The 440,348-nt window shown below is 58.1% G+C and overlaps 15 protein-coding genes across 21 annotated transcripts; 10 read left to right on the top strand and 5 right to left on the bottom strand.

Annotated features, from left to right (window-relative positions):
• Positions 1–91,817: 91,817 nt before the first annotated feature.
• On the top strand, positions 91,818–96,224 carry ENPP7 (ectonucleotide pyrophosphatase/phosphodiesterase 7; the record flags this gene model as incomplete). The annotated part of the gene is made up of 5 exons (XM_080356786.1): positions 91,818–92,058; positions 93,108–93,253; positions 94,225–94,845; positions 95,433–95,646; positions 96,136–96,224. The coding sequence occupies 5 exons, from the start codon at positions 91,818–91,820 to the stop codon at positions 96,222–96,224; spliced, it is 1,311 nt and encodes a 436-aa protein (XP_080212912.1).
• A 7,468-nt stretch (positions 96,225–103,692) lies between these two features.
• On the top strand, positions 103,693–107,506 carry CBX2 (chromobox 2; the record flags this gene model as incomplete). Its single annotated transcript, XM_080356566.1, has 5 exons — positions 103,693–103,767; positions 103,845–103,888; positions 104,381–104,446; positions 105,645–105,714; positions 106,157–107,506. The coding sequence occupies exons 1-5, from the start codon at positions 103,696–103,698 to the stop codon at positions 107,504–107,506; spliced, it is 1,602 nt and encodes a 533-aa protein (XP_080212692.1). The 5' UTR covers positions 103,693–103,695.
• Positions 107,507–114,472: 6,966 nt separating this feature from the next.
• On the bottom strand, positions 114,473–116,894 carry CBX8 (chromobox 8). Of its 2 annotated transcripts, none has more exons than XM_080356538.1 (5): positions 116,760–116,894; positions 116,279–116,322; positions 116,024–116,089; positions 115,859–115,949; positions 114,473–115,685 (listed from the first exon to the last, which is right to left on the bottom strand). In XM_080356538.1, exons 1-5 carry the CDS (start codon positions 116,826–116,828, stop codon positions 114,846–114,848), a joined length of 1,110 nt encoding a protein of 369 aa, XP_080212664.1. In that variant the 5' UTR covers positions 116,829–116,894; the 3' UTR covers positions 114,473–114,845. The 2 variants fall into 2 exon arrangements, with proteins under 2 accessions (XP_080212664.1, XP_080212665.1); XM_080356539.1 differs by having other exon boundaries at positions 115,859–115,925.
• A 14,029-nt stretch (positions 116,895–130,923) lies between these two features.
• CBX4 (chromobox 4) lies at positions 130,924–139,149 on the bottom strand. 2 transcript variants are annotated; one of them, XM_080356468.1, is made up of 6 exons: positions 138,785–139,149; positions 138,652–138,695; positions 137,837–137,902; positions 137,123–137,189; positions 134,263–136,600; positions 130,924–130,966 (listed from the first exon to the last, which is right to left on the bottom strand). In XM_080356468.1, exons 1-5 carry the CDS (start codon positions 138,851–138,853, stop codon positions 135,269–135,271), a joined length of 1,578 nt encoding a protein of 525 aa, XP_080212594.1. In that variant the 5' UTR covers positions 138,854–139,149; the 3' UTR covers positions 130,924–130,966; positions 134,263–135,268. The 2 variants fall into 2 exon arrangements, with proteins under 2 accessions (XP_080212594.1, XP_080212595.1); XM_080356469.1 differs by lacking the exon at positions 137,837–137,902.
• A 17,920-nt stretch (positions 139,150–157,069) lies between these two features.
• TBC1D16 (TBC1 domain family member 16) lies at positions 157,070–183,242 on the bottom strand (the record flags this gene model as incomplete). The annotated part of the gene is made up of 12 exons (XM_080356699.1): positions 183,190–183,242; positions 177,037–177,269; positions 175,433–176,045; positions 163,248–163,445; positions 162,799–162,946; positions 161,614–161,781; positions 160,820–160,968; positions 159,937–160,071; positions 159,571–159,757; positions 158,342–158,521; positions 157,686–157,832; positions 157,070–157,315 (listed from the first exon to the last, which is right to left on the bottom strand). Exons 2-12 carry the CDS (start codon positions 177,209–177,211, stop codon positions 157,070–157,072), a joined length of 2,346 nt encoding a protein of 781 aa, XP_080212825.1. The 5' UTR covers positions 177,212–177,269; positions 183,190–183,242.
• A 764-nt stretch (positions 183,243–184,006) lies between these two features.
• Positions 184,007–194,182, top strand: CCDC40 (coiled-coil domain 40 molecular ruler complex subunit; the record flags this gene model as incomplete). Its single annotated transcript, XM_080356386.1, has 18 exons — positions 184,007–184,105; positions 184,772–184,897; positions 185,290–185,475; positions 185,991–186,074; positions 186,155–186,374; positions 186,598–186,755; positions 187,538–187,660; positions 188,016–188,137; positions 188,854–189,097; positions 189,206–189,388; positions 190,105–190,350; positions 191,120–191,333; positions 191,830–191,999; positions 192,123–192,214; positions 192,341–192,461; positions 193,118–193,306; positions 193,518–193,676; positions 193,937–194,182. The coding sequence occupies 18 exons, from the start codon at positions 184,007–184,009 to the stop codon at positions 194,180–194,182; spliced, it is 2,982 nt and encodes a 993-aa protein (XP_080212512.1).
• Positions 194,183–194,556: 374 nt separating this feature from the next.
• GAA (alpha glucosidase) lies at positions 194,557–200,521 on the top strand (the record flags this gene model as incomplete). The annotated part of the gene is made up of 19 exons (XM_080356785.1): positions 194,557–194,940; positions 195,014–195,159; positions 195,487–195,652; positions 196,051–196,147; positions 196,230–196,349; positions 196,497–196,615; positions 196,746–196,877; positions 196,984–197,094; positions 197,314–197,427; positions 197,544–197,628; positions 197,748–197,865; positions 198,213–198,346; positions 198,457–198,608; positions 198,808–198,956; positions 199,048–199,189; positions 199,413–199,511; positions 199,669–199,833; positions 200,223–200,375; positions 200,462–200,521. 19 exons carry the CDS (start codon positions 194,557–194,559, stop codon positions 200,519–200,521), a joined length of 2,646 nt encoding a protein of 881 aa, XP_080212911.1.
• A 743-nt stretch (positions 200,522–201,264) lies between these two features.
• On the bottom strand, positions 201,265–204,763 carry SGSH (N-sulfoglucosamine sulfohydrolase; the record flags this gene model as incomplete). Its single annotated transcript, XM_080356681.1, is given in 14 exon segments — positions 201,265–201,824; positions 202,080–202,200; positions 202,202–202,231; positions 202,233–202,285; positions 202,365–202,425; positions 202,427–202,447; positions 202,721–202,762; positions 202,764–202,878; positions 203,181–203,272; positions 203,274–203,307; positions 203,309–203,330; positions 203,881–203,986; positions 204,185–204,348; positions 204,670–204,763. Coding segments are annotated over 14 exon segments (1,509 nt in total). The 5' UTR covers positions 204,758–204,763.
• A 167-nt stretch (positions 204,764–204,930) lies between these two features.
• Positions 204,931–211,675, top strand: SLC26A11 (solute carrier family 26 member 11; the record flags this gene model as incomplete). Its single annotated transcript, XM_080356783.1, is given in 18 exon segments — positions 204,931–204,952; positions 204,955–205,010; positions 205,064–205,333; positions 205,644–205,836; positions 206,030–206,115; positions 206,811–206,890; positions 207,273–207,415; positions 207,697–207,872; positions 208,027–208,099; positions 208,539–208,589; positions 208,904–208,964; positions 209,556–209,611; positions 209,704–209,844; positions 209,972–210,099; positions 210,452–210,551; positions 210,858–210,994; positions 211,283–211,355; positions 211,581–211,675. Coding segments are annotated over 18 exon segments (1,941 nt in total).
• A 2,949-nt stretch (positions 211,676–214,624) lies between these two features.
• On the top strand, positions 214,625–259,227 carry RNF213 (ring finger protein 213; the record flags this gene model as incomplete). Its single annotated transcript, XM_080356782.1, has 66 exons — positions 214,625–214,733; positions 215,296–215,594; positions 216,571–217,239; positions 217,811–217,989; positions 218,316–218,474; positions 218,724–218,917; positions 219,132–219,418; positions 220,551–220,819; positions 221,778–221,966; positions 222,497–222,695; positions 223,327–223,382; positions 223,642–223,795; positions 224,218–224,373; positions 224,976–225,074; positions 225,793–225,915; positions 226,293–226,473; positions 227,049–227,222; positions 227,481–227,639; positions 227,923–228,536; positions 228,819–228,984; positions 229,558–229,775; positions 230,338–230,478; positions 230,671–230,832; positions 231,266–232,406; positions 233,501–233,694; positions 234,075–234,227; positions 234,871–238,464; positions 239,323–239,459; positions 239,684–239,779; positions 239,926–240,044; positions 240,531–240,653; positions 240,967–241,049; positions 241,817–241,964; positions 242,361–242,496; positions 242,902–243,090; positions 243,514–243,653; positions 244,071–244,225; positions 244,555–244,767; positions 245,124–245,305; positions 246,071–246,191; positions 246,301–246,401; positions 246,660–246,839; positions 247,352–247,515; positions 247,609–247,711; positions 248,109–248,223; positions 248,898–249,108; positions 249,764–249,954; positions 250,222–250,350; positions 251,129–251,239; positions 251,484–251,726; positions 252,351–252,432; positions 252,724–252,758; positions 253,080–253,174; positions 253,274–253,433; positions 253,723–253,903; positions 254,684–254,778; positions 255,352–255,603; positions 255,863–255,995; positions 256,602–256,685; positions 256,972–257,152; positions 257,274–257,475; positions 257,591–257,668; positions 257,974–258,171; positions 258,419–258,508; positions 258,612–258,790; positions 259,074–259,227. The coding sequence occupies 66 exons, from the start codon at positions 214,625–214,627 to the stop codon at positions 259,225–259,227; spliced, it is 15,627 nt and encodes a 5,208-aa protein (XP_080212908.1).
• Positions 259,228–259,831: 604 nt separating this feature from the next.
• ENDOV (endonuclease V) lies at positions 259,832–278,355 on the top strand (the record flags this gene model as incomplete). The annotated part of the gene is made up of 10 exons (XM_080356781.1): positions 259,832–259,875; positions 260,171–260,342; positions 261,215–261,349; positions 261,739–261,778; positions 261,881–261,993; positions 262,103–262,171; positions 262,348–262,476; positions 267,216–267,292; positions 276,726–276,853; positions 278,243–278,355. 10 exons carry the CDS (start codon positions 259,832–259,834, stop codon positions 278,353–278,355), a joined length of 1,020 nt encoding a protein of 339 aa, XP_080212907.1.
• A 1,268-nt stretch (positions 278,356–279,623) lies between these two features.
• On the bottom strand, positions 279,624–283,067 carry NPTX1 (neuronal pentraxin 1; the record flags this gene model as incomplete). Its single annotated transcript, XM_080356780.1, has 5 exons — positions 279,624–281,174; positions 281,311–281,490; positions 281,582–281,826; positions 282,224–282,431; positions 282,618–283,067. The coding sequence occupies 5 exons, from the start codon at positions 283,065–283,067 to the stop codon at positions 280,953–280,955; spliced, it is 1,305 nt and encodes a 434-aa protein (XP_080212906.1). The 3' UTR covers positions 279,624–280,952.
• A 12,132-nt stretch (positions 283,068–295,199) lies between these two features.
• RPTOR (regulatory associated protein of MTOR complex 1) lies at positions 295,200–381,462 on the top strand. Of its 2 annotated transcripts, XM_080356491.1 has the most exons (35): positions 295,200–295,825; positions 302,992–303,094; positions 305,341–305,423; positions 312,208–312,366; positions 315,595–315,741; positions 316,821–316,996; positions 321,632–321,691; positions 325,984–326,084; positions 326,932–327,076; positions 331,711–331,786; positions 331,884–331,985; positions 335,748–335,831; positions 337,159–337,269; positions 338,280–338,354; positions 338,847–338,912; positions 339,481–339,672; positions 340,434–340,574; positions 342,308–342,425; positions 343,501–343,641; positions 344,077–344,235; positions 349,749–349,867; positions 353,295–353,398; positions 354,351–354,534; positions 355,873–355,983; positions 361,864–361,969; positions 362,046–362,160; positions 362,627–362,751; positions 363,915–364,019; positions 367,648–367,695; positions 373,168–373,274; positions 374,949–375,076; positions 375,150–375,236; positions 377,308–377,424; positions 377,928–378,057; positions 379,495–381,462. In XM_080356491.1, the coding sequence occupies exons 1-35, from the start codon at positions 295,664–295,666 to the stop codon at positions 379,561–379,563; spliced, it is 4,056 nt and encodes a 1,351-aa protein (XP_080212617.1). In that variant the 5' UTR covers positions 295,200–295,663; the 3' UTR covers positions 379,564–381,462. The 2 variants fall into 2 exon arrangements, with proteins under 2 accessions (XP_080212617.1, XP_080212618.1); XM_080356492.1 differs by lacking the exons at positions 373,168–373,274; positions 374,949–375,076; positions 375,150–375,236; ... (1 more) ...; positions 377,928–378,057; positions 379,495–381,462 and adding an exon at positions 368,522–368,867.
• A 1,097-nt stretch (positions 381,463–382,559) lies between these two features.
• Positions 382,560–386,889, top strand: CHMP6 (charged multivesicular body protein 6). Its single transcript, XM_080356385.1, has 8 exons — positions 382,560–382,658; positions 383,005–383,114; positions 383,638–383,725; positions 383,902–383,988; positions 384,098–384,163; positions 384,422–384,502; positions 385,171–385,225; positions 386,584–386,889. The coding sequence occupies exons 1-8, from the start codon at positions 382,596–382,598 to the stop codon at positions 386,634–386,636; spliced, it is 603 nt and encodes a 200-aa protein (XP_080212511.1). The 5' UTR covers positions 382,560–382,595; the 3' UTR covers positions 386,637–386,889.
• A 10,714-nt stretch (positions 386,890–397,603) lies between these two features.
• On the top strand, positions 397,604–436,607 carry BAIAP2 (BAR/IMD domain containing adaptor protein 2; the record flags this gene model as incomplete). Of its 4 annotated transcripts, none has more annotated exons than XM_080356534.1 (14): positions 397,604–397,675; positions 406,016–406,091; positions 407,975–408,061; positions 415,626–415,687; positions 415,963–416,034; positions 416,345–416,482; positions 426,888–427,040; positions 428,353–428,580; positions 429,241–429,442; positions 429,885–430,086; positions 430,163–430,231; positions 430,355–430,517; positions 432,303–432,337; positions 436,538–436,607. In XM_080356534.1, the coding sequence occupies 14 exons, from the start codon at positions 397,604–397,606 to the stop codon at positions 436,605–436,607; spliced, it is 1,629 nt and encodes a 542-aa protein (XP_080212660.1). The 4 variants fall into 4 exon arrangements, with proteins under 4 accessions (XP_080212660.1, XP_080212662.1, XP_080212663.1 ...); XM_080356536.1 differs by lacking the exon at positions 436,538–436,607 and adding an exon at positions 434,721–434,748 and having other exon boundaries at positions 397,628–397,675; XM_080356537.1 differs by lacking the exon at positions 436,538–436,607 and adding an exon at positions 432,883–432,913 and having other exon boundaries at positions 397,628–397,675; positions 415,969–416,034.
• Positions 436,608–440,348: the final 3,741 nt, after the last annotated feature.

The raw sequence follows: 440,348 nt of genomic DNA, 5'->3' as shown, positions 1-440,348 counted from the left end.
GCTGGAGCACCGGGGGGTCCGGGGCCAGGCTGGGCCTGGGGGGTCAGCGGCAGCGGGTGCGCTCCCGGCAGCGTGGGCTCCGCAGCGTGGGCTCCGCGCTGACACTCCGAGTAGATGATGTCCTGCCTCAGCATTTTTCAAGCTACCCTGTCAATAAGGGAACCGGCCGCTCCCGTGGTTAACCTGCGAGGTGCCAGCGGCTCCTGGCGCCCACGGCAGGCGGTGGTTTGCACAGCCACCCGCTCCCCAGCCCTGCTCCGGGAGGCAGGGGTGCCCAGCGGGGTCCGGCAGGGGTGCCCAGTGGGGTCCGGCAGGGGTGCCCAGCGGGGTCTGGCAGGGGTGCCCAGTGGAGTCCGGCAGGGGTGCCCAGTGGGGTCTGGCAGGCCGTGCTGGGATGCAGGATGCGGCCAAGCTGTGGCCCGCAGGGCTCTGAGCCAGCAGCCCCCTGTGCACATGTGTGGGAACACTGAGGACAGTCCCTGCGCAAGCCACCTGCCCTGCAGCACGGCATGTGGCTGCCACAGTCTGCACAGGATGGGCACCCAGAAGTCCCCAACGCGGGGGCAGTGGCCGTATCTTGAGCCCCCAGCACACCCCGGCACAGACACCCCATCCCGCAGGGGAGAGCCACGGGACTGGCCAAGGTCCCACACGGGAGGCGAGAGGACGGGCAGGGGTCCGCAGGGACCAGCCCCGCGTGGGCTCTGCCTGCAGCCAGCGCAGCGCGGCGGCTCGTGGGACCGGGGGGTCTGGGGGCGAGATGGGTCCCCCGGGGGAAAGAGCCCCCAGCAGTGCCGCTGGTCAGGCAGTAAATCTCCTGTCCTCCCGGGGCACCGCTCGGTGCAGGAGCGCGAGGGGACCGTGTGCGCTGAACCAGGCGCGGGAGCAAGGGAATAAATAAGAATAAGGGAAGGCAGAGGAGCGAGAGGGGTGGCAGATCAGTCTCTGGGGCCCAGCTGGCTCTGACATCTCCAGCCCCGTAATCATATTCAAAGCAGAGCTGGGCTGAGGCATTTCTCCTCCAGCACAGCAATAAAAGAAAGCAACACTCTCAATAATTCAGCACCAGGAGAGGGTGATAAAGCAGAGGAGCCACCATTGCAGGTAGCCAAGGCGGGGGGGCTTCCCACTCCCTCTTATATCTTGGTGATCAAAACCCTCTCCTCTTTGTGCCCCGCAACCAGCCCCGGCCATGGCCCGAGGCCCCGCAGCCCGCAGGACCCACTCGCTGCTGCGCGGCCCGATGAGGCAGAACAAAACCCTCCATTGCCACACAGCCCAAAACCTGGGGTGTCACCGGCCAGGGGCAGCGCCGTCCCGGAGCCAGGGCAGGGCAGGCAGGGAGCAGCTCCCCAGCCCAGCTCTCCTCCCAGCACTGTCTCACCTCCTCCTGCTCCAGCATCCCCAGCCCCGCAGCCACACGCCCCGAGGTGCAAACAGTGCCCGGTCACCCCGCAGCCACGTCCCAACCGCCCCATCCCAACCAGGCGCCGGGGCCGCTCAGCCGCGGGACACCAACCCCACAGCTCCCGGGAGCCGCACAGCCAGACAGACAGCCAGCAACGTCAGCACACACAGACAGCTCACGGACACTGCAGCCCCCAGCCCTCCGCACCCGCGACTCCCGCCGCTCCTGTGACGCGTGCGCGGGGCTCGGTGCCCGGTGAGTGCCGGTGGCGGGGAGTGGGCAGCCTTCCCCCGGCACCCGGCGCCGCGAACGGAGGTGCTGCCCTGTCCCCCCGCCCGCGCAGCTCGGCGGCAGCGCCCACCGCCTGCCCCACACGTGCAGGGGTCAGCATGCAGCTTTCAGAGGGGACCCCACAGGGACCCTGGGCCCCGCGAGCCGCTGCCCCAGCTGCAGCACCGCCCTCGCCAGCCAGCGCCTCCGTACCTTTTACTCAGCCCAGCTCCTCCCGCGATGCTCGCGACGGACTCTCTAAGAAAAGACAAGAAAGAGGAGGAAGAATTAAAATCAATGATCATCATCGCTAACCTGCTTACAGTCAATGCTCTTTGCTCATTGACTGGCAAAATGTTGGAATACGAGTATGAAATACGAGTAACGTGAGCGTTACCTCCCGGGCGCGCTGGGAAACCTGCCCTGGGGAAGAGCCGCAGCCAGGCCGGGGCGCTGAGCAGGAACAGCACCTGCGCTTTGGGAGCAGGACCCTGCCCAGCGCCCTGCCAGCACCCCTCAACCTGGCCCAGCTCCCGCAGACCACGGGCCCCTTCCGCGGCTTCCCCGGGGCCCTGCAGGCCAGCCTGGCCCCTCACGCAGCCCAAGGCTTGGCCAGGGCTCTGTGGGCTCGGACAGGACACGGCCGTCACTGGCACACCAGACTCCCGGCTGGTTCGGGTGCCCCCAGCCCTGTGCCCACCCCAGCTCCCGCCGGCACCGCGGGTGCTCCTGTGCCTGCCCCCGGCAGTGCCGGCCCTGCCCCGCGCCCCCGGCACGGCGCCACGCTGCCACGGGGAGCGAGCCCTGCGGCACACGGCTCTGCCGCCACCGTCCCGGCTCTGGGTACTTATTGGAGAACACCACCGAATTTCAAAGAAAACTTCCTGAAAGCTGCACTTCAACTAATTGGCTTTTGCAACATTGCCAACCCAAATGTTCATAAATCATGTCAGACCCTCAGAAATAATGAGAACAGCTTACAGATCACGAGAGTTTTTTAAGAAGAGTAAGCGAGGGCTGTCTCTGCTTGTTAACCGCTTCTCTGGGGACCCGGAGGTGCCGCGTCCCGCAGCCTCTCCCGCTGCCGGGCTGGAGCTGATGGCCCCCGGAGCCAGCACCCCAGACCGGGCACCGCGGGTGCCCCAGTGTGGGTGCCGGGACCCTGTGCCGGGTGAGTGGACGCTGCTCCGGCCCATGGCTGATCCCGGCGGGGGCGCGGATGGTCCGGAGCCGCACACGGTGGCTCGGGAAGAGCGGAGCCGGTTCTCGGGCACTTCTGTCAGCAAACACCGCTCTTAGCCGCACAGCAGGATAATCAATTATGGTAATTCCTGCCTCAATGAATCAGATTCATGGAGGAGCACAGCTCATTAGGCTGGTGCTGACTTCCATTAGTGCTCTTATGATAACAACCCTCCAGAAAGCTCTCGCCCAGCCAGATGTGTTTTCCAGGCTCGGGGTCCCCTCCCCGGCCCCAGCACAGGGCACGCTCAGCTGTGGGACGCGGGTGCCCTGGTGAAGTTGGTTGGAAATTCCCTGGTCCCCAGCAGCGCGGGGCTGGCCCCGCACGGCCCTCCCGCCGCTCCCAAGATCTTCCCCGGCTTCGCCAACAACACGCTCCCCAGGATCCCTGCAGGAGGCGGCAGAGCCGGAGCCCAGAGCTCCCGCGGGTGCTGCGGGAGATTTGGGTGTGCTGGGAACCCAGACAGCCTGTTGGCCATGAATAATTGAAGGATGCTCACTCTCCGCGGGGAGGTACAGCCATGGGTAAAATCTCATTTCCCAAACACATCTCCCAAGGAAGGCGCCTCCTGAGAAACTCCCGCAGCTGCCTGGAGCCCGGCAGCCGGGACGCGCCGCGCTCGCCCGCGCAGCCAGGGCGCTCGCCGAGCCCAGCACCAGCCCGCCAAAAATCCCGGCAGTCCCGGGCCCCGCGGGGACTGGGATGCTCAGCCCAAACCCGCCTGTCCTGCCACAGGCGCCAAAGCAGGAGAGGAAAAGCCCAGCAGAGCGTTGCTGGAGGTGGGTCAGGAGCAGCCCAGCGCTCCGGGCCAGCGGGGTCAGCGTCACTGGGGGATCTCGCCCCCGGCCCCGCTGTTCTGGCAAAGCTGTGGCTGATGGGCTCTGGCTGGCGCCCCGGCCGCTGCACAGAGACCCGCGTCCAGACCGGCAAGCCCAACGCTGGCCAGCGCAGCAGCCAAACCCGGCGGAGCCCCGGAGCCGCAGCACCGAGTCACTCCGCTCTCCACACCCTGTGCCCCCGGCGCCCGCCCCCTCCGCTGCGCTGGGAAACTTCTCCGTAGTTTTGCAAAGTCCGTTTTAACTCCCCTTCCCTCCAACAAGAAACCTAAATTAATTTTGCTTTTAATTAAATTCATTAGCAAAGATTATCTGGCTGAGGAAAAATAATATCCTGCCCCTCCCCCAGCAGCCCTCTCTATTTATATCCCCTATATACATAAGCAGCAGCGAATATTTCTTTATGGGCCATTAAAGGTTTAATGTTTAATTTATGACGGCGTTCTCTGGTGGGGGGATGGCCAGGCACAATGTCAACACTTTTAATTAAATGAGAAGCATTTTTTTAAACTCAGATAAAATGCCCCATTCCCAGCGGCTCCGGGAGGGGCGCGGTGGGGCTGCCGGAGGGGCGCGGTGGGGCTGCCGAGGCGCGGCGCGGTGGGGCTGCCGGGGCGCGGTGCGGAGGAGCCGCTGTCGCCAGGACGGCTCAGGGCTCAGTAACCGCTCAGGACAGTCCCCGAGCCGGTGGCTCCAGCCCAGAAAGCGCAGCCACTTCCTGGGGACAGTGAGAACACACGGCGCTGGCCCCTCCTCGGTAACCCCTTCCCAGCACTGAACTGGCGGCTCCCGCCCGCCCGGGGACCCGCGCTGTCCCAAGACGAGAGCGGAGTGACCCTGAGTGCTGGCCAGCTCCGAACCCCGGGAGAACCACCTTCCTTGGCAAGGGACAGCCGGAGCCCTTCAGCCCGCAGGGAGGGGATGGCGTGACCCATGGAGCGCGCCCGCTCGGCATGGCCCTGCCAGCATCACCGCTCCTGACTCCTGGTACCAAAACACCAGCCTGAGTCATGGCTGTGAACCTGCCAACCAAAATTCCTGCTGCAACTTTGGCTCGTGCCCCGGCACTTCCTCCTGCGCGGTGACCGCGGCTCCCGCAGCACCACCAGCGCCTCCCTCCCAGCGCGCTCCCGGCGAGGACCAAGGGCTTCTGGCACACGTGTCACCCACAAAACCCAGCGGCAGAGCCGCACGGCGCCCACTCGCACAGCCAGCGCCACCGGAGGAGCCTGGCGCTCCCAGCTCATCCCGCTGGCATCCCTCCCACCGCCCCCCGTCCCCCCGTATCAGACACGGGCACGGCAGCACGGACGGAGCGCGTCCAGCCGCACCGCTGGCATCTCCCAGGGCCGCTCTCGGTGCGTCCCCAGCAGCAGCCTCAGCTCTTGGCCACGGAGAGCACGGCCCTTCCTGCCTGGAACCTGGAGAAGGTGGCTCTGAGTAGGCAGGTTCCCATTAATGGAGTATTTTATCTTACGGGAGAGATTAAATCTCTGTACAGAGAAGCGCAAAAGAGCTGAGTCAGCAGCTGGCAGGGGGGCAGCAGGTTCAGCCATCAGCGTTTGGCTCCAGCACAGCACGTCAGCGCTTCACCCTCCTGCAGCCACGCGCTGCCGGGCAGCAGCCAGCCCCAGCGCACCCCGCGCACCCCTCACCCGGCACCCCGCACACCCCTCACCCCCGCACCCTGCCCTGCGCGGTGCTGCGCTGGCCAGAGGAGCCCCAGGCAGCACGCGTGGTGGGAGGCAGCAGCACCAGCCCCCTCGTGGCCCTGGCAGCCCCACGCCGGTGCTCTGCTGGGCACCGAGTGAGCCGAGCGCCCTGTGCCGCCGGTGGGGCTGCCTCCCGCCCTCCTGTCTCGGCATCCCTGGCACCGCAAGGACGGGCTGCCAGGAGGCGTCCCGGCGCGGCCACCGTGCCCACAGGAGCCATGTCTATGCTCCCACGGACACGACTCATGGCCAGCGTGGGTCTGCATTGGCTACAAAGCCCCTGGCCACTCGCGCACCCACGATGGCACACGTGTGCGGGGACTGGCCACCACCGTGGTGAGCCAGGGAACAGAGTGGTGATGGCACTGTGCCGCTCACTAAAAGCATGAGTGTCACTAAATCAATAATTCATTTACTTTAATGAGATAAGTACTTTGAAAACTAATTGCAAACCTGCTCCATTTACTCCAACCCGTTACAGCCTTTAATGTAAATGGCAGAAACGCTGCTGGAGGAAGGGGAAGGGCTTTGGGTGGGAGACACTGTGTTATCCTTCCCCCTTCTTCTAAGAAAGAGGAATACCAGCCACAAACGGGCTCTGGCAACGGCACTAAGCAGCCAAACCACCGCGTGGAGATGCTGATGGTGGAGTGAGGGAAGAGCCCAGCCTGCCTTCCCAGGGCCACCACTGTCCCTCCGCACACGCTGCCACCACGGAGGGGTCCGCCAAGACGCCACCGCGGAGGACGGTCACCACAGCCGGGGGGCCGGGACAGCGCTCCTGCCCGTGCCGCACACCGTCCTGGCTGCACAGACTGCAGGTGGTCGCCATAACAATCCACGGCTCATTATAAAACCCATGGCCGTATCGCTGGCACAGCATCCCCCACGCAACCGGCAGCTGCTGCTCCTCCTGCCACCGCGCCGGCACCGCCGGGCAGCGCAGGGGGAGCCTGGGTTGTCAGGGTGTCCTGCCGGGCCCCGGCACCGTTCCTGAAAAGGGGCGAGCAGCTCCCGGCAGCGGTGCCGCCGTGTTCCTGAACGGCAGCGGGAGCTGGACGCCAAGGGCTCTCTGCTCGCTTGCTGGAGCAAATGGCAGGTCATAAAAAGGAACCGTGACAGAAGAGAAAATGTTCCAGAGTCCACAAGGACCAGTCCAGGGTAAATCCATCTGCTCAGCAATTTAGCTAGAAAATCCTTTCCAATCATCCGTGCTGCGGGTCCCTCACCCGGCGCGCAGCCCTGGGCAGAGCCTTTCCCACTCTGGCAGCTGCCGGCAGCTCACATGGGGACCCCGGCGCTTGGGGACCCCACGCCAGCCCGGGGGGTCACGCAGCCCCTTGCAGCACAGCAAGGTCACGCTCCAGGGACCCTCTTGCTGGCACTGCTGCAGGGGGACCCTGGAAGCCCAAAACCCACCGGCACAGGACCCGGGCGGCTCAGCCTGCCGCCACCGCCACGCTGCCAAAGCCCCCGCCACCTCGCTGCCGGCATCCTGCGCATCCCAGACCAGCCGCTCCCGTCTCACGGAAAATCAATGGCAACCATCTCAATTAATCACACCAGGGGCAAATTGATTAGGAGCCTAAATAAGGTCAACATGGTTGTCTGCTTATAGGGTAGGACCCCTTAATCATCATTTTATCTGCAATAGGCTGTGGAACCTGCAATCACACCGCCTTTGGGAGCATGGAGGGATTTCTCACTTACCTCCCACAACTGCTGGGGCCAGCAGAACGGGAGCCCCGGCTCTGCTGAACGGAGCGGAGCCCGAGGGCAGCAACCGCGAGACCCCGCGGCCCCGCCAGCCCCACTGCCCGCTCCGATTCCGGGGACACAAAAGCAACTCGGCTCCTCCCGACCCCAAACCCAACAGCTCATCCTGGAGATGGGATCAGCCCTGTCATTATCTTGCATTGCACACCTGAAAATATCGTTAGTGGCCACAAGGGCGCTGCACCCTCGCAGGAGCTCAGCCACAGGTCTCCCGGTCGCCCTGGGCAGCCGGAGGCCCCCGGGGCTGCTCCCCCGCCCCTGGTCTCTGCCAAACCTGCCGCTCCTTCCCCTGGGGCCTGAATCGCAAGTGAAGTCAGTTCAGCGGGGGTCTGGCCCCATCGGGACTCGGCGCCAGCAGCCGCCTCCCCTGCCCGTCTCAGGCAGCTGCCAAAGCAGCTCCAGGGCACCCCGGGCAGAGCGACCAGGACCGGTACAGCCCCCGGCCCACGCCACGGCCCCGGCAGCACGCCGCTCCCTCTTGTTGTAAATACTGTTATAAATATTATAATTTGGTTTAATATTTAATATAGTCAGGTTAAATAAGCATTCCCAGCCCCATAAATAATCATTAACAGAGGGTTCTAATTGTGCTGTTGGGATCCTGCTTCATGACTTATTTAAGGGCAGCCACTATTCCCATCCTCGGCTCCCCCGTGCGTACACCATAAATTAACCTGCGGCTCAACCTCTTTAGTGAGAACCTGATGGGACGTGACAAAAGGTGACAGCTCCGCTCTGGGGGCGACCACCAGCGACACCGCCTGCTGTGCAGCGAGGGAGGGACACGGCGGCCAGCGGGACTGCGCCGGGGGACAGGGTGACCGGAGCCACCAAGGGGAACACGGAGCAGCCTGCAGCGACCTGTGAGCAGGTGGGACCGTGGGAGAAGAGCCACGCGTGTCGGGGCGTCCTCTCTGCGCACACCCGGGCGCAGGCACAGGTGGGTGACCCGGGGCGGCCACCAAGCGTGGGGTCCCCGCTCGGCCCCGCAGAGCCGCGAGGGCACAAACCACGGCCGGGTGAGTGGAGAGGCTTTCATCCTAAATACAGACCTACTGTAAAATTGATGGGAAACAATACTAACAACAAAAAAGATACAAAAAACCAAACCACGAAAACCCAGAGCGCAAGGGGAACTGGCCAGGGGCGAGGGTCTTGAAAGCGCAGGAGAACCGAGACACAGGGGACAAGTAAAGTGCAGGAAACCCTCCCTGGAAGAGCGTTTTCCCCTTAAGGGATGCACTGATGCATTGCTTTAAGAAAAAGGGTTGCTTTTTGCTCTCTATAGCTTCATTTCATCTTGAAATGAAAAACTACAAAAGTAAATGGCAAGAGGCTTCTCTGGCTCGCCACAGCGGGCTGAGCTCGCTGGAAAGGCGGGAGAGAGCCCCGGGCAGCGGGGAGGGGTCTGCACATCCAGCTCCACAGGGACATGTCACCACAGTCTGCGAGTAGCGGGGACACCGGCCCGAGGGACACGCGGACACTGTCCCGCTGTCCCACTCCCCCTCGCCTGCCCAGGCTCCCGCTGCCGCAGTGGGGACGGCCACCGCCAGGGCTCTGCCCCAGCGGGCGGGGGCGCGGGGCAGCCGGGGGACGCCGCTGGCTGTCCCCCACGGGACCAGCGCAGCAGCGACGTGACAGCCCCTCTGGAGCAGTTTTTGGCACGTTTGCTCCAGTGCTGCTCGGCGCAGCACGTTCCTCCCGGCAGAGCCAGGGACCCTGCCCAGCGCCGGCCCCGGCCAGCGCCAGCGCCGACCCCGGGCTGCAGCGCTACGGAAAACCGTGTATTTTATCTTTATGTGTCAGGATTTATATAAAAAGGGGATAGTTCAGCTCTAAACGTAATGAGTTGGAAGAACAGCCCTCCAGTGGCTTCCTCCAGCTAGCACGGCATCAATAACATCGATTGCTAAAAATAACTAATAACCCGGCCCGGCGTGGCGGGGAGAACTGCCGGTGCGGTCCCGCGCCCCGCACAGCGCGCCCGGCGCAGCCCGGGACCCACAGGCGAGGCTGAGGAAGGTGACGGGTCCCAGAGGAACAGGACGGGTGGGGGGATGGGGACAAGCCCTGGGCCGAGGGCAGCGCCAGAGAGGAGCCGGAGGAGCTGCCGCTGGGGAAGCCCGAGGCGGTGGATGGGGAGGGAGGCAGAACCTGCCGTGTTAATTCACACACTCCTCCTGCTCCTCCTCCCTCGCGGAGCTTCCCAGAAAGGCAACAAGAACTGAAGAGGGAAGGAAACACTGAAACTCCAGGCCACGGTTAGGGAGAGTTATTTAGTCTGTAGGAAATGAGTCTAACTTAATAGAGAAGAAATAAAGTGTTTTAAAATTAACGACATAAATGTCAGCCCTGATCGCGAGGATATTAAACTGTACGGTTGTTTGACTGACTTCTGCAAAGGCACCTCTGGCACGTGCCGGGAGCCCGAGCGAGCAGGAGCCCCCGGCGCCGCCAGAACACGCACCCAGCCGAGAACACCGACGTCCCCGCGGCCGGGCGAGTGGGGGCACAGCCTGGCTGGTTCTGAAAACCCCTTATAAAGCCCATCCAGCAGCAGAGAAACACACACCGCTCCTCTAAAGGTAATTTTAAATCCTCAAAGCCCTGCTGTCGGCAGGACTGTGCCAGAAGCTGCCATTGAAAACAAACCAGTCCACAGAGCACAGTACTCTGCCAGTGAGGTCACCGCGGCGAGCACCCGCTTGCTCCCAGGGTCCTGCACCCTCTGCCCCGGCAGAACCGCCCCCTGACACCGCGGGAGATGCGGGAGATGCGGGAGCTGCTGCGGGAGATGCAGGAGCTGCAGTGACGCACGGGACCTGGGCCCGACCCGCAGTGTGTGTGACGGGGACACGCGTGGTCAGGGGAGCGCGTGCGGCACTGCGAGACCACAGTTACTTGTAAATAATCCTTCATTAACGAGATTCTCAGTAATGGGTGGGTCAGTGTTATTCCGGGCAGTGACGACGGCAATCTCCATTCTTCCGCTTTTCAATTACGGCTTCAGGGAGGGAAGCAGAAACCGGCCAGGGTGAATTAGAGAGACTTTTGTCGTGTTTAATATCAATTCATTTTGCAGACTGCTGACGCAGCGGGATTTCACAGCTCGGAATTTATGGTTCTTTTGAGAGACATGCGCAAAAAAGGGGGAAAAAAATACCCTGCCATCAGCAGAAACGCAGCTGCGCCGGGAGGAGCGGGGTCTCGGGGACCCCCGGAGCAGAGCTCGGCACAGCCGGGTCACAGCGCCCGGCGGCTCCGAGAGCAGCGCGGCCCCTCGGCCGGGTGTCCGTGTCCCTCGCCACCAGCTGCCGGGTCCTGCCGCGCCGCCGGCTGCCGGGCCCCGGCGCTGGCAGTAACAGAGCCATTATTACACAGTGTTATTCGGCCCCAAGGGGATTTTATGCAAAATGACACACAATATAAATGACTGTTGTAAACAGAGAGTTTAATAAAGGGCTGTGTGTGAATTTACAGCCTCCCCAAGGATAATTAAAATTATTTATCTACTTACCTAGCTAGCCGCCGGAGCAGTCTATTAATTATTATCTATTATATACGGCCTGCTTTGCATGCTGCCAGGGCACCGTCTGCCACGGGCACGCTGCAGCAGGGGCAGGGCTGGGGGCGCCCCCCGGCCCCTCCGAGCCCTCCAGGAGCACGGCACCTTCTTGCCTTGGCATCGGATGTATCTGCACCCGCCTGGTTTTACAAAGCCAGGGCCCGGTGCTGCCGCGCAGCCCAGCCCCGGCGCGGCGGCAGATGATGCTCCCCCAACCCGGCTCCGGCGCTGTGCAGCCACAGGGGAACAGGTGGCAGGAGAGTCCACCAGTGTCCCTAAAGCCACACGGCCCTGACTGCGGTGCAGAGGGGACACAATGGCAGCGGGAGCTTCACAAGGTGCCGAAGCACCAGTGCAGCGGCAACCGGGAGAGGCAAAGGCACGTCCGGCGTGCCCGCAGCCTGGCGCAGCGCTACCTGCCCCTATGGTCCGCAGCACAACAGAGTGATCGTCGGTGCGGAGGCACCGGGATCTCCCAGCTCCTCTCTGCACATCACGAGACCTCAGGGGGCTCCAGCGTGCGGATACTTAACATTGCTTTATTAGCTTAATAAACCAGTCGATGCTGCCAGCGTCTCCAAACCGGCCACGAGCCCTCCTCGCCACGAACGCGGGCAGGAGCAAGGAGAACCGTAGCACAGGCTGCCGGCACGGCTCCCGCAGCCTGGCTGCACCGAGATCCCGCGCGGCATTGCTCTCGGCAGCACACGGTCCCGACCAGCTCGTCAGGAGCACAGGATCCAGCTGCTCATCGCCACCGCGGGCACCGCGAGCTGCGGCTCCCACCAGCGCGCCATCAATCACCACCGCGATTGCTCTCCCTGCCCGTGCTGCTCCCAGCGCTGCCCAGACAGATGCGGGGCTGCAGTGGCACCCAGTGCTGCGCCCAGCAGTGGTGCTGTGCCGGGGTCCCCTGCAGTCCTCGCAGCCCCAGGGGACATGCTGGGACCCTTCCCCTCGGCTGACGCAGCTTCGGCGGGTCTGACCCCGGCACAGAGCTGCCGGCGGGTGGCACGGGGCAGGATGGCTGTGGGTGCTGGTGGCAGCTCGGCGGAGGAGCCGGGGGCCGCGCTGCCACCGGAGCGGCTCTGCCATCAGGAGCTGGAAGGTGTGCGCAGGTGCTGGGCCGTGTCAGCGCGGCGGGGCAGCCGGGGCTCTGCGCCCTCAGCCCCGCGGTTCCCAGCTCACTGCAGCGCCTGCTCTGCTTTGATCCCATGGAGTTACACTTCCAGTCTCACAATCTAATAAAAGCCGCCTGATCAGATTCCAGGTCATTACACAAGGAAAGAGACCCCTCCGCAGCCGGCAGCAGGAGCTCGAAACCAATTAAAGCGAGCCCAGCGCCGCCGCCTGCCACGCGCGGTCCCGGCGGGCCCGGGCTCGCAATAAGCAAGATGCAAAAATGTTAATGGAAGCGCTTAAAGGCCATGCCAGGGGGATTCTTGTAAATAAGGGCACTCCGCAAGGCGGGGGCGCTTCTCGGGCTCAGCCGCAAGGCAGCACCAATAAAGGCAGCTCTGAGCTCTGAATCCGTCCAGAACACGCTTCTGGGAGTGAAGCTCCAGTGATTCCCCCTCAACCCGTGTTGAGCACGGCGCCCGCGCCGGCCGCCCGGAGCAGCAGGGGAGCCGGGCCGGGCTGTCGGGGCCGCGGCCCCGGTTCTGCCCTCCTGCCCCTCCCAAGACCGGCGGTGGGGACAAATCTCCCCATGGAGAGGGTTCAGGACTGTGACCACACAACGGGCAAGGTCCTCGGCACCAGCACAGGGAATCCCAGCCCAGCTCCAAGCGAGCGCACCGCAGTCCCTCGGCCACCCGCAGGCACAGACGCACACGTTTCAGATGTTAAATACCAAATAAAATCACTGTAACCAAGCTGGAATCGACTCTGCTGAGAGGGTCGATACAGACATTTAGCACCGCGGCTCAGTATCACCGGCTCCCTGCACCGCAGCCGCCAGCGCTGATACGGGTCTCCCGCAGGGAGGGGACAGAGCCCGGGCGGTGTGACAGGGACAGGACAGCACCGACAGGCCGGGGATGGAGCCAGCAAGGAGCCGCTGGGACCTGGGGACAGAGGGCTCGGGGCAGACCCGCTCACGGGCAGCAACGGGAGCTGCTGCAGCCCTGCTCCATGGGGGCAGCACGGGCAGGTCCCCAACCGCACCGGGTCCCGCTGGCGCCGCAGGCAGTGGCAGAGGCTGCCGGAGCGACAAACCCGCGGGATCCCGCCGGGCGGCACCGCTGCCGTGACAGCCCTGTCCCAGCGCAGAGCGACCGGCAGCAGCAACGGCAGCAACGGCAGCCGCGGGTCTGGGCCAAGTCTCAGGCACAGCAGCACCAGATGGAGCTTTGCGAGCGCAGGCTGGCAGGGACCCCCTCACCGGAGTCACAGCACGCTCGCCAGGGCGCGCACACGGCCCGCTCTGCCGCCTCCCTCCAGCACCTGCCCGCAGCCCCAGCCGCCGCGATATTTATTGTTCATTCCCTCCTAAATCACGGCTGACGGCGGGGCTGCTCGCACTCCATTACAAGAGCGCTCACGCCGCGGCACGGTTCCGTTTAGCTTGCAGAAAAAGCGGCCTCAGAGGAGAAAACCACCTCGGCGCTGCCCGGCGCTCGGCTCGGGATGATGGACGATTATGGACCATCTGCACTTTCAGGAGAGGATAGATTTATGAGCGGCACAGACAGCGAGAAGAGTGTCCATTACTATAACTCACTGGCCTCTTCAGAGATATTGTAATCAGGCCCTGTGCGCTGCAGCGGGAAAGTCCAGGTTAAGCGCTGGCAGGAAGGAAAATCAATTATGTTTTTTTAATACAGTGTTGGCGGGGGGGGCGGGCAGCGCAGGGACCCCGCGGGGGGACTGTGCCGCAGAGCGGGGCTGCGCGGCCGAGCTCGGCACCGGGCACCGGGGGCCAGGCTGCCCCGGCCCCACTAACACCGGCTCAAGTGGCCGTGGGCAAATGTCGGTGCATCCCGAGGGGTCTGGGCTGTGACTCACAGAGCTCGGGGCCACGCACCCCCCTGGCAGCATCGCCCATGTCACCTTCTGCTTCAAGCAGGGACACCACAAGGAAGGGGCTGGGGAACCAGAGTCTCAGAGGAAACAACCCAATGATTTCGGCTAACCACTGCCACACAATCCACCGGGACCCTGCCGCCCGCTGGCCCGGGGCCGCTCCCCTGACAATGTGTCTGCTGGGGGGCTCCTGCTACGGCCACATCCCCTGGCAGCCGAGAGCTCCCCGATCCACGCGCCCTGCCACGTCACACTGGCGCTTTTTACACAACAGACACGGAAAAAAAGGCAAATCATTACTTAGGAGAGCGTGAGGAAGAACTGCGCAGAGCAGCTGCCCAGCTCGTCTCCGCGGGCCCCAGCGCTGGCCAGAGCAGCTGGGACAGCAGCGGGTCCCAGGGAGGAACGCCGGCGGTGACGGCGCGGGCCGGAGCACGCGGTCAGGTCCCACACCGCGCGGATCCAGCCCCAGCCAGGAGGCGCAGCCGGGATGCGCGAGCACAGCAGCACCCGCCGCCTCCGCAGCCCAGCGCCCGCCCGGGCGCGCGGCCCAGCGCCGGGAGCTGAGGAAAAACCTTTGCAAAACCTGTATCCAACATGAAAGGCAATTTCCCAAACTGCTTCGTGCATGGGCACAGCAGCTCGCCGCGGGAGCCGTGGGCAGCGGGGATGGCTCACCGCCGCCGGGGCTGCTTTCAGCTCCTGTTCCAATACACAGCGAGAAACGCCAAACCTCTCATTCCGGAGGAGCTAGTGAGCACCGAGCCAGCCCGGCCGCGGGACAGCCCGGAGAGCTGCCCACAGCCCCCATGGCGGAAAACCGGGACCCGAAAGCACCTGCCCTGTGGCCCGTGGCGAGCAGAGGGTGCCCACGCACAGGGAGGCTGGTGCTGCTCCTGTGGGCAGGACACCCACTCGTGTGGGCTGGACACCCACTTGTGTGCGCATCCCTCCCAGGACAGGACAGGTCCAGCTCAGGTGGCCCCACAGCCACTCCAGCGGGACAGGGGGCCCCGCTGGCCACCTCCCGCAGGGGCTCCTGCACCAGCCACGCTGCCAAGAGCGCCGCAGTTCCCGGACCCGGGCACAGCTCACACCGAAGCCCTGGCCCTGTCCCTGCGCCCAGGGCTGTGCCAGCAGCAGGGGACGGCACCGCAGCCCCCGCCACCCGCCGGGGCTGCACCGGCAGAGCCGGCAGATGGGATCTCGGAGCGGCAGAGGACGAGAGACGCGTTGAATAACAATGGTGAATTCCCCTGAGCTTTGGTGTTTTTAATGGTGGATTAGACTGTCAGGCAGCAATTAAATGGTGTAATAAAAAGCTAAGTGCTCGTATTTCAAGGTTCCTGCGGTGGTGCGGGGCAGGGGCCGCTGCCGCTCCCCGCGGGCTCCAGCCTCAGCTTCCCAGGAAGAGCAGGGGAACTTTTCAAAGGAGGTTTGCACATAGTTTACACAGAATCTGCCGAACGTGGGATTCCGGCACATAAATCTGTGCAGACTCCCTTCTGCAGCCTGTGAACACGTGGCTTTTGAAGGGAGCTTCTCGCGCTGCCTGTGGCTGCAGTTCAGACACGGAGGCAGCTCCGCGCCGCAGCGCCGCGATGGCCTCCCGCGCAGCCGGGCCTTCGGTTTCTTAAACGGAGTGGAAAGAAGGAAAAGCCAACGTTCCCGAAAGTCGAGGGCAGATGGAGCCGGGGGAGCCAGCGCGGCACAGAGAGCCCTGCCCACGCCCGCCAGCACCGCACACCGGCGGCAAAGCGCCCGGGGTGCGCCCCACCGCCCCCAGCCCGGCGCAGCCACCGCTTCGAGGACCACTGACACCATTTCCTTCCTCATCATCCTGACGATGCGCCATTCCCCGTGGGAACTACAAAAACCGGGGCTCTTTGGGCCACAGAGACTCCAGGAAACCCCGCAGGGGAGAACGTGACGAAGCACGGGCATTTCCCAGCCAGGAAGCGCGCCCCGACGCAGCCCCGGCAGCCGCGGTGCCGCGTCCACGGTGTCCCAGCGCGGCTGGAGCATCCCCGCGTCCCGACCTCCCTCTGCAGCCGCGCTCCGGCCCTGTCCCACCTCCCCGCTCCCCCCTCACCGCTCACCCCCCAACGCGTCACGCAGGATCAGATGTAACGAACACCATGTGCTTTTCTAACCTCGTTGTGCAGCTCGTGTTGAGGGCCCTTGCTTTATCAGTTTTTATCCCGTGTAATATTCATCACACTGGTTTATTTATGGGCCCCCTCTTCGGGAAGGTATTTTTCAGGCCTGGTGAATAAAACATAAGCCTTTGCTGCTTGTCAGAGTGAATGCGGCTCCTCTGATGTCAGCCTGACTAACGGCCTTTAGTTTTCTCCAACGGCTGCACTTTGAGAGAAATTTATTTGTATTTGGGTTGGTGTTGGTCGGGGAGATGTGAATGTTTTCCCTTCTGAATGAATGAAGCTTGAGCTCCACAGCAAGGGAGGGAGCAGACCAGGCGGGTGGGACCGCGGCCCCGAGGGACAGCGCCGGAGCGGGACCCGGCGCCCGCAGCACCGCCCGAGGCTCCCCGACCGGCAGCGCCGGGACACCGGCGGCTCCCGGGCAGGAGCTGCACGTCCCAGCGCAGGCGCTGCCGGCAGGACCGGCTCCTGCCCTGACCACGCTCTTGGAAATGTGTTGGGCACCAGAAAAGCTGAATCCCTGGGCTGCAGCTGCCCTGCTGCAGGCAGGACACGGGCAGGACGCGGGCAGGGACGCGGGCAGGGCAGTTAAACCCAACCAAGCTGCTGCGATTTCCCCACGCTCAGACAACACCTCGAGTTCCCAGCCGGCTCGATCGCCGCGGGGAGGCAGGAGGGTTCGGTCCCGCCCCTGCCACGTGCCGGGGACGGCAGGTGCCCCCACACGCCCTCGGTGCCTCGTTTGCTGCCTGCCCTGCCGACAACGAGAGGAATGGCGCCCCAGAAGCCGCCAGCGCCCACCAGCAGCACGAGCTGCTGGGGGTCGTTGTGCACAGCGAGGGAGGGAGCGGAACCCCCTCTGCAGAGACTGTCGCACACAAACCCCGGCAACAGGTGACGGAGCAGCGATCGGCCACGCGCCCCCAAAGCCGAGGGGCTTCACACCGCACCACGTTCCCAAAGCCAAACGCACGGTGGGCAAACCTTTCCCTGTGCCGGGTCAGGAATTCCTGGCTGTAACCCAAAACCCCTATTAACAAATCAAACCATAAAAACCAACAGAAGCAGCCAGGCGATTTCCCTCCATCATCTGCTAATTTATGGGGTTACTGGTGTCAGCAGTTTAAAAGAAGCAAAATTCTGTCAAAGAGCCACAAAACCCCGGCGCTGTGCGCTTTAAAACAATCACCAATGTTCATCTGAAAAGACTACTTGGGATATAATTCCTTGATGTTTAATTATTAATATTCCAGGCAAACTAGTTAAATTCTGCTGAAGAGAAGGAGAAGCAATCAGAGTTAAAAATTAGCTGAAGGAATATCATGAATCATCCCGGGGAAGATTTTGCACGAGTCCCACTGGAGCCGCTGGTGCCGCGCTCTGGGACACTCGGGAGGGAGGAGAGGGAGCCGGCGGCACACGGCGCCCCGAGACACCGAACGGCTGCGGAGCATCTTCTGAAGCCCCACGGATCCCTGTTCCCAGACAGACGGACAGGGAGCGGGCGCTGGGGCGGGCGCAGCAGCTCTGGCTGTCAGCGCAGGGTGGCCGTGGCTCTGACCCCAGCGTCCCCACAGCGGCTCTGACCCCGGCGTCCCCACAGCGGCTCTGACCCCGGCGTCCCCACAGCGGCTCTGACCCTGGCGGCCCCGCACCACGTGCTCCACACCACGCGTGCCGCGGCCACGCTCAGCCCACACGCCGACTCGTGGGTCGGTACGCGTCTCGGACCCTGACCAATGTGCCTCATCGCCCCCGGTCCCAGGTGAGCTCACACGAACCGCACCCTGGGGCCTCCTGGTTCCCAGGTCACGCACTGCAGCTCCCCTCTCCTCCTCCTCGCTCCCCTCTCCCCCTCCTCTCCCTTCCTTGCAGTTTTGTTTTAGTGATCTAGCAGAAAATCAGAGAAGCCAAGGCTTCTTGCTGCTTCATCTTGATTCAGTCAGTTTTATATCCCACAAACGCACATGCAGATTTCTCTGCTGCTTTATTTGTTCATTAAGACTTCAATAAAAATGTTATAAAAATGCCCCTTTTTTTGTTGTTAATTGCAATTTCTGGTTTAATATGCAAGTCGTGCCAGCCCTCCTCAGAGAGCCCCCGAGCCTCTCTGTAAATAACCCAGTGCCGCAGCCCGACACGCCGCCCGCTGCGAGCCTGGCGAGCCCAGCAGGGCCGCGGCTCCGCCAGACCCGCTGCTGCCCACCCCGCAGCCCCCACCGGGACCCCGGCCAGGACGGGCAGCTCAGGGACCCCCCAGGACCACGGCATCCCGGTGCTGCCCCCAGGACCCCGGCAGCGCAGCCTCGGCAGGGGCAGCAGGGGCAGCGCCGCCGGAAGGTGCCGCGGGCACCGATGGGGCCGGGATGTGGCTGCGCCCAGGCTGCGGGTGCTGCACCCAGGCTGCGGGGTCACCGGGCGAGGGGCAGGGAGGATCCCCAGCCTGCGATGGCACCGGGGAGGCCGGTGCCATGTGTGCAAGGGTCAAACCCGCCTGGGCGCTGCTGGAGCCTGAGGACACAGGGGGACGCGGGCAGCCGCTCGTCGCCAGGGGTACTGGTGGTGCCACCGCCCAGCGATTCCCCAACACTGTAACAGGCCCCGCTATCGCCTGCCTGCGTCTCTGTGCAACGCAAGGCATCTCGCTCTGATGTTTCCCATTCTGAGCATCTGCCTCAGGCAGAGATTTTGAGGCGAGTTTTAGCGAGAATGGTTCAAATATTTCCGAGAACAAGGCTGTGGAAAAATGCTGTTTTGACGCATTACCAAAAAAAAGCGTTCTACAACCCTGACGCTCAGAAACGCCCGCGGCCGCGGCCCCGCGCAGCCCAGGGCGGGGGCCCAGAGCCAGCGAAAGAGCCCAGCAAACGCCAGAGCGGGGTCCCCCGCGGCCGGGCCGGCCCTGGGGAGTGCAGACCAGCGCCCCCCGCCACGCTGCCACCTCCAGACTGTCACAGCCCAGCCGCACGGGGCTGGAACGCAGCGCGGTGCCTGAGGAGCACAGGTGCCCCTTCACGGGAGCCGATGGGAATCACACCAAGTGAGAAGGGGCATGGCCGTCAAACACAGGAAAATGAGGCTGTTAAGAGACTCAAGCTCATTAAATGGCTGTGATAACACTTCATTTTAATGGTACATTTAATTCATACTTAATAGCAGAGAAGCTCTGACGGAAGCCCCCATGGCATCCACATGAAGAGCGGTAAGTGGGTTGTACGTCGCGCCGAGACAAGGAGCACCCAGCCGACAGCTCCAGCGCGGGCACACACGAGACGCGTGGCACAACATCCATCCTGTGACGCGGATCACCGGCATATTTGATAACGTACCCTCAAGAAACAGGTTCAAAGGGACCAGCAGGTACATGCCAGGTCTGCACCTGCAATTCCTGCCGGCTCCCACGGCTGCAAAGCTCCCAAGCACGAGGAGGAGCAGGAGAGCGGGGACACACAGGGACTGCGGGCTGGGCCGGCGGCCACACGGCAGCGGAGCGGGCGCAAGAGAAGAATTCAGCAACTGGCAGCCAGAAACCCCAACTTCTGGAGCAAAAAGAGCCCCTGCCAGCGCTGCCGCAGCAGCAAAATGAACCCAGGAATTAGCCTGGCGTAACTACCTCTAACAGCCGACCAGTCAGCAGGAAAAATCAACTTTCTGGTTGCTAATTCTGGCTGATTGAACTCCGCAAAGCTTAAGATTCCTTTATGCCATCATTTTTCACTCTAAAAAAATGCAAGAAAACATCGGGCTCTCGTGGCAAATGCCTGTTTTGGAAGCAAGCTGCTCTCGTGTATCATATTGTTCTGGAACCGCATCACAATCTATCAAAGTCAGAGTCCCCAGAGCAAGAGAAATCAAAACATCATGAATAAAGTGCAACTTTAAAACTCCGGTAGTCTGACAGTGTTAGACTAAGCCTCCTAACATGCACCGTTGTATTGATGCTTTCCCCTAATAAAGTCAATGCTGGCCCAGCCTCGCTGCCTACAGCGCATTTGCTCAATTAGAGGAGAACAAATAAGGCAACAAGCCAAGATGGAAGCGGCGAAGGCTGCACCGAGCTCGCAGGGGCCGCTGCGCCCAGAGCGGCTCCAGACCCGCTCTGCCGGCACGCCGGACGAGGGACGTCCCGCCTGTCCCCTCGGTCCTCCTGCCCCGATGTCACCGGGTCTGTGAGGCCAAGGACCCACTCGAGTGGTCGCAGTGGGACCACGTGGCTCGGGGCACAGACGATGCCGCGGGACGTTATCCTGCCATGGCGTCGGCTCTGCAGCCGCATCAGGAGCTGCCCCGTCCCCGCATCAGAACCACCGCTCGTCAGGACAGGGTGTGAACCCCGCAAACACAGCACAGGTTCCCCACGCCGCGCAGGGACCCCCGCGCCGCCAGCGCTGCCTTCCCGCGCAGTGCCCGGCTCCCCGTGCCACAGGCGCCGCGACCCGCCGGCAGCCCCAGCGCAGACCTCCCGCCGCTCCTCTAGAGCCCTTTCCCACACGAGGGCCGCTCTCCGCTCCTGCCCAAGGAAGCACCCGGGCATTTTCCTGCACGTTTTAAAGCTCTGTCACATCCCACTGAGCTCCTTCTCCCACCAGCAGCTCTAAATCCACAACCCCGACTGCGGGATTTCCACCCGGCCGCAGCCCCCGCCAGCGCTGCAGGGATGGATTATGGCACCTCGGCAGCAGCGATAATCCTCTGCCTTATCAGCGCGGGGAGCAGCCAGCGAGAAGCACGGCTGGAGCTGGCGGGGACCCTGTGCCGGTGCCGCCCACCCTGGCTCCGGCAGCGGGAGGGAGCTCCTGCCTGGCCGGAGGTGCCGATCCTGCGGCAAAGCTGCTCCGGCCGCTGCACCGAACCCAGCGGCCAGCAAAGACTTTGCAAACAACGGCAGCCCCAGAGGTTGGGGTTTTACCCTCCAGAGATTCAGGCTGGGGGGTGAGGAAGCAGCCCCGGGTGAGGGGACAGAGTGGGCGCAGAGCTGCCTTCTGCATTGCTGCAATAGGTGAACAATTAAACCACAACTCGGAGTCAGCACCACATGAGCTGCGTTCGCCGCGACAGACGCCCCTCGGCTCCGCACCCCGGCACAGCCGCCAGGCGCCCCCGGCCCCTCGCTCCCCTGCCCCTCACGCCTCATCTCGGTGCTGCCCGGCAAAGCCCCCCGCCCAGCCTGCCCCGGTGCTGGGAACGTGCAGGGCGCCACTACAGCAGAAGGATTTAATTGCATGTCAAAATTAAATCTCTTTTGATGAAGAACAATTCAACTACAGCTCTGCCTAATCAAATTAACAAAGTCTTTTTTTGATTTTCAATTATCTTCTTCACTGGAACACTTTATCCGGAGCTCCTGTGATCCAGCTGACAAGCCTCAACTGACAATTGAGGTGTTTTGCTGCACCCCAGCGGGGCCGGGCGAGCATGGGAGCCCTCGTGAGGCCGAGCCCCCTCACCCTGCCAGGAAACCACTGGACGAACACATCAGCACCCGCTGCCCCTCCGGCAGCACCCACCGCGGCCGTGTCCCCCTCTGGCAGCACCCACCGCGGCCGCGTCCCCCTCCGGCAGCACCCGGACCTGCAGCACCAGGGCTGGAGCCCAGTGGGACAGACACTCATCCTGACACGGCCCCGTGTCCACTGCTGCCCGATTATCACCCCACATCACACTTAAAGGTCACTGGAGGAACAGAATTGACTTGTGTGAAGGTGCTAACAGGGAGGCTGGTGCACCCGCGCCAGGGTGCAGAGCGCCTGCCCGAGCCCAGCTGGTGCCGGCTCACCCGGCACCACACGCAGGCGCTGGAGCAGCCCTGAGTCCCTGCAGCTGGAGAGACACATTAAACTGTGATGGTAGGACTAAATGTATTAGAAGATGCTAATTTAATTAAAAGAACACTACAGCGGCTCAATTAGCAAGCGGAGGAGAACACCTCTCTGCACCAAGGGCACAAATACAAGAGCTGAGGGACGCACAGTGCCCATGGCAGAGGCGTGGGCTGAGTTCCCCTCTGCACGCCAACGCGGTTCCAAGGACCGACCCCCCCGTCCCTATCCTGCTGCAGATGCTCAGCGCATGCGGTCAAGCACTCAAGACTCCTTCCCCAGATTATCCTCCAACTTGCAGCCTCCTCCTGCCGCCACGGGCACATGGGGCAGCGCCGGCTGTGCCTCCTCCTCCTCCCGCGCACGGTTCCTGCTCCCAAACACAGGCGGCAGCCTCTGATCCTCCTGCAAGGTCCCTGGGGCAGGGAACAGGGTTTTCTCGGTACCTTCCGCGGCATTTAAACAGCAGCCGAGCAGAGCTGTGCTGTGTCCCCGCAACGTCGGGGGCCGGGGGGAGCCCCTTCCGCAGCTGCCCGAGCGAGCTCCAGCTGCGGCACCTGCAGAGCTCCGAGTGCGGTTTCGTCACCTTTTTCCCTTTATTAAGCCGTTTGCAAGGGAAAGCATCTCAGTCCACGCCGATCTGGGGCTGAGCGGTGCCCCGCCTGCGGGCTGGCGGCCCCACGGCGCGGGCCCGGGAGGGGCAAAGAGCGGGCGGGCAGGGCAGGGCGGGCAGGGCGGGCAGGGCGGGGCGGGGGCCCGGCGGGGCAGGGTCCCGGGCGCTCCCCGCAGCCCCCGCCGCCCGGTCCTGCCCGCCGCGAGCAGGCGCTGCCCCCTGCCGGCCGCCGCCGCTCCCGCCCGCCGCTCCGGCCCCCGCCGGCTGGAGCAGCAGGAGCCGCCGCCAACACCCGCCCGGGGGACACCGCCCGCCCCCTCCGGTCACAGCCCGGCCCGTCCTGTCACACAAACGAGCGCCCCTGTTCCCGCTCCCAGCACTGAACGTTCCCCCCCAGAGGCCCCGTCATCCCGCGGGTGTTGCATTTGGAGGTGGGACACCCCAACGCATAAACAGCTGCCAGTGTGCTGCGCCCGTTCTAACGGGATCCCGACACAAAAGGACACACAAACAGCTGTGTGTCTGATAACCGCACATGTGCCAGACGCTGTCTGCACCACGGACCGGAGCGAGAGCACCGGGGGGTGGCAGATCTCAGACTGGTTCAGTGCAAACACCTGCAGGATCCCAAGCCCAGTGCCAGCCGCCCTCCCCAGCTGTCCCAGCACCAGGGAGCTGCTCCCACTGCCCGGCAGAGCCAGAGCGGGCGGAGCAGAGGGGCCGGGCGCCCAGGCAGCCCACCCAGCTCTGCAGCTCAGGGCACAGCGCAGCCCCAGACAGGCCAGCACGCGCCAGTCGCAGGGCTCTGCTCGGCCCTGGGCGACCTGGAGTGGTGGGCACGAGAGCAGCTCCATCCCTGCTCCCACCACCCTGGGACAGCAGCGAGTGCGCAGAGGGGCCGGGGGCACACGGACACGGCTCCTCCAGAACAGCGGCTGCTTCCAAAGGGAACACCGATTCCCTCTTCACGGATCAACGATGGGCTCCCATTCCCAGGTCTCTCCACTTCCACTCCCTTTTGTGCATTTTCCAAAGAGGGGTTGATCACATCCTGGCAGATGCTGGGAGCAGACGCCTAATGGAGGCCATCTGCCACATTTCACAGGGAAAATTATTCAAACTCACTAGGACTTTAATTTAATCAGCTGGCACTGAAGTGGGCACTGGGCTTTCATGTGAGCAGGTGTGAGCACAAACCAGCAAAGGCAAGCGCCTAATTTCCGCTCACCGAGCCCACGGAACAGGAGCTAACGGTGCTGCGTGGCCAGCACGCCCACCGGCATAAAGACACAACCCACACCACGTCTCAGCACTCTCTGACCACAGAGCATTTCCATTAGGAAAGCTCCTCGAGCAACCCCAGCAACCAGCACCGCACTGCACAGGGAGATTCGGCGCAGACGGCGTGCGAGCACACGGGGCACCCGACACGAGTGGCAGGAGCTGCTGGCCACGCTCGTCCCCACCCGCGAACCCAAACTCGAGTCGTTCGGAGGGAAGGAGCGGGACTGGGACGTCCCTTTGGCACACACGGCCCGGGGCAGCGCGATGGAGCAAAGCCAGCGGGAGCCGTCCCCTTCGGACCGTTCCAAAAGGCCACAGTCCAGCTTAGCTGGAAAATCCATGGAGCTTCAACCAAACGGGGCAAAGAGGGAACAGGGATAACTTGGCAGCTGCTCACATTTAGTTTGCACCTTCTTTGCCAGTGTGGAAGGAAACAAACAACCTGTGAAGGGAATGGAGCGCAGTGATTCATTACCCCTGATGTGTGATGATGGCTTAATTATTTTTCTAACTGGGGAGAGACGCTTTCTGACAGCAGGTGCAAATTAATTCTCCACTGTTTTAAGGAGTGATTGGCCCAGGACAAGCAGAAAACTGGAAAACCTAATTAAATCGGGAGCTGGGTGGAATAAATGGAGCAGGGAGTTTGTTTGCACGGTACTGATGGGTATTAACGATTGCTGGTGAAGGCATCAGGGCTCCCAGCAGCAACGAGGAGCTGTCTTAGTGCTTCACGCACCCAGCCGGGCACTGACAGCCTTGGGCAGGAGATGTCACAGCGGTCACAGCACGTGCTGCTGGCACAACCAGAACACCGGGGCCTCCGCAGGGACAGGCGCCACCGCCCCGCACGCGCCGGGGGGCGAGCAGGCTGCAGCCAGGCGTGCACCAGGGACCCCGAGCCCCTCCGCGCCCCGCGTCCCTCCCGGGCAACAGGGCCCAGCCGCCGGTGCTGAGCCAACAGCACCCACCGGGCAGGTTAAACATCTTTGGAGGAGCCAGAACCTCCAGACCCCCAGCCAGGGTTTCCAGAAGCGAGAGGAGCCAAGGCAGCTCTGCCCCCGGCTGCACCTGCACACCGGGCCGACACCGAGCGTGAAAAATCACCAACACCTGAAGGGTTTTGCCACGGGGGGGAGCAGCCCAGGCCTGATCCCAATACTGTTTGCTCCAGAATCAGGGAGGGAAGAGTTTCTGTTGAACGGTTGCCATGGAAACAGTATTTCTACTTCCCGCAGCTCCAGGTCGCCTTCTCCCATCCCCACTGCCCCGGGGTCCCGCCAGATCCCCCACCCCAGGGCTGCTCCCCAGCCCGTCCCAGAGCATCTCCCGCTCCTTGTTTGGGAAGTGTTGGCTGGAGCCGGCCCTGTCCCACGCAGGTTTGCAGCCCACAGCCGCCCCAGGGCCGCCCGGCACCCCAGAGCGGCCGGAGAGCGGCCGGGCAGGCACGGAGCGGAGATGGCGGCTCCCCGGCCCCACGGCACTGACTCCCAGCTTGGATGGTGCAAAACCGAACACGGGAACGAGAGCCCCCGCTCACCCTCCCGCCGGGGATGGTGCTGCCAGAGCAGTTTGCACCGCCCGCAGCCCCCACCCCGCTCATCCCCCCAGCCCGGTGCCCCCGCCAGCCTGCCGGGCTGCCCCGCCGGCCGCCCCCGCGCCAACGTGCCCGACACGCTGGGAAAAAGAGCCCTAATTGCTTTTTGTTTTTCTCTTTCTCCCATCATTAAATCCCTTCTTCATCCCTAATAGTTTGGGATTATATGAAGGTTAATATGTTTCAGTTTCCACACAAGTACAGCTAATTAACAAACAGTCCCCTCAATTCCCTTTAATGCCTACACATGTAATGCGATCGCTGCAATTACCTGCTTCCCAAAGCCATTACAAACCACAGAAAATGAGCTGGAACAGGTGATAAACCCCTCCTTTGACTGGTTCACAAAGGAGCTGATCTCCAGGCAGCAGCGCCCACCACCCAGCCGAGGGGCCGCAGCCCCCCCGCTCCCAAAGAGCCCCCAGGCCCGCGCGCCAGCTCCCGCCTCACCTTCCCTCCGTGGTTAAGCCCAGACTTGCTGCCTCAGACCACAGCCCTGACTTCAACCAGAGAAAACAAGTCTGTAATCAAATCCCCCCCAGATGCCGGGGGTGGCCAGGCAGGGGAGCAGCTCTGCTCCCCAGGGACACCCCATGGCCGCACACCCTGAGAGCGGAGCTGGAGCCCGGGGCTGGCTCGTTTGTCACTGTCCTGAATGACAGCGGAGCCACCATCCCCGGGGACACAGGGACCAGGGGCAAGAGCTGCTCACCATCCGCCCCAGAGGGGAAAGCGGGGGGAACCTAAAAACGCAGGAGAGCCCCACTCCCAGAGAGCCCCCTCCTCCGCAGGCCTGGGCAGCGGCCGCGGATCAGCCTCCCGCGGAGCCCCAGGAGCTGCACCAGCCCCCACAACCGAACCGCTCACTTAAACTGCTTCACGTCGGCCTTCGGGAGCCACAGAGGGAGAAACCTCGCGCCAAGGAACCCACCGAGCTCCCAGCAAACGGCTCCATTGCTCTATCAGCCCTCGTTAGAAACCTGCACGGATCAGGCGAGTTTCAATTTCCAGCTACTGGGTCTTGTTGTTTCGGCGCCTGCCGGATGCCAGAGCTCTCCCAGCAGCCGCGTCTCCTCCGCTCCGGCATTTACACCACAGCAGCGACACACGAGCCCTAACAGAGCCCGCGGCCCCGAGGAAGCACCGGCCACAGACCTGAAGCACGGGGCAGCTCCATCACTGGCGCACCCATGGGCAAGTGACGGTGGCACCATCCTCCCCCACACCGCGCTGATGGGACACCAGGGCAGGGTCCCCGTGCCAGCCGGTCCCTGCACCAGCTGCCAGAGTCGCCGTTCAGCTCCCGAAGGCAGCTGCAAACCCAGAAGCCTCAGGCTGGTCGTTAGCAGGCGCCTCCGTGTCACACGGCGCCAGAGCCACGCGCAGCGGGGACGCCACAGCTCGGGGGGACGTGCCCGGCTCTTGGGGTCCTACTCAGGTCACCCTGCCCCACAGCACTGACCGGCCTGTCTGCAACCGCATCTCATCTCAGCATCCTCCGAGCGCCCCGAGCACCCTCCAGCGCTGGACCTCCTGCGCAAGAGCTGCCGCTAGATGTAAATCGGGAACAGCCTCACAGCACAGGAGGAAAATCACTGTAAACAAAATCTCCATTGCTGTGGAAACCATTAAAAATAGATTCCCCACGCTCCCCCTTTTGTGCTGGGTATTATACAGCTGGTTTCCTTCGTTCCACATTATTATTACTTTTTAATTATGAATAATTTCCTCCCTTCTATAGGAAGACGGAGTAAAAAACAGAACTTTCCAAACGAGGGGCCTTTAGGATATGTTTCGATATGCAAATGAAGGCAAACATGCATTCTGTGCTGTTTACGCCACAGGGTAAAAATCTTTCTGCATTAACCCTTCCCGCGCCACGTCCCCCATTCTCTCGGGATGCCCTCGGTTCCGCGGACGGGGGCTCCGCAATGGGGGCGCAGGCAGCGGCGCAGACACAGGGAAGCGTGTCAGCACGGTGAGGGCTGCGCCCAGCCGCGCGGGGTCCCCGCCGCCCCGCACGGCGGCCGCTGCCACCCGCAGCCCCGGGGCACCGCGCGACAGACGCTCTGGCGGCAGGAGCAGTTTGCCCGCGCAGAGCAGCCCTCAGGAGCGGTTACACCAGCACAGCTTCTGCCTCCCCCAGCGCGGAGCAACCGGCCAGCGCGGGGCAGGGGGTACGACGAGTCCCCATCTCACTGGGCAGTGCCAGCGATCCCCCTGAACAGCCCTGTGCCGCGGCACTGCCCTCCGATACAGGGTTCGGCCTCTGAGCAAAGATCTAAAATTGTTTTGAACAATATAGTACCTGGAAAGATGGTCCCATGCCAGAACCTGACTCGGTCGCTATTCGTGGCGCTGGCCGGCGGGAGAGGATGCTCCTCACCAGGACGCGGTCGCCCCCAGCACCGCGCTGGGTGCCGGCTGAGGACGGGGCAGCTCCGGCTGCCGGTGAGCGGCCGCCCCCGCGCCGCGGCTCCCGAGCAGCCGGCCCGGCGGGTCGCTGGCTCCGCACGCATCGCCCGCTGCCGCGGAGGAGCAGATGGACGGCCCTGGGAACCCTCCAGCGCACGCTGAGCCAACGTCCTGCCCGCTCCGCGTGCTGCCGGCTCCGCGCCCGCGGCACAGCCCGGGCCCCCGCGCCCGCCCCAGGACAGACATCTGTCCCTTCGTCCAGGGAGACCCGGCTCAAGATAAGGAGCTGCACGAGCAGGAGCCAACGTTGATGTGCCAAGGACACCCCCGCCTAATGTCAATCCCCCAAAGGTGAGCGGGTCTCTCGATACAGGAGGGAACGCGACTGACTTCAGGAAGGTTCCTGATCTGCCCTTACACAGCACTGGAGAATAAAGCAGAGCAGCACGGTCTGGCCAGAAGCACCGCAGCACGGGCACGAGAGCCGGGCTGGGGAACCACGAACTGCCCTGGCTCTGGAGTCGTTTTCGTAATGAAGCACAGGAAGTTTCTTCTGTTTCCTGCAGATCCAAACCAGGCCAGGGCTGGAGGGAGGGGGTGAGCATCGCAGCCCGCACGAGCCGGGGAGGGGGCGCCAGGGAAGGGGCAGCCTTCCTGGGGGAGGAGGAGGATTCATCGCGGATCCCAAGGCACAGTGAGCAAGCCCTGATGCGCAACGTGAAAGGCCAACGACGCGCACAGAGAGCGCATCAGCTGCGAGACACGCAGAGCAACGCTGCCAATGGCTGGCTGCGGCTCCGCGTCCCCGCGCAGCACCGACCCACGGCCACATAGCACCCCGAGGTCCCAGGGACCGGCCAGGAGGGGCCGGGCGGCCGCTGGCCCGTCCCCAGCACCCCGGGGCGCTCACCGGCAGGGCTGGGGCGCAGCCTGGGGGAGCAGCCGCTCCCGGGTGCCCCTGCAGCACCGCCCTCGCGCAGCCCACGGCGCCGCGGGCTCCGTGCTCGCCCGTGTCTGAGAGCGCTTTTAGCACAACGCCGCCTCCTTCTAGAAAGCCCCAGAGAAAACAAGATTCCTTCTCTACAGCAACAACTCTCTCGAGTCCCATTTTCAAGTGCTTTAGTGCTCCATCTCCCCTGCCGTAACCTGAATTTTAACCTGCCCTCAAGTATCAACACTAAACGTTATTTCTTATTACAGCTTTGGGCTAGAAGGGCCATTAGACCCAGCGAGAGCCCGAGAGCAGGGCTGACGACGGCCGCGCTCCGGCGCCGTGTTCATTCGAGCTACCGCATCCCTGCCAGACACCGGGTTTGATCCAGAGATGTCAAGTGATGGAGAATCCCCTACAGGCTTAAGCTGTTCCAGTGGTTAATTACCTTCCCTGATAAAAATATGCACTTCGTTTCTAGTCAAAATTTGTCTAGCTGGAGCTTTCAGCGCCTGGATCTTGTTATGTCTTTTCCCTGCTAAATTAGAGCACTCTGTACCTGCAGAAATCTCTTGATCACAGCCTAAAACGACCGACATTGCAAAGCCACCTCTTAAACTTCTCTTGGATGAAAAGTTCAACCTACTTAGGCGACGTCTCCCAGAGCAGAGCAGGTTTCCCGGCCCGGGAACCATTTCTGTGGCTCTTTTCTGCACGTTTCCCGTGTCACCGGTGTTTTTCCAGCACAGACAACAAGAGCGGTCCCAGCACCGCGGTGACGCTGCCGGCGCTCCCGGCACACGCGGGCTCACCGCGCGGCTACGGGAAGCGTTTCAATCAAGCCATTAGCAGACTTGCAACCACAATCATGCTGATGCGGAGCAGGGAGGTTCAGCATCCTGCCCCGGCGCTGGGGGGTGAAAAGAGCAGCCGCCCCCGGCTCCTGCTGGCTCGGCTGCACAGGACAGGCTCCAGGCCCCGCGCCCAGGGGACAGATGGAGCCGCTGCCACTCCAGCGCCGCCTCCTGTGCGCCCAGCAGGTCCCGGTCACAGGTTTGTCACTGCTGCTCCGGGTGTGCGAAATGGCCCCTGGGAAGCTCCAAATGCTTTAAAAACACCATGGAGTGGCTCAGCAACCACAAGAGAGGAAAGCCAGGACAGGTCCCCTGTACGGCACCCAGAGCCCGCAGGACACCTGGCTCTCAGCAGCCCTCCTGGTGCCACCGAGCAGCGTCCAGCCCTGGCACGCGTCCCGCGCCATGACGGTGCCGGGGTGGCAGGGCAGGAGCCGGAGTGATGCCGGGTTACCCGGGCAAAACCTTCGGCCCCTGAGCCGCGCCTGAGGAACGGCCCCGCACACCAGCCGCACGGGGGGACCGGCCCCCGCAAACGCACTCGTCAAGTGAAATAAAGAACCAGCGCCTGCAAACGCACTTGTCAGGGAAAACAAACCCAGGGCAGCCCCTGGCCCCGGCGCCACAGCTCAGAGAGGAGAGAAACCAGCAGACCCTGGGAATACTCACAGGTTGCCTGGCTCCCATCAGCACGTCCACTGCGGTCAGACCGGCCACGCGACGGGGGGACGGGCTGTGCTGGGGACACGCGGCGCACAGAAGCCCCAAGTCCCCGCGCTGTGCCAGCAGCGGCCCCGGCCGCGCGGAGCAGCGCGGGGAGACGCGACTTTCCGCGCTCTCCGTCACGCGGGGTCCTGCTCCAGCCACAACTGCATCCTTATTTAATTCACAGCAATTATACTCACATTCTGCTAGACAAATAGATTTTACAAGCCCTCAGTTAAATGTGGATAATTACGGCAGCCTGCACCAGGGGACAGCCCTGCCCGGGCTCAGGAGGAAGAATCACATCCCCATTCCGCTAATGCTGTAAATTAGCAGGGAGCATCCCAATGGCAGCAGAGTAATTACCAGCGATCGCACCCCCTTCCTGCGGGCTGCCGCCCCCCCGCACCGGCCTCCCGCACAGCGTGTGTGTTTGCAGGCATATGCTGCTGTTAATGGGGCTGCTGTCACTTCAGCTGCTGGCAGAGATTATTTCATCTCAGGAACCCTCTCCCAGTGCCAGAGCACAGGCTTTCGGCTCTAAATCATCCACGGGGGAACAAAAGATGAAAGCACCAACTTTTTGGCCGCGCTGGCTGCGCCAGGCAGCGCCTGCCGCACAGGCCCTAACGGTGACGGCACGTTGACCCGGCAGGACGAGCCCCAGCACAGCCCCGTGCCAGGGACCCAGCAGCGGTGCTGCTCCCCCCGCCCCGCGGGCACCAGCGAGCAGGAACAGGAGAGGGCACGACCACCCAGACACGTCTGCTCCCCAGTCAGCGGGGGGACTGACGCAGGAGCCGGGGAGGAGGGACAGGACAGGCTCCTGCCTCGCTACGACACCCAGCAGCAAACACCAAGCACAACACATCAGCAGGACATTACATCTGACCTCAGTGTCACAGGCAGGTAAACCACGGGGCAGGTGAACCGCAGGGTAAACCACAGCACACGGCAGGAACAGAAACATTAACAAAAAGGCACTGAGAGACCAACGCAAGCGCAACATTCCCACCACGACCCCACTAACCTTCTCCAGCTCCTCTCCATGCCGTGGCACCCCCAGGGCAGGGATGGGTCGCTGCACCCCCAGAGCAAGGAAGGGTCTCCAGAGCAGCCCCCACAGACATCACCCCCAGCCCTCCCCGCGTCTCTACAGGGCAGCACCGCCCAGCCCTCATTGCTCAAAACACCCACAGATGTGCCTGACGAGGGCCAAACCACCTGCAGCAAGTGAGGGACGCCCCGTTTCAGGCACCTGCGGGCACTGCCAGGGAGCTCCCAAACCAGGACTCAGGGACAGACTCAGTGTCTCCCCAACTTGTGGGACCTCCTCAGTACTTGGGCACTTGCTACAATACTCCAGAGCCTGTGTGTGAGCAGGGCTGGGGGTGCCTGGGGCAGCCACTGCACTTCATCAAAATGATCGGTTTAACATGGTCAGGAAGAGCAGAGCGGAGAGGCGAAGGCAGGCGGTGCTCCCTGTGTTCAGTGCTGGCTGCAGCGCCCCACGTGGGACATGGGACCTGATTGCACCGCGACGGACCGGTGTGCAAGCGCAGATTTACAGAGCAGGGACAGGACGCGTCCTCAGCTCGTGTCGCACTCCCCTCGCTGTTCTTGCCCCCGAGCAGAGGGGCCGCAGCTCCAGGCCGCCCGGCGGCGTGCGGGGCTCCCGAGCTCCCCAGGGACGCTCGAGCTCCTCCCCGCCGCTGAGGAGCTTCTGCTTCCTCAAGTATCATCTTCCCCTGGGCAACTCCACACACAAGTCTCGGGACTCACCGGAGCATTAAGCCGACATCTGGGTCAGGGGAAGGAATAGCTCAGCGCCTCCAGGAAAAAGGGTTTTCCTCTTGCATCCCAGTGCCTCCTCCGCCAGCTCCGCGCTCAGACCAGGAGCCAGCACTTCCCACGGGTGGCCGCTCCAGCCCAGCGTGGGGCAGGCTATGGGGTGAAAAGGGATTAAAAACATTTCTGAGACCTGGGCTATGGAAAAGCTGCCATTTCTGGAGTCCTCTTCACAGCCCAGGAGCAGCATCTCCGCAGGAAAAGGCGCTTGCAGAACGTGGTTGCTGGGGGACCCGACACCCCGGGCACCCACAGGCGGCAGCTGCCGGTCGCTGCCCCCGTCCCGTGGTGAGGGAAGGGCCGGGGGGAGCGCCTGCCCCGCCGTTTAACGCCGGCACACACGCTGTGCGCAGAAGGACCGCGGCTGGTGGAGGGTCCAGTGGCCACACAGCACAGTGGGACATGACAGCCCACGCAAATAAAGCCAAATGGGCCGGGCAGAGCCCAGCGGTAACGGTGGGTGCGTGGGGTGGGGGGAGCGGGCTGCGGGGATAACAGGCACCCAGAGCAGATCCCGCGTCCTGGCTGATCAGAGGCCTCGCTGTCAGGGAGACAAAGCGAAACCGCTCAAGCGCATCATTGATTTTTAATAAAAGCAGGTAACGCTCTGGAAATCCAGCACTCAGCCCCGTTTTCTCTCCGCTGTCGCCCCATCTCCCCAATCCCGGGTCGCTGCGCCCAACGGTGCTGCCCCAGGGCCGCGATTCGGCACAGACCCGGCTCCCCGGTGCGGGGCTGCCCGCGCGGTCTCCACTGCCAACCCCTCTGAGACAGTTCAGCGACCCACACCCACCCTGCGGGGGCCGGAGCAGAAGCTGCCCGCAGCCGTGACAGCCGTCAGGCACGTCTCCGTGCTGTCACCTTGCCAGACGCAGCGTCCTGCTCTGCCGCGGCGGCTGAGCCCCACGGCTGCGCCCAGGAGGATGGGGACACCGGGGGACGGGCAGAGGGGACGGTCGGGGCTGTGCACCCCGGGGCAGCAGGGCTGGTCCCCGCTCCCGCGGGACAGCTCGGCGATAGCAGCGCCCGCACCTCTCCCAGCGCCACCGCGATGGAGCGCAGCATGCAGGCAGCGCAATGGTTTCATCAACCTAGCTACTTCTTATGAGAAATTTGTTCCAACACTTCCCCTTTCCCAGCTGCTGTCACCTCAGCAGACGTCAGAGCAGAAAGAAGAATAATCCTGGCAGGAAACTCTGACCCAGAGTGAGCGGCGTCCCGGGAAGGGGCAGGAGAAAACTCCTTTTGGCTGGCACTGCCTGGTGACCCATCACTTGCACGGCTCATCCCGCCCTGGGAGCACAGCTCAGCCCCAGCCCCGGTGCTGCGAGGGCCGGCACAGCGCAGGCAGGGGACAGCGGAGGTACCGGCACGGGCACGGGACAGCGGAGGTGCCGGCATGGGCAGTGGCAGCCGCGGGGCAGCGTGGTCACCTCCTGCCACTCCCAGCCAGGGACACCCCAACCGCGCCGGGGGATCCAGTCCCCGTCCCGAGCCCCTGGGCACCAGTGACAGCCGGGGAAGCACAAGGGGCAGGACGGGAAGCGGGGCAGGACGGGAAGCGGGGCAGGCTTCCCCGAGCGCGGCAAAGCCGCGGGAGCGGATCTGGGGATTCCCGAGGCTGCGAGTGCCAGCCCTGCCCTCGTGCCTTCCCCGCGAGGAGCTGCCGCTTCCAGATGAGTCATCGCTGGAAGACGGATTCTATTTAAAGGACGTTATTCGCAGAAAATCGAGTTTTAATAACAGGGCATCAAACGAGCAGAAAATGCCAAACTTCTAAGCAGAGCTATGTTTCTGTATGTTAATTTATACAGCACATTCACTGCTCGAGGGAATAAAAACCGCACAGAGAGCTCCCCTCTCTGATGGAGCGGCAAAGGGGCCCCGTCCTGCTCCTGCTCCAGCGCCCGGTGCCGAGAGGAGCCGGGGCCGGCCGGCCACGGCACTGCCAGCCCGGAGCCAGGGCCTCGGGCGCCGAACCGCCCGCAGAGCCGCGGGCTGGCGGGAGGAGACAGCGCTGAGCTCACTTTAAAAATAGATCAAACCCTCCGCTGCGGAGCCATTTTATTAGAGCAGCACAAGCTGTCGGGCTGTGACACCTCCGAGAGCGCTCGGGGAAGTTCTCCCAGATGAACTGGAAAAGCGAGTGAGGGGAAGAGCGACAAAGGCAGCAAAGCAGACTTGTTTTCCAACAGAGAAGCAGCGGGCAGAAGCCTGGGCACGCTCACAGCCCCCACCTGGCCCCAGCACATCTCCCGCGCAGCCCCGGCTGCTCTGGGCCCAGCGCTGCAGGGACGCGGCACCCGCCTGCTCCGGCGTGAGGCTCCGGCTCGTCCCAAAACTGCCGCTGCCCAACAGCTCCTCTGGAGCCGCCGAGCGCCCCGGCCAGGGCTGCGTTCCGCCGGGGCTGCTCTCCAGGGGGCTGCGCCGCCCGCAGCATCCAGCCCCGGCTCCCGGGCGCCCCTCTGCGCACACCACCACTGACTCGTGTTTTAAAAGGAAAATTGGGAGGGGAGAGGGAAATCAAAAATACAGAAATGCCTCAGAATCAAACCTCAGAGAAAGCAGGAGCGCTCTCCAGGGAGCAGGAAAGCACTTTCCATATAATTCACCTTTTGTCATTTAATCAGCACCCCTCTCGCTGCCGGCAGCCGTGCGGTGCAGCGGGTAACGGCAGCGGCTGCTCCGGGGTGTGAGCTGTGCCGGAGGAGCGGTTCCCCTGTGCCGGAGGAGCGGTTCCTGTGTGCCGGAGGAGTGGGTCCCGTGTGCCGGAGGAGCGGTTCCCGTGTGCCGGAGGAGCGGTTCCCCTGTGCCGGAGGAGCGGTTCCTGTGTGCCGGAGGAGCGGGTCCCGTGTGCCGGAGGAGCGGTTCCCCTGCCCCGCAGCTCGCAGCACAGCTGGCACAATGCCAGCGTCTTTTTAGAGAAATGCTAATGATGCCCAGGGAAGAGCTCGTCATGTGTCATGGCAACGACTTTGTGCCAGTCCCAGTGCGATGCGGCCCCAGCCCACGTGGGGCGGCCGGGGCACACGGTGGCCGGGGCAGGACCGCAGCTCCTCGCCGTGGTGGCACCGCGGGGTCACCATGGGTCAGCCACTGGTGTCCGGCGATGGCCCCGGGCACGAGTTTAGCACCTGCAGCTCCCAGGGACTGCTCCTGGTGACACTGTCAGATGCGTCCTGGCTCTGCCAGACCAAGGTGAGAGCGTCACCAGCCACCGGTGGGACCAGCGAGCACGGAGCTGGAGTCAGGGACACAACCGGGCGCTGCCGAGAGCCTCCCAGCTCCCCCCCGCGGGGCAGCGGCCGCCTCCCGAAACCCAAAGGAACCGCTGGGGAACGACACGTGCTGGCGATGAGGAAACGGGCAAGAGCCGGGGGAGCCGCGCCCTGCCCCCCGCGAGCAGCAGCTCTGCCGGCCCTGCACCTCGTGCCGTCCCGGCGCCCCAGCACCGCCAACTCCGCCCGGCAGCCTCGGCTGCCCCTGCGGCTCCTCCTCCTCTTGAGAGGAATCGGCAACGACACCGTAACACTTTGCAAACCGCATCCCTGAGTTTTCCAGCATTTTGCATTCATTTGTCTTTCGGCTTCTCCTCTGACAGGTTCACGGTTTCCAGTAGGAACCTTTTTGTGCCTTTACTGCAGCTTACGGCAAAGACCATTGCCCTGGCTGGTACTTCCAGGCACAGCGTGGGGTCCCACGGACCCTCCAGGCACAGCGTGGGGTCCCACGGACCCTCCTGCCACGCGAGGGGCTGGACGGACTCAGAACCTGAGCGGCTGCAGAAAACAACCTCAGGTCAGACGGCCACGTGTTGAGTCAGTCTAAAGAACACAACAGCAAACACAAACACATCTGTATGTCAGGGCCAGCTCCGAGAGTAAAGACAAGAGGACCTAAGAGGCCACGGCCTTCAGCTGTAAGGCCAGCGGAGCTTTATTTAATGCAGGAGGAGTAAATAAAGTCCTCAGCAAGAGCAAGAAAGCTCCAGAGAACAGGCGCAGAGCGGATAAACAACCCAGCCTGCGAGGATCGGGGCGGGCGGGCGGAAACCTCGTGTGCCGGCAGCACGTGGATCACCGGGGAGGCTGAGCAAGGTGCTGCGGCAAAACGGTAACGGGTTCATTAGTTATGTAAATAAAAAGATAATACAGAACAACAGTGAGGCTGCTACACAGCACGGATGAGCAGAGATAGAGCTAACCCAGGTGTTGCCTGAAAACTGATTGAACAATCAGCTTCGGCTTTCGGGAGGGACGGTGGTGAGCACGCTGGCGCCCGCAGGCTGCCGGGCAGAACCGAGGCACGTGGAGCTGCCGCGGCCACAGCGCAACTCCAAACACCCTGAGTTCAAACAGAACAGAGGGGAAACCTCCATCCCAGAAACCCACAACAACTGGCCCAACTCACAGCCCAACCTCAGCTCCTGTCAGATGCGGAGCTGCAAGGGGCCCATGGCTGGAACAGAGCAGCACGGCCAGAGAGGAGCTGGGCGGGAGAGACCCCTCGGCCCAGCAGAACGGAGGCTCAATGAAAACAGAGGTGGAAACAAGTGACAAACAGGTAAATGGAACGTTCCCTTACCGCCGGCAGCCCCTGCCAGAGCGAGTTGGTCTTTTCCTTCAGGGACGGGAACGCGAGCAGCTTGGCCAGTGGCAGCACCGGGCGGCATTCGCCGTGCGGGGGAGACCGGCAGAGCTGGGGACCAGAGCAACCGAGCGGCACAAAGTTCACAGCGCCGAACATAAGGACTACGCGAGAACGCCCGCTCTAACCTGGAAAAACAGCCAGCGAAACACCGAGGTGCATTACTCAGCTCCGGGCTGACTGTGAGTCACCGGCACCCGCCGCCGCCAGGAACGCCGGGTGGTGCCGGCTGCCGGCACCGAGAGCGCCAGGAGAGCGGCAGCTGCCGCCGCAGGATGCTCGGCCGGATCCAGACCCGGCTCCACACCGCTGGCTGCGGGACGGGCTGCCCGGGGACCGAGAGCTGCGCTGGGAGCGGACACGGGGACGGACGGACGAGGAGCTCGTCTCACGCAGCCCAGCCGCGGCTCTTCTCCAGAACCGGTGCTGGGGAGAGGAGCTGCTCATGCTCAAGGACAACGTTGGCACGAGCGTGAATGGGTGTAAGAGGCTGCAAAGAAATGGAAGCAGGAAGGAAATCGGGACGTTTCTGTGCAGGAGGAAGGAGAGGAACGTCCCGGCAGGACATGGGTCAGCCCTCAGCAACCAGCGGGGCGAGGAAAGGGGCTGTGGCTGCGACCGCCTGGACAGTGGGGCTGGGGCTCTGCCCCAAACATGCCTTTAAACTCCCTTTAAACCGTACTCAGATGTTTCACCGTTTCCATTACCGGCGCTGCCAAGCGATGGCCCACAGCTGAGCGGCCCCTTCCACGGAGCAGTGACCCGGGGAGCGGTGGGAACGGCGGGGTCACCCACGGACCCGACCGCCCCGGAGCCCCTTCCCACCGCAGCCCCGGACCCCGCGGGCTCCACGCGCTGTCCAGATCGCTTCCCCAGCGCCACGCTGAAACCCAGGCTGCCGATCAGATGGAAAGTCTCCATCCCATAATAAACAGAATGTACTATTTATAAACCTGAAAACGTCTTTATTATTGTTATTATTTTCCCCCAGAAAAAAAACAAAAATCCCTCGCACAATAGCGCTGCGCACACCCCACCACGGGCCCGCAGGGCTGCGGCGCTGGGGCCGCTTCCCCAGGCAGTGCCCAGCGGAACAGATGGCAGCGTGGGCGTTAGGTACCAGCCTCCTGGCAATCTGAACATCTGTTACCGTTAGAAAATGCTAATTGCCATCAATCAGGACAGCACCTACCCACATTTACATGCAAGCACAAAAAAATTACGTCTAAATTTCTGCGAGTACAACACTTGCTGCATGTTAAGTAACCGGAGCTGCTCAGATGCTGCGAGGCAGCCGGGCACCGGTGCTGCGGGCGACGCACCGCGCACCCCAGCACCCGCGGCGCCGGGACATGGCACCCGGCTCCCTCAGCCCTCGTGGGGACGGCCCGGCCCCTCCGCTCCCCACAGCCTTCCCAGAGTGGCAGCGCCGGGTCCCCCACGCCTGGCCCGACTGCGGCACTGCGGCCCCAGCTCCTGGAGGAGCCTCAGGTTCCTCCCAAAGCAGGGCAAGAGGAGCGAGGGGGAGCGATCCCGCTGCCGAGATGGGAATGTGGATGGAAGAGCCGCCAGGGAGGGCCAGCGGAGCCTCCCCAGACACGCCGGGCTCTCCCCACGGCCGAGGGGAAACGGGGATCGTGGCGCAGGTTTAATTGCGTTGCAGCCATTACGTCACGGCTGCCAGGCTTTGGGCCCGTCCCCCGGGTCCCCCCACATCCCTCCCAGCCCTGGCTCCCCGACAAACCCCCGCCAGCACGAGCAGGTTGCGGCACCGCTGCTCCCTCCCCGGCGCCCACCGTTGCTCAGCAGCCGAGGGAACCGCGCAGAGCTCCAAGGTCACTCAAAAACACCATCTGCCCAAGCGCCGCTCCTTGCCGGGGGGAGCAGGAGAAACTACTCCAACCTGCCAAAGGCCACTGTCCTCCCACACGAACCCCCGGCTGCACACCGGAATGTCCCGATCACACCGGCATCTTCTGGCGCTCGCTTGGCCTCAGCTGCAGCACCCCCAGCGGGGTCACCGGTGCGCTGAGGTCACTTGCACTCGGGCTCTGAAGTCACATTCATCTCTGTGCTACTTCTCCTGCGCTTCCAAGTGTCACAACTTGGAAGCCTGGTCCCTGGTGCTGCAGCGGCCTCAGCACCTGCAGGCTGGTCTCTGGTCCTGCAGCGGCCTCAGCACCTGCAGGCTGGTCCCTGGTCCTGCAGCGGCCCCAGCACCCGCAGCCTGGTCCCTGGTCCCACCGCGAGCCCTGTGGTGCACGAGATCCCTTCCATCCGGGAGCAGCCAGCAGAGCTGCCAGCTCCCAGCTCCAGCACTTGCTGCTACATCTGGAAACTCTTCTCACCCTTAATTGTTCTTAATGCTTTAACACGCGGAGTGACTAATAAGACACTAATTGGGCGGCGTTAGCAGCAAGTGCCGGAGCGGGGAGCGCAGCTGGCAGTGCCCTCTGTGCCGAGCCGGCGCTCTCCCGGCCGCGGAGCTGCCGACGTGCCGCGAGTATCATAAATCACTGCAAAGCCCAGCGCTTTCCCTCTCAGCCTTTCCCAGCGCGGCGGGAACAGCCGCCTCCAGCAGCGGGGACAGCAAAGAGCTGCAGGTTTCAGCTCTGCCTCACGGTGACCTGCGCCCCCGGAGCGAGGGAGGGGAGGACACAAGGTCCCCGGGAGGGACGTCCCGCACGCCTTCACCCCCACCGGCAGAAAGGCACCGGTGGCTCCCTGACCCCCCAGCGCTGCCCTCCGGCACCGAGCCCAAGGCTGTGGGTCCTCACGCCACCACTGCCGCCGGCATCGCCTGCTGCCGCCCGCCCGCAGCTCGTGTGCCGGGACGGGCTCCCGCTCGGCATCGCTCAGGTCGAGCACAAGAGACAAACGGCCACGGGGAGCACAGCCGGCCCTGGGGAGCCAGGCCAGGGGATGTCTGCGTTCAGGGTCCTCCTGCACCTCGGAGAGCCATGGGGTGACGGTCACACGCTGCCAGCCCTGCCTGCACCTCTGCCCACATCTGTCTGCCCTGCCCGCACCTCTGCCCGCGGCACCGCGCACACTGGAGCTGCTCGGCAGCAGGAAATAGGCACAAATCTCGTTACACACTGGCTGAGCCTCCCTGGGCATGTTTTCTATAAATCTCCTGGAATTTATGATATGATAACTAGCCTGGAAAAGCCAAATTAAATCCACAGCCAAGAAACTGACTTTCAAGTGTGACCTAATTTACTGGCTGGGAGGGGAGGGGGAGCGGGATCCCGGTGCCGGGCGCTCCCGGGGTGACCCCCCCGTGCAGCCGCACCCGCCCCGTCCTCCTCCTCACCGCGACTTTGGGGACGGAGCTGCGCAGCCTTTCATGTCTGAGCGGATCTCGCACTCCCACTCGCTGGAACAGAAGTGCCTGGAGGGCTCCCCTGTCAGCTGGTTCTCACTGCTCAGCTCCACGCCGCTGCGGCGGGTTCGGGGTGACGGGGCTGTCACTGAGGGGCTCCGTGCCGGGGCTCCCCTGAGCGAGCCTCGCACCGGCCCTGCGCCCTCCTCTGAGGTTCGACCACAACCCAAAGCCTCCGCGCAAGGCACCGGCAAGGGATGGCTCGCGGGGCGGAGGTTTACGGGCAGAGGAGGGAGCAGCAGGGGAAAATCTGGCTGAGGAGGAGGCTCAGCAGCTGGAGCATGGCTGAGCCCACCCCATGCACCCGCCGGGCTCATGGCTCCGTGCAGGAGCAGGCTGCACACGGCAGGAGCGTGGTGCGGGCAGCGCGGGTGATGCGGATGATGCGGGTGATGCGGGCAGTGCGGGCGATGCGGGTGATGCGGGCAGCGCGGGCCCGCGGTGCTCCGGCAGCCCCGAGGGTGGGCGCAGGGCTGAGACACGGGCTGTTGTTCTGGAACAGCGTGCACCAGCAGAGCGGCATGTGGGAAGCTTGCATAACAGTGCCAGCCCACACGACGCCTGCTCCTTCCCAGCATGATCAGCCCCTCGCGTTCATGAGCAATAACATCCACCCAAAGTTTTCTAAAAGACAAAAAAAAAGCTTCAAGGTGATACCAGAGCTCAGCTGCCTTTGCTGCCTTCAGACTGATTAATGCAGCTGGGGAAATCCATCTGCACAGCCTCTTCGCAGAGGCGAGGCTTCTCTAATCCCCGATCAGGACGACCTCTGCCCCCACCGAGCGACGAGCGTTCTCAAAATCCCGCTCCCTGGTTGATGATTTCCGAGCACACTGGGGACTGGGGCTTCGTCAGCACCCCCGCCGGGCGCTCCCCGCTGCTCGCAGCAGCCGGGGCAGGTCCTGGCTCAGGGTTCCGGGAGCAGGTCCTGGCTCGGAGTTTCAGGAGCAGGTCCTGGCTCGGGGGTTCGGGAGCAGGTCCTGGCTCAGGGTTCCGGGAGCAGCACCCGGGGCCAGGAGCTGCGTGCAGCGGCAGCCGCTGCTGTGTGGCCTGTCCCCAAGCAGCTCCCTTCTGCAGTTGTCACGTTGAAGGTGCAGCTGTGACAGCGCTGCTGCAGCCCCCCCAAGAGCCGCCCACACCCCCGGGTACCTGCAGCACTGGGGTAAACAGGGACGGTGGCTCGTCTGGAGGAGAAAGTCACGCTGCCTTGGCGAGGTTTACATTCCAACTATTCACTATGCTGGTGCAAGCTCCTGGTGCGGGCTGGTGTCAGCGTGAGACTTTTAGTCCATGTAACGTGAACTGATGGGGACAAGTTCAAATCCGACCAAACGGAAACCACACGAGCAGGCGCGGTGGGTTTTGTGGCACAGTCTGTGCCAAGAGCAGGGTCTTGCTGGGTCCAGCCGGGCTGCGAGGTGCAGGACTGTGTGTGTGCAGGGCTGTGTGTGCACCACTGTGTGTGTGCACTGCTATGTGTGTGCACTGTGCTCCCCTGCCCATGCCTGGGGACACCGAGGTCCCGTGCACCCCAGGACCCTTTGCCGCTGCCATGAGCAGGACGGCGATGGCCGGGACAGTCCCCTGGAGCAGCGGGACCCACCCGCGGGGCAGGACCAGCTCCCCCCAGCCGCACCCCATGAGGACCAGAGGCGCTGTGGCTTCTCCCCGTGACACTCCCCTTCGCCAGGTCACCTCCGAGCCAGGGCCTCGGGCACTTGTGCCACTGTGGGTGGGCTCGGGCTCTGCTCCCCGTGCCGGTGCGCAGCCCACGCTGGGTGAACTGCAGGCTCCTGCCTCTGGCGCGGCCCAGGGGCGGCAGCAGCTTCACTCCCCACCGAAAACCATCTCCGCTCCCCCACACCGGGGCTGCTCGCTGGCAGCAACGTACCTGGAGGCCACAAGCCGGTACCTGGCGCTGCGGACGCAGGTGGGAGCTCACACTCGTGCTCGCCCCTCGGAGCCGTCGGGAGGAGCTGTCAGGGTCTCACCGCAGCAGCTGCTCAGCCTGCAAGAGAGAGGCAGAGGCTCCGGTCCCTGTGTAGGCATCGCTGCTAACGGAGGAGGACGCGGCAGAGCTTGGCACCTCTGAGCGCGAGCCCTGGGCTCAGCGGGGCGCAGGGCATGGAGGCGCAGGAAGGCTACGGCTTCTTCTAAAGGGAAAAAATACCCCGACCCACCCCTTCTCCCCCAAAGGCTCCCCAGAGGCAGCCCACCGTCCCACATCACCGTCAGCAGCTCTGGTTTGGTTTTCCCCAGCCCAGGTCGAACGGGAGGCGATTTAACAGCTTGTCCCCCCTTGTAACAGGAGTTTTTCCCTGCTTCCCCCGGGCAGCTCATCCATCACGGCGACGTCCGCCCCATGACCCCCGCCCGCAGCCCCTGCCCGCCCTGAGTTACGGCGCCGGCACCGCGCGGCGGGACGGGCTCCGCGCCGGGAGCCGAGATTTATCCCCTCGGTGGAACTGGGGGCAGAGGCCGGAGATAAGTCAGAGCAAAGCTGCGGGAGCGCCTCTCAAGGTCCCCCAAGGTCGGCTCGTTAAAGAGCAACGAGAAGAGGAAATAAAAGAAAATGCCCTTAGCGGTCTGGATTACGGTTCACCCGCCCGCCTTCAAACCAGCCACAACCACCAGGGAAGAAGTGAAGGAGCCGGGAGCCTCCGGGCAGCTCTGCGACGATCCTGGGGAGGCTGTGGGCCCCAGTGGCACGGAGCCACCAGCACCCCCAGGCAGCCGCCCCAGCAGCGCCCTGGCAAACGCAGCGGTGAGTGCCGGATGGGGACACCCCGGCCCAGCAGCGCAGGAGCCGCGGGGAAGAGGTGAGAGTGCCGACAGGCAGCCGACAGCGCCGCGGTGCAGCCGTCGGGCTCTGCGACACCGCGGCACGCCAAGCACGCTGCCGGGACTGGCACCGTCCCCGCGACGGCAGCAACCACTGCTTGTGGGGACAGACTGCGGAAAACCCCCAGAGAACCTGCAAACAGCACAGGAACTCCCCAGACTTGCTGGAATTCCCCCTCCACCTCATTAGTCCTGCTCATTAGGCTCCTGCTCCTGATTAGCACGTGGAGCTGAGTTCCTGCAGCTCGCAAGGCAAAGAACTTCACCCCGAAGCCCCCGAAACGGCAGCTCCTGCCCGAGCCCAGCCCCGCTCTCCAACCACCGGGGTCCGGCTGCCCAGTGCCCCGTGCCCGCAGCCCAGCGCCCTGTGCCCCGTGCCCGCAGCCCAGCGCGGGGCCGCCGGGGGCTCCTCCGGACTCCTTCTTTCCAACACAAACTCACTGAGCTACAGATTCCACACTCACCTCGTGGGATTTACCCAAGGCCAAAAAACCAAAACCAACCGTGCATACACAGCAAGCACAGGACACAATAAACACGGGGAAAACCCAACAGCGTCCCTAAAACAAGATGCACACAGTAATATTTTTTCAGCACCTTCTATTTTGAAAAGCAAACCCACGTGCGTTCGGGGGGATGGGGCTGGCACGTTCCCCATGGTGGCGTGGGACCGGTGGGGGTCTGGCAGCATCCCCTGCAGCATCCCCTGCAGCAGCCCCCCTGCAGCAGCCCCCCCGCAGCAGCCCCCCCGGGAGAGCCGCCAGCCCCAGCAGGGGTGTGCAAGCGGATTGCCGAACGCCGCAGGGCATCTCCCCCAGGAACCAGCAGGCTTTTACTGCACAGTAAAACACCGTGATTAGATCTACAAGCCAAGCCCAGGAAGGCTGAGAGGCTTTATCAAAGGCAGCTGCACCCCAGGGAGCAGAGGAAGGATTCGGCAGCTGCCCGCAGCCCCCGCAGTCCCCAGGCCAGCCCAGCAGCTGCTGCTGCAAGGGGGCAGGACCGGGGCTGCGCCCCTTCATTTTGGGGGACTGAGCCCCCGCCACTGCCCCCGCGCCAGGGACGCTCCGGGAGGACGCTCGGCCCCGGCCCCAGCTCGGTGCGGTCTATGGGATGTCACCCTGGCAGGGGGGTGACGGGGAACCCCCCGGAGCCGGGCAGTGCTGGAGGGAGCAGCGGGGGCTGTGGGGGCAAATACTCGCAGTGATTTTCCCGTGGTTGTGGAGAAGAGGGAGGCTGGAAATTCCTTTCAGCAGCAAACACGCTGGAGCAGCGCGGCGAGCCTGTGCAGCCCGAGATACTGCTCCTGCTCCAGCCCCGATCACGAGCTATTTCCCACTTATCTGTGCCGAGCCCGATATCTGTGCAGCAGAACACGGCACTCGGTAATAGGATTTTGATGCTGAACAGAAGATGTTTTTTCCCCGAGTCTCACTTACGTCAGACCTGGAGGTATCCATGGCCATAGAGGTGACACAGAGGAAGGCTAAAGAGTTTCAACTCTTGCGCTGAGGGAACAGCTTCTTCAGCTGCAAAATAGCAGAATTAAAGCAATCTAATATTAGCTGCCTGCTCCGTGCCCCAACTCCAGCGCGTCCCTGCTGCGCACCCCTGGCCAGCTCCGACCCACCGGAGCAGGGGAGCTGCCCAGCCCTGGGGGCACCACCCGCTGCCATGGCCCCCCAGCTCCGCTGTGAGCTGCACCCCGCACCGCAGGGACCGCCCACGCGCGCAGCAGCACCAACCCCGCTCGGGTGGCAGAGCTGCGCTCACAGCTGCCTCAGGGAACGGGGAGGAAGGCTTGTCACCTCCCTGTCACCCTCCTCCTCGTCTGAGCGAGAGGAAGGTCCCACGCAAACCCGCTGCCGGAGCTGGGAAAGTCTCTGCCTGCCACAGACGACACCAAAGGGACGGGAACCACCCCCGCCAGGCGCGGGTGACATCTCACCCGGGGGAACGCTGCCGGCGCCGCGGCGGGGCTGTCACACCTCCCACCATGCAAACCGGGCGGATGAAGGGCACTTGCAGAAAAGCACCGGGCCGGCAGCGCCGAGCGCCCGCACGCGGCGGCGAGGGAAGGCCAGCCAAGGTCCGGCCCCGGCACGCTCGAGCGGCCGGGCTGGGGACACACGCGCTAAAGGGTGCTCGTGGGGAGCACACCGAGGCCACGGGGAGCACGCTGAGGCCACGGGGAGCACACTGCCACCATGGGGAGCACACCGCCGCCACGGGGAGCACACTGCCGCCATGGGGAGCACACCGCCGCCATGGGGAGCACACCGCCGCCACGGGGAGCACACCGCCGCCACGGGGAGCACACTGCCGCCATGGGGAGCACACCGCCGCCATGGGGAGCACACCGCCGCCATGGGGAGCACACTGCCGCCATGGGGAGCACACCGCCGCCACGGGGAGCACACCGCCGCCACGGGGAGCACACTGCCGCCATGGGGAGCACACCGCCGCCATGGGGAGCACACCGCCGCCATGGGGAGCACACTGCCGCCATGGGGAGCACACCGCCGCCATGGGGAGCACACTGCCGCCATGGGGAGCACACCGCCGCCATGGGGAGCACACTGCCACCATGGGGAGCACACCGCCGCCACGGGGAGCACACTGCCGCCATGGGGAGCACACCGCCGCCATGGGGAGCACACTGCCGCCATGGGGAGCACACCGCCGCCATGGGGCAGAGGCACGGTTCGGCCGAGCCGGCGCAGTCCCCGTCCCGCACAGGCAGCACGTGCCCGGGAGCCGGGCGGCAGTACCTGCTGGGGGCACGGGGATGCCAGGACGCCGTTGCAGCCTGTTTTTCTGCCCAAGTGCATCAAGTATTCTGCACAGCACTTTTGCTGTAAATCACTTCCTATTCAGGCTCACTGCTGAGGGTCTCTGAAGGTCGATTTTCCATGGTTATGACAACAAAAACTAAAATTGGGTCAAACCTGAAAGGTATTATCTTCCTCCAAGCTGCTAAATGCACAATAGTAATGAGGTTGGTTAAGCAATTCACCCACAGACTGCATTATTTGCTCTGAAGATGTATTAACCAGTTAAATGAGCGTGATAAGGCAGCTCTGCTTATTTCTCCCACCAGCCGCACAGAAGATCTGAGGTTCTGGGTCTCCATATCCCGGCTAATAACCATGACCGCAGACACGCCGACAAAGGCGGCCGGCGCCGCAGCGCTCCGGGCCGAGCTCTGCCCAGCCTGACCCACGGGAACACAAAGGGAACTCTAAAGGCATCCAGCCGCTCAGAGCCATTCGAAAAAATAATTATACTTCCTCCCGCCCCTTTCTCTTTCTTCTTCTTAAACGCTCTCCCCCATGCAACCTCCTGATGGAAGAGAACGCAACCCGCTGGCCCTGGCACAGACAGGTTTTGGCAGCAGCCCGACTCCGAGATGGGGGTTCATCCCCGGCAAACATGCGCAGTGAACCCAGCTGCTCAGTGACCACTCCTGCTGCTGCCGCAGCACACGACCGGGGGGACAAAACCCACCCACCCATCTAAGGGTGCTGCTCCTTGCACATTGGAGGCCACCTGGCAGTGGTACCCATGGGATGCCAGCAGCGGTACCCACGGGATGGTGGCAGCAGTACCCACGGGATGCCAGCAGCGGTACCCACGGGATGCCGGCAGTGGTACCCATGGGATGCCGGCAGCGGTACCCAAGGGATGGCGGCAGCGGTACCCAAGGGATGCCGGCAGTGGTACCCATGGGATGGTGGCAGCAGTACCCACGGGATGCCGGCAGTGGTACCCACGGGATGGCAGCAGTGGTACCCATGGGATGCCGGCAGTGGTACCCAAGGGATGGCGGCAGCGATTGTTTCTGTTTCTGTTGTTTTCCCTAAAACAAACACCCATTAATGTAAATACAACTGACGTAAACAAGCACAACCCTAAAATCCATGTGCAGCTGTATATAATGGGGGGAAGGATGGAGGAGAAACACTTCAATTAATCCCTAAAATGAATGAGATGGAAAAACTCGAACTGCACGGAAAGCAGCTGCAAAAGGGCCTGCCCAGGGCGCCGGGTCACACTCCACTGCGTAACACCACCAGTGTCACCGGGTCCTGCACCGGCCACCCCACAGCACCGGCGCACGGGTGGGAGCGCCGTGATGGCCGCGTCCTCAGGAGCTGCCCGCGGGGCCCTGGAGGGCGGGAGGCTGAGGGAGGTGGCAGGAGGCGCCCCCCACCCGCATGGGGACACGGTCACCAGCCAGGGGCACACGGAGAGAGCACAGAAAACCGCGGCGTGTCCCTCCTGGTGATCCCGCGGGTGCTTCGCCAGGAGGAAGGAGCCGCATGGAGCAACGCCAGCACCTGCTAGGACAGAGGGATGAGGGTGTCCTGAAGTGGGATCCGTGTTGACAGAAGCTCTGGGAGCAGCACTACGACCTCCACAAGCCACCTCCCGAGTGACCAAAGCATGGTTGAGAAACGGTACCTGAGGAACAAGGGGGAGAGAGAGCACGGAGCAGACCCAAGGGAGGCAAGGAGCAGTTTGGTGAGGTTGGTGAACTGAGAGGCACCAGCAGGTCTGCGACGGGCCGCAGGGGTGCACACCATGCGCTCCTCCAGGCCTCCAGCACAAGCTGCTGGGGCTCCAGGCAGCATCAGGAGCTATTGGAGACCAAACACAAAGAAAGTCAGGTAAGCTGGAAACGCAACATTGGTGCTCCTGCCTTGTTAAGGTTTGCAACTCCAGATCACACAGAGATCTGCTGGGAGCAGAGCAGAGCGACGGAGCCCAGCCTGGAGCATCACCTCCAGAGCTCGGAGCTGGGGCTGTCCCGAGCAACGAGCACCTGAGCCAGCCCCCCGATAAACCCCCTCCGGACCCCCAGCTGCCCCACAGGACGCAGCCGCGCTCAGCCCCGCTCCGGCTCCCACCACGCTCGTGCTCCATCCCGTGCCTGCGGCAGCCCGGGACAGGACTGCAGACCTGCTGCTCGGGGCCAGCAGGGTCCTGAGGCACCATCCATGATCCCAAACGTGGAGAGCGAATACCCGACACAGCTCCGCTCGGAGCAACACCAGCCCCAGCGCTGACCCCACAGACACAGTAGCTCCTGAGGGTCCCCGCCAGCTGCACCGCAGCGCAACTTGGCTGCAGCAGCAACATGCAGGCGCATCACCCGCTCCGGCACCCACCTGTGCCACGGGTGGGAGGTCACCCTGGCCAGCACAGCGCCCGCCCTGCCCTGGGAAGCGCCAGCCCTGTTCCCTCACCTTTGGGCAGTGTTCATGCTGCCGAGGCTCCTCGGTGGCGAAGGCTCCGGGACGGACAGGCGGGATGACGGAACCCCAGGAGCCGCCCAAGCGCCGGCACCGCGCGGAGCTCCGCACCTCGCCAGCCCTCCCAGCGCTGCCTTGGAGCGGCTGCTGCAGCGCACGCGTCCTCCCCCCTGCCCTTTCCAATGCCGCCGGTGATGGGAGGGAGTTAGAAATGCCAGGAGAAGCATTCCTCATGTTGAGAAGCCGGATCATCTGAAGACTGGCCACGGCCCAGCGCCGGGCGAGACGAGCCCAGATTTACGACCAGTGTAGATGAGGAGACAGAAGAGCTTTAGTGAACCTGGCTAAAACCCCATGGGAAAGCGACAGTGAGAGATCCGAGTGACCCGGCAACTCCACCTCCCCACCAGGAAAACAAAAGCGACACAAAAAGGAGCCCAAGAGCCCCAGGGACGAGGGGAGGGGGCTGCCCAGGGACAGGGCACGCGGGGCCAAGAGGACACACGATGGGACAGCTGGGACACCCGCACCCTGCTCGGGGAGGGGACCAGGCAGATGCCGGGACAGCAACGCACCGCTGCCGGAGCGCCCCGCGCTGCCTGCGGCACGGATCCCGCCTCCCTCCTCCCCCAGGGCTCCTTCCTCCCCTTCCCCTCTTTGTCATTCCTCTCAGCTCACGCCTCTGCTCTGCTCTCCTTCAGCTGCTGGCAGCAATAATCCGGGCACTGCCGCCCCAGCAGATTGCTCAGCGCCGCTCCCGGCTGCCGCTGACCGGGGTTTTAATGACTCCCCCGGCCGCGGCACGGCTGGTCCCACCTCCGCGGCTGCCGGCGAGGGTGCCCGTGCCCCCGCTCCCCGCTCCGCCAAACCCGCACAGCTCGTCAGGCCTGGGCAGGGATGAGCGAGGAGCAGCCGCCAGCCGCGGGGGCTCCGCCGGATCTGCTCTCGCCTCGTGCCCGAGCTCTCAGCCACCCGGGACTCCTGCAATCCCCCCAAAGCCCCAGCACCGCGGGGCTCCCCGGGACAGGCAAGTGCAGCCAAGGGCAGGGATGCAGCAGAGCTGGAGGCAACACAGGCTGACAGCGCGTCACATAGTCCTCAGGGACAGGGAAGGGACAACTGCAGCTCGGTGTTGGTCAGATGCTTCTCAAAGCACCATGGCGCAGGGCTCTGCAGAGGCAGCGAGCAGGCAGGAGGCCGGTTCTGCCTGCCCTGAGAGCAGGCAGCACCCCGGGCTGCAGCCCCCACACGCCGGCACCGCCAGCTCCTGGTGCAGCCACGCGCCCACCAAGGGCTCCAGCACGGGACCGAGAGCCAGGTCTCCTCCCAGCAACCCGGCTGCGCATCGCGGGGCACGGAGCTGCCGCTCAGGGGGACTTCATGAGGTCCAGGCAGGACAACGCCGAGCCCCGAACCCAGAGCAGAGCTGCCCGCAGCCGGCCAGGCGCTGCCGGGGCACAGCGAGGAGCCAGCAGCGCGTCCCCAAGCCCGGCCAGGCCCTCGGCACCAGGCACACCGCTGGCTGCCAGGCTGCGGGTCCCTGCGCCCTGTCCTTTAATTAACATTCCACATGTAAAGTTGGGATTGTAATTACTGCAACTGATTAACAGGCCGAAGGTAGCCCGTCTCCGAGGGAGCAGATTAGCAGAGGCTCTCTCAGCTCCTGCTCTCACCTCGGCACGGCCAGTGCATTTTAAGCAGGGGCCCGATGCCCCCGCAGCCGGTGATTAATGGGCAAGGAGGACGCGCGGTGGCTCCGTCCCCGCTGCTCTTCCCACGCTCCCGCCAGGGCAGGACCAGGACGGGCCCGAGGGCCATCGGCGGGGAGGACGCTGGGCAGCTGTTCCCGGAGCGTCCTCTCCAGCCGCCGGCGCGGCCCCTGCCCGGGAACCGGGACACGATTCCTGGGGAGCCAAGGGCCCTGCGCATGGAGAGGAGAACACCAGCGCAGACCCGCGGGCAGAGAGATCCCGAGAGCAGCTCCCTGCTGCAAGAGGCAGGCGGTGGCACTGCCAGGTCCCTCCGGCGCTGCTCGCGGGGCCGTTCCCCGCCCTGGCTCTCAGCGGCCGGAGCAGGACGCCAGAGGCTCAGCGCCGGGGACGCGCCCCCTTTCCTGAGGGGCCGAGCTCAGCCTGAGCCGCGGTCCCGCTGCTGCTCAGCTATGTCCCCAAGCCAAGCGGCTCCTCAGCCAGGGCCCCCCACCTTTTGGACGAGCAAACGCACGAGAACATCCCACGTTCCCACCTCACCCGCAGCTTCGGACCCGCGCGGCTCATCCACGATGGACGCGGGGCGCGCAAAGGGAGCGCACCCAACACGGCTCCAGTAATTACAAGCAGATAAGGCTATCAGCAGTAATTAACCACTATCCACAGGCAGACTGCTCGGCTGCAGGGACTTTCTTCCCTCCTTTTCCCCAAGACTGCAAAATAAATTATCCTGCAAAGTTAGCAGAGGCTGAGCTATGGAAACAATTAAACAAAAATTAAATCTAATTCATTTATACTCTGAGCACAAAGTGGATAATGTGGGGGTTTTCTTCTCTCTCCTCTCTTTGCCTTGGTGTTACAGAGGACTATTATGGGAAATTAATCACGGGGAAAAGCAATGAACGTGATCTATCGCTCTTTAAAAGTGCACTGTAGTGATTATATAAAAATCTATTAGAGAGGCCAGGAAATAGAAGAGTGACACCATTTAAAAGGAAAAAAGAGATAGGGCTGGTGGCAAAGGGATCGATTTCTGAACAGACGGATCCGTGACGGAGGGAGCGGGAGGTCAGGCCGGCAGTGCCGACTGCGCCGGGACGGCTTCAGGGGACACGGCTGCACGTCCCCGAACGGCGCTGGGCTCTGCACCCCAAACCCAGAGCCTGATGTCCCACAGCAGAGTGGGGCTGTCACTGCGGGGAAGGTTGGCCCTGCAGGCTATGGGGTCCCACCCAGCGTGGTGCCGCGGTGCCGGCACGGGCACGCCGACACGGCTTGCACCACCGCCGTGCTGCACGGGCGCTTCGTCCGGCACGGCCTCCCGGCTCTTGGGGGCTCCGGTGCTGCCGAGGGCTGGGGGAGCACAGAGCTGGGTGGCAGCAGGGAGCCGGCTCTGGGCCGCGAAGATGCCCACGGGAGGGACCCGCGTGGCGCGTGGCACGCGCGGCTGTCCAAACAAGCAGCACCTCGGGCCCCTGCCTGCAGCAGGACGGTCGCCCCGCGCAGCCGCGGCGTCCCAGCGCCCCCGGGCAGCGGGGGACCCGTCACCGCCCCATCCCAGGGGTGCCCAGGAGAGCGACCCCATCACTAACGATGATGGCAAGAGGAGGCCCCGGCGGCACCGGCAGTAAACACGGTCGGGCCCTGCGCAGCCGCCCCGGCGTGCGCTCGGCTGTTTAACGGCTGCCATAAAACCTTCGCCCAGGCAGATTCCACCATAAATCCAGGCCCGCAGCGGGGCCGGCCCCGGGCCAGCCTGACACGTTAACGACACCATCAATCCCCGAGGAGCCCGAGGTGGAGCCGGGGGACGTGTGGGCTCCAGCCCCGCACCGGGCACCACCGCAAGGGGCCCTGGCACCGTGCCGGCAGGTGCTGCACCGCGGGGCTGAGGCGGCGATCGGACACTCATCTCTGAGTGCAGGACGGGCTCACCCACACCCACGGGCAGCCCCACATCAGTGGGCTCACCCACACCAACGAGCAGCCCCATATCCATGGGGTCACCCACACCCACGGGCAGCCCCACATCAGTGGGCTCACCCACAGCCTCTGGGGTCTCCCATGTCTATCACCCCCACACCAACACTTACAAACTCTCCACTTCTACATTAACGCAAGCAAATGCCTTTATGTGAATCTAATGGAAGCTTCTCCTCCCCAGCAGGCAAATGGAAGCCACGCACATCACTCTCCCTCCAATGCATCTTTTCAATGATTTGGGGAAAAAAAGTGGAAAGAAAAAAAACCGCTTTGATCTCAGCAGCCCATTTGTTTAGCCCATGCCGGGATTTAATTGAGAAAGGATGTCCTTGAATAAATGCGGAGATGTCCTCGCTCCCCGGGAAGTCTGCTGCGAGTTGTGCAACCCATTGTAGGAGGTTTGCTGCTCGCCCAGGGATATTCTGGGACAACACAGCCCCAGGGCCGCTGCCGCACGGCACCCGTCCAGCCCCTGCACCGCTCATCGGCGGCCAGCGCGGCGGCGAGCCGGCCCTGAGCCGCGGAGGCAACAAGCCCGAGGGCACGGGGACAGCGCTCTGTCCCCAAACCCAGCACGGAGGGTGTGGGGTCAGCTGCCCACGGCCACCAGCGTGGAGGTCGGAGCAGCCGCGTGCCCGCGCAGGGCTGGCAGAGGGGCTGCGGGGACACACTGCCCCAGAGAAGCCGGGTTGCAGCACAACAGAAGGCAAGGGGCAGCCCGCCCCTGAGAGCTGGCACCGGCACTCAGGGTGCCGGCAGCGTCCCCTGGCAAACGCCTTCCATGCTGCCGGGCTTGGCAGGAGCGGAGGAGCCGCGGTGGAGAGCCCGCCAGCGCCGGCGGGGAAGGCGGCAGCGCTGCCCGCAGCAGGCAGCTTCCTGCTCATTTCCTGCAGCCTGCCCGTGTGCCAGCGCCGGCACCCGGCCCCTGCCGCTGCTGCCAACCCCCTTCTGCCCAGCCCGGCTTCCGCAGCCACGGAGCCTCGAGCAGAGGATGGGAAGCGGGCCTGGGGACCCCCCGCACCTGCACCACCAAGAGAAGCGCAAAGGGGTCCCAGGCAGTAGCGCTGTGCCCCTTCTCCTGGGGCTGGCTGCACGGGAAGGAGGAGCAGGACCAGGAGGCCCTTGGTCCTACCAGACAGATGTGGTTCTGACCATGGAAGGGAATTGATGGGGATAAGGTGGGCACAGGGAGGCACAGGAGAGGGCACAGGGAATTCCCAGCTCATTAAAACATTGGCAGCTTTCAGCCCATATAACAGCAGCTCCCTTGCTGCTCATACGTTTAAGTCCTTGTCCTCCCCAGGAGACCCGTGCTCAGCTCTGCAGCCATCTCATCCCATTGCCATCCCATCACGGAATCCTTTAGGCTGGGAAAGACCTTCGAGATCATTGAGTTCAACCATTAACCCAACACTGCCAAATCCTCTGCTCAACCACGGCCCCAAGCACCACACCTACACATCTTTTAAATGCCTCCAGGGACGGTGACCCATCCCAGCGCCATCCCCCAGCCCGTCACCGCGTGGCCAGCCCCACCGCCACACGTGCCGGCAGAGCCGCAGGTCCCGGCAGAGCCGCAGGTCCCGCGGTGCCGGGGCGCAGCTGCGGAGCGCGGGGGCTGCGGCGGAAGGGGAGCAGGAGAGCTCTCAGCCCCTGGACCCGCTGGCGGAGCTGTGGCTAAAGGCGAGCTGATTAAAGCAATTAGGATTTTAAATAGTAACATCAGAGTGGCTCATCAGCGCTGAAGAGGCAGTCAAGTGACGAGTCTGAGGATCCTATTTAGGGATTGCAGTTGGCTGAGGATCCTAAGCGAGGCCCCAAGGCTCCCTTGAAGGAGAGAGGGCCGGGGGGGCTGCTCAGCACAAGGGGGTCCCAGGGGACCCCGCAGCCTCCCCGCGCCAAACCGGGCACACAGAGCGGCCTGGCGGGGTCACCGATGGGGACAGCGCCGATGGGGACAGCGCCGATGGGGACAGCGCCGTTCCCTGCCCTGCGGCCACAGCAGCGAGGGGACTGTGTGTGGGGACACCCTGCGGCACCCGCGCCTGGGCACCCTCCCTTCCTCCCTCTGCTCAGCCCTCTTGTTTTTCTCTCTAATAAAGCTCCGGGAAGGGAACGTGGAAGGAATTCGTCAGCGTTTCTCAGGAGGCAGCTCTGCACACCAGCAACCAAAAAGCACCTTTTGCAACAGATAAAACACAACACGCACATCTTGTCTGCTTGGACTCAAAGCCTCATATGTCAGAGATTTAAGGCAGTCTGGTGGGAAATCCATCTATTTTAGCGTATACGAATCTCAAGTCGCAAAGGAACCCGGACACAAATACAGATGCAGAACAGCATAACCAGCCACGAAATGCTCCGTGCCCTCTCCCTGCTCTCTGGTTTCCTACACCTGCATTCGTTCCTCGCGGTCGCTGCCTGACTCCCGGGTGCAGGTGGGTGCTGGGCCCAGCGCCTGGGGACAACGGGAGCAGCGGGGACACCTGAAACAAGAGCTCAGCTGCAAGCGGAGCACAGAGCCGCGGCCTGGCGGGGCAGGCAGGGGAGCACACACAGGGCTGGACCGGGGGAAAAAGGGGGGACAGGAGCAGGGAGAGAGGGCAGGAGCTGCAGCCTGAGCACAAGCCACTTGTCGATGTTCTTGCAAGCTCCAAGATGCCGTAGGAGGGTACTGGCACTGGCATATTACATTTATTTATAGGCATTTCTGTGGCACTCAGTTAAACGCTGTGGTGGAGATATTGCAGCGTGAAGAGTATTTAGAGCCATTTAACACCTCTTAGTCGGCAAAAGCCCATCTGATTCCTGCAGCGAATTGGGAAAGCGCGCATAGCGAGGGCAAGAGTGAGACCGCCCTTCCCCAGCCCCATCCCCGCCCGCAAACAGAGGCGCGAGCACCGCGCGTACGGCAGCGCGGCCACGAGCCTGCGGCGACGCTCCGCTGCGCCGGGGCAGCAGGCAAGGGACCCGCATCCCGCAGCGGGACATGCGCAGGGACACGCGCAGGGACCCGCGTCCACACCCTGCCCAGCTCTGCAGGCGGGCGCTGCAGGTGCTGCGGTCCCCAGGGCAGCACGGCCGCCCCCAGCCCTGCCCGCGGGGCCGGACAGCAGGACCTGCCCGTAAGAGACACGGGAACTCCTGATGCTCAGAACGGCTCCAGCACAGCCCGTCCTGGGTTTCCATTAACCGCTCTGCAAAACCTCACCGCAACTCATCAGGATGGTGAAGGGCTGAGCCGATAAATCTCTAGATCTCAGGAAAGCCAGTGGGGAGCGAGTTCAAAGGAAAGGCTGACAAGCGCACGCCAAGGTTAGCTCTAATTGCACCGCTGCAAATTCACCCGTGGCACTTTCGCCCTCTGATCTGCTCGCTCCGCGGTCCCGCGCTGCCTGTGGTGCTGGCCCTGCCCGGCCCGGCCACGCGGCTCCCGAGCGCCGGGGAGGGACACGGGCACCGCGGCCCCGCCAGCAGCCAGCTCGGGTCACACGATGGCAGCGACCGAGGCTGAAACAGCCATGGGGAGAAAACCTGGTGCTGGGCAATGCCGGTGAAGCGTCACCAGCCCCCAGAGCTGCTGTCACCACCCCGAGGAGCCCGTCACTGTCATGCTCCAGCACCAGGAACCCCAAACTCCCCAGCACCCCGAAATCCCCAGCCCCCCGGCAGCGGCGCCTTCACTCCAGCCGCCTGCACGCAGGAGCCTCTACGGCTGCCACCAGATGCCGATTCCTCCTGCCTGGTAACAAACCTGCAGAGCCGCGGGTGTGAGCGCCAGCCCAGGCAGGGGCAGGACGGGGTGACGGGGCAGGAGGGGTGACGGGCAGGACGGGGCGGGGGGGCAGGACAGGGCGACGGCGGCAGGACGGGGCGGAGGGGCAGGACGGGGTGGGGGGGCAGGACGGGGTGACGGGGCAGGACGGGGTGACGGGGCAGGACGGGGTGACGGGGCCGGGCTCGCCCCACTGGCTGCTCTCCTGCACCCCGGCTCCTGTCGCTGCAAATGGATGCAATTAAGTGATACTGCAGCAGGCCTGTAATTGCTGTTTCCTTAGCTTGGCAACAAGACCCCGGAAACCCCCATTATACTAATCACTGTCAAACGAACACAATCGCAGAACACATAAAAACCTGGTGTACTTCATGGTGAAATATAACACCGCAGAAGGCTGAACCGTGCCATAAATCTGCTTAGCACTTAACACTGCCTGCTAAATGGCCCCGCTTAATTATAGCTCCATAAACATGACTTTACAGCAATATCAATATAGTAAAAATCTCAATCCCGCTGACGGACAAATGGACAGACGCACGTCCCGCTGACCCCGGGCGCTGCTGGGCCGCGCGAGGGCTGCGCTGCTGCGGGCGGCTCCTCCGCGCTGCTCGTGCCGGCCCGGCCGCGGCTCCCAGCCCGCTTCGCCAGCGCCGCTGCCGGAGCCGCAGACAAGACATTAGCATTACACCCCACACCGATCTTTGTCAATTATGCTACAGTATTTGAGCTCTAACCAGGTTTAAATTGAATCAGGACAAAATCATCAGTATAAAAAGAGCCCGCACCAGCCTTTCAATTCCAGCACTGGGGAAAAAAAAAGTTCTACATCTCATAATGGCCTTCTACCCCATAATGAACAGGAAAAATAAATTAGATTCCCAGCTAAGGGTATATTTATACAATTTCATTATGTGCCCATGAGCAAGTCTGGTTTTCACCAAGATAAAAATGAGCTCTCAGCAATGCTCGTACTAAATAAATGGAGTGATTTAACAGCTTAACAAGGAGCGCGATACAGGGGCTGGGGAACAACGACAAAAATGGAAAATAAAAATAAAAATAATTAAACGCTTGCATTTGTTGCACCGCGTTAGTGCTGCCGGATGGGCTGCACCGCTGCTCCTGCCCAGCGGCTCCGGCGGCTTCGGCACCGCGGGCGCACCGCAGCCGGGCACGGGGCGTCGCTCCCTCGTCCCGCTCCATGCACACGTGGGCCTTGGGGGTCACGGAATGAATCGTGTCTCCCCAGGAACGTCCCTCAGGCAGCCAGGAGGGACCCGGCCGAGCAGCCCGCGCACCGACGCAGCAGTTTGGAGGAGGTTCCTGCCCTTGGCCAGGTGACCTGCGCCGGGAAAGGCTCCCCCGTCCCACCTTCTGCCGCGACCGAGAAGAGCGTGCGAGCCCCCGGGCGCAGCCCTGGCCGCACATCCATCTGGGCTCAGCGGCGTGTGTCTTCCCCAGCACAGCCAGGCCGGTCCTAAATCCATAACCCACACTTGAATAGCTCATCCATTTAACGGCAGAGAGCTGCCAGCAGGCAAATCTGTCCTCTCAGCAGCAGCAAAACCACAGCTAAGCAGTTGCCTTTTTTTTTTCCCCTTTTTAAATCAATTGTGAGGCCACATGGTCCACAGGAGTGATCTGGAGACCAGAAGCCATCTCCAGGACGGAGCTGGCTGGTGGCCGCTGTCACCGCTCTCCTGCCACAAGGTGACATTTCCCTCCATCCTCCCTACCCCAGGGAGCCGCGAGGATTAATAGTTCAGCGGGGCTTTGGAAATATGTGTGCTGAGAGTTACGAGCCTGATTCATAACAGGAGCTCCCTCCCCTGCTGCAGAGATTAATCGCCGGTGCAAACGCAAACACCATTTGGGCTCAACCGTCCCAAAACGCCGCGCAGCTGGAGAGAGCGACCCGAGGGGCCTCGCCACGCGTGAGCTCGTCGGAGCCTTTGTCTGCGCCCTCACCTCCAGCATTATGGAAAAATAAATTTGGCACGGAAAGCATCAGTTCTGAGCTACCGAGCGCCGGGGCGAGCGAGGCAGAGCCCGGAGCCGGCCCCGCGGGACGCCGGGCAGCTCCGGCTGCTCCTCCGCACCCGGAAAGCCAGGACATGGCTGGGTAACGGCCGATGTCTCCCCAGGCAGCGCCGTGAGAGCCCAAAATCGCCTCCTCCCACCCCTCGGCTGTGGGACTGGGCAGGACCAGCCCCACATGGCGCCCTCTGGGCTGCTCCCCAATTACTGCCTTGTGTCCTTCTAGCAGAAATAACCACCCGATGACTTTTAACAGGCTGTTCTAAGCAGCCCCAGCCGGAGCAGTTTCCCTGGTTGCTGGAATCCTTCAGAACTCCCCGAAGGATCAGGAAATCATGTTTCTCTCTTCCCTTTCGATTCAGAGAAGGAGAGGGATCGCGGCTCAATAGTCATTAGAGCAAACTGCAGCCTTCAAGCAGCCAAAGCTCGCGTTACCACCAAGACACAAGAATGATCTAATCAGACACCGGGTCAGATATCCAACAAAACCCCTTCGGGACACGGTAACACCTCGCATGTGCCCCAGCTGAGCTGCGCACCCATGGGGAGATGTGGGGACGACTGCGATGGGGATGACCCGGCAGCGCAGGGACCGGCATGGGGACCAGACATGGGCATGAACCCGCCCTCACCTCGCACGGCGCTCGGCCTTCCTCCCGGGGGCAAGGAGGAGGAGGAGAGCGGCTGCACCCCCCGCCAGCGCTGGCCAAGCAGAGGGTCCCAGCACAGCGCTGGCTCCAGCAGCAAAGCAAACCTGCTCTCCCCAGCACCCCCCGCTGCCCCCAGCCCCTCTGCACTGCGAACCTGCCCCTCGCCCGACACGGGGAGGAGGCAAGTTCAGCGGGGCTGCATGCTGGAGATGAGATTGCATCTGTCTGGGTATAAATAATTTACTGCTTGATGGTCAGAGTGAATTTAATTAGTTCTTGTTCTCCTGATAGAATTAGCCCACCGCTGCTAAAGCATTTCACTCCGAATTAGCCTGAAAAGGACTAACAAGGCAGTGCTAATTTTACACACACAACATCCCCCACAGTCTCTGAAAATACAGCTCCAGGAGCAGCGTGCGCTGCGTCCCGAGGGGCTGGGACAGGGACGGCAGCGGGAGCAAACCGGGCAAAGCCTGGGCAAGGAGCAACCGGGGGAGCAGAGACGGGCACCGGCTCCCAGCCCCCCGGCCCTTCCCCCCAGACAGGTCCCCCCGCCCGGCATCCCGGCACCGCCGCGCGGCTGCCCTGGCAGAGCCGGGCCGGCCCATGGGCTGGGGTGCAGCCCGAGGGGCGGAAAGCAGCAGAAATACCCCCGCAATATCAGCTGTGGCCGCTGCAGACCCTGAGAACACAGGGCTCGGGATGCACGCAAACACACCGAAAAGCGGCCCTGGCCCCCAGATCCGCTGTATGGGGGACAAAGCTGGCAGCGAGGGACGCAGAGGCAGCAGCTGATGTGGCAGGCAAGGACCGGAGCCCACCGCAGCGGCTGCACGGGGGCAGCGATGCTCTGGCAGTGCTCCCTCGGTCGCCCACCCCCATAAAGCATCGCTGCATGCTTTCCCTTCCCTCTGTAATTACAGCCCCGTTCCTCCTCAAAGGACAGAGTCTCATTGCCCGCGATGCTTTGCTGGTCCTGCCTCCCTCTGACCGACCCTGTCTCCACCAGGATTTATGCTCCACATTAGCCGTCTGCCAGAGCCGCATCCCGCGCCGGTGGCACCGCAGCCGCTGAGCTGTGCCGAGCCCCTGGTGATCCCAAACTGCACCAAACAGTGCGGGGTGACGCCTGCCCCCTGCCCCAAGCCCCTGGCAGACACAAACCTGGGACATCTCAGCCCAAAAGGGAAATTTTGGGGACAAGAGGCTGTCAGAGAAAGGCTGAGCAGGGATGCTCTGGGCTGCGCCGGGGAAGCGGCCTGGGGGAGCGCAGGGGCTGGGTGCTGCTGCCGATTCCTGCCGGGAGCAGGGGGAGCAGAGGAGCCCCCACCATGAAATCACCCCCAGCAGCCAGACTGCCGCCACCCCCGCCGGGACGGCCGCGCTCCTGCACGGTGCGCCAACGGGCTCGGTTCCTGCGCCACTCCTGATCCCAGGGCTCTGGCTCCAAGTCTCCAATCCAACGTGCAGCACCTCCCTCAATAATCGCCCCATGAAGGCGAAGCAGCCAACGGCTGCGGCAGAACACACTGCGGGCAGAACACACCTGCGGGCAGAACACACCTGTGGGTAGAACACACCTGCTGGAGCCCATGGCCTCTCCCTCTGCCCCGACAAATGGTGCTGGGCCAGCGGCACCGCAGATGGGGACGGTGCACGGCACCACGGGGCTGCCATCCCTCCCCCTGCAGCCCAGCCCAGGGCCCGCGCAGCCACAGGGTCACTCTCCCCTTGCCAGCAGCGTCCCCAACCATCCTGCCCCCGCTCCTGTTTACATGTAAGCTGTGCTGACAACTCCTCTTCATCACGGTGCCAGAGTCTTCCTCGGAGGCCATGCATCTCAAGCAGGACAGCACCATAAATATTGCATAGGAGGTGTTTCTAATCTAGTTATGGGTTCAGCCTCTCACGCTCTTCCATCAGGGAGCCTTGGATTGAAATTGAAGTGTATTAGTATAATTTTATCAGGTTTTATTAAGCCTAGGGTCTTACGGTTTTGATATATAGTTTTAATTAAGTTTTAAGTCAAAGAATGCAGTCGCTCATATTTTATCTTGCCATGTCACATCAGAGGGAGGCAGTTAATCAGCACATACAAAAACTTCCCATCGCCAGCGATGAACGTTCATGAACTTTGCCTCCGTCACCCACAGCCCCACCGGCCCCGTGCCCAGCGCCCCCCGCGGTCCCGGTGCAGACACGGCCGCTCGCCCCCGGCATCGCCAGCCAGGTGCGCTCCTCTCCCCCAACAAGAGCGGTTTGGGGACGCGAGGCCTGTGCCGATCTGGCAGCAAGGGCAGCAGATGGCATCGCAGCCTGCGCCGCCGCTGCCCGCGCCCCCCCGGCTCCGCAGCAGCTGGGGCGATGCAGCCCCGGGCGCTCACCGCGCCAGCCCCGCACACCTTCCCAGGGCGGGAGCCACGCAAACCCTCCGCCGGCGGCCCTGGACCCGCGCCTGGCTGAGCTCGGCTCTCCAGAGACCCGGCCCAGAGCATCCCCGCGTCCCTCAGCACCACCAGCCCGGGCAGCAGAGCCGGGCGCTTTGGGGACACGCGCCCCCACGCACGCGCCCGGCTCCCCCTTCGCTGGGGACAGAGACCTCGGAGGATTTCTGAGGACAGACCAGAAACGTTTCAGGTCCTGGCGCTTCCCTCACACAAGCAGCAGAAGAGCCGAGTGCAGACCTGTCTCTCCAAGCTGAGGTGCTTAAAAATTTATCATAGAACTTGCTGAAACGAACTCAATTAAAAACCACTTTAATGATATTACATTAAAAAAATAACTCTCATATTTCCCCCATCAAGGTTCCTGTCTGTGAGAGCAGCAGAAACCTCCAAGAGTAGCATTACAAACGATGGGGCACTCACTCTGCCGGTAAAAGCCGGTGCCGCCGGCCAGCGCACGCCCTGCCGTGGGGCCACAGCCACGAAGCGCAGCCAGCGCGGCCCACGGAGCCCAGCCAGCCGCACAGCCCATGGACCCCGGCCAGCCACACCGCCCATGGACCCCGGCCAGCCACACAGCCCACGGAGCCCGGCCAGCCACATGCCCACCGAGTTCTGCTCCGGAACCAAGAGAACCCCGGCTGCTGCCACCACTCGCCACGATTTCAGCCACTGCTCCCCCAGCTACGCAGCCCCGTCTCCCGGTGCCTGGAGCTCCCGTTACTGCTGTGCCCTTCCCAACCTGCAGCCGCGGGGTCGGCACCGGCCACCAGCCCCCACGGCACGGCCAGCTGCAGGAGGAATGAGGTGGCCTCGAAAGCCCCCTCCCCTGTGACCCACTCCAGCTCCCGGGGCCTCCCCGGTCACCGCCGAGCGGTGCTCACGGCCACGGCTGCGACACCATCAACAACGGCAGCAACCTCGTTCCAGAGAGGAGAGGGAATCCCGGGACGGGCAGCACTGGTTCTGCTCATCAGCTGCAAGACAAGAGTCGGGGATGTGGGGTGGGTTTTGCATTTCCTTCCTTCTCCTTTACAAAGAAATAGAGATTTGGGGTTGGATTTGAATTCCATCCAGAAGAAAAGAATCTCCTTTGAAAAAGGCAAACTCAGGTGCTTTACAGGGATGGAGGAGCCCCTTCTGCTCCAGCACATTAGTGCTGTTTTCCTTGTTGATGGTGGTGCGGCCCCCTCACCACAGGAACCTCAGCCCCTTGCCTGACAGGCAGGAGCACCCTGCCCGCATCCCGCCGCCTGCATCCCGCTGCTCGCGTCCCGCTGCCTGCATCACACCACCCGCATCCCACCACCCGCATCACACCACCCGCATTCCGCCACCCGCACCCCAGCAGTGCCAAGGCCACTTCAGCCAGCGCTCAGCTCCCAGGCACCGCACCAGCAGCACCGCTGCTGGGGGCTCCTGCCCCCCACCCATGCCCAGGTTGCTGCTGCAGCCCGCAGTGCATGCACCAGGCGAGCCCTGCACCCACTGCCGCAGCGCGGTGCAGCCTAGCAGCCGCCCCCCGGCACCCCCACCGCAGGCAGCGCTGGGCGCAGCCGGGAGGGCTGCGGGCGCCTGTGCCGAGGCTGCAGATGAATTTTAACTGGGCAGCGAGAGCAGGGGAGAGCGAGCTGGAGAGCGAGCGCGCTGCGTGTCATTTCAATGCGTGTATTTATATCCTTCACCGACGCAGCATCCCTTTGTAAAGCCACGGAGCGTGTATAGTCAGGGCTGTCAGTTCAGCGGCATGTTACAAGTGTTTGATATGGAGATTTTGGCAGTGGGAATGGATGTACCTCGCTGAGAGGTTTATGTAAAATGACAGCTTCTGGAAAATGAAGCACTCAGATATCTAAAAAAAAAAGTGCAAACAAAAGGGAAGAGAGGCCTTCCACTCGGCGGGTCCAAATCGGCTTCTCCTCCCCGCAGGCCCGCGAGCATCTCCCCAGCGCGGCCGCGGGCAGCGCGGCGGCTGCACCAGCCCCACCAGCTCAGCTCGGCTGGTTCAGGCTTCGCAGCCGCGCCGCCGCCCCGGACCGCTGCCCCGCTTCCATTCCGTCAGCCCTGCTCTCCCCTTGTTTACAGGGCTGAGCCTTTTATCGCTGCTGCGCGTGGGCGTGCGCGGGCGGAGGAGGAGGAGGGTGCCTGCGGAGATGGAGGATGCTCCGCACCACCCGCCGTCGCGGGGCTGGGAAGGGCAGGACGCTGTGCAAACAGAGCGAGGCAGCGGCGGGTCCCCCTCCGCTTTACCCCGTCCTGCGGCGGGCAAGGACGCGTGCCCGCGGCTGGGCTGGAAGCAATTCCTGCAACAGCAATAATGATCCACAAAGAAGCTGACTTGTTTCTTACCTCTCCGAAATGAAGGACGGTAATTATCCTACATCCCAGTCCACAAAGCTTAATCCAAACTGATGGCCTCCCAGAGATTGCTTCTCTCGCCGATCACTCAATCTAACAGCCAACTCTCTCCTACCCACATCTACTCAGTAGCAAAACATCAGAGGAACTCACACAGGCTTGGGACGAAAAGGCCATTAATCCCAAAGGGAAAGGCTCCTGGACGAGGCATTCAATCGAGGGCAGGTTACGCGGAGGCAGCAGTGCCAGCCCTGCGTCCCATGGGCCCAGGCAGGGGCTGCTCGGACCTCGTGGGGAAGAAACCCCCCTGCAGCCCCCGGCTGCTCCTCAGGGTCTGTGCAGCAGGTCCAGAGGACGGGAGGGGACCAGGATGCTCCCAAAGCCCGTCTGCCCAAACCCCATCATACACCCCACAATCTAAGTCACGTCTCAGGATAAATGCAAGTCCAGACACACACAAGACCATCACCACTTTGCACAAGCACCAGTATGACCCAGCGCCACCGCAGCACCGCTGCTTCCCCGGCCGAGAGCGTCCCTGGCGCGGAGCCACCCTGAGCGGGAGCCCCGCGCTCCCCGCTGGCCGCAGGGGGACGTGAAGGCACCAGGGCGCAGAGGAGCGGCGCTCGAGGCAGGCGCTGGGCTGGGCACGGCTCTCGTCAGCTATAAATACCCAGGAGCAGAAGCGACAACAAAGGCTACAGCTGAGCTGTGCACCATCCATCACGGGAACAGCACAGCGCCGAACCCAACTGGCCTGGGCTCCCCCCGCGCCCCAGTGAGACCTGCACGAAGCGCTCCCCCACGTCCCGTCGCTGGCACAGACCCATCTGTCCCTTGGGCACAGCCGCTCCTCGGCTATCGCAGCAGCGGGGCTGCGGTGAGCCGGCCGGGAGGCGGCGGGGGAGCCTCGGCACCGCAACACAAACCACGGGAGGTGGCATCTTGTTCCCTGGCAGCACCAGGCTCAGGCCACCAGGCCCCCCCGGCTCAGAGCATCCTCGTCACCGAGAGCCCCTCGACCTCGGGCACCGCGGAGCAGGAGCCGGGCTGTCCCCGCTGCCGGCAGCCCCGGCCCCCCGCAGCGCCGATGGACACGCACACCAGCTCTCCGCTCTGCTCCCTTGTGCTCGCCCCAGATCTGCTCATTTCTGCTGCACCGCGGGCGTGCGCGACACTCAGAGCCAGGGAAGCAGCCGGGTTCCCCACCAGGAGAGCGGACTTTCTAATTAGACATAGCAGCAAATCACGACAACAAAGCACGGTGGGGAACGGCAGGAGCTGCTGCTCCATGGCCAGTGGGCGGTCGGGGCCTTTCCCACAGCTCCGCCACTCGCTCCCCGAGAAACCCCCGGGCAGGAGGCAGAGAGGGCTGCTGGGGCAGCGGGTCAGCCCGCCCTCCCCACCACGGGGACCGCGTCCCCAGAGAACAAACCTGAACCCAAGGGACACTGAGGGAGCCACCCCAGCCACGGAGCCAGCGCCGCCACCAATGCGCCCACCCAACAGCGGGATCCGGGCAAAGCCAAGGGGACCCAACACCGCTCTGCTCCTCCATCCGCCCCCAAATTCTCCTCCAAGCCCGCCGTCCTCTCGCAGTGCGAGGCTTTGGTACATGCACGCGCGTGTGTTTTCACCCCAGCCTTTAAATGAGGTCTTTGCTGAGAATTTACAATTCCCCCATGGCCTCAATCTTGCAAAGATTGCTTTTTTAACACTGTTGGGCTCTAATTCTAATAAGTCTCCTCTTTATTACGGAACCAGGTCACATTGCCTTGACACTGCAAGAAAATCTTTCATCGGGAGGGAAAACGGAGAAGGGAAAAGAGAAGCAAGGAAAGAGAGGAAGGAGGAAGAAAGGGGAGACAAACAAATAAAAGCTGCTCACTTCATCCGGGGGCCGTTTGGGAGCCGGGAAGCAGCCGCGGGCCAGCAGCGCGGAGAGGTGCCTTCCTGCAGCACCGCTCGCACCCCAGCACGCCGAATTATTTCTGGTGCGGCTTCACCTCCCACGCAGCCTCCTACCCTCCGCTGCTGAAAACGCCGAGAGGAGCAGGAGGGGAAGCTTGACAAAACTTTGACAGACAGAATGAGGACAGAGTTCAGCCCGGCCCTGGACAGATGGCCGTTAGCGCCAGCCCGGCACCGGGCTCCTCAGCACCTGCCCGGCGCCGCGGGGACGGGAAGCGGCGCAGCAGATCGGGGCGGCAGCGCCAAGCACCGGCCAGACCCCAATGCCCCTGCCAGCACAAATCAAAGCCCTTCGCTGGTGGGAGGAGGCGGCTTCTCCTTCCCATCCGACACAACTGGCCAAATGCTGATTTCCCCGTCTGCAGGCTGCCCACCCTCCAGCATCGCCCCCGTGCCCGCTCCCCCAGCTGCCTGGGGTGTCATTGCCTCCTCAGCTCCCCAACTTCTTGGGTTTGCCTGCTCAAGAGGTGCTACCACAAACCACCTCCCGTCGCTGTCTTATGTCATGGCCATCGCCATGGAAACGGGCTGATCTCATACCCCACCTCGGCTCCCTGCACCTGCCTCCACAGCCTCCCGCTGCGGGACCAGGAGCGGGCTCCTTGGGGCTCATTAAACCCCCTGCCTCCGTCCGCTCCCAGACACCGAGGCACTATGATCCAAAACGCAGAGCAAGCCGGGGATCTGGATGGGGACACGACACCATTCAGCATGCAAGGGGGCAAGAGCCGACACAGCGCCAGCCAGGCGAGGCGCATCGCCGGTGTCTGCAGAGGCAGCTCGGCTCGGGAAGCGCCAGCGTCTCCTTCCCACACTGACGGGGACCCAAATCCACCCTCCAAATGTTTCCCGCTGGGTTGGTTGTTCAGCAGGGAAAGGCAGAGCTGCACGAAGCCAAACAGCTCAAGCACAGGAGCTGAAAATGCCTCTTCCAGGGTCGGCAAGGGACAAGGTCCCCAAACCACAGCTCTGCAAGCGCACGGCCAGGATTACGGGGGGAGCAGGGCTGCTCCAAATGTAGATGTTTTAATTCTCAATGCTAGCAGCTGCACCTAAGGCAAGAGAGGCAGGGAAGCCATGCACAGGAGTAACCATGGCAACTTCACGGAAGTTAAATAAAAACTTCTTTAAAAAAAGATAACGAGGTCCCTGAATCATGCTTTATCAGCTATGTTGCTATAAAGATCGAGATGCAGCCAGCTCAGGATTCCTAATTACTGCTGCAATATACTGTAGATAGCTTTATTTAAAAAAATCTGGCTGTGCGTGTAACGATGTAGGTCCCTCTCCACACCAGCATTTGCATAGCCCAGGAAGCACCTTCTCAGCCAGATCTGCCTGCAGAGCCCCTGTGCAACCCGCCCACGGCTCGGGGCTGCCACCGGTGCCACCGCGCCGTGCCACGACCCCGGCACCATGGTGTGCCAGGACCCCGCCACCGCGCCGTGCCAGGACCCCAGCACCATGAGGTGGCATGAACCTGTCACCGCGCCGTGGGTGAGATGGGGGGCAGTGCTGGAAATAGACTGCTCAGCCTGTTCCGCTGCTCAGCGCGGTGCTTCTTACAGAACTTGCTCAAAAACTGCTTATGGAGAGCTTGCTTAGCACAAGTAACTACGTTTGCTCAGGCCGTAAGCTGTGAACTTGGGAACTTTCTGCCCAGTTACGCAAAGAAGGGCCAGAAGGGACCTTTTGATACCAGCAGGAGCTGCATCCCTGGAGATAAGCACAGGAACGGAACGGCACATCTAAAGATGAGACAGAGCAGAATGTGTGAACCTGGGATGTTTTGCCTCCTGCTAAGGACTTATTTTCCTTCCCAGCTGCAGGTGCAAAACAGCAGCTAATGGGCAGCACCTGATGGACGCCGGCAGAGCTGAGGAACGGCACGGCTGACCAAAACGAAGGGATCCAACGGGGAGAGCCCAGGCTCTGATTTTACCATTGGCCAGAACCGACTGTGAGGGCTGGAATCTCGGGGTATAACCAACTGGGGTTTCCCTGGCTGGGACCCATCCCTGCAGGCCTGGGCTGCTCTCCGTGCCGCACCTCACAAACCAGCCGTTCCTCTGCATCCATCCGGGCTCCCGTCACCACCTTAACATCAGTTCTTCTGTCTCCCTGGCCACGCCACAGAGATGTCCCCTTTGGCAAAAGGACGCCAGGTTTCTGCTCATGAGCAGCGTGCGCCGTGCGAGGGTTCAAATAGTTGTTTGGAGTCTTTATTTTCACAGTTTGCAGCAAGGCTAAGTGAATTATATATATTATTTACTATGTTTTTAAACTCATTTAATTTAAGCTGATTCTGAATGGAACTCAGAATTCAATTAAAATGTGGGGAAAAGTCAGCATTTTTAAGCAGATTATTAAGTAAAGCTATATAAAATACATTGGGCGCATAACTAGGAACAAGTCCTATACTCCAACGTGGATTTATCCAGCAGAGGAAGCACCGTCTGCAGCCCAGAACCTGAGGAACCGGTTATCAAGTCAGGATTTCAGCGGCAGGTCCCGGATTCTCACGTCTGCGTTTTACCCAGAGCTCCATGAAAACCTGAGAAATCTGGAAAACTGGCTCCCTGCTCCACAATTCATTGTTTATCGATCCCACGAGAGGAGAATATTCCCTCCCAGCTGCAGAGCAGGTGAGCCCGTTGGCAACATTTGTTTTATCACTCCCGTCAATTCCAGTTGCAATGACTTCCCCGGGTTCAGTAGCCCCGGTTTCTCGAAGCACCGGCCGTGCACGTTCCCCGAGATGATTTTAGCAGGTTACGGAGCTCACACCATTGCCTGGATCCCCAGTTTCAAGCGATCCCAAACCCATCCGGCTGCCCAAGGGGAACGTTGGCCGGTCCCACTCAAACCCAGCAGGTCCAGCTCCTCTTCTACCTTTAAAGGCCATTTCCAGGCGCCTCGTGGCAGAGCCGGGGGGCACCCGCAGACCCGCTGTGTCACCGAGGGGACCGGGACACCCCGGCGAGGGGCCGGGACCGGGGCTGCCCTAAAACCCGGGACAGGCACGAGGGCTGGCGGGAGAACCCGCAGCGGGAGGGAGGACACGGCCACACGGGATAATGAACGCGAAAAGGGACCCCGCACCCGTGTGCTGATTTCTACCCATTAGAAATTCAATCTTGCCTAGTCTGGAAGGCACAACGATGCCTGGAGCACCCGAGTGCGAGCTGAGCAAAGAGCGCTAGCGTTAGATTGGTTTATTAAAAATAAAGTTTTAAAAAAAAATTAATCTCAATAACTAATGAAATAACAGAGAAGAAAATTGTGCTTCCTTGTCTGCTATCTCAGCCTGTCAGTTAATTTGCAAGAACGCGCATATCTCAAAATACCTCAAACGGTTTCAGCAGAAAGCCCTGGAACAGCACAACAGCCCCTGCCCGCCAGGGAAAGCTCAGAGAGGAAAAACCCGCCGAGGACGGGCAGAGCATCCCGGCCCACCAGCGCGCAGGGGCGTCCTGCTGCGGTACGGCACCGGGGCCCCGCGGCAGAGACCCCCGGGGGGGCCGGAGCCGAGCGCCACAGCGGCCGGGGCAGGACGGGGCTGGATGGGGCCGGACGGGGGCACAGCAGCTGGGGCTGCGGGGGCTGCAGGGTCACCGGGGCCCCGAGCGGAGCCGTGGGAGGCCTGTCAGCTCACACGCTTGAAAATCCGTCTCCTTTCCACTTCATTGTATTCATCACCGACAAGCAAAAGGCGTTCAGACTCATTTGAAAGCAAACTGCTCTGCAGGTCACCTTTCACACCCAGCTGAGACACTGACTCACTCCAACGCCTCGCGAAAGGCACCTCGGTCTCCTGCAATTTCTTACTCCAGATGTGCAAAAAGGAGAGATGTTGCCAGGCAGCCGTGCCAGCTGTGCCGGGTGATGCCCGAGGAGCTCCGGCTCCAGCACCGCGTCCCGGCTGCACCACGTCCCGCTCAACCCCCTCCGCCGGGCTCCAGCTCAAACCCCCCACCAACCCCCTTCTTTCCACGGTTGTTTGAAAAGAGCAAATCATTCATAAGAACTAATTATTCAGCGTACTCTCCCCCCATAAGACCGTAAATTAAAAGAGAACTCAAAGAAATTAAGGAACTTCCCTCATGGCTTTTATTATCTCAATAACCTTCATTTATCTACTGTCACCTGATCCATTCGAAAAATTGTGACGATCAACTAATTTAGTAAATGCACACACTTAAAAACCTTTATTTATACACCGAATGGGCAAATATGGCCCGTGCTGGACAAGCTGCTTGAGACACGAGTCTGATGGGGACACTTGAGTGTCCCCCGAGCGCTCCAGTCCTGCTCCTGACCCCCCGCAGCTGGGGAGACCCGGGGCCCTCTCAGGCATCGCGGCAAATGAGCCAAACGGCCCCACCAGGGTGGGAAAAGAGAAACGTGCTGTGCAGCACCGGGAGACAAACAGCAGCACAGACAGACAGACGGCTCCATCCCTGCCCAGCCATCCCACCGCCCGGGACACCAACACGGCAACTGAGGACAACGAGCTGTAGCGATGGGAGATGGAGCAATGAGTACAACTGGGAAAGAGGCCCCTTCTTTTGAAAGGACGGGAAAGCGGCAGCCCCGTCACCGGGAGGCGGCGTCTGCCCCGTTTGCAGCCCCGTCCCAGCTCCGCTCTGCCCCTTCGGGCCCCGGCGTTGGGCTCACGGCCGCAGCGGCGCCCAGCCAGCTGGCCCAGAGGCTCCGGACCACCCATCTTCCGTGCTCCAAAACCAGCCCCTTCGCTCGCTACACAGAATTGACGCCCCTGTGAGAGGATCCCACAGCCGTGCCCCAAAAGCAACTGCCTGAAGCCTGGCAAGGGTTTACCTAATGCTGCAGCAGTGTCTGCGTGCTCTCGTGCCAAAGCTTTCTGTGGTGCTGAACAAGCCCACAGATCACTTCAAAGGAGAGAAGGGAAAAACCAATCTCCTATATTTTCTGTGACATACCGTGCAGAGCCAGGAACACGTTCCCAGGGAACGGGCAGCCCCGGGCAGCCCTGCCAGCCCCAACCCGCTGCAACCATCCCTCCATGAGAATCATCAACTCCAGGCTCCTTCTTCATCTATTATCCAGAAAAATAGCCTTAATTTCTTCCTTTGTGAGGCTTTATCACGCCTGAACCATTTTAGACTGAAACTAGGGAGCTCTCTGGGGAACAGAACGCACAGCAGGGCCTCCAGCCGGGCTGCAGCCTTTGGTGCCGCTGGAGTGCGAATAACACCGGGGCAGAGGAACTCACCCGCGAAGCGCTGCCAGATGAACCGCGAGCCCTGGACACGCAGGACAGCGCCCGGCAGAATCAGCAGGGAAAAAGAGCAAGGTGTTCCCCGACCTCGCAGCCGCCGCAGCACATCGCGACCTGCAGCCCCCCCGGGACAGACCCCGGGCGGCAGGAGCCGCCCTGCCAGGGCCAGGCTTCGCGGAGGCAGCGGGCGAGTTCCAAACCCGCACAAAAGGCAACCGAAAATAGTCAGTGTTGTTAATGTCACGCTCACTGGAGTGCGAAGCCGAGAAATCCCTGCTTCCCCGCTCCCCCCGCCCCGCCTGCACACACAGGCGCTACAGAACCGTCCCCAGGGCTCCTCGGCTGCTCCAGCCACAGGGACAGGTCCGTGTCCCCGGCTCCTGCCAGCCCGCTGCCTGCGCCCATCCCAGCGCCCATCCCAGCGCCCAGGCTGCACGGCCCCCCGCAGCCCCGCACCACATTTGTTTACTTCAGCCGGCTCCTGTAAGCCTTTGGAGGCGATGCTGGGCGCGGTGCAGCCTCCGGGCACACACACCAACAATATACATATACATACATTATTACATAGGAGATTGGAGAGCAGCGCTGTGCATTTCTACCCGCAACGCAAATCAACCAGGCGGCTCCGAAAGGCCTTTTCCCTCCCTCCCTCCCCTTAACGCACCGGCACAGCGAGCTCCTCCTGCGATGGAATTCCTGGAGACAGGAGAGGAAAAACCCAGCGAGAGCTGCGCCAGCTCCCCCCGCTCTGCCCAGCCCGCAGCTTCCCCGCTCCCCGAGGCGGCCGGCGGGAGCATCTCCTCCCGCACCCGCTAACCCAGGCTCCACCTCGCCAACTTTTCCTTACAATTTACTGTCACCTGGAGGGTGTGATTCTAATTAGCGTCATGTTCCTGTTAACAACAGCACCTAATTAAGACATCTGTTAAGAACCTCTAATGCGAACTTAATGACAAGTTGGGCCAGAATCCTTCCGAAGGCAAATCAAACGCTGCCGTCTCCAGCTTGAAGAGACGTTGGTACCGGGCAGGTTCCACCACCGGACCCGAGCTCAGGCTCCGAATCCGGCACCGCCCGCCGCGGCCAAACTTCGGTCCGAGCGGCTGCCCCCCCGCCCCGACACACGGCCTCCCCCGCGATGCGCTCCGGCCGCGCCGCCCCGGGGCTCCCGGTAAACCCCCCGGGGCCGCCCCGGCGGAACTCCGCCGCTCCCCGCGCCGAGATCCCGCGAACGATCAGGGCGAGCCGCCCCCGCCCCGCCCCGCTCCCCGGTGCCGCCGGTCACTCACGCGCTCAGAGGTCCCCGGCGCGGCGGTGCAGGCGCAGGGCGGCCGCGGGTCCCCGCCCGCCGAGCGGCATCTCCCGAGCAGCGGCGACCGGGGCGGCCCGGCGGCAGCGGGCCGGGCTCAGCGGGCCGGGCTCACCGCGCCGGGCTCACCGGGCTGCGCGCGCCTGGCCAGGCAGCCTCGCACGCGGCTGCGCCGCCGCCCCCGGTGCCGCCGAGCGCCGCGGGGGGGCACGTGCGGCCGCCCCGGCCCCGCCCCGCGGCTGCCGCCCCCGCCCGGGATCCCGCCCCCTCCGCCGTGGGGCCCGGAGGGGACACCCGAGCGTGCGGGGGGGGGGGGTCGGGGCGCCCCCCGCCCCGCTTTGCCCCGCAGCGGGGGGCTCGGGGCGCCGGCGGGGCGGCTCCTGCCCGCAGCGCGCTCGGCGGGGCTCGGCACACGCTCCCGCCTCAGATCCGGGTTTTTCCTCTCTGTGTCTCCCCCAGAAATAAACACATCAGAGCCACGCGGAGCTGAGACCCGCAGCGAGGCCGTGCCCGCTGCTGCCTGCGAGTGGGCAGGAGCTGCCCCACGGGGCTGCTGCCAGACACCAGCACAGCCTGCGCTCACACCAGCGCTGCAATGGCCAGGGACCAGCTGCGATGGCCAGGGACCGGCTGCGATGGCCAGGGACCGGCTGCGATGGCCAGGGACCAGCTGCGATGGCCAGGGACCAGCTGCAATGGCCAGGGACCAGCTGCGATGGCCAGGGACCGGCTGCGATGGCCAGGGACCGGCTGCGATGGCCAGGGACCAGCTGCGATGGCCAGGGACCGGCTGCGATGGCCAGGGACCGGCTGCAATGGCCAGGGACCGGCTGCGATGGCCAGGGACCGGCTGCGATGGCCAAGGACCAGCTGCAATGGCCAGGGACCAGCTGCAATGGCCAGGGACCGGCTGCAATGGCCAGGGACCGGCTGCGATGGCCAGGGACCGGCTGCGATGCCTGTGCTGGCTGCAGCCACCTGGCAGGCCGGCAGCAAGGAAAGAGGTTCTGTTCCTCATTGCAAACACTGGGAAAATGGAGGCAGCGCAGGAAACCCTTGGGATGGAGGTTTTGCAGCGTACCCCGGGTTCACTAAAGCTCTGTGCATGTCTCGGCGCCTTACCCATCCTTCTCTGTGTAAGGAATCTAATGTAAGGAGCTCTGGGCAGCGATCCCAACACTCCTGGCTGGAAGCAATGGTCCTTCCTTGAGTGTTGTGCACACGCAGACCTGTGGTGTTCCCGGCCCTCCCTCATTCCGTGCTGTTCACCTCCCCGGGGGGGGAAGCCGCTGACCGCGCTGCAGACCCGCATGACCGTATTTTGCCAGCCCCCGGCCGTGGGAGGTCCCGTCGTTCCGCCCGTTCCCCCGGCTCGCTGGCAGGAGGTGCCGCCTCCGCAACAGCCACCAGCGGCGGCTGCCCCGGCTCTGCGGGCCCCTCGTACCACCCCCCGAGCCCGGGGTAACACGGCCCAGCGGCAGCAAACTGCTCCTTGCAGACCCGGCAGAGTTTGTGGATGGGGCTGAGCAACTTCTTCTGGCTTGAATGATCTATTTTTGGTTGCCAATAGTTAAGACTGTAGTGAACCCCCCTAAGTTATATTTCCTGAGAAATATCTGGAACACCTGCGGTCTGTTCAAGCCATCATTTACAGCCTATGAATGCAGCACAAGGTCCGTCTACGAAACATTATCAGTATCGTGCAGATTGCACGCATGGCCCCCTGAAAACAGGCACCACCACCCCCCCTCCTCTCCTAACGCAGTTTCACTTTCCTCCCAAGGGCTTTGAGGAACACTCTAGAGAAAATCATCAGGGTTATAGAAAGCCACGACGTGAATGAGGACAATAAAATGCACCAAATGCACCTCATCCATCTCCACATCCATTTTGTATGATAACCGGGTGTATTTTTAGCCCTCGGGACGCAGCGAGCGCCCGGCTGCCCTGTCAGCGCAGCCCTTGTTCTCACGACCTGCCAGACAAAGGCAGCGCGCAGCCAGGAGGGCTCCTCGCTGTGCCCGCCGCGCTGTTTTCTCACGGTTCATTGAGGCTGAAGGAGCTTTAGGCAGCAGATTTGGAGAAAGAGGAACCGGGAACGCGGGAGAGCGCAGCTCTGCAGAATTTTTCTCTGCATTTCAAGCCCCCGAGCCGGGTCCCTGTTGACATCTGTTCCTAGAAATGCAAACCGGTCGCCGCTCCGGAGGTGCAGCCGTGCAAACGGGGAGGCGTGCGTGGCGAGCAGCCGCGGGATGGATTGCTAGGCAACCCCGCGCCGCCCAGCGGGACACGGCCCGGCCGGGGCCACCGACCATCCGCACCGGGGCTGCCAGCGGGGAAATGCCGGCACCGGAGAGGAACCGGCCGGGGAAGCCGCCCGCGGTCTGCGGGAGCGCGAGCGGAACCAGCCATGGGAGAGGAGGAGGAGGAGCAGGGGGGGTGACAGCACAGAACAGCGAGGGTGGGGGAGAGCAGCAGTTAGAAAACCACAGGTCACCAAAGCCCTGCCTTTTGGCAAGGCTGTTATGTGAACCAAAAGGAACAAGTATTAATCTGGAAAAAAATATTAGTTTTTCTTTTTTTCTTTGCTTATTTCACAGCCTATTTGCCATTTAGGGCCTTTGTTTGGAGACAGAGTGGTTAAATTACTCCTGGTTTGTTTCTGTCCTTAATGATGACGAGATTTTCCTTCTCCTAACCCTGGCTGGAGTGAAGGGATGAGCAGACCTGTTGCAGGTCTTGGGTCTTTCCTGAACACAACACAGCAAACCCCACAGCCGGGGATCCCCCCAGGCCCCGGGGCTGACATTGCCCTCCTCGCTGCTCTCTCTGCAGAGCCCCAGCCGGATGGCGCCGAGTCACGGACTGGCAGCGGCACCCGAGAGGAACAGGTGCCACTCGGTGTCCGAAGAGCCGAGACAAGGCGGCGGCTGCTCCTCCACAGCCGCACCAGCTCTCGGGGACCCTCGAGGTGCCCAGACGGGGTCCAGCCCCTCCTGGGGACTCTGCCCACGTGTTTGGCCGCAGGCTCAGCCCCAGCGCCGCTTCCCGTCCCCGCGCCGGTGCCGCGGCAGCGCGGAGCGCCCTGCGCACCGGGACACGGGGCCGGCGGGAGCGCTCCCCGAGAGCCGCCGGAACAGCGGGTACCGGCCCCGGCTGCGATGCAGACAGCGGGATGATGTGGCAGGACCCAGATTTTTTCTTTTTGGCAGGTGTCAGATGCCCTGACCCAAAAAAGCTGAAGCGGAACATGCTCCACTGAGGAGGAGCTGCCTGGTCAGGAGCGCGCTCAGCCTGCAAAGCGCTCTGCAGCGCGGGGGACGGAGAAGAGAGCACCGTGCTAATGTGCTCTGAAACAATGCTTTTTAAAATATGATTTACGATAGATTTCATAGCTAAATTATGCAACATAATGAGCAAATCTAAAATGTAATTGTCACTGTACATTAACGGCAAAATCCAGAACCTCTATTATACTAACAAACTTATTAAATCAGTGAACATTGCATTGCATCAGTCAATTACTAAAACAATGCCAAGATCAGTGGAACAATCTGATATCCATTACGGGGGGAGCGAGGCCGTGCAAGCGGGGCTGCCCCAGCACGGCCTGTCTCAAACACCACGTGTACTTACACCCTGGGTGTAATGGGGGGTTCGCAGCCGCTTTCCCGTTCCAGGAGAGCAAAGAGCCTGGAGCCGTCTCAGTGCTGGGAGCACCCCAGTGCCCCGTGGGGATCCCCCGGTGCCATCCGCGGTGTCTGGCACCAGAAAACACCGTGCAAAGAGCGAGGGACACGGGGCCGCGGGCGCTGCCGGGCTGCTGGGTGCCCACCATGGCCTTACAAGCCCTGTTAAACACGGGATAGGGCGAGCGGGAGGACCCTGCAAAGTTGTCCGTGCAAACATCTACAGCGGAGTGCGCCTCGCGCCTTGGTGAAGTGACCTGACACTGCACTAATTATGCAAATTAATCATGAGTAAATCAGGTACTTGTTTATTTGTTCATTTGGCACTGCGGCTGGACAGGAGGAGCTGGGAAAGAAGAGCTGCTCTGTTTCGGCTGGGAAGAAACGTTTGGTAACGTGTTACACGACCCAACCTCCCCACACTCTTTTTGAGATTAAATTCTGAATTGATTTGCTGGTATCGTACCGCTCGTAGCTCTCGGTTTGTCATGGCAGGTAATGAACCATGCCGGGGACACATTCATAACCCGCTGTCAGCCCCTTCTAGCAGGAAGGGATTTGATTTTTCTCCCATCTGCCCTCTGAGATTATGAAAGTTAAAAAACCAAACCAAACACCAAAAAAAAAAATCAGCAGCAGCAAATATTTCTACTGAAAGTCCAAGTACTTGTGTGGTTTCCATCCCTTTGCCCCCGCAATGTGGTTCCCAAGTGGCCACAGAAAAGGCCCTGGACAAACCACCATAGCCCCGCTGATTGCAGGAGCTGCAAACAGGAGCTGCAAACAGGAGCCGCAAACAGGAGCCGCAAACAGGAGCCGCAAACAGGAGCCGCAAACAGGAGCCGCCGGCCCCTTCGCGCCCAACGCGGCACGTCGGGATCGCAGAGACAACTCTATCGGGGAACACGAGCTAATTAAATTTACTGGGATCACTGAAGAGGAAAGTATTTAATATTCTGCGTGGAATTTAATATCTGAAAGCATGAATGGCCTCGTTTCATCAGAGATCGCTTCTTCCCAGCAGCTGCCGTGTCGCCGCAGCCTCTCCCGGGTGCGAAGCCGCGCTGGTCCCAGCCGCCCCGCGTGTCCCCAGCAGCTGCGCTGGCTGCAGCGGGAACGGCGCCGGCAAAGCGCCGGCAAAGCGCCGGCAAAGCGCCGGCAAAGCCGCGGCCCCACGGCCCCGCCAGCCTCCTGCAGGGACCACGGGTCTCCTGCCTCTGGCTCCCCGGCTCCTTCTCCTCTTTCTGCCCTGGCAACGCCTCTCTCACACACACAGAAGTGATTATAAGTAGCAATAATTTTGCTTCTGTATTTATGTCACCAACACCTTCAGCTAATTCCTGTAACTGCCAGCATGGAAGCACTAATACCTCTGCAAAAGACAAAGCAATTATTTCTAAACATAGCTCGCTTTCCTTGCATTGTCACCAGCCACATCACCAAAACCCTGCTCCATTGTCAGCGTCCTTCTCATCCTTCTCTAACTAACAGGGGGTGGGAAGAGAAAAAAACACATCCAGTGGCATCGAGCAGGGAAACGAAGAGCACGTGTACCCCCACCTGCCCAGCCTGCAGCACCCCGGCCCAAAATGGGGCAAAGTCAGCGTGGGGAGTGACACGAGTCCTGCCCGCAGCTGGCGCACAGCCCAGGGACAGCCCGGGACGGGACGGGGACATCGCCCTGACGGGCTGAGATGCTCCAGTGCCTCATTTGGGTGGGTTGCCCTTGGCTTCGCAGCACCCACCTCTGCAGCAAACACGGTCCGGGTGACGGGGACCCCACTGGGGACAGCTGCCCCTTGGGGACGTGCCCGTTTTCAGAGGCAGGAGGAGGGAAATGCTGAGCGCAGAAGACGGGAGCTGCTGCTCCTGCCGGCCCCAGCGCATCAGCTCCTCTTCAGCCGCCCAGACTCCCCTGCTCATGTCCGAGCGATGGAACATGTCACCGCACCCAGACACAGGCACATTGGCGGAGCTCCCGCGCCGGGCTGGATGGAGACGCGCTGTCTGCCGCGGGACCCTCTGCAGCACCAGCCCCGTTATCCTATGGGTCTGCTGCAAGAAATTAAAATGAGCCATAAAATGACAAGTGAAACAACGAATGTAAAGAGTGCGGAGAATGTAAATCGTGTCGTTAGCGCACGGACAGCACTTGCAAAGTGCCTGTTCCCCAAGGAGGGGGAGCTCCTGGGCTGGCTCTTCGGCATGGGGGTCCCGGGGGTCCCCAGCCTGGAGGCGCTCCCCTGCCCCCTCTCCTGGGTGCCCACCCTATTGAACAAGCCGTGGTACCCGCAGCCCTGCACATCCCTCCAGGTTTGCAGGAAGCCCCCAGACACATGGGCCAACCCTGCCCCACCAGCCCCCCCTCCAGACCGACACAGGGCAGAAGCAGCGGCCACAGCGTTAACGAGCAGCCGCAGGCTCCCCACCAAGGGCTTGGAGGGAGCCGGTACCTGGAGGCAGCAGCACACCTGGGTGACCTACATATTCAGCACTGATGGAATATTTAACAGGCTCTTCCGTGGATTGTGCATGAAGAACCTCTGGGCTCTTGCAGGCAGTGGAAGGTGCATAATGAAGCCTCCGTCCCCAGAGACAGGTCCTGCTGCCCAGCCCTGGCTTTTGGAGAGGCTGAAGGGAACAGGCAGAGGCTGAGCAGGGAGACACCGGAGCAGCGGCTGCACCCTGCACTTGGCTGGGTGCCCATCAGCATCCACATCATAGTCACACATGGTTTGTGTTGAAGGACCTTCCCAGCTCCCCCAGTGCCCCCCTGCCATGACAGGGACATCTGCACCAGCTCAGGGTGCTCAGAGCCCCGTCCAGCCTGGCCTGGGGTGTCTCAGGGATGGTTCAGCCACCACCTCTCTGGGTACCTGGGCCAGTGTAACAAATGTCTTCCCCAACGGCTCCGCGGGAAGCGCCGGGGATGCTCCTGAGCACCACGGCCGGGTCCTGGGTGAGGAAGCTGATGGCCAAGAGCTGCAGCAGGTGCTGAGGGTCCCACGGAGCCGTATGGGCCTCCCAGCCCGTCCCCACCGCCCGGCTTGGGGAGCAGCCTCCCGGGAGGGGACCCCACCGCGGGACACACGGGGACAAGGCGGGGAGGCCGGCTTCTCAGCAACTGCCCTTAAAATACTGTCATAACATTTCATATCCAACCTACAGTAGCACTGCCAGTAATTAACAGCTAAGTTTTAATTAAACATTGATTAGCAACTAATTAGTCTAATGATTAGTCACCTGAAGGAGACAAAGCAAAATACTGGAGCTGCCAAGATAGGAGCAGGAGAAAGCAAATGATGAAAGATGAGAGGCAGCTTGAATTCCTCTCTGCTTCCCTCTGGGCCAAACGTTTTCCCTTCTTTTGGTCCTTTACAAATGAGGCTTGCAATGTGAATTTTCCTAATTGTGACAAGTCAAATAGAGTCTCGAGTGATGTGGAGGAGACCGATTTCTGTCACATTTCCCATTAGATCCCAGCCCGCGAACGCAGCTGAAGAGCCTTTCCCCCCTGGAGGAGACGCAGGCTCTGCCACCGTAACGAAGAGGGGGGGTCTTGGGCACCTCTGCTCCCACAGCACCCCAGTGAGAAAACGCCCTTTCTGGTGGTGAAAGCACTTCCAGCCCACGGCACGCACGGCTGCCCCGGCACAACGAAACCCCGGAGGCTGCGGGTGCGCTGGGGGACAGGCAGCGAGCACCCTGGGATGCGCAGTCAGAGGGACACACGTCATTCAGGAGCCACCCATCTGTCCCCAGGCAGCAAGTGACCTGAGCAGGAACCCCTGAGTCCCAGGGGCACCTGGGACCCGCAGCGGGGACAGAAGGGTTAAACGCCGTCCCCTCATCCCCTGCCTCCCTGCAGCCACTTGCAGAGCTGCAGGTGTATCGATCGCTTCACATCTCATCAGACTCAGATCACTACTGATCAATGGGGTGAGGTCAGGGAGAGGCAGCTGAGAGGATACCGATACCGCCCCCCTCCCGCCAGGAAGCCCCCCCAGCATCCAACCCTGAGCCTCCCCGGGGCCCTTTGCAAAGGGGCTTCTCCATCCCCCGGCAGAGCAGAGCGGAGCGGAGCAGTGGAGCGGCCGGCAGCAGCGGGCAGGGCCTGGCAGCTGCCTACTCGCGGGGCACGGGGCTGGGCTGCGGGCACCGGCCGCCCTGCGCACCGGGACAGCTGGGAACACCGGCCACAGCCGGGAGAGGAGCGGCCGTGCGGGAAGAGCCCCAGGCACCCGCACACCCCCCGGTCTCCCCGCGCTGCCCACGCTCGCCCGGATCACACGCGTGAGCTCCATCCAGCTAAAGGCAGGAGAGCTGTTCCCAGCGGGGAGACGGCGGCCCCGGCTGCGGCTGTTTCATGCTTCTCTCCAAAGCAATCTGCTACTTAGGCGCCTCTGTTCTTCCCTCTTACGCAACTGCACAAAACGTAGAGGGAAAAAAAATCCCCTAGATGCTAATTTATCCGAGGAGCTTGAGCAGGTTTGCACAAAGCAGCAGCTCCAGCAAGGGAAATAAAAGGGAACTGCCGTGTCTGAAATCCTGCTGCAGAAACCTGCTCCCTCCCTGCCCCGCTTCCCACGGAGATGCTGCCCCCTCCCTGCCCCGCTCCCCACGGGGATGCTGCCCCCTCCCTGTCCCCGGCTCAGCACTCTCCATGCAGGGCTCCAGCTCTGCTCACCCACTGGGAGAGGCAAACCGGGGCTGGCGGGTGCAGTGGGTCATGCATCGCACCTGCCCCATGGCTTTAGATGCTCCCACGGTGACAATGCCCAGGGAAGCGCAGGGGACACCCCAGCAGCCGGCCCTGACCTCGGCACCGTGGCACTCGGGAGCTCACCCGTGGATGGTGTCGGGCTCCGCTGCCCCTGCACACGGCAGACGCCAGGGAGCTGGGGCAGCCGGTCCATCCTCCCCACATCTCCCTTCCCGGCCCTGGGCAGCTTTGGCAGTTGTAGGTTCAGCGATGCAAAACGTAGTTTAATAGCAGCCCAGGCTGGTGGGATTGATTTCTTGTTTTGTTTTAAGTGCAGCTAATCTAATAGTTAATTTATTTAAATTGATAGGGCAGAGAGAAATTACATTTCTATCTTCTCCAAATAGATTGTACTGTCTGGTGACCCAGGCAAGCTGAAGGGCCGGGCTAAGGCCCCAACATGCCTTCCAACAGCTGCCTTCATCAGCCTGCAGTATTTTTCAATTCATTACTGCCATTTTAGCAAACACATAGTATAGATTTTTTTGTTACAACAGCTCTTAACCAGTTAGTTGTGTGTACGCTGGTACCTGCCTTATCTGCTTGCATTAAATTTTTCCCTCCAGAAAACCGACCCACAGACACCAACTGCCTCGCACGCCCCTGCTCCCCCTCCCCAGTAACTCCAGTCACAGTAGATCGCTGTCATTCTCCACTCAGCTCTTCTGATCCATCCCAGTGAGGACCTTCCCCTCACCTCGAAGTCACCAGACAGAGCCCCGGGGGAAGGGGCCAAGCTCGGGGCTGTGGGGGAACCGCCCCCCGGATCCCCTGCAAGTTGTGCTTATGACCCCAGTAAGAGGTAACTAAGGGGGAAGCTGGTGGCAGATGCAAGAGACAGCAGCGGGGCCGCGGCGGGCGGTGAAGCCCTTGGCAGAGGCTCCTCTGCTTGGTGGGAAGAGCTGCTGCACCCCCCGCACCCCTCAGAGACCCCCTCCCCGCACCCCTCAGAGACCCCCCCGCACCCCTCAGAGACCCCCTCCCCGCACCCCTCAGAGACCCCTCCGCACCCCTCAGAGACCCCCTCCCCGCACCCCTCAGAGACCCCCCCCGCACCCCTCAGAGACCCCCGGCCTCGCTCGGCCGTCGCCCTCCTGTCCAGCCTGTGCCAGCATCCCCGCGGCTGCTGCCCGGCGTGCCGTGCCTGCTGCCGGCAATCCCACCGCTGCCACTGCGGCTGCACAGACAGCACTTTGTAGATTTGATTATGCGATAAGGGGCATCAGAAATGCAACTTGTTGCCTATTTCCCAGGGTAATTAATTTCATCTGTATTGAACAAATTACATAATTTGAGGATTTCTGGGTTGTGGATTAAGTAAAGACCAGATGAGAGCATCCTCATTGGCTCAGAGATTAATTAAGAGCACGAGGTGAAGCGAGCTCTCTCCTCTGCAGGATTCTGTGCTGCTGCATTGTTAATCCACCTGCCCGGCCCGGGCACAGCTCTGCCTATGGGGGCATGGGAGCCCCGGACAGGGCTCGTTCCCATAGCAGGACATCGGGGGTGCCAGTGAATTAAGCTGAGCTTTAAGGCTTCCTTGAGGCTTTCCTGCCCAGGTTAGCGCTGCCCGGTCTGATCACCTGTTCTGGCCCAGCGGCAGGCAGGACAGAGCCCCTGCTGCCGGGCAGAGCACAGAGCACAGAGCACAGGCTCAGCGGGGGCTCGGGGCAGCTGGTGCACCGCCAGCCCGGGACCCCTCCATCTGGGGCACCCCCAGCCAACACCCGCCTGGCATGGCGGGATCCTCAGTCCTCACCGCTCGCAAACTGCATTATTCAAAAACCACAAACCCCAGGTGAATCTCAAGCTCACTTACAAACATAGAGAGACGGGTTGCAGCTGCGCACAGAGCAGAGACTGAAGCGTAAGGGATGGGGAGGAGGACGGGGGTCGCTGTCAGGACCCTGACGCGTGGCAGCGGCCCCAGGTGCCGCAGGCACGGTCCTCGCCTCAGCACCTCTCCCAGCAGGGCAGCACTGAGCCCCTGGATGTGCTGGGATCTCTGGGAGCAATGGGGACAGCAGGGACCGCAGCAGAGCTCCTGGGGGTGCTCCTTCATCCTGCCCCAATCCCAGCACCCTGCCAGGGCATTGCAGCCACACTTCACTTTTTGTAACCACGCCAGTGGGGTTGTCACTGTGACCTACTGCTCATGGCCCACGGAGACATCCTACTCGGCCCCATCGCCTCCGTCCGGCCCCATCGCTTCCGTCCGGCCCCGGTCCCGGGCTCATCCTCAGTCCAGGGATCTCCCCACACACCCCTCAGACTCACTGAAAATGTTCTCAGTGGGTCCAACAAACAGAGCTCAGTGCGGCACTTGTTCACCAGCCAGGCGTTTTATTTAACGTGCCTTGTGATGCAGGATCAAAGAGCCAGAGCAGCACCTAATTAATTATTTTTCTCTTCTTCTGTACCATCCCCTAGTTGAGCGCCGAGTCCCAGAATGTAAAAGCCTCCCTCTCAATGACTCTGCATAATGAGATGGATTTGTACTCCAGCAAATTTGTTCAGTTTTATGGAGTATTATATGAAAATGCTGTGAAATTAAGTTCTGTCTTTGCTATCACGCCACGGCCATCAGAGCGCTTTTATGTATGGCACTGAGACTAAAAGATGGGAAAGTGAGTCCTTGCCGCAGTAATGTGGCAAACGGGGAGAGGGAGGAGCCGTGCAATGAAGATGACATGGTGGAGGGTTAGACTGGGGAGATAATGAAGGAAACAAGAAAGCGATGCAGATGAAGAGAGTTGCAAGCCAAGAGCCTGGAACCGGAGCGGCAGCAGCCACGAGGCGTTGGCAACGGGGGAACCGGGGAGGGATGGGGAGGGCTCCCTTCTCGCAATTTCCCCCGCAAAGTGCTCCGGCAGCCCCTTCCACCCCCGCACAGGCACCCGCACGCTCGGCGCTGCGAGGACGCGGCTGGGAACATCACGGTACCAGAACCGCGGTGTTTAAGGCCAGAGAGAGCGGGGTGGGGAGCGGCTGCCCCAGCCCCGGGTGCTCCCGGCACAGACCCTGCCCTTTCATGGCTTTACCGCGGGTGCCAGGGAAGGTGCCCGGCACAGAAGGGGCCATTCCAGGTTGGAGGTGGGGAGAGCCCCCTCCAGCCCCCCCAGAACCAGGTCCCTTCCCTGCCCGCAGATCCCGTCCTCTTCTCTCCCTGCTCCCCCATCTCTCCCATCCCCAGCCTTGCTCCCCCTCCTCTTCACACCAGCCCTGCTCCCCTGCATTTACCCCAGAGTGATCTATTTTTTCCCTTGGCAACTTTATAGCCCGTTTCCTTGCCTGACAGCAATTAAGTAGATGCTTCACTTCCAATCCCATGGCCCATAAACACTGGAAAAAGAAAATGTTATAAAGAAGAAAACAATCAAATCTGCACACAGATGCCTGCATTCGCATACTGACACGGAGGGAGGTCTGCGGAGGACACAGGGCGAAGCTGGGAAGTCGTCACTTGTGCAGAGGCTGGAGACCCCCCCACACACCGCAGCCTCCCCCTCCAAACGTGCGCACGGGGGGACAGGTTTCCATAACGCAAGAGGCGCGTCGTGCCCGTCAGTCGCGGCAGCTCGTCAGCCCAAGCCCCCCATGGCCAGGCCCGGCACCCGCTGCCCCTCTCCTGCCCCCCAGCTGCCCCACAGTGTCCCAGCACACACAGAGAGGTACAACGGCCAAAAAGCCACAGAAGAGGTGGCACCAGCAGCACCCCCTGTGCTGTGTGGGAGGTTTTGGTGCCTGCCAGGCCCCAGGGGACCAGCACTGACAAACGGCACCTTTCAGTTCCCCGTGAACACCTCCCCTCTGCCGGGCTGGCCAGCGGCTGATGTGGCAAATCACAGCACCATCCCGGCACCGGCTGCCCACAGAGCCCCGGCCACCCCGAGAGCTGCTCCCCACGGCGAGAGCTCCGACGTCCCGACCCCGGGAACACGGACCCCGCGTCAGGAACCACACACAGACACTTCTGATTTCCATGACAACCATAACGGGGTGTCTGCTGGTTTGGGAGCGCCGGGGGGTGCAGGAATGCGATTGTTGGGCACAGAGCAAGATCAGCCACCACTGCAGTGCCCTGAGCACAGGTCTGCTGGTCCTTGCACCCCCAGCCAGCGGGCGGGAGCCCTGCCTGCACCGCCCCGCCCTGCCTGCACCGCCCCGCCCTGCCTGCACCTGCCCTGCCCGCCCCGCCCGCCCCGCCCTGCCTGCACCGCCCCGCCCTGCCTGCACCGCCCCGCCCTGCCTGCACCTGCCCTGCCTGCACCTGCCCTGCCCACACCGCCCCACCCTGCCTGCACCTGCCCTGCCCGCACCGCCCCGCCCTGCCTGCACCGCCCCGCCCTGCCTGCACCGCCCCGCCCTGCCTGCACCGCCCCGCCCTGGGAGCCAGGCTGCGGAACAGCGAGCAGAGGCTGCTGTGAGCTCCTTCCCCATCCCCAGACAAGCTTAAGCAAAAACTAAGAAGAAACCAGCAACTAGTTAGCCAGAGAGCACAAAATCCAGGCGATTACTGAAAAGCCTGGACATGGCTGTGAATCCCACAGCTGTCAACAGTATCTCCAAGCTATTAAGAGAAAAATCAAGATGTGGACTGAATTAGATTGGCCATAGGTGAAAAATGGCTCAATTATTTCTAGTGCCAGAACCACAGAAGGACATTTCCCTCTGTTCCTGATCCACAACCTCCCACTAATTAGCAGACCTAGCAGAGAGAAAAATGCTTCAAGCTCCAGCAAGAGTAACAGCTACAGACCCAACACGGCCACAAACATTTGTATGCGCGGCACAGAGGAGCGCCCAGGCGAAATCACACTGGTCTGACAGGGACTGGCCGCGGGAGATGTTGGGGCTGGTTTTTGGCCGCTGGGAGGGCAGGCTGCCCGCGCCGGGCTCCTCGGGACGCTGGGGACTGGGAGAGATGTCCCACTCCCGTACCCCGCCGGCTCTGCAGCCCGTGTGCGTGCCGTGCCGGGGCAACGGCCCGCGGGGAGAGGGGCTGGAGAGAAAGAGGGATGGGGCACAGCAGGGTCCAGCGGTCCTGAGCCTGCGGAGCCAGAGCCGGGCTGAGCTGTGAGCGGGGACTCAGGCCTGGGCAAAGCTCAGAGCAGAACCCAGCCCAGCGCTCTGCAGGGACAGGCTGGAGGGCAGAGATAACTGCCGGCACCGGCTCCCCCTTTCATGCAGGGATCTTTTAAAACAACTCATGCATAAAGCCAAAAAAGAGTTACCAGGAGCCCTGCCCCCTCCCTGACCAACCTGGGAACACGCTGTCATCAAGAAAAATGATGCTGGCAAGAGAGAAATCCGCTGGGGTTGCTGGCAATTTCCCAGGCTCCAGCCCCAATGAGTGTTTATCAATAGTTTCAGGATCTGCCTGTCACAGGCACTGCCCGGGAGCGCGGGCAGGCGGGTGTCAGAGCGGGCATCCGTGCAGGCGGGTGTCAGGGCAGGCGTCAGGGCGGGCGGGCTTCAGGGTGGCCACGGCAGCGCAGGGACAGCAAGAAGGGAAATCAATTAACGGCTCCTCAGGAACGGGGATTCACCAGCATTACAGGGAAAGGTCTGCTCGCTTGGCTCTAACAGGGAAACACTCAAACGGCGCCCGGTGACACGAAGGCACGTCCCAGGCCAGACACCACGGCCAGCGGGGGAGCAGCTCTGCAGGAGGGGGTGAGGGAGCAGCAGCGGCTGCGTGCCATGGAGCTGCCCAATTGTTTCACTTGATGCCACCTATTTATGAGAAACAGTGAAGATCCATTTCCTGTTCTCATCTGTAGTACTCAGACCTGGCAACACTCATCTGCCATTTTGCCACCCAGCCGCTCACCCTGTGGGACTCTCCCACAACCCTGCCCCATCAGCTTCAGATCAAAAACACCCCGGCTATTCCTGAGAACAGCCAGCAGATGAGACCAGTGCAGGCCGAAGGGATATTCAGTTCACAGCTCCCTCAGCTGTCCCGGGTGGGGGACACAAATCAGGTACACCCACAGGTCCTCCCTGCAATGCATTTGTTTGACTATTTATTCATAGGTGGTGAGATCCCGGAGGCTCAGCTCACAGGAGGATAATGACAACACGCGTAAGGGAACAGCATCCTTTTGCACCCCCACCCCATCACTGCAGTGGTGTTTTCTGTGGGGATTTTTCCTGCCATTTGCTGTTTTTCCTCTCTCTGAGATGACTTTACACCTTGCCAGAGAAAACAACACCCAGGGATCCCCGGAGCACGCGGCCAGAGCCGCAGAGACCAGCCGGGTCCCCAGCAGGGACGGCTCCGCGGGCCAGGGGCTCCCTCCGCCTGCCCCGCCACCTGCTGTCCCTCGGGGAGGAGGGAGGACGGTCCCCCCGGGCACACGGGATGGAACCGGAGACGGTGGGGAGCCGGGCAGCAGCGCGCAGGGCCCGGCCCCGGCCCCGCCGTCAGCACCGCGGACAGCGCCGGGCGGCCGCGCCGGCCCCCGCCCTGGGCACCGCAACCCAGGTGCCCCACGGCACCCCCTGCGGGAACAGCCACCACCGCTCAAGCGCCAGCCCACGGCAGGGGAAAGTGGGGATGTGCAGCCTGATGCCCAAATACATGGGGCAAACGTGTTCACCGTCCAACACATACACTGCTGAGAAAAAAATCCACCCTTTCTGGTCTCCTCAGGCTCCTAAAGACTCTGTCCTGCTCACTAAGGGCTTTGGAGGACCACCTGTTCTGCTGCCCGCCACAAAGCGCCCTCAGCATCCCCACGCCTCTGGCTGCCCGCCCAGGACCAGCCATTTACCTGCTGCAGGGAATGTTGTTCTGAGCAGTCAGCCCAGCATCCCAAGGCGGAACCAAACTGGGAGTGCTCAGTCTTGCACTCCCTCTGCTAAGAGGCAGATGTCCCTTCTGAAAGGAACATTTCTTAATTAATATTAATACTCCGCATCATGTCAGATCTTCTCATGTATTTACACTCCCTCCCTAAGCTCCTTCCCTGCCTGTCCCTCTGCCAGCAGCAGCGCAGTGACACAGGCTGGGCCCGCGCTCCCGGGTGTTCCTGAACCCCGGTCCTGGTGTAGCTGTAATGGATCAGTGACACCATTATATTTATGGGTATTGCAAGAGAAAGAAAAAGGCTACTGGGTGTTCATACATTCTTGTTGTATTATTTAAGAGAAGCCATTTGAGAGCACAGGAGAAGCAGTGTCTGCTCCCAAAAGGAGGAAAAATAATGGAGGGGAATATTTGCAAAAAGCTCAGTTAAGTAAATATTTTATGCCAAATAATGTTATGGCTTTTGAATGATGCATGCAAGAGAGTTGAAAGGAGGTGAGGCACAGAGTGAGGCAACACGCGGTGCGTGCCGAGTGTGAAGGTGTTCATGGGGGGGAAGCAGAGGAAAACACCATGCCCGGCTGTGCCTCTCGCCCGCGGGGGGGGCACCGGCAGAGGCGGCACCGCAGAGCAGGGCTGCTCCAGCTCCCGGACCGACAACACCCTTTCGCTGCAGAGAAGTTGGAGCGAACCTTACAGGGGGGCAGTTCCGCCCCAAGCGGGTGACACCAGACCATGTGCTGACGCATCTCCTCCCATTCGTCTGGTACCAGCCCCAGGCAGTACCAGCGAGAGGAACCTGCAGCCCCCAGCAGGAGCCCTCCTGGCTCTCTGGGAGGCAAGGGTGGTGGCAGAGGGGAGGAGAACGGGGCCAGCACCGGGGACGGACACTGCTCTGACCAGAGGAATTCTCCCCCTGGCAGACACATGTGCAGGGTGAGCATCTGGCACAAGGTAAGCACAAAAAGGAGTAAAATACCATTAAGTGTAATAAGAAATGTACTTAATCAATGAGCTCTGCAGCTGAGGATCAATGGGAGGCAGACACAGCCATTAGCTAAGAAAGCTGAGAAAGAGCCCCAGGCTCTGATGGAGCAGTCGATACTGGGTTTAACTGAGCAGCAGAGGAAGGGTCCCAGCTGGAGAGCAGAGCCAGCGCTCGCCCTGCTCCACTCCTCGGGGCTCAGCAGGGAGCAGAACAAGGAGCCCAGGCCGTGGCCTGCTGAAAAGCCTGGTGCTGAGCCCCACAAAGCAGCACAGGCTCTGAACCAGACCTGGGTACCCAGCAAGAGTGACAAGGGTGTGAGATGGAATGACCACTGCTGGCAGGGAAGAGAAAGGACTAATGCACCTCACCATCACCCAGGGCCATCGTTTGGCTGTGGAGAGCAACAGCCAGGGCTTTAGCCATGGGCCTTTCTCCTGGGGACCGAAGGCTGCAGGGAACTTCAGGTGTTGGTCCTGCCCAGGAGGTGCAGGGGGCTGTGGGCATCCTGAGCAGCTCACCTGGAGCAGAAGAGACAGGGGAAGCCTCACTCACTGCTCAGGGAAGGCCAGGCTGCTGAGCCATTTCCTTGCTGCTCTTGTCCCTTTGTCCCTCGAGCACGGTGCTGCATTGCTCTCCAAGGGCTGTCCCATGGGAGAGGTGCAACTGGATGGCAAAGAGGTCACCCTCCTGAGGAGGTGCTGCACCAGCCCTGGTAAGCAGAGCAGCTGCTGAGTCAGGGCTTGCCCAGGCCCCAACCTTGAGATCCCCCTGTGCCCCCTCGACCCAGTACACTTGGAGCCCGTCCGGGTGGTGCCGGCTGAGTCACCACACACGGGGCTTCCTCAGGAGAGAGTCTTGATTTTCAATCCATGAGCAAATTTAGCACTCGGAAGGCAGACAGCCCCGGGCAGTGAGTGGGCACGATGGCCGGGTCCGGCTGACAGTGCTGCCGCTGACTCAGCCCCGGCACCCAGACCCCGCCGTGCTCCTGCCCTGGGCTCCAAACACCTCGCCTGACCCCAGCACTGAGCTCCCGCTCCCTGCTCGTTTCCCGAGGCTGTCACCCTGTCCTGTCCCCTGCCTGCGCTTGCTGAGACCTGGCAGCCAGAGCCTGACCTGAGCCCACAGGGAGCAGCGCAGGGACTCCTGTGCGGGGGGCTGCAGGGACCACGCGTGACCTTGGCAACATCTCAAGAGCATTAGAGCCTGCGGTTGTGCTCCAGGCACAGTTTCCACGTGTGCCTGTGCAGGGGAGAAAAGCAGCTGCCCCCGAGGTCCGTCCCAGGGGGGTCCCATCTCCTGCTGGGGGGGGACATCCCAGGAGGCGGCTCCTGGAGCACAGGACACAGCGCTGGATCTGTCCCCGGGGGCTGGGCAGGACACGCTCCTGTCCCCGTCCCGCCCCGCACCCGCGGGACAGGCTGGGCAGCGCCGCCTGGCGGCCGGGCCCGGCAGGGGCGGGGCCGAGGTCCCCCCGGGTCGCGGGAACGGCCCCAACGTGCCCGGCCGGGACAACGCCAAGTGTAACCACAAGGTCCTGGCACTCGGTGCTCAGTGACACCAGGGAGCTGCTCAGCCCCTGCTCCTCAGGCGCTCACACTGGGAGCCAAGAGCAGCTCTGCACACATTCACGCTGCGGCTGCATGGACGAAGGACACAGGCTTCACGTAAAGAGCAAAGAGGGCACGTCCAGCTGCTTTGTTCAATTCTCTCCTCACCCTCTTGGCCACTTTCTCTCTCTCCTTTTCCCTTCCCTCACCCTCTTTCCAGCAGGCGGCACACACAACACCTCAACCATAGGGCCAGCGCAGCTGGTGCCCAGAGCAGAGCTGCCCCGGGCAGGACAGCCAGGCCAGCGAAAGACAAACACCCACCGGCTTTCCCCCAGCTCACCCGCCATGCTCCGCACAAGCACACCGCTTCCAGCAATCCTGCCCCCGCAAGCGCCTGGGAGGGGGCTCTCCCCACTGCACAGCCTTCCCCAGAGACCCCACGCGCATCCCACCTCCGCATAGACACTCCAGCCAGGGCTCTACCATCCCTTCACATCCCACCTCTGCACAGACGCTCCAGGCAGGGTTCTGCCATCCCTGCGCATCCCAGCACATCCTCCTGCCGTGCTCAGGGCAGCACCAAAGGGCCCTGAGGCCCACGGAGGGCTTTTATAAAGGGTCTCCCAGCCCCTCCCTCAGCCAAGCAGCCTCACCTGTGGGGCCCGGCTCAGCAATCTCATTGCTGGGAGCAGCCTCAGCTGTGCCAGTCGGTAACGGAGCCGCAGGCACGTGCCCTGCAGAGCCAAGTGGACCTTCATGTGGACAAAGTGTGGCATTCCTCACTGAAATTCAAGTGGCACCCCTGAGAAATTTGTGATTTGATTTTCCTTTTAAAAATAAAAAATAAAGAGGGAAAACCACCCGGCCCGGCCTGCCTGACCAAACTGCTCCCCCAGCACACATCCCTGGGGCTGCCCACACGCATCCACCCCTGTGGGGACCCACAGTTCCAGCCAAGGGGTGCTCGGCACCTCGTTTTTTGCAAAGGCTGGAAACAGGCTTTGCCCCTGCGTGCCACGTTTCAGACAAACAGGGCTGTTCCACGGCAGGGGACTTCTCTGTGCTCATTATTTCTATTTTCTAGCCCCTTCATCTGTCACCTCTGAGTTAACTGTGGCGGAAGGACAGTCTCAGCCCAATACACCTTTGCAGGGACCCTCTTCCCCAAGTAGGTGCTGGGACTGACAACTTGTGCCACCAGAGCGCAGCTCGTTGCACATTGTCACGATGCTTCCGAGGACGCAGGATCAGCACCGCCAGTAAGGGGCCTGTGATCTAGAGGGTGCTGAGCAGGGACACAGTAGCCCCGGAGCAGCCATGGACACCTGGTGACATCTGCTCATCAGACAAGTGCTTGGGATGCCACAGGTGCAAAATCAACTGCATCAGCCTTTTTAGCTGGAGATCGACAGTGTCCCCAGGCAGGGTGGCCAAAGGTGACGTTCTTTATCTGTGCCTCGTGCTCCTCAGATACCAGATATCAAAATGTGCCTTGGGACACTCCTGTTATTAAGTGCTCCTCTGAGATTAGAGCAGCGTTTCCACTTCCCCAGCATCTTTTCTCTCAGTGGAGCCGACAAACACGATAACTTATCGGGACCTTCCCCTGTGCTGTTAGCAATGGCACAAGGACTTACTGACCCACCTCAGAACAATATACTGAATATTTAGGACTTTTCTGAGCTTGGTAAGCGATAATATCTTTATTATATGAGCCCTTTAAACCCTCGGTGCCTGGCAGGCCCCTCTGCCCTTGCAGGAAGGACAATATCAGACCCAGGGCAGCAAACACTGATAGCGAAGCAGTTCCTGGAGCGAACCGCAGTGCCGGGGCTGCCCGGCCCACAGCTCCTGTGCCACTGCTCTGGGGGCACACGGCACTCCTGGCGGGGGCAGACGGGACCCAGCGCAGCGGCCCCCGGTGGGGGGCAGGTGGGGGGCAGGCGGGGCTCGGAGCGGGCTCCCGCGCAGCCTGGGCTCGGTTCCACAGCCTGCAAGCCAAGCGCCCAAGCCCCTGCTCCCGGGTTTCCCACGGGCTCCTGCCACATGAGCAATTCTTCCCACCCGTGAGGACCAAAATAGCACCTGACGCCACTGATGGAGGAGGCAGATCTGGTGTTTGACCCAGAAAGACATCTAAGCTAATCTATCTCAGATAGACAAAAACCAGAGGGGCTCATTCTGATATGAAGTGCTGGCTGAAGCCACGGGCCTGATCAGCAACTTCGAGATTAGATAAGAGCCGAACTTAGTCCCATCCCGCATGTATTAACGTGAGCTCTCTGGATGTCTGCGCTATTCCAGTTCAAGGGCACAAAGATGTTCACTTCACTCGGGCTCCTGTGTGCTGCCCTCTCTTTAGCAGGAGGAGTCCCCGTGCAGCAGCGATCCAGCCGCAGCAAAGTCCTCCTGGTGTCCTTTGATGGCTTTCGGTGGGACTACGACCAGGACGTGGACACCCCGCACCTGGACGCGATGGCCGCGGAGGGGGTGAAGGCGCAGTACATGACTCCCGCCTTCATCACCATCACCAGCCCGTGCCACTTCACGCTGCTGACCGGTGAGTCCGCCGGCCGCGAGCCCGGCTGCAGCCTGGGCACGGCAAACGCGAGGCCTGGTCACCGGCGATGCCACCAAGCGAAGCGGGCACCAGCCTCGGCTGCACGCGAAGCTCTAGAGCAGAAACGAGGCGATAGCTGCAGAAAGTGATAGAACTGAACTTGTATTTATCAACGGTAAATAGCACCGGGCCAACCCGATAGCCTCCTTCGATAAGATAAATGATTTTCTAGACAAGGGAGATGCACTAAATTTAATCTTTCTGGGCTTCAGTAATGTATTTGATACAGCACCACACGGGAAATCGTTAGTTAAGATGGAGAAGATGAAGATTAGTACAAAATGTCTAAGGTGGGGAAGTAACGGGCTGCAGGGAAGAGGAGAGCGGGCGGTGCTGAGAGCAGACGTCAGGCTGGAGGGACGGCAACAGGGAATGCCTGAGGAATCGATGGTGGAGCCAATCTTACTTAAGATTTTCGATAACCTTGGCATAAAAAGTAGAACATGCTAATGAAATGTGCTGATGGGAAGAGGCAGGGAGGTGTTGTCGATACAGGAGAGGACAGGGATATCGTGCAAAAGTAACTGTGTGGTCTTCAGGACCAGAATAATAAAGATAGCATGAAATGTAACAGTACAAAGTGCAAGTCTTTAGTTCCTAATGGGAATTTCTGCTGCACATTGGCCTCACCAGTTGTGAACAACAGAGAAAGAAAAACAGAGAAGCGATGAGTTGAACACGGGATAACGCGAACCTGCCTGTGCTGGGGAGGCGGGAGCACTTGCAGGCGGCACCGACACATCCAGGGCAAGGGTGTCCCGGCACGGGACCAACACCCCGTGGGAGGAGCAGACACCCCCCCAGCACCCCATTTGCTGCCCTGGGAACCCCCTTGTAGCAGGCAGGGGGAGGAAGGAGACAAATAGAGGCAAAGGGAGAGCTGGGATGGGGTGCGCGGGGCACAAGCTCCCACTCACCCAGGGCATCGCCCAGTGCAGGGTGAGACCCCCCAGCCACAGCCGGGCTGAACCCCCCCCCTCTCCGGACAGGGAGATACCTGGAGAACCACGGGGTGATCCACAACATGTGGTTCAACACCAGCACGGGAGTGAAGCTGCCCTACCACACCACGCAGGCCATCGACAGCTGGTGGGACAACGGCAGCCTGCCCATCTGGATCACCGCACAGAGACAGGCAAGTGCAGCCCCCCTGCCCCACGGCCCCGCACCCCCACGGCCCCGCTGCCCCATGGCCCCGCTGCCCCATGGCCCTGCACCCCCACGGCCCCGCTGCCCCATGGCCCCGCTGCCCCATGGCCCCGCACCCCCACGGCCCCGCTGCCCCACGGTCCCGCACCCCCATGACCCTGCACCCACACGGCCCTGCACGTGCAGCTCCTGCTGCTGCCATGGTGGAAAAGCCACAGGCAAGCCACGATCTCTAGTGGCCATGAGCTAACATCCTCACTGCAAACGCAACCTAATTAGACCAGCAAAAAAATTAAATCCCCAGACAGCGGCAGGAATAATTATGATAATTCTATTAAAAATAGCAAAAAATAATAGATGCGTTTCAGCTTTATTAAGACATTAATAAAACTGGTTATCCTTTTCCTGTTTAAAGAAGCCTCAGCCGGTTCCTTAGGGAGCACCATGCGCCCAGGGGTTCCACGTGCTCCAGGGCTCAAAGCCCACCTCCGCAGCCTCAGTCGGGCCCCCTCGGGCGGTGTGGCGCCCGCGCGGCAGCAAGGCTTCCCCAGGAGCCTTGGAGACAGGACCTGAGACCTGGCCCAACACACGGACCTTTGCCTGTATTTACCTGCCAAATTGGTCCCATTGACTTCAGGGTGAGAACTTGAAGTAAAACACACCCTAATGTCTTGATGGTCAAGAGCCAGCGGGTCCATGCAAGCTACAAACGGGTCACAGTTTCCAAAGTTATAGCTAGTGTTACTAACACAGTGAGAAAATCAAAGTGCAGGAGTCCTGGGAAGGGCAGTGCTTTCAATTAATCACTTTTAATTGGCAACGAGCAAGAAAAACCTCATTAGAGGTAGACATTAGGGGCTTGAATGAACTAACCGCGTTAGTATGTGGTTGCAGTGACAGATGGAGAGATGCTGCAGAGCAAGTGCAGGTGAGTTTACGCAATGTCTTTGCTGACAGGGTTTAAAGACAGGCTCTATCTATTTCCCTGGAGGAAAAGCAAAATATCAAGGGGAAGAGGTGAATATGAAGTTGGTGGAGCCGCCCTTGTTCAACTACAGCAATGAAACCAACTGGAGAGAGAACATTGACACCACCATGGAATGGTTCACGGTGAACAACCTCAACTTCATCGCGCTCTACTTCGGTGAGCCGGACTCGGCGGGACACAAGTACGGCCCTGAATCCGCGCAGAGAAAAGCCATGGTCGAGCAGGTGGACAGAACCATCGGTTACTTGAGGCAGCGTATCCGGGAGAGCGGCCTGGAGCCAAACCTCAACCTCATCATCACGTCCGACCACGGCATGGACACGGTCATAAAGACCAACGAGATTCACATCCAAACAGTAGAGAACTTCACGTTCCAAGACATCGAGTTTGAACTCTTAGATTATGGACCAAACGGACTGCTGTTGCCAAAAGAAGGAAAATTAGAGCATGTGTACTCAGTCCTGAAAGATGCCCACCCAAACCTACACGTGTACAAGAAAGAAGACTTTCCGAGGAGATTTCACTACGCCAACCATTCCCGGATCACCCCGCTCGTGTTGTACAGCGACCCAGGATATGTGATCCATGGGGTAAGATGTACGCACAGACATATTGCACTGACTTTTGGGGATCTGCCTCTCTCCTCCTGCCCTGCTCATGGCACCCCAGTACCTGCCTGGCTTCACGCCTTGGTCTCCCAACAAATGAACGGGAATTCCAGCTCTTTGTGTAAAGCCTTTCCAGTTCAGACAAAAAAGGGTCCAGAGGTCTTGGAACAAGACTTGAACAACCACAGAATCCCAGTTGCAGGATCCTCTCCTGGCCTGGCATTCAGGGAAAGCCCAAGCCCAGGCCCGTGGGCAGCTTCCCGAGTGAAGCTCCTCAGTACAGCAAGCTCTGGATGCGCTGACATTTAAGGGGGAGCTTGCGAGGTGTAAATGCTTGCAAGCTGTGTCTGGGCAGCACCCTCCAGCTTCCACAAAGTTTAACGTTATTAGATCAACTTCAAAAACTCGAAGAAACCAAACAGACCATTAAACCCTGTGGCTGCAGAACGTGGCACACGAAAGCCACGCACAGGAGGGGTGGATGCGGCCCATGGAGCTGCTGCTCTGGGACCCGGGCCGTGCTGGGGGGCGGAGGGGCTCGGGCACTCACCCCTCTCTCTCCCCTGCAGCGGTACAAGGTGCAGTTCAACAAGGGGGAACACGGTTTTGACAACGAGGCCATGAACATGAAAACCATCTTCCGCGCCGTGGGACCCGCCTTCGCGCGGGGGCTGCTGGTGGAGCCCTTCGAGAGCGTCCACGTCTACGCGCTGCTGTGCCGGCTGCTGGACATCGTCCCCGAGCCGCACGACGGCTCCCTGCTCGCCGTCACACCCATGCTGCGTCAGTGCGGGGCACCGGCACCGGCACCGGCACCGGGAGCGGCAGCGGCAGCGGGAGGGGGACCGCCCCGCCGGGATTCCCGCGGGAACAGCGACACCTGGCGGCCGCCGCCCGCCACCACGCCCGCCACCGAGCGGCTGCTCCCTGTCCCCCGGCCCATCCGTGTCCCCGGCCCCGTCCGTGTCCCCGGCCCCGCCGGCCTCATCGCTGTCCGCTGCAGCTTGCAGCTCCCCGGGCTCGGCCCCCGCCCGCGGCCACCGGGCCGGTGCCACTCCAAGGTGTCTAAATGTCCCTGACACCACAGCAAAGCCACTCACAGCCCTGACGGGCGGCGGCAGGGGGTGCTGAGGCCAGTGAAGCGCCATCCTGGGGGGAGCAGAGTGGGTGCCAGATCCTCCGCACAAGCTCCCCCGCGTCACAGCGTGCGGGACGGGGCTGCTGCTCACCTGGGCACCACGCGAGGCTGAACTCCTCCTCTCGGCTTTGCAGGTTCAAGCGCTCCTCTCTCTCCCGCCAAGAAGCTCCCGGTGATGCTGGGAATTGCTCTTGCTCTGGGATGCTGGAGAGGACTACACTAACCCCCGCACAGGTAACCGGCCCTAAGGACACCCAGAGAAGCGCCTGCAAGTGCCCTTGCCCAAGCAGGCACATGCCTGGACATGTTTGTTCTTGGCCTCTCCAGGTTCTGCCCCCGCACAGCAGACCCTTTGCACCTCCAGTAGAGGGACTGTGGTTTTTTACTACCCGGGTCAGCACTGACACTACCCAGGGTTTGTGGGGCTGGAAAGAAGGGCTGGGCCTCCCCCGGCCCCTCCCTGCCACCGCCTGACCCCTCTGCTCCCAGCCCGTGTGGCCGGGTCTGCGCTGGAGAGCAGATGTGTGAGCATCACGGGGGGGAAGCCTCGTCCCTTGCAGCTCTGTGTGTACCTGTGTGTGGCTGCAAGAGAAATAGGATGTAAGTTTGCCTTCACTGTGCATATTTGCCTGGAGACCCACCAAGACAAGTAGTTCCCAATCTGATTTCCTGGCCCTTGCAGTACTGCACGCCCCCAGCCGATATCCACAGGCTGCACATACGTGAAATGAGTAACAGCAGTGCTGTGCTTTCCTGTCTTGGCAGCCTCTGAGTTCCAGGCAGCTCTACCTGTGTATGGAGATGAGGAAGGACGTGTCTCATGAAGACAAGCCCTGGTCTCAGAGAATTGTACAGAGTTCCCAAAACCTCCCCAAACTGCTGATCCACGTTCCTCCGGAATGACCAAGTCCCAGAAGGAGATGCCTCTCCCCAGTTTTGGGGTGCACACTGGGATGCACCGCTGGGGAAGCTGGCACCCATGTACAGCCTGACAAGGTTACCCCAACTGCCCCATCTGCTCCAGACAGAACAACTTCAACTCGGTTTGGACCAGGGGCAGTTAATACTCAATGAGCACCTAAAGCAATTAAAAGCAATCAAAGTTCGGAGTGTGCCGGCAGGCTCCTGTAAGAAAAGAAAGGAGCACCCAGGACCTCTCGGTGAGGCTGGAGCTTGGGGAGGGAGCAGGACAGCTCGTCCCGCAGCCCTAGTCCCCGTCCTTCCAGCGGGACGGCAGCGCGGCAGCTGCCCGGACCCCATCCCAGAGGCTCGAGTGCCTCTCCTCAACCCTGTGCCTCAACTCAGGGGCTCGATAAACATCTGTTGCCATAGAGACTTGCTCATGCTGCCTTCCCAGCATCACCCAACCAGATGAAACAAGAGACGCACGCTCCACTTGGAAAAACAGGAAGAAAATGTTTGGCTTGAAACAGTGCTGGGGGTGGGGGTCAGGCTGGCAGCACACGGCACAAACAGCCCGGCAGCAAGCAATGGCGAGGCTCCAAAAGGGGAGCACATGGACCAGCACTGCAAATGTTATTTAAAATAATATTAATAATAATAGTGCATAGCAACTTTCTCAACGATCTTGCTGGCGACCTTGGGACTTTCCGCACAGGTCAGCACAACCGTGCCCATTTTACAGACAGCAACCGCCAGCTGGGTTGTGAGGCTGGTGCCCAGGGATGCCGGCACTCAGAGCGCGCAGGGCTCAGAGCCCAGCGCTGCCGGACTCGGCGTGCCCCGCGCCGGGCCCTCGGGGTGCCGGCTGTCGGCTGCGGCAGGTACGGAGTAGGGTGCTCGTAGGGCCAGTGCCAGCCTGGATCCCAGATCTATGCAGACAACATAGAGTTCATAGCGATCAACCTCCTGACATGAACCCTTTCCTACGAGCTGATTTTTGCCTCAGCCATGAACAGGAATGGAGCTCCTGATTCAACACGCGGTGTTTCAGTGAGACACGGCTGTCAGAAAAGTCTCCCATGAGGCAGATACCGTTCCGTCTGAACACGGAACCTGACCATACCCCTGCCCAGAAGATTTCCAGTGCTCGTGACATCACCCAGTTTGCCATTAGATGTATCCTGGAGCAGCTGTTTGCACTCGGACTTGGGGAAAGAAAAGAAGAAAGCCTTGAACACAGCACTTCTTCAGTCCAACTGCGATTACAGCCCAGCACATCCTCCGAACCTGTTCCTTTGCTCCTGCTCCAGCCCTGGCTGCTGGCTCCGCTCCGCCGCTGCGGCCGGTGTCTCGCTGCAGTACCGGCAGTACCGGCTCCGCTCCGCCGCTGCGGGGGGTGTCCCGCTGCAGTACCGGCAGTACCGGCTCCGCTCCGCCGCTGCGGCCGGTGTCCCGCTGCAGCACCGGCAGTACTGGCTCCGCTCCGCCGCTGTGGGGGGTGTCCCGCTGCAGTACCGGCAGTACCGGCTCCGCTCCGCCGCTGTGGCCGGTGTCCCGCTGCAGCACCGGCAGTACCGGCTCCGCTCCGCCGCTGCGGGGGGTGTCCCGCTGCAGTACCGGCAGTACCGGCTCCGCTCCGCCGCTGCGGCCGGTGTCCCGCTGCAGCACCGGCAGTACCGGCTCCGCTTCGCCGCTGCGGGGAGTGTCCTGCTGCAGTACCGGCAGTACCGGCTCCGCTCCGCCGCTGGGGGGGGTGTCCCGCTGCAGTACCGGCAGCCGGCGGGCGGGGGCTCCCGAGCCGCGCTCACCGCCCCGGCAGAGCCGGGCACCGGCGGGGCGGGGGCGGCTGCTGGGAAAACCCTGTCCCGAGCATCTCGGGGCTGTTAAACCCGCGGTGCCCGGAGTTACCGGCCACTCGCCCAACTCCAGCAGCTGCCCCGCGGCAATGAACTGCTGCCAGTCTCGGCGTGACAGGCCGCGGTGGCTCCCAGGGGCAGGAATGACCTCAGCGCTCCTCGGTAATAATTATACAAAGCTGGAGCTCCCAGCGGCACAAGCCAGGGCCGGCACAGCCCATCTCTGGCACCGCTGAGCCCGGGGTGCCCAGCATGCAGCGCCCGCTGCAGCATCAGGACATGCAGGACTGTTCTGAGTGATGACCTGGAGACACATGTCACACACTTAATTAAATCTTCCAGCCCTTCCCTCCCCTCTGACAACACAGCCCTGGAACAAGTGGTCCAAAGTCCCAGGCCGATCCTTTCTCCCGTGGGGTGCAGGGGTTTCGCCTCCCAGACACGCAGAGCAGTGACAGCCCCCCCGGCCACCGAGCCCCTGCTCCCCAGCCCAGGACCAGTCCCAGCCAGCCTCTCCCTGGGCAAACCCTGCAGTCCAGAAAACACTCAAATCTTGCACATTCCAGCCCCTCCCTTTGCGTCTCACACCTCGTACACTTTGACCACACCACATTTCCAGCAAACATTGACCCAACAGACAAAGCCCTGCCGGGCCTTGCTGGCAAACCGGGCACTGGTTTGTGCTGGTGGACACAGGTGCTGCCTGATGCGCAACCAAGGTCCCTGCTCCTCCAAGTGCTGCATCTTCCCATGCCCAAGTAATTCATTCTCCATTGCCCCCCTCCCCAGGGCTGGGGGTCACACAGCAGGGAGAGCCCTGCTGTGTATTGCATCCCAATTTGCTATGCATTTCCACCCCATTTGCTTCCCTTTCTTTTTCCTGCACTAGAAAGATGCTTGCTACCCAGGGGTCCCCGCTGCTCCAAGATGGTAACGTAACAACAAACATACACACATGTATTTATTTATGGCATACACACGGTTTGCAGGAAAACTGCTGCCTCTTGAAACGCCTGGCGCACCCCTACAACTCCCGCACACAGCACAGAGCCCGGACACGACGCGCTCGCTGCTCATCCCGCCCTGCAGGCTACACAGCTCCATAGCCGGCTGCACAGCTCCATCGCCGGCTGCACCCGCCTGCGGTGCCCAAATGGTGTGCACATCTCTGTGCTTCAATTGGCTGATGCCTTGGGAAAACAACCACCGTTTGCCCACAACAAATATGGCCACCACGGCCCAGCCGCTCACCGGGCTGGCCCCAGCTTCATCTTTGAAGTCAGGAATATTAGGTGCACTTGGCACCCCCTCAGAAAACCCTGTCGCTATTAATGCTGACCCAGAAAAGTCCCAAGACCGCAGCACCGGAGGGAAGCACAGGCACCCCTGCCAATGCTCCTTCTTCCAGATGGGTACAGGCACAAAGTGCAAGGTCAAGCGTTCCATGGAAGCAGCTACAGCCCTGACCCCCACCCTGCACCTCCCCAGCCGGGGCTCTTTGCTCTGCAGGCCCCTGAGGAGCGGACGGGTCCTCACAGCGGGAACAAAGCCTGACCGGACAGGCTCTGGCTGGCGGCTGATGCCTGGTCCTGCCAAGCTCACTCTGCAGCCCTGCAGCTCTGCTCATGTGCCGCTCCATCCCCAACCCTCCACACTCGCCCTGCAGCCCTGCCCGTGTGCCACTCCATCCCCAACGCACCAGCAGCACCACGGATTTCGGTAGGAAGGTCTGGTCTCAGGTGAACACCTTCCTCCAACAGCAAACCTCCACCCCAGCATGACAACCTCCCCACCACCAACATAACGCAGGATACGCGGCATTCCTGGGATGTCTGGCTCACTTGGGAAGAGCTACAAAATTATATGGCAGCAGTTCAAGAGCGTCAGTCTCATTTTTAAGATGCCAAAGGTTTTCTCAGCAACTGCTGAGTTCATTTGCTGTGCTGTCACCTAGCTCGGCGGGAGCTGGGGAGTGTGGTGGCCAAGCTATTTACTGCATGTGCCCAAGTTTCTCTGGGAAGACAAAGTCTCTGACAGGGATGGAGAGCCCTGAATTCAGCCCAAGGGCACTCGCGGGTGGAGCTGCAGCTTTGGCGGCAGCAGGCGGGCATCTCCTGCACCGCCCTGGGAGCCGTGCCCAGCCAGCGCCCGGGTGGCCTCTGCGGCAGCTCTGGCCAGCAATGCCCAGTGAAACACCGTCACTGGGACCGTCCCCTCCGGCCACATCCCGCTGTGCCAGGACCCGTCGCTGCCCTGCTCCCCCGGGGGAGCTGCAGGCAGGCAGGGGCGGAAGGCACTCGCAGACAATTGTTTTTCATCACTAAAACATCCCAAAACGCCCAAGAGAAAGACAGGCAGTGCTGTGGCACTCCTGGCGCTGGGAAGGGGCAGACAGCTATGATTCCAGCAAGCTATTGCTGAGCCCAAGAGCAGAAGATCTCAATCACAACATAAAAATAAGATTTTAACATATAAACAAAAGTAGGATTTTTTTATTCACTTCCTGTTTTTGCAAATCTTCAAAGCCACTAGTTCAGGCTCTTTGAATGCTTCGAGTGATTTGTTCTCTTCCTTTTTCTTTACTGAGATAAAGTGAGATTTTTTCATTTAACCGCAGGGCTCCATTAAAGAGCTCAAATAATGGGAAACCTGCGACCAACCTGAGAAAGCTGCCGGCCCGGAACGGATGACAGGCAGGGCTCGGGGGGCTTTGCACTGCCAGGAAACACCCGCTCTGCCCCGGCCATCACGCGCGCCTTTTGGACCGTGCAACATAACCTGCACCTGCAAACTGGGAGAACTGGAGGAAAGCACAGAGCCCAGTGCGGCCCAGGCGCTGCCTGGTTCCCAGTAAACCCAGTAAACCCCTGGGGAAATGAAGGAGATTTCCAGTCCACAAAGTAGCGCAGCCTTTTTCCTCCTGACAGGCAAAGGGGATTCAGCTCCCTGGCGAGGGGGAGGCGAGAGCGGCGCTGAGGCCGCTCAGCATTAACGAAGTGTGGGTTATTGCTGGAACCGAACGGCCTGGGGCTGCGCGAGGACGGGGCCGCCGGGCAGGGACGGAGCCGCCGGGCAGCACCACGCCAGGCACCAGCCTCCCAAACGCTGCACACATTCAGTCCCCAAAGAGACCCGAATGCTGAGGGCTGCTCCTGCTTCCTACCCCCGGCCTCTCGCAGGCGCAGCGAGCAGAGCACCTCTGCTCACAGCAGCCTTTTCTTCTTTGCTCCGAGGAGGGAGAGAACAGCTATTCTGTTGCTGCATCACCACAGGGGGCTCAGGAAGCACCGGGGGTCGGCAGGGAGAGGAGCCCACCTGTCATTACCCAAATCAGGGCTCATTTCCCAGCAGTGTTCGTCCCCCAGCTTCGGTGATCCCGATGCCAAGAGCTGGGCGAGCCCCACGTGCTGTGCCCAGCTCGGCACAGCCGGTCGCTTGAGCCGCACACACACCGCCGTGAGCGCCGTATTGTGCACGCACACGGCTCACGCGTGCGGGGATGGAAAGTCACACGGGGTTTTTTTACTAAAATGTAAGATGTGCTGCACACAAAGAGTAGAGCTGGCGAAAGATAAATTAACTCCAGACAGAAAAAGTGCAGTGCTGGGTTGCATTTCTGTGTCACCTTCGGTTAAAAAAATGCTTCTAACAGTTCTCCCAGCCAGCAAACCACCACAGCAATTGTAAAATGGAAACAATAAAATGTGACAGCGCTCGACCTAAGACAATTACCCAGTATTGACCCAGCACCCCAGGCACATCCACTGTCCTACAGTCCCCAGCTCGGCCCCGCTCGGTTAACGAAGCAGCTGTTTTCCCCATCCATCATGCAGGGGCTCCCCGGCAGCGATGTTACCGCCGGCACCGGGAACAGCCCGACACGAGCCCTGCAGATCAAAACGCTTTTCTAAATCGAGCATCGCTTACCAGAGACAGCACTGCCGGGGGTTTGCGTGAGGCCCCGCGCAGGACGCCCCATCACCGCTCCAGGTCCCGCTCCGTCCCCGCGGACTCCCCTGCTACGGAAATTCAGTTCCCTCCGGCTCCCGCACGGTTAATCGCAGGCTCCGGGCCCGCGGCTCTGAACTCCCTGAGGTGCTGACTCATCTTCTTCCATCCCTGTAAAGCACCATATTTCACTGCTCCACGCCCACCGCGCACAACCGCGCTGTAGTAGCTCCTCACGCCGCCTTCACGCCCCGTTGGCGTGCGGTGCTGCAGCGCGGCCGGGACCGGGACTGGGCCGGGACCGGGACCGGGACCGGGGCTCGGCGGCGGGGAACGCATCGCGGGCCGGGCTGTACCTGGCTCCGAGCCGCCACCGCGAGATGGTTATGAACGGAACCACCACCCTCCGAGGAAATACGCTTTATTCCATTTTAATCAACTATTTCAGGACCAAACCCGTCCCGCTCCCGTCTGCTCCAGTCCAGCAAGGACCAGCGGGGGCTGCGCCCCCGGCCCCAGGCTGCACCCCCGCCGCTGCCCTGTCTCCCGGGAGGGACCTCGAGTGTCCGAGCAGGGGCCAGCGAAGCCCGTGTCCGTGCAGGCAGCGAGTCCGCCCGCGCTGCCCGGGCCGCCCCGCGCCCAGGGGAACAAAGCACCGGGCCGGGCCGTCCCCATTGTCCCCGCTCCGGCCGGGCAGCGGCCGCCCCCCGCGCGGGCAGGAAGGGGAGGGGTCGCGCACAGACAATGCCTCCCCCCACCCCCCTGCCGGCACGGCCCGCCCTCCGCTCCTCATTGGCCAGCGGGGAATTTGGGGAGCCCCCCTCCTCCTCCCGCCAGCTCCCCCCCCCCCCCGCCTCCCGCCGGGGGCGCGCACGCCGCATTGTGCCGGGGGGCGCGCAGGGATGGGGGGGCGGAGGCGCGCGCGGCCGGCGGCGGGGGCGCGCCCGGGGGCTCCCCTTGTGTGTGCGTGTGCGCGGGGCCGGGGCCATGGAGGAGCTGAGCAGCGTGGGAGAGCAGGTCTTCGCCGCCGAGTGCATCCTCAGCAAGCGGCTCCGCAAGGTGGGACCCGCCGCCCCCCGCCGCGCCCCCCCCGCCGCGCCCGCCGCTAACGCGCCTCTCCCCGTCTCTCTCCGCAGGGCAAGCTGGAGTACCTGGTCAAGTGGCGAGGCTGGTCCTCCAAGTGAGCAGGGCTGCGCGGTGCGGAGCGGTGCGCGGAGCGGTGCGGAGCGCGGGGATATCGCCCGCCCGGCCGCTTTTGTTCGGGTCGCGCCGCTCCTTTTGTTTACAAATAAGCGCGGCCGCGGCCCGGCCCTCCCCGCCGCCGCGTGGGGCTCCGCTCCAGCCCCACCGGCCGGGCCGGCCCCCCGGAGCTCCCCGCGGTGAGGAGGCGCCGGCCCCGCGCCCCCCGCTGGAACCGGAGCTCTCCCGGATGTGCGGGGCTCCTCTCGCCCCGCGCGGCGTGGCCGCCCCCCCGCGATCTGCATCCCCGGCCCCTTCTCCCCAGCTCGCCCCCGGTGAGCGCGCGTCCTGGTCCCCGCGACACCGGCTGCTCGGGCCGGGGGACACCAAGGTCCCGTTTGTCCTCGGATGAACTCCCCGGTGCCGGGCCGGTAACGGGGCGGCGGGAGCACCAGCCCCCCTGCTCTCGCCCAGTCCGTGTCTTCTGTTGCAGGCATAACAGCTGGGAGCCCGAGGAGAACATCCTTGATCCAAGACTCCTCCTCGCTTTCCAAAAGAAGTGAGCAAACTATAAACATTTCTAAGCAAACGATAAAGTCAATTCAGTTCTAATTGGCTGCGCGTGTGGTAGAAGTTGTGGAAACAAGAGGCTGAAGCTCACCGTGCCTTTTGTGGCACAGCCCTTTTGTTCATCTCCTGACATTACAGCTCGCGTCCCCCTAGGACGACTCTCCCTGGGCTGGGCAAACACGAAGACTCTGTGGCCCCGGGGCACGTTCTGGTTTTGTGCTGGCTGTACAAGGGGAGCACGGCAGTGCCTGGCACACACCTTTGGCTCTTGCTCCCCATTAAGCCGCCGGGGCCTGAGCTGTGCTTGGGGGTGACTGCACGCCCAGGTGGGAAGACAGCGGGAACGGTGGGCTGGGAAGGCATCGAACTGTACTTCTGGAGGGCACAGCTCAGAGAACATGAGGAGGTAACGGGTGGGAGAAGATGGTGTCCTGTGTCAGGGCCGGGTCTGCTGCCCGGAGCCGAGCTGAGAACAGCAATTGTTCTGCAGCTATTATACACCAGGGATCACGCATGGAGGTAAAAAAGTAGCCAGCTGGCTAGGGTAAGCACAGCACTGCCAAATATTTTGGCTCCATATTAATGAAAATAATTAAAGTTTATGGTAGGATTTAATTGTAACTCATTTCTGGATCTGTTTTTTCAAGAATGGAATCTGCTGGTTAGTGCAGACAGCACGGCGTTTAATTAGCCAGATGTATTACAGCTTAACACCGTCCTTTTTAAACGGAGAATTACGAAACTAGTATAGTGACCTGGAAGCATTCCCCGTACAGTCACCGCGGGCTTCGCGTGGCTGTCAGCCCAGGCCACCGCGTTTGGGCCAGGAGATGCGGGACAGATGAAATGAGCCCCGCGAAGGAGAGAACTCGCAGAGTTTCCAGGAGCGCGTTCGCTTCTCCTGCGCCCGGAGGCTGCGCCGCTGCCCTGTGAGCGTGGGGAAGCTCCGCGCCGCCAGCGCCCGAGGGAGGCGAGGCTTGGCAGGGACCGGCACGTCTGTTTGCCTGATCCTGCTGTACTAGAGAGACTGCAAACCTCACCGTGAACTGGGAGAGCCACTGACTTGGGATGAGTAACGCTCTGAGGTCCATCGCTGACCACTGGGACCTTCTTGCTGTGGGGATGTTAGCGTAGCAAGCAGGGATGCTCTCCTGTCACCGCCCGTGACTTAATCGTTGTTTTCTCAGGGAACACGAAAAAGAAGCGCAGAATCGGAAGAGGGGGAAGCGACCCAGGGGCAGGCCCAGAAAACACGTGGTGAGTCCCGGTGGAGGTGGAAATCCACGGCCACGACAGAGCTGAGGGGGCTCGGGCTTTGGCAGGCACCAGCGCAGGGCGCGGCGGACGCTTGGGCTCCAGCGGGTGCTGAGGACACGGTGACGTCCGCAGACCCTGCGCGAGGGGCTCTGAAGGCTGCAGTGGTGGGTGGGTGGATGAGGAGGACGTCTCTTCATCACTGTGGTGGTGTGGAAGGGACTGAAGAGTTTCCTGGCCCGAGGATCCTGCCTGATATTTAAGCCTGGTCGGTTTTGTGCTGTTCGCTCCCTCACTCATTTTCTGGCGGATTAGCACACACGGGAGAGCCTGTGTGTGTCTGAGGCACCTGGCCAGGCAACATGGAAGGGTTTGCAGTGCCCATAACTGTTCTTTGGTAATTTGTGTTAACTCTTTTCCTGTCTCTCTCTCTCTTGCTTGGCAGGAACCAGAGATGCCCACAAAAACTAAGTCAAGTAGCTCCTCTTCCTCCACATCCTCCTCTTCCTCCTCCTCTGATGAAGAGGATGAGAGTGACCTGGATGCTAAGAGAGGTCCCCGCGGCAGAGAGACTCACCCGGTACCGCAGAAGAAAGCTCAGATCCTGGTGGCAAAGCCCGAAATGAAAGACACCTCCAGGAAGAAGCGTGGGCGGAAACCTCTTCCCCCGGAGCAGAAAGCGGCTCGAAGGACCGTGAACCTGACAAAGGTGTTGAAAACGTCTCGGAAGGAGGCGGGCGGCAGCGCCAAGCTGCTGGGGAAGCTGCAGCCCCAGCACAGCGCCCAGGGCTCGGGCACGGCCGGGCTGAAGGACCCGCCAGGGGCCTTGGCCGGGCTCAGCTCGGGGGGTTCGGCTGCAGAAAACCTGCCCAACATGATGAAGAGTGGTGCCGCGAGCCCGACCCGCGCCATCAGCTGGCAGAGCTCCATCGTGCACTACATGAACAGGATGTCCCAAAGCCAGAACTCGGCAGAGACCTCCCCGCTGGGCAGGCTGGCACTGAAGTCCCAGGCAGCCGGTAAGAGCGGCTTAGGGCTGGACTTAAAAATGAGGAGCCAGAAAGGATCTGGGGAGTTTGGGCCGAGTGTGCAGGGATCCAAAACTGCCAAGGCTCCCAGCAGCAGCGCTGGAGGGGACCAGAAATTGGGGTTTGCTGCAGGAGGCCAAACGCTGCACAACGGCAGCAAGATGCCGGCGAGCTCGTCCGGGGCCAGCAGCCCTGCAGCCTCCAGCCAGGAGCTGAACCTCCAAGCTCTAAACCTGCAGAGCGTCAAAAATGGGCTGAGCGCGGCTGGCGGGAGCAGCCTCCCCCGTCACCTTTGCAGCGCCCTGTCCAAAGGCTCCGGCAGCGGCACAGCAGCAAGCGGTGGTGCCGCCGGCACAAAGGGTGGCGCGGCGGGTGCCGGGCTGAATGCTGCCAGCGCCGGCGTGGTGCTGGGGGGGGACGGCGGCAAGAGCGAGAAGCAGGCCCTGCGGGCAGGCGACAGGGACTTGGCCAAGAGCGGCACGGCCGGCACGCAGGAGGGGCACGCGGCTGCGGAGAACCGCAAGCCTGCCGCGCTTTCTGAAGTGAGCACAGGCGAAGAGAGCAGCTCGGATTCGGACCAGGATTCCGCATCCTTCCCTGGCGTGGGGCAGAACATGTCTGTCTCTATCCAGACCAGCCAGGACTGGAAACCCACCCGCAGCCTGATCGAGCACGTCTTTGTCACCGATGTCACTGCTAACCTGATCACCGTGACGGTCAAGGAGTCCCCCACCAGCGTCGGGTTTTTCAACCTGCGGCAATACTGAGCCCAGAAGCGTGAGAGGAGGGAGAGGGTCCTTCAGCCTCTCACTCAGCTTTGCCCAGCTCCTCCATCAGGTTTTTCTTTCTAAAAGTGAACACACGAGACCTGCTGGGACTTGTGTCCAGAGAGGCTCGAGAAAGACGTGGTGAAACCTGCTCTGAACTGCCAGCGGGTCGATGGATCCGTCTCAGCTTCTCTCCATCCTCCCCGGAGCGGCGCCCCGAGCAGAGGCGGCCACTGCCGTTCTCGGGGAGCAGGGGCATCGGCGCTGCCGGGGTGCCGGGCTGGCAAGTTTTGAGCCAGGCTTCACTGTACACGGATTTCTTTGCTTTACAGCTTGAAATGGCAGATCACAAAGTGTGTGGCTCTCCGGCAGCAGGGGGAGGGCGCGGAGCTGCGAGGAGCCAGGCTGATAGCCGGGACGGGACGAGGAGATCCTTTTCTTCCCTCTGGGCTCCCTGTGAATCTGTCTGAGCCACCGATTCACCGTAGGGAATTGCAAATCAATCCAAACGAGGCAGCTGCTGCTCCCAGCCCATGGGGGCTGCTGGGGGGCAACTGTAACAGGGTTTTTTCAGGGTACGTTCCGCCCAGCCACCCCCCTGGGCGAGGTCACTTCCAGTGATGGTGAAGTCCATGACGTTTCTGTTGTGGTTTCCAGCTGATAGGGAAATATTGTTTACATTTTTTATTAAGGACAAAATCCTTTTTTTTGAGGAGGGTAATAAAAGCAGTTTAGGGCAGACTGAATCCTGGGTGCCACCGATGAGACGGGCAGCAAAGGTGCCTCTTTCAAAGCAAAAGGCGACTGGCCGCGGGCATCGCCTTGCTGCCCGGGCTGGCTCCTGCCGGGCCCCGGTGCCTCACGCCGCCGTTCCCCGCAGGGCCCGTGGCAGCCACTCACCTTCATCCCACCGCCCTGTGGCAGCAGCCGGTGGGTTCCTTTTGGCTTGTGATTGCAACCAATAATGGCTCTTTGACGGACGCCTTTTTCCCTGCTAGGGGTTACTCTTACAAGCCAAAGCAACAGCAGCAGTTCAGGCAGAGTTCGGTAGTATTCGAGGTCACGGTGGTTCTGTGAATGCTGAACTCGGTTCCTGGAGGAGGTGGGAAGCTGCACCCCGCGAGGCCTCGCTGCACGGTCAGGAGGTGCCCGAGGGCTGTCCCGACAGCGGCTCTGCGGTGGCCGCTGGCTCTGTGCGTGGACAGCGCTGTGTCGCGGTCACCCTCGCCAGGTGACTCACCTGGCACCGGGATGGGAACCTCACTTTGCCACAGGCGAGGGCACTCGCAGCGTCATCACACAAAGGAATGTGGAGATAAATGGACCAAACTGGGGGTGCAGGTACTTCTGACCCCCCGATGCATCAGCCCACTGCATTGCATTTGCTGCCGTGGGCTGGCGGCAGTGCGGTTCTCAGGGGAAACAAGAAGCCAGCGCTGGCTGCACGTGCTGCCCAGCTCTTCGAGGAATGGGTGATGGTTCCACGAGCGGCGGCTGCAGCCTCTGCCGGGACAGGCTGCTGTGCTCCCTTAGCTCTTGGATTTAATCCCCAGCCATCCCGTTGGTCGTGGCTTTGCGTTTGTCGTGTTACAGAGCTGAGCACGGTGTCCTGCGCGGGCCGACAGCGTGCGGGTGAGCAGGCGGCATGTCACCGCAGGAGCTGTGCCCCAGGGCAGCTGGGCAGCCTTGAATGTCACCGTGTCACAGCATCGGCAGCCTGGGGCAGGGGCTCTGCAGAGACCGGGCGCAGCACTGGCCAGCGCTGAGCATCGCTCTGCCCAAGGAGCGCATGGAGCCCTGGCCAGGGAGGAGGTTCCCAAGGACAGAGATTCCATTGAGCTCCAAGATGCCAAAATGTCACCGTCTGTGTTGTTTGCCTTCTAGTTTTAGCTTTGCCAAATGAGCCACTGTTGCTTCGAACAGTCCAAGGAAACGTTATCCTGTGTCAGCAGAATGATCTCTTCTGGATGTGCTTGTGCTGGCGATATGAGCGTTTCGGGAGAAGAACTGAGGAATCTGGGAGCACAGGGGTAGTGCTCTCCCCCACACACCAAATGTTTGCTGCTTGGCCTTTGCAATTCCAAACTGAACGACAATGATGTGCCTTTCGGACCGTCCCCATCTCAGCCTCGTCTGCGACTCCGGTCCCACAACAGGTTTGTGCCTATGCAAAGCGGGTTGGTCACAGGGTCCTGGGGACAGCTGTGACACCGGTGGGGAGAGGTGCCCTGGTCCCCAGCAGGACACCCAGCTGTCAGGCGGAGCCCAGCCCCAGCGCTGAGGCCAGCGGAGGGATGCCCACCGAGAGGCAGCCGGCCCGGCAGGGATGCTCTTGCTCAGAGTGGCAGGATGCGGATGTTTGTGTCCCAGGGGGGGTGCAAAGCACCTGAGGATGCTCTGAGGAGGGACTGGACATTAAGCATCCACAGAGGGTGCAGGAGACGAGCTGCAGCGGCAGGGGCTGCGTTGCAGCACGGCGGGGGCCGCGCTCACTGCACGCTGGCTCTGAGACAGCTGCTCCCTCCAGAGCCCGCGTCGGAGCTCCTGCCTCCCGGCTGGGTGAGCAATCACTGGGCCTGGGCTTGTACCTGCGGGAACACGAATCCCGACAGCAAGAGCCTTCCCTCCATCACCCGCCTCGCCAGGCGCGTCCCCTCCCGCCAGCAGCAGGACTCTGCGGTCACCATTGCTATTGTGCCTTTTGCTCACCAGCTGGTTCAATCCCAAAGGTCTAAGGATGATGAAGACGATGATCCAGGAGTTTTTCTGACGTTCCTCTCCTCCTGTGCTCCTTCCCCAGCCTCTTCCCGACGTCGTGTTTCGGGATCTCGGCTGTCCCGGCAGCGCTGGGGTGTCTGAGCGAAGGGTCCCTGTTGGAGTTGCCTCTCCAAGGCACATAATGTGATTTACTGTAATCTTTAGTGAGCAGGGGTTGAAAGCCGCTGCAGACCCTGTTTACCAGTCAGTACCATTAGCATTCAAGGTCTACCTTTTTCCTTTTATTTTAAGTTTGCTGCTATGGGTCAGGGTGTTCAGCATGTGTCAAACAGCCAATTAGAGGTTTGTCACTTGTCATTTTCTAAGGGGTTTCCGATGTGGAAAGTCCTGCAGTATTTGTATATTGAATGGATATTTTCTCCAGGCATAATCTGGTTAAGCATACTTCTTGTTTTCCATTGGACTGGAAGAGGTGGCCAATTCAGCCATCTTCCCTAGAAACTTAGTCTATTTTTATATATATATTTTGTACCAAAAAAACTGGAGTTCGTGGAGGGATGAGGATGGCTCAGGGGGTCCAGATCGTTTTGAGTTTCTCATCTGGATGTGAATGGCTCCGGAGCCAGAAAGGAGGTTTTTACTGAAAGAAATTGAGGGATGGCTGAAAACAAACAATTGTTCTTGTAACTTGTGCCAGTCACTGGTCTGATTTGTATGTTTTAATTAAAGAGAGAGCCAAATCGTTCATGTACTACACTTATAATTGCTTTAAGCTACAGCTGTTTGTTTGCTTTTATTTCCAGAGAACAAAAGTTGGAGCTGTTATTACCCTGGGAAAGGGTAAGGGCTTTGTTGAGCCGGACAGGCGCCCAGCCCACCAGGGCCGCGGGGCCACCGCTCCCCTGGGCCTCTGTCACCCCCCAGCACCTCGCTGCGTTTCCTGGTGCTTCTGGACACTAACGCTAGTGTAGACCCACCGCCCCTAGGCTGCTCTTAATTTATTTGCAGGAAAACACTAGGAGATGGCTACATCGACGGGGTTTTTTCTATAACTTTTCCCCACTGCTCTTTTTTAGCATATCAATAAATATTTTTTTAAACTTTCCAGCTTGGTGTGGTCAATGCTCCGGGAGCACCCTCCCCGCCATGGGCACCGCCTGGGCCCGTCCCCCCGGCTGCTGCCGCTGCCTTGCGAAACCGCTTCCCCCGCAGCAGGGCCCCGCGACGGGGCTGGGGAGCCTGAGGGGAACCGGGGCCGGGGAGCCTGAGGGGAACCGGGGCCGGGGAGCCTGAGGGGAACCGGGGCCGAGCAACCGCCTCCCACCGAGGGCCCGGGCACGGCGCAGCCCCCCCAGCCCCAGCCCGCGGCTCCTACCGGGCGCGGTCTGGCGGCCTCCGCTGCGACGGGAGCTGCGCCTGCTCGGGGGGGCCCAGGTGTCTCCGCTCAGCCCCGCCCCAACCCGGGGACCCGCCCGGCCGCCCCCACCTGCGGGACCGGGACCCGCCCGCGCTCGGGCCGGACCGGCCGGGGACGGGCGCTGCGCGGCCAGCGGCGGGACCGGGGCCAAGCGGCCGTCGGGGCTGCCCTCGGGAGGGGGCAGAGCCCCGGGGGGGCGCGGAGTCGCTCCGGCACAGGGCGGTCGGCTCCTGCGGGCCGCGTCCAGGGGCTCCGCCAGCCGGTTCCCCCCCGTCCCGCCGTCCCCCGCCCCTCCCTCCGCGCCCGCCCCGCCGGGGGCCCCGCCGCGGCCCGTGTGAAAGGGCCCCCCCGCAGGGCCGGGGGAGAAAGGCGCCATTGTGCGGCCCTTTCTCCCGCTCCTCCTTGACACTCATTTTCCGCGCCCAGCCGCTGACAGCTCCCATAATGCGGGGGTCCGCGCCTTTCACCCGGCGGAGCCGAGAAATGAGGTTAATGAGGACACGGCTTAGAGAAAAAACCACCCAAACCAACACCCCCCCGCCCCGCCGCTCCCCTCCTCCTGCGCGGCCGGGCCAGATTTGAATACAAAAGCCAGACTCGCCGGGCAGGGGCGGCCGCTGCTCCCCGGACCCCGGCCCGCAACCCCGCCGCGCTGCCCGCCCCGTCGGAAGGGCGGAGCGGCGGCCCCGGGGCTGTTCGTCGGAGCGGAGCCGCACGCCGTGCCCGCTGCCACCCTGTCCGGGCACCGCGGGACGGCCCGGACTCCCCCCGCCCCGTCGGGTGCCGGCTCCAGCGCGCCTGCCCGCGCTAGGGGAGAGCCCACCCGCCCCGTCGGGATCCCGTCTCCCACCCCGCCACGCTCCCGGGCACCCCCTGGCCTCACGCCCCCCTCATCCCAGGGCCACAAGGGAACACAGACACAATTCTATTTACAAAGTATATATTTAAACTCACATAAAAAGCAGGTCTCATATGGACATTCACGGCTGGCAGAAGACACGTAGATAAGCTTCACTTCTGAGACTGAGATTTAGCCAAATCGTTTTTGTACAAGTCTTAGATTTAAATAATTCACGCACACAGACCCACACACACACACTCAGTATATACGTCGCTATGTACATACACACATATAAACCCACATGTATGTTTTGCTCCATATACACGCGTGTCGGGACGCACACGTACACACAGGGCTGGAGTGAAGCACACGGGATCCCACCGTGTTGGGCAGGACAGAGTGCGGCTCCGAGCTTTCCACAGCGGAGCACCTTCCAGCCTTGGCACAGCGGCAGCGGGAGGACGGGCCCTCTGACAGCACACGGCCCACGGCAGCTGCCCCTGGGCACCAGCACCAAAACCAGCACATTGGAACTTCATACAAACCAAGTTAAAAAGTCTCAGTTTTACAAAATATGCTGAAAAAAAAAAAAATAAAAAAGGCAAAACCAAATAAACACAGAAAAAAAAAAAAAACCAAAACAAACAAAAATCCAGAACTCACAGCCATGGCTCCCTCTGTACAGCCCCCAGAGCATCCTCCTGCTGGGCCGGCTCACAAAGGTCCCAAGAGAAGGATGCAGAAGGGACCAAGCAAGGGCCCCGTGTGCTTTCACCCCCAGGAGCTCAGCCGGGGAGGAGGGACAAAGGGGACCTGGCCCAGCCTGGGGACACTGCTGGACAGATTTGTGCTTTCCAACCCACAGTGATGCTCAGAGCAACGTGTCAGGACCAGGACATCTGCTCCAGCCCAACCGAAATCAGCCCTGGGGAAGGTCCCGCTGCACACCCAGGCCAGGCCGTGACCGAGCAGGGTCGGGGGGCTGCAGCCCCCAGGGCGGCCGCTCAACCCAGCCAGGGAACCGCTGCACGTTGTTCGGAGCCACGGAGCCCATGGCCATAGCCGGCCAGGGGAGCAGCGGCAGGGTCCTCCACCCCAGGAGAAGCAGCACAGGCAAATAACCCACCAAACGGCAGCCGAGCCGGCGGGGCTGCTCGCACACGGGACTCCTTTGCCTTTTGGCTATTGTTTAACTGGCATAAGAAAACGGAAATATTTATTGTCTCTGAATGCATAAAGGTGGCTCTGGGACTTGTCAGATATGTGGATACGACAAAATGCTTTATCTGGAGTCTTCCAGCAGTCTGAAGGGAACTGTGTTCGGGGACAAAAATATTAATAATTCACTTTCTCTAGTGCTCTAAAGCATCTAACCGCGGGCGGCGACACGCGGCCCGCCAACCCGCCGGCACTGCAGGACTGGCAACGGGGGGGATGATTCTTCTGGTTTAAGTGGGTGGGGGAACAGAATCAAGCGACCAGACAAAATGAAAACGGATTCTCAGCTCAGTCCCATCTCCCACAACGGCTACGACAACTCTATTAAAGTGCATTTCAGTATCACTCCTCTCGGAATCTTACACACACAAACCTCCTCTTCCCTCATAAGAAAAGGTAATTCAAGTTAATACTCCACTAGAACAGTTTTAGCCTTTTTATGGATTTCTGCTTTTCCCCACTCCGACTCTGTAACAACATCATATCTTTTCGTTAGACTGGAAACACCCCATCCCCAACAATACTGTAAATTCAAGTGCTCACTTCAACTGTCAAGGGCAACAGTTCTGGATACAGCACACTTGATTGTACAAGCAACACCTTATATCACAATCAAGAAATCAGGGCACACTGCCCTCCGAGGGAGCAGCACGGCCCCCTCCACCATCCATAGCATCATAGGAAAAATAACAGCTTAAAAAAACCCAGACCATAATGAGCTGTGAACATCGTTCGTTATGCACACCGGCTCCTGCAACAGATGCGGGAACTCTGTGAGTTCTCAGTTTTATTGTCCTTTCCAAGAGCAACTGAGCAGTCACTGTTGTCTCCATTTAAATAAAACAACTCAGAGTTGAAATATATATAGATATATATATAAGCATTTTTTCTTAAATAACATATTTACATCTAATAGAAAATATAACTCTAGAGATAATCTTTCCAACGAAATGTAAGACATGGAAAACAAAAAAAAAACAAAACCAAAAAGAATGAGTTAATGGGTTTGTGACAGTTTCTAAATCCTTTCCAGGAAAAAAAAAAAGAAAAAAAAAGAAAAAAAAAGCAAAGCGGGGGCCCCCGAGCTCTACCCAAGCTGCTGTCGGGAGGCGAGCGAGGAAAATCCAGCACCACCTCGGCCAAACTCATCGCTTCTCTTTAAAGAATCCTTGGTCCGTGCTGCTCTCCTTGATGGTGACGGTCAAAAAGTTAGAGGTCACATCAGTTACCACCACCTTCTCCAGGTTGTTGAGGGAGGGGCTCCAGGACTCCTCCTCGGGGTCCCCCAGGATCCTGGACACGGGGATCCTGGCGATGAGGGACGGCCGCCCCGCCTGGCCCCCCACGCCGTCGCGGTACAGGCCGCCCACGGCGCCCGGGCTCACGGCGCCGTGCAGGAGCTTGGGCCCGCCGGGGTCCAGCCCCCCCTGGCCCTTGGGGTCCAGAAAGTCCGCGCGGTGCTTGGCCAGCCGGGGCGGGTACGTCTCGGCGGCTCCCAGCTTGGCACCCACCTCGGCCCGGTTGGGGCCGGGCAGCGCGCTGGGGAGGTCGGGGTCCTGCCGCCTGGCCAGCTGGATGACACTGTGTCCCGAGCCAAACTTGGCCGCCCCCGCTGCCGCCTCCTCCATCTTCCTGGCCTTCAGGTAGTCCCCCACCTTGTCCCCCGGGTCCCCCAGTTTCCTCTTGGAGGCATCCAGAGTCTCCGCCAGGTCCTTGTAAAGCTCCTTCCTGGGCTTCGGGCCTCTCTTTTTGGGGGTCTCGCCGGGTTTCTCCTCCACGCGGATCACCCGGTCGCGGATGCTGTCTGCCTTGGGGGTGCTGGTGCTGGAGCTGCTCTGGGGAGCCAGGGCTATGTTTCTTAGTCCTTCCCTAGCCCGGGACGTGGAGCCCAGCTCCTGGGGGGACCTGCCGGGATACGGCACCCGGATCCCCCTGGAAGAGTCACTGCGGAATTCATAGGTTTTGGCTTTTGCTTTTGCCTGGGCCTGCAAAGAAGATAAATCAACCAGTGACTTTATTATCCTGCCATCCAGCTGCATAATTACAACTTACAAGACAAGAGGCCGCCTTCGCGAGGAGCATCCTCCACGGGCACCGAGAGGGACGCGCTCCCCCGCGGCTCGCAGCCCTGGCCGGCACAGGCCACCAGCCTCCTTACCTTCAGCAGGAAGGTTTTGGGCTTGGGGCCTCGCTTTTTGGGCCCGTAAAGCTCCATTTCTCGCTCCCTAGAGGTGTTAGAAAAACCAAAGCTTCAATTCAGCATAGCTACGAGACAGCAACATATTTACAAGCACAACAACTACTGCTAGCAAAGGCCTTGTACCTTTCCTCAAAGGCTGCGAGCAGACGGGCATCCAGGATGTTTTCCTCGGGTTCCCAAGTGCTGTACCTGGGGGGGGCACAGAGAGAGGGAATGGCATGAGAACCCAGAAACACAAAAAATAAATCAAATTAAGAATACGAGGCATAAAGGAAAGGACTCAAGTTTCCTTTCCACTACAATGGAGAGCCAGGCTGCAGCGAGCCACCTCCTCCCAGCTCCTGGCTGCAGAACCCTACGGACAAACGGCCGACTTACTTCTGAGACCAGCCCTTCCATTTTACGAGATATTCCATGCGCCCCTGCAGATGCAAAGAGAAAAATAAATATGCATGGAGGGAAGCCGCGATAAGCGCCCGCAACAAAGATACGCCGGCAATTCCACGCGTGCAACAGACACGCGCCCGCGGCGTGTATCAAAACCACGCAAAACACGCAGGGGAGGGGGAAAGGGAGCGCGGGAGGGGGCGGGGGGAAGCAACAAAAAAAATCATAATGATTTTTTAGAAAGCCGCAGGGGGTGCGCAGCCCGGCGGGCGGGCAGGCAGAGCGCAGACACCCGCCCCGCCGGCGGGGAGCGCCCGGGCATGCGGCGGGGAGAAAGAGCCGCCCCCAGCGGGCGCCCAGCCGCAACCGGGCCGGGGCCGGCGGGGCCGCCGCAGCGGCGGCGGGGCCGGGAAGCGGGGGTAGGGCGCGGGGCCGGGGAGGGGGCGCGGGGCCGGCCGGGGGGGACACCTACTTTGCGGATGCGGCGCTTGAGCAGGGCCTCGGCCGCGAAGACGCGCTCCCCGACGGCCGAGAGCTCCATGTTTACGGGGCCGCTCGCAGCACACAGGCAGCCGCCAGCGCAGCCCAGACCATAATACTCCGCCCGCTGACGTCAGCGCCGCGGCCCCCCCCCCCCCCCCGCCGCCCCCCCGCACTTGTTGCTGGCGGAGCGGGTGGAATATTCCGCCCGCGCCGCATTGGCTCGCGCCGCCGCCCCGCCCCGCGACGTGCGCAGCGTCCCGATGAGCGGGGGCGGGGCCGCGCGGGGGGGCGGAGGGGGCGGGATGCCACGCCCAGCCACGCCCTCCAGGCCACGCCCCTCTCGGGCAGGGAGGGGTGCGGCCCCGGCGAAGCGGGGGGCGCGGCGGAGGCTGCAGGGGGGACCGGAGCACAAAGGCGCCCCGGGAGCGCGGGGAGGCGCTGCCGCCGCCAGCTCCCGCGGCCCCGGGGACGGGGCGGGCCGGGTCCCCGCTAGCACCTGGTGGCCTGGCCCGGTTGCCGGTGCTCGGACAAAGGGACCGCTGTCAGAGGCGGGAGCGCTCGCGCACAAACCGGCCCGACCACCGTGGGTCACCGCCGCCCGGTTGTGACGACCGTCAACGGAGGGACAGCGGTCCCGCGAGCCGCTCGGCGCCGCTGCTCCTGCGGGACTGCGAATCCTTCCCGGCGGCGCGGACAGTACCGCACGCCGGAGCTCAGCGCCTCCGGTTTCATCGCGCCGGCAGCCTCCGGCTCTGCTCGCCGGGGGGCGGAGGAGTGGCCCCACGCGGGATATGTTCCCTCCTCGTGTGACGTGTCAGCAGAGCGGCGGGAGTGCGCGGGTCGCACTGAGGGGCTGCCAGCCGGTACCGGGACCCCCGGCCTGCTTCTGCCGCTCGCCCCGTCGCACGGCGTCTCGCCCGGGAGCCGTCCCCTTCTCCTGCAGCGACTCCTTCACCAAGGCGGCCACAGGAGACCGAGGCACGCGCGTCGGGTCGGCAGGTCCAGCCCCGGGGGCCCAGAGTTCCCAAGTGACGGGTCCCCCGCCCGCAGCCGAACGAGGTCCCAAACCGCCCCCCCCGCCCTTCGTGGGGGGCTCCGAGGGGGCCCAGAAGCACTTCAGCCCGTCCCGCGGACTGAGGCCGTTCCCGAGCCCGGGGGCAGCAGAACCGCCCGGGGCTGCCCCGCGAGTGGGACCCGCAGCACCACGGCCCGGTGCTGAGTGGGCGTCTGAGGCCTCGTCCACGCGGGACGAGGCCAGGCGAGGCCTCTCCGTGGAGCTTCCCCCACCCCCCTCCGCCTCCCACTTTCGTCTGCTAAGGAGTTCGAAGCCGAGGGGGAGCTGGCCTCGGCGGTCTCCGCGCTCACGCGTGAGACCCCACGGACGACTCGCGGGGTGCGTGGGCCTGGTCCTCGCCGGCAGAGCCCTCCCTCCCTCGGCCGCTGGCCGAGGTGAAACCGCGCTCACGGAAGGAGGCGAAAGATTTCCACCCCGCGCCTTCCGTGGGCTCCTTGCCCCACGCCTCCAGCCCCGCGGGTTTTGCTCGGCGTGGAGAGCGGCGCGGGTGCGGAGGGGCCAGATGTGGGGAGCGCACCCCCCACGCTCTCTGGGTCTCCGGAGAGCGGCGTCCGGGGGAGTTTTTCGTTAAGGTCGAATTAATCGTTGTTAATTAAGGCAGGTCGCGGGGCGGCTGCTGAATTGGCGTGGACGTGGTCGCCCGGATCCCGCTCCAGGAAAGGTGTCGCGCAGAAAAGACACCCGAGCGGACGGTGCGCAACGCCCGGCCGGGGAGCCGAGAGACCGGGGGGTGGTGGATCGTCCTCCCGGGCCCGGCGATGCCGCCGCCCCCGCCTCGCTCTGCTGCTCGGGACTCCCCGGATAGCGTCCGCAGAGGCGCAGCGGGGCCGAGCGGGGACCATCCCCGTGGCCACGGGGGTCCTACAGTCCGGGGAGCGGGGTGTTTGCCCCGCACCTTCGCTGCCGGTGTCGCCGCTGCAGGTGGAAAGCATGGGCTTGCGGCCGAACCCCCCGCACCGATGCTGCACGAAAGCCCTGAAGGGCTGTGGAGCTCCCGGCTGAGCAGCCGCTTCTGCCCCGTCGCCTGCGCGGAGCTACACGTCTCCGCGGAGCCCCATGGCCACGCGTGGGGGAGAGAGGGAAGAGGCGGCAGCTGTAGCTGCCTCCCGAGCGGCCGTCAGAGCAGGGAATCGGTCCATCCTCCGCCGTGACCCACGAGGGACCCGCGTGGGGTTTGGCTCCCCGTTGCAGTGCGGGGGGGCAGAGAGAAGGAGAGACGCAAACGAGAACGGCGCGGGGAAAGCAGCGGAGAGTAACCACCGCTGCGTGGGGGTCCAGCTGGAGCCCCCGAGCCGTGGGCGAGCCAGGGCCAGAACTGTGGTGGGTCGTGGGGGTCTTGGCCCGGAAGGAGAAGCGGGACGGAGCCGCCCCGGCGCCGCGGAACGAGACAGCGGCGGGCGGGTCCGTTCCCCACTCTCCTGGGCAATTCTTCCCGCTACTGGAGGGGGCCCGAGACCCCCTCGCCCGGGGCCGGCGGCGCTGCGGGAGCCCCTCCCGCCCGGCCGAGACATCGGCAACAGGAGCGAGCCCGAACACGGGCCACCCCCCACGCTCCCCAGGTCAACGGCAGAAGCTGCCTGGCCGCCCCACGGGCTCTCGGCCGGAGGGAGCCGCTCGCCCCTGTGTACCCTCCGCCCCCGGCGGCCCCGTCCGGCCCCGGCTCTGCCCCGGGGTCCCGGGGCTCAGGGCTGACTCGGGGACGGTCCGGCCCAGCGCAGGCGTGTGCCGCCGCTGCAAACACCGTTTCCGCACATTTGACCCCAAATCCGCCTCTCGGTCGCGGGATCTGCGCTCCCCCAGCCCGGACTCGTGCGATGAGCTCCTCCGGGCTCAGCCGGCCGCCGCGGAGCAGAGTGTCCGGCTCCCCCCTCGTTTCTCGCTGTGCGGGGGCTTCCACGGCTGTGAGCTTTGCAACGAAACCGGGGAGCTACTGCCCTTCCTGGGGCCGCGCGTGGGAGCGACGGGGCGAGCGCGCGTATCCGAGCGCGGCTGAGCCGGGGGCGGCGGCGGGGCGGGGGGCAGCTGGCTCCAACCCAACCGCCGGTACGGCGGGTCTCCGCGCCGCAGCCGGGCTCTTCCCCGCGGCTTCCCGTGCGCTCCGGTGACGATTCTGCTACACCCCACGGATACACGCGCCCGGGACGGCTAGAATCCAGCTCAGCTCCCGGTCCTGCTCGTTTCCCCGAGCGGCCGAAGATGTCGGTGCCGGTCGAAGACAAGTCTACGCCATGGTCGCTTTCCCCTATGTCCCCTTCGCCTGGGCGACCCGAGCACAGCTCCAGTGCTGCGATCATGGGGGGACAACGGGGACAGACCAAGCCGGCCCCTCGGCAGAGTCCCAGCGTTTGTGAATCCCCGAGCGGACTCTGCGGCCGGGGCGGAATTGGTGTCCCGGGAGCGTTGTCCTGCAGCGCGGCCGGGCTGTGGGTATCGGCGGGCACGGCAGAGCGCGGCCCGGAGCTCCCTTCCACGCGAGCTCCCTCACGTGCATGTACACCCCGCAACCCCCAGGCGACCAGTCCGGGGTTCCCGCCCTCGCCGCCCGCTTCTGCTTCGGGCTTCTCCCGGCTCGGTCCCGTTCCCGAGCCGGGCGGGAAAACAATTCCCTCCACCGGCAGCTGAACGTAGCCGGGATGAGCTTCGGGATAAATTCACGCCCCCCGGTCCGGTGTCGGGCTGTCCAGGCGGGACGGGCGCGGATCCAGGGACCCCACGGCACTGACGGCCCCCGCCAGCCCCCGGTTCTGCCCCGGGCTGGGGGCAGCGCGGCCGCCGGCACGCTGCCTTTTCGTTTCCGAGCAGCTCGTGGCGAAGCCGGGAGCCAACGACTGGCCCCGAGCTGCGGCACCTGCACCCCATTCGGAAATGGGCAGCCCAGGCAGGACCGCCCCACCCGGGACCGTGGGCGTGGCCAGAGACGAGGCCATAAATGGAGCTGCGGTCACACGTGGGCTCGCTACAGGCGGGACCGCCTGGTCCGAGTTTCCAACCTCTTTCCCCCGGGACACGGCGCTGCCGTGCGCCCTGACCCTCGGCATCCCCCGGTGCCGCCGAGGTTGCTGCCCGGAGCGTGGTGGCATTCCGGTCCGGAAGGGGGATCTCAAGGGGTGCCCGGACTGCGGTGCCCTCGCGGGGCTGCTCCTTCTCACTCCCACCAGCCCAAGAATTCTCGTGCGATAAAGTTTTGATGTCGACGTGTTTGACATCGAAGCCTTCCTCCCCGTCTTCCTCGAGCTCCGACCAAAGCCCTCCCTGTCCCGCTGCCCGGTGCTGCTGTCGTTCTCCCGGGGCTCGGGATGGAGCAGCCACTACAGCGCTCGGTCCCCTGCGGGACACGCTCCGCGGAGCCTCCGTGTCTGGGGATCCCTCCTGGGCTGCGCTGGCCAGACCACACCGAAAACCCTGGCTCGGTCCGGGGCATTGGGGTTCTGGGCAGGGCCGCTTCCCCCTGCCCCGATGGTCGTTATCTCCCTGTTGCCAGGTCATGGGCAGCCGGCGAGGGCACCGCTCTGCGGGGGTGCAGCCACCGCCGCGGCCGGTCCGGGGCCGGACCCACCCTCGCTGCAGGATCGAGCCGAGCATCCTCCTTGGTGCAGCCGACCCCGGGCCGGCGGTGCTGAAGGACAGGGGACTGAACCCCGCCTGCCACCCTCCGACCCGGCCCGGCTACCGGGGGCGAGTGCGGGGAACGGCGGGCGCGGCCCAGACTCGTCTCCAGGGTGCCGTACGGCAACGCGACGCTTCCCGGCGCGGCCCCGCCGGCCCGATTAATTCCAGGTGCTTTCCATAGGTGGCACCGTCCTACTGGAAATGGCAGCTGCGTCCGCCGCGCAGCCTGCGGTGCTCCCGCCGCCCCCGTGGGACACTGCCGCCCCCTCCGCCCCGGGAAGCCTCCCCGCACCGCGGGCTTCAGGAGGGCGAAGCGCCCGCAGGAGGTGCCGGGGCGGTGCGGGGGATATCCACTCCACGGCAGACGCCGTCCTGCCCCGGACCACACGCCCGCGAACTATCCGAGAGTGTCCAGCGTCGACACTACGAGTGGGAGCCGCCCCACGCATATCCCCACAGCCACTGTTACAGCCCCTCCAGCAGCGCACGGAGCGGAGGGCGAGCTCCGAGCACACACCTTGCTCCTGCAAGGTTGAGCGGCAGAGTCCTCTCCCGCGTCCCACTGCCGAGAGCGCCCGCGGGGAGCCCTGAGCTCCCACGCCAAAGCTCCCACTCCCTGTTTTCCAGGAGTGCCGACACTCAGGGAGAGTCGCTCGTCGCCTTCGGCCCCGGGGCTGCCCGTCCGCAGCTCCGCGGGTTGCACCGAAATCCCCGCGCGAGGAAAAGGCTGCGCCCGGGGGCGAGGCGGGGGGGTCGCCGCTTTATCGCCCCGCTCCAGGCTGCGAGCACTCTGCACAAAAGACCTTTTGTTTCCGGGGTTCCTGAATTTGCTGATTATCTGTAGGAACATAAACACGAGATGTTTGGAGAGCGGGGAGAAGGAGGAACCGACCCAAGAACTACGTCGGGCGCTTAAACCCAAATGTTTTTGGAAGAACCCTCCTGTCTAACCAATGCGGGTCCGTCCCGGCCACGCTGCTGTCCGTGTCGGTGTCGCGCTGCTTGGCCCGCAAGGACGGCAGAAAGATGAACCTGCTCCCTCGCGGCTCCGTCTGCAGAGGCCACGGAAGCGCCACGAGTGGGTAGGGACCACCCGACGGCCCCACCGGGGCAGGACGGACCGCGCTGCCGGTCCCAGCGGCGCCGGTGGCGGCTGTCCGCGCCGGGGAAGATCTCAGCGGGGATATATGTGGCAAATGACATGACAAGGGGTGCGACGGGAACGGCCTGGCCCGGCCATTGCCCCGTCCTCGCCGCTGCCCCGCTCGCGCGCGGCCCCGCCACTCCGCTTTTAACAAAAGCAATTAGAGATGAAACGCGGTCCATTTGCATTCCATCTAATGACCGGCGGCGGCTTCCCCCGGGCGGGGGCGGCATCTGCGGCGGGCCCGGCCCGGTCCCTCTTCCCTCTCCTCCCCGCCCCGCCCCGTCCCGCCCCTCCCACCGCCCTGGCCCCGCCCACTCCGCACAAGGTAGATGCTCTATTTAGGTTCATGCCCTTATATGGCGATGAGCGCGGCGCCCCGCGGACGGCGCGCACCATATAAGGAAGCGGTACCAGAGCCCGGGGTGAGCTGGTGAGCGCTCATTGGCCCGGCGGTATCGCAGCAACCGGCTCTCGCGAGTGGAACGGTCCCGCGCCCCCCGGGGACGGAGCTGACACCTCCGCTCCCACGGGTGACCCCTGACGGGACCTCCCTCCGTGTGCCTCCTTGCCGGGACCCCTCCGCCTCCCTCGAGCCCCGGCGCCACCTCGCTGTCCGTTCCCGCTCGGGGGTCCCTGCTGGGCCGTCCCGCCGCACGCTGCGGGAGGAGGGGGCGCAGAGCCGTCTTCCGTGGATACCGACCGCACGCAGAAGCGCAGGGCGCTCCCGAAATGCGGCGGGACCACCGGTCCCTGCCCTGTCTCGGTGGCTGCAACGAGGGTCAGGCAGGAGATCCGGTCCGTTCCACCCGCGGTGGAGCGCCCGGCGCGGCAAAACGCCTTCCCATGTCCACCCGCCACGGTGCGGACCGGCAGCGACAGCCTGTCCCAACCCCCGGGCCGCTCTCCCGTGAGGGGAAGGTCGCCCCAGCCCCGCTCTCGCACTCGCGTTTTTGGGACGCCCTCTCAACCGCGAAAACCACCGGCGGGGAGCGAACCGCTGGGTACGCGAGAGAGAGGCATCGCAGCCGCCAGCCGCGCACCCACGCGCGCCCGCTCCAGCCCCACGGACAGGCGCCGGGGGGCGGCCGCCGTAGCGAGCCGGGGGCTGCGACACGGCACAGGGCAGAGGAGTCGAGTTTTCGTTGCGGTCTCGCAGCGGAGCCGCTGCTGTGCCCGAGCCGCGTCCCCCCGCCCACGGTCCCGTCTCGGTTTTATTCTGTTTATGTTTTATTTTACACCGACCGCAAAACCGGGCATTGCGGGAACGGCTGAGCGGAGCGGGGCACCTCCGGCGAGGCGGGTCAGGGAGGGACGGGGCCAGCCCCTCCGCCGCGCTGCTCCCGGGCTCGGAGCCGCTCTGCCCTCTGCCTCGGCGGGCACCGGGCGGGGGCGGCCGGCACGTGCTGTCCCGGTGCCGGGGAGGGCCGGGCGCGATCGGGCAGGCTGACCCGCGCCCCCCGCCGCGCCGCAGGTGAGGCCCCGCCGGGGAGGCTCCGCGCCTGTCACCGGGCCCCGCCGCGGGCTTCGCTCCGGCCGCCCCCCGCGCCTCCTGTCCGGGGCTCCCCGGGGGAAGTGCGGCCGGCGGGGAGGGCTGCGACGCTTCCTTGCCGTGTCTCCCCCCCACCATGGCAGGATTCAGCGGGCTCCGCCGAGCAGCCATTTTCTGCAGCTGCTTCTCCACCGGAGCTCTGCCGGGCGGTGGGGCCAGGCGGCGGCACAGCCCGGGGGGCGGCCATGCCCCGCTGTCTGCCGCCGGCACGGACGTCCCGAGCCCGGCCAGGCGGTGCCGGGGGTCGGCGGGGCTGCGCTGCAGGGCTCGCCGTGACAATCCCACCGGTTCCCCGCCATTTTGTTACCGTGCTGGCGTTTTCCCAAAGCAGAGACAGAGCGGGAGCCTTGGGAACGGGCCCCCGTTGTGCCGGGGCGGGTTGCCCCTCCGGCCCGGGACCCCGGTCCCCTCCGCCCGCGCGGCGCCGCACCTGGCAGCGGGGCAGGTCCCGGGACGCCCGGCCGCCGGCGGCTCCTTTGCACCGGGGTCGCCCCGCTCCCCTTTGCGACCCGCGAGTCGTGGCTGTCTGGGTCCACGCAGGACGCGGTCACGCGGGGCTAGCACATGTCTCTGGGTCGCTGTCCCCAGGCGAGGGAGTCCGTAGTGCAATCACCAGCCTCCCTTCCTGATGGGCCGGGGTCCCGGGGCTGGTCGCCTCCCTCCGCCCTCCCCACGGGCAGCGCAAGTGCCTCGACGACCGTGGGGACCGTACTGCCGGGGAGGGTCCCTCCCGGGGCCGGACCGTCCGGTGCAGCTCTGTTCAGCCCTGCCCGGTCCAGGCGGCGGCATCGACTCCCCGCAGGACCAACCCAAACGCCCTCGCGGGAAGCCCATGGGCACGGCTCCGGTTAGCATGTGGTCCACACGAGTCCGGGCGGCCTGGCGGGGCGGGCAGCATGGCCAGCCAGGCGCGGGGGGCGGCGCGGGGGAGAGAGGCAGCCGAGACACACCGCGGGGTTGTGCCGGGGGTGCGGGTCCGGCTGGGCAGGACGGCGGCTGCCCCGACGGCGTGGGCCGGTCCCTCCATCCGCGTGGGGTTGATGAACGTCGACGACAGACCCCGACTAGGGGACGCAGTGTGGTGGGTGCGTGTCCCCCGCCTCACAGCTGCATTCCAGGGCCGGGGGGGTACGACGTGGAAGACCCGAGGGCGGTGGCGGCGGAAGATGCCCCGTGCAAGCGGCAGTGGAGCACGATGGGGTCGGTCCTTGCCCCGTGCTGGGCCTCAGGAGCCGAGCGGCGGCGGAGGGAGGAGAAGGGAGCGGGGAAGGAGCGGGCTCCTGCAGTGCTGCAATGCAGCTCCGCGCCGAGAGTCGAGCCCGCCGGCCCGGCAGCGCTCGCCGCCCCACCACTGCTGCAATGCGGGTGTGGGCACCGCGCAGCGCGGGCCGGGCCGAACCGGACCGGGCCGGGCCGGGCATCCCGTTCCCCGCCGGGCCGCCCCCCGTCCCGGTTGCGCCGGGTTTTGGCTCTTCCCCGCTTCCTCGCCCCTGTTTCGTTTTCCTCCCGCTCCTGCCGGCAGCGCAGGACGTTTCCTCCCGCGGCTGCACGCAGCCTCGGGTCCTCCCGTTCGCCCTGTGTATGCCGAGGTGGGGGGGCTCATCCACGGGCCACCCCAGCAGGTCACCCGGTCTCTCCCAACTTCTCGGCTTCCCGCTGCGGCTCCCCCGACGCCGGGATCGCTGCGGAGCGCTGATCCGCTCCAGATTCTCCTGGGGGAAATTCCCCCTTCCCTACGTTACCTCCGCGCCGTCTCCGGGGGACCCCCACCCTCGCCATCCTATGAATCGGTTCTTCGCCCCGTTCCCGCTCCCCCCTCCCGCGGTCCCGCTGCAAACAGGGTTGCAAGTCCCACGCGGGACACCGGGCGGGGGGGTCCCACCTCTGCTCCTCTTCCCCGCGGGTGGCATCTGGCCCTGGGACACACAGCGCCGGGAAGGAGGAGCCCGAGGGGTCGGTGCGTGGTTTGTGCGGGCACGACTGCCAGTGAGACACTCGAGTGACCTCCAGAGAAGGACTTAATCTCATAAAAATCACAGATTATAAAGATACAAACCAGGTAGGGCAAGACGGATGTCAGGGGTGCACAAAATATCGGGGTGCGGGACGGGGGCGTTTTGAGACTGGGGGACCATTATAATCACCCACTGCCCGTCCCTGTCCCACAGGCTGTGGATTCTATGCCTTGCATTTCTGAATCCTGCTGTAGCAGCCTGAGGCTGAATGGCAGCGAATCTCTCAAAGCGATGCCAAGCAGCCTCGATTTTTGCCCTCCCACCTGGATTATTTCCTGACGCGGTGAAAATGGCACCGCATTCCAGCTCCAGCTACTGCTGGTGCGGACTTCAGCCGCTGGATCCTCGTGTGTCTTCATTTACTAGATGAAAGCTCAGCTGATTTCCTGAATTTCTTCCCTGTGTAGAGGTTTACGAGCTGATCAAAACGTCCTTAACCTTCCCTCGGAGACGCCAAGCCGCCCCAGTGCCCCCGGCTCCGCGGGCTCTCCACGCCCTCACGCCATCCCTCTGCCTCTTTTCCAACTCCTCTCCGATATTTCAATATCTCTTTTGAGCTACCGGAGACTGTGCTACACGCGAGAGCGGGCTCACCAGTGCCACACACCGAGGCAGTACCGCCAGCCTGCTCTGCCTTCCATTTCCCCTGCAAACACGAAGAATCCTCCCCGCTGGCGGTGCTGTCCCTGTCCCCTGCCCTGCCCCCGGCCCCGTGTGACAGCGCTCCGCGGAGGGCACGGCTGGAGCCGGTGCCCGGCGGGGCCGAGAGAGCGGCGGGAGGCGATGGCCCTTGCCCCGGAGGTCTGCGTTCGAGCTCCTCCGGGCAGGCTGCTCCCCGAAGAGGGGCGGGGAAGGGGACAGAGCCCTCCCTGACCGCAAGCCCCGCACCGGGAGAGCGGCTCCCGGCCGGAAGCCCCGCTCCTCCGAGCAGGTTCAGCCCTTGGCTCCTCCTGCCCGTGCTCCCTCGCCACTTGCCAGCCCACCTCTCACCGCGTGGGGGGACGTCCCGTGGCCCCCGAGGGATGCTTCAGCCCTACGACCCCGCACCAAACGGCACCACGATGCGGCTGCCCCTCCTGTTACCGCATCGTTTTGTGATGCAGCATCTCCCAGTGCACAGTCCCAGACCCTTCCGTGCAGATTCCCCGTGCCTTGGAAAAGCGGCTCGCACCGAGCCGTGCTCAGCACCCCGCCTGCCCACTCTCCCCAGCCCACGCCCTCGAGGGTGCGGGTATTTACGGCCTCTCTGTGCCTCCTCCCTTCTCGGCGTTTTGCTCCCCGAGCACACGGGATGTTGCACCATGCAGCAAATCCTCAGTTACGGGGAACAGAGGTGCGCAAGACAAAGGTAAAATTGCTTTTCCAGGAAAACAAAAAAAGAGTTAAGCCTGTTAGTCTGACACCAGAAAAGACAATGCCACGTCCAGGACTTATCTGTCACACACTCAGGCGGGAGATGGAAGGAATTCTTGTGATAATGCTCGTCTCTGCTCAGCCGTTGCTGCTGAACCACAAATTGCTGCTTGCAGCACAAACTATGGAAATGTGATACATTAGATTAGATGTCTTCTTGTTGGGTCTCTGCACTGCGTTTGCTAGGAGTTATTTCTGAGTCCTGAGAGTTAAAGCATCTTCAAGAAGCAGAGCATCAAACACGGGAAAAGTGGGTCTGCTTCAGGTTGCAGAAGGAGAAAAATGAAAAACATCAGGAAAGCAGATACTGTGGAGCGAGTGAAGAATTTTTCAAAGCAGAGAGGGACACCCAGGGAGGGCTCTTCCCACCTCGGGTTAAAAATGGCTCAGGGTCAGGTTGAGCCCTTAAACTCCAGATAAGACACCATTCCGCCAGCCAGCCGGGGAGTCGCGGCACCTCGGGTGTCTGAGCACCACACCGCCTGCTCTGCACAGCCCACCGTGCACCTCCCTGCTTCATCTTTTGCTGGCGACTTCATGTGCCAGAGGACGCAGGCGGAGGAAGGAGAGTGTCACGGCTGGACCCCACGCACGCAGAGGGCAGCGGCTGTAAAATACATTCCTGATGATAAAATGACTGTCTGGCTCGCACCGGACTGCAAATGGATGGGTACATGGAGGGACAACGTTTTTCAAGCCATGTGCAAATACTAACATATGCGAAAATTAACGTTTACTAGCATATGTGAAAATTACCATTTATTTTGTGCTTTGAGATGCTTCAGTGGCTCCCTGATACTGCACAAACCTTCTCTGTTCAAAGCTTATATTTGATATTTAAAAGAACCTGAACCTCCATTTTTTTTTTGAACCAAAATCTACATGATTTCTTTTCTCAAATCCCTGGGATGTGAGCTCCGAAAAGCCCCACGAACAGGGACCTGGGGAGCGCGTTCCCCCCGGTGGCACCCGCGGCAGGGAGGGCGTCCTCCCCTCGGGAAGCAGGAGATGGAGAAATACCAGTGCAGAGACCCAGAAATTCAGTGCCCAGAGAAGGGGAACCCCTCCCGCCAAGCTCCATTTTCCGAACCGCCGGTACCCAGGCTCACACAAAGGGCATTTTGCAGCTCCGCTGGCTGCCGGGGAGCGCTGCCCGCCGCTGCCCGCCCCCCGCGCCCGGTGCCGATCGCCTCCCCCTTTCCCAGCATGCCGTTTGGGGGGGTTAACCCTTGCCGCATGGCACAGCCCACGCCTGCAGCCGAGCGTGGCCATTTTAGCCCACCGCTCGCCGCCCCCCCCCGGCCCCGGGTCTGGCTCTCTAAAGGAGCCGGGCACAGATCGCGGCCCGCGGCTGGCGCGGCGGTGCCCACGCCGTGTGACACGGACCGCGGAGCATCAGCCCGGCCAGGGCTGGACCAGCCCGGCCCCCCGGCCATCCCCGGCACCGGGCGGGAGGGAAAGGTCGAGTCCCAGTTCCATCCGCAGCCTCGGCCGTATCAGCGCTCAGAGCAGCTCGGGGTCTGCAATTTTCCATCTTTAGCTACAGCCGAGAGGGAACTCTCAAAGTTCGGGTCATACTGGTTTTCCCATTCTTGTGCTTCATAAGCGAAAGAAACCCAGTCCCTGTGCCGGGCAGCCCCGGGAGGGGAGCGCAGCAAACCCGAGCGGCCCAGGGCCCTGCTCCGGGCAGCCCCTGTGCTGGGGCCGGCTGCTCGCTCCGGGAGATCCGGGCTGTAGCTCATTCCCGGCTGTTACCAACCACCGCCGTTCCTCATGTTGCACATCCCAGGCTCGTCCCCGCTGCAGATGAAGATGGAGCTTCCAGTGGCTTCCCACAAGACCAGATGCTGCTCTACATTGGCACAACGAGAATTTATTCTCAGGGCAGTCTTTACATCCAACATGAAAAACATGTTTGTTAAAACTTCATCAGCTCAGACCCTCCATTCAGACTACCTGGTAATGCATTCTATAATAATAGCAAAGTCTTTTACATTTATTTTCTGTACCTGTAGGACTTTTCTGCCCTGGCTGCTACAGCACGACAACAATACCTCCTGAAGGTTTAGGCTTCCTTACCTTGACCTAAGCACTTCTAAGTAAAAAATGCTTACACCACAGAACCTGTGTCCACACTTGCACCATGGCAATGTATAAACCCCCTGGAAAATCCCTTCCTTGTACCTGAAACCCCCTTTCCCAGAAGCTCCCAGGGACAGAGAGCCAGTAACCCCAGCGGCTTTACCTCAGTGACTTGGCTGGGTCAGGATCTGTCGTCCCAACAGGTGCCAGCGCCGTCCCTTGCAAAAGGGTCCCGGTGTTTGATGGACATCCTGAGAGTTTGGCAGTCGGTGATTAAGTTTCCGTCTCTCCCCACCCTTAAGCCCCGCGGACCTGCTATCAGCAGGGTTGGCCAGGGACGGCCGGTGGCCCGGCGTGCCAAAGCCACGGCTCCTGGGACTCGGGTGCTTCTCACCAGGCTGCGCTGCATTGTACAGCGTGTTTTATATGCCTGCTCGTTCGATAAAAATAAATCTTCACGTTTGCAGTTTGCTTTAAACTACATCAAGGTGTCAGCTGAACTGACGGCTCCCTCTGAGAAATGACTGCAGTAGGTGCCGGCAAATTGCTCCCGGATGAGCCTGGGATCTTGCCCTGCGATGGGAGATGCGGGCAGCGCCCAGCCCGAGGCGAGGACCCCAGCCACCCCCAGCCCCGCCAGTGCCTGCCCTGAGTTTCATCATTACAGAGACCCTTGTTTCGCTCCCATTTCCACCCAAAGGTCCATCACGCAGTAATAGCCCTTCAGTGTCCACAGGACTTCAAGCGCTGGCACAGACCCAGGGACGGTTCCTACTGGCAGCTCCACAACCAGGACCCTTGTTCCCTTCCAGCGGATGGCACAGTGCCTGCTGCAGCCACTATGGTCCCTCTCCCATGTCACCCAGCCCTGTTCCCCTCCCCTGACACTCCCCACGGCAACCAGGGGGTCCCAGAAGCTGAGCCCTCATCTCCTCCATCCAACGTTTTGCTCACACGACCATTCTTCCTCACCGCACTGATGCTGCCCACGGCAGCTGCTGCAGAGCTGCATTTGGGTCAGACAGCGCTGGTGGCAGCCGCCTTGTGAGCACCTGACTTGCTTCATTTTGTCTTTAATGGGACTGTCCCCAGCTCAGGGGGCAGGCGGGAGCTTCCCTGCACCCAGGGGCCTCTCGGGAGCCGCTCACTGAGGCTCTGGGAGCACCTGGAGGTGATCTGGGCTGTGCCCGGTTCTGCGGAGCCCTTTTCCTCTTCTGGTGAAAGCGTAAACAGAGCAGTGTCCTTGCAGCCATCTCCTCCCAGCGCAGATCTCGCATGAATCTGGGCTGAATCCAAATGATGTTATCTGTGGAGGAGACTGAGGATTTCCTACCGCCAGCCATTTGTGACTGGAAAAGCGGAGGCAGCCCAGCGGAACAGGAGAGGCGAGAGGGCTGGGGCTGAATGGGGAGGCCCCTCACATCCCTCTCACCCACCAGCCCCAGGTCTCACCCTCCCGCAGCTGCTCTCCCAGACACAGGGACACCAGTCCCACCGAAAATCCAGCAAAACCCCTGGGTGGCAGATCTCTGCAAGGACGGCCTGGAGCAGCCGCCCCACCCACACACCAGCAAAAGCACAGAGTGCCCCGACTGCCGGGGAAACCCTCTGCAGAGCTCCTCTCGCATCCCCAGCCTGCATCTGAAAGTCCTCCGGTCCCCACGAGCCTCTTCCTCATCGCCATTAAAAGACATCAGCTCCATGTCGTCTGCTCACTTAACATCCTTCTCCTTAACAGCATCCTCGCCCCAGGGATGTGACCTCTTCCCCAGGGCCCTCCCTGCCAGCTGCCCTGTGGCTGTCGCCTGGGGACGGGGTTTCCATCCCCTCCCGGCGCCCAGCGAGGGTCCCAGCCCAGCACTGGTGCAGCACTGGTACCGCACTGGTACCGCCACGCTGGGGAGGAGAACCTGAGAGCAGCTTTACAGCACGGATCTGCAGTCCCTCCTCTCAGCACGTATAGATGGATCCATCAGACCCTTCAGAAGAGCTAAACTACAAATACACATTCTCCTTTTAAACCAACAAATGTTTGCCTGGAATAAATCCAAACCAAGCAGAGGTTAACACGTTCCTGGGAAATACATTAAATGTAGCACACACCGGTCTTACTAATGGAGCGTAGTGATGCTCCATCTCATCCTGGATCTCTCTGATAACCATTGGAAGTCATAGTGGACTTCAGAGTAATTTGCTCAGTAACAGGCATTTAGCTTTGATGCACTTAATACGGAAAGAGAGCCGTATGAATAAGTAATTCATATCCTAAACACTTAATCTTTCCCAGCCAATTGGCACAGAGCAAGGGGAGGGTGTATCTTTTAAACCAGTAACTACTTATCACACCTTTCACTGCACAGGAAGCTGCTGGAGTTGTGATAAACATGATCAAACTATTAAACTAACAAATATCAGGCTGTGTGGTTTCCGGGAAATGGCGCCTCAAGCCAACCACAGCTGCTGCCGGCAGAGACACCGCGGTGCTTCTGCAGCTCACGGAGCGGCGGCGGGCGCAGGGGGAGGGAGCGCAAAAAGCACACGCAGAGGAACACGGTTTCCTTCAAAATGGGCAATGCAATACAATCTAAAACGTTAATGAGCTAAACTGTCAACCTGCAAACAGTTATTAATTACCAAGCGTCTCACACACCTACAGACCGGAGGAGGAAGCTGCTGACCCGCTCAGGACAGCAGCGGCAATGCTCGGGCTCTGGCCAGGAGCCTGCAAGCCCACGGCCAAAAGGCAAATCCCACCGTTTGTGAGAAAGCCCGCGGGTTCCACCTGCCTTCGCGGGTAAAGCCCCGTTCTCCTGCCGCCGCGGCCCGGCCCCGCTCCCGCACCGGCTCCCGCCGCTGGCTGTCGAGCCACACTTCCCCTTTCATAAATCACATTTTGCATTCTGAGCATGCGTCCCCTCTTCCATGCCATTTTTGTTTTCAGATAACCATTAGCTTAATTAATCAAGGGAAATGCATCTTTTCTGATTGTCTGCTCTGCCAGCTAAGGCTGGGACAGCCCCGAAACGCTTCCCAAAACACAACCCATCCCAGGGCATCCCCTGCACAGAGCGGGGTTCACCTGCCTCAGCACCTGCTGTCCAGCACCTCGGCTGCCCCTTGCACAGCCCCGCCAATGTGCAGAGCTGATTAAAACCCTCTTAAGATTCAGCACAGCTAACAGGCAAAATGTTGATTTTAATCACGGTTCACATATTTCCCCTTACTCTCTGTGCACACACCATCAGGTTTTTGGGGTCCCCATGCAGGCAGGTGAGAAGTCACAAGCACTAACCATATTGCACAAGTTTCCATTGACTTTGGAGCATCAACTGAAACCAGAAGTGAAGCGAGCTGACAGTACTAACCCTGTCCACACCGAGTTTAACCAAATAGCTGGGATGGAGCCAGCTTCCTGGTGCGAGCTCCCAGAAGCCGTTCCCAGCATTGCATGAGCACGCGGAGTAGCAGACCTGAGCTACACCAGACCAAAGCCAACATCTGTGACAAGTGTCCATGGTCAAGGTTGTTCCACTTGGGTACAAGCCTCTAGCTGAGCAAACAGCATCCACACGCACAGCGGCTGCGTTTCCTCCCAGGCTGCCTCGGAAAAGCGCTCTGGCTCTGGCACAAGAACATCTGTAGACAAGACTCGGGCTGACACAGCTCACACAGCGGCTCCTGCTGCGAACAAGCCCTGGCAGGTGACACCTGGCTGGATGCTGCCCCACCTTTCTGCTACATAATCCCCAGGATTTACTAAGAAACATTTGCCAAGATGATTTTTGTATTTATTTAAATAAAATGAAGCCTTGGAAGACTAGATTGCCCAAAAGTGGGCGGCATGAGGTGGGGTGGGTTATTTTGCCTTTGGGAGCAGCACTGCCCGGACAGACACCTGTCACACCGCAGCAGGACCCAGAGCCTGGGCACCTCACCCACGGCTTCGGGTGGCTCTAGTGTCACAACTGCAGGGCTCGTCTTACCCAAACCTATTCATTCTGCTTCTCATACAAAGAAGCATACCCCCATACACTTAACGTGCCATCAATGACAGTACTTCAACTAACAGCTCTGAAAGAGAAATCAACTTCAAGCAAAAGCCCAAGATGAGCAAGGCCGGCAACTGGGGCCGTTTGGCAAGCCCAGGGTCCGGAGGGCAGGTGCTGTCCAAGAACTCGGCTCTGCCGGGGAACAGCACGGGGAATGCCGGGGACCGAGCGCCCCCGCTGAGCCAGGCACGGCCGGCTCCAAGGCACACGGCTGGGTTGCCACCTTCACGTGAGCCGCCTGTAAAGAATGAGCCCCGCGCTGCACTTTCAATGGCCTCCAGCAATTATTAATCTAGTTCAGGGATGTCCGCAGGCTCACGTCTGCCCTCGCTCCAGCAGCACCCGGCTCCGCGCAGCCCGTTTGCTTTGGAGAACCCCGGCCCTGCAGGGAAACACCGAACCGCTGGCTCCTACGGCCTCGCTGCCCACCTGGGCAGCAGCAGAACACAGGGTGCCCTTGGCACTGCGGGCACCCCCCATCTGCACCTCTGGGGAAGATTCAGAAATATATCCCATCCACCGCACCTCAGAGCCCATTTTAACCTGCAGGTACCTGCTCTGGAGCAGCCCAGCCGCAGCCTGCCCGCACAGGGACGCCTTCCGCCCGTCCGTATGCGGTAACAAACGCACTCCAAATCCCAGTAGGTTTTGTAGAGGTTTATAGTCCTTTGCAATGATTGCATGATACATTTCTTCCCCGTGCCACAGCCCTCGGACCAGGAAGCTCCTCTGGCAGCTCGCGCTCCACCTCCCAGCAGCTGGGCTTTGCAATTCGATCTACACTAGCTGCAGAACATCAAATGCACTTTCAACATCTCCATTTAATATTTACATTCAAGCAATTAATAATTGGAAGCTTATAGTTTAGACATTTCTAATAGCAGCAATTTCTATAATAGCTTGTTTAGCTTTAGATAACGATTTTTTTTTTTTTTTTGCACATAGAAACACCACATGTGTACAGTATCAAAAAATATATACCAGGGATGGTCCTGCGGGTTGTAAGGAGGGCAAGGGGACAAGACTAACAAATGCTGAATGGTTAAAAAGGAGAACAGAAAATATTCATTTGATATAGTTTATAAGGTGATCTAGGGACTCCATAAATCTAGGCTTTATATTTCATTATATAAATACCTACAAATAAATATATTAGCGTGGTCAAAGAGCGACCAGCTTTCAGCTCAAACAATACATTTCAATAACACCACGTACAAACGGGAGCAAGAATCACTCGACAAGTTAGCACTGTTAAAATATAATACTATAACTCTGAGTAACTGGCGGGACCCATCCCCGCCGGTCCCAGTGCCGCGGTCCCGGGGAGCCCCCGACCGCGGGGCGGGAGCAGCGGCGAGGACACCCCCCACGGCAGGGACGGCCGCCGTGCCCGGTCCTGTCCCGCGTCCCCTCGGCGGGGACGGCAGGCTCGGCCGCCGCGGCGCGGGCAGGGGCACGCGGGCTCTGGGGAACGGGCACCAGTACCTTAGCGGGAGGCTTGGGGCCGCGGGCCCCGGGGTGGGCAGGCAGCTCCCACGGGGAGCAGCCGCCGTCCCACCTCACACCGTCACATACTCCTTGAAGGTCACGGTCAGGCAGTTTGCGGTCACGTCTGTGATAATTATATTCCCAAAGAAGGGCTTGAATTCCTGCAGGGACTCACCCTCCTCCTCCTCCTCTGCAGCCTCCTGGGGCTGCGGAGGCTCCATGGCCGGTTTCTCGGCGGGTGCTGGCGACACCTCCGGCTTCACCTGCGCCATGGCCAGCTCGCCCTCCGCCCGCGGTTTCACGCAGCGCAAGTCTATGGGCTCGTCCAGGTCTGAATCCAGCAGGATGACCTCTGGCTGGGCGGGCGTGGGCGGCTCCGGCCGCTCCGGGGCCGGGGGGCTGAGGCAGGTGGGGGCGCTGACGCTGCGGGAGGTCAGGCGCTTCTTGCCCGGCTCCCGCTCTGCGTGCGGCTCCGACAGGCAGCGCTTCCGCGAGCCGGGGCTGGAGAGGTTCAGTCCCATGGAGGAAGGGTTGTGCTCACAGACGGGACCCAGGGACCAGGGCACAAGGTCCGGCTTGGTGGTGAGCTGCAGAGGCTGCTCCGACAGAGGAAGGGGCAGCTCCTTGGGCAGGGGAGGCTTTGGGGGGCTTTCCTCGAGCTCTGTGGGGAGCTGCCGGCCCTCGCCCTCTGCTTTGCTCAGGGCGTTGCTGCCCACCACTCTCTCCTCCCCTGGTTTCCTCCAAGGCTCCAGCTTCTCCTCCCCACCCTTCTTAGGAGTCCTCTCCTCCGCAGCCCGCTTTCGGGGTGGCTCCCCAGACTTGATCTTCACCGCCTGCATCCCGTTCTCCATGTACTTGCTCATGACAATCACAATACGCCCGTTCTTGTTTTTGTTCTTAACAATCTTCATCTTGCCGCCAAGGCCATTGCTGGTCACCCTGTCCCTCGGGGGAGGCCCGCTACCACTAGACAGGTTCTTCTCGGCCCCATTCTTGCTCTCTGCAGTGAGGTTCTTGACTGGGCCCAGCAGGCTTTTGGCTGGGCCGTGAGTCCACTTGTCCGGGTGGGTGACCAGGGGGCTCTTGTTGCTGTCCAAGCAGGCCTGGCTCTGTGGCTCCTTGCTGCTGTGCTGGTAATGGGGCTCATACATCTTGGGGTCCGGCTGGTAGTGGTGGTGCTTCTTGCTGTTCAGCTGGTAGTAATACTTCCCTTTGCTGTGGGACTGGTGCTTCATGCCACTCTCTTTGCCATTGGGCTGGTACTGGTGGTGCTTCTTGCTGTTGAGTTCATATTGGTGTTGCTGGCTCTTGCCAGAGGAGCCGAGATCCAGCTTTGGCCTGGTGTCCACGGCAGGGTCCTGCAGCCCCGTGAGGATGTTCGAGCGGCGGGCGAAGGAGGGAAGCTGCAACACAAAGCCAAGGGCTGCAGTCAGGTAGAGCTGGAGAAGGAGGTGCCGGTGCTCCGGCAGGTGCCGAAGGCTCCGGTGAAACGCCCGCCCCTCCTGCAGCTCTCCTCACTGGACGCTGCGTCCTCGAGCAGGCAGCCCCAACCCACTCCAACTTACAGGCTGTGCATTGCTCCAGATTAATGAAGCAATGAAAAGAAGAAAAGCACCCTTCAATCAGCCGGTTGGGAACAGGGGCCAAGCAGGACCGTTGCTGCTGAGCTTGCGAGCAGCCTGCTAATGCTGCCCGGCCGCGGGCGCAGCGGGTCTGCTCTGCAGCCCCGAGGGGAAGGGGGGCTGGGATGGCGCAATGAGCTCAGCCCTGGGGCCTGGGGGTCCCCGGGGCATTGCGAGGCGCCCGGGCTGCGCGCGCGGCTCCTCAGCATGATGAAACCCGCTGAAAGCGGCTCCCTGGGGACCAGGCCACGCTGCAAACAGGCTGCCCAGGAGTTGTGGAGCTGGGGTCTACAGCGCATTTACCTGCACAACCAGCGGCTTTGGCTTGGGCCCCCGCTTGCGGTATCCCATCAGCTGCTCCTGCCGCTCCCTGCGGGAACACAGAGTCACGGCGAGGCCCGAGTAGCGGCACACAGACCCCCCGGGGTGCAGCTTCCCTGCACCCCACTCATGGTAGCTCCCGTGGTGCCAGGGACCCTACCCGGGTGCAGCAAACTGGTGGGGGGTGGCAGGAGGGGAGCCGGGCCCCGCAGGTGCGGAGCTGCAGGCCAAGGGTCTCGCAGGAAGCGGTGGGACAGGGACGCGGCAGATTCGCAAAGGCAGGAGCCGCCTGGCGAGGCAACTTCCCTGCTCCACCTCCCCCTGCTGCAGCGAGGGGCTGAAGTTTACAGTTTGCGCCAAAATACTACAGGAAATAAATGCACGGAAAAAAAAAGAGCAGAAAAAAAAAAAGCAGAAGCCCGTCCAAGCGCAGCAGCAGCAGCAGCAGCAGCGGCGGCGCCGCCTCCCCACTCCAGGCATCGAATCCCTGGGCAGGCAGGAGCGCAAGGCGCGGCGTGGGGGGAGCGCGGCGCGGGGGACCTTGAACCGGAGGCGTCGCCCGGCGGCCCCGCGCCCCCGAGCCCGAGCCCGGCCCCGTCCCGCGCCCGCCCCCGGCTCCGTGACGCAGCTGCAATTGCCGGAGCGGGCGCGGGTGCCCACCGCCCCTCCCGGCCCCCCACCCCGCCCGCCGCTCACCTGTTCTGGAAGGCGATGAGCAGCCGAGGGTCCAGGATGTTCTCCTCCGGCTCCCACGTGTTGTATCTTGCGAGAGGGGAGGAAAGCGGCCGTCAGCCGCAGGGCCCGGCCGGAGGGGCCGGGGTCCCGGGCAGGGCCGCCCCGCTGCTGGCCCGGAGCACTGGGCCCGCCCGAGAGAGGGTGTCCGGGGCTCGGGTCCCCGGGGAGGGGGATGGGCGGGAAAGCGGGGGGGCACGGGGACGAAACTGTTTATTTAGCGCAGTTATTATTCCGGAGGAATTCTAGGCATGTCATGATGAAATTTTCCAAATCCCTTTTCCCGGACCCAGGAAAGCAGCCGCGGCGCGGAGGAGGGACCCGGCCGCCGAGTCCGGAACAGCAGCGCGGACCCCCTCCCCCGCGCCCCCCCGCCGGCACTGTCATGCAAACCCCAAATACTCCGCAGCCCGCAGCGGCCGCCCTGGCTCCGCGGCCGGTGCCTCCGCCTCCGCGGGCGGCTTTCGGGGGCCGCCCGCCCGCCGCAGGCTGCGGGGCGGCGCGGGTTATTTTTGCGGTTATTCCCCCCCCTCCTCCCCGGTTCTGCAATATGGAGCCCAGCTCCCGAGGAGGGAAAGGGGGAAGGAGCCATTTTCTGGTGCACATCAGCCGCCGCCTGCCCGCCTCCCTCGGCTACCGCCGCCGCTGCCGGGCCCCGAGGCCGCTTCTCGCCGCCCGCCGCCCCGGCCGGGGCCCTTCCCGGGGCGCCGAGAGCAGCGGAGCCCCCGCTGCCGGGCCGGGCCGCCCCAACCCCGTTGCCATCCCCGCTCGGTACTCACTTGGGCGACCATCCCCTCCATTTCACCAGGTACTCGACTCTGCCCTGCGGAGCGCGGGAGGCAAAGACACGGCGTCAGCTGGACCCGCCGGCCGGCCGCCCCCCGCCGCCGCCGCCGCCGCCGCCCTCCTCACCTTTCGGATCCGCTTCTTTTCGATGCTCTCCACCGCGAAGACATGCTCCCCTACCGCCGGCAGCTCCATGCTGCAGCCAGGAGGGGCCGGGCCGGGCGTCCGCGGCCGCCGCTACAGCCGAGACGAGCTCTAGCCCCAGCAGCTCCCGCCACCGACCCGACAGACACTGAGCCCCGGCCGCCGCGGCACCGCAACCCGTGCAAATCCCGGAGCGAGACGTCAGGGAGGCGGCGCCTCCCGGGCCCGGCTGCCCGTCAACGGCGGGGCCGGGGGATTGGCGCAGACCTGCCGGAGAGCGAGGCGGGGAGGGGGCGGGCGGGGGCCGGGCAGGAGCAGCGCGGAGGGGGGAGGCGCGGGCAGCCCGGCCCCCGCCCCACGCGTGACTCAGCACGGCCCCCACGGGCCCCGGGGCTGGCGGCAGAGCCCGCGGGGCAGGTGCGCGACCCGCGCCGCCAGGGGGGGCGCCAGGCGGGGGGGCCGCCAGGAGGATGCACGGGGGCGTCCGCACGGTGCTGGCGGGGTCCCGGAGCGGGGAACGAGCCCCCGTGACGGCTCCACGCCGCGGGCTGCTCTGGGCCCACGCCCTCCGCACGGCCCGGGTCCGCCACCTTCTCCCGTGGGGCCCGGCCCGCAGCGGGAGGCCGGTGCGAGGGAGCGGCCCCGCGCACGGCCCGGCAGAGCCCTCGCCCCGCTGCCGGGTGCTGCGCTGCTCGGCGGGCCCTGAGGCTGCGGGGAGCCCGGGCTGGGGGCACCCAGCGGCGGGGACCCCCCGTTGCAAGATGGCCGGAGGGCCCGGGAGAGCGGGCCCGGGGCCGGGTGCAGGTGGCGGTAGCGGCGAGTTTCCCTCGCCCGGTGCCGGAAGCCGCAAGCAGCGGCGGCGTGCGGGGACGCCGCGGAGAGCCCAGGACGGGCGGCTTCTTGTCCGAGCGGATTAAGGGGAGCATGCTGAGGCCCACGCATGTCCGTGCCGCGGGTTGCCAGCGGGGGACCCTCAGCCGCCCTCGGCGCTGCTCCGGGAAATGTGGCGGTGCCGGAACGAAAAGTGACGTTCCCCCGGGCAGGTGGAGCGGGGCCGGCCGTGTCCGCGGCCGCTCCGAGCCACGCCCCGGCCACAGGACGACGCGGCGCGCGGACACGCGTGGGGCTGTTCCCGGCAGGGGATGGTGCCGCGTGGAACCCCCAGACCCTCCCGGGGATCTCAGCGCCCGGGGCTGAGCTCGGTTCCCGCAGGTGCGGGGCTGCGCCTCCGAGCCGCTGCCGGGGAACGGGGACGCTCGGGGCGCCGTGGAGGGGACCCCCGGCCAGGGCGAGACTGAAACCACCGCACCCGGTGCGCAGCCCCCGCCCGGGCTCTGCCGGCCCTCGGACGGGGCGGCCGGTCCCCGTGGAGCAGGGACTCCCGTGCCAGGGCTGCCCGCGGGGCTCCCGGTAACTCTTGCCGGGTGCGGGAGCGGCGGGGCTGAGCCCGAGCGGCACCGGGGCCCGGAGCAGCTCTTCTGCTGGCTGTCGGGAACCAGCTCCCGGTCCCCCCCGGGGCCGGTCCGTCCCCAGCCCGCCGCATCCCCGCGGCTCCGCCCGGTAGCCGTGTCCCCGGGCGGGACGGCCCCGGCCGGCAGCCGCCTGCGCTTTCGGGGGCCCTTCCCGGGCCCGGAGGTGCGGGGGCACCAGGGAGGCACCGCTGAATGTCACCGCGCCGGAGACCATAACAAAGACGCAGCCGCCGCGATCGTAGAGCCGAGCCAATAAAAAGCAAACTGATATTACAATTTTGATTTCCCTGGAGGGCTGAAGGGGCTTAATGTAAGAATTATTATCCATTGTGAACAGCAGCCGAAAGAAAGCCCAGGCAGGAAGATTTAAATTTTTTTTTAACTTAGCGGTTTTCCTAAGAAACATACATTCATTCAAATTTATGCCAGCGGAGTTTGTTAACCCTCCCCTTTGACATTTCAAGCTTCTCCTGTTGCCAGAGGAGACAAGCCGAGCACAAACCACTAATGCTTGCAATAAAACTAAATGCCCAGGGACAAGCGCGATTTGGTGCAGTTCCCCTCCGCACTGGGGAAGCTGCGGAGCCTCCAGCCCGCGGGGCTGCGCGCTCAGCCCGGCGGGAGCGGCCGCTGGGAGCTCAGGGGCTGCCCGAATAGGTACAAAATAGATATATCTTAAACATGCGATCGGGCATCCCGGGAAGCTCCGTAGGATCCGCCTGGGGAGCAGTACGAGAGGCCTCTGATGAAATATGCTATTAAAAAAAAAAGTGAAAGTGACACTGAAAACCCATATTAAAAGCATTTTAATCGTTGCCTGGCTTGTGGCTCCTATAGCTCAGCACCAGCTCCTGTCCTGTAGGTTTCTGCAGGATGTTCATCTGCTTTCTGTTACCGGGCTGATTGCACATGATTTGCAGTAATGATTGTAATGGTGGTGATTTTCTATCTCCCACCTTGCTCAGATAGCAGCAGTTCGTGAACTGATACGTCTTTTCCTTTGTCAATTTGAAAGAGGACACCTTATTTGAACCACATAAAATAGCCTAAATAAGAAAAGCAGGAAATGTTTCTAACTGCTGCCTCTTCTTGGCTGCTCGGGGCATATCACAGGGATGAGAAAAGAAAAAGGGTTTCCAACCAAAAGAAACAAGAGGCAACCACTGCCTTTTAAAGCCAAGATAGCAGTTCTTTAGTACCATGTACTTTGTTTGTGATTTACCCGTTTATAAGGTAGGTACAAGGTGCAAATCCACATTCTGTGGACATTCTTCCCCTCTGCCACACACCTGTGCAAAAATTCAGGGTCCTGTTTGTGCGCAGAGCGCAACGGATGGGGGCAGAGGAACAGGCAGATGGGCAGAGCGAGTGTGGCGCTCCGGCCACCCGGCCAGGGCCTGATCCTGAGCGGGGGCTGCCAGGGTGCAGCTGTAGGACAAAACCTCCAACAGCCAGAGACAGATGGGCTTCCTGCAGGTGCTCGGAAGAATACCGAGGCAATTTCCCCTCAAATACTGGCTGGCCCGGTTCCCTCCTATTACCCAGAGCTGATGTCTGTCTAGGTTTAGCCTTTTCATCATTATTTATAAAGTTCTTACCCCAGAGACAGAGCCAGCTCTCTGGGTTGGGTTCTGCCTCTCCAAAACACAACATGCTCTGCTTCCCCTCACCTCGAGCACCAGGAGCTCCTGCAGACCTGCTGCACGTTTGCTATCAAGCAGCACTGATTACACATGCCATCATTTCTGATGTTGCTCATTAGTCTGTATCATTATTAGCAATTCAAACCAGTAATTCTTTTTCAGCTGTGATCCTCCAGTTCCACCTCAAAGGCTCCAAGGCTGCAGTTTGGGTGCTCAGCTTTTCCTCCCATCCAGCCCAGCAGGGCCAATGGCTCCTCCTGGAGCCCCGACAGGACGGGAACACACCAGGCTAAGCACCAAGCAATAACAGAAAGTTAATTCACGAATAGTCACAGCATTTCGCTCAAGGCCGCTCCCGCGGGCGGCCAAGCACGGAGCGTGCACTGCTCCCGCACGCGCTGGCCTTGGAGCCGGGGGAGGGCACGGCCCCATTCATTCCCACCTGCCCGCAGCCTTGGCCCACCGGGCTCCTGGGTTCGCCCTCTGCTTCTGTCAGCCCTGCCTTGCATTTGAAGTCGTGGCCAGTCTGAGAACTGGATTATAACACAGCCCTTGCTGAGCTCAGCACTGTGCTGGAGAACAACAGAAAAAGAAGGTGAGTAGGTAGGCTTGGGAAAACAAACCAACCAACCAACCCCACAACAACCCACAAAAAATAAAAGCCACCCACCCAATCAATAGGATGCCACGAGGTAAGATGCACACAATGAAACCCTATTCCAGGTTGCCAAGGCAAATCTGTCAATAGAGTATTGAACAAGCAAATCTGACTCGCAATTATTGTCTCCTTCTAAATATAAGCTGCCCCTTCGCCTCGCAGTTCAAAGCCAGTGCTGGTGCTGAGAAGCTCAGCGAATGCTGGCCCCAGCTGTTTCAAAATGGTGAGGGAACAGTCGTCTCTGCTGGAAGCTGGGCTGGAATTCACTCCAACGTGCTCTGAAAACCCCTGGAGCGTCCCCACCACCTTCGCTCCCGCAGCTGAAGTGACACGTGCCCTGCCCCCCTGTAACCGGCTTCCTAAAGCAGCAAAAACCCCTTTGCAAACTGTTTCGGTAAAACGTAGAGGACAGTGGAGCACAAGAGTATTTTCAGACACTGCTGCAGAAAGAAAACCAGGGCACAGAGCGCCCAGCGTTCTGTGACACTCAGGAAAGCGTCGTAAAGAGTCTGAGCACCCAAAGCTGGGACTGTCAGTGTGGACCAAGCACCGTGGCCTTAAAGGCAAATACCGCACAGGAGCTGCCAGCAGGAGCTGCCGCCACCGGTCAGAGGCAGCAGTGGGAAAATCCAGAGGCAAAACCATCCTGAACTGGGTCATCACGTGGAAATTTAAATGGCTTCACAAGTACATGGCTGCAGTTGCTGCAGGGCCACATTAGGTGAATTCTCTTTGCTGGCACTGCTTCCAGCACAAACCAGGAGAGGCTGCGTGCAAAATCCCCAGGAAGGGGACACCTGTGAGGAGTACACACGGCGCTTCCACAGCGGTTTAACAAAGCACCGCGGAGCCTGCTTTTGCTTGGCTGATGCCGGGGCCGAGATGCCGGATGTGCGCGGCACCGTTGCCCAGAGCAGCTGTTCTGGGCAGGCTGGGGTCCCGTCTCCCACGTCCCCGCCGAGGTGACAGCGCCGCTCCACAGAGCCGCAGCCAGCACGGACAGCGCTGCGCCCAACAGCAGCTTCTCAAGGGACTGCAGCCCCTGGGGGCCCAGGTGGGAATAACCCCCCTCCCCAGGGCCCTTTTCTGCTGTGCCTTCCCCCCAGCCTCAGGCATGGGTGCTGGGAAGAGAGCCTTGGAGACCATCTGTCTTTAATCTTCTTAGAGTCGGGAGAAATTCAGGGTAAAAGGCCCTGAAGTCCCTCTGTCCCTGGCCGTGACTCTCCTTCCATGGCACAGGGCTCAGCACCCACCTGGTGGGAGCAGGTCCTGCCACCCTGGAGCAACAGACTGCCTGGGACACCAGGAGCATTCCCACTCGCGATGCTTTTTCCCACTCGCGATGCTTTCCCACCCAGCAGGACGTGCCCTTGTCTGGTGGGAGCAGAGCTCTGTGGGTCTGGGGCAGAGGAACATGGAGATCCCCGGTGCACAACATCTGCCCCATCCTGCCCTGCACCTCCTGCCACCCCTCCAGCAGCCCTGGGGAGGGCTGGACGCAGCTCTCTTCCTCCTCTTATCACTTAAGCCGATGCTGTTCCTTGGCAGCTGACTGTAATGATGAGATTTTCTCCATCAGAAATGGGGCTGTGCGTGTGCTCCAAGCAGGGCCACGAGCCGCTGGTGGCAGCGGCGAAGAGCCGTTCGGCTGCCCAGCAAGCTGTGAAAGGATTGAGATGTTTTGTGCAAGCTTTTCCAATCTTCTCCATCCCCTGGAATCACAAAAACTTCCATTAAAAAATAAACAGTGCCAACACGCTGCGAGCCCCAGACGGCTCAACTTTCCAGCCGCTCCATGAAAATCAAACAAGAAGCTGCTGGAATCAGATTTAATTTTTGACAGAAACCCCCAAGTAAAACATATTGAACAAAGATTCCTCTGCAACAAGAGCCACATGGGGAACGCTGGAGTCCCACACACGGCCCAGGAGCCGGGGTGGCTCCGGCTGGCGCAGGCACCGCAGCCTGAAGGGGGCTCTGGGTTTCTCTGGTCTCCGGGTGGGAGCAACACCAGCACCTGCCCTGCACCCACCATGAGAACATCGGGGGCTCCAGGTCACCCTGCTGAGGAGAGCGGGTGGGGGGTCAGGGTGGCAGTTTGGAAATGCCATCAACAGAGGCACTGGGAAGTTCTCCCCTGTGGCTTCCTGGGGCTTTTCCTCCATGTGTCTCTTCAACACACTCCACAGAAGAGCAAGAAACCCCCTTTTTCTTAGGGGACAGGCTGAGAACCTGCAGCTCATTTCACAGCAGTGGGGCAAGGACAAAAGCCTCCAGGCAGATGCTGCCACCATGGTTTCAAACATAAGCCCAGCCTCCGATCACGCTCTTTAATGAACAAAACCACTAAACTAGTCCTGATAAAGTGAGTCGAAGCACATACCCCCAGGGTCCTTATCTCCTTCTAAGGTGACAATCTACAATTCTTATCTAGTACAAAGTCTTGACCGTGCAAAGGAGTCATTGGGCACAGGGTTTGCAGCCCAGGCAGGGTACGGGTGGAGGACGCAGCCGGACAGTGAACTGAGCTGCCAGGGAAGCGGCTCAGCCTGAGCTGCTCAGGTCACTCCAGCTCTGCCTCTGCTTCTCCCTCTGGGGCAGGACGTGGGCTCAGCCCTGCGAGAAAGGGCTCAGCGGGGTTTCTGGGGCTCAGCCCTGCGAGAAAGGGCTCAGCGGGGTTTCTGGGGCTCAGCCCTGCGAGAAAGGGCTCAGCGGGGTTTCTGGGGCTCAGCGGGGTTTCTGGGGCTCAGCCCTGCGAGAAAGGGCTCAGCGGGGTTTCTGGGGCTCAGCGGGGTTTCTAGGGCTCAGCCCTGCGAGAAAGGGCTCAGCGGGGTTTCTGGGGCTCAGTGGGGTTTCTGGGGCTCAGCCCTGCGAGAAAGGGCTCAGCGGGGTTTCTGGGGCTCAGCCTAGCCACCTCACCTGTGCACACACTCACCTGACTGGGCTACACCAGTCTGCCTCCCCAAGGCCTGCCCTGCCTGCAGAAGCAGCTGAATGGCCCATGCCAAGCTATTTAACTGCAGGGATTGATTGGTTGACTGATTGATTGCCTCTCTAAGATTACAGCTGAGGACTGTGTGTCTGCATCCAGGTGCTGCCATGAGCTGCCAGGGAAGGACAGGGTGACTGTCCCATGGAGAGCTGCCCCCGGCACATTGGGTGTGGGGGTGAGGGAGGGAAAGGGGAGCGGGGAAGCTGCAGCCCTCCTGTGCACGGGGTGGCGTTTGTGCAGCAGCACCGGCGGGCTGCAGCTCCGCTCCCACCTGCTGCCGGGACCAAGCTCCTCTGGCAGAGTGACCAGACACCGTGTGGTGCTGGTCCGAACTGATGCCCTGGCCACCCCTCCCCGGGCAGCACAGGGATGAGATCGGTAATTGCCCACAGACAGAAGCGAAAATTACTGGTTTGGGCAGGGACAGCCTGGGGAGCTACAGGAAGAGGAGCAGGCGGGGGCCTTGTCAGCACACGTCCTGCCCGGGGTCTGGGGTGGCACACGGAGGAGCCTGGCACATGCGCGAAGTGCTGGTGGTCGCGGTAACTTGCCCGTCCCTCCCCGAGCGCGGCAGAGCCGAGCCCTGGGCTGAGCTGGGCGAGGGCTGCGGAGAGGGCGGCTGCCACCACGCAGCCAGTCATGGGGACCTTGGGACTCTGCCGCTCTGGGGACTGTGAAACACTCAGGGACCCTTCGTTGTCCCCAGGGCTGCAGGGTCCTGGCCGGTGGCACCATGAACTGCCAGCACGTGACGGGTGGGTTTGTGGCTGTGCTCCTGGGTCTGTCCTTACGCAACTCAACCACGTATTGCTGCGCAGGAGTGCGGGGCCTGTGCTCCTCCTCTTTGGCAGATCCATTGCTGCCATCCGACAGCCACAAAACGCAGCGTTTGACAGAGGCACCTTGGTTCCGAAGGGCGCTGCCGGCTCCCCCGGGGCGCCTGTGCCGGGTGCAGCGCAGGGAGGAAGCGAGCGCGGCTCTGCGGTCGGGCAGCTTCCACCCTCCCTGCACCTGAGCGCGGTGGCAGCGCGGCTCCCTGGCTCCCCGGCAGCCCTTCCCTCCGCCTTCCTTCCTTCCGCCCTGCGAGCATCGCCCCGGCAGCTCCAGCCAGCGACCCCGGCTCATTGCAAGGCCATTTCGCCAACCCAGCGACTGCCCTGGCACTTTATCCCGCTCAGCAGATTACACCAAGTGTTTATGTTTTCAAATGTTTTGGGAAGATTTACTGGTGGTGCTGTCCGCCCTCCGTGTGTTATGCTGTCACCAGAGAGCTCTCTGCTCTAAAGCTGCTTAGCCCAACCCAAGTCAAACTGCATTAAGCCATTAAGTGTACACATCAGCCAGGGAGGGGGAGCGAGCCCATCGCGTGTGCTTTGAGCGGGCAGAGCAGTGCTGGGCTCCCAGTACCGGCTCACACCAGGGTCAGGGACTGGAAATGGCCCCGGGGCCACCAACGTGCCCAGCATGTGCCGGGGAGGTGACACACGTGTCCCAGCCTGTGCTGACCCGCAGCAGAGCCCGAGCCCTGCTTGAGCCTGGCTGGGTCAGAAACGGAGCTGGGTCCATCCCCTGGGCTGACGGGCAGCAGGCAGGAGCCCGCTCTGCTGTGGGGGTGACACTGCGGGGACAGTCGAGTCATTTGGTGTGTGACACACCCGTGTCGCTCGGTGGGACGCACCCTTTCCTGCACTGGGGAGCCCAGCTTGCCCGGCTGCAGGGTCCCCGCAGCCCTGCCCGGGTGCCGGGCGGGAGGAGGCTTCCCAGGGCTGGTGGTGCTGAATGTCCCCTCATCTCTGGATGTCCCCGTGTCTCTGGTCATCCCCTCGTCTCTCTGCCCACTGGCAGCTCATTTCTCCACAGTGCTGTGAGCAAAACCAGGGCTGTGTCTCTGCCCCAGCGTGGTGTGACCTGCACTGTGCTGGTCTGCAGGGACCATGTGGCTGGGGGGGACAGGGAGGTGTGAAGTGGCACTGTGCACACTGTGCACACTGGCAGGCTGGCACGGGGCAAGCAGGAGGCAGGGATGCAGGGCTGTCCAAGGCAGGGATGCAGATGCGTGGGGCAGGGACAGGGCTGCGTGGGGCAGGGACGGGGCGGCAGGGTGCTCAGGGAGCCCCCAGGTGCACGGGGCGCTGCTGCCATGGGGTGCTTTGTCGCTCTCCCCAGGCTGGGGGGCTGCCCGGGCAGCGCCGGCGCTGCGCTGGCTCCAGGGACGCCAGGAGCTCCCAGCTCCGCCGCTCCCACAGCCCATGTTTGGGCCGCGGCTGCAGCAGGGCCATAAAAGGCAGCGTGGGGAGGGCGCTGGCACCGCGCTCACTGCATCGGGGCCACCGCGCCGGGGGCGTCCCGAGGAGCTGCCACCGGGCCTGGGGCTGGGGGCCAGCGGCTGAGGCAGAGGGAAGGAGCAGCGAGCTCAGAGCTCCTCATGCACCGGGGTGGCAGATACAGTGTTGGCAAACTCCGTGCGAGTGTTTTGGCTGGTGCAGGACCTTCTGTAAGACAAGTGGAGGACCAGAGCCGGGAGGTGTTCACTGAGCTGAGGTCCAGCAGGTGTGCAGTAAATGCAGTCAAACCAGCCAGCTCCAGAGGTCAATAATGGAGAAAAAAGTGGAGGCAATGAGATTTTGGGGTAATGCAGGAGGACTCGTTCCCTCCAGGGACTTGCTCCACCTGACCTAGGTACATCCTTACTGGCAGGGATCAAAACACTGACCAGAACCCATGGAGAACAGCAGAAACAGGCAGATGACAGCCCCATCACTGAACAGTGACTAATTGACGAGGAAAGCAGTGCTGCTGGCCGGGCTGCGGTGTGAGCCAGCCCAGAGGAATGCGAGGCAGATAAACAGCGAGAGGGAAGGGCCGTTCCCAGGTATGGGGTGGGCACCGCCAGCACCCAGCAAAGTGCTTCCAGCTGGAAAGCTGGGGCCACGCACCAGGATGTGCTTCCAGCTGGCGACGGGGACGTGGTGGAGGACTCTCCCCAAATGACATTTATGGGGGTCTTTTGAGCAGGGTTGGGCAAAGGCTGGGAGGGGAGCTGGTACAGGAGCGCTGCTGGTGCCCCAGGCAGTGACGAGATGGGCTGTGGTGGCAGCCGTGTCCCCCCTGAGCTGTGTCTGCCCCCCAGCCGTGTCCCTCCCCAGCCGTGTCCCTGCCCAGCCGTGTCTCCAGTGCTCAGCTCAGACCCCGTCCCAGCACACCCAGCAGCTTCCTCACTCCCACTTCAGCTTCGAGGGGGTTTTGGCAATGCAGGTGTGTAACACTAAGCCCAGCTGCAGCCATGCTAGACCTGGCACTAGACAAAGCACAGTAAAACCCCATTAACGGCACCTCCCGCACCCCACATGCGGTTGCTGGGGGTCTGGGGACTGCAACCCCGGGACAGGCAGACGCAGGTGAGAGCGGCTGCCTGTGCCCCCGGCCCCCCAGCACAGCCCTGATTCATCTCCTGCCTTGGCTCCTGCTTGCGTGGGCTCATAATGCTCGTTCCCCGCCTGAACGGCTGAATAAAGCCCAGCAACAATGGGCCATCGATTATCCCATTATATTTCCATCGGGCCTGACTTCCAGCTGGCTCCCAGAGGGGCAGGGGCTCGGCGGGGCTGGGTGCATCAGCCCCTCCCTCGGTTCTGCTCTCCAGAGCCCTGAGCCCCCCGTGCCAGAGACCCCAGTAACGCCGGCTCCACAGCAGCGGCTGCCCCTTCCCCAGCAGAGCCCGTGTATGGGAGTGATGCACCTGCAAGGGCAATGGCCCCTGTTTCAGGGACCCCCCCAATCCCCGGAGGGCTCTTGGGGCCCATCCCACCTCTGGCAAGCTTGGGGCTGGCTCCAGCCCTTCACATGAGCCTGGGCGCTGCCTTGTCTCTGCTCCCCACTTTTTGCAGGGCTGTACCCCTCCCCAGGTCCCTCTCCTCCCCGCTGGCCAGCCATGGCAGAAGCACCACCAGCCTCTTCCTCTCACGTGTGCTGCCCGTGGAGCCCAAGGAGAAACCAAGCACCAGGGGCCCGTGGGCGCCCCCTCCCCTCCCGTCCCATCCCGTCCCATCACATTCTGTGCCGGGGAACAGCCCCAAGAGCACCAGATCTCTGGCGGCTGCTTCTTCCTGTGTCACCAATATCAGCCCTGCTTGTTCTGAGTATTTTTATTACCCAAACTGCTCACGAGTGATTTTTCAAGGACAGAAAGGTCAGCACATGCAGACCCTCCCCAGTGCCCCGCGGTGCCCGCGCTCCCGGCGGGCTCGGCTCGGTGCTGCGCCACACCTGTGTGACACCGCAAGCACCGAGTGCCACGGATCACCCTTGCAGCGGCAGGGGGGGGAAGGGCTGGCTCAGGCCGTGTTCGTGGGCTGGTCCTGGTGACCCGGGCAGCGCCGTGTGGGGTGGCAGCCCAGGGAGGGCCCCGGTCTGCTCCACGCGGGGACCCCAGCCGGTCGCCCACTCCCCGTGTGCTGCTCCTGCTCACGGTGGGAGCTCCAAGGCGGCACAGGGGAGCGGTGACGGTGACGCTGCTGTGTCTGCTCAGGGATGCTTCGCCTGCAAATCTCCTACCTGCGTCAGCAGCTGAATTCCCTGGTCTCATTCCCCGCTCTGGCAGCTCCTTTAACCCTTTCCTCCCGGCAGCTGTGCTGTGAGAGGCCCCGCCGAGCACACAGGAGTCACCGAGGGCACGCTGCCGGTGGCTGGTGTCACGGTGGCTGTGCTGTGACCGTCTGGCTGTGGTGGCCAGACCTGACCCTGTTCCCACGTGTCTGCAGGAGGGGACACAGCATTTTCCAGCTTGGTGAAGCCATTCTGCACCCTTCTCGGTGTCCCCAGCTCTCCTGCAACCTGTGCCTGGTGTCCCTTCCCAGCCACAGCTGCACCACGTCCCCGTGCACCCCTTGGCAAGCAGAGCTGGGCCTGGGCGCTGCCGTGGTGGGGGCTGCTCTGGGGGCCGGGGCTGCTATGGGGCAGGGACACAGTCGCCCTGCTGGCCCCGATCCCCGGGGAGAGCCGGCAGCACCTTCCCAGCGCCCGCGGCTGCAGTGCCGGCATGGGGCAGATTTCCCACCTTGGCAGAGGGCCTGCAGGCCAGCTGGTGTTTGGGCTGTTTCCAGGGTTTCCAGTCACCGCTGGAAGTTTTTCAGTGCTCACCCTCCCATGCCATGTGTGGGAATTTGGTTCCTATAGCCCACACCTGTCTGCCGGAGCCGATTTCTGCTGGGCAGACCCCGGGGCGGCTCCCGGCACAGCGGTACCAAAGTGCTCCCCACCTCCATCTGCAGCACAGGCTCTGCTGGTGCCGAGGGCTCGTGGCCACGCAGCGGGCTGGGATCGCTCTGCTGGGGTGTTTGACCAGTCCCCACAACGCCCGGGCTGCGGCAGGGACCCCCGCACAGCCCCTCCGCGCAGGGGGCAGCGAGCCGGAGGGCAAGGGCGGCTGGTGCTCCCACGGGCTGCTGGGCTTGGGGCACGGCGGCCACCTCCCAGCCGCCTGTGCCACCGCCAGCGTTAGTCAAGCACCAGACGCGGACAGAAGCAGCTGAACTTGTTTGTGGTTCGTGAAAGACAAACCCACGCCAAACAAAATGGAAAATGGCAGGAAGAATCTTTCTGCTGCTGCTCCTCCGGTCCGTGCTGCCGCCGCGCCGCACGCAGCAGGAGCTTCGGCACGGGCCGGACCCGCAGCCGGCTCAGTTTGGAAGGACCTGGAGTACCTGCGCACGGTGGAGGGGTGGGGGTGGCTGGAGAACATCTTCCAGGCAGCAAAAAGCACCACTAGAAGTGCCAGCTGACTCAGGGCCCTTCTGCCGGGTTCCCGGAGCTGTCACCGTGCTCGCTGCGGTGTTTTCGAGGCACGCCTGCCCGCTGGGTGTCACAGACCGCAGGACACACAGACACTCCGCATGTCCAGCCAGGCTGGATGGCCCAGGGACTTTAACAGGTGGCTGCATTTTGACTGTGCTTTGTTTTCCTGCTCTTTGTAGCGCTGCATCTCGCAGTGGTTCTATTTATTGAGGTGCCAGCCTGCTGAACAGAAGAGAGCGAGCCTGCAAGGGGAAACAGAGGAAAAACCCAACCCCTCTGACAGCCCGTTCCCGTGAGACCGGCTGGGGCTTTGTTTCACAGGTGAGCTGCAGAACAGCAGTTTAGTCACAGCAGCTTGGAGACAGCGATGGGTTTGGAGAAAACCACCGAAGCCATGAGGGTGGGCAGGGATCTCCACATCAGCTGCATTTCCTTTCTCAGTTTCAAGCACAACGTTTGTTTTAACCACCCCAGGGCTGAAGCACAAGGGTGGCGAGATGTCACCGCTGGTCCCGGCCGCTGTCCCCGCTCTGACGCGGGCAGCTCTGCACGTCGCCTGCAGCAGGTGACCCAGCCGAGAGCTCGCTGCGGTCCAGCATCTCGCCCCAGAACCAAACCAGCCTGTTGGGTTCATTACCGAGACTCTCTTCATGACACCATCACCCAAGTATTTCTTACCAAACCTCCCAACGCGCAGCGCTCTGCACCTGCCCGGTGATCGTGCTCTTACACAACCGGGCTGGAGACACCTCTCTAGACCACGGGACCTGCAGGTGGGTCTTTGAACGGCAAACGGTGCCCAGCTCACTGGCAGGTGGTGGAGGACACCAGATTTCAACAGCTGAGGCATCACATCACCTCTGAGCACTGCAGTTTCCAGACTACTGCATTGAAATTGCCTAGAAATTGCTTTTTGAAGGCAGAAACCCTATGAAAAGTGAGGAAGAGCCCGATTCCCTTGCTCAACAGCTCAGAGGATCATCCTTGCACCTTGCTCGGCTTCCTCCTGCCCTGGCAGGGACCGGCAGCGCAGCGGTCAGGAGCCGCGGTGATGGCACCAGGAGCGGCAGCCATGGCACCAGGAGTGGCAGCAATGGCACCAGGAGCGGCGGTGATGGCACCAGGAGCGGCGGTGATGGCATCAGGAGCGGCGGTGATGGCAGCGGCGGCACCGGCTGTGACACGGGCAGAACACAAACTTGGAAAAGATCCTGGGTTTTTTACAAAACCACAGTCTGGGGAGGAGGGAAGTGAACCAGGAGCTGATGCAGCCGCCGCGGGGGCCGCGGGACACGGCACAAAGCCCAGCTCAGCAGCAGGCCTGGCCCAAAGGGAGGCAGAGCTCAGCTCTGTGACCTGCAGCGGTTTTGAACTGAAGGAGCCCAAACCTTCACAGCAGAACTATTCTTCAAAGCCCTTTCTAAGCTCAAACTAAGAGAGAGCTGGCTTTCATAACTAGAAGAAGAAAGGAACTCCATTCAAAGAGTAGCAATTTTTGGGTACTTGGATGATGTCGAAGCACTTGGCTGAAGCACAGATTGCAATAAAATCAGCCACAAAAATATTTAAGGAGCTTCCTCTAAATTTGCAGCCTCACAGTTTGAGCAATCTGGTTCCGGAGCAGCCTCTGGAGAGGGGAACGGGGAGACCCGGCAGCTTTGGGGTGTGATCGGTCTGGGAAGGGCTGAGCTCACCGCGGAGCTCCCCCAGCCTCGGCTCCTCTTCCCAGGTGCTGCGAACCCTCATCGTGCCTTTTGTTTCTGTTTAAATGAGGGATAAAGGGCGTGCGGAGCCGTCCCCAAAGTGCTGAGCACAGGCCGGCCAGGGCTGGGATGTGACCATGAACTACAGCCGGCCAGACTGGTCTGGTTTTATGACCCAAGCGGAGACCTGGGGATTAACCAGCCAGCCCACGGGGGACAAGCCAAGCTGGGTTTTAAGTTCTTTGGTGCCTGTAATAACTCAGGTGAGTCTCTTTGTTCTCGTGAACTGTAACGTTCCATGTGGCAGACAGCGTCCCTCGAACGCAACAGCCCGCCAGCCGTGTCCTAACACAGCCCGGCCGCGCCGGCCCAGCTGCCGCTGCCCCAGGTCACAAACGCCACCGTCCCCGGCACAGGGGACTCGGCAGCAGTTCGGCCGCTGTGTGGCCAGCGCTCAAATCCAGGGACAAACGAAGCTGCTTCATGGATCCAGCTGCCTCCTCCATCCCAGGATGATGCGGGACAGAGCTCCCTGCTGCCCCGGGGACGTGGAGGGGACACGGAGGGGACATGGAGGGGACACAGGAGGTGCCGGGCTGCGTGGGGCACTCCGGGCTCCTCGGCTTCCCAGATGCTGCCGATCGGGCTCCGCGCTGGGATTATGAAGCAGCGAGGACTGAGTTTTCTTCTTTCCCTGCTCCCCTTCCCCCCGGCACCAGGAGGCAAAAGGATGTGTCAGCTCAAGGCTGAGTCTAAAGAGGCTTATGCTGACTATTTACCTTTGCAAGGGTCTATTTTTGGCTGCTCAGCTGCAGCTAATTCAATGAACAGGGCAGCGATTCAGCAGAGAAGCCACATGAGGGTCATTGTTTCTAGGATGCACTTCTCTGCCCTGCAGGGACCACGAGCCCTGATTCTTTCTTGTTCCTCCCTTTCTTACAGATGGCAAAGAGTGTCACAAAGGAAAAGGGGATCCTGGGGACAGGTCAGAAGGACTTTGGCAACCTGGTGCCCTGTCCAGCACTTGCCTTGTTGCCTTTCACTACAGAGGGATCCCGAGGCTGCTCCTGACCCGGCTGCAGCCGCTGCCGAGGGCTCCAGGGTGGCTCCACACACCCTCCTGTCCCGCACCTCCCACCCAAAACAAGCTGGGAAGCTTGGGGATATCCAGTGTGAATTCACCAGTGGCACCGGGGTTAATGGACAGGCTGCAACTGGAAGCAAGTCACCCGGGACGTGACTACTGCTGGTCCCGGGGAGCAGGTGGGTGATCGGCTCGGTCTCTACCTCCCCAACCATTGCAAGGTGGGTTCAGCGGGTGACGGGCTCGGGGAGCTCCCCGTGCTGAGCACAAGGGCCGCTGTTGCAGGGAGACACCCGACACGTCCTGCTGGACCTGCCGGCCGACGCGCTGAGCACCGCTTCAAACACAACAAACGGCTTTCCCGCGTGCTGGAGAACTGCGGGGTCCTCAACTAAACAGATCCTGAGCGATTTCCACATTGCTGAGTGACATTTTAATAGTGGAAAAATAATGCTAAAAATTATCTACTTCATCTCTTCCCATTGTCTTCTCCTGGCTGGGAACAGCAGCCGCAGCGAAACCAGCTCCGATCCGCTGGTCACTCTGTGCGGTGCCCCAGCCAGGGCTGCCCCTCCCCTCCACGGGTGCTGGAGCTGTGCTGGCGCCGGAGCTGTGCTGGTGCTGGAACTGCGCCGTGGGGGGACTGTGGCCTTGCAGCAATGCCCGGCTAGCAGCGGGCAGGTGGCAGCGCTGGCTCCTGCTGTCCCACAGGGAGCTGGCGCCTGCTCGCTGCCACTGAGCTGCTGGGCGGGAAGATGCTTCTGGCATTTACCAAAGTGTGTTTTTTCTGACCCTAGCTCAGCCACCGTCACTTAGAGCTTGCATCGGGAGGAACACATCGAGAGCTGCTGCGTGTCCCCAGGCTGAAGTCAGTGGAACCTGGGGACAGAAATGCAGACCCAGCACCCAAGACGCCTCCTTGTGTGCCTGCAAAGAGCGGCTCAACCTGCAGGGACGGTGTCCGGCCAAGTGCTGTCCCCTGGCCATACAGTACAGCACCCAGACTGTACAGCAACGTACCACGCAAACGCCTCACACAGACTTTTATTGTTCACTGAAACACCGCAAACCCCCTCTGCACCGCAGAGCCGGCAGCAGCCCTCGCGCCGGGGTCACCTCCGAACCGCCGCACGCGCCGGCAGCCCCGGGGCCACGGAGCCGGGCTGGTCCGGAGCCGCGCGGTACGGCAGGAGGATTCACCACCGCTCTTGCCCAGGGGAAGGTTTTCATCCGCTGAATTAAAGGCACACAGATCAGGAGCCAAACCGTCCTTGTGCCGCGCAGCAGCCGCTCTTTGGTGTGGTGCCTGCACGGGGTGTTTTCCCCCGGTCCGGGGCAGCGTGCGCTCGGCCTGCGCTGGTTCCACACGGCGCATCCCCGTGGCAGCCTCGCCCCGCGGGCGCTGGGCACGGGCTCCATTTTGGGCGCAGGGAAGGCCTCGCAGAAAGATTTTCAGACAAATCTGCGGATCTGGCGCCGCTACGGCGGCAGCACCAGGACAGAGGGGCCGCCACGTGTGCTGCTAAAAGGACAAAGAACCCTGCAAAGTGCGCGTGGGCTCTCCCCGCGCGGGGGCAGGACGGGGCCGTGCAGGAGCGGTGCCGCGGCCGGACTGGGGGAGCAGGACAAGCGGGACGGGCTGCGAGACTCGCACGCCGTGCGTGGGGACACAGCAGAGCCGGCACAGCCCACGCCCCTCATCTCCTTCTCCATTCCTACAAGGAAACTATTCCCCGGCTCTGTTTGGCACAAACGCTGGCTCAGGACGCACCTTTGGATGCCACTGCATTTGGTAAGGACATTTGGCAACACGGCTGTGCTCAAGGCCCCAGCTCTACTTCCTGTTGGCGAATTTTGTAGAAGACAAGAGGAGAAACAAGCTGTCCTTTCAAAAATACCTCAAGGGAAACCTTCCTTGGAGACAGAGCTCAGCAAAAATGTCTGCAACAACCCCAGCTTCGTTTTCACTTTGGGATGGGGAAGGGTGCGCTACTGACCCCGCCTGAAGAGCGTGAAGCCCACGTGTGCCACAGCCCACGGCAACGGCCAGGACCGCGGGTGTTCCGTAACCGAGAGGAGCCAAAGGAAACACACCGGGAAACACACCGGGAACAACAGATTTCCATGAACAAATGTCTAAAGTCTACGGTTGTCAGCATAAAGAAAACAGCTTTGCTGTAATGTCATGAAGAAGTAAACTTGGAAAGGCATCCAGGAAACCCCCTGGCTGCAGGAAAGCAGCGCGTAAAGACCCTGGGCTGCACTTTGCATGAACGCAAAATAATCATGGCAGCCAGCGTACCACGTAGAAAACGAAAAGGTGAGAGACGAGACCTGTAGGTGACCAGTTCTTCCTCGCCAACCAAGCAGACACTTCCCTGCAATCCCAATAGTCTGCAGTGTTATTTTTGGCAAATTATCATTAAAATGGTTGTTATGGCTTTAGAGAGAAGCCTCTGAGCTGCAGGTTTTGGCTGAAGCGGAAGGTGCACGTGGTACGCGCTGGCGGCGGGGACGTCGCACAGAGCTCTGGCCTCAGCGCTGCTGGGTGTCCTTGGCTCCCCACCCTGTCCCCAGTCCTCACCAGCGACTAACGAAGTTCTGGTTGCTAACCAGTCCAATCCCAGAGGCAGAATAAAAAGTCCTTGTTAAGACCTAGAAAAGCTTCATATTTCTAACAAAATCAAATCCAAATGCATGCAAACGCTGCTCCTGGTTCGATGCATTTTGTTCTGGTTCCACCACCAGCGCACTGGAATTTGCTTTCCCCGCAGAGGGATTTCATTCCTCGTCCATTCTCCACCATTCAGTCTTCTCAGAAGTCTTGACAAGCTATCCCTCCATTTTTGTCTTGAGCATTTTTTCCTATGCACATCCTTCCTGCCCTTCCCTCTTCCGCCGTCACACCCTGTTCCTCCACAGCTATTTTCGGAAAGCAAAGACGTCCCGTGTTTTCAAGCCTCTCTTGCCTTCGCTTCCTGGTTGAGGAGCAGCCGGTTCTGCCAGCCCCCCGTACGGGCAGCTCTCGGACTCGGGGTGATGGCCAGAGCACTCCACGGCGGGGATGAAGCCGCTGTCCCACATGCCGGTCCCACACAGCTTGCACAGGTCGTGCAGGCTGCAGGGGATGCGGGGCAGGAGGTGAAACTGGTACAGCAGACTCCGCGCCTGGAGGGGAGACAGAGACAGCGTCAGCCGCTCCTCCGCAGGGCACGGACACGGAGAGCAGGGCACGGACACGGAGAGCAGGGCACGGACACGGAGAGCAGGGGACAGACATGGAGACCAACAGCTGTGTGTGCATTCCCCTGAGCGTGCAGTGTGATCCCACCCACCCCGCTGCCCCCCGAGCTCTACAGCCACCTCTTGTTTCTGCAAAACTTGTTTCCAGGCCAACAGCAGCATCCTGCCCCCCAGGCTCCGGACACGCGGCGATGCAGGAGGAGCGGAACACGGAGCATCAGTCCCTGATTTTCTCAACGCTCTGAGCCATGTCTCGGACCTGAGGCTCAGCCCACATCAGCACACAGGCATTTACCTTCCTGAGTACCAGCTCTCCATTCATGTGCATGGCCAGGTTGCCGAAATGCAGCAGCATCTGGTCCGTGGCCAGCTGCTGTTCAATGACGTCGTCCCCATAGATCACCACGATGGCCACGCAGATGAAGAGGTGGAAATAGTCGGTCTGCAAGGAGAAAGCAGGGGCTGGAGTGCAGCAGGTGGGGGCGCAGGTCCGAGCCAACCTCCCGCCCTCCACGAGCGTGTCCGCAGGGACATCTTTTGCTCCTTCCAGATTTGCCTGGTGGTCACGGAGCGTGAGCTGCTGGTGAACTCTGAACCACAGCTGAGTCCACATCTCCTCCCTTTGCAGCGCGGCAGCAAGGTCTGCACCACAGCCTGCAAACAGACTAGTGATTTTTGGGAGGGCATTTTCCAGCTGTGTAAGAGAAGTCGGAACTTCAGAATGGACTTTTCAGCACTTTCTGAAAAAACCTCCTTTTGAAGCCCAGACATCCTCAAGAGGAGAGGCAGGCCGCCATCCTCCTGCTGCACAGATAAACCTCTTTGATAATTACAGATTACTATTTATTTTGGACACTTTGCTCCTGAGAGCCCTTATGGAAATCCTGCAGCACTCGCTGGGACGGGGGGGGTTGGGACAGGCCGCGCGCTGCCCATCGCCCCCTCTCCCACCTGGTAGTGAGCCCAGCACGCTTCCCATATGTGCAGCGCCTCGGCCTCTGGAAATTCACGTTTGAAGCAGAGGAGGATCCAACGGTGACAGAAAAGCATCTGCAGGCCGTCCTCTCCCAAGTAGGAAAGGTGCTGGTAGAAGCGCGGGTGCATGAGCCGCAGCAGCTCTCGCAGGTACATCTGGAAAAGACGCGCTGGGCTGAGCCGCCCGGGCACAAGGGACGTGGCCCCCGCCCTGGCCCCCCGGCCCCCCCGGCCCCGCAGAGCTGCCCACGGCTCTCTCCTCTCGCTATGAGCTCCGGCTTTGCGGTGTTTGCTCCAGCGCGGCCAGCGCGCCTGGACCCGCCGTCACAGCCAGAGCTCACAGAGCTCGGCTGCTGTTCCACGAGCGAAAGGAAAAATCCCATGGCAGCTACATTGTGAACGAAAGGAAGGGAGAGATCCAGGCTGAGGAAAGCGGCTAGAACCTTAAAAACCAGAGAAAATAAAGGACACAGCTATTTCTGGCCACATTTCATTTCGGCAGAGGCTGAGCAACGTGGAGGTGATTTTGGGAGGCCTGACACAGGCACTCTGCGGGGCACGAGTCTGCACCTCGGCTGCCGGCATCTCGCCAGCAGCCCCCCGTGGGCTCTCACCACAATGTCACCGCTCTCAATTGGTGCCACTGTGATCCAGGCAGGATTGTTCAGGTTTCGAATGCATTTTTCAGGATCTTATCCAGAAAACAACTGACATTCATGTTAAAACCTAAAAAGTTCCCATTTTTAAGCAAGCTCATCTCATTTTAAGAAACTCTGTGAGATCTACGAGGCTTTTCATTTGGAGATAATTTGAAAAATCTATTAAAAATATTAAGACCTTAAAAAGAATCCCCAAAGAAGAGGGCTGCAGCTCAATCAGCTCCTCCGCCTCGTTCACACCAAGTGCCCCACAATCAGCACAAAACCAAAGCAGCGAATCTTCACCGCCCGAGAGGAGAGCAAAGACAAAGCAAGCCCTGAATCGGCACCCTTCACCACAGCCAAGGTGACTTTACTCTGACAATGTATTGGCTGTAATGCTTCTGGAGGGCCCACATCACCCAGGATCAATTTGATCCCCCAGGTATTTGGTGGCCTTGGAGTGTGATCCGTGCTGGAAGCCCAGGCCGCAGCTCCGTGGCGTTCTCGGCTCGGATGGGCAGGGGAGCAGCTCCCCCAGCGCTGCGGGCTCAGCGTCCGCCTCACCAGCTGCTTCTCCATGTCCTCGTCCCGGGGTGAGCTGAAGAAGATCGTGTTCTGCATCAGTCCTACGAAGCACCAGAAAGTATCCGACTCGTCTAGGATCTCTGCCAGGAGCGGGGCGACCAGGTCGGACATGCCCTGGGAGTATCCGATCGCCGGGTTAAATACTGCATAGTTCAGCAGGATCCTCCTGGGGAAGAGAAGCCGGTGGGAGGCGAGACCCGGAGGGGCACGTGCAGCCCAGCGCAGCCCGGCCCTGCCGCCCCGTCTCCCACCGCACACGCGGAGTCCGGCCGGGTGTTCCCGCATCGCCCAGCACCGGTCACCGTACGCACGGAGCCGAGGTGGAGACACAAACAGACCCTTCACCTCATAGTCTCCACATTCGGGTTGTCCTCCCCTCGAAAGAACTGGTTGCTGCGGTCAGTCCTCACCACGTCCTTATCTACTGTGAACTGCACGTTACGCCAGAACTCCTTCTGTTCGTCTGGAGTCATCGAAAGCCTGAAAATCGAGCAGCAACAGGAGTACATTGCCAAGAGAGGAATACGATTGCCACAGGAACAAAAAGCCTTATTTCAGCCTGAGTTTGCAGAGAAAAGCTATTCCTGTACAGAGTTCTCTCATCACCTAAAAAACAGACCAGCAGGTCTGTCCAGAGCAGCAGTTTTTCTGTCCAAGTGGATTACAAGGAGCCTCCTGGGTTGATGTGCTTTCTGTGATAAACTGCCCTTGGGAAGCAGTTGGACTCTGTTCTCCACGGCTCCTTGAGGGTGGCACACCAGGACCCACCACGCTGATTCGCCTCCTAACTAATAGTACTGCTGTCCCTCTCCAGCGTGATCGGACCCACAACCGGTATACAACACACAGCTCTTGCAGTAGTAACTTCCTTGAATGAGATATCCCATCTTCTCCCCTATTGTTATATCCGGATATATTTATAAAGGAATATAAGATCCCATTTCCACCTCCAGTGTTCTAAGCCAAGCACGCTATGCTGTAGCCTTGTGTATGAAATAGGCTTCCCCACGTGGTACTGACAAGCCTGCTTCGAGATGCCAAGTAAGACAGTATTTGAGCTCTCTGGTATAAGCTGTGCCTCTTCCACCCCTTCAGCATCCCGCTCACCTCTCTGCTCCAAGCAGCCCCTCCGGGAAGGAGGAGGCACAGACGCGGCCGTCGCCAGCGCCATCGCTGCCGCGTCAGGCCCAAGGAGAGCTGGGCAGGCAGGACGAGGTCGCGCCGTTACCTTTTCTCCTGGATCTCGAAGTATTCTTTCCTCTTCTGCAGCCTCAGGGCCTCCCTCTCTTCCGAGGTGGACTCGTAGCTGTAGTAGCGCAGCAGAAAGGGCCACACCTCCCCGCGGATGGAAATATCAATCCCGCCAAAGAAAATGGCCTGCAAGAAGGAGCAAAAGTTATGGCTGGTACAGTTTTAACATTCCCAAAAACAGCAACAAGAAGCTGCCCGCTACTATGCTTTGGTGGCTTTGCAGTTCTTTCCTGACAAGTGACGCCTTGATTCAAGCTCCTGCAATTTGCACATGTTTAGAGGGAAAGTGCTGGCCTTCTATTCCCAGACCAGACACAAATCGGGCTCATTTCAATGTCAATAACCCCCCCTGGAGAGGCTCTATGATTAACGTGTCGTTCTCATGTCACGGCTTAATCCCCAATCTTGGAGACACTGCATTTCACTGCAAACTTCTCTCCCAGGACCTGCACCCAGTGCTCCCCCACAAGCCCCGCATTATTTCATACAGCACTCGCCAGTTTTCTTTCTTTGATTTGCTCACACTGCATTTTGCAGACACACCTCGCACTTGGGTTTACCAATTGCACCAGGCAGCAGAAGCCGGACGGCTCGTCCTCCTTGGGCAGGGAGATGCTCAAGCCCCATCCGCAGCCCCAGCCGAGCGCTCTGCGCCCGTCTGTACACTCCCAAACGCCCAGTTCTTGCCCCCAGCACGAAAGCAAACTCCTGCAGCCCCCTGGGCTCAGGGGGCAGGAGAGAAGGCCGGCCACGAGCAGGCAGCGCGCTCACCTTCTGCAGCTTGTACTCCTCCTCCACCTGGCCGCTGTGGTTCAGGTGCCGGAGCCAGCCCGACACGTCCAGCCGCTTGTGCGCGTTCTCCTCCGGGTGGGTTTCCGAGGACGGCAGCTTGGGGCGGCGGATGGAGAACTGCATACACGTCTTCTCGTCGGCGAGCTGCTGAACGGGGGAAAACACACAAACCACCGGAGGCGGCGGCCGGAGACAGCAGCAGAGCGTGAAACGCAGCAATCTTCAGAGCAGGGAAACCTTTCCGCGTGGTTCGCGTGGGATTAAGCACCGAGGCGCTGCACTTGGGGAGGGTTTTTTTTAATCCCAACCATTACAATAGCAAGAGTGATTAGAATAATTAAAAATCTGAGTACCACAAAACAGCTTCATCTTAAAAAAAATGGTTTCCATTCCTCCCCCGGTCTTATCCCTGACCTGAAACTGAATTAATGCTGCTTACAGCAAAACTTCACCCTGCCAGGAATGCCTGCAATAAATTACATATGATTGGCCATATACAAAGGGATTGCTGTTAGGCGAGCAGGGAACCGCGCTGCCAGGCTCTCTAAGGGCACTCATGATCCCAGTGCAAGACTGCAGCTGACATTTAATTTAAAAATCAAAGGTTGTTCAATGCAAAAAGTGAGCCCATGCGACCATAATAAGAAAAGCAGCAGGGGGCTCTGTGGGAAGGATGGAAATTTAAAAATCACTGTTTCTAATAAGCACATACAGTATCTTAAACAGATAATTAAAGAGCTCTTATCACATTTGTATGTAGATTGAACAAAATATGGCAAGATGCCTTGTCAAAACATTTTCCGGTGCAGTGTGTTACGCTTCACAAAATGGATGAAAGGCTCTGACAGGGTTTCAGACCCACGGCCGCAGATTTCCCAGCCGGAAGCACCGCGCCGACCCGGCCGGGCCAGCAGAACCAGCACCGGCGAGGCCTGCGGGCCGTCCTGCCGTGTACCGCACAGGCAGACCGGGAACGGACGAGGATAACAAAGCACAAGAGAGACCTCGTGTGCGACTCGCAGTTGTGTCCTACGCGACACCAACACAGCGCAGCCTTCTGCCTGACGTGCTGACACGAACTCACCGCTCCACTTCTCCAACATGCTTCCCTGCCTAAAAACATCCGGAAAACCCCCCTTTGCCGCGTGGAGCGTGCGCGGGTACCTGGTCCTTGAGGTGCGTCTCTGTGCAGTACTTCCACTGCTGGAACACCTCGGACAGTTTGTCCAGGCCACCGTGGTGAAAATGGAAGATCTTGTACTGGCTCTCCCGGCTCGCGACAACCAGTTGTCCGCAGGTGCACGCCTCGTCGCTGCGGGCAAACAAGCGGGGACAGCCTGCCATCGCCGCCACGACTGCGAGGGGCCGGCGGGACGGCGCATCCATGCGGGAGAGGGGAAAGGCCCACCAAGTAACCCCCTAGAACAGGGCACAGCAGTAATTCTACAGCTCTGGGATTTATGGGTCCCTTCCAACTCATATTCTATGACTCTATGCCGTGGCCACAGTGAGCATTTTCCCCAAGCTCCACAGCCAGCAGAAACCATCTGCCCCAGAGCCCGGCAAACGCTGACCCAGGGCACACACAAGTGTCACACACAACAATTCGTCACCTGAAGAAGAGGCGAAGGGATCTCATTTGTCCCAGGTCCACTCTGAAGACACCACAGACCTGCTCGAGGGCGAAGACTCTCTGCTGCTCGTCCCACCTGGCGCTGTGCGCCTGCGCGCGGTTCTCCGGCAGCGGGGCGCCCGTGTCCAGGCTGGACGCAGAGCTGGTGGAGCAGGTCAGGCCATTGTCACACGAGTCCCTGCAGACGCGAGTGGGGAGAAAGCAGCGCCAGCCGTCAGCCAAAGAACTCCGCAGCGACCGCAACAACCACAGGCGCTCCGCGTTCCAAACCCTTTGTCAGAGCTCTGAAACTGGAACTCAGCGCAGGCCTAAGGAGTCAACTGACAGCCCACAGAAGAGACTAAATTATTTTATTGAAATTAATTCCCTACTGTCCCAACAAATTATCCCAATTTTTGGTCTGTTGCTAAATCGCACACAGAACCGGTGAGAGCAAAAACCATTGCTCAAAACGCTGACTTTTGTGAGGGCCAAATGAAGCAGCGCAATGTGGGAAGAGCGCGGGCGGCCCCGGGAGCGGCTGCTTTGGGCCCTCGGCGTGGGACCCTGCGAACCGCGACGTGTCCGGGACCGGCGACCCCTTGGGGTGGAAAAGGACGGGCCATTGAAACGCACGGCTGCAGGAGCCCCGGGCCAGACAGGCAGCTCCGGCAGCTCCAGAACCCCCAACGGAATAGACTTCTCATCCTGCAGCTCGAGCAGCCTCCTGAGCTGCTCCGCGCCCGCCGGGACAGCGAGTGCGTTCACAGGGCTGCACGGGCTGCGGACTCACCTGGCAAATTCCTTTGGGACCAGTAAGAACTCAAGATATTTCCCCTGAACTCGAGTTTCCCGTTATGCCTTTGCAAGTGGACCTGACGAGCCAGGACTCACGTGTATGAACTTCAGACAAATGGTTTCCGTTTGCAAACTCGAAACTTCAGGGAGCTGAGGAGTGGGAATTACACGAGCTCTTTAACCCACCCCAAGGTAGAGAAGGTGAACCCAAGCGTTTTCCAGCACGCTCGGAGCCCAGTGCACCCCAGACAGTGATCTTAAAGAGTAAACTGAGTTTAGATGAAAAAACCCACATGCCTGCCACCAGCCCCGATCCCCAAAGAAAAATATCACTGCTTTGGGAATTAAGTGAATCTGAAACTGTGACCCCTTGATTCTTAAAAAGGCCAATACATGTGAACAATCTCAGCGCAAGCTCTGAATGGGTTCCGCTGTGAAATCAGCGTTTGCAAAACAAGGCAAGTAGCAGGTATAAAGACAGCCCCCTGCAATGCCACTTTATGCAATGTTTTCTAATCCGCTTATCTAACAATGTAGGCACTGAACGCTGAAAATCACACACTCAGCATGCATCTGCAGCACAGCACATCAGTATGCTCTCCAAGCCCCCTCCGCAGGGACAAGCCTTATTTGCAGCATCTCCCCGTGGTTCAGGTCACTGCATTCCAATGGACAGGGCTTCGGACATCCCAGTTAGTTGTGGGTTAAACTTTTAACCGAGCCCCTGCAAGCCGCCCAGTTCAACTGTAGGACTCAAAGCCTTGGTGCCCACACACATGGGAAATAGACCCCCAGGCCCCCTTCTCCAGTTCTGCAGTGTTGTGTATTGGTTTACTTTCAGCTGAAAGTACTTCACTGCTCTGCTCATGAAGTTCTGCTGCTCCAGTTTTTGGAAAGAGTATTAAAGCAAAGCTCACATTCAGGGCATCTGGCAGCCGAGGTCTGCAGAGGCGCCGTGGCGATGTTGCTGTGTGAGCAGGGGTCGCACAGCACAGCCGGACCACAGCGGGACGACAGCAGCGCTGCTGGGGACGGCACCGGATGCTTCAGTCCCAAGAGCAGTCGCACAGCATCACCTGCATCTTGTGAGTTTCTCCATTCAAATTGTACTGGCCTTTGTGAAAGATCAAGCGTCACTCTCTAATGAAGATACAGAATATAACACTTTCTAAAACATTCAGTATCTCATGCTAGTGCAGAAGTAAGAGGAATCCCAGCACAAGACACTGGCGCTGGACTGCTTGCCATGGGCGGCTGGTATTTATGGAGCAACAGTTCACAGCAGCCGCGGCTGGTTACACAGGATTTTCCTGGAAGAGATGACTCAAACCAGCTCAAAGATCAGGCAGAGGCAACCCCTTCTCGCGGACCCGTGCAGGATGGGCTGGTCGGTGCGACGGGCTGGCTGCGGGGCCGCTGGCCCGCGGCTCCGTGGCACAGAGCCCGATGCGCCCGCTCCTCGGGAGCACCATCCCAAGGACCCGAGCACCGTCCCAAGGGCCTGAGCACCATCCCAAGGGCCCGAGCATGGCCCAAAGGTGCTGCCAGCGCTCTGTTTTCTGGAAACGCTTCCTCAAGACCAAAGTTTGCCGTTCACATTTAGCCAGCGATGCCAGGCTTGCGGAGCGAGCTGAAGCAAGGCGTGTAAGCCATTTACCCTCTCTGGACAGCAAAAAGCAGCGAGTGTCAGCACGGTGCCCGCGAGCGTGCAGCCCCAGGAAGTTCCAGTGCTTCCATTGGGGTAGAGGATGGAACCTGAAAGAGACATCTGTGCAGCCCATGGCCTCTGGAGCGGCTGATAAACACTCAGGTTCACACAGAGCATCCCCCATACAGCGCTGCACGCTTGGGCACTGCGGAAATCAAGAAAAACCACCTCACTGAGGTTAAAATTACTTTTTCCTGTATGTATTGATTGAAAAAAAAGGAAAAGATTCTAATATTTTGGACTAGTTTTAAAAGTAATTTAAATATTGAGATCATTCTGTGCTTAAGTAACAACAAGTAGTATGATTGATGCTGATTTTGTGGATTTTTGGTAGTCTTCTAAATAAGCACACAACATGCACAGATGCAAGGGAAGAATTCTCTAACTTGCCATCAAAGTCAGACCATTACATGTGTCAGATGGGGGACTGATGCCAGAGTGGCCTGCAGGAGCCGGGAGCCCGAGCACCGCAGGGAAATAGCTGAGGAACATTCCAGAGAGACTTTGGGTTGTGGGATCCAGGAAAACCAAAGCACCAGGGGTACCCAGCTCTGCTCAGCCAAATGAGCACAAGTGCCACGGTCCACAGGAATAAAAGCGAAAACCAAGGACTGAGCAAAACCTGGGGCAGGAATCCCACAGACGTACTCACGATGCCACTTGAGCCTTTTCCCCTTTCTGAAGTCCCACTGCTATTTTGTCTCAAAATACATGTCGTTCTTGCTGGGGAGCAAGCGCAGGGGGGACAGTCCACAGCCCCCGGCTCTGCCCCCGGGAGCTCCCTGAGCTACTGCTTGGACAAGGCACTTCCACACACCTACAGCACCAAGAGAGCCAAACCCAGGTATTGTTTCTGTTTGAGAGCCAGGGCAGTGACTTGCAGCAATTACACGGGAAGATTATTTCAGCAGCCAAGACCTAATAACTCATTTTACGACATGATGTGACAAATGTAATTGTAAGAGGGAGAGGGGCTGTGGCAGGTACCCGAGCGGCCAGCGATGCTCGGCGAGCCCCGGCCGACCCCGGCTCCGCACAGCAGCCACCCCCGCTCCAAGCAGCTGCTCCTGCGCGCGCCTCGCGAAGCATCGTTTACGGACAATAAGTATCATCATAATGTATGAGCATCCATGTAATGGGAATTACATGCCCCTTTTCCTCCCCAGGGGCTGGCGTTCCTCTGCTCCGCCGCTGTTCCCCACAGGCACTGACCTTCTGGGTCCCGCGTCTTTCCAGCAAGGTGAAATAGCTCATGGCGGCATCAGCTGCCTAAACGTCTGACAGATAGCTTCAAATAAATAACCCACCAGCACAAGTTCAAAGCTACCCCGAAATGCCTAAAAATTTAGTGTAGTGACTGTACAAAGTGAGGCGACATCGGGCGGCCGGAACGCAAATCTATTGTTCTAACAAAAAAAAGTGTCCTTGACAACATACATACATTATGAATTGTGAAACACGCTGACTTCAGTAACATATAAAAGATGTGCAGAAGAAAACAGATTGGTAATTTGGGATTTTAAAAAGCACTGAAATGTTTTGGGTAGTTCCAAGTGGCGCTGCAGGGAAGGACGGAAGGACAGAGGGACACCCGTGGGCCGGCACCAGCTTCCCAGGCGACAGGAAGCGCTGTGGTCGCACCAGCTCCTCCCGTCTGACCAGCACAGACCAGTAACCGGGGCAAGAATCATGTTACATTCACCCTTTGGCTGAAAATATTTGGAACTTGAAGTTCCTCTGCTGCAGAGAACCCCAAAAGAACCACCTTACACTGACCCTGCTGAACAGAGACAAAGGTGTTAGATGGTCTGGGTGAAAGCCGAACCAGAATCTGTGACATTAAATGTGAAACAGCCTCATGTGGAAGCGAATCTACACGTCTGCAAACACGCATGGAAACCAACCCAACAATCCTTGCTGTTTGTAAGGAAAGCCTGTGAAAAACTGCCCAGGACGTTACAGTACAAAGTACACGGATGTCAATGTGGACTTTCCAAAAGCTCGTTCCACAGGCTTTCCATTGATCTGTTTGCTTTCAAAACATAAATTTCCCCACGTTGAACTGCACTAAATGCTGTTTAGTAGCTAATTAACTTTCTGTGCTGAAAACCTCCTGTAATTGCACTTGTTTCACCTTTTCGAGCCCGTGTCCTCGGGGGAGCCGGAGCTGTCCTGCGGCATTTGTTCTGCTCGTTTCTGTCTCGCAGGCACAGTCCGTCCTGACACTCGGCTGCCAATCACGGCTCCGGGGTCACTGGAGACCAAATTAGGAGCACTCTGCCTCTGACAAACTTGCTTTGCTTAGCTCACCGTAAAGGGAAAATAAATGCTTATGAGAAATAATTGTACCCTTTCATGCTCGGCGCCAGGAAGCAGATCCAACAGCGCTTCTAAAAGTCCGTGTATTATTGTTAGTCACCCTTCTTATTGTTAATGTTATTAACGACATTCAAAGAACAAGCTGTTTACACCTCCGGAGTGCTGGGATCCCTCCCTGCACAGGACAGGAGCAGCAGGGCTGCGGTTACCGGCGGCGCTTCTGTGTCCGCCCTCCGACCTTGGGCTGTACCAGCGAGTTCACGGGCAGGGCCGGGGCCCTGAACCCACGGCAGCTCCGCGAACACAACCTGGCAAATAAAACAGTTGAACACAACGGAACGAGGGACTCGAGGAAACCCGATTATGCAGCTTTGCATTCTGATAGGCATAATTGGTTTGTCCTTGAGAAATAAAGATCAAAACGATTTGCTGTGCTTTAGGGGCTCCAGCGATCCGCGGCACCCAGCCCGCCCTGCCCAGCTCGCGCAGCACAGGGCGGCGGCGCGCGGGCTCCAGCGTCCCGGATCCCCGCAGAAGAACGTGCTGCTGCCACCAGGCTTTGTGGCTCCACGCTCATTCCTCCAAGTCCAAGTTAATTCCTCTGGGTCCTCGTGGCCCAAGAGATCCCAGGGGCGTTAGAAAAACAGCCCCGCTCACCTCCAAAGGCTTCCCCAACTGCTGTGAACTAAACCAAAGGAAAGCAAAATAAACCAAGAATACTCGAGGCCATTATTTTGAATGTAAATGGGAGGGGGGAAAAAAATCAGAAGTTTGTAGTGAATTAATGTGCGTTTTGATGTGTTTTACCCAAGCCAAGCCTGGCCGCGATTCCCTCAGTTAAGCGCCCAGCGATGTGTTTTTCGGGACGGAGCTGCAGGCAGGTGGGGGCTGCGCGGGTCAGAGCCCTGCCAGGCTTTCTGCTGGCACCTCTTGTCGCAGGGGGGCAGAGGGGGCAGAATTAGCTGTTCGATGCTTATGAATCAAACACACAGAGCTCCCGAGAAGCCAAACACAGCAAATCATTTAGAGCCGAGTGTACGCTGCTCAATGATGCAAATGTTACCTTCGTCTTAAGGAAGGAAAATATTCCAAAAGCTGAATGGCAGATTTTTGCAGGCCATACAGAGAAGGGGCACTTCATGCCCAGGCTTCAGCTCATTAATAAATCAATCGAAATGCAACACTTAAAGAAAAAAATTCCTTAGATGGAAAAAGTGATTTCTCAGCAAAGCTTGGAAAAGAATGTTTGCTTTTCAGCCCATTCCAGGCTGGAAAAGGGGACCTTTCTTACCACTGTTTATTTTATATTTCAAATCAATGGATTATTTTGCCTTTTTCTTTCAGTGCTATCCATGCAAAAATAAAATTCTAGACTAATTATGCTAATTACAATCAAGCCTTCAAAACCCCGGTCGCTTGAAACCCCTGAAGATTACCTTTGTTCTTATATTCTTGGCTCTCAGCAATGAATTGGGAATTTCAGGGGGACTTTTTCGTGCCAGCCCAAGTGAAGCAAGCCCGGGGACCGGCGCTGCCGCTGACCCAGCGTCAGCAGAGCCACCAGCACCCCGCGGGAATGTCACTGTTCACAAGACAATGCGCGGCTCCCGGGGGACAGCTCGCTCCGAGCCGCGGAGGAGAGGCAGAGGAGAGCTGCCTAGGAGCGGGTTGCAGAGTTATTGTAAATGCTTAATGCTGTTATAATTGCAAGGACCGAGCCAAGACGACGGGGACTATGCAGATTTATTTGCATATACTGTTGCACTTTGAGAGGGGACATACTCTGTATTTTGATCCAGTTAACGTGATTCTTCCCTCACAAAGCTGTGGATACCTGCCAGCCACCATTTATCTCCACTCTTCATTAGGATTTCTGGGCGTTACAATCGTATAAATAAGTAACAGAAGAAAGGCAAGAATATCCTGGGGAAAAGCGCTTTATTGCTCTGGCTCGCAGGGAACGCGGCCGCGGGCGGGTCGGACCCGCTCCGCCCCCAGACCCGCCGCCTCCGGCAGTTAAGCCGGACTCTAACACCGGCCCCTGACCCGGGCCCAGTGGAGCCCCGCGCTCCCTCGGAAATTCTGTCTTTCTCTCGGACGAGCCCAGGCTGTAATTTTCTGTGAGTAATTCAGTTTCGTGGCAATGACACCAGCGAAGGACACCGGGACAGAGCCCCCCCGCCCGGCTGCACTGCCCCGGGCAACGCGCTCCGCGGGGCAGCTCTGCCGACGGGCGGCGGACCGAGGGCGGCTCTGCCGGGGGGCGGCTCTGCCGGGGGGCGGCGGGCCGGGGACGGCCGGGCCCAGCTCTGCCCGCGGCCCGAGCGGGAGGGCGGGCGGGGGCACCCGGGGCGGCCCCGGGAGTGCGCGGCCCCGCCGCTGGGCACAGCCCGCCCCCTGGCGGCCGCACCGCACCGCACCGCGCCTCCGCCCGGCCCGGCCCCGCTCCCGCTCCGTCCCGGTTCCGCGGGAGTTCAGCGCTTCCCGCAGAGCCGGGGCTGCCCCCGCAGAGCCGGGGCTGTCCCCGCAGAGCCGGGGCTGTCCCCGCCGCCATCCCCTCCCCGGGCATTCCCCGCGCTGCTCCCCGGGGCTCCCGGCGCGGCGGCTCCGGCAGCTCCCGCGAGCTGTCACCGCGCTCCTCCTCAGCAACCTGGCAGCGAACCAGCGGAGGGAAAAAACAAACCTGCTGTAATTAACGTTCTTGCTGCTCAAATATTTATATAAAGCAAGATAGAGCCGTATGCCTCCAGAATCTCTTGGATCTGTCCAATCTTCCCAGCTTTGCAGCCGGTAACAACGTTAAGGGATGACAGGGCAGCGCCGGCAGCAAACGCCTCGCGCCAGCTCCCCTTCCTGGCACAACACCCCTATGTGCTTCCTTGGACGGTGGTTACACTGACCCCTCCACTCCAAGAGAAGGGGGAAAATACTCTCCTTCTGCTGGAAGATGGTTTGGGGGGATGTTTCTTCCCAGGCACAGGTTTGGGGGCAAGTGGAATCAGGTGCTTCCATGTCTTGTATCATAAATCATACTAGTTCAGGCAAGGCCCTGCGGAACCGGAGCCCGAAGCACAGCGAGGCCCCCCATGCGCTCCTCCCCAAGGCTGAAATCATCCAAAGGAAGCTAGCATGACACAAGATGCTGCAAGAAGTTACAGGAGATTTCAAAGTCTGTGACCAATTCCCCTGGTTCTAGGAATATAATCACTTCTGTTCCAACAGCAATGAATTCCCAGCCTCTTGATGACTCCAGAGCTCGTGCCAGATCACACTAATTTCAGCTCATTTCCCCGCTAATTTTGCCTCCTGTTAATCCTGCAGAGGTCTGCACAGCGCTGAGCCTTTCAGGTGAGCTGCCAAAACAACATGATGCAACACGGTCCGCGCTGTTACACCCGCTCCCGTCCCGCTGCGCCTCCGCGCCCTCCGGAGACCGTAATTGACTGATTAGCTCCCTGCGACGAGGCTCAACAACAGGATGTGCAACACATCTCTAAAAATTGCATCAACCATGACCCCAGTGGAGTTTTTCCCTGTGCTGTGTGCTTTGCCGGGACTGCAATAGTTCTGTTATGCGAACTCATGTCCGCTGAAGAACATGAGAACTGCACCATCCTTTAGCTCCATTATGAAATGTTTCATTATTTTTATTACTGGCTGCTAAAATGATCACCTTCTTATTAAAGATGTTACCTTCTTATCAAGGATGTTTCCTTCTTGCATCAATACCCGGGACCACACTGGTCACGTTGCTCCTGCCTGTCCCTTAAAGCAAGTGCCAGATGTTGCCTCAAGCTCCACTCGTATGATTCCACCACCGAGGCTTCTCGGTCCAAATTCTGACTGTATGGACCAATGTCCCAGGCTGAAGTTAGTGAAGGAACCAATGCCAGCGTTTATTTGTCCTCTGGCATTTTTGTATGGCGTTCGTCAGGTAACAGAGCTGCAGTTAACTATTGAAGTGAAAAGCCTTTAGCAGCCCTACCAGCCACTGCCAGGGAAAGCTCCTGTTAACCTGGCACAGAATAAAACAACCCCAAACAAACCCCACTTACAGAGCACTAAGTGCTTCTGCAGCTGATGGGTATAGATCCGATGTTACGGTCAGTTAAAATAACTTCAGAAGCATCAGTTGAAAGACATTATATAGGTGTCAGATGCTATTTGGTTGCCAGCGGGTAACAAAAGGCTTTTAGTTTCACTTTACTGATGGGGAAAATGGAAGCGGAGTAATTTAGCAGGGCAGCAGCAAGCCAAAGCTGGGCTTACAGTACAGTTGTCCTGAATTAGTGCCCTTCGGACCGCAGGGCAAATGTTTCCTGACAGACAGCAAACAACAGTGACAGGGGATGAAAAGAACAGAATGGGACAATTTCATTTCCAGCGTCCCTCCCTTCCTACAGAAATGCAGTCAGTGACAAGGCCACTATCAGCACAGATGCTCCCCATGTGGTTCCTCCCGGCGGGAACCGGCACTGTGAGCAGCAAGAGGTCCCCGCAGTTAACACGGACACCAAACCCAAGAGAGCAAAGCCACCTTTCCACGAGAGACGAGCCACTATGCAGAAGTGCCGGGCTGGTCTGAAAAGAGAAGCGAGAATGTGTGCGCTGGTGCGGGACACTCCCAGAGCCGAGCAATTGTGTGAACGGGCAAGCATGGATCGCCGCGTGGGATCTCCAGCAGCCTCGCCAGCCGAGGAGCAAAAACAAAACCCATAAAACAATGGATACATTTTTATTTCCTTATGTTCTACAAGATGAGCTGTTGACTTAAAATGACTGACTGGTTGTGCAACTCAAACGCTTCCAAGCCCGTCTCCCTCCCGCTGCCCATCCTCGGCTGCAGGCAGCGGCATGGACGGCGGGTCCCTCCTGCCCCCAGCCCGGCCACCTCCTGGGGACGCGCCATGAGGGGGACGGGACCTGGGACTCCCAGCCATAGGGGTATTTTGGCAAGCAGCTTGCCAAGCCCCTGATCCCATCGACCCTCATCTACATGTACTCCCTGTTCTTCCACAACGTCACTGTTTCCCGTTTCTGACCATATGGAAGCGCAAGGGCAGCAAGCTGGCCGGGCGGGAACCCCCGCGGCAGCCCCGGGGAGCGGCAGAGCTGTCCTCACAACGGCTCCCAGCGCAGAGGGAAATAACCAGAACCATTCGCTCCTCGGTGCGGGGAGGAGGCGCTGACCGGGGGGCAGGGAGGGAAGAGCCCGAACAATCTGCCAGCAGCGCACACTTTGTTCACACTCCAATTCTGGCTCAGATGGGAACCAGCCAGCAGAAAACAAACCAACAAACGCTAAGAAATGAGGAAGCTGTTCTCATGCTTGTAGTGACTTCTGAAACAGCATCTCCCACCCCCAAATGCTGGGATGAAGGCGGGAAATAAGAGAATGTTTTTTGACAAGACTTTTGCAAAGTATTCTATGCAAAACCTCTGACACAAACAGTTTGTAGGATCCTGCAGATATCACGCGAGGAGGCTCTATGGGGAAGAACAAGTTGGCATAAAAAAGGGACACACTGGACAAAAGCCCCTCAAGTCTGAGGTCCCAAACAACGAAAGGTCTGTTTTATTAATCTGCTGCAAATTAGGAGTGCTGCACACACTGTACGAGGCTTCTAGACTGGTGCCACAGGAGTTAAACAGCCCGCCAGGCTCAGGAGCAGCGCTCGCAAAGCCCGGCCCAGCGTTGCTGGGACCGCGAGCAAAGCCGGCAGAGGGCTCGCCCAAGCTGGGCTGCGGAACAGCAGGGAAACATGGCAGGAATTCAGAAACACGGCAGTGAAGATGCAACAAACGCTATTTCCTTCCTTCCCTGGCACTACCAGCAGCTCAGAGCCTAAGTGTTGCAAAACAGTTAAACCACAAAGCTGCTGGCCCACTTGCAGAGCCCCGAACACATTCATTAGGAATGATGCTTTTATAATGAAAAGGCCTCTCTCTAAAACTTTTTCAAGGTATGTTTCATTATATTTCTGTAGTTTCCAAAGCTGTCTACATTCCTATTAAAAGTTCTCAAAAAAGACCGTCAGACATCATATTTAGAGAGCTAAAAGGGACACTGTCGAACTGATGCTGAACACAATCTGGAAACCAAAGGCCCATCCTGGGCCCCCCACGGCAGCTGCGCAATGTCCTTGTGCAACCAGAGGAGAGATGCAGTGGGACGGGATGGGACGGGATGGTATCAGTCTCCCCCAGGCCAAACAAACCAAGTGACCTTAGCCGCTCCTCATACGGCTTCCTCTCCAAACCCTTCACCAGCTCCGTAGCCCTCTTCTGGGCACGGCTGCTCACAGTGCCACGGGGGGAATGTCTGTGGTGACAGCGGCTTTGTCATGGATGGGATGGAACGGAACAGCCACGCTGGCCTGGCCAAGGGGCTGCTCAAAGCTCTGCCCACGCGGCCGCTGCAGAGCCTCTCCCGTCCCATCTTGTCGAGAACACTGCACTGAAATGTTTTAAAATATCCAGAGAGAGCTGAATCAGTGCAAATACTTATTTCATAAACCTTGGTCTTACCGGCATTCTCTGGGCTTGAGATGAGCCCATAAAAAAGAAGTAAAATCTCCCGAAATACCAAGTCTTACTGCAGCCTGTGCATCGCTGACACGCACAAAGCACAACCCATTTTTCCTAATGTCAGGCGTAGTTTCAAAGTTGAGCCATATCCTTAAAACCAGCCCGTGGTGCTTGATGAACACAGCACGCCCGTCCTGCCCCATGGGAGCGAGTGACCCAGCGCACGGAGCAGAAAGCCAGGAACACCGCGAATCTACAGGAGAGCGATGCAGGTACCCGGTCACCATCGCTCCGCCAAGGTGCCCTCCTTCCCCGGGCACTGCCATCGACATGGGTACTAAATCTCCAGGTTGGATACGCAATCGTTAATATTTCTGTGTTTTAAGTGGGACCCCGCTCTGAGCACCAGCGGAACAAGCTGATCCAGGCAGGCTTCCCGTCAGCAGGCGGCTGGCAGAGGGGCACCCGCGGCTCGGGGAAGCCAGACACACTTTGCTGTGGCTCCCCACAAGAAGCAACTCGCACAGCTCCTCAACAGAGCCAACGACATCAACCAGGGACCTTTTAAATTTAGTCATGCTGCTTCCAGGGCTCACGACAGCTCACCTGAAAGACTAAATGCAACAGGCCTAAAGGTTTGGGGCCAGGGTTCACTGAGCAGAAGCAGGACTGCCAGCAAACAATTTCCTGTAAGTTATATGGGTGTCTGAAGCAAGACAGGATTTTCAGCTCAATGCCACTGTGATGCTTCCCAATTTCCTTGAGCATCTCCAAGTTCAGTAACCAGCACCCCCAGTCATTCGCCCAGTGACTAGAGCAGAGGCTGCACTCACCTGCCTTCGTTATCCAGAAACACGGAACTGCTGCTCTTCCCGAGGGCTTCGCTAATGGGGGACAGGCAGAAGGGAGAAGAGAAGGCATCGGAATCGGAGTCCAGGGTGCTGTCCCTGCTCACGTCGTCGGCAGACAGCTCCAGCGAGCCTTCGTCCTCCCCCGGCTCCGGCCTGCAGTCCAGACCGTCCTCCGGCCCCTCCGGCGACAGCTCCGACCTGTTCTGCTCCTCCTGAGAGCTGATTGTCGAGAGGATCCCCGAGTCGCTGCGGGCGGGCTGGGGGGAGCGCCGGGGGCCGTCTGCCGCGGGGCAGCCCTGCGACAGCTTCTCCCCTTCCCAAGAGGGCGAGCTGACGTACGCCGCATCTTTCACGGGCTGTGACGCGGCCGGGATGTCTTGTCCCTTGTGCTCGGGGGGGGAGGGCTGGCGGCCCACGCCGAAGCCCTGAGCGTGGTGCCCGCGTTTGCGGGGAGCTTTGCGGACCGGGGAGCTCTCGGGGGTGACGTAGCGCAGGGCTTCTTCATCCTGCCGCTGAATGCGGGAGTTCGGCACCCAGGCCAGGATGAGCGTGGCTCCGAGCAGCTCGTCCTTCTCCATGTACAAGCACAAATAGCCTTCGGGAGAGCAAAGGAGACACCGGTTACAACACAGATTTATTCTTAGGAGACTGCGTGAGCCTGAAAGTTGCCCTTCCCCATCTCGCTCCGTTTCACCACCACTACACATGGGCAAAACAAACACTCATTTACCAGGAGAGGATTCTGCAAAATGAATTGTGGAGTGCTCAACATCATTCAGTATTTATAATTTCAAGTCTGCATATGGCTTTTGAACAGTGTAAAACTCCCTCTGGCCTAAGCGGACACAGAAAGGACATGCAAATACTCCAGCTTCCTGGATGGATTACTAACCAGGAGTAAATTCTGAAATATGCCGCCACATGAAAAACTTCTATTGTTTGTCAGTTAAACAGTTTCAAGTGCCAGCTAAACATTTCTTTCTCAAGAATATTTACCTTAGTGTAGCTAAAGGGCTGCAATTCTCATACAAAGCCAAGAGAAAAGGAAGTGTTGTGCACACAGGGAGGGAAGCGTGGCTCAGCCTCCACACAACACGGAGTTTTGTGAAGCTGCGCCAGTGGCCACAGCTCTTTGATGAAAACATGAAAGAGCGCAGTAACAGATGAGAATAAAGGGACAGGCCAGAATTTATCTTCATTTACTCCAGTGCACGCAACCACAATCAGGTTTTCTTTCTTTTCCCTGTACCGGTGGTGGTTGAGGCCACTCTAGCAATGGCAGTTACAAGATGACACTTGGCTCTCCCGAACAATACCCATATTTGAAAGAGCAATGGAAGTTCACGTTCTCAAACAACAAATGTCTCTCTTCTGGCAATACAAAGGGACTTAGCTAGACCAGAAGAGAAATATCATCAATTTTCCCACTAAAAGAAGAGCTGATGGATCAGTCTGTGGTGGTTTTCCTTAGTCCCGCCCTCCACCGGCACCTCTTCATTCCTTAGAGCCCAAGCTGTAGAATCTGGTCCAAACGGACACCCCGGCAGAGAGAAAAGGAGTGAGCGGTGTCTGCGACACCCCGTCACCTGGATGATGCTCCCCGACGGCCGGCAGCAGCGCGGGGGGATGCACGCACACATTGTTCTTCGAGTAGAGGATCTCCCCGTCCAGCGCGGGGGCTGAACTGCTGCCACCAGGGGCCAAGGTCAGCAGGTCGGAAGCTTTTGAAGAGGCACGTCGGAGGAGTCGCCCCAGAGACATCGCCGAGGAAATGTGTCCATTATCTGCCAGCTTTAATCAGGAGCCAAATTCAGAAGAGCTGCCAAGCAGGAGGAAAGGATAGTGTTAGAAGTGCACTAGAGCACCGCACGGGCGCTCCCCAGCTGGGGAGGAAGAGCTCTCCCAGCAGCTCCCACACCCACCCTGCAGCTCCAGCGAGAGCCCCCACGCGCTCCGGATCCGTAACGGCACCTCTGCATTTTAAAGACGCTGACGTACAGGATCCCAGGACATTTTTCTTTGCAACAAGGAAATACAAAGGCAGCAAAACCCCCACATTTTAATAGTAGCTGTGGGGAGGAAACAGAAAAGTAATACTTGTCACTGAAATTGCCCATTAAGGGAATAGCTCAGCGATGCAGAGCTGCCTGATGTATCGCTGTCCTGGGATGTCAAAGAGAGTCAGAGCGGAGCTGGGAGGATTCCTTCAGCACAGAAAACTGCTGAGACCGTGACATTAAACAAGGGGCTGCTGCTTCATCCGCAGTAACCGCTGATCTTCAAAAAAAACCCCATGGATAAAACCAAGTTTGTCTCGTGCTTACCAATTTTTGCCACAATCCTGCTGTGCACTGGAGGTTTTGGGGTTAGGGTTATGTTTTGTTTTTTGAGCGGTGATGGTTAAATAGAGCTTTTCAAAGGTAAGCGGCAAGCACGCCCCGTTCACCAGAGCAGGCAGACTGTGACAGCAGCGGATCGCACGCCAGCTCCAGCAAACCCTTCACCTCCCGACAGGCAACTTCGGCCGCCTGTGCGGTACGACCCCCAGGTGCGCCCCGGGTAAGCCGTGTCCCCCGCCCAGACGTGCTGCGCAGCGGGGCTGTCGTGAGGAGCGGGCGCGGAGGGCTCACCCGAGCTATGAACCGCGGAGCAGACAGAGCAGGAAGAGGCGTTGATGTGCGGGAGCAGCAGGTGGGTCTGGCACAAAGCGACCCCAGCGAGAGCCCAGCGCACCCCGGGCAGAGCGGGCTCTACCCGCGCCGTCCCGCTGGGCAGCAGACCAAGCACGGCAGCTCCTGTCCTGCCAAAAGCACATGAGGACAGGACACATCTTTTGTTCCTCCGTATTTACACGCCCTCGCTTGCAGTGAGCAGGCTGGTCTGACCTGGCACGCGCCACATGTCACCGCAGCGCCGGGTCGGGGACAGCGCGGAGGGACCAGTGCAGCGTGTTCCTGGTGCCCATCCCGCACACCGGAGCGCGCGGCGGGGCAGGAACTGCGCGGCAAGCAGACCAGCCGTGACTTGTACTGTAGGGGTACCACGGGCGGGAAACACCGAGAGGCCTAAGCAAGCATCGCTAAACATTGGAGAGCTCCAATTTCTTCAAACGCAGTTTAGCAGTATCTGCAGACAGAGGGCAGACAGAAACCAGCGCTTCCCAAGAGCAGAGCGAAACCTGCTGTCCTGCTTCTGACAGATTTGTACATACACAAGACTACAAATGAGACTGCCAAGGAGTTGACAGAGCTTTCATTAAAGGACAAGCTATTGGTTTAACTGGCAATCGCTAGATTTGCCAGCTTGAATCACAGCACAAGCTGTTTCAGTCTGTGCTGGAACTCGATGGAGAGGCTTCAGCCCTGCTATGGGCTGTGCCCAACAAGGCTTTAGGGTAAGAGAATTCCTCTGCAAGCCCTTCGCACCCAGGTCTCCTTCTAGCACCAAACACAACACCTATCTTCACATCTCAGCCCCAAAAAACAAACACCAATGGAGCCATAAGTTCATTCCTGTCTGGATTGTCAAAAGCCCGGTACTGTTTCAGACTCTGGATGACATCTTGGAGAAAGTCAGATTTAAAGAGCAAGTCACCTTTCCTGTCATTGCACCCTGCAAGAACACAGTGAACTCTGCTGCGATCCTCCTCCTCCTCACCAAGTTCCAGCACAGTGTTTCACTGCGGCGCTGAGGGAGCGCGAAGCGGCGATGTGGAGCCACCTCTACAGCAGCAGAGCCCCTGGGCCCTGCCGCACGCAGAGGGGGACCCCGGCGCACGCAGAGGGGGGGACCCCGGCGCACGCAGAGGGGGGGACCCCGGCGCACGCAGGCTGCTCAGCTGTGCCCGACACCAGCTGGAGGGGGGATGGCCGGGCTGCGGCAGCTTTTCCTCAGAACTCTAAAATCCTGAACCTGCACACGCAAAGGGGGACGGTGGCACCGCGTGGCTGTTGAGCAGGGATTGCTTCCTCAGCCAACACCAGTGAGCTTCCCCCGCCGAGGACAGCAGATGGGGATGCACGTATTGAACAAGAGCCGGCGTGCCATCCCACCGCAGCTCCGCGGGGCTCTCAGGAACGCGGGCAAGGTGCGGGACTTCTCTGCCAACAAAGGCAGCGTTTAATTAGCTTTTACCTAGCACAGAAAGAACAAAGCAACAGGTGAAACATCAAAAGCTGCTCCCTGGAAAGCGGGAGGAATTTAAAGGGAAATATCACTTTGATGGTGCAGAACACCTGCTGCCTCTGCGCCGCGCAGGTGGACGGCGCTGCAGGGACGCACACCTGAAACAGCAGCCAAGAGAGGAGGTGAAGAATACCATGTCCTGCCAGCACAGAAACGTGGTCTGTTGCATTTGTCTTGCGGAAGAACTATGCATCAGAAATCAGGGTTCACTACAACGCAGCAAACAAACAGCCAAATATACTGGAATATATAAAAATAATTGGCAAGCCTCAAATGGGTTTCACTGTTACCACAGGCTGGGGAATTCTGTGTAGCTCTGTCTGCAGCATTAAAGAACAGATGCAAATCACTGGACAGTTTCAGTGAGAGGACAAGAGTGATCTGGGGAAAGGAAAGAGATTGCCAAGAGAAAGTCTTCACACGTGTGAATTGCCGCTGCCAAAAGGAAGAGCTCGTGTGCAGGACCGGAGCAGCAGCAGGGCCGAGGGAGAACCGGCCGGGCCAGCCCTTCAGCAGGTACCGGAACAGGCGCCGGAGGGGCCGCTGCCATCGCCAGGGGTTCAGAAACAGGCAGCTGGGCCCAGCTGGGAGCAGAAGATGGACTGGAGCTCTGAGGGTCATCCAGCCTACTCATACCACCCAAACCCCCCGAAACGCAGCTTGTGACTGTGCTGCTCCCTCCCAGAATAGAGGAGTCCATGCAACGCAAACCAGTGAATAACAAAAGGAGCAGGTCTGCAGGGTTTGCTCTGCTCTCAACCCTTTTCTGCGCAGGACAAGGTCTGCACGCGCAGTCCTGGCCGCGGGGACAGGGAGGCATGGCTGCTGCCCCCAATGCGGGCTCCGGAGGGCAGGCGGAACCGTCCCACAGCTAAGGCAGCGTTAAATCAGCACCATTCAAAAAACCCTGTATTTTTCATATTCATTTCCTATTTATCCCCTGATCTGAAGGGCTTCTTTTCAATGTGGCAGAGACAACCCAGCTCTCCAGAAGCTGAAGCACTGAATTAGCTGATAAGCTCTCAGTGAGTGCCAGTATTTAGTAAGCACACACACATTTTCTTCTCTCACACATCAACTGTCGCCACTGAAAATCTTTGCCACAGCTACCGAGCATGTTTGCGCAGCCCCTGGCTGCTCTCCAGCCCATGCCAGCGCTTCTCAGCTACACGAGGCTCAGAAAGGCGCTGGGGAGCCAACTCCTGCGCTCAGCCCAGGAGCCTCCTCACCGAGCCCGGCCAGGTCCAGCCAGCGGCATCTCAAATAACCCCGGCCGCTCGCTTCCCTTCCAAATGCCCATCCCCTTCTCACCAACCCGTAAACAACTGAATCCTGTTTGGCTTGGCAGATCGCGCCCTCACCTTGGCAGGCGCTGCTGGACCAAATGGCGCTGCCTCCGGTCGCACAGATCCCCGTGTTCCGCGGGGGGGAACCCAGGCCCCGGCGCACACAGACACCGGGGCGGCCTGGGAACACACAGGGCAGCGAGGCGTCTCTCAGATCAGTTGAGCCCACAGAGGCGTCCGACAGCTTTGGGGAGGGCTGCAAGTGACGAGTGACACCACAGAGCGCTCAGAGCCCGGCACTGGGCCTTGGGGCTCCAGGGGAAAATCTGCTGTGCAAGATTTTAACTGCTTTACAAGCAAAATAAGCTAAGCTACAGGGCTCTTGGTGCGAAACACAAGACCTACAGCATGTCTAGGCAGAGGAGAAACAAGAGCTGTCAAACATCGACACGAAATCTAAGCATGAAACGTCTTAAGTATGAAACAAGCAACAGACTTTTTTCTATTTTGCTGTTAATGACTCAAATCTGATTTTACATATTCCCAGAGTCACAGCACTGGGGAGGTCTGGACACTGCAGGAGTCCTCGTGTCCTCCTCCCCTCGGAAAGAGCAAGTGCCGGGTTTGCAGCGCTGGGAGCTCCAGCACCGGGACACAGAGCGATGGAGACGGAGGACAGGAGCCCGGCACGCAGGACGCGCAGCTCCTCCAGTCCTCTGCTGGGATCCGCTGGGCTCCGCTCAGCTGGTCACTCACTTGACCTACACTCCTCTAGGTACAGGTGAGAAACCTGGTAACTAACAGCCTTCCTTTTGTGTCACAGCACCTCTGCCTTAGGGGGAACATAAAAAGCGCTTTCAGAACTACCAGCTATTAGCTGGAGCTGTTGAAGATGAACTAGCCAAACCAAGGAAAAGAGTTTACTGTAGGGAGCCATTCTGAAGTCTTCCCATTTCATGGGGAGAATTATGTAGGTCACCAAAAGCCTTTCATCGCTGACCCACCTGCGTGGCAGCGGCACAGGAACCAGGAGCCACCGCGACGCTGAAACCCCAACACTCGCACAGCTCCAGCTCCCACCCGCACAGCTCCAGCTCCCACCCGCACAGCTCCAGCTCCAGCTGGGGAACAGATTTCACCCAGGCGCATCTCAGCTGAGAAGGTAAACGAGGGACAGCAGACTAAATACTGCAGGTTTGTGACTCAGAGATAAAAAGGGGAATGAAATGCTGCTCCCGGCCACACCTGCTTGGGCATGAAAAGCAAACAGAACCCTTCCCACCCCTGAGCACTAAAAGTCACATCGCAACATGCGCTTCGGTGCCGAGAATTTATTTGTGCCATATGTCGCTCCATCCCAAGATTTTACATCATTTCATGTTACCAAACTGCAGTACTCGTGCAGAAGGTAACGCTTTCACGGCTTCTTATTTCCAGCGTGCTGTAGCTGTGGCCTGATAACGCTCACAGTACCAGATCCCCAAATAGCAGCAGTTAAAAAATCCCAGGAGCCTGGTTTCACAGCTGAACTGATGAACTAACGGCAAAGCCTTTTCCGAATACAACAGACATCAGATTACTTCCTATTTAGAGTAGCGACCAAGAACATAATACCTTTGCAAAACAAGCTACCAGTCCAAGAGCAGAAAACACGGGCGGCCCTCAGAGAGGAAGACGCAGAGTTATTTTACAGTGTCAGCAACACAGCGAGCAATACATCAAGGCAGAACCCCTGCCCGGAGCGCCCCAAGGCCATACTTCAAATAATCGCCAGGGATCCCGACCATCCATCTTCACGTCTCTGCTCACAGCAGAACTCGGCAAACTACGAGGTAGATATTGGGGTAATTTGAGAAACCACCTTCCCCAAAGTGAGGAAAATCCTGAAATACCCCACGCGGCGCCCAGACCAGCAGAGCACGGAGTTTCACAGTTACTTCTCCGAGCCGGCCCCGCACCGGCCGCCCGGGGCTCCGCGGCACCGGCAGCGCCGCGCCCCCCCAGCCCCTCCGGGCAGCGCGGGCGGCAGCGGCGGGAGGGAAGACAAAGAGCGGGATACAAACACGGACGCGGCACCGGGAGGGAGAACCGGGGACCTCGGCGCCGAACCCGTGTGACAGTCACGCGAGTGACGGGCAACTGGCCCGTGGACCCGGGCGGGCTGGGACAGCCGCTGCCGCCCACCGCAGCCCCGAGCACGGCCCCGGCCCGGCCGCACGAAGCCGGCGGTACCGCTCAACACGCCCCGCGCGGCCCCGCCGCTTTTACCGGCAACGACGAGCCCGGGGAAACTTCTGGCAGCTCCCGCGGCTGGACGGCCCGGCCGGGCCCCGGGCGGGACACGAACCGGTGACCCCGCACCCCCACCGGGCCCTGCGCGGGACCGCCGCCCCGCCCCGCCCCGCCCGGGGGCGTGTTCGTCCGGCGGACCCGCCCACCCCGCCCGCGTGACCCGGGGGAGCCCGGCAACCTCCTCAGGCGGGGCCGCCTCCGCGAAGGACGAGCAAGGAGGGGTTCCCCCAGCACGCCGTGCCCCGCCCGGCTCCCGCCGCCGGTACCTGCTGCCCAGCACCGTGGCCATGGCGGCCGAAACGCCGCGGGCCTCGCCCGGGCCCGGCGGGCAGCGGCGGGCTGAGGTAGAGTGGCCCGAGGTAGCGCGGCGGGAGCGCCCCCCCTCACGGGCTGAGGCGGTGCGGCCCGAGTACCCCCTCACGGGCTGAGGCGGTGCGGCCCGAGTACCCCCTCGCGGGCTGAGGTGGTGCGGCCCGTAGCGCTCACGTGACCTGCTGTTGTCGCGTCGCCTGGCAACGGGAAGATGGTGCGGCCGGCGGCGGGTGAGTGCGGGGCTGGGCCGCGGCCTGGAACCGCCCGGGATCGGCTCCCGGTACCGCCCCCGGTACCGCCCGGCCTCCTCGGGCCGCGTGTGCCCGTGCCCAGCCCCACGGCGGGGCCGGCCTGCAGCCGGCGGGGCGAGGGGCCCGGGACCCGGCGCGGGGCCGCTCGGCCACTCACTCACTCACTCGCTCGCTCTCTCTCCCGCGGGCCGCTCCGGTCGCAGGCAGAGCCCAACCGCAGCCCCAGCACCATGGAGGAGGCCCCCGGTGCCGCAGCAGAGGGATCTGGAGTGGAATTCGGCTCCGCTGAGCAGAATATAGTCCGAGTTCCGTCACGTCTTGCTATGGAGGTGATTTATTTGGAATGCTCGCAGGGCAGCGTGTTCCCATCTGTTCCTTATACAGTGGCGTCTTTGTGGGTACAGTTTCAATAGGCAGAAGTGAAACAAGTGAGCGGTTATTGCAGAAAGTAAATTTAGTTGCAGTCCTGTGTATCAGCAACAATTTGGTGTTTCTCACTCAGCTCTTAGCACGTTTCTGCTGTAGACACTTCAAAAGGGATGTTGTCCCCATTTCCCTCATGCACATATTCGGGGTCTTTTTTGGGGTTTGCTGGTGATAAGTTTTCTTCTGTTGATACTGCATGATATTTGAATTTGGCAAATGATGATATGACATAAACTAGTGTCTCTCTAAAAAGAAAGAAAGAATAATTTGGTTACTTGTAGTGCAAGCTGGAAGACTTTCTTTAATAAATCCCCAAAGGCCTTTTTTAAATAGACGTGAGCTAGAAACACTTGTGAAATTTAAAGTGGTATGTAGAATTTCTGTCAGGATCTTTACTATCTTAATGTTGCCTGGGTGACTGTTTTTGTGAATGAGACTGAACTCCTAAATTAAACCACCTGTGCCCTGTGACAAAAAGCCGTTGTTGCAGTACCGCAGCATTAACATGGAACGAAGTGCCCAGCCCGCTGTGATGCTGCTGTTCTGCTTTTCCCTGGGTTGTGTGCCAGGCGGCAGAGATGGAGAGCGAGAGGGGCAACGAAGAGTCTGTTCCTCCAGAGCGCCGGGGAGAGACGTTTCCCCCAGCAGAAGCAGGACCCGCTGGAGCTACGGAGCCGTTCGTGAGTTCTGCACAAGTGAGACCCTATGATGATATATATGATCTTATTCACAGAATGCATGACCCATAGTTGTAACTTCAAATTCTCCTGGTGCAGTTTTATTGCTGCAAACACAAACCAATCGGAATTGGAACAGAGAGAAGTTAATTGGGCAAGCACAAACTATGCAAAACCTCTGACAGAACCGGAGAGGTTCCCGTGTTGAGCTATGCATGTGTAAAGTTTTATTGTATTGAGAGTGACACAGCTTTGCCAGTTTATCTGTATGCTGGTTTTAGAACAAAGCCCTCTTGTTGATTCTTGGTCTGCATTGTTCATGTCTCACGATGACAAAAATAAGCAGATTTTTAGGGGCAAATAGAGTTAGAATTGAAAAGCTGTTTCAGGTCCTGGATTTTATGTTTCAGGAAAAATCTCCTGAGACTTTCTCGGACAAAGTGGAATTAGACAGTTGTCCTCCTGAGCTGGGTGCCATGGAGCAGGCAGTAGCAGACAGAGGAAGTGCCATCTGTGCGGCTGAGGAACATGAGACAAGTGGAAGAAGTGAAGAAACTGTAGAAGAAACAGAACTGGTTGTCTTGGATCCAGAACATGTGAGAAGTCCTCAAATCTTGTCGTTCTCATTTGCAGACTTGCTATTTTTATTTGTATAAAATGCGTGAGGTAAATTGTAAGCAGTGGCTTAGCTGTATGCTAAAACTACATGTTTAGAAATGGCTTTTGCAAAAGAATAGTAACTCCGGAATGTGTCAACTCCCTCAATATTACCTCAAAGTTCCGGAGTGAGTGATGTAGTGGGCAAGTCTGATACTCTTCAGTACTCCTGAAAGAGAAGTACATGCAGCAAGAGCCAGCGGACAGGTCCTCAGATCCTCTTCCAATATGTTTCTGACTTGCAAATATTCTCCACAGTCATTTTCTGATATCAACAAATACCTACTATATAATTCTTCTCACTTGTTGCAGTGAGCGTAGCTAAAATAAGAATGCAAGTGCCTATGGCTGAAAACATTGACGTTTTATTTCATAGTGGGAGGAGCAGTAAGGTTTCTTCATGATTTATTTACACAAGTATGTTAAAGTTTATCAACATCATACTTCTTTACAGCCTCTGATGAGAAGATTCCAGGCTGCCCTGAAGGATTACCTCACTAAGCAGATGGAAGAAGTGAACCTGGATCTCCGCGAGCTGGTATGCGGCATTCTTTCCTTGCCTTCCACAGCAGCCCATCCCTGTGCACGCTGCCAGCCGATGTCCTGCTGTGTTTGCAGAGGACAGCCACGAAGCGGGGCAGCGTGCAGAGGGAAGAGCTGGGGGTGGTTCTGTACGGCGCGCAGCAGCAGCTGGCGCAGCTGCAGACGGATCTGCACCAGAGCCATGAGCGCTGCGCCCGGGCGGCCGCGGCGCGGCGGTGCCTGGAGGAGGAGCTGGACGGCGTCAGGCTCACCTACAGGAAAACGCGGCAGGACACAGATGATGAACGCAAGAAAGGTGACTGAGGCAGTCCTTGCAGTATTTCCCAATTCTAGTACTATGTGGAGAAGTGAATTAGAATAGGAGTCAAGCATTGGATTGAAAAATACAGTAAAATTAATCAGGAATAATGCACTCATTGGAAAGCTTGGCAGATATTCCTCGTTGACGTAATTTCATTGTTTGAAGTGCAGCTTACAAACATACCGCTTTGTAAATATTTTTCCTCCTGCCTCCTCAGTTTCTGTGATGCAGACCCAGGTTGAAAAGCTGGCCTTGCATCTCTTCTACGCGCAGAATATGGACGAGGAGATGCGTCATAATATCTTACTGATGAAACTGTCGGCAAGGAAGGCCGAGGCGGAGAAGGTCCAGGCTGAGGTGGAAAAGAAAAAGCAGGTATCCAGTAAAACTGTTGTCTTTAAAGTAAATAAACAAATACAGATGAGAGTTGGTGGTGAGTCCTGGAGGATGTGGAAGGTGTGTGGGGATGTTTTTTCCCAATAACTGAAATATACCCACATGCTTTTCTGAAACTGAGAAGCACCCACACCCCTAAGCTGGTGGCACGTACTGCCCAAAGGTTTTTGCCAAGCCTTGTAACAGAGATCACTCTTCACTCGAGCAAAGGGAGTGTGGGGACAGAAAGTTATTTAGTGAAGAAGGATCATATGTTCGAGTCTTGAGAATTAATCTGAGTCAGAACGAGTTTCACAATGAAAAGCCAACTTTGGAGACGGAGCCGCTTTTGTGCTGGAGCTCCCTCTGCTGCCTCCTGCCCGCAGCAGGACCTGCCCGTGAGCCAGGAGCTGCAGCCAGGGGAAATCAAATGCATCTAGGTAATTTTTAACAAAAGATTTAAAACCATGAAGTATTAAGGTTGCCAGCTGCTGGAGGGGTGGCGCAAATAATCCACGCTGACAGGGACAAATGCTGCTTCCGATCTGACATATTAACTACTGCAAATGGAATAATAAAAAATCAGCAAAGAAGGTCTCATGCTCTTGAATGTTGTCACGTTGAGGAGTCACTTGTGTATGGATGGAAGGGTTTCAATAAGAATCAAATCTAATCCAGTTTCTAATTTAATCCTTTTTCTAGCCTATGTTGTTCTTGTAGAGTATAGTTGATTAAGGCTGAGATTGTATTGCTCATCCTGGTCTTTGACGCTGACTCTCTAGGATCTTCTAGTAGACCTCTTAACAAGAAGAGCCTACGAGCTCCAAGAGCAGATCGCCCTGGTTGAAGCTCAGTGTGTGGCGCAGGCAGAGGACACAAAAGTAACTCGGCAAGCGGTCAGTGAGGTAGGAGGCTGCTTTTTTTGCTCCTGGCTAACATTTCCCTCTGGAAGCACTGACCGCTTTGGCTCATGCTCACTGGTAGGTACAGTCTAGGCCACAGTTGTGCAGTTTGTTCCTGTTTGCAGGAATTAAGACTGTTTTTTTCTTTAAGAATTGCCCGCAAATAATTTCGTCCCCCACCTTCTCAGCATTTTTTTTCAGACTTATGCTCGTGGTCTGGTGTGACAATAAACATATTAATTGAAGCTGCTCCTGCCCAGCATATTATGAACAGAAGACAGAATATTGCATTGTAACATCAGTTTGGTTTTACAACCTGGTGTAGATTCATCCTGGCTCCCAATTCTCTCTTCCTCAGGCTTGTATGGAGATGCAGGCTATTAACGTGGAGAAAAAGCGACTGATGAACAACTGGAGTAGCAGCTTGGTTGGAATGAAGCAAAGAGACGAGGCCTATATTGCCACCCAGGAGCTGCTGAGGTGTGAGATGGGAAAGCAGCCCCGGGAGAGCTCAGATGGTTTGCACAGGAGGGTTCCAGAAGGGGCAGTGTGGCTTTTGGCATGTTTATTACTCTATGTGCAGCATATGTCAGGCAGAACAAGTTTGCTGCTCTAAAGCACATAATAAGGTTAAAGGATAAGAAGCACCATTCTTTGTTACTATTTTCTTTATCCAAACCACACCTCTCCCCTGAAATGTGTGGGGTTTTAAAAGCTGTTTAGAGTTATTCTATTCATATTTTATTCCTTTAAAAGAGTTCCTTCACCTTTGCAACATCTCCCAACTCAAAGGCCTAGACAGCACGAAGGATTTCTCTGTTGCTTTCGGTCAGGATTTTGTGATGCCTTTAGAAATCTTCAGGAAAACCTTCCTATTGTTGCCAAAGGAAGTTTTTGTTTGGTGCGCAGTCTTAAAGCTTGACCCATTCCCCGAGAACACACAATGTGCTTTTGTACGGTGGCATCCTGGGAAGAATGGGGGGCGGGGACAGGGCTGAAAGAAGGAATTAATTTCCCTACATACATTTCCTTTTAAATCTTAATGTCTCCATCCATCTTGTGATGACTCTGCACTGTCACAGCAGACTGGCCTTTACAAAGATCTTCCTTCACATTTGAAAAGAGGGGTTTGTAGATGACTGTTAAGCACGTGAATCAATCCCTGTGATGATTTTCCATCCTATTTGCCTCTCCAGCAAGTACAGAGATGAGCTGAAGACCCTAGAAATGGACATCAATGGCTGTAGAAAGTCAATCAGGAAGGAGGAAGAGAAGAACGAGCTGCTTGTCACCATGCTGAGCCGTTCACAGAACAATGCCAAGACGACCGCGAAGCTGATTGCCCGGTGCCTCTCAAGGCAGGAGGCCCTGAAGGTTGAATTGAACACCTACAGCCGTGTTCTCCATGAGACACAGCAGGCTCTCAGCAGGACCAAGATGGTGAGAGGAGTCACGTGGAAGAAGAATCATTTGGAACTGCACACAGGTGTTTACTCCCCTTTCCCAAACAGCTGTAGTGATCCTCTCTCTGTCTTCCCTACCATTTAGGATCAAGCTACTCATCTGCGTGAGTTGCTGTTCGTCCGCAAGGATATAGAGAGAGCAATGGATGCCAAAGAGCTGCTGGAGAATGAAATCATGGAGAAGGTTCAGGAACAGATGATGTCCAGCAAAGCTGCAAATCACTTCTCGCAGCTGGCTGCAAAACTTCGCAGGAGAAGAACGGATCTGGTACGATGTGTGTTCCGCCGGGGGCTGGGGAAGGAGCCAGGCTGCGCCTTCACTCGGGTTTGTCCGTCTGCAATTGAGGGTCCGCTGAGTTTGTAACTCCAATTTAGTTCTTCAGTGATCTTATTGCAGGCGTCTGGTTTATATGAGGGAGTTGGGGCCAAAAAGGCCTGACATGTAGCATACTATTCTTTACTTTAAAAAAATGTGGCAAAATTATGAATTCTGGGCTTATTTACTGTAAAGTATTAACAGTTCTTATGTTCTGGAGGAAGCCAGTGGCTATGTGGTAGTTCTGTACTCCACATTAGACTAACGTATCTCAGTACTACCTCACGGAAGGTGGTTCGGGCGTGCTCTGTTCTCAGTTTCTAAGTACGGAACAGTCAGACCAGTCCCCAGGTTCTTCATGGCTTGACAAGTTCTTCTCTTTGGGAGTGTATAACTGGTGCAGATAGAAAAACGAGGAGATTCAGCCTAGTATCGACGGCTCCTTAGTGCTTTTCAGAGCCTTATGGCAGAGGTAAATCCTGCCGTCTTCTGTCACCAGAGGGAGAAGCAAAGGTCCAGAGAGGCTAAGTAGCTTGTTTATGGCTTGTGGGGCAGACTTGGGGGTAGAATCTAAAGCCCCCGATTCCTGTGCTTTGACGAGTGGGTGTTACAAATCACTGAGTTGCTGCTGGTGTCACTGATCTGCTTTCTGTCTCTTTATTTCCAAGGAGCTGGATTTTTGCAAGGTTGAGAATGATATCGCCCAGGTTGTTCTGAATGCAACTCACACCACCGGCAGGGTGACAATTCTGCAAAAAACGCTCGGTGAGCTGGACACGGAAATAAAAACCGTCCATGATCTGATCAGCCGCAGTGAGAGCGAGATTGCAAAGTGCCGTGTCCTGAGTGAGAACAAGCAGGCGCTCATGATCCAGTGCAACAAGAGGCTGGAGATGCTTCTTTCCCAGCTGGGCGTATGTACCTTTACACTTCAGTCCCAAACTTGACTTAATTCTTAGTGGTGGTGACTGCAGATGCTCATGATAAATGTAACTGCACAAGCGCTGGATAGTTAAAACCTTCAGACATCAGTATTGCAATTTAAAAGCTGCACTAGTTACTGTAGATGTTTATGTTTGTCAAACAGTTGTTAATGCATGTGAAGAGGAGCTGGCAGTCGGGAGTTGTGAAACGAGGGTGTGCCTAGCACAGATTCTGCAGGGAGTTGTCTCCCCCTGATGAAATGTTCAATGACCTCAATACTCCAGGAGTAAATAGGGTCTCATTATAAAATATGCGGAGACCAGCCCAGGGAGAATGGAACAGGCAGAGTGACTTACGGCACCTGGTGGTTGGTGCCATCGGATGGTTCTCAGATGGGTCCCTAACGCGGTGGGCTGTAAGGCCTTTGTGGATACCCATGCGGAATGAGGACTGTGGCACCTGCTGCACAGACTCTGCGGTGTCCAGATGTACCTGTTGTGAGACTTCAGGAGACCCTTTTGCCACGGAGCCTGAGAAAGTTTGGGGCTTCTGTTGCATTTGTTCCCGGAAGGTCAGGAATGATTAGTCTCATTCAGCCCATGGGAAATAGAGGCAGAAGGCGACTAACTGACAAAATAACAGTATTGTTGAAGTGTTTAGTTGGTGTCTCAGCAACTGGACTGGCCTTCTGCCATGATGCTTGAAAAACGTGCTCCAGCAGCTTCCACCTGACTCATCCCAAACCTTGTCCGCATGCAGGGGAAAGAACTGGGACCCCTGGAGATTGAGATCAACAAACTGACCAAGGAGATAGAAGAATGCAATTCTGAGCTGCTGATGCTGCAGAAGTACTGGCTCAATCTGCAGAAAGAGCTGGTGAAGTTAACGCAGGAACGGGAAGAGCAATTAACCTCTTTGGACTTGTTGAAGAAGCGGCTCACAATAATGCAGCAGAAGAAAGTGCGCACTGAAAGTAAGTAATTCCCTAATTCTTACTTAAAACGTTCATCCGTGAACGGACAAAAAAGGAGCAAAGGCTTACAGACAGGTAGTGCCTGCCCTTTGCCGGAGAATGCCCGCGGTGCTGCGTGTGTGAGTAATAACACAAGTGAGGCCAGTGCTGCTCTCGGGGCTGCGAGCCAGGCACCTCCTGCTGGTTTGCATTCGTTATTTCCTATAATGACCGACTCTGCCGTCTTAACTGACACAGTCGAACCCTTAGTGATCACGCCATGTGCTGCACTTCATAATTAAAGTTTGCAAGTAGTTGGTGGGTAAATGATAGTTCTTTCCTTGGCCAAAACCACCTCCTTTCCACAATAGCCTCCTTTAAAGCCTTATTCGATTTTTGGACTTGTGGAAGGATGGCTGGGTAGGTGGGACACGGCGGCTCCCGTGCGGTGCTGCCCGTTTGCCTGAGCTCAGCCCAGCTCCTGCGAACTCCCAGACTTTCTTCTGTTCGCCTCTAGATGAAATTCAGCAGGAAACAAAGGAACAGAAAGACCTGGAACGTCACATGAGGCACATGTCAAATGACTTGACAAAGTTGAATGTGCTGATCCACAAGAACAACAACAGCTTTGAGGAGCTGCAAAGCGGCAACATTATCACAGAGAACGAGTTCCTACGCTCTCTCAAGGTACAGAGGCTGGACATCTCATTTCCAGGTCTCAACCTCCCCTGCAGATCGGAGGCAAATAGCGATCCTGTAAATCTGCCTCAGTCTGACAATGTTGTATTGATTTATGCTTCTCAAACCTAGGCAGCAGAAAAAGAATCCCTTGAGCTGCAGGAGAAGCACAGTCAACTGAGTGAGGAGAAGGAAAGGCTCCTCAACAGCCTGGTGGAAGCAGAGTAGGTACCAGAGAGATTCTCGCTTTGTGCCACAGCCTTCGGGCTTGAATATGTGCCCGTGTTACCTTCCTGCTCCAGTCAGCAAACTCGCTGTTGCTCTCAGTTTTTCTCTTTCTGTCGTTGAAGGCACCAAATCATGCTGTGGGAGAAAAAGATCCAGCTGACAAAAGAGATGCGTGCGGCAATGGATTCTGAGACAGGAGAAGGCGAAATCCAGGCCATGAGAAGAGAGATTCACAGGATGCAAGTAAGTCACTGGGAAAGAAGACTGAGGAGGGGAAGCTGCACACAACATATTGGGCTTTGGAGGGGCTGAAACATAAGGCAGGAGAAGAGAAACGGGCTGCAGAAGTGGCGCCTTCGAGGCCGTGGCAGTGCTGGACACCTGGCCGCTCTGCAGGTTGAGTTAAATACACCCAGCACACACGCGCTGTGCGTTCCTTGTGCCTGCCGTGGAACTGGCTGCAGCAGAACCCAGAGCTACCCGAGAAATCTGTTTAAAATGTAATACGTCTGCCACCTTATTTTGTGATCCAAATATATAAGCAAAGAAATGTTGATTGCTAAATATTGCATCATCTTAATCATGGGTTAGGGAAATCTTCTGTCTTCTGGCAAAGCAACTTCTCCCTTCATTCTTGGGTTACTTCTGCTCTTCTGCTTTTGCTGTTGCCAGTGAGCTCCAGTGCAGCATTTTGAAGATGACTTTGGACAAGTAGCCAGTCCAGCCCTCTGCCTTCCACGTCCACACAGGGCACCTGGGTTTGGATTGGAGCAAACCGGGCCAGGGCTCATGTGTATGTGGTTCGTGTTGATGGGGAGTGTCACACAGAATACTTTGGTTAGATGCCATTCATAACCGTTCATTATTTTCAGCCTGTTTTGTATGTTGATGAACGGCAGGTCCGCTATGGCCAGCTGATGAAGCAGCAGGAGAAGATGATTCGTGATATGGAGGCGTCTGTTTCTCGTAGAGAGACCATAGCGATTCGTGGAGAGGCTCAGAACAAAATGGACAAGAAACGTATCTCCAAGAGTGACTTCCACCGCAAGAAACAGGAGCTGAGAAAGAAGATCAGCGAAACCCAGCAGGTGAGTAAGTGCAGCAGGGCTGCGAGCGCTCGCGTAGCCCGTGTCTGCCTCATCATCTGTTGTGTCAGGACACAGGCCCTGCGCCCGCACACGTGCAACATTGCACAGGGGACAGGCTTTGGAAAAATAATAGTTAAACAAAAAGGTCCTGGGAAGCTGGGAGTGCAGTTGAACTAAAGAATCTCCCATTTCCTTCTCTTCCATTTACCAGAACACTGAAGACTGCAACAGAGCCATCCTGGAGCTGGAGAGCAGCCACGCGGCCCTCAGCGCCGCCCTGCTGGCCAAGCAGCAAGAGCTGTGCAGGCTGCAGGCGGAGTCCAATGGGCTCGACTGGGACACAGAATGTCTTCGGAACACAAAGCGATGGGTGAGCGCGTCTGCCTCCCTGCAGCAGGCGAGCGGTGCAGCCTGTGCTGGCCAGGCCTTGTGTGTGGTATTTCCCTGATCTGTGGAACTGTGTGACGTGAGGATGCTGTTTTGCTGTTATAATGGGGGCTTCAGAGCAGCATCCTTCGTAAGGAGCCCTTCCTTCTCACACTGCGATGGTTACAGTCCCTGTGACACGAATCCTGTTTTTTTCTGTGCTCAGTCACCTGTCGCAGCAATTTCCGTTGTTCCTTTTCTCAGAACCTTTTGGAGATTGTGGCCTACCAGTCCCGCCAGAAGCATCTGCAGGCGCTGAAGGAGGGGAAGTACAGTCCCCTGTGCCGCACGGAACAGGCCTGGAGGGGCGAGCAGCGGAAACTGCAGGACCGGCTCCGCACCTTTGACACCATTGTCCACCGGGTCCAGCAGGAGCATCCTCAGCACCACAGGGCTCTGCAGTGGCTCCGACAGTGCCTGGGGTCCAGGCTCAGCTCGCAGGAAGCCTGACAGAGGCACAGAAAAATACCTATATAAAATATCTATATAAAATACCTAAATATATATTCTTGTTCTGCTGGAGACTGCGGGCCTAGTCCGTGAATAAATATTTAAAAATAAGCGGTGTCATATTTATTAAACATTGAGCATTGCAACTTTTTTGTGTTAGTTTCTGCTGGTGTTCGCAGCCCCGTTCCCGTGCTGCGCCGGCCGCGGGGGTTCGGGGGCTGGCGCAGCCTTGACCTTGAGGTCGCAGCAACGCTCCGCGGGGCGGCTCCGCGCCGGGGGGGGCGCCGCTCGGTGCCGCGGCCGAGTCCCGCCCCGCGGGCGGGGTGACGTGAGCGGGCCCGCCGCGCCTGCTGGGAGCCCGGGCCGGGGGGGCCATGGCGGGGCCGGGGCGGCGAGCGGGGCCGGGGGTCGCTGCGGCCGCCGCGCTGCTGGCGCTGCTGGTCCCCGCCGCGGCGCGCAGCTCCGGGCCCGCCGGCTGCGACCTGCCCCCGGGCGGCCGCTTCGACTGCGGCCCCGAGCGGCTGCTGTCGCGGGCGGGCTGCGAGGCGCGGGGCTGCTGCTACGCGCCCGCCGGTCCCGGCCCGCCCTGGTGCTTCTTCCCGCGCGGGTACCGCAGCTACCGGGCGGAGAACCTGACGGCCACCGCCACCGGCTTCACCGCTCGGCTCCGCCGCGTCGCCGCCAGCTTCCTGCCGAGGGACGTGGGCATCCTGCGGCTGGACGTGGCGCTGGAGACCCCCACCCGCCTGCGCTTCTCGGTGCGGCACGGCCCCCGCCCCGGCCCCGGCGCCCCGGGCCAGCGCCGCCGACCGGCCCTCTCTGCCCCCGCAGCTGCGGGACCCGGCCCGGCAGCGCTACGAGGTGCCCCTGGCCACGCCGCGGGTGAGCGGCCGAGCCGCCGCCACGCGCTACGGGCTGCGGATCAACCCGGACCCCTTCGGCATCGTCGTTTACCGGCAGCGCGGCGGCCGCGTCCTGTAAGTGCCCGGAGAAGGGACCCGGTCTGAGGGACCTGGCACCGGCCCCGGTGCCGTGCGGGAGGGGAGCCGGGGGCAGCAGGGGACACGGGTGACCGCAGCAGGGTGGCAGGCAGCGCCTGCGGGGGCTTTGCTTTGGCCCCTCTGCAGTTCGGTGGCTGAGAAGGGGAATTGAATCCCGGAGCTTGGCTGAAACCTGGTTTTGTTTCACACGGGGACAAGTATCCGTGTGTCCCCGCAGGACTGGTGGCTCCTGGTGCCTCCGTCCTCCCCGGCTGCTGAGCACTGTCGAGGCTGTTTGCTGGAGTCTCCCTTTCTGTCTGGCAGGCTGAACACCACCGTCGCACCGCTCTTCTTCGCAGACCAGTTCCTGCAGATCTCCACCTCCTTGCCCTCCTGTTTCATTTCTGGGCTGGGGGAGCACCTGACGCCGCTGGTCCTCAACATGACGTGGACCAGGATCACCCTCTGGAATCGGGACGTGGCACCTGTGGTATGGAGTGGGGCTGAGGGAGAGGGAGATGCTCATCTGCACTGCAAGGACAGCCCCGCTGCCTCTGATGTCTTGTTCGGGGCTGGCGAAGGTTGTTTGTGCCAGCTGAGCTCTGGGACCTGGCTTCAGCCCCAGGCAAGCCCGTGGGACTGTTGTCCCCAGGTCGGGCTCTGTGTCCGCTGGAGCTCTGCTCAGTGCTGCTCAGGAGCTGCTCTCCACCCGGCGATCCAGGGCTCTTGCTCAGGGCAGAGCTCTGCTGTCTGGGGCGGTGTCTGGGCCCGCAAGCCCAGGGTTTGCACCTCGAGCCGTGATGGTGCTTTGGGCTGGTGGTGAGGGGTGGGTGCTGTGTCAGGGTCTCTGGCGGAGCCTCCCCAGCACCGCACTGTGCTCTGCTCCAGCCCCACGTCAACCTCTACGGCTCCCACCCTTTCTACCTGGGCATGGAGGACGGCGGTTTGGCCCACGGTGTCTTTCTGCTGAACAGCAACGCGATGGGTGAGTCCTGCGAAGGTGCCAGGCGCGGGCCTGGCCCCGTCCCCATCCTCAGCTTGTTCCGCCGGCGCTTGTGCTTCCCCAGACGTGCTCCTGCAGCCCAGCCCGGCCCTGACCTGGCGCACGACAGGCGGGATCCTGGACTTCTACGTGTTCCTGGGCCCCGACCCCAAGAGCGTGGTGCGGCAGTACCTGGACGTCGTCGGTAGGGCGGGTCGCGGGCGGGGGCGGGTGCTGGCGGGATGGCTTTGCCGGGGTGCCGCCAGTGGCGCGGCGGAGCGGGGCTGCGGGGGAGCGCAGTGCTGGACTGTCCCTGCACCCGCCTGGCCACCACCCGCCCTCCCGCTTCCAGGGTTCCCCTTCATGCCCCCGTACTGGGGCCTGGGCTTCCACCTCTGCCGCTGGGGCTACTCCTCCACCGACATCACCCGGCAGGTCGTGGCCAACATGACGGCAGCCCGCTTCCCGCTGGTGGGTCTCGGCTGCTCCCCGGAGCCTCTGCCCAGAATTGGGCTGCTGGGGACCCCCCATGGCTCGGGGGCTCGGCAGGGGCGTGCGGGGGTCCCTGCTGCTCCCCGAGCACCGGTGCTGCTGTCCACAGGACGTGCAGTGGAACGACCTGGATTACATGGATGCCAAGAGAGATTTCACCTTCAGCAAGACAAGCTTTAAGGACTACCCGGAGATGGTGCGGGACTTCCACCAGCGCGGCCTGAGGTACATCATGATCGTGGTGAGTGGCCCCGACTGCGCCGGCGTGCCTGGCTGCCCCACGGATGGTGATGGAGGGGAGGTGTTCCCTGCCCCAGCTGGTGAATCCCTGGCTCTGTGCCCCACAGGATCCCGGGATCAGCAGTTCGGGGCCTCCCGGCACCTACAGGCCATACGACGAGGGGCTGAAGCGAGGGGTGTTCATCCGAAATGCCACGGGGCAGCCCCTGATCGGGAAGGTGCGTGTGGGGAGCAGCCCTGGTCCCCGTGCGAGGGAGCTCGAGTGGGGCCGCGCGAGCTGGCAGGAGGCGCCCGGGAATGGGCACGGTGGCAAACGGGGTGGCACGGGCGGCTCTGGGCGCAGCGGGGCTGGGGACGGCAGGGCTGGGGACAGCAGGGCTGGGGACGGCGGGGCTGGGGACAGCGGCACTTTGCCCGTTGCTGCCGCCCTCCTGCAGGTCTGGCCGGGCCCAACGGCCTTCCCGGACTTCACCAACCCGGAGACTCATGAGTGGTGGCACGACATGGTGAAGGACTTCCATGACCAAGTGCCCTTCGATGGCATGTGGATTGTGAGTGGCTCGGCAGAGCTGCCAGCTGCAGCTCCCCAGCTCCTGCCCTGGGTCTCTGCTGGTTCCTGGCACGGCAGTGAGAGCATCTCGTCCTTTCCCCCCGCTTCCCCCCGCAGGACATGAACGAGCCATCGAACTTTGTGGAGGGCTCCCAGGACGGCTGCCCCAACAGCAGCCTGGAGCAGCCCCCCTACGTGCCAGGTATGGGGAGCGGGTACCAGGCTGTGCCCGCGCTGGGGGGAGCCCCAGAGGAGCCAGGGGATGCTCTGGACCTGGCCGGGCGGGCTCTGAACTCGCCCTTGTCACCACCTCCCGTGCAGGTGTGTTCGGGGGCCGGCTCCGGGCCGGGACCATCTGTGCGTCCAGCCAGCAGTACCTGTCCTCCCACTACAACCTGCACAGCCTGTACGGGCTGACTGAGGCCATCGCCTCTCACGAGTAAGCCCAGGGCTCCTGCCGCAGCCGCTGCTGTCCCGGAGGGTGCACATCCCACGGGATACCAGAGCTGGGAGAGAGACCTCTCCCCATGCTGTGCTGTGGGCGTCATTCGGTCGGTGGGTGAGGGTTTGGTTTGTACGGCAGCGCGCTGGTGCTGCTGCCTGCTGGAGGGGGCTGGAGCTGGTGCAGTGCGGCTGTGCCGGCTCCTGGGCTGGGAGATTGTGTCCCAAGCACTGTCCTGTGTCACCTGCCCTATGGGCAAGATGGCTCTGGGTGTCCGCGGGGGGGTGCCAGCCTGTGCCGCTGCGGGGTGCCGGCGCGGTCTGAGCTGCCCGTGCTGCCCGCAGCGCACTGCTGAGGGTCCGGGGCACGCGGCCCTTTGTCATTTCGCGCTCCACGTTCGCTGGACACGGGCGCTACGCGGGGCACTGGACAGGGGACGTCGGCAGTGACTGGGAGCAGCTCTATTACTCCATTCCAGGTAGGCTGCGGGGTGCTGGAGCCACATCTGCCCCCGCTTCCCCCCTGCACTGTGGGCTCTGTGCCCCCCGGCGCCATGGAGCCCTGCTGCCCTCTGCACCCCCTCCGCAGAGATCCTGCTCTTCAACCTCTTTGGGGTGCCGCTGGTGGGTGCCGACATCTGCGGCTTCGTGGGTGACACGTCCGAGGAGCTGTGTGTGCGCTGGACCCAGTTGGGCGCCTTCTACCCCTTCATGAGGAACCACAATGCCCACGGCGCCCGGGTGAGCGCCGGGAGCTGCCGGGGTGCGGGCGGGCAGGGGTGGGTGCTCCGGGTGGTGCGGGGGCTGCTCTGCCTGCGGGGAGAGCCATTACCATCGGTGCTGGGCTCATGCTGGAAGGGCTCCATCCCACATCGCCAAAAGGCGCCCACCGTTCCTCCCTGCACGGTCCGAGCATCCCCCTCCGGCCTCTCCGCTGCAGCCGCAGGAGCCGTACGTCTTCAGCCCCGCCGCCCAGGTCGCCATGCGCAACGCCCTGCGCCTCCGCTACTCCCTCCTGCCCTTCCTCTACACCCTGTTCCACCGCGCTCACGCTGCCGGGGACACGGTGGCGCGGCCCCTCTTCCTCGAGTGAGTGCCCCTGGGTGCGGGACGCGCTGGGCGCGGTGGGATGTGGGCGCGGGGTCTCCTGGTGCCGCACTGTCCCTGCTGTCCTCCCCAGGTTCCCCGAGGACCCCAACACCTGGGCCGTGGACCGGCAGCTGCTGTGGGGCAGGGGGCTGCTCATCACTCCCGTGCTGGAGGCCGGACAGACCAAAGTCAGCGGCTACTTCCCAGCGGGGACGTGGTACAGCCTCGCGGGGGTGGGTGTCCCTGCCGCGGGGCTCTGGGATTGCTGCACGGGGGCTTTGCCGTGGGACCCCGTGTGTGTTCCTGCCCCCACGGCTGGTGCCAGCCCCCCAGGGCAGCATTCAGGACTTGTGCCTTGCCCACCTTTGTTCGCGGCCGTTCGAGGGCTGCGGTGCTGGGCTGGGACCCTCTTGGGCACGCAGTGCCCTGCACCTGCTCCTCTCTGTGGTTATTTAGGACTCCACCATCCACAGCAAAGGGCAGTGGATCCTCTTGCCAGCTCCCCTGGACACCATTAACGTCCACGTCCGTGCAGGGCACATCCTGCCCCTGCAGGTGAGACCCCCCCATGCCACGGTGACACCGCGGTGATGCGGCAGTGACCTGCCTGGCCAGCCCTGCCAACGTGTGGCAGGACGGAGGCTGCAGTGCGGTCACTGGAACACTGGATGCTCGGGCAGCACCCCGAGCTGTGCCTGACCCCCCACCCCAGGAACCCGCATTCAGCACCGCTGAGTCCCGCGGGAAGGGGATGGCCTTGGTGGTGGCGCTGACACCGGACGGCTTCGCCAGGGGAGACCTGTTCTGGGATGATGGGGAGAGCTGGCAAAGCTTTGAGAAGGGAGACTACACCGAGATCCTCTTCCTGGCCACGCACGTGAGCAGGGGGTGCTGCCGGGGGCATTGGGACATGGGGCATGTCCTGGTGGTCGCGGGTCGCAGATCTGCCGGGCTGAGCCGCAGCCCTGCAGCAGCTGCTCCGAGCCTTGGTGACAGCTCTGTGAGGTGGGGGGTCCCATGGGGGCTGTACCCCCGCAAGAGCCCCTCCAGACGGGGAGAGGCTGCACCAGGGAGCTGGGTGCTCCCCCTGCCCCGCTGCCGGCGCTCGGCAGCCCCGTCCCTCTGATAAACGGCTTTGTCACTCTGGTGCCAGCAGAGCTCCCGGCCCGGGCGCTCGGTGCCCCACGCATTGGGCAGGGCACGGCCGGGAGCCCTGGGTGTGTGGGGTGGCCGGGACCCGGGGTGACGTCTCCCCTGTCCCCGCAGGGCGCCGTGCTGAGCCAGCTCCTGCGGGCGGGCAGCCACCTCGCCGGGGTCCTGCTGGAGGCCGTGACCGTGCTGGGTGTCACCAGCCCTCCCCGGCAGGTCCTGGCCAACGGTGCCCTCGTGAGCGACTTCTCCTACCGCAGCGACACCCAGGCGAGTGCTTTGCGAGCACGCTGCGGGGCAGGACCCCCGCTCCGTCCTGGCCGCTTCTCATGTGCCGACCCTTCCTTTCCCCTCAGGTGCTGAGAGTGCCCGTGTCGCTGCCCATGTGGGAGCAGTTTGTGATCGCGTGGTCCTGACCGACGCCGACGCGCTGTGCTGGGCAGGGAGGCCCCATCCGTCCTGTTCTTCGTAAGACCAGAGCCCACACGGCTCTTCCCAGCCGATGTGGCTCCTGGGCTGTGGTTTCTCTTCATGCTGACAGGAGTGAACTGGAGATGTGTGCACTGGACTTTCATCAGGGGAGCTCGAACAGCTCCCGGGACAGGGAAACCCTCATCTCCTTCAAAATGAGGAAAGAAAGACCCAAGTGCCTTGTGAGACAGCAAACCCATTAACGTGAGGAACTGGTAACCTGATGGGGGGCTGCGGGGAGCCTGTGGCTGTGATTTTGGGGAGGGGGATCTGCACAGGGGGCAAGGGAGCAGAGCTATGAATAAAGTCGCTGTGTGCTGGGAGCACCTCAGGGACTCTGGGCACTTTGTGCGTCTGGTAAATCACACCGTACCCCTGCCGCCTGCTCGCTGGTACCGCTGGCCCGTTCCCCCGGGGTGGGCAGCCCCCGAGCGGGCAGGGCTGCGCGGGGCCCGCGGCGCCAGGGGCTGGCGGGGACGTGCTGAGCTCCGTGTGAAAACGGAGACCTCTCCTCCAGAGGCTTTATTGAGGAGCAGCGTGGCCCTGCGGCTCCGCTGGCCGAGGACAAAGGCACGAGGATCCCGAATGCACCAGGGCCAGGCGGCGTGAGCGGTGGGGTCAGGAGGAGCGGCTGGCAGCGTGTGGCTGTCCCGCGGCGCAGGGGGACAGCGGGCAGAGGTGACGATGCTCACAGCTCATTGTGCAGTGGCCGGCACTGGGGGCTGAGTTTGTCCTCCAGGACAGCGTCGGGGGCACACACCCAGGGGTCCCCCGTGTCCCACTGCCACTTCAAGAGCTGCGCGCGGAGCAGCTGGAAGATGGTGCCGTAGTGGGGGTCGGCAGCCAGGTTCTGGCTCTCGGTGGGGTCGCGGCTGCAGTCGAAGAGCTCCCAGCGGTCCCTGTAGTAGTACTGGTGCAGGCTCTTGTTCCAGTGAGTCGGCTGCCCGGCCCTGGTGCGGTTGAGCAGGTCTTGGAAAGTGGGCGAGACGTAGAAGTCCTGGTCGATGGGAAAGGGCATCTTGTAGTTGAGGTTGTGAATGAGGCGGAACTGCTGGTGCTGGACGGCTCGCATGGGGTAGTACATGGTCACCTCGTGGTGGCTCTGGCTGCTGAAGGCGGTGACCCAGGGCTGCTCTGACTCCAGCGCTGGCAGGAGGGACTTGCCGGTGAGCTGCACCGGCTTCGTGCCAAAGATGCTGTAAGATGGGTAGGGGATGGAGAACCAGTCCAAAATGGTCGGCGTCAGATCTGGAAGGGAAAAGAAGGGTGAGAGGAGGGGCTGGTGCCCATGGGAGGAAATTGGACCTCTGAGAGGGGCAGAAACATCCCCCGGGTCTGCAAGGGCTGCGGGTGCTCCTGGGATGAGCTGCGGAGCTGAGCCCTGGGGTGACATCCCTGGAGGACTCTGCTGCTCCATCCTCCCTCCTCTGTTCCCAGGGCTGGCTGGCCAACACCAAGGGCTGCAGCTGTCCCCCCCTGCTCCCTGGGGGGACGGGCTCTCACCCAGGAGGCTGGCGAAGGCCTGGCTGACCTGTCCCCAGCGCCCCGTGTGCTCGGGGGATGAGACCAGCAGGGGCTCGGCAGTGCCCGACCGGTAGAGGTTGGTCCTGCCGCTGGGGAAAGGGGATGCCGTTGTCGGAGGTGTAGATGACCAGCCGTGCTGTTGTGGAAGCCGGCGTGCCGCAGCTCCTCCAGGACCAGCCCGATCCCTGCGGACAGACAGGCAGAGCTGGGGGGCACGAGGGGCCGCAGCGCGCGCTGGCACCAGCCTGGCCCCGCGCCTCCTACCTTGGTCCATGCGCCCGATGGTTGTGTACTGGGCGGCCAGGTCTGCCCGGGCAGCCGGCGTGGTCTGGAACAAAGTGGGGGACCTGAGTGGGGAAAGGGAGAAGGGCACGTGGCAGCCGTGGGAAGGAGGTGGCTGGTACAGCATGGTGGCCTTCGCCAGCTCTCGCCCATAACGCCGATGGCAGTGGACCGAGGCAGGAGACAGCCTGGAGCCACCCACACTCCGGCAGAGGCTGCTGACGCCTGCTGCCCCCATACGACCCCGCACAGCCCCATATGGCCTCACACAGCCCCATATGGCCTCACACATCCCCATATAGCTCCACACTGCCCCATATTGCCCCACAGGCTCCCACTGCACTTGCTCTGGGGTGGTAGAGCTGTGGCTTCCAGTCCGGGGATCCAGCCCATGCCACTCTCTCCATTGCCGAATTTCTCACAAAAGGCCCCATATTGGGGCTGAGAGTGCCCGCAGCGGTGGGGGTCGTGGAAGGCGACGTAGAGGAAGAAAGGCCTGGAGATGGGAAGGGTGGGGGTGGAGATGGTGCAGCCCAGCGCTGCCCACACCCCCGAGACCTTCCCCTGGGTGTGCAGGTGAGCCGGGCTCGGTGGGAGGCCCCCCACCTCATCTGGGCTTTTTGGGTACGGGGTAACCCAGAGACAAGGTGCCCCTTCCTACTTGCGACTGACTGAGACGTGGAGACACGTCTTCAGGGCAGGTGGTTTCCCCCGCCGCAGAGCTCAGGCTCCCTGGCCAGACCCCTCTCCTCCCCGGGCCCCCCGCAGCCTCCCCAGGGGCCGCAGGGTCTGTCTCACCTCTCATCCTGGCTCTGCAGGAACCGCCGGACGAGCGCTCTGATTCGAGTGATGTTTCTCACAACCTGCAAGACTGAACTGTTCTCTTCTGTTGTAGGCGAAGTCGAAGGGGTAGACAGCCTCGGGCCAACGTGCTTCTTCCAATGATCCCTGCGGGGAACGCAGACGGGTGTGCCAGGAGCGGGGGGCGAGCGTGGGGACCGCTGGCGGCTGCTGTCACCTCCCGGGGGGTGATGCAGTTCGTCTGCTCCAGCACGGGCTGCGCTCAGCAAACACTGCTGAGAATGGAAGATGCTGCCGGCTTCCCCAGTCAGTTCTGCTGGTTGCAGAGGCACTTCCACCTCTGCTCAGAAAACGGGACCCACCGGGGCCTGCACTTGCCCCAGCTCACGGGCGTGGGGAAGCACTATAGCAGCTGAGAGGTCTGAGTGGAAGGTTCGGGTCAAGCGTTGAGCTTTGTGTGAACCCGGGCACCAGGAAAGAGCAGGATGAGGAACAGGAGTGGAAGTGAGTGTAAGGAGGATGGTGGGGAGCAGTGGTGGGGGAGAAAGCAAAAGTGAAATCTGGTGTCAGCACAGAGCATGGGCACGGGTCCGGCCGGTGCTGTTCAGCTGGCAGGCAGGTTACCTGCCAGGGTCTCTCACCCCCGGGGGGGTTTGGTGCACAGAGTGGGGTGTTTTACCGGCTCTGGGCTCCCTACCTGTCCGGACGTGTGCCTGGCTGAGCAGCCGGGGCAGGCTCTGCACGCTGTCGAAGGAGTTGAAGTGGTGCACGTCCTGGTGCAGCCCGTACATCCCATTCTGGTGCTGCAGGCAGGGACACACAACATGGTGGGGCGATGCCTGCCCACCGGGCCCCCAAAGCAAGCCCAGCTGTGCAGGAGTGTGTGTGCACAGGCAGCAGGTCCCAGGGAGGGGGCAGAGAGTGGGCGTGGGGGGATTGCCAGGTGCTGTGATGATGCTGTCAGCGTGGCCATCACACACCAGCAGCCCCCAGCCAGTGCGTGCGGGTGCCCCTCCGGTCAGGATGCTGGCGCGGCTCGGGGAGCAGCTGCTGACGGAGGTGAAGGCGTTTTGGAAGATCACGCTGCGCCGAGCCAGTGCGTCCAGGTTGGGTGTCTGGATGGCTGAGTTGTTGTAGGCACCGCTCTCAAAACCGCCGTCGTCCGCTGCAGCGGGAGGGGTGCGGGGTGAGCCCTGCAGCACCGGGCCCGACCCCCGGCATGGCCCGAACCGTGCGGGGGGGCAAAGCCCAGGGGACACTAGTGACGCCAGGAGCATCCCTGGGCTGAGGATGCTCCGGGCTGGGGCCGGCGCTGCAGAGGGGATGCGGCGGGACCCCCGGGGCCGTCCCCCCCCGCCCGCGGGACGCCCCGAGCGCCGAGCCCGGGACAGGGGTACCCGCCGCGGGGCCGGTCCCGGGGCTGGGGGCGGCGGGCGCGGACCCGTCACCGGTCCCGGGTCCCCTCCGCGCCGGCGGCCGCACTCACCCAGGAGGAGCAGCACGTTGCGGGCCGGGGCCGCGGCTCCGATGGTCCGGAGTGCGCCCAGCAGCAGCGCCAGCGCCCACGGCCGCATGGCACCGGCAGCGGGACCGGCGATGGCACCGGCGATGGCACCGGCAGCGGCACCGGCAGCGGCACCGGCACCGGCGGTGCTCGGCAGCTCCTCCGGCCGCCCCGGCTCCTCCTCTGTCCCGGTCACATGAGGCAGCCCCGGCTGCTCAGATCCGGCCCGGGCGGAGCCACCGGATGCGCCGGGAGCCGCCGGCCCCGGGCAGGGAACGGAGTCGCCCCGGGGACTCCCGCGCAGCCCCGGCGGAGCCGCCTCGGCCCGCCTGGCCTCGGGCCGCTCTGCCCGCGGCTCCTCTTGTCCCCCGGCGAGCGGGGAGCCCCGTCCCCGCGGCGTGCTCGGGAGAGCGGCGGGAGGCACCGGGCGGCACCGGGCTGGGGCGGCTGCCCGGCCATGGCGGCGCCGGGTCCCCGGCGGGGCTGCCCGTGGCCGGCGGTGCGGAGGGCGCTGCCCGTCCTGCGCTGGCTGCCGCGCTACTCGCTGGCCTGGCTGCAGCTGGACCTGATGGCCGGTCTGAGCGTGGGACTCACCGTGGTGCCGCAGGCGCTGGCGTACGCCGAGCTGGCCGGGCTGCCTCTGCAGGTGGGTGGCACTGCCCCGCGCCGCGGGGGACGGGGACACCCGCTCCCTGGCCGGTGCGTTGGGCAGGGCAGGCAGGGCTGGGTGGCCGGCGGCCGAGGGCTGATCCTGTGCGCTCACCCATTTTCCATGTCATCCATTTCCCGGATCGCCCATTTTGCGGGGCAGGGAGCTGCAGACGCTGTGTGTTTGCGAAGGGCTGGCTGCGGGCTGTGGAGGGACCCGAGGGCAGCCCAGCCCTCCTCATCCTGGGGCTGTTCCAGCCTTTCCCAGCTCCCAGTGTTGTGCCAGTGCTCCCTTTGTTCCCGTGCAGTATGGTCTGTATTCTTCCTTCATGGGCTGCTTTGTCTACTGCATCCTGGGCACCGCCAAGGACGTGACGCTGGGTCCCACAGCCATCATGTCGCTGCTTGTCTCCTCTTACGCGTTCCACGAGCCTGTCTATGCCATCCTGCTCGCCTTCCTCTCCGGCTGCATCCAGCTGGCCATGGGGCTTCTGCACCTCGGTGAGATGCTCTTGCCATGCGTGGTTGCATTTTTAGGATCTCGCTGTACATACTGTACTTCTTGCCCCCTTCCTCTGTGCTCTTTGAGACACTGGGGTTGTCCTGCTAACACCTGTGACAGCTCTGTGCATGCAAACAGGCTGTGATCCCCACGGGGGCCAGCAACGTGCTTACTGCCACCTGTCCCACGCAGGTTTCCTTCTGGACTTCATTTCCTGCCCAGTCATTAAAGGGTTTACGTCAGCTGCTTCCATCACCATTAGCTTCAACCAGGTCAAGGTAGGGTCGGCTGGTTTGCTCTGGACGCCTCGCCTGCTCTGTCCTGCAGCCGCTGTGCTGTGGACCTGCGATATTTAGCACTGGGCTGGGCAATGTGCCTGGAGCCAGAGGAAGGAGCCGCAGAGGGGGCGCAGGTCCTGCCAGTGGTTCTGGTGGGTCCCTGAGCGCTCTGCCCTGAGCAGACCGAGCTGAACGCACCGTCTACCTGTGACCAGCTGGTGGCGTTTGGGACACCAGTAAAATCAGAACATTTGATTTGGTGACTTGTGGGAGGCGCTGGTTGACTCTTGAACACGGTGGGTTTGCAGCTCCACTGCTCCCGGGCTGGTCTCTCAGGAGCCTGAGGTTCTCTGACTCTTCTGGGGCTGCAACACTTCCTTAGTGGTTAACCAAAATCAGAGACTCGGGGAGATGGTGTCAGGCTGCGCGAGGAGCCAGTGGGCCGGTGTTGGCTAATGGCTGTGGTCACGGCGGGCGCTGCCGCGAAGGCTCGGGGCCATGGTGCTGCTCCCGGTGTGGTATAGCGGGTGACAGGGCTGCACAGGCCAGGCTGGGGCCCCAAAACGACCTCCTCCCGGGAGCCACGCAGCCGCGTGTGCAGGACTCGGGTGGGAGCTCTCCCAGCAGCAGCGCCAACACCGACCCGGCAGCTTGGGTTGTGCCGGGCTTTCACCGGGCTTTGTGTTCCCGCACAGAACATCCTGGGGCTGCACGGGATCCCTCGGCAGTTTTTCCTGCAGGTGTATGAGACACTGCGGAGGATCGGGGAGACCAGGTCAGCACCGGCTCTGTGCCGGCCCTGCTTCAGCCCTCTGCCGCTGCAGGGGCTCGGGCTCTGCTGTTTCGCTCCCCATGTCTTTGTCACACCTTGGACCAATTTCTTAGTCCCTGCCCAGCGCTGTAAAGCAAGTGCTTGGTCTGAGCTGTTTGCATTTGAGCTGGAAATTCGAAGGTGAGGGATCATGTGGTGCTGCCCCTGGGGAGGTGATGTGTTTTGTGGGTGGTGCGGAGGCGCTGGCAGCATCCCTGCCAGCGATGGATCTCCCTGCAGAGCCGCGGCACGTGCCTGGGCACACACTCTTCCTCCTGTGGGCTTTGCGGTAGCTCTCCCGGTGCCCTGCCGCATATTTGGGCTGGCACTGACGTGTGTGTTGCAGGGCTGGGGACGCCGTCCTGGGGCTGGCCTGCCTGGCTGCGCTGGCAGGGCTCCGGGCGATGAAGAGCAACCTGCCCCGCGCTGCCCGTGCAGAGCCACTGGCTGCCAGGGTCAGCTACCTGATCGTCTGGACCTGCACCACAGGTGTGTTGGCCACCCCCTGGCCTCTCCTGCAGCCATCCCTCCTGGGGACCCGTCTCTTCTGGGCAAGGAAGAGACAGTCCAAAATGGGTAAAGCCCAGGTTGGCAGGAGCCGAGGCCTGGAGGTGGGTCGGGAAGGTCCAGCTCCCAAGGATGGTCTTGCTGCTGGGCATGTCCCTTCCTAAGGCCTGGAAGACCTCAGCAGCCCGGGTACCCGCCTCCTGCCGTCCCTCCCGCCGCCCTGGGCTCCAGGCAGGTTTTCACAGTGGTTGTCTCCACTGCAGCACGCAACGCCCTCGTGGTCCTGTTTGCTGGCCTGGTGGCTTACTCCTTCCAGGTGATGGGCTCCCAGCCGTTCACGCTCACCGGCAGCATCCCCCGGGGCCTCCCCGCCTTCCGGCTGCCGTGCTTCTCCATGGCTGCGCCCAACGGCACCGTCCCCTTTGGGAGCATGGTGCAGGTGGGTGCCAGGCTGCCCGGCGGCGCTGGGCTCCCCGCGGGCTGCCGGCTCCTTACTCCTGCGTTCGCTGGCTCCCGGCACAGCGGGACGAGGCTCTGCCATGGGGCCACCCTTGTCCCTCGGTGGCACCGCTCACCGTGTCCTTCCCTCCCAGGACATGGGGGCCGGGCTGGCCGTGGTCCCACTCATGGGCCTGCTGGAGACCGTTGCGATTGCCAAGGCTTTTGGTACGGCTGTGCTGGGATCCCGCACCTGTGTGCTCAGAGGGGTCCCTGTGGGGGTTCTGGGTGCTGGGGACATTGCTGTTCCCATGGGGACAGTGGGAGGGACTGGGCTGCCTGTGCTGAGCGTGGTTCACGGTGTGGGCTGGCAGGAGGGGCCCCAAGGGGCTGCCGACCCCTCCCCTGGCCGGGCAGCTGCCCCCCCGACGGAGGGTCCTGCATTGTGCATGGCTGGAGTTTGCACAGGGGCTGAGCGTTGTCTGGGGCTGCTTGGGGGGCACAGGGATAGGAGTGCTGGGATGGGGCTGCTGGGTTGGAGGGTGCTGGGATAGGGGGTGCTGGGGTGGGGTCTCCCGGCTGTCCCAGGCACTGCTGGCCCTGCTCTGTGCACATGGCAGGCCGTGCCCGCGGGATGCTCTGCGTGACGCCACTTGTCTCCTTTCAGCCTCGCAGAACGATTACAAGATTGACCCCAGCCAGGAGCTGCTGGCGCTGGGTAAGAGGCCACTTGGAGCAGGGTGGGGGTCCAGCCTGAGCCCCTGGGCTACCAGAGGTGCCCGTCCCAGCGCTACTGCGTGCTCCTGAACTTTGGCCTTTCTCCTCTTGTATGCTGCTCCCCAGCCTTTCTCACCGTTTAGCTATTTCCCGAGCAGCCTGAGCCCAGCACACGTGGCTGGACGGGCTCCGATCCAGCCCCAGGTGCCAGCCCGGGGATGGAGGAGGTGACGACAGGGTCACAGACCGATCTCACAGCCCCGTCAGTGCCTCCCATAGCTGCTGCATCCCCGCCCCTCTCCTTCCCCACTGCAGGCTTCGCCAACGTCCTGGGCTCCTTCGTCTCGTCGTATCCCATCACGGGCAGCTTCGGCCGGTGGGTAGTGGGGCCTCAGTGTTGTGGTTTAACCCCAGCTGGCAACTAAGCCCCACAAAGCCGCTAGCTCACTGCCTGCCGGTGGGATGGGGAGAGAATCAGTAGAGTGAAAGTGAGAAAACTTGTGGGTTGAGATAAAGACAGTTTAATAGGTGAAGCAAAAGCTGCACACGCAAGCAAAGCAAAACAAGGGATTCAGTCACTGTTTCCCATGGGCAGGGAGGTGTTCAGCCACCCCCGGGAAGGATGGGCTCTGTCCTGTTTGGTGGTTACTTGGGAAGACAAGGCTCTCACTCCAAACATCCCTTCCTTCCTTCTTTTTCCCCCAAAATATATACTGAGCATGATGCTGTATGATATGGAATATCCCCTTGGCCAGCTGGGTCAGCTGTCCTGGCTGTGCCCCCTCGCAGCTTCTTGTGCACTGCCCGCCTTCTCCTGAAAAGTCCTTGACTTGGTATAAACATTGTTTGGCCACAACGAAAACACCCCCGTGTTATCAGCATTCTTCTCCTAGTTAATCAAACACACAACTCTATACCCGCTACTGGAAGAAAATGAGCTATCCCAGCCCAAACCGTTGCATTTCAGGACAGCAGTGAATGCGCAATCAGGCGTCTGCACCCCCGCGGGAGGGCTCGTCACAGGTAGAGCCCCGGCCCCGCTCTGCAGGCTCCAGCACCCGCTCCCTGGGCTCCCCGGGCGCAGGGCCGTGGCTCAGGCACCCCTGTCCCCGCAGGCGCCCTGGTGCTGCTCTCGCTGGCGTACCTCACCTCGCTCTTCTACTACATCCCCAAAGCGGCGCTGGCCGCCGTCATCATCTCAGCCGTGGTGCCCATGTTTGACGCTGGGATCTTCAGGACACTCTGGAGGGTTAAGAGTGAGGGCACGAGCTGGGGGCGGCCGATCCCCTGACACAGCGCAGCTCTGCCCGCAGAGCACGTTGTCCTTGGGGCCCTGTGGGACGAGGAAAAGGTGCAGCCGAGCCTGAGCCATCTCTCTTGCAGGGCTGGACCTCGTGCCCCTCTGTGTGACGTTCCTGCTTTGCTTCTGGGAGGTCCAGTACGGCATCGTGGCCGGGGTGCTGGTCTCGGGGATTCTGCTGCTCTACTCCATGGCCAGGCCCCCAGTACAGGTGGGCTTCACACCTCACCTGCGATGCACGGGACAGCTGGGGTCACCAGGGAGCTGGGAGAGGCTCCTGAGGACTGCGGGGCGCTTGGGTGCACGATGCTTCTGACCTGCTCGCACCCTACCCCGTGTCTCCAGCCTGCCAGTCGTGCAGGGAGTATCCCAGGAGCTGAGAGCATCGCTGTCCCTGCCCCGGCTGACACGTGGGGTGTGTGCAGGACGGGACCCTCCCTGAGGGATGGGCGCTCCCACGTGTCCCCCAGCAGCAGGACAGTGCTTTGCTTTGTCCCCAGCTCGGCCAGGTTACAGCCCCAAGCTCCTCGTGACTTGTTCTCCTCCTCTGGGGTCTTGCGCAGGTGCTGGAGGGGGACGTGCTCCTGGTGCAGCCGGGGAGCAGCCTGCACTTCCCAGCCATCAAGCACCTCCGGGACATCATCTGCAGCCGTGCCCTGGCAGGTACTGTTACAGAAATGTTCTTGAGCCTCGGTTTCCCGTAGCATGGGCTCAGGTGTCTGTGGTGACTCAGCTGTACCCCGGTGCCCACCTGGATCCCTGCTGGAGGTGGCAAGTGCTGGCCAGGCCTGGCAGCTGCGGGTGCAAGCAGGGCCAGCACAGCTGCTGCAGCGGGGCCAGCCCTGGCCGCTGCGGCTCTCCCGGTGCTGCCTCACCCCTTCCAGGCACGGCCCTGGCCCCAAGGGCTGTGTCCCCTGCGCTGGTCATTTCTGGGCTAGTCAGGGATGTGACCATGTGCTCTTCTTCCAGCAGCATCTCCACCACACTCCATCATCCTGGACTGTTGCCACATCAGCAGCATCGATTACACGGTGGTGGTGGGGCTGGCAGAGCTGCTGCAGGAGCTGCGCAAGCACGGGCTCTCGCTGGCCTTCTGCAGCCTGCAGGTTTGTGGGACACGGCCTCGGCGGCACCGCGCGGGTCCTGCCCCGGGGGAGGCTGAGCCCTGCTGCCCGCCCCGCGCTGGCGCCTGCCGCGAGGATGCTGCTGCTTCTGCTCTGGTGGCACCTTCATCTCCGAGAGGTGGAGGCTGCAGCGTCTGAGTCCAGCTGCAGGACGCGGGGCAGCAGGGAAGGGCTGCATCCCCTGCCCTCGCTGGCTGGGGGGTCACAGCCCTGGAAGGAGGGGAAGGGGCCAGCAGCAGGATCCCCCAGACCTGGTTTCTCTGCCCTCAGGAGCCTGTTCTCCAAGTCCTGCTGTCCGCAGACCTAGAAGGGTTCCAGCACTTCCCCAGCCCGGAGGAGGCAGGTGAGGCTCTGGGCCACCCCAGGCTGCTCTGGAAGATGAGCTGGGTGTCTGAGCTTTGGCAGCCCCCAAGTGCAGAGTGGGGGCTGCAGGGTCCTGGCTCCTGGTGAGTGAGCAGGAGCCCCTCTGGAGGGCAGGAGCCCCTCTGGAGAGCAGGGCTCACCCCGGCCTTGGGGATTTGTAGCGAGCTTTGGTTTAACCCTCATGCTTCTCCCTCCCCTGGCTCAGAGCGGTGTGGGGCAGCGGAGCCGGGGGTCGGCGGAGCAGCCCCCTTCACCAGCACTGATGAGAGCTTGCTGCTGCCCGCGGGGCTCATCCAGTGAGGGAGGAGCCGCCTGGGATCTCCTCTGGGACACATCACCTCGCCAGCTTCTCCTCCGGTTGCGCCGAGGCTGTACGGCAGCTGTGACACCCCGGTGACATCCGACCAACACCTTGCACTGGAGCCACCTGCCCCTGTCCTGCCTCCTGGGCGGCTGCTGGGCTGCCCATCGGGGCTGGGACGTCCCCATGTCCCAGGGGAGGGCAGAGCAGCGCCAGCCCAACCTCAACCAGGGGTCCTCTGGGCCCACCGCGGCTCCCCAGCCCCGCCGGAGCTCTGGCACCTCATGGCCGCTGTGGCCAGTGACAGGCGGGCTGTGGAAGGGCTTGGTGGGGCAAAACCGTTCCCTGTCACGGTCGTCAGGAAAAAGCCATCCCTCCTCCAGGCCATCCCCAGCCTCAAAGGTGCTGTCTTTTTAAAATCAGATATTTTAATTCTGGAGACTTTTCTCATTGTGGGACACAGAGAGCACACTCTCGTCACAGCGAGTTTCCAGCGCTCCCCTCGCAGCCCAAGGGCAGCTGCAGCTCTCAGCCTTGGGCTCTTGGGAGATGAACACCACCAGTGATTTCCCTCCGTACCAATCCCTCCTGATTTGTGGGGTTTTCTGCCAAATGCTGTTCCCCCGTGGGTGCAGCCCCTCGCCTGACTCCTGCCAGGCCCCCGAGGGGACAGTCACCCCGACACCAGCCTGTGCCTCGCTGTGAAATGGGTGCAAAAGCAATAGGGGCGGGGGGGGCAGGGTTCAGGAGAAAGCAGTTTTCCTGAACTGCCTTTGGCCGCCAGCCCGGTCAGGAGGGTTTAATAAAGCAGCGATTGCAAATGAGTCAGTGTGATTGCTGCCTTCCTTCAGGGAAAGCTTTTTCATTTTGCGTGGGTGGACAAAATTCATCTTCAATTTCTGGGCGCTGCTGAGCAAACCAAGGAAAAGAAAGTGAAACCAGGCTCAGCCCAAAGGCGGCTCCAGCACAGCCCCTCCTGCCGCGGGCTTTGTGAGGGCAGCATCGGTGCACGGGAGCCACGGACCCGCCAGGGCCGCCGGGTCCTGCTGCTGGAGGGGTGTTTGTTTCTGCAGAGGGGCAGCGCAGGGCAGCGAGTTCCTTGCTGCACCAGCAGCAGAGGAGCACTTGTAGAACTGCAGGGTACTTGTACCCTCTCTCCTGGACAAGGAGCGAGCAGCACAGCGGATTCGCCCCGTTTCCCCTCCCGCCGTGCGGCAGCCGCGCTGCTGGGGCTGTGCTGGGAGAGCAGCTCCGTGCGCCCGCAGAGGAGCTCCGCGGGCAGGCCCAGGTAACCCCGGGGCGCTGGGAGCAGCAGGAGTGGGAAAAGAGTGGGGTACGGGGTGAAAAGGACCGGTCGTGTGTAAACAGCGCGTGTGCTCGGACCCGTGTGTGCGGCTAGTGAGGATGGGGTCTGCTGGGAGCCCATCTCCAGCCCAGCCACAGCTGGATCTGGGGAGGGGTTGACATCTATGTCCCCAACTTCAGGCTGTTGGATTCAGCCCGATATATTTTCCTCCAACACACTTGCCCTCGCACCGGTGCCCGGGGACGCGTCCATGGGACAGAGGGTGAAGCCCCGAGCCCCCTGAGCAGCCCGTTCACCGCCACTTGCTGCCGGTGCTGTCGCAGCAGCTCAGACACCAGAGGGGACAACGATGCGATCGGTTGCGGCCCGAGGGACATTTCCCACAGCCGGGGGGGGGTCGATACGTCTCCACCCACCCCCCACCAGGAACACCAAACGAGGGGTTTTGCTGGAGCTCCGGGTTCGGGGCGGAGCGGAGGCGCCGGGGGCAGCGGGATTGGCCGGGGCGCGGAGGCGGTGACATCCCAGAAACGAAACTTGGCTCGGCGGAAAAGCGAAACTTCCCCGGGCGGCGGCGGCACGGGCTGCAGGTGCCGGTCCCCGGCGCGCTCCCCGGCCCGTCGGTGAGTCCCGTTGCGGGGGCCGATGGGTGGCGGGACGGGGAGCCCGATGGGCTTGCGGGCGACTCCGGTGCGGGCGGCGCGGGGTAGCTCAGCCTGCCGGGCCCGGGCGGGGTGGTGCGCTGCGGGCTCCGCTGCAGCCCCCGGTGAACCCCGATCCTCCCGGTGCGCCCGGCCAACCCTGGGCACTCCCTTCCTCTCTCCCGCTAGTGCACCCGGGACACCCCTATCCCTTGTTCATCCCGGTCCTCCACCCCGGCCATACCAGGTCCCCCCGGTGCCCCGGCCCCGCTCGCGCAGACTGGGAGCCGCCAGCAGTCTGCCCCCGGCCCTCAGCTAACGGGACTAATTTGCATTCCTCCGCCCCCTCGCTACGGTATTGGCCCATCCAGCCGGCTCATTTGCATATTACCCGGAAGAGGGGAAGTTGCCGCCAATCAGCGGGCAGTGATGGCTCATTTGCATATAGACCCCGCCCAAGGGTCAGCCCCGCCCAGGGCGGGGCAGGTGAGAGTTGGGTCTGCGGGACTGCCCGGCGCTGCCCCGGGGAGCGGGGCTGCTGAGCCGGCCGAGCGGCGGGAGCAGCGCCGTGCGGAGCCCGGGCAGCCGGGGGCGGAGAGCGGCGCCTGCCCGAGCCCGCCGTGCGGCGGGGTTATGGCTCGGCCCGGGCCCGCTGGGCCGCGCTGCCCCCCTTGTGCCCCGCCGGGTCCCGTGCGTTCCCAAATGTGTTTAATTTTAAACGGTCTCTGTGCGGAGTGAAGTAGCTGGTTTTATTTGTTTATTGTTCCGAGGCGGTTGTGGTTCCCTCCAGCCTGTGGCTATTGGCTCCGGCTGCTGCAGCCCCGGGGCCGAGCACCTGGAGCATCACGTTGTGTCCTCGAAATAAAACCGGAGCCGGGGGGGAGGTTTAGTGACACAGGTTCGTGGCTTCGCATTAACGTTTGTGTTTCTCTTTCTGCCCCACCCTTTCCTCTCCCTCCGTGGTTCCGAAAAGCTGACCGCAGGGTTTGTGGCTGGGAAACATGGAGTGCCACGTGTGTCACTGTGCTTCTGGGGACGAGTCTCCCGGTTCTTGCAGCAAGTGCGGCGCCCAGCTGGGTCCTGCCGCCGGCCCCGGGGAGGAGCAGGCAGGTAGGAGACGGGTGAGCTGGGGACACCGTGCGGGGCTGGTTCTTGTGTTGGCCCCGGTGCTCGTGTGCCCTGGGCTGCTCTGCTCCGGCAACTCCTTCTGTGCTGCTCTCATCTCAAACTCTCCGTGCCTTTTGGAGTTTTCTCCCTTTGCAGTGACCGATGGGGGATGGAGGGAGAAGCGAGCCCGTTGCTGACACCTCCCACGCACATTCTCCACACTCAGATCTCCCGTGTTGAGCTGCTTTCTGTTTTGCCGTTGAACTGGTGCCATTTTTATGGAATGCTGTATTGCGAAGACCCACTAAGTCTTTCTTGAACCAGAATTTCCTTTCTTCAGCTTATTGTTAGGTTTAGCATTTACTCTCTGAGTTTGACAGTACACTGATCCTGCTTCTGTGGACAGTAACACAATTAATGCTGTTACATGGGGGAAAAACTTCCTAATCCTGTGTGTCCAATTGATGCTTTTGGTCAGCAGCAGCCCCTGCTTGCTCATCACCAGCTGAGACCCGTTTACTGTCCCGCCTCTGTAGTTTAACAGGGAACCTTTCCTCCACTGCAGGAAGAGAGGTGAAGCCCACCCCAGAGCCTGGAGGAGATGCAGGAGGAGAAGGTGCTGCTGGGCCTCCTTCCCGCCCCGAAACAGAGGAGGAGGAGGGATGGTCGCTGATGGAGGAAGCAAGTGCTCTGCTCAGTACCACCGAGGTCCCACCTGGATGCACTGCAGGTGAACCTGCTTCTGCCGCCACCCAGGAGGATGAGGGAGCATCACTGGTGGAGGGGGAGGCAGCTCCCAGCGGTGCCTCGGAGGCCACAGCCCAGCCTGTGGCCGGCGGTCCTGCAGAGAAGGCGCGGAAGAGGGTAAGGCTCTTTGGCGCTGAGGAGCTGGAATAGCTTGGAGCTCGTTGCTCTCTTGTGTGTAAAGCAACGAGGCTGGGCTGCATCACCACGAATCCTGTTGGCCGGCATGTGGGTGCTGCTGCGTGTGTTCCTGGGCAAACTGGAGCTATTGGTGTGCAGGTTTGGCTGGGACAGAGTTATTTTTCTCCGGAGTAGCCAGTGTGGGCCGTTGTTTTGGATGTGTGGAAGCGGTGTTGATAGTGCAGGGATGGTTTTGTTACTGCTGAGCAGTTCACACAGACTCAAGGCCTTTTCTGCTCCTCACCCCCCTGCCAGCGAGTGGGGGGGCAGGAGCAGCTGGGAGGGGGCACAGCAGGGACAGCTGTGTTATTTGTTATTTACCTTCTCATTACATTATTACATGTTATATTTTCATTACATTATTATTTTTGTTATTTTTTTCAATTCTTAATCTGTTCTTATTTTAACCCATTGGTTTTCTCGCTCTTACCCTTCCAATTGTCGTTCCCCATGCTGCTGCGGGGGAGTGAACGAGTGGCTGTGTGATGCTTAGTTGCTGGCTGGGGTTAAACCACAACGATTTCCTTATGTTACTTATGTGTTGCATGTGGGGAGAGCTGACGTGCCAGCGGTCCAGCTCCCCTAACGGTGCCTGTGTGGTGAGGGAAACAACAGAGTTCAGCTGAGTAACGTGTCCGCTGCTGTCAGCGAGCACTGTGCCCGGCGCTGCTCTGGGCTCCTGCGGGGAAAGCCTTGGCTATTGAAAATACAGAGTTCTCCACAGGTGCTTCCATTTCACCCGCTATAGAAGATGGTTGCTGGTCTTGTCCCTTCTCTTCCTGATCGTTCTCCGGTAACCCAGTGTAGGAGGAGGATGATGTTGGTAGTAGCTGCAATGGACGAGGTGGCAAAAAATTTATCTTCAACAGTTAATAAACAGATGTTGTGTTGTCCCTTTTTTTTTTTTTCCCCATAGAAAAAGAAGCGGAATAAAGCAAAGAAGGGTCCTTCCAGCTCCCAGGAGCAGGACTCTCTGCCTCCTCTGAGCGCAGCGCCAGCTCAGACTGCAGAATTACCTGATACATGTGTTACTCCACAAGAAATCCAAACGCTGGGCAGTGAAGCAGCCGAAGCGGGTGCTGCTGTACCTGCTGGTGGCAGTGGAGGGGACGGGCCGTCGGGTCCCTTGGCAAAGGAAGCTGGCAGCGCAGAAGCGGCTGCAGAGGGCAGTCACAGCAGCACGGATGTGACCCCCCCAGAGAGCAGCGCGGCCGACACCGCTGCCCCGTCTCCCGAGTCCGCGGCTGCAAAGGAGAAGGTGGGGGGTGGGAGTGCCCCGGAGCGCGGAGAAAGGGCCAGCGGGGCCGGGGAAGGACCCGGCGGTGGCCCTGGCTCTGCCCAGCTTCCAGACACCGCGCCGGGCTCCCAGGCCTCGGGCGGCGGCAAGAAACTGGCCTCAACGGGGGAGAGAGAGCAAGCCGCTCCCGGGCCATCCCCTGGCGCGGGAGCACCTCAGAGGGAACCCGCAGCTGCCTCCGCTCAGCACCCGCGTCCAGACGCTGAGGGTCCGCCCGCCGTCAAAAGCTCGCAGGCTGGGAAGGGTAATGACAGTGCCACCCAGAAAGTGACGTCTTCCCCTTCCAAGGTGTGTGAGTGAACGCTGAGGATTTGGTTGAGCTGGGCAAAGTTTCCCTTTGTAACTGGGATGTTGTGCTGCCAGTAAAGCTGGAGCCCGCGGGGCTGGGGATGTGAGGGGAAAGCAGAACGCTGGAGTTTTGCTCTCCCGTGGGTCAGCTCCGGCGCAGCTCCCCGAGCGCTCGGGTGCACCAGGAGCTGTTCCAGCTGTGCTCTCTGAGCTCTGGATCCTCTCTGGTGAGGAGACCTTCACGTTTTGTGGGTGTCCGTGCTCCACTCATGGACGGGCCTTGTTAAGCTGTAAATTGCTGTAGATTCTTTCATTTTCTTTATGCTGCGTCCTCTGGGGACCTGTGGCTTATTGACCTGACCTCTCGCCGATGTGTGTGGGCTGGATCCCTCCTGCAATCCATCCACTAGTTTCCTCAACCAGTAGCTTCCCTCAGGAGGGATTGGGATTTCCAGAAGCGTGAAGCTGTCTGGGTGTCCACCCTCAATCTGAGCAGATGTTGGGTATTTCTATGCATGTTGTACTTCAGGGTCTCCTGTTTAATTGAACATTGTTTGTCATCCTATCGCAGAATGACACAAAGGAGAAAAAGAAGACCCAAGGTGAGAAAGAGCACACAGCAACTGAGAAGGCAAGTCAGAGCAAGGGGCCTGAGGCTGCTGGGAAGAGCAACACTTCAGCCGTAACAGACGGCGGCAAGAACAAAAAGCAACAAAAGAACCAGAAACCTGGGGATAAGGCTAAAGAAAGGTGAGAACAGCGCTGCCGCTCCCCAGCATTGCAGGGTTTGGTCAGGAGGACCGGAGGACTCGAGCCCGCGCAGGGGATGCACCGCTGACCGGCCGCACGTGCCCAGAGCGTTGTGTGCTGCCTTAGGAGCCCAGTTTTCAGTTTGGCACTGAGCTTTGCACTGGGCCCACGGTGCAGCATCGGTGCGAGGAACCGCTGACAGAGCTCATGGGTTTTGCGTCCAGCAAACAAGCAGCTCAAATCTTATTGGTTGTTTTTAACAATGAAAGAAAAAAAAAGGTAAAAATTAGGATTATCCTCATTTTCCTTCTAATTGTTTCTCGTAGTCCTGCGAACCGAAGTGACGATGTTACCGTATATTTCCATGCAATATTGTCCAAAGATTTCAAGCTAAACCCCGAGACCCACAAAGTGTTCATCAGAGCCGGAGGCATTTCTCGCTGCGCAGACTGGAAGGACAACGTTTGTGAGCTGAGCTGCACCAAGTACGTACCCGAGGCACGCGCAGCCCTGGAGAGCGGGGTGCGGTGTGGTACCTCGCGTGGTGCCTGAGGCTGTAGCTCTGTGTCCATAGCTGGGAATTGCTGCAAAGGGTTTTCCTAGTGGAGGTAACGATTCTAAAGTTTCCATTGTGAGAGAGTAATCACCATGCCTATTAAAAATGGAGTGATGTGTGGATATATAAGCATATAGATCTGCTGACATGTCCTTTTGCTGTGTTATGTGTTTCTTAGGCATCTAGGAGAACATGGATACCTCATTGAAGGGACTGCAACTCTTGCAAAAGAAAATATCAATAAAGTCATTCCTTACAAATATTGGGTTTCCTGTGGTCAAGGGAATTATGAATTTATTTACAAGAATCCAGTATCAAGTAAATATGTGAATCGCTGCTTGTTCATAAGAGGCGACTTGCTCAACAGCAGAGGTGAGTTTTCCTGCCCGGGTCCGTGCGTTGGGAGGGTCGGTGGGTTTTTGGCGGGAGGTCTCCAGCGGCACGTGAACCGGCATCGTTGAGTCAGCCCCGTGTGTGGGGCGGCGCAGAGGGTGTTCTGTGCGCGGCTGTTCGAGGGTAGGCACGTGCACGTGTGTCTGTTTCTCTAATGATTGTTTTCCTGTGTTCTCATCTGTGTTTTTTCTAGAATGGCATCAGTATGATGATATTGTGTGTGCAAAGCCTTCTACATTGGAAAACTTGAAAAGCTTTTGGGGCGTGTTTTCTCATCAAGCCAAAAATATTGTGAAAGGGAAGATAATAGCTGCAAATATTATGTTAGAAAATATATTCAGCATTCTTGAGACCTGGAGCCCCAACAACCTGAGAAACTTCCTGTTCCAGCTGAGACAGTTTTATGTGGTTACGGTTGAGCCAGTGGTGCATGACGGCTGCAGGGTGCTGTGGGCAGAGCTCAACTTCGGCACACAGGAGGTAATCTGTTCGCTTTTTACAGATACGAGAGGAGAGATGTTCAGTTACTAAACACAGACTTCCTTTTTGCTGTTGACCTTGTGGGGTAATCTTGCTTTTCCAGTGCAGAAGTGTGGGTGTGACAGAGCCAGCGGGGCTGATTTTGGGCTGACGGGCGCCGCCTGCCTTGGGATGCTCGGTCGCACCTTTGCAATGACGTGCGGTTCTGAGCATCCCGTGCTTGGCAGCAGCAGAGCGGTGATGTGGAGACTTCTTACCCACAATCATAGACTTCTTTTGGTTGGAAAAGACCTTTTAAGATACTGTATTTGGATATTAATTTCCTAATCCCGGCCCTTTAGTTTTGCTGCCAGTCACCGTGTCACCAACTTCTCTGCACTCATCTTGGACTGAAACCCGAGCTCCTCCTGGCCCAGTGCTAAGCTGTGGTGCACATGGGGCTTCTGGAGTCCTGAATTTCTTACCTGCCATCGTTGTGAGATGTGGCAGAGATGTCATATTGTCTTTTTTGGAGCTTCAGACTGGTGTCGGGGCTGCTCATTTCTAACTCTGCAGCTCCCTGCTCCTGGTGGGAGAGGCCACAAGATGGCATAGCCGCCCAGCTCGGCAGAGCCCGCCGAGCTCTGTGTCACCGCTGGTTTCCCAAGGGTGATTTTGGTATCACCGAGCACCACAGTCCTGTGGACGCCCTGGTCAGGGGTTCAGAGTAGCTTTGGGGGCTGCGGGTAAGGACAGAAATCTCTCTCCCTTCACCGAGGCCCTGGGAAGCCAGGGGCTGTTTGTGGGGCGCAGCTGTGGCGCGCGATGGTGACCTCGGGCAGCGCTGGCTGAGCGACTGCTCCGCTCGCCGCTCCCTTCTGAGATCTGCCCCGGTCCCGTGATGCTCCCCAGCTCCGCGGTGGGGTCTGGTGACACGGAGAGGGGCCCCAAGCAGCCATGGGAACCAGGACACCACGGCTGATGTGCTGCTGGTGGGCAGTACCGCGTGCGTTTAGATCCCAGTGGTGCCGTGGGGTGTTCGGGGCTGGCGGGTGTCCTTGCTGCAGCTGGCAGAAGAAAAGGGCTTCAGAAGAAAAAGACTTGTTGGGCACTAATGCTGTGGTTGGTTTGTGTCGTCCCTTTGCTATCCCAGGTGAATGATTTGCTGCTAAACTACATGAGGAAAATAGCAGCTCCTTTCCTTGCACCGGAAGGTACAAAAGCGTCGCAGGAGAACACGATAATAAAAAGTAAACTAGCCCTGGGACTCACCATTCTCACGGTATTTCATGAACTCAATCTGCCACCACATAAAAATGATCTGGCTGACATGTGTGGCCTCTTGTGCTTGGATAAGGTGTCACAACAAACCATATGGGATGAAATTCATCGTATCAAAGAGGATTTTGCAGCACTGACTTGGTATGTGTGGTACTGAGTGCTTATGAGGGGGCTACCGGGGCGGGTTTAGCTGCGGGCGCAGCAGCCTGCGCTCCGGCACGGCGCGTTCAGCCGGGGAAAAGGCCAATGTGAAGGGATCTTGGGGAGTGTCTGTTCCAACCTCCTGCCCAAAGCAGCACTGACCGGGAGAGCCTGCCGTGCAGTCCTGATGAACTCAGCGATGAAGGTTGCAGAGCCTCACCGGGGCCTCTGGCAGTCGTGTAGCTCGCTGCATGTGAACAATGCTTTACTGTTGTCCAAACAGGACTTTGCTTATTGTGACTTGTCACTGTTGCCAGAGCAGTAGATTGAGTTAAAACTATTGGTTTTTCTTTATATATAAAAATCTTATTTGTTATCCTTTTCCATCAAGCAGCTTCTGGCTTCCCTGTTTGCCGCTCACACTTACCAACTCCAGTGACTGGGATCATCACCTGTTCACTCCTTTAAATTAAAACGCCACATTTGGATTCCTTTTGTCTACTCTCTTGTGCATCGTTACACTTTTTCCTTAGAGTACTGCGTATTAGACTGTTATCTAACCGCTTGTCTGGCACTTTGTCCAGTTCTTCCACACAGCTGCAGCTCTTGCATTGCCCTGTGGAGACCTGTGCAGCACTCCAGGCCAAGCAGGAGCGCCGGGGGCTGTGCCTGGCCCAGCGTGCCGGCACCCGGCCCCGGGCCGAGCTCATGGCTCACCTGGAAGCTGTAGATAAAGCGTTGACCCTTCGTAGTAGTGCTGTGTTAGTAGGGTTTGTGCAGAGACATTCAGGGGAGGCTACAGCTTTGAGTCTTACACTTTTACTGTATTATATCCTTCAACGAAGACAAGATCGAGCTAAAATAATTACCAGAAGTTGTTTGCAGGTGCATAGCAAGATGGAGATGTAGCCTCTGAAAAGCGGTGCTTTCATTGTGTGTGTTTGGGTCTGTCTTTCAGTCTGACGGTTCAGCTGATGAACCTGTGCCAGAAGTGCATCGATGAGCAGGTGCAGCGCTGGCTGTGGGTCGTTCCCCTCCTGCACTGCCTGGCCGCTCCTGCGCAGCAGCGCCGCTTCCCTGGGGAAGAAGACGCCTGGGCCGGGCTGGAAGGGCTTTCGTTTGCTGAAACAAGGAAGCAGGACAATCCGTGAGTTTTCCAGGATCGCCGGTTATAGCAAGTGCCTTGACGTTGTAGTTGGTGGTGGTCACATTTATCTTTCTTTTTTTATTTCATCCCCCTAACTCTCTTCTTTTCAAAAAGAAGAAACACAGCGTGTTGGTGGTGGATATTTGGGGTATATGAACACAGACCATGCTGGTTGCTCAGAGACTGTGGTGCATAGCAAAGCTGTGCAGGATGTTACCTTTCAGACACAAACCTTAACTCCGCAAGCCGTGGAGCAGCTTGCATGGTTGGTCGTGCCTAGTGTGGGTTCAAGCAGCTCATAAGGTGCCTTGTGCAGAATCTGAGCCAGACCTGGAGTTGTTTTTCCTTGGGTGCTTCTGCTCAGTAGTTTGGCTCTGCTGCTGTGATCGCTGGGTCTTGGGCCTTCGACTGATCTGCAGCTGTAAATGGCAGAAGCACAGGAGTGAGAATGAGGGTCCTCAGTGCGCTGAACAAGCTCCAGGCCTTTTGTGCCTTGAAAACCTGAAGACTTTGTGTTGTCTTCCCTGCAGGGAGAGCCTCCTGCAGCTCATGAAAGAAAAGAAATACTTGATGGAATTCGATAGGACTCTGGTCAAGTCCTGGTTCTGCGTGCTGCCCCTGGAGAGCCTGCCTGAATTCATCAGAGAGTTCTCCAGTGACTTCTTGGTTACTCTCCAGGGTGTTTTTTACAGATTAGAGAGCGTTGCCCTCTCGTGGGACGGTGCCAAGGTTGGTGTTCTGGCGCTTTCCCGGCTGACGGCCGGAGCTGGGCCGCCGGGCGGTTGGTGGCAGGTCAGGGCACAAAGAGCTGAACATTGAGCTCAAAGGAGAAAGAGTTGCTCTGAAGTAGGAGACTCCTCAGAGGAGATGAGAGGGGGAAACTGCAGTAAAAATGCTGCTGGCGCTTGTGATAGAAGGGTCTGCTTGTCCGGGTTTGCTCTTAGTCGTTGGTGGCAAAGATTTGAACCCCGAGATGCTCAGAAGGCTGCCTGGGGTTATGTTTTGCGCAGCTCTTGGGGGTTTGGGCGAGCGGCTGCTGGTTTGGGATGTTTTCCTGCCTGTTGCGAACACACTCGTGTTTGTGTCAGCACAGCAGGAGCCAGCCATTGCAACTAATAATAACAAACTTCACATCCCTAGATGGTAAGAATGCAGGTTTTGTCTGTACAAATCATAGCCACCTATATGTTGGCCCTGTATCCAGTAAATAATTTTTGCAATTTGATGATTATTTGTAAAAGCACTGGAGTAGGCATGGAAGAACAGTGAATTTTGTCGTTCACAGCATCCTCTCAACTAATGAGAAAGCAGCCTGTAAAACCCCTTCCACAGTTTAATGTGGCTGTTTTTTCATTCTTAGGTAGTGGAGGATCTTCTGAAGACACTGCTGCGCGCCCTGGATGAGAACCAGGCCAGGTAACTGCAGCGCGCTTGTGTGCTGTGCGAGCATCGTCCCTTTCGGTGACACCCTGCCCGCGCTGGGGTTACATCGCAGCTTGGCCCCGTGCATGGAAATCCGTGCGAATAAAAGAATCCTGAATTTCCATCCCTCTGTCAGGCAGCTGCGCTTCTCTAAAGCCATCTGAGGGAGGGCTGCTTGGTTGCGGCACGGTATTGGATTTGTGGGGGTTTTTGCTTTGGGGAATCCATTCCTGCTCTGTGTCCCCATCCTCAGGGATCTGGCCGCTCGCTGCTGGCCGTGCTGCCTGACCTGCTGCCTGCAGCTGCACCAGAGAGCCTGCGGCGCCGTGAAGAGCGCCAGGGCGTTCGCCGTTCCTGCCGCCTCTGCCGCGCTGATCGCGAAGGTTGCGGGGCTGCAGCCCGCGGCTGTGAGTACCGGGGAGCCACGCGTCTGCAAGTGTTGCAAAACGGTGCAACAGGCTGGTTTGAGATCATATCCATTCTCAATTTGGAAAACTTAGTACTCTAAGTTGAGGTTGTGGTGCTTTCAAAAAGTATGGAATCATGGAGTGGTTTTGATTTTCTTATTGAAAATAAAAGGTTAGATGCCTGCACCGGCCATCATGGGTTCTGACTTGCTGGAATAAGCGTTCTTAGCACAAGCTGTTTGTGAGCATTGGTTTTCCCAGCCGCCCTCTGGCCTTTATTCAGGTGGTGCTGGGTCTCTGCTGGGCGTGCTGGTGCTTTGGATGCAGTTAGGCCTTCCCTTTCGGAAATACTGCTTTCAATCAGTCATATGTCGCTCTCCTGTTTGAACTGTGTGTGTGTTTTTTTCCTTCTGTGTGTGCAGCAGGTTCCAAGTGACGCTGTGCAAGAAGTCTCAATGGCAGAAGTATTTGCTGAGGCTCTGAGAGGCGTTCGAACCTGGTTCAGAAATGCTTTAAACGAGAAATTAGTGAAAGAATATATGAACCATGTGGCATTCTCTATTTTTTCTGAACCTAAGGTTTGTCACCTTCTAATAATATGAATAAAAAGTGTTTTACCGTATCTGAACCATATAGCCTTGAGTCTGGCGGCTCTGTGCTGGGAGCTGTGCGGAGGGGCTGCTGAGGCGGGGGTGGGACGGGCCGTCCGGGCTCCACGCTCAGAAGCCACTTTGTCGTAAACACTGATGGGCTGAAAAGCGAAGGGCTTGGTTTGGGCTCGCTTTGCTTCTCCTCTTTCTCGGCTGTTCCACGAGGCGTTGCTGGATGAGGAGCTGCCCCTGCTAGCGGAGCTGGAGCTGTGTGTCCTGCTGGCTGGCTGTCCCTCAGGCCGTCCGCACAGCCCAACTGCTCCCAGCGCTCCTGGGCCAGGCTCCAGCATCAAGGGCGAGATGGCTCATCCACAGCTCTCCTTGAGCAACAGCGACATTCTGATACCGTTTGGGTGTAGGAGCTGCCTTTTGCAGCACAGGGACTGCTCTTCCTTCTGGATGGACACGTGGGAGGCGTGCGGGACTGTCCCAGCAGTGGGGGGTCTCTTGTCCACATAGCTCTTTTAATTTGCATATTCAGTTGTTCAGTCTCAGCACTTGCAGTGTTTTGGTTTGTTTGCTCCCCGCAGGCCTGGGATGAGCTCATGAAGATCAGCTTTCCAGACGAGCAGTTCACGAAGAGGTGGAAGGCGACTCTGCTGGCCGATCTGGCGAGGAGAATTCAGGAGGTGGGGGGACCATGGGCCAAGTTCGGAGCTGACGCTCTTTGCTGTGCTTGGGGAAGAGTTCTAGAGCCTAAACGGGCATGTGAGAACACTGGCTCCGGTCCTAAAAATTGCCGTTGCTGTGATAAACTGTGTTGTGGAGGCTCCAAGACCGGACCCGTCACCGTACGGTGCTGTGTTCCTGGGGCACTGCTCCACAGTGACCGCGGTCCCGCTGCTTTAAGGGAAACTGTGCGTTTTGAGCAATTACTGCCCTTTGTTCCCACCGGTTGGTGGAGAGCGAGCATGTGGACGCAGAGGAGCGGAGCTGGTGCTTGTGGAGCTGGTGCTTGTCTGTCGTGATTTATCGTGCAGACGTTGTGTTGTCCAGGCTCCCAACGCACACACTGTGGAGGTCCCTTCTAAACTGAACTTGTGGATCTCCTCATCTCCTTTCCGCATCAGTTGCAAAATTCTTTAAGCTATTGATTTTTCATGGCGTAAATGGGAAACAAGTATTTCCTGGTGGAAGTAATCACACATTTCAGATGGGAAGATTCTCCAAGCATTTGTGTTTGATCTCTCTTCCAGACCCGATAGATGGGCTGACACTTGGCTCCCCTGGGGAACTTACATTTTTCATCTTAGGTCCTTTTGTTGTCTTACCAGCAGCACTTCTTTGTGCCTTCACAGCAAGGACTTTGGCAAGTTTAAGATAAGGAATCTCCCTTTTGCCCTGTAGGAGACTCCAGTTAACCAGATCTTGGTGTACTGCTGTCAGCACTGCCGCTTAACACAACTTGACTCTTCCACCGAGGAGTGTTTCCGCAGTTGTGCCATCGAGGCTGTAGCCGTGGCTTGCCAGGTATTGTATTTTCCCTCGGGGCAGGAAAAGTCAGATTGCCTGTTGCGCAGAAAAGCTGTTGCATGGTACGGGGCTGCGCGTTGTGGTGCAAGGAGAGCTGCGCGTTCGGTCCCTTCTTGCTCGAGTTGCTGTGAGTTGTTTAAGTTTGTTAAACCGACCAGAAAAAATATTGACAAGGAATCAGGAAATGAGAATCCACTTATAAAAGGGTCCGTGAAAACCACTTGTAATGCTTTTGCCCTCGTGGCTGCTGGTGTCGGCCGTGTCGTGTGGCTTTTTTGGGATGCGCCTGAGCGCTGGGGGTGAGAGCCCTTGGCACCAGCGCCCGGTCCCAACCGCTGACGTGTTCCTCCCCCCGTCCTGTGTGCCTTGTGCAGACCCAGGGCAACCTCCTGGAGAAGGTATCTGCCTACAACATGGTCCAGTTCAGCCAGCTCGTGTCGGCCATCATTGTCAAGTCCTGGCCGATGGAGAACGGGCAGTTGAAGGATGATTTTGATGAGATTTTGCACCACGTGCTTACGTGGCCGGACATCAAACGTATCTTCAGCTTTAACGGTATGATGTTCACTTACATTTATAGGAGTCAATGAAAAGCTGTTCTCTGCCTTGTCACTCCTCCTTTGCAGAGCAGGAAACAAATATATATAAATTGTCCTGCTCTTGTTTTATTCTGTCTCAAAGCTCAAGGTGTTCAGGCTGGTTTTGGAGAGGAGGGAGCTGGCATTCCTCTCTTGCTAACCCACTGCAGCCGATTCAGGATTTGCTCTGGGCTGCTGAACCTGCAGATCGAGTGGATTTACAGAACATAACTTATCTCTCTGAGAAGTTCTAATACGCTGTTGCTACACAAAAATGCAAAAGTGTTTGCTGTGTGAATGGATGCAAATGGTGTGTGCTTGTTCCACGGGTGTTGGATATGGCTTTCCATGGGAAGGTTCCAGAACTGCTTTCCTGAGATCCTGGCCACTTATGTTCAAAGAAACACGAGGGGTTGGAGGGTGGTGGGATGAGCTCACGGGCTTTGGGGCAGGGGTTCAAATGGGAAATGGAAGGGCTCTGTGTCATGATGCAGAGCAGATCCCGGTTCTGCCTGGCTTTTGTGAAGTGGGGCTGCTTTGTTTCTGGAACAGGAACAAACACAAAGCTCCTGCAAGCACTTACGGAGGAGGCGAGGAGTGTCATGGCTGCGGCAGACTCCGTGTTCATGAGCGTTACCGATGACATCCAGAAAGGGCGGATCCGCGTGAAACATCTGGAGGAGGTTTTCCAGCACGAGAAGCAGTTCATCTGCATCTGGGAGATAAGTAAGAGCTGTTCAGAGGCGGCATTGTTGGTTTATGGCATCATTGTAGCGATGGATGGCCTGCTCTGTTGGCCTCCTTCAGTGATCAGTAATGCTAATGAGGTGCGTCAGCAATTAGCTGTGCTGCCCTTGTCTCTGTCGCGTCCATGGCCAGTTTGTGCTGGCTGTTTCACTGAGGGGTCTGGCTGCACATCCAGCCCTGGCGGGGGACGGAGTGCGGGGGCATCTGCATCGTGACCACAGATGTGCTTTATTTCAGAGCACCAGCAGCTGGGACCCGCAGAGCGGGAGCTGCTCCTGGGACAGCTGCGGGAGCTGCTGCAGAGGAGGCGAGAAGAAGTAACGCTGCTCCGGAAAGAGCAAAAAGCAATAGGAACCTTCCTGAGCATGTGTAGGAAGGTGCAGGCGTCTGTGCAAGGTAGGGCTCTGGGGCAGCAAGTGAAACTGCCCACTGCAGAAAGCCTTGTTTGCTTTGAAAATGGCTAGGCTTTGTAAACGGGTTTTATTCTAAACCACAGCAAGGCTGAGGAGGGGTGGGGGGAGTAAACCTGGAGCGTTTAAAGGATCAAATGAGAGCTTCTGCACCATAGGTATTTGTAGGGTTCCTCGTGCCCAGCAGCACTCTGCAGCTTGGTGGGTTAGATGAAGCGGACACAGGCGAGACACCTGACCCATCTCTGACCCATCTCTCTGTTTTAAAGTGGATGTAGGTGAAGTGGAATCTCAACACTCACAAGATCTTGGTTCAAAAAGACTAAATGCAGTTGTGGACGTGGAGAAGAGACCCCCACGTACCTACTACAGCTTGAGCCCCGCGCTGAAAGAATGTGCCCAGAAAATGCACAGTTTGAAGGACAGCCTGATCTTCCTGCGCTTCTGGGAGGAAACAGCACAGAGAGCAGGAGAGGAGCGTGGAGGCTCGGAAGGGGAGTGTGGGAGCCTGGAAGAGGAGGCAGAGGATGATGATGTTTCCGTATTGGACCTCGATAACGTTTTCAGCTGTCTAATCTCCCCTTGCTTTGTGAGCTATGAACTGCTGTATGACGAGCTCAGATCTGGAAGTCTCACACTTTTGGCAGTTGATCGAATTTTTCAGGAATTCACAAATCATCCTGAAGATATCAAAACTGAGCTAAATATCATATGTAAGCTTAGGCCTGAAGAAGACAGAGACTGGGTTGATCAGCGTGTTCAGCAGATCCAGCAGTACCATGAAATGCATTTAACTTTTGATGCTGCGAAGATCATTGCCAGTGTCAAAGAGAGTTTAAACCTCTCCGGCGACTTCAGTGTCCTGGAACACTTGTTGGACATAGTGAGTATCCACTTGAGCTCTGTACTGTCGGGGCGCTGGCTGGAAAGCTTGGGTAAATCCCAACATTCACAGGTCTCTCCCAGTCTGTCAAGAGCCATGCCCTGTCCCAAAATGCCTATTTGGGATAAAAATGAAGTGTTCAAAGTGCTTTTGTGTAATCTTTCTTAAAAGAGAGAAGTGGTACCTTCTGCTTGGGGTCTGGCTTTGTGGAGGACTTTCCTTGCTGGACAACAGGTTGTATTTCCCATTTCCAGACCGAATGTTTGTTTGCACCTCTTGTAGACAGAAAAGCTTGAATCGTACAAGATGCAGAAGCTGGACTCCATCAGCCCCGAGCTCGTGCGCGCCAAGAGGCTGCTGGAGGGGATCACGGTGCCGCGCCGGGGCTGCCTCCGGGAGCTGGCGCAGCAGAGGGACTTCGTCAGCTGGGTCAGGGAAGCGCTGCAAGGTGCGTGCTGCTCTGCACACCCGCTCTGTGCGGGGCAGAAGGGACGGCTGTAACTGTGTCCCCGACTGGCAGAAGGGATGCTGTGTCCCTGCCCCACCTGCTCTCCGCTTTATGCATTCACAGCTCCTGCTGTTGGTAGTTACAAGCACCTCGCGAGGGTTTCGGTGTGGAATGTGCTGTGAAATAGCCCATTTAAACATAGACTGGTTTGGGTTGAAGGGACCTTCAAAGCTCATCTTGTCCAGCCCCATTATGTCAGAGAACAGAGGCCACCTGGTTAGCGGGGCAGCGGTGGTGGGGTTAGCTGTGTGTCTGCCAGCTCGGTTGTCTCATGCACAGAGACACGCACCCTTTGTACAGCTTCTGTCCTGGCAATGCGGAGAAGAGCCGTGGCCAAGGGTGTCACCGGTGCGGATGAATCGCCCGGTAAAGCTGCTGGCGGGATGGGCGGAGGGATGTTGCACAGATGCTGTTCAGAGGCATTCTTTCTGCGTTTGCTGTAAAAGGTGGTGATGTGGAATTGCATTGAAGCCGCGTGATGTGTTGTTCATTCGCGTGTTTATCTCATTTAAGATATGAATGAGCTGAAGGTATTTGTGGACTTGGCGTCCATCTCTGCGGGGGAGAACGACATGGACGTGGACCGTGTGGCCTGTTTCCATGACACTGTGCACGGCTACTCGTCCCTGCTCTACGAGCTCAGGCAGGAGTCGGGGTTCGAGGACTTCATGCGCTGCCTGAAGAAGCTGTGGCGAGCCCTGGACAGCGACGAGAATCTGCCCAAGAAACTGGTGAGTTCCGCGGGAGCGGGTCCTCTGCCGCCTCTTGTGTTGCTGCTCTCCAGGAGTGGCTGAAGATTGAGTGCAAGGGGCAGATTGCACTGGTGTGGGAACATCACCGCAGCTCTTGTTATTGCAAGAAAAACTCTTCTGTTTCTGTGGCACAAAAGTTCACCGCGGCAGCTGTGGCGGGTACAGCACAGGTTGCTGCAGAGCACTGCTGGTGCTTGCGGGGGTGATGTGGTGTAGCTTTGCTCTTGCAAGAGTTTGGAGGATGATGCAAGAGAGGGAAGGCAGCTGGCTGGGAACTCCATTTTACTCTTTGCAGCAGGGCATGTTTCTATAGCGAGAGGCACTGAAGCACGGTGGGATCTGCTCAGCCTCCCGTGGTGTTGGTAAAGACCACGTAAAGCTGTGCAGAAGGATCAGGCCGCGGCCAGCACTCGTTCCTTTCTTCCTTCCCCATCTGAAACTCGTGCCAGCCCAAGCTGTGTGTCCCGAGCACAGGTGTAATCCTGGAAAGAAGCGCCTGGTCAGAGTGACGAGGGCAGCGCTGTGTCTTCTCTTCCCATAGCGCGCATCGGCTCAGCAGCTGGAGTGGCTGCGGACGGTGAAGGAGAGCCACGGCTCGGTGGAGCTGTCCTCGCTCTCACTGGCAGCTGCCATCAACAGCAGAGGAATCTACGTTCTCAGAGCACCAGCCGATGGCGGGAAGGTGAGGCTTTCCCTCCCGCAGACAGCACTGCTGGCGTGTCGGTGACCGTCGGGAGTGTGCTGGAGCTGTTCTCCCGCTCTGCACAATTCCTTTCTGGGGGCTGCTGCCTCGTGCTCCCCTTCCCGGGCACAGCGCCGCCCGAGGAGCTGGAACCCCGGTGCACATCAGCAATAATGACTGGTTTTCTGGCAGGTTTCGTTGGACACTGTCCTGCACTTCACCCTCCCGGGGAGCTCCGGGGATAACGAGGCGTCATGGAAATACTCTCTCGCAGAGCTCCGTGAACTGCAGAACAAACTGATGCTCATGTCAGCAAAGGGAGAGCAAGGCTTGGAGGTGGAGAAGTTCTCCGAGGTCAGATTTCAAACCCAGCGGGTTACTGATGTTGAGGCTGGGGTTGGATTTTGCCTTGAATATCAGCTTTTAAGACTGTGGTTTACAGCTGAGTTGCTGGGGGTGAATGGTAGCGGGTCGGCAGGTGTTCCTAGCTCTGTGCTTCCCTGCCGAGGTGGAACTGAGCTGGGCACGGGGCAGTGCGCTGGGACCCTCATCCTCTGGCGGCGCTGGGGAGCTGCTGTGCGTTTGTAGAGAGTGGGGGTTCCTCGCTGCCTTCCTGGGGATGCTGCTGTTAAAAAGCCGCCGTCTTTTGTTGCAGCGCAAGGCCTGACACAGCTGGCTGGGGACCAAAGCCTTTGTTTTGATTGAAAGTCTTTCCCGTGGTTTCATGACTGGGACTTGCCTTGGTAGATCAGCTTAGGTTTTTTATCTCTCCTCTATCCTCACACAGATATTTTCCAATGTCCAAAGACTTGCACAAGCCTTTATAGACCTTTATTCAGCTGGGAACATGCTCTTCCGCTCCTGGCTCGCTCACGTGTACTGTTCACCCGAACGACAATCCTGTGTTCTCATAGACTTCTCTTTGGGACCGATCCCAGTGCTGGAAGGGCAGGGAGATGCGGCAGCCGTGCTCCCGGGCCTCTGCAAGACCATGGAGAGTTTCCTGGAGAGCTGGAAAAGCTTCATGTACGAAAAACGATTCCAGCATTTCTACCTGAACTACTACACGGCTGAGCAGCTGGTGTATCTGTGCACAGAGCTGGGGCGGGGGACACCCAGCCAGGATGCCCTGATGATGCTTTCGTTCCTAAAACACAACTGCACTGAGCAGGATGTCCTCAGAGCCGCCGGGACCGCGGGGCCTCCCGGCTCGAGGAAGCCTGTTCCTGACTTTGAAGTGATGCTGGATGGCGAGAAGGACCTGAGCGCGTGGCTGCGGTGCATCTGGGAGTGCTACATGAGCAACATGGGCTCCTTCCTCCCCGGCTGCCTGGACGTGGACACGCTGGGCGGGTGGCTGGAGAGCCTGGCCAGCGCGGACAGCGGGCGCGTCACGCGGGACTTTCCCCGGGACCTCCTGTGCGTGGGGCAGCCCAACCTCATCACGTGCCCGCGCTCCGAGGTGCTCACAGCGGCTCTGGCTATTTACATGAACAGCCCCCACCAGCCCCTGCCCACTTTCGATGAAGTTCTGCTGTGCACCCCGCAGACCAGCGCTGAGCAAGTGGGGCTCTTCCTCAGGAGGTGCCTCATTCCCTGCGGGGGAGGAGGGAAGATTTACAGCATGCTGTACGCGGACGAGCTGAGCTACGATGTCAGCTGCCGAGCGGAGGAGCTGTTCCAGCACCTGCAGCGCTACAACAGCACCTACCGCCTCGTCATTCTGTGTAACTGTGAGAGGGAGCACAGCTACATCCCGTCCGTCTTCAGCCAGTACAAAGTGCACATGATCCCCCAGAGGCCGCTGGCCGAAATCCAGCGGTACCTCCAGCACCACTACAGAGTCGCTCGGCCTTCGAGTTCCGCTGCCTGTGTGTTCAAGGACAACATGAGTGTTGGGATCGTGTCCTCCAAAAGAGCTGGTGTGGGTAAGATGTCACATGCGACGTGGGGTCTGCTGAGTGTTAAAAACCAGAGCGGGGTTCACCTTGTCGGGTTTTCTGCCCGAGTCATAAGCATCTGGGCAAAAAGAGTGATCTGGGCAATAGTCGCTGGGGTGAGGCGAAAGCTGGGAGGACGTTCTGTCCTGAGAGAGGCGTCTCTAGAGATGGTTCATCTTGTGAAGCTGACAGTCGTCTCCTTCTACTGACTTACAGAATTAACGCAAACCAGACAGCTAATGCTGGATAAGATGAATCTGACCTCCTGAGGGTAAAATGCGCCTGCAGGAAAATACATGTGAGGTGGGCCAAGGGTTGTAAGGTCTGCCTGCTCTTCTTGCATAGGAAATGGTTGTTGGCTGTCTCTTAATGCAAGAAACTGGAGGCTATTAAGTGAAACTACTTGGCAGGCTGAAAAGCAAACAGAAGAAGGTGGTTATTCAAACAGTGCTTCATTAAGTTGTGGAACCCAGAGCTTTACACAGGCTTAAAAAGTGATTAGATACAGCCGTGAGAGAAACATCCATCAGGGCTATAAAGCACAAAGGTGTTACCTCTGCCACTGGGGCTCCTGAGCTGCGAATCACGGAGAAACTCGTGGGGAAGGGCTGCTGTGTGTCAGCTGTGTGCTCAGCCCGCTCCGAGCTGCTGTCCCGGCACGGGTCGGTGGCTCCGTCCTCTCCTGTGTGAACTTCGACTGGCAAAATTAATTTCTACAGGAGAAGATGGGAAACTTGAGGGTGCTTTTGTCTCTCACAACAGCTGGGTTTTTTGCCCTCCATGTTCTGGCTTTAGAGCCATATAGTCAAATAGATCCAAGTCCTAATGGAGTGGAGGCTTTGGGTGGCCGCCTGAGCAGCCAGCTCAGCCGCGGCTCCGGCTCCAGGAGGTGGCTCCGGCTCCAGGCGGCGGCTCTGGCTCCAGGCAGTGGCTCCAAGCAGCGCCCCCATTCTCCTGCTGGGCGTCTCTTAGAACGTTTGGAGGTCTCGGAGGAGTAGGGTGCTTAGCATTTGATTTTCTTCATTCAATTGTGACCTTCATATGATGTATTTTATATTGATGGCTTTTTTTAATGATACCAGGGAAATCTCTGTATGTGAAGAGGCTACATGAAAAACTGCAAGCAGAGCAGCCTGACTGTACGGAACTTCTGAAAACCATCAGACTCATTGAACCAGAAATAGATGAAGATAAAGTGCTAAAATCACTTCTGCCTTTTCTGAAGAGAAAGCACCAGACAAAGCCCATGATATTCCATTTTGATATCACCTCTTCAGTAAGTACATCCTCCAGTGGGTGCCTTGTCCTAAAGTTCTGTGTGGATCCTTGCACAAATTATTTCTTTAAAGCTTTTTTTTCTCAGCAAGCCATTTCCCTGGGACATGTTTTCTAGTTACTGTGTAAGTAGCATGAAGAACTCTTTACCATCAAGGTGCTTGAGCTCTGGAACAGGTTGCCCGGAGAAGCTGGAGTCTCCAGCCTTGCAGCCATGACAAAGCTGCCTGGCCGTGGCCTTGGGCAGCCTAGTCTAGCTGAGCTGAGCCCGCCTTTAGCGAGACTTGGACGAGATCTCCGGAGATCCCGGCCGCCCTCAGCGCTTCCACCGCTCTGGGGAGCCACGACGAGTAAATGCCCTTGCGTCTTGTCTTGTGGCAGGTACAAAGCGGAATTCCAGAGTTTCTGTTCAAGCTGTTGGTTTTGCAGTATCTGACGGATAACAACGGAAATATGTGGCTGCGACAGAAGTGCCATTTGTATATCATTGAAATCCTTGAGGTATCACCAGTGCCAAAGAAAACAGCGAGACATGTACGTACACAACAGTTCTTGGAACTCATGTGTTTGTATGTAACTGCAGATGGGTCTAACTAGGCACAGGGCAGGGATTCCTGCCCGTCTTAGCGTGTGCTGGGCAGCCCTTACAAAGCCATGTCCCTGGTGTTGGACCGAGTGACATGAGAACTAGACAGTAAGTGATACCTGTTGTGATTTCTTGTGTCGGTGGTTTCTGAAGGCCTGTTAGTCCAAACCTCGCTGGCCCCACTGTAACATTTATAGGAAACAACAATGCAAAATCTAATTTTCCTTGTGTTGCTTTGCATGTTTGAAAGTACTAGAATATTTCTATACAGCTATAAGAACAGAGTGTAGAAGTGACAGGGATAGATGACAGTTTCTTGGGCTCAGTTTCCTTTGAGGTAGCACTGAGAAGAGGCTGGGGTGACAACAGACAGGCCGGAGACTCTAGTGGGAAATGGGATTAGTTGTTTTGATTCACTTCAAGTGGAAGAAGCGATGCATGGGGGAACAAGTGTCACGGTTGTATAGGTTAGCCGCTGTTACTTAGTTGGGTCTGTGACTTTAGGCAAGAATACTGCTAAGAACAGATTAAATAAAGTAGAGATTAGGGCTACGCCTTTGTGATGACAAACTTTCTTTTCATCTATTCCAGATGTCAGCGAGCCAGAAGTTTAATTTCTTTGATGTGTTCCCGAAAGTCACGTGCAAGTCTCCCAAGGAAGTGCTGGAAATGGAGACGCTTGGGAGCCGGGCTGGGGATGGTTCGGACCCGGGGATGGACGGGGAGGAGTTCTGCAGCGAGGCCTTCCAGAGGCCGTTCCAGTACCTGAGGAGGTTCGATCAGGGCTGTGACCTGGACATGTTCTGTTACGAGGAGTGTGCGGTGGAAGGGAGCCCGGCCGAGTGTCTGCAGCAGCTCCTGCTGCACTGCGGGGTCGCCGACCCCTCCTGGGCAGAGCTCCGAAACTTCACCTGGTTTCTCAATGTCCAGCTGAGAGACTGTGAAGCTTCGGTCTTCTGCAACCCCGACTTCGTCCAGGACACTTTGAAAGGTTTCAAGAACTTTGTTGTCACTTTCATGATTTTAATGGCGAGGGATTTTGCAACACCTTCCCTCAACATTTCCGATCAAAGTTCGGGAAGGCAGTCGTCCAACCTGGAAGACGTTGCAGAAGAAGATCTCCTTCCTTTCCGCGTTCGGAAAAAGTGGGAGTCTGAGCCTCACCCTTATTTGTTTTTCAATGAAGATCGTGTGTCCATGACGTTCATTGGTTTTCACCTTCAGCCTAATAGCAGTGGTGGTGTCGATGCTGTTCATCCTTTAAATCACAAAATTATCAAGAGAAATGTCATGACATCGCAGTTGTACCAAGGCTTGTTACTCCAGAGAGTTCCCTTCAATGTTCAGTTTGATGAGCTGCCTCGTCACGAGAAGCTAGAAAAGCTTTGCATGGTTTTGGGAATCCCTTGGGTCGTAGACCCCGACGAGACGTATGAGCTCACAACAGACAACGTGCTCAAGATCTTGGCTATTGAGATGCGGTTCAGGTGCAACATCCCGGTTGTCATCATGGGGGAAACAGGCTGTGGGAAAACCAGACTTATAAAGTTCCTGTGCAAGTTACGCAGCAGCTGCGCAGAGGTGGAGAACATGAAGCTTGTGAAAGTCCACGGGGGTACGACCGCAGAGATGATCTATGCCAGGATCAAAGAAGCAGAAGCCCTTGCCAAAGCCAATAAGGAGCAGCACGGGTTGGACACTGTCCTCTTTTTCGATGAAGCCAACACAACAGAGGCTGTGAGCAGCATCAAGGAGGTTCTGTGTGACCACACGGCCCAGGGGCAGCCGTTGGCCTCTGGCTCTGGCCTGCAGATCATAGCAGCCTGCAACCCGTATCGGAAGCACACGCCAAAGATGATTCAGCGCTTGGAGTCAGCTGGGTTGGGCTACCGCGTCAAAGCCGACGAGACCAAGGATAAGCTCGGCTCTATTCCACTGAGACAGCTCGTGTACCGGGTCCACGCGCTCCCACCCAGCATGATCCCGTTAGTGTGGGATTTTGGGCAGCTGAACAACTTAACCGAAAAAATGTACATCCAGCAGATAGTGCAGAGGGCGACCGCGCACGTCCCGATGCAGCGGGCCGAGGCCGAGGCCGTGACGGAGGTGCTTTTTGCTTCCCAGCAGTACATGCGGCAGCGGGACGACGAGTGCAGCTTCGTGAGCCTGCGGGACGTGGAGCGCTGCGTGGAGGTGCTCAAGTGGTTCCACAAGCACAGTGAGCTGCTGCTGGGGGAGCTGGAGAAGTACCTGGCCGAGAAGAGGGCTCCGAAGAGCCCTGCCGAGAGAAACACCGTGTTCTGGGCCTTGGTGCTGGCCGTGGGGGTCTGCTACCACGCGTCCTTGGAGAAGAAGGAGGCGTATCGGAGCGTGATCAGCCGGGTCCTGCCAAAGCCTTATGATACCCAGAAAAAGATTTTGGAGGAAATCTCCCTGATGCAGGACTTGTTCCTGAGTGGTGTGCACCTCCGAGACACCATAGCGAGAAACCTGGCGCTGAAGGAAAATGTCTTCATGATGGTCATCTGCATTGAGTTGAAAATCCCTCTCTTTCTTGTTGGGAAGCCCGGGAGCTCCAAATCCCTTGCGAAAACCATTGTGGCTGACGCTATGCAGGGCCAGGCTGCTCCTTCGGACCTGTTCAAAGACCTGAAGCAGATCCATCTGGTGTCCTTCCAGTGCAGCCCTCTCTCCACGCCGGAGGGGATCATCGGCACGTTCAAGCACTGCGCTCGGTTCCAGGAGGGGAAGAACTTGGACGAGTATGTCTCGGTGGTGGTTCTGGATGAGATTGGGCTGGCAGAAGACTCTCCCAAGATGCCCTTGAAGACTTTGCACCCGCTGTTGGAAGATGGCTGCATAGATGACGTCCCTGTTCCTCACAAAAAGGTTGGCTTCATTGGGATTTCCAACTGGGCTTTGGACCCCGCTAAAATGAATCGCGGCATCTTTGTCTCCCGCGGTGACCCCAGCAAAGAAGAGCTCATTAAAAGCGCGGAGGGGATCTGCTGCTCAGCACCAGGGGCTTTGCAGAAGGTCGAACAGTATTTTTGCCACTTTGCAGATGCATACGAAAATATTTGCAAAGCCCAGGACAGGGAGTTCTTTGGTCTGCGGGACTACTACAGCCTCATAAAGATGTTTTTTGCCTTAGCTAAGGGTTCCAAAAGTGATCCGACACCTCAAGAAATAGCTGAAGTCGTTCTTCGTAACTTTGGCGGCAAAGATGATGTCAATGCCTTGGAAATATTCACCTCCCGGTTACCAGAAAAAGGAGCAATACGTGCTTGTGACATCAGTAGAACTGAGCTGATACGCCAAAACATTAACAGCGATGGTCAGGATGGCGACTGCAGGTACCTGCTTGTTTTGACTGAGAACTACGCCGCGCTGCAGATCCTCCAGCAGGCTTTCTTCACGGCCCGGCAACAGCCTGAAATTATCTTTGGCTCCAGTTTCCCTAAGGACCAAGAGTATACCCAGATATGCAGGAACATCAACAGAGTGAAGGTCTGCATGGAAACCGGCCAAATGGTTGTGCTCCTCAACTTGCAGAACCTTTATGAAAGCCTCTATGATGCCCTCAATCAATACTACGTGTACCTTGCTGGCCAGAAGTACGTGGATTTGGGGCTGGGCACCCACCGGGTGAAGTGCCGCGTGCACCCCAAGTTCCGTTTGATAGTCATCGAGGAGAAAGACGTGGTCTATAAGCACTTTCCCATCCCGCTGATCAACAGGCTGGAAAAGCACTACCTGGATATCAGCACTGTGCTGGACAAGAGCCAAAGAGAAACCGTCAAGGAGCTGAAGAAGTGGGTGCAGGAGTTCACTGCAGCCAATACAGAAGAGCACTTCATCAGCCAGCAGCAGTACAGCCCTTCGGACGTCTTTGTGGGCTACCACCCCAACACCTGCGCCTCGGTGGTCCTGCAGACCACGGAGAGGCTGAAAGCCGCGTGTCCTCCGGCGGAGCTCGCGTCCCGCGTGAGGAGCGGCGCGCGCCTGGCCCTGCTGAACTGCGCCACCCCCGACGCCGTCGTCCGCCACTGCCACTCGGTGGGCTCCTTCATGGCCGACTCTCTGGCCAAGGTTTACTTCAAGCAGCAGCAGCACACGTCGTTCGCCGACTTCCTCCGAGCTCAGGTCCACGCTGCCTCTGGGAACCAAACGGTCTTTACGGAGGTGAGTATCCTGCAGCGTCCTCTCAAGCCCTCCCGACCCGCACCGAGGTTTTGGTTTCTCCTGCTGGGGCTGTGTTAGCGCTGCACCCGGAGAACCCGTCGGCCACCTTCTGCTTGCCCACGTGTGCAGAGGCGGGTGTTTCAGCAGCGGTGCTGTTGCATCATGGAGAATCGAATACCTCCACTACCCATGAAGCGGTATTTGATGCTTCATGGCAATGGGTTTTAAGTGAGTTTGGGGAGCTGGTGCATGCCTTCCCTTGAACAGTAGTTCTGTCTCCATGGGCACAGCCAGCAAAACAGGCTCCTGGCTGCAGAAAAAGTTGTCAGGAGCCTTGGAACCCTCATTTCTTTGTGTCTGCCTCTGGTCTTAAAGATGCTAAAGATTTTAACCCAGCTAAGCCACAGACAACCAGAGATCTCGTGGGCCTTTAATGCTCTGCTCTGTTTTACTTCTGCCTGGTACCAAAACTGAAGAACTTCAGCCGAGATGGGCTGGAGAATTTCCCCCTCTCCTGCCTGGGATCAATGCGCTTCCTCCCGGGGGTGCGGCGGGGACAGCGGGGGGGTGCACGAGACACGGGGGGCTCGCCAGGTGCAGGGGGTTCAGGAGACGTTTCTCAACGCCTTCCCGCGCTGCCCTGTCTGTGGCAGCACACAGAGTCGTTGTGTCCAGCTACCCAGCAGTGGCCCGGACTGGTCTAACAGCCCGTGTTGAGCCTTTTCCTACTAGTAGGGCAAAAAATGTGGATTTTTTGGGGTGCTCCGCAGCGAGTTAGCGGTAACTGGGAGGACAGACCAGTCTCTGCTCTTTTGCTGCGTTCCCGGGCACAGCACGATCTCCATGTCGCGCCGCCAGGTCACCACCTTCTCGCGGCTCCTCACCAGCGCGGACGCCGCGTGCCTGGAGAGGGAAGTGCAGGGCAGAGCGCAGAGGCCGCAGATCCTGTTCCTGCAGCGCTTCGACACCGAGTTCTCGTTCCTGAAGCACGTCCGGTGAGTCTGGGCTGCGCTGTCCCGCTCCGCGCGGGCTGTCGGCCGCGGGTCCGCGTGGGCAGGACAGCACGAGGAACGTGACATATGCATTTTTCTGTACCCCAGCTGCAATCACACGAGTGTTTCCCACCCTCTTCACCAATCTTCCTTTATTTTCCCACAACAGTCTCTAATGTTTTGGTTTTTATGTAGTGACTTCTTTGAAATGTCCTTTCCTTCTTTAGAGATTTCCTTGGTGCCACCTCAGGAAATAAAGTCCTTATAATCCAGACAGACTTTGAGGATGGCTCCCAAAACGCGCAGCTCGTGGCCTCAGCCAGGTGAGTGAAGCGTGAAGAGGTTCCAGCTGGATGTTCTGCTCGGCTGCCCTGTCTGTGCATGGGGAGAAGCTGCTCTCACCGAGGAGAGACTTGTGGCCTCCACTTCTGTCTCTGTTTGATCTGTCAACGCCATTTCCTCTTTGTAGATACACGGTTGTTAACGAGCTCAACAAGGTGGACCTGGGAGAAGTCTCTGTCTTTGTTTACTTCATTATGAAGCTTTCCCGGGTGGAAGGAGGAACGTCCTACGTGGGATTCCATGGAGGTGGGTCTGGCCTCCTCACTCCCTAAGTGGCTTCGGGCAAACAGAGCAACGTTTCTCTTGTTCTCCTTCCTTTTTAATAATTAAAACCTGGAATCGGTGTGTCCTGTGGGTTGTCAGAGCAGCTTCCCCACCCTATGGGAGTCAGGACCTCCGAGTCGCCATCTCCTCTGTGAGAGCCCACGGACGCCTGAGCGTTCTGCTCGGCCTGTGAGCAGCAGGCAGACCCGCCGGGTGCCGCTGGCATGCTGTCCTCCAGCAGACGCCCAGCGCGTGTCCCGCTGTGTGCCGTGGGCTCTGAGCCCCGCGCCCCTTGCTCAGGGCAGCGTGTGTTGGCGTGTTCAACAGGAGCTGCTGCTTTCCCTTTCCACATCAAGAATGACAGAATGTGAACTGCTGCCCCAGAGCTGCTGGGGGACAGCTCTTGGGAAGCTGTTCCAGAGGAGCGTGCTGCAGGCATGGCAGGAAGTTTTGTTCCTCTGCCCTTAGGCCTGTGGCAGTCAGTGCATATAGACGATCTCCGCAGATCCAAAGACATGGTATCGGACATGACAGCCCTGCAGAACCTCACCATCAGCCAGATGTTCTGTGAGCACTCAGCTAAAACCAAAGGTGAGCTGCGTGCTGGTGTGGGGACAGGAAGAGGGGGATGCACCCCCAGACCTGGTGCTAGTGGAGCTTTTGCCTGGTACAACGTATCTATTGACTTTCCTTGCTCAGCATCTGTTTTTCATAGGGGGGGTCACAACATGACCACCCTGGCAGCTGCAGCTGTGTTTAGAGAGCTGCAGCGCAGCTTCTCGTGCAGGTGATAATGGATCTCTGACAGATGTTCTGCTGCTCTGGGATGCTGTTGCTAAATAAACCCTTATCTGACTGATGCAGAAGGGTATTGCTTCTTTCTATCAACAATTCTACACTTCAGGTGCAGCTCTGCCTGTGAGTGGTGAAGAACGGGAGGAAAACGAGGAGTTTCAAACACGGGAGCCCCAAGCAGAGCACTGTGAGGTCAGTTCAGGACACGTTTGTTGGCTTCTCAGCTGTCCGTACAGCTCTCTGCTCTTTGTCACCCATTGGTGCCCTTTGCATCCTCATTCACTTGAAATCCCTCAGGAACAGTGTTTGCATCAGGAGCCTTAATGATCAGACACAAATTTCTCCCCCTGCTGCCCAGTCAAAATTGGCATCACTGAAGAAGTAAACCGTTCTAAGGACCCTCCGATTGCCTCGTCACTTCATACTCCTAATTTGTAAAAATTGGTTTTAAAAGCTCTGTCTTTCTGTACCCCGAGGCTGAGGTGGCTGAGCAGCGCCCGGTGCGCTGGAGCCGTGCTGAGCAGCGCCCGGTGCGCTGGAGCCGTGCTGAGCAGCGCCCGGTGCGCTGGAGCCGTGCTGAGCAGCTCCCTTGCACTGCGCGGCTCGGGGCGACCACGTGTGGCTTCTGCCCTTTGTGCCTCAGCATCTCCAGGGAGGGGCGTGTTCCATGGTCATATTTACCATTTCCGCTTCCCAAACTGCCAGGTGTTCCCTCACAGCCGCCTCGGTACTAACGCTGTGTTACGTGCCGGTTTGAAAGGGTCACAGCAGGTGCATCGTGTGCTTGAGAGCAAAAGAACAACTTGGATTTGCAGCCTGAGATGAGGAAAACTGGGAGCTGGGATGCAGGGGCACAGGCCCTTTCTAGGGAGCACTACAATCGTTTTGAGAGAGATGTGTTGGGGGAAAAGGGTAAAACTGAAGAGGAATGAACTGGTTTTCATGCTGTTCCTGGGAAGGGTGAAATCCTGGACACCACTGTTCTCTTGCGGACCTGCGTACAAAGCGCTGTGGGGATGCTGCGGGACCAAAATGAAGATCTTAGTCGAAGCACAAGGCGAATTAAGATTCTCCTTGGCCTCCTGTCCAAAGAGAATGACCTGAAAGGTATGTGCTCCCTGCTGCAGCAGGTGCTGCCCTGGGCACCCGGGGGACAAGGAACATGTGGACCTTCACTCAGCGGTGCCCCAGAGCTCAGAGGTCCTTGCTGTGGTGTTCACAAGGGGATCCCCCAGGCGGTTTCCCCAGAGTGTGTGTCTGTGCCCCGGGCTGTCGCTCCTTTGGCTGCAGGGCTTGTCCTGGAGCTCCAGCTGTGCCTTTGCTCCGGCTGTTCTAGCTCTGGTGGCTGTGGTGGTGGTGGTGGTGGTTTTGGGTTGGTTGGTTTGTTTGTTTGTTTCCCCAGTTGGCTGATTATTGAAACAATTGTAAAATGTTGTTATTGATGTGATACTTGGATTTGGATCCAACGCCAACAGAAAAAGCAAGCTCCTTGTTGTTTTCTAGCCTCTTTCCTGAAGATAACACAGGCTCGTCTCTCTAACCTCTTGAAGAAGCAAGAAGAAAATTCTCTTTACCCAAAAAACTGGGTGCTTCGGGAGGCTTCCAACCTCAGTGCTCTCCAGGAGGCCGGTACCTTCAGGTGAGCACAGCGGCCACATCCTGTCACCTGCAGGCTTCCCAGTGCAAATGGCAACTGTGCAGAGACAGTGGTTCTGTACAACCTGGATCTGCCGTGTCGGTCTGGGCTGTGCTGGGATCCCTCCGGAGGCACTGCTGTCTGTCCTGGCTCCTGAGGGTGGGCGACTTACAACTGGGTGGGCTGTGCAGGGCAGGAACGCACAAGGGCTTTGGGTGGAACAGCGGGATTACAGACAAGCTACCAGTCACAGGTGTAGGGGTTTCTGTTGTGGTGTTTATCCCCTTAAAGGCAGGACTAGGAGACTTTCTCACATGCAAATGTCAGCAGTTTTGCAGGGCCACCACCTCCTGGTTTGATGTTGTTGCTCACTGTCCCTCTGGGTTTCTCGGTCTCTCTCTGTCCAAGGCACACCCTGTGGAAGCGAGTCCAGAACGTGATCACTCCATTCCTGGCTCTCCTGGTTGCTGTCATAGACAGAAACGGCAACCTGGAGCTGCTGGCCAGGCCGCCGGCCGAGTGGGTGACGGAGCTGTGGATGTTCATCTTCAGTGACACGAAACTCCTGCCTGTCCCTCCCGCTGCGGGAGCGAGCAGGTGAGCCCCGCAGAGAGCCGCACCGGGACCAGGCCAGCGCTGCTCGCACATCCACACGGCGGGTGACCGCTGCTGGTCGCTGCCCCGCGCTGTGCCCGAGGCCGCAGGGCTCTCGGTGTCTGCACGAGTCCGTCCTTCTGTCCCCGTCCCCGGCGCTGCCGGGCTTTGCTCTCTGCCTCCCGTGCTTGTGCTGCTTCCCCAGCCCCACGTATCCTGCGCTGCAGCCCTTGGGCCAGGGAGCACTTACTGAGTCCCGGTGCTGCACAGCTGGCAGGCTGAGCTGTATTAATGAGCCCTTCAGTTCTTTTCACCTCCCTCCTCCTTCTCCAGGTCTAACTTCTTGCTTTCTGCAGCTTCCTGCCTCTGTCTGAATGTGTTTTCCAGACAAAAGCCCGGTGTGTTACTGACCTTTTGATCTCCTAGCTCGCAGCCAGAGATCATTCTGGTGCAGAACAACATGACGGTGTCTGCTGATGCTGGGAATGAGATGCCCTTCAGCTGGAGGATAAAGGAGTACTTAGATGAGCTGTGGCTGGAAGCTCAATACATCCAGAACACGGAAGGTGAGAGCCTGATGTGAGCTGGTGACACAGCATCTCCATCTGTCTGTCCTGTAAACTCTGCTTTGTCGCTACCAAACCTCCACCTTTCTGCAACCCCGGGGTCACCTTGATTCCCTCTGTGCTCGTGTGAGCCAGCAGAGCTTTGTGCAGCTGGCTTTTCTTTGTGCTTCCCACGATTTGTCTTTCACATATTCTGCGCCCTTGTATTCAAAACGCTGTGGAAATGCCAAGAGTGAGTTTCTGTAAATACAACACTGGTGCTTGGGCTGAGAAGTCCTGGCCTCAAATCCCTTGTTAATGCGTTGCATGAGGGGAGTGTTGCATGCACCAGTGGTTAATCGGGTGTCTCTGGGACAGAAGCTGTGTCCAACCCGGCCTCCCCCGGTGTTCAGTTTTCTCTGCATTCTCATTTTGCAGACCAAGCGGAGAAGTTTGTGGATATCTTCCAGAAAACCGCCCTGGGAAAATTTCTCTCTGCTCTGACTGAGGAAGACAAGGAGATGCTCTTCCAGCGCTATATCACAGACTTCATTGTCCTGAGCATCGGGGTGTCCTCCGTGGAGGAGCTGCAGGTCAGCGAGCTGGGAAGCCCCGGGTGCAGGGGAGAGCAGGGCGGCCGCGACCGTGCGCAGTGTCAGCCCGGCCTTGGCAGCCCAGGTCCTGCTCTGACACAGACAGCGAGGCTGCTACAAAGCAGATGTGTTTGACAATGGCTGCTGAAATTGCTGAGACCTTACTCAGAAAAGTCCTTTCATAGGAGCTCCTGTAAAAACTGACACATCATTTAAGGCTATCTTGTAAAGTACCAATTCTCTCCTTACAGAGAATTTTACCGGGATTTCCAGTACAAGATTAATTCCAAAAATTCTTTTTTAACTTTAACTTTTTTCTGAACTTGTAGTGTCTGCAGCTTGCGTTCTTATCCTGCATCGAGGAATGGAAGGCAACGTCTCCCAGAAGAGAGGAGACAGTCCCGTCCTTGCCATGGGTCCACCTGGGATACAATCAGTTCAAGAGCCGCCTGCAGAACTTCTCCAGGATCATGGCTGTGCACCCTGGGGTGCTCACGTACCTTCTGAAGCAGCAGCCCCACGGGACGCGGCCGTCAGAGATGGTAGAGTGGCCCGCGGGCGCCGGGCGACCCTCAGCGCTGAGTTACTGACGGTTCAGTCACCCGGTGGTTCAGCAACAGTAAAGCGGGAGGCGCGAGCTCTGTCAGGATGCTCACTGTTAGGAACAGTCTGCTGTGTCATCACTGTTACTAGCAGGATTTAGAATAATTTGCCCTACTTTTGCATCAGTTAATAGGATGTGCTAATGGCCTGAGCCATGAGCATGAGAATTCCAGAACTTAAGATGCTCAGGTTATTCAGTTGAATGCGTTAGAGCAAACCAGATCGAGAGCCCATGGTGCACAGATCACTGAGATGCCACTGTTGTGTTTATACCCCCCCCCGTGTGTGTATCCAGGTTCTAGATGTGTTTGCTGCGATGGCGTGTGCTGAGGAGCTGCAGGATCAAGTGCAGACAGCGCACCCCGAGGTCTGGCTGCGGAAAGTGAAGAATCTTCGTATGCCCATTGAATTCCTTTGTAAAGAGAAGGATGTACAGCGAAGCGGGAGTCAGTGCCATCAGGCGCTAAAGCAGCTCGAGTACGTACCGCAGATGTGTTCACAGTCCTGGCCTTTGCCTCGCTGTTGGTAAGAACATGAGTGCAGGCTGGGAACTGCTCCGGTGCTGCTTTTTTCAGATGAAGGCTTTGCAAACCGTTCCAGGTTCCTGCTGGGTTCAGTCACATACCAAGCACCAAGAACCAGACATGTGTTATCTCATGTAGATTGTCCCTCTAAACCTGGAATTATCATCCAGTGCATTCCAGCTGGGTTCAGGGGCTACTTAAACCTCTCCTGAAGCTCCTGTTAACCAGCAATGTCTCCCCCCTTCATGCCATGTAAGACCAGGAGAGGTGGGGAGCTTCTCTGCATCTGAGATGGAGTCTTGTGTCTTGGAAGGCAAGTGCAGAGAGCTGTCCCAGTTTCTCACAGACCTTGTTTAACTGAAGAGAAGAAAGTGTGGTTAACTGGGATTATGATATCTTTAAAATCACTTTGTTGCTGTAGGAGTTAGGGGCGTGCGAAGGTCTGTGCAGTGCTCTCGGTTCCGCTGCAGCGCTGGCTACGGGACCGGCGCCTGTGCCAGAGTCCCCCTGTGCCAGGTGTTGCGTTGTGTTTTGTCCTGGGCAAGAAGCCAGGGCTGAAAACCAGAGGGCAGAGGAAGGAGGTGCATGCGAGGGGCACAAGTGGTGTAGTGGTGACCGTGAAAAGCAGCGAGATCCTTAGACTGACCTGCTACTGCGTTTCCGTTCGTGCTCTCAGCTCGTAGTGGCAGTGTTTGAAATGGCGCTTTCCCTCCCGCAGACTCTGCTGGAACCGGGTTTTCGCCATGTCTCTGTTTGTAGAACACGTGTTATTAGGCATCGACACTCTGATGCCAGAACTTGAGCATTTAGTGAAAAAATATACTTTGCTTCTTGCCAAGGTAAGCAAAGGTGGGATTTCACCTCTTCCCTGTTTGCTCCTGCTGATGATGTGAATTTTAGTCTCGGGATTAGAGCTGAGTCACGCAGCTTTGTCCCTTTCCTCTGCAGTGTTTTCAGCACGATTCAGACATGAAGACCCATCCGACTTTTGTTGCAGTGCTGAAAGTGCTGTGCCGGTGCAAGGATGAAGTCAGCAGCCGGCTCTACAGGTACTGATGCTGAGACAAGCCCAGGGGCCGGTTGGATGCTGCCGGTGTGGCCAGCGTATTTCTGGGCATCAGGCGGTGCTGTGTACAGTGTAATGAAAACCAGACAAAGGGCAGGAACTTCCATTTTGTTTCCATAAGATAAGCAGTTAGCCAGCAGGTCTTACTCTGTCTCCTCTTGGTTGCAAACGAACATCTCAGTAAAGGCTTTTGGTAAGACAACACGGAGCCGTTGTGTTCAGTGCTGTTCCTGCATTACAGGTACGGCCTGCAGCCGTGTCCGATCTGCCTGGGAGAGCCGAGGGACCCCGTGTGCCTGCCGTGCTGCCACGTGTTCTGTCTCAAGTGCATCAGGACGTGGCTGGTCCCCGCGCAGATGCACTGTCCGTACTGCAGGGTGGCCATGGCGGACGCTGACCTGGAGGTCTCTGTGGAGCTCAGGTATCGCACCCTGACCAAGGGGACGTGTCGCAGTGGGCTGGCTGTATGAGATTCTTATTTGCGACTCTGTCGACACGAGCAGAACGGGTGGGGGGAACTCTGCTCTGTGCTTTCTGGAGCTGGAACAGGTCCTGTCTGTTTTTGTTTTGCTTCAAAAGAAGGGAAGATGTTGCCTTGGCCCCATGTAACCGTGGTTACAAAACCCTGTGAAGCTAAAGCACTGTCAAGGCTGGAGGGGACAAGAAACCTCCTGGTCCCCTTGGGTTATTTTCTGAAAGCTTAGCGGAAATCTCACTAGAAGTGCCTGGCACCGTGTTGCCGTTTGTGATCTTAGTTGTTAATATGATACAGCCTGTGCAGACACCACCGCTGAAGTGTGGCACAAATGCCTTTTGGAAAGCTGGAAAAGTCTCTCACCTTGGTGACTTCTGGCTGTGTTTGCTTTGCTTCATCCATTATTTAAGTGCTTCTGTATTTAAACATTGTCTTAATGCTTTTTACCCTTCCCCTAGAGATGCCTTAGCAAGAAACGCCCTGTTCCGGCAGAGATGCAATAAGTTCTTCATAGACGTGGTCACCACCATGTGCTTCAAGGACAACGAGCCTCCCGAGGCAGAGGTGACCCAGGAGCTCCTGAACCTGCTGTTTGTTCACAGGAACCTCCTGAAGGGTTCAGGTGAGCTCCCCTGTCCCGGCGCTCAGGTCACGGAGCTGACTCTCTTGCTGCTTTCTCTCACCTGCCAAACTTGTCTGTTTCTCATCTCCACAGATCACCCTACTATCTACACTAAATTTCTGTCCCCATTTAACGATGAAGTGGATGAAACTCCCGTCATCCGCTCAGTGATGCTGAAGCTCCTCTTGAAGTACAGGTGAGCACAGTCACGCAACCGAGGGATGTTACACTGGGGGCGGCTCAGCTTTGGTTTTCATGACGTTATCAAACCAGCCTGATTGTTCTTGCTTCTGTGCTACTCATTGTATTTGAAGTATTACAGGTGAAATTCATCCCATTCCTTTGCATTAGTTGTGCAACTTGGCTGGCTTGCACGTGGCTTGTGCTGCAGGATGTGACCAGGCCATGCCCAGGTTTACCTGGCTGTTATTGACCTAAAGCTGTGCTGAACGTGGTTGTTTTCCCATCTTCCAGATGGATCCAGTGTGACCCCACCTGTCCCAGGGACGTAACTAGTAGTTTGGTCATGATTTAGAACACAAGTAGCCGTCAGTATTGCAGCTGTGGTAAGGGGGTGTTTCTCTCTCCTGTAGCTTCAATGAAGTGAAAAATGATGTGCAACGCTACCTGTCCCGGGTGGAGCACAACGAGATTCTAGAGCAGAATGACAAAAAAGAGCTCTACTTGCTTTTCGTCAACTGCTTAGAGGTAAGATCTGGGCGATGAAACTGTTCCAGGAATAAAAAGTCAAGAATAGGAATTCTTTAGCAATTCTAGGCAAGTTTGATGTGCGCGTAGCTCGCTGCCCGACTGGAGAGCCCAAAAGGAAGCTCAGACCAGATCCTCCCCAGGGCCACCAGCCCTGCTCGTGCGTCTGCAGCGCTACACGAGTTCTTTCTCGTGGGCACCGTGGGCAGGTGTGTCGTGTTGGGTGTGCGCTGGTGGCACTGGCGCTGCAGCCAGGAGCGCGGCCAGCAGGGACATCTCTGTGCAGTTAGTCCACTGGGCTGCCTTCTCGTTCTCACAGGCCATTCACTGTTTGCAAAGCCTTAGATTATTACGCTGTTTGGACTGTTTGCTTTCCTCCCCTGGCATAACTTTTAATGCTTTGGACAACTTTTAACAAACTTGGCAGCAGGGTAGAGGTTTCATTTCTTATAGTTTTCATTAAAATGGTGACTTTGTAGATAAGATCAAAATTTGTGTTCCTTTAAAGGGAAGGACAGGTAGAGCTTGGCCTCTTGGGGCACACAAGCCAGCGTGCCCATCACTCTCTTGCTCAGCCGTATGCTTGGGAAACATGGCGGGGAGCTGGGCTGCTTGGACACGTCGAGTACCAGTGCACAGGACATCGGATTTATGTGGCTCTGCCTCTTCTTTAGGATTCCATCTGTGAGAAGTCTGAGGGCAACCTTGGCTGTGAGCATTTGGACTGTGTGCCCAGGGACAGGGGCTTTCCTGAGAACTATCTCCCCAAGAACACCCGAGAGAGTCCTCGGGAATCATCCGTTGAGTACCTGCAGGCGGTGGCCAAGGTTCGCCTGTACCTGAGTAAGGCTGCAGAGCTGCTCTTCGACTTGCACGAGGGCACAGGTGGGTCTAATTATTCTGCTGTCGAAGGGAAATTCTGTGCACAGGGCAAAGTCACCATGGGAGGTGGCTGGGCAGTCAGCGCTCCCTGCCGTGCCAGAGCTTGTTCTGCTGCGTGGGCTTTTCCTTTTCCCTTCCGTTAGAGGTGTCAGTCGTCATTCGTCCCCTTGCCCATGTATTAACAGTGCTCTGTAACTACAGTAGTGGCGAGGCTGGGGCAGTGACATTGCGGTTGTGCCTTTGGGAGGAGATTTACTTTGCCCTCCAGATGCCAACAGGGAAATCTTATTTAGAACCAACTAAATTGAATGGGAATGAATAAATGAACAAAGCGTAAATGATGCTTCAGATACATGACCGCTGTAAGACTTAGTGTTTTATAGCAATGTGAGCTCTGCTCAGCTAAAAGGGGTGAAGAAATACTTCCAAAAAAATAAGTAAAAAGTTTTGAGCTGATTTGCTCACCCGATAAAGAGGAACAGTGTGTGGAGAGTCTCAAGTACTTATGCAGTCCATGAAGCATCAAAGTGCGGTAACATAACTGATTCCAAGGGACTTGAGTGCCCAGCCCTCGCATTGGGGCTGTGGCGCTGGTGAGATGCACCCGGAGATGTCTGGAACTGGGCTGAGGCAACACTGAGTGTTTCTTCCCCTCCAGAGCAAGACCAGGTGGAGGAGAAGCAGCGTTACCTGGCGAACGTGAGAGCATTCTGCAGCCTCTCCAGGAACGACTGGCACCGAGTTTACCTGGTCCGGAGGATCGCCAGTCAGCATGGGATGGAATTTGCTCAGAAGCTTGTCACCAACGCCCAGTTCAACTGGGTGTTCCCAGCGGAAATTCTGCAGCAGGTAAAGGAGAGCGGTCTCCTCGGAGATGGCTGCGGTCTCCTCGGAGATGGCTCCGCTTCCTCTTCACCCTGTGCTGCTTTGGGCCGTTTGTCCTGTTGTGCGGCTCTGGGGGGCTCGCTGTGCTGGGGCTGGTGCTGAGCGTGGCGGAGGAGCCGCTGCCTCGCCGCAAAGGCTGAGATGCCGCAGTTCTCGGCGGGCAGAGGAGATTCTGCCTTGTCCGAAGGCCGCTCGGTGTGCGGTGCTCACCGTGGGCTTTTCCCTTTGCAGGTACAGAGCAGCCAGTCTAATCACATCGACCGTTACCTGGCGTGCGGTGAGAACTACCGAGTGCTGCGTGACGCTGTGGGCCAAGCCATGATCGAGTGCGAGACTGAGGCCCTCCTAGAGGCAGAGAAGGTAGGGCCCGTTCTCCTCGCCGTAACCCCGTTGTGGGTTCTGGAGGATCAGTGTTCAGCTTGGTGTTGCTGTTGACAGTGTCTGTTCCAGGGGACACGCCTGGGCTGCCTTGGTGTGGAAGTTGCTGTGGCTCATCCCAGCAGACACCCCTGTGCTTTGCTTTCTCACCTGTGTTCTAGCATGTGTAACTCTGCGGTTACCTCTGGTTGCTCATCTTGCTGCTCTCCCCTTGCGCTACATCCCAGCGGTTTGTTTTACGCGGAGCAGCGCAGGCACCTTGCCGCCAGCTGGCTGGAGAGCAGCCGGTGCTCAAAGAGGCTTTATGCCCCTCCCAAGCAAACAGGTGCTTTCTGTGTAATTTCAACCTTTTTCCAATTTGTATTTTGTGTATGAAAATCTTCAGGAAGAAGTTTGTGAACAATGCACCTTCGAATGTCTCAGTACTATTTGTTACGCTCTGGTTGGGATTGTTTTTTCCACTTGGTTGTTGCTTCGACTGGAAGGAAGGCGTATGTGTGGTGCTGCCGAGTGACAGCGCAGTTCTGGCAAAGAACAAAATACTTGCGAGGTTCCTGGTGTAAACCCCTCGATCAGCACAAGTGCTCTCAGTTACTCATTTATGGCTCGACCAGCCATTTCTGTGCTATCCCCCGTCATTTCTGGGGAGAGCTTTACCACAGACCTGCTAAAGCCTGTATATCCAGCAAGAGCTGAAACCGTGTCACAGCTCAGCTGTGACAACTGCGGCCTCTTGTGCTCATGGGTGGTTGCATTGCAGGCGCCCGGCGGCTCCCCGGCCGCGCGGTCTGTCCATCTGCTCCTGGCTGTTTTCAGAGAGGTCACTGCCCTGTACGGAGTTCCCAACTCAAACCTTCATCCCAAACAGCAGGTAAGACGCTTCACTTCGGAAGCTTGTGACAAACATGCTTCATTGATAACGGTGAATGACATTTAAATCATGGGTGGAAGAGCCTTTTGTTCTTTAGCCCCAAATACAGTTTATGTACTGATCAAAGCAGACTGGAAATGTTTTTCAAAGCGGGGCAGCGCAGCAGAGGAAGCAGCTGATAGTCCCCTTCAGCTTGGTGGACAATATCATGCTGGGTCCGTTTCTTTTATACGTGTGCTTTCAGCAAACAGAAGCCATGATGAAGTTCATCCAGAACTCCCAAGTCCTGAATTCTCCAGACCTGCGGACCTTTGCGGCCTCTCTCGTGCTGAACGCGCTGCCGTGTCTGACAGTGGCTCCTGGCAGCTCCGGCCGGGACGCGGCGCTGGTCGAGATGGCCGTTCACACCGCGGCCGTCCTGCTGTGCGGGCACAGCCCCGTCCTGCAGCCCCTGAGGAACCTGGCGTTCCACCCGCACTCCATGCAGGTGACAGTGCCCTCGGCCGGCAGTCCCGCGTGTTGCCAGTTCTTTCATCTCTCTGCTGGATCCTCTGTAGTCTAACCTGTCTCGGCATCAAACACACCAGCTTATTGTTGTAGCTGTGAATTGCTGATGCGGGGTTATTTCAGTGTTGTTGGGATTAATTAGCACAATGACAAGCTCTGGGTTGGTGCCTTTTCAAGGTCCCTCTGCATCCCGAGCGGTATTGGGCAAATATGTTTGCGGGTGTTTGAGTAGTCTGGAAGCAGCTGGCGGGTCCTGGCGGGGGACCCGTGTGCTTGGGGACAGTGGCTCGTGGGGCCGGGCTGGGACAGGGGGACCTGCTGCTCTGCTCCCACTGTCCACTGCACAGGGACACAATGGGGGACGTCAGGCCACCTGGAGCAGTCCCGTTCACCCTGTCTAGGGAGTGCGCACGCAAGGCTTAACAATATTAACAGTTAAGGGTAGATTTGCAAAGGCAGAACTTGAAAACGTGCATGTCTGTCATCTGCATGACTTCTGCTGTCGAGATGTCTCTTGTTCTCCGTCATGAATAAGGAAACATTGAGCAACTGCTACAGGAAATAGCTGATTTATGTGCTCATTTTCCACCTTTTTCCTCCTTAGCACTCTTTTCTGCCTACGATGCCAGAAGATATAATGGCTCAGGCGAGGGCCTGGCAAGGACTGACCGCCCTGCGCTGGTACGGTGAGTGCTCCTGACCGGCTGTGAGAGCAACGGAGGGGACACCCTTGGGTTTTGAATGAAACGGTTCCTTCGGGTGTCTCTTCCTTGTTCCTCAAGGGGAGAAGATGAACAATTCCGCGGCCTCCCCTGTGGGTCCCTTGTTCCTTTGGGCGTTGGGACAGCCAGTGCTTTGGATTAGATCTTGAAGCGTTTTTCCTTCTCTAAGATGATGGTCCCTGTGAAAGCAAATGACAGGGGCTTTATAAATGTCTGTCTTGTAATTCTGTCCGGTTTGTTTCTCTTTCTTTGTAGTATGTCCGAATGGCCACCCCTGCACCGTGGGAGAGGTAAGAGTTTGAGATTAGTTGTTTTGTAAGCAGGTGATGTTTTCAACAATAAAACGTTTTGGTTTATTTGCTGATATTTATGTTCTGTTGCACAGCAGTCCATTTTCTAAATTCTCTACATTACTAATCATTTTACCACTGTAATGTAAAATTCAGAACAGCTCTAGCACAGCGTATACTATAAATGTAGGAAACAAGAGGCAGAGGTTCTTTTCCCAGTATATAGCAGTTTCCAAATCAACCGTTACAGTTGGAGTTGTTGTTTCCTTCTTTCCCTGCTGGAGCGGCTCACTCTGGTGTCCTCCCTTTGCCTTCTGCCAGTGTGGCCGTCCCGTGGAGACGAGCCGCTGTCTGGACTGCGGCGCCGATGTTGGGGGGATGTACCACAGAGCGCTGCCCGGCTTCCGGGAGTTCTGGTATGCTTTGATTCATTAACCTTTTCAGTGCTAAACGATCTAGTACTTTCCTGTCATGCTTTCAGGGCAAATAAATACTATATATATGCTTTCCAACAGCAATAATGTAGACAGAACCCAAACTGGCCACATACTTGGAGATGTGCGACAGAGAAGAGCAATGGGAGTGTCTGACCGGGCCATGTCCCCAGTCGTCTTCATGCTGATACGCTTGCTCACACATCTGGCAATGCTGCTGGGAGCCACAAAACATCCTCAGGTATCTTCCAGTCATGGTTCAGGTGGCCACAAGAAGTGCAGTGAGACCTTTGTGGGGTGCTGCTCCTCTTCATCGCGCTGCCAGGTAACTAGGGCAGCCCCTCGAGAGGCGAGACCGAAACACGAGTGGTTCTGGTTCCTGGATGCGCCTGCATGTACACACGTACCTGCGTTTGGTTGTTCACGTGGTCAGAATTCCGTAGGCTGGGACTTGCCGGGAAGGCTGTAGCTCTGCCTTTGTTGGATGGGGCGTTACTGGCTCTGCTCATTCTTCCATTTTGCTTCTCTAGTCATTGCAAAATATGATCAAGCCAGCGGTGAGCGACTCGGTGAGTTTCCTGCAGCAGCACATTCAGGAGGACTTGGCACAGCTGACTAAGATTTTGGGGAAGAGTGTGGATGAGACCATCAACATCCTTCATCTTGTCCTCGGCAGCCTCCTCAAGGACCCCCAGCAGCACCCGGGCCAGTGTAAGGAAACCACCCGCTGTCCCATCTGCGTTTGGGGCAGCACTTCTTCAGCTGCTTTGCTAATAAATGTCTCCAATGGGCGGTGGATGTGCTGATGGGATCCAGAAGTTCGAGGCTTGTTTCTTACTGTAGGGAGTGAAGAATTTTTGGCTGTTTACTTTGGTCAAATATGTGGGGTTTGCAAGGTTTGGTGCATAATTCTGAGAAGGAATCGTTGAATAAATAACATCAGGACACACTGACAGAGCTTTCAGCTCACAAGCAGGGTACTGCAGCTGCTCCTGCTGTGTGTCACCTACATGCTGCCCTCTACATGAAGCCGTTTGGTACAAGAGGGATGGCCAGGTACGGTTCATGGTAGAATCTGGAGTTCAACTTGACGTGAGTCATTGTGTCATAGCAGGTTTACATGTAACAGCCATGTTTTTAGTATGTGACAGCACGAATCGGTATTCCCAGCTCTGCTCTTTGGTCTGTTGTTGATTGTGGTCTGGCCTTGGAGAGCTTGTTTAACCTTTCTGGGGTTCTGGATGACTTGTACAAACGTGCACGTCACTCGAGTGAATGACTGCCCTGGAGCTCCTGAAAACCCACGATCGCTGTGTGCTGATTTGGATGGGACTCCGGAGTAAGATACTCATTTAGATTCTAGGACCTCTGTAATTACCCTTGGCTCATCATGCTGACTTGCAAGGATGCCCCATCTGGAGGCTTAGAGAATCCGTCCTTTCATTTAACTGAAATATTGCAGGTGTAAGAGACTAAATATTCCTGTTGCAGGGCCAGTTGGGTTTGACGAAGTGCTCTCCACCAAGGAGATGAGGAACAAATGGGAAGAAATTGTTGCAAACACGATTATTGTTCCTGAATTGGAGGTGAGAAATTTGCTGCATAAAATTTCAGTAGTGGGCAGTTCAAGGTTCGTGTATCTGGAAATCTGACCGGCTGCAGTGTCCGTGCTGCGCGTCACCCAGCTGTTCCAAAGCCAGGCCGCCTGTGGCACAGCTGCAGCTCAGCGTTCATTTGTACGGGTCAGAGAACTTGGTTCTACCTGTGCAAACGAGTATCTGAGAGCAGAGCTGTGCTGTGGTGGTTTTGTACAGCTGGAAAAGACGGAATGTCTCAGCCCGGTTGGCAATATTTGTCCAGGCGAGCACTGCTTGCCCCAAATGAATCCTGTCTGCCTTTTTCCACCTGTGTGCATCATCTCAAGAATGGAAGATCTGCAAGCTGGATGAGCTGGAGAACAAAGAACAACTTGATGGTATAACCAGTTGTCTTGCTGTGGGTGTTTAACAGTTCTTTCCTAGGAGTTCATTTTCTACTTTGACATATTTCTGTGTCAATTGGTCATCAAGCTGACTTTAGTGGAGGTTCAACAGAGCAAGACACCACCAATTCTGATATAAATATATATATCTATATGTGTGTGGTTTTTTTAAATGCAGGGTTTGGATAAAAAACTTCTGAAGCTAAATAGACAAATACAAGAGGATGAGAGAATTTCTTCCAACCCAGTAGTGAAGATAGTGTATGGCGACCCCGTCACGTTCCTGTCCCAGCTGCCCAGGGACAGTCACATACATCATTCCAAGATGTGGAGCTGCCGAAAGAGGATTTCGGTGGAGAACCTGGCCCACGTGGTCCAGCAGAAGAACGCCAGGGACGCTGTCCCGCTGCTTTGGAGGTTTCTGCAGAAGGTGGGTGCGGGGCTGCGGTGTCCGGATCGGCTCGGGAATCTGCCTGGAGGGGCCTCTGCGGTGGAGGCTCCAAGCCCTGCTCGCCAGGGCCACCAGGGACCAATCCGCTCTACAGTTACACAGTGTCTTTATTCTCATAACCTTCTATAATCTTGAGAATTACACATGTAAAATATTTTTTCTCTTAAAAAGTAATTCCATAAAAGCATTCGAAGCTGGTTTGTCCGTCCTCCCTCACGGGCTGCCTTTCCGCCCTCAGGAAACCGAGCTGAGGCTGGTGAAGTTCCTACCGGAGATTCTGGCTCTGCAGAAGGACTTGGTGAGGCGGTTCCAGAACACCACTGATGTCAAGCCCTGCTCCATCAGAGCCTTCCTCAGCGAGCCCCTCTCGGGTGAGAAGGCTGTGCCCAAAGTGTAACTGGTGAACTTCCTCTCAGCTCCCATCCAAATGAACTGGAGACCTTAACCCTGGAAAAGTCGTCGGGTGGTTTTAGAGAGAATTAAGCACAGGAAGGTTGTTGACAAGGGGTGGGGGCTGTTCAGAGGCAGGCGAGAGGTCCCTGAGCGCAGCAGTGGCTGTGCCGAATTGAAGCTCTGCCCTGGAGCCGGGGCTGCCTGGAAGGTGGAGCAGCTGTCCTTCCGCTCACGGGCAGCACACGCACCTTTTGTGGCAGCTCCTTCTCTTGTACTTAAGTACAATTAGATATGTTTTGAAGTACTTACGAAATTACTTAAAGGTTGTGCAGAATCAGACCAAGGATCCATCCAGCCTTGTAGCCTGGGCCTGTAGTAGAAAATAATGAAAGAATTTAAACAAACAGAGCAAATGACTCAATTTGATAACATCAGAAAATGGTTTAATGTCTGTTTAGTGTCTCTTGATCTGTTTGAGCAGTTGCCCAGAGTTCAGTGGTGTGCTTCGGAAATCCTTCTATTACGGCGTTTCATGGTGTTGCCATGAAAGGTGTTTCAATACTCGTCTTTCTGTTATGTGTCAGATGTGATGAGGGACCTGCTCCAGAGGAGAGTGAATGTGTTTCTGTCGGTGTGGAACAGGCTGAGGAGCTCGCTGGACACGCACGGTGAGTGTCGGTGCCGGCTCCGGGCAGCGCTCTGCTGCGCCGCTGCTCAGCTCCTGTCTGCGATGCTGAGGCGTGTCCTCAAAACTGACCTTGGCCATTAAAGATTTAAGATCTAGGTGCAAATGGAAGAGTTTTTGTTCCCCGCTTGCAGTGTTCTCACCTGAACAGAAAGCGCTATTTTCTTTGGGTTACGTACTTTCTCCTGACCTGGGGCAGCTCAGGAGACTTTGCTCCTTGCGGCTGCCCCTCAGCCACCTCGAGCAGCCTTCTCTGCCTTCTATTCCAGGGGAAATCAAGCTTCCTAAAGGCTACTGTGATGCCGACCTGACCCTGGACAGCCAGCTCGAGGTCCTGCTGCCGCGGCGCCGCGGGCTGGGTCTCTGCTCCACAGCCCTGGCCAGTTACCTCATCAGTCTGCACAACGACTTCATCCACTCGGTGAACAGACACAGCAGGGAAGATGACCAGTACGTTGCTATTCCAGCTAGGCGTTTTGGGGGAGCTCTGTATTACCTGCTACCACACAGTCAGCTTTCCCTGCTTCACAAGGGCTGCTCGCTCCAACTGGAGACTGTTTTCCTTCTGCAGGTACTTGATCAGTCCCTCAGAAGTGGCCGACCTGCACTTGATCAGCTATGAGCCTGAGAGAGACCTGGTTCCTCTGATCCTGTCCAACTGCCAGTACAGCATGGAGAAGGGAGGGGAGACGCTGCAGGACTTTGATCTGGAGAAGATCCAGCAGCAAATTGTCAGCAAGTTCCTGCAGGGGAAACCGCTCATCACGCTGACGGTAGGACAGGCCAGCAGCTCTTCCTGCAGGCAGCTGCTGGGCTGTGCTGGCGTCGCGCATCGCGGGGCACGCAGCGTTACCAGAGCTGTACGACCGTGGGCTTCTCTCCTGACAGGGCATACCCACCCTCGTATACAGGCACGATCGGAATTATGAACAGCTGTTTAACGATGTCCGGAACAAGATGGATCAGGTGGGTTTCTGCGTTGGAGGAAACGGGGCAAGCGTGTGACCCCGGCCGTGCCAAGAGACATGAGGTTGGTCCTGTCGCTTGCCTCGTACGTCTGCAGGCTTGTCCGCTCATCCCTGCGCATGCCTTGAACGTGTGCAGACTGGCCTTCTGTCGGTCAGCGTTTACGAAGGCGAGGAATTCAGCCAAGCTGTTTCTGTTTCCTAAATCCGGGCCTCTGCTATCTCCCATGGCTTTAGCAGCTGCAGCAGCAGTAAGGAATGGCTCTAAACTAATCTTAGCAATTGCTTGGACTTCCTGGTTTTCAGAGTGCTCTCCCCGCGTCTGTGATGAACACGATCAGTGGGGAGCTGCAGTCTTACAGCGACGTGTGCGACGCTCTGTCTGTCACCGAGATTACCCTGGGATTCCTGGCCATGGCTGGCGAGAATGCCGAAATGCCTCTGACAGACTACATCGAAAACGTTCTGCAGATGGGCGATCAGACCAACCCTCACGTGCTGCTGGTGAGTCCTGAGAGCAGAGCTCTTGTTCTGCAGGATAAAACCTGCACTGGTTTTTACTAAATCCAGCCAGTCTGGTGCCCTTTTTGTGAACCAAAGAAATGGAGTATTGAAGGCAAAATGGGGAGGATGGGGAGAGAAGCCTTGGGCTTCTATACCGGCGTTCAAAGGGCTCAATGAACTCCCTGCAGAACAACGTGTGGACGGGTTCCTAAATGCATCCCTCATTCTCTATGTGTGTTCCCTTCAGGCCCTCAGACGATGCCACCTGAAGCACAACATCGCCCTGTGGCAGCTTCTCTCAACCCGCAAATCTGAGCAGCTCCTGTGCCTCAGAAGGGTAAGGAACCGCGGGCTCCAGTGCCTGCTGGGCTGTTCCCTCTTCTCGAAATGAAGTTCCTCAACTGTGTGTGCTTGTTTTTCCCCCCTCGCTGCATTTTCAGGATCCTTTTGCAGACATCAGTGCAGACTACAAAGCTGAGCTCAGTCCAGAGATCGCCAGGCTCCTCAACACCTTCCTTGTGCACTCAAGGCTGGAAACCTTCCTGCAGGAGCTCCATGAGATGATCGTCCTGAAGCTGCGGCGTGTCCGAGCCGTGGATGAGTTCAAACCCACGTGGAGGTAACGGTTACGCACTCAAACCAGCCCCCAGCTGTTGTTAACTCGAGCTTCCCCACCCCAAAAATCCACGAGCACTAACCATGAGCACACTCGGCTTTCCACCTGTGCAGCACCCTCCTGGCTCTGGGTTCCTCACCTTCTCTATAAATCTGGCTCTTTAATCCAAATACACATATTGAAACTGTGTACTTACGGGTGCATTGCTGCCGCACACACTACCCAGTGCTGTTTGTAGTTTGCTGCACACCACCTATTGCTCCCCCCCTTGCTCTTTGTTTTGCAGCCTGAAGGAAACGCTCATTCCTGACCTAGATGCAAAAGACTCTGAGCTATCCCCGGAGCTGCAGGAGCTGTTCCCCGAGGAGATCCGTCTCTCTCACGCCGCTGCCACCTGGAAAGCGGCCGCTCTCTTCAAACGGGAGCGCAGGGACAGTTAGCGCCGCTCTAGGGACAGTGTTCTTGTGTTCCTCACCCCCAGGGACCGCGAGTGCCACAAACACAGGGGCCAGTGACGTCCTCAAAGCTCAGGGTTTATTTTTGAGTGTGGTGGTGGTGGTGGGTTGGGTGGTTTTTTTGTTTTGTTTGGGTTGTTTTTACTACATTTCTAAGTTATGATGCAAACATGAGATGCTCTCATGTATCGCAAAGATGGTGGAGAAACAGGGGCAGCTGTCAGCTGGATTCTGAAACAAAAATGACCCCCAACCCTCCACTGCCCGCTCCTGAAACTGAAGGATTTTTATGAAAAAGCATCATTCCTGTGTGCAGGGAAAGGGTTTATTTTCCGGACCTGCTTCTCTTGACAGTCACTGTCCCTTGCTGCTCTGGTACCGCTGCAGAACCGGGACCAAGCCCGATCAACCCCCCCGCCCCCCTCCACCCGGTTTGCGGCAGAGCCGCTGCCGCTCCCCGGGCCGGCCCCGTTCCGCAATAAAGCTCGTTCTGCCGCCCGTTCCGCCGCTCCCGCCCCGCGCCGGAACGGCCGCGCCGCCGCGCGCTCCCGGGGGGGCCCCGCGCCCGCACGCGCTTCCGTCGCGCGCCATGGCGGAGCCGCCGCCGGACGCCACGCGCCGCCGTTGGGCACGGTAACGGGCGGGTGCGCGTGCGCGGGGCGGTGGCCATGGCAACCGCGCGTGGGGGGTGGGCGCCATGGCAACCGCGCGCGGCGGCGGGGCGGGCCCGGCGGGGCTCCCCCGCGCGCCCCCCGTACCGGGCCGGCCGGGCCCGGCCCCGCCACCCCCGGCCCTCGGGAGGTCGAGCACGGCGGGAGGGGAGCCGCGTCCCCGGGAGGGTTCCCGTTCCCCGGCGGGGGTCCGGGGCACCGCCCGGCCCGGCGGCGGTTGGGTCGGTTGCGGCGCCGCTGAGCCCGCGCTGCCGCAGGGAGCAGGCCCGGCTGCGCGCCGCCGTGCTGGCCCAGGACACCGAGCCGTGGCAGGAGGAGCCGAGCCTGGCGGGGCTGCGCAGAGTGGGAGGCGTGGACTTGTCCTACCCCAAGGGAGACGAGACCCGCGCCTGCGCCTCGCTGGTCGTGCTCAGCTTCCCGGAGCTGCAGGTACCGGCGGGGCGGGGCGGGGGGCGCGGAGGAGGCGGTCGCCTTGCGACAGAACAGGCCCGGGCGGGACCTCTCAGCAAATGCTCGGCAAAATTTTATTAACAATTTTGCGAGACTGGGTGTCGCGCCTAAAGGTCGGCACACGGAATAGGGCACAAAGTCCCCGCTTATATCCGCCCGAATCCCGGCCGCAAGTCCCCTCCCTGTTCCCCAGTGGCCGGTGCTGCGGGGTTTACAGACCACCCGACCCTGCCCCAGTTTACCCGTCTCGTTCATCTAATTCTAACATCCCCTTCCCCTTATCGCTTTGTTTAAAATGCGGATTCCTGGCTCTGTGGCTGCCCTTCCCCCTACATTCACTTTTTAAACTTTTCAATACAGTAACCAGTATGCATTCCAGGATTAGTTTGAAGAGGCTTTGTTTCACATTAAGGAGAAACGAAGTTTGATGCTGGCTGTTGGGATTTTTGTGAGCCGGGTTTCCAATGCTGCCCTGGTTCCTGACTCACCCTGCACGGATGGTTCTGGTCTTGCTCTTTTGGGCTGTCCCCCCGCAGACAGAGCCCCGTTGATAACGCCTGGGCGGGTGAACTCCGCAGCCCCCGCTGTGCGCTGAACAGCCGCCCTCGCTCAGGGACTTCGCTCCCTGCGGGAATGGCAGGCGGTGTCCAGCCCCCCGTCCGCAGTCCTTCATCCGGCCCTGCTCCGAGTGACAGAACGACACAACCCAATGGCCTTGGCTTTGTGGAAGAGATCCAGAAGCAGAGTGTTCCAAAACAGATGAGACAAGGGGACATAAACCAGAGGAGATGCCTCTGAAACACGAACCGAGCAGCTGAGTCTGGAGGTCGCAGTGTGTCCCGCTCTGGCAGGTGCTGTACGAGGATTGCCGGATGGTGGCCGTGAGCACCCCGTACGTGGCTGGATTCTTGGCGTTCCGAGAGGTGCCTGTGCTGGTGGACGCCGTCCGGCGGCTGCAGCAGGAGGAGCCCGCGCTGCAGCCCCAGGTGGGCTGTGTTTGTGTCCGCGTTGAGATGTGCCGCTGAAGGGTGTTCCGGGCTGGCTCCCCGGCAGGGTGGAAGGGGCAGCACTGGGGTTGCGCTGGAGCATCTTTGCCTTTCCCTGGGGGCTGGGGTGCTGAGGCAGGACGGCCAGGCCTGTCCTGGCAGCGGGAGCCCCGTTGTGCAGCGCAGGTCAGAGCGCTGCCAGCCGAGCTCCTGCTGCAGGACACCGCTCTGTAGAGCTGTGCGTGCACAGCGCTGCAGGAAGACGCCCGTAGACAGAAGGAAAAGGGCTGAGACAGACTTCTCCCCCCTCACATGGCCGGCGTCGTTATTTTCTTATTGGAGTGGCTCTCAGTGCATAGGAAATAACATTTCTTGTTTGGCTTTTTCAGGTACTTCTTGTAGATGGGAATGGCCTGCTCCATCCCAGAGGTAGGACGTCACTGGAGCGCCCTGCTCTCCAGGGTCCCCCTGCTGCCACATGAAATTCCCGTTCTCCGGTGTCCCGCAGTGACAGTGACTCGTTGTTGGCAGGATTTGGTGTGGCCTGTCACCTCGGAGTCCTGACAGGTCTGCCGTGCATCGGCGTGGCCAAGAACCTGCTACAAGTGGATGGCTTGGTCAAGGATGAGCTGCACAGAGAGCAGGTGAGGCCAGCCTGTGAATTTATTCCTGTTCTTTAATATCCCGAGAGAAATGAGGCAGCAGTACACAAGTGCTTTCTAACTAACTGCCCTTGTGTGTGTCCATCCCTAGATTCGTTCCCTGCAGAGGGAGGGAGATACGTTCCCGCTGACAGGCTCTTCAGGGAGGGTCCTGGGCATGGTAAGTTTGGGAGTTTTCTGTTCTCTTGGCCATCATGTCTTCCAGCTTTGTGGATGTTGTCTCTGGAGTGGGACTGGCTCAGTCCCAGCGTCTGAAGGCAACCGGCTAGCTTATAATTCACCTAGCTTATAATACACCTCTTAAGTATTTAATCTTTCTTGTTCCTGAACACCCAGGTCCTGCGCAGCTCCAAGAACAGCTCTAGGCCGCTTTATATCTCCGTGGGTCACAAGGTGTGCCTGGAGACAGCCGTGCGCGTGGTCAGGTCCTGCTGCAGGTACCGCATCCCGGAGCCCATCCGGCAGGTACGACAGCGGAGAAGCCGGGGGAGGCCGGTGGTGCGGGGCTGCAGGTGCCAAGCCTATGGTGACACTTCACATGCACCTTGTGGCTCATCTGCAACTGGCAGTTGCACAGCTGGCACCCTTCCTGCCGCCTGTTCTCCTCAGCCTGTTGCGGTGGTGTTTACATGGTAGTTACCTGGTTCTGCCTTCTTCTGCGCTTGCTCTTGTGACGCAGTGCCTGGGAGCACGCACGGCCCGCGCTGCAGCCCCAGCCTGGCCGCTTCCTCGGCTCCTCCCTGCAGTCAGCTCCTGTGATGCCGGTGTTGCCCCACAGGAGCTGGCAGCACAGTTGCGCTGGGCGCTGGGGGCCTGGCCCCCGCTGCGGTGCTGCTCCCCTGGGCTCTCCCGCTGCTGCGCCCCGCAAGGCGCTGCGGGCTCGGCGCCGCAGCCAGTAGGTGACAGCACCAGATCACCCTCAGTGAGCACCAGCTGCCACCAAAGGCTCAGCTTCAGCCTAATCAAATCACAGCAGGGCTTGAGGGAGGGGTCTGGAGGAGGGTAGGGCATAAAGCCTCTGGGACTCGTAGCCTGGCAAGTGGGTGACACTGCTGCTGGTGGCTCGAGCCGGGGAGCAGGGCCCGCTCGGGTGTCCCTCTTTGTGCTGCTCGGATGTCCCTCTTTGTGCTGCTGCCCTGGAACACGCTGTTCGCATTGCTGCATCTCCGTCCCTGGGGACGTCTGGCCACCTTTGCTCCGCGGCTCCTCGGAGCAGCCCGAGGTGCTCCTGCTGCGGCTGTTCCGCAGTCTCTGTGCACAGGAGCAGCTTGTTGGTGCTGCAGCGTTTGCTGAAAACAAAGTCTCAAGTCTGTGGTTATAAACCAGACAAAAATGTAACACCTTAGAGCAAAACAAACCTTGAAGTGTCCACAGCAGAGCTGGCGTTTCTGATCTCAAAGCACTACCTGCCAGACGGGAGTAGGCTGATAGATATTCTTAGGTAATCTCTTCAGCCAGGGACAGATGCCTCCGCAGAGCTCTGAGCTCTGCAGTTTGGCGCGTTCAGAGCAAAGCAGAAAAGCAATCCCTCTGGAAACAAAAAGGTGTCTTGGAGCTTTTCATCACCCTCATTTCATTTCCAACTATCTCCAGTATTTTTCTGTGTTCTGAGACTCTGCCAGTTCTCTATCTACCACCTTTATTTAAAGCTAGGGAGTGAATTGCTGTCACTTTTCTTACAGAGATGAAAAATCCAAAAGGGAGTGTGTTTACTGTAGGGGTGGACGGGTGGCAGGAGATAAGGACACTTCAGCCTTTCCTTGGGACTCCTCCCTGCCACAGTCCCTCTGCGTGGTGACTGTCACAGGGCTGGAAGCCTCAGCTCTTGAGCACCTAAAGCTGGAGTTAGGAAGTAGGAGGCCGTGGAGAATCCTGCCATGAGTAACTGACTTGGCTATTTTGCTGTGGGGTGTGAGCAGAACAAGCTTGCAGACCCAACAGGTGATGTGCCTGTGGCTTTCCCCATGTGGGGAAGGACTGCGGGATCAGTGGCTGTGAGCTGGAGCTCGGGCAGCCTGGGAGCAGGACGCTGGGAGCAGCTGCTGTCCCTGCTGCGGGCTGTTGGTGGCTGGCGCAGGCAGCGCTACGCTGCAGCGTGTCATGCCGTGCAGCTGCTGCGGGACCCTGCGCCTCATCCTGTCCCAGCGGCACAGCTGGCCGGTCTCCACGGGGCGTGTGGTGCTCCGGGCAGCACTCAGAAACGCCATGGTTTGTGTGACCACAATGTGGCCACGCTGCTGAAGGAACTGTGGCTGTGCCACAGGCGAGAGAAATGATCTTTTGGAGAAAGCAGGAGGAGTTCTTTACCACCTACAATCAGTATTTACATCTCACTCAGTCCTTATTCCCCGTGTAAATGCAAGGTTGAGCTGGGAGAATTTTGCTTGTGCCCAACCAGTTAGTGAGATTTTGAGGTTCTTTGCAGAGAGTTGGTCATTTGGAGGCAGGCAGGAGCTGTCATCCCAGAATGATAAGCAAAGTGTTGCAGGTGAGTGGCGTTGGAGCGGCCACAGGCCCTCCTGAGAGCAGCTGCCCTTGCCCACCTCTGGCACGGCTCAGAACCGCTCTCCAGCGCTCGCCCGCTCAGAGCCAGGATCCCCATGCACAGCAGCTTTTCACAGGCTCCGGCCGACAAGGACCGTGCTGGGGTGGGTTCCTCTGCTCCGGCGCCGTGGTTCCCGCTGGCTGCACAGCAGCTCCGGCTCCAGCGGCACCATGTGCCGCTGTCCCTGCTGCCTCAGGACAGCCTGGTGCTGCTCCAGCCCACCGGGAGGACAGATAGGCCTGTGCAGGGCTGTGAATTTCTGCAGGTGAAATATTAAACGCTTACTCTTAGAACAGGGCTGAGCCACCGTCCCTCTCCTCCACGGGACCAGCTCCTGCTGCTCCTGAGGCTGCGACTGCCTCCAGGTGCACATCAACCCGCTGTGTGCACGGGGCTCGCCACCGCCCCTCGGAAAACAGGCAAAGCAACAATTCCAGACCCTAATGCCAGCGCTAGTCTCCTCTGAAAATAGAAACAATCTGTGCGGATTATTACAGGACGGTTATCCATCTTATTGATTAGCCTCTCGGTTAATACGCAGGGTTAAGCTGTATCTCAGCACTGTGTTAGGAGTGAGGACCGGCCAGTAACTTGCCACCTAATCAAACGTTAGCTTGTGTTAGCAGCAGAACCTGGTTAGGGCTTTTCTTCCCTAGAAAAATAGTTTGTAGATGTAACTCTTGCTGCCTTGGTCTCCCAGTAGGGACTCTATTGAACAACCTCCTTCCCTTGTTATAAAATACATCACGTAATCTCTTATCCTGAAGAGTGATCAAAGTTATTTGTCAGTTCAGTTATGAAACTGTCCAATTATAGAGAGAAGGGAAAAAAAATCTCCCAAACAAACCACCCTTATGTAACCATTTTTCATTGTGGAGCTTGCAGAATTCCTCGGCCGCTGTGGAGCCGCGGTTGCGGCGGCAGAGCCTCCGGCGCTGGGTCTGGGTGGTGGGAGCGTCTGGAGGGGCGGGAGGGACTGCAGAAGTAGAGCAGCGCTGAGCAGCAGCCGCCTCAAGGACAGTCACCGGGGATGCGTTAACCCACTTTATTAACACCATCATCATAGGCGGGGAAGGTTTTCCAGCTGAGAAGGTCACATACTGCTTTGTAAGTGGAGAGAGACACTGCCTTTGAGGTGGGGCACAGCAGCTGTTCTAAATGTCACGGCATAGCGGTGTTTTTGAGAAAGGAAGCTTCTAAAAGAGAAAAAACTTGCAGAAAATGTAAAAATCAAGTGCCAGATCTCAAAGTTGTTCAAGAGCCCAGAACCTGCTTGCTTGTGATAGCATCTGAGAGTCTTCTGCCCTGGACAGCTGAACCATAACACTTCTGGGCTTCAAGAACACCCAGTAAGTGTCCAGCAACACTTTGTTAGCTGTTGGGGTGTCCGTTGGTGTTGGCCCTGCCCCTGTCCTGCATTGCTGATAAGAGGCAGCGATCGGGTTTTGCTGGTGAGCTCCGGATGGCTCATCACAGAGCGAGGGTCAGCGAGGAAGGGACGGGATGCTCACACGAGGATGGGTTTCATGAGCTTTGTGATGGCTCCAAGCTCAGTTTCAAATGAGGAGGGCAGTAAACCATGAATGTGGTGGAGTCTCAACGTTACTCCTTTGGATTTTGGTGCTGGAGCCCAGAGCATGGACCGCCTGGCGTGTGAGCCGCTCCGGTGCCTTCCCCGGCAGCTCGGCCTTTGGGCTCGGCGGCAGGACGGGGAAGGTGTGCCAGTGGCCTTGCAGCGCTGCTGGGAGGCGACGGAGCCAGGGACGCGCTCGTGCCCCGGCTCTGCGTTCAGCGATGTTTCACCGGCTTCAGCTGCGTGGCTCCCGCGGGCCGTGGGGCGCGCAGGCAGGACGAGCCATGCTCCTGCCTGGAGGAGGAGATGCAGCAGACGCGCGATGCTCCTCCATCTGGTGCTGCGTCACAGCTGCTGGAGCAGCGGAAGGAAGGGGATGGGTACGGAATGGGCAGCGCCAGCTCCTCTTCTCATCCCACGCCCTCCTGGGAGCTCGGCTGCTGGATCCCCACGTTCCCCGCTCTTCACAGCTCTCTCCGCAGCCTTGTCCTCCTCAGCTTACAGTTCCCCATAGAGGACAGAGCCCCATTTCTCAGCTGGTTAGTGACCAGAAAAGCTGATCCTTTGGGAGCATCACAGCGTCACAGCTTTAAAGACCAGGAGTGATCCTGTGGGCTGCAGTGCCTGTGGGAGTCCCTGTGCGCGTGGGCCCGGGACACGCTGCAGGCACCCGGCGCACACTGGAGGTTATTGCCGTGCAGTCCGTGGGTCAGTGAAGCGCTCCAGTGGTTCCCCACCTTTCGAGGGATGTGTGAGCCGCTGCGTGATGCTGAATTGCCTCGCGATGCTGCGGAGATCTGCCTTCACATCCGTGTGGTTATGGAGCTCCAATAATGTTCTGGGGGGCAGGGACATCCTGCTTTTGTGCAGCAGTGCAGGCTGAGGATTGTGACAGCTCTGAGCAAAAGGGATGAAGAAAATGCCAAGAAAAGGAAGAGTGGGAAAGTCCTGGGCTGAAACACTCATTAGTTTGGGGCATCTTAATCTGTGAGCGTTGTGCTGAAGCACAGGAGCTCCCCAGCACAAAGGGCGGGCGCCAACCAGGCTGATCAATCCGTTTTCACTCCTTTTCCTCCTTAATTCCAGGCTGATATTAGATCGAGGGAGTATATTCGGAAGCAGCTGTGCTCACCGCTGGAGGCCGCATCTTCTGGGCCACAGAGGTAGGTGTGTGGGCAGCCCCAGCAGCTCCTCTCCAGAGGGGATCTGCTCATGTAATGATCTTCAGTAATGGCATTAAGGGGACAGGCGGGGTAACAAGGTGAGCTCAAGTGACACCAGGACATATGCTGCCTCCAGAAAGGGTGATTTCTGGTGATTGTAGCCACGCTCCTGCACACGTTTCCCCCGCGGAGCGCTGTCCTGGGCTGGGGAAGGTCGCTGGGGATTTGGTCCGTTTCCGGCACCTGCGCTAAGCAGAGCACCAACGCCCACAGGTGTGACACGGGGCGACCAGAAATACCCGCAGGGAGCCGGTGGCCGCCCCGGAACGCACGGGGAGGGTCAGGCTCCTGCTCTTACATAACGGCCAGCGCTGCGCTGCTCAGCTGCCCTGTGCTTCAAGCAGGGAAGGGGCTGTCTGTGCTCGGGCCAGGCGGGTGGCCCTGTGCACAGCCAGCCTGGTGTCCCTCTGTGCTGCGTGCCCATCTCTGGCAGCTCTGACACCTCCTGCCGAGGCGGGTGCTGGAGCTCACACAAACCGCCTGCTTTGGGTGCTGGAGCTCACACAAACTGCCTGCTTTGGGGGGCTGTGCAACAGAAAACCACACTCATTCCAGTCATGACCGTGGACCTCAAAGTGTGCGTCTGTGCCCCTTATTCACCAAACGACAGTTATATTGGCTTCTTGCTTTCTGCTCTTTACATCTGTGACCCTCCCTGGTTTTTGTTCCCAGCAGTGACAAGGAGATGGAACCGGGTGATTAGTGTGACACCAGGAGCAGCTGCGGGCTCCTCTTCGGCGGTGCTGGGGAGCGGTGCCCAGCGCAGCGCCCGGGCTGCGGGGCAGGCGGAGCGGCTGCTCCTCCGGGATAACGTCTAGTGTACTCTTTCTCAGGGTTGATTTTTAACCATTGTAAAAATATTTTTTTAAATATTGTAAAAATATTTTTAATTGTAAAAATATTACAAGTAAACTTGTAATTTTGTAAGAACTTCCTTGAGTACTCAAGCAATTGCGGGACATGATTTACAAAGAGCTGCTGAGGCGCTTGCCGTAGCTATAGACAGGGTCCGGAGCCGGCGGTGGCTCCCAGCACGCCTCTGGGGCACAGGCCTCCCTTCTCCTCGGGTGTGGGAGAGCGTCCGCCCGGTGCTCACAGCCGGTTCTCTCACACGCGCTCTGCACGTCCCCGGGGAACAGAAATCCTCCGGCTGCTCTGCCAGACGGGCCGGGGACGCCGCGTTTCAGGTGGGCGTCTGACTCACGAGGGAGAGGATGGAGCCAGAGCCTGGGAGGTCCGAGCTCCGGTACCTGGGCAGCTCCGTGTCTGCCTGGCGCCGGTGGCTGCGTGCGGGTCACGGGCTGCGCTGGGCTCGGTGGGAACGTGCTCTGCACGATGCTCGGTGTCCTGTCCCCTCTGCGGTGACTGCGGCCGGGGCTCACGGTGCACAGCAGCTCTTGTGATGTAAGATCACCTCAGGGGAAAGAACGTCCCGTCATGGAGAATGGAGAGGGAAGTCCTTCCTAATACACAAGTCAGTCAGGGCGGCCAGATCCCAGGCTTGAGTTTTGCCATTGGAGCGCACGGGGAGCACTCATGTGGGTCGGGGGAAGCTCCGTGCCAGACCCCTGGAGCAAGAGCCGTCAGTGAAGCTTTGCGGGAAGAGCAGAGCACAGAACAGTTTCTGTCCCTGAATCAAGGCAGCGGGTCTCATCTGATTTACAGGGCTCAAGCTTTTCCTCCAAAGTGGGGGTTCCTAGCGGCATTCAGCAGGTTATTCCTGACTATTCCCAGAGAACAGGAGCAGATTCCACAGCCAGACTCTCACATGTTAATTTAAATAGACATGGCTGTGTAAGATTCCAGCCTGAAGAGGAAAAAGGATGTTTTCCTGGGGTTGGAGAGAGGTGCTCAGGGCCAGGGCTCCTGTGGTCTCTTTTAAATGCTGCCAAGAGAAAGCCATCGATTTTTGCTGATCGCCTTGGTCTGGGCTTTGCTGGCCTGGGAGCAGCTGCCTGTGCTGGGGCTCAGGACCAGCCCCAGCACATCCCAATCGCCTGTCACACCCTCCCGCTCTGCGTTACCCATGGGTGCTGCAGCAGCTCGTTTGCTCAGCTGGGGAGAGGAGGGTCTGCGGGGCAGCAGAGCAGCTCCTGCCCTGCCCTGCTGGAGAAGGGCTTTCCTCAGCACACGGGGCTGCGGCTCCAGACCGGCTGCACAGGTGAGTGTCTGCGGTTTTACGCTCTCCTGCCGTGTCGGTGATGTTGTGGCGTTGGTCCGTGAGCGGGCAGTGGAGGTTCTGCAGTGGGAGGTGAGCCGGGTGACACTGAGCCTGGTTTACCCCAGGGCTGTGAGGCTGTTGCTGCCCCAGGGCTCTTCCCGCTGGGCTCTGGCGTGCGTGGGGCCCGTGGGTGCCCTGCAAGAGCTGGGGCTGTGCTGAGCCAGCGGGGCTGGGCTGAGCTTGGCTCAGTCACCTTCGCGGGTCGGGGGGCGCGTGCTGCCGCGGGGGGACCCGCAGCCCCGGCGGAGCGGGGGCTTCGCGCTCCTGGGCTTTGCTGGTTACCTGTGCTGTGCGTGGCCGGGACCTGCGGGTGGTTAAACAAACAGACTAATCGCTGTGTTTGGCGTCTACTTGTGGCTCTCTGAACACAATAAGGGATTAACTTGGTCTTTATCTAATTGGCTTATAAACTAGGGAAGGGAAAATCGCTTTGTAATGCATGAAACCTCCTCTTAATAGAAACTCAGAGAGGAGCCTGAGTGTCCTTCCTGAGTAAACTCATAACATCTCTTCCTTTTTAACTCTCTGTTTGCTGGAAATTAGCTTTTCCAGATGTTAAGTATTTGTGGTCCTGTTCCCAACAATTTATTGCTGACTTATTAAACAGCCTTGCTGTTTGTTATCACCAAGGATACCTTTCTCTTTCATGTTTCCACCTGTGGCTGTTCAGGAGTCTCTGGGTGGGTCTCACTGCTCGGTGATCCCTCAGCGCTGAGAAACGGGAAGGGAGGAGGATGGAGAGGTGGAGGAGGGAGATGAATCCTCCCTGGTGGCTGCTGCGAGGGCTCTGTGAGCAGGAGGTGGTTGGGGTAGCTCTTCCCCTCTCTGCAGTGGGATGGTGCCGTGCTGTGTGCGTGAAGGGTGACTGTCTTGGTTACACTAACCCGCCGGCTCTGCTGCCGCGTCGTCCAGCGGTGCTGGGGCTGCGCTGGGCTGGGCTGCGACACCAGCGTCCTCCAGCTCCGCGCCGGGCCGGGGGATTTGGCACCCGGCTTTGGGTTTCCCGGCTCGGCTGGGCAAAGGGGTTCCTGCCGGAGCCGTGTTGGGGTGCGGATGGTGCCCGACCCCTCCAGCGTGAGCAGCTGTGGGACGGGGGAGCGCTAACGAGCTGCCTGGGCTGGGAACGCTTGGCTCTGCCTGGCCCGAGCGCAGCGTCTGTGCGAGGGGCGCGTGGCCGGGCGGTTTGTGACCCTCGCTGGTGGGCAGGGGGCGCGTGTCCCTCCCCGGGGGCACTGTCATTAAAGCAGGACCCGTTCCTTGGCTTTGCAGGTGGGGAGGCTGGAGGAATCGCCCCTCGCAGTGTGTGCTGGGGAGCCCTGCTGGCTGCTGTGCCCCGGGCTCGTCAACACACACAGCCTGTGCCGGCTTAATTAAACCAGGGCTGCCCCCCGCGGAGCCTCCTCACTGCAGGCTTGGCTTCTGCAGGCTTGGCTTCTGCAGGCTTGGCTTCTGCAGGCTTGGCTTCTGCAGGCCAGGCTCAGCCCTGCGCCCTTACAGGCAGATCAAGGGCTGCTGAAGAGCCGCTCCTTGCAAACCTGAGCTGCTGTAAGGGAACAAACCCGCTCCCCTTCTGAGCCCGTTTGGGTGCTGCCCTCCCAGACCGGAGCTGCTCAGTGGCCTCCTGAGAGCTCTTGTGGCTGCTCATTTTACAGCTTTATTTGCCCCCTGAGGATACGAAGGGAGATGGATGATTGGTGCCAGTCAAATGACAAATGATTTGCTCTGCTATGGATTCTCCAGATCTGCTTTCTCTACGTTTTTTTGTGGACACCCAGAGGTCAGGAAGGAAGATCTCAGAACGTGCCCTGCTTATCTGGGTGCCTTGATAAGGGAGAGCAGATGCTTTAGGAAGTGTCCGTGTTTCTTTGGTTGTGGAGGGAGTCAAGATGAGCGACGCAGTCCCGGGTGCCCCAGGTTGGGTGAGAGGAACCTCCAGCCCGTGTCTGCAGCGCGGGGCAGGCTGGACGCTGCCTGCGCCGCTTGTGTTGCGAGGGCTGAGCTCTGGTGACCCGCTTGGGGACACTCGTGCTGAGGACAGGGCAAGGGGGTGTGTTGGGATATCCCCCCACTCCGCTCCTCTTCCCTGCTGCCCTGCACTGGTCAGGCAGGTTCAGGAGGGACGATCTCCCCCTTGCTTCCCCAAAACCAGCTCCACCTGTAGGCTGGAAGCACCAAACCACCCGAGGGCACTGGGGAGGCTGGGAAAGCATCGCGGCTCCCTTGTGTCCTATCAGCGGTTCTTCCCTCTGTTCTCAGCCGACCCTCGCTGACACTGATGCTGGCACCTCTTGCCAGAGCCCTGCCAGCCCCCTATTTTAAGGTCATATTAATCAAAAGCAAATGAGTGGACTTTCTCTTGACACCCACATTAATGGCAAATGAAATAATGATGAGCTGTGTGAGCGGGTGGCGGAGCAGCTCGCGCAGGGCTCAGCCCGGAGGCGCAGGCACAGGCTCTGGTTTCGGGAGGTGGGGGCCGTGTCTGGGGCTGCGGGGGCCGGGGGTGCCCACACGTCGCCCTGGGTGGGTGGGAGTGGAGACCGATTCTCCTGCCCCCGGCGCAGCCCCGGCCTGCTCAGCGTTTCCCATGCCCGGCTGCCTCGGCGAGGACGCGCTCTGTTTGCGTTCTGGAAGCTTGAGCAGCTTCAAAATACAAAATAAAGGCCATTAAATCAGCCTGTAATTAATTCTTGGTTTCGTTCCCAACTCAAGGGCTTGATGCAAAATGTTTCCTTAGGAACGTGCTTTTTCTTGCTTTTCTTGGACTGGCTGCTTGGCTTGTTGTCCCTCTGCCTGCAGCCCCCAGCTGTTCACACCGCACTGCTGGCTCAGGAGATAGTGCATTGATTCTTTTTTAATGTTATATTTATTGCACGCTCCTGAGAACCTTGTGCATGGGCCCCTGGTGACCGGGGGGCTCTGCCGCGGGCGGCTCCGCGAGGGACCAGCAGCTCCCGGCTCGTGTTTTGGCTGGAGCCGTTTCTCTGGAGTGGAAGCGGCTCCGGTTCTGCATGGGGAGGATGGGCTGAGCGGGTCCGCGGCCGCGCTGCACCCGCCATGGTGGGAATGGGAGCGAGGAGAGGCAGAGCCGCCAGCCAGAGCCGCTCCGTGTCAGCGCTTGAAAGGGAAATGTCCCTCGTCTTCACGAACAGCATCGTTGCCTGCTAATAAAATATCAAACGCATTCTTAAGAGAGCGTTTAGGATCTGAAAGGCTGTGATAAACCTGGTAGCTTTGTAACTTGCTCAAAATTAAGGCAGGTAGCAATGGGGTTAAAGCTCTTTGATTAACACACAAACCTTGTTTGTAATAAGGACTGGGAGGGTTTGGGAAGCCCAGCTGACATATAACAAGGTTTCTCCAACAAATTCCTTAGCTATCAATTAATTTGCTGGGTAAATGTCACCGGTTTCTCTTTGTTTGCAGTAACTGGTATCCAATTAATTTGCCGTGGTTGTTGCTGGTGACTGACACCCCCGTGGCCCCGGCAGCCTCGGGGCAGCAGCAGGGCCAGGGACATCCCAGTCCCCCGGGACAACGTGGCGGCTGCTCCCGGTGCGCCCCGTGAGCAGGGTCCCCCCGCAGCCCCCGGGTGAGCAGCGGGGCCGGGGAGCCCCCTCTGCGTCCTCGCTCCTTCCCGCTGAAGGTGCACGCATTTAATTTGCTGAAAATAACTCCCCCCGCCGCGCTGTTTGTTGTTCTCCTGCCTCCACCCCCGAGATCCGCCGGACTGCGCTGGACCGGGCGGCTGCAGCGCCGGCAGCGGGGGCGCTGGAGCTGGGGGCTCCTCCGCAGCCCGGGAGCCTCCACGGGGCTGGTCAGGATTAAGTGCACCGACATTTGAGTGATGTGGGGAGGGAGGGGGAAGGAGCAGAAAGCATCACCGATAGTGGAGCACAACCCAGCCCAAATCTAACATCAAACAAACAGGTCTCTGGGTGTAGGATGGTGTTGGGGGGGCTGGAGAGAAAACGCTGCTGTGAGCTGGGGCTGGGTGGTCGCTCTGGGCTTGGATGGACCGTCAGGGTCCTACTCCTCTCTTGGAAGGGAGGAAATCAGCAGAGCTGGGTCCCCCCCGGGGTTCCCCGTGTCGGGGTACGGGGATGAGGGGCTGGGTCGGTGGGTGTGTGGGTGTCTGGGAGGGGGAGGCTGCTGGTCCCCGGCTTCCACAGGCACTGAGTCAGCGGCGTGACGGATCCCCAGCCCTCCCGCATCCCCCTCGGCAGGGGGACCCTGGCGTGATCCAGACCTTGGCACCCTCCTTTGCTCTCCGCCAGCCGGGCCGGGGGCGGCCGCTGGCGCGGGGCTGCCCTGTGGCATCTCTGACTTGCATAAGAGCCTTGCCGGGATGAAAAATGTTCAGATCTGCTGCAGGCGATCGCTGACCTAATTTCCAGCAGCGCTGTGGATCTTGTCATCTGTTGCTGGCAGCCTGGGTGCAGATGGGTTTGGGAGGGAGCTAAATGGAGGGCATGGGGTCCCCCACCCTGCGCTGCCCCGGCACCCCAGCGGCACAGGGGACCCACGGCGCCCAGGGCTGGGGGTGCCGGGGCAGCACAGGGTGGGCTGTGACCCCACTGCATCCCCCATGGGATGAGCCTCCTGTGCTCGAGCTGGGGCAAACAAGATACTGGGGTCCAGGTCAGCTTCGTTCCCTGCAGATCTCTGCTAAGCAGAAAACAAATGCTAATTACACAGCATAATTAGCAAGATGCTGCATCTATTTTTAATCAGCTTGGGAAGACACATTCTTCCTTCCTCTCCATGCTCGCTGGCAGCCTCTCCTGTGACAGAACGGTGCTTGGTCGGGGACGCTCTGGTGGGAATTGGTTGCTCTTCCCCTGCGCACCCCTGCGATGGGGCTGGGGTCCCTCCCGCAGTAACATCCCAGAAACTCCTCGGTGGGGTCTGAGGGTCCCAGCTGAGATCCCAGCCCCTCTGTAACCATCGGGGAGGGGTGGAGGGACAGGATGGAGGAAATCAGCTCAGCTCTGTCAAGGTGGCATTCGGCAGCAGCTGGAAAATGGCAGGAGGAGGAGCCCGGGAAGAGGCTGCACAAATAGGCTGAGAAGGCGAGCGGGGGGCAGCCCTGCTCTCCCAGCTCTCCCTGCCCCTCTGCGGGTGGGCTCTCCCCGCTGCTGGGGACACCGGGGCCAGCCCTGCTCGGGGACGCGTCGCTTCAAAGGGAGCTGCGGGCTGCGGAAAGCAAACTTTGCTCTGGAACATTCCACTGAGAGATGCAAAGTGCCGTTGAAAGCGGGTACGCGCCTCCGCTGCGGCTGTGCGGTGTTCCAGCCCTGCGGGCTGTGGCACTGCTGGGGTTGCGACACGCGTGGCCAAACGTCCTGTGTGACGGGGATGTTTGCGGGACCCCTGGAGAGCAGAGCTGTCCCGCCGCCGGCAGCACGAGAGGCAGCAGCTCGGGAGATCCAGGATGATGCGGGTGGATGTCGCGCCGGGGTGTTGGTGCGAGGTCCCGCGTGGGTTGTGCCGGCCGTGGCAGCGCAGGGACCAGCAGGAGCTCAGGGCCCGGGTGTCCGGAGACCTCGGGGAGGTTCTGCAGCCTGGCTGAGCTCAGAGCTGCCGCGGCTGTGCCGGGAGCTGCGGCTCAGGGATCTCAGAGCTGCTGTCTTAGGGGAGATTTTTCATGTTACAGATTCATTACTTCTGCTGTAGGAACAGTCTCTGCAAGGTCCTGGAAAAAGCTGCTGTCTGGCCAGAGGCTTGTCTGGCTGTGCTAACCAGATCTCACGGGCTGGGGCTGTGCTCTGTGCCTGCCCACGGGCACCTCGGCCCCGCTTCACTGGGGCCATGGCTGGCTCTGCCTGGGGTTCCAGCTCTGCATGGGCTTCCCGGCTCTGGCTGGGGTTCCAGCTCTGCCTGGGGTTCCCGGCTCCGGCTGGGGTTCCAGCTCCGGCTGGGGTTCCAGCTCTGGCTGGGTTCCTGGGGGGACAGGCTGCAGGAAGCCTGTTCCTCGCTGCCCAGGCAGAGCTGGTGCGGAGCTGTGGGGAGGGGATGCTCTGCCAGGGAAGGCTCCGGAGCGGAGTTGGAGGGACACTCAGTCACAGCCGTGACTCATGCCTGTGACCGGAATGCTCTGTTGGCCTTGTCGTTGTGCCCGGGGTCGCGTCCAGCCGCCCGTGGCGGCCCAGCTGGTCCCTGCGCTCCTGCAGCAGCTCGGCCTTGGCACCCGCAGCCCCGGGTGCCCTGCAGCTCCACCCCTGCTCCTCCTGCCCCGTTGCTGCAGAGGGGATCGATGCCTCCCCTCCCCAAGTCGAGAAATCCTCCCAGCCCTCCTGCTGCCCTGAAACACGCTGTTTTCTGCCCTGGAGCGCAGGATTTGCCGCCTGCGCCCCTGTGCTCTCCATCCTCCCGTGCCTCCCATGCAGCTTGCGAGCCTCTCGCTCGAGCCGCGGCCGTGGGGGAGCCTGGGCGGCGCTCAGCACCCCCGGCACAGCAGGGAGCTCCGAGAGCAGCCGCAGCCGTGCTCAGCACCGGCTCAGCTCCCGGCTCGCTGCTCGGGGTGTTTACACGCGGGTTGGAGCTGCAGAGCGGCTGCCTGAGCCCCCAGCACCGCGAGGCTCCTGGCACAGGGAGGGATGATGCTGCACTCCAAAGCCCATCCAGGAGCCGTGCTGGGGAGGGCGATGCTCCAGCCGGTGCGCCTCCCTTCCTCCCCCGCCCATCACCCCCAAGTTTTGTGAACTGAAGACAAAGAGCGTTTCTGTAGGCATGTGTGACAGTGCTGTTGTTGCCCTGGCAGCCGAGCCCCGGCTGGGGGCCGAGCCCCCCTCGCGGCTCCCGGGGGCTCCGCTCACCGGCCCCCTGCTCCGTGGCTCATGCATTTTTAATGCAGGTCTCAGGGAGCCGTGTGCTCCTGGCGCAGGCCAGGCATACGGCATGACACGCTCGCTACTAATTAATCTAACTGCATGTTATTAAGTGCCTAGCACGCCTTGGGCGCTGCATAATAATGATGCTCCAGGATGTGTCTGGAGCCAGTGCTGCCTGTGTGTGCCCTGTGGTCCTCCCGCGCAGGGCAGGGATGCAGGAGAGGCCGTCTCGGACATGCTGTCACTCTGGTTTTCATGGGTGTTTTGCTATAAAATGCAGACGATTCAGTTTTTCCTCTGGCCCATCGCCTCCTCTCAGCCCCTGGAAGCCCCTGGTGGGGCTGAGCTGTGCCCGGGAGACACGGGTGGGCAGCGGGCGCCAAGTGCCCGCATGTGAGAGTGGTTTCTCTGCCATGCAAGTCGCCAGCGAGGAGTCGGATCAGAGCTGTAAATCCCAGCTGCATCCTGGCCTTAAGAACTCTCCCTCGCCCCCGTCAGTATTTCTGAGCCATCTCCCAAGTCGCGGGGCCTGTCCTCATGCAGCCCAAGATCTCCATCTGCTCCGCTGCTCTAAAAGCCTCCTGGATTTAGTGCACTCAGCGCCGGTGCGGTAACGCTCTCCCTTATCCCTGCGCTGGCAGGGGACGCCGGGCGGGCTGTCACCAGTGTCACCAGCGCAGAGCTGGTGCCACTGACCAGCGTTCAGCGCGCGGCAGCAGATTCCGGCTGCGGGGTGAGGTGTCAGGATTGGTGCGTGGGATTGACGGGTCTGCGCTGCTCAGCTGCTCTCGCAGGATCCTCGTCCCTCCCTCTGTCTGTCGCTGCATCCCCGGCGTCACTGCAGTGGCAGCAGCGCTGGGACATGCAGGTTGCACGCCTGGAGCTGCTGCTGTGTGCTGGGCAGGGACAGGCAGGGCTGGCCCTGGGGCTGCTCTGCCCTCTGCTCACTGCCTGGCGCAGCTGTAGGCACAAGGGCAGGTGTGTGGGGGGGTGTCCCAATGTCCATGTGGGGCTGAGAGACAGCCCGGGGGCTCCCACACCGCCCTGGGGGGCCTGGGAGTGAGGAGCCGTGAGGTCTGTTGCCCCTCTCTGGGTACACAAATCTCAGCTCCTCCAGCTCCAGCCCCCTCAACCATCACCTACGTGCCACCCGCTCTGCCCGGCCGCCCCGCTGCCACTCCCTTGGCAGCCCCACTGCCACCCCCTTGGCAGCCCCACTGCCACCCCCTTGGCAGCCCCACTGTCACCCCCTTGGCAGCCCCACTTTAATTGCAGCGATGTTTTCCAGTTACCAGCAGAAAAAGGAAAAATAGTCTGTTAGTGTAATTTTCCCTTGCAGTTTGAATGGTGGGATGGCACAGGGCTGTGGCTGAGGGTGTCGCTTCCCTCCCCTGCGGCAGCGCGGGGACTCTGGAGCGTTATCTGGGTGCCTGGGATGGCGCTGAGAGCCCGTGTCCCTGTCCCCGCGGGCAGGGTGCTGCTCGGAGCTGGGGGGGCTGGCGGAGGCTGAGAACAATGCGGGAGCTGCCACCCGTTCCCTGGGTAAAAGCAGCATCCCCTTGGCGAGCTGTGGGCTGTTCCCGGTGGCGCCAACCAAGGAGCCCGTCCTGGGAGCAGCTGCTTTTTGGGGTGGGGGAAGGGGATGGTGTCTGTGCGGCCAGGGCTGAGCTCTAGGGGAATGGTGTGGGGGGTTCTGCTGGAGTTCTGCAATGTTGATGCTTTTCAAGGCTGTCGAGAGATGATCTAAATGCCTTCTACACCTGGGGAATCTGGGGAATCGGGGAGGGGGAAAGTCTTGGTTGCACCGTTCACTTTACACCCCTCCATGTCCCCCAGCCTCACGTCCCCGCATCGGCTCCTGTGCCCACCGTGCTCCCGTCCTGCCACCCACGAGGCTCCCGCGGCTGCCCGGCTGTGCCTTGCCTCTTGTCACCCGCAAGAGTGACTGATGGGTGACATGTGACACTGTCTGTCCCTTTGGGGCTCAGTAAATTGCCTTAAAACGGTTCTGAGGTATCACTTGACCTCTTGGCCCAGGAGGATCCCCAGCGCTGACCATCCCCTGTGCTGGTTCCCTGGCAGATGGTGACACCGGAGGTGGGAGGTCACCGGTCAGGGACGCTGTTGGCAGAGCCTGTAGATGGTGCTTGGGAAGACTCAGGCCAGGCTGCGGGCCCGTGGCCGTGGCCCTGGGCAGCCCCACGAGCGGTGGCAGCAAGGGCTCTGCTGAGCTCACCAGCTCCGTCCCTCCGGGCTGTGTCACCGTGTCCCCAGGTGCCGCATGGCCCCAGGGCAGCAGTGCTGAAATGGACCCGTACAGCTCCTGTGCCCAGCTGCAGTGCGATGGGATGGGGTGGGAGAGTTACACGTGGGGGTAGGATTGGTTCTGGCTGGTTATAAGGAGTAAATAGTGGTTTTCCTGCTTGTATCTTGGATGCTAAAAGCAATTTATCTGGCAAGTTTGCTCTGTGGCAGCTGTGTAACAAGTGGGAGTTTGTACCGCGGCAGGAGCAGCGTAGCCCTGTGCATGGTCCCGCTGCCTGGGGGGGTCTGGCCAAGTGCCCTGGTGTCACCCCTGTGCTCGGATGTGCCCTCTGGAGCGATGGCTTCCAGGAGTTGCGCTTGGAGCCCAGCCCGGCTCCTCGAGGGACGAGCAAAACACCCCACGAGCAGCTCCTGCGAGCACGGGGGTGTCACCGTCCCCAGCAGCGCCAGCCTGGCGGAGGCAGCCGCAGGGAGCTGGGGGAAAAACAACCAAAAAATCAATGCATATGATGGTGTTGCATAAATCGGGAAAAGATGCGGTGTAATGTCAGAGGAGGAGAGAGCCCGGCGGGAACGGCCGTGGTCGGGGGAACTGCGCAGAGATTCCTGCCCTGCAGGGACAGATCGGCCCCCAGCGCCGCTGCTCGGGGAGCACACACTGAGAGCACCCGCTGTCTTTCTTCACTCTTTATTGTGTAAAAATAAAGTCAACAATTCATGTAATCTCGGCAATAAAATGGAAAAAGCATGAGTATCAGTAGAAACAGTGCATTTTCAGAACTGCCGATGCGGACGGGATGCGTAGTACATTGTAACCCATTCAAAACCCAGAGGAGACAGAGAGCAGGTAATAGGAAAAATGTACAGCTTTGGTTAGCAAAATAATGACAAATTAAGATACATTTATTCTCTCCCCTACTATACACTATATACATTGTGTTGACATCACTTTTTTTCTTTTTGGCAAATCCGACGCACCTGGGACCGTAGGTGAAACCTTTCCAGTGGTTTTGTTCTTCTCAGCGGGTTGTGCTTGTCACTTTGCTGATGCGAACAGGTTCTTCGGAGGAACGTAAATTAGCCCACCAGGTTTTGTTTTGTTTTAAAAAGAGCACAGTTTAAAATACGCTGCCCTGAGCCACAGTTTGTGGGAGGTGTCTCGACCAGGGGTGTGTGTCCGGGCCGGCTCTGCGCTCCTGCCCGGGCCCCGCGGCCCCCGCCGGCCCCTCCGCTGCGTCTCTGCCGCATCTTTGGAGTTGGGCGGGAGGCTCCGGAGCCCCGTGCGAATTCTCTGCCGTCCCCATGGGCGCCCAGAGCAGCCCCGGGGGACAGGGGGCTGGCAGGCGGTGTCTGCGATCTGTAGTACAAACCAGGAGTTTAGAAAAGGAACCCATACAAAATGCATCTATTATTTCAAAATACGCTTCTTTATCTTTTTTTTTCCTGCAGAATCATAAAGTACTTTTTTTTTTTTTTTCTTCTCAGGGAGCACAGCTTAATTCTATTTTTTTAATCTTCATAAAAATACCTTTTTTTTTTTTTTTAATGGTAATAAACTTCCCTTTACAGTAAGAGAAACAACATAGTGTATTATCAAAAGCAGAAAGGCTTCAGACTTTCCAGTGGTAGCTAAACTTCCAGGGGGTGGTAAAGGCTATTGTTTTTCACCAGCTACGGCGCGGAGGAGGCCTCGGGGGCTGCAGCGGCGGGGCTGGGGGGATGTACCTGAGTGCGGCAGGTCGGGGGTCCCGCCCGGCGCCCGCCGCAGCCCGGGCTATGGCTGTGGTGCTGGGAATGGGCAGCGGGGTCCCTTACCCCGGGGAGAGGAGAGGGGGGTCACCCCTCCCCAAAGCCCTGGGTGCTGCTGCACCCCCGGCTCCCGGGAGGGGGACACTGCAACCCGGCTCTGGGGACACCACCCTCCTGGGGGGTTCAGGCTGCAGGGAGAGGAGCCCCGGGGGGGCTCTGGTCCGGGTCCCGCAGCCCTTGCGGGCGCCGGTGCCCGGGGACAGCAGAGGTGGCGAAGCGGGGGGGCAGGATGGGGCGCAGCCGCGCCAGGCCAAGGCACGCAGGCGTTGAAGGACGTTGGCAAGACAGAAACCGGAGGGTCGCGGGGCTGCGGAGACGGGTGGTCCCACTGCTGGGGTATCCCCGCTCCTCGAGACGAGACGGGTGGCTTCGTTCACCGTTAGTTTTGCGCAAAAAAAAGGAGAAGGGGGGGAAAAAAAAAAAAAAAAAGGAAAAAACCCAATGAGGAGGTTTCTCTGGCTTGTCCGTGGCTCTAGTTGAGCTGGCGACAGGCCTCGAAAGTCCATTTGGTGGCCCCGCCGTAGATGTCGATGTTGGCCTCTGCCCAGGCGATGACGTTTCCCGAGAGCGCCTTGGCGCTGCAGGTGGCCAGGCTGTACACCTCCCCGGGGCTCAGCTTCCTGTCCCACACGTTGAAGTGCGCCAGCTCCCCCACGAAGGCCTGCGTGGCGTCGAACCCGCCGCCCAGCGTGTCCTGCGGAGGAGCCGCGCAGAATGGCAGATGTCACAGGGGACGTGCAGCTGGGCTGCTCCATCCCCCCCCGGGAGCACCCGGCCCCATCCATCCCCCAGGTGCACCCAGCAGAGCGGGGACAGCCCCCAGCTCTTACCTGCTCCTGGCCCAGGACCAGGACCCCCTGGGGCTTGATGGGGTGGTAAGGCGCCAGGTTCTCGCCGTTGCCGGTCTGCGTGCCGTCCTGGTAGGCTTCCCACACACCATCCCGTGTGGTCCAGGTGACACAGATGTGGTGCCACTTGCCGTCATTGATGACAAAGGGCAGTTTGGCCACCTGGAGGTGGTGGGGTCAGGGTGGTGGGCATGGGGGTCCCCCCCGAGTCGGTCCCCCCACCCAGCACCCTCCCTGCTCCCCAGGGCTGTACCTTGTCGTTGATGAGGATCTCCATGGGGTTGTTGCCCCACTCAATGAGCACCAGCTCATTAGCCTGCCCGGGCACGGCATAGGAAAAGGGGGTGCCCATGCCAGGGGAGGCGTTGGACTTGATCCACATGCAGATGGTGAAGGCGTACATCTCGGGCAGGCTCTTCTTCACCTTGGCGTACATGTAGTTGGTGCGCAGCGGGAAGGTGAGCTGGAACCTGTCCGGGGGCCGGTTGTCCTTCTGGCCTGCGGGACGGAGGTGCAGTGGGGTCCAGCTGGACCCCCTATCTGCCGCTTTGGGGGTTCTCTGTCTCCCCACCTCCCCCGTTATGTAACGGGCCTTGAGACAGCAGCGAGGAGCAAATCCCTCCGGCACCGCACGGCTCCCTAATCTCCGGCGCGCAACAGCGCCCGGAGCATCCCCGGCTCCTACCGCGGGCACCGGCTGCTAAAGCCGGGACACTGGGACCGCTCCAGGGCTGGGAAATGGGACGGGCTCGGCAGAGCCGCCCGCGGCCACCGGGACGGATCGGCTCAGCATCCCCCCGGCAGCGCTCGGTCCCTGGCGAGCGGGCACAGGCGGCGGGGGGGACCGGGACCGCGGCTGGCGGGGTGTCCCGCGGGGCTGGGGAGCGGCCGGTACCTTTCTCCAGGTCGCTGATGCGCTGGTGCAGCGATGTGAGGGTGCTCTCGATCTTGCCGCGCTCCTCGGACTCGTTCTTGGGGTTGAACTTTCCCTCCTCCAGGCTGTTCACCCGGGACAGCACCTGCTTCTCCAGGTCGTCGATTTTGTTCTGCAGGATGTCCTTCAGGTTGTTGGTCTGGCTGGAGGAGTTCATCCTGCTGAACTGCTGCAAGGGGCGAGCACAGGAGCGGGCTGTTACCAGCGCGCCCCGCTCCGCTCCGGGCAGCGGCTCCCGGCGCGGCTCCCGGCGCGGCTCCCGGCGCGGCTCCCGGCGCGGCTCCCGGCGCGGCTCCCGGCGCGGCTCCCGGCGCGGCGGGAGCGCTCTGCCCCGCGGGCGGGACGCAGCGCGTACCTCCAGGTTCTCCAGTCTGGTCTTCAGGGACTGCAGCGTCTGTCCGAGCTGGCTGAGGGTCTCGGCCGCGGGTGTCCGCGACAGGTCCCCCATGGTGTTCTTGGAGAACCCCCCCTTCCTGCCGGCCCCGCCGCCCTTGGGCTCGCCGGGCAGCCCCTCCAGCACGCTCTGGCTCTCGCACCGGCCCAGCTTGGCCGTCAGCTCCCGGATGGTCTCCTTCTGGTTCATGATGGTTTCCTTTTGCTGCAGCACCGTCTCCCGCAGCTGCAGCACCGTGCTCTTCAGCTCCTCGGCGGAGCCCGTCCCCGGCGCGGTGGCAGCGCACATGTCCCCGTCCAGCGGCACCGAGGTGCAGATGAAGCGCGTCTGCCCGAAGCCCTGCCCGCGGCCGCGCAGGCAGAGCAGCGGCAGCAGGCTGAGGAGGAGGAGGCTGCCGGGGGGCCCGGCCATGGCTGCGCTGCCGGGCTGAGGCCGCTCCGCTCCGCCGGGCCCACTGCGGCACGCGGCCCCTCTTATAGCGCCCGGGCGGGGCCGCGCGCCCTGACGTCACGGCGCGTGGAATCCCGGCCGCGAGACGGGGGGAGCGCTCCCGGGGCGGGGGGAGCGTGAGTGAGTGAGTGAGTGAGTGAGTGAGTGTGTGTGTGTGTGTGTGTGTGTGTGTGTGTGTCAATGCGTGTGCGTGAGTGGGTGGGAATGTGTGTGTGAATGGGTGTGAGTGGATGTAAATGTGGGTGTACGGGCGGGAATGCGTGTGAGTGGGTGGGAATGCGCGTGAGTGGGTGTACGGGTGTGAACGCGTGTGAGTGGGTGTGAATCTGTGCGTGCGTGTGCCCGGGTGTGTGCGGGGGGGCGTGGGAGTGCGCGGCCGCGGCGCGTGTGTGTGAGAAGCGATCGTGCAGTGGGGAAGGGTGTGCGGAGGGAGCTACAGCCGGGGGGGCAGGTGCAGGGGCTGCGTGCGAGGGTCCCGATGTGTGCGCGTGTGCGCGCAGCGCCGTGCATGGAAGGATGCCTCCCCACTCCCCCCGCGCTCTCCGTGGGTCCGTGGGGACACGTGTGCCGTTCGGGGCCGCTCCGCAGCGGCGGGGGCTGCCGGTAGCAGCCGGAGGAGCCCCCGGGCTGGCCGTGCCCCGGCGGGGGGGCGGGCTCGCTGCCGTTTGCTCGCACCGCCCAGGGCTGTTCCCGGCAGGTCGGCAGAGTGGTTCCTGCTCCCCCCGGGCATCCCCGGGCCGGCACCCGCGCCCCGGGCCGCTCCGTGGGGAGGACGGGCGGCCGTGGGGCAGCGCGATGCCCTCAGCCCCAGCAGGTCGCCGGCAGTCGGTGCGGGGCTGCCGGCCGGGGGGGGCCCTGGAGCACGGGGGGGCCCAGCGAGCCCTGCGTGTCCTCAGGAATAACGTGCAGCAAGCGATGGTGGTGCACAGCCCTGCTGCGGGAGCGGGAGAGCGACTGCTGCTATTCTTCTTCCTTTTTAATCAAGAAAAAAAATCTCCAGGTAATATTTGGATCTGTCTTAGGTGGAAATAGTTCACGGCCATCAGAACTGCGGCTTCTCGTCCTCAGCACTTCAGCCAAGGCTGATTCCTCTTCAGTCCTGGGGAGGCGAGTGTGGCTTCTCCCCGCACTCGTTCCTCGGAGCCTTCCTGTGCATTGTCCCCCGAGCCCCAGCAGGACTGTCCAGCGCTGCAGCCCCAGCTCCCCGCAGCTCTCCCACCTCATGGTTTCATCCTCACCCTGTCTCCGTGCTGTTGTGTGTTAGGGAAGAGCTAAGCTGCTGAGAGGTTTAGCTTGCGGACTGCTCGGGTAAATGTGCTTCTGGTAGTACCACAGGTGAATTTGCTCCTCTCGGCTCGGTTCGCCGCCTGCTCCATCCAAGCTGCACTGCAGCAGCCCATATGGCTGGAGTATTTACATAATGCCAAGTTATCCTGTGCAATATGAAGCAATTAATTTTGATTAGTGAAGTGGGTCAGTAAAATACAAAAGCTTTCAAGCTCTGGGTCTGCAAAAGATGAAGTGCTGCGACCCCAGGGTCCCTCCCCTCCGATGTCCCTGTGCCGCAGGGCTGCCGAGCTCTCTGCGGGAGCTGGAACACACCGAGCTGCTCCCAGCAAGACCTGTGGCTGTGTGACTCAGTCTGATGCCTTTGCTCTTGCAGGTGTTCAGCCCCAAGAGCTATGACACACGACCTTGGCATAGAGTGTTTCCCTCTCAGAGGCATTGCAGCCCCTTTCCTCATCCAGCAGTGCGGTGACAGGTAAAACAGCATTTCACGGCCAAGCCCGGGGGCCTGGGGTTGTCACTGTGCACAGCAGAAAAAGGCTGGTGAACCCCCGGTTCCCTGCCGCGCTGGGTCTGGCCTTTGCTGCTCAGCTCAGGGGAGCCAGGGCAGTGCTGGGATTAGCATGGCCAGAGGTACGGAGGTATGCCAGGGCTTCTGTAGCACCTTCCCTGGGAGCCTGTAGTGCTTCTGTTGCTGTTTCCCATCACACCTGTCCCGGTGCTTGTGGGGACTGCAGAGACTCTATTTTTTGCTGCTGCCCCTGTCTCCGCACAGCAGCTCGGAAGCCCCGGACCCGTGAGGAGCTCAGCTCTGCTCTCGGGTGCTCTGCTGCAGGAGACTCTGGGGAAAAATCGGCATTTCCACAAGGTTCTTCGCCTCTGGCTTTACCACCCTTGCTACTTGTCTTCCTGTTTGTTCTCAGTGCTGTGCACCATTTCAGTGCAGCAGGAACGGAGCAGAGAGGAGCTGAAGAGGGGGACGGGCGGGAGGTGTTCCACTGGGCACACCCGGCTCCCTTCTGCGCTCGTTTACTTTTGGTGTTGGTTTTGTTTGGGTTTGTATCTTTTGAGAAAAAGGTTTGCTCTGGGAAAGACTGAAAAGACTGCAGGTCTGATTCTGCCACAGGCAGGGATGCAAACCAAAAATAATGTTACTGCAGGCAAGACAATTACACCAGAGTGAAACTGGTCTGAGAGGCAGCTGGATCAGTCCCCGCTTCTGGTAACATCTGCATGGTGTTGACAAAGCTGTTCATGTCACTGAACCAATTTAACCAGGAATCTTTTGTCACCCACAGAACATTATGTTGAGATGAGACCAAAGTGACAGGTTCAATAAAATAAACACTCCGATACTATGGTGATGGAGACCGTATAAATACCTGGATAGGAAGAAACAACAAAGCTGCACTACAATAGATAAGCACAATAACCCCCTTGTCTCCTAATGCAAAGAAAGAACTGGAAAATGTGATCAAGATTTCATCTTTCCCAGAATCACTGAATCATGCAGTAGGATCCGTTATTGCTTTTGCAGATTTAGGAGCTGTTTGGGTATAATGGAATAATGGAGTCCCGATTATTTTTAACTCTTCTCTTGCCTCTTCCAAAGCGCCCTCTGTAAATCAGAGAGCTGGCGGTGATTTATGGCTCTGTAGCTGAAAAGAGCTGAGCACAGCTATCAAGGACCCTTGGAGATGATTTAGTTCTGAACAGGAGCCAGCAGGCACATTTGTGTTCGTGATGGATGAGCCGCATTCGGACAGTCCCGGTGCCCCCGGAGCCCGCAGCCCGGCTCCCCCTGCCCTCTGCCCGGGGTCCGGGCCCGAGCGGGGTGTGCAAACGTCCCATCTGTGCAAAGCCGACCTTAGCGCGAGAGCAGCGGAGTTACTAATGCATAAAGGACATTTTTTAAAGTGGACAAATCTCTTTAATCCCAGGAGCTGGAGCCCTGGGGAGCAGGGAGTGGAAGCTTTCTCTCCTGTTTGTGCAGCCTGCTGTACATAAAACATCTCCTGTGGGGTAATGCTGATTCCGCAGTTAAGTCTCCTCTGCCGAGTGGGAATAATATGATCCATTATGGGATGGAGACAGCTTTGCAATGGGAAATAGTAATGGGTAGATTTCACCGAGCGAGAAACCCAGCTCCTTTTGTTTGTGCGTCTATGTGGTGCGCGGCTGAGCTGCTGGCTGTGCCCGCCGCGCCTCGCAGGGCTCGGCCGCTCCAGCCCTGCCTGCACGGCCCCTTCCCCAGCGTGCTCAAAGCCAGACGCGACAGTGCGATGAGGCTCTTTTCATGGTTCATTTTCTTTTATTTTCAATATGGGGGCTTATTCTCGGGGGACTAGAGCAGGGACCGGTCCCTGGTCTCATAGGGCAGCGCTGCCTGTGCAGAGCCCGTGTCCAGAGCAGGACCCTCTGCAAACCCTTCTCCTTGTGCAGCCAGACAAGACGTACAAAGCCCGTACAAAGCCAGCAGCACTCTGAGCTGCGCCATGGTTAAGTTTGCAGAACAGTGCATATGCTAAATCTTGTATTTTTTTTTACACCTTCTAAAACCTACAGCTGTCATTAGAACAGCTTGAGCATGGTGTGTAGCTGGTACACACACAGTGTGTGAGGTGCAGTATTCCCTTCTGTAACAGACAAACACTTTGGACCGGAGTTCAGACATTTGCTGCATTTTGCTGCAGTCTTTCTTTGCAGATCTCTCCCTCTCTTCCTCTCCCTCTCTCTCTCATACACATTCAGTGTCTCCCTTCTTTCCTTCCCTTTCTTTCATTGTTCCCATCTCAAAAGTCGGTTTCCTTCTAAATTGCCTGACATTCACATCCAGCGAGAATGAGGAGTGTGTTCTTTGTACTAGTAGGTCTGTGATGCTATAGGGACACACATCCTTTCGTTACAAATAATTAATTTAGCTATATATTGCATAACATCCTAAAAAGCTTTCTAGGGCAATCTCATGCTAGCTGAATGCACAGTTCCTATCAATATTACATTACATTTGGGTACAACAGTTATGAAGTTTCATTAAAAATTTAATTTGTGGTGTAAAACTGCAGCATCCCCTTCAAAGTGTAGCAGAGAAAGCGTTTTGGCTGCTTGAGGACTGCTGTTGCATTAGCCGGAATGGCAGGAGCGCTGCGGGAGGGCTGGGTGCGCGGTGCCCCCCTGCCAGAGGGGTCGGCGGGTCTGGCTCCAGCGCGTCCTGCCGGGCCGGCTCTGGCTCCAGGGGGTCCTGCGGGCCCCTGCCAGCTGCGAGGTGCTGTTCTTTGGGTACGGAGCTGAGTGCTGAGCTGTGTCTGGTGAGCAGCCGCACGCCAGCGTGGTGAAGGCCGGACCCCGCTCCCCCTGCGTGCCGCTCCAGCCGCGGGCACCGAGCTGGTTTCTGCTCGGAGGGAACTTCTGCACCGCGAAAACGTGAGATCCGAGACAGGACAGGATCCATTCTGCATGGTGTGCAGGCGCCTGGGGAGGCAGCGCGTCCCTGGGGAGAGGATGCTCATGCTTTTGCAGAGCTCTCAGACATCCTTCACCAGTGTCTGGTGCTGGTACCAATTAAAAACCTCCTTCCCGACAGAGAAGTTGTCCTGGGAAACGGGAGGGGGAATAGGGCCCGGTATCATGTTTTGTTAATGAAGTTTTGTTGTGACGCTTCAGCAGCAGAATTGAATGGAGGCAGGTTTAAAACATCCCACATCCGCCTCTCAGTTTCCGAATTGATTTGTACAGTAATTTCCACCCCTTTCTGTGCACACACACATCAGAACCAACAGCTTTTCCTTCCAGACCATCCCTCAAGTCACTTTGCAGCTTCCTGGGGCTCTGCCTGCCCCGGGTGCCGTGGGAGCGCCGCGCTGCCGTGTGCTCCGCAGAGCGGCCCCCCGAGCACCCGCAGCCGGCAAACCGGCACGCTCGCTGTCGTAAACCCCACATTTGTATTTTCTGTCCCCCTCCAGCAAAGGAGGGGAAACGTGCAGCCCGCGGGGGGTTCAGGAGTCAGCACCGTGCTGGTGTTTGCTGTAGCTCTTTGCAAAAGATTGCTTCCCCTCCCCCCGGAGAGGATAATAATGGGGAGTGGGTTCCTAAATCCCTTAAGCTGCTTTGATAGCTTCAATATTTATCTGTAATCCTGCTGGCGCTTCTGACTAGAGACAGCCCTGTGTCCCTGTTGCTCTGGGGCTTCTTCCCACCTTGCAGTGCTCCCTTTCCGAGCGGGAAAAGCAGGGCAGGAGGAGAGGGAAACATCAAAAGCAGCGACACCACTGGCGCCCTAGTTTCTTCCATGATTATGTATTATTTTGCACAGTCTCTTGCTCCCTTTCTCCCACACTCTCTGCTCTGTGATGTTAATGTCGGGGGGGCTGGGGATGCCTCTGTGCACCTCGGGGACGGAGCTGCAGGGGGGTGGAGGGATGGACGGCAGGATGGGTGTGCAGGGGATGGAGGGATGGCAGGAGCAGGGGGATGGATGGACAGCAGGACAGGTGTGCAGGGCGATGGATGGACAGGAGGACGGGTGTGCATAGGGGATGGATGGACAGGAGGACGGGTGTGCATAGGGGATGGATGGACAGCAGGACAGTTGTGCAGGGGGATGGATGGACAGCAGGACGGGTGTGCAGGGCGATGGATGGACAGCAGGACAGGTGTGCAGGGCGATGGATGGACAGCAGGACGGGTGTGCAGGGGGATGGATGGACAGCAGGACAATGTAGCTTTCCTTAGGGAAAAGGGGCTCTTATGGCACTGGAGATCCTTTGCTGGCAAGGATGCCACTAGGGCTGGCCACGTTATTGATTCCATTGCCAGATCTGAGGCTTAAGAAGCTGCAGACAGTGAATGTAGCCGGAATGCTGGAGAAGCTGCTTCCAGGCAGTAGGTGCAGCTGGAGCCTCTTGGCTGGAGCTGCAGACGTGAGGGGCAGCAGAGCCCCGGCGGCTCCCGGACCCTTCTGCCAGCACGGGGGTGCAGGGGAGCCCCAAAACGCCGTCTCTCTGCGAGGTGAAACCTGGACCTGCAAACCTCTGCGCTCCTCCACAGCGGAGCGGTGCACATCTATTCTTTGTTACAGCGTCTTGCACTGCTAGGGCTGCAATGCCATCCGCACTGGAGAGCAGCAGCGCTGCCCCGCTTTACTGGTGCATAATAACTGTGTTGTCAGCATGTGGTCCATGGGGCTGATTGCCTTACGCTGGTACTTCTTCAGGCTTTTCTGCATGGGAAATGCAAAATAAATTAAGCTGTGCATCAGAAAATGCTGCAGCGCTGCCAAGGACAGAGCTCTTGGCATGGCTCTGGAAGTGCAGTAAGCTGCCCAGGCTTGCCACATCCTCACTGTTCCATCAGGACTTTAATGGGCAGTCATTAGTGTGCTATAAATTCACACTTTATATTTATGTAGTGCTTATTTGACCATGTAGAAAAGGCTTTACGTTCCAGCTGTGTGGATGCTCCCCAGTGCAAGTGACAGAAAGAGAAGTTTGTGTGTGTGTTCATCTCACTTCCGTTCGTTAGAATCAGACTAGTCACACAATTCTCAGAAACCTGCTAGAATTTTGGCAGCTTTTTGTCAGCCATGAATCCCACCAAGACCTGGGAAACAGATGTTGACCACTGTGTCACTTTCTATCAGGAATTTGAGTTTGAAATATCCCAGGCATGGGGCAAAGATTTCGGCTGATGTATTTCATGGGAACCGTCAGAGCACAACTAGAGGAACGTTGGTTCCACGAGTGATTGCGTTTCCTAGGTTAGGAAGAGGCTTTTTGTACTCTTCCATTAAGGGTCTTTGGTTGGATCCAGGTCTCTGGTTGTTGCCTTTTATTGCCCATCACAAGACCAAACCGCAGCGGTTCTGGTTGGGCAGCGATCTCTGCATCACCGCGCCAGCGTTTCCAAAGGCAGCTCCGTGAAATAGCTTTCACATGCCCAAGCCCCAAAAGAAGGCAGTATGAGACATCCCAGTAAAATGCCGAATTTCTTCTCCTTAGCCAGTGCAGCTGCGGTTAATGGGGGTGCCGAGTCCTGCCTGCCCTCCGTGGGAAGGTAACTTGGCAAGAGAATTGCCAAAAGATGCGCCAGAAAACAGGACGTTTCGTCTGAATGCTCTGACAGGCTCGGGAGGAGCCAGCGGAGTCCACTGGCTTCTATTTCCAGTGTACCGGGGTGGTTTTGTCGCTGAGTCAGAGCTGATACTGGTCTATAACAGCTACAGAGCGTTTAAGGAAACATTGCTGCTCTTCATAATGAGGCAAGCAGTGAATATCTGCTGAGGCGACATCTATCGTGTTTTTAAACACACGTAGCCTGATAACCCAGCAAATTATCCTGATTGCGAAGAGACAAAGGGAGATAACGATAACAAATGAGCTTACACTTATGTAACGCCCTTCACTGAGATGGATAGCGCAGTGCTTTGAGAACTCTATTAACGGGTTCTACAAACTATCTAATCTATCGTATCCCCAAACGTACTGAGTGCAGCTTCACTCAGGCTTTATGAGAAAAACATTTCCATTAAGCAACCAATTTTCGTCAGGCTTCAGTGTGGTCATTTAAGTCTCTCCTGTGCAAGTAGAACACAGAAATCTTTACATTTGTCAGTGAACTGAAGCCACCTTTGGGGTGAAATGCAGCTGTTGCTTCACAGTCTAAATTACTTCTAACTTCTTTACTGCCTTGTATCCAAGAATGTCTAATACACCCATTAACTAAGCTCTACAGCTACTGATTTGTCAAGAAACGCTTTTATACTTCAGCAGTAGCAAAGAGAAAAGACAACTCCCACATTTTCTGGTTCGAACGGCTGCATCACCTCTTTCTCTCTCCTTTTCATTGCTCACAAAAAATTCCTCTGGTGGCAAAGCATTTCTGCTACTAAAAGGGCAAGGAGAGATTTTTGACCTAGTATTTGGTCTGGCCTTTTCAACATGAGAAGGGCAGAACAATTCCTGTCATATTCCTAGCGCAGCACTCCTGACTCAGACACAGCCTTGCAGCCCATGTTGGGGAGGGATGCGGAGCTGCATCCCCCTGGATGTGGGGCTGCATCCCTCTGGATGTGGGGCTGCATCTCTACAGATGTGGGGCTGCATCCCTGTGGATGTGTGTTCCCCTCCCTGGAAGCAAAATGAGTTGGAGGAAGCCTCAGCAGTGCTGTGGTGCTTTCCTTTGCTTCAGGTTTGATCCATGTTCTCTCAGTCTTCTCAAGCTCGCTCTGGTCCGGGCCGGGGAAAGCCTCAGCTCTGCTGTCCCTCCTGGCTGCTGCCTCAGTCCCTGTGCTGCGTGTAAACGGCTCGGAAAGCAGGAGCAGCAGCAGTAGCTCCTCACGAGGTGGTGTTCTGTACTCCAGCCCCTTTGACGCCCTGCTAGAGCCAAGCTGGCAGTTGGGCGCTCCAGCCGCGGCTCCTCGGTGCTTCCCCACCCCTGTGTGTCTGAAGGCAGCGAGTTCCGAAGAGTGTGGCAGTGCTGGGAACAGCCCCAGCCTTCCCTTGCTCACAGGGGGAGGTCACTGAGATTCTTACAAGAGGGAGAGTCAGTTTTGTGAACCATTTTTTACTGTATATCGGATTTGCCACGTAACACCCAACACCCCCTTCTCACCTGCCTCCCGGTCCCTTCCCGAGTTCCAGTTCCCGTTTCCAGCCTCAAGTCTTCAATTCACATTTACCGTAGGACACAAGCACGGAAGCCTACGTGCTGCACATGCATAAATAATAGAACTGAAATCATACTTAGTTAAAAATAGATATTCTTCCTAATAAATATTTTACCTACTCTCTTTAGGATATAAAGCTCCTGTGAGTGAAGTGTTAAAATGAACCTTGTTGTTTGCCCCTAAATGCTTAAAACTCTGGCCGTGGCCGGACAATAGCGCTGGGCAGAGGCTGCGTGCGGGGAAGGTCCGTGTTCCACGCGTGAGCGCAGACGGGCGCCTGCTCGGAGCTTGGAAAGGGCACCGACCTCCGCATCTGACCGCGGCCCGCTCGGTGACCCGCGAATTTCACCAATGAAAATTAAAGATAAAATCTCTCTTGATATTTATGAATAACGTACTTCTTCCCATACCTTCCTTTCTTCCTGCCCAAGAGTGGAATTAGAATTAGCTGGTTGAATAAGGCAAAACAAAGGACACTGAGAGAGAATGAGATAGGAGAATTTTTCATTAAACAGAGTGACAGGTGGAAAAATGTGTCCAAGTGTGTTTCTGGAAGATAATCCTCGGCATTTGAGGATTTACCTTTGCAGGGAGGTGCCAGAGCCTGGCCCAGGCTGCCCAGAGCGCATGTGCAGTCTCCTCTGAGACATTCAAACCCGCCTGGCTCGAGCTGTGTGATCTGTGCTGTGACCCTGCGTGCGCAGGGCTGGGCTGGGGGTCTGCACAGGTCCCTGCGACCCCAACCAGCCTGGGATGCTGTGACTTGGTGTTTTAGGACATCATTTAATGTGCCTTACGTGACCTGGTGTATCCACTGCCCAGAGTCCCTAGGAACAAGGGGTTTTCAGTGCCACTTTAATCAAGAATACGCTTGACAAACTGGGCTCAACTTACGTAGTCTCCATCACTGGAGGTCTTAAGAGCCTGTAGAAACACGAACTAAACATAAAAAAAAGATCAATGAGGACATTTTGAAAGCCCCCACAAGCCCGGCAGGAGCAGCACAGGCGCAGCCCACGTTCTGTGCCCCGGTGGCCTGGGATTGTCCTGGCCTAATGACATTGAGAGATACCCGGAGTAAAAGCTGCAGGATATTTCCTCTGCCATGAGAGACACCAGGACCTGACACGGGACTATGGAGTGAAATGACAGAAGCTCAGGTAATGGCATCACTTCTATCAACTAATTTTTATGGAGATATAAATGGAACATTATTTATGTTTCCCTTTGGTTCTTGCCCTATGGAGGCAGAAATAAGGCGAGTTGTTCTGGTTAAACCATATAGCTGCAAGTGATCAGAGAGTCCACGACCACCAGCCTGGAGATGTTCATTGTCAGAGAGCAGGTGCCATCAGGGCCAAGTGCTTGGCAATGCTATTTTTGAACAAATCAATTCATTTTGCTTTCCATCAAAACGTGCAATATTAGGAATTCAAATGGAGGCTGATCCCCGCTGACCTGCAGCGTGTGTCCTTTAGAAGAGGCCGTTTGCGAGGCTTATTCACAGACCTCATAAAATGCAGATAATTTTTTTTTTTCATTTGGTATTTACTGGCTCTGGTCAGTTCACAAACTCCCAGGCGCGGATTTGCTAAAACGAAATGTTACGCCCTTTTCATTATGCACTAAAATATAACATGTACTTAGCAGATAGATGCTGGGTGGCCATGCCCTCCGCCAGCTGTGTCCTTCAGAGGTATTTTCGCTGGCGGCCAGGCCGCGGGGCAGCACGTTCCGGCGGGGCAGCGCCGGCTCCGGCACACGCTCCATAAAGCCGCGCGGAGCCGGGATTAGCGCCCAGCGCTGCCCAGAGCCGGGCCCATCTGTGCGGCCGCGCTGGATTAGCTGCCCCAGGTGCTCCCGTGTAATTCCTCCAGGTGCGCTGGGATCGTTGCTCCCGTTTTGCGGAGCTGCCGTTGGTACGAGGGATTCATTAAAGGTTAGCAAAAACGCAGCCGCGAGTGCTTTCTGTGCCGCGGCAATTCATTTCAATAACAATCATGTAGTTATGATCAGCCATCAGCATAAAGCACCCGTGAAGCAATGAATCATTGCAGTCAGTAAATCAAAGCAGCCAAAGCAAACGTTGGCCACCCCAGAGCCTCCAAGAAACATTATTTTCCAATTTATTGTAGGGAAAGGTCTTTGCATTTAAAATATTCCACAAATGCAAACACACTGAAGGTATTAATGAAAATGAATATGGTTCTATAAAGCAAATTATACATGTATTCTTTGATTTCTGCTTTCAAATACAAACACGAATGCAGTTGGACTTCATTACTGCTACGAGTAAGCACTCCGAGGAACTTCATTAGGAGCAATATTTGATATTAATTAACCTTCAGTTTATTTCATAGCAAAGAAGATATATTGTTGAAATACTACCCCTGCATTTCCTTATACACGGAGCGAACGTGAATCAGACATAATTTTGCTGGTGTCCGTTGTCCGGTTTCACCACTTCCCTGCACTTTTCTCCGGTGCAAACGGTCACACGCTGGGGAAGGCGGCAGGGCCGGGACCGTCGCCGTGTCCGGTGTCCGGTGTCCGGTGTCCGCGCCGCCGCCGGGGAGCCAGGACGGGCCAGCGCGGCGCGCGGGGCAGGAGCCGCATGGCGGGTCCGTGTTTGTGATTCAGACGAAGAGCATCAGAACTGACTGTAGGGCTGGAAGGCGCGGGATGCGCCGCCAGCCTTGTGCTGCTCTGTGTGATGGGGACAGAAGTCAGGGTGGTTTTGTGTATTCATGTCTCCGCACCCTGAAGATAATCAATGAACTCGTCCCTTCACCGCTGCAGGAGGGAGAATTCCTGGGGGAATCGAGGCCCCGGTGGAGCGGCCCATGGGGCCACGCTGGCGGGGCTGCCGCTGCCGACATCTTGGGGCCGCACGTGGCAGGGGAAGGGCCAGGCGAGCGGGCAACCTTCACCCCGCTGCTGCCCGCGTTTGAGACCCGCGGCTCCCGGGGCGCTCCGGGGAGGCCCCCGGGGTCCAGGCCCGGGACAGGCCGCGCGGTAACCATGGCAACCGCGGCTGGCCCGCGGCGGCCCGGCTTGTCCCACGCGGCGGCCCGTAGCGCGGTGCATTGTGGGCCGGGGAAGATGGCCGCCTCCGTGCTGTGGTGGTGAGGGGACTCGGGCTCTCCGGCGCTGCGGGGCGAGTCTCCCGTTCTCCTCCCGCCTGCCGCCCGCTCCGCAGCTCGCCGAGCCGCTCTCGGCCCGCCCGTGTGCGAGGGAGCTGGGAGCCGCCATGGGCCGGGCGCGGCTCCCGCCGCAGCGAGGGCAGGGCCCGCGGGGCTGAGGCGCGAGTGAGGCCCGGGGCCCGGGCCTGGCGGCAGCTCGGCCCGCGGCGGGGCCGGGAGGCGCCGCCTTCCTCGCAGCCCGGCCGGGGCTGCTGCCTGCGGGCGGCGGCGGCGGAGGAGAGGCGCCAGCTGGAAGGGGGTGCCCGCCCCGGGCTCGTCTTGACCCGCGCCCCTGGGAGCGGAGCCGCCGCTGCCCTTGCCCCGTCCTCCCCCAGCCCGCGGCCGCCGCCCGGAGGGACCCTCGGCCCCCGCTGCCTGCGGGGCTGGAGATCGCTGCTCACTTGTTGCCTCGCACTGCCCCTCCGATGGAGTCTGAGATGCTGCAGTCGCCTCTTCTGGGGCTTGGGGAGGAGGATGAGTCCGACCTGACGGACTGGAATCTGCCTCTGGCCTTCATGAAGAAGAGGCACTGCGAGAAGATCGAGGGCTCCAAGTCTTTGGCTCAGAGCTGGAGGATGAAGGACCGGGTAAGCAGGATGGGCACAGGTGGCGAACAGGCAGAAGTGCTCGGGGGACTGCGGTGCTTCAGGCAGGCTCAGATGAAGCACTGCGTGTTTGATCTGATGGTCTAACTTGCCTTTAGTTTGTGTATCTGTTTTATGGTACTAGGGAAAGCAAACATGCAAATGGGTCAAAAGTACTAATTCCAGGCTCACGAGTAGCTCCCTAATTTGGGATCTTGAAGTGAAATTTGAGTGCTTGGTGCCTTTCAGGATAGACAGTACAAATAATGAAGTGTTCAAGAGCTCTCTGGATCATAGGTTAGTGATGCAAGCACAAAGGACAGTGCATGTAGTCATTGCAGTTATCTGGTGGTGGAGCGGCACGGAAGCTTTGTGGTTTTGAAGCTTGCCACCAGTCTGTTATGTGGCATATAAAATTAAGGCGTTCTTTGAGTGTGGGAAAACTGAGATGATGTGATTTTTTGGAGGCAGAAAATAGTAGATGAAGTACTTATTGTATTAAATCAAGGCACTTCTCTTGTGTTTGAATATATGTTGTGGTTAAACAAAGCCAGTGTGTCAAAGGAAGATCTCTGCTAGAGGATCCTGAATCCTGTGTTGTGTCTATGTCCCAACTTAAATATTTATAAGTAAACAAACAAATCACCTGAGAAATACCATGGATCACCAGCTCTGCTCGTTCTGTTCTTGACATCTGCTTCGCGTTCCAGGGAGTCCTTACGTCTCCAAGTTGTTTTGCCTGTAACTTTGTGTTTATGAGTATGTCTGAGGGTGATTTTGGGACCAAATTTCTCTTATGTTTATGGTCCTTCTTGCAATGCTATGGAATAAGTTGGGAACTGTTGTTGAAACTCCATGCTGTAATTTCTTTTCAGAGGTGTTATGGGCAGGCGGGAGGATGCTGTACCTGTGGCTAAATGTTCCAAGGGGGTGTGCACCTGAATGGTTCCAGTTCTCAGAAGTTCTGGGGAAGGCTGCAATCACAGAATCACAGAATGTTAGGGAATGGAAGGCACCTCAAAAAATCATCTAGTCCAGTCCCCCAGTCATGTGACTGAGCAGAATCATGTACTGAGAATTAGACTCGGCAGATCGTTAATGGATTGAATTGAGCTTTTTTGATGTAATTTATGTGAGCCCCAGAACACAAAGTTTTGTGGTGTGTCTTGTTGTCTTTAAAGGGTTTTGGCAAAGAAGGATTTTTCTCTAGTAGACTGTGGAGGTGTGATGAGCTTGCTTGTCTATTTTAGTGATCCCGCTGCCTTCCTGTTCCCTTAGTTCCTGATCTGCAAAGTTGGCTTTTTCTAAATTGGGTATGACATTGAGTTGATCAAGATAATCAATAGGTTGTGCAGCATAAGCACGAGTGAAGTGGCAGTGATCGCTGTTGTTGTATTTGGTGTGAAATGTTTCACACGCGTGTTCCAGCCAAAGAACATGATCTCGGTGAAGAAGAGAGCGGTGGTGATGGGGTTCTGACATCCTCAGCCCTGTGGAGCTGCAGTTTCTGCTCCTCAGCATCCCCTGTGTGCGGGGGAACAGGGTGGGACTGGCCGTGCGTGAGCTCAGCAAAACCGAGCCCCGAGCCCTTCTCCAACATCGCGAGTCATAGCGAGGGACACAGAGAAAATAAGAGCAAATCTAACAGTTTCTGTTTGGTCCTGTGACATTTTTCCCCCGTGAATCATGCAAAGGCAAAGGCAGTGGCAGATTTTGCCCTTGTTCATCATCTTGAGCAGTCCCAGGGAGTGATCTGAGCTTTACTATGGCTGTGGGAAATGATTCACTAAGGCTTGAGAATGGACTGACTCCCTTTTCCATCTTGTTTCATTGCTTTAAAAAGCCCAGAGTTTATATGAACTTGAAGGTTCTTTAGAAGGCAGAACTCTAATAAAAGGGAAGAATCAAATAAGAAAAGTAATGAGTGGTAAATCTAGAGAAAATAACTGAGCGTTCCCTTGCCCCCGCCCCCCCTTTCATCCAGAAGGGCTGCTCTGAAAACATTTAATCCTCCTTCTCCCGCTGCCGTGGACTACAGATGCCATCAAAGTGACACTGCTTTGATCTATTATTTATTTAAAGAATATTTTTAACACAGGAGGGCTGGAATTATGCTTTTTGTATTGAATTAAATCTCACAGCCTTAGTAGCAATCAAATCATGAAATTTGATTTAAATGAAATGATTTCAAATACACCAGGTTTTACTGACAAGTTGCTACTAAATTCAGAATATTTAAATTAAGATGTGCTGTATTTATATTGATTTCTAAAATAAGCAGAGAGCAACAAAGCTGGTTGTAACGGCTTAGCATTTTTTCCTGCTGCCTCCTAACTTGCTGAGTGAGAATTAAATGCTGTTTTTATGAGAGGAGGAATACACGATTAGGTTTCTATGGAAATGCAGATTAAAGCAGTGCCGCACACAGATGCGTGCCGTTCAGGCAGAGTTTCCCTGTGTGGCACAGGACTGAGCGCAGGGCAGCGGTGCCCGTGTGTGCGCATCGTGCCCTTGGCACTGGCTGTGTCAGCACAAGGAAGGTTTCTGCTCCATCTTGACTGGTTGGTTTCTGTTTCATCCTGGACTGTCAGCTCAGCTTGTCTTGGGACCCTCACAAGCCAGGAAGCAGCCTGGGCTCTCGGCTGGTTTGTGTGGGGCTGGACTCATGGAAAGAGCAGCTCTTCGCTGCGGTGCTGCAGCCCCGAGAACTGATAATAATGTCAATGTCTCCCTGAAATCCAGGTGAGCTCCAGGGCGGCTGGAGTGGCGGTGTCTGCCCAGGCGGCTCTGCCGTGGGCTGCCTGCTGCTTCATGAGCACCAGAACAAACCCAGCCCAGCTTCTCCCACCCGAATCCTGCTGGCAGTGGTGAGCACTGTCATCCATGGTAGAGATTTGGATCTGCTCATGCCCAGAACAAAGGTCCCTTTGGATAAAATGGTTGAGTGTTGACTGTGTAGAGTTGGGAACTTGTGCTGTATCCACCGCTGTTGACACAGGTTGTGGGACTAAGCAGAGGAGACTCTGACAGCTCTGAAGAGTACAACTAGGCACGGATTTTCAGAGAAAAACGTCTCAGCTTTACCCACCCGTAGGAAACACTGAAATCTTCAGCGTGGTCAGGCTCTCATCCTGTCAATGTTCTCACTTGCAGCTGTCATGTGGCTGTTGTTCGGTAGTTCCTGGTGGTGCGGTCCGTGTGTCTCGAACACGGCGGTTGCGTTGGCGCTGATCAGACCAGGCCGGTGGCAGGACAGTGCTGTGGGCAGTGAGTGTTGTGCTCTCGAGGGCATCAGCCTTTTTCTTGTATGCTTAATTAGCCCAGGTGGAGCGTTGGGATAACTCCTTTCGTTTAGTAATTTCTTAGACTGAGCGTATCCAGGATCTGATTTTTTGTAATATTGTGGTGAGGACCTTTTGCAAGATAATAAGTAATTATTTTGTGATGATTGAACGTAGGGAGTAAATGCACAACTGTATGTTTGTGGATTTGTGAATTTCTACTTCTGCCAGTTAGGTGGGAAAGAAAATTGTTTTTGTAGATCTAAAATTTTAATAGCTTAATATCCAGAAATGTCCGGGAGTCTAATTCCTTTAAATAACTTCCTGAGAGTGCTTCATTGTAATTACATTTGCAATATGAGTAATAAGTGATAGAAATGCAGTGTAATGTGTGGGAAAGGAGCTGACAACTTTGTCACGTGCAAAGATAATTTTAGAGTGGGGAGAGACTTCGCCATCAGCAATTGGAATGACAGAAGAGAGTGTATCTGCACTTCTCCATTCAGAAAAATGCAATGAGAGAATACTTGTTTATACGTAACGTGCTTCAGTTTTGTGTCTTGGAGACTGGTGTAGCTGCACTACCCAGCATATGGTATTTGGAGAGGAGTCAGGCAATTATTGCTACTTAAAATCAACATATATGTTATGGTAGCTAATTACCCTCCTGCCCACCCAGTGGTGACTGTTCTCGATCCACCCGGCCGTGTCCAGCGGTGACTGTTCTCCTGGCACAGCCTGGAGAGCACAGGGAGGCTGTTGACTGAACTTCAACTGCATTTCCAAGTCCATTTGATAAACCCAGGGTGTGTGTCCTGCTCTTCTGTTCTTCTCTGAAGAATGTACTGCAGATGCCTCTCTCAGTAAATTAGCTGATGAAACACTCAACAAATCCAGATGTGTGTTAATGCGTCCTTTCGTACAGAGCTGTGATGTGGCATGCAGTGGGTGGCAGATGGGCTCAGGGCCTCAAGAGTTCTCTTTCATCTCTTTGTCCCAGCGGTGCTACCAGTGACACCCTCACCAGGAGCCTTACTTCTGTGTTTCTATTTCTTTGCTTTTCTTGCTGTGTTGTGACGGGGTGATCTATGCAGCGGGACGGTGTTCTGTACCATATGGCTCTCAAACACAGCCAAACATTTTCATTTTTGTGTTCCTGGTACTTCAGTTGAGATTACAGACTTGATCTTGTCCTTATCGTTACCTCCTGCTTGTTCCCGTAAGCTCAGGAAACTTCCTATTTTAAGAAGTTATTTTAATTTACTGCAGTTGGCTGTGGCTCAGGGATTCCGCTTAAATGGGACAGTGTGATTCCTGATCAAATATACATTGTGTAGCGTATATCATTGACTTGTTAAAGATCTAAAAGTGTCATCTAGGAGTGATTTGAAATAATAGTTTGTAAGGAAGATCTGAAGATGCGGTAAGTCAGTGCGTGCGAAGATGAGCACCTTGTTAAAGACGGTGCCAGACAGGAGTGGAACGTGCTGGAGCGATGGAAAGGAGCCTGCACAGAATGCAAAGCAGATGCAGGGCTGTGCTGAGGGCGAGGAAAGCCGCCGTCACGGAGCAGACGAGGAATATCAGCTAGAAAATGTCTCTTGTTGATTCCTTTTGCATGTTGTATAAAGAAAGCAAAGACCATACAAGTAAAATATTCGCTTTCTATTGTTTTTCATTATTTTTAAGAAATGAGTGGCAGGGACAAGAAAAGACCATTTTGGTTGTATGCATCTAAGCAGAGGTTTAAAAGCAAGGTTTTGATGCTTTGCCATGACAGAGTGAATCGGCCTCCTGGGCTGAGTGTTTCGTGTCTGGAGGGGGTTCTGGGCACTCCCGTGGCTCCTGTCAGCTCTGATGTCGCTCAGCCCGAGGACACGTGCACAGAAACGTGTCTGTGTGTGTTGGGTACCGAGTGACAGCAGCGATGGCTCCACAAGCACAAGCAGGGCTGAAACAGGACACACTGGAGCCGACAGGTAAAGCCTGTGTTACAGGAGCTGTTTTGCGTTACTGGCTGCTCTCGGGCTTTGTGTAGGACCTGCATTCGCCGGCTAAACGAACATGTTGGACATCAGAAACCTCCGAAGAAAATCCATAGTATTAGTGGGGAATACAGGGGTCAGAAAAAGCAAACAGACACTGAGGAGGAGTCGGTCAGGAGTGGAGTGTGTGTGTCACTGCGGCCCAGCGGGACCCGACCTGTGGGGCTACAGATGGCTGAAGGCTGCCTGCAGAGACCTTGAATTATTCATGGTACCTTGAAGCATTTCTTTGCATTCTACTATTTTTATCGCTGTGGAGAAGCATGCTGAGATTATTTTTTTCATAACAATTAATTTGTCTTAAACTTCCTATAAAAAAGCTTCCTTGGAACTGAAAGCTCTTCATTTTGAGATGTTTCAGCTTGCAGATGTTCCAGGTGAACTGGAGAGGACTGGCACATCGCTCTTCTTCAGGTATTTGACCCACTAAAGGAAAGATAGATTAAAAAGCAGAGCAGCACTTGGTTCTCATCCATCTCACTCAGTGTGGTGCAGAGTGAGTGTAGAACGGTACCAAATTCGAGCTCGGTGGTGGAAGTGACGGCTCAAGGGGCAGCGCATCACACTCCACGTGTGCAGCAGGGCCTGCATTCCTGGTCACCGGGGACAGACGAGTCGTGTACGTGTGTGGTGTGTCCTGGGTGGCTCCCTGCAGAAGCCTTTCCTGTTTTGTGTGCAGCTGTGCAATGCCGTGGGTCAGGAAGTTCGGGGTTTGTCTGCCTGTTTGATGTTTTCAGCAGCAGATTTGCGGACTGGTGTTCCTCAGCATTGTGGGAACAGTGCCCGTGCTGCTAGAGCTCCCGGCCAGATGGCCACTTGTCACCTGTCAGCTGGAGCCTGAGATGGGAGGTCCCAGGGAGCTGGGGTTTGTTCCCATCTCCCGTCACCCCAGGGCTGGCTTGCTGGGAGGTGCCCGCGTGAGGGGCCGTGGGGCGGCGTGTGAACCTCCCATGGGGCTTGGGGAAGAGAACACTTGATTTTCGGGGTGTTGCAGAATGATCTGCAACTGAAACTCCAAAGGGAGAACAATGTTTCCTGTTGCTAAATGCTGCTGTTACTGCTCAGGGTTTGGGAAATGTGTGATGTTCAATGGAACGGCTCCAAACCCTGGCTGGCTTGGAGGTGTCTGTGGGACTCCAAGCTGGTTGGGCCTTTTGGCTGAGAGGCTTTTACTAAATCTCTGTACGTGTATATGGAGAAAAATGTCCAAAAAAAGGTCTTAGGAAGGGAAGGCATTTACTGAACAAGCGGGCAGAACTGAGCTTGCTGGCCAATGAAGAGTCCCAAGAGAGATGGGTACGAGCATTTCTCAGTCTGGAAATCTGGCCTAATGTTTGTCCTGAATAAGAAGAGCCAAGATAACTGACACGCGAAGGGAAAAAATGGACTCAACATTTTGTAATGCTTGGGTTGGTCACTTGGGTATTTCTTCCTTGCAATGCTTTTAGTTTCAATATTAGAGAGGACAGACTATATTCTAATATTGATCAGGGACCCTGAATATCATATTCTTGTGTTTTAATAATGTATTTCAGTTTGACAGTGACCAATTTGAGTAGCAGAAGTCCAGTGATATCCATTTTCATGCCCTGTGAAAGAAGAATGGGCTTTGGAAATAATAATAAAAATAGTAACCTAAAGTCTAAGGACTGTTCTATTTAAAAAAAAAGAAGAGACAAAAATGTAATCAGTCATGCCTTGCTTAAAATAGTCCCTGGTAAAGAGCAGGTAGCAAAGCTGCTTTGAAACGCTTCAAAAGTTATAGTAGTGCTAAAATTCCAGCACAAGTGAGAACTGCTGTTGTTTCCGCACTAAGTCGGCATCTTCTTGTCCCTCTTTGCAGATGAAGACTGTGAGCGTTGCCTTAGTTTTGTGCCTCAATGTTGGTGTGGACCCTCCTGATGTGGTGAAGACAACTCCCTGTGCCCGGCTGGAGTGCTGGATCGGTGAGTCCTGGCCTGCCGGGGCGGGTCTCAGCTGCTCTATTGTTCACTTGGCTCCAGGCTGCGTGTTCCGGGGCCCAAACCAGCGCCCAAGGAGATGGGCGTCGATCTCCCTGGTGTGCGAGCTCCCGCAGCATCCCGCAGTAACTGCTGCCGTAGCTCGGCTCCTGCTTTGTTCTAAAATGAGGTGACATGCAGGAAAACAAGCTGTTAATCAGCTCTTTAGCTTGCTTTTAATTGTTGTAGGTTTATAAATATCTAAGGAAATCTCTGAGGAGTATCATCGTTAGAGTGCTGTGATATGCGGAGGTTTAACGTGCCATGGAGCGGGACTTCTGTAAAGTGCATGGACTTCACAGCTCTGCGGCTGTTGTAGTTGGGATCACCAGTTCAGAAGAGCTGGAGTTGTGCCCAAGGATGTCTTGGAAATAATTCCAGCACGTGGACTTGCTGCTTCGCTGCAGGGTTGGCCTAAATGCCTAGTTTTTTGTTAAGGAATTAGGAGTTCCCTTGGTTTTGGAGATCAAGTCCAATTATCAAGATGAGACAAATCTGAAGAAATATTAGAAGGAAATTCCGTGTGTAAGAAGGTTTTCTAAGAGAGATTTGGGTTTTATCTAGAAATTGAAAATGTTCAGTGTTCAGCAAGTGACATGCAGAGCACCGTGATCCTACACCGGGGCTGCAGATGCAGGTGAATCATCGCACACACAGAATTTATCTGAAAACCTTCAGAACGCCTCATTTCTATCCTTACCTCACCTGCTTTATGAATCATAGCATCGCATTTTTTAATGTAAAAATGCTGATGACTTTAAAGCAGTTAAAAAGCCATGAGCAAGTGCTAACGAATATCATGTATTCAGTGGAGAGAACAGCTCTCATTTCTCATGGCTACACAAGTGGAGAGCAAAGAGAATGAGGAGCATTGCAGAGTCATTAAAATAAAGTTATTAGTGATTATCATCAACAAAGAGAATTCTGAATGCAGTTTTTTAATTAAATTTTTAGTGCGTATATACACACAAGTACTCATTTCCATTTCTAGCCAACTTGGAATTTCTGTAAAAGGTAATTGCAAAAATACCCCTTGTTTTTAATTCTTCCCCCCAACAGTCTCAGGAGCAGATCGGGGGTGTCCTGCGGCACTCGGGAGCTCTGCGGTCGCTGCAGGGCCATCGCTGCCGCCCCACGGGGACCCCATGGGGACCCCGCTGCCCAGACCCGCCACAGGTCACACAGCACCTGCCAGGACCTGTGCTCAGGAAAATAACTCGTTTCCGATGTTTGGCTCTTGGAATGGCACCCGTGTGCTTTATTATTGTCTAAAGCGTATTGTTAATAACGCTAATTACTCTGAAGGCGCTCCGGAGGCCACAAACTGCATTCCCCTGCATCAAAGTGCACGGGAAGTATTTTCAATTCCTCTTTCTGAAGTTCAGTTTGGTCCTTTTGAAGGACTCAAAAAAAAAACCTGGTGTGTTTATGCTATTTTTTGTGTCCACTCTTCAATTTGAGCAGTAGGCAATGGCATATCGAGTAGCAGAAGATGTGGTGAAGCAGTGTGTATTGGTATGTATGGATGGTGGTGATTATCTGGTGATAAAATTAACTTCTTAACAATTACAAATGGTGTATGGTCTCTGCAGCAGTAAGCGTTGGAAGCAAATGAAGCAGGCTTTTGAATTCATAAAGAAAAATGTTTATCATCAAATATTTGACTCATTTAAATTTTCATTATTTACTATAGAAACCTTTTTTCACTATTAAAAGAAACAAATGTTATGCTTCTCCTGTCTTTAAAAACAAAATCTTATTTATTACCCTAGTGAGATAAATCTTCCCAATTTGACAGTCTTTATGGTATTTTAATTTCTACCTGAAGGAAGAATTTGGGTATAATTTGGGGCCATTGCAGCCAAATAAGTTCCAGGAAGAATGTGATGTCTGTGAATTTGAAATGGAATGCATGGAAGGAACCTGCACTAAACCCGCAGTAAAGGATCTCTGGTGCCAGCAGGCTCTGCAGGGGCACGTCTGGAGCCTTTGGGCGCTTTCTTCTGCACAGCCGTGGGTCCTGCCGTGGGTCTGAGCCATGGGTCTTGCCATGGGGCAGAGCCGTGGGGCAGAGCTGGGTCTCCCAGCTTGTTCCTCTGGATTTCACAGGCACGGGACGTGGAGGAGCTCGAGGCTGAAATGCACATTGTTCAGTTGCGGTCCAGACTCCTCATCTGTGTTGTGTTTCCTAGATCCGCTGTCCATGGGCCCTCAGAAAGCTCTGGAGACCATCGGTGCCAACCTGCAGAAGCAGTACGAGAACTGGCAGCCGCGGGTAGGTGTTGCGCGTCCCCCGCGGCCGCTCTGGCCCCTGTACGTGCTGTGGCTGCGGCCGTGCTCGCTTCCTCCTTCCACCAGCGCCAACCAGCCCCTGCGCTGGTCAGACTGGATGGCGTCCCCGCCGGTGTCCCCCTGGCAGCGCGTGCTGTGGGCTGGGCTGGTTGCTTCACGGCATAAGTCCTACTGGGTTTCTGTTTTTTTTAATTTACATTCCTCCGACATTACTGTATTTTTGAGATGTTCTGAAGCTTTTCACGCTGAGTTTATAGTTTCTTCTGTTGTACCAATGTGGTTGGGCTCAGCCGGTTCCAGCCGCGTGTCCCGGTGCTCACCAGTGCTGGTTTATCCTTTGGAACAAAGGCGTGTTGTGCAGTTAGTAGCTGAGGAAGGCTTTTGGTTTTGTTGTAAAACATCATTTCAGAGCTTTAGTAACTGCCATTCTAGCTGAAGTGTCGTGTGTGTGTGTGTTTTGAAATGTGTTTTGAGCAGTAGTAACAAAGCCCGAGACAAACAAACACCCAAGTTACCATTTAGTTCCTGGTTTGTATCATCTCATTCACACTGCCAAGTGTTTTGTGAATTTCGGTGTCCATAGTTCCCTGTGTCTCAGGAAATAAACTACAGAAAGACTAAGCAGTGAGTCTGGAGTCTGCGGTGTTTTCAGACCGATGCAGAGACCAGACTGTAGAATCCTCTTTGCTGGAGATGTTCCCAGTGCATTCGTGTCCTTATCTGTGTGCTCGAGCAGCTTGGGTCAAAACGCTCCTCTTCAAAGTGCCTGGACTATTGACTACTAAATCATAAATTTATCATTATAGGCGTGTAGTGTGTAACCCAAACAGAAATGGTAACTTCCCTCAATGAATCTACCCAGAGATTTGCTTTATGTTTTTTTCTTTTTGATGTGGTGTGCGTACTAACCTGTCTTCATTTTTTTAAGGAGATGTTGTCTCTTCTCTTCCTTTTAGATTGTCTTCAGTAATAATAATACTGATGTGCATTTTTGTCAGCATCAGGACTATATGTCCTATTTCTGACATTGCTCTCTATCTTATTTAAAGTCTAAACTTACCAGATGTCTCTGTGATGTCGGTTGCTGTATAGCTTGGGAGTATGGTCTGTAATGGGAAGATACCGGGGTGTTTTCCTGTTCTCTGGGTAGGGTGACTGAAAATTCAAATAGTGTCTGAAATCAAGGAGGAGAATAAACCCTGGTGGTGCAGGGCTGAAAAGGACCCTTTAGTCCCGTCCCTGGCAGCAGGTGTGTACGCACGGAGCGCGGGCCGAGGGAGCAGCGGGCGGCCCCGCGGTCGGGCCGTTACCCCCTTACCCGCTCAGCTGTTTGCCTGCGAGGTGCCGCGTTCCTCCCGGTAAATCACGGCCCTTGGAAACATTGCGAAGCTGAGCACGTACCGTTTTATTGCACTCCACAGGGCTCTTGAGTTTTCTGCAGTAATAAAGAGAAGTTGATGTGCCATCTGCAATAAAACAATAGGAACATTATTGAATTTCCCAGCCCTTTCATATAAATACTAATACATTGAGTTTTGCCTGTTTCTCGGTGTTTTGGAATAGTTGAAGAATTGATGGGGGACGATTTGGCAAAAATGAGGCAGTCTGAAAAAGAGACCAAATCATTAGAATGTCCTGAAGCAGCCGATATTGGGGCTGTAGGGCCGCGGCGCGGTGGGGATGCACGGGCGGTGCTGGGGGCTGGATCCCGGCGGTGGGAGCCGCTGGGAAGCGCCCGTGACAGCGGCTCCGGCGCAGTCCTCGGTGCTGGGAGCTGCGGGACAGCGCTCCGACACCTGCCCGTTCGGGTGCAAAAGCCTTGAAAGCGGGAAGCGTAGAAATTCTTTGTTTTGGCAGCTCCCAGGCTGCACAGCTGATGAATATTTCCTTCCAGCTCTTATTGAGCCCCGTTCTAAATAATTTATCAGCTTGCCATTGCTCGAAGTATTTGTTCAGATTAAATTTAAGACTTTGCTTTATTGTTGTGTAGCTACATAAATTTGTGTGCTGCGGGAGTAAAAACCACCTCAGCCGCTGTTTCATCTGCACAATACTGCAGTTAAACAATATCCAGTCATTTCATTGCAATTCTCTAATGAAAATTGTACTGGGGAGAGGGCAGAGATGGCAAAGCTGTAGGCTTTATCTGTCTTTGGAACGAACTTTGAACAAGTGCGAGTTCTTGCGGTTTGGGGCACAGATGATGTAGGTGCTAGTGAAAAGGTGGAAAGAAAAAAACAGACAGCTCTTCTCTGAGATTACCGAGGACCACGGGGTTTGAGTTTCACTGGGCATGGAAGGGGTTAAAGCTGAGGGTAATCTGGAAAGCAGGCTCAGTGACAGGGATAAAAGGGGCCGGTTAAGCAGCTGAGAATGAAAGGAGGGAAAGGTAGTGAGAGTTCCAGCACAGGACCTGTAAAGCCTGGCCTATGTGGGGGGGAAAAGCCAAAGCCTGGCCTGTGTCGGGGGGAAGAGTCAAAGCCTGGCCTATGTGGGGGGGAACAGCCCCACAGGGCTCTGGTGGCAGCACACACTGCCCCGCTGCTGGGTGCAGTGCTGGCAGTGGCACACACTGCCCCGCTGCTGGGTGCAGTGCTGGCAGTGGCACACGCTGCCCCGCTGTTGGGTGCAGTGCTGACAGCACACACTGCCCTGCTGCTGGGTGCAGTGCTGGCAGTGGCACACACTGCCCTGCTGTTGGGTGCAGTGCTGGCAGTGGCACACACTGCCCCGGGGCTGGGTGCAGTGCTGGCAGTGGCACACACTGCCCTGCTGCTGGGTGCAGTGCTGGCAGTGGCACACACTGCCCCGGGGCTGGGTGCAGTGCTGGCAGTGGCACACACTGCCCTGCTGCTGGGTGCAGTGCTGAAAAGCCCCCGTTACCCCGTGAGGCACAGTCCCTGTGCAGTGCAGAGCCCGAGGATCTGCGCTGCGCCGGGTTGCTGGTGCCATTCCTGGAAGGTCCCAGGTGTTTTCTTCCCTCCCCTCCCTTGCCCGGGATGGACATTTCATTCTTGCCTTTACCCTCCCTAGACAATGTCGTTTCCATTCCTCATACGTGTCTTTGAGAACGGGGCTGTGTAGCCCAAGGCAGAACTGTAGGTTGAGTGATGTACAGTTTACATAATTCAGCATCTGGTATGAAATATACTTATTAAATTTACATGAAATGATAGGGTTTTTTTCTATTTTTTTGTTAGTTGTGGCCTTTGTCCAGTTTCTTTAAACTGAGTGAAGGAGAACTATGGAGGGGGATGAAAATCCCAGCCAGGGCAAGGGCTGGGGGAATCTGTAAGATGAGGTTATACAAACTCTTCAAAAGCCTTCGGGAAGGGTGGCTCGAAAGCCAATTTTGGCCTTTGAGAAAGTCTGCACCCGCAGCAGCCCCAGTCACAAGGATGGTGCGGTGACGTGTGGACGCTTGTCACACAGCAGCTTTCCTGCTGTTCCGCATGCCGTTCTCTTTTGGACGCTTTCTTACCTGCGTTAGTGTCCCTTAACAAGAGATAGGCCGTCGCGAATCTGAGCGCCTTAGGCTGGCACATCTCGGCGTGTTTTCGGTCTTTCCAGCCCGTTTAACGTACGTGGTTGTAGCCGTTTCTCCTGAGTTCAGAGGGTGACGATGGTGGAGGAGCGGCCGCAGCGATGTTTGACGGTGGCGTCGGGAACCGGTACCAGCCCCGGTAGCTGTGCCCGCTCCTTGGTGTGTGCCGCCCATCAGTGGTCGCTAGATGAGCCGTCACTATATATTTATTACCTTTTTCCCAAGCTGTTGGTGCCAGATGGAGATTCCCACAGTGTGTATGTCCCATTGTGCTTAACTATGCAGGTTTTCCAATAAAGGAGTTTCCTTTTTTCCCTAATCCAGTCTCGTACGCTGCGTCTTGCAGCTCACGTCAGCGCCGCGTCGCGGGCTCCGAGGAGACGTCTCCTCCGGTGCGGGTAGTGGGAGGTTTTTGGCAAGTCTTCAAGGCAGCAGCGCTGCGTTTGCAGCCGGCGCGGCTCCTGCCGCCCTCTGCTCCGCTTCCCAGCATCTCTCTCTTAATTTCAAAGGAAGTACAGCCAAGATGCTTGAAACAGATAATTTAAACCTCTACCTTTTAGTGCATGTTTTCTGTTGTTGATGCTGTTGTTTCTCTCATTAGCGATCTCTGTGCTCTGAGGTTTCATTCCTTGCATTGCTTCCTTCTGCCTAATTAATTGGTGAGTTGCCTGCCGCACATCAAAGGTTGAGCATTTCCTAAAGAGTAACTAGTTAAGCATGAGAACTAATTGAACACATGACCTAATTATTGCTCTCTCTGTGAGTCATACTTTTCCTTTATTTCTGTAGGGTTTTTCTTTTAAAACAACAGCAAATACTAATTGATCCTGCAAAAGAAACATTGTAGAATTCCAAAGGGGAAAATGCAAAACGGGAAGACTTGTATTGGTCTCCCTGCTCTGCAGATGTAGGAGCGTGTAACAACAAGCAACAACAGCAACAAACGTTGTGACAGCTGAAACGCTGTTTGAAGGGGATCGTTCAGTGACCGTGCCTTCTCTCGCTCTGCTTTCCGTCATCTCCTGACAATCAGGTCCGTTCACACGGGGAACTCCTCTGGTTTGTTTGGTGTTCTGGCGTCGCGGTGAGGCCGGAGTCAGCAGCCAGCGAGGTCCGTGTGCTCCAGCGTGTTTGCATCTGACCCCTGTGCTCCTCACGTCGGTTTGTCTGAAGATGTGAAGAAAGACCTGATGTTAGACAGGCTTCTTGAACGAGATAAGCAGCTCTGCCTGCTCAGATCTGATTAACGTTTTTCTGTAATTACCGCCCAGCCTCTGTGTGACCTGTTTAAAAATACCTTGTCTTTGTGTCGGTGCGCGGGTGGATCCCTGGCGATTAGAGGTGCAGCTCCATCGCACTGACCCGCTATTCGTCCAGGCAGCGCTGGCCAAGGGCTCTGCAGACCCGGGTGTGCGAACGGTCTCGTGTGGAACAGCCGGAGCTTCTTTCTGGACAAGCATCAGAGTGTGGTGCAACCAAATGTCCACAGAGGATTTGCCCAAGACTTGCGAGTGTCTTCATTGTGGCTTAGTTTAGCATTTAAACTTCAATATCCATCTTCACTGTAATTAATATTTTCAAGTTAGCAAACCAGATAGAGCCAGAGTGTTGCTCTTGTCTCGAGTAAGGAAGTGATACAGTTTTGATAGGTCACACCTTCAGAGAATCCTCCTTAATGACCAGGGCAAAACCATCTAGCTAATGCACTTGGTAATTAGCCCCAAACTGTTTTATTTTCCCGTTCTGGGTCTTGACGGTACCTTTTAGAGGAAAAAGCAAAGCCACCGCCTGGTGCGGTTTGTTCCTCGGTGCCTGTTTGGTGTCGCCCGCGCGTGAGTGATGTGCAGCGAACACGTGTGGGGGTCCTGGGCTGGCAGAGGGAACTCCAGCCGTGCTCATTTACAGCTCCCTCTGCTTTCCATTCTTCTCAGCCTCGTGTTTCTCAATGCGCAAATAAGAAGTTTACAGTTTGGATCTTTAGATCTACAGACTCTGGTTTTAGCGTATGAATTCACCTCCATTAATTGTGAGCTGTATTTAATATTTATGCTGCAGGGACGTGAGGAGCGTTCCCATGAGTGCGTTCTCCTTTGGATGGAAGGGAGCGGAGGACTCGGCAGCCGCTGTGGTTGCGGTGTGTGTGAAGGTGCCGGCGGGCAGAGTGATTTAAGGAGCACGTTTGTGCAGATCAGCACCTCGATAACAACCCGAAGGGAGCGGGAGGGCCGGGACCCGCGCCGCGTGCCGCCTCCGCTCCTCGCTCCCAGCACGATGAATCTGGCACGTCACCGGTTCTTGCTTAATGGCTTTTTCTCCTTCCGCTTGCTTTGCTCTGTGGTTGTGATCATGTAAACGATGCCATTCATTGTACCCGTCTTGCCTCTTGGCTTGGGATGCTGAATGTTAATCGAGCAGCATGGTGTCTATTTTTCAAGCTTCACAGATAAGCAAAACATTTTTATATTAAATAAAGTGCTTCATCCTCTTTTGCTGTAGTATTTTAAGACTTTCTTATCTTTGGCTGTCATAGAAGAAAAGCTGAAAAGCCCAAACTTCTGAGACTTTTATTGAGTTTATAAACAGGCTCTCAGTAGCAGGTTTTTGTAGAGACGTGTACAATTGTCCTGCTCATAAACTGGGTTCTTTGTTTCAATACATTGGCTCTCATTTTTTAAGCCATTGTGATTCTGGGTTCCCGGTCTCTCTGCAGTTCTGGAGCAGAGGAATAAACAGGCTTTTATCGGTCAAAGGACAGTCGAAAGACGTTTTGTTGTTTTTTGGCCTTGCTTCAAAAAAAGCCACTTTGGTGCATTTCAGTCTGAGATTTGGGGTTTACGGAGTATCTGATTTATACAGCGTCTGTCTTTACGAGGGAACTCTGTTCAGTTGGAGATGTACAGGGCAGGAACTGGAGGATTAGAGAATTGCGCAGGGTTATTTTTGAGGCTGGCTGACATTGAAAGTGTATTTGACCTTCCTAAGGCACTTGGAGTGCTGGCGATCCTGGGTGGGCTGGGCCGGGCCAGCCCCGTGTGGGTACCGTGTGCAGCCCACACACCACAGCAGGCATATTTTGTTTATTCAGCTCGGCAGGAAATGTTTAATGTTTTCTTTCTCCAACATAAGCAGTTTATATACATGCTTCTGTCTCAAGTAGCTGCCTGCATCTTCAACAGATTTGTTTTTACGCTTGAAATGAATATCTTATGTTTCATGTTACTAGGCCAGGTACAAGCAGAGCCTCGACCCTACGGTGGACGAGGTTAAGAAGCTGTGCACGTCCCTGCGCCGCAACGCCAAGGAGGAGCGGGTCCTGTTCCACTACAACGGGCACGGCGTCCCCAGGCCCACGGTGAACGGCGAGATCTGGGTCTTCAACAAGGTGCGTCTGCGCAGCAGTGCCGAGCAGCTCCCTCTCCACTGCCGTGTGTGTACCTGGAACGTTTGCTAGAGAACAGCTGAACTCTCAGGCTGAAAATGCATTTGGTGTAAAATCGGTTTGGTTCCTGCTTGGCCACAGCGCTCAGCCACACTTTGTGCAGCTGTGTCGATGACATGCAGCAGCCTTCCAGGGATTCCCAGTGTAGCCTTCCAGTGATTCCCAGTGTAGCCTTCCAGGGATTCCCAGTGTAGCCTTCCAGTGGTTCTGTGTGACCCACGTGTACTTTGCTTTCCCTGTAGTTCGGCCGTTTAGTCTCTTTTACAGGTAACTGAATTAAAATGGAGTCTTAGGAAACTGGGACATTGTGCTTGTAGCTGGAAGTACATTCATCTGACATAGGACTTGCATTCATTATCATAGATATGCTCCTATTTTATTTTGGGAGCTTATTGAGCTTCTTTTCTCACACTTCACATGTATTATTTCTATAATTGAACGAGCATTCAGTGGTAATTTGAAAGAGCAGGATAGAAGGTGAGGGAGAAAGTGCAAGAGGGCATCACTTTATTCTGGTGCATCTGTGTTGTCCTGTGTTCCCGTGGGGCCGGGCTCAGCATCCTCCCGTGTCCCGTGGGACCCGTGGGGCGGGTTTGGCAGGAGCTGCGGGGCTGGTGTGGTTCAGGAGCGGTGAATCCGCAGGGTCTGCCCGGGCGTCTCCCTGTGCCTTTGTTCCTGCGCTGGAGATGCTCATTTTTCCTTTCCCTTCTATTTTTCCTCCCATAAAGCCGGTGTGAGTGGTTACAGGGCTGATATGGGCGACGGCAGAGGGGACGTCATTTATTAATAAACCTTGCACCACGTGCCAGGCGGTCAGAGGCAGCCCGGAGATGGAGTGCTGTAGGAGCACACTGTAATTATGCTGGAGAAAGTTCACATAGTATCAGACCATTAATATCTTCCCCTTAATTTCTCAAGGGTTGGTATTTTAAATTTAATTTAGCCCTTGCACAGTTGGTGCTCTGTCTGAACTGATGTTTAAAATGGAAATAGAAGGAGAATGCTTCCTGCTACATTTTATTATCTGCTCTCTGAGAACTGTCTGCTGATGTAGCTGATGGAATCAGTTGACAAGGGGCAGGGGATGGACTGACGTGTTCCTGCCGTGTCCCGGCCTGGGATTCCATGCGGCTCAGCGATCCCCGCGCAGCAGCTGAACGCAGCAACCCGCCGAGGAAGCTTTGCAGCCTCAGAGACATCTCTGGGGAGCACACCCGTGGGTATTGCTTCGGTTTTGGTAGGAGACGGGAAGAGAAAATATACCGTGCTTTGGAAGGAGCAATTATGTTGAAAACATCCTTTTCCTGGGTCTGTTCTGTCTTGCTGTTGTACAAAAAGCCATGAAATGTGTGCATTGTCAGGAGCAAATTCTGCTGCTAACAGAACATGAAACACAAGATGTGCATCACCATCGTGTTCCTGTTAAGTCCTTTGGAAGCGATTTACGTCTCGCTCAGCCTGAGCTGGGCTCTGCTGGGCCATCCTGGGAGAGCCCAGGGGGCAGAGCTGCCGTGCGTGGGGTGACCGTGGAGGTGGCCGTGGGGGTGGCCGTGGGGGTGGCCGTGGAGGTGGCCATGAGGTGGCCGTGGGGCTGGCCATGGAGGTGGCCGTGGGGCGGCCGTGGGGTGGCCATGGAGGTGGCTGTGGGGTGGCCGTGGGGGTGGCCATTCTTCCAGATGTTGAAGGTGCAGTAACGTGCTTTTTGTGTATTTATTGTGTGTGCTGTTGTATTAATAAATAAGAAGCAATGTTCTTTTTCTAGTTTCACTTGCTACCAAAATCCCAGCAGTGGTTTCAGAAAGGTAAAAATCAAAACCCCCTGACTGCAGAGATGTTTTATTCTGACATTTCAGGCAACTTCTCTGTAAAATCTGAATAGGGCTTTTTGTTGTTGTTTTTTTTTGATATTTTTGAGTTGCTGAAGCCCCTGGCTGTGCAGTCGGCTCTGGTCTGTCTCTGGTGTCGCTGTGTGTCGCGTCGCTCCCACCAGCGCTGGCAGAGGGACACTGGGGGCTGCGCTGCTGGAGCAGAGCCCACTGTGCCCCCAGTCGCAGTGAGTGCTGAGAACCCGCTGTGCCCCAGCCCCGGCACAGCGGCACGGGCAGCTCCAAACCTCACCCTGAGCAAGCAGGCTAGAAAACCATCATTTAACACTCCTTTTCTCTCCAAACTATCTCATTTACATATCATTAGCAAACTTTGTAAGTTATATGTCACCCCACAGTAAAGTTGGAACATTAAACTCTTGGGTTTGAAATGCCACAGTATTAATCAGAGCTATAATCCAATCTCAGCTGTAGCAGTATACATTATAACGTTAAAACAACGCGTGCCCGTGAAGAGCCGTTGGTTATGTGTGTCTCCCAGTGGTGCCGGAGCTGCTGGGCGGCGCTGGAGCTCGACTCCTGCTGTTTGCTGGGGCCTCTGGGGGTGCCCAGGGCAGAAATCAGCTTTAGTTCACATGTTCAGCTCTGCGCAAGTTCAGGGTGTTGCCCTTCACAGCTCATTTTAAATGTCTCAGGTTTGATCCTCCTTGTATTTTAGGAGGCTCTTGCCTCCAATTATTTAGGGGGGTTAAGGTGGAAGACAAGGGAAAAATACTCCATATGTACAGAAACCGAGCTGTTGGTTCTTTACTTTGGTGGAGGCGGGCTTGGGTGGGTTTGATTTTTATTGGATAATTCTGGAAGTTGTGCAGAAGTTAAAGACTCTAATAAAATTATGAAGCATCTCGTTAAAGTAAGATGAGGCAGCTGCTGATGGGCTGCACAGTCTTAATTATCAGTCTTGATTTATTGATGGAGTTTTCAGTTTAAGGTGTTTGATGTTAAATTAAAGACAGCTGGTTTACATCCTTCATCAGCGTTGCAGAAATTTGAGATCAAATTGGACCATTAAGTGCTGGTTGGGGTTGTCAGGACATACCAGAGTTTAGAATTTCAAAGAGTGCCCGATAGAATCTACTTGTCACTTCTGTTGGAATCGGGTTCGTAGTCCTCGCTCTTAGTAGATGTTGATATTTGGCTGGATTAATATGCCCAGTGTTCAGTCGATGCTTTATTTAGTGATTTCAGAATGGGAGTTTTGTTGTGTCTGTTTCACTATCTCCCCAATGAAAGTTCTGCTGCTTCTCTGCCTCTTTGTAACCCGAGTGCTTTTGTTTCCTTCTAGAACTATACTCAGTATATTCCTCTGTCCATCTACGACCTGCAGACCTGGATGGGCAGCCCATCCATCTTCGTGTACGACTGCTCCAACGCCGGCCTGATCGTCAAGTCGTTCAAGCAGTTTGCGCTGCAGCGGGAGCAGGAGCTGGAGGTGGGCACGGGGCGCGCTGGGCTCGCGGGGCGCGCTGGGCTCGCAGGGTGTGCTGGGCTCGCTGCGCCGCGGGCAGCGCGCTTGGAGCGTGAGGGGAGGCAAATCAATCTGCAGATGATTTTGCCACCCCAGTCTTTCTGGTTCAGTTTCCTATCCTATTAAACTTGGAATCATTTTTAATAGAAGAGCTAATTAAATGGTAATGTTAATAGAATCAATTTAGGCCCTAATGGTCTTTTCTGCTGAGGTGAACTAGACATATTTATTTTAGATGCAAAAGTCTAGGATCTGGTTATGTATAAAACAATAACAACAACAATCCCCACCTCCCAGAGCCCAAACAAGCCAACGGCTTCAAGGAAGGAATGTTAATTCATCAGGCAGCAGACTGTCACAAATAGAACCTTCAGGCAAACATGAACAGTATCCCTGGCTCTAGTGCCTTTCATCCTAAGTTCCATTTTTGGAGATGCTTTTGTGGTGACTCTTTGGCAGGTGCATGTTCCATTCTACTGAAATAAACCAGTCCGATAGCTTGGGACATGGAGATTATTCCCCGATTCCTCTCCAAGATGAGGAATTCCTAAAGTCTCTGGCTTGGGAAGAACATGAAACTGTAAACCCAGGTTACTAGAACTGGTAACAGCAGCACAGCATCTGCGCTGACATGTCTCTCAGTTCTGAGGATTTTAAAGAGGTGATAATACTCCAATTATATATAAACTAATTGAGTCTTGGCAAATGGTGTCTCGTTAGAACAGCTCTAGATCTTGTGCTGCAAAGACCTCACTTTGGGATGGCTGGTTTTCAATGTAACACTCGCTGTTTAGAGCAGAAATTACCTTGCTTTTTCCATCCAGAGGAATACATGTAGGGACCTCAAACTGTTTTACTAAAGCATTGATTAAGACCGGAGTATTGTTAGTCACACATGAGGTAAAGCTGTGGCTGGTGCTACCAGAGTTCGGCATTTCTGCAAGTTCTGTTGAACTTTGAAGCTCTCTGTTGGTTGTTGTCAAAGTGCCGTAGAGGCGACCGTGCCCGAGCCCCCAGGCGAGTAACTGCCCCGCTCTCCGCAGGTGGCTGCGATCAACCCAAACCACCCGCTGGCGCAGATGCCGCTGCCGCCCTCCATGAAGAACTGCATCCAGCTGGCGGCCTGCGAGGCCAGCGAGCTGCTGCCCATGATCCCCGACCTGCCCGCCGACCTCTTCACCTCCTGCCTCACCACGCCCATCAAGATCGCGCTGCGCTGGTGAGTGTGTGCCGGCGGGTGCTGAGCTCCTCTGCTGTGATCCACTCACTCGTCCACATGCTTCATCCATCCTAACATTCCGCGGTATTGGATTACAGGATTTGAACTATGCATTTGGGATGGCGTTTTATTAATCAGAGCTAGAAAGGTGAAAATATTGTTATCTTCTACTTATTACGTTTTAGATTCCAGCTCAATATCTGGGTTTGCTCAGATTAAGGGATTTACTGTTCTGGGAATTAAATATCTGCTTCTTCAGAGAGCAGAAACAGTCCATAGTGCAATATAACTTTTTGTAAATTGTCCTTTGTACAAATCATATTCCAAATATTGCGGTTGCTGTAAATAATGCAGCAGCGTTAAATAATGCCGTAGTGAAAGAATCTGAGCGATGAACCAAAGAAAGATGTTACAGACTGACGTGCCGAGTTAACTGGGAGGCGGCTCCAAAGGCTGTGCAGCCAGCGGGAGCGTTCCGGGTTCCAGGACCGGGACTGGGACCCGGAGCGGGGAGGGTCGCACGGACAGGGATCTGCCGGCACCGAGGGTTTGTCTGCGCTGGTGTGGTGGGTGTTGCGGGTTTGTGGCAAGCTGAGCCGTGTCGCTGCTGGGCGGCTCTCAGGCCCGCGCTGCTCCGCGTGTGCCGCACCAGCCCCGGCAGCGCCGGGCGCCCTGAGCGGGGCTGCTTTGCTTTGGAGTCCCCTCCAAACGTATAAACTGCTTACACAACTGCGTTAAACACATGTTTTTTATATACTGAGAAAGGGGCTTTTCTGATGTCCTGATCTGTTGGGGAATTTCCTGTCGCTCCATCTCTGTGGGGTCGCGGGGGGTTATCGGGCAGGTGCTGGCGCAGCTCCACCCGCCATAGCACCAGGTATTCTCAGACTTGTCTCGTTCGTGTTCGGGGAGGATTTGAAGCTGAATCTCAGCTGTTCTTGGGGTCAGTGCAGTAGACGCCACGCAAACCCCTGGACAGTAAAGCGTTTCCTACTGCGTCTAATCCAATGATGATGTGTGTTGCTTACTGCACACAAAATATTTCTCCTCTATTGTCTGATGGAGATTATGCTCCTTTTATATTCTCTATTGATTGCCATTATTGCGGTTGTATTTTTATCCGTGCAAGTCCTGTAAATAATCAGCGCTCGTTTTAGAGCGTTATTCACTGCTGTTCCAGCCAGGCTGCTGGGGCGCACTGCGTCCTGCTGTCCCAGAGCAGCCCGTGCACCAGAGATCAGTATATCAACCCGGGTCTTTAAAACTTCTCTTTTGCTTCAGCATAGCCCTTTTACCAAAGCTGATCCAGAGCCTTGCAGGATTGGTTTTGAAATATAACATTTTTGCAATTCTGGACTGACTGGTTAATGAGGTTTCATATACGGAATTTATGGGCAAATAAAAGTTTGATGAATACATTTCTATACATCCCATTTTGCGCTCTGTATTTTAAGTAAACAACTGATGGATGAAATCACTTATCAAATGGAGCTGCAGCTGCATCCACTTCGGTGTCATTCCAGGGCAGAGCGATGGCTGCGGGGCAGAGCCGGGGGGCGCGGGTGCGGAGCCGCCGGTGCCGCCGGTGCCGCCGGCCCCGAGGCCGCGGCTGGACCTGCCTCACTCCAGACCGGTCACCGGCCTGTGCAGTGACTGCTCCTAATGTGCGTGACTATATATAGCTGTATATGAGGCCAGCTTAGAGATAAGCCGTAGTGACGGTTAATCTTGACTGATAGGCGCTGATCGGAAGGTGGCTGCAGCTATTGCAGAAACAGGCAGAAACGAGTACACGTTTGGTGCGGTTTTACCCAGATCTGTGGCTCTCGTGCTGTCCAAAGCGAAAAGCTGCTGCTGGAAGGTGTGATCAGTAGCACGTCGCGTGCTTGTGTGTTCATCAGTCCCTAATCACAGGATCACAGAATGTCAGGGGTTGGATCATCCAGTCCACCCCCTAGGCTGCAGTTGCGTTTGCACAGTCTCACCCAGCAGGACACTGGCCTTGTCCACGTTGTCATGAAGACCCTTTGGGTTGAATCCTGGAGTCCAACTCAGAAGAGTCACAGAGCTCCCGAGAAGTGCTGGAAAACCCCCAACCAAAAGGAAGCAAGAACCTTGGGAGCTCCTCAGACTCGGGAGTGTCGGAGATGCCGTTGATACATCAGAACCCAAATACAGCAAACTTGAAAGTGCAGGGAGAAAAGAGTTTGATCTGTGACAGCTATAGGTGAATTAAAGCAAACATTTCAAGTGTAGGTGCTTTTTTCTAATGTGTTTTATTTTGCACTTCTGCTGGAGGTTTTGGGAGGTTAACGGAGCTGATCTTCTGTCCCAAATTTATTTAGATAAACTAAATGGAGTTTCAACACATTCCTGTGGTATCTGAGCAGATTCCAGCTGAGTATTATGTGTATTTCTGGTTTCTTTTGTTATTCTCTGGCATTGATTGGTGTGTTTACACGCAGCTCTAACGCGTTTCGCCTGATGTTTGTGGTGATGACACCAACCATCTCTTGAGACATCACGTTTGGAGCGTTTGGAGTGATGAAGGGGCTGCAGACACAGGATGAGGAACATTTTGTTTACGGGTACATTTTCTTGGCAGCCAGTGGTTGCTCGAGAGGAAATGCAGATGGTCTGCTACTGGCTAATTGGGTTGTAATGAACTACCCTCTTTGGGAGCGCTCAGGGCAGCGGTGGGTGCTTTGAAAGCGGTACTGCGACAGGCCCGCGTACACAGGAGCCGCAAGCGCTGCCGCTTTGCCCCGGCCTGGCGAACGTCCCACGGGTCCGTGCTCGGGGCACAATGTGCTTTCACTGCTCGGTCTGCTTGCTTTGTCCTCTTTGAGGAGCCACGAGCTCAAATGAAATAGCTGAAATGGGAGGTTATTTTGTGTTGCCCAGGTGCGGTCCTATGGAAGTGCTGCATGACGGCATTTCCAAGGGAAACCGCTGTTTGTAGTCACCCCAGAGGCGCGTCCGTGCTGCTGCGGTGGGACACGCCGGCTCTTCAGTCGTGTGTCCCAGCGTCTGCTTTCTGCTTCTAGTCCCGTGAGCTGCCCGCAAAGGCTTTGTGCTCAGCAGAGTCCCCGCAAACGGAGGCTGGGGGTCTGTTTGCCCTGTGGCAAGCGGCCTCTGCTGCCAGGCAGAGCCTGTGTGTCCGTTCTCAGTCTCTTTCCAGGGTTAAGATGCTCACCCTTATTTTACATTGTGTCTTGCAACAGCGTGGAGCACCGTCCTGTTAATCCGTGAGCCTGTGAAATATTGCTGAGTGAGGTTAAATCACAGCTGGGATGAGAGGCTTCTGAAGTAAATCCAGAGTACTGCATGACATGGCGGGTCTTGGGACTCTGGTTTTATTTGTAGAAAGCAAATGCGTGACAGCACAAGGTTGCGCTGGCTCTGCTGTGGTCCTCTGAGATCTGTCGTAGCGTGGAGGCGGTGAGAGGAGCTACAGAGCCTTGGGCACCCCCGGCCTGTCGGAGGCGGCAGCCTGGGCGCAGTGACCTGGTTCTGCCGGGCTGGGTCCCGCCCGCGGCTCTGGCTCTCGGGTGAGGGTGTTTCCCTGCGCGGTTCTGGAAAGCACTGCCGTAAGGCTTTTGTATTTTAGCAGGTTGTTTGGGGCTCCCTCTGCAGTGTTTGTAGATGGCTCTGTGAGGTTTTTTTGTGGCGGATGGTGCATGCATCAGAAAAGCAGCCTGGAGACCACTTGGCTTCCCCGAGCCCGTCCCTGTAAGGGCAGAACAGATGTCCTGCCAGCGGGGGATGCCACAAGAGAACCGGAGGGTCCTCGACGTTTCAGATGTGGGCTCTACATGGCTTGTTCAACTGTTCTGTCCTATGAAGGTGGCTCTGGTAGCAGGGGGGGCTCCGGGTGACACTGGACGCGGAAGGCGGGTGTGCTGGGCAGCTGAGCCCCGGTACCACCGACCCCCCGCTACCACCGACCCCCCGGTACCACTGACCTGCCAGTACCACCGACCCCCCGCTACCACCCTCCCTGCTCTGGCACAAAACAGCAACTTGTGTTACACTGGTGGGTAAATTCTTCATGAAACAGTAGAGAGTGGGTTCCCAAGCTCTGTGGGCTTGGGGGTTTCCAAGGCGCAGCGAGTGGTGCTGCCGACGGGACTGCGCGCTGTCCAGGGCACGTTCCCCGAGTGCTGCTGTTTGTAATGCTGGGGAAATGGAGTCAGCACTTTTTTTAATGAAGTGACTGTGGTGTTAGAACTCGGCGCATCCTCCGGTTCCCTTGCTCCCGCTCCGCCGGCAGTGCCGAGCTCTGCGGGGAGCGCGGCTCATCGCTATTCCAGCAGCACAGCCCCCGCGCTCCCTCGGGGCCGCGCTGCTGCCCGCGAGCCCTTTTCCCCGCTCCGCGCTGGGAAACTCGTCACGCTGACAGCTGCAATACCCCAGTTTTGACACCTCACGATGGAAATCGCCGCATAATCATGAGCGTGACGAATATTGAGGGCCTCGTTTCATTCTTATTATGCTGTGGCAAAGTTTTATACCCAAACACCATTTTAAAAGCAGACACACTGTAATAAAGAAACCTTCCTCCATATTCTTTCCACAGAACCTTGTCATTAAATATTCAATTAGTATGTTTTATTTTTATTCTCTTCTCCACAGGTTCTGTATGCAGAAGAGTGTCAGACTGGTGCCAGGAGTCACGCTGGATTTAATAGAGAAGTAAGCCAAATTTTATGATTTCTTTTTCCTGTTGGTCTTAATTTCCTCATTACTTCTGGCATTTCTCATGTTTGTCTGCGAGGTGATTTCTCTGGAAAGCTGCTCGCAGAGTGCGCACCTACAGCGTTTGGCATTGCTGGCTGCACCGCGTGTTTGGGAAATGAAGTGCGGGGCTGCTGGGAGCGGTGCCACAGGGGTCTCGGCTGCCCCGTCGGGGTCCCGGCTGCGTGAGTCTCTGCCCCATCGGGGTCCCGGCTGCGCGGGGCTCTGCTGCTCAGGGGTTGAGAGCCCCGGGGCTCTCACCGCTCCCGCTGCCATCCCAGCCCAGCCCGGGGAGCGGCCTCTGCAGACACGGGTCGTGTTCCTGCGCTCCAGCCCCGGAGCCGTGCACGTGGCTGTTTCCGCGTGGGCTTTGGCCACGGGAGCGTTGGCAGAGGAGACATGCTCGTCACCACGTCACCAGAGCCAACCAATGAACAGAACAACACTGAATCAGAAACACTTTGTCACTTCATGGCTGTGCTGTCCTGCTGTCTTTGTCTGATAGTGTTGTTGTGTTTCAGCCCGAACACCCTTGAAACGTGTTATCCAAGCAATATTTGAGCGTAATTACTGGTTCTCAGGCAGCTGAGGCAAACTGCTGAACCAAGGCAACTGCGCTTTGACTTGTACTTCGATTACTACAAACAAGGTAGACTTGGAAATAATGACAATTGGCCAGCGTAGTCTTTGCTGGGTTTGGGGATTTGTTGTTGCTGCTGTAAGAAGGCAGCACGTCCTCAGGCGGGGCAGGAGGTGCTTGGGATGCAGGAGTTCTGCGCTCCCTGCGGGTGGGTTTCAGTGCCTTATTCTTGGAGCGTTGCTACACACACGCAAACTGGCTGTGAGTGCTTAATTAAACACCATTCCTTCCATTTCTGACAAACGTTGACTCTAGAAATACTGCTGCTGAGATTACTCAGAACCCTTCTGACACAGCCCAGGGGCCCGTTATCATCTTTTGTCCAAGATGAAAACTGTGGAATCTAAGAGCATCTTAAAGGGCGTTAGGAGAACGGGAGCCCAGATAATAAGCGTGAATTCTTAATATAAATGTATTATCATACTTGCTTGGTTTTCAGTAAGCTCCTGTACAGCGTAGTGAAGAGCAGCAATCACTCACTGCTTGTGCTGCCAAACGCTCTGTTCAGCAGACGCAGTGAGGGTGAGATTGCATCAGCTGCAATTTCTTGTTTGGTTTTTGCTGTAGTAAATCTCTGTGTGTTAAGCGGCATGTTTTGCATTCCGCTGAGGCTGGGGATGGTCCTCGGTGCCCCCGCCGTGCTGGAGCGTCGCAGGTCGACGTTCCGCACTGGAGCTGCTGGGGCGCGTTTGCTGTTGGTTGGAGCCTCTGTGGCTGTGGGACAGCAAAGGGAGCAGAAATTCCCCCGGAACCCGTGGGCTCGTGGTCAGTGTGATATCACTAGATAAATGTGTTCTGGAGCAACAACTGCATTGTGTTAATTGCAATTAACATATTGCTACGAGAGTGTATTGAATCAAAGAACATGTGGTGAGGGTCAGGGAAGGTCTGAGCCAGGTGGCTCAAGAATCGGCTTCGCTGAACACTTGGACGACACTGGCGGGAGCGCAGCCCAGCGCCCGCTGCCGCTCACCAGCCAAACCGCTCCTCTAACGCACCAGAAATAACAAATCGGAGACTAAAATTAATTTAGTTTCCACTTTAAGTATTGTCGAACGTCACAGACTGGACATTATTCATGTTTTGATGTCTATTGATTATTGATGAGTAACGGCTGAGCAGGAGCCAATTTCAAGCAGGAAAAATAAAATCCCAAGATATCACATAGCAAAAAGAATGTAATTGGAGAAAATGCTGAAATTATCGGGTAATATAACAAATACCTTTGGTGCATGCCCTCAGAACTCGGCTAATCAGCCGCCTTCAGGATGGTAAATGGGGGCACAGCAGGTTGGTACTGTAACGTTCTTGTTTCCCAGTTGGAGCCAGCGGCAGGATCCACTGCGCCGGCACCAGCAGGTGAAGGGTGCTGTGCCGGCAGGTGAAGGGTGCTGTGCCGGCAGGTGAAGGGTGCTGTGCCGGTGGGCACGGGCCGGGGGGCAGGAAGACTCGGGCTGGCTGGGGAAAGTGCCTGTATTGAAATGGAGTATTTGAGTTCCTGCATTGGTACAGGATATCAGGCTCTGGCGTGGGCAAAGCCCCTTGTCAACAGGAGTGGAGATGGTGCTCAAGAGGACGGTTTTCATGGCAACGCTTCTTTTGCATCTTTACACAGAGACACGACGGGATCGAGCGCGAGTGTACGAAGCTTTGAGCTCTCTCCAACAAATCATTTAAGAAACTCCAAAGTTTTGTCATTCTCAAGTAGTTTTCCAAGGCTCCCGGAGCGCAGTCACCACACGACTGGGTCACTCCTGTTGTGTGGGGCTGAGGACGGTGCTGAGCTGGCTGAGCAGCTCAGCCCAGGGCAGATTTCCAGAGCGATCTCCCCACGTTCTGTGCTGCACTCGCTCCCTTTTTTCCCCTGAAAGGCTGAAAAGTCAAGTACACTTATTTTACTTCCCCATACTAAGGTTATTGCAGATGTTTGCAGGTAAACACCAGTGCCAAAGCATCTTCTGGAGTCTAAGTATGACATTGCGTATCCCGGTGTTATATATATTGTATTCCGAAAGCAGGGGTAATGCTGGAGCCCATCTGAAGGGAAAACCTGGCATCCTCTGAAGTGAATGCTTCCCCTGTCATTAAAGTGATTCATGGGCCTTTGCTGCATGTCTGACAGGGACATGGATGGTTCCACCTTGCACGAGCTCCTCAGCGACGCTGACGTGTCGCAGTCTTCGCTTCTCACGAGAGGCCGCGCTGGTCGCTCTCGGACGGCGCCTGTCGGGTGGTGGAAGGAGCAGCGGAGGCCCGGAGCTGTGGGTTACAGCGGCCCAGCCAGCCCGCCCTGCTGCCTCCCGTTGCCCTCCCTCAAATGCGGCTTCTCCGGAGCCGCTCTGCGCTGTCCTGGCTGCCCCGGCTCCCGCTGCGTGTCCCGGCAGAACGTGACGCTGGGACGGCAGCGATATCGCTCCTGGAAGCCCGTCCCGGACCTGTGGCGTGCTGACTCTGCACACGTGTGCCCAAACACAGATGAAAAGAAGCTCTAGATGTTTGTGGTTAAACACAAAACCGAGGAGCACACCTTGTTCCCCAGGAAAGCAGATGTTCAAGTCACAAGTTGTTTGTAGGGCTGGGCTGCCAGCAGCCGCTGTGGATGCCAGCCTGGTGTGCCTGCCCAACGCCATCGGTAAGATACGGATCGACCCAACCTGCGTTTAACAGAAGAGAATTCGGCATGAGCCGTGCGCAGAACTCCCCATCTGGTGTAAGGATTCAAACCCTGCTGTGAAACGCCCTTTCTCTATTTCCACTGCAAACTGGCTTTGGTGCTGAAGTGACTGCAGCTCGGCGTTGGGCCTGCGAGGGGTCGCAGCGCGGGGCACGGTGGGTTCCAATCCACGCGGCTCTGGGTTCTGAAGCGCCGCCGCGTTGCTGCACGGCTGTTCTGCAATGCAGATATTGCTATGGGGTCTCTCAGGAGCAGTGGGGTGGCCTCGTGTCCCCTCCGCCCGCCCCGGGGTCCCCACAAACACCGCTCGCACCTGTGCATCACAACACGCAGGAACTTTTTATAAGATGTTAATTACTCGCTGGTTTAGAAATTGTATTTGTACAAGAGCATATGCTTATCTGAACCTGCCTGGAAATAGGACTGCGAGATATCAGAAGGATCAGTTGCCACAGATCGTCCTGTCATTTGTCTTGACACTTATACTATTTGGCCACTCGTTGTACAAGACGTGCCCCCCGTGACTTTCTCATGATAAAGATCCATGCAATAAAAACAAATGGTATTTATTCTTAAATATTTCAGCAGGAAGCGAGCAGGGGATGAAGTGAAGCAGGGTGGCACTTCTGAAGGAAAAGACATTTCCATTGCCCCTCAGAAATCAACATCTCTGGCACCTTCCCAGATGTTTTCCTGTAGCTCAGTTACCCGTGAACAATTCCTTGTTTGTAGTCCTTTATCTGACAATTCATCTCACAAGCAAATTTGAGCATAATGGATCTTGCATAAGGAAAGTGTGTCTAGCAACATTAATTCTCAGTTAACAAATAAAGTTCTGGAAATTTGATCTTTTTTGAGCCTTGACTGAGCTGGGGGGTGTATTTCAAAAGATACGGTTTGAAGAGGAATGTACTTGTTTCTTTTCGCCACCTGTAGGATTCCCGGGCGCCTGAATGACAGGAGGACTCCCCTGGGCGAGCTGAACTGGATCTTCACGGCCATCACAGACACCATCGCCTGGAACGTGCTGCCCAGAGGTGGGAGCTGGCGGGGACGGGGGTTCCAGCACGGTGCGCATGGCTTGTTTGGGGAGGGGGGTGAGGGGGAGAACTGGGACCCTGGAGTAGGGAGAAAATGAAAGCCTGATCCTGGCAGAACAGACCAGGCTGGGTCTTAAGACTAGATGAATTTTTGAAATGTGCTCTTTGTACCAGAAGCATTTCAACAACCTGAGTGTTAGAAACCAGAAAGGGTTTTTCTGGTGCTTTAGCTTGAATAATTTCATTTCTTACTGTATTTGCAAAGAGCAGCCTTGCTGGTAGGACAGCGTGGCTCCCACAACTCCATCCCAGCTCGGAATTAGCTCTGGCGCCTGGCTGCCCGCACCTGGCAGCACGTCCCGGCTGTGCTCCCTGACGCTCAGTACGGCACAGGCTCCTCTTTGCCTCTCTAGACAACAGCACATTCGCTGCCTTTTAGGGGTCACTTTGGCTTCTCACAAGCACATCAAACTACCAGCTCACAGGTGTGTGGCTCTCAATTAAATAGTACACACAGGTCCTTTTCACCTCAGTCATTTCCAAAGGCTTAGGGAGGCTGAGTTTAATTGAAACACCAACAAGAGCATTTTATCCAGAAAAGGCAAAAACCAACCAGAGGTAGAAAGTATTTAGTGCTGTTAATGGAGAGTAAATGTGATGTTTTAAGGGAACTCGGAGGGCAGATATCCATTTAATAGTTGTCACATCACTGCAAAACTGTTGTAGATTCCTTGTTACTGAAGTAAAATATGAACATGTTTTAGTGTTTTAAATGGTTTTGCCCGTTACCTGAAGTGCTCGAGCCACCACGCTGCGCCTCTGGTAACCTGCGCGTCTCTTGCAGACCTTTTCCAGAAGCTGTTCAGGCAGGACCTGCTGGTGGCCAGTTTGTTCCGCAACTTCCTCCTGGCCGAGAGGATCATGAGGTCGTACAACTGCACCCCGGTCAGCAGCCCCCGCCTGCCGCCCACCTACATGCACGCCATGTGGTGAGTCCTGCGCGCGGCCCCGGCGCCAGAACCGAAACGGCTCCGGGCGCGTTTCCTCCCTGGGCACGCGGAGCTAGAACGTAAATCTGAGACACAGAGGCTTCAGTTCAGCCGTGTAATCTTTCACTCCAGATAGAAAAGAAGTTGGGCATCTGCTGCCTTCGTTGTCAGCGAGTAAAGCCCATGGCCTGTGGCTGCGGGGTGGGAGAGCCGAGGCCCCGGAGGAAATCCTCAGCTTGCCTTGTTGAAGTAGAAGAGATGTTTTGCTGCAGAGTTCATCTGCTTTTACTGTTGCTTTTAAGGTGATTAATGGAAATGGAGGTGGCTCAGTTATCGAAAAGCTCTCAGACAGGGTTTTACACTATCAAACCAATGTCCCGTGGATAATAATAATAAAAATAATCATAAAAGTAATAACAAAAATACTTGCTTTCAGATTTTTCATACAGTGTGATTAAGAATAGATCAGTACAAAATTTGGCAAAGTAGGAGCTGGTACAGTCAGGCTAATGTAGATCCCGGAGGGGGAAATGAGAGCTGGGTGACTCGCTGAAAGGGCCGTAAACTGTCAGCCGTGCGGGCTTGATTTGCGTTTGCCAAATGCCTTTGGTGAGCGGAGTTTGGGCGATGGGGCGGCCCCGCCGTGCGTGGGACGCGGCACACCACACTCTCAGCAGCTTCGGAGGAAAGCGCTTGGGTCATTCGGTGAGTTGTTTTGCCGTTATGGCACATGAGGGATGGGGACGTCTGTACGTGAAGGGTTGAAACGCCGCCGCGTTGCCGAGGTGCCTTTCGGCTGCTGTTGTGACAAGAGGTGGCAGAGCCTGGGCCACGGGACTGCGGCTGCAGCGGAACACCATTTAGTGGAAATGTTGAAATTCAACCAGTAAATTTCTTGAGTTATGTATAGCTTGCTTTTTGCCAGCAAATTAAAAATCTCTGTTTCCGGTTCCTTACGGATGATAATTCGTTCTCATCGCCGGTGTGTTGCTAGCCTGTATTTCTGGTTTCCCCGGGGACTGTGGCTGGGAGCTGCTGTTGCCATCCCTGTGCTGAGCCACGGAACCTGAGTGGGGCCTGTTCTGCATCATGGTCCTGCTGGACAGCACGGTGGGTTCTAGAAACACCTTCTCTTCTTTCCTTGTGGGTAGTTCTGGTGCGAAGTGGTGCTGGAAATACCTTTGTGAAGTCCCCCAGACAGGACAGGACAATGGCCCCGTTGCTGCCCCTTAGGCTTCACCAGGTGAAATTCCTACAGGAAAGTCCCCCACAGAGCTTTTCTCCGTGCGAATCCCAAACGCTGGCACAGTAGACGGCAAGTGAGCGCAGAATCCCTTGACACACTTTATTCAGTGTCCTCCAAAAAACGTGCAGTTTGAGGCAAATCTGGCAAAGGGGAAAATTCCACTTTCATCAGAGGTGGCTCAGTTCATTATTATGAACTTTTAGTGAGGACAGATTTAGAAACTAATTGAGGACTCGCTTAAATATTTTCTAAAAATAATCACCTATGTTTACCTATCATTCAGGAATTTTCTATTGGATCCCTGGTCTGAAACCTCCAAACCCATTTGCTGTCCAGCCACACTGGGTGGTGTGAGTGGGGGCAGGAGTTGGCCAGAGGAGCGTGGGGAAGAACGGAAACTCCCAGCAGCGTGGTGTGATGGTCACGTTGAGCCTCCGTCTGCGTTGCGGCGCGGTGGGATACAGCAGGTTTCTGCTGGTGGCTGTTTCAATGGCACTTTGCACAGATGTTCATACCCAGCATGTCCGACTGTTGAATTCCGTTCTGGCAGTTGGTTTGGGACCCACCGCTGCCCGTTCTGTTGACTCTTCTTTCAAACAGTTGAGGAAAAGGGAAAACTTACTTTTTGAGGGCAGATTTGACCCCCAGTCTGTCAATGTTTTGATTTCCGCTGATTTCCCATTGTAGGAACCGGGCACTGGGCCTGCCCTGGCTGTAGGCTCTGACATGGCACTTCATTCCTTCCTTTGTGTCTTTCTTACTGTTATTGGCTTTTCCTGGTTTACCTGCTCAGGTGTGGCCCTGCTGGGCCCCGGCGGTTTGTGCGGTGCCTCCCACTGCAGGTCCTGGGCTGCTGCGGGCACAGCTGTGGTACAGGCGTTAGTATTGGTGTGCAGGTGGGCTGGCTGTGCGCTCAGCCCGGTCCTGGGCTGCTGCGGGCACAGCTGTGGTACAGCTGTTAGTATCGGTGTGCAGGTGGGCTGGCTGTGCGCTCAGCCCGGTCCTGGGCTGCTGCGGGCACAGCTGTGGTACAGCTGTTAGTATCGGTGTGCAGGTGGGCTGGCTGTGCGCTCAGCCCGGTCCTGGGCTGCTGCGGGCACAGCTGTGGTACAGCTGTTAGTATCGGTGTGCAGGTGGGCTGGCTGTGCTCTCAGCCCGGTCCTGGGCTGCTGCGGGCACAGCTGTGTTGCAGGCGTTAGTATCGGTGTGCAGATGGGCTGGCTGTGCGCTCAGCCGGAGAGCCATGCGTGTGCTGCGCAGGAGCTGTGATGTCCTGTCAGCATCCTCAGCTCTGCCCGGATGGATTAGGCATTTTATATTGCTGCTCTCGGCAACAACTTATATTCACAGCCTTCGAAAAGACCCAATAATGTGTTTGGAAATATTTCCTAGCATAGGTCATATATTAAAAATGAAGTACCTTAATTATGCTTTGGAAGAGCTATGATTTGTCCATAATAGAAATACTGCAGTAGTGTATACACCGACCATGAAATTCTACTTGAAAGAAAGTCATAACATACTGCAAATAAAACAAGCTGGAAATTCCAGCTGAAAAGAAACCCATAATATAGCAACGCAATTGCAGTCTGGAGGGCATGTGGATGGGACTTGCCCACCTTTCCAGTTCCCTTTGGCACATTAAACCAGTCAATCACTGCTCCTCCTCCCCACCAGCAGCCGCTCTTTTCCCCATGACTGTAACAAGTATTTTCTCCTCCTGCTTCCCTTCGCGCACTCCGCGGTGTTGGTCCTTCGCCATTCCTCTGTGGCTTGTTTTCGATCTTTTAATTACTGTATTGCCCGTTTAATGCCTCATCTATCACCAGCACAGCGAGGCGGGTGTGTGGCAGCTCAGGAATGAGTCTCCCAGCTGTGTGGTTGGAAAGGGGGAGGTTTGGGGAGGTTTGGGGAGGTGTGGGGACGTTTGCCTCGGGGCACAGCCGCTTTTTGGCTGCTGAGCAGGTTGGTTTGAACCGATCCGTCTCTCGCATGCAGCTGATGGGAACCAGCAGCTCTCTGGATTGTGAGGAGAAGCAGCATTGAGATGTTATGGTGGTGGTTACTCTTTTAAGAGATTGAGGGACATTGGCTGTGTGGTTACGTTGATATTTAATGGCCTGTTTTTACTCTATAGAGTATTTGTGCTTGTGACCCGAAGTGACGTTGTGGGGCTCGGCGGCTCGGTGTCGGTGCAGCGAGCTGTGCGGGGCCCGTCGTGGGCAGCCCAGGCTCCAGTCTCTCATCTCTGAACGTTCTTCTCATGTCGTAAAACTCATCTCAAAGGCGCTAACAGCCACATTTTCTAATGTCTGAGAGAAATTCTTTAGGTGGTATTGCCCATCCCTGCAAGAAACCCGAAAGTCAGAAATACTCCTTCTTTGCTTGAAGTAAAATTATCTTTGTATCTGTACTAATTGACTTTGCCTCGACCAAGCATAGATCTCTCTCATCAGCTCTGTGTAAACATTTTGTCTCCAACACGGGTCTTTATTGGGCACATGGGAAGCATTTGTTGCCTGTGCTTCGATTATCTCTTGATTACCTCTTAATTCTATTGGCAGCGTGTTGTCCAGGGACAGGTGGGGGCTGGGAACAGCGGGACGAGGTGCGGGGCAGCTCGGACAAGCTGCATCGCTTGGATCCCAGAGAAGCGCAGGAGCCCTGCCGTCTATTTGTCCGTCTAATTGGAGAGGCTGGTTTAGGTTGAGAACAGCTGCCAGTTGTGCTAATGGGATGGATTGTGCTCAGCAGTTGTTCTAACGGAAGGCTTGTTTGACTCAAAACAAGGTGATTTAAGAACTTATTAGAGCAGGTAACTAAAATACGCTGTATTGATTATCACCTATGGCCTTACGTCTGCCAGTGTTCCTGGGAGAAGAAACATTGCTTAACATATCGATGTGAACACGTGGTGGCCACAAGGCATGGGAGAGCAGCTGCATCTGGAGAGTCAATTAGTGTCTGCTGAAAGAGAAGTGCAGAAATTCATCTGCTGAAATGGGATGTCCATGGATAGACAGGGATAATGATTCCTGGGGTTAAAAGCACCTACTTCACTCTTTTAGGGGTATTTTAGGAACTTCAGAGACCAAATGCCCGTATTTCAGTTGGGTCCTCGTTCAGGCTGTGAGTGGTTCAGAGTGACTGTCAGCATCTGAATCAGCCACAACAGGTTCCTTGGCCACTGCCTGTAGTTTATGTGCCGTTATGACTGTAACACTGAAATATTGTAGGTAGCAATACTTTAGCCATCAATTAGTACAGTAGGTAAGTGTAACCGTCAGACAACACTGCTTTGTCCAGTTATTTGTGTGATCAGAATTTAAATTTGCCTTGATGTGACTTACGGGTAACTTGTCATGACTTCTTTCCCCTTTTTCCCTAGGCAAGCGTGGGACCTGGCAGTGGATATTTGCCTTTCCCAGTTACCTACAATTATCGAGGAAGGAACTGCCTTTAGAGTAAGTTGGATAGAAACTGCAAGTCTAGAGGTGCCCAAACTAGTTACTGTCTTTGTTGTGTCGTTGACCGCCGCGTGTCGTGTTGTCGCTCCCCCAGCACAGCCCGTTCTTCGCGGAGCAGCTGACGGCGTTCCAGGTCTGGCTGACCATGGGCGTGGAGAACCGCAACCCCCCGGAGCAGCTGCCCATCGTCCTGCAGGTGAGAGCCCGCGCCGTGCCCCCCGCGCCGCGCCTCCCATGCCATGCCCCTGTGCCCCCGTGCCGTGCCCCCCGCGCCGTGCCCCCGCGCTGCCGCCCGCCAGCTGGCCCGGGGACACCCTGGGGATTCGATACAGCTCGTCCTGCGTTTCTCAGACCTGTGCAGACAAAGACAAAGAGCTTCTCTTCCCACATGGCTTCTCTGTCCTCTGAGCGAAGCTTCCTGCTCTCATCCTTTTGCAGCTTCCCCAGGATCAGGCTCTGCTGCCTCCTCGTTTGCTCTGGAGTAGCAGCGTTTTCACAGAGTAGCAGATCTTTGGTGTTTTCTCCTTTAGCATCTTCTCTTATCTGCCAGCTCTGTCAGGCAGACACTTTGTCTTCTCTCTGCTTTCAGAAATTGGGCATTACTGCAGTGGAAATAATTTGGAAATGGCTTCTTTTTCTGTCTGGTACAGCCTGGGAAGTGTTCCCTTAAATGTGATGCTGAAATTTTGCTGCAAGAACATAGAAACAGGTCTCTGAAGACCATGCCTGGAAGGAGTGTAGAGTTCCAGCAGACATCTGCTTAGACTAGGCAAAGTTCATCTGTTTAAAGGAGAAGTAAATCCAGGAGAAACATAACACTTCATTTCAAGTTCTGGTTTGTGGCACAGTGCGTATTTCAGTTGCCATCTGCTCTTGCCCTCTCCTCCCCTGGAGTCTGCATCCACAGAATTGGGAACCCTTGTCGAGGTAGCCGTGGTCTCCACCAGGCAGCAGAATTTAGTCTTTCTGTTTCAAGGAACGTGGTTCCGGTCACTTATACAAGGACATGTGATTTCTTTCACTGAATGTGAGCAGACTCACCTTCCCTGTTAGCCACCCGCTTGGTTTGAGACTGACAGCACCATCAATCTTCGTAAGACCAAATCTTCATTTCGCTGAGCCTCCCAGGCCTTGAGAGATGAGTTGGTGAGCAGATGCAGGTTTGTCTCTGTCAGGCTCCCGCTCCAGCACCACGTCGCTGCTTCCCACTGGATTCCTTGGCAGCAGAACGCTCTGCAGCAGTGTCACCTTGCAGTGCAATGGAGAGGTCACCTGGCAGAGAACCTGCTTTCCCTCCTGGAGCAAAAATGAGCTAGGACAATGTAATTATTCTTATACCTGAAGCATATTAGTTGTATAGCAGAGTAAGATTGCTTGTGAAGAGGTTTGAGGTACTTGGAATCAGAGGGCAGCTGATTAAGGGAGGGAAGGCAGTGCATTTTGGGTGCCTTTGAGTGTCTTTTTGCTGTGACTCCTTGGGAGCTTGGACGAGGCTGCTGTGCCTGGCAAAGGTTGGTTCTATTTTCCCATTTGGGACGTGTCCCTGGTGAAAAAAGGTGTTTGAGTGGCAGGGCCACGATGCCAGCTGTGCGATGCGTGGCTTTGTCAAGGCCAGAGCAATGGTCTGTTGTAAATGGCCTTTGATGCTGAGAAGCCACTTCCATGTGGAACTGTTGCTGTGCGCAGGGCGGGTCAGGCAGAGGTGGCTCCCGGTGCCCAGAGCAGCTCCACACCAGCCCGGAGTGGCCGCAGCAGCCGCTCGGTCTCGGTGCCCAGAGCAGTTCCACACCAGCCCGGAGCTGCAGCAACCGCTTGGTCCCGGTGCCCAGAGCAGCTCCACACCAGCCTGGAGCAGCCGCAGCAGCCGCTCGGTCCTGGTGCCCAGAGCAGTTCCACGCCAGCCCGGAGCAGCCGCAGCAGCCGCTCGGTCCCGGTGCCCAGAGCAGCTCCACACCAGCCCGGAGTGGCCGCAGCAGCCGCTCGGTCCCGGTGCCCAGAGCAGCTCCACGCCAGCCCGGAGCAGCCGCAGCAGCCGCTCGGTCCGGTGCAGGTGCCTCCTGCCCTGGGCTGCCCAGCCCATGGCCACGAGCAGCACATCCTGCTGCCGTCCCCTGGCTCCAGTTCTCAGGCAGTTCCTGCTGAGACATGGGCTGTTACTCCTATATTCTCCTCTGGTGTCCCGGCTCATCTCTCTTGCCTGCGTGGCAGTGGTATCTCCCTGGCTGCCGGGAGCCCGCTGGGCGGCGCGGTGCCGCGTGTGCCCCGCACAGGGCTGCAGTGCCAGCCGTTCACTCCAAGTTCCTAAATTGTGCGGAGACCCCCTACACCCTCATCCAAGTCTCTAGAGTTCATGTCAGTTTTGGCCTCAGGTTATTGTGCAAAGCGGTTTGGAAGTGGGAATAGAAAAGCTGAGAGAGACTTGACAGCCTTTTTTGGTTTTGAAAATAGTGAACGGAGCTTTTAAAGTAAGATACGATTTGGTTAAAGGTCCTTGTGGGATGCTAGCCGTGTTGAGATGTGGATTTACATCTTTACCTGGAAATCCTTTTCGGTTACATGCATTTCTCCCAGCTCCAACGGGCTGTGTGGCTGTAGCCGTGTTCCCCTGCGGCCGGGGGTACTGGCGCTGTGCCCTGTGCCGTGTGTGCAGCCGCCCCGCGCTGTCCCCTCCCCGCTTTCTCTCTCTGCTCTGATCCCCAACAGCTGCCCCCGGTGTTCCCGCGCTGGGGGTCTCTGAAGCACATTGCTCATCGTGCCAAGTTCTGGAGTCGGTTTCTGGCACAGGCTGGTGCCAACTGGGGCAGGATGACCAAAATCCTTTCTCTTGTGACGTCTCCTGAGCTCTGAGCTCTGGTGTTCGGGGTGAAGCGATTAGAGGAGTTCACACGTGCTCCTGTCTTTGTCTGCTGGACTTTCTCTGCACAGCCTTAGTGTTTAGGATCCGTTGTCCATCGTATGAGACACGAGCCAAGTAATTTAGTTATTCTTCAATATTAAACATGAAAAATAATTTAATTTGAATATGCAGTGTAGAAGAACACTGAGGAGGGGATGGAATTGCAGAGCTAAATCAACGAGTCTCCTTCCTGCAGACCCAGGCTGAGGGATGTTACTCAATTTAAAGTGAGGATTAAACGTCGCATTCCAATATCTTACATCTGTTAAGGAGATTAAGAACTGAAAGTCTGTCTGTTAATATTTCACACCAGGGTAGGTATAAGCCAGTAAACTACCACCTCATTATCGTTGTCAGACTCTGTTTTAATGAGATTTTTATTAACGACTAATGTGACCTTTTGCTTCCCTCTTAAGTCTCTTACATCGATTTGCCAAGGAAAGCAAAGCCTCTTTTTGTGCTTCTGAGCTGTTTTGAGGAACGAGAGGCTGGGCCTTTTCCTCCCCGCGAGTCACTCCTGCCGCCCCCATCACGTTCCTGCTGCGCTGGGGCGGGCAGCCGGTGCCGCGGGGATGTGTGCGGTGGATCCGTGGGGATGTGTGCGATGGATCTGCGGGGATGTGTGCGATGGATCTGCGGGGATGTGTGCGGTGGATCCGCGGGGATGTGTGCGATGGATCCGTGGGGATGTGTGCTATGGATCCGCGGAGATGTGTGCGGTGGATCCGCGGAGATGTGTGCGGTGGATCCGCGGAGATGTGTGCGGTGGATCCATGGGGCAGAGCCGCGCTGCACAGGAGCGGCAGCGAGGACAAGGGCAGCGATGCCGGGACGGGTATGGCCGTGTTCCGAGGGGAACGCGTGCGCTCCGGGAGGGCAGAACCCCCGGGGCGCTGTTCATGGGCTGAAGGTTTTCAGCAGTCAGCGTTTGTTTTCCTGCTTTATTGTTCGGACCGCCGGTTTGCTCAAAGTCACGTACCAACGCTGAGTGCTCTCACGTTTGCTCTGCGGGTGCAGGGATTTGGGCTTGTGTAGGACTAAGCGCTGCTCTCTCCTCCACAGGTGCTGCTGAGCCAGGTCCATCGGCTGCGAGCTCTGGATCTGCTGGGGAGGTTTCTGGACCTGGGGCCCTGGGCGGTGAGCTTGGTGCGTTGGCTGCTTATCGTCTTGGAAAAGTGCCATTGCTCTCACTATGGGCGATAAATACAAATGGTGATTTATGGCAGGACGATGTTCCACAGATTTGACAAACGACCAGCATTTTGTGTGTTCATGTGTGTGAAATGGAGCAAGCGTCCCTAAAAGAAAAGTTATTTGTATTAATCAAAAAGGCCAAATAGCTGTTTGTTTGCATTACAGCAAAGAGGAGTTCCTTGAGAATAGTGTAAAATACAGTAAGAGACAAAACCAGAGGAAATATCTGGGACAGATACCAAGGTTTGTCATATAAGATAAATAGCAGAAAAATAGCACACATATTTGTCCTCTGCTCTTTCAGATTACTGGCTGCACCATCTTCTCTTCATCTATTTGCTCTCTAGATTTTATAAGCTCTTCTGAGAAGGCAGCAGCTGCCTTCTGCATTTCAGACAGTGCTAGCACAGCGCGGATGGTAAATACCAATTAAACAGAGGAGTGCTTTAAACCGCTCTCATACATGGAGCTGTTTGTTGATAAAGGTGGTGAAGATGAACCCCCAGCTGGCCGTGGAATAGCTCTGCGATGGGACTTCTTAGTGGTTTTCGTTACGTTCCTTCTCCACCTCAGCCAAGTCTCTCCCGCACAGCACCAGGGCCCTGTGGCCCCGCTGGGAGGAGCAACGTGTGCGTTACAGGGGATTCCGAGCCCCTTCTGTGGGGTCGCAGCGCAGCAGCAGCTCGGCCGCCGCGGCCCCGGTGCTGGCTGGGTCGTGCTGTAGAAACCCCTTGGCCGTGTCACGGGGACGCTGGGCTGCTCCCAGGTCCTGGGGTGCTGTCACCTGTATGTCCCCCGGTCCGTGTCCTTTCTGCTGTGCTTTGGGAAGGAACCTGCAATCACGGCGGGCCTCTCCAAGGTTCCCGTGTCGCCTGCCCCGCTGCGGGCGCAGTGGGACCCCACAGAAAGCCTTGGGGAAAAGCCGCTGTCAGGTGAGAGGCCCGTTTAATTTCCAGGGGGAGGGCTGTAATTATTGAGCTTTTGCAATATGTTTACCTGTGAGAGCAAATGGCCCCGTCTGAGGAGAGCGCAGCGGATCATGAAGCGTAAAATAGCACAGGCTGTGACGAGCAGCAACTTCTGCCAGATTAACTCTGAGTCTCCGTGGACCAAATGAGTCTGAAAATATCTGGTGACATCCAAGATTAAAATGAGCAATAGACAAATGCACAGAGATCCCCTCTTCACTGATGTATGGAGCTGTTTTCTGCCCGGTTTGTTGTGCATGGTGGCTGTGCTGCGCGGGTCCCCAGCTCAGCAGGTTGCTCTTCCCCCCTAGGCGCTCTCCGTCGGCATCTTCCCCTACGTGCTGAAGCTGCTTCAGAGTTCAGCTCGCGAGCTGAGGCCGCTCCTTGTCTTCATCTGGGCCAAAATTCTGGCGGTGGACAGCGTGAGTACTCATCAGCTTGGCTGTTTCTTTGGGTTTTCAACAAGCTGCCTTTTTTTTTCCCCACCCGTTTGCTTTATCCAGTTGCTTTAGAGCTGAGACCTTCTCCTGAGGTACTTCAAAAAGATGCTGTATTGTCTGTTCAGGACCAGCACTGTCGGTTCTCAGAACGGGCTCTGGGGACTCTCCAGATGTGGAATTTTTCTAGAAATCAAGCAAAAGTCATTTTTGGTGACCTGAACTCACAGGTCCTGCGCCAGGTCTAGCGCACGTGCCCATGCATTGATTGTTGCGATGGGAGTGTTGAACCCCCAGAAGAGAAGTTGCTCCCCTTGTGGGTCCATGATTCTGGTCTTCTCTACAACATTTGGGCACCTTTTGGGATAAGTTTTAAAAACAAAGGCCTGATTTTTAAACCAGAGCTCTAGTTTGTAGGTTTTTCAATAAATAATTAAGCGAATAAGTAGTTGTAGATAAACATATATAGTCATATATATGACTCGGTGTTTTGTGGGTGCAATTAGTTGAGAAACATGAAATTATTAGGAGTAGTGCACACAGTTAATTGCAGACATGATTATAAGCTGATACAAAATGGTGTGAGCTGCTTGTAGAAGTTGGTTCTTGCCGATTTGAGGGTTCATTTTTGTTATATCTCTTCCATTTCGGTATGAAAAATAATACTGGATTTGTTGGAATTTTTCTTCACTGTTGATCTAGCATTGTCAGGTTTAGTTTTATAAATATATTTTCATTAATATCCTAAGAGGATTTTGGAAAGCAAAGAAAATGAAAACTATTCATCTTGGAGCGGCTCTGGCAGAGGCTATTCGGGTGCATTTCTGGCTGGCGCCTCAGCCCCGGCTGCGCTGGGGCGGTGACGGGTCCTCCCGCGGTGGCTGTGCCGCCGGGAGCCCTGTCCTGCTCCCCCTGCTCCGCGGGGCTGCCACGCTGCTTCGGGCTTTGTGTTATTGTGCTCATTGGGTTTAATCTGTCTCTGTCTCGTTTGCCAGTCATGCCAGGCTGATCTTGTGAAGGACAATGGTCACAAGTATTTCCTCTCCGTTTTGGCAGATCCCTATATGCCGGTAAGGACAAGTCATCTTTATTCAGGCTCTTGTAGCGTTTGCTCAGCGTGTCTTGGTTGAGATGCAGTTGGTGCTAACGGGACCGTCCCAGGTCCAGCTGTCGCCCCAGCGCTCCCCGCTGTGAGCTGGGTCACGGGGCAGCCAGACCGCACGTGGGTTTGCAGGCTTGTTCAGAGCCAGGGAAGCGCAGGTTGCTGGGTGGGGGCGATGGGAGGGGGCCGGGGCAGAGTCCCCTCTGCAGCCCAGGGGCTCGTGTCCCTCCCGCAGCACAGCGCCAGAGCTGGGCTGCAGGATCGTCACAGCCTGTGGCGTGTCTCAGGTGAACCAGCAACAGAGCTGGATGACGAGAAAATTCTGCCCTTCTTTTCCCTCTCTTGTTCATTTAATGTGATACAAACTGAACTTTGAATAATCTCATGTTTCAGAAAGCATGAGATATAGCTGTTCTCTGACCTGTGTTCTAGATAATAATTAGTTGTGTCTTGTTTTAAGGCCGAACACAGGACAATGACGGCTTTCATCCTGGCTGTAATTGTTAACAACTACAACACTGGACAGGTGAGTCCCAACACCTTTTCTTCTCTCCAGCCTCTCTGCGTCGTGCGGTCGCTGTGCTGGGGGCGCCCTGGCTCGTGTTAAGCACAGCCCTGCACTGGAAGACTGAAGCAGAGGATTGCTGTGCGTTATTTCTGTGCGGATTATAGCAGAATGGAGCTGGAGGTGGGCCAGACGTGCGCAGCCGCCCTGGGCAGCACTGACGGGCGGGAGGAACCGCTGCCCAGGGCTGGCCTGGAGACTGCACGGCTGCGATCGGCTTCTTGGGAAGGGCTTATGGAACGAGCCATGAACCTTGGGGCTCTGACAGCATGTATTGCCAATGAACAAACCCAGGCTTTTTACCTCACAGGAACCTTTTCCAATACTCAGCTATTTAACTAGCTGTGGCAGCGTGTAGTTGACCTTCCCTTCATGCTGCTTCCAAATGGTATTTTGTACCAAAGTCAGTATATAACCACTGAATAATTATTTTCTCTTGATTTCCTGTCTATTTCAGAAATAATCTTCTCTTTCGATGATGAGCTGGGAAGCTGTCATCCAAATTAAATGGCATTGATTTGTGTTTTAGGAAGCCTGCCTTCAAGGAAACCTGATTGCCATTTGCCTGGAGCAGCTGAACGATCCGCATCCTCTCCTGCGTCAGTGGGTGGCCATTTGCTTGGGGCGGATTTGGCAGAACTTTGACTCAGCCAGGTGGTGCGGGGTGAGGGACAGCGCTCACGAGAAGCTCTACAGCCTCCTCTCGGATCCCATCCCAGAGGTAAAACCCCAGCGTCTGAGGTGAACGCCAGTTGAATGGTCAGGTTTCTGGCAGAGGGCTGCAGAAACCCTCACAAAGCCAGGGCCTTCAGGAGCTTTACAGCTGTGTCTGGTTCAAACACAGGCTGAGCTGGGACAGCCTGGGAGCCCTGGAATTGTGGCACTGGAGTTAGGAAACTGTGGGTTTTGCTTGCTGACATGGCAGAAGCTTGTTAAAAATGTGGCCCCGAAACTCACTGCGTGTTGCAAAAAAACCTGTCGTCTTTTTGTCCAAGGGTGAAAACTGTTCCCCTCCCGGTACTTGTGTCAGATCACCTGGGCAGATCCCTCTGTTCTTGGGATCTGGCGGAGCTCACCCCGGTTGGAGCTGCTGTCTCCCCCGATCCATGAGCGCGTGGCTGAGGACAGTGGTGCAGCGCGCTGGTTACGGAGCTTCACAGCCCCGCAGGAACGCCCTGCCTACCTTATTCCTCTTCATTAATATTGTGGGCAACATCAGCTGGAAAAATCACCCGTGGGAAGATCACCAAGTATTCTAGGAAATTAAATATACTCCTGTCTATGTGCATACTTAGAAGTCAGTGCCTTGCTGAATCTGTTTTGGTTTTTACTCTCCATGGGCTTTCATTTAGCCCTCACTGTTTACCTCACACACTAATCCAGGCCTCCAGATGTGCCATTTGTGGGCAATAAAACAATCCCACTGGCAAACTTGGGGCTGGAAATGAGAGGAAAATAATAAAGGCTGTTTGTGTCTCGCAGGTTCGCTGTGCTGCCGTCTTTGCTCTGGGAACGTTTGTGGGCAACTCAGCTGAGCGGACCGACCACTCCACCACCATCGACCACAACGTGGCCATGATGCTGGCGCAGCTCATCAACGACGGGAGCCCCATGGTGCGGAAGGTACGGCCGGGGACCGCGCTGGCGAGCTCTGTTCTAACAGACCTTGCGGAGAACTCCGCTCATCCACAAGCAGCTGCTCCACGGCGGAGTCTCGCAGCCCCAGATCCTGCTGGGGGGCACCGTGCACCTGTGGGGACAGCGGCACAAATGGCACCGGCCGGGGCTGAGCTCGGGATGCCGCTTTAGCCACTTGTGCTGTTTCAATACACGTGTTACAACATTTCATTTACTCTGCAATACAAGGAGCCTGTTGACAGGAATTGCACAGTGTAGCATGTCATCGCGTCCAGGTGTTGGCAAGATTGTTGTTCAGATCCAAATGTTCCAGCTGTTTAACACTGGACCTCTGATTTAGCTTGTATATTCCACTAAGCAAATGTCTGAAATAGGAGTAACAATCTCAGGATTTTGTGGGAACTTTTATACCCTGGAGTGGGTTTTTTGTTGTTGGTTTGTTGTTTTTTTTAATTTAAAGAGAGTGTAAAGGCAGGATAAGGAAGGGCAGCAATTACACTGGAGTCCTCTTTGGGTGCACAAACCAGCGAGAGTTCTTGCTGGGCTGCTCTTGCACTGATGATGTTGTTTACTGTTCTGACTGCAGAATTTGACATGACAGGATCTCAGTTTTAAATGCGGTAGCAGCGTGCTGCCGGAGATGCGGAGTGTGGCAGTCCTGGGGGAGCGGGAGTGAGTGCTGTGCAGGGACCACGAGAGCTCTGCTGCTTTTAGAAACCACAAGGATGGATGACAGGCAAAGTAATTCTTCAGGTTTTGGAGAATTACAGTTTCTGGTGTGCCATTGTACATCGGTGGTACATTGAATACTTTTTGACATTCTGGATTGTTCTTGGTGGGTGGACTTAGGTGTCCTAATGCCTGTGTTTACTCAGCTCGAACATCAATACCGTGGCAGTTGTCACCAGCATTGTGAGGATTAATTCTTGTTGTCTCGCTCCAGCATTTCATCAGTTTAATTCAGGAGAGAAACGCGTGTCATGCTATAAGCTCTTTGAGATTCATAAATGTCTCTTTTGGAGATCAGCCTCCTGAACAGAGCGCAGCAGCCGGAGCCAGCGCTCCCCCTCTCCCGTTTGCTGGTTCCAAGAGCTCCAGCAAGTGGAACCGAACAGAGGGGCCGAGTTTCCCCTCCCCACCCCACCCTGCTGATTCAGCTTCACCTTCCCCGCACTCCCCAGCCCTCCCCGGTGACCGGGGCTCCCGGCTGCAGCTGCGAGGGCGGACGGAGCGCTGGTCCCTTGCGGGTGGGCGGCTCCGTTCTCAGGAGCGGAGCGCGCGGTTCAGCGCAGGACCCAGGCAGCGGGGGTGTCCGTGGCAGAGCTGAGCCGTGTCCCCAGGGGCCTCTTGTTGGTTTCCGTCCCTGTCAGCTCGGAGCAGCTGCAGGACAAGAGCTTTGGCCACGTGCGTCCGTGAGCAGCGTGGCAGAGCCGAGGGAGCCGGGGCTGCTCGCTGATTCGGTACCGTCTGCCACACTGCGCCGGTTTGGCAATACTGGGCAGAGCGGTGGCAGCCGGGGCAGGGATGGGGACTTGTGAAGAGTTAGATTTGAAGCAGACTGCTCAGGCTTTCTGCAGTTCACCCCGGAGAAGTGAAGGAAAAATGATTGGTCTGGTTGGCCACCCAGTCATATAACAATAATGACCCTGTTGTCCTGTGTTTCCCTTTGATCTCTTGTTTCTGACCATGAAATGCTGTTTCTTGTGCTGTTTCCGCAGGAGCTGGTGGTGGCTCTGAGTCACCTGGTGGTTCAGTACGAGAGCAATTTCTGCACCGTCGCCTTGCAGTTCATGGAAGAAGAGAAGAATTACCCGCTCCCTTCCCCAGCTGCCACAGGTGGGTGATCGTGTCTGCGTGGGCAGGAGATGTATGGCCTGAAAGCGCTTGGAACTTGTGCTTGAGGAGTTGGCCCAACACAATGAAATTCTTGCCGGTGGTGATTTATCAAACAGCACCGTGGCTACAAGGCCGGGTGACGTGTGGAGCTCTAATGCCTGTTCAGCACTATAATATATTGCACTGGAGAAACGTGTCCTGCCGAGCCCCGGCCTGGAACAGCCGTAACTCCCCGGCAAGCTGTAGAGACTGGTCACCCTGCCAAATCCAAGGGATTCCCATCAGATCCACACTGCAGTACGTTCATCGCGCAGTACACAGGCTTACCAGCCTTTGTTTTTCCCCTAAAATGATACCCGAAGCTTCAGTGCTGCGTTACCTGCTGCGGGGCCTCAGTGCGCAGCGCTGAACCAGCCTCGCTCTGCTGCCCGGTAGCACCGGACGAGCAGCAGTGGAGAACCCGATGGTCCGTGTAGCGGTCCCATCCCTTTTGTTGTGTCTGTTGCTCTATGTGAGGAATGAGAAGTCCTGGTGAAATTGTTGCTAACCTCATGTTTTCTTTAGATGTTAAGTACTTTGGAAACCTTGAAGGATAATGGGACTGTTGCAATGGAAACGTGGAGACAACAGCATGTGCTGTCTCTGCAATGAGTGGTTTCATCCCTCTATTGTCTGAATAACTAAATCATATTGGAAAACAAGTTTCTCTGCATTTGTCCTTTGTGCTGCAGGAAATAAATATTACCTGCAGTTTATATAGTGCTTTATCCAAAAGAGTCCTGAAGTAGTTGTAAGTAGGATGCACTGGATGCATTGGCCTCACCACCATAACGCAGCCACCTCTGCGGTGAAGTGAAGCAGCTGTTGTGAAGCCATGGACATGGGACATGGCCCTGTCCTCGCTGGTGATGGGCACAGGGGGTCTTGTGTCAGACCTCATTCTGGTTTAGCCTAAGGGGCAATGACTGAATTCTGGTCATGTTGGCAGTATTTTAGTTAGAGATTTGCTGGGAAATAACCAGAAGGCCCTGATCGCTTTGATTACATCTCTAATTGCTAAACTGTGTGTCCACAGAGGGTGGCAGTTTGACACCGGTGCGAGATGGTCCATGCACACCGCGGCTGCGCTCCGTCAGCTCCTACGGGAACATCCGCGCGGTCACCACAGCCAGGAACCTCAACAAGTCCCTGCAGAACCTCAGCCTGAACGAGGAATGTAAGAGAGACTGCACAATTCTTTGATTTCTCTTTTCCCACCTCTTGCAGGCTGGGAAATGCTACGTGCTGGACACTGGGAGCTGAAACCACCACTTCAGCCCCGCTTGTCCAGGTGCCAGCTCCAAGTGCTTACATGAGAAGCGCCTCATAATTAGTTTCCATTTTCTGGCTGTTACTATTGATTTTTCTGAGTGTTTGGGGACCAAAAAGGTGCCTTCCAACTTCCTGACATACACAGATTTTTAACTGGATCATTTCTGACCTCTTGACACTTAACGCTGTATTTAAACATTCGGTGTTTAGAAGGGGACGTTGTGGGTTTGCCTGCACCTTCACGGAGCGTTGCAGGGTTCAGGAAAGGGCTGCTGTGCCTGGGTGAAAACTGTTCTCTCTCCAGCTGTTGTTTGAGCGCCTGCCCCTTTTCCTTTGGCAGCTGGCAGCTCCGTGGCGTTTTCTCCGGGGAATCTCAGCACGAGCAGCAGTGCCAGCAGCACCCTGGGCAGCCCCGAGAACGAGGAGTACATCCTGTCCTTCGAGACCATTGACAAGATGAGGCGAGTCAGCTCGTACTCTTCTCTGAACTCACTGATAGGTGAGCAAAGACTCTCTTACCCTGCCTTCGCTGTCCCCTTTCTCACACGCGTGCACCAGCTTTTGTGGGAAGTCTGGATCTTAGCTCCTGCTACATCTCGCTGCAGCCAAACTGCCCGTCCCGCTGGAAATGCGGCTCGGGCACTTGGTTGGGCTCCGTGCGGAGCACAGTCCCTCCTGCTCTGCTGGGGGCTGGAGGAGAGCTGGACGCTTCACTACAAGGGGCAGCAGTCCCGTAGGAATGTGAGCACAAAAACGTAGCGTATGCAGGAGCTTCACATCCACTGCAGTTCTGTTGGCTGGAGGATGGCAGCGAGGACTCACCCCGCGCCAGCGCCTTCCCCTGCTTGTTTCTCATGTGCTTGTGTTTCTGTACAGCACAACCACTTCATAGCGTTACTCAGCCAAGCAAGCCTCCCCTAGCTCATTTCTTACACAGGTTTATATGTACATTGTTAAAATAGGACATAAGAAATCCCAAGCTGTGTCTTCAAAGCAAAAAGGCCGAGTGTTTCACAGAACTGTGCTCCTGCGCAGGGAGTGCCAGGGCTGATCCCGCCGCCTCCAGCCCCCGCGCCGGTGTCTCCCCAAAGCGGCAGGAGCAGCACGGACTCTGACACCTCCCACACTCCCGTTCCCTGCCTGACTGTCTGGGTGATGCCCAGAACGCTGCAGGGCGAAGTGCTGGAGCCCAGGAGGAGAGGCAGTTTAACTTGTATTTATGCAGCACATGGCTCATTTGTGTGTAATGGATTATTTGCATTTCTTTTATAGAGCGAAACTGGAATGTTTATACTGAGCTGGTTCAACTCAGTTGTTTCTCAAGTAGTTTTCTCAGTCACATCCAATTGCTGCAATAGCATTGCTTTGAATTAGCAGCAGTTTTTCAAACAGTAGAGGCCATTTGGGGCGGTGGCACAGGCGACAGGCAGAGGGACACGGCTCCTTGCAGGGGAGGCAGGAAGAAATGGCACAGAAATGCTGCAGGAAGGCTCTGGATTGTCTTTGTGATCACTGAATGTACCTGCATGTTTCTAGCCTCCGAAAATCAGTGCAAAAAGAGCGGTGTGACAGTCCCCCGGGGTGACAGGCCTGTCCTGGCTGAGCAAGCGTTGCGCTCTGCTCTGTGTTTGGTGGAAGAGCTGATGGCGACTGGGCTTTCCTGGGCTGCAACGTCCTGAGCCCCTGTGGCAGTTTAAAACCGCATCTTCATTAGAAACTTTATCAGTTCATTTGCTTTGGATTGTAGATAATGAAATTGGCTCTTGTAAAGCATGCCAGGAACGTTAGGAAGTCTCTCTCCATTTTGAGCTAGAACTCGAGTTCCCCTCGTTTCCCTGGTGCCCAGCGCTGCGTGTGTGGTGGCTGCTGTGTGTCCCACCAGAGCTTCACCACACAGGTGAACCAAGGGAGACCTGCAAAACAAAACGAGCAGTTCTCCAGAGCCGCCCTCATTCCTATTCAGTCGGAAGAGCTCATATCCAGCTGGAAACCACAGAGCTTATAGAAGTGTTTAAAATTCATAACTCACACAGAATCCCATTACCTCCAGCGTTTGCCTGCTCAAAGCCGGGCTTTTCTCATTCCTGCTGAAGGATTGCATCCTGCAGCCTGCTCTCTGCGGCTCCCCAAGGAAAGGTTTCAGCACGCCGGCAGCCCAGCGCCACGCGGCCGCTTGCATTAACCCCTTTCCTTCAAGTCCTGCTGTGCACCCACATCTGGCTGCAAACGGGAGAGGGGGAGGCACCCGGAGGTCCGCCCGGGTCACAGACGTGTCTTCACGAAGAAGCGTTTTGCTCTGCTCTCTCTTTCAGAAGAATTAACAGTGGTTTGGCTCTGCAGGAACGATGCTGCCAAGTATTTGAGACAGGCAGAGCTGTAAAAAAGCTGCTTTGGGCACACGGGTAGACTGTAACAAAGCAGAAATCTGGTCTGTAATAACACGAGTAGGAATTGGCAAGCGCAGTTTAATTGCGTGTTCTGTACTCTGCATTCCCTGGGTTGATGCGCTGATGTTCAGGACTTTCTTCCTCTCCTGCAGTTTCAGGAACATGGTGCTAGAGGGATTATTCTGGATCAGTCCATCCACTTCACTGACATTCGGCATCCTACAGCGTATTTCTTCCCACAAACAGGAGGAAACCTTTCCAGCCCTTGTGCCATTTCCCAGCCAGCTCCCGGTGCCCCCACGCAGTGCCCTCCCCAAACGCTTTTTCCACACAACTCGGCATTCATCTTGGTGGCCAGGAAATGTTTGGTTTAGTTTAGTTTTAAGGTAGGAAAAGGGAAAGAATGAAGATGGGGGGATGCATACCTTGAGGCTGATTATTCATATCCAAACGGCATGATTAAAGTCTTTGTCGTACAGAGAGCATCAGTGGTGAGATTATGTTAAGGAAAGATTAAAGAAGGAGGAAAAAAAATCTTGGAGTGCTGAAATGCTGGAGAACAGGGCTGCAGCAGCACAGCCCGGGCAGAAAACTGTTTGCCGTGTCAGAGGATCCGTCCTAAGAGCGGCCTTGAAGTGACCCGGCAGGGGTTGCTGCAGCGAGGAGAGCCGAGATGGACAGGGAACCGCAGCAAGTGAGACTGAGTGTTGGACACTAAGCAGTGTATTTAAATGCGCAGACATAATGAGGAGTAACAAATCAACCAGCAGAATTTATAAATAGTAACTTGCACAATACAATACAATACTAGCAAAATACTAGCAAAATACAGGGATGCGAGTGGTTTTTGGGAACGGCAGCTCGGCGCAGGGGCTGCCCCAGGCCAGGGCACCTGCTCTCAGGGAACAAACTCTCCCAGTGAGCTGCTTCTGGTTTCTGTTGGAACAGGAAGCAGCTCCAGCTTTGCTGTGAGTGGCCGCCAGGGCTCGGAGCGTGCGGGAGCCCTTTGCACGGCCCGCGCACAGACCGGCCTGCGCGCCGCAGGGCTGGGCAATAAACACCTGCTCGCTGTTCCGGAGCAAACAGGCTGCTGTCTGCGTTTGTCGTGTCGGGTTCAGAGAGCACTCGAGGTTTCAGCTGTTCCTTCATCGCAGTGGCTCTGCCAGTACCTTCTGTGTCACTCATGAGAAGAGGAGACGCTTGCGGGACACGGTGACAAAGCAGGTGGGAGCAGCGCTGATGGGCAGCGGGTGTCCGCGTCCCGGGCGCGGCTGTGTCTGCTCCAGCGCGGTGCTCCGTGCGCCTCTCCCCGCGGGCGGGACGTGGGGCAGTGCCGGCGCGTGTTCTGCTGCTCCGCTGAGCGAGAGCGGCCGGAACCTTCCTCTGGAGCCCCAGGCTGGGCATCCCTGCAGGGACTGTTGCAGGGGCAGAGGGAATCCCGTCAGAGCTGGCCAAAACACAAAGAATAACTGAAAACACCAGCATGCATTTTTGCAGCCGCCGTGGTTCTGCCGCTGCTGTGGTCGGTGACCGGGGTGCACGGCCCTTCCCGCGGGTCCCGGCGGCTCCGTTGAGCTGGGACTTGCGCGTATGCAAAGAAAATCAAAGCCATCAGTAGAGGCAGGCAATTTATTCTTGACATTCTTAGCGGAGAGGAGTCATTTTGTAAACGTAAATCTATACGGCAAGGTCCATTTAACTGGCTTTGAATCAGTCTGACTAATTACAGAGCTGTCTGCTTAGATTAACACCCCGTCCCCCTTGCTCGGCTCTTTGTTTGCATCTCGTGGATAGTTCTTGCATTTTATTCCGTGACATGAAATGGAGCTGCCGCTCCTCCTGCCACGTGTGCTGCCGCCGTCGTGCCGGTGCCTTGGGCTCTGGTGCCACCAGGAGCGCGTTGATGCGCCCGCCATGAGCCGCTGCCGCGAGGAACACGGCGCTGGGGGATGCAGAAGGGACCCGCTCGGAGCCCGAGATGCCTTTGTAGAGATTCCCTCTGTTCTTTTCAAAGGCTGCATGAGGATTGCACTGGCACACTTCTGGTTTAAATTTGGGATGTTTTTTTTCCATGAAGCTTAGGTGTATAAAAAGCGTTGTTGGGTTCTTCTCGTGGCTGCGTCATGAGCGAGGTGGTTATCAGAGACACTGGAGAAACTGATGGCTGGCCTTTCGCTCTGCCTTTTCCTTTCCTTTTACTGTCTTTCGAGGGCTTCAAAAGCAATGGAGTGGTTCCAGTTCCGCATGGGTCCCATGTGAGCTCTGCTCAGGAGCGCAGTTGGACGGAGCCCGGGCTGCGGCTCCCGCCTGCCCCAGCACCCTGCGCCTTCGGTTCCTCTCGCAGCTCGTAGCACTTTGTCACTCCCTCTCTTGCTCTTTCTCCTTCCTCCTCTCCTTTCTCTTTCTCTGGGAATAAAAGCTTCCAGCATAACATGGTGACTGCAGAAGCAAAGCCTGGAGAAGACGGGCAGCATTGTGGCGCCAGCCCGGACGGCTCGGGGGCAGAGCCTGGCTGTTGTGTGTGGACGTTCTCTTGACGTAAACATGGATATGAGAAGTCCTGCAGAGGACAGTGGCTGTGCCTGCTGTGGCCACAGGCAAACCCTGGGCTCGGATCTGCGGCGCCGGGGGCGGTTCTCTCCCCAGTCCCCCATGTCCCACGCTCAGGACCCCGAGTGCTGCGCATTTGTGTCGCGTTTGGTGACCAGGGAGCCCTTTCCCCCTAATGCAGCCCTTCAGATTCAGGGCCCTCCAGAAGCACAAAAGGAAATGCAGGAACAGCTTGATCTGTCATTTGCCATTGATTGTGACTCATCCAAAATCCCTATTTTAGTTTCTTTTTTTGTTGGTGCAACCACTTGATCTTGCCCGAGCGGCTCAGCTCCAGGTGAGGCGTCAGGACCGCTAGACATGGGGAGCGCTGGGAGAACAAATAACAAAGATTGGCCTGAAAGCAGCACAATAAACCGTTCACAGAATTTTGTCGGTTGTTGCAAATGCTCTTTCATTTGATTTGTGCTTTGGATCTGTCCGTCCCTTCTGCTGAAACACCGAGCGGAAGGCGTTAAATAACAAACTGGCAATTGAGAAATTGATGCGAATGTCAATAGGAAGTGCTGAGGTGGACTTGCTGCTTCTCAACGGTGCAGGTCCTAAAGCTTCAGTTTTAATATTACACGTTTGGTAAAACTGTAGAAAATATAAAGTCCTGGCCATTCAAGCTAAGTATTAATGCTTAAAACAGCAATAAAAATAACCATAAAAATATAAGCTAGTAACTGGTTTTATAGTGTTTTAGCCCAGGAACTGCACAGACACTGTTATCTGCCCTTCCAGATCAGGTGCTTCAGGAGCCCAGAAAACCAGCACTTGACTGGACTTATATAGGCAGCCTTTAATTTCTTTCTCATTGTCCCACTTGCGTTTTTCAAGCACTTGCGGGGTTCACAAAGACAACATGGAGACACAATGCCCACACGGGGTGTTTGAGCTCTTCTCTTGTTGTTCCCTTCGGTGTCATTGCGACGTTTGGAGTTCTGATGAGTGTTCTCACATAAGATCAGAGCGTCTGATGGATCATCATGTGCTGCAGGGCTGCCTTTTCTTCTGCTTTTTCTTATTTTAGGTGTGAGTTTCAACAGTGTTTATACCCAAATTTGGAGGGTGCTCCTACACCTCGCTGCCGACCCCTACCCGGATGTCTCGGACCTGGCTATGAAAGTTCTCAACAGTATTGCCTACAAGGTACGTCCTTCTGGGGTCACCTGTGTCCCCGAGGCTTTTCTGTGTTGATTTCTTCGTGCTTGGGCAGAGCATGGGTAGACTGAACTGGATAGATCCATTGCCGGGCTCTGGTAAGTGGTCCAAATTCAAACTGGATCTATTGCAGGAGGAGCTTTTAACGTTTCAAAATGATAAACACTCATGGGAACTCAAATAAAGAAATGGGGGAGGGCCTGGGGTTGTTGTAGGATATGAATTAGGCACAGACCTTGGACCTTAGGTCTTATTTAGAAGTCCCTGGGAGAAACCTTAAAGATACTTCATTAAATTATCCGTTTGCAAACCGATTTAGATAATGCAAGTGGGACTGGCCTGCAGACTGAAGCCACAACGGCTCTCCAACCCAGGTGAACTAGTACATGTGAGTCAGCATGCAGCCCCGGCACCCAGGCCCCGCAGCACCATCTCATCCCATCGCATCCCGGCGCCGCGGCTGCGTCACCGCTGGGGCCGCATCGCCCGGCAGCCGGAGCACCCTCACCTGCCCCAGCACCAGGACCCCAGGCATCCCCTGTCCCTGCCGGGGAGCCGCGGGGCACCTTCCCCCCCGCTTCTGGTTGCTCAGCATCAAGCCCATGAGCCATTGCAATGCCAGACGGCCTCTCTTACTGGTGATTGCCAGGGAGTAATCCTGAATCTTCACACTCAGGCTTCTCAGCGCAGGTTGCAGTAAGAGATGCCAGCATTGTGCACCACCATCTTAATGCCTTAGAGATCTCTTGCTTTTCAATCCGATTTTCGGTTGAGAAAACGGTTACCTATTTGAACTCTTCTGTCTGTGTTGAGTGTCCGTGTCAGTGAGTGGCAAATTGGAGGCTGGGACAGAGAATCCTTGTGACAGCGGGAGCAGTGGGGTCAGCCTTCCCCGATGATTAAGCTGTACAACAAACTGCTGTCAGGCTGGAGACGCCAAACTGAGGTGAAAAGAAAAGGTGAAAGCTTTCCCTCGCTGCTCTCCGTGCACGAAACTGTTTCAGTTTTTGTTTTGGAAGGCTCTTTGCAAAATGGAACGATCCTCCTACCATGAGATTAAAAGGGGCGCAATTGTGATTGTTGTGTTGTGATGTCTGGAGTGAACGTTGTGACTCGTTTGGTGTAAATTCTGTGTTGATTCTGAGTTTGGACCCCAATGTCGTGGTGCTGAGCGGAGTCCAAAAGCGCAGGGGCCGGGCGTCCCGCTCTGCCCGGCCTTGCTGAGGCAATGGCTCTGCAAACGGGCTTGCAAAGTCAGAAAAACATTCCCATTTTAAAAGATTTTTATCTAAGGATGCTTCAGTGAACAAAGCTTATTGGTTCTTCTTTGCCTTGACCGCAGGATCCATAAGGAAAGTATTTAGAAGTGCAGTTTGTGCGGTAGCTTGGGCAGCTGCGCGTACAGCGGGTTCGGTGCCGTGCACGCTGCGGTACCGTGGGCTTCGCTTTGGCCAGTGGCACCTGGCTTAGGTGGCTTCTAAACGGGCTGTTTGTGTTAAACAAACCCCCTGCTGTGAACAGCCCCCAAAATGGAATGAAGGCTTCACACCCTGGGTTACGATCTGCCCTTTGTTCGTTTCGTTAGGGACAGAGCTCCCTCCTGGGCCGTGCTGCCGGGAGCTACAGCCCGGGCTCGTGTCTCTGCCGCCGGGGGCTCAGGCGCATTATAGCCCTTGTCTGATGAGCAATGCAAATCGGTAACAATTGCATCTCTGCTAACGGTGTCTGAGGCCTTTCCCGGTGCTGGTGAAGCTTTGCTGGGTGAGAGAGGAGCAGCCCGGGTGCTGCCAGGGGGCCCTTTGGCCCTCCCAAGTACCCGCAAACAGCACAGCTTCCATTTTGTTATTTGAATTTTACCATTGAAGAAAAACAAAAGTTCATTTTCTTGCTTAAACAAAAATACAGCTTCAGGTGAAGTAAAGCGCTTTGGTATCCTGGAGTTTGATCCTTTTGTTCTAATTAATACAAGATTCAGGGAACATGAGGCTTCATTTTGGAGCTTGGACATCGGAGGGTCTCTTGGATTGACACAAGTGCACAAGCTGCTGCGGTTTGTACGACGGTGCCTGTTCCTGTTGGGCTCCTGGACTGAGAGACCTGGACAGACGAACCACGGGCTCGTTGGGAGGGTGGTGGCAGTCACCGCCGGCCTTCGGGAGCTCAGCATTCCGTGCCCTCGCTCCGCATGCTCTTGCCCACGTTTGCAGCAGGGGTGTCAGTCGCGTTGCTCGGCTGCCCTGGCGCTCAGAGCCGGCGCTGGGGCGGCGCGTTCGGAGCCGTGTGTTTGAACCCCGTGGTCAGACCTGGGCCAGCCCTGGGCTGCCGTGACGGTGCCAACGTTCCATGTATGAGTCTGCGTTTGGGAAATAGTTATTTGCAAGGCACTGTGTGCATTCAAATGAGACCGGGCCTATTCAGGCTTCTTAACGGAGCCATGAATATAGATCTGTCTGTAAATAGGGTGATGTCTTTGCGAGCAGCCGGTGAGTAGGCTGCACAGACGTGCAGGCTTCCTGCATGGGAAATACGCCGGTTTGTTTTATTTCGTGGGCTGATGAGACGTTGCTGGTCTGGCGCAGATTGCGGCTGTGTTGTAATTTGTATTTATGGTGCGGACCGAAATGGTGCAGCTCTCCTTCCCAGCCTCATCTCTTAAAAAGTCCAAAACATGCTTTTTGCCTGTCCCAAAACAAAGGACCCGGTAAGCAATGTTGGCCTTTTAAGACTTTTTGAAAGCACTTTTCATTAAGGAAGTTTTCCTTCCTGCCAGGTTGCTTTGTCCAGCTGCTTTTAATGGCAGGTTGAGGCTGGATTACCCCAGGAGTTGTTCCCCACATCACTCCTCAGTACAGGCTTTTCCGTGCACGAGCAAGTAATTCCAACACCGTGCTCTTGGTTTGTTAACCTGGAGTCAATTTGCAAAATTATGAGTTACCGTCTCCCCTCTTGAAAAGAGGTGACTTGGGGGGCAGAGCAGCAAACCCCGGGCAGGGGACCCCAGCAGAGCCCTGCCCCACGGTGCCCAGCAGAGCCCTGCCCCACGGTGCCCAGCAGAGCCCTGCCCCACGGTGCCCAGCAGAGCCCTGCCCCACGGTGCCCAGCAGAGCTCTGCCCCACGGCACCGTGCTCGCTGCGCTCAGAACACAGGGCGAAGGCTCTGGGCAGCCAGAGCCTCTGAGTACCCAAAGGGCACTTTCCGGTGAGTGTTTGCTGACTGAAAAAGTAGCAAAATCATCTTTCGTGCTGGGAACTACACAGGGGCTTTTTTTCATACACATTTTTAAACACCCACACACACTAACAGAGCGCTTAAGCTCATTTAACCCCAGGTGTGGGTTTGTATTGGATAATAACCAGCGGCGGCTGGTGCGTTGCGCTCTTCGCTGTTCAGGACTCCGCTGTGTTTTCTCTCCAGGCCACGGTGAACGCCCGTCCCCAGCGCATCCTCGACACGTCCTCGCTGACCCAGTCGGCCCCTGCCAGCCCCACCAACAAGGGCATGCACATCCACCAAGTCGGGTGAGCTCCGGCCGCTGCCGGCTCCTGTGCCCGGGGCTGGGGGCTCCCGCTCCCCCGGCGCCGGCACCGGCGGCTGAACGCGCCACCGTCTCGGTAGCTCCGCGGTGTAGCTCTGGTAGGGTGTTTGGAAGCAAAAGCTCTGGGGAAAGGTCTGGAGATTCTTCCTGTGATTCTTCTTAAGACAAAGAGTAACAAGCCACACTAATTATCTAAAGATGAGTTGAAAGGCAGAGCTCCATGTTGCTGCTGTACTGATGCTCTGTGTGCTACGCAGATTGCCCGGTCAAGTCTGATCTGCGTTTCAGCTGCTAGAAGCCAGGGTTACCTGGTGACCCACAAGCGATGCCTGAACTGCAGGGAAGCTGAGATAATGGTGTGGGCGAAGCTAGGATTTGAAAATTGGATAATTTCCCAAAACCTGCTCTCCAAGAGCAAACACCACATGGATCCAGCGGTCCCGTCATCAGTGTGCACCAGTAAAGGGTCAGGGCTGGAGCGGAGGGCCCGGAACTGCACAGTGATGCTGTTTTAATGTTTTCCGATAGTATAATGTAACTGTGCAATAAGATAAACCTCAGTATACATGTAAATGAAAATGGTTTTGTGTGGGCTGGCAGGACTTGCAGTCCCCACTGAAACGCCGTGGCTGGTCCGTGTGCCACAGGTCGGACACCGTGACCTGTGGCCGTGGGTGTCTTGGGCATGTGAGTTCCCAAAATGTGAGTTTTCTTATCCTGAATCTGGCGTTGATGCAGTCAGGAGTCACTCTCTCTTGGGGCTTTGTACATCTTTTGGAGGGATGGGCGATTGTATTCGTTTGTTTTAGCAGAGGAAGCACAGCAGTGAAGTGTGAGTGTTATAAGAAAGGAACAAAATAAGAGCACCATAATTCACATGCGAGAGCCTCATCTCCAGCGATACCTAAACCCTTCCCCTCTTTTCCGATCTCCAGAGGGTCCCCTCCAACCACCAGTACAAGCAGCTCCAGCCTGACAAACGACGTGAGCAAGCAGCCGGTCAGCCGGGACATGGCGGCGGTGCGGCCGGCCAACGCGGGCGGCGTGGGCGTCCAGTACACCCCCCACTCCCACCAGTTCCCCAGGACCAGGAAGATGTTTGACAAAGGGCCGGAACAGGTAACGAGACTTTCCCTTCAGATCTGACTGGGTTTTGTTACACATTCTGTTCTGTGTGGTTTATTTCTGCGTTCTCTCTGGTTTGCTTCTGGCTGCTGTTAACTCCAGTTGGCTTCCTCTAGCTGGTAAAATTAAAAATTGATTAATTTTTTTCTTCAGGATAAGTTTTGTTTTATAGCTTTGGATGGGGCATTTTTCACTTCTACTACTAAGAAGTGTTTAATCAGAGTTGATTGTTCATCCTTTCATAAACATTTGTCTGCCTGAGTGATAACACGGAGTCAGATCTGTGACCCTCAGATGCTTTTTCTCCAACCTCAGCAGAGCAGGGACTGAGGGGGAAAAGGGGCAGATTCCTCTTCCTTTAGCTTACAAACCGGCATTTTGCTCAAGAGACTGGTAGGTGCCTCTGCGCCAGAATGTTCACCCTTCCGGCAGCCCGTACCCGCTCCCACTGTCCCCTCTGCGCTGCGCACACGGGGGACGCGAGCCCAGGCTGTTCCCGGGGGGACCAGAGCTCGTTATGGGTCTCGCTGCTGGAAGCACGTTCATCAGTTAAGAGCTGCAGGACCCCTGGGGGGAGCAGCAGTGCCTCCTCTTTTCAGCATGAAGCCAACAAAAGATTTGCATACATTTTAGCATTCTGAAGCCAGTCATCAGATACCGAGCATTTTCCATTTGCAGAAGCGTGAGGGGCCGGTGTGGGGCTGGGGGAGCAGTGGGGCAGGGCTGGCACAAGCGAGTGCTCCTGAATGTCACTGCAGACGAGTCACAACAGGTTACAAAGAAAATAACCAAACCACAACAGCCGAAGTGTTAAAGCCATAGCAGGAACACCCGCACTTCTCGTGGGGATGGCAGCGCCGGCCTGGGTCATGTTTCTGAAAAAGCAGAGCAAACCTGGTTGAATGGAGCAGTCTGCCCGTTTTCTGGACGTCCTGAGCCTCGTCACAGATACCCCGTCCACGCATGCCCCTGGCACGGAGCTGTGCCCGGCCGCGCCTTGTCCTCGATCATCTTCGCTGCTCCGCTGTTTCTCCTGCCAGGTGCCCGGGAGACCATGAGGAGACTCATCCTGGGACTGACGCTTCAGCCCTGACTCACGCGCAGCGCGGTGATGTCTGCGCTGTGCCCATGGGGGAACTGCGCATTTCAAATGAGTTGATGCAAGGACAGTGATCTTAAAGCTGGATGTAAAGGTTTCACATCCCTGGCACTGTGATTGAGCTTTTCTGTGCCCGGGGATGTGCCGAAGGCAAGCTGGTACTTCTGTGTTTGCATCTTGTCCGTGTGAATGGGAGGGGACGTGAGTTAACACCCTCTTCTCTTTCTGGACAGACCGCAGATGACGCCGATGATGCCGTTGGACACAAGAGTTTCATTTCGGCCACAGTGCAGACGGGGTTCTGTGAATGGAGTGCCAAGTATTTTGCTCAGCCGGTCATGAAGGTAACACGCGGGTGTCTCTGCGTGCTCTCCCATCGGGTGCTGCAGCTCCTGACGCGCCGGTGCCCCGAGCGCAGCCCCGTGCCTTTCCCCGCTCTTTTTCCTTCAGTCTGGGAAGGGAAACGAATGGAGTTGTTTCCATCATGCTGCTCTGCGGAGCTGCACAACCGCTGTGCTGTGAAGTCAGAAGGAGGAAAATCAGGGGGAGCAGGAGAGTTGGTGACAGTGGAGTGTCAGTAGGGAAAGAGCCCAGAGCAACAGCCCTGCGCCCCGTGGGGTGTGATCGAGAAACACTGTGAAAATGAGGAGAGGTCTGGAGTTGATCTGCACCCACCAGTTTTGCACGTTTGCAGGTTGCATTGCAGGGTTGTTTCGTTGTGAATGTTGTGCTTGTCTGGGAGCGAGGGTGGAGTCCGCTTGGCTCTGTCCTCCAGCGTGGGCCGCGCTGCGTGTTCGGGCGCCCCATGTAGCCACCTTTAACTGGAACAGGAACAAGTGGCAGTGACTGGGATCTGCACGGGCGCCTGAGGGAACCTTTGGAAGCATCGTCGTTGGTTTTTAAAGTTTAGGAAGCAGAAGTTCTATTATGGCGAAGAAGGAGGGCGGTAATGGTGGATCTCCACTGGGATGGCTTTAGCAGTGAGCGTGTTCTGGTAACTCAGTTGGCTTTATGTGAAGCGAGAGCCAGACTGAAGCCTTGTTCTAGGAAAAACCAAAGCAGAGCTCTCCGGAGATGGGCAGAGATTGGCAGTGGCTGGAAGCAGAAACTCTTCAATTCCCAGAATCTTTTAGCCAAAGATCAGGTTTCAGTTTTGAGTATGAAATAAAAACAAGCAGTAAATCTCACCTTATTATAAGCACACACGAAAAGGCACCTTGGGAGTCAGGCAGCCAAGCTGTAACAGAACTTTCAGCTTAATTTCTTGGCAGTGTTGCGATTTCTGTGAATAATAACGCAGTCTGTATTAATGCCATTGCCCGACCAATGACAAAACTGTACGTTTTATCTGCTGTCTCGTCCAAAAGTTGCCGCTGAGCCATCCGTCACCTCCCCTTCCGCTCCTTAGGCCCGTTAAACTGTTGGATGGTGAGGTGAGGTAGTTGTCCCCACGTTTAAGGACATCACAGAAAGTGTTCCATGGCAGCCCGTTCTGTGTAGCTTTGGTTCCCACAGAAAATCCAGAGGTGAAGCCATTGCTGACACCTCCTCAGCTGCGGTGACATTCACTTTCCTCCATATCATTAGCAGAATAACTCATTAGGATGGGCATTGGGCCTGTGGGGCTTGGTTGCTTGCTCAAGCTTTAAACCAGGCTTTTCTCTCACCAAGATGAGTTTTGGTGTCTTGATTCAAGTGCAGGAGCGAGTACAACAGGAGGAGCAGGGTGCTGTTCCCTCACTTAGTTCTTATTAAAAACATTTGTCTGCTTTCTAAGGAAAGCTGCTCCCGGGGAAGAGGGGTGTCTTTATTAATCAAATAAATCACAGTAGACAGCCGGGCGAAGGCATTTCCGGGGGTGGATGGGGAGTTCTGGGGGGGTGTTCAGTACTTCATGTGCATAAACCAGAGAAAATTACTTAAGGAGAGGAAAGAAAAAATGTGGAGCATTCCCGTACTAATCCATAGAGACCAGGGAGGGGGAGTCATGGACCCTGGGGCTCCCCTGCACCGCCGCGAGCCCCAGGGTGGGGGCGACTCATGGTGAGGATGAAGCTGCTGCAGCCCCACAGACACCGCGTGTGCTGCCCCACAGACACCGGGTGTGCTGCCCCACAGACATAGTGTGTGCAGCCCCCACAGACAGTGCATGTGCAGGAACCATCTGCAGCCCCACAGACTCAGCATGTGCAGTAACCATCTGCAGCCCCACGGACACCGCGTGTGCTGCCCCACAGACACAGTGTGTGCAGGAACCATCTGCAGCCCCACAGACACCGCGTGTGCAGGACCCGTCTGCAGCGCCCCCAGGCACAGCTGCTGGCAGCGTGTGACCGCCTGTGACTGCCTGTGACACCCGTGGTGCTTTTCGTAGTGTCCTGAGTGTTCTTGTTTGGAAATACTCACTGGCTGGGCTCAAGTTTCCTGAGGACAGACTGTCCTCAACAGCAACGTTTTAGGTAAAAATTGAGCAAAGCAAAACTGTGTTTTGTACTAAAACGAGGAAGAGAATTGATTTCCCCATTATGTCTGTACAGCAGCTTTAAAAGGCCACGTAGAGGATTTCTGCAGAAAAACGTGCATGCGGTGCTGCGCCGGCAGGAATTGTGTGTGGTGGTGAGAGCGGAGGTGTGTGTGCCGGCCGGGCTCTGCCGTTGCTCGGTCGCTGTTGTGTAACCGGGCAGGACTGGCCGTCCAGGACCCGCGTGCTGGCTGAGCTGCTGCAGGATGCGCCGCTCCTGCAGTCGCTGCTCCGCAGCAGCGAGGAGCAGGCGGCCCTGCCTGCGGGAGCCGCAGCCCCGCGGAGCAGGCGGAGTGGAGTCTGCTGAGAACTGGGGGAAAAGATACATTGATGTTTAATTCCAATACTTCATTTGGAGATGCTGCCCACCATCATAAACAGGGAAAGACAAGACAACTGTTCCTGTAATGAATAAACATAAAATGACTGTGAGTGCATCTTAGTCATATTTAATTTATGAATTTAGTTTTGCTTCACAGCCCATGCTCTGAGAATGCTTTCACTGGGAAGATTGAGGGATTAATTTCCAGCGTAAATCACTGGCTCAGTTTCAAGCCATCATACCAAATTTGATTTATTGATTATCTAATCAAATGAACGGAGGAAAAAACCACCGCATAGTGAATTCTCACTCTGCCAGGAAAAACAGATACCTGCCCCGGCTCTGAGCTCTCAAACGTCCTTTCCTCTTCCCACGAGCTCTGGTGGCCAACGGCTGCTGCGGGAGCTGCGCTGGGTGTTGGAACCCGTCCCCACTGCCGGGGAGCAGCGTGGGCTGTGCCAGGACACGCAGGGGCTGCCGAGCGTCCTGGGCGCCGAGAATTACAGCAGAAAGCCCTTCCTGCTGAACCGCTGCCTGCAGTTCAGCGCCACTCGGCGCAGCTGGCAGTCCTGGTGGGGCCGCGAGCGCTCCGCGATGGCTGCGCTGGCCGCGACCAGGGGACACCGGGATCTGCGACTGGGGCGTTCTGCTGTCTTGTCAAAACCCGGCCTGTTTAGCCAAAGTACACTAATTGCCTGTGTCATACCTAACTAGTACAGAGCATCTCTGCTAGGTTACAGTTATTTGCAACACTTTTTAAGGGTAAGTTGAGCTCAACAGAGTTTATTTCATTAAGGGAATCGATGTTTACTCTCTGCTAACACTTTGGAAGGACCCACAGGGATTGTTCTGCATTATTCTTGCCGTTTTTCTTCTCTCAAAGCTCCGTGGCCCTCCCACAGTATTGCAGAATCCTGCAGGTTTCCTTCTCTACAGGCTCAGGCCCCATTACTTTCTCTTTTTAACTTCCCTGTTCACTAAATCCCAACCAGCTTCGATCAGAACAATAACCCGGGGACTGGTGAGCCCAGCGCCTGGACCCGCAGTGGAGCCCTCGAGAAAGTACCTGGTGCTCAGCGAGGATATTTTGGGCGTTTTCAGCTGTGATCCCAGCTGGCCCCGGGGAAGCGATCGGACACACGCAGATCCTGGCGGAAGCATCTTCGCAGGAGCTTCCCGCCTGGGTTCCAAGGCGATGACATCCCCGTCTGCAGAGCCCTTGGCACCGGGAGCGCGGTTGGTTGAGTCAGCTGTACCAGAGCCAAGACTTCAACATATGCCCTTAGCGTTCTGCTGCAAGGAGCTGGATTTGCATCAGGAAACGATACACGGATGTCACCCTTCAGCACGGCCGTCCTCCGGCCAGCGCCCGGGACTGCCTTTTCTTCACATATTCAGAGGGCAAGGAGGAAGATGAAGACGATGAACGCGTGACTGTGGAAGCAGAGGCCGCCCCAGAGCACACGGGAAGCTGGAGCTGGTGCTGCCCATAGTTCTGTCTTGGTTTCTGGAGCTGGCGCTGCCCATCCCTCACTCTTGGTTTCTGGAGCCGGCGCTGCCCATCCCTCACTCTTGGTTTCTGGAGCCAGCACTGCCCATCCCTCACTCTTGGTTTCTGGAGCCGGCACTGCCCATCCCTCACTCTTGGTTTCTGGAGCCGGCACTGCCCATCCCTCACTCTTGGTTTCTGGAGCCGGCACTGCCCATCTCTCGCTCTTGGTTTCTGGAGCCGGCACTGCCCATCTCTCGCTCTTGGTTTCTTGCTCTGCCCCCGTTGCCGCCTGCCCTCCCGTTGCAGGTGGCACACAGGACACACAGGACACGCAGGACACGCAGGACACACCAGCCCCGTGGTCTCCCTCTGGTCAGAGTATTCCGTGCTACAGCCCCTTGCACCGGGTGCCCATCCAGTCCCTTCTCTGCCCTTGGCCTTTTAGGTCTGTCTGTAATTTATTCCCAGAGCAGGTGCATTATCCTTAAGGTGTAGGTGTCGTCTCTCCGCTCTCAAACCTCCTTTGATGTATTTTATCTTAGGTTTGTTTATTGCCTTACGTTATTGGTCATTTGTCATTGCCTTTCTAATAGACGTTGTATTCTTGAGAAATTGAAATAGTAGTGCTGCTTTTTTTGCCCGGAGGAAAGGTGGAGGGTTGGCTTTCTTATTTTTATTTATTTTAAAGGAGCGGAAGTTCAGCTCAGTAATCGTTGTTTTCCCAGGTACGGTGCGTTTTGGAGACAGTATGTGAATTAAGTACTTTCTTCCTCAAGGAAAAAGTGTTTGTGGGGAATGAGGAGGGAGCAAAAGGACTTTGTCTTTTATCTTTCACCTTGGAACAGCCATCGTTTCCTCGCTGGAGCAGCCAGATGAGAGTCCTGGAGCGCAGCCCCTCCCTTGATCCCAGGGGCGTTTCTAGAGCAGCGTTACTAGTCTCAGATAATTTGTTAAGTGTTAAGTAGAAGACACGTCATACGTAAGTCCTGGAGTGGTTTGGGGTGAGAGCTGTGAGTTCGTTCTCTGCCCTGCACGCTGGCGACTCGGTCGGCAGGAGCTGGAGCGACCCCGACCCACCGGGTTTGCAGCCGGGGTCTGATGCCGGAACCTGCGGCTGTGGGCTGGGAATAAACACACTAAAGCAGATCGGAGCGGCTGCGGCTGCTCCAGGGCCTCCCTCCGGTTTCGGGTGAGGTTGGTAACCAAACCACCGTGACACGGGAGCATCGTTTCTGGCAGCCAGTTCTGGGACAGGAAACTGAAACGGCTGCTGTTACTGGGAAATGTGTTGGTAACTCGAGCATCTCAGGGACCTGAAAGTAAAGTAATGCCTTTTTTGGCCTGCAGTCATCTATTAGCAACAAAAGAAAGGTTTTAATGTGTTCTGAGCTTTGTGTCTGTACCAAAGCTGTGTTCTGTCTTTAATCTTGGGATTACTACGTGAAGCTTTTCAGCTGAAAAGTGCTAAGCAGAGTAATCTGTATTGCACAGAAGTCGGACTCGTGTCGCCGGGGGGCAGGAGCTGCGGTGAGGGGCTGCAGCAGGAGCGGGTTCCTCACCCGGCCCGTGAGGAACAGCGACGGGGGAGCTGGACGTGCACAGCTCTTCAGAAACCCCGTGTCCATCGCTTCAGAGAAATGCCGGTGGCTAAAACAAAATATGGGACAGCAAAAGGAAAGAGGCAGAGATTACAGATGATGGGGAAGATTTAGGTCAGAAAGATGCTCAAGTATTTAATAATATAAGGTCCCATGAGCTCCTCCATTTACTAAAGAATTTATAGCTCATCCTGATGTGTGTGTGTGTGTGAGAGTGTGTGTCGCAAGGGTAATTCTGGACTTTTGACAGTTACTGTTGTTGCGTGTTGTGCATATGTTGATACCTGACAGATCCCAGAAGAGCACGACCTGGAGAGCCAGATCCGCAAGGAGAGAGAGTGGCGGTTCCTGCGCAACGCCCGCGTCAGGAAGCAAGCGCAGAAGATCATCCAGAAGGGTGAGCGGCCCTCGCGCCCCCGGCAGCTGCGCGGCCCCGCGCCCGGGCAGGACGCTCACCTGTCCAACACCCGCAGGTATTTCCCGGCTGGATGATCAGATCTTCCTCAACAGGAACCCGGGCGTCCCCTCCGTGGTGAAGTTCCACCCGTTCACGCCCTGCATAGCCGTGGCCGACAAGGACAGCATCTGGTGAGGGTCTGCGTGGGTCCCCGACGTGCAGCACGTGCGGGGAGGTTCAGGGTGACCCCTCAGAGCACAAGCACCGTCGCGGGGCAGCGCTGCAGTACTTTGTTCCTTTCCCCGCTCCCTCCGCCGCCCTCGGTCCTGCCCTGTGTCAGGGGTGGGGGCAGAGCCCGAGCCCAGGGCCGCAGCTCTGAGCGCTGCACCGAGGCCTTTCCTGCGGGAGGTGCTGGATCCGAGGGCTGCAAGCGCATCCTGACATTTCTAACAGCGACTTACGATTGGGCTTTTATCCTATTTCTTCTGCACAAGGTTGACGTACTTTATTAATAAAATGATGCTGAGTACCAAAGGAGGAAAACAAATTGAATTGGTATCCAGTGTATATAATTTTTCCTTTCACTGTGATGTGTAGATCTCTTTCATAGCTTGCGCAGAGAACCAGGGACTGACATGGTATTTTTTCCTCCCGCAGTTTTTGGGACTGGGAGAAAGGGGAAAAGCTGGACTATTTCCACAACGGGAACCCTCGGTACACCAGGATCACGGCGATGGAGTACCTGAACGGGCAGGACTGCTCCTTGCTGCTCACCGCCACAGGTACGGAGCGGACGTTCCCCCTCCTCTGACAGGATTGCAGCCCGTGCAGCGGTGCTGGGCCCCGGCGCTGCCCGCCTGCGCTGTCCCTGCCCTGTGCCCAGCCTGGGGACGTCGCCACGTCAAAGCTGAGACTTGTTTCTGGCAGTACCGAAATATCTTAACTGCTTAAGTAAGTGCTGCAAAGGTTTTCATATGACTGACAAATCAAACACTCATGAAACTATTTCCAGTCACAGCTCTGTTACATCGTTCTGAATTGTTATCTGTCGTTGCAAGTTCACGGTAACCTCCTCCGTACAATACCTGTCCAGAGCTGAAAAGGCCATTGTGCTGCAAACAAAGGAGAAGAGAGCAGGTTCTGTTGCTTCTCCGGGAATCTGGAGCGGGCAGGGCTCACCTGAGCCCGAGCTCCTCGCACACTTGGGAGTTTCTCTCCAGCCCGTGTGTCTCGTCCAGGGCAGCAGTTCTCTAGAATGCCCTTTGCATCATGTAGCATGAAGAGCTCTTTCCCATTCATCGGTTTGTAAAGCTGTGAGCAAGATCTGCTTCTCTCCCAAGGAACCATTCTAAACCTGTCAGTCTGAGTGTTTTCAACAGCTTTTCAAACTTGGTGCTGAAATGTACAGGTTGGGTATAATTAAGAGAGGTGGGAGAGGAGCTGAGAGGGCCTTCAGGACATTTTCCTTTCAGTGTATTGATTCTTAGCACAAAAGTTCCACAGATGGGGAACAAATTGAAAAAATACAGGATGTTCTTGAAAGATTTGCTGCTGATAGGCTGGGCTTTGATTCAGCTGCTTCTGCGGGGTTGTATTTTGTATTTAGTAGGGTACTTTTGTGGCTCTTGGCACCAACAGCAAGGAGGACAGAGACGAATCCCAGGGAAAATGAATGAGTAGAAGAAGTGGAGCGACATCTAATGTCAGGTGTTATTCAAGGGAAGGAGAAAAGCTCTTGCAAACAGTTCCCAGTAGAACAATGCTTTAGTTTTTATGGAGGTAAGATTAGAGAGGAAAAACAACTCTAATAAAAAGGCTTAAGTTCAGGTGACACTCTCAGTTTTGGAGTTTGTATGAGTACGGTCCTGCTTCTCTTCCCCTCGGTTGTGCACAAGTCCAGCAGCAGTGACATTGCGTTGTGTTCTCTCTTTCTGTGCTCCCCAAGACGATGGTGCCATCAGAGTGTGGAAGAACTTTGCAGACCTGGAGAAGAACCCGGAGATGGTGACGGCCTGGCAGGGGTTGTCGGACATGCTGCCGACCACGCGAGGTGGGTCCCCGCTGCGCCGCAGGGGTGGGCGCTTGTGAAAATAACTCGTGATGGGGAGAGTAAAATGGGTTTCTCAACCTCGGCCATCAGTAAAACCCTTGTTCCACAGTTCCTTCTGGAATGGCCTTGGTGAGAAATTCCTTTTCCAGTTCTCACCAAACAAAGCAACAAAAGCCCAAGAGCAGCCTCGCACACTGCAGAGCACCCAGAGCCGGTTCTCGCTGGGAACGGAGGGCACAGAGTCCTTGTCATTGCAGGCTCCCCACCCAACGCTCCTCTCGCCCATGCTCCGGCAGAGAGCTGCAGAACACGGGTGCACTGCGCACTGCCCGGCCCTGCTGGCCCCTTCTTCCCTTCGCCGGGCCAGGGCTCTGCATTGCCTCTTTCCTTCGGAGGGGCTGCACGGGCTCTGCACAGCTTTGCATGGTGCTCCTGGGACCTCCTGTAGACTCAGCTCGAATATGGGCAATTATTCTTCGCTGTTTATTGTGGGTCAGGAGGTGGCAAGAGAATACGCGATCTAAATCTGACGCATGCAGAAGGAGAGCACAGTTAGAGACTGACCTGCCTGGGATATTAGAAAAGCTGGATAGAGAGAGCTGTGAGAAGGAGCGCTGGCATCCAGCCACACAGCGCGGAACCGGAGCGGTCGGAGTGACCCTGGAGCCTGGTTGAGGACATTAGAGGAGGTGGACATTTCATCCTTCCAAGGCCTGGTAATGTCCTCGTGGTGTAATGGAGGTTCTCTGTCACTTGAATATTTTTAATCAAGGCTGCAGGATCGTCTGTGGCGCGGTGGTTCAATCAGCACTGGTGGCATTGCTGTGGGAGCTGCTGGGCGAGGCTCCCGGCGCTCGCAGCGCAGGTCAGACGAGACGACCGTCATCATTCACCGTGACCTTAAGATCTGACAGTTCTCATTTCGGAGCCGGGCGGTTCATCACAGGAGCCTGACACAGCTCTTTTAGCTATTCATTGGATTTCACCGGTGCTGCCTTGTTGAGCTCACATCTGTTATGTTTCCCTCAACGCCTCCTGGTTCATCTCTGGTGTTTTAGGAAAAGGACCCGTGTTTGAGGTGGCTTCAGGCTCGGTGCCTCGCTGCGGCATGGGCACAAAACTGATTATAAGCTGCTGGAAGTTTGCAGCATACTGTGAACATTGCCGTGGTCAGGACCAGCCCTTTGCAGAGCTGTCAGTAAAAGCAGGAGGAGAACAGCGGGAACACGCGCCGTGGTGAAAGGCCTGGGGCTCCTGAGGCGGAAAGTGCCCAGTCGTTGTCTCAAGGTGCCCTTCGCAGCCTCATTCGGTTGGTCTGCATTTCTTTCTCGTCAACACCAGCTTTCCTGGAGGGTGCTGGTTGATGTTCACCATCCCCGGATTCGGGATCCGGCTTCCTTGGTGCTGGTGACGGACAAGTGGCCACCGGCTCCGGCTGCATCGCCAGCGTGGCTGGGGAGGACGCTGGCAGCGCCCAGGCTCTTTCCACCATTCCACGGGCACCTTCCCCAGGCACAGCGCGTGCTGGCCGTGCCTGGCTCTGCACAGGCCCGTATGCAGCGGAGATCGCTAGCGTCAGTGTTCGACACTGCAGAACAGGCCAAGAGCTGAGGCAAGAGCTGAAACAGCTGAATGGTTACACTTGTCAGAACACGAGTGCTGAAACTTTTCAGTCTGTTCCCTTTAATATTATGGTTTTTTGCCCTTTCGCTTATGCCCTTAGGAAGTCTGAGTCCTGTTTTCTTTGCCTTCCACCCTTGGAGCAATAGAATTAGCTTCAGAAAAAGAAAAAGACAGATTCCTTTGTGGAGAGAGAAATAAATGTAGTCACTTCAAAAGAGCTATGTGGATCAGGTCCCCCTGGAGATGAGGCGCTCGTGAACCGTCTCTCTTGCTGCCAGGACTAGAGTTGTGGTCCAGCGCTGGCTCATTAAACTGAAGATGCATCGTGAAGCTGCAGAGCTCAGGAGTTTCGCTGGAGTTTGCTGGATCCTGCTATTGATTTCCTCCTCTTCTCTCCCACCCGTTTCCGCCATGTCACACTAAACTCTGAATTCAGTAGTCTCCTGGACAGCAACCAGAATACTGACTTTTCTAGGCAGTTTTCCTGCTTATCAAAGGAGAGAGGAATATGCGGTACCTGACTACGTCCTTTGGAAGCTTGAAGAGCATCCCTAGGCTGTCAGAGCAATGGGAGGTCAACAAGGAGCCGCTCGGGGGCTGCCTGGGAGGGCGAGCAGAGCAGAGCAGAGCAGAGCGAGGACAGAACTCCAGCTCACGCTGCGGGATGGACTCGTGTGTGTTGTGCAGCCCGAGAGGAGAAACGAGCTGCCAGAGCTGGGTTAGTGAACACCCGTGCGGGGATGCGCCCGCGCAGGAGCAGCTTCGGCCCGTTCATCGTGCTGACTTGAGGCTCAGGGTATGTGAATCTGAATTCAAACACTGGCAAACTACCCTATGGGCCTCCTCTTTTTTCCAGTGTGAGATCTGTTGATTTTGATCTTGTTTAGATCTGCACTCACAATGTGTCTTTCAGTCAAAATCGGGGTGTTTAAAGAACCATCGGTACCAGGGGCTCTAGTATAAGGCAGGAACTGGTAGTCCCCAACATGAGAGATGGAGCGGGATGGGAAAAGGCAAAACGCCGGCGGTTAATGGCCCAGGGGGTGCGGGGGGTGCGGTGTGAGCTGGCAGGGTCCACAGGGACCATCGCCCGTGTCCGCACCGCAGCCGGGTTGGAGCGCTGGGTTTGCGGGGCCGGGCCGCGTGGATCTCGGGCTGGCTCTGGTACCCAGTGGCCACACTCGTGCTTCTGAACGGATCTGCCGTGCTCTGTGTTGTTTCTTTGTGCCAAACAAGCCACAACCCCTGGTCAGAGTGGCTCTGCCCTGGAAAGCAGCACAGTTCTGGAACTGGGGAAAATGCAGGAGTGTAACCAGCCCAGGAGAACCAGCGCATCGCTCCCAAAGCACCGTGGGGCTCAGCCAGCCCTCTCCGGAACACCTGCAGCTCCTTGGACAGGATTTTCCAGGGTCGCCCAAGGGGCCTTTCGCTACCCCGTGTGCTGCCGTCCTCTCTTTCTGCCCGGGGATTCACAGCAGCTGGAAACGAGTCTGTCGGAGGCTGACTTCCCGTGTTCCAATGAGCACCCGTGGACAGTTTGCGCTATGGGTGCTGTCGGTGTGGGGCAGAGGAGCCCCGGACCGCAGCACTCGCTGCGCGGAGCCCAGACCTGCCGGGCAGAGGCCGCGCGATCTGCGCTTGGCTGGGTTTGTACAGCTGCCATCCGTCATTTGGATTCCTGTCTGTCACTTCCGAACAGGGAGCAGATCACGCAGAGGAAGGTCTCCTTGTTCGAGAAGAAACGTCAAATCTGTGCTGCTGTCAGCCAGAACACTCCTGTCACACACGACCAGTGCCACCTCTGATGGCTTCCCGGGAATGCCGCGGTTCAGCCGGCGCCTGCGCTCTGGATGGAGCCGTGTGCTGCTCCTGGGGCTCCTGCTTCGCTTTTGTGTTTGTGCCTTTAATTTGAGTTGCTTTTTCTAATCCTTTTTTAAGGTTTATTTTTGCTCTGCCTGACCAACTTACGCTTAGCATCAAGCCCTTAATCCCTGTCTTCTCACAGGTCTGGCCCGAAGGGTTTCAATCTATCTTGACAGAAGTAAGCAGGGAGGTGAGTGCTCTCTTTCCTCTTACCTACGATCAGCCGGGTGGGAAGGAGCTCCGCGTCGGCCTCCGGGTTGGTCGGCTGGTTGGTTGGCTGTTTTTTGGCATTGTTTGAATGACTGCTGGGTCCTCGTGGTTCCCGGAAGCTTTGCTGCTTCTCCCTGCCCGTTCCTCGCCCCGTGTGTCCGCGCTCGCCGGGCCGGCAGAGCCAGCGCTGGCAAAGGGGCGGCTGTGTGTTGGGCCCGGAGGCTCCGCAGGGAGAGCAACTCTGGGGATGCACCAGTCTCTCCTTTCCAGGAAAATTCCAAAACATCCCTAGAAAAGAGGGTTTGACTGGCAGGTTCTGAACGTGAACCACCGCTAGGCTAATGTGGGTTTGGCTGGGGTTTATTTGTCATACGCTTTTGCTGTAAACAGCATGTGGAAAGGAGAAGCTGACGAATCTTTACCGGGAGGCCTAGAATCATGGACTTTTGGCAAGGCTGTGCCTAATAAACGTTACAAATCTTGTTCTTTCACGTGACAGGAAGGTGGATGAGCTCCCCAGCCTCCGTCCCCGCAGCCGGCACTGCGCGGTGCCTGCTCGGGAGCAGGTGGCTGCTGTGCCAGGGCACGGCTGCTGCGCCGGGGCAGGGCTGCTGTGCCAGGGCACGGCTGCTCTGCCCGCGGCCGCGGCGCTGCCGGTGACGTTCTCATCCGGGGTCGCTCATCAATTATGAATATTTGCTGACTGATAAGAGCTGAGTGTGTCTGTAATGATGAAGAAGCTGGTGATTGCAGTGGTGTGTGATTCAGAGCTCTGTAGCTTGAGGTCTTTGCAAATCTCTCATTAGTGTTCAGAGGCAGAGCACTGGGACAGAAATGAGCGAAGCTGATGAGCTGCTGCCTGGCTCCGCATTTCACTCCAAAATCCCCTGGCAAACGGGAAGGCTGAAGTGAGCGAGGAATTCCCTGCTCAGAAAAGCGGACAGTTCAAGGGAACACCAACCACTCCGTGCTGGATCAATGATCAATAATCAGTACTGCTGGTGCCGTGCAATCACATGCTGTCCTGAGCACACGAGTAACTGGGAATCAATAAAGAGCCCTCACCAGTGTTTTCTGGCAAAAATCACAGCAAAAGGATTCCTTCTCTCCTACTGTGAAAAGCTTTAAAAATGTGTGAGATTGGCCATTTGCTTGACAGAAAAATACATCAGCAATATTTAGATAAAATGTGCTCGTTTTGTCACTAAACCGCAGAAGATCTGTTCTCATTGCCTCGGCTTCCGGGGGGAGCTTTTCCCAGGAGCCGAGCCCGCTCCTCACCAGCAGCCACTGGGGACACCATGGACAGAAGCCTCAGAACCACCTTGGGGATAAAAGCAGCTTCCAGAAGGGCCGTTCCATGGGAGCTGCAGAGCCCTGAGCCGCGAGGAGCCTGGGCAGGGAGGCTCTGACCTGCAAATGGAGCCCAGGAACCCAGCAACCCCCAAACGGAGCCCAGGAACCCAGCAGACCCCAACAGAGCTTGTGCTGGAGAACATGCGGGAGAGGAGAGCAGAGCGGCTCTCCCCACATCTCCCCAGGACTGGTGTTTTGTCCCTTAGGAATAAGAAGTCTGGGAGAAGCATCTTATTTCTGGTCATATTTTTTTATGGCAATGAAACCATTGAAGAAGTTGCAGCTCCAGGGGTTTGTGTTCTGTTAATTGCGTTCCCAGCGGCACGTCCACCCTTCCGCCTCGCTGTGCACGGTGCTCGGCGTGAGAGCGGCACTTTCTGAAAGAACGTTGTGGAAATGAGTGATGAGTGAGGTTACACAACCCTCCCTCTGCTTCCTGGGAATTAAAGCAGGGATGTGCTTCATCGCTCAGCCAGGAGAGCCCGCGATTAAAAAATCATCAGTCGGAATCCAAGATGCTTTTATATTGTGTTCTTTGTAGGTATTCCCGACTTCATTGAAATGCCGAGTACAGGTTGGCCATGTTCCAATCACGATAAAAATAAGTGCAGACACTCCAAATGCAGCTGCTTTCAGCACTGGGGTTATTTATTGGAATTTATATAAGGAGCTATCCCATCAAGACAAATATCTGGTGCTCAGGGAGAATCCGGAGGGAACAAGCCATAGAAAGTTACAGCTCCAAGAGCGGCTGTTGGTGCGTGTTCCCTCACGTGTGATCTCACCTCGCACGGAACCGCAAGTGCTTGTGCTAACAGACTCAAAACCAAACCAGACAAAACGCTGAACACAAACCTTGAGAAGTTTCTTCTTCTGAGCGGTGGAAGATGTGTTGCTCTTCCATAGAATTCTTTATGGGAAAACTGCAATCTCAACTAATGATGCGTTAAAGACGCGTGTTGCTGCGTGTCACCGCTGGCTGGCACCAGCCAGCGTGTTGGTGTCACCGTGTCCCCTGTTCAGGTGTCTGTGAGGAGGGGCTGGGGCTGGGGATGGAGATGGAGATGGGGCTGGGGATGGACATGGAGATGGAGATGGGGATGGGGCTGGGGCTGGGGATGGACATGGAGATGGTGCTGGGCGGGTGGCGCAGCCCGGGCTGTGGCCGCGGTGCCTTCCTGGCAGAATGAGCCCGAGCAGCGTGGCGGTTGCCAACCCCACGAGCCAGAGCCCTGCAGGTGAGCTGCAGTCTCAGTCGGAACATCCTGCAGAAGGGCCGCTGTTAATTAAAAAGGAAATGGTAGTTAGGATCAGCTCCCATGATTGCTTCTTATCCCAAAGCACTGGGAATCTGACAGGAACATGAGCCAATACTGTATCGTTTCCACCATGAAAACATTTGCTCACATGTAGAAATAGTTCAGCTATTTATGTCTGATCTCGTACTGCGAGTGTCCTCTCTGAGCGAACATCTCACCGGCAGGGGAGCCGGCCCTGTTGCACGCTTGGAAACAACCTAAATTTATGTGCAAAGGCTTTTCTCCTTTCAGACACTTTTGAATTGTGGTTTAGCGTTTCCAGGCGCACCCTAGGGTCCCCTGTTCCTTCACCCGTTTGCCGGGGTGTCAGTGGGACCCGTCTCCAGCGCAAGGTGCCAGGAGTTCACCCCGGCTGCGGCGTTTCCGTCACCGTGCTGCTCGTGCCGTTGCGCGGCCGCCCGGTCCGCTCCCCGCGCTGCGGTCAGGAGCAGCAGAAGTGGTATTGCGTGCTTTGTTGGGAGAGCAGGAAGCCTGGTGAAAGAAAAGGAAGATCCCTTGTTATGAGATAATCAAAATGCTGCTCTTGCCTCTTCCAGAGAGCAGAGGTTATCGCTTACATGGGCTCTTCAGGCTGTATAGGAAATGCAGGAGCTGCAGTGGCTGTTTGGAGCCCCAGCCCCGGCTCTGGCTGCCGCTGCGGCCGAACCTCGTCCTCTCTCCTGGAGACCTCTGCACCGTATCTCACCAAGTGAGAGCCCTCGGGAGCCTCTGCCCGCGGTGGAACTTGCCCTGGCCCTTGAGGTGGCATCGCTGGGTATCCTCAGGGCTTGAATTCCCGATGGACACACCGAGACAACCCAAACCCCGCAGTCACTGCACTCAGCTCTGCCCCTCCACGGAAAACCACCTGGGACCGCAGCAGCCTGGGGACTCGTGCTGCCATCAGACTGAGCAAAAACAATTGTCTTCAAAATTGGGAGCTTTAAAACTGCCTGAGAGCACCTTGTCAGCTTAACTCCTTCATTGACGGTAACGGCGGCATCCGTCTCAGCCTGCCGGGTTTGTCTTGTCACACGGGCCCTAAGCAAGGTGACAAATGGAAACACTTGGGTGATGTTTATCATCCGGATCGCAGCCTGCGCGTTCGCCTCGGGGCTGTCACAGCCCTCCGAGCTGCCGGGCGCTTGGAAAGAACAATCAGTTCGACTCTCAAGATAAAGATACGAGCTCTCCGCTTAGCCGAGAGGCTGAATTTCCTGCGGTAAGATGATGGACTGTCAATAAACGTCAGTAATCTCCTCAGCGGTATGCAGCAGGACCAGGAAACGGCTTGCATGAGGTGCTTAGGAAGAGATGAGCAAAAAATTGTACCTGGATCTGTGCAAAACAAGATCAGTTCATCATCTTTGAAGAAAAGGGGGTGTTTATAGGATGCCTCTGTTGTTTCCTCTCTGCCTTGTAAAGGTGTTTGGTCTGGTAAAAGGTGCTTGTGGCCCTTTGGTGACAAAGCACATGTCAGGGTAGGTTTAAATTCCTTGCAGTAAATTGAGACAAAAGCACATTTGTACCTGCTGGAAGAGCAAGGTGTGGAGCAGAAATGCCGGAGCGTGGCCGGGAGCAGAGCCCGCAGCCCCGGGCGCTGCAGACCCGTCCTGGGCCGCACTGGGCAGGATGATGGAGCTGCCCACGGCACAGCCCAGCCCGGACAGGGGAACAGGCACGAGCAGCTCGGCTGCTTCCCTGGGGTAGCGCTTGCTTGTGTTTTGATGTGCGAATAATAGTCTCCCTGGAAAACCCGTAGGTTTGGGCTTGGTCAGCCTTTGCAGCATGGAGAGCACAAGAGAATCTGCGCGGAGCTCTCTGCTCCAGGCACGGCGCTGCAGCGCTGCGGGGGCGGCACGCAGGTGCAGAGGAGTCCCTGCTAATTAAATGCACAAGAATTGTTCCTCGGAGCTTTCCCTGCTGAATCGGGGGTTTCACCGCCAGCTGTTTCCCGAGTCGCAGTGGCTGGTTTGTGCTGGTGCCGGTGTGCTCGGTGCTCAGGACAGTCAGCTCGGTGCCATCCTGGCACTTGCTCTTCTCTGGAAGTCGCTGTACCGGCACCATTCAGGAGTTCAGGCCCTCGCCAGCCTGTCTCTGAGCAGGTGCCCGTGTCGAGTGTTTTGGGGATAGAACATCCCTTCTAATTCTCTTCCAGCAGGATGGGATGTTTTTCTAAGCTTCACCTCGCAATGTCTGTGCCCTCAAAGGTGAGGAGCAAAAGCTCTTGTAAATGTACTTTAGCTGGTGTACTGCAGAATGTTCCTCTCCTTGTCTGTGCTCCTGCCAGGCTGTTAATTCAGTGTCTTGCAGCACTGGCTTTGCTAGTCCATGTTTAGAAACCTCTCCTTTAGCCACACGTTGCTGTTAGGATGAGGAGCCGCGGTAACCCAGAGGGTCTTGCTGTGTGAGATGTCCCAGTGTTGTCTACGTCAATCATCATTCAATCCGGTGTTCTCATAAAGGGTGGATAATTTATTAAGCCTCCCCGGCAGCCCGCGGTAGCTCAGCAGAGTCCCTGGGGCTGCGGTGCCGTCCGGAGCAGCGTCCGACCCCGGCTTTGCGGAGCACGTAAGCCAGCCCAGGGCTCAAAGACAGAGTTTGGACTCGAGTCTGGGACCAGCTGATTTGATCCCATTTGTAGAACGTATGAATGTGTGCGTGTGTCATTTTAAATTTCCTCTAGTGACGATAATTTCTGTAGCATGGGGTCGTGAAAGCCGGTGTTGTAATTAGTGCAGCTCTGCCTGTGCTGATGCGGAGATTAATTTGCACGTCCTGCCTGTGTTTTATCTCAGGAGCAGGAATGGTGGTTGACTGGGAACAAGAAACCGGGCTCCTGATGACATCGGGAGACGTGAGGATAATCCGCATCTGGGACACAGATCGGGAAATGAAAGTCCAGGTAACGTCTGCGTGTTTGTCCCGCTCACCTTCTCCTCCCGGACCACGTCCCGTGTTCCAGTGCCGAGCTCAGCTCCCCTGGCACAGCCTGGGGCCGTTTCCTCTCGTCCTGTTGCCTGTTCCTTTAGAGAAGGGTCCAGCCCCCTCCATGCTGCAGGTCTCCATGTCAATTGTCATCAAATAAACGCTTCTCAGGAATTACAAGGAGAAGCAGCTGGTCTGCGAGAGGAGTCACCATGCTGGAGGAAAGAGCAAGACTGGTTTTCAGAGCTTCTAGAAATTAATTACCCCTGAATGAACGTTAATTGCGACACTTTGACCCTGCAATGCTGGATAATTAAGCCTATCTTAATCTTAATTACTTTCACATATTATTTTTTCTATGTAAATCAGGGAACAGCAAAATCTAGGAGGTGAAAATCTTTTAAATGGTGATGATTAATGATTGCGCTGAAAGTATCTAAAAGCATGTTGTTTATTCCTTAATTGCAAAGATTGGTTGTGTTGAAATTCAAGTGATGGAAACTTCCTCACTCGGTGGCTCGGGAGCAGCAGAACCCAGCACGGAGCGCCGTGCGGTCCCGGTGCCCCCAGTGCCACTGCTCCAAACCGCGGTCCCGGTGCCCACGGTGCCACCGCTCCAAACCGCGGTCCCGGTGCCCGCGGTGCCACCGCTCCAAACCGCGGTCCCGGTGCCCGCGGTGCCACCGCTGGGGCAGCAGCAGCTTCGCTCTCACTCTGCTGACAGGTCCTGCTCCGAAGGATCCCACGGGGCTGTGAAAGGAGCGTGCACAAAAATAGCGCTGAGCTGTGGAATTACCTAATGCAGCTCAAACGTGCCTCCTCATTGTCACCCGACTTTTTCAGTGCTGCTTGGTTTTTACCCATTTTAATTGAAAATGTTTTTCTTCATAACGGGCGTAGACCTTTTCCAAGCAATTCTTTTCCTTATAGCAAGTAAAAAGGGGGAAAATAGCATTAGATATCCGTTTGGTTTTGTGTGTGGTTCTGTGTATGTCAGTGTGAGTTTCTGCTTTCTGCAGGTTTATTTGTCTTGGATGACTATTCTCCAAGTACAAACTGTCCCTCCTGCCATCCCAATGGCATTTACGACTTCTACACAGCAAAGATGGCTTATGGAGAAATAGCTCCCCTGGCCTTTTCTTTTAACTAATTAGGTGTTCTTAGTAGAGAATAGTTTTAACTCCTCCTTCCCAAACCAGACTTTGCCTCCCGTTGGGTTTGTAAAGCTGAATGGTTTGCAAAAGCTGGTTTTGCTGGAACTGCTCCACTGGGCCGGGCTCTTTGGGTTGAACTGTGGGACTGGTGGCTCAGACACAGTGACCACCGGCCCCAGGTCCCCACCCCGCGTTTCTGGTCACGTCCAGAGAGGCTGATGCTAAACCTCCCCCGCCGCCGTGTCCTAGTGACCGGTGGAAACCTCGGGTGGGTTTGGAGAGGTGGGGAGAGGAAAAGCAGGAGGACACGAGGTCCGTCCAGTTTCGGACCTTGGCTGCGGTGACCTGGACACACATGCTGGTCCCAGCTGGGCTGCTGTGTGCTTTGTGCCCTGGTCCCAGCTGGGTTGCTGTGTGCTTTGTGCCCTGGTCCCAGCTGGGTTGCTGTGTGCTTTGTGCCCTGGTCCCAGCTGGGTTGCTGTGTCCTTTGTCCCCAGGACATCCCCACCGGCGCTGACAGCTGCGTCACCAGCCTGTCCTGCGACTCCCACCGCTCGCTGATTGTGGCGGGGCTGGGCGACGGCTCCATCCGCGTGTTCGACCGGAGGATGGCTCTGAGCGAATGGTAACTCCCCGGCCCGCTGCCATCTCCCCTTCCCACCTCCTGCCCTTCCAACCGTTCCTCTGTTGTTCCTCAGCCGGGTGATGACGTACCGGGAGCACACGGCCTGGGTGGTGAAGGCCTACCTGCAGAAACACCCCGAGGGCAACATCATGAGCGTCAGGTAACAGATATTTTCCCCTTTGAGCTGGTGTCTCTTAAACAGTTTGTTTTTCTCTCTAAATTCTGCCTCTGGTGTTCCAAACCCTGAGAGAGTGAAGCTCTTTAGCTTGCTGTTTGCTTCAGCAATTAACCGCCGCGCCAAGCCTGGTGGAGAGGAGGCAGAACGAGCGGTGAAGCTTTGCCGGGAAGCCTGTTAGTGAGGCCTGAGAGTCGCCAGGGAGGCGGATTTGCTGAAATCACCATCACGAGGCGTGTGAGGGAGGAATCGAGTGAACCGGGAACCCGAGCTAGAGACAGTAAATCTTGTGGTTGTTCTTTATTGCCGGCATCTCCGCAGGGTCATTGCAGAGGGAACGCGGGAGGAAAGGTTGGTGTTGCATCTGTTGGGCATATTGCTGTGCAGGATTACTTTGCTGTCTGGCAATTTTCTGCACATAAATCCGTTTCTGCTGCCTGGTAAATACGGTGGAGGGAGAGCAGCATATACTTATTTGGCCATTAAAGAACAGCAGAATATAATTTGTTGTCACAAAGCTGCTGTTTGCACACAAAGAGGCTCTTTTTCTTGATTACAAAATGAAAACAAAGCATAATTTTCTGAGATTCAGAACATTCCCGAGGTGGGGGGTTGGCCAGCAAAAATGTATGAAGATTTTCAGAAAGGGGATTATGCGAGGCAGCTGCCAGGTTTGCCGAGCTCACATATTAGAGTTTTTAATCTTCCCTCCGGTAATCTCCGTCAGCAGCCGCGGGTCAGGCCTGCGCCCCGAGGGTTGCGCTGCTGTGCTGGAGCCCTCTGAAGCTCAGCAGGACTTGTCTCTGGACCAGGGTTGTACCAGGGCTGGGGATGCTGAGCGGGCCCAGGGCTCCCTGGACCTTCTGAATGTCTGGTTTGGCAGCTTAGCTGTTGCTGACTTGGTGTTGCCTGTTGTTGTTCACCTGGGATGTGTTTCCCATGTGGTCCCTCATCACAGAACATCACTTCTATTTTAAGGCTCTTGCCTCATCATTCAGAACCAATTTTGAGTCTTATTAAGGTTCAAAGCTTTAAATGAATTTACTGTATATTTGATCTCCCTCAAACAATGTTTCCATCTAGTTTTTAGGATCTAAATCAACATCAAATTTAATTTGTCTTGAATTTAATTATGTGACAGCTGGAGTTGCAACTTATAATGATATGAGTGATCCTGTATAGAAGTGTTTTGATCAGTGTTAGGAATTCCAGAGGTAAAGAAAGCAAAGGCAACGTGCTTCTTAATGCTGTCGTTGTTCTTCACTCTGTGTGCAACTCGCACTTGTATGGCCATCAGGGACTTGGGAAACAAATACCACTTCAGAAGTTGTGGTACCAAACCTTGCCCCTGCTGCAGTGGAGTAAGGTCGGATTAGTTGTCGTTGGATTTACTTTCCACAAGAGACTTTTCTGTTTGTCTTTCTGTGCCCCAGTCACCCCGTCCCTTCCCAGGGGTTCAGGAGAGCAGATGTGCAGCAGAACCCAGGGCCGTGGGCAGTGCTGCTCCCTCCCCGCATTCTGACGGACGGGATGCTGCCACTGTCGCTTCCCCGTCTCTTTGCAGATCAGTCGCTAATGGAGCTGACGGTGGCCTGCGCGTTAGCGGGCTCGTTACGCCTGCTCCAGCGAGCGCTTTGTGCAGTGAGGCCTTGTGCATCCTTGTCCAGACACTGGGCAGAACGGATGGGACCAGCAGATCCCATCTGGTTTGAGTTTTCTAATACAATTTCCTACTGTGAAAAGGAGAAGGAATTTGGGTGTGACATGCAGCCGGGTATATTGAGGATGACATGACAGCAAAGGCACTTAGCGATGAGCTGTGAGCGATAAAGCAATAACGGCTCGGTCCTGAGGCGGCGCAGAGTGGTTTGCGTAGCACGTGGCGTTGTGTGGCTGTACCAGGTACAAGGGACATCGGTGGGGACTCGGCCGCGCTGACGGAGGCGACGAGGGCGCGTGTCCTGTCCTCGCTCAGCTCACAGGCGCGCGGCTCCGTTCCGTGGGCTGCGGGCCCTGCTCTGGTGCCGCTCACGCTCTGGAACTCGTGTGTTGGCAGTGTCAACGGAGACGTGCGGTTCTTCGACCCCCGGATGCCCGAGTCCCTGAAGTTCCTGCAGATAGTCAAAGGGCTGACGGCCCTTGACATTCACCCACAGGCCAACCTCTTCGCTTGGTGAGTTCTGGTTCCATCTCCTGCATCCCTGGAGTGGACAGAGCGGACAGTTTGTCTGTGCAGACACCGTTCCTGGGGTTTTGCTGGTTTTGTTTAACCCCACCACACACAGAGCAGCTTCTTTCCTACGTTTGCAGCTCGGGTGTTTTCTCCCTTGCACGCATTAGTGCAACACCAGTGACCGGGAGTGGTGCTGTATGGTCATACAGTCCTGCGTCACATCCCTCTTCCAACTTAGTGTGTGTTTAGGGCTCTGAGCCCCGTATCCCGGGGGTTACAGGGATGTGCTCTCGGTGCGTGTGCCCCAGCTGGTTCCTGTCTCATCCTGCAGCGTGACGGGGAGGGTGGTCCCAGCCCTGCTGGTCTGCGCCCCGCTGAACTCGGTCCTTCCAGTGCTCTGATGGGCAGCCTCATCGACATGGCTGAGCAGGGGCCTGCAGGCGGCAATACTGTTGTCACCACGGCATTCCCAGTGACACTGTGTTCTCTTGATTCCCCTCTAGTGGCTCGATGAATCAGTTCACTGCCATCTACAATGGGAACGGGGAGCTGATCAACAATATCAAATACTACGATGGTTTTATGGGACAGAGAGTTGGAGCCATCAGCTGCCTGGCTTTCCATCCTCACTGGGTCTGTATCCTCTCTTTTGGGATTTTGCGGTTTGTTTCTTAGTTAATGTGCGTGTTGGGAGCAGGAAAGGTGCAGAGCGAGGTGCGGCCCCAGTCCTGGCTCCTGAGGATGCTCGAGGTGCCTCGGTCGTGTCCTCGTGGCTGCCCCAGACGCCCACGCTGGCGGCGCCACCAGAGCCGCTGGGTGACAACGTGCAGGTGGCCAGCGGCTCAGCCCTTTGTGCTGCCGGATCCACCTGAACCCCGTGTACGCGCGGCGCTCCGGGTGGCAGCGCGGCCCAGCTCCGCCGCTCTGGGGGAATTCGGCTGGAGCTGGAGCAGTCTCCCACCTCCTGCACGCCAGACTTTGTCCCTGTTTATTCCTCTCCTCGGGGCGGTGGGCTCACCTCCTGCTCCGGGGCGGCTTTTTCACCGCCTTATGTAAGACCTAACGCGGCAGAGAAACTGCACGTCAGAAACATGAGAGAACTGCGAAGGTTAGAGGCATAAGCTGATAAAGGCCAGGATGAATCAGAGTGAAAAGGAAATTTCGGAGTATGTCACAGCTGAGGTGACTCTGCAGTGGTCGTTAGAGAGAGAATCTGGTTGCTACTTAATTAGGACATAGGTGCCCATCTGCATTATGGACTTGTGCTCACCCAGAGAGGAGAATAAATAAAGGAGATTGAAAGCCTAAGAAAACAACGTGAATGGATAGGAAAACCAGGAGGAGGTTGAAGAAGGCGTTTGGACAGGGAGTTATTTTAGAAGCCTGCAGATCAGAACGCGTATTTGATATGTGATGGGAAGGGCCGGGCGGCGGGAGGAGCCGCGCCGGGGGCAGCGGGAGCGGGGGGCGCGTGTCCCGGGGGCAGCAGGAGCGGGGGGCGCGTGTCCCGGGGGCAGCGGGAGCGGGGGGCGCGTGTCCCGGGGGCAGCGGGAGCGGGGGACGAGTGTCCCTGGGGGCAGTGGCACTGGGGTGCTCGGCATCCCCGCGGCCTCCAGACACCACTGTGCAAACACCTGATTTGGCCGCCCTGCAGTTTGGGGGTGGAGGACGAAGCGGCCGATCATTGGAATGGTTTTGCTCTTTAGACAAGCAAACCAGCCCTGGCCAGCGCGGGTCTGTGTGCGGGGATCGCTCCTGGGCCTCTCAGCAGAGGAAACGCTCGTTTTCAGCCCAGGCAACTGCTCCTAACTACCAGATTTGCAGCCATTTAGAAAAATTATGTTAGCGGTTGGCAAGTAACGGTCGCCATAATTTATCCCTGTGGCTGGAATGGGCACATAACTCGCCGGGACGCCGTCGGCGCTGGCAGAGCTGTCGTCAGAGCCGCGCTGGCAGGGGCACTTAAGAGCTCGGGAGCATCTGGGCGTTGTGCTGGGGACGTGGACGTTTCCCTCCGCCCGCGCTCGGCCGCCTGACGTGTGCGATTGTCCCCGTGTGCTCTTTCCGCAGCCTCACCTGGCCGTGGGCAGCAATGACTACTACATCTCGGTGTACTCGGTGGAGAAGCGGGTCAGATAGCGGCCGGAGCGGCGCCGGAGCAAGCCCAGTGGCAGGGCCGCGTCTCACCCACGTGTACATAGTGAAATTATCGACTTGAATGTTTAGCGTTGGCTGCTGCTGCAAACCATAACTTGAACATTTTTTTCTGACTCAGCTACTGATGATGTTGACAAGGGGAAGAGAGACAATCTCCTTTTTTCTTTTTTTCTTTTTTTTTATTTTTAATTCCAGCTATATCCTCTAAAAGCTACAGAAAAGGAATGTTTTATTTTTGTTTCCAATGGTTGGCTTCTCTGTTAGAAACACGGCTCCTGAGCGTGGAAGGACTGGATGAGGCGATCCCCTTGAGAAGGGTGTTCTGGTTTAGTCTTTGTTCCTTTGTTTTGCTGGAGCATCGGTGGCTGTGGGACTGGAGTCAGGACTCACCTGCAGCTCCGAGCGCTCGGCCGGACACGGGACCCTCCGGCTGCCGCCCTGTGCCCGCGGCGGTGCCTGCGAGCTGTCCCGCCGCACAGCGGCCGTGCTCCTGGCAGGGAAGCGTCTCCTCCGCGTGAGCCTGGTCCCCCCGCAGCGTCCTCTCCAGCGGAACCGGGGCAGGAGGCGGCGCAGTGGCAAGAGAGGCAGGAATCCCGAGGAAAGGGCTTGAGGAGGTGATGGGAGCAGGGCAGGATGCCACCCGACTGCAAGGCTGCATGTGGAGGAAGAAGAGGGAGAAGGGACATCTCTGACATCCCAGCGCCTGGAGCAAGTCACCCACGTAACCACTGTTCCCCCAAGCACACGCGCGGTGAAGAGGTCGGGGGTGTCTCAGTCACTGTTGCTGCTGTGGTCACCGTCCCTCTGCCCGTGGGGAGCTCACAGACGCGCGGGAGCTCGCGGTCGGCACAGGCTGCGGCGCTGCCATGGGCTGACGCTGAGCACAGGCTGTGGTGCTGCCGTGGGCTGACGCTCAGCAAGGTGACGGTCGGCAGGATTTGCACACTCGCTGCGCTGCGTGTGCAGCTGCACACGGCATGGCCGTGGCTGTGGCTCGTCCGTCTGTCCCTGCACAGCTGGGCATGGAACCACACATGGTCTGAGCACAAGAGAATCACTGAACAGAGGAAGGTGGCAGGTCCTCCTGCTTGGAGCAGAGCAGCTTTGTCCCAGCCCTTGGGGGAAGCCTGCTCCACCTTCCACCCCAAATAATTAATGTTTCTGTCCCTGGCAATCCGTGATGGCTCCGGGGGTGAGTGGGGGGACGGGGCAGGCAAAGCCACAGGACACATTTCCTTCAAGTGGTGGCTGCAGTTTATCTGCTAAGAACAGAACTTACACTCTGCAAAAATCACTGCGGCGACAAAGCCTGAGCTGCTGAGTCCGGGAGCCGCCGGTTTTCCTCCCAGCCGCTGCTGGGGGGTCTGCAGGCGCCCAGCAAACCTTGCGGAGCGCGGCTGGCCCGGCACTGTGCCTCGGACACGGCGTTATCCTGTTTCCTCATGTGTTGAGGCTGCTGGGCCACGCTGGGCGTATGGAGGTGGCCCGGTGGCCGTCCCAGGCTGCAAGGACACCCAGTGCCAAGTGCCACCCGCTCGTCCGCGCAGCAGTGCCAGTGAGCGACCTGGGACCGCGGCGGTGGAGCAGCTGCCAGGGCCAGGCGCCGTGTCCTCACCATGAGCACCGTCCCTGTCCCCCTGCCGAGGGCCACTTCACTGGACAATGAATCAAAGGCTTTAAACTTAAGAAAAACTACCTAAAAATCCACTTTTGAGCTGCCAAAAGTCGAATGATGGTGTAACAGAGCTGTGCCTCTTCCCGACTGCTCCCGGGCCGCGCGGGTGCCGGTGCCAGCGGTTCGTGTCCCCTCCGCCCGGCCGCGTGGAGCCGAGTTTGGGATCTGTATGTAACCGATTAACATACACAGCTTAAAAAAACACAACACAGACAATAGATTTTTATCTTCTATCAGTGTATTCGTTTAAAGAACAGGGAGTACCTGGCGCAGGGGGTGGGTGTGCGGGGGCAGCTGCTGCCAGGAAGGGGTTTTTAACTAACTCGACCTGTTGAGCTTTCCTGTGAGCGCGTGCGGGCTGTATTTCCACAGGTCTGGTGCAGAGATTCAATCATGGAGTGTAACAAGGATCTGGAGAGCATCCTACCTAAAAGTTCACTTATCTCTATTTATTTTACAAAAATAAAATTTAAAAAAATATATTAAAAAGTCCACAGGATTGTAATGTGAGAGTAAAACAATTACAAACAAATAAATGGTTAATAAAAAATAAATGCAGAAACACTTCCCGGTGTGAGGCTCCTTTCCTGGGGCAGATGTGGGGAGGGAGCACATCTCAGGGGTACGAGCCCTGTGATTTGGGGCATTTTCCCATGGAGCAGCGGCCAGTGTCACCGGGACCCCTGAGCAGGGGACGCTGGCACAGCTGTGGTCACTGGGGCTGAGCAGAGACCTGGGGGACACGGGGACGGGTCCCTGCAGGGGCCGGTGGGGACTGCGGTCTCCATGCTTCACCACTCACGGCCCTGGAGCACCCCAGCCCATACAGCGCCCCATCCTCACCCCTATGGCCCCCCATCCCCTATATCCCCCCATCCCCTATATACCCCCATCCCCTATGTCCCCCCGTACCCTATATCCCCCCGTACCCTATATCCCCCCGTACCCTATAGTCCCCATCCCCTATAGTCCCCATCCCCTATATCGCCCCGTACCCTATATCCCCCCGTACCCTATAGTCCCCATCCCCTATAGTCCCCATCCCCTATATCGCCCCGTACCCTATATCCCGCCATCTCCTATAGTCCCCATCCCCTATATCCCCCCATCCCCTATATCCCCCCGTACCCTATATCCCCCCATCCCCTGTAGTCCCCATCCCCTATATCCCCCGTTCTCCGCCCGGTCCCACAGCGCCCCCCAGTGGTTCCCGCTCGCCGCTGCACCGCGCTCGCCTTCGCGTTCTGCGGGGCCGGGCCCTGCGCGGCCGCCGTCGCGGGGGGCGTGGCCGGGGCGTGGCGGCCGCGCCGCCCGGGGCAGCAGCGGCGGCGGCGGGGCCATGGGGAACCTGTTCGGGCGGAAGCGGCGGAGCCGCGTCACGGAGCAGGACAAGGCGGTGCTGGTGAGCGCGGCGGGGGAGCCCCGGGACGGGCCGCGGGGGAGGCCGGGCCCGGCTCGGCCAGCGCCGGCGCGTTTCCCCGGGGCCGCTGTCCCCGCCCGCCCCGGCGCCGGGGAGGGGGAGGGGCCGAGGCGATCGTGTGTCTGCAGCGGCGGGTGCGGCCCCGGCGTTGGTGCCGCCGGTGACACGGGGGGAGCGCGGGGCTGGGAGCGGGAACGGCCCGGCGCTGCCCGGGCCCGGCTGGTGACAGCTGCCCGTCCGTCCGTCCGTCTCTCTGTCCGTCCGTCCGTCCGTCTCTCTGTCCGTCCGTCCGTCCGTCCCTCTGTCCGTCCGTCCGTCTCTCCACCAGCAACTGAAGCAGCAGCGGGACAAGCTCCGGCAGTACCAGAAGCGGATCAGCCTGAACCTGGAGCGGGAGCGAGCGCTGGCCCGGGAGCTGCTGCGGGACGGCAAGAAAGAGTGAGCGCGGGCGGGGTGCTGGGCCTGGTCCTGGTCCTGGTCCTGGCGCGGGCAGGGGCGTCACGGCCCGGGCTCGATGCGCTGGGACATGGTCACGGATTCTCGTTTCAAGTTTTATGCCTGAAGCCCGGAGAGCCGTTCGAGGCCGGTGTTAAATCAGGGCCTTGAAAAGCGGTCGTTTGTGCCCCACGTTGTGTCGGTGGCACCCGCGGTGCCGGGACCTCGTTTTGTGCGGGTACCATCAGCCTGTGGTGGTTGGGCTTTGGCACCGCCGCGCACAGCTGGCCCAGCAGACTCCCAGCCCACACGGATGTACCTGCGTCTTCAGGTACAGGATGGTGAACGTATGACTCATTCATTCATCCTTATTCTCCGCAGCAGCAGTTCAGAGATGTCACTTAGTTCGCACGTGGGTTTTTTTATCTTTTTGAAAAAGCACCAAACAAATACGCCTTTGATGTGATTTATTTTAGGCTTTTTTTGCTTTCCCTGTGCTGAGTTTCGCTCCTCCTGTTTTCTGCAGAAAAGCCATGCTCCTGCTGAAGAAGAAGCGTTACCAAGAACAGCTTCTGGATAAAACGGAAAACCAAATCAGCAACTTGGAGCGGATGGTGAGTGAGAAGCGGCTGCTATGCGCTTGGGGCGGGTCTGGTTCGGGGGTTCCCACTGGTGACCGGAACCTCCCAATGTCCCCGCGCAGCTTCTCTGGGGTTCTGGACAGTCCGTATCCGGCACACGATGGGAATATCGCAGCCCATGGTGTTTCCCGTTCTCCTTTCTGTTTCAGGTCCAGGATATTGAATTCACCCAGATTGAGATGAAAGTCATCGAGGGGCTGAAAATAGGCAACGAGTGTCTGAACAAAATGCACCAGGTGCGTGTGGCCGGGGCAGCCGAGCCTGGGCCGGCGTGGAGCCCCGGCTGGTGGCAGCAGCCCCCGCGCAGGCCTCGCTCATGGGTGGATTTTTGGCTCTTTTCTTCAGGTTATGTCAATAGAAGAAGTAGAAAGAATAATAGGCGAGACCCAAGATGCTGTGGAGTACCAGAGGGTACGTACGTGTGCGCGAGCAGTTGTGAGAGACACCGCCCGTCGTACGCGCTGGTGTGTGCGCGGTTCCCAGACCCATCTCAGAGGCAGATCGGGAGTTAAATCCCAGTTTCCCGCAGAAAAGGCAGCTTTGCTGCGGTTCCGAGTCCCCTCCACCCGGTCCCGCGGTGCTCGCCCCTGCGCATGTGCTGCGTACGCGTCACGGAGCTGCTTCTGCTGCGCTGTTAGTCACTGGAAAATGTCTTTCCTCGCTTTCCAGCAAATAGATGAGTTACTGGCCGGCAGCCTGACAGAGGAGGATGAAGATGCCATTCTAGAAGAATTAAACACTATTACTCAGGTAGGACTAGCGTGATTTTCTTGTAATTACTTTTTATCCACAATTTGAGGAAGCTGCTTGTAATAGGGGAGAAAGAATCTTTTCGTTCACTCTCAAGAGCTTCTCATATTCTGCCAGAGAGCTCAGTTATACCTATTGGTGCCCAATTATTGTGTCACCAAAGATGAAGCTAATTGCTCCGCACCAGGGTCATTTGGAATGGGATGCTGCTAGGGGTTGTACTTTATTTGCTGTCTGCTGCACTCAGCTGCTCTCTGTCCTTACCGGGTGTCTGTTCCACGTCATCGGATGAAGATCCGGAAGGTCCTGGGCCGTGCTCAGGTGACACAAGTCGCTGTCGGTCACTGTCCCCCCATCTCTGTGGTCCCTGTGCTGTTCTGAGCCCTGGGTGGGCTCTGCTGTGGGAAATGAGCAGCCAGAGCGGACTGAGGTGGAGGATCTGCCACCAGCGCCGATGTGAGGAGACTCGTAGCTAACGCAGGGTCCTGTGCGTCTCACCGGGTCCTCGCACAAGCCCGCGCTCTCTTGCTGGGCAGTGCTGAAGCCCGTAACCCTCGTGAATTGCTGCTCTGTTCCCAGATAGTCTGTGCACAACGCGCTGGTGCAGGGCTCGGTGACCCCCCTGGCGCGGGGATGTGTGTCATGTGTTGTCCTCAATGTTCTTGCAGGAACAGATGGAGCTTCCAGAAGTTCCTTCAGAGCCTCTCCCGGAGAAGACCCCAGGTACATTTGCTCTGTGCGCTCTGCAGCTTTGGCTTCTCTTACTTCTCAGTTCCACAACAGCCTGTTGTGTCGTCCCAGCAAATGTGAAGGACCAGAAACGTTCTGGTTTGCAGCCCCGCTGATCTGGGCTGTGGGACCTTTCCCCACTTGGCTCTGGCAAACCTGACCCTTCACCACACCGTGAGCCGCGGCTCCGGTCTGCTCAGAGCATCTGGTCATTGCTGGTGAGGAGTCCCCTTGTGGCACGTCTGCTGTTCATGTCACACTCTGAACGCGCTGGGAGACCCCACTGCCCTGGGACCCCCGTGCAGGGCCCGCGGTGAAGCTCCACGAGGAGCTCGGTCCTTGGCTCTGCGCTTCACCCAGACAGGACTTGCTGCTGGCACTTGAACAGTCCCTCCGTGTCACCCCAACCTGCGCTGCGCAGGAACACGAGTCGTTGGGACCACGGATGTCAGTGTTAGTGCTGCACAAAACTGGGTTTAGCTGAGGTCTGTGACAACTTGTACCTCTTGTGACCTCGCGTCAAGTAACAACAGTAGCTCTGAACCAGCTGGAGGAGGATCGCTGGGTTCCACGTCCCAGGGCTGTCGGAGTGGGAGCTGCGCACAACCGGTGCCACGTGCGGGTTTGCTCCTGGGCAACCCACAGCCTGAGCTGCGGGGCTTGTGCAGCTGGGCATGGCCTGGGGAGCAGTGACCCCCTGCTGTCTGTGCTGCAGAGCTGCAGTGGAACCTGCCCTCACAGACGGAGCGCAAGGTGGAGCCGGGCCCGGGCGGGTGCCGGAGCACACAGCGGGCAGGGTCTGTCTGCGGGGAGCGGAACGCTGGGGCTGGACCGGGCTGCTTGTGCAGAGCAGGAGCTGTAAGAGCAGCTCCCTCTGCGCGGAATCTGCCCAGCAGAAATCTGGGCTGTGGGGGCTGTTTTCAGCTGAGCACTTGTTTACCCGTGAGCTGGGATCGGGTGTCAGCCTCGTGCCCGGGCGGCCAGACGAGCTGGGAGCTACCCCGTGCGGCGGAGCTTCGGCTCCGGAGCCTCGGCTGGAGCCGTGTCAGGGCCGAGCGCTGAGGGAGAAGCTGCTCTGCCCAGGCCGCTGTCCCTGGGTGGCGGCAGCTAAAGCTGCGTCGGGTGCCTTCTGAAACCGGGGTAATTCTTCAAGCGCTGTGAAAAAGAGGGACACGCTGCCTATGTGAAATTATTTGTAATGAACTTTCATTGGTTTAGTAACTTCCCAGGTGTGGTGCACGCATTTGTTCCTCTGCAGAGAAGTGGATTATGAGTCCCAGTTCTTCCACAGGAGATGCCTGGGGATGATCTGCGTTCTCTGTTCCTGTAACACGTTTCTTTTTCTTCCACAGAAGTGTCCCCCGTCAAGAACAGGCCGAAGCCAGAGCTGGTGGCAGCATCTTAACTCCCGCTGCTGGGGCCTCCCCCGCGGCGCTCAGCAGGACCGTTCGCCGTGCCGGCGTGTGCCGGGAGCAGCGGCGCCTCGGCAGCGCCCCAGCTGTGCTGGGCGACCGGAGCCGGTCCCTGCGCGGCGCGGGGAACCTCAGCTGATTATTGCTCTTGTATCAAGATTATTTTCTAGTGCTTTCTTTTTTGTAACTTAAATTCTAAACTCACTCAGCAGCGCTGTCTCGGGATTAAACAACAGCTCTCAGACTTCCAAAGCAAATGCTTTCTTCAGGTTTGATTTCGGTGGTGAATCTGCCTTTGCTCTGACTGAATCCCCAGGTGTCTCGTCCTCGGATCCGTCGCGTGAAACGACTGTCCCAGGCTTTGGGCTGGGCAGGAATGTGCCGCTGCCCCCGGGAGCCCTGCAGGTCACCCCGGTGCCTATGCTTGGTCCCTTTGCTTGTCCTCTGCTTGTTGTGGTTGTGGAAGAGCTGCCGGTGTCTCTTGTCCCGGTGTGAGTTGGACGGGCCGTGTCCAAGGGTGCGAAGAGCGCAGTGCGGGCGGCCCGAGCTGCCGCGGGCAGCGACTCCTGGTGCCGCGGGATGGAAACGGTTCTGTCAGCGTGTGCAGATCCAGCTCACACTGTTTGCTGCGTCTGAGCGCAGCTCCGGGCGACGCTGGGCTCTGCGTCTGTGGACTGGGAGGAGCCCGACCCCTGCGCGCGGTGCAGAGCGGGACTCGCGGGGCGTGAGTCGGGGCGGTCGGGAGCGAGTCCCGTTCAGATCCTGCTCTGCCCGCTCGCCCCTGGTAACGCTGGGGAGACCTGGGGCGACAGAGATGCGATGAGCCTCTGGAATTACGGCAGGGAGCCTCCCGCGTGCGTTCTGAGCCGTCCCGTGCCGGCTCTGCGCCATCCCCAGCGCTCGGATGGGCTGTGGTGGGTTCTGCTTCCCACCGGGTGTCTCCTCGGGGGCTGCAGACAGGGAAGGTCATGCTGGGCCTGGTTCTGTACCAGATGAGAGGTGTGAAGCCTCTCAAATCCACGCTCACAAGCCTCTGCTCGCCCTGCAGCGGGCGGGGGGGCCGGTTCCTGTGCCGCGCAGGCCGGCGCGGGTGCTGAGTTCTTTGGAAAGCTGCCTGGCCGGCCAGGTGGTGGCCAGATTTCACTGTTCTTGGAAGCAAGCTCACTTGCCAGCTTGCAGATGCTCTTCAGGACACTGCAGATCTTGATTTATTACGTTCTTGAAGCTGCAACCCTTGAGCCCTGTTTCTGTGACAGCAGGAGGACCTGGGGGGTCCTTGGAGGCCTTTGGTGGCTTTAGGCCCGTGGGGTTGTGTGATCTGGTGCTGGACAGTAGCAGTAACCCCAGGGCCTCTGCTGCTGGCCGGTGACGGTGGGTCAGCAGCAGCTCTGGGTTTAAGTCGGGCTTTCCGTGCCGTGTCCCTTTGCGATGCTCCAAAGCCCGACCGGGTGTCCTGGTCCTCCTGCGGGGGCTGTGACCGAGCCAGGGGCTGCTCCGCCGCTGCGCTGCTTCCACTGCGCTCTCCCTTCGTTAATGTTTCAGGTCCCACAAGAGTTGGACCCGTGTTTACCAACCAGTGCAACTTTAGCAGACACGTAACTTTCTCTGGAGGGGGTGGTGTGGGTGTAAGGTGCCCTTGTGCCGATGCTGAATGCACGGGTGACTTTGGCAGCGTTTGGAGCAGCCGAACCCTCGCCGGGCGTTCCCAGCCGCGGGCCCCGGCCGGCCCCGTTGCGCAGCCCGGGACGCTGGTTCTGCAGACGAGGTTCTGCTCCGCTGGGCTCCCGTCCCGCTGTGCTGCAACGCGCCCGCGTTCCACCAGAGAGAGCCTCGGCCGCTCCGCTGCCCGCGCCGTGCGCCGCGCTGCTCCCGCGGGCTCCGGCCCTGCCGACTCGCTCTCGTGTTCTCCAGCACGAGACTCGCGGGAGCGAGCGCCGGGCTCTCCCGGGGAGGCCTCACCGGGACCTTTCCTGGGAGCGCTTTGCGCAAACCCCGCTCGAGGGGCGAGGACGCAGCGCCCGGTCCCTGCGCTCCGGGTTCCCTCCTTGTGCCCAGACAGCCGGAGGGACCCGAGCGAAGCCCCGGGCCGGCGGGGGCCCAGCGCCCTGGCTCTCGGTGCTTCCCGGGGGCGGCAGCGGGCGCGGGGGTGTTGGTGCCGCAGGGGTTAACGCGGCTCCCTGCGTTTGTTCACGCAGCAAAGAGGCCGTTTACTCAACCCACAGGAAAGTTCGGAGCAGATTGCCAGCAGCTTCCTCTCCTGCACCAAACAGATTGTGCTGCGTCTCCTTGAGAGGAAGACCCCGGCGCGCTGTCTGACCTCACTGTGCGCTGGAACAATGAACCACTTCCAAGGGTTCCACCAATTCCTCTTCCAGCCCCGTGTTTTCACAGTAGGTGTTTCGGATGGATGAACAGGAGCTGCTTTCCTCCTCCCTCCCCTTCTCACCCCCCGCTCCTGGGAGACCTGTAGGCAGGAAACTTCAGAGCTGTGTGTGCAGTAAAACCCAATCCTGTTTGCCTGCACGGCCGGGGAAGGTTTGTCTGTAACCCCCGAAGCGGAGCCTGGCACAGCGCGGCGGCCCGTGCAGGGGGCTGGGGGTAGCTGAGAGAGTCTCTGCTCCCATCGTGCTGGGGTGCCCAAGCAGCCGACAGAGCCCCGTGTGTGAGCACCGCCCGGCTCAGACGGGTCTTGGTGCAGGACAAAGCAGGGGTGGCTGAGCCATCCCCGGTACTTTGGCTCTGGGCCTCCTGTGCCGATGGAGCAGGGGGATGCCCGCGGGTTTCAGCCGCCCCATCGCGGGGTTCCCGTGTCCCTGGGACAGCAGCTGCACCGTGTTCAACCGTGTTTAATTAACACTCCCTCGTAGCCGCCCAGCGGGTGGGAGCTGGCACCCCGCAGCGTGCGCGGAGCAGAGCTCTTCCAGCTGTGTTTTACTTGGCCAGATGTTTAGTTAAATAGAGGAGTGTCCTCCCTTGAAGAAAGTCGTTGAGGCAACATTTCTTGTTGCTAATTAAACCCTGGAGAATATGAGCAACCTCATGCTGTTCCTCTGCCACCCCCACGCAGTGCCAGAGCCTCTGGGCGCCCCCAGCCCTGGCACGGCCCCCGCTCTGCACCGGGGGGGCTCCGGCCACTGGACAGACACCGCGGCAAAGCGCCCGTCGCAGACACGGCACGTGTGACGGTAACAGCGAATCTCAGTCCCTTCACGTTCGCAGGAGCAGGTGATTTGTCACTCCTCCCGCTGGTATTTTCGCAGCCGGATCCAGCCGCCGTGGCATTTAACGTGACTGGTGTGGCAATGCCGGATCGCTGCCCGGCGGGGGACGGAGCAGCTCTGCAGGGACACGGCACCGCCTGCCCCCGCCGCCCCGCAGAGACCGTCCCTGTCCCCCACAGACCCTCCTCCTGCCAGCAGCCCCGGGACCAGCACCGGGGAGCGGGAATTGCTGCTGCGTTACGCAAGCAGCGTCGCCTTTAAATAGACTCTTATTCAATGTTGTCCGGGAGGCAGCGGAGCAGCCGAGCATCAGCGCCCTTCGCTCGCTGGGGCTTTGTTTCTCCTTCGCCCACCCCCACAATGCGCTGGGAGTTGCTGGAAGTTGTTCTGGGGCAAAGGCCCCGAATCCTGGGAGCTTCTCCCCCCTCCTTGTTAACCGGCAGCGGCCCTTTCGCTCGGGGTTTAATCGAATTGTGTAACGCAGCGACCGTGGCAGAGCCGCGGCAGTTTCTATGCCAACACAGCTGGATGGCAGCGCTGCCTGGGGGGGCAGAGGGGCTGCCTGCGGGACACGGCTGCGCCCCTGGCGTGGCTGCGCCCCCGATGGGGCTGCACCCCCGATGAGGCTGCACCCCCCGCGGCCTCAAATGTTTCCCAAAACACCCATGGAAAAGAAAGGAAAAGCCTGGAGGCAGCTGACTCGCCGGCCTTCTGATGGGATTGTTGAGGTTGGAAAAGACCTTTAAGATCACCGAGTCCAACCATAAGCCAAACACCCCCAACTCCAGCAAACCGGTGGGTTTGGTGCTGGTCCCGCTGCAGCTCGAACGAGCTGGGGCCAGTTGCTTTTCGGCACTGGCGAGCTCAGTCACGGCTGGAGCATCGCACCAGGGACACGGGGACACGGGGACACGGGGTCTGCAGCCCTGGGGCAGAGCTGCCCCTGCAGCGCCGCTCTGTGCCCCCGGCAGCACCTCTTGGTGGGAACACCCTGGTGGGTCCTCTGTCCCCCACCCTCCTCGGCAAACACCAGCCTGGCCCAGGTGCTGCTCCGGAGAGGATTGTGGCGAGTCCCACCATTGTCCCTCTCCTCCTCTTGGTCGCTCTGCCCCCCAGCTCGCCCTGCCCGGCCCCCCGAGGGGCAGGGGCTGCCCATGCCAGGGTGGCACCGGGGCTGGTTTGTTTTGCACTCAAAGCCTCGCAACAGCAACCCCCGACTGCACCCCCAGCACCACCGGCACCAGCCACCGGCTCCTTCCTGTTCCCTGCGCGCGTTCGGAGTGTCCCGGTGTCACGCTGAGTCACCAGCAGAGAGATGGACGAGGCTTTGGCAGAGAACAAGCCCGAGTTTTGATAGTTCAACTGTGGGGGGAAAAAAATCAGCACAATTTCCTAATTAGAGCAGTGGTGGGAACAAAGCCGGTTTGTTAGAGAGCTGCGCGGCCGGGCCGGGGAATGTGACCTTTGGTGGCTCTGGGTGCCCGCCGGGAGCTGGCGGTGGACGGCGGTGCTTGGCGGTGGCTGAAATGCTTCAGGAGTGACGGCTCTGCCACCAGAACGTCACCTTCTGGGGGGGCAGAGCGGCTGCCAGAGGGTGTGAGGAGCGCTAGGAAACGGCGGCTGCCCCCGGGTCGCCCGCTTTGCCATTTCCCCAGACGCGGGCTGGTGTCCCGGCCCCGCAGCGGAACGTGGCTCCTCCAGCCGCAGGAGAAGCCGGGGACACGTGCTGGGTGTCCCCACGGGGCCGCGGGGACGGCCGGTCCCAGCCCTTGGCTGTCACCCGCCTGGCAGCCGGGCTGCGCCCGGGGCTGGAGCGGGTCCCGGCCCCACAGCGCACGGCTAATTAGCAACAGAAGAAAACGAGCGGAGCCGGCGCCTCTGCACGAGGAGGAGCCGCCGATGCTCCCGCGCGAACCTCCATGCAGTGGGGCTGGAGGTGCCGGGGGGGCTGAGCGGCCTCGGGATGGGGGGGAGTGGGGGGAATTCGGAATTCAGTGTCATGGGCTTCAACCCCCAGAACCAGCGTTTGTGCTGCAGCCCAGGGGCTGGTTGGAACGGTGACAGCCCGACCGAGCCGTGACAGCTGGAACAGGCAAACGTGCTCTGGGGGGCTGGGGGTGCGGAGGCAGCACCCAAAGCACCCGGTGCCCCCTGCGCGGCATCGGCTGGCGGTGCTGCCCCGTTCGCTTCCCCGAGTTCAGCAACGTGATGCAAAAATCCCATCATGCCAATTATGCAAATCACATAAACTATTCCTGTTATTCAGCAGTATCCTCAGAGACCTCCGGGGCGAGCAGGAGCTCAGTGTTACTCACTCGTGAAAGCAGGAGCTGGGGCCAACGGGGGGTGAGGGGCACCTACTGCCTCCCCCATCCCTCCCCATCCTCCAGGCCCCATCACTGCTCCGCATCCCCGGCACTTTGCTCTCCCACCCACTCCTGGTTCCTCCGTCATCCCGGAGCTCTGCGGTGCCGGGTCCGCGCAGCCACCAGAGCCGGGAAGGCGCAGGGTGTGCAGGGGACATGCCAGCAGGTCCCTGTCCCCCAGCCGGGAGACACCAGGGCTGTGCTCTGGGCACGCCGGCGCTTTGCCAGCTTTACTTTAGCCACCCACCACGGCTCCGGCTTTGACCCGGGCAGCGGAGCAGCCCAGACACCAGCCAACAAAGCAAAACCGGTGTACAAACACCTGGAAACAGCAACTGCCACTGCGGGGCGTCTTGTTCAGCTGCTGCTTCCACCAGGACTAGAAACAAACCGCTTGGGATAACGGGCCAGTTCCTCCTCTCCACTGTGCCTCAGTTTCCCCCGTTGTGAAATAATCCTGACCCGCTTTGTGAACCACAGTCAGTCCCGCTTGGCAAAGCTGGAAATCGCAGTCACCGCCGTGCACGCTCTGCGCTGGATTTCAGGGCTCCAGCTCCTGCCCAGTGAAATAAGAGCCTGAATTGTTCATCCTTTGCTAATCCACAATAAATGGCTTTACTTGATTTGCTGTTTGTGCTCGAGGGGATTTAACCGCCTGAGAGCTGCTGGTGCAGACGGGGAATCTCCAGTTTTGTGACAACTTTTGAGTCCTGACCCTATGAAACAGAAGGTGTCAACCCCCGTGTGCCTCGAGGTGGCACAGGGAGCAGTGCGCTGTGAGGGGCACGTTTGAGGCTGCACACTCGACATTGCACACTCGACGCTGCACACTCGACACTGAGCACTCGATGTTGCACACTCGACACTGCACACTCGACACTGAGCACTTGATGTTGCACACTCGACACTGCGCACTCAAGGGCCATGGAGCCCCCGGCAGCGCAGGGACCAGTGCTCACCAGTATGAAGGACAACAGGTACTTTCGAGGCACCGCAGCCGCTCTTGCCGGCATCCCGGTGAGCAACGGCCGCGCTGCAGAGGGAAAAGTGGAGCCGTGTTTGGGCGGGTGGCTCCGGGACACGGCTATGGGTGTTAGGTTTGCTGTTCCGGCTCCTGTGGAGGTGCTCACAATGAAGTGGGGGACAGTCTGGCACTGAGGGGCCCCCACCTGCTCAGCAGCAAGCCAGGGAGGCAGGAGGCCGGGCCGAGCAAGGTGGACGTGGAAAAGCTCCTCCTGTGCTTGTGGCCAGGTTGGTTTGGCTCAAACCCATTGGGCTGGTTCCGCAGTGACCGCCCAGATGTCTGAAAAAAACCACATTTAAATAGTGTTAGAAATAAATGACTCCTGGGGCAGCACGGAGAGGGCTCACAGCCGGCTGCACCGCGGTGCGGTACAGCTCTGATGGGGAAGCCATCTGCCTGAGACTAAAATGACGGAAATTTCCTGGTAAGGTCATTAACAGGTTGTCACTTGCAGGTCTGTGCATGCCCCGAGCCGGGCTGCTCGCGGGGTCACCGAAGGGCGGTTGGCTCGGTCCTCTCGGTGCGTATCGAAAAGGAGGAAAAGGCAGCGCAGGACACTGGTGCCGCCAGCCCGAGCTGCGCCCGTGCGCGAAGGGGCAGCTCTGTCCCCGTCCCCATCCCCGCTGGGGACCAGGCTGGACAAGCAGGTGAGCTGCACGTGGAGGCGGCTGCTTCTTCCAGGTCCAGCTGCCCACAGAGCCACGCTGCTCCTCACTGTGCCCAGACACCACCCGCCTTCTCATCAGGTGCCGAGGATCCAGCAGTGGCCACCCAGCCCCATTCCCGGTGGCTGCTCAGCCACCTGTGGCCAAAGCGCTGGGGGTGGTGGGAGCAGGGCCGCTGTACCTGTTTCCTCCTCTCCGTGTCAGCTGGTGACACGTCACCTTCAAAGGCACAAGGGACGATGTCCCACCTTTATTTCTGATCTCTCTCCTGTGTCACAGGAGGCTTTCCCGACGCGCTGTGATGCAGCAGCTCCCGTCAATGTGGTGCAGCATCGCGTGCCCCTCCCTGGGCAGCAATGCCGCCCTGCAGCCACCTCCCTGCAGCCTCCCTGCCCGGGCACAGCTGCGCCCAGGGCTGGGGATGCCAGCGTGTTCCCACTGCCCTCGGCCATTGCTGCCCCATGTCACTGCTGCCCCATGTCACCGCTGCCCTGTGTCACCGCTGCCCTGTGTCACCACTGCCCCCAGCCATCACTGCCCCGCATGGCACTCGGTCCCTGTGCCGTGGCGCGTGACCCAGGCAGGAGAGCTGGCGTGACGCCACGCTGGTAATTAAGAAGGAACCTAATGAAACTTCGAAAATAGCACAATTTCCTCCCCACACCTGCAGCCGAGCGGGGTGGATTACATAAATCGATGTTGCCACAGCAACTTCGCTCCACCCGGGGCTGGAGGTGGCCAGTGCCACGTGTGCCAATGCACTGTCACCCCGGGGAGAGACCCTGATTTTGCAAAGAGGGGGAGTTGCTCCGGAGACGGGGATGGGTGCCAGCTCCAGGGCTGGCAAGGCCACCGCTGAGCCACTGCTGGGCTGCTGCGTGTTGATCCCACCAGTGTTAGGGGTCTGGCGTGGCGGGTTTCCCGTGTTGCACCCGCTGGCCCCGCGGCAGAAGGTCCTGCCTGCTGAAAGAGCGTGTGAGAGGCGCCGGGAGGTGCCGCGGGGATGTAGGTAACTGGCGAGGGACTCTGCCACCATGGTTACCCTGGGCACGCTCCAGCTGCCACCGGCCCCGGGGGGTGAATCACCCTGACAAAAAGACAGCTAGCAACAACCAAAAAAACCAACAAAACGCAATCAGAGCGAACGTTATGGCATGAGGCAAAGGCAGGTTTTTCCTGCCATGAAGTCCCAGGGTGTTTTGGGCGGCTGCCGGGCCGCAGCGTTGCCGTGGGCTCCGGCACAGCCCTGTGGGCACGGGCAGCACGAGCAGCACCGGCAGCACGGGCAGGATGGGCAGCACAGGCAGCACAGGCAGCATGGGCAGGATGGGCAGCATGGGCAGGATGGGCAGCACCAGCAGCACAGGCAGCATGGGCAGCACAGGCAGCATGGGCAGCACAGGCAGGATGGGCAGCACAGGCAGCATGGGCAGGATGGGCAGCACGGGAAGGACGGACCAGCCCTGGGCAGCCGTTGCTGATCAGGAGTTCATGACATGGGGAAAGCCAGCGGCAATGATCATTTGATGGAGCTGCCTCTTAATGTGATGATCAGAAATTACTGGCTGCTTCCAGCTGAAGACTCACTTTGGGAGCGGGGGATATGAGGGAGAAAGGTTTCCAGTACTCAGAGTTTCTGGGGATAGGGAGAAGTAGAGGCTGGGAAGAAAGTGGAGCGGCTAGATACAAGAGATTCTCGGAGGGCTGTCCCAAAAGGCCTCTTTTATTATAAGAAATTACAAATCCTTTTATCTTCTTCACCAGAGGAACAGCTTGTTTGAATTGCTGGGCTGTCACACTGGAATTAGATGCAAGAACCCCCCACAACCATGACGTAGCGAAGAACTTACATAACGTAACTAAAAATAAGGTGATGGAGATGCAGATAGAGGCAACTCTTCTCCCGGGTGCTTGAGCTGAAATTCTTCGCCGACACTGGGAAGCCAGCGAGGTGCCGGGTCCGGCCGAGGGAGCAGCACCGCGCCAGAGCCGCCTGGTCCGGCCGCTCGGGAGGCAACGGGGAAGGGGCACCGGGAGGTCCCTGCGTGGACGCAGGCAGCCGAGCATCCCTCCTGGGAATGGCTGCCTTGGGAGCCTGTGCCCCGGGACCCTGGGGTTCTGTCCCACCGCTGCTTCTTCCTCAGCCCCAGTGGGAAAGGGTCAACCATCCGTTCCAGCAAAATGAGAAAAACCCTTCTCAGGGGGTCATAAATTCCTTCCTGTCTTTTGGAGTGTGAAACCTCTGAGGGGGTAGAAGCCAAAGTGGGACCCAAATGTGGCCGGAGTGAGTGCTGTCCCTGTTCCTGTCTGGGGCTGGGATGGAGAGTGAGAGGCAGCGCAGGGAACAGAAACAGGAGGTTTGAGGCCAAGATATCGACCTCGGCTGCTTGGGTTCCTTGTTCTCAGAACTGATGGAGGAGATGAGGGAGAAAAACACACACTCAGCTGCTTAACCGTTTCACCGCTTCTTGTGGCAGAGAAGAGGAAGGGGGAGGCTTGGCCAGCGGGTTGGGACAAGGCAGCCGGTGGTAGTTTGTGCCTGGAGGGACGGGAGGGACGAGGGACAGCTTTGCTGTCTCACAGGCACTGGCAGCTGGGAAGGGGTTCCCGGGGGAACTGTGGGGTGATAGGGTATGAACGCAGCTCTCCCAGCTGGCAAGACAGTGGGACAGCGTGGGACAGCGTGGGACAGTGTGGGACAGCGTGGGACAGCGTGGGAGGGGGCTTGGTCTGCCTGTCCTTCTGCGAGGACCAGACCCCCCAGCCGAGCACGGCTCCAGGCTGAGGTTTCCTTGCACTGCGGGCTGTGCCGCATCGGCCCCGCCGTACACTGTGGTGACCGCTCATCCTACCTTGCTCCCCTGGCCTGCCTGGATGACGTTCACCATCTTTCCCCATATAAAACCAACACCTTGCAAACCACTGGCTGCTCTTCTTCCTCCTCACCCGTCCACCTCACACTGCGCAACCGGGGAACGGGGCACAGCACCGGGCTGGGACGGGGTGTGGTGTACGGCAGGGCTGCGGTGGGACACGTCACTGGGATGTGGGGTAATGCTGGAGCTATAGGATGGAGTACAGCAGGGGTATGGTATGGAGTAGGATGAGTTTACGGGGCATAGCCAGGGTACAGGATGAGGAATGGGGTACACAGGGGGTATGGGATAGGGCACAGCAGGTTATGGGAAGTGGGTTATGGGAGGGGGCACAGCATGGTGTATTTTTTTAAGGAAAAATTCTTAATGGAGAGGGTTGTGAAGCAGTGGAACAGGCGGCCCGGGAAAGGGCCGGAGTCACCATCCCTGGAGGTGTTTCAGAGGCGTACAGACGAGGTTCTTAGGGACATGGTTCAGTGCCAGAGTTGGGTTACAGTTGCACTCGATCTTCAGGGTGTCTTCCACCCGGAACGACTCCGTGATTCCACGACCCTCCCGCCGTGCCCCCCGGGCCCGCTCCGGGGCTCCCCCAGCGCCGCCGCCGCAGCCGGGGCGCGGAGCGCAGCGCGTCCCGCCCGCACAGCCGGGCCGGGCGGCTCCTCCCCGCGGGGCGGAACGGGACGGAACGGGGCGGGGGCGGCGGCGGGAACTGATAAAAGGCGGCGCGGCCGCCGCTCCGCGCTGTTCTCCGCGCCCGCCGCCCGGCTCCGCGTCCCCGCAGCGCTCCGCGCAGCCCCGCCGCCCGCCCATGGTGCTGCCCGGCCCGCCCAGCATGTCCCGCTCCGAGGAGGTGCATCGCCTCACCGAGAATGTCTACAAGGTGAGCCCCGCAACAGGTGCCCGCCCGCCCCGGGGCTCTGCTGCGCTTTGGTGGGGCTTTTGCCCTTTAATTCCGCCCCCCCCCTATCCCCAAGCCCTCCCACCCTTCCCATCCTCCGCCGGGCGCGGGGGCAGCGCGGGCGGGAGGAGGCGCCGCCGGGAGCCGCCCCCACTCCCTCCCGGGGTGCGCTCGGGCTGCCGGTGCGGAGCGGCCGGGGCGCCAGCGGGAGCAGCCCCGGACCCCCCCGTCCTTCCCAGCCCCCCTCCCTCCAATCTCCCCGGACCCTCCCAGCCCCCACCGCACCGTGGGGGAGCCCGCGGGGCCGGGAGCCTGCGTGGGAATTTGGCTTCTCCCGCGGGCGGGCAGCGCTGTCCCCAGATCACCTCGGTCCTGGGCAGGTTTGCGGCGGTTCCTCGCTTTCCTGCACCAATTAAAAAGCGATCGGAGCCTTTTCTGCGTCTTGATTATAGCCCGAGTTTGTGACTCTGGTTTTTTATTTCTTTCTACTTTGCTCCTGGTATCATGAGAAAGATAAAATAATTTATGTGCTTTAATTTTCCTGGTGAGGGAAGTGGTTTCTGCTCTGCTGGGTTCTGTGACCAAGTCTAATAAAACCTTTCTAGCTTAACGTGTAATGCAGGATGTCATTTGTTAAACTGGAAAGCTCGCATGATTTCCTGCATTTTAAGGGGTTAGACTGAATTACCTGGGAGCATTAAGCAGAAATAAAAATTCTGATAGAAAAGCTGAGTACAAAGAACGCCAAGGTGGTGAAGTCTTGGAGTCTTGGGTTTGGGGATGCTGGGGCATGGACAGCTGTTCAGATGGAGCTAATGGGATCTGAAATCTTGGCTCCTTGGAACGTAGAGCAGGCCTGTGAATGGAGCCTTCTGGCTTTGGTGTTTGACTGGGACTGGTGTCTGTGTGTCTGGGACTCCCACTCTCTGGGTGGCTGATGCACCAGCTCGCTGGGTTGCCCTGGGACGTGGGCAGAGCCCGGCACCGCGGGGTGTTGCCGCGGTCACGTCCCCGTGCAGGCGGGAGCCGAGTGTTTGCGTATCAGCTGCCTGGGCAAACAGGGCGAGAGCGGCTGAGCTGGTCACCGGGGCTGAGTGAGTGACATTGTGTTTGTGCTGGGGACAGTTGCTGGGAACAGTTTCAGCTGGTGACTCAGTTGTTGTTTGAGGTGTGTTGTCCTCGAAGAAATGTGCTAAGAGCAGGTTTGTGGAGCAGGTCACAATTTCCCTGGGTGCCCGTGTGCAGCAACGTACGGGGTGTGCAGGGCGGCTCGTGGGCCGTTGCAACAAATGGGCTTAAATGATGTGTGTTCCCCCAAGAAACGCAGGGTGAATGCGGGCCGGGCAGCTCCCCTGCCCTCAGCTTCATCCGTCCTGCCCTGCCCGAGCCCTCGGGCCTCCATTTGTGTTTCCTGTACTGAATGAGGAGCTTTTTCTCCTCTGCAGTACACGATGCTTTTCTTGGCCTCTGGAGATGTGCGGCATGGGGTGTGTGCAGGAACATGGTGTTTGCCTGTTTCTTTGAGGTCTTCTGCAACCTCCTGGAGCCCAGTGTGAGGGCTGGAGGCGCAGGGACGGTGTGGACGCTCTGGAGCTATGTGAACTTTGGAATCCCCAAGTGCTTCATGTCCCCATTGCCCAAGTATGATGTTTTCCGGTCTGGAGCAGGAGCGGCAGCTCTCTGCGGCTGCTCGCGGCGCCCGGCACCCTCTCCCGCCCAGGCTTTCCCGAGGCGTTCTGCTCGGGAAGCCCATTGTCACCGTTTTCCAGAACCAGTGCTCCCCCTCGGAGTGACTGTGCTAATGAGACGGTGGAGGAGCTGCCAGCCGCCCCCTTGCCGATGCTGCCACTACAGGCAGCTGCCTACACACGTGGAGTAATTACAGAGGGAGACGGAGGCTGCTGGCACCTTCCGCCAACGTAATCCCACCTTCCCTGGCGCTGATTCACCCCCGCGGACCCCGCTGCAGCTGCTGGGCTCTGCGGCGAGCCCGGGGGTGACACCGCGGGGACAGCCCCGGGACAGGGGCAGCCCCGGGACAGGGGCAGCCCCGGGACAGGGACAGCCCCGGGACAGGGGCAGCTGGGTGATGGGGCAGCCGCTCAGCCCTTGCACAGGATTGTCTACTTGCGGAAAGAGGGGACTGGCAATTCTTCCTGCCCCTGAAGACAAATCCGTCTCATTTATGACAGATTGGTTTATTGCAGTTTACAGGCTAGCCTCCATTTCATTTTGAAGCTATTTCTTCATGTTTAAGGTCATTTTGCAATGGTGTGTGAGTAGCTCTGTGTTTGAAGAAGTGTTTTTCTTAAAAACACCCCAAACTCGAAGCCTAATTGTCTTGCACAAATACAGGGACAATTCCTGATAGTCATTTGCTACACATCAGCTGTAATAAATGTTGTTGCTGTTATAACAGCCTCTTGCCTCGTTATCTCCAAGTCCAGAGGGAAGGGGAGCGATCCTCGCTGAGTGGATCAGAAGGGAGATGGTGGGTGGCAGAGGGGGGCGATGCGGTGTGATGGGATGGAGCTGGGCCCTGGCCCCAGCCTGGGCCGCCCCCCAGTCCCACGTGCTGTGCTCTGGGTGTCTCTGCTCCGGCCTCAGGGTGTCCCGCACCCCAGGCTCCGGACGGGAGAGCGGTTCCTGGCCTCTGCTGAGATGGTTCAAACTGGGAAACTTGCAGGTTCAAGGTGATGAAGTGGGGAGCTCCTGCTGGCCGAGGGTGCCCCAGATCCCGCGGCTCCCGCTGGTGGGAGATGCTGCTCCCTGGGCGGGGGCAGCCGCTGACGTTGCCATCAGTGCCGTGCTGCGCTGACTGTGCTCTAAGGTTTCACGGCGGTGCTGCTCGTGTTGCAGGGCAGGGCACGGCACAAGGCACACCGGAGCCCTCCTGCATCGAGCGTGTGGAGCCGGAGCCTCTGGCCAAGCCCTTGGTGCAGGTGTGCGGGGAAGGACCCAGGTTACAAAGACACTTGGAGCTCTGGCCCTGACACTCGGGCTCCTTCATCCTCTGACACGACAGCTGGTAGAACTTAGATTACTTTAGATGCGGACCCTATTTTTTTTTTTCAGATTCCCTTGCTCCTGAGCTCTTTCTGCAGTAAAGATGCAGCTGAGCCCTCTGGCTCTGGGTCAGGACGTGGGGCAGCCCCGGGGCAGGATGAGGGCTCGGAGCAGCTCTGGGAGCACAGGGGTGCACTGGGGGTGGGATGGGATGGGGAGGGATGGATGCAGCCGCTGGCGTTGAGACGCTGCTGCTTTGTTGTGTGTTGTGGTTCACCGAGACCCCGCGGCTGGGGGTGTTCCTGGCGGCAGAGCTGCGGGGTGGGGGTGTCGAGAGCAATTGAAATCAGCCCCACTAACGAGTCCGGCGACGCTCCCCTCCCGGCAGAAACCTGGCTCGGAAAGCGATGGGATTGTCTTGTGATGGCGCAGGGCAGGTTGTGCGGAGATGGAGGCAGCACTGGGGTTTGTTTGGGCATTAAATATTTAATACAGAAATAAAGAAACGCATTCCTGGAGCAGGGCTGACCCATTTAGAAACAAACTTCCTTATAGCTGAGCTGCTTTTGCAGTGTGACTGTGGTGGAATGGGGAGTCTCCTGGTGCTTGTCATAGTCACATAATGTCCTGCTGTCACCCACGCGTCACTCAGGAAAGCTGTGGGTGCCAGGCTGAGCCCAGGCCACCCATGTCACTGTGCAGCATCAGTCTTGCAAGGAGCCATGGCGCCTCACTGCTGCGGGTGGGCAGCGAAGAGTGGCACGTGGAAAACTCCGGGGCTGGTTCTCGGCTCAAAGTCCATCGCCGTGTTCACTGGGGTGTCCGGGACGGCCCCAGCGAGCGTGTCCCAGGCTGTCCCCGCGGGGCGGCTGTGGGAGGAGCCCGGGGCGCAGCACACGCTGTGGCGTTGGTGGCGATGCTCATCCCGCGGTCACCTCCCGCAGTGTGGCGTTGGTGGCGATGCTCATCCCGCGGTCACCTCCCGCAGTGTGGCGTTGGTGGCGATGCTCATCCCGCGGTCACCTCCCGCAGTGTGGCGTTGGTGGCGATGCTCATCCCGCGGTCACCTCCCGCAGTGTGGCGTTGGTGGCGATGCTCATCCCGCGGTCACCTCCCGCAGTGTGGCGTTGGTGGCGATGCTCATCCCGCGGTCACCTCCTGCAGTGTGGCGTTGGTGGCGATGCTCATCCCGCGGTCACCTCCCGCAGTGTGGCGTTGGTGGCGATGCTCATCCCGCGGTCACCTCCTGCAGTGTGGCGTTGGTGGCGATGCTCATCCCGCGGTCACCTCCCGCAGTGTGGCGTTGGTGGCGATGCTCATCCCGCGGTCACCTCCTGCAGTGTGGCGTTGGTGGCGATGCTCATCCCGCGGTCACCTCCCGCAGTGTGGCGTTGGTGGCGATGCTCATCCTGCGGTCACCTCCCGCAGCCTCCTCCGCTTCATGCCCGTCTCTCCAGCCCTTTGCCATGTTGCTGTGTGGAGGAGAGACTGGACATGACGTCTGGCTCTAGTTAGAGCACCGTGGTGAGGGTAGCAGGTCCGTAGCCGGTGGCCTGTCCCAGCCACGGTGCTGTGCCGTAGCGGTGCCACTGCGGCCAGTGCTGGTGGTGCAGAGCCGGGCACCCGAGCGACCACAGCCATCGAACAGCACCTGCTTTCTATCGTGCTCTGGATCCAGCTTTAGGAGCTGCCTGGGAGGCCGCGGGGCTGGACCTGGCGAGAACTGTGCAGCCTGGCTTTAATGCTTTTGTTACAAGCCCTTAAGGAGGTCGTGCAGGTCTTTCCTATGCGGGAGAAACCTGATACACCCTGAACCAGCTCCATTTCCAGCTTCTTCCTGGGCAGGGATTAAACTTTGCTTCTGGGCTGACTATTGCAGCAGTGGCAGATCCTTGCTGGAGCGCGGAGCACGCTCAGCGGGGACGGCGGGGACCTGGTTTTCTGTTGCCTCTTCTCCCCCCGTGCAGCAGGACTATGCCCTGGAGACCTCGTGCTTTGCATTAGTTTCATTTTTGGCAGCTGAATAAAGCCGTGCCAATCCCAGAGAGCTGAGTGGTATTACCCAGGGAATTTAGTGCAGTGGAACAAAGCAAAGCCCTTTCAACCTTCAGCTGCCAAGTTTTTTGTCTGTGTTTTTCTAAACTCTGCCCAGGCGGCGTGTGGAAGGCAAACAACTTGTGGGTGGTGCTGATGGAGCAATATTTGAGGGAGAGCAAGATTTGCTTTCATTACCAGAATTTTGCTGCATATCGGCTTTGCTGTAGTGTCCTGCAAACCTGGCGTCACCTCTCGGGGGAGGAGACTCCTGCCTGGGGATGGGGGCGGCCGGGGCACCCACCGGTGACACAACCTGCGGCGTCACGGGCGCCGTCACAGCGTCGTGCTGCTGATGGGTGTGTGAGCCGATGGCTTGTTGAACGTGTTCCGTGCCAGAAATATGTTTGTTTTTCAGTGTTTCTCCTTAGCAGCTGGTGGCTTTTCAGCTTCTCACTTGGAGGGCGATGCGAAGGTGTGTTAGTGCCGGAGTCACCTTCCCTTCCCACCCTGGCAGTGCGAAGGCAGCTTGAAAAACCTCTATTTTTATCTCTGTAGTGAAGAGCCCTTTTCAACGCCCTCATCCTGCCCGCTGCTTTTGTTGGAGTCTCCAGACAGTGTCTTAGAAACACTCACTTTCAGCAAACTTCCTCTAAGTAATTTCATTTGGGCAGCTGAGAGTCACTTGCCCCCTCTTGACCTGCTCAGTGGGACCCATTCTGGGGGTTTTCCCCCTTTATTTGCTGCTGTTAATGGCTGTCGTTGGTCTGTGATCCTGCCCGGAGCGGCACCGGCAGCCACTGGGCTGAGTCGTGCTGGGGGTCCCTGCAGTTTGGGGAAGATGCGCTGGATTTGGAAGGGGGTTTCTGTGAACCTGGGCCAGCGCATCCAGCCCCATGAGACCCGCGGGTGGCGAGAGCAGCTCAGTGGCTTTAGCCCCTTGTGCACGGTGCTGTGCCCATCGCTGCCGTGGGCGCCTGGCCGCGGTGTGCCGTGCCATGGGGACAGCCACACTCACAGCCACAGTCACCTGCAGGTGATACTTTGTCTGTGGATCCTATTCCGGCGTTTATCCACTGAGCTCTGTGCTTCAGGGAGCTGTGTTTACATAGGCACTGCTGCAAAAATCACTTTATTTATATACCCATACATACACAGAAACACGTACTGCGCTTAACCCAGCAAAATGTTTAAAATCCCTTACCCACAGAAATTCTGCCAATATTTCTTCTGCATGAACGTTATTCAGCCTCAGACTGCTCAGGCTGAGCTTGAGCCTGGTGGAGGCTGCGGGCACAGCTCTGCTGGCAGCGGAGACATGTCCCTGTCCCCGTGTCCCTGTCCCCTCCATGGACAGCAGGGACGTGTCCGTGTACCAGCCATGGACACCCATCCCACACCTCCAGCCGCTCTGTGGGATAAAGCAGGTGGATTTTTTCTGACCAAAGCCAAGCGTGATGTGGGAAGGAGGGAGCAATCCTTGTCAGTGTTAATTAACTCCTGTGCAATTGTCTCCTACAATTAGGGAAAACAAGTTGCTATGTGGACTGCTGCTACAGGTTAATTTTCTCCTTTCAAGCTGAGCGTGTTCACTAAACTGCTTCCATGTGCGCTGTGCTGCTGCGTCGCTTGACCTGCAGCCTTAATTAGCACTGAATTTTCTCGTTAGCCTCCTGCTTGCCTGTCAGATCTCCGGGAACCATCTTCTGCCCTTCGCAGGGCCATGTGTGGTGCTGTGGGACGGACCCGCGACACCGAGCGCCGCGGGGCAGCGGGACGGTGGCTCTGGGCCATCGCACCAGCCAACAAACCCCAGCACCAAGGCGATGTCCCCTCAGCGCTGGCCTCCGAGCTGGCGTCCCATGCAGGTCCCTGCTCACTGAAATCAGAAAATGGCTGGTTTGAGCCGGGGGAAGGTTCTGGCTGAGCCTGGCACACGTGCGCCCGCCGAAGAAAATTAAATCGTCACACTCTCCAAAGACCAGGCAGCAGGAACTCGGGATAAAAGTGCCTCGGGCAGAAAATGAGCTTTATAGTGTTTGGCCAGCTTCGGATGAGGTGACAGATGCTTAATCAGCTTATTTGCCATAAGTGTCTGTGTGTCGTCTTCCCTTCCCGGGACGGCGCTGCCAGCGGCGCGGCCGGGGGCGCAGCGCCCTCGCTGCACGGGGAGCACCCGCGTGCCCGTGTGCGGGGACTCCCGGGGCTGAACCGGGTTTAGCGGCGGTGCCCTTGCTGCCCAGGGTGGGGCGGGGGCTGCTCGGCCATGGCCGCGCTCGCTGCAGAGGTCAGATTCGCAGGGAGAATGGAGATTTTGTTGTCTCCTGGGCTCGGCCGGGAATCGGTGTCTGGTTTTAGAGATGCTATCGGTGCCGGGGATTGAATGGCGCTGGCAGGGGAGGGGCAGGAGCTGCCGTGACAAACATACAAAGAGCCCTTCTTCTTCGTGAGCCGATTATTCCTTCCCCCCGTGTTTAAATAAGGACCTTAAAGCGAGGGAGGCAAAGCTGTCAGACAGCGCTTCTGTTCCCTGACACCCTCCTTTATGCGTTTATAGGCAGGTGGAAAGTGACACCAAGTGCTTGGAGACCGAGGTGTCGTTCCTCGCACACGGCTCCGGCCGCAGCTGGCACGGGCGCGGTGGGGACGCTGGTGCCTTTGTTCTGTCCCCAGCTCCTCGGTGGCTGTCTCAGGTGCCACAGTACCGCTCTGCAGCCCTTTCCGCTTGACCATGATGGACCAGGGTGACGCTGCTCCCTGAGGCCGCCCCAGCGGTGGGACATCACCAGCCATCGTCTCCTGGAACTCAAGTCACCGTGGTGCTTGGTCTGATGGCTGTAGCCCACTGCCTCAAACAGCCGCTTGTGGTTATTATTATGGTTATATTTGCCATATCTGATAGTTCTCTGGTTTGGGCCGTTCACTGCTCTCTTAGGGTGAAGGACCTGCACAAGCATCTCGTGCTGGGGCTCCTTGTTATTGCCCCTCTGCCCCTGCCCCGTGGTGCCCAAACCCCAGCTGGGTCTCGCTCCTTGAGCTGCGGGGTGAGGCCACTGCTTTGTGTGTTATTCGGAATACCTGGGTGTGCGCAAGGCTCTCGGTGTACACCCAGCATCCTCTTGCCATCGTCTGTGAGCCTGAGTTGCTGTGTGGAGTCGGGGAGGATATTTTGCTCCATTTTTGCTTTTCTGAGCATCGAGTTCAACTCCTGGGGAGCACGGAGCTGCTCTGCCCGCTCCCCATCACTTCTGCTAATTCCCAATTATGTTCTTTTTCCTTTAGACGATCATGGAGCAGTTCAACCCCAGCCTCAGGAATTTCATCTCTATGGGGAAGACCTATGAAAAAGCCTTAGCGAGTAAGTGAAGCCGCATCGTGTTCGTTGCTGAAATGCTGGGGGCAGAGCGGGTCAGTGGGACTGGCTGGACACGCGGCCTCGGCGGAGGGGAAAGCTGGAAAACCAGCCTGGGATGCTCGTTTTTCCCAGGAGAGTGAAGGGAGGAAAGCGGGGAAACGTTTTGTGGACCTCAATGCAAAGCTGACACCATTAGGATGTGCAGGTGTGTGCCTGGCGCAGCCTCATGGATGTGGAGAGGCTTCAGGTGATAAAATGTTGGATGGCAACTGCATGACAAATACACCTCTGCCCAGCTGATCTTTAAGTGTTACTTCAAAATGCTTAGAATTAAGATTTTTAGTTCTCTTTAAAGGTGTGTTATCAAAATGTTCAGGTTTCCCAGAAGAATGCGTTGGAAGAGGAGGGAGAAAACTGAAAATATTGGTGGTGGCTCTTGATTAGGAATACAAGGTCCTCCTGGGAGCCATTGGGGAGGCGGAGATTTAAATGATCAACAGTCAAATATGCGTTGATGAAAACCAAATATGGACTGTTCTGGCTTAAAATGACTCTGCGTGCTCCGTGGCTGTCAGGAGGGCTCTGTGCGCCCCGAGGCAGCGGCTTCTGCTGGGAGCGCTCTGCTCGCTCCGCAGCACCGCACGTGTCCCTCCGATGTATTTGGGTAGTTGGCTCAGTGGAAATGCTGTAAGGGAAGAGACCGTCATCACCTTAAAAAACAATGAATGTCAGTGCCATGTGGAGTGTGAAACCCAACCTTTGGGAGGGATCCGCGCTGCCTCCCTTTGCCTGCAGTGGGTTTTATTTCACACAAGTCCAATGGGGTTCCTGGCTGTTTCGGCAAAGGGTGTTTTAGGACGCTGCCCTGCTGCTGTTCCCGGGCGCGGGCGCTGCCCTGCACGCTGCTTTCCTGCCGGTTCTCAGCCTTGTTTTTCAGTAGGTTTTAATGGGTCGGCTGCCGGCAGTGTGGGGAGGGCCCGTCCGGCCGCCCCGCTGCCCAGGGGTGTGGATTCGGCTGTTCTAACGATGCTAACGAAGCAGGGCTGGGGTCGGGTCTCCAGCAGGGTGGAGGGACAAGCAGGGTCCAGGGACAGGCAGGGTCCGCTGGCTCGGAGAAGAGGTGCCGCGTAGAGCCGTGGGGTGTTTTTATTTATTCTTCTAAAATGTTATACTATAATGCATCTTTTAATCACCCGGGTGGTGGGGGCTGTTTGTTACATGCTGCTTTATCGCAGCTTCTTTTGGGCACACTTTCGCTGCAGCGTTTTGTAGATAACGGGTACGATCACTCGCTTTCTGTTTCTCTCACATCCCTGCTGTGAATACGCTTTGTAGCCCAAGATTTTCCTGTAATTTCAAACCTTGTCTTTGGTCATCCCTTCCTTTGGATCTCTGAGCTGGTGGCGCATCTGAAGGAAGCGTCTTCATCAGCGAATTGTGCTGGAAGAGGCTTCGGCTCATAATTTGTCGGGGTTGAGCTAAAGCCGTACAACATGTTCTTGTGATTAGAGGAAACCCCCTGCTTATCTGATTAAAGTGGAGAGTGTAGCTGCAATGTCAACAAACAAGACTGAACTATAATGAAAGTCTGTGATATTCAATTATTCCCCAGTGATTTCTTTCTCTGGGCGGCGTTAGCAGGCCCATGCTATACCGGAATGAAAACCACCGAGGTCCTGCACATGCCTTTTATTCTTTTGCTCCTAAACAGCCCTGTAATCTTGCTGCTCGAGCTTTCTTCGCTCATTTTTCTGTTTGTGAAGTCCCTCCCTGGGAGGTTAAGCCTTTTGAAGTAACGTCTATTTTAGTGTTTAGCATCTATTCAGTGCCATACAGGTTGTAATAGCCGTTAATGAGAATTTAACTGCATTTTTGGATGCTTTTAGGTATGACATATGCAGCAAAAGGATACTTCGATGCTCTGGTTAAGATGGGAGAGCTGGCCAGTGAAAGCCAAGGATCTAAAGAATTGGGTAAGTCACCGATTTACTCTTAAATGGAGTCGCAGTGTGGAGCAGGCTCAGAGCGCAGGGATGGAACCAAATCTTTGCAGTTGCTGGGGGTAACAAGCTCAATGTGGAACTGATACTGCTTCATGTGAATGGTGGAAGTGTCTCTGTATTTACTGTTAATTTAGCTTAAAAAAAAAAAAGCCTGCTATTTTTAGCATCTGGATTTTGGGGCACTGTCATCTTGTGGTGTTTGTGAAGAGGAAGCGTTTGCAGAGAGCGGTTTTGCTGCCGTTTCCCTCCTGCTTTGCAAAGGAGAGAGGAGCAGCAGCCTGGTCTGGAGCTGGGACAGGGAGCGGGTGCGAGCGGGCAGCTCGGCCGGTTGGGGGCCCCGGGATCTGCCCCGGGATCTGCCCCGGGATCTGCCCCGGGATCTGCCCCGGGATCTGCCCCGGGATCTGCCCCGGGATCCGCTGTCTGCAGTGTCACAGCACAATGCGGCTGGTGACTTGTTTGCTCAGTCGATCAGGGTCACAACATGTCACGATGCTCGGTGCCTCCTTTCCCTTTCTTACGCTTATTCCTGCGGTGAGTCCTCCAGGAGTGGCTTTTCCAGTCTCCCCACCACTGGAACACGGCTCCTGTGTTCTCCCTCCTCGCTGCTGTTCTGCTGCTCAGACATGGATCGAGGCGGCTCTTCTCCCAGCTCCCGGGGATGCCGCAGCCTCTCGATAAGGTTCCCATGAGGCTGAGGTGGATTTAGGTCTCATTGCCTTTGCAGTCCCAGGCGGACTCTTCCTCCTCCTCCTGGTCCCTCCTGCAGCTCTGGCTCCCCAGGCTGCTGTGCTAGGAGATGGCAAACTGTGCTCATTAACACCGTCTCTCTGAGGCAGCTAATTAGTGGAGAAGAGGTTGGGCTGCAATGGCTCTGAGGGCTGGATGGGTGCACTGGCCTCGGTTTTGCTGCGTTGTGCTCGGTGTCCCCGGCCACGAGCTGCTCCAGCTCCGGCTGCTGCGGCATTGTCATGGGGAAGCAGCAAGTGTCTATGGAAACCGATTCTATCCCTTGGATTCAAGCTGCCTGTAGCAATCTGTTTCTGCTTAATAAAAAAAGGAAACAAAAAGCACAAGAGAACCTTGTGTGCGATGCACACGGAGATCATCAGGGCGGTGCAGACCTGGCTGGGTGCAGTGGGGCTCTGGGGAGTCTGATGGGAGGTGGCTCAGTGGGGCGAGGGCAGGAGTTTGGAGACCACAAACCGGCCCTCAGAGCAGCTCCAGAGTCTGCTCCCACTTAAAGCCCAGCTTTGGTGTCAACCGGTGGTCCCGCTCCCTCGCCCATGGACGGCGTTTGGCAGCAGGCGTGCGTGTGCCCTCCCCATGTGCGTTCACTGGGTGGTCTCAGGATTTTGAGGCTGGTTTAAAATGTTTCCACTCAATGTGAGCACATCCAAGGGAGAATCCAACAGCTCCTGCTCGGCCGTGGTGAGCGGCTGCTCCTCGGACCTCTTGGCTTTGTTGATCTTGCTGATATTTATTGTGGCAGCTGCTCAGTGCAGAAGAAAGTTAAGATAAAATTCCTGGCCGCAGTTTAGTGGCGCTGATAGCAGCTGGGACACAGCCCCCTCCCCGCGGCTGTGAAAACGGGCTGAAAAATGTTTTGGATGGGGGCTGTGCTCGCCAAAGGTGCAGCTTTTCCCAGGAACACCTTTGCCTTATCTGTGCTTGTGCTGCGCTTGCTGATAGCGCCGGAAAGGAGCGCTGGGGTCTGGGATGTTTCACTCCTTACTCGAGGCAGCAGCAGATGTGGATGCTCATAAATGCTGCTTGCATGGATGCTGTGTCCCCATCAGTCCCTCCGTGTGTGGTGGGTTCCTCCGTGAGCTGCTCCGGGTGCCGGGCAGGACTCGAGGATGCTCTGGGACAGCAGCTCGCATCTGTTCTTAGCCTCCACCAAAAAGAATCTGAGGGGTTTGTTTCCCTCCTGAGCTCTTTTCTGAATGTGGATGCTTTTCTGATGTAACTTCTGGGATAGAAGGTGTCAAAAGAACATAAAAATACTGCACATCCCTTGTCTAAAAGGTGCTGGAGGCAGCCGGGTCTGTCCCCAGCTCTGGTGCAGCGGCCATGCTGCTGGTGCCAGGAGAGCTGCGGTGGCCCTTTCGCTGCTCCAAACCAGCCGTGTGTTCCTTTTGGCATCTCTCCAGCAGCTCTTGTGACTCTAAGGAGCTGCTCTTTGCGCTGGGTGCTGGGGAGGTGCCGCTGCTGTGTGCAGCCCTGCGGGCGCTGCGGGCGGTGGCCGGTTCTGCTCCGTCCTGGCTTCTTTAAAGACGTGTTCCTTGGTGGCGGCGATTCTGCACGTTGGTCTTGCTGAGCACATTTACCCTCCCCGAGCGCTGCCCCCGCGCTTGGGTCTGTGCTCACCAGCTGCTTAGCACTTCATATTTCTTGTAAATTCTCCACTGGATTTTAGCAACTGTGTGGAGACGGGATAATCCTGTGTGGCAATGGAAAACCTAGCGATAATGAAGTACTTGAGCTGTAATCAGCTCTGTGGCTTGCGTTTTTGGGTGCGAGCCCCTGGGGGGGCTGTACCTCCCTCTGAGCCCCACGGCCGAGCTTTGCGATGCTCAAAGTCTTTTCTTGGGCTCTTACCCCAGGCGATGCCCTGGGGAGCGCGGTGTAGCGGTCACTTTGCTCTGAGACCACCTGCTCCATGCAGTTCCCGGCTGGTTGTGCTTTTCCACCTCTGCTTCTGTTAAAGGACCAGAGAAATCGTTCCAGAAATTCAGGACTCAGCCTCCAAGCTGTGTAGTTCGCTTAGGGGAGGAACCTGCAGGAGTAAGCTTGCTGAGGGTGCAGCAACACAAGAAAGACCTCTTAAAAACTGCTGCCTGCCCCAGAAAGGGACTCTTTTGCTGTCTGCGTTGCCTTTTCACTGCCTTGACACCTGGTGATGAGGAGCGGAATGCCACAGCAGTCGGCTTGTTCTCACCAACCTGTGTTTGGGTAGGGGTGGAGGGTTGTTAAACGAGCATCTGCGTGGCGCATGTTGCCTGGCTGGAGGTTCTGCTGTGTAGCAGCTGTGTGTAACATTTGGGTACCACCTTTGGCGGTGACATCTCCCTGGGATGCCAACCCGCCCTGTGCCCGGGACCGGCTGCGGCGGGGATGCTGCAGCCCTTGGGAGGGACAGCGGGGCCACCCGTGTGTCCCCACGCTGCTTCCTGCTGCCCATTGGCAATGCTAGGAGTTCGGTGGGTTTTAAGAATGGGCACGGCTTGTTGTGTGGCCAGTCCTGGTCCTGGAGGCGTTCGTGTCCCGTCCTGGGACTGCTGGCGTGCAGGACGCGTCGGTTCTGTGGGGGTGAGCTGAGTAGCTCCGGGCTGGTGCAGTGAGGTCTATGCAAGCATGTTCTCCTGGGCTAATTAATTCTGTGCCACCAATGTAGCTGCTGCCAGAGCCGTTGGGCACCGGGGACTTGCTGGTCTGTACGTCAGGAGGCATCACGATCCAGAAACGTGGTCTGTGTGTTTGTGGTGGTGGGAAGCGGGCAGTGTGGGTCACCCCGGGCTGTCCCTGCTGAGTGTCAATGGGAGCTGCTCAGCCTGGGGGAGCCGATTACTGAAGTGTTGTTGAACTTGGCAGACTCGGGACGCCTTGGGAAGCTGTTGCTTTTTCCTTTACCTTGTCTCTCAATAAATAAATAAATGTCGTAAGCTTTGCCAAGCAGGATTGAAGCAGAGGCTGCAAACGGAGCTGATCATTGTAATGCTGATGAGTCCTAATACATCAACACATCCGCACCATCCTTTGGGGCTGTGATAAGTGAAACCTTTTGAAGAGGAAATAGATGAATCAGCGCAGAGAAGCTGATTGTTTCCCCACACTCGTCTCCTTCCCCCTGCACACGCTGCTGCTGCAGGACAGGCTGAGCACAAGCATCAACATGATCTGGCTTGAAGCTCCTTCACTGATGCATTGGTTTTGGTATTCTTATTAAAAATGGCTCATATTCAGCTGAAGGGGAGGGGGTTGGGGGCTGGAGTGGGGGAAATATTATGCTCTGAAAACTCAAAACCAAAGTGTTGTGAGGTACCCAAATGCTGTCAGTCCCTACGGCTTCTGGAGGGGCAGGTGGCTCCTGCGCGGGGCCGGTGGTGCGGCTGAGGGATGTGGAACAACCTGTTTGCCTGTTCCTGGCGGGTGTGGTAGGGAAGGGCCCACAATAGCCCCTATAGTTCTCCCAGAACGATACTGTGAGTCAGACAGACTTAAATAGCAGCTCCTCCTGCCTGTTTGTGCCCTGCAGCCTGCGCAGAGGTGTGAGCCTGGCACGGGCAGGCAGAACCCCTGCTCTGCAGTCCTACCCTTCCTCGTCTTTATTTTTGCCTCTGGGCTTGGCTGGGATGCTTAACTGCGCGTTTCTTGACCTATAGGATGTGCATTTTGGCAGCGAGCCTGGTCCGGTGCTCGCACTCTGTACAGTTCACACCGTGACCCGAGCTCCTGCCCTGCTCCCTGCCCGGCTGCGCAGCCGTGGTTACCGCCTTTGACTTAAAAACACCAGGGCAGGTGATGCAAACCGCCCGTGGCGAGGGCGACCGCGGTGCTGCCGGGGCCGGGACGTGTGCCGCGCTCCCGGCTCCGCTCATGCCGTGCGGTATCTGCCGTCAGCACAACGCCGCGGATCCGCTCCCGAGCCAGGGTTTGAAATACTCACCTTTCTGACTACCGTGGTGTCTCTTGGTCACGGTTTAGCTTCTCCCCTGCGGCCACGCTGGGTTAGCCCGAGCGGGTTCAGGGCACAATGTCTGTTAAAGCCTAACAAGGTCTGTAGCTCCTTGGCTGCAGCTCGTGGTGTGGCGGCGCCGGGGTGCGATGGGTGAACTCGCACAGTGCTGTGGCTGCTATTTGGGGTTCAAATCTCCTGCCCCCACGTGGGCTCCTGGGACTGTGGAGGCCACGGGATGCCAGGCGTTGGTTTCTTGGGGGCTGGTGGGGCTGTAGGAGCGCAGGGAAAGCTCCAGAGGCAGCTCTAGTGCTTCCGTGGAGTGCAGACACCGCTGGCACCGCAGAGCAGCTGCAGGGGCTGGCAGTGTCCCCTCCCTGGAATGGGGGTGTCCCCTCCCTGGAATGGCGGTGTCCCCCGGCGGGGCTGGCACATGGGGCTGGCACACGGAGCAGCCCGTGGCAGGGATGCTGTGCGGTGGGTTCGGCTCCGCGCTGCTGCCCGCTTTGATGTGGGGCAGCAACGCCCCACGCTCCCACTGCGATAAGAGCTGGGGAGTGGCGGTGGAGGAGAAAGTCTGAACAAGAAGATGCGTATCTGGTGGGAGAGGCACAGGAGCCCCTCCTGGGAGCGGGGCCGTGCCCGGGTGCAGAACGCGGCGGGGCAGAGCCGGGTTGTCCCGATGCCAGGGGCTGGCTGTACCCAGTGCTGGGTTTGGGTTATGTACATTATTCCTGAGCGCCCCAGCTGCCGCTCTGGGGTGCGTTGGGAGCTCGGCAGCGCTGGGCCAGCCCTGCACCAGCTTTCTGAGCCGGGATTTCCACTCGGACCAAAGGGAAGTGAAAAGGAGAGGGGGTGGTGTGAGCTTTGGGCATAAGAAGCGGGCCATGTTTGCACTGATATACTCTTGAGAAAGCAATCTCGGCTGAGCGCCGGCATTGCGTCATTGCCTCCTTGCAGTGGGAATTCGTGCACTTCCCATGATTGAGCCGTCGCAGCCCAACCGGAGAGCAATTTCCTGGCGGTCTCGTGGTGGTGACCCCGTGCCCGGACCTCCCTGCTCATGCGTGAAGCTCTTCACTGCAGACGTGTGGAGTTACTGCTGGGGGCGGCTCCGCTTTCCCGGCCCCTGGCAGGGTGGCTGGCAAATCACAGCCGGCTCGGTGGCTGCGGAGATCTTGGCACACGGTTTCCCCACAGCGAAGGAGCAGAGCGCAGCCGCCCCGCCACCTCCTCCATTTGGGGGATACTTTGCACATCGCTGCTCTCTCCATGAGCCAGCTTGGGGATATGGGGGCACAGTGGCCCTGGTGCCATTCAGTGCTGGCCGAGCAGTGCTGCAGCTGGTTCTGTTCCTGCATTGACCCCTGGTGCCTGCCAAGGACAAAAAGGGATCAGATTTTAATGTTTGCAGAAGGTTTTGAGACACAGTGTACCGTGCAAAGTATGAATTGCTTCAGCCACAGGAGCAAAGCACCACTGGGCCGGGTCGTTCCCGGTCGGCTGGCGGTGTTGACACTCGCTGGCTATGGCGCCGAGCACGTGGTGTGCCGGGGACAGGCTGAGCTGGAGCGGGACAGGGGTGAGCAGCCCTGCATGGGCACAAACCTGTGCTCTGTGTGTCCCAGGGAAGGGGGACCCACCGTTGGGTGGGATTAGGGCTCTGGCTGCTCATCCCCATGTCCCCAGGGGGTTCCCGGGCTCATCCCTGCCCAGAGCTGCCACCTGCCCCTTCAGCATCCCCGGGAGTGTTGCAGCATCTCCTGCACGTTGTCCTGGGAGTCCAGGCCTGGTGTCCCCTTCCCATTGCATTTCCCATCCCTGAGCTTGCTGTCCTCTCCTTTAAAACTCCAGATGTGTTTTTATGGGCTGCACATTTGGGGTTTTGAGTTATGCCAGGTGCTGTGCAGCATGTTCTGGGATGGCATGGGGGATGCTGCTTCCCTTTGGGTGCTGGGGTCTCCCAGCCTCCGCCGGCTCAGAGACATGACTTGTGGCTTTGGGTTTACAAGTAGCTCCTGCAGCCCAGAAACCTCCTGGGAAGCTGCGACTCACCACGCTGGAAGTAAGATATTCCTAACTCAGCCCTTACAAACAGCTGATGGAGCTCAGCTCTTCCCGAAAGCTGCTCTGACCTGAGATGGTGCTTTTGGTCCAGCAGCAGCACTGGCGCCTCTCCTGAAAGATGCTCCCGTGTGTGTGTCTGGCTCCGGCGCTGGGGGTTTGCTGAGGCGGACACGGCCCTTCCTCCCGGGAAACGCACAGTGGGTGTGGGGCTTGGTTGAATTCTGCATTTGAAAAGAAGAATTAAAGGAAGAGGCAAAGAGGAGCTGGGATGCCTCGGCCTTAGCTGTGGGCAGCGGTTTGTTGGTGGGGCTGACCTGCGGTGTTTGCAGCAGCCCTGAGCGCAGCTCTGCCCTGGCTGCCCGTGCGTGGCTCAGCTGCCCAGGCTGGGCAGCTCTGGTGGTTTTGAGGCAAATCTCAGCCTAGGGCTTAACCCTGTTTGCAGCTCCGTGACCTGGACTGGGTCCCAGCGCTGTCTCTCGCTGCCCCGCTGCTGGGGACAGGGACACGGGCGCTGTTTTGGGCTTTGGGCCGTGCTCACAGCTGGGAGAGCATTGGGCGAAGCTCCTGGCTGTAATGGAGCTATTTAAATATACATCTTGGTTATTAGTGCAGCATATCTCATCTTCGCCTGCTCCCTCAGTATCTGGACTGTGAATTGGGTATCCCAGGAGCACCTATGCATCCAGCTGCAGACCCCTCCATGTGAGCAGGGTGCTGCCCGCCCCAGCGCCGGGGTGTTCCCCCCAGGATTGATGCCTCAGGCCCCCTCACCCTGTCCTGTCTTTGCAGGAGACGTGCTCTTCCAGATGGCAGAAGTCCACAGGCAGATCCAGAACCAGCTGGAGGAGATGGTGAGTCCCAGCCGTGCCGCGGGCGCTGCCGGGGCCCCAGCTGGACACAGCGGTTTGCCATGTCTTGTCCAGGCAGCACCAGCCCCTCTGAAGTGGATTTGCTGAGCTGGAAAGGGTCTGGTCTGCTTGGGCAACTGCTTCTGCATTGCTGGGTCCCTCTCTGGGTGTCCGTCTGTCCCTCTCTGCCATCAGCTCTGTCCATGCAGCCCCTCTCCCTGCCTGCCTCACACAGGCTTTGCCAGCCCTCACCAGGAAACTGTTTTCTCTTTCTGCAGCTCAAGTCCTTCCACAACGAGCTCCTGACGCAGCTGGAGCAGAAGGTGGAGCTGGACTCCCGGTACCTGAGTGTGAGTTACAGACTTGTCCGCAGTACAAGCATTGGCTCCCTTGTCCCTGTGGTTCCCGTTCCTGCTGCTCCTCCTTCGCCCATCTCCCTGCTTGGGGACACTTGTGCCCCTGGTTACAGATGGGTCCCTGGCCATCACACACGTCACCACGCGCAGAACAGCATTTTCCCCAATGTCAGCCTGTTCCCATCCCTGTTTGCTCTCTGGGCCATGGGGATCCTGCATCTCCCAGCAGCCAACCCCCGGCAGCGGGTGCTGAGGCCAAGGCAGGGGTCTGGCTGTGCTCAGGGCTTCCTCCTGTCGCATCCAGGCTGCGCTGAAAAAATACCAGACGGAGCAAAGGAGCAAGGGGGACTCGCTCGACAAGTGCCAGGCAGAGCTGAAGAAACTTCGGAAGAAGAGCCAAGGCAGCAAAAACCCCCAGAAGTACTCGGACAAGGAGCTGCAGGTAGGAGCTGGGGGCGATGACCGTCCTGTGGCCGTGCGGGGCGGCGGGTGCTTGGTGCTGCGTGCGGGACACGGCCCGGCTCTCCAGAGTGTTTCCATGGGGGTTTGCTTAGCGGCATCAGAGCAGTGTGGGGCAATGAGAGGTGAGGATGGGGGAGGTGACAGCCTGTGACGGGCGTGGGGTCTCATGGCCGCCCTGGGGAGCTGAGGCAGGCGTTGTGCCAGGCGGTGCGGTGGTGACCAACCCTGCACTGTCCCCTGCTCCCAGGGCTTTGGGGTTTGTTTGGCTTAATGAGTGAACCCCAAAAGATCACTGATTTCTGTTGTGCCAGATCAGTCCTCTTCTGGATAGTGCATTGCTTAAGTATTTTCTGTGCCTGCTGCCGGGACACCCCTTCCCCCCGCCTGCGGGGGCGGCACGGGCCGGGGGCGGCCGTGGTGAATCACCGCGGTGTGATCATGGGGGGGTTGCTCACCAACCATGTGCCAGTTGCTAATTGGGTCCCGGCTGTGCAGGGCTGGGGTCCCCTATGGCACCCCGGGGCGGTTTATGCTTGGGTGTCGGGGTTCCCCGAGGGGAGAGTTGGGGCCGGGGGGCTGCGGCACTGGCGTTACTGGGATGTTCACAGCAGGAGTTAATGTCTTCTAGAGTTTGTGACCTTTGGTTCGAGCTTTGCCTGGAGTGCAGCTGAACACGGCAAATTTTAATGAGAGACTGATGGACCAACCTGCAATCCTGCTCTGGCTGAAGGTGCTGCTGCTGCTACTCGCATTGCAGCACAAGTAGTACCTTGAAAAGGGGACAGTGAACCCCAAAGCCAGAAATTACCTGCTATTGTCTCTGAGGCATGAGAGGTTGTGTCGTGTTGTGTCACTTTGGAAGCCACAGGCCGGCGATGTGTCCAAATGACCCCGCTCTGCGGGGACCGCTGCCGATGGCGCTTCCCCGCCGGGGCTGCACGCAGGCGGCGTTTACAGCAATCGGCAGAGTTGCTGTGAGGCTTATGCTGGGGAAATGACATTCTTAATTGCACTGAAATTTGGTAAATCGGTCGTTTCTCGGTGGTGTGAATCAGAATAAGCACTGAAGGAGAAAAACCCGCCCGCAGTCGCCCAGCGCGCCCTGGTGCGCAGCTCCCGCGCTGAGCTCGGGCCGGGTGGCGGCACGGGGGGGTCCTGCTGGCGCCTCCGCGCAGCCGAGCGGCCTCAACCACTCTGAGCAGCAGCCCTTCCTCCGAAATTCCTGCCGAGCCGGAGCAGCCCTGTTAGGCAACGAGAGAAACCCGGATCAGACCTGCTTTGATATTCCCCCACCTGCACAATCTGCTGATAGGGACAACAGCAAAGTTGCCGCCAGAGCCCCCCGTCTGCCGCACCCCCGCCCCGGGCGGCTGCTGCGCCGGGATCCCCGTCCACCCCGCGGGCGGAGGAGAAAACCCGTCCCAGCCGTGGTTTGATGCTCCTGCTGTGATGTGGCGGGGATGGGATAGTCCTGTTAGCACGGGCAGGGAAACGGGATCAGCCTTTGATGCTCTTAATCTTCCAGCAGTAAGCAGTTAGGAAGCGCTTATCTCTGAAAAAGCCTTATGATGGCTTTTGAGCTTAAAGAGCTATGAGACTGCTTGCTGCTCTTTTCCCACCAGATCAAAATGCGAAGTTAAATTGCTGAATTCAGCCAAGAGGGCACTTTTCCCTCTGCGCTCTGCTGGCTGCAGTGCTGCCATTTCCTTTCTACACAAAAAGAGAGTATTTAGGGCCACCCTTGATGTTCTTCTTGCCTTTGCTTGAGCAGTGGAGAGGGGCATTGCTGTGAGGGTGGGCCCAGCCTGGGGCTACCTGGGTGTTGGGACTGGCTTAGTGAAGCTGGTCTTAGTGAGCCAGGGGCATCTGCAGAGCTCCTGGTGTTGTACCGTGGGGCTTTGCTCGACAATAATCTATCTCAAGTGGCTTAAAAGAGAGAAGTGTGCAGATCACCCTGGGGAGCTGCTGCGTGTGGTTCGGTTTGTTTAGCTGGCCCAAAGCCACCTCTGCGGCGTCTTGTAAAACCCCCGGTGGCCTCCATGGAGGCTGCTGGAGGCGCCTCGTGATGCCTGTGGGGAGCTGAAGCCTTCACCAGGCTGGTGCCTGGGGACCACCGACCGACCAGACCGCGGCGGGATGGAGCTCTTCTGACGGGCTGTTCAGGTTACTTGTCTCCTAGTGGGAGAAGGTGCTGTTGTTAGAGATGTCCTGGTAGCTCCATCAGTCGTCTCCTTCAATAAAGCAATAAGGTCTGACTCTTCTTTTGAAGACTCATCCACTTAAGCTACTGTAGCAGTCAGCAGACAGGAGTCTGGTGCTCTGTCATCATCTCCCTTCGTATTTAATGCTGTGGGAAGCAGAATTGGTCCTTTCTGCCTTTTCACCACTTGTTGAGTGACCACATCTCGTCACCGCCTGCGGGTGAGGTGGGTGGCGAGTGAGCGCGGGGCAGCGGCAGCGCTGGCCGAGGGGAGCTGGGGCTCCTGGAGCATCATCGCGCTCTGCTGAGCTGAGAGGAGACGTGGGGCTGTGCAGGCTCTGGTTTGCCAGGAGACAGAGGGACCCCCTCACCTGGGCCAGGGCACCAGCATGGCTTGGGCCCCGCAATTTGCTGGATTGATCGAGAAACCCAGTAAATCAGCCCAAACATCTCACCCATGACTCTTCAAATTCAGATTCTTCCCCTTGATAAAGCAGAAATAAATGCTGATATTTGGCAGGCACTGCACATGACTAATTATCGTGTGGCTGGTGAGCAGCAGCTTCGGGAGCCCTGGGGCTCAGGGATGCTGTGCTGGGATCAGGCAGCGCTGGGGTGCTCAGGGATGCTGTGCTGGGATCAGGCAGCACTGGGATGCTCAGGGATGCTGTGTTGGGATCAGGCAGCACTGGGATGCTCAGGGATGCTGTGCTGGGGATCAGGCAGCACTGGGATGCTCAGGGATGCTGTGCTGGGATCAGGCAGCGCTGGGATGCTCAGGGATGCTGTGCTGGGATCAGGCAGCGCTGGGATGCTCAGGGATGCTGTGCTGGGATCAGGCAGCGCTGGGATGCTCAGGGATGCTGTGCTGGGATCAGGCAGCGCTGGGATGCTCAGGGATGCTGTGCTGGGATCAGGCAGCGCTGGGATGCTCAGGGATGCTGTGCTGGGGATCAGGCAGCGCTGGGATGCTCAGGGATGCTGTGCTGGGATCAGGCAGCGCTGGGATGCTCAGGGATGCTATGCTGGGATCAGGCAGCGCTGGGATGCTCAGGGATGCTGTGCTGGGGATCAGGCAGCGCTGGGATGCTCAGGGATGCTGTGCTGGGATCAGGCAGCGCTGGGATGCTCAGGGGTGCTGTGCTGGGATCAGGCAGCGCTGGGATGCTCAGGGATGCTGTGCTGGGATCAGGCAGCGCTGGGATGCTCAGGGATGCTGTGCTGGGATCAGGCAGCGCTGGGATGCTCAGGGATGCTGTGCTGGGATCAGGCAGCGCTGGGATGCTCAGGGGTGCTGTGCTGGGATCAGGCAGCGCTGGGATGCTCAGGGGTGCTTAAGCTGCTCCGGAGCCGCGTCTGTGCCACGGAGGGAGCTGATCCGGGGCTGACTGCAAGCCCCATGTCATCTGGCCACTGTCTCTGGTGCTTGTTTTGTGGAGTTTAATAGGTGAGGATGGGCGTCGCAGGATTAAAATGTTTGAGGATTTAAAGCACCTTCTGGTTTGCAATAAAGACAACTCAATGTAGCTTAAAAGCGGCTCAAGGTGCAATTAGGCTGCAGGAGTGATTTTTTCCATCTCCAGAGCTTTCTCTGTCATGGTCAAGAGAGATGCTGAATGTCACAATAAAGCCAGGCTTTTATTCCTTGTGAATCAGTCCAGAGCTTTTGTTCTACATGAGGAATGAAGCTGAGACAGCAGCTGCCTGCGTGTCTCGTCTTGGTCACGTAGCTGCTGAGACTTCTTTTGACCTGTGGTGAAAACTGGGAGAATAAACCAATTCCATTCACTTCATGTCTCTTATGAAGAAGAATGAAAACAATATTAAGATTAAACAATAACCAAGGAAGCTAAACTGCTTTAATTTCATTAAACGCTGGTTGTGATCAAGCCATGAAATCAAGGTCACGATGGGTTTAGGACCTTGATTGAATCAGCAACTCCACAATGAAGTTATGTTGGTTCAAACTATTTATCAAATCATATTAGTGCTACAAGCAATTGGATTTCTCCTTCGGGTTGGGACGAAACCGACTGTAATTCACCCTAAACAGCGAAGCTGCAGCCGGCGGTTGCGGTGAGAGGCTGCGGTGAGAGGCTGCGGTGAGAGGCTGCGGTGAGAGGCTGCGGTGAGAGGCTGCGGTGAGAGGCTGTGCCGGCAGGCGGCCGTGACTCCGGGGGAACAGGGAGCTCCCTGCTCCCCCAGCCCCTCCAAAGCCGGGCTTTGCTGAGCCGAGGTGATGGGCTGTGGAGGCTGAGCTCAGCTCCTGCCCAGATGTGGCTCCTGCTCATCCACACCTACACCTACGGGAATATTTTAAGCATTAAATACCTCTGTGCCAAATAACTGGGAGGGGGTTTATAAACTTTTGTAATTGAAACCTCATTTTGATATTCCCATCAGGAGAAATTATTTTAGGTATAGGTCAAGAAGCTCTAACTGATAAGGAGTTTGCACAAACCAGGCTACAAGGGCTTATGTGAAAGTCAAATAGGGAAGAATTATGTAAAGGCTCCGTGGCTGCAGGTGGCTCTCCAGGTTTTATCGTGCCTTAAGCTGGGTGTCCAAACCACCAAATGCCTTGCAGGGAGGGCAAGTGCCTGTGAAACCCTTGGTGGGAGGTGCAGCAGGTTGGGCAGCATCTGAGGGTCCTGCGTGACGTGGGCAGCTCGGGACTGAGCAGATCCCGACTCGGGAAGTACCATCCCGGGCATTCACGTAGCTCCGTGGTGTTACCTGCTCGTGCCTGGGACCTTCCTGAGGGGCTCATCCCCGTGGGATCTTTTGCCCCCGTCACGATCAGCTGTGAACTCAGGGGCTGGTGATGTTGGTCCCTCTCACCGTGGGGCTGCAGCGCCAAGTGTCCGGGGAGGCTTTGGGTGCTCGTGGGGCTCCAGCGCTGGCTCTGCTCTCCGGACACGGGGCTGCAGGAGCCACACACTGAAGCAGCTTTTTCAGACTTTGTGGGCTGCGGTACTTGTGAAAGAGTCAGCGCAGAGAGGAGGGGGCTCCGTGTCCCCGTGAGCGGCTGTGGCCGGGGGGGTGTTTGCCGTGGCCGGCAGCGTTCCTGCCGCCTCGGGTGGGCTGCAGACTCCGGCACACAGCGCGGTTCCCTGAAACCGGCTCTACCAATCTATAAGCAGCTGCTGTGAATATGCAAAATGAAATTGTGAACTTCTTTTTCTCTGGGCTGAGATGCCTCAAATGACTCCTGCGGAGCTGGTCTGTGGGCGCCCGAGCCTGCGGGTCAGGGCCACGTCTGACGAGTGTTTGGTACCAAACCTTGTGCACTGAGCTGTGGAGCTGAGGTGTCTCCGTGTTGAGGGAGCGTTTTTAAGCAGCTGATTGTGAAACCCCCACACAGCGGCTGGAGAAGGCGCTTGCCTGCCGGTTTGCTCTCTGCACATTTTATGTAATGTCACATGTGTGCATGGATGGTGCTGCACAGGAGCGGTGGGAGGATGAGGCTGATGCTTCGACAAACAGATGTGTGATAAAGGGAATGTAATGCGGGGAGACAGCCCTTCTTGGGGGCCAGGGCAGCTGTCAGTGTTGTGCTCCCTGGGATCCGCTCTGCACATTATTTCACCTTTGGCAGCCACGGGTGTCTGCAGCGCTGCGGAGGAGGCTTGGCCGCGGGTGATGGAGCTGGAGAGGCTGGTGGGCGGCGCAGCGGGGGCCGCCACGAAAACCTCTTTCTGGGCTGAAGATGCTGTGCAGGGCAGGGGCCGCTTGTCGTCTCCTGGGAAGGCGCTGGGCACTGTGTGCCCGTGCACCAGACGCACAGAACCACCCGACAGCGGGTGCTGCAGGGACATCTGTGGCTCTGCGGGTGCTCTGTCCGTGCGGTGAAACGTCTTGGCTCCCGTGGTGACACTCGTATGGGTGTTCTCCACCACGGTTGCTTTATTTGCCATATTGCGAGAGGCTGCGTCACCCCGGGCCCGTGGCTGAGCTGTGCTCTGCTGGGATTGCTGCCGACAGCCCCGAGCTGCACGTGGCATCGCTGCGTGTGCCCGACCAAACCCCCACCCGCAGGGAGCTGCGAGGGGACGGCGTCCCCCAGGGCCCCCAGCTGCCGGGGAGGCAGCGAGCTCTGGGAGCGAGGAAGAGCCGTCTCCTTGCCAGGATCAGCGGGGCGAGCATCCCCAGGCTGCTGTTTGCTTCAGCTGGGCTGTCTGTGCCCTGGCGGAGTCTGAGCTGGTTTTCCTTGAGACTGTTCCACAGCTTAGATGCTCTTTCTCTGTTAATCAGCCCAACTCTTTCTTATTTTATCCCATTACTTTCTAATTATTCTCCCTTGCAGCTCCCTAAATAAATCCTCCCTTCTCTTGTTCGGTCCTTCCAGGTATCTCAGCGTGCCCATCGGCCAGCACAGCTCAGGTCCCTTCTCTCCCTGTCCTTTGTCCCCCATCCCCGCTGCTCCGTGCTCCCGACGTTTGCAGATCCGTAATGCTGATTTCTGCAGTTGTACTCAGTGCATTAGCATTGGCGCTGCCCTTGGCTCACGTTCCTCGCTGTTTTGCACGTTCTTGGCTTGGATAGAACGATTCAAACTCATTTTTTTCCAGTAAGGACGGGGAATTATCAAAGGCTTGGCTGAAGTTCAGCGACGACGTTGCTGTTTCACCTGCACTAGCGATGCTGATGGCAGCGTGTGCTTGAAAAGAGCTCGGGTCTCGACATTTCTCGGGTGGTTTTTGGTGGTGGCGCACGGCTGCTGCCAGCTCTGGCGGCGCTGGGGGCACAGCACGAGCAGCAGGACCCACGTGTGCCCTGGCCTTGCTGTGCCAGGGATGGCAGCGGCTGCTTCACTGGGGACTTTGCAGCATCGTGTTTCTCCTTTCATGTTTTCTTGTTCCTAGTTTACTGTCTCTCCTGTTGGAGCGGCTCGGGCGGCTTCTGACCGGAGCCCTGCCAGGCCAGCGTGGCCAAGCTTCGCTCCCCCGGCATTTGCCAAGCCGGAGGTCCCCGGCGGAGCCACCCCTGGGATCTCCCCGGGCTCCCCCGGGATGCTGCTCCACCCCGAGCCGTGGCAGCGTCTTAAACCAAACCCCCCCCCGCGCCGCCGCGTGCCGACATTGCTAATTAGGTCAGCGGCTCCCAGTGACTTGGCAGTGGATGCGCTCGGGAGGTGGGGGGGGCACGAGGGAGTTATTTGAGGTCTCTCCAACCTAGAAACCCAGAAAAGGTTTCTGGAGCTGTGGGGCGGCTCCGGCACAAGCTCTGCCTTCGGCATGGCCGTGACCACCGTGATCACCGCCCTGGCTGGACCCTGCCCCCTCGGGCGCTCCGGTCACAAATGGGGGCCTTTTCCTTCCTTTAAGCCAGGATTTTTATTTAGATGATGCTTAAATTATGGATCTGAAGCTGACAGCCTAAATCAGGCTCTGAACTGAAAATGCATCGCTCGAGCGGTCCATGCGTGTTGGGAGCTCTGGAGACGGTGCTGCCAGGTCGCAGCAAGCTGAGAAATGCGTTTGGCTGGGGTTCCAGCTGCAGGAGGGCTGCAGGACCCCCCTCCATCCCCAGGGAGAGGAGACTGAGCGGCAGCCCCGAGCCCGCTGGTCCGGGCTGCACTCGCTGCTCAAAGATGCTGCTCCTTGACCTAAAGCAGCGAGATCCGACATCCTGGTCTGTGCGTTGCTTTTGTTCCTGTGCACCCAGCACGTTTAGCAAGGTTTTTATTTCAGTTGTCTTTCCATGTGTTATTTGAATGTACATAGTTTTCATTTGGGGTTTGCTCAAAATGACAGTCTAGTGAAGAAGCAGCGTTGCTCACCATTTTGTAATGTAATAACGTGTAAAAATCAAGGCTCTGAATAAATCAATGGCACATCAGGCATATTTACATAAAGTACATAAAGCGCTGAGAACACTAAATTTAGAGCATAGGCTCCCTGCTTGCAAATCGACATGTTCTAACTGGCTGCAGCCATTAAGACAAGCCTTTCTTCAGTGAAATAATTAAAAGTGTACTTGCAAAACAAGATGGGAACCGGGGATGTAAATAAAGCTTTAACTTGTGTATTTAAATCAGGATTAAAACGAAAAATGTAACATTGCTCAGATAAAGAAGAATTGTCCCCCTGTTGCAGCGGACTCGCCCACATGTCCCTGGGCCGTGGCAGCGCCGTACGGGGAACCCTGGGCGGTGTTGGGACGGTCCTTGTGCTGCTGAGCCGCAGCAGCGGGGATGGGCTCGTTCCACTCCTCGTTGCTCCTTCTCGATGGCCCGGTTTGGAACTTCGGCAGGATGCCGTTCAGGTGTTGGGGTCTGAGTTTGCTCCCGCTGCTCCAGGTGCTGTCGTGGTTGTGGTTCCTTCCAGACCCGCGGCTCCGCAGTCGCAGGAGCATCGTCCTGCCACTTCCCTCGGGAGAGGAGGGAAGGGCCTTATTTGGGAGCTGCCTGTGGTGCAGGCACGTGGGGCCAGCAGGGCTCGGTGACCCCGGGTGTCGCGGGGCTGCGATGGAGGGGCCGGGGCGCCGGAGTGTCCTTCCCTCCCGGCGCCCCGTCCTTGCTGCCAGGCTGATGCCTCTGGACTCCGTCCCGGTGCTGTTCCCAGGGCAAGAATGCCCGGGAGGAGGCGGCGCGATCGGCAGCGCCCCGGTCCGAGCCCGCTCCGGAGGGTGCTTCGCCACGCGTTCCCCGCCCACGCCGAGCGTGTCCTCCCACGCCGCCCGCTCCTGCCCGCTGTCCTGGCACCGCGCTGGCCCTGGCACCTCCGTGGGGCTGCTGGCACAGCCCGGCTGCTGCCGGCGCCCCTGCGGCCAGCCCCGGTCCAGCTCTGTTCTTCCCACAGTTTCACTTGGGGTCCATGGAAATGCCTCCGTTATTTCTGCATCTACACTCAACAGTGTCAGCTCAGTTACCTTCCTTTATTTCTGTTCTCAAACACAGGTATCTGTGCTGGTTTCCCCATCTGGGGGAAAAACAATTCTGCTTGAACCAGGATTGTTGGTTGCGAACTGGGTTTTTACCAATTTCTCCCCCCTTTTCCCCGCCTGTTGGTGCCCGTGGGGAGACCCAGGTCCCACTGGGCCGTGCCCAGCGCTGCAGGGTTTGCTCTCGGGGAGGATGCTCTGGGCAGACTGGGAGCAGTGGGAGCTCCAGCTCTGATTTAAGTCCCCTTTGAAGTCGAGGATGTCACTTAATCTCACTGCTTTGTGGTTTGCTCCATTTTATGTGTCTGCTAATAAATATTGTAGCATGCTAAAAATAACTGTTAAACATGAAGAAAGAAGTAAAGCTACTTTGGGCCCTGAATTTCCAGTTTAGTGCCCTTCTCAGGCTTTTTCAAACAGGTTTAGCAGTGCCGGGGCTGCGCGGTCGGTTGTGGCTTTTTGGGGTGGTGCTGCCATCCCGGGGCAGAGCTGGTGGCAGGAGGTGTCACAGGGCAGGAGAGGACGGTTCGGGGAGCTGGGGACATCTCGCACCCTCTGTGCTCGAGGATGCTGATGAATGTGGCCAAGCATCAGCCCTGCAGCCCCAGGTGTTGCTCTGAATCCTCCCATCTGCCACGTTTGCGTTGCACAGGTCAGCCTGTGCCACTTCCGTGCCCATACGGTGCTGGCAAAGCCCCATGTGGTTGGTGCAGCTGAGCTGGCAGAGGTTCTGTCGGCAGAGCCAGAGCTGCTGCCAGCGCAGGAGCCTCTCACCAATGCATCTGCAGCACCTGGGGATGCACCGGCTGCCCCCTGTCCCCTCGCTGCTTGCGGCCGGCGCCAGGGTGCTCCACGGGGCTGGGTTCCCGGCGGGCTGTGCACCGCGGTGGCTGGGGGGAAGGGATGAGCGGGGGGCTGTGGGGGCCGTTTGCAGCCCTGGGTGACTGGGGAGGCCGCCGGTGCCGCAGCGCGGGCGCCCGTTTGGTGAGCGGGCGGCTGCTCACGGTACAGCTCGTCCTGCCGCCCGTGCGGGGCTGCCCACGCGCTGACTCAGCGCCTCTGCGTGGGGGCTCCGATGAGTAAGGGCGGGTTGGAGGGGCTGCGCAGGCACATGTGTGTGTGTCCTGTGCGGGGGGGGCCTCTGCAGGCACGGCCACCCCCCCCCAGCCCCACGGCCGCCCCCCCAGCCCCACGGCCGCGGTGCTGACCCCCCTCCAGAGGATGCTGCAGCATCCCCTGCCCCGTGCACGGAGGGGCAGAGCAGTGATGGCAGCTGCCTCTCTGCTTCTTTCCCCTCCAGTACATTGAAGCCATCAGCAACAAGCAAGGCGAGCTGGAGAACTACGTCTCTGATGGCTACAAGACGGCTCTCACGGAAGAGCGGAGACGGTTCTGCTTCCTGGTAGAGAAACAGTGTGCTGTGGCCAAGAGCGCCATCACCTACCACGCCAAGGTGAGCTGGAGCCGCCGGGCTGCTCCGGCACCAGGCGGATGCTCCTGTCCTGACCTGTTGCTGACAGATTGGGCTGAGATTCCAAAAGCTGCACCTGGCTCCCTCTGACCCCCATCTTAGCCCTGGCTTTAGCAAAGGCGAGGATTAAATCAGAGATTAAACTGCTGCTGCAAACCCCTCTTGCCTGCTCCCAGGCAGCCCGTGGGGCTGGAGCTGCTGCCTGCCAGCCCGGGGAACGGCGGATCCCAGCACCGGGCCCGAGCAGAATCACCCGGACAGGGGCTGGGAACGCCGGTGCTGCCCCCGCAGCCTCGTGCTCCCGTTCTGGTTGTTCCCCGCCACCACCCCCCATCGCTCGCAGCACCCATCTGTCACCGCCACACTTGGCATTGGCAAGAAGGAGTTTGGATTAGTCAGCACCGTCCTCACACTGCAGGATGGATCCATGTTTCGCATCTGTGAACCCCTCCTGTAGTGCAGAATGGGGAAAAGGGGTGGGGTGAGCGGGCACAGGGCGCAGGCACCTGCAGCGGCTGCAGCACGGTGGAGACAAAGGCTTCTTGCAGCAGCACGTGGAGGGTGGTTTTACAGAAGGGATTTGCAGGTGGTTCGTCCAGAGCGGGGTGGGCGTACGTGCGATGTGGGCGCCGGCCCGCACCAGCCCGGCAGCCGGCGTGGGCTGTGCCGGCTGAAAACGCCGTCCCGCTGCTGCCTGCGGCTCCGTGGGGGCTGGGCCCGAGCCTGCGAGCCGCTGCCCCATAGCAGGGAAACGCTCTGGGACTTGGAAATTGGCTTTAAAAGAGGCTGAGGAGTGAGCTCAGGGTGGTTCGGAACATTCCCTCCCCCGGTTGGTGGCGTGGTGGGATGCTCGCTCACACAGCATGGCTGTGTCACCTGAATGAGGGCACGCTGAGCCCAGCTGCTCCCGCACCGTGGCAGCAGATGCTGCAGGTCCTGCCCGCGGGCACGGAGCAGCAGGTTGAGCCGCCGGGCAGTGCGGCCGGAGGGAGATGAATTACCTTTTCCTTCCCTCCTTTCCATTTTTCACGGCACCTTCCTGGTGCAGCTGCCGTCAGAACCTGCAAGCGGCAAGTCCCTGTGTTCTGTCCTGTCCCTGTGTTCTGTCCTGTCCCTGTGTTCTATCCTGTCCCTGTGTTTGCTCCAGTCCCTGCCATGCACAGAGGAGTCCGTCAGTCCTGTGCCCAGGGTCAGCCCGGCTCCGGCGCCGCGCGGTGCTGCCCGGGGAGGGGTGCAGAGCTGGGGGGGTTTCCCGCAGCCCCGTGTCCTCATGCCTCATTTCTCTGTGTTGCAGGGGAAGGAGATGCTGACGCAGAAGCTGCCGCTGTGGCAGCAATCCTGCTCGGATCCCAACAAGATCCCGGAGCGCGCCATCCAGCTGATGCAGCAGATGGCTGCCAGCAGCAATGGCACCATCATGCCAAGCCCTCTGTCTACATCCAAATCCAACCTCATCATCTCTGACCCCATCCCTGGTGCCAAACCTCTCCCTGTCCCCCCGGAGCTGGCACCTTTTGTAGGAGTAAGTATCTCCATGGTAGACGTTGTGCTGCCCTTCTGAGCAAAGCTGGAGGGACGAGCCTGGGCCGGTGTCACCGCTGTCTGCAGCAAGTTGCCTTTTGGTGGATGTCACTGCACAGGGCGGGGCAGCTCTGGGCACTTGCTGCCTGGGATGCAGGAGGGAGCCTGGATGTGCTGGGCAGCCTGTCCCATCCCATCCCATCCCGCCAGGGTTGCTGGGCTCTGGAGGGACAGGGGCTGCAGTGGGTCCCAGGGGGGGCTTGGGAACCCGTGAGCTGGGCTCACCTGGCCAGGCTGGTCCTGGAGCGGTGAGGCTGAGCTGAGGTACCCCAGTAACTGCAGAAGGTGCTTGGAGTGACCCCTGGGATGAAAGACCCTTCAGAAAAGGGTCCCCCCTGATGTGGGGGCACGAGCTGCTCAGCAAAGCTCAGGAGGGATTTATCAGGTGCAAGGCAGCTTGGAGCAGTAAAATACCATTGAGGTGACCCCACTGCTCCCCCCAGAGCAGTTTGTCTCAGGCGGGGAACTAAACCCAAGAGGTTGAAGCTCTGTTCTGCTGTGAAGCACCTTCCCCAGGGCTGTGTCCTGCTGCGGGAGCTGTGCTGGGGTGCCCTAATGAAGATGTTCCCCATCTGTCCCCCCTCCTCTCCTCTCTCCGTAGCGCATGTCGGCGCAGGAGGCCATGCCGGTGATGAACGGAGCCTCAGGCCCAGACAGCGATGGGTACAACCACTGGTCTGAGATGAAGTCAGCACAGCCCAAATCTTTATCTCCTCCCCAGCCTCAGAAGCAGCTGAGTGACTCTTACTCCAACACACTCCCAGTTCGCAAAAACGTGCCACCGAAAAACAGCTACGCGTCAGGTGAGGTTCTGTCCTGCCCGTCCCCGCTCCCGGCGTGCTGGCTGTGCCGCTCGCTGGGTCCGGTGGTGGCCGCGGTGAGCGGAGTGAGTGAGGATGCTGGTGGTGCTGGGACAGAGACCGGCCACATCGGTGCCTCTGGACCTGGGGGTCAGGGAACGAGCAGAGCCGGGGTTTGCTGGGGGGTTTTGGGTGGATTTCAGCCAGCAGACAGCACTAGGAGGGAGTTCTTGAGGGGTCTCGCACAGGGAGGCTGCTCCCGTGGCCGTGGGTGATGCCAGGAGCAGTGGCCAGATCCTGCTCGTTAAGCTGCAAGTAGAATACTGAAGGTTTTATTGGCACCCGGGGCAAGATCAGCAAGGTTAGGGACCTCTCCCTGCTTGTGCCGGGGTTTGGCCATGGGGTGAAGGACTTGGGGCACTCACTGGCCTCTGTCTTCCACCAGCCGAAAACAAGACGCTGCCACGCTCCAGCTCCATGGCCGCAGGGCTTGAGAGGAACGGCAGGACGAGGGTGCAGGCCATTTTCTCGCACGCTGCCGGAGATAACAGCACCCTCCTGAGCTTCAAGGAGGGTGACCTGATCACGCTGCTGGTGCCGGAGGCCAGAGACGGCTGGCACTACGGAGAGAGCGAGAAAACAAAAATGTGAGTGCTGCGGCCGCTCCTGGATCCTCCCCAAACAGCTGTGGGTTTGGCTTCATCCCCTGCCTTTGCCTTCCAGGAGGGGCTGGTTTCCTTTCTCCTACACGCGGGTCCTCGACAGCGACGGCAGCGAGCGGGTCCACACGAGGTAGGAGCATCGCCCGCCCGCCAGCCCCGCGCCGTGGGGTCCCCTCCGTGGGTGCCGGGGCAGCCCCGGCGTCCCAGCGCGGGGTGGCTGGTGCTGACGCCTCCGGTCTGCGTGTCCCCCCAGCCTGCAGCAGGGGAAGAGCAGCAGCACGGGCAATCTGCTGGACAAGGATGACATCGCCCTCCCGCCGCCCGACTACGGCATGGGCTCCCAGGCCTTCCCGGCACAGGGCGGCAACACCTTCAAGCAGCGGCCGTACAGCGTGGCCGTGCCCGCCTTCTCCCAGGTGAGCCTGCGGCCCGCGGGGGCTTCTCCCGCACCGGGGGGTTATTTTATAAACGGGAGATGCTTGAGCAGAGCCCCGGGTGACGGTCACTGCCGCAGCCTGGCACGTGGTGACCCGGCTGTCTGTGGCTCCTCCGTCCTGCCCGTGGTTTTAAATCAAGAGGATGAAATGTGGTTTTAAATCAAAAGGATGAAATGTGGTTTTAAATCAGAAGGATGAAATGTGGTTTTAAATCAGAAGGATGAAACGTGTTAAAGCCCATTCTGAGTCTCGGCATGGCGTGGGCAGCGTGTGGATGAGGAGGGCTGCTCTCCAACCTGTGTTCGTTGTTTTAGGACTACCTAATGCCCTATGGGTGTGCAATTAAAGACTATTCCAGTGGCCTCTGCCAACCGCCCTCCGCTCACTACAAGCCTTACACTAGGTCGACAGCTGTAAGTCTGAACGCACGCAATGTTTCCCTTGGGATTTACAGGCGTTTGGCTGCTTTTGCCTGGTGACCCACGTGCCTTGCCCGGGTTCCCGTCTCCTGCCCAGCATCTCTTGTGGGGAGCAGGGCCGGGGGTGCAGGGGGACAGGAGAGCCGTGGGGGGAGGACCAGCTGGTTTGGCTCACCTGGACAGAGCGGGCAAGGCACGGGGAGCGAATGGCACAAAACGGCACCGTAAACCCCCAAAGGACAACACTTGCTGACTCCGTGGGAGCCTCCCACCAGAAACGAACTGTCCACAGGCAGCTGGAAGCGTTTTCTCTGGCATGTGCCAATTCAAGCCGGTGACGGTCCCTTGGGAATGTGCAGGGCAGGGCTGCCCCCTCCGGCAGTTTCCGAAACAAGCTCAGGGCCTCTCAGATACGGAGTTGGTGAGGACGTGTGTGTGGAGGACATCAGCTTCACCCGGGAGCTGCTGGCGCAAGGGGGCTTCCCCGCCAGAACGAGCCTGGTGGGATGAGCCACGGTGGCTTCCCTGGAGCACTCGGATGTGCTGGCGGATGAGGAGGGAGAGAGGATGAGGAGGGAGAGAGGCAGCAGCTTCAGTCGGGGTTGGTCCTCTCTGGCAGGGGACAGAAGTGCAGCCCCACTTCTTACTGTTTGCCGGGTTTGCTCAGCAGGGTTTGTTGCTGGATTTGGGGTTTGGGGATGGGCAGCGTTCCTGGGACAGTGGGGACGTGGGTCTCTGGTCCCTGGTGTGTGACCAGCTGAGACCAGCATCTCCCGCTCCTTCCTGGAGCGATCCCGTGTATGTCACGGAGAGCAGAGCTGCTCTGTGGCCGCGTCCCAGGACAGGTCCTTGCCCAGAGAGCGCTGTCCTCTGAGCCCATTCCCCACCTGCTCCGTGGACCTTCCATTCCCCACTGCAAAGGCCGTTCGGTACCGGCTGAAAGGAGAAAATAGTCCAAAACCCTGTGGGTTTCTGGTGGGAGTTAATATGGAGAAACACCTCTTTCCACTGAACATTTCACTGATGTCTCAGACTTGTTCGATCCCTTTCCAAGCGTGTTGTACCTCGGCAGCAGCTGGCGCTCCGTGCCACGCGGGGCTGGCAGAGCAGAGCGGGGCTGTCCCGCTGCCGTCCTGCTCCGAAGAGAGCGGTGCCACTGTGCTCTCTGCTGTCTACATCCTGCTCAAATCATCTCCATACCTCCCTTTCCAAATGCATCGGCTCTTGACCCTGGAATCCCCAGGTCCTGATGCACTTTGGTCTGTTCGTGTGACCCTCCAGTGGCACCTGAACGGGCGCAGCCCCCGTCCCCCCCTTACCGTGCTTCCTCCCCTCCTCTCCGCAGGGTCTCGATGACTACGGGACAAGGTCCGTCAGCAGGTAAGACTGAACCTTCCTGTCGCGTTACCTGGCAATGAACTCTTGGTGTTAGCTCTGGGTGAAGCCTTGGGGCCGGGTCCCCACGGGGGTCCCTGCGCGGCTCCCCGAGGGACAGGTGGTCGCTGGGATGGGGACAGGCAGTGGATAACACGTTGCAGGTCTGGTCTGTGAGCACAAAGGGACCCAGCGTCTCCTGGGGACAGCCCCAGCGTCCCTGACTTGTACCCTACAGGGGATCGTGCTCCTCTGGATAGTGACATGTCCCCAGGCTCCTCCCTGGGGACAGCAGGGCTGTGGAGAGCACGCGGGATCCTTCCCTGGCACCTTCTCCCACCCGGCGGCTCCTCCATCCCCATTCCCTCTGCCTTGAGGCCGCCCTGTCTCGCTCTCGGGGACAAACCCCAGGGCAGGGGTTGGGCTGGTGGCTCGGCGGGTGCCGGCGTCCCCGGGGTGCCATGCCGGGAGCCGCGCTCCTGGGCACGGTGCCGCTCGCGGCGCTGCAGCGTCCCGGCCCCCCCGGCAGTGTCCTGTGCTTTGTTCCGCAGCGGCAGCGGCAGTTTGGTATCCACGGTGTGAGGACACCTTGGCTCGCGGCGGCCCCTTGCTGCTTGGAAGAGCTTTCTGCTTCTTTTCCTCCCCTTTTTTTTCTTTCCCCTTCGTTTCTCTTTCTCTACTCCTTTTGGATTTTAAACTCTCGTGATCTTCAAGGAAACCATGGTGCTTCTCCACCCCTCCCTGGTGTTCACAGTGCCCTTGTTTCTGAAGCCTTTTCAGAGCAGAACCTGCCGCTCGGTCTGTGCTCGCTCCCCAGCAGCCTGGATGCAGTTGACACTGTAGTGGGACCCGGTTTTTGTTCTCCCGTGTGAATGTTAGCGATGCACTGTCCCCCGGGCTGCACGCCGGCCACCTCGCGCCAGCCGGGACCAAACCTCCCCGACTGGCACAAATATGCATGGCCTCTGGTGTCCGTACTGTTACCCAGCATCCGGGCTGCCCGCGATGCCGCTCCCGCGGGGAAAGGGCTGCAGCCCCCGCGCCCCCCCGGCCCATCCGCTTCCACCCCTGCCCCGCGCGGGGCTCTGGGCGAAGCGGATGGCGCGGAGCTCCCGCGGGGAAAGGGCTGGGATCCTGCCGGCCGTGGGCGCAGCCGGCAGCCCCCGCAGAAGGGTTACTCCTGCTTGTTTTATAAATATATATATATATTTTTTGTAGCAAGGTATTGTTACCTCACGTCAGCGCTGGGGGCTGGTGCGGAGCTGTCTGAGGATGCACTCGCATCCCTAAACCCGGCTTAAGCGAGGCAGTCCCGGCTCTGTGCCGGGGTCCCGCGCTCGGGGTCCCGCTCCCGCCGCCGAGCCCCGCGGTGCCCGTGGCCATCTCCACCGCAAAGCTGTCCACGCTTCCTTTTTCTGGTGTGATTTTTAAGACCTCTGACATTGCCTGTTTACTAGGACACTGCTGGCAATACAGACACACACACAAGGACAAGTCTTTTTGTTTTCTATACTCGCCTATGGGCATATTGTGACACGACCCTCCTGCACCGATGTCCGAATTTTGCTAAGGATTTTTAACCCAGGATATTTCGTGCTGAAAGACTGAATGTAGGGGGGGGAAAAAAATCCCCAGTCTAGCCAAGCCTGTATGGAGATTGTAAAGTGCTGAAAACCCTTTTTTAAAAGCCAGAGAGAAATGTGCCCTGTACTGAGTCATTGTTTGAATAAAAGTTTTATTTATTGCATTGAGCTGGGCCTCGGTGTCTTTTTCGGCTGCCGTGCCTGTGTGCCGCCCATCCCGCCTGCATCGCCCACCGCACATTGCCATGCCAGCATTTTTTTGCCCCTTCTCCATCCCCTCGGCATCGGGCAGCCGGGGGAGCCTCTGCGTGCCCGCGCTTGGCCCCCCAGGCTTTAAACAGCTTTGCTGAGCGGGAGCAGCTAAAACTGTTTAAGGGCCACGTGCATCGCCGGGATGCCGCTGCTTGCTGCATGCCGAGCCCGCGGCCGCCGCTGGGCTGGGAGCGCGGTGCGGCCGGCGGGGGGAAGGAAGCCGCCCCCTCCCTTCCGCAGCCCCCCCGTGCCCGCTCCGCTCCCCCCAGGTGGCCGCCGGCCCCCGGCCGTGCCCTTCCTTCCCCTCCTCGCCGGGAGCGGCGGGCAGCACCAGCGACTCCATAAACATGACTTTTCCTCCTTTTTCTTCTCTTCTCCTGCTGCTTCCTGTGCGCGGAGGCGCTGCGGGCCGTGCAGCCGGCGGGCTCGGTGAGCTCTCGCGCCGGGGCGGCCGCCGGCCTGCGGCGCGGTTCCTCTCCTTAACCAAAACCTTCCTCCCGTCAGGGGCTCGCTGCGTCCCGGTGTCTCCAACCTGCCTTCTCTTTCCCTTGCAGCCCCGATGTTGAAGTGGCCAGGTTTTGAGGTGCCCCTGCCCGTAGTTAGTAAGTTGACGGTCTCGGGGGTCCGAGCCCTGGGTGTGCTGGCGCTGGGGCTGCGTGGGGACGGTGCCACCGCTCTGCTTCCCCCCTGCACCCGGCTGAGCGCGTCCCCTCCCTGGGTCACCGCTTGTCCCCACTCGGTGGCGGGAGGTCCCGGTCTCACCGCGCTGCACCCGCACGGCTCCTTGCTCCGGGGCCGCTGAGCTGCTGCGCCTGCTCTGCCGCGTCCCCGCTCCCCATAGCCATAACCCCATAACTAGTTCCCTTGTAGGTCTCTGGTGTCCACTGACCCTCCAGCACCCAGCCGCCGCATCGCTGTCCCTAGTCGTGTCCCATGGGAACAGAGCAGATCCACACTAATATCACATTTTTTGAGCAGTTTCTTTTGCTTGTAGATGGCCCTGGGGACGCGTCCTGCCAACCTCCGTCCCGACCCCAGCTGTGCCCCCAGGGCAGACATGGAGGAGTCTCCCCAGGAGCCCAGAGCCCCGCGCTGCACAGCAGAGCCCGGGAGCCCCTGCCCGGCTTCTCTTTGATATGTGAGCCGGTGTTCCCACGGCTGCCGAAGCTGTGTGTTCCCAGCCCAGCGGCTCTTCCCTGCCACAGCAAAAATAGTTAAACAATAACCCCCGGTGACTCATCAAAGCAACCTGGCCTCTCCCTCCAGTCCTGCGAATCTATTTTGGCATCCTGGCGGGAGGGGGGGAAAGTGATCTAAGAATCTGCATTAATTAGGTGGGAAATTAATTAACCTATTTTTAAGCAAAAGCCAGGAAGGCAAAAATGCACTTAGAGAGGTGAGAGACAGTGGGAAGAGGGGCCAGGGGAGGCAGCGAGGACCCTTCCCAGGGGGACCGAGACCCTTCCCCTGCCCCACGGGAGGTGACCAGGGACATCCCAGAGCTGAGGGGTCCAGGCAGAGGCAGCGGGTAACCACGGCTGCTCCTACCGGGGCTGAACGCCACCGTCACCTTTGTCTTGCCATTGCCGTGCAGCAGAGGAGCGGGTGTGAGCAGCCCTGGGGAGCGCAGGGGCTGCAGGGCTGCTCTGCGGGCCCCTCGGCCCCCGTGCCCGTGCAGGTTTGTCCCCGTGGCCACTGGCACCCTCCTGCCCATAGTCGGCAAAGAGCAGGGACAGCGGGACGGTGCAGGGGACACCGCAGGTAGGTACCGCCCGGCCTGCACAGCTCCGGCTGTGGGATGGGGCAGCTCCTCGGGGAGCCGGGCTGTGCTCGGCCTCGTGTCCCTGCCGAGCTCCTCAGCGGCTCGACCAGGTGCTCTTCTTCTCCCCATCCGCTGCCTCGCCAACATTTGGCTTCTCCAAAGGCTTCCCAGCGGCACGGCACGGCACGGCACAGAGCTGCCAGCTCTGCTCCCGGCCGGGTGTCCCCGCACAGCCCTGGGCAGCCGGGAGCCCTAACCCACTGCTCCCCCGGAGCAGCCTAGTGCAGAACGGGTGACCTCGGGGTGCTCCCATGTGGGGACGGGCACCTCTGACATCCAGCACTGCTCTAACTGGGAGAGAGCAGAGGAGCGAGGGGCAGCTCCAGCTCAGCCCCTTCCCAAACACGGCTGGGCTGGGGCAGGGGAAGGGGCCGGGCTGGTGGCTCCGGGCTCGGGCTGGCGGGACGCCCAGCGCAGCCCCTGTGCCCGGCACAGCCACCGCAACTGCAGCAACAGCTTTTTGGGGTCTCACTGTGCCGGTGCCCCATCCTCACAGGCCCCGCTGCCGCCGTCCCTCCTGCTAAACTCTGCCTTCCTCTGTCTCCGCAGAAACCCCTTTGCCAACGTCCAGCTGAAGCCAACGGTGACCAACGACCGCTCGGCCCCGCTCATCAGCTGATCCGGCAGCGCCGGTGCCCGCCGTGTGCCGCCTCCTCCTCGCTGCTGCATGTCCAGCTTTCCAGGACTTCATTTTTAGGCAGAATTTATTTAATCCTGCTGCTTTCAAAGCCAAAGGCTAAAGCTAGTGCCCTAGTTCTCTCTCCTCTAGACCCAGCTCATTCCTCTCGGTGGCGGAGGGTTGAACCGCTGCCGTGCAGCCCGTCCTTTGCCTGCACGGAGCCAGGCACTGGGTCCCAGAGCCGGGTTTGCTTCGGGCTCAGCAGCCGCTCGCCATGGTGGGGAGCACAGGCTGGGCTGGCAAACGGCTCCCCAGAGCTGAGCTGAGCTGCGCGTCGGGCTCACGTGGGGCAGTGACGATGGCACAGGGGAGATGATGCCCCCTGCTCCCCCCGCCCAGCCAGGAGGGACCCTGTGTGAGCCGAGGGGGTGGTGGGAGCCGTAGGCAGCTCCCAGGCTCCTGCGAGACCGCGGCTGCCCACTCGGGCTCCGCTCTCCCAGCCCAGACCGGGAGGCAATGGGTGCCAGCACTGCGGCCCCCGCTGAGACAGGGACGGGGCCGGCTCCGCTCCCAGAGCTCCTGCAGCTCCAGGTCTCTGTATATATACATAAGGAAGGTATTATGGTACTGCTGTAAAATATAAGCTAGGAAAAACAAAAAAAAACGAAAAAAACCACCACTTTTGGAGGCGAGGGCTGTTTAAGCGCGTGCCTTGGGGTGCCCAGCGGCAGAAGGGGTGCTCCCCTCAAACAGGCTCTCGCATCCAGACCTCTTGCTTGGCTGTTTGCTCTTCCTCTATTAGTAGGGCTGTATGAGAGAGAGAGACATAGATATAGATAAATATATATATGAATATATACACACACACACTTGCTAAGCTTATTGCTGGGCTGTGCACCCATGGGCACACGGTGCCCGGGCTCTTCCTGCGGCTCCTGGCTGCCCCGAGCCGTCCGGGGGCACATCCCTGGCACCAAGCAGGGAAAAGGGCTTTTCCAGGCAGGAGCCGCAGCTCTGGTGGGGGCAGCACCTGCCCAGATTTTGCCTTTTCCGTTGTATTTGTCCTTTTTGCACTTTTTAACCCCCGAAGCAGGCAGAGCCCTGGGCGCCTGGTTTCCGCACCGCTGGGTGCCGTCCCCGTCGGTCTGTGTCTCATCGCCGCCGCGTCCCCTCCGATGGCTTTTGCAGCTCCGTCACAAGGAAGCGGCTTCTCCTGCGCCCACCCGGGCTCTGGCCCCGTGCTGGGGGCTCTGGCCCCATGCTGGGGGCTACTCCCCACTGGGCCCCCCCCGAGGAGTCCCCCCCATCCTCCAGCCAGCCCCGGGGCTCCGCTGCACCTCGGGTTTGGTGGCACCTGCAGGATGTAACCTGAAATAATTTTTTATGAGATGATTAAAACAAAAGTCATTTATGCGCTACAAAAGCTCCCTCCACGCTCCCACCCGCGGTGGTTTCCTCGGGGGGGCAGCTGCCCATGCCAGGCAATGATCTGGGCAGGAAACGGCTTAAGATATTTTAAAAACTTTATTATTGGCCCGATGATATTTGACACACATGCTGGGAGCTGTATGGACATCAGCACTGATAAAAAATACAGCAATTATGACCCGTATTGATAAAATAGACAATGTAATAATAGCCTTTCTATTAAAAAAAATATCCAAGACACAGTTCTGTCCTCATGCTGCCCTCCAGAGGCAGGGACCTGCGGCACCATAGACCAAACCCGGCTGCGGGGGCGAAACAAGGGGGGGCAGGACCAGCGTCCAACTGCCCTGGGTGAGAGTGGGGAGCGGGGGTATCGGGGAAGGGGGTCAAGCAAACCCGCCCCCAAAACAAGGCGGAGCAAACCCCCGCAATGCCGGCGGGGCGGCGGAGGGTGGGGGCTCAGCAGGGTGGGTGCTGCGGGAAGGGCACCCCAGGCACCCCCCGGGCACATCCTGCACCCCACGGCTGGGCACTGTGCCCGTGTCACCCTCCAGCACAGGGTGATGGCCCCCACACCGCCCCCTTCCCCCGCAAAGCATTTGGCAAAGAACTTGCAAGAGCAGCCCTGGGGGGACACATGGGGTATGGGGGGGGTTACAGGCCAGATTGGAGCTTAAATAAAGCACGTCTATAAAGCAATAATTGCTGTCAGTGGCTGCAGCAGGAGAAGCAACCGGGGTGGGGGGCAATAACGGGGCAGGCACAGCCGCCCGGGATCTGGGGGTGAAGCTGGGGTGCCCCAGCACCAGGCTGGCCCCTGGGTGGGGGGCACAGCCCCCACACCCCTCCCAGCAGCGTCCTGAGCGCTGGGACACGGAGCCCCCGGCACCAGCCCTGGCCGTGGGGGTGCGGCTGCGCACGCGTGTGTCCGTGCGCGAACACACGTGTGTGTCTGTGCACGAACACGCGTGTCCCCCGTGCACAAACACGCGTGTGTGTCTGTGCATGAACACGCGTGTGTCTGTGCACGAACACGCGTGTCCCCCGTGCACAAACACGCGTGTGTGTCTGTGCATGAACACGCGTGTGTGTCTGTGCACGAACACGCGTGTCCCCCGTGCACAAACACGCGTGTGTGTCTGTGCATGAACACGCGTGTGTGTCTGTGCACGAACACGCGTGTCCCCCGTGCACAAACACGCGTGTGTCTGTGCATGAACACGCGTGTGTGTCTGTGCACGAACACGCGTGTCCCCCGTGCACAAACGCGTGTGTCTGTGCATGAACACGCGTGTGTGTCTGTGCACGAACACACGTGTCCCCCATGCACGAACACGCATGTCCCCCGTGCACAAACACGCATGTGTGTCCGTGCACAAACACGTGTGTCCTCGTGCACGGGGCAGCTGAGGACATGGGGCAGGGGGGCAAGGGAGGCCGGGATGGGGGGCATTTCTCACCTCAGGGTTTGGTCTATAGACCCGAAAGGAGCCAGCCCTGATTTCAAGGTTTCGCTCAGCTCTGCTTACTTCCATTTCCCTCTGGAAGCTGGAATTGCACAATTATCCTAAGCCTCAAATGAACTTAAAAAAAATATCAAACAAACAAACAAAAATAAACAGAACAAAGAACCATGAGTGCCCCCCCCGCCCCCCCCCAACTCGTTACATCTCTTTGGCAGCAACAACTTAAAATCACATCAATGTGGGTTCAGTCAACATTAAGTTTTGTTTTTGTTTTTTTTTAGGTGGGTTTGGTTTTTGTTGTTGTTTTTTTGTTCTTTTTTTTAAATCCTTTTCTTTAAATACAAAAATAGCTGGGTTGGGGGGCGCCACCCTGTGGGGGGCAGCCAGGACCACCCATGCCCGCCCTCCCCGTGCTGCTCCCCAGCCCTTGGGGCCCCGCACCGGGCCAGGTCTGCTCCCCAAAAGGCAAGGGAGGGAGGAGCTCCCCATCCCTGAGCCCCCCCCGAATCGTGCTGCCCACCCCAGGAGCAGGAGCACGAGAGGGGACACACGGGGTGACATCAAGCAGCGGCAGCAGCTCGGGATCGCTGTGGGGCAGCCGTGGGGCGGCCGAGCCGCCGTGTGGGGCTACGGCACCGAGGGGCAAGGCCAAGTGCAGGGGACAGGGGGCGGCATGGGGGTGTGGGGACAAACGCTGCCTCGGGGAGCACGCGTGGGCAAGACGCCAAGGGGGGGACTTCACTGCGGGGGACACTCCGCGAATGTTAGCGAGGTCAGGGCACTACCCTTTAAATGCTATAATTTATATATATATATGTCTATATATATATATGTGTGTCTATTTTTA

This window comes from Nesoenas mayeri (genome assembly GCF_963082525.1).
Source record: "Nesoenas mayeri genome assembly, chromosome: 19".
NCBI lineage: Eukaryota > Metazoa > Chordata > Aves > Columbiformes > Columbidae > Nesoenas > Nesoenas mayeri.
This window is presented reverse-complemented; position numbering and strand designations above follow the sequence as displayed.

Excerpts from the sequence above, each read along its gene's own strand:
- CBX8 (XM_080356538.1), bottom strand. The coding sequence starts at position 116,828 with ATGGAGCTCTCGGCCGTCGGGGAGCGCGTCTTCGCGGCCGAGGCCCTG. Across the intron at positions 116,323-116,759 it reads TCAAGCGCCGCATCCGCAAA|GGGCGCATGGAATATCTCGT; the intron begins GTAGGTGTCCCC and ends TTGCATCTGCAG. Across the intron at positions 115,950-116,023 it reads CTCGCAGCCTTTGAGGAAAG|CTTTGGTTTTTCTAACACCT; the intron begins GTACAAGGCCTT and ends GCTGAATTGAAG.
- CBX4 (XM_080356468.1), bottom strand. The coding sequence starts at position 138,853 with ATGGAGCTGCCGGCGGTAGGGGAGCATGTCTTCGCGGTGGAGAGCATC. Across the intron at positions 137,190-137,836 it reads CTCATCGCCTTCCAGAACAG|GGAGCGGCAGGAGCAGCTGA; the intron begins GTGAGCGGCGGG and ends GTGTTCCCGCAG. Across the intron at positions 136,601-137,122 it reads CAAAGCCGCTGGTTGTGCAG|CTTCCCTCCTTCGCCCGCCG; the intron begins GTAAATGCGCTG and ends TTTGTGTTGCAG.
- RPTOR (XM_080356491.1), top strand. The coding sequence starts at position 295,664 with ATGGAGTCTGAGATGCTGCAGTCGCCTCTTCTGGGGCTTGGGGAGGAG. Across the intron at positions 340,575-342,307 it reads GGAGCCCCATGGTGCGGAAG|GAGCTGGTGGTGGCTCTGAG; the intron begins GTACGGCCGGGG and ends CTGTTTCCGCAG. Across the intron at positions 349,868-353,294 it reads TCAACAGTATTGCCTACAAG|GCCACGGTGAACGCCCGTCC; the intron begins GTACGTCCTTCT and ends TTTTCTCTCCAG.
- CHMP6 (XM_080356385.1), top strand. The coding sequence starts at position 382,596 with ATGGGGAACCTGTTCGGGCGGAAGCGGCGGAGCCGCGTCACGGAGCAG. Across the intron at positions 384,503-385,170 it reads AATTAAACACTATTACTCAG|GAACAGATGGAGCTTCCAGA; the intron begins GTAGGACTAGCG and ends ATGTTCTTGCAG. Across the intron at positions 385,226-386,583 it reads TCTCCCGGAGAAGACCCCAG|AAGTGTCCCCCGTCAAGAAC; the intron begins GTACATTTGCTC and ends TTTCTTCCACAG.